Source organism: Ammospiza nelsoni, chromosome 4 (genome assembly GCF_027579445.1).
Source record: "Ammospiza nelsoni isolate bAmmNel1 chromosome 4, bAmmNel1.pri, whole genome shotgun sequence".
Taxonomy (NCBI): Eukaryota; Metazoa; Chordata; class Aves; order Passeriformes; family Passerellidae; genus Ammospiza; species Ammospiza nelsoni.
The window spans coordinates 26450358-26946566 of record NC_080636.1 but is presented as its reverse complement, the minus strand read 5'-3'; the positions used below and the strand labels follow the sequence as shown (position 1 = coordinate 26946566).

Genomic DNA, 496209 nt, shown 5'->3' with positions numbered 1-496209 from the left:
TTAGTGTCCATTCTAATGGACACTAGCAAGCTCACCTCCCTGGGCTTGCTCAGCCATAGCAGTGGACAAAGCGTCCAATTTTTGCCCATTCCTGTTTCTTGGTGGTAGACAGACCTGTCTACCTGAATGGAGACTGACTGGAGAAACTGTGGAAATTTTAAATTTAGGTCATCTTTATCCAGTGCAATACTTCTCCTTTCTGAACATTAACAAAGCTGTAAGTGCTGAATAATAAAAGTGATAAAATTCACCTGTCTAGAGTGGGTGTAAGGGATGGCATGCCCTGTTAGGCTGTTAGAGTTGATGAAGAGCTGCTCCAGGTCCTGTTCTGCTTCATGGCCAGGATCACAGGCTCACAAGTTCCAGCTGTGAACACCTGGTGGTCACTTGTAACTGGGGGAAAATTGTACCAGTCACCAAGCATATCACGTTTGTCAATGCAAACCTGTCTACATGGCACAGAGCTGTGCCTAGGAGGCAAAGCAGCTGAGTAGGAAGTTCCATCAGGGTACTGTTCAGCCTGGGATAATACACCTTGTTCAATAACAGGACAAACTGGGATATCTGTACATAGACCTGTGCTGCAACAGGAACATTCCCTAGTCTTCACCAGGGCAGAATTTAAACAAAAAGGAAAACACAGTGAAGATAAATCAATAATAAAACAATGTTACCTTTTCATAAGGATGTCAGATGATGTTCATCTATTCCAGGTAAAAATAGAAACTCTCCCATAATTACCTAGATTTTCTGGTTCACATATCTAGCTCAGTCTAAACTTGCATCATTCAATGCTAATCTTTCCAGAGACTCTAAAGCCTGCCTTATAAACACATCATAGCAGATTTACTGTTGAACCAACCATATTATGTGTGTCTCTTAGAAACACCCAATAAAAAATTATAAATACTTCAAAGAGGTTTTAAGTAGTGATGAAATAAATGGACCCAGGGCATTGGAAAGATCTAGATATGGTACAGGCAGGGAACAGCCAAGTTTCCTCACATACTTATGTGTCTAAGGCCTGACCTGCAGCAGCCATTTTTCTAAAGGGCTGGTTCCTTTCCTTTCACCATGGCAGATGCCTGCATGTGCCAGCAACTGTCCCCAAAACATCATTCCCAAAATGAATGATGGCCAGCCATCAAAAAGGATCAGGGATGTGGCAAGGCCTGGATAAATGAAGTATATACATATGTGCATATACATACCCACCTATGCACACATACTGGGCTAGCCTCAGGGCTTTTAATAGCTGAGAGAGAAAGAAACTTGGTGGAACAGGCACAGACAGTGGAAAGGACCAATTGCCAAAATCAAGTGCGTGATACAAAACCAAGGCAAACAGCAGCTAAGAGCAGCAAGAAATGGGACATCTGTGGCCTCCAAGAGGACAGACACATTCAGACACTTGATGGAATAAATTAAATGGTCAGTGGTATCAGATGGCAATACTAACTACAAGGTACAACAGCACTTAACCTGTGGTGCTAACTGGGTTTGCTGAAAAAACCCAGCACATACAAGTAGCAGATTGCTCAGGTGGAGCTGCTCTCCAAAGGATCAATAGGGGAGTGAAAACAAGGTTGGTCTTGTTTCAAAATCAGAGAAGCAGCAAACAAACAGGTTAAAATTTTTAGGTGTTACAGCCAAGCTAGAGAGAATGAAGACTTCTTTGCAAAAAAATCTCCTCTTCTTGGTATCTCATTTTTCTTGCTCATGTTAATGCAGTTGAACGTTCTTTGAATTTGAAATAATTTTCTTCATCCAGCTTTCCTCTCTCCCCAACCTTGTTCTTGGCCTGGCTGAATTAAGGATTTATATTAATTAAAAACATACTTATCTGAGTCAAAGCTCTTTTATACAATGCATTAAGAAGAAATACTACACCTTGTTATACTCATTTCAAGTTAAAGAGATTTTACATTTATGGCTACGCAGATTTTCCCTGTTGAGAAGATATCCCTGATTACAGGGATATCTTCAGTACACAATTGTCATCAAATTTCTTTCATTCCTCCTTCAGGAAAAGACCTTGATCTTTCTGACTCTCCTCTTATTTCAGTGAATAATTTGAAAATGCAAACAACACTTGATTGTTTTTCAAACTATTTACATTCTTCCTTTTCAAATCTTTTGTCCCTGTCCAATAGGATTTCTACATACTCACAATTCCTGGGATATTTCCTCTATATCTGCCTTTCCAGACTGAATTGGGTTTGGGGGGTTTTGTGAACTTCTACACATATTCCTAGCAATACTGGCTTCACTGTCTCTGCTTACTGATCTTATCATAAGCCATTTACTGTTTCCATTTTATCCTTCAATTAGAGCCTTCTTCAAACCCATTCTTTCACATTCCTTCCCTAGGTTGTATAAAAGAGAGGTCTTTAATCTCCCCGTTCCTCTAATTGAAGCTGTCCTTCCCAGCATGTTTTCCACTGCAATGCTCTGGTTTTCATTAAGCAATGACAGCAATACTCGAGTTGCTGTTGCTTTCTCTTTAATGTGGTTTTGCAAGAAAAATAACAACTTCTTGTCTTTTTACAGAACATGGAAAGAAAATTTTAATTTATTAGTCTCATAAAATAAAGCATTGCAGTAGTGATGCCACCTGAGAGCAAGGATAAGGAAAAAAAAATCTTCTAAGCCCCAAACAGGCAATGTATTACCAAGAATTGCTGCCTGATTAGGCACTGAAACATCAATAACTTCTACTGTAAATGGAATGACTGCAGGTCAACCCTGCTAGGTAAAAAACATGAAAAGTATTTGGGAATAAAATGAAGAAAGGTTTCTTGAGGCATATAATTGTTCTATCCAGGGGCACAGTGCACTTAGTCACAAAATCCTAGTCCAGGTCTGCATAGATGGAGGAGCTGAGGCAGGCAAGTCCCAGCAGTGTTAACTGAGGGGAGATGTTCATCATTCAGACTTTCTTCTCCACTGGAAAATCACCGACTAGCAGCCACAGACAGATCAGATTAAAATAAGACAAGTAGTGATTGTTTCCATAAGCAGGAGATCTAGGCTACAGCAATCAGTAGAGCTCTGCTATTACCCACCAGCCACAAAGCTCTCACTTTCTCAGACAGCTCTCACAAGCAGAGAGCAAGGAAATAGAGCAAGTTCCTAGCCTGCCTTGCCTCAAATGTGCAAGATTGTCAGTGCTTTTGTGCTGTGCCCTGTCTTCGGATCACACTTGCAGACATCACACAAACTCACTTAGGTTTGCTCTGAGACAAGTGATGAAAATGAAGACATCCTCCATATGTGCTGTAAATCACATACAGCTGTTGGAGTAGGAAAATACCTGCTTTTCTCATAGTTTGTTTTTAGTTAAAAAGAAAAAGCAATTATTGTTTCTGACTGAGAAGGGCAAAGAAGGCAAGGAGGAGAAATGAAAAGCAACTAAAAGCTTCTCAAGATATTTTCTCCTGTTTGTTCTTGCTTCCTTCCAGGATGAGATTTCAAAGCCAGAGCTTAAAGATCAGTTTGAGTTGGAAGCATAGTGTGTCTATGTTCAGTTTAGTCAAGCTCAGGATTACAGTCAAATGTGACAAACAAAACCAGCTGTTTCTGAATTCTATTACTCCAAGCAACTGCAAAAGCTACAGGGTATCTGTGAGGTGTTTCCCAGGCCAACACAGCTGAGAACAGAGTATTTCTGACTACTGACACATCATGGAAAGATGCAGGTTACAGGTCCTTCAGATTACAGGTCCTTCAGATAACAAGGGCTTTCAGGCATGTAAAGGATTAACCATCTACCCAGGTATTATTCCTATTACCAATTTCCTTGCAGGTCTATAAATACATAGATTTTTTAGTTTTAAAAAGTGATGAGTGAGTAACCTGTCAACCAAAAAAAGTCTGCCAGCTCCAATGGCCAGCGAGAGGCCATTTCTCCACAAAGGCCCTTCTTGTCAGGGTATGGGCTCAGACAAGGGGTGTTTATCTGGGATAAAACCTGGGAGTGGGAACCCAGACTGGCTCCCAAATGCCACACATCATGGATTCAGATTGTGTCTACTTTGGTATGTCAGTGGCTCTGACCAAAATAAGGACAGTGTTGTACTGTGTTCAGACATCTATAGTGGATGCTAAAATCCAGATGAGCCAGAAGTCTCACATCTCAGCATAATTCACTCCCAAAATTACTGGGGCTGTTGCTACTTCTGTCATGGGCAGTTCAGGAGCCAGCTGACCACAGCATCCTTCCTTGTGACCTTCTCCTCTTCAGTTCCTCCTAACTTGCAATCCAGTGTATAACAGCACATCTAATGAGACATCAGCCGAAGACTTTGGAATGAATAAAGCTGATTGAAATTCAGAATTTCTTTATTATTAAGGAGGTTCTGATATTGCAAGTTAATTCTTGCTGTCAATTAGAATTTGAAACAAAGTATGTTTGTCATATATTGAAAGTATTTTGAATATTTTCTTTTGGACTGTGTAAGTTTTTAATATTAATTATATTTATCCCATTTTTTTATCTGAATGATAACTTTCTACCTTTAAAATATTAAAACTTTTAAATATTTAGAAAATTAAAACTTTTAGAAAGAGTGTAATTTCTAAATGATAAATACAAAAGTTACATTTGGGAAATTGAGAAAAGGAAGTCCACCATTATTGGAATATCTGACTGACTTATTTTAAAGTGATATTTCATATAACAAGCATTAAAAAAACAAGCAAACAAACTAAAAAAAAACTAATCCACAAGAAAGTCTAATTATGAAGCAGCCTTTTCTGATTGCTAAATGTAGTGGCACAAATTTTTTGTTCCCCTTCAGAGAGAGTGCTGATGATGTGTTCCTGTGAGTAGGTCCCCTTAAAACATGATTTGGAACCAGGGACACTAATAGAAAAGGCTTTTACAGAAAGAGTGTTGGTCTGAGGAGGATTTCAAGGTTCTGAACTTCCTGCTCCAGTTCTTGATTCAGCTTTTTCTAAGGGTTTCTTGGTTTTTTTTCACATTTGGCAGGCAGCTCCTGCCTGGGTTTTTTTCATGGTTATGTCCATTGACTTTTCTGAAAGAGAAAAGAGACCAAGTAGAGCAAGACCAGCAGTTCCTTTCTTTAAAAGAAGTGGCCACCATAGGAAGTCTCAAATGTAGTATTGGTCACCAAATTTTTGTAAATAAAATTCTTCACTGTGCACTGTCAAGTAACAGGTTTAAGTCATGCTGGACGGTAAGTGCTGCACAAGGATTATTTTAGTTACAAAACCTGATCATTCTGGTTTGTGTCTGGAAGTTCCTGAAAGAAAAGACAGACCACTTTGCCTTTTGTTCCCAGTCACCACTACTCTATCACAATGTATCCAGATCACTATTTCAGACACTAAACAATTTTGTGGACTTCAAATGCTTTGTAATGCACTGTGATTGAAAAAAAAAGTGTTTGGTTTGGTTTTGTTTTCTTTTTCCTCTAAGTTATTGCTATGATTTAATCTATTCATTAGCATTTTTCTTGATTGTTATAATTTAAGGGATTATAAACTGTGGAATGATGAAATTTAAATAAACCATCTTATATTAGCCATTCTCTAGCCTTTAAGAACAGACCAGATTTCAAACATCTGAGTAATTAAGCCAATGGCAGTTTTACTAAGGAACTTCACTTTTGACTGCTTCATTCTTCAGCATTAAATTTTGCTCAAGCCTAAGCAGCCATTCCATGTTCACAAACAATTGTCACAATACCCTCTCTCTTGCTTAGTGAAACCTGTATAACCTGCTGCACTTTCTAACCACAGCAAAGAATCCCTGAGCCTGGGATGTGATTCTTCCGTCCTGTTCCCATAAGCAGTGCCCTGCACTGGAAACCTTTCCCTGAGACAAAGTCTGTTTGCTCTGCAGTTGCTGGCATTTGGGCTGTGCAGCCTTCACATGACCATCAGCTTTGCCTCCTGTCCTCTCATTTTCTGCTGGAGTAATTTTCCTGCCCAGCCTGGGCTCCACTGGAGAGATGGTAGCCAGGAAAAGAAAGCCTCTTACTAGGTTTCTGCAAATACAAAAATTAAATAAGAACATGGTGAATAATGAGAATTTTAGCTTGAGTCAATGAGCAAACAATGCAGTTCAGGAAGCAGGCAGAGAGCAATGGGGGCTGTTAACAGCCTGGCAGTGGTTGTTTCCTCTGCATTGACCAAGAAAATGTCCTTTTCCAGGAGGAAACTGAAACGGCATTGCAGCTGGGATGGGAGGTGTTCATTGAGAAGAGTCCAAAGGACACTCTGTGATTTTCCTTGAGTTTCTGTACCACCAGGGCAATCAAGTGATGGTTAATTGGAAGTGTAGATTAATGCATGCCACATACAACATGTTACAGGACACCTGGCATAATTTCAGTGCTAAGCCACAGTTCATGTGCTGGGACATTTTTATTTCCAGAAGCTTAAATTTAGACTTTCAAATTTAAGCTGTCACCAACAGTTTGTTGGTGCTTGGGACTGATGGCAGGATAAGGCCAAACAGAGTGTATCAAGCTTTTTTATTTGCAGGGATGCATTTTCTGATGCAAGTGGCCTCAAGCACTACTCTTAGCCTTATCATGACCTATCTTGTTTTTCAGTGTTGCATAGCATGCTTTTGGTTCCTTCAGACAGTCATTAGAGATGTTTTACAGCTTTCAGTGTCATCATGATCGTCCATTTTGTCCCAGTGCTTTGATGTTAGAGTCCTAAACTTTGTTCATGAGGGAAAAAAATGCAAACAAAAGACCCAACAAAAAAATCACAAGAGTATAGTTGTATCCAGCTTATATCTTTGGATCCTGCTCCTCATGACAGCTGCTTGACTGCATAAAAATATACTCCAGGCTTTGGTGAACAAACATACCACACCTAGCATAGCTGAAATAAGAACTCCTTCTTCCTTTCCACCTTGTTTTCCTTACAGAATACAGAAACCACCCTCCTTTGTACACCAGGAACTGCAGTCCACAGCTGAGCTCTCATGAAAATCTTCAGATACCTGGTCAGGGCTATGTGAAGAGTTTCAGAGTCAGGAGACCCAAATGGTAGGGTCACAAGGTGCACTTAAAAAGGTTGTATATCATATACACTGTATTATACACTCTACACTACTTTGTTACCTCTCTTCCAGCCAAAGATGTCAAATACTAAGCCCATTTTTAAACACTCATCTGTTCTCCATGTGAAAAGTGCATCTACCACATCACATCACAAATTCACAAATAACTTTGTATACATTTTTGTTCTTACTGCACCATGTGTTTGATTTTTGAACTAAAACACCCACCCCATCAAGTTATTTTTTGGGCTATATGTGTTGACATGTGCTGAAGTGAGAAGCATCCTCTGTTTATTCAGTCTTACCCAGATCCTTATACCTCATTTGTAGCAAAGCCATAAAACACAGGCTGAAGCATGAAAATGTTGTAACAGGGATGTCATGGTTTGCTATCACCTTCAAATCAACTTTTAGCTATTTCTCATCTTCCCTTTGCTACTCAGAGTAACAATTTCAGGGCTATGCTTGGTTCTTGACAATCTGCTCTATGTTTTGCTTTCTCCCAGTTTAGTGAATTTATCATATCTCCTGCGCTTACTGTTGCTTTTCCACACAAGAACCTTAACATCTTTTATACATTTTCACTGAAATTTTTTTCTGAAGTTGAACTCTTTCTCTGTCGTGGGATCAGGAAATTAACGCTTGATTTTCAAAAACAGCTAGATAAAAGAAATACTCATAATAAAAAGACATACTCAAATTAAAAAGAAAAATCTATCTAGCAAAATAAAACCTTACCATCACAAAATGAAGTGGAGGAGTAATCACAGTGCCTATATAATGGATAGCAATACACAAGAAACAGACACCATTTCTCTATTAAATTAGTCTGGTGTTATTTTCAGAGTTCTAGAACATATTTTCATTATTGAGATGGAGAAGGATGACTAACATCAAGTATAGGTTTTCTTCAGAATACATGTACTACCAGGAAATGGAAACACAGGGCACAAGATGATTTTCCTTCTAGTTCTATTATACACATATTGAAATGAAGAATAACCCAGGTAACACAACATCCCACACAGAGAATGGCTGGACTTTAGCTATTTATGTTTATTTGACTACTAATTGGTTGGGTGCTGGTGAACTGGGGAAGCTGGCAGAAACTGTTTGAATATCCCATTTGTTCTCCTTTCTCTGACAATGAACAAGTGAAAATAAATATAGAAGCATTCACCATAAAAGCACACTAAGAAAATTAGTTCAGCAAGGTTGGTTTATTTGTGATAGGATAATTTGATTATGGGCAATTAAATTTTAATGCCCGTTTAAGTCAAGTAAAGCAGTCTACCAGCTGTTATGAGAATGAGTGATAGCCAGTGCCAAAGTATCATTTATCACCACATTTTCCCTTGTAAGGAGCCAGAGACACTGGGTATGCAATCCTTAAACTAAATAGCTGTTTAAAAGGCAATCTCAGATTAGGTAAACTGCATGTATTTAGTTTTGCTCTCAGAGTGGGTCTGCTGGTTTTAACAGGACTGCTCACATACATCAAGCTGGTCTTGTTTGCAAGAATGAGCCCCATCCCCACTTCTCTGCATCAGACCAAAGACCAGACCTCTGTAGCAGAAGAATGTGACAAACCAGCCATTACAACTTCTTACCATCATAGCACAAATTTAGTTGTACTTCCCCAAGCATGATGGTCCAATGCCAAGCTTTCCTTGGTAGATCCCCTGGAAAGAAGAAGAAAAGACACAGCCTCCTCCTACAAAGAGCTTGGGAGACACAGTTGGGCCATTTCTGCTGCTGATGGGGCTTTGGCTGGGTAGAATAACCCCTTCTCCTACTGGGCAATAGGATTTTCCTACTCCACTGCTGCCCCACATATCTTGGCCCATCTTCCAATGCAGTCTGGGCTCAGTCCCATGGGGCTGAGGTTTTGCTGCAGCTCCCACTCTTCTAATGCCAAAGACAGCTGCCTGCCCACACCTCCAGTGTCTTCATTTCAAAGTGGATCTCACTGACCCAAAACCTGTAGTACAGGGCAGCCAGGCCTTTTTGGCCAGCATAACACAAAGATCCAGATGTGTCAGTGTTATTATGCTTGTCCATATTATCAATCTGTGCATCCCTGTCAATTTGGACACGTGCTGGACCTACTGGATTAACTGCCTGCGTGTGGCACAGCAGCAGCTTTGCTGTGTCCTACTTCTGGAGCAGCCATGCATGCATAGTCTGGTTACCAGACATATTAATCATATCTGGAGGTGGCCATTTTATTTGCTTTTTAAATAAGACAGTTGATCACAGATGGATTATCTTTATTCTTGTGCATAATAGCATGACCTTTCTGGACTGCTATCCAAATATTTAGTCCTTTTTTTGGCACACAGTAATTTCCTGTGCTTCAAACAAAGAGATTATTAAACACAAACACATTTGAAGTGAATGCTCAAGTAAGAGTAAACTCATCATTCTCTTCAGTGAACAAACACAGTGGAAACCTGACAAGAGCAAAAACTGTTGTAGTCTGCAATGCATTCATTACTGATTGAACATATGCTGCCATTGTTGCTACCATTTATCACTGCCTGGTGGCAAAGCAAGATCCATGACTAAGCAGTGTTGGTGATCTCACAGTGCCCTTCTCTTTCCACAGTCACAGCCTCCTTACAGCTGTCAAAATTTCAAGCTCTCACATCATATAGGTTTGAAAACCTGGAGTGTACTTGGGAAGTTAAAAAGCCTGAGATATTTGCAGGCCTTCTCAGCTCATACCAGGCCACTCTGTCCAGTGGATGCTCTTTCCATAGTCCCATTTGATAATACCATTATTAAATGTAGAATTGCAAATGCACAACAGTACTGAACAACCCATTCTGACATTGAAGTAAAGAACTATTTCGAGAATATTCTTTCAAAGGTGACTTAGGTCCTTAGATCTCTTTAGATTGAACAGATGCTAAAAGATTTTGTTGGTTCTGCAGCTGTGAACCCCTTGCAAATGCATCATTTAATAAGAAACTTTTCCATTCAGTCTAAGACAGATGGTATGCTGAAAGGAGCTGTGTCAGTCTAGCCTAATGACACAAATTAAATGGTAATTATTTTCTTCTGTGCTTTTCCAATGCTTCAATGTATTTGAAGTTGTCACTGTATTTGCTGATTCTCTTTACTGCATGATATGAAATCTCTCAGAGGTGCAGTGTAATTCAGGCTGCATACAGCAGTGGCAAAAAACTAAGACACATTGAGAAACTAGAAATGAAAGAAGTGTTCCATTTCTGCTGATGAAAGTTTAGCAGATGAAAAAACACAGACATTTCAGAGGAAATGGGATACTGCTTTTCAACGTGTTCTTTACCAAGCAAAGACGGAAAAATTGTTTGCTTTCACAAAGGTCATTGTTGTTCAGATCATGAAGCAGGGCACTAGCAGAAGAGCTTCAAAAGTAAAGAGAAGCTAAAGCCAAATTGCTCACAGAAACAAAAGCAAAGCAAAACCTGGAGTCTGGAAAACTTTAGGCAAAACCAGATACAAACAAAAAAAAAGGGAAAGAGTCTTGTGATGTACAGCAATGCAACTAAGACAGAAATACTTTTGTGAAAAATGGCTTATAGCTGGGGGAAGACAGGATGATACAATATTCACCACACAGTTCACTGTTAGAGTGGTAAAAGTCGGATCAGTTATCTTGAGATTTCTTCCACTTCATAGAACTTTGAATCCTGTCAGAAGATTTGATAAGACTTGTATGTTGACAAGAAAGCAACATTCCAGTTCCAGTATCAAGATGTCAAGAGAAGGAGATTTGTTTCCTAGAGGTGTACTGGGCAAGTCAAGAACACGTAAAAGATAACAGGTGAGGAGGAGACTGCATCTCCACAGCCGTGTTAGAGGGTGAGGAAAGGAGCAGATGATGCCTTTGCTGACTCCTTAGGCGTGTGGCAAACACAGAGCCAGGCTGGAGAGTGCAGATGGGGAAGGTGGGAGGTTTGCAGACATTGTGCGTAACTGTGGGTATGGGGGAAAGGTGAGAAAGCTGCGAAGATCAAGATGAAGAGGGCAGAGATGAAATAGAGATGAAATAGAGATGAAATAGAGATGAAATAGAGATGAAATATTCTTATTCTTCTGAATAAGAAAGGAATCTGGTTCTGTTGATTTCCTTGGGGTGACTGTACTGACAAAAGATATTTTTCTGTCCCCACATGACCTCTGTAACTTATCCCTAACCTGCCCTCAGAAGGTTGTCATACCTTTGAAAATGCCAATTTCAGAAGGTATTAAGTGTGGCCCAGTTTTAAAGTGTCTGTTTCCAATGGTAAATTTTGTATGATTGCAGGGGGTTTTCTCCCTTGAATAAATGCATTTGTGCTATATATCTTCCTGTTTATCATCCACAGCTTTGCATATGTGAGAAACCACAAACATTTTCCTTCAGGAGGGAAAATTAGTCAAGTTTGTATTAGCTGCAGTAAAAAACAAGGGAAAAAAAGAAAAAAAAGGAAAGAAACAAAAGAGCAGTTTACCAATAATTAGACAAAAAGCCAGATTTTATTTCAACTTAAAAATCAGGCAACCCTTCAAAGGCAGGCAACCCTTCAAACTGAATTATGCAGAAGGGCTCCTGCTCACACAGAAATCACTCTGCAGAGCACAGAGAACAGCTTATCATGAAGACTCATGGACCATGAGTGTCCAATGGTTGTCCCACAGACCCATGGTGTCTTCTAAAGCAGCCCCAGGAGCTGGTCATTCATCACACTGAATTCCAGGTTGCTTGCCTGACCTGGCAGCCATCACCCCTGTTATGTCCTCTTTTTCCTCTAGGGCTGCTCAGCCACACACACCCAGGGTCCAAGCTCCATGAGGATGGATGCTACAGCCCTTCAAAGGGAAACCCAAGAGAAGTCAGCAAGGTGCACCTCACCACAGGTAAGGGCAGTATGCTAAGCAGTGATACACTCTGCCTCCTCACAGATACGCTGGCACAGTCACAGAGCTCTCTCCAAGGTGTCTCCTACAGTCAGACCATATAGCTCAAGAAGTAGCTTATTTTTACTGGCCAAATATTACACCCTCTGTCATCAGGGTCATCACCTTCATACCTTGGGTCACCTTTCTCCTCCAACACTGCCTCTTAAAATCACATTGCAGCTGAAGTTACCTTTAGGTTACAAGTTACAGTGAAGTTAGAACCATGACAGTCATTCATATATGAGCAATCCTGCCCCCCTGTATTTATTTATTTAAAGTAAATAATAAAACTGTATTTCTTCAGACAAATGTTTCTTTAAAAAATGCAACATATCAACTTTTCTCACATTAAAAAAACTCCCATATCATTGTTTCTGTTTCTAGCATAATTTGTCATTCTTTTATTTGCTATCATCATATAACAGCACACGTTCTGGTATAGCATCATTTTGTGTACAAATGTTCTATGTCAACATCCCCTGAAAGAAACATTTTTTAATTTGGCATGAGAGTTACTTCAAAGTTATCACAATGTCACATCAACAGACTACTGAAGATCCAGCAAAAATTATAATATCATGCAATTTAACTCTGCTTTCTTTCATCCTGTTGTGACCACAAAGTGAAAATGGCCTAAATGAGAACAGAATAAAGAAAGATGAGCAATTTCTGAAGTAGAATAATTTATCAGGACAATAATTTAGAGCTAAATGTGAGAACAATATGTAGCAAGCACTGTGAAAGTTGAGTTTTTTCAGAGCCTTGCAAAACCTTAGGAGGGAGCAGCTTTCAAAAACAGACAGTGGAATGTGCATAAAGGAATCTTTCTTTCTTGAATAAATATTTCTCAATAAATATTTATACAAGGAAAAATCAGAAATCAGACAAAGCACAGTGCAGAGGGTTTTCATCATTGTTAGAGTGGTGCAGATCTTTCTAGGAAGGTAAAATGCCATTGGAATAATGTATCATTACTATGTATATGGAGTATGGACTTAATATTAACTGATTTCAGCTGGAGCCAAACTGGAGCAGTGCTGATACTGTGGTATTTTCCAGAAACAGAAGACAACGTTACCAATTTAAAGACAGCACCAACTGTCACAAAACCTGGCTGTAGCCCTCAGCTTTGCCATTGAAATCAGTCTTGGACACAAGAAAGTTTTTCATAACTCCTTTGTGCTGGAATTCATTCCACTAGCTGGCAGTGCACCACTGGCCCCCCTTCCAGGGTTCTTGGTAACTTGGTAGTACACCAAGGAGGTCTTGCAATAAAGTATTTTGCTTGATGCACTCAAATTCTAGTGAAAAATTGATATTTTTTTTATTTGCTTCATCCAGGTTTGTTCAAAATCTCTGTACTATAAATTATTTGTTCCCTTCTCCTTTCTTTCTTCTCTTCAAATTATTATAAAACTAATTTTGGTGACATTGCCTTCAGTGGAAATAAAATTAGAAACTTTCATGGAAAATACTGGCTGTATTGTGGATACATTGGAAACGACCATGAAAAATTATTCTTGGAGAACATAGGAAGCAGAAAGTGCTACTTATTGTAAAAATCATGCAATTTTTAAGCTGTGTGGTTAGTTCTGATAGCAAGAAAAGAGATTCTTTTAGAGATCTAATGGATGCTGTCAAACTCTATGTTTAAATATTTGATGTCATTTAACTGCCTAAGAGTGTCCCATTCCAGGTTGTCTGGATTTCAAGGCACATGAAATCTGATCAGACATGGGCTGCATATAACAGTAGGCTCCTAATAGAGCAGTCAATACGTGGCACAGATGTCAGCCTTCTCTTGAGGGATCTCTCTTCAGGAATAATTGGCTGGTGGTGTTACTGGTCAGAAAGAAGAGAAGCCTTAAGTGATGTCAGGTTTTCTGATGAGTGAACACACACACAGAGCTTGAATTAAATAGGGATTGTTCATGTTGTGACCACTACTTTAGACCCAACCTTTAAATAGCAAGTTGCTTGAACTGAGAAGTCTGGTGGTTTGGTTTACAACACAGAGAACAAACCCTAAAGTGATATAAACTGCTACTACTGTAGGAAGATGGTAATTTATAGTATCTGAAGGCCTGTAGAATAGTCAAGATAATTTCCCAACAATATTCTATCATTTTCAGGGACTGCAAAGGCTGGAAACTTTGACAATATCATTTCAAGTGTGTGAGTGGGTTTATAAGCCTTTTTTCCCTGTCTCCTGCTCTCAAGAGTGTTTAACGAGTTTGATATCATGATGCACCACTTGAAAAAATAAGTACAAAACTAATCACCCCTGCCTGCAGCACTAGGCAGCCACATCTCTCCTACCTCACCATTTTCTCCCTGAAATTTACACAGAGACATAGGAAGACTAAATTATTCTTTTTTAATAGGAGAACCCAGTATGATTATTAAAGCAATAAATTCTCCCCTTGCAAAAATCACCAGAATTTAAGACTCAGATGTGTTAATTAGTAAAAGAAAACTCATCTTGAATCATGCTGAAAATCTAATAGAAACCAAACTATCCCTCACTTCAGCTTCATTGATTTTTGCTTTGTTAACAAAGGAGTCAATCTTGATCGCACATATATGATTAATAGACAAAAATAGTTTGCCTGCTGGAGAATATTGGTAGGGATAGAGATGTCACAAAGAGGAATTTTCTTAAAGATAGACAATAAACAGCCAATAACCAATACAGTTCCACTTATTCCTTTCTCCTTTAAGGCTTTAGTGTGTTTTCCTGCAATGTATTGTCTGATTCCTCAGGTATAAAAGTTGCTGACAGTAATGTGTACTAATCTTAAAAAATACAGGCACATTAAGGCACTGAGCTTCAGTTATTGCTTTCTGAAAACTTCCTCTGCACTTCTGCACTAATCTGGTTGTAGAAAGAAATCTTCTCATAAATGAGAACAACATCATTGCTTTGACGAACTGCACCAACATTTCAAAAACAATCAGTGTTCTATATTACAAAAGGGTAACAATGCACTGCTCTGGAGGACTGATAATGGCATGAGTGAGAAGAGATGTAAAATTCTCTGCTGGGCTGGATCAATGTGTTCTTAGAGAATTCAGGCTCCCTTATGAAACATATTTTCTGTTTATCACAGTATGGCCTCTTCCGTACTGGCAAAATGAAAAACAAGGTAAGTGGCCAAATTAAAGTGGAGGCAGCCTTGGACTCCACAAGTCCATTGCCTTCCCTTCTGTATCACCATATTATCTGTACCATAGTACTTTTGCTTATTTATCTTGCAAGCACTTTTTAAGAGGAACAGGCCTGGCAGTGGTCCACACCTCTTGTACAAGCTTCTGGATGTACCTGATCACAGGCTCTTTTCTTGCATGTGGCAGGTTAAACCAGGTACCTACACAGCCCAAAGCACACACATAGCCCTAAGCACATCTGCACAGTGGTGGGTGTACCCACAAACTCACTCATGGTGCTTTTAGTGTATCAGGCTAGTGGCTTTTCTTGAATTGTTTGAGAGTCATTGCAATGGCTTCTTGTCAAATGCAAAGATTTCAAAGGTTTGATGCAGAGTCTGATCTGCCCTCTCACCCCATCACAATGGTAAGTAAAACGGAAAGCAACAGTGACAATATTTAATAGCATAAAACTTAAAATAGTTTTGAAAGTCAGTGAACAGGACAAAAATGCAATTTCATGTTTTGGCTTGTTACTTTCATCTACTTGCTGTTTACTTTCAGCATTAAATGCAAAGCACAACACTGTGATGCTATCCAGTAAAAAAATATTCAAGAACCATCAGGACACAATCCTGTGCAATGTGTTCTAGGATGACCCTCCTTGAGCAGGGAGGTGATCCAATGTAATTCTTTTCAACCTTGCTCATTCTGGGAATCTGTGAAAGAAGAGAAAAAATAAAGCTTGTAGACACCTGTGTATGAAGCTGTTAGAACCAAAACAGAACGACCATTTACCATGTAGTTTTAGGTATGATAAGAAAACAGTGGTGCGTCATTATAGGAAGTTCTGCTGATTGTAACTAGATAGCTAGTAATTCCAAAGGAATATATAATTCAGGGACTTTCAGGATATGTACAATGCTATGTGAAGATCTAAATGCCCTTTTCCCCTGTGTTGTAATTAGGACAGCTGCTTTGCACTTTACAGTTAATTGCAAATCACCATCAGCCATTGAAGGTGTGTCAGTTTTCTCTACAGCAAAGTGCATTATGCCAGGCAGAGGTTGTCTACATTAGAGACAGGAGTGGAAAACATTGTGTTGCTGGCTATGTGGGTCTGAGATAACCCGCTTTGCTGCCTGAGTAGTTACTTGTGTGTGGCACATTTTGATCCTTGGGTAGAAGTTGTATTAGAACTACAGCCAAGAAAAAGAAGTTAAAATCGCTGCAGAATGCTTATGAACATAACACTTTTCAGGTAAGCTTTTGTGAGGAAAAGACCACCCACACAGAGCAGCCCTTGAAGTATAACAGCTTTCCTTTTTTCTCCTGCTATAAAAGAAAGAAAAGGCTGTTTGTAAATCCTCAGACACTTCTCAGCTAAGCCAGTTATTAGCAGCACAGGTTCTCATTTGAGTCACTGCAACCCTCTGACACTTAAGAGACTGTTTTCTTGAAGATTTTTGTGCTTTGCTCATAGCTGCAACTCCTAGAGCTGCTACATGTTGATCTGACTTAAATCTATCCCAAACTGAAGCCATTTTCACTGATGCACAGGCTGCTGAAGGAAAACAAAAGATGTTTCTCAAGAGAGACAAAATCTAGTCTGTTTTGTTTTTTTCCTCAACAGCTCCCTCCAGCAATTTTGCTACAATTCTTCTTTGCCCTGTGTGCAGAAAGAGTGGTGGACTCTGTCTAAAGAAAACGTACTACCTGGAAAACCTGAGCCAAGATGTCAGTATTTCACAAAGAGCCTGTGGCCAAGGCCAGGGAGCTACAGAAAACTAGAAATCACTGTGATCACTGCTTCCTTTTTCCAAGTTAAAAAAAAAAAATAAAAAGAGAAAAGAAATTATGGCAAAAATCATCTGATTTGGCTGTTTGACCTCTACAAAGCTGGATGGAGAATTTCACCCAGTAACAGCAGCACATTCTCTGCAGCAAGTTGCAAGCCTCCTGTATGAGCTGAAGTCTCTGCTTACAAAACTGAAAGCTGAAGTACATCAGCTAAAATCCAACATCTCATGTAAAAGTAAGGTTAGGCTTCTCTCTGGAAGACCCTGAGTAAATGTGCTTTAAAGAAGATACAGCTTTGGAACAGCAGTATTTGAATTCCTACCTTCCCAAAGCATAAACTTCCTTACAGAAAGAAGCTGGTACTGCAGGAGTAATGGTTGTTTCTGCTTCCTCTCATGCTGTTTCAGAACACATCAGGCACACATTTTCCTGAACCACCACCCTTGTGCATTTGCACATAATTATACACAGTTGTACTCAGCCTTTTTGGAAAGTGCAGATTTCCATGCAGACCTGAGGAAAGACAGCCAAAATTGAAATATGGAAGGGAAGTCAAGGAGAAATAACCACAAATATTTCTCAGTTCAAGCACAGTTGTCTTCCTAGCATTATCTCAATTTTTCAAAGTAGTTGCATATGAACAAAAGCATCCGTATCCCAGCTGACCAGTATCTACAGTTACTGTGCCTTATTAAACATTTATGGAGGAGCAGCTTCCAAGAAGACTGAGCTGAACACAGGAGGAGCATTTTCATCCAAGGTTACCTCAGAGTCGAGATGTCATTCAGCTTGCTCTGTGACTTGGAAGCTAACTGTGGCTGCAGCATTTATAATTCACAGAAGAACAGCATAACTTAGTCTTGACTGACTTTTGAAAAGTATACAAGGATTTTACATGCATACTGCCACCTTACACAATGTGGTGAAAGCCAAAGCTTCAAAAAGCCTAAACCCACCTCATTCCTCAGTTGAGAGTCCAAGACTTGGTTGTTTAATACTCACCCTCATTCATTTTTCAGAGGTACCTTGCTCTCCTCTTCATCTAAAGCCCAGAGACTCGGCTCTGGGTAGGGTTTGAAGCCTGTGTGAGTGGAGGAGTGGTGGTTATAAACATTATCTTTAGCACAGTAAGCCTGGTCTTCCCAGCACCTCTCATGGCCGGAGTCAGATGGGCACCTCTGCAGGGCCACCCAGCACAGAAACCAAGCTTTGGGTGCTCCTGGCTGCCTTCTGGGGGAGGCTGTTCCCATCCCTTTGCTGAAGAGGGAGCTCAGGAAGATGCGCTTCCTTAGGCTGCCATTCCCCCTACCATGGGAGGCATTAGCACTGCCAGAGACCAATCCAGAAACAGAGAACAATTTGAAGCTTTAGGGAATTACCATGCTTTTCTAAATTGTTTGCACTTGCTGTTCCCAAGTTCAGTGGAGGCAGCAGATCATCTCAGAGAGACTTTGTTAGTTTTGGTCACCTGGAAGTCAGAGAAGGACAATTTTAGTGCAAAGTATGACTTTCACCAGTATGCTGCTCCTAATTCAGAAAACAAAGACTAAGGCAAAATATCACTATATTTAAATGAAAGAATAGCTTTGACCATATATCTCTGCTGGCTGAACCCAGCAAGCATAACAAGTCCTGGCTCACTTTTCTTGCTTCAAGAGGCAGTAGTGCCTTTCAGGAGGTTTCATCCTGTAGTAAATTAGTAGTAACTGAAATAGTTGCATGAAACCAGGACACTGATGTTCAAGCTGAAAATCTCTATTGCAAAAATTGCCCCCAGATCCTTGTGCCTTACTTCATACTCATAGCAGTATCCCATCATTTCTTTATGCTGTTTATTGCAGGTGGGCTCAAGGATGATGTGGTTTCTGTAATTTTTTAAAGAAAGGCCAAAGTAAGAGCTATCAGTGCAATCTGTTCCCCCTACCCCTCATTGCTATGCAAATACTCCCAGTTTTGAACTGCTGTGTGTTCCTGAGAAGCTGCCAACAAAGTTTAGCTGTCTCTTGATAAGCTCCTGAATTCTATAATAAAACAGCAAGAGCAAAATGTACTCTGGAAGATGGCCTAATGCAAAACCGTGGCACCGTATTTAAATCATTATGTTACTGCCTTTTGGAACTTTTTTCCACTTTAATGTGCATGTCAGCTGGGATAAAAATATTGAGCAACAAGCTTTGAACTATTTTGGTGCTCTGTTAAAGTGTTTGAACAATACTGCCACACCAATTTTCCTACATTTTATAATAATCGGTGATTTGGAACAAATTATAGCATAAACACAGCATGTCAGAACCATAAAAGTTCTTTCAAGATATTCTAAATGAAAACATATTTAAGACTATTGTTATTTTTTTTAGTACTATCACCATGGAAACCATATAAAACTCACTTAAAATACCCATTCTTTCTTAAATGCTTTGTGCTGCCTAAATGAATACATGAATTGAACATAATTGGTGTGGTATTTCAATGGTCAGTCACAGAACAACATGTTCTTTGGAACATGCTATAACTGAGTTAATTGCTGCATTTAGTGTATGTGACATGTAAGTTTATACCAGCTTTGTTTTGAAAAGAGAATGGAGCAAAACTTTTTAAGCACTAAAAGATGTTCTGGGTTACATATATCTCAATACACTGCAAAGTTTTAAAATTCCAGCAGGGAAAAACTTAGTCATATTCACCCCGACAGCAAACTCAGCTAAAATAAATGCAGTTACACTCAAAAACAATTGTTTCACTAGCTTCAGGGCTAAGACATACACTCATGGACATTGTTAGAGGTGTAGCCACATTCACAGATCTCAGCATATATGATGACCCCTTCCTGGGTTCCTGAGCACAGCATTTAAGTGCTTACTGGAACCTGTCATATAAACTCTTTCCCAATATACTGTGTGGGAGATGAGTGGCACGGGACAGACTCTCTGCATACATAATTCAGTCAGCTTGTTCTTAAACCTGCCAGATTGCAGGTACAAGTGCTGTAGTTTTTTTGTACACACACTTGTGCACACACAGAGGAGCCATTAATGATCCCTTAAGCATGGATTACTGGGGTATACTCAGCAGCCTTATTCCTGCTCAGGTTCAGTGACCCTTCTGGTCATTCTAACTGAGCTGGAGCTTGGTTTGAACAAGGGCTGCCAAGGCTGTGCATGGGCCTGATGCCAAGCTCCACCTTTTCTCATCCACAGCCCAAGAGCTGTGCCTCTGCCTTTCACAGGCTCCTCCCATCAGCTAACAGTGGCCATAGAAGGTGACCTAAGAACCTTCATTCTCTCTGCCAGCATCAGTCTTGGCTAGATCCATGCCCCAGGCTTCCAGAGCCCCCTCAGAGCTCCTGCCCTCGAGCAGGTCCTGCAGGTGCCAATTCTTGCTTCTGGCTGCCAGCCATGGCTTCATCTCTCAGCCCAGTGAGGAGGAGTGAGGCTGCAGCAAGGCAGAGAAATCCCAGGCATTAACAAGTGAGATATGACCTGAGGTCTGACTGTGTGACCACTGAAAGAGACCCAAAGCTGCCACCACGGGCAGACTGCAGCAGTCAGTGAAGAATCCCCATGTGAGCCTCATGACAAAGTTATGCCTCCATAAGCAGAAGTGGGAGCACATGTAAGTGAGAGGTTCATTTCCCCTATTTCTTTAACCATTACATGCCTGGTTTGCTTCTCATTAGGCCATGGGACAGCAGTGACTTTCACAGTGCACTTTGGGAGTCATACCAGTAGAAGCAAAGGCAGAATTTTTTTAAAACTGTCTTTGAAGTAAAAATTGCACCATCAGCCCATGGGGAAAGCATAGTGATAGAACACAGAGAGTTGAAAACAAAATTAAAAATTACATATAAATGCGTTTTGGCTGACTAAATTTATTAAAATGCTTGAAATTTAAATTTGAATGCATAACCATCTGCCTCGAGGATAAGTTTGATATAAGCTCTTATTCCAATTTACATACATCTTACTTTGCAAAATGCCACCTGAAACTCATGCTAAGTAGTGCACAGAGGAAGTAATGCATTTATCTTCCAAGCATTTGATTTTCATTTTGATAAAAGACCTAAAGAAAGTACTTCAGGCAATCTTAGTCAACATATCATATATTTCTAACTTAATTGCCTTGAATCAGTTTCTCTGTAGGAGCAGAAAAGGTCAAATTATGTAGTAAAATTACACTCTCTAGTGGTGAAATCTTGGCCTTCATGCCACTTTTTTTTTTTCTGCAGCTCCATCTCATCCTTTTTATGCTCCTTGCTCTTTCAGAAGATTAACAAATAATTCACCTCATACATGTTGTTACCAGGAGTTATTTTTATTGACAAGGGCACAGTTACCAGCTCTTCTTAATCTAAAAATTAAAGGGGAAAAATTGTGATCTCAGCAAAGAAAGATTCAGGAGATATTTCTCTACCATATACAATAGTTGGAATGGCTGAAGGAGACAAATAAACACCATCTTTGTGCATACACACAACATTTATGAACAAACATCTTCTGTATGTATGGCCAGGTGAACTTTAATGTAATGAAGTACAGTGGGCTGTGAGGTCACTGTGGGAATTTTGCAGTTCAGACATTTGAGATTGTCTGTTCATAATCAAATGACCACTCTCTTCTCTTGTGACATATTGCAAACCAGCATACAGAAAGATCTGTTCCCAGTTTTCACATGTAATCAAAAACCTGACCCCAGAATATGAGGCCAGAGTATCACAATCTCATCTTTTTTCAATATGCCCCAGTTCTGTAGTACATTTGGGTCAAGATCCAAATTTTGATGCCAGATTCTATTTCTGTTACAGGATAAATCAAAATCCAGGCTAAAGTATACAACTGTGGGGGAGAGGGAAGGAAAATATGAATTAATATATTAATTTTGTAACTGAGACTAAAGCCAAGCTTTTATTCTTAGAGACTGTGAAGTGCAGAGTAATAAATCCTTGCTGTGAAACCCATCATTTTATAGTCATGAAATCAATACATTGGCTCTCATTTTACTTCTGACCCTGCCACTTAACCCCTTCATGTGTCTTTCCTGGTGTTTTATTTTATTTCATGAGATAGCATCTTCTCATTTTAAATTTGATCCAACATTTTAGATGCCTTGAGGGGAAAACATTCATGTCTCTTCCTGAAATACCATGGGCATAATTGTTGTTTTTGATGGATTGCAGCAGGATCAAGAAATTTCCACATTTTGCTTTTGCTTCTTCTAAGGAAATAAATGAGGCCAAAGCATGTCCTTGCTGGTGTTGCATTTAAAAATAAGAGGAAGATTTGTCATGTCAAGTGCAGCTTGAATACAGAACACACCCTTTAAAACAACTTGTTCTAAGCCACCTACTACACAACCACTACAAAGTGTTCATTTCCAGCACTGTTTGTGCACAAGGGTGTACTCAGGATGGAATGACTGGATCACAAGGAGACCATATGCTTCTCTGACTATGTCAATAGTGCTTTTCTTACCAATTTTTGGAATCTGCTGTCAGCACTATCTTTCAGCATCCAAAAATATTGGAAAGGTTACAGGTGTTTCCATGTCCACTTACTTCATCTGTAGTGGGATGCAAAAAGAGCATACCATTGAGGGGTCAATCTCTCTTGTTCAAAATGCAGTCATTCTTTTTACCCCTGCTATTTGCATTATGAAAGACAGTAGGCTAAGATAAGATTAGGAAGAACATCTTTATTGTGAGGGTGGTGAGGCACTGGGACATGTTGCACAGAGAAGTTGTGGATGCCCCATCTCTGGAAATACTCAAGGGGTTTTGAGCAATCTGATTTAAGTGAAAGGTGTCCCTACCTGTGGCAGAGGGTTGGAGCTAGATGATCCTCAAGGATCCTTCCAATCTAACCATTCTGTGATTCCATGATAACCCAGGTCTTATGCAGATCTCTTCTCTGAGTGCTGTCATGCAAACCTTGAGGTCAGTGTCAGCCCTCAGGCACTCCCCAGCTGTGCCACCTCCCTCCACCATTGCTCCTCCAGATCCCCAGGGGCAGATGGCACAGGGCAATGGATGCAGGCTTTGCTCACAGTGTCTGAATTACCGCACTCAGGTCGCTGTTTCAGCCACTGAACGTTGCCCCAGTTCTAAGAGAAGCCTCCTGCAGTGGCTTTGAGCTGAGAGCAGCCAGTCAGGCAGCCTGTGCACTCTGACCTTGCAGACTGCAGGGTGCCAGCACATTGCTGTGATGGATGGATGGACGGATGGAAGGGCTGCCAGAGTGAGAGGGAAAACAGCAAGAACGGAGGTGGGATGTATCTCCCAAAAAATCAGAATAAGATGGTCTCAGGTCCCATGGTTAGAAGATTACTCAAGCACATGGTAAATAAACGAGAATAACAAAACACTTTGCATTCTTTCTGGAAAGCAAGTTTTGAACCTGTCTCTCTAAAGGGGAAAAGCTAATGAGCTCCCATGCTTCCTGTGCCTGCCTGGTTGGAATTATGACAATATTTATACCCGTGGTTAAGTGCGCAATAATTATTTCCAGATGTACATAAATGAGGCTTATTTCTTGCACATTAATCTTTCACACAGCCTACATGCATTGTAGAGCTCAGATGTTTACTCAGCATTCAGATAAAACATAAAGGGGTTAAAAAAAAAAACCTGTGTGGTTTGTTAAGCCTCCTTAAAAGGAAGCTGATGGCAGCTGCCTAACACTCTAACCTAATTTTATTACTGAAATTCAGGGGATTTATTTAACTGTCCTGCTTTTTTCCAAGGTCTATGTTTTTGTCTAGATAACTCAGTTCCCAGTGTCCCTACAGAATTAAGTGAAAATGAGCAAAAAATTTTGATGCACAGGGCTCTAATGGAGTTTTTTTATTGTACTGTGGACACTATTAAGGACTCTGGGAGAATCTCCACCTTTTTTTTTCTTAACTGAAGATTTTGGGTTGAATAGATGAGTCTCCTCTTCTCCTCAATAAATGGTGGTGTTAAAACACAGTAAATATAAAAAACTTGGTTCACTTTTGCAAAATATGAGAGTGGTGCAAAGGACATTCAGTGCACCAACCCTGACGACTGAGTTGCAAGAGGCAGTGGCAAGGCTGTACCTCACCCTGCCAACAAAAGCTGCCCCTGAGACACACAGTGCCCACATTTTGAGGGGACTTGGCACCATTCCTCACTTACCAGGTCAGTTGTCCCCCCTCATCCACTTGGAAAAAGGTGCTGCCTCTCATGCCTCCATGCATGCATTTTCCTGTCACGGGAGATTTTATCAAGAGCAGCCACACCACCGGGAATATTCTGATCACTGCTTTGCAAATGTATGCAAATGTGAGTCATTAAGCAAGAGCTGGCACAGAGAAAAAAAAAAAAACCTCAGAGATGGAGTAATCTCTAGCCATTTTTGTGTCTGTAGAATGTGTTTAGTCTTTTGGCATCTGAATATAGGGGGAAGGTGATTAATGGGGTTTTACGGTGCTCCCCTGCAGGTATAACCTTGCTTTGCACTGGTCTTCAACACCTGTCAATAAATGGTGGCTTTTAAACACTAGATGTGCTAGTTTGTTTGCTCAGTGATTTCCTGATCTGCTGTCATTTTAAACTTATACTTGGTGTTTATTTTTCAGATGAACCTGACCTTTACAAGCAGAGCTGGATTTTAATTTCCTCTTCACCTCTGAGGACATCTGATAGATTAAGATTTTGGTCCCAGCTGTAACCAAGGTGGCATGGCCAAGTATGATATTTACATTAAGGCCTGTGTTCAAACAGTAAAATATTTTCCTCAGAAGTCTTTAGATTTAGTGTGGCTCAGTCCATAATACACAGCAGACCAAGAACATATATCATCTGATTCAAGGTTCCTTACAAACCAGAGACTGATTCTGTGTGAATTTGGCTCATGTGACTAATCAGGCAGGCGTCCATGAGTTTATTCATATATAGATCATCCCTGTTCATTAACGTCAGCAAACTCTGACTAATGGTTAGCTGAGTTTATCTTTATGGATGCAGCTCCAACAAAGAAATTTCAATACTAAACCTATCACTCAACAAATTGCTTTATCATGTTTGAATAACACAGTGGGCATAAATAATGAAGAGGGAAAGGATGTTTGATTTTTTACACCTTTCATTAAGTTACATATCAAGCATTTTATTGAACAGTCTAATATTTATTAATCAAACAACAGTTTTGTTTACCAGAGAGTGTTTTGGCACATGCTTTTTTTTATAGGACAGGCAGTAGTTGTATACCACTATTTTTTGTTCCTTCCTACTCCCTATACTCTCAAGTTCAGCAGCCAAAAGTTCAGGCAGTTACTCAATGAGGTGTAAAAAAGAATACATAGATTATGCAACCTTTGATATATTCCTAGGTTGCCTTTCTATTTCTCTTATGGATACACTACATTTTCCTGAGCACTTCTCTGGGGTAAAAAAAGAAAAAACAAACAAGTGCTGCTTTTTTTTTTAATGAACAACATCTCCCAGGCCCACTGGGAGGTGACAGAGACACAGAAGCTGCTCAGATCCCTTCAGATGGCCCTGTGAAACTCTCCAGTGCCATTTTCCCAACTGCAGCATTATCACCTCTAGCAAGATGAACCCCTCAGAATTACCTAGTCACAGATAAGCTATTTTTCCCTTCTTTCTGCAGTTTTATTAGCCAAGATCAACATTTCAAAGCAATTAATTTCAACTTGTATCTTGTTTGATTCCTACATCACTTTTTTCTATTAGTATGGTACTTCTGTGAGTTTTCATCAACTACTAAATATGCAAAATGGAAATCCACAGTAAGACTTTCCTCTATCTGCAAAGTCTTCAGCATGTCTTCAAAAATCTCCTATACTCTTTTCCTGTATTATAATTGGCCTAGTTCCATAAATATGTTTGGTGTCCTTATAAACACTGGAAAACTGAGTTAAATGGGATGTCTCAGAGCTTTCTAGGCAGCAAAACTTGTAACCATTATTACTATCTCATACTGAATAATCAGAGAGGTAAAAAAGTCAAGCTGTCATGTGGCTAAAATGTCTCACAGACTCCACAAAAAAAGTAGATCAATCCATATTGCTTTTCTTTCCAGACCACCCACTTGCTCTTTGTACTGGATTTCAGTTATTTTTGTTATCAACACTAAAATATTATAGACTACCTAAAGAAAAGTCAACATTTATAAAAGGCCATATTTTTCTACTTATGAAGAGAAAGATTTCTTCCCATGTTTGCACAATCATATTTCTCTCCAGCATATAAAGTGACTTTAGGGACTCTGACTAAAGAAGTTTGGGGTTGGATAAAAATAAACCTTGATGGGTTTTGCTGCAGCCAGCTACTAAGTGGTTTGGGTTCTGTGGGGTTTTTTCCTCCTGTCAGCTTCTAGTCTTCATCATGAATCTGAAACATATGAGTAAATACTCCAAAACTTCCACTGTGTTCTTTGATGTTTGCAGCTCAGGAGAGTGTTCAGCTTTTCAACTCAGCATCTTGGAGTGGTCTCTTACCCAAGGTGAGGGTAAGAAACACCCTCCACTTACAAGGGGAAATGAAGGATTAACATTATGGGGGAAGGTCCCTATCTTCTTTGTATTCCTTTTAAACTCAATTTATACAGCATTTGGTTCAAGGCAGTACATTACTGATCACAGCATTCCTGCTATGCAGCTGGGGGTATATGGGGCAAGGCAAAGTCTTCTCAGGAATTATTCTTCACATTATTATCTCATCACCCAAGTTCAGGTATGATTTTTTTTTTCTCAGTAGGAGGCTGTAGTACAGCTGTAAGAAAATACTCAGAGAACAGAATTTGCACTTGTTCTCATTTGTGACTGACCTCCATTCCCTGAAATTTGTCTTCAAATAATTAAATCAAACACCATTGCCAAGAGGCCAATGCCAGTACTTTTTGCATGCTAATCTTTATTGAGGACCACAACAGGCTTATGGGCTTAACTTGTCCAAATTAATGGGGAAGACTTTCAGTTGACTGAAGCTCCCCTTAAGTCATTAGAGCAATGTCAATTTATCCTGGAGAAGGATTTGTCCTTAACTGTGTGATGGATGAGTCTCTTACTACAACTGCGTTCTCTTTCCACTCTTAATTAGAAGCAAGTCATTAAAGAGAAGTGATCTTAATCAGTTGATTAGGAGACATGAAAGCAAAAAGAACTGGAAAGTAAAATATTCTGCTACAAAGGGTACAGCATACAGCAACACTCCATGATTTAAGACTTTCCCCAGGATCATGGTCAGCTGCTTTCCCAAATGCCTCCCTTGTCCACTCCAGGTGAGCTGCACAGGGTTCAGTTGATATGATATGGGTATCTGCCTACTAAGAATCAAGGTGAAACCACAAGTTCCTTTTCCTTTGGCTAATTGATATTAAAGACAGAGCTCTAATCAAATTGCAATGATATTTAGTTATAAACCATTTGGGACGATATTTGAACCAGCAACCTCGTGGTACAAATAACATTCAACATCCCGTGTTCTCCCATAACTGGCCAGGAAGGCTGAAGGAAGCTGCTTCCCACAGACATGTAATCACATCCAGGAAGCACAGAGCCCAGAGCACACAGCTCTGTGTTTGGCCACATTTGTCATCTGACACATGGCTTCCGCTAGCCAAGCCTGGAGCTGGTCAGGCCAGAATGCCAAGGGGAGCTCTTTGCATTTGCTCACACTGCTAAATATGCTGTCTGCTGCATTTCTCTGGTTAATCCTTTTTGTTCCAGCTGGGGAAGCAGCATAGTTGTTCTGGTTTCTAAGTCCCATATGATTCCACTACCAGTTAGGCAAGTAAATGTCTCTGGGACGCCACTGCTGGCATTATGAAAAGCCCCATGGGTGAGGACGCAGTGGAATCTCTTTAGAGCTATCAGGGCACAAAACTTCAAAGCTGGCATACCTCAGACCTCATAGGAGCTTTAGGAAACCAAATTCCCTGTGCAGTCTGTAGGCATAGAGCTATCACTAAATTCTTTGTGCTGCCTTAGCCTTCACAGGCAGCAATTCAGTGGCTTATTGCTATGAAACTACTGAGTGACTGCAAGGAACGCAGCAACAAAATGTAGCAAAAGATTGGGCAAACAACCACTTAGCAAAGGTGTGGATAAAAGCTTTCTGCAGAGTCTGAAATATTTGTTAACTATTCTTTACAAAAATGACTTAACCTGCCAATTGATTTTAATAGCATTATGTAAACAAAGACAAAAAATCCCCCTCAGTCTTATAGTTCAGTTTCCAACTTCCACTGACTCTCTTTTCCCTATCACAGGCTCCTGTACCTTTACAGTAGTTCCTCAGTGTCTTGAAGGTTGGAGTGGTTTCCCCTGCAATGGGGTGGGCAGGTTGTTTTCCTGGCAGGTGACACAGTTCCCCAGGTTCCACTGCCTGCTGCAATCCGGGCTCTCGGGCCTCACTGACTGGGGAAGCTCGCTCAGGCAGCGGAGCTCTTCCTTGTCACCCCGCAGCAAGAACCACCATGGTGCTGCATGGGGGGTCACACCAAGCTCTCCCTGCCTCTGTGGAGGCACCAGGAGGCAGCTGTGTCCCTGATGTCCCCAGCAGCTCCCCTGACACCGCGCTCCCTGGCCTGGGCAGCTGCTGTGCCCCATGGCAAGGGCCCCTCTCTGCAGGGACCACGTCTGCAGCCGCCCATTACAACACATCCGTGTTTTTACGACCCTGAAATATGAGCAGAAAGGAGGGTTCTCTGAGAATTACAAATTGTGAAGAGTGACTCTGAGAAGAGAGAGATGTATCAATTTTTAGCAATAGCTCTTTTGGCTGAGCTTCTCCAGCTCTGAGATGAAGAGAAATGGGATCAAGCCTACCACAACGTTTTGCTGCACTTGATTAAATGCCACCCTACAGAAATAGGTATAAGAAAGAAACAAAAAGCATTCTAGAGAATTGCTTAATGTGAAATTGTTGATAAATAGGTTTGAGGTCTCACCAATCAAATTATCTTCCACGTGATTCTTTGATACCATTTCCCTTCACTTACATTGTTTCTATGCAAATTCTGTCTGAGATAAAAATAGACGGTAATTGAATTAGAAAAACCAAGACATATCATCATCTGTTTTATATCTTCTGGGCTAAAATCTTCAGATCTACTTAGAATAAAGCTTCTTCCAATTTCAAAGGTCATCTTCAAAAAGACACACAATATATTACAGGCAAAGTCCTAAGAATAGGAGTCCACTGCCTGGCTGGAATTTTAATTGTCAATTGAGTAATGGTCCAGACTGCAAGTCTCCTGGAGACAATGTTATATGAGTGGAATTTGGCTCACTGATCCATACTGAAACCTTCTGTACACTTTATTGAAGTATATGGGCATTTATACCCAGAGAACCGCAACATTGGCCCAGTTGCCTCCAAGCTGATACTTTCTTAGGTAACAGCAATAAAAGTAGAAATCAGGTAGAAGAAACAAATTACAATGAAGAATAATTCTATGTTCTCTGACTGTGGGATCACCATCACTTAAAATGGAAAAAAATGCCAACCAGTCCTAGCAGAAAATGATTGGCAGTGTCTGAGTAAAGTGGCCAGAGCAAACACATCAATCTTATGACAAGCTTAGCCTTTTTGATTAAAAATCCAAATTATTTGTAAATGAATGGCCTCTTTTCATATATCAGACTTCCAAAATGCAAATCATGTCATGCAACAATAATTTCAGAAACTCAGTTACCTCCAGTCATTCATCAAAGCACTACTATTACTCTTTAGTCAGGGTTAGAGATAAGTTTTAAAAGTAGTGCATTATCTTCACACACCCTTAACTGAGTGCCTCAGGCTATACTTCATATGCTTGATGAAATGGCACTCAGGCTGTCCCATGTAACAGAAAATCAAGGCATTAAATATTCCTTTTTTCAAGGCAATCTCAGGCATAGTTGACAAGTCATGTGTATTGATATGGTCTATATTGATTTCTGCAGGGCATTTGATTGAGGAGCAGGTGATATTTTGTTTTAAAAACATTGTAAGGAGAATAACAAAATACATATTAAAATAACTAAAAACTGCCTCATTGGTGAATTTTGTCATGTCTTAATGGAAATGTCTCTGTTACCAAGGTCATTCCAGCCCTGTCTGTAGAGACCAGTCCCTGAGCCAACACTGACACTTCATCAATCATTTAGGAATGTGAAGTATTTGATGGTGGCATTCACTGTAGATCAAAATAAAAATAATGGAATAGCAGACCGCAGAGGCTGAGTTATCTGAATTGCAAGGTAAGTCAGTCATCATCCAGCCTGCACCTGAGACTCAGGGACACAGGTGATGGCCACAGACTTGTGATAACAGCCACAACTCACACATTGTGGAGAGTGACTGTAAATGCTACCAGAAAAAAAACTGCAATATGCCTTCAATAAATACAAAGAGAAATAATGAAGAGAGGTAGCAAAGAGAACTTGGCCCTGTGCACAGCCTAAAATTGAATGAATTGCTAAAATTCATTTTTTTGCTGAGCTTATACATTGAGGAGCATGTGGGAATACAAGAGGGAGCACAGAAAATGCTTTTAACTTATCCAGCTTCTCAAAGAGACAGGACACACCATAAAAAAGATTTATGGTCATCTAGGGAGAAACAGAGTACAAGTTTATTCATGCTGGAAAAGACAAGGTTTTAGAGTTAAGGTTAGATATATGGGACTATTTATACTTGGAAACAGCCTGTAAGGGGAAGAGGGAACTTTTTACCAAATGCAGATTCACAAACACAGGTGGCAAGTAGTACCCCAGGGCATTCAGCCAGGCCTCCAGATGGCATGGAGGACTCTGATGTCCTGCAGCCACAGCAACCAGAGATCAGCCAGGATTCTGCCTGCCCCAGATTCCCAAGGACACCTCTTGTGGGACCTCACCTTAACAGGGTTCAATGAGAAATCAGACACTGCTCTGGAGGAGTAGGATAACCTGCTCTGAGGAGGAAAGCCCAGTGGACAGAGATGGATGCTGGATGGTCACTGCACTCACCCAGCCTCTCTCCTCTGTGGCCAGGGACTCCCTCTGTTACAGATCCCCTCCCTGCACCCAGCTTGGACATACCCAGAGTGTTCCTGTCATACCCAGTGCTATTCCCTAACAGTGGCTAAAATCTCATCTCAGAGTTCCGGGCCTCCCTCACCTCCTGGGGGGCTCAGGAAGGTGATTTTGTGGTGCACAGTGATTGAGCCACTTGATAAAGAGACCCAGATGTGGACCAGGATCCCACCATGGTACAGCATGGACTGAAAATGCCATAAACACAGCTCAGTGTGTCAGACTTTCTCCCTTCACTCCAAGGGCTGTGATAAAGCTGATAAAACATGAACTATGTCTCAGTTATCTGCTCAGAGTACAGTTGTGTTAGATTTGGAATCAAAAATGAATTTTCTTCAGCTTATACTAACAAGGATCAGAGATCTCATCTGCTTTCACCTTGGGGCATATGATTTCATCTATAATGTCTTAAAAGCTTCAGTCTAAAGTCTTTAGTCTAAAGTCTTCGGACAAAAATGAAAACAAATAGGTGGAATTTTTGAAGTTCCTTATATAAAGGGAGTATAAATAAATGGTTAAACTACTCTTTCTTCTTCACTTTAATCTCCGTGGAATCAGTAAATTCATGGAGCATTAGAGAATTGAGATTGAAAAAAAGCAGGAGAGGCAAAATGCAATTCAAAGTCTAAAACAACGAAGAGAATAATGTCAGCCATTTGTGCACTGAGGATTCAAAGCAAATGAATAAATATTTCTGAATTTTCAGCAGAGAGGACACTGGATGTGGAAAGGACAGATTAACAACTGTTAATCTGGAGCACTACTTACTAGGAATAGATATTTTCACACAGTCCAGTGCAAAAGGCAATCCACTCAGTGAAGTAGGGCTACCTGCAGATGGGAAGTCAAGACTTCATGAGCTCAAGTACCAAGTTTTGAAGTTCATATCTGGAAGGAGAACTTTCCTTCAAGCATTCAGAAATACATAAGCCTGGAGAAAACATCTTGCAGCATGACCATCTGGGATCTTAACACAATTATTTCCATCTCTCTGTGGTTTTTTTATGTCAACCACCGACCACCAACTGCTTAATTCAATCCCACTGATATCAGTAGAAATCTAATCACTCGATCACAAAGAGTAGGCATACTCTGAATTCCTCTTTTTTCCTTGTAGGCACTTTGTTTCTTGTGTTCTGACATTTTCCTTTGGCCCCATAGCACTCTTGGCACAAAAGGAAAGATCTGTTAATCTTATTGCAGTATTGCTAAAGAAGCCCAGTCATGAATTAGGATCTCATTGCACCAGGCCCTATATAAACACAGAATGAAATGCTGATACCTAAATTAGGCTTTTGGTTGGAAGCTATTTACAATCTTGACTGTAAAGAGATTAACTTCACCTAAATGGCATGGAACAGTGAGAGGTATATCTGTGCAATTGTCTCATTGTTACAACACCAAGCACATTTGATTTGAAAAGGACTGTGAATGCATACCACAATCTGGGCATTACACAGCCTTGTAATGCATATGGGCCACGGGACAAATCCCTCAGCACACCCAAGGCATGTGATTTTCTTATGGCCAAATCCTGTTTGCATAATTTCCTTCTTTTATTTTAGGATTAAACTTCTGCTCTTCAGAAAAAATAGATTTTTATGCCTCCCTTTTGAATTCTTTTGCGTATGAATTACCTGGTATGTTCCCCACAGCTCAGTGCTGCACTGGAATGCCATGTGAGAGCCAAAGAGCTTTGTTCAAATGCTTTGTGAATTGCCCTAGTATTTTATTTCCCCAAAACACAGTCTTGCATCCCAAAGAGCACACTGCTCCTCAGCTCTGTGGACTTTTTGGTAGAATGAAATAGAATGCAATGCCCATTCCCAGAGGTAGGGAAGAAAGAGAAAATTCAATATTTAATTCTTAATCTTTAGATTTTTCAAAACATTTATCAAGACATTCTCTTCAATGCAACATGCAATGGGAATTGCCTATGCTTTAATGCATGGAAATATGTTGTCCTAGTACCTTTCTCTTTCTAGTTTCTGGCTTCCTTGAGATGCTGACAGAACAATAGATGGCAAACCTTGCCCTCCATTTGGTGTCAGTGGAATTTAGGGCACACTGCAGTGATGAAACAATAGAGTTGGTGGGATATCCAAAAATGGCAGCCTCATCACTGAACTGTGAGCTGTCAACTGCAAAACAGGCACAGCAATGCATGTAACCCCAGCACTGAGCACTCAGTTCAAATCTGCTCATGTAAGAGGAGATGGGATATGGGAAGAGGGAAAGAGATCTCATTAGAGGAGGCACTGGTGCTGTAATAACAATAATGAATGCAAGGATTTCTAAGTGTCGTGAAACTCCATTTCAAAACCAGGCAGCTGAAACAACAGGAGTTTGCCAAAACCAGGCATGTATCAGCATTCTCCAAAAAGCACAGAGAAGGCATACATCTCCCAAGGAAAACTCATGGCTCTACTTCTAAACAGTTTCAGGTGTGCATGATAAGAGTCAGAAATACCAGAGAAGAGAGGCAGTAAAGACACACCAGCTACAAACAGATGTAGTGTGTTATCTGGTTCTGGTATAAATGCTGACAGAAGTCTTTAGGATTAAGAGCTAGCTGTGATTGATTTGTGAATGTCAATGTATTTTTGCAGTCAGGTTTTTTTAGATGATGCTGATTGTGAAACAGCTTCAGGCTGTTCTGTAGCACCAAAGAAATGTGAAGAAAAATTACACAACCCAGTACTGAATCAGTACCGTAGACACACAGAAACTCTGACAATTTCCTGTTCCCATAGAAGAAATAAAGAGGGAGGACAGAAAGAAAAAACTGTGCCCTGGTAAGATGGTGACTGGCTGTCAGATCACCCATGCAAGGTCTACTGAAACTGATTTCCACAGCTTTAATCTCATGTTGTGAGAAAAATGGGGCTGGACCTGCAGGTAAACATTTTGCTAGATCTTTACTGTCCTCAGGCAGTTAAGATAAAAACCAGATTTAGAAACATTTGTGTAGCAAAAGCAATAAATCATAAACAGATGTGTAGACAGAAGTGGGCACACAGGAAAGACCGAGGAGAATGCTGGAAAGGTACAAGAAGCCCATATTGTGTCTGCTGGGACAAAGAAAGGTAGCATAGCAAAGGACAGGCCCACAGTTCAGCCCCCAGACACAGCTGGCAGAGGAGTTTCTATCACTCTTTGAACCCTTTGACCAGGAACCTTCCTATGTAAAGAAATATTTCCCAATTTGATCTGTCCCATGCTCAGTTTGTAAATTCTGCATAGAGAAATGTCTGGATCCCACATTGTCTTCTCCCTGCCAAGAGGAACATCTTATGGGACTTGTATTATTGGTTAGGCACTTGGGTGAAAAAGAATTTTATAATACTGAGGTTCTGGGAGTGCTTTTCTGTATGCCTATCCCATGTGCCAGACTGTCATACTAATTGCCCCTCCTATGCCATTTACATGTGTGTTCTTAGGCTTCAAATCCCCTTTACCTGCTAAAATAAATAAATGCATTAAAAAATTTCCTCTGCAAAGTTTTCTTCAAGCATTTGCTCTTTGCTTTTTAACAGAATCAGGCTGAAATATAGCATAAAGGTATTAAGCCAGATAAAACAAAACACGTTGTACTTGATATAAGAATAGTTTGTGATAACACCTGCATCTCTAAAATATTTAGTAGGTTTCAGGTTTTTGCCAAATGAATTCTCCAGGCCAATTCTATTGAGGTTAATTTCCAATGTACCCAATAGCACTGTAACTAGGCATCATTAACAAAATAAATCTAGGAGAGGTGATTCATTCTTCTTAACTAAACAGTTATAAGAAGAATGTGTATACACACTCTAACAAATGTTTGGAAATGTCTCTTCTCAGGGTGGTAACAAATTACAGAAAAACACAGTATTTGGGCAGTTTTATTGTAGAAATCAACTTACCTTGCTAGGAGACAGATTATAGCTTTGGAAAAAACCCACTGATTGGGTTGGTGAGAATAGAAAATTGGAAGAGACTTTCAGGCTTGCTGAGAATGGGGGATTAGCAGTGAGTTACAACATCTGATTTATGGAGTTGTTTGTCAATACCTACAGATTCACTGAGAACTTCTGAAAACAGCCCTGCACAGAGCAGCAGGAGCAAAGAAGAAAAGGTTTAATAAGTAAATGTCAGTTTTGGGAAATGTCAAAATGAATGAAAGTTTAAAAACATTTCCCCAAATGATTTGATCAAGCCCACATAGTGTGTGAGTGAGCAAAGGATTAAAACTAGAACTCATGGCCACAACTCCCCAAAGCCATCATGTCCATGGACTCAGCCTGAGACTTCTGGGAGAAACTTAGCTTAGCACAAGAATTTGGCTATTGAAGTTCTCCTGCTTCCTGAAGCAGGAAGGAGGTGAGTCCAATCCTGAATTCACTTTGGAGTGAGGTGTTTTGCAGGAAATCAATCACTGTGAAATTCCAGATGGGGAGAAGGATTTTTCATGCTAAGGAGTGTAAGTCTACCTGGATGCCTGGATGATGTGTTCTGGAAATTTGCCATGCAGCAGATTCCTGCCCTAGGTGAGAAGACAAATTTCAGCAAGCAATCCATAATATGTGCCGTGAACAGTGAGAGAAAGAAACATTCAGTAAGCAGTTAATTGCATGGGATGAAGTTACAGTTTTATGCCTAAAGGCAAGGGTACACTGCACTTCTTCCAGCTCACTAACAAGCTCAGTGTAGGAGCTTTCACTATGCAGCAGTACTCCAGGGAGGAAACAGGGATAAAAACAATCAAGGAATATATCAACAGAGAAATATGTCACTTTGGAAAAATATATTCTGCAATAGTTTTAATGGATTTCTACAAAATACTAGAGTGGGTTAAATTCTGTGAAAGTTCATTTAAGGACAGATTCCTAATCTGTAGCAGGACAGGGACAAAGTATGAAATTTTCATCTTTAGGCTCTTACATGTGTTTTGTTCACCAGATATGTGATTTAACCCACAAACTTTTATTCCAAATTTATGAGGAGCATTCATTTTCTACTGTCAAAAAGAAGGGAATAAAAATTTCAGCATTACGTGTTTGAACCTTTAAGTGTAAGAAATTACCTATCTTAGTAATTACCTATGTTAGAAACTTTAAGTGTTAGAACCCTTCTCATTTAAAACTACATTTAATTTCAACTCTATATTTTAGATCTTAAAAGTCTTTGGAAAATCACAACCAAATTGAATAATATAAAGTGAAATGTGCTTCTAGGATGTGTGGTTTTGGTCTTTGGTCAACAAACATACATTGGGTTTTTTTCTTAGATGATGGAGGACTTCTAAAATCCACTTGAAAAGTTCTCAGTGACAGCATCATTGAACTAAAAACAAATCAGCACATAGGGCATTTCCTAGACCATTATGTAAAAATTTGTGAAGAAGAGCCTCTAGAGAGGGGTAGTGGGCTGCTCTGCACAGCAGAGCAGTGTTTGTCACACAGAGTTTCATTATTTTTGCCTCCTGAAGTTGTGTCCATCTGTGAGTTTTGTATGTGTTCATTACTGTGGAATACAAGCAGCCACAGCCTGTTTGTGAGAAGATGGTCATTGCTTTGACTTCAGCCTGGAGACTGCCCTGAATTTTAGGCTCCTTTTGAATTAAAAAAACATAGAATTCATTTAGGTAGAAACCAACCCTCTTTTATATTGCTTTCAGATTATAGCAGCATGGAATATAATTAATTCTATCAGACAATTTAATTTAACTTGGAATATGGAATTAATGTGGAAAATGGTCCAAATGGAAGATGTTTAAACAGAACAAAAAAAAAAAGTGTTAGGAATATATTATATAAGAACATAAGAATAGTTTATCTGCATGAATCTGGAGGTCTGTCTCATTTGCTGTATAACATCAAAATGTGGTCTGCCATGCTGAGTGCTCTCATCACTTTGCCAGCCAGTGACAGCAAGGAAGAAACACCAGGGTTTGGCCCCGTGCTCGGCAGAGGTGCACACTTCCTGACAGCAGATGTAAAAAGTGAAACAGGTACTACAGCACACTTATGATTGCTCAGTGGGAGCAATGTTGAGTAGATTAACGAGAATCTGAACTAGGGTGAACTTCTTGAAGTTTCAGTGAAACTAAACCAGACAGCTTTACTCTGATACATGCTTACATGGCAGTGCTCTGTCTCAGTTTGCAATATTGTAAAGACATTAAAACCACAACCACATCTAAATGCTATCCCCTTTTGAAGCATATTTTTATTAAAATAGAAGGTGCCTTCAGATTGTTCTTTACATTCTGTCTCCTATTACCCCTCATGCACAGTTCTCAATCCATCCAAACCACTTGCCATGTTTTTTTAGCTTCTCTGTCCCTACACTGGAGAAACAGAGATTTTTGAGGGCTGTGAGCTGAACTGCACTTTTCACTGTATAGGAGGAAATGTCCACCATTATTCTGTTGATGTAAGAAGTTTATCTAACATGCAAATTGTGCTGAATTTTGCAAATGTTTGTTCATCGTGGAAATAAATTATCTGTTCAGAGAAGGTTAATGATGTGAAGAGCTCAAGGCCACTCACTTCCCAGTTAATGAGACCATTGCTGAAGACAACATACAAGCTGGCAATGGTGCTGTGCAGGGCCAGGGGTTGGGCTTGGTGACCTCTGAGGGTCCCTTCCAACTCTGCCTTGTTCTGGGATTCTGCAAAGCTGGATATTCTTGCTGTTGTGCCAGGGGCAAGCAAGCAGAGGAACCAACCCACTACACTTGCTCATTCCAGATCACAGAGCTCATTTGTACCTGCCTGAAGTCATATGCACTGTGTTTACATCAACCAACATGGGTTTTACAGGCAGGCATGAAGACCAGCTATAGCAGCAGTTTCAGTTCCTACATTTGAGGGCAGCTACTCTCACCTCCAGGGAACCTGGCTGCCACGTTTCTTCCTGCTGTCACCTGAGAAGATACCTGCAGCTGGGTTTGCACTCTGTACCAAAACCACATGCTTTGAGTACATACTTGCAGAAAAGTGATGGGAGACTTGCATTACGACAGAGGTGGGTTTTTTTACCTAAACGCTATCTAAGAAAGGAAAAAAGATGTATTTCTATGAACCTGCAGTGGAAAAAATAGCATTTGTTAAAAATCAGATAGTAGCAATGACCCTTTCAATTTGTCCTTCATTAGAAAGCATTTTCCAGCATATACCTCTCTTTAGAGATTATACACCTCTCTTTAGAGATTTGCAGAGTACAGGGGAAGAGGAATGCAGCCCAGCAGCTCTCATCATTATATAAGAAATTTTTTATTCACAGTTAAAGTAAGTGCTACATTTTGCTGTGTGGTGAAAGCTAAGCATAGCTAATTTCAGATTTTTATAGCTTCTCAACACAAGCACGATAAAATGCCATATGGTGCTCTTGTAACTGGGCAAAGTCTCCAAAATCAGCACGATTCCCTCTCTAGCCCACTTGGTGATGCGCACACGTGCGAGGCCAGGTCCCTGCTGGCGCCGGCGCCGTGCAGCGCATCCCGCGCGGGACGGCCCCGGAGCCGAGCCCAGCCCGCCGCCCGCCGGCCGGGGAGGCAGCCCGGGAACCGCAGGCAGCCTGGATCCGAGAGCAAATGTCAGAGAATGGAATTTGACCCAGTTTATGGAACCATCTTCTCTGCCTCTTGCTGCCCTCTGCTGTCACAGGCCGAGGGTTGCGGAGCCGCAGCAGGGCCGGTCACTGAGGAGCGCCCGAATGTGCCGGGGAGAGCCCCGCAGGCACGGCAAACCAGCCACAGAGCTGGTGAGCCCCTTGTCACCCCGAATGTGCCGGGGAGAGCCCCGCAGGCACGGCAAACCAGCCACAGAGCTGGTGAGCAGCATGTCTGTGAAACAATTCTGAAGCCTCTCCTGTGTGGGAATCTCTTGGGGTCTCTAGCTGGTCACTGACCCCGAGAAACGTTAGAAAGTCTTTTCCCAGCCCGGCGGTCGAAGAATGAGACAGAGCTCTTAATTTCTCAGTCTCAAGGTTGTTTATTGTATCTTATCTATAAAATTCTTTCTCCTGTCCGGCCGAGATCTGCTCAGCAAGACAGTCAGAGGCACTCTGCCTGCCCCAGGGCGGTGTTATGTTTTTATACTAAAAACTACGTGTACTGTATTTACAATTACTTTCCAATACCTATCACCTATGTTAGACAGTGAGCTTCTACTCTAAATCAATCTAAAAGTGCCAACATCACAGCAGAAGATGGAGGCCAAGAAGAAGGAGAAAGGCTGGACACACCCAGATTCCTCCATATGGCCCCTGAACCCCCATGCTAAAAACCCAAAAAAATCTATTTTTCCACTCTGTGATAAATTCACTATCATTCTACATAAACTTTTGTGGCTCGTAATTCTTCATACAAGGTTGGTAATTGTTTTCTCCAAGGGCTAAATCAAAGGCACAGGGGTCTTGGGCTCTGTGCCAAGGTCTCCGAGCCCCCTGACAGGGTCTCATGTCCTCCAGGGCAGCCAGAGGAATTTCCTGGGTTCCCACAGGAATCTATTCATGCCTTGTTGGTGTGGGACAGCAGAGTGATGTTGGTCCTGTGCAGTGGCCTGGAAAGGGAGAAAACGCTGCAGCCAAGGGAGCTGTAGGGTCTTGGATTTTCATATAAACACCTACATCGCAGGTGCAATGGTTTCAAATGTTTTTAGCATGGCATATAAGTGAATCCAAGAAGCTCAGTTCACAATACTTTCATCTTTAGCGATAGTGATCAAATACAATCTGGCTATTATTTCAGTGTTCTGGGTCTCTTGGGTCAGCCACCTCTTTCTGAAAATGCGTTCTTTCTGCAGTAACAAACCTCTAGCCAGAGCAGAGTGGACGCTTCAGTGACATTTCTCAAACACCTCTCCAAATATGTGAATGTACTGAGAGAACGTGAATGAATCTGTTTGAACACCTGTGGACCCAGTGTGAGCTCTCTTGCTTCTCTGACCAGCCCACAATGTTGCTTAGAGTCACCAAGGGGCACCCAGGGGACCCTGAGATGCAGAAGAGACACCTCAGGGCAACCACAGCACACTGTCGGTCCATTCCCCCACGTTTGCTTCAGGTGCCACTTGGCCCTCGCACTCCCTTAACAAGGCCTTGCATGAAGATCTGGGTGACTCCACAGCAAGATCTGTGTTTCTTTAAATGCTCATTTTGGTACCTGCTCTGTTACATGGATTACAAAGCACTCTTGAGCCAGCACTTTTGAGCCAGTCTGTCCTGCAGAAGATACAGGTAATACTGAAAATCTTGGTGCAACTGCAGCTCAAAATGCAGCATTATTTTCGTGTGTAACTTGATTGTGTCAAGGTTTTTCTAGTTATAAAGGACATGTTAGTGGTGAACTGCAGCTAGAGCTACAGCATGCCCAGGTGGACAGTCTCCCTGGCAGATTTCCCACTGCTGTTCCTCTATTATAAATCCTGCCTCATTGGTATTTCTAATTGTGAAAATGGCATTGGCAAATAAGTATCTTACAGCAGCACCTGTAGACCACCACACACTAAAACACTCTCAAACACAGATGATCAGTCTCTAACTCTTATGCAATAATCTAGAAAACTGTCTTTTTTTTGTTCTCTAAACTTGGACTAGGCTCTGATATAATTCTGAAAAGTGGTTTAGGGTGAGGAAATATTTCTTTTACAACCCTGAAGAGTGTTGACAGCTTGTTCTTTGACAGTTTGTTCTCAGGCATTCCTCAGAAAAGGTGGGAGTTTTACAAGGAGGAACGAATACCTGCAAGAAGGCCACTCCTGTCCTGGAGTGGTTTTGCATGCCAATAAATTACTCTTTCAGGCCCAGACCTTGGTTTTAAAGGCACTACAGAAAACTGGGTGCAGCCCTCAAGGCACTGGAGCCTTCCTGTCAAAATTCCACTTATATTTTTTTCCTGCAGATGTCAATTACAGCCATGACAATGGGAGAGAGAGAGATTGGGTGGTGAGGAGTATGATTTATCCAGGTGAGCTCAAAGAAGAAAATTTAAAAATTGAGAGTGCTTGTACCATCATGACTTGCCTGATGAAGGAAGATGGGGGACACAAAGAGAGAAAGGTGGGTTAAAGCTGAAATTCAGGAAGACTGGTGAAGAAGCTTCATGGAAGAGAAAGAAGTATGTGCTCTGAGGGTATTCTTTCCTTCAGATCCTGGAAAGCTACCTCAGTTTCCCCAATATCTCTATTCCTGTGATGAAAGTAACCACTACTTACATATCTGGCAAGAGCATTGCTCCAGTCCATGTATCATTTTTCCCCTGTAATGTAAAAAGGGATTTCTGGAAATAAAACAAAACAAAACAAAACCAACTTTGAAATGTTCAAGAAGCACCTCAGAAACAGGAGAAAAACATCAAATTTTCACCCAGGACATTAGCTAGCACACAATGAAGGAGGCATTTGACATACACTCAGCCACCTCAGTCAAAGGCAATATTTAGCCATGGCTTATTGATTCATTTGCCAGCAGTGAATGAGGCAAGGTTGTCAGGGGAAAGGAAAAATTACACCTTATGTCATAATGTTTATAATACCTAAGAGAATTGAATTGCTGTTACATATTTAATCTGGCATTTCCTCACTTTTGGAGGTAGAATTGTGCAGCCTGAGATCCTTTCCTGTATCTCATTCAGTAAGCAATAAATATACAGGAGAAGATTTGAATTGAAGCTCTTGGCATTCCAGGTCTGAAAGGAAAGAAGGTGGATGAGATTTCCTGTAAAGCTTTGATATTCCCAAGTCAAATGAGCAAAACAAAACCTGTAAATGTAGATGTAGATACAGACAGACCCACCTTTGGAGCTTAGGCACTTCTTAAAGACTGAATAATGGTTTGCACAAAGAAGCCCTGGCCTTTAAACTATGCTACAATACAAATACATAATAAATATTTGATTTAAAAATACTACCCTGACATGTTACTTTCTATTAGAGTTTGCTTTATGTTCAGTCTGGGTTTCCTATTGCTTCTAGAGTGTGCTGTTGTGTTTGTTTACCCCAGGCAAAAGGGACTATATATGAAAATATGCCACAAAGAATATTGCAAGCAGAGCACTGGGCCCAGGCAGAGCCATTGACATTTGCACTGACATTTGTGAGTCACTGAGATCACTAGCCAGCCAGCTCTTCCCATCAATGAGGGTAAGCTGCTGTGCAGAATTTACTGTCAGCCAGGTCTTCTTGGCATGTGCACCTCTGTGAAACAAGAATGAGGTTAGCCAAGGTATCTGCTTACAGCATTACTAGAAAGGTAATAAAACAGAATAAAGATGACATAGGGAGTAATTTATTTTAACAAGTAAATTTTTTAACCTACATGGAAGGGCATTTCAGCTTGAATTTCTAATATCATATTATTCTGGACTGGTTTATGACCACTATATTCATTCTGTTGCTTCAAGGACTTTGGCTCAGAAAGAAATTTGGTTTTAATATTGCTATTTCTACATATTAACCTGCAATGCATAATTCATGCTAAAAGCCAAGAGCCTGTGCTTTGGGATTCAAGACTAATGTATTTCATATCATGTTGCTAAATTAAAAGTTAAGAAAAGATTTGGGGGTGGAAAAAAATGAGGAGGGATATGAGTTCCTCTTTTTTTCATGTTATGAAACAGATAAAATTCACACCATTTTAGAAGTAAAAGAAATCATCAAGACAAAATATGAAGCTGTCTTGGAACATGCTGGGACCTGTCTGGAAGAGTTACTAAATTACAAATACTAATGGCTTCAGTGATTCCATTGTTTGCTTGTTTTTATTGAAATGACAGAAAATGGAAAAGCTGATGCATAAATACATAACCATGTTATGTCACTGTACTGATGAAAAGCTAGAGGGAAAAATGGGGGATTTTTTTTCTCTATAAGGAACAGAGAAAGGTATTTTTATTTTTTTCCAAGCCTCCCCAACAGGAGTGGATCCATTTATTTTCATACTGTGGATATATGAATACACTTTTCTTAGCTCAGCACTCAGCTAAGAAAATTTGTGCTTGGGACTTATGCTCTTTTTTTCAAGCTTTGGTAAACTGGTAATAAAGCTTGAAATGCCTGTTGCAGAAGGTGATGATCACTGGGAGCACCACTGTTGCCTCTTGTAGTGCCTGAGCGTGGTCTTGGACAGCAAGGAGGGGGTCAGGCTCTTGGCCAGCACTCTGCAGCTTGAGTGGTGAATGCAAGCCAAGGCTGTAAAACACATTTTTTCATGGTGCTGTATCATGCTTCAGACGTGCCTCCCCAGGATGCTTCCAGCAGCCAGCACAAGCCTGGGAATCACAACTGGGTTGGTGCAGCTCCAAATGTGCCAAGCCCACGCCTGTGGGAACTCTGGGCTGGGTGCAAACACAAAGGACACGAGGCAGGCACAGTGCTGCCTGGCTACTTCACTTTAAATGCTATTGCACACTGAAAAAATGCTTCTTAAGGCAATATGTCCTTCAATGTAGGATGCAAAAGTTCTGTTTATGGGCAGATTTCCATTATCACCCTCTTTTTTATTTAAATCCCCCCCTCCACCTTTCCCGCGCCAAGTTCTCCTTTGGGGTATGATCCTTTGTATGTTTGGTCCCAGTTCAGGGACGAACTGTGCATGGTGTGTGGAAATTATTGGAAAACTCCCTCCAGCTATTTTTGAGGTACAGCATTGTAAACTAGAGCCCTCCACTCCTCCCATGCTCATATACACTTTTTTCAGTTTAATTCCCTTTCTCTCCCCTCACTTGCTGAGTGTCTGTGACAAAAAAAAAAGAAAAAAAAAACATCAGAACAACAGTTTCTCAGTTTCTCACCAACTCTCCCAAGGATTTCTCTAGCAAAGCCAAGCAAGCTAACAGGGATTGCAGTGGAACGAATCTTACATCAGTTGTCTTTAATAAAACTTGAAGATTTACACGCAAAAAAAAAAAAAAAGAAAGAAAGAAAAAAGTGAACATAACACAATTCTTTAAGTTTTTATCGTTAAACTTGTGTAAATGTTTTTCTGTTTAAGAAACAGCATTTTTCATTGTACTCAGCCAGCTTATTTTGATTTTGCTATGAGTGATACAGAGGAAACATTCCAGAACTGCTTTTTTCCTTAACTAGCATTTAACTGAGACAGAAAGCAAACCTTTGTTCCACATCTTTTCTTTGTTTCTCTGTTTACCAGTAAAGCTTATCTTTAATCTTCAGCAGCTTTGGAATGATGGAGAGAAGTTACTTTGATGGCATCTTAAAATAAGGCACACCTGTGAAAGCAGATCGCTGGCCCAAAATAAGCTTGTTGATCTCACATACATCAGTGTAAAACTGTAATTCCTCTAGGCTCACACCAGTGTTTCAGAGATCAGCACCTGGCCTAAAATACTTAAGCATTACATTTTTGGAGCTCGATGTTGATGCTGGCTACAGTTTGGTTTAATTTAATGAAAAAGATACTGTTTCCACAGCTGGAGAATCAACTCCAGACAAAGCATAACGCTGTGATTGCACCACATTATATAGTGGAAATCAGTTGCAATGCTGTTCTGGAGGTGAAAATCCACTTCATACAGTTTTGGCTCCAAGACACAGACTTCCAATTTATCTCAAAATTGCACAGAGCCTACAAAAATGCCAACATCCTTCAATGTCGCCCAGATGAGCAATTTAAGAGGACGGCTGATCCTAAGACCACAGCAGAGGAATCCAAGATGGAGAAAACCAGACAAGGCTCGAGGATGGCTGGAAAACACTTGCCCTGTAGGTGTTATTTGGAAACATGGTCCCCCAAGAATTGATTGCCTAATTCCACCATGGGAATCAGATAGGATGAAGCAGTTTTATCAACTGAAAAATCAATTGCTGTCTAATAAGAGAGAAGAGGGTCAATAGCCATCCATCTGCTTTTCCTTTCTGGAGCATTCACATTCATGAGTTAGCTTCTAAATCTTCCCCCCACTTTCAAATTTGTTTACAGCAGCAGAGAGCCAGTAAAACACCAGAGCAGGCATACTAGAAACAGGCTCGCCAAAAGCACTCTCATGCTAATAACACACATATTTTCAGTCAGATGTTTGTATTGTCAAGGCCTTACTTCTTGATTTTTTTTTTTTTTTTGTCTAAAAAACCAGTGAAAAAACCAGCTGAAGGTATATCAGGTCTCACTATATGGTAAAAGACCTGGATTCTGTAATGTGGGTTATCAAAGCTGAAACCTCACAGAGGGTTCTGCTTCTTCTCCTGTATCCATTTGTTTTCAGTATTTCGCTGCCTAAAATAAAAGTGGTAGAAAGCCTTACTTTGCACTAGATAAGGCAGAACATATTATGTTTCTGTGCAGGGTTTATATTTCATAAACAGATTTCTGAAGGGTAATTTTGTGGCATTTTCTAAATGGTCATGAACAGCTGGAAAATACAGCCAAAACCTTAAACCACCTCCATTGATCTTCAGCCACAGATACTGCTGCTATCTATCCATGAAATCCACATATGCCCATAAACTGCTCATGTCTAACTCAGAACCAGATAAGAGTTTTTTTCTGCACGCTGTTCAGATGCAGTCATTCTTACACGTGGCCCTACCCACGGCTGCTAATGTGCAATGGTTGAAAAGACATTAATTCTTGATGCCTAAGACACCAGTAATAGGGATTCAGCATATGAATGTTGCTATTAAAAACATCCACCATTTTCCCAGCATAATCTTCTATAGGATTGGATTCCAGAGCTGAAATCTCCTTCTGCTGTTGTATAACTTGTCATCTATTCCCAGAAAAAAATAATTTCCTTACATAAGTATTTTAAGACCAAGATAGAAATCTTGGTAGAATCTTGATAGCAACTTTTTCTTCAATCCCTCAGTATAAGGAAAACTTCACAGACTGAATCATTCTTGCATATTTCTTCCAAGAAACTTTCGATTTGACCATGTCCACTTTGAAAAGTGTAGACTCCAAAAATAGTCAAATTTTCTAAACCAAAAAAGTTGTAAAACCAATCATATCCTAAAACACCCTGAGTTTGACCTAAAAGCCCAACACTCAGCAGAACCCTGAGCTTGCAGAAGGACACTGGAGAACTCTCACTGTATTTGTACATGAGCAATTGGCTCTTGGTGGGATTAAAGTCCTTATTTGAAAGAGATGTCTTGAAATCTTCATCACATCTATGTTTTGTTTTGCTCTTTCCTATCAAAGATGAGATGCTTGTATAAGTAAATGAACACCAGGAGTGCTTTGGTCTCAAATAAGAAACTAAGCCTGTGGAAACTTTCAGACTGAAATTGAAAGAAAGAATCTTCTAAATCTTCTGGGATGAAAGTATTGGATGCTAGGCTAGTCCCAAGAAAAATCTAATTATTAACAGTCTGCTTTTTCTATTTTGAGGAGCTGAAGAAGTCTTTATTTTGGTTATTGCTGCATGATCTTTGAACACAGAGCCCAGAATTTCTTTCCAGGTCAGTAATTTGTCCTAGTGCTGCAACAGAATGAGTTTTATCTATCTTGTCTTTGAAGTCATCTTAGGCTTTTTTTTACTTTAGAAACATTTTAAAGCTCTAGAATGTTTCAAGAAAATACTGTAGGGAGCTTTATACAAGATTTCTCTTCATTCTGTACTTGTCCTCACTCATGACCAGTGCTAGGATGAGCTGACCATTTCCTATCTGTATTGTAAAAGTCAGCAAAGCAGTGCCATGGGCAGGTTACTCCCTGCTCAGCAAGAAACTTTGCAAACATTACCTATCCACAACAATCACATTACTTACAGACATCTCAAGGCTCTCAAGTCTCTTTTGCCCTCAGATTTCTTATTGCCACTTCATCACTGCCTACCTGAGAAATCAATAATTTCTGAGGGCCATACCTGGGTAATCTGAGGGCCATACCAGGGTAGGAAATTTCTCTTCACATCCTCAACCCGGATCCCAGGGGGGTCAACAGACTTCATTAAGTGGGTCAGATCTGCATATTGAGCCTTCTGTTTCCTTTGAGAGTCTCCTCTGACAATGACCTGTCTTTTTCTGTATGGAAGTGGTGTTGATGAAGTGCATGCACCTCTGTGCTGTACGAACCATCATCCTTGCCATTGCTCAGTCCCACTGCAGAGCCTCACACCTTCTGTGCCAGGGCACCTGGGGCCTGCTGCACTGGGCAGGAGCTCAGGAGAGGCTCCACCAGGAGGAGGGCAGAGCAGCCCTGGAAAAGGTGCCCAGGGAAGAAAAGGGGTCTCTATACCTGACAGTCTTTGAAGCTCGGCAGATAAACCGGTGGCTGACCTGCTGCCACTTCAGCAATACACCTGCTGTGAGTATGAGGCTGAACCAGAGTGCTCCAAAAGGAGTTCTACCCAGTAATTCTGGGATTCCATAATTCACTGATAAACTTCAGGCATCACCTAGGAGAAGTTGTGCTGATAAGAAACAGCATATTACACCAAGATATTATTTTCTCAGACAACTCACAGTTAGGCAAATAAAGACAAGTGACATTTGTTTGCAATGAATGACAATGAAGTGTGGTAATGCTTAAATGCAAAAAGTGTATTTCTTCAAAATTCTAAGTTAGAAGAGCTTTGAGAAAAAGCATCAAGTTTATAACTAGATGAAGCACAGAAAAAGATGAAAGAACCTTTGTTCTCTCTGGTACAGCCTTAAGTGCTGTGCTTTCAGTGTTTCTCAATGCTGCTGAGAATCAGTCTGATTTCTTGTCAACAGTTTCATAAACCCTTGGGGTAAAATCTCTCAAAATCAGAGTGCACGTTACCTACATAATGGTCAGTTGTAAGAAGCAGTTAAGTTCATTATGGGAGCACACAGTGGAAGTACCAAAGCTTTCCTTCCAACCACCAGAACATATCCTTGTCCAAAAAAAGAGCACCTGCAAGACACATGGATGGAGGTTTTTACTGGACATTGTTTTGTGATCAGTTGGGTGTCTATGAGAGAGAGACAAAAAGATCAAAGGAAGAGACAGATGGTGGCAAGGAAAAAGCCAACAACACAGACATAACAAGGGCCAGGAATATGCCTCTGAGAAAAGCTAAAACAAAAGGGGGAAAAGAGCTTTTAGAGAGTTTAATGGAAAATAGACTAGAGCTGTAAACACAGACCATGCCTGCAATTCTTGCTGTGGGAAGAAAAAGAGGGCTTTGTACTTTCTTTGAAATTAAATGGGATTGCATCAGAGAAACCTCATTTCAGAAAACATAAATTTCTCCTGGCTGGAACCTCCTATGGCACAGGGGTTTTATTTAGATTTTTACCCAGCTCACATAAGTTTACACAGTCACCTTGGAAAGCAATACTATTGCTCTATTTACCCCTAAAACAGCATAGCAGTCAGTCAGTCAGTTATGTTCCTAACATGCCCACTGCTGTTACACTGAAAGAGCTGCAGTTCAGGAGGGTTCAGACAAGCTCCTGAAGTGGCCATGTAACGGGACAGGAGTCAATAGTGCAGGGCAGAGTGCTGATGGGGATGCTTTTCAGTGACTTCTCTCCCGTCTTGTACTTGCCTTGTTTTTTGTCAAAATGGGTCCTGAGAAAACACTGGCACTGTCAGACCTGGCAAAGGACTGAGATCACTTGCCCTGATACTGTCCGATTTTTTGAAATGCAAGTGAGAAAGATGCTGTCTTCCCATTCAGGAAATTGACTAAACTGGGGAAGCTGTATATTTCCTCATTTATATTTCTTCTAATCTACTAAATGTTCATGGAATACAGTTAGTGAGATGAGAGTTTGGAGTAATTTGTAGATGGCAAGACATACAATCAGAGAATAACTGAACTGTTAACATTGGAAAAGACCTTTAAGACCATTAATTCCAACCATCAGCCCAGCAGCACCATTGTGTTTACCATTAAACCATGTCATCAAATGCTATAACTACCCATCATCTAAATACCTCCAGAGGCGATGACTCCACCACTTCCCTGGACAGCCTGTTCCATGCTTTACAACCCTTTCAGCGGAGAATTTTTTCCTAATATCCAATGAAAATCTGGCACAAGGTTTCCTCTCATCCTGTCACTTGTTAACCAGGAGAAGAGATCAAGTCCCACCTGGCTGGAACCTCCTTTGAGGCAGTTATAGAAAGTGGTAAGGTGTTCCCTGAGCCTTCTTTTCTCCAGGCTAAACAGCCCCTCACATCTTCATTGCCCTTCTCTGGATTCACTCCAGCACCTCAATGTCTTTCCTGCTGTGAGGGGCCCAGAACTGGGCACAGCACTCAAGGTGCAGCCTCACCAGTGCTGAGTACAGGGGGACAGTCACTGCCCTGCTCCTGCTGGCCACACTGTTGCTGACACAGGCCAGGGTGCCATTGGCCTGCTTGGCCACCTGGGCACATCTGGCTCATGTTCAGCTGCTGCTGACCAGCACCCCCAGGTCCTTTTCTGCTTGGGCAGCTTTGCAACCACTCCCCCAAGATTGTAGTGCAGCAGGGGATGTTATGACCCACGTGCAGGACTCAGCAAATCCTATATACAGACATGTCTTTGCTGTACCTGCACTGTGCAGAAAAGATGGCAGGCTAGTGAGATGAGCAGGTTGTTTTCTTCCTGCAGCTCAACATAACTCATGCTTGCCTTGTTTCCCTCACAATGTTCACAACCTGCTCTGAAGAGGGCATCCCTCATTGCCATAAGAGAGCTTCACAGTGAACTTCCTGCCCAGCATCACTTCAAAGTGACAGGGCTTGGCCGTATCCCTTCCTATTGAAAATTGGAGAGTCCCAGGAAGAGTAGGGCCAAACATTACCATGTTGGACAAGATTTTAAATTCCCAAAACCAGATTTTTTTGTGCGCTACTTTGTGTTTGGAGCATGACTTCCCTGACTTCAGCAGCAGCTGAGAAAGCTCAGCACGCCTACAAGTCCTGCACTAAGAATAAAAGCAATGTAAAGTTATTGACAGCTTCTGAAAAGATTGGCTCAAGTGACTCAGCTATCACCACATGGGAGCTGTTTGACAGAAAAAGGGAGAGTATCCAATTTTCCAGGCTAGAACATCACCCCCTTGCCATATGTTCTCTCGCTGAATTCTGTCTCATCCTCTATACTCTTCCCCATTTCTGGAACCAATAAAATGGGAACGGGTCTCATGGTGTCTTTAACCATGTTCAGTTCCTGGGACTCTCTGTCCTGATTATAGAATCAACCTTCTCATGAAAGACAACTTGCATAAACACAAGAAGCAATAAAGTTTTCATCCTTGATAATACTTTGATCAATTGGCATGTATTTTGCTTGTTTCTCAAAAACAGGAACAAATCCCTGAATTTAACAATATCCTGCCATTTGCAATGGCTACCAGGAGGTAGATGAAGTCTTTAAAGGCACTGCACAGACTTCTGCAGTCTGGATAATGGCAGGGCAGAAAATGGTGATAGGTGCCAGATACCACTACCACGGAGCTGGAACACACATATTGATGCCTGGCTCAGTTCTCCACCAGACTCTTCTTATTCTTTCAGCCCTGTTAAGTCCTTGTCTTTCCCTTTGGCCAGTTCCATTTCTTCTCTTATACATACAGTACCCTTTTCAGACCTACAGATCTTCATTCAGTCATACATAGTTTCTCCCCCCAGGCTCCTGTTCTGGACTTTATTTGAAACTCATTCCTTTTCCTTTAGAAAATCTTTAGTCAACAAAAGATCTTTTCCCATTGTTTCATTCTTAGCAACATCTGAAAATTTTACAGAAATTTTCCAGGAGAAATCAGACTAAAGCAGATGCTTACCATTGAAATGGTAAATGTTTCACAAAATTTTAAGTGAATGAAAACCAGGAAGTGTTTCAGGTGAGAAGAATAGGTCTATCTCCAAAATGAATAGAAGTTGGTTGTATAAAACCTGAAATTACATCTCCAACTGTGTAAACCCTGCATGTATGATAGTCATGCTAATATGACACATTAAAAAACAAACAGAAAATAATAAAACTACACAAGCAATATTAAAATATTATATTAAAGAATTAAATACTGTATTAAAATTTTATCCAAGGCTATTAACAATTTGATCTTAATATCTGGATATCAGTTGTCTGTAAATATGATTTGCTCCTTTACCTCCTGCCACGTGGCCTCAATGCCTGTGCTGGACTTACAAAACTAAAAGACACCTCTGCAGAGTATTTCCCTCCAGCTCAGACGGTTACCACCAGACACCTTCTGAAAAACACGCAATAGTTTCACTTCCCTGAACTGCAAAGACGGAGAGAAAGGAACAGCAGTCACTTATTTCAACCACCTCATCAAGGATGGCTAATTGTTCCCAGCATTTACAGGGGTGTCTCCCCTGCTCCCTTGTAAAAGGGGTCAAAGATTGGGAGCAGCCAGTTTCTACATGCTACAGTCCCTGTGGGTCAGTGCACTTCTGGGGACGGACATACTTGGGGATGTACAAGGGGGATGCAGATTATGTGATGAGTGCTGCTTAAAACACCAGCCCATCAGTCCCTACCTGCTGAGTACTGTGGTCAGCTTTATCTGGAAATGTTATGTAAAATGTTGCTGGTTTTGGCAAAGGGGAAGGCACCCTTGCTGCGTGCCCACAGGTAGACTTTCACCTGTCACTGTGACAGACTCCATGTCTGACTTTGCATGGCCACATTTCTTGCTGCAGACACCATTCCTTTCCCTTCGCTCCTAGCCTGCTGCTTTTATTTTGCTTTTATCTCTTTTTTTACTCCTCAGGCTGAGGAGAAGCTGGGTAAGAGATGTTTGTTTTGGGAAAAGAAGAAAGAAAACTACTCTGGAATTATTGAAAAATGCAATGCAGGTTTCAACAAAGAGTCACTTAAAGATAGCTTAAAAAATCCATAGAAGTCTTTTCTCTCTCTCTCTCTCTCTCTGTCTTTTTGGTGGGGGTTTTGGGGGGTTTTTTGGTTTTTTGTGGGGTTTTTTTTTCAGAAAACAAAGTTGATAGAAACAGCTGGAGACTATAACTTGGAAAATTGAGAAACTTAGATGAATAAAATTTCCTGTTTTCCTCTCCTGTCCCAACCTGCAGGGGACAACGTTGGGGGGCAACCTCTTTAACCCCTTTTCAAAACAAGAGTTGGACTCCCAAAGAGTTCAGTTTTGGACTATTTTTCTTTAAACAAAAATATCAATTATCCTTTTGTACAGTGTTTAAAGGTCTTTTGCTTAGCTACAACTTGTCACAAATAAATGTAGCAGATCTACTACTTAATTCTGATTAGCATGAAAATTGGATTTAATAAACCTTAATCTTTAACACTGATAAATACCACTGCTTTCAACTCCATGCCTCACTAAAGTTTTCCTAGCTTAGCATCTTGAAATTAGCTTTTGCTATCCTATTCACCAATGCTACAATTCATTGAATGTGAAAAAGCAGTCATGAAATTTGGCTTGCAAATGCTCTAGCTGCAGGTGATAGAACTTCATTCTGCACCATTTCCCCAACTCTTTTCAGTTACCCCTTGGGGTGCACAAGTTGGGACACTTTGAGGCTCATAAAGACAGCAAAGCACTGACGTGTCTCAGATCAAGCACTCAAATTTAGGTTTTATTCTTTTCAGTTTTATATGGGCTTAACACAGGTGCAGCAAAGCTAAGAGCTGCTGTGGGATAAAGTTGCCTTGGCTGTTCTCTCAGCACATTCCACTGCTATAAAAACAGTGAAGACATCGCTCAACCTCTTCTAAAACAGCCACACAGGAACCTATAAAAACGAGTAGAACCAGAAGATCTCATTTCTATTCCTAGCAATGCTATTGAAACCTCTGAGATTTTGGCCAAGTGACCTAATTCCTCCACACACCTACTTCCCTCAGCTGAGAAGGGAAAATACTAATTTGTGGTGTGACACTTTGAGATTTCTGTTCTTAAGTTTTAGTTAAGTTATGAGCATAGAGCAAGGGCCTACAGTCAGCAGAAAAACAATGACAACCACTTCTGTAAGTTGAAAGATTTCAAATAGCTAGCTCCTATGCAAGAATCTGTAACAATTTTATGAGGCAGACCCACTACAATATTACGGTTCATGTGGTTTAATCAGTGAATTTAGTAATTTTATTTTTAATGGGTTAATTTAATTAATTTCCACAGACAGCATGAATGTTCCAAATGAAGAGGGTTCAGGTCTTCTAACATACTCTGTGGTGAGATATATAACTATTTGGGTTCTTTTCTTATAATATCTTTATCAGCTCTACCTCTATTTCTGTAATCCTGTTGTTGAACACTCACTTCAACATTAGTGTGTCTATTATGCATCACCCCAGCACTATTTTCAATTGCAAGGCCAGGCATATGTTCAGAATAAGAAGACTCTATGAAGGATGGATTTTAAAACAGAATTAAAATATACTTACCATCATGTAGAGACCATGCCCAGGTGCAATACTTGGTTTTGTGGGTGTGTGCAATCTCACTTTGTTAGGTTCTCACTACCTCCCTCTGGAAACACCTGGAGCTCAAAAAGTATGCTGTTTATACTTTTTTGTGTACATGACCTTTGTTTAAACTGCATTGAAGGTTTTAAGCAAAGCCCTTAAATCCCACATGTATCTATACTCAAACTGCAAAACATGCTAAATAAATCTAGAAATTCCTTGAAAATACAGTGGCCGGGGCAGCAACCACAAAAACCTAGCACCTCTGAACATTGGGCATATCTGATACAGCAAAGGCATGTAGACCTGTGTCTGCAGTTCTGCAATGGAAAGAGGTAAAATCAATACAAGCTGAGGAAATATTCCTTGTATTTTGACAGTATCCACTAAATAAGTGTTGATTTTCTTTTCTGTTGTCATAGATGTCCTCTACTTTAACTCCAAAGATTCTAAATCCTCATGCAAACCTGTATCTGCAACTCTGTTTGTTATTGGGGCCCTTGGGTCTTAAAATGTTTACCTAAGGTCCAAAGTCAGGCAAATTTTATCCTTATTTTTCTCAGCCACGTATCCGACTCACTGCTCTTACCTCCTTTCTGTAGAATCAAATGAGTATGTGGTATCACTGATTCCATGTGATAAGGAACCAAAGCAAATTATTTTGGGGCCCGTGGCATTCATCAAAGCTGTGCTTGTGGCTGGAGACACCAGCAGAGCTGGACACATGCCATGTGGGCCAGGAGCCTTGTTGGCATCAATGGTCATTCCACTGCCCTGCAACAACGTGGATCTCACGGTCTTTGTCCAGATGGGGGCTTGGCTCTGAGTCACTCCTCTCTCTTAACAAAATAGTTTCAGGGCTGTAAAGAACCCCTGCCCTTCCTGCTCTGGCTGCCTCGTTGCACCCCTGTCCTTCCTCTGTGCATTTGCAAACAAGCAGCAGACGCAGATTACAATTGCCCTAAAGTATTTCTGTACCTTCAGGGGTACTGGTTTGTCACAGGCCTGAGACAAAGCAGATCAACCAGATCATGGAGCACAGCAGGGATTTAGGTCCATCTCCCTAACCCAAAACACTACACAGAGCAAAATGTGCATTTTAATGTTTTCTGGAAGTTCTAGAGCTATGGAGTTCTTCCCCAGACATCAGGTCTGCCAGTGTTCTTCCAGCCTTACTCATTGAGTTATTGCTGCTGCTCTCAAGACCTTCAGGATACTTGAAGCTCTGCACTGGAAGAGAGGCTGCTTGAGTTGTTCTCTCTGCATTTAATTTTTACAAGAAATTTAGGGTTGAGGCCAATAATATTATTGGAATCAGCTGAAGATTTCATGAAAAAAATTAAATCAGACTATTACTAGAGTACCATGCACTTGCCCAGTGGTGATTTTCCATTTTCCTTGAAACAAAAGAAGAAAACACCGCCCTCACATCAGATAGAAAGCTAAACAAGTCTAGCAGAGCAGCAAAATGTTGCTTCCAACAAATTGCATGGGGTATTTGATGTCCTTGTGCAGTGCCCTGACTGCCTAACCAGTGACACTGAGCACAGCACTGCCTGCAGCGCTCCCTGGACGAGGCCATGGTGCCATCCTCTGCCTTGTCAATAAGAAATCTTTCCTGAGAGAGCATCACTGTGGGAGACTGAGGGGCTCTGCTCTCATCACAGCCAGAACTAGAGAGGCAACAGCCCAGGGCTATGCTAAAAGGCTGCTGTGTGTCATATCTGCTGACTGGGCTGGGCTCACTTAAAACAGCCTGCATTTTGTTCTAATTTAAGTCCACTGGTCTGACTTTGAGGAAGAAAGTTAAAGGGTTTATCAAGTAGTGTCATTCTAGGAATACCATAAATGTCTAAAGAAATAAATTGGAAAGGAAGATCCTGACTTCTCAATTAAGAACTTGCTTTCCAGGGTGAATAAAATTTGCAGAATTCTCATTGTGCTGCCACATGCTTATTTCTCCAAAGTCTTCACTTGGGACATTTGTTTTAGGAAGGGTTCACTTTCATATGACACATAATAGGGACAATTTATGAGGAAGAGCTATAGAAAAGTCAAAGGTTTTCAACTATTTCCTCAAATAAAAAAATATACCAGATATGACCTTATTTTCCTCAGGAAGACTACAGATTTATAAGCCTAAAGAGAAAATGCAGATAACATGGGGAAATGATTGAAATTTACTTCAAAGATTCCCATCTGTGTCTCACAGCTGGATCAAAAATGCAATGGAAATTGAAAGATACTTATCAAATTCATTATGCTTCAAGTACCTGTATATTTTTTCTAGATAGGAATGCAAATTTGTATAATCAAAGTTCTTCCATTATTTCAGGACAGAATTTCTGCAGAACTTGAGACAGCTTGAGGACAGAAAAGTAAATAGCAAAAAAAACCTCAAAACAACTGATGCTGCTTCTCCTCAACTAAGACTCTTTAGTTAGTGATTAGGGAAACTACAAATAATTTGCCAAGGAGAATTGAGGAAGGGAAGGTACTTGGGTAAATTTAGGTGCCATTTGAGCACAAAAAATTAGACTGATATGAACACCAGTTCAAAATGAACAAGAAATGGTTAAAATACTTCACCAAATTATCCTTCAAAGAAAATCCAAAACATAAATTAACATTGAGAGAAAAAAATGCCTAATGATGACAGAGACTTTATGATGACAGGCATCCTGATGAATTGTATGAGGAGGAAGAACAGAGAGATATTTTTAAAATCTATCATCAATCTGTGCAGGGAGGATTTATTTCCCTCATAAAAACATGACAAAAATACAGATATGCCTGCAGATTTATGTTTCCTAATCTCCTAATCAAGAAAACACTGAGAGCACAATATTCAAGAATATCAAAGCACAGTTTCAGCTGCACACATAGGTGCTGAAAATACAGGGATCATCCCACAGAGCAGCTGTTACATCAGCAATGCTCACAAAAGTGAGTTCAGGACACACAGGAGTTGAGCCATGAAGCAAAACTCACTGCAGTGTAAGTGCTTTCAACATGTTAATCAAACTGATTACAGTTATCTTAAACCACATAAAAGGAAAGCTCAAAAATGAGGAAATTAAAGAAGGTCAGCACCAAGAAAAAATATGGTTTGAACTGTCTGTGAAGCACCAGCAACAGGCATTGTGTTGACATTCAGGAAGTAAGGGCAGAAGTAAAGTACAAGTGCACCACTAATCTCAGTCCTAACGAAATTATTTGCAGTCCTTATAATCGCAACAGTAAGCAAGTACACAATACACAGTTACACCTCAGATTTGGAACAATTTTTCTGTTTCCAAAATCTATATACATTTATGGGTTACTACACTGGTCAGTGTACAGAGCAGGGTGGCTGCTCACTACCAGGAAATGATGAGCCACAACCCTGGCACAGGATGTTCCTGGTGCTCCCACTGTCCCAGTGCTGCAGGCTCCCACAGACAGGGCTGGGGTGGCCTCCCCAGCACAGAGGAGCCCTGCATGTCCCAGGAATTCTCAGTGACATGGTCTTTGCAGAGTGACAAATCAACTGCATCTCTGAAGAACAGCAACGTGCCCTTCCAGAGATCTGGGCAGTATCTCAGGAGGATGGGTTTCTCCAGAGGAACATTCAAAGGGTGGTTTGATCATGTGAGAAAATAGGACATCCCTGAGGAAAGTGCTTGGCATCTGCTGACAGAAAGAATAAAGGCTCTGGAGAAAAGACTAAAAGCTTCCAGAGTTTCCAAAATAAAATTATAAAGCAGAGCCAGCTCAAGCCTCAGGATCAAATACCAGATAAGAAGGCTGTGGGGGCTTCAAAATGGGTTCAAACAGCACAATTCATGGAGACTGACTCATTTTAGGGGTTTCAAGTTCTGTGCAGACATGTCTGATCACTGCACAAAACCTCATTTTGTTCTGTTTTGATTGACACATTCACAAATTTTGTGATGCCAGTCTCAAGCAAGGGGTTGAATTGAGCAGGATTAGTACAGTCACTAAAACTTGGTGGTCTCTGTAATGTATTCTGGACATTTCAGCCCAACCAAGTAAGAGCTATTTCATCAGAACACTCTCCTTGTTGTTCTCAAACAGAGTAACTGCATACAGCTTTACTGGGGATGGATACATGCCACTGAATTTGTATTAAGTAGACACTTTTCCTAAAGGGATGTGTCTAGGTACCAGTCAACTCCACCCCCTAAAAACCAAATCTAAAAAACAAAAAACCCCAAAATAGACAAAACAAAACACACACTCCCCCCCCCAAAAAAAAAAAAACCAAAAAAACAAAACAAAAAAATCCACTGAAAAAACAAAAAAGAAAAAAAGACTAAAACAAATTTTAAAAAATTAAACCACTGAGCAAAGCACTAAATTAGAAACAATGGTACTTTTTTAACATGTGGATCTGATGTTTCTTGCCTCTCCTGCTAGGCATCATTTAGCTTGCCCATGCAGAAAAGTTCTGCTACATCATTAGTCACCTCCATCTGCCAGCAAATAAATCTGACTCAGCTGTTTGTTGAGCCAGCAGAAATACAGCAGGGCTAATGGTTTTATTGTTGAAAGAGCCCTGACTATACCTCCTCATTCAGGCTCCACTTGGTTTGAATGTAAAAGGATTTATCTGGAGAGGAAGTATCCATTTTGTGGCTGCAGATCAGAATTCAAAGACAAGACCTGACAGACGGACTTTTTGAGGCAGGCAAAGTTAGGGATAAAAGTACTAACCACCTAATTCAGACTCAGTCTCATTTGTGTAACTGTCTGACCCCTCATATACCTTTTCCCCTGGATTGTTATGAACAAGATGCTTGCATGAGTACACAGCAGTAGTTTGTAGTGGCACAGATTTTTATTGGTAGTTTTACTTAGGCAACTTGATGTATTGTAATAATGCTAAATTGACTTGATTGTATAAAGCTCAAGTTTTATTGCTTAAGTTGTATATATTTTCATCTATAGTTCTGGTAGGATAATGCATGAAAAAAATGAGGACAATTTGCCTGTGAAAATCATACAGGATTCAAGCTGAAATTATGACTTTTCATTTCATCATTGTCATTTTTCTAATCAGTAGCTGTTTCTTCATCAATTTTCTCCAAATTAAATTATCATTAAAGAGTTGTAGTAACCTTAGGCTTAAAGCCCAGGAAAATAAATGTAGTAAACTTACATTAACATAATAACACTTTAAGCCCGAAAAAAGAATCCAGATCCTTAGATTCAGGCCAGTAGTAGTATTGCATACAAGGATATATTACAAAGCAATGCAGAAAGATGGCTGTATGTCTAACAATGACCAAGCAGAAGAGTGATATTATGCTGTTCTCATTTACCTTGGTGCACGCCTGAAAAAAGTTCAGCTACTCTACAAGTTCGCTGATTATATCAGAATTTGGAAGCAGAAACATACTGCAACTCTGTTTCTTTGTAATTTAGGTAAAGAACTCCTCTTAAGTGAAAGTAAATAATTTTGTTCCTTTCTGTGAAAAGCAAAGTCCCCCAAATACATTTTAGGACATGAATTATGGTGCAAGGCAGTTTTCCCCCTATGTTTCTCTTAGTTTATATCCCAATGGTATAAACTGTTTACAAAGCAAGTAAAATTTGACTAGGTTTCTATCCATCACATAAAATAGCATCTGAAATGTCAGTATACATTATGACATCATTTTTGTAAGGCTTTTCTTTTCAGTAGATCCCTAAAATGACCATTAGATTTGAAGACTAAGTTGTGATGCTCTTCACAGGTTTTCTTTCACTTAACATAGTCAGCAAATTGTTTCTCCTCTTTCCCAAAGTTCCTTAGAAAGAAATATCTTACAGAACAAACCTCTGTCACCAGCTACATTATATTTGAATATAATACATATTTGAATTTGAAACCTATGCAGGACCAAGTTTAATAAATACAATGAATAAAGAAAATGATCCTTTGCAATGAGAAATCCAATTGGCCTGCAGGATGCAATCCTGCCACCCAGCCAAGTACATCCTGGGCCCATGACCTGTTTCTTTACTCTGCACAAGGAAAAAAATTACCTAAAAACATCCTCCAGAAAAGCTAGGCTTTTCCCATGATTTATTCCACTATTGTTCAAGGCCTTGTCCAGCTGGGAGGTAGCTGGCTGTAATATTTTGAGCTCAGTGGGTGTGAGACATGACACACTCTTTCAGACAAGGACCATCAATCATTCCAACTAAGCAGATATTTTTAGGTTATTAAAGACTGAATGTTAGACTTTCTGAATATTTAATATTCACCATACCTGGTAAATGGCTGTGCATTTGTTGCTACTATACCTGGCATTTAAACCTTCTTGATTTGAAGATATCAAGCCCATCATTTAAGAGGTGTAGACTTTATAACATTGACAGAGGAGAAAGTGGAAAAAAATGAGTTTCAAAAAAAACATCGGTCACTAATCAAAGTGAATTGTTCCAAGCCCAAGACCTGGAGCACAGAATTAAAACTAACATGCAACACAAATGTAATTCTAAACTAACAACAATTCTTTTAAGAAGTTTCAAATCTTAAAGAAAAAAAGTGATTTTATATTGGCATTGACCTTAAAATCTTTGATGTCCCTCATTTAAGTGGAAATCCTCATACTTGAATATTACTGGTATTTAACTTCGCTATATTTCCTTTTGTTTAATGACTGCAAAGATTCTGCTATGCTCTGTGGTATTTTACATGGACATTTCTGTTCCAAGAAGTTTATATTAAGAAGGCATCACACAAAATAACTGTACACAAACTTAAGTGCTGGAGAAGATCCCTTTATTGTCATTCCAGGCAATTTTTATTTTTTCAGCTTAGTTTCCTAAGAAATCCTGTTCTGTTAGCTTGTCTGTCTGTCTCTGTGAGATAACCCTTCCACCTTATCTTATACCAATAGACTTGACCTTGTTAGCCAGTACAAGAATGTTGGTGCTGGTAGCTGTTGGGAGGTGGAAGCCAGCCATAGGATGAAATCCCTCTCTGACTGAGAGAAAAATGAATGCTGTAAGGATGACCTCCAACATAACCTGGAGCATTCCAACACAAGAAGATTGTTACAACCAGTCTAACCTCTAACACCTTCAGTCAGGGTTTATATTTTATAACATGAGAACTTTATAACATTATAACTAGAGAATCATTTTTACAAAGCAGCAGACAAACCAACTCTTTCAATTTCTCGCCCTTATGGGTTTTTCAATGTCTCTGCTCAGTCAGACTGGAATTTTTTCATGTTGCAGTGTTCCTCAAGTCTTGATCCATAGGACTGTGCATATTCCTGCTACAGGTTTAGCATAATCCCACTGAAATCGTGATCAATGAGCACCTCCTGCCCCTCCTTCTATACTGACCTTGGTATCTGCAGAGTTGACACTGTGCAATTCCTTCAGCATAACAACATTTTTCCCCTTCTTAACTACATTATCCCGGAGGTGCTACCACCATCAGTGATGGGGTCAGCCTTGGCCTTGGGAAGTTTGTCTTGGAGCCCCCAGGCGTTGCCTCTCTTGGGCACAGGGGGAGTTTCTGGCAAGTTTTTAGAGAAGCCTGTAACCCCCTTCGCTATCAAGACCTTGCCATGCAAATCCAATCAAATCCAATGCAAATGGACAACATGAAAAGGAGACAGAAGTGAACTTTACAGAAGCAGAATTATAAAGGAGCAAGGGCTGGCCAGTAACACACCAAGCAAAGGGCATTGGCTGCCAGCACACAACATTCAAAGACAAAGGTCAAGCAGAGGCATGTGAAGTGGGGTTCAAATGGCTTTCTATCTGCAAAGCCTGATTCACCATTCCTGTGCTAAAATGGGAAGAATTAAGTTTTGGAAGGATAGCTGCTGGCAAGAGGGAGGAGACCAAATATCTATTTTTAAAGAGTGAAGGTGGGCTTGATAGGAAACACACCAATAGATACACACACTCACCCACATACACACACACACATACGCCCCAGACAAAGAATGAAACGCTGCAAAAATAGCTCCTCTGTGTAGGAGAAGAGAAAGAACTGGACATAACATGGGAAGCTGAACAAGCCAAATGGGATGGAGAGATGAATTTTGACAAAAATTAAACCAGCAGACAAAAGTCACAGTTTGTTTTTGTCCACTCAGTATTCATCACTAGTGCTCATGTGATGCCAAAGAGACCACTGGAAATACTAAGAACAGTATAGGGAGTAAAGAAAGCTGCACTTATACAACAGATTATTTCCTCCTTTTCGCCTAAAACACACCACCATGGTGAATTATTTCTCAGGACAGACCAAAATGCTTCAAAGTATCAGAAGCCAGAAATCATCCTCAGAGCCCCATTCTGCAGTTGTTCCAATGCACCACCACACGTATGGGCAAAATTAGCTGCATCAAAAGGTGATGTCCTCTGAAATAATACCATGTGTGAACTCAGCACTTCTGATATGTTTTGCAAAACAAAAGCTAGTAATTCAGTGGCTCTACAGCAAATAGCCTCTCCCCAGAGTGAGCAGTCAGCAAGGCCAGAAAGGTTGTTTAGTGGATAGGACTTAGGACTCGCTGCAGTGAATACAGGCTGACAGTGAAGCTGATAGTGAAAACCCAGTATTTTCTTCGAAATTCAGCTTCTCAATAACCATGCCTACTGTAACACCTAGGAATTTTGTCTGCATCCCTTTTCTATGAGAGAAAGGAATAGGTTTCGCTTCTTTTTGAGAGAGCAATAGAGCAGCACTTTGTGCAATTCATTTTCTCCAAACTTACTCATCCAATCTACAACTTCTTTTTTAAAAAAATCTCTTCCTCAGCCAAACAAACAAACAAAAAAAAGAGAATAAAATAAAGCTTATATGCAAAATTAGAGTCTTGCACCCTTACTGGTGTAATTTAGATTCACATAGGTCTGCCAGTCTCTAACATTACAGACCTAGAACTTATAACATTTTCCTAGTATCCATTGAAGTTGGGACATTCCAGTTTGTAACCAAGGGAAGCCTGCTTCTCTATGCCAAAGAGTAAATCTTCATTTTATGAGAACTATACATGAAGGAAATGTGCTACAAAAACAGACTAGAAAGCAGCAGATGTTTGTGGGAAGAAATTAAAGAGGTGTCAAAACTAGAATGCCAGGAATGATAGAAGATAAAGAAAGAAAATATATGGAAAATGAGATGTGAACATCATAGACCTGTTTTCTGAAAATGTATCACCTGTCCTGGCTGATTTTGGAAAGCAATTAATATGGTCTTCTGCTATTACCTTAATTGATTTGTACTGCATCAGCTTTCCTAATGCATCAGCTTTCCTTGTATTTCCCATTGGTCAGCCAACATACATGCTCTTTCACAACATATTGAAAAAACCAAGCAAAAAAACCTCCCTTCTGTTTTTTGGTTGTTGTTTTTTGTTGTGTTTTTTTATTTTTATTTAAAGTGTGTCCTGCCCTCTTCAGCAGTGTTGTCTTTCAAATGTGCACGTCAAATGAGCTTCAAAGTCAACACAGGCCAAGAGTAAAATGTGTGACTAGAATTGTTCCCAGAAAGGAGCTGCAGACCAGATGTGCATCATGCCCCCTTATCCAAAATCCACCCCACAGTGGAGACATTGACTGTTGCTTCACACCACTGCACTTCACAGCTTGTTGCCCCAAAACAGCAGTGCCACTCTAACTCTTGTAAAATAAAGCATCAGTTATGTTAACATTTTACAGGAAAAAGAAAACAAATTTGTTGCAGCCTTTGGAGAGGAGTCTAATGTCATGAGTGGTGTTTCACTGCTGACAAAGCTAGTGCCAACCGTTTGGGATGTATTAAAGGAAAAATAGAAATTTGAGACTTTTGTCTGCAGCTCAAGCTCTTTTTTAATAAGGTGTCACTTCCCTTCCCTTCTCACACAGATTTTTTTTTGTTAAAAATCTTTGCTTTTTGCTGAGTGGTAAAAAACCCACAGATTTGCTCCTGTACAGAGGGGAACGCTGCTGGATTTCAGTAGCAGAAGAGTAGGGAATGGCAAAAAAAGCAGTAGTGACTGCCATTATGCATATCACACATGTTGATAAGGCTGTGGGGCCCACCATGAAAATAAAGCAGGGCCTGAGGGAAGTTTTACAGTCAGTGGTTTGGCAATTGTAGTGGAGAAACAATGAATAAATCCATGGGAGGGGAGAAGTCTGTGGTGGTTCTCAATCTGTTTATAATAAGGGTCTTATTTATAGCATGCACTAGAGAGGTCCTGCTGCCTTGCATAATTACACTGGCAAAAATTTCCAGTGTAGATGCTGTTTTATCTCAGTACCAGTGCTCAGACAAGCATGGCATCCCACCAAAGACTGTGAGAAGGCATAAGAGCTGTAGTAGCTGCACCTGTATAAACTGCCTTGTCCACGTGCCACTGAAACAATTCCTTGTAAAGCGTCCTGGAGGCCTTGCTTTACTCAGGGCCAAGGGAAATGAAGGATGCAGGTACAGGAAGAGAAATGGGTGGAGTCCCATGTGCAGGTGGGACACACACTGAAGCACTTGTGTGAGCATTTTGGCACTGCTCCCATCTGGAACTACACAGCTGGTCATGAGTAGGTTGCTGCTTCACCCAAGACCAAGGGGCTGTAAAATCTGATTGGTTTATGGTGTCTGGTTACACTTGAGGTGATGGTATCCCCCCAGGCTACAGCCCAGAAGGCAAGGCTAGGAATGCAGAATGAGTCATAGAGAAAGGGATTGGACACATAGCTATGTCTAGGGGATCTGGATGATTCCACAGCCTAAAACAAAACAGGGTTTTTAAAGGTAAATATACCATAAATCCATGTAAATCTACAAACAAAAGCTTTGCAACTGCTCCTACCCCACATGCAGAACTGCACACTGCACAAAAATTTGATCTGATCCTGGATTGCTCTTCACCTGAACATTGCATCAGTTGATAAATCTGAGAAATTGAGCAGTCTAGGTTAGAGATCTGCTGGAGAACATCTGGTTGACACCAGCATTATTTCTAAAACCAAAAATGTTTTCACAGATTTTCACAGTCATACCAGAAAATTTGGGTGTGGGCAATGAACTTGTTTTTAACTGAGTAGTGCCAGGAAGAAGAAGTACCAAGGATAATTTGAAGATTGCAGTCACACTTTCAGCAGTGTTTATGTGGTGGTTAATCAGCCAGCATAGCAAGACTGCAGATTATTTATCACTATTGAGACTCCTTTCTCAGTCTTCCTTTGGCTTTACTCTGTGTCCATATCTAATACATTTCCTTTGGGTGTTATTCAGTGTCCATAATTTTCCCCTCAGCTACATACTAATACAAATTCAGAGAGGGATACAAGGAGGGTTCAGATCTTCATCCCTCTGAGCCCAGCTCTCAGCAGCTGGATGCTCACTGACCTGGATGCTCGCTGGGTGGATCTCCTCTGTGCTCTCACACCACTCATTCTGTGTCCCCAAGAAGGAGGCCAGAAGATGTGCCAAGCTCTGTTCTCAATTGCTGCTGATGCCAGGAAAGCAGACAAGCTCTAAATAGCAGCAAGGCAGAAAGAGCTCACACAGACAAGGAAACCAAAGCCTGTTTGCTTCCACTGCTTGGTGTGTTGGGTGAGATGCATACAATCCTCACCTCACTAGCAGCTGTGGGAGCTCATGAAAATTTTGGGAATGAAAGAGTGAAAAATTCACATTTCAGATGAATCATCCATCAGGGAAAAAAACCTAAAAACTAAAAACCCCCAAAACAAAAGAGACCTCTCAGCAGAGTAAAGCAAGTAACTTGAACCAGAACACACTTTCCATTGTCTCTCCAAAAGAAATTTCCTCTCTTTATCTAATATATGCCAGCTTTGGATATCTGAACAAATTCTAGTCAAGGGCAGAATATAGCCAAGTACTATATCTTGGCAGCAGTTCTTTTTGAACAATAGTGAGACATTTTATTGCATTAAAATATTGTTGTACATATCAGCACCTGCTGCACGTGCATATTTTAAGGTTTATGGTTTTATTGCTTTATTGTGGATTTCCTGCTCTTTCTTTATTGAAAGCAGATAGCTGTGATTTTTCACACCCGTTTTAAAAATAGGTGCAATTGTTGTCAAATTTTAGAACTTCAGATGCAAGAATTTCAGCTTCCTGTCTGAAAATCATCCTGAGGATTTTATCACCTTGCAACCCCGTTTGTAAGTTTAAAATACAAATATACAGCCCAGAGTGGCTGGCAGTTTTTCCTTACAGAGGTTTAAAGAGCCATTGAGCCATTCTTTGGAGATTTTAATTTTAGAAACTGTGGTGCATTTTACCTGTTATTTTTCTTTATATATCGCACTGCTTTCAACAAGAGACTGAAGGAACCCATGTTTGATACTGCTGAGGAGAAACATTACTCCAAAATTAATCAGAATCTGCCATTTTGTCAAAAAGATATGTTGTGATGTATTCCTATTTTAAGATAAACTGACATTGGATTAGCATAATCTAATATTTTAAAATAATAAACTGCCAAATATTTCCTCCACAGATTTGGCTCCTGTTTAATAAAAAGAGTTGAGCAGATACATATTCTAAAATAAGGTCAGAAAATCTGGGTTCTTTAAACGGATCATTGGGCTGTTGACATGTTGCCTGTGCCCAAATTATTATCCAGCTGGTAGATAAATACATGAAACTTTGGCATTAAAAGTAAAATGACCTCATGCAATTTAATGCCAAATTGCTAATATCAAAATTACAAGCAAATCTTTACTAATACTCCCAAATTATCTTCAGATAAAACAAACCCACATTCTGTTGATTTCAAATGAATGCTTTAAAAAAAATGAGGCTCTGTAGTAGAAGGCTAAGAAAAATACTACCCTGCCTTCTCACAGCTTCTTTTTAGATCAAAATCATCCATGTCATAATAAAAAAAAAAAAAATAATTGTAATGACACCTTTAAAGACACTTCTAATCACTTGTTTCTATCAATGGGCACAACTTCTTGAGCAAAGCCTCTAACTTCAAGCACAAGGTATTATCCCAACAGTTTGAACCAGCATTTATGAGCTCTCATGTTTGAGTGTGTTGATTTCCAGGTCATAGTTTTTTTCACAGATTGAAAATATTGCCCCTGTGTAATTCTGATCTGAGCTAGAGCTGCTCTCAGTCTTCCCACCAGCAGCATCCTGAAAGAAAAAAATGTAGATGGAGAACCCCATGGTTAAAAAAAATAGGCATGGCTTTGCTGTTGCTTGTCAGACTGAGCAGACCCTGGAGAGAGTGGGACAGAAATTCAAACACACTAACTTCCTAATGACTTCTGATTCCCTTCAGGGTAGCACAGGAAATGGGGAAAGAAGTGAGGAAGCCAAGCATGGCTGTCCTACATTTTCTGATGGCCCAAAGCAATGGCTGCAGCACTGACTGTGGCCCACCATGAAAGCACAGCCACATACCACCGTCACTCTCCAGCACCAGAGAGTGCAGGAGAAAAGGAAGGAGCAAATCATGCTGCCATGAAGCCTTCTCACAAGCACTCTGGCTGTAATTTGTTGATCTGAACTGTTTTGCCAACGTGGAAATTTAGGTTTCTACAAGTTACGTGCAACCTGAAGGCAGGAATAGTGCACACCTGACCTGTAGGGTGACCTCCTGTCCTTTGGGGTGCTCTCTAAGATAGGACTGCAATCCAGTAAATGCTTCTCTTTTTTTCTTTCCTGTTTTTATGACTCTAGTCAGGGACTCAGGTCTATACTGTGAGTACAAACATTAAAGACCACAAGAAACTGAACTGGAAAACCAAAAGTCCTACACTTAAAAAGGAACAATGCTGGCTGGCCCAAGCAGTCACTTAAAAATACAATTGGTGCAGGAAAGACACAGCATGTGCATAGACTCTTACAAATGGCTCTACTTAATGCAGGGAAAGAATGAAAAATAGGTTTTTAAAATAGCCAGGTCAGATATTCCCTTACAGAAAGGATCCCACAGCATGCTCCCAAGGTGTCCCATGCCAAGAGCCAGAGCAGGGCTGGTGCTGCCCCTCCAGCCTCTGCTGCCAGAGCTCAGCACTGTGTCTGGCAAAGCACAGAGTGTGCCATCGGGCTAATGGACCCTACAGCCAGGCAGGGTGCAAGAGGGAACCACAGTGCTCCTAAAGAAAAGAGTACATTTCTGTCTAGAGACCCAGAAATTGGGGCAGTCTACCCAAATCCAGTGCCTGTTCTCAAGAAGAAACTCTTTCTTTTCTTCTGATTTTACAACCTGCCCATTCTTCCACATGCGTTCAAAAAAAGAGAAAACTTGTGGGTGAATGGATGTGGTTTTGTTTCCTAAGCTGGCCTTTGTCTCTTTAATTCCCTTATTTCCTTTTCAGAAAGAACATTTTCCCTGTGTTAGTTAAGACTGGAAAGCATAGCAGAATCTTCATTTCAAACAATACTTTTGGCTACAATACATGTATTTTGTAATTACATTTGTTTTAAATACTGCCCAGCTAATCTGGTTATATCCCGGGGACATTTTCCCTGGTTATAACTCTGAAACAAATGATGATTTGTTTTCTGGTTGTTACTTAAGTGCATATAGATGTGATCTTCGAAGGAGCCTCATTTGTCTTTATTCAGGTCATTTGGTAATCAGGCACAAGAAACTAATCAAAGTGACTAAATGATGTCAGCTGACTACAACTTTATTTTCCAAAAACTTTTAAGCAGTGCTCTGCAGCTGTATGTAAGTAACCTTTCTGCTGGGAATTGATGTCTCCTAGGGTTCTGTGTTTTGGAGGAACATGTGTTCAGGGACCTCACCAGCTGCCTATGGAAACCAGTTTGCTCTTAAAGCAAAAACATATGTCAGGCCAAGGTAAGGGAAGCATTTGAAAAGAAGAAAAATGTCTTAAAAGTGATGCTGAAAAAACTGTCAGACAGCTAGCCATGCACCATGGGATGTGGTAGCAGATTAGAGTCCCCCCAGAGCTGCAGGAAGGCAGGGCACTCTGAAAAGGGATTCATTTCCATTGCTAACCTGTGAAGGCAAGAGGCAAGAAAATAGAGCTACAACCACAGACTTGTAAGCAGCGTGCCGGCTCAGTCTGCCCACAGGCCGCTTCCCTCGGTGCCACTGGTGTCAGCGCTTCCCGCCGGGCGTGCTCCTGCTCCCAGCCACCAGCCCCTGCTGCTGCCAGCCCCTGCTGCTCCACCGGGCCCCAGCAGCCCCGGGGAGCCCTGCCAAGCCAGCAGAGCATTGCCCTGGGCTGGCAGCGACGGGTTCTGGTAGCCAGGAGAAGGCTGGCAAACAGACATTAGGAGCTGTAAGACGTGCGGGGTGGCAAAGCAGAACAGAAAAGCCTGGAGGTGTCTTCCCAAAGACCAATGTCTTAGGGATTGCTGGAACAGCCCTGGGAAACACAACACTGAGCAAGGAGTTTGAGCTTTTAGCACCAACACAAAATAAACACAGCAGCATGCAGGTGTCCTGAGTAAATGTTGGGGTGGGAGGAGAATCCATGTTGCTATAAATTCACAAAAGCATTTGCAATGCATGTGCAGTGTCCTGTCCATTCTGCCTCTTGCAATGTGTGCCTGTGTAAACAATACACACACGGATCCCACACACTCTGCTTGCTAACCTTGCTCTTTGGCGATGCTCTTGGAACAGTGGATATGGTTGTTAGCAGAGGTTAATTATAAGCCAAGTAAGTAATGTATGAACATAATCCCACACTTCCAAAAGGGGCCAAAACAAGAAAGAAGTTGTTATGGCTGTCATACAAGTCACATATGTGTCAGTGATGGAAACAGCAATAAAAAAACGTAGCTGCTGTACCTTCAGGAATACTTATGGACTACCGGTAGTAGGAGAATAAAAATAATAAATAACAAAAGCAACAATACAGTATCATCTAGATATTGCTTTTCAAGCTGACATCAAACAGGGACATGAACTTCTGGAAGGAATATAAATTTGCTCTCCTGAAAAAAATGTATCTGCATAGTAGTACAAGTAGACATTGCCCACAGACATATCCCCTTGCACCTGACTTCAAGATCCAGTACCTCCTCAGCACCCTCCCTTCTCCAGCATTTCATCCTAATCACCATGCCCAGCTAGTTCCTTTCTCACCCTACATCCCAGCAAGTCAACCTCCCCACCTGATTTCAGTCTGTCTGTATCATTTTTCTTCTTCCAGCCTGCCTGGGTGCACAAGACAAAGGACTCACAAGAAAGACAGGTGTGCCCACCCCTCTTGACCATGTGCAGGCCAAGCAGTGAGAAATGGGCATCACACAACCCTTCTGGCAGCATCCCTGAAGCAGGCAATGCCAGGTCTGTCCAGCACAGGAAGCTGTAGACATTCCAACACACCACAAAGATCTTCATTGCTAAATTCTTCCGAGTATGAATAAATTGCAATTTGTCAACTGTTTATGACTTGGCAAAGCATGACTGGGTTTTCCCCAAAGGATTGAAAAACACATCCCTGACAGAAAGGCAGCTCTAGTGCCAAACCAAGAGCCTCTACTGCAAAGCTCTAAGGCACTTGAACTTCCTAAGGAAAAGGTTACTTAACCTTTTTTAGCTTTGGAAACCAGTGCATTGTTTACCCTTTGCCTTTGTTCTCATAAACAGCAGAACTGCTTTGACTGATGTTTTCAGAAACAAAAACCTGCCCAAGGCATGGAAAAATCTCCTACATGCTGTGGTACACAAAAGCCAGAGTTTGACTGTGAGAAATAATAAGCAGCTTGGGTAACAGGGCTGCCATCCCACCTAAAATCCCAGTGAAATACACAGTGTTACAGTGGCAGGGTAGCTGTAACCCTCTCTGCCTGCTGCTCCTGCACCCAAGCCCAGAGGTTTCCCTGCCCTGGGAGCTGGGACTCATGCACACAGGTTTGCCCTTCCAGCCCCCACCAGCACAGAGACTGGGACATGTGCACTCAGCAGGCATTGGCCTGGGAGGTGACTGTCACCCACTGCAGAGCAGCACATGCTGGTGACACCAGGCCTTGTCTGACAGCTTTCCTTTCCAGCAATCTAATATTTCAAGCCGGCAGCATGAGGCCAGGAAGGAGCTCGTGTGTCACTGAGGTCCTTGCACATCCCCTCAGGAGACAGCGCGCACCACGAGCGGCGCGTCCCGACACGACTCACAGAATAAATAGCTGCACCTCCTCCTTCCCCCAGACCTCTCCAGACTCTCAGGGCCATAACACAGCTCATCATGTATTCCCACAAAGCCTGCAATAATTCACTTGTCATAATACACCCAGGATACAGGCCAACAAAAGCAGATTTGTGTTTCATCTTACATTCTGATCTCTTAAGTTATGATAAAAGAAAACAAATTGAAATGCAAGGCACTTTTTTTGGACCTGGTTTCTGGTTTATTATTACAATGAGCTAAACAGGCCTAGCAGAAACATTTGATCTACATAGATCAATCTTTCATGTGAGCCAAAAGGCCATTTCCACCACTTAAAAGGATGAACAAAGATCAGGACAGTTCCTAGGGGTAGCAGGGGAAAGGTGCAGACCTCAAAGGGTTTGCAAAACCCTCTGCAGGAACAATTAAAAATTCCAAGAACAGTGTTGTTGGAATTTTGTTTCCTCCACAAAGGACACAGTTCAGTAACTTAATTTTCCTTTTCCAAGAAGCAATCAGATCTTAGGTTAAAGTCACATGAATTAGTATAAAAAAGAGATCACACTATGGAAAAGGTTCTCTTCCATACCAAACAGAAATGCACTTGTGAAAACATATGGCAGGAACAAGTTGGCATATTGGTTCATGCTTACTTATCCTAGCAAAGAAGGGAAGAAGCAAATTATTTATGGTAATTTGTTCCTCATTATAGTGTTTTGCTTTGCATCCCAGATAATTATAATCTACTTTACTTGTTATCAATTTGCTGAATTCCAACACATAACCCTCTTCCTTTGTACCATCCTTTCCATTGTTGGATTCAGGTACATTTTTTACACATACCTTCTGGTTTTCCTTTTTTTTTTTTTTCCTTCATTTTTCAAGTAGGTCTTCTTTACCTGCTTTTTTAAGCTGGTAGTAGCAGATGAGTGTTATTGAACACACCAGCAAGTGTTCTAGCCTGTTAGCAAGGGGTGTTTTCTGAACCTGCTGGAGGAGTTGCATGTACATTTCTGTTCACGCAGGTGGTTCCACTCCCAATCTCAATGCATGGAACAGCCACATGAACTAAGCCTGAATGCAACCAAGGGAGGCAGCTGCAAGAAGAAACATATGTCAAAGCTGACAAACAGCCATGCATGGCATCTATAAAAGTATGGCAGGAAGTCAGCAAACCTTATCCACCTCTGCTGGAAGGAAACTGCTCGTTGATTTTCCTGGCAGGCTGGGAGAGCTGACAAAGAGAGCTGCTTCCAGCCACAGTGTCTGAGAGCACCCACAAAGTCACACTCACACAGAGGTATCCAAGAAAATTAACAGGGCAGCCACTTCAGGGAACCTGATAGATATGGTCACTATAGTTCCTATGCCCCAGCCTACGTGTTTGTCTTCCCTCTTTCATCTTCAGCCACAGTGGGGTTTTTTTCTTTTTTCCTCATCAAAGGAGTGAATGATTTGCTGTCTAAATAGAGATTCAGGTTACAAGAGGGATGGTTACACCAAGTCCTCTTAGCATGTGCAGCATGCATGAGTGCATTTGATGTCTTCACTTCTCTTAGGTTTCCTTCATTCACAAAATTCCTGCAGCTATAGAATTGTAAGGTCTGAGGAAATAGTATTTAGAACGTTGTCAGGAGTTATTGACTCCATTACATGCCAACATAATGCAAAGACATTGCAGGGGTAAAATTTGCAACTTCCCCACCACTGGTCTCCTTGATAACATGCAGGAAATTTTTATGTGTTCCTTTCCCATTCCACAATTTAATAATAGCTGACATAATTAAATCCTATAGGTACACAGTTCAGTGAGTGTTCTGCCTAATGGAACTTATAGCAAGTACATATATTACAAGATCTAATTAAATTTTATATGTTGAACAAAGCTTGTGAATAAATTTTATGTATCTGCCAAAATAAATTTATGTGAGGTGCTCTTCTATACACAGAGACATAAAGGTGAAATTTAGAATTTTGACTTGAGTACAAAACAAGCTGAAGAAAGAAAGTAGCATTCACTTGGTTTTATTCAGGTATTGTTCTTTTTGCAATCATAGCAGAATTTTTTTTCTCTACGATCTCCAGGGACTGTCTAGAGTTTTAACACAGGAACAGCTACTGGCAGTGTTATTTTCCTGGACTGATTTTATATGCTTTTATAATTCTTCCATCCCTTTAATTAGCATCTTCAGAGGAAGCTGGGCATGGATCTCACCATTTTGCACTATTTTTCATAATTTCATTTACAAGACTAACAGTAGTAAGGAATCTGTATTCAATCACTGGCTATTGTGCATCTACAACATCAGAAGGTACAGAAGAGAGTAAGTTCAGTGCCAAACAAGATGTGTTCATGGTCTCTGGACCTTTCCTATGAGTACACCTAAGCCTTTATTTATTCCCAGAGAGGAAAATTTTAGGGGAGAATCCTCAAGAAGCCAGCTCCCATAAAAGAATTGAGGGGTAATCTTGCAACTACCAAACCGTAGACTCTTACTATACCTGATGGTGGAGATCGACAACCATTGCTGGCTTTAGATTTAGGCATGCTTGTTATTCCCAAAATCTCTTCCTGAAAATTGCTATAGATTGTTGTGCTTATCTTCCATCTATGCAAGTTTGGCTTCTTTGTCTTGGTTTGGAAAAAGATGCACAATATGTTGTGTGCCTCTTGTCTTGAAAGAGATCACCTTTTTACTGACATCTTTTAACAAAAAGTGCTTATCAATACATTCAAATTTTATTTGGGTGACTTAAGGATTCAAGTTACGTTTTTCTTCATCCATTCAATCCTTAGACAAAAATCACAACAAGAATTCAATTTGTAACTTGAGCTGGAGCATGTTCCTCCTAGATATTCAAAACTGACCTTCTTAATGAATAAAAGTATCACACAAACATTTCCACTAATTTTCCTCCTTTTTCATATATTAATATTTTCCTATATCAATACAAGGGAACAGTTAATTTCTACTTTAGCCAGGTCACTTTTGCACAATTAAGAGCTAACCAGGAGAAACAACAGGTTTTATGTACAAACAAAAAGTATGCACATGCATGTGTGCATCTATATGCAATTACATGTACATTCATACCCCAGAAATGTGACACTTAACTTCTACAAGATTATTTTCAAAATGAGACCTCATATAACCATCTGCCAACTGAATCTAGATCCTAATAATAGGTTCAGAACACTGTTCTTACAAATAAAAAGCTCCCAAGAAGAAACATCTGTTTTAGTGCAAAGGAACTCCAAATGCAAGTTTACTTCCTACCCAGAACACTGCTCTGGTTAGGATTTAATGGGTATCCTGGCACAAAAGAAGAAAATCTTTGTTTCCCACAGCATCATGGAATACTACAAATCTTCAAATGAAAATCAGAGCTGTTTGTAATAGAAGCAATTCCACTCTGTCATGGAAGCTACAGTGACAAGTTTTGAAGCTTTCTCATTTAAACCATGTAGAACATCTCCCTGTGTATTCATCATATAATACATCTGTGGTTCTTAAAAGAAGGTTTTCATATCGCAGGTTTTGGGCAAAACCCAAAATGTAGAAAGTCTGAATGTGCAAATAGTAAGTGAGATGTATTTCTGAGCACTCCAATTAGATGCTTAGATGCTAAAATCTGATTGTATGTCCCATCCCCAAATGCCTCTGTGTAAAATTGCATTTTTAAATATATTGTTGCAAAGCTACTGCAGGTTTCTCACTGAAAAATTCTACACAACAGTGGGAAAAAGCCTTCTAGCAAATGTTACAAGAGAGCCACAATGACAGTTTTATTAAAACTGTATTAAGAAAGTAATAATGTAGGCAAGACATAACAAAAAAAATTAATGAATCAAGCAGTCACTGTAAATCACCAGTGAGAGGATATTTTTTCCATACAGCAATATCAGGCAGAAAAGACTGCTCCTGTCTGGAGATCACAAGAGCCAGAAGACTGAAATTTCTGTATTAAAATATTATCACATACAATTGCAAATCAAGATATACATTCTGGACTGAATAACTCACTTCATGCAAAATTTGCTTACAACCTGAGACCTTTGTGTAACAGCCCCAGGCTTAGCAATGTACCCATCTACACCTCAACAAATTCCTTTCCTTCAACCAGCAGTGGCATGGACAACTCCAGTTCCTCTTGGGTGTGATGCCCAAGTTGACAACATCTTCCCCTGCTATGCAGCAGACAGGCAATTATCTGGCTGTAGCTTCTAGCAATGCAAAAGCTGCACACTGCAAATGCATGTGGAACAGGAAAATGTGTTTCTCTGCAACACACAGAATGTAGCAGAGCACATGAGGAAAAACAAACAAACAAACAAACAATCCACCTCAAAGTGAGGGGCAGAAGCTTAAATACAATTCTTCTGCCCTAAAGTGCAACTCCAAATGTCAGTGTGTGAGGCAATAGCTGAGTGTAAATACCACACAGTGCCTCACACAGTTTTCAGGGAGGAATAAATGTCAGACAGTCCTAAGGTTGGCTGAGCCTTGACCTCAGCTCTGGCACGATGAAAAGAAAGTCCAAGGAGAAGTCTCCTGGGAAATAACTCCAAGTAGGTTTCAATGCAGTTAATATTTTTTGTGTGGCTACCAGAACTTCAGACCCAGTGAGACTCCTTGGTCCCAGGTTATGCTTTTGAGGTAATATTTATTCTCCTATGCTAAACTAAAGCCAGTCACTTGCTGTTTTCATGCTCCTGGGAAAAAGAAGGGTCCCTGAAGGCATTTCTGAGATGCACATCCCTCCTACTGGTTGGCAGCTGCAGCAGGGAAGGTGCAAGACAGCATCCTCTGCCTTCATACTTCTCAGCACTGGCTACTCTATTTTTTCATTTAAATAGAAGATCAACACTGAGCAAATTGGATGTCTCAGACTCTCTTTTTGGCCTAATATCCTTCTAGTTTTCCTGGAAATGTTCCTTCAAAGGTTACAGTCTGACCCTTAAGTACTGAATGCTGTGTGTGTCTAAAAAACATCAAGAGCTTAGAAATATGGAACTGCCTCACAAATCTTCATGTTTGACAAGCCATATTGTTTTTTCACTTGGAACATGCTTTGTCTCCCAGAGAGAAATGCACACATTAGAATACAAAATCAGTACACTGAGTGTGAACTTCTCTGCTGTTTCCAAAGGGGATTTTAGCTTGTAAAGCATTTTAATATACATATGCATTTATGTGCAAAAAAATGACCTGTCTATTCACATTATAAACAACTCACAAATATAATTTTGACCACTCACTTATGTATTGAATTGCAGCCAGATCTACAAACCAAACTTTGCAGCTGCATCAGTAAAGCAGCAGAACAGTAGCCATAAAGGGGAAACTGTCCTCTTAAGGCTGCACTGTGCTGTGGAGTTAGGGACACAGTTAAAGGTGAATCTGCATGTACTTCATCATAATTCTGTAGGAGGCTTCAGACATTATTCTTCATAATAAATACTTTCAATTTTCATCAGTTTTATCCAAGGGAACTAAGAATTAAGTATATTCCTATGTAGAGAAACATTGCATTTGATGTTTACTCCACATGCACAAGCACCCCAACCACAACAGCTTTTATTTCTGCTGAATCAGGACCAACCCACTCACCCTCCACCACATTTCTACTAGAGTTGCCTAAATCTCAGAGACCAGCTTCTCAGAGACCAGCTTTATACAAAGAATAGAAAACCACAGCACTCTAGATGAGAAGGTTTTGCTGACAAGACTAAAAGCAGCTCTATTTTCCAGGGTGGTATAACTCTTGACAAAAAGTTTATTTCCAGTTTTCTCTGGGGGCAATGAGAGGAGAGTCTGACTCAAAAGCATATTTACTATTTCATGCAAACAAAAATAAACTCAAATGCCTAATTGTTTTCCTTGGGACCTGTCCAAAGTGTTATGCAAGTGCTTAAACAGTCAACAAAACCTCTCAGCCTGATCTTCTACTCCAGCTGAACCATGTAGTTTTTCTGACATCTAGTGGCAAGTAACAGAGTTTTTTCCTTCTTAACAGAAAGTTTAGAATTCATTTACTTCATCCCAGGAATTTTTGGCAGGACTAAGCCTTCAAAAGAGCAAATTATATAGGGGAGCCCTAGGCAGCTCCCATGTCCTCCCCTGAAGAACACATTTGCTACAATGGGTAGTGAAGACCCATGAGACAAAGCATCAAATCCAGAAGGTATTAGAGTTTGTTCTGCAGGCCTTATGAATGCTTTCTTTCCAGATACAAGCTCTAACATGGCTTGTGGGCTTCTCACCCCATCTTTAAGACATTCTGCAGCTAGTCTCCGCAAGCACGTCACTTAAAAAGCCGTGCTCTTGGTCTGGAGAACTTCTCCTCAGCTGTTGTTGGATGATTAGAGAAAGACATAAATCTTTCACAGAACTGGCTTCGTGTGAGTTGTAAGTTGTTCAAATAATGTGCAATTGTTGCAAAGAAGCTGAGGGGATTTTCCTTTCTCCTGGAAGCACATCTTAAGGCAGTAACAAATCATTTTAAAATAGTACAGTAATTATTCCTCAGGTTCCTGGAGCTCAGTAATTGCCCGGACATTTTTAAGAAGGAACTATTGAAATGTAGCCCTCTAGAAATTCTTGGATTAATTCACTGTATCAAGAGGAGTTTCATGGGGAATGCAACAACGACCACAAAGTTCTTCATCTTTAAGATTTAACTTTCTGTATTCCACACATTTCCCATGGTTTGAGCCCAGTGACTTCACTGGGACTTTGCATACATGAGTAGGTAAAGCTGCACTTCAGAAACAGACTTGTGTAAAGCAAAATAGCCAGTCCCAAGGATATGACATCCATACAATCCCCAGTTCATCAGGGACCACCTCAGAGAAGGTCCAGCAGTCCAGCTGCACAGACAGGACTGCCACCAGTGGCTGCAGCACAAGAAGTGCTCCCCTCATGCACACTTTCCCACTCCTCCTCTCCAAAGGGATGCAGTTTGCATAGTCTGAGGCTAAAATGGTAATGTGGATGTATTTTACTCTACCTTCTTCATGCATGAGTACTTTTCTTTCCTGAGTATCGCTCATCTGCTTGTAGCACGCCAGGAGGGTGAGCCACCTGTGATCCTCCTGTGCATTTCCTGCCTCTGGTCACACACAGCACTAGCAGCTCCTGGGTCTTCTGCCTCTGTATTGACCTGTTCTGTGAAATGCCTTAAATTCTATGGATTAAAAAAAATTAGACTGAAGCCATAGCTCTTCAACAGAAACAACAGAAATATTTCTTCCATCAGAAAAAATACCCACTGTGGATAAAGAAACATTGAAAGGCAAAAGTTGTCTGTGAGACTGAACATTACCAGAAAGATGGCCCTCATTATGCACATGACTGCCATGCAGTAAGATAAATGGTGACTTTGAATTCCCTGAGCAAAACTGCAGCCCAGGTTTACATGTACTTGTGTCTCATTGTGCCTCTGTCCTATACTCCTCAAGGACCTTGGCAGGACAAACCTCTGCCTTTCCAGCTGCCATTGCTCGCTCCCTGCCCTTTTCTACCAGCTTCACTTTGAGCTTCCTTTACAAAACAAAACAGAGAAGCAATCTGCTCCTCTATTACTCAGCAGTTATTAGTCAAAACCAAGTGTTTTTTGGCAGAATTAAAAATAGATTCTAGGTCTCTTAAGTAGTCCCCCTGTAGTCAACAGAATTGTTAATGCCAAATATTTACAAGATGTAGATGTAGAAACAAAGTCTTATCTTTCAAATAATCTCCCTAATTTCTCCCATTTCTAATGTTGGCTGCTAGTTTTGCACATAATCAACATTGTTTAATTTTTTCTTTGTCTCAACACACAAATACATGACAAACAAATATCAGGGTTCCTTTTCCCCTAAAAAGATATTCCATTTGCATCATAGTTTTACCATCTAGAAGAACCTTCCACCCATATGCAACTGTGGAATGTGTGATAGACCAACTACAGTATCAGAAATATTTTTCAGAGGAGCAATGCTGATGTGAGGGTTGCAACAGGACAGAGCACCAAGAATCGCCTTCTTTCTAAAGAGAGGATTTTAAATTACCATTTTGGCAGATACAAAGCACGGGAGACTTTTCATCAGCATCCCATCCTCCAACAAAACATGCAGATGGTGCATAGGGAATTAAAAGTTTAAGAATTCAGACATTGTTATGCACATTAAATACAGAACATGCAGTACTTCATAGTGGGAAGGAGAAATCTCCCTTCCAAAAGAGACCTGTCCCCATGACAAAGATGCATTGCCTGTGCTGCATGAGCGTCTGCAACACCACTTAAATACAGAGCATGTAATGAGTCCTGCAGTCAAACTGAAGGGAACATCCTGGTTTATTTTTCATACCAGGCCTGATTCTGCTTGTAACAGCACAAGGCAGAAGTGACTCAACTGAAGCCCTTGGTATTAAAGTGACATTTTCAAAATGAGAGCTGCAACACTTTTCCTCAAAATAAAAAAAATGTTGCCAAACCTGCATCTCCTGCAGTTCAACTTCCTTTCAATGAAAATCAGAGTTATCACTTGGGAGTGAACTTCTTCATGGACCCTTCTCCAGTCAGAGTGGCTGTTCCTGTTCTTAGCTGCAAGAAATTAATTTATGGCCCAAGCTGTGACTGAAGTACCTCACATACAAACAGGAAAACAGGAGCTACCTTCTCCCCATTTTCAAAACCCTAGTGGCTATTGCTGTGGTCTTCTGTGTCTGTACTAGTATTATATCCAACCAAGTCACTTGTAAATGGATTAACAAATGAGCAGCACAGCCTGGAAGAGGTAATAGGAGAGAAACTTTTGGCATTTTTATCCATACAAAGAGAATGTGGATGAAAAAGGACACTGTTTTGTACTAAACTATGTATTCGAGGCTACAGGGCAATATTCATTCAAGCGTTGGGTACCCTGAGCTCATTTGGCTGAAGGGGATCTGAATGTTTCAGGTTTTATGCGTGGCCCTTCCCCTAAAGTATCCACTCACTCTCTGCAAGAGAAAGGAAGTTTAAACCCACCTTACTGCTAAAACCACAGTGCCAAGAAATATGCCTTCCATTAACTTTGGGTCTGTGAAATGACACCTATTTCAAATGGACAGGAAATTTAAACACTTCTTCAAGAACTTTTTTCCTTAGTATCCTTCTGAGAACAATTTAACCTCAGATGCTGGAAAATCCATGCATTATTACAAACTGGGAATTTTCTTTGCATGAGTTGGTTTTGCACGCATTAACTTTCACAATTCCCAGTGTAGCAATAGGATTAAGAAAGCACCTGCACTGCAAAATCTCCAAACCTGACAAAATTTTGCTTCATTTTTGGGTATTGACAATTACTTGAAGTGCAAACTGTGCAATAATCAATTCCACTTAGTTCTGATCCTACTTTTAAGGAAACAGATATTATTTCAAAGTTCATATTTACAGTATCTCTGAATGGTGTAAGTGCCATCTGGAAGTTAGGAGTCAAAAGTCTTATGTGGACAGGTATAAGCTCAACAAATATGCCTTTTAAGAACTTCCTGAAAACACTGGCAAAAAAACCAACAACAAATCGACCTCAGTGCCAATGTAAGGTAATTTAAATAACATTATAAATTTATTTATAAACTTACAATTTTTAACAATATCTTCTAACATGACACCATTTGCAGTGGGTCTGGGGCAGTATACCAAATTTTTGTGTAAATAAGATTAACTCCTTTAACCTCACCTCTGTTGTTATCTACTCACACGGGCTGAATTTCCCCTGTGAGTTCCTGTTTATTTCTAGGAAATGTATGTACATGCCATGTCCATTCAAAATAAGAGGTTTGCTGGAGCATTGTACATCTACCTGAGCAGCTTGTTCCCCTTCCTCCATTAGAGTAGGGAAGCAGATTCACATTCAAGGACATATAAACTGCATCTGCTCCTTTTTGCTCATCCGCAGCAAGAACAAAACATGCTGCCACCAAAGTTTAAGAAACAGTTATGTTGAAAAGGTGCCTATGGCCCATTCCCAGGAAACTGGTGAATGTTACAAAGACCACATAGCCAGTGTGACTCACAAGAGGGGGCAAGACCCATTTTCCAGCAGAAAAGTGCTAATAAGATGCACACTGTTGCACAGCACTTTGAACCTTGAAGGCATCTTAGAGAATAGCACGAAGATTGTTTTCTATTCTCAGTCTTGCTTTCAGTCAGTCATATCCCCCGGTAAATAATCACTAGTTTTACCTTCCAAAAAAACAGAGATGAATGTTAGAATGGGCTCTGGATAACACATTACCTAATGTTGTTCAAGACTAGGAGAATTACCTGTTGGAAATTATCTGGAAGGGTCTTAATAAATACCACAAGTTTTCTGCTAAACAGACACTCTTAGCCAGTCTGGAGAGATTCTACCTCGGATCACGATTAATTGCTTGGATTTCATAAGGTGCACCAGATGTCAGGGTCAGCAAGTCCTTTTGCTGTTTCAGGAACACTGCCAAAAATATTGGCTGGCTCTGTTCCAGGGGACTGACTTCATGCAGCAGCAGGATAGCAGTCACTGGTTGTCCTATAAAAGGTTTAATTTCAATCCTGATTTCTAAATGGTGAGAACCTTAGCTAAACAGGAAACAAGAATTTTTATGCCTAGAGGAACACACACCTACCCAAATTATTTCAAGCATGGCAAAGGACATTTAAGACCCATCCAAGATATTTAGATAAGGGATGGCATGAATGCTGACCATGAAGAAAAGCAGACAGGAAAGCAAGGATGCTGTTGTATTTATTCATACTCAGACATGCATTAGTGCTGTTGACTCTCTTTTTCTGCCTGGAGAGTTCATTTTGGCAATTCCAATATAAAATATTGCAGCCCTTTAACTATAAGCTCTCCTGCTGCCAGAGGTCAACTCTCATCAAGCTGGTAAGTCTCCGGGAGAGTCAGAGAAAGCTGCCCACCCTTTCTATCTCAGCAAATGGTGGGGGTGGCTCAAAGCAGAGAAAGGCAGGAGGGCAGGTGATTTCTTATGACAACAGAAATCAGTATTTCCTTTGCCTTTCTCACACAAGAATAAGCTTTTTTTCCCCTTTTTTTAAACTTTTATCATTCAAAATTTAATGGCTTAGGTCCAAAAGTGTCCCTCAGCTTTTGTTAGTGAAGTTTCTGGAGACAGATGCTGTGGATCAGTCTTTCCCTATACCAAAATAAAGTTGTTGGTAATGATGAGAACCAGCTTGATGTCAGGTTTTTGAGGGCTAAAAGGGGTTAAAGAGGGTAAGAAAGACCTCAGGATAAGTTTAGAGAAAAATGTAATACCTACAAGCAGCAGCTAAGAGGTGTAGGGAACTAAAACAGTCAAACTATTGTAGCAATTGCATAGTGACAACTTCTTACAGCTTATGAAAGCCTAGAGGGAGAAAGTCTGGAAGGGAAGGCTGCAGATGGCTGCTGATATGCCTGCTAAGTCTTTTTCTGGCAGTGGTCTAAAGCCAAGGAAAAGGGTAACAAGAAACCATGTCCATTGTTACTGTGTGCACAGAAAGCTGAGCTGTAGCTAGACAGCTCTGGTCAGCTGAGACAAAGTGTTCCTCGTAGACCTCCTGATATTTTTCAGCCATCTATTCTCAGAGAGCTTGTCTTTAGTGCTTCAGGCTGGTTTGCCCCTGGAGAGTTTCAGCCATCTGTAACTAAGTTTGTCATTGGAGAATTTGCTGTAGGTAAAATAAAGGAGGAAAATGCTTGGAGAAAAGTAGGAATGCCCTCACTGGACAGCTTACTTTCACTGGAAAAGTCATCCATTTCCTCTAATGCTCATGAGTCATTTACTAGACTAGATTATTTTTAGTCTGGGTGGTTGTTAAAGATAGGATTATAAATAAATGTATGCCTGAGTGCTACTCCAACCACTTTTCCTTGACACTGTGAATTGATATTGCAGGCATCATTACATGGTTTGTACTCTGAGGGGTGGGAGGGCTCTGTTAATAAAAGTATGCTTTATACACAGCCTTTATGTTAGTCTTTTTAGACTTAGTTATGACTGACCTTAAGCTAGGAAAATCTCTGGAAAATATTCAAAAATATCCATTGCCTTTTCAGCTGAAACAGGAATCTTCTGTAAATTAGGTCTCTAAGGAAGGAAAAGACCAGGAGAATTGAGTATGTCATTCTACAGTTACCCAGGCATATCAAGCCTGTCTCAGTAAATAACAGTAGACATCAGCTGATAAGTGTAGTATGAAGGGGGCATTAAAATATTAAAGCTAGTAATCCACCCATTTAGAAAGGAAAGATAAGCAGCAGTTAACAGTGCAAAAGATTGTGCTACAATTTATGATTCAGGATTTTTACCCATTTCAAAATGGACTTACTGAAGGTTTTCAGTGTGTTATATTAGACTGGTGCTCAGAAAAATAAGGGCACACATGCTCTACTGAGAGCAAAAATAATAGCAATGATGCTTATCATCAGGTTAGTACAAATATTCATGAATTTATAGTTAACTTTAATTTCTAGTCTCTTGGCTTTCAACTAACTCGTTAATGTTTTATTTCATACTTTTTTTGCTAATGAATAGTGTCATAGTGGCAAATAAAGATGAAAGATTCTAGAGGTCATCTAAGACATTGATATAGTTTTTAAGAGAATTGACTGACATTTTGGATTGGGGAGAGCATGATCAATCAAATAGTAGACTGGTTTAATCAAATTGATTGACATACCTTATTGTTTAACATTTGCCAGGAAAGATCATTGCAAAGTTTACACTAATAAGCTATTTTACAGTCATGTTTTCATTCCTATAAATAAGATTATAAATGCAATTAATGGAAATATTTTAAGAGGTCTCTCAAATCAGTTGATTATGACTGAAGCATTCAATTCACAGCAATGCTTTCATGTACCACCTTTGATACTTCATGGACCACAAGCCCATGAATGACGCACCATAATTCTAGTCTAATCCATGCTCCTGCAAGACAAACCAAACAGCATGTACACCCTTTCCCAACTTGGTGCAAACATCCTGTTTGTAAATTGATGATTACAAGTAACACCAGTGTTTGTGCACAAATATTCTTGCTAAACCTTTCAGGAGGCTGAAATCTCTCTCTCTATAGGGCAAGATCAGCACTTACATCTAACACTAATCTGGGTACCTCCTGCTAGGTTTCCCAATAACTTCAAACAGCACCCAGAAGCACCATTCTTTCTCCCTGTGACAATCACCTTCAAGACAGCCTGCTCTCAAGACTGATACCAATAGCATTGCTAGAGCTGTATCTGAACATTTATTACTTTTATTGATCATATTGAATCCCCGGATAAAACAGCAACACAAGAAAACCACATTTAATGAAATCTAGGTTATACATCTCAGGCTTTAGAAATGCAGCATTAAGATTCTAAACTTGAGAAACACTTTACATGGGACACATTCTGATCACCATGGAGTCCTAGCCTTCAGAATCTCTTTTTATACAGCAGAAAAAGGGGTTTTTCCCAGACCTGCAGTGTTTAAAGGCAAACAGTTTTGTTCAAGCTTACTCTTAAAATATTCTTAGGTTGATAATTCTTTTAAAATAAACCAAGGTGTGATCAAAGGGGTCTGCAGTGGAAATTTTAATGGACTCTTAACTAAGATGTCTGTTACAAAATTATTGACAGCATAGTGAGGAACATAACACAGCAGAAGAGCTTCTTAGTGGCAACTAAGAGTGAAGTCACAGATTGAAAATCTGATGGAACACTTATCTGGTGGAAGTCTGAAAAGAGTACAGATTCTAAGCTTTTTTTTTTTTTTGCACAACTTCTTTCATTTGATGAGGTCCATTTTAATAACCAATTAATTTTGTTCAAATTATCCAGAACTAAGCCCGAGGTCTGGATTGTTCAGTCAATAAAAAGAAAGATTGCCACCACATATCCTACTAGTTAATCCAGAAATGTTACCACAATTTACAACATATATGGGTTCTGCAGATTGTCACAGGCTCCTGCAGCAGCTCACACAAAAGCTCCTTTGTGTGAGCTGCTTGTGCTTCTTATCTGGGCAAAAGAAACTTAACAAAATGAAAAAATCTCATGCCATGTGAAAGTTGTATCTTACTTAGCAAACTGCTGAGCAAACATTTCTCTTCAATTCAACCAGTAATTGTGACTAGTAGAATTCATATAAATGCTTTTAATCATGAAAAACCAGCTCAGACATTCAGATTTTCTAACAATAGGTAGACATTATTGTTGGAAGTATTTCTGGTTTCTAATATCAGATAATTCTTTAAACTTTAGAGAATTCTTGGTCAGAAGAAAATCAGTAAGTCTCAGTTAAGGTCTCAACAGAGAAGTTTGTGACCAAATATATCTGAATATCTGCTGCTGAGAGAAACCTTAGGGCTGTACAGTGGCCCACACCACAGTCTGAAATAAGTATGTGGGAGCCTGAAAAATCAGCTTTATGTCCATAATGGGGACAGAAGTGTACATGGATTCTCACATGGATGGTCTCATGGCAACACCTTGCCACCAGGAGCGCCTGATCCTTACTGGGTTCAGACCCAGCAAAGCTCAGCTTCGCTTAAATCCTTCTCTGATGCACACCAGCCAAGGATCAGCCAGCAGGCCACTTTGGAAACAAATACTTTCCTTCCCCTGGGCCAGTGCTGAAGCAACCCTAGCAAGCTGAGGGACGGACTGATACCTTTTACTGTGTTTGCTGAAGGAACTCAGCACCTGATAACAACCAACAAGACAGGGCAAGAGCCAGCAGCTGCCACTGACATATCCAGGGTGATGTGAGTGTTTTGAACGCATCACAAGAGCAAAGCATGCTGGCAGCTCTGACACAACTCAAATGCAGGTAAATTCAACTGTAAATAGAAAAAAAAAAAAAAAAAAAAAAAAACAGAAAATAAAAGCCCTGAAAAGCTCCTTTGCATACTCATAACAGCATGGAAAGAGGAGAAGCAGAAAAAACAGGGCCAGACTCTCAGTTGTACTGAGCAAGGAGATGGAAGACCATGAAGATGGAAAACTTCAAGCCAGCTAATTCTGTAATGTAAAACCACTTAAACTTAAAGGATTCATACATTATTACTGATACACTATTACCTGCAGATTTATGGTCTTCAGTTCTAAACATTTGTAGTCCTCCCTTGCCACAAAAGAACAGATGGGAAAAACAACTGTGACAAACTAGAAGAAGCATAAAAATGTTAGATATTTATTGTGGTAGGAGGAAAGCCCCTGCTCTTACTTACTTTCTATTCAGACAAACTTTTTGCCTGAAGTTAGAGGTTTGTTGGACAGACAGAAGATGAGATAAATTAGATTTACATTTGTTTTTTAGGTTTTTGGCCTTGGCCAGGATTGTTTGCTGACAACCAAATCCCCTTTGGTAGAATTAGGTGGTTATCATTAATGGTTTAGTCACAGTAGGGAGATGGGAGGAAGGAGAGTTACATAGCTTATCACTTGATGTAGCTGTCTGGCAGGATGACCTCATTTTTCACTGTCAAGAATAGCTTTAAGAATTTGTATCTAATGTTCTCTGCTAATGATGAAGCTGGTTAAGTTTCAAATTAGACAGGCTACAACTCAGTTCTTGTACATGACATTTGATCAGGACTTCAAGACTGAAAGCAGTTGGTTAATATCTACTATTTCCTCTTCATTTAAACACAGGATTAATTTCTTGTCTGTGCAGTGAAGCTGTTGAGGCTGTCTGTAAATTAAATTCATCAATCTAAAAGAAGCAGCAGCAACTGAACAACTACATCAAATTCAAATATAGCTGACAAAATTAAATGCTAGGTGAATTGCTGTTGAACATAACAGTAGTACTCACCAATTTAAGCTTATGGGGAAGGATTCAGGACATCTAAATAACAATTATGACAGGATACATTTTAGTTACTTTTGTCAGCATCCTAAATGACAGGCTGGTCTCTCTAAAAATCCCTGCAACATTGTGGAGGAGACTAAATCCATTACCTGTCTTACTTGAAGACATTTACCTGTTGCCTACTTGCCTATCAGTCCAAGGGAGACAGACCCCTGAGCAACACTTCACTGTGGCCTGGTGATCAGGGCAGCTGGAATAGGAGACATCCTTAATTCATTTTAGGGTTAGCTGAAAGGAGAAACCTGTGCTGGGACCAGTGGAACAATACTCTAGAGACAACAACAGCCTCACCACCACATGGCTCCCATCAGGACAGACATGTGCCACATTTTACAGTTCCCTACACTGTAAATTGAGAGCTAGATCTCTTCTTCAGAAGAGCCAGGGCATCCTCAGCAGGAGTTTCAAACCCAAGTGTTGCCAGGGGAGCAGAAGGCAGGAATCTCTGCAGATCCACACAGGAGACGTGATGTGTCTGTGTGATGGCACATGGCTGGAGCTTGGGAGCATGTGTGTATGCGCTTTGTTTTCTTTTTAAAGAAACTCTTCAAATGAAGGAAAAACAAGTTACAAAAACAAACTTGGGATACACAAAGAAAACCACATGAAGGAGACCTCATATGTGAGACACAGGTGATTGCTCTGCAAGCATTTTTTCCTTGCCTATGGCAAGGAAATGTAGTGAATGAGATTTTGTATATCCAGAGTATTGATATTAGTACAATCACGAAAAAAAATTTCTGAAACTTGAGACAGCATCCATTGTACACCTGATGACAGCCCATAAGACAGTGTGAATGGCAAGGAAGTGACAGAGCCCTGGCAGATGTACTAGACTACCAAGACTGCTTTTGTTTAAATTACAAGCAAGAAGAAAAGTATAGAGACTAAAAGTCAAGTCAGCACAGATAACACAGAAGTTCATACTTGAGGCTAATGATATTGAAGTGTGGTCAAAACAAGCCTCACAAGACATGTGAAAAAATAGTCACTCTCAAAAGCTGCTGAAGGTTTTCTACCCTATGTTATTTCCTAAGTTAATGAAGCCAGGTTAATTCAGAAGCTAAGTGAGTTGCCACCAGGACATCAGGTGCTTTTATATGTCTTATTTTCCAACACTTTGCTACATGACCATTTGGGCAGAGAGATTTCATGCAGTCTCCAAGTGCCTAAGTCAGACTGGTTATATGCCTAGAGTCAGAATCATCAACACTTTATGATGGTTTTGGTTTTGTCTTTTTAAAATACAGGTTACTGTGTGTACAATGCACTTATGGAGTCCACAATACTAAATTAAATATTATTAAATACTATTAATTAAATATTAATACTATATTCTATATTAAATACTAGTTACTTGTACAGTACTAGTTGGATTCATCCATGAAGGCATCAGTATTTGTTGGGACTGTAAACATTGCAACATAAACAAGCCATCTGAATTCTTGTCCCTTATCCTTTTTCAAAAAGCCTTGCAATGAGGTAGCTGAGTGAAAGTGGTATGTCAGATATGAAACCTAAAGTAAGCTGTATTAATAAAGCTGGTGGTTATCTTCCTTCTCAACTATATTTTAGCTCATGACAAACAACATGATTACTGTCATTGCACTAATTTAACAGAAGCTTCTGCCTTTCAGAAAACTGAGGCTTCTTCTCTAAATCAAGGTCCTATTTGATTTTTCTTGCATGTTTAAACCATTTAAGTAGTATGAATTTCTTTGGTCAGATAGAGCTTTTCACATCAAAGGGAAAAAACACAATCCTTTCTGCCAAGACTACACTCTAGTTGCTCCCACTCACTGTAGTTACTTGTCTCCAATTGAAGGGGATTTTATAGAGAGACATAGTGTGTAAGAATATTCTCATATCTCTTCAACTGTAGGAGCATTAATTTCCTCTTAGGGACTGCCTAGCTGGGCTTCCTACTTGTCACCTGAGACAACACTGCCATCATCCCAAGAAATATACCTCACCTGAAGGACTTCAATCCATCATGCACAGATCTGGCAAAATATCCAGATGCCATTGACTTGAAGGCATTACTGATGTTAACGTAAAACACTAGCTGACCATATGACCACAGCATAACTCGAGTTGGAAGGACCCACAGGAGGTCTCCAGCCCAGTCCCCTGCTCAGGCAGAGCCAGCTGTGAGTTTAGAGCAGACAGCTCAGGGTCTGGTCCTGTTAGGCTTTCTAAACTCCAGTGATAGATCCTCCTCACTCCAATACCTTACTGCTCCCATGGGACGTCTTGTATCCCTTCAGCTAACCTCCCCACAGGCACTGTGGTCTGCAGATGGCTCCCTCCTCCAGGCTGAGCAGGCTCTTGTCTGCCAGACTCCTCTCACAGGGCAAGTGCCCCACATGACCAGTTTGGTGGCTTTCCCCTGACCTTGTTCTAACTTACTAACACTTTTTCTGTATTGGCTGGGGAGCTGAAAGGACAAAAAAACCCAGACGTTGTACCCAGATTTGGTCAATAAAGTGCGGAACAGGTGGAATGATCACCTTCCTGGATTAGGCTATTCTCCTGTTAATGCAGCCCAGGATGCCCTTCTCTGCTGTGAGAGCACACAACTCCTCACACCCAGCTTGCTCCTCAGCCAGCCAATACTCAGCTTTTAAAATTTAAAAGTTTAGTCCTTCCCAGGGTTTTGGGGGTTGTTTTATTACATTAAATTTATTACACCTCAGCCTTTGCTTGACTTGAATATCTAAACATCTTAAAAAACAAAAACAATTCAACAACAAAATCCAAGCAAACAAAAAACCTCAAACAGCAAAACCTCCTATTAATTAAACCATTAGGTCACTCAGTGTTGTCATTGTATTGCAAGAGTTCTATTGTCATTACATTGCAAAGGTTCCACGTTACTAGAGTTTTGTACCTCCTTGATGTTTCTCATAGGCAGCTCCTCCAGGCACTGACTCTTCCTTCTTCTCACAGCAGCCAGCAGACTCTGGTTCCCCTGGACCAACCAATCCACTCTTTTATAACACTCTTCTGATTGGCTACAGCTGCAGCCTGGTAAAGTCAGGCCTGCTCCTAATCTTTAATAATTAACTCAGCTGCAACTCTTTAGGAGGTAAGGTTACTTTCTAGACTACCTTTATTTACTTCGATTGTATCCCCCTACAGCTCAGTAGTGCTGTTTGCATAAGAATAAGTTTTATATGTAGCCTTTTTTCTGAAAAAATAGCCATTTATGTAAAAATTCCAATGAATGTAGATGCAAACAGAGGATGGACTTCAGTGGAAATTCTCTTGCTTCAGGCAGATATCCAGCTACCCCTAGTATGAAGTGTTTTAGTGCAAAGTGCTTCCACACCTTCAGCCTAAGGGAAAACAAAGCTGATCCTTAGAGAATGGATATAATTGCCTTGAGAACTGATAAGCAAGAGCCCAGTATCTCCTGGGCTCTTTCATATCCCAAGAGGCCACACATCCAGAGTGGCACAGTACTTTTTATTTTGCCTTTTGTTCCACATTAAATGTACCATGTTGTATACAGCCACAAATACCTCTCAACATCTTGTCTTAGAGAGCTGCCAGCTGGTCTGCAGCATTTCAGCTGTGGGGACAGTTTGTACATAACCCTAAGCCAAGGGGGAGCCTTGGCTCCCACCCCTTACACACTGAGATAACTTGCTTTTTGTATAGCCACAAATATGTCACTCCAGAGAAAAATCTTACATACAATTCCTTCTCTACACTTTGTATTAAAAAGGGGTACTAAGGTCCCCTATTTGTCACCCTTCTAGTGGGAAGAAGCGTGTGACCTGGTTCAGGCATGACCCCTCAGTGCTGTTATGTATAACTCACAGCTGAATAGCTTCTCCCCATCCTATCCTTACTTAGGGGTGACAGGTATGTCATAGAAGACCCTAGATAATTGAAATAATTTTGTAAGATGAAAATCTCTTGCTCCTGCAGTGTCTCATAGGATGCTGAGGTCTGTCATGAAAGTACACCTGGACCAGTGGAGTTTCCAGCAGGATCTGGGCCTCTGCATCTTAATGGCAATGGGGACTGTGTTGAAAAACAGCCCATTTCAGGAACTCTTCCTCCTACAGAACAGAAGTGCATGATCCTTGATCAATGGTACCATTTCACAGACAAGAGTGTTAGTGATTCCTCATGCAGGGCAAGCACATGGTAAGACTTAACAAGCTACATCTGAAACCCAGATACGTTTGCATGTTGGCTAGATATCATCAATATAAGCAGGCTTTCAAATAACCTTAATCAATTATTAAATATCATTAAATAAGTAATTCACAAGGCACTGGATAGAAGGAGCAGGCAGAAAGCAGTATCCTAATGCTCAGCAGGTCCTTTGTCATTTTTGATCTCAAGATACTGATCCAGCAGCATGAGATTCTGGCTCACTATATTTAGATAGGGATGGATTGGTTACATAGGGCCACATCTAGGGTTGGAAGCTTCCAGAAATAATTTTCAAGTACAAAGGATATGTGCATTTAATCAGTTCTTCCACATCTGTTTCATAACATTGCATAATTTTTCTGTGTGGCTCCACAGTTTTATTTCTCCTGTTTGTAGCAATTGATCAACCAAGACACTGTCAGGTTAATAACTTCGTTTTCTTCTTACCATACCCCATTTTAATGCTTTGTTTTGACTCCTGTGACTAAGCAAATTAATATTATGATTCTGCTTTGCCCCAGGAAAGTAACCGAGACCTGTAATTCCAGCTTTTGATGAGATTTGTACAAGATGTTTGCAGAAGTCTCCTAGAGAACTGTATCAGACTTAACTTTTCTATTAAGTTTGCCATGTTTCAGTTTATCATTCCAAATGCTCAAAATGAAAGTGCCTCTCATTTGTTTACAAAGGCTGCATCCTTTGATGAGAACCAGCAGCTCTTCACAGATACCAGAGCCATGCTCTAGCCAGAAGCCACAGGGCAGGCGGGAATGGAATGGGACTGAGCAGAAACTTCCCTTTTCCAAAGGAGGGAAAGCCAGGCAGACAGCCTGAAGAGAACCAGTCCCCACGGAAGCAGAGCTCTCTTACAGATGCTTGCAGCTTAAGAAATATTACCTTGTCTTTTGTAAAGCCAAGAATAATCCCAGAATCTAACAAAGGAAGATGTAACAAAAGCCACGCTGTCAGAAGATTGACTATTTCATAGAATATAATCACTTCAGTATTATCAAGCAGTAACAAGTAGTTGGGAAGGCTGTTTCAGATTAAATTTGCATGTCATGCTTATTAACTTCATTAGTCACAAAATCTCCCTTGGATCTGCATGCAGTTTGACAGCCCATCTGAATGTCATTGGCTGAACAGTCAGAGCCAGCCTTTCAAGCCCCTGACAGATTATGACCACCCCTTCTTTCTGCCAGTGTCTGCTAACATTAAAGAGACAAAACACAAGATAAATTTTGGCTTGCCAGCAAAGCCCCATGAGACATTTCCTGTCATCTCAAAGTACGGCCCTCAGGAAGCAGAAGCAGCACAGTAGTTACAGAGAAGCATTAAAGCAGGTCCAGTACATAGTCCAGCTGGATATCTCCACTCCAATCTTTCACGCTAGGTATGCTTCAAACCCTCCTCTCCTCTCTCTTCCATCTTTATCGCATCCTCTCTCCCCCACAGCCCCAAAATTAACAACTCTAATAATACCTCTGCAGGTCTGCAATGTGAAGTGCAACATACTGCTTGGGATAGAGCATCAAAAGTGTTCTTGTACACTTTTAGGTTACTTATCTGAGGGTTGCTAAAGAACACCTATGAATAAAAGAACCCAATGGCATTTCAGTCAGATGGAAATTTAAAAAGAAACAAACAAGTCTGGTTCATATATTGCATAATTCAACTCCAGAATTTGTGGCCAAGCAATCAGCAAGATTCAAGAAGCTGAATATTTATACAAAAAGCCAGAATTTCCTTTAGCTACTTATTTAGTTAGAGACATTAAATATTTTTCTCTATTACATTCTTCATTTCAAGATTTAAGCTAAACATAAAACCAAAATGGAATAAATAATGCATATCAGCACTTCAAACAGCTTTCAGTAAGTCATTTGTATTGGCTTGATCCAGGGATGAAATATTGAATATTATGGACTTTTGGTACCATTAGTTCAAACTTCAGGAATTACCCTGATTTTCTGTACATCAAAACATATTAACAATGTGGAAGGTAGAGGTATTCATTATTACAATTTTACATATATGAAAATAATCTACCAAAGAGAAAGAACTTACAGCTTCATGCAGGACATAGCATGAAAGATTTTGTTATCAAACCTCTACTCTAACCATCTCCTAAAAGCAATTCAAAACCACAGTGCTGTGATGCACTTTCATACAGAAATTGGCTGACACAATGAAGGGTCTATTTTCAGTGTGGTTTATCTCAGTGTGTGTTGAAGTCAGATTGCTGCAGCTGTCCCTAAACAGGACTACATTTCAATGTGCTTTGCTACCCACAGAATAAACTATCCATCTTATTTCTTAAGCCCTCTCATTACTTTTTCTTCTTGTTACCTTCTAATATCAAATTAAAATACAGGTTCATTATTAACTGTTCCATGTTATGACAGCATTTCTGCCTGCCTTGTCCTTTCAAAGGGGACAACATTCAGAAAATGCCCTGTGAATGTGTTTCAAGCATCACTCCTCTTAAGGCTTTCCAAAGTTATCTGCAAGACATCATGTGCATCTTTCCTACCTTCACATTGGAAGAGCAGCAGCAAAACTTTGTGGCAGCCCGACAGAGCAGTGTTCAGGTTTTTTCAGCTCAACAAAACACAGTTTACTTGGTCAACCCTGCCCTAAAAAACTCATCCAAAGTATTTGATTCTTGTCTCTCTGATGGGATGAATCTGGATCTCAGTTCAGCAGATCACTCTGCACCAGCACTGGCTTATAACTGTGGCACAATGTAATGGGCACATCTGCTATTCAGGGTCCAATGGTGTCCAGGTGTGGTTGGAGGTGACTGTGGAACAGCTGCTAGCCAAAATAAATCTGTGAGGTTTATTTCTCCAAAGAGTTATGGAGACTCCATCCACTAGAGCTGCAGTTCAAAGTTCAAAACCTCAGGTTTGTGAGAAATTACAAACCCTGCTTAAAGAATAACGCTGAGTGCTACTAGATAAGCCATAACTTCTTGCCTAGCAGCATCTAGAAATATTCCTGCTGCCAGTTGTCTGCAACGCTAAGGCTGAAAACTTAAAGGAGCAGTACATCCTAAAGAACATGATGATCACAACATACTATTGTTATTGACAATAGTAAGGAAAAACACACAGCTCTTTAAAAGGAGTTAGGAGAGCAGTAGATGTACCAGTGCCTTGAAAACAGCTTTAAAAATGGATGACAGCTGGCAAACTCCAAGTTGGTTTGTGGTTCAGCAATCGTAAATCTTTTTTTTTCTTCACCTTTTACAACTTCTAAAGAGCCACAGCTGGCTTCTGAAGCCTTCAAATTGATCCAGTCCCTGAGAATTAAAGCCATTCAAAGGTAAGGTGTATGGACTCAAAGCTTTGATTTCATCTGGCTCAGATCAGGTGTCTTAGTACAGGTTTGATTTGTATGTGAGTTCCTATGGGAAATAAGGCCCTTTATAGTCTTATTTAACTGAAAACTGCCAGATGCTATGGAAATCCAAATGATCTGTGCCAAAAAATAGGAAAGGAGAATGGAAGAGTAATAATAATAATTATTATTATAACAGGAGTTTCAATAGTATCCTGGAAATTTCTTCTCTTTGGTGATTTAAAAAAATTAGATATGCACACTCAGTTTCATAATAATAATTAGTTACTTTTCACTGATTAAAATTTTTCTTCAAGGGCTAAAGTTTGGCAAGGGCCCAAGCCAGACAGCTACACATGACACATAAGCTTCCAGGACACCATTACAAGGATCAAAGAACCTGTGTCAGATTTTGTCAGCTGCCTCCATATTTCCATTTTTGACTTGTAACTGACACTGTATATAGTGCAGAAGTACCCCCAGGTCCCCTGAGCAAGTCACACCATCCAGTTCATGGTCTAAGGGCTCACAGATCCTAAGCAGACAATCAGGCAAACTATCAGGCCACCTTGCCTTGTGTGAGAACACTCAGAGGCAGAGAAGTCTCCCCGTCCCCTGTTGGAGCCATGGGCAGTGGGACTGAGTGCACCCCAGCAAGTTTGCTGATGACTCCAAGCTGTGTGGTGTGGTCACCATGCTGGGGGGAAAGGGGCCTTGCCGAGGAACCTTGACAGGCTTAAGAGGTGAGCTGGTGCAAACCTCGTGAACAACACCACATACAAAGTCCTACAACCAAGTCAGGGCAAACACAAATACAGATTGTGTGTGGAATGGATTGAGATCACTCCAGAGGAGAAAGATTTGTGGGTGTTCATGGACAAGAAGCTTGACATGACCCAGCAATGGGCACTTGAAGCCCACAAAGTCTGGGCTGCATCCAAAGCAGCATGGCCAGCCGGTCAGGAGAGGTCCTCCCTTCGCTATGGTGAGACCTCATCTTGAAGGGTGCACCCCCCTTTGGGGCCCTCAGCATAAGAAGGATATAAACCTGCTGGAGTGTGTCCAGGGGAGGTATCAGAGGACTGGAGCACTGCTCCTGTGAAGACAGGATGAGAGAGCTGGGGCTGTTCAGCCTGAAGAGGCTACAAGGAGACCCTATACACCTTCCAATGCCTAAAAGGGACCTATAAGGAAGCCAGAGAGGGACAGTTTACAAGTTATGCTGATAAAACAACAGGGGATGGCTTTAAACCAAAAGCAAATATGTCTAGGTGGGATTTAAGAAGAATTTCTTTACTGTGGAAGTGGTGAGGCACGGGCACAGGTTTCCCAGAGCAGCTGTGGATGCCCCATTCCAAGAAATGTAATGGAATGGGGCTCTGAGTAACCTGGTCTAGTGGAAGATGTCCCTGCCCTTGGAAGGGGGGCTGGAACTAGGTGATCTTTAAGATCCCTTCCAACTTTCCTGATTAACAATTGTGGTGACCATTCACTTTTTTTCCCTCCAAAGTGCTATTCCACTTGCAGCGCAAGAGAGGAAGCCAGAATCAATTTTTCCATATCACTGGTCTGAGCAGGACAGGATGACCACACCTGTTTGCCTTAGTCCTCACCTTTTAGCTACTCAGCTGCTCTCCACCTCAGGTTAATCACTCTTAAAAATTAGTTTAAGTACCATACTTACTCATAATAAGGCAACCCTCTTCTCACATATCCATGCTCAGCTGCATACCTATCCCACAGTTTCTCAATCCAGAACACTCTTTTCCTCCAGGAAGTGGAAGCCCCAGGCAAACACACATAACAACCTTATCCTGCAAAGTATCCTTTCCCTTGTACCCTTCCTAGCAGCTGCCTTCTGTAGCCCCCTTTTTACATTAATTAGATCATTCTGGTGCATGACTGTGGTGGAGTAAGGGAGTCCCCAAGAGGCTCAGCTGCTTGCTGAATCAAAATCCCCATCCTTGCAATGCTGCTAACTGCTAGAAAAATTCAAGTGAAGGTGGCTAGTTGATAACAGACATTTGGGTGTGGGATGTCTCCTTCATTCATCGATTCTCTCAAGCTGAAAACCAAATGCAAGGATTTTGTCCCAGAACTACCACAGCTGTCTCTCATAATTAAATTTCTTTTCCATAATTTCAGAAAACAAATGTTTTCAAAAATTATCAGTGCAAGGGTGACTATGCCTGTGTAGGAGCAGTAGTTCACTAGTTTGCCTCAGCAGTGACAGGTGAATGATGGACAACTGTGATGCTCATGCTGAAGGTAAAGGACTGCCATAGTGACTATGGCACACCAAGTAAAACCATCCATGTCTGGAACACCAAATAGGAAAAATCCCAGTTCTGTGGTGGCCATTACCTTTAAAAGACAAAACAAGTCTTTGTTTTGTACTTTATGAGCAGTCTTGTAGCTTAAGGGATGAGATTTCTTGTTTGTTGGGAAGTAAAAACATCTTTAAAGCTTTCCTCCATAACTGGAATGAAGACCCTGAATTTGTTAATTTCTTTCTTATTCTGTTAATAAAAGAAGTGTTTTTTCAGAAAGTATAAAAATGTTCTTGTGGACCTTTTTGAAATCACAGTGATCTAGGTTTCACCTTGAGTCCCTGGGACTTTTCTCAACCCCCTGGGAGATCCATCCCCCAGGCCACCTTTCCTGGTGTGGTGAGCTCAAAAACCCATTTTTGCTCTGGAAATTTCTGCCTCTCTTTGGAGAGCTGAGGTCACCTCTGCAGAGCCACGGTCTCCTATGAGTCACATTAATTGCTCAAAGAATCAACATCCTCCTACACGTCTATTTGAGCTCTAGCACTGTAGTTAGGAAAACCTGTTAAGGAGTTATGAGCTGTAAGTGTATGAATTCTTCTCTCTGCAGCACACGCGGTTATAAATAGAATAGGAAATATATAAGAGTTTCATGTCTTACCCAGGTCCTTTAGCTGGCAAAATTCCATGTCCACAGAACATGTTTCTTCTTTAGTCTTTGAATCTTTCAGTGTGTAGCTGACATTTTGGCTCTTGTGCTCTTTGTTCACATTGGCTGACAAGCTCCAAATTGGCCAGGGCAAACTTGATCATATTTTGCTTTAAAAGCTTCCTGTCCATGGCAGCCAGGATGCTGATCACTTCATCAGTCCCTCTTGGTGAGCCAGAGGTGTCACAACTGCACTTCTCATCTAGCCAACTGTTCCTTTACAAATAAATGGTTTTATTGTGCCTGGAAGTATTTTATCTGGTCTTTCTGGGGAACCTCCAAAACCTAAAGCTCCTTCAGTCCTGTGAAGGTTTACTCTTCAGTACTAGCCTTAACTACTTTTGCAAAGTTTCAAATAATTCACATGCTATTTCCATCCCTTAGATCTTCATTGGTTGCTGCAAGCACTCCCAATTTTTGTCCCACCTCATCTGAACAGGAATATCCCAGAAATATCCTAGTTCAATTTCCTTCTCAAATGTCTCCTCTTCCTCCACCAGTTTATTTAGCTGCCCCTTTCTCCTGGTTCCCTTGCTCATTGTCCCATCGGGCAGGTGTTCTGGGCTGCTGCTTTAGCTCAGTTGTTCAGAGCACAGTGCTAGTATCACCCAGGTTATGGGATTGATCCCCAAATGGGCCATTCACTTAGGAAATGGATTCGAGGATCCCTGTGGGTCCCCTTCCAACTCAGAATATTCTGTGATTTTGTGAAAACCATCTTCAGACACAGCAATCTCCTGGCAATCACAGCAAGCCTCCAGTGCTTCCCATCTCTTGGCCAAAAAGACGGGAGATGCTGCATCGCACAGGGGCCTGTCCATTCTTTTGCTACCATCCCCAGGACACCTGTGTTCATGCACCCTTTCAGGGAGACAAAGGCACCTCTTGGAATGAGATTTCCCATCAACAGGGCTGTGCCAGGCAGGACATGCACACATCTGAGCATTCTGCCTAATGTATTTGCAGGTGTAACCAAGTGAGGGAAGAACAAAGGAGCTCTGCAGCCAAAGGGTTAGGGGCCAGCTCTCAGCTATTCTGAATCCCAAACATCCCAGTTCATTCCCCAGTCTCTCAGAGGCTGCCTGCTTCCCACACAAACTACTCATTTGCCCTTGGAGATGTGAATATGCTGCCCATGCAGAGGCTGAACACAGCTGAGATGAACACCTGCAGTCCATAGGAAATAAGGACATAACACACCTAAACACACCTAGGGAACTCACCCAGAGAACAGATACATGTTTTAAACCAGAAAACACCTAGTGCTGGCTGCTGTAAACACCTTTATTTTGCTAAATGAAAGCAGCCACAGGGGCCCTGCATAGAGGCTGCTGGGCGAGGCATGAGTCCAGGCAGTCATTCCACATTTCCCAACACTATGGGGAGCACCTGGTCAGAGACTGGGAAGAAAATGAGTATTGAGTGTCAGCCCTTGCACCAGAGCTACTGGTAAAGCATTTGTCCTGTACGCTGGAGCCAGGGCTCAAGGCATGGAGTCCTTGGCTGGAGTCACACTACTTCACCAAAGCTAGATTAGATGCAAATCTAAACACTGAGGTGATGTCTATACAGCTGGGCACATATGCTCACAGCAAGCTCACTTATCTCTGCTGGCCAAAAGAAATAAGGTACAGCCTGTCCCAGGGGCAGATCCTTTTAGACAGACCTCTCCCACACTGGTGGGACCTCCTGGAACCCCTCTGATTCTGTCATCCTTCAAGGACATCCATATGAGGTGAGATAAGCCCTCCATATGAGGCAGATAAGCCCGAGAATGACAGCCTATGTGGTGATCTGGCCTTTAAAGGCAGTGGGGACCAAAAGGTGATGGCACAGTGAGCCAGCCCTGAGGTGTTCTGCAGAATTCACAGCATGACACAATTAGCATCAGTCCCCTGGAGCTCACCACAGGATTCATCAAGTCTCTGTCATCACAACATGTACATTTGTGGCCGTGACAGCCCACCTCACAAAGACAAAAGCAAAGAAAAAAAATCACTGCCAGGATCCCCTCTCAGCTTCCACATCCAGCAGCTTCTTCATTACCCAGATCCATCATTGCCAAGGGATATCCTTGGGAGATTACCCTCCAGAAAGGCAGACAACATTGCAGATGTTTCCTCATCCATCTGCTAAAGGTAAATCCATCTGTTGGAACAGCTTAGGAGCCAGTGAACTCAGGCAGCAAGATAACCAGCTTGCCCAGATGGCTGCTTGGCAAAGACATGGGAATTGTCAGCTCGGTAGCTGGCAATCCCACTGCACCCACAAGCTGCTGAGTGTGTTGACCCCATGCCAGGCTTCTCTGCAGACACACCTGAGGCTCCCATTCCCATTTTCCTTCCAGGCAGCAGCCATCCTAGCTTCCTTCTGCAGCAGGAGGGCTGGGAATTGCAGATATTCCATCTGCTCCTCTGCCCTGCTCCCCAGGCACGTGCAGGAGTAAATGGCCAGCTTGTTGCTCTCCTCCATCCATTCTGACCTGATAACATCCAGGTGGGCTTACAGGCAGACACAGGCAGCTTCTGTGTGCAGCCTGAGACCCATGCACAGACTACAAGTGCTGTGTGGTCAAGCAGAAGGGTTCATTCTGGGAAAGGATGTTAGCACAAGCTTGAAAACAAAGCTGGGCCTAGCACTGTGACCTGGATTTGCCTCTATCCTGCTTGGATAACTGAAGGGCAGGACTCCAGTGGTCCCTCTAAAAATGTTGCACCTCTTTCCTTCAGGTTTAGGAGATCCCAGTATTGACTCAGATAAACCACTCATTGTGCCAGGTCTCCCTCTGACAACGTCAGTCTCGAGGAGCACATCACCCACAAAACTCTTGCCATGCATCATGCTGCCACACCAGCAAGGGGACGTGACAGGGCTGACAAGCTGGCCACAGTGTCATCCCCACACACAGCAGTGGCAGCCTGGGACATGCTCAGGAAGGTGAGCTAAACACCAAACACCAGACATGGCCTCTAGGATTCCTGCCCTGGTGCTCTCACCAGCACTGGGACACTGGCAAAACTGCACCTCATGGGAAAACAGGCACAACTGAGGGCTGAACTGAAATAATACTTGATTTAAGCCCAAGTTTGAATAAAGTCTCCACATGCATTTTTTAAATTATAAAATATACCTTTTTCTGCAAGTTTTAATTTTTCCTTAAAAAAAAAGCCTTGAAATAGTTTTTGCGACATTCATTTTGACCAGAAGATGAGCTGGCATAAGTTACTCAGAAGGACCATGTTTTAGAAAAGGGAACATATAAAAATAAAAAGGCATAGATAAAAGCTTCATGATCTCATTTGGACCATCTTATGTGAGTTACTGCCCTGGAAAGCAGAAAGTCTTTGCTACTGAATGTAGGTGGAAAACATAATTTGCCAAAAAATCCTATTGAAAGATGAAATAAAATTCCTCAAGCTAAAAGAACTCAGATGTTAGAGAATTTGTATGTATTACTTATTTTGGCAAAAATTATATAGCTGACTAAAGCTTTTAAACAAATACTGAAGAAACCGTGTACGTCTTTATAATACTCCCTTTCATGAACAAAAGGGGATTTGCTCCCATTTGGATCCCAAATAAAGCATTTGCCATTGTTTAGTGTGAAGGTCCGCCCAAAATGAACGGGTGACGAATGATTTTTGGGTGCAAAAATAACCAACACAAGGCACAGGGGTTTTGCAGTAACAAATCAACAAGGTGCAATTTTATTGATTATAGCCACAGCTAAATATGCATTTGGTTAAGGGATCTGGGGAAGAGAAGGGTAAGACAAGGAAAAAAGGGAGGAAAGGAGGTCAGGGAATGGGGTATAGCTACCAAAACGTGATGTCTTCGGGGTCCCGCCGCCGAAACTCGCTGGTACACGTCTTGGGAAGATCTCAAAGGACAGTCGGACTGAACCCCAATATATATACTGTTCTTGGTTGGGGGAAGGTAGCTGAAATTAGGTTTCCATGGAGGGGAGAAGTCCATTGTTTTCATGGCCGAATGCTCACAGGTAGGTTAGGTTTTTTCCCCCTCCCTGAGTTGGGAGGGAGTACAGTCCCAGTCTCTGGAAGGAGGTTGCCAGGGGGGTGCCATGGGGGTGCCATGGGGGTGCCAATAGGGTGCCAGAGGGGTTCTTGGTTCCTTGATGTGGGGATTTGCATCTCTGTTGGTCCATCACAGTGGTTGAAGACAGGCAAGAGGGGTCTTCTCATGGAGCGGAGGGGAGCCACCCCAGAGCTCAGTCCAGCCAGGTCAGGAGTTTGGAAGAAAGTCCAGTTCAATTGTCCAGAAAAGGGCAGCATGCCCCCTTCGAGTACAGCATGGCGTGTTCTGCAAGCATCACTTGTGAACACACTAGATAAGCAGGAGACTTTCTTTCCCAATCGGTTCAGCAGTTTTAACCCTTCTGTAGTCTTTTCTCATGACAATTGTGAGGCAAAAAATGAAGGATTTTCGGATGGACTTCTACATTTAGCAAGCACTTTTTCAGCTGCTTTTGAACAACTAGGCATATCCAAGGCATTTATCCCAGAATCACACAACCACAAGGTAAACCGAGTTGGAAGGCACCCTCAAGGTTCATTAAGTTCAACTCCTAGTCCTGCACAAGACACCCTCAAGAGTCACACCACGTGTCTGAGAGCAAAATCTCCTCGAACTCTGTCAGGCTTGGTCCTGTGACCACTTCCCTGGGGACCCTGTCAAATTATGCTTGTCCAAGTTTGCCTCAAACACCTCCCCCCTCCAAAAGTCTCATCATGAGAACTGCAATTTGCTCTACAAGTCCTCCTGGAGCTAGCAGAGTTTAGCTTTGTTTTAAGCTCCCATAATCTATTCCCTGCCGTGAGACACTGGAGGTTGCCCCAGCACACACAGAGAAAGGCATAACCTCTTGGGAACAGGAGGTTAAATCCATTGCCAGAGAGTCAAATCAGGGAACAGCACAGGTCCTTGATGGACATCAGAGTCTAAGTGGGGCCTGTTCAGATGGCTGAGACCACTCATGAGATGGAGCCAATATCCTATCTTTTCCAAAGTGATTTAACCATAACCAAATATAAATATAAGGAGTATCTGCTCTTCCCAGTCTCAGACATTCTACAGACAATAAAACTTGCCAGACTTCAGTTGTTTTATTTCAGTCACATATGACTCTCGATTTATCTCACAGTCTGAATAATTTCTGATGACTATAACAGGCCTTATGATAAAGACAAAAAAAAAAAAAGGAAAAAGATAAAATTTTGAATTCCAGTTAGGAAAATACTATATTCTCATTTAATTTCAGGTTTTAAGATTGATGAAGGAATTTTTGCTTTTATACTGTGATGATCATTTAAAATAATTAATCCAACAAACAACGAGGAATCAAAATACCATTGAGGGGGAATCTCTCTTGCTTGTCAAGCCACTGTGACATCTCAGTGGTATCATTAACTTACCTCGTTCTTTATAATGCATGCAACATGAGCATGACAAATATCAGCCTCATCAAAATTTTAAACAGCAAAGAACCCCAGCATTGCCTACATCATACTGTACTGTCCATAATGAAACCTAAGCTACAGATTGCTGAACTTTTCTGGGTAAAGATTTTCCTATTTAATCTCTTCTTTCATTCACAGAGGTCATTTATGTCTTCGTGGTGTCTCCTCTGCAAGACTGGAAAATAATTAACTCCTATTCTGATCACTGCATTTTCTTCACACTCTGTGAATGGAGCTTCCTGAGGGCTGCCCATAAGCTGATGTGTCTGCTCACAGTGGAGGCTCTCCTGAAGTGAGCAGGGAATTTCTGGCCATGCTCATCTTCTGCACAGAATACTTCCATAATGATGCCCTGTCTCCCTTCAGCCAGAGTCTCACACTTCATTTTCAGATGTTCACCCTTCCAACCCAAGACCAAACCCTCTGTGGAGAGACCACACAGACAGAAACAGCAGAATTTCCTCCACTGACCATGCCAGGCACAGCTGGTAGACCCAAACTTGGCTTCTAACCTCCAGCTGGGGATGTGATTAAAGCCAGATGCCCTGCCAAGCACTCTGTCTACATTGAACTGCACTAACCTGCTTCCTGTCCACTTTCCTCTGCCCTCTTTCCAGACAGCAGCAACAGCCTCAGGAGGGATTTGCTGGTAAGGCACAGCTCACACAGATCTCTCAGCTACACAAGGCTGAAAACCCTATTGTTTCATCCAGATCTTCATGATGGAGAACAGAGTACAGCCTGGGAGCCAATAAGGTATTTCTGGGTTTCAGCTCTCCAGCAATTCACTTTCAGTCAGGGGTTGTGGTAGTGAAGAATACCATATTTTGCTTTCTCTTCTTGATATTTATTTAGGAGAGTTTTGTATTATCCAAAAAATCTGTGATCTGATTCTTGAGAGGCAGTGACCTCTCACGGCACTTGTCTTGCCTGTCACCATAGAAAATGTAGCCACTGAAGTCTGTGGTGAGTTTTACTTTCAAACATTTTTCAGTCTAAAAGTATAAATAATAACTGCTTCCAGCATCCTCTGGCATCCATGTGCCATCCATGAACTGCTTCTTGCACCAGGAACATGTGAAAATCTGATTTCAAAAGTTACTGCTCATGTATGGACTAGGTTGCTGGTAACAAACTAGTCAGTGGATTGCTTCCAGTCCACCTTTCAGCTAAAAATAAAAAAAATGTTCAGAACAAAATTTTCCTCCACTTGCTGTAGATTGCTAAGTAGATGTGCTGAAGTATTATGACTTTCTCTCCAAGACTCACCTGAGACCAAGTGAAGTATATGTTAAGCCTTGAGAATGACACCAAAGCATAAAATAGCTTATTATTCTTTAATTTGTTGTAGAACCTTTGAAGGCCACCTAACTACATCACTCCCTCTTATTCTGGGACACCTCTCCCCAAGTGAGATAGGCTCACAGCCCTTAGGTGTTAAGCAGAGACATAATCAATGTAGAATTAGAAGAAGAGGCAGGAAATTTCTAAGTGTGAAGTTTACTTATCTTTATAAAAAATGCCTTACACAAGCCAGATCTATGCCCAGAGCTGCATCTGAGTTCGTAGTAAGCCCTTAGGAAAGCATATGTGCAGCTAATGGGAAACAAATGTCTATTTTGGCAGGGCCTGCAGCTAATGTCAATTTTTTTCTCCCTTTGCTAAATAAATAAAAAAATAATCACAATGAAACAGGCTGACTGAAATACTTTGGGTCTCTCTTAACCGTTTGAGTGCTCCTCTGATACACAACATATGTGACAGACCATATCTCTGTGGTTCATGAAGAGGAAAAAATCCTGAAGAAATCATGTTCATTTTCATTAAAACCTATAATGTCCTCAGGAAGGAAGTTCAGAGTTGAAAACATAGATATGCTTCGTGGCTTGATAGCTCTCAGTAAGGACTGTTTTAATTAGAGTGTAATTTCTAGACTTTGTTTTGCTGGAGTCTGGCCAAAAACAGAACAAGAGCACCACATAATCTTTAAACTGTTTTCTAAAGGAAACAAAAACCTAGAGAGGGCAGAATTATTAGCTGTGGCTAATACCTCAAAGCAAATTAACATAAAGTATAGTTATTGTTCGTTTCTAGGGCAAGAGCAGTACTGTCAACACAAGCATAGAAACCACCAGAAAACAATTCATCATCAGGATTATGGTCACTAACTCATAGAAACCATACCAAACCACAACCCAGAACAAAAGTCAGAGTCTGACTTTAGCTCAGTAACAACGTGAATTGAGGGTCACCAAACAGCCTGTAGGATGCTGGCTCATACCATGGTTGAGAAATCCGTAGTATGGAAATACCAGGGCTGGTAGGAAATTCTGTAAATTTTAGCTTTCTTGGGCCTGAAGGATCTGATTTCCCAAAGCTTTGTCTCTTCTGGAACAACAGATCCCAAAGGCTGCGAGGGTTTTCAGAAGAATCACTCCTCTGCCATGCTCCTTTTCTTTAAGAAGCTGCTGGAAGCACAGTTACAGGGAGACCAGACTGGTCTTGGTTTCATCAAGCCATTGCAGTCTTCCACTCTTCCCCAGGCAGGCAGCTGAGGAGGCTCCATCCTGAACCCAGGTGCAGCACCTTGCCCTTGGGCTTCCTAATTCTCATGAGATTTCTACAAACCCACTTCTTGAGCCTGTCCAAGAGAACTCAGCCAGAGCCTCAGAGTGCCACTGGGAGAAAGGCACCAGAGTGTTTTCTGGGATAGGTGCTACAAAATGTGTCTTGTGACTGTATGAAAATAAACAGTCATCTGTTTTTTGACTACTTTCATGTTAAAGCCAATAAGCCTCTTTGGCCCTTTAAAAATAAGGGCATTTCTCTCAGATTTGAGGAGAAATTCAAACCACTGGCATGACCTAACTTCTGAGGAACAGACTTTTCAAGAAACAAAAGAGGCCAGGAGCTCTTAAACTGATCTGGAAGTTGCTAACATGAGTCTTGCTGGAGTGACTGATAGGCAGCCATTTCTCTACCTTCAATACAAGGAGTAGTCTTCCACAAAATAACAGCCCACAGCCAGCAATGGCCAAATGAATCTTCTTGTAATAATCTCGCTGCCTGCGCAGAAATTTTCTTTGCTCCGATCTTCCATCTTTTTTCTTCAGCCCAAATGCTTTTGTGCATCAGTTTCCGGGCTCCCCTGACTTAGGCTTTGTTTAGCCTTTACTGCAAGGTCTAAGACCCTGGTCTTCAGGCTCACTGGGCAACACTGAGCCAAAGCAACTCACTGCCCCTGAGACTCTGCTGATCTCCCTGCTTCTCTCTTCACTCATCCACAAATTTCACCTCAGATTGCCAGTCTGCTGGGCTTCTCTGCATGTGTGCCAGCCAAGACCTGCCAATAAAATTATTGTTGTAATATGCGTTAGATCCACAAAAAAACCTAATGTTAGGACTTCAGTCAAAATTCACCACCTGGGTAGTGAGTTGGACCCACCAGACAACTTTGATACAACAGGAATTTCACAACCTTTTTGTGGCCTATACAGGTTCAGGAAGCACAGTTCAGATTGCTTCAGTTCAAATAAGAAAAACAACTGTTTAGGAAGACCATTTGCTAAGCAGCCTATTTCTCACAATTATCCAGCCACATGGATTGTTGGGAAGATGAACAAAAAGGTGTCTCTATCTTGAAGATGACAACTCTGAATGACATAAAACAATGAAGAATATTCTAGGCCAGAAGCTCCCTGCATTTATTTGGATTCAGTGTGGTTCATTATAGCATGGGGTAGATCTTAAATTAATGCCTTCAACACAGCTTGAAGATACCTTTTGTTTAGGAAGATTAATTTCTGTCTCAGAAATTATCAGTCATAGAGCATCAGTCCAAAAAAGACTGATGCAGAGGGAAGAGGCTCTAGAAGCAGCCACCTCATCATTTGATAATTGCAAAGGATGAAGTCATCTTACAAGCCAATAAAGATTGTTCAGAGACTTTGGCCATCACTTAGCAAAAGAAAAAGGCATCAGAGACCATCTAGATCTGGCCACAGTGGAGTTACCAAAGTCACCATGAAGGAATATCATATTCCACACACACAGCGATGTTATCCTTGGGTGCAAGAGTGGAACCAGTAATTTTTCTGTGCTGGATTTTAAGCAAGCAATGACAAATGGGCTCAGAAGATGGGGAAAAGTCTACAGCACAGATTCTGAGTCAACACAAAAGACTGTGGTTGCAACAGCTTGTAGAACACAGATGATCCTGGAATAGCTGGCAGACCTCTCTAACCATCTTGGCTAAATCTAAATTCCAACATGTTGCATGCTAAAAAAACCCCAAACCAACAGAGAAGCAAAATCAGCAAGGATGGAATTTCCATCAACAAAAGCAAAATAAGACACGCAAAACCAGTCAAATTTCCAGCTTTACAGATGTGCAGAGTTCTGTAGGACTTTGCCATGGCAGAAAGTACATTTGGAGCTTCTACAGGATCCTGGAAAAGCTCCTCATACCTAGTGGAAACAGAAGAATATTTCTCTGGTCACCTGAATGCAATGAAAATTTTCTGGAATTTTAAGAATCCCTCATGACCCCTTTTGTTTTGGTTTTCTTGTATCTCAAAATTCCTCATACTGGACAGAGATGTTACTGCACACGGTTTGGGGACAGCATTATGACACAAGCAGACAAAAAATATCCCATGAAATAATGCTGGTCTGGTACATGATAACTTAAGACCTCACAGATAAACAATTACTTTATCCATTAATATAAATTGTCCTTGGCACAGCTCTCTGGTGTTTTCTAGCAATCACCACTACTTCAGAAACAAAGTTTCAAACACACAAATTGGGAAATAGAGACTCTGTAAGCAGCCAAAATCCTCATTAAGAGATGCTGTGCCTATCCCAGGGTCTTCTGTGAATTCTCCCTTGGACTGTGCATGTGCTTTGCATTAAATATGACCATAGTGATTTAGAAAATCTCACTATTTCTTTTTCCTCTAATAATTTTGCCTCAGAAACCTACTAATGTGCCCATAATCCAATGGGAAGTCACTGGAATTCAAATCAGAGTTTTAACTTCCCGTAATAGTGTTTCTCAGGGATTTAGCTCCAATCAACATCCCTGTACAGCTGGCTTGCCATGGATTTGCAAAGTGGTAACAACACCAGGACCTCTTCTGGCTCTGCAAGGACCAAGATCTGATCACCCAAATGATTTTATTTCCTGGAACCTGATAGAGTATGATAGGAAATAACAGTCATTGTAGGAGCTCATGCTCTCCAGTCACCATCTTCCTGGGCTTCTATGAGTCTTCCTGCATTACCTGGTGAGTGCTTCCAGATGTTCTGCAGACCTCAAGGCAGCATAACCCCAGCATGGAGCGGGTAAGGGAGCACAAGGCAAAATTGCACTCAGCCATGACTGACAGGAGTGCTGAGACACCCCCTGAGTAGCACTTCTGGCTACACCAGACCACATGTTCTGCTGACATTAGCCAAGTTTTTCCATCTCAACCCAGATTTCTTTCAAACACTGCCCTTGGGCTGGTACCTCTCCTTCCATGTCCAAGTGCAAACAGGTAGAGAGGGGACAGAACTTTTGCTCAGAGAAAAATAATACTGGGAAGGACTAGGTGGTTAAATTTTCTGACTAAGCAAGCAACTCTATTATTCTCAAAATAAGACATGGGAACTTTTTTATGGAGAAGAGCAGATGATTAAAAAACTGCATGCCTCTTCATTCTTTTAATCTGGAAAGTTTTATGGAAAAGGCAAAATCACTTTTTTCATGTTGTTAAAACCAAAAGGTCTTTGTTCTTTTATTTCCCTATCAAAGATAAGACAGAATATATCAAAAGATCTTTCCATCTTGTCTTCTGCCTCCCACCTCTTTCCCTGCCTATGCGTCTGTGGCCTTGTGGAATCCTGCTAATCCAGCCTTTTGCATGGAGGTGAAGAGATCATTCATAACTGTGCACTTAGAACAGCACTCAGAAAGTTTCCAGCAACCCATCTACTACAGTCCTCTGAAAAAGATGTATTAAATAATCTCTCCATGTTAGTATTATATTATTTATGCCTCATTCCAGCTATCCCCTTATTTCCTGTGGACAGCATGTTGATTTGTTCATGCTGTCAGCCAGCCTCCTCTGACTGTGTTTTCAGTAAAAAAAACTGAAAGGGAGATTTAGCCAGCTACTCCCCAGATGTGCAGTGGCTCCAGCTCTATGGCATCTGTGTAAACATCAGCAATAAACTTATAATTTAGAGATTAAATATGGAAAGTTTTCCTTTTACCTCACATTCAGGCCCCTTGCACTGAAATATTTTAAAGGCATCTCTGGCATTTTTTGTCATGAAAGCATTTTTCATGCTATACGTCAAGGAAGTATGTCTCCTGAAAACCATCCACAACTGGGAGACATAAAGTCATAGGACAACCAGTCATGGTGTCAAGGCTGTGATGTTCCCACCAGGGAACATGCAAAGGAAGAGCAGAGCTCTGAGCTGTGCAGGTGTTAGACAGGAATGCCAAATTTTGGTTGAGCTGTGGAGGTGTCACTGCTGTCACATAAATGAGGATGCTATAAGAGAGCTTGTCCTAGGGTATTTAAATATGATGAAGTTAAGCATGCTATTTAACTAATGATACTATTATTATTATTATTATTTCTATTTGTTTTTATTCCTTATTTATGTATAAGAAGAAAAACAAATAGAACAAAAATATCAGCAACTTGCTGCTTATCAACATAATGATTAATTCCCTGGAATCAGTCATCTGTTGAGAATCCTACAGGAATCAAAGCAATGTTCATATTTAGCAAAATACTACAGAAATGGCCTAGAGGAAGGGCACCAGTGGAGCATAGCTGCTGTGAGAAGTGCATCATCTGGAAAGCTCCTTTTCAAATGAGACAGGCTCTGTTCATTACCCTAATGACATTTTTTTGTTCTACTCAGCTTGTACAAAACACACCACTGTAGCTGGGTCCACAATTTGCTGGGGGATAGAAGAAGGGCTGGATGAGGACAGAGCAGCCTGGTTCACACTGACACCAGCATTTTCTTAATTGTAGCTTACTACAGTGGTGGATTTTGACCTGCAGGATTCTGAAAGGGAAGTGCCCTCTCTTATCTCCCACATCACTCACTTTTGACTAGGTTTACAACTGCTGGCAAAGGGGGCTTTGGCTGGGGGCTGCACTGTTTTTCCTGCTGGTTCAGTGCTTGACTTCTCAAACATGGAAATATTTTAAATATATTTTAATATAAGAACTGGAGCAGTTTCTCATTAAAACCCACTTAAATTGCCCTCTTCAATGATGAGTTTAATCCTTGAATTATTAATACCCACCAATGAAAGACAGGAGATTGATGTTATTTCCCTGAGTTAGTGATGTTGCTGGAAGAAAACACTACACTAACAGACAACAGACAGACAAAGGGCTGTAGAATTAGCTTATGTGGCTGGTTTTTCAGTTCAGCAACAGCCGATTTCAATCACTTCTAAACAAACTTCTGAAGTGTTTTGTTCAACTGGCTAATGCCTCTATAAATATCTTCTGTTTAACTATGGACAAATTAACTCCCAGCTTGAAAAGCTAACCAAGATTTGTTGAGGGTTTTCTTCATCTGTCTATGACAAATACTTATCAATAAGAGACAAACCATTGCTTTGGAGTTCAAGGGAGCTCATTTCAATCCTGCCATGTGTTCTGCGTAGCTACAGAATACAGAACCACCGTGTCCTATTTATCTTTGTAACTCTGGAAAACTCCTGCAGCCTTACAACTAAACTTCCTGCCTTGTTAGTGGCTACTTTCTGAGTCAAACATCAAAACTGAAAAGCGCCCCAAACATCAATGCAATGAGGGGAGTCTTTTGGACTTACTTCACTTTGGAGTGGAGTCTAAGATCCCAGGCAATGCAGGGTCTCCTTGGGCCAGAGCATGGTTTTAGCCAGCAGACTGTCCCGTAGAAGGTGCTGCTGACCATCTGCATCCTATCAAAACCCATTGGAAATTGCACAAGATAATGTCCTTCTGAGTTAACCTCAGCTTTGCGGAGCTGTCCAGAGAGCTGCTGGGCTAAAGCACAGGCTTCTGGGAGCTTTGGACAGTATTTGTCCCTTAGATGTTTTCTGTCTGTCTGTGTGCCCATCCCACGTGTGACCCCGCCACCAGGTGAGCTGTGGACAGGAATTTCCCTTCAAAGCACCCAACAGGCAGGCCAAAGAAGACAGGGAGCCAGGACTCATCTGGCTGGTGCAGGGCAGGGCTCAGTGGCAAACAGCAATGGTCAGGGATCTCTCACTTTTCACAGCCTCAAACCTGCTGCTTGTATCATCCTCAGAGGAAGACTCCCACTGGGAAAGGGAAGATAGTATAACACAGGCAATATCCTCCTGCAACCCCTTTGCGTTCACCTTGGTCCCCTCTTTCCTCTCCTGTGCCAGCAGGCATGAGAACATAAGTTGGGTTTTCTGACTCAAACACACATTTCTTGCCATGTAATGTTGTGGCCATTTAAAACTAAGAAGGGCATTTAAAACTATTTTCATAAAAGCTGATTTGGCTGTGAGAGTCATTATATATTTGAGTGAAAGCCATGTCTTCCTTTGGTAAACAAAAACCTCCTTAAATATCCTGATGGGAACTGCTCTCAGGAAGCTGGTGCATTGTACATATCAGCCAAGGCAGAGAGAGCCTGAACAAGCCCAGCTCTGAACAAATGACTTCTTTCAAATTTTCCACTAGGAACTGTGGGTGTGGCATAAAACACGGCTCCTGACAAAGGAATTCATAATTCAAAAAAAAACCCCAAAGACCACTGGGGCTTAGGTATGAGACAAAACGAAAGCATTTACATTTCTGTCTTTCATAACTTCAAAATACATAATGTTTTGAAAGCAACATATCAAAATTTAAAGGAATTGTTGAAATCTCAATTTATGCAACTCTTAAACCCAGCTTTGGAACATCTGCTTGTCAATGACTGCATCATTATGAGCAGATGCTGTCTTCAAAGACTCAGACAACACAAGGGGAGAAGATATTTCTTTTTTTCTCTCTCCTGTGTATGTGTATGTACACCCACATACAACAATCCAGAGAAATTGCACTTGAAGAAAAATATGGAGCTACACCACAGCACCCTGGCATAATGAACATATATATGTCTACAGCCATCCATTACACATGACAACTATGGCACAGATCTGTAATTTTATCACCATGCAATTCCCCTTCATTATACTGACAGCTTTAATAAGTTCTAAAGAATTTGGCTTCCATTATATCCTGCAGCTGAAAAAGCTTGGCAAGAAATAACTTAGCAGTAAACTTAAATTTTCCCCTACCTTAAAAAAATTCTAAAAAGAAAAGAAAGATGGAAAAGGAAACTTTTGGTATAATATCCAGGTGTAAAAATAATGGCATAGCGGTAGTGAAACCATTTTGCTGTTATCTGCTGGCAATCAGAGAGGTAGCAAAAATACAGTCTGTGTATCTATCACTGTTTTCTTCTTTCTAAAGACATGTAAGACAATCCTCCTAGCAAGATAATAAAGAAAAAATATTCCTGAACCTCCTTCTTTGCAAGCAGGAAATTGTTATATAGTTGAAAGCCCCTGTGCACATCTATTACTAGAATTTTGCTAATGTTATCATTATCACAGAATTATCTGGGGAATGCAGTGATTACCAAGCAGCAAGGAACACATCTGGAGTATGTCTACACAAAGGGTCCAAAAAACACATACCTTGATGCTCTGTGTTCAGAAGAAAACCTTCTCTGTTACTGTTCATTAACCAACCTTTTATGAAGGGCACAGTCAGGGGGTTCACATACGAGGTCCTCACCAGGCTGTGATTTGTGGATGACATGTAGCCAGCACCCCAGTGGTATTTACATCACCACAAGTAATCAGGGGCCATGGAAAAGACTGCCAGCACCACGTGCAAGAAAACTGGGTTTGGAGTTTGATATTGTGACTCAGAGTTGGTACAACGGGAATGTAGAAGACGATTTACACAAGCAGGAAAAAACCCACCCTGACAGGATCTCAAAATCACCTACAAATGAGACAAAAAAATGATTGCTCTTGCTGGCAAGGGGCAAACTGACTCACACTTCATTCATGTGGCTGCACTCTCTTCTGCAGGATCTGGGTTTCCCATGAGAAATAACTGAGTAAAGGAACAGCTAAATACAGCTCAGGAGGTTCTGGTTTTACCAATTTGTGTTGGAACACTGGATGCTGAGAAATTTAAACTTTCTGTTCTGAAAGGAACAGACCCGCAAGAGAATACTATATTGGACCTAAGGCCATAGAGAAGGCTTCTAAAATTGAATGATACAGCTAAGATTATGAGTGTGTACTTTGATTAGAAGTGTGTAGTATCACATGGTGGAAAACTTAGAGGTTAAAGTTTTAGAACATAATATTATATGTGAAACAAGATAGAAGTTTTAAGGCAGTAGCTAGTTCTTTTTCACCTTCTTCATGAGTTTGTGGGGTTTTGTAATTAAACAGAAAAGTCCACATGCAAGATACAAGAGATTACTGAGTTAAAAGTAAAAATAATTTAGGTGTCATTTCTTAATTAGATATTTTCTTAAAAGACCTTGTAGAGAAAAATAGTTAACCATTTTGTAACTTATTAATACTGTGGAACTCACGACTTGTAAGACTGTGATATAGATAAGAAATAACAAACACCTGTGTCTGAAAACAAAATACCATCCCTATTGCTTTCAATCCCAACCTTAACAGAAGCAGAAAAAGAAACCATAAACCAGCTAATTTGATCTTGTGAATTACTATGCCTCTGTCCTTCACGAATGAACTTGCTCTCTCCAAATTACATAGGTCTGCTGTTTTCAATGTAACCTGATTTAATATTATTACTGTGGTTTCCTCTATGCTGCCACAAGACAAGGCATTCAATTTTAGAAAAAAGCCACTTCCTCCACTGTACACAGAACTTGAATACTCACCATTAATACAAGTGCACAGGCAAATTTTTTTTATCCTTGCAAGGCAATCTAAATATTGACTAAATTATTTTCTGCATGAAAGTACCTGGAATGCTCCTTTTTGTTTCCCCGTTACAGAATGAAAGGGCACAAGTCAATGAGGTCCTCTCCAAAGCCAGGTGCATTCACATGTGAAATATTCTCCCCTGCACCCATTTTTATGGATAGCCTACCAAGTGTCACTTCTTCAGCATCCATGGACAATGGCTTTTCTCTTCAAATAGTTTTTTCATCTACAGGCTCTTTCCACTACGTTAATCCGCACAATACAAAATTTGGTGTTCAGATGTAAAATTGTCTTCTGCTGTCCAACCTGCCCTGGCCTCTAGAGCAACAGGAAGACACCATAAGTCAGGTTGCAAATCAGTCCCTGGTGACACCCTTCAAATATTGACCACATTTGTGCATAATCCAGGATTATAGTTTTAATAATCATTTCCTAGAAAAGCGTTCACATTTTATTCCAATCCAGTGCAACAGGCATTATTAAACCCCTTAAAAGCCTTTGTATTAATAGAGTAACACAATTGCTTCTGTCTGAGTCATCTTTTCTGTCCACAGTGAAAAGCAGTCTTGCTTTTTAGCATCCAGAGTGTTCTAATGGTTTCACCTTCTACATAAAGAGGTTAAAAACACTCTACCAAATTCTGATACCAAAAATACTTTAAAGGTGGTTTTATAAAATGTCAACACGTCCATATTTTTAGAAAATGAAAAGGTAAGTATCCAAAGGAATTTGATTTATACTGACTGCATGGCTGTTCTCAAGCCAAAACTGGATAGTACTCACAAAAAAATAATAAAAAGATACTACATAATTTTAAAGCAAGATAATGTTTTGTCTATAATCATCCACCCTTCCAAAAGCAAGCTATGCTGCAATGCATTGTGCTGAGAGATATTAAACTTGGAAAACCTATCAAATGGCTGCAACATATTTAAAAACATAAACAACAATCGTGTCTGCAGAGAGCAGTGAAAAATAATTACATCAAACCAAATACATGGGTCATGCAGTTAATACATTTGTCTCTGTGCTGGCTTTGTACAAAGTAAAGAGCACAAAAAAAAAAAAAAGCAAACAACAAAAACCCACCATAAAATCTCAGTTCTGAATCAAAATTGCAGATCTGAACACACTGAGTGTCCATGAAAAATCCAAACAGTCTAACCGATGCAGATGAAGTAAAATTTCACTGTTTACTCGGTGAAAGTCACTAGAAAAAACAACAAACCAAAATGAATTTGGTATCAGTTTTACATCCACCCAAATCACTCTATGGCTATCAAACATGACCATGTAGCACTTGGTGTAACTTGGTGCAATGTCTTGGTCTTGTTACAACTTTCTGTGGGCAATGCCTTCCTGCACTGTGTGGCAGGTGGACCTCAAATAACACTGAATCCCAAGAGCTCAACTCGATGTATTTCTGCACTATGGTAAAGGGCACAAGTAGGTTTATTTGACTTGAAATAAAAATCTGTTAGTCTGCTGGAGCTCAGGCTTGTTTTGAAAGAATAATTTCCTTCCATATCACTGGGTGACAACAAAGAGGGGATTGCAAAAACCCAAGTCAATAGCCCCTTTGGACAGGAGCTGTGCTTGAAGGAATCTCAGCCCATGGGCTGAAATGTCTCCTCTAGGCGTATTGCAAAAGGTAATTTGGGACTTTTAGGCAAAAGCAATTGTCATCACCCTAAAATCATTAAGGCAATACAGCAGGAGCTAAACTGTGGCTTCAGCATAGAATAGATGATCTATCTCAAAAATCAAAAGGTTTAAGGAAACCAGGTGGACCATATTATACACACTGTGGCCAGTGCAGGCTGTCTGCTACCAGATAAGATGTTCAGTCACGCAACAGTTCAACAGAGAAACTGGAAACACTGAAATCTAAATTAGGCAAGAAAGCTCACAATCTAAACCTGCCTGATGTCTCTCCAGCTTCAGACAAACTTAAGGTCTCTGTTAGAAGGGGAAGGTTAAACAGACTGACACCTCCTGAATGAGGGTTTTACCATTCCTCCATTTTGGCTCAGTCCTGGAGATTTCCTTCCCCTTCTTCCTTGTTTTGGGCAGAAATGGTTTCTGCTTGCAGCACCTCACCATCTGGTCCAGCCCAAAGGTACATCCCTGCTTTATCAGTTCAGCACCTCTTTTCACAATTTCACTTGAAAATACACATGCCAGATAAGGAGAAATTGCTTCCAGATGTCAGGAACTGAACATGAACTTATACAGAGAGAGGTGATATTATGTGATGAGAACACTGTGGGATGATTAGAAATAGAAAAAAGTCTTCTTTTAGAGGTCAGTGGTGAGCTGTCTGTCAAAACATTTTAAGTATTTATTGTCTCCGCAGAATTCCCCACTCTAACTAAGTCGTCCAGAATTCATCTAAACAAAGACTTGGGAACATTTCAGAAATATGGTCTATGTATTGAAGAAAAAAACCTAAAAAGATGATAAAGACAAATCTCCCTTAAATCCAGCTTGGTCCTAGGATTTGCCCTATCCAGCTCCAAGGGAGTGCCTTCCACACCCACAGCTTCCCTAACAGAACTGGGTGCACCCCACCATGAGATATCAACTCAGCATTCCCCACTGTGGGGACAAAAGTGAAGAGACACCCTTTGACTTGGAGCTACAAACTCCAAGTTAGACAAGTGGGGCATTTTCTAGATGCAAGGAATGTTTTCTCAGCTCCTCACCACTACAACTCTCTGTACAATGGGAACAAAACAAATACACCCCTTGTTCCAAAATCCAAGTGTGGTACATGCACATGATTGAATGCTTGCTGCCATAGTAATGGTTTATGACTTACTACATTTAGCCTGGTTCTTTGTAGCTGCATAATATATATTATTTTGCTTCACAAGAGACTAAGTCTGGTTTTGATTAGGCTTGTAGAGAGCTGTCAGAAAGTCAGACTCAAGCAAATAAGCCCCTGTAGGTTCTCTTGGAAAAGCCCATAAAATGTCTGCTGTTCATTTAAATTAGGCTCAGAAAGAAACACAAACCTGAGGGCTGCCAGTGTTTATACATTTGTTTAAGAATTTTTTTTTCTTGTGGGGCAGAGGAGGCTGGGAGAGGAGTTATTCTGGGAATAAGCCCAGTCAGAGAGCAGCCGTGGGCCCAGACCCTCATTCCTTCACACGAAGCAAAGGAAAAACAGACTTATGCAGGCACCCTGAGCTGTAGCATAAATCCCTCTCATGAATTTAAGCACAGCAGTGGAGGAGCAGCACAACTACTTTGCAGACATTTCTGAAACCACTAGGTTGTGGCAGTGGTTAAAGCGAGTTCTGAGAATACTTTCCTGTACATGGCTTGCTTAATCACAGTTTTTCTACACATCTCTGAGCCTTAGGTAAGCAAATCTGCCTGGGCCACAGCCCAGATGGCAAGGCAAGATTTCCCTCCACATCTAGCTCAGGCTGCCATGGGGCTGCTGCTCCCAGAATGTGGTGCCTGTCCTACACTTAAATGCCCATACACACAGTAAGATTGCTTAGAATGGGGATGTCAACGGCCCCTTTACCTTGTAGTGTACTTTTATTTTCTTAAGTGCTCACTGGTTTCTATTTCCATGCTTTAGCTGCCAGAGGTGAGGGCTGCAGCACCAGCTGAGATGATGACATTGCTCTGTCATCTTCAACTCTCACTCTGAGCTGTCTGAAACTCTCCTTACAGTTGGGATTACTCTGGAGGCATCGCTTGAGAGTCTGTCTCTGCTGTTTCTGAGCCAAGCAGGCTGGCTGCTCCCTGCCCTTCTCCCCTTCATGCATGCACATGTGGATCATCAGCTCTCCCACACCCCTGACTCATACATTCTCCATATGAAGATAATAGGCTCAAAACTTCATTTCTTTGCTCTGTCTCATCTGGGTCCCACAGCCTCCAGCATGTCCCTTCCCCATGTGCAGATCCATGGCTGTCCTCCAGAGCCTTTCTCCAGGCGCCTGCCTGCACATTTTCCTGCCCAGCACCATCCCTCAGGTTTTGGGGTCACATCTCCTACTGCTGGGCTGCCATAAATCCAGCATTGCCTCCCACAGCCTCTGGTTGCACGTTTTTTTTCTGGGGGATTCACCTGACCGCTGCACTCATGAGCACACACTGGTTTTGTCTGCAGCTCCTGCTTGGCACTTTCTCAACATATTTTTGACTTCCCAAGCCGGGACAGAGGACAGGAACAACCTCTGAGGTCTCTGAGGGTGCAGAGCCTCCCCCAGGACCTCCACCAGCTGCTAGTCCTGACCTCTGCCACTCTGCGGGTCAGAGAGCACAGATTTCCTCGGGATTTTGATGACTTCTAATTATATTACAGTTTGAGAAATAAGTAAATCTAAACAGAACTTGGAGGTCCTACACACCTGTCTTTGACCACTCCAGATCAGCACTGAAGTCCCCAGCAGGGAAATTAGTATCTTGGACCCCAGCAGGAGAGAATTCCTCTTTCTTTTTTCTGTCTGGCCATCCACTCAAATGCTTACAGAGGTGTTCTAGCTGCTGCATCTAAGCTACCAGAACAAGGTCCCTTGCTGCCCACTGCAGGGTGCTGGGGACAGTTTGGGGGTCTCTCAGTACTGAAACTTTCTACTAATTGTTCTTATTGTTGTTAGCAGGAAGGTGAGAAGGCACTGGTTGGCTCAGCAGGGCAAGAAAGAGGTGCTGCCCTCCATTCACTCCAAACCTCTCCTTCCCACCATATCAGGGTCAAGCTGCATTTGGCTGAACACACACATGCTAATTGTAGAAAGCAATTAATAGGCACAAAGCATTATCTGTATCTTATCTAGTGTCAGCATTTGATTAATTGTTCCCAAAGACTGAGGCTTCTCAGACTTTCATTTTAATTAGGAGGAACAGTTGCCAAAAGCAATTTCTCTGAGGCAACTTTCACCATTTGTTGAAGTATTCATTTATCTGATATTATTCCAAGGCTGGGTTAAAAAAAAAAGCCAAACCCAAAACAACAACAGCAACAAAAACCACCCTATAAGAACAGCCCATCTATTCAAATTCTGAGAAGCCTCCTAGACAGCAGCTAGGGGGGAAGAGCTGACCTTATGAAAAATCTCCTGTCCTTGGCCCAGCCGAATCTCCCAAGCAGCTTTGCTCGCTGTGCGCACTCCATGCTTTAGGGAGATAAGGAGGAAGCTACTTTTTAAGCCTATTCAAAAACAAAGGAAAAGTGTACAATTACCTTCAAGAACACTTAAAGGCCCACATATTTTAGGGGTGACTTAGGAAGGCTCTTATTGTAAGAGCCTTTTTGATCATATTCCCTCTAATCCTTCCTCCCTGTCTTGATTACACATAGGAATTTGTGCATGTAAACATTTATCCAGATGCCTGGGTTGTTTGTATTTATATGAGATGATGGAGCTGCTCTAACTGCACAATACTTGGGCACAGAGAGTGATTCATGCTGTGCAACAGGAGTGTGAATGGGTCCACAGCTGACTCATGGGACCAGGGGAGCATGTTGCACCAAGCACTGATATGGTAAGGCTGCATCTGCCTTGCAGACACATCACCTGTGAAACCCAGCCCTGCTGCACAAAAGGTAAGAAACTGATCCTGACCCAAAGATTTTAATCTGAAAGCTGCACAGTAGATGAACTGTGAAGGAAGAACCATGGGAACAATAACCACATCCTGTGGGTGCACAGAAATTTAGATACATGAACACGGTATTTCAGTGACAGAGGCACCTGTACATGTCGACTGCTTGCCTGTTACTGGTTGCATGATTCAGACAAGAAGCAATGGCACAAAATAGCCTGGGGAAAGTGCCATTCAACCAAGAGAACAGACTTCAAAACTCTGGATGACCCAGGACTCACAGATAAACAGCACAAATCCAGAATCATGGCAGAAAATATTTTTAGCAGGGTCATTTTTGCTCTGACAAGTGTTATACATATATTTTGGAGATGCCTATGAAGGCCCTCATCAAATCTAAGGGGTAGGCAAATACAACTAAGAAAAAAATCATGTCTCAAGAAATGAGAGCCATGTCATCAATAAATCAAAAGGCAAGTTTAGATGACTTATAAAATATTTCAATGTTACTTGCTGCAAACCATCAGGTATATAACTTCTATTCTTTTAATGAGGAATTTCTAGTATTTCATTCTGTTAATATTGACAGAGACGTGTCCATTGAATGGTCTCCAGTATTTCAACAAGTTTCTAGTGATACTCTTCACATTTATTTCTTCTCTTGTTAAAGTGGATATAAATAGAGTTAAGTAAGATATTTTCCTTTGCATCATCAAGCTCCAGGTAGCTACTTTGAAACTTTGTAAGGCTGGTTACTAAAATCTGTTCAGGCTGCTTAAAGTATAGAATCACCCTGCAGTAAGTTTTAGCAATAGAGGAACACACCACGATGCACTATGGCATTCACATTGTCATGGTATGTGTGCAAATGGATGCCCAAAGCTCAGCATTTCTAAAACAACTGTGCCATTCATATGAAAAGCATTTAGACATCAAGAGTCCACCAAAAATGTGTGGATGAATTAAGTTCTAGGGGGGAAAGAACTCATCAATTTGAAACAACTGAGGATAATAAAGCTTCTTAACTGATCACAGATAATGAGCCACTTGCCACAGACACACTACAATGGTACAATGAAAATGATAAGTGTACCATACAAAGCTGTTGTCAGGCCTTATCCTGAATACTGGGCACCATTTCTAGTCATCTGTACTCAAGAAAGAAGAACTGAACAGAAATAAACCCAGAGCCACCCAAAAAGGATAATCAAGGCAATGAAAAACCTCTCTTCAGAGGAGACAGAAAGATTTGGTGGTTTTAGTTCACAGGAGAAAAGATTATTGCTCTCAACAGTAGGGCAAATACCAAAGGCAGGGAATGAGGACTTCTGAAGATAATCACACTGGCAGAAGAACAAAGAGGTATAACCTCTTTGGCTATAGGAAATTAATACATTTGGGCTGGATACAGAAGAAAACCTCCAAGCATTAGAGAAATGACACTCTGGACCAACACTGCAATTAAAGATAGAGCATGATGATAAACAAACTTTCTTTTAAAAAGATAATTAATAAGTTGAAGAACTAATTACCCAAACCAGTCGCTGTGACAGCAGCCTTCCCTCCAGCTGTATCCTGAGGGTTCAGCAGGTGCAATTGACTCTGTCTTTGATTAGAAAATGAACAGAGGTGCAGCTAAAAGCAGGGAGTACCTTCCTGATTCAAAGATTTAGCAGACTTCATTTAAAAGTCTGCAATGTTCAAAAACATCTATTTCAGTCATAGACAAAGGAAATAGCAAAGCAACTTGCCAGTCAGCCATTGCAACAGAAAAATCACACACAAGATAACAATTTTGCAAGCCACCGTTTTCTTTAACTAGATAGAAAATTTAGAAGAACTAGAGTAATTTTCTTGAAATCATTTTAAAAGAACAAATGTTAAGAGAAGTTAATTTTCAATCTGAATTTCAGTTCGGGATTTGTTTTTATATATGTTCTTTGAGAAGATTGGTCAGAATATAAGCAGATAAAAACCATTCACTTTGGAAAGACTCATTAAATTAATTTTGAAAAATTGACCCCTCAACAGGAAAATACCTAAACTCAAACAGTTTCTCCAATAATGTATTGATAGTCATGTTCATCTTACAATATATAAGGATTTTCATATTCTTATTAGGCAGCAAACTTCAATTGTGCTATCAGTAAGCTAATCTGACATCATAATTCTCCATCTGACGTCTGTTCATATTGCTTCAATCTGTGACTATTATGCATCTACTGGCAAACCTCATTATGGCAATAGCTTTTAAAACTGCAGTTGAAATTAAAACCCGATTTTTCTGTTCTTAAGGCAATAGTGCCATCTAGTGGGAGATGTTCCGGTTTTTGTCTTATTCTGGGCAAAGGAGCTCAGAGCCTTTCTTAGACAAACAATTCCTCAAGAAAAAGAGATGTAATTTTTTTTTCCCCCTAAGTTGGCTCCCTCAGGTTAATACATAAACTTTCATCTAAAATGCCCACTATCCCTTTCTAGTCACTCTGATAAGGTTTCATAAGATTTTTGCTCTGCTCCAAGGTGTTCTACAAACCACAGCCCCTGTCTGGGTATGTGCCTAGGGACCCAAGTCCTGCATCCTGCCAGGAGGGTCCCATGGGCATAAGGCAGAGCACTCAGCCCAACTGCAAGTAGTGCTACTCTGCATTGTCCAGCAAGAATAGCCTGACCAACCAAGTCCCTGCTGGGAGTCCTCGGCTCTGCTGCATGTGTTACACACACACACACACACACACACACACACAGTGGCCAGTCATATCTTAACCCTGCCTCTTCTGGCAACTTTTTCAGACTCTTTAATCTGATTTTGTGCCTCCTCTCCTTTTAATGGCTTTTTCCCTCAGTTTCTGCAGAGTCAAAAATATCTCACAAGCCAGAGAGCACCTGATACCTTTTTATATTTAAAATGCCTCTGTCCTGCAGAGTGTAAACAATGAGGCTGAATCTGGTTTTCCCACAAGCAGTGGGTCTTCTTTCTTTCCTTTTTAATAATGGGGGTTATGCTTGCCCTTTTCCAGTCTATGTGAACTTCATGGGACTGCCATGACTTCTCAAATACGATGGATAGTGGCTTAGTCACCTCCTTGGCTAGTTCCTGTGGATGTTACTCACCACATGTCAGGGACTTGTGCACCTTTGGGTTCCTGAGATGCTCTCAAACTCATTCTCCTCCTACAGCAGACAGTTCTTTGTGGAATCTCATCCTGCTAAGATCTTTATCTCAGATGCTTTTACAGAGGGTTTTGACCTCAGACCATGGCAGATAGTGTAATGAGGGGGTGACCTAATCAGGTCACAGTGGGAATTATAGGTTCTTGTGAGTAGTAATAGAACCTTCCTATATTTGGTCATTTCCAGTTTTCCTTCTCTGTTGGGTCAGAACTTTTTTCTTATAAGGTCATGTTCTGAGTTCACCTTCCTGATTGGACCTGTGCCCCTATACCTGGCTGCATTTGCCCCATCCAAAAGATTTTTGGAATCTAGCCTCTGTACCCTGTGCCACCGTTATTTTCATTATAAAAGCTTTAATTTTCCAGGCTATTCCATCATTCCCGTTCCTCTTTATTAGCCAGCTCCTCCCAGCTAAGCCAAGTAGGGGTATCACAGTGGGCTGTAGTGGGCCTCATTGACTCAGTCTTTCTGGCCAAGTGGCCTGTAGCAGTTCCCCACTAATAATGACACCTGTTCCAGCCCTTCCTTTAATCCTTACCCAGTCAGCTCCTCATCCATGCCCAGGCCAAGCTCCATGCACTCCAGCTGGTCAACAGAGAGGGCAATACCATTCATCTCCCATGCCTTTCCTTCATAAAGTGCCCCTGCCCTTCCATTCCAGCCCTCCAGACACAGGAACCATCCCACCACTTCTCAGGATGCCAATATGGTCCATAGCCCTGCAGGCTTGTGTACATCTCTAGTTTCTCCTGTTTACTTCCCATCCTACCCGCTTTTTTTAGAATAGAGGATTTAAGCTGGGCCCCTGGTGAAACTCTCTGACTGCAGTGGCTGGAATTCCTTGGTGCTATTCCTTCAGGTGTTCACTGACCTGCACACCCTTCTCCAGGCTCTGGTCATCTCTTTCTGGCTCAGAGAGCCAACTAGTACGAATGGGATGGCATGTCATCCCACATCTTATCACTGTTAAATCTCTTCAGGTCTCTCCAATTTTTACTCTCAAAGTGCAATAAATGCCTACAGTAAGAAATAACTAGACAGGATTTTTTCACTGTATTCACAATCACTGATCTATCAATACAGTATGAAAGCTCACTAAGTGTGATCCTGAAGAGGCCTCACATATTTCAAGCCTACAAATACTCAGTGGCACACTTTCAAAATACTTCTAGTATCAAACTACAAATTTTTATTATAATAATTTCTAAGTTAGAATGTATTTAAACCAGGACTATTACTGGCCTTGCTAAAGAACATGTGAGCATTCATCCATAAATGTCAATAAAGCCCTGGGGATTCCTGGAGTATTGGCAGTTTATGACTGCTCTGTGCAATTTCTGCATTGCAGCTAGAAAATTCACTTTATCACAGGGATATATTAAAAGGCTGCTGTGTGAGACTGCCACATCCTATGATTATTGCTATTTTCTAAAATTGTAAACAAGAACCAATTAATTACATTGTGTTCAAGTAACAGCTAACCTCAACATTCTGCAACATTCACCATTTAGGTTATATTAAACATCCTATAAAGATGTTTAATATAAGATGTTTAATTAGTAAGATAAACTGCATCATTTGGAATCTGAGGGAAGCAAACATTCTAGATGCAATAATTCTATCTCCACCTGCAGGATTACATCACGGCTTCCTGACCGCTTTGCAAATTTTGCCAAATGATCCTGTACTGCATGCACTTTTTTTAAATCAAAAGTGTTTCGTTTCTAAAATTATAAATAAGCCTTCTATAATTCTAAAAAACACACTGAATACAAACTCCATTTGGAGTGACAACCGCCATTTATTGAGAGATTTGAGGTATTTCCGAAGAGAAATGACACCAGCAAAGTTGTTGAATCCAGTTGTGTTGCACTGCAGGAAGATGTCCAGTTAGCAGCGCCCTATGGAAGAAAAAGGTACATTTCAGTGCAACTGTATTTTCTAAATCTCTGAGTTGGGTTGGCTTCAAGATAGGCACACACTCATGCTGCCTGAAATCCCTCACTTCACTGTCACAACTTAGCCATCTCTTTGGAATTTGAAAGGCTGGAAGACAGCAGATATACAGTAGCAAACTGTCTCTTGTGTAAGGAAGGAAGCAAGTTTTACTTACTACAGCACTGGCCACAGTGAAGGCAACCAGCAGAGACAAATCATGACAATGGTCCAAGTAGAGTGAAAAAACAAGCTTTCCTCCAAGTAAAAAATCTCAGCCTTTTTCCACCCATAAAAAAAAGGGGGCTATCCAATTTAACACTTCGGCAAGTATTTTAGAATCAGAGACAGTCAACATGTAATTTTGTTCTTTTGTTCAATCGTTCAATGGCTTGATGTGAAAACCATGAGTCACTAGGAACCAATATGCCACTTACTTCTGACCCTCACTGTTGAAAGACTGCGGCTTCGAGGCACCTGCAAGACAAAGAGAAAAGGAAAATCAGGCGTGCTAAAGAACTGTAACCAAAAAAGTCACCCGGGCACCCATCAACATTTAGAAAATCTGCACATCTATCAGTGCAACTCTACTGCTACAAAGTCAAGTTCAACAACTTTCTAGTTTTCTTTCACATCCTGCACACACACACAAAAAAGGGAGCCCTACCCAAAGCCTCTCACATTTTCAATATTCATATTTTAAGGCGAGGGTGCCTATGTCCATTTAATAAGATGGGCTAACAACTAGAAAAATATACACATTTTTAACAGTAACAGTAATAATTAAAAAACATTTTGTAACCACACAATATGCAGAACTCTGCTGAAGTTTCACATATCTTATTTGTACCACCTTCTCTTCCTGCTCACCCTACATTTCTTTTTGGCCCCTTTGATGCATTTCATAAATTAGGAGTAAATTTAGGTCACTAAGTCCAGGAGGCAGGAACTATGTGTTGTATATGTACTCCAAAATTACTGAAACACTTCCAGATGATGCAATTATTTATTTGGAAGGGCACTAAAGCAGAGTAGGGGCAAAGCATTCCAAGATACACAATTGATGCTTCTGAGAATTTAACTATGATCTACTTCTCATACAGTATCTCATACAGTATCTCTACTGATCCTTATACCAGGCAATAACTATCTGTCAGTTCAGCTTCACCTCATTCGAGACCATCAAGCAAAGGCACTTATTCCCAGTGTTAAAATGTACATGTGGCACATCAGCATTTTTAACAGGTTGCCTACATTCCTAGTTAAAAATACTTGATGCTGTTAACACTACAAACATTTAGCTGAGGCTTACCCCACACAGCAGAGGACGGCCACAGCTGCAGCTTCTGCTTCTAATCCTGCATCTGCGAGGACACTACAAGAGAAAAGTAGGCTCTTGTAAGTAAACCTCTTCTGCGAGAGAAGGTTTAATAAAGACACACTTTGCAAGCCATACTGGAGACAAGGTTTGAGGACAGAGAGGAAACACAGTAAGCTTTCTGCTTAGAACAGGTTCTGACAACAACCATTATCTGCATAAATAACACATGAAGGAAAATGGAACTATTCATCCTATATACAGGATGAGGAACTAAAACCTAATTGATGTTTGATATACTACTCCACCCATATAGGGGACAGTTAAAAACTTATCTTTTTAAATTTTAAAAACAGTGTTGAAATCCACTGACTTTCCCTTAACATTTTTCTTTAACAAAATACATACCATAACCATTTTTTTAGTGACTACTTCTCCTTTCACAATAACAGTGCCATCTTCTACCAGAGGAGGCCAGACGTGATAGGCCACAAAGGGAGCTGCGAAATCGGAGTCAAAGCTACGATAGTACCTGTTGAAACAAACAGTACAAGAAATGTCTGCATTAAGTGCCAAAAGAGAAATAAGTTCCAAATCATCAATGCTGATAAAAAGTAGTTACTAGTATCTTTCCACATCACAAAAATATGTATTCTTAATGTGATCCTGTAAAAGAAATGGACTTGGAAGACAGACTTAGCAGAACATACTGTTTACTTATCCTGACAGACATTCTAATAAAGCCATCTAACACTTCAGAAGGCCACTAGACCTTAATTTTTGCATAAATCCCACACAAGCCAGGGCCCTGTGTCCACTGACAGATTAAACCTTCTGAGCAGCAATTTGGCAGACACAGTCATCCCCGCTTCCTGGAATATCTTGGGTTCCATTCTATTCTAAATTATTACTAGAAACCCTCTTAGTGATGTAAGGTGTTTTGCTTTTTAGAGCAATTTTTATGACCTATCAATTCCAATTATTTTCTAGACAACATGGAAGCACTCTACAGGTCTCTGCTAAAAAAGCAGCTTGACCCTATAGAAAAAAGAAAAATTATTAACAAAATTCTCATTTTTCAGAGGCAGTTTTGGTTTTGACCAGCTCTAAACCAGAAGAGATGGGAGCATATTAATAGTCGTATGTTGTACAGTAGCCACAGCCTGGAGGTTGCAGCAAACATGTTGATGACCCTGGTAATGACACCGACTGCAAGATCTCAGTAAGTATGACTTTTACAGAACAGGCCGGTAAGGAGGAACAAGATGCAAGCATTTTTTAAAAGGCAAATAGAGACTAAGCAGGGAAAGCTGATGATCATTTTCTTCTTAAATAATAAATTAAATATGCTCTTGAGAGTGAAGTTTATCCAGAAAATTGCTCTGCTGTTCACTAAAAAAAAATTGCTGACGCTTATGTACATGCTAGTATTTACCTTAAAGACATACCAAATTCACTACAGGCCAGGGGGTTTTGCCCTAAAGTAATGTTTAGCAATTGTGAACTGCTGTATTAATTAGGAAACAAGTAGACTACAAAACTTTTAATGGTAAGTCTGACTGAATATAGAAATGTCTTACATGTTCCTATTGAAGCATTCTCCATCAACACCATAGGCAATATCAAGAGGAGGAATGAGTGTCTGCATTGAATAAGCCAAACAGCACACCTCTCGAATCAAATTGCTGATCACAACGAAATCCAGTTCTCCTGGACATGGAAGCTTTGGGTTCCTGTTCATGCAGCAAACTACTTCCTGAAAATAAACATACATGAGTAATTTGCACTCACTAACAATTTTTTCACAGGCAACTGCAGAAATCCCCCCTAAATATGCCTCTCAGCTTTCTACATTTAAAAATCAGTATAAAAAACTCATAGTAATGTTGGCCTGGACTATTCCAGAAAACAACAACTTCAGAAAGAATGTGCTGCTATGAACAAACCAAGCAAGCCATTACTAAGCCATACATATACTAGTCCTAGCAATGTTGTTCTAGAAAATAAACTGCTACAAGACAAAGTCCATACAGTAACTCTTTTCTCCTTCAGGTTACAGTGCATTTCTAATTTACATATTCTGAATTTACTAGCTCCTGAAAGAGATCACCACTGCCCTTCACTTACATGGACACTGCAACAAACGTCATACAGATCCTTGTGGCAAGCTATATAATCCAGGACAGCAACTTCAAGTGACGTAGGTCCCCCTCTGAAACATATACCCAAAGTGTCTTTTACGTTTATTTTCACCCTCCAGAAGGCCATCTTTGCCGCACGGAAAGATTCCTGCAAAAGTAAAGAACATTAAGTTAAATACAGCAGACCCAGTTTAATATTTTATCTGTTATCAGAAAATTAATAATTTAACCCACTATCATCAAAACAAGGAGGAATATAATACATTGCTGTAAAGGAGAAAATTAACTCATGAGGAAGGAATTCTCTGATTGAGTGTAATTTATTTGCAGAAGGCAATGTTGATCACTGCAGATACCATGTAATTTTCAGACCAAATCACTTGACCAATTTCAGACTAAATTTCACTCTTTTAGTATCCGTACAATAAATCATTGACCCTGTTCCCATCTTGGGACAGGTCAGGTAGGACACTACATTGAGAGTTCAATGTAAAAATGTGAGGGGAAGAAAGAAAAATCAAAATAAAAAAGAAAGCTTTTCTTCTCTACACTTGACAGAAATGCTAATTTACCCACAATTTAAACCACTGCAGACATAGTATTTTACAACACACCTCCAGCCTGTAAAATAAGAAATAATATTTCTTTCTCACCACACATGCAATGTATACTATCCTCTGCACCGTCTCCAAGTTACAGACGTATCGCCTCAAAATGCACTCTGCCTCCAAGCGTTCTTTAGCGTAAATGAAGTTATAGCGAGCTATGAGGCAGGCACGGTGTGAAGCGCTGCCCCGCCTGATCCGGGGAGGTGTACAGGGCCTTGGGCAAAGGGCACGGCACTTGGGAGGACAGGGCCTCATGCAGGGTCTCACGCAGGGTCTCACGCAGGGCTTCACGCAGGGCCTCAAACGGCACGGCAGAGGAGAGATACAGGGCCTCACACAGGGCCTGGCACAGGGCCTCATACACGCCCTTGGACGACATGGTAGGCACGGTGGAGAGAGACACTTCAGACGGCATGGAGAGCCCGACCTTGGAGGGCAGGGTATGCATGGAGAGCAGGGCCTTGGACCACAGGGTCCACATGGACCACAGGGTCCGCACGGACCACAGGGTCCACATGGACCACAGGGTCCGCACGGACCACAGGGTCCGCACGGACCACAGGGTCCGCACGGACCACAGGGTCCACAGGGTCCACAGGGACCACAGGGTCCACAGGGACCACAGGGTCCACAGGGTCCGCATGGACCACAGGGTCCACAGGGTCCACATGGAGAGCAGGCCCTTGGACGGCAGGGTATGCATGGAGAGCAGGCCCTTGGACGGCAGGGTATGCATGGAGAGCAGGCCCTTGGACGGCAGGGTATGCATGGAGAGCAGGCCCTTGGACGGCAGGGTATGCATGGAGAGCAGGCCCTTGGACGGCAGGGTCCGCATGGACCACAGGGTCCGCACGGACCACAGGGTCCGCATGGAGAGCAGGCTCTTGGACGGCAGGGTCCGCATGGACCACAGGGTCCGCATGGACCACAGGGTCCGCATGGAGAGCAGGCCCTTGGACGGCAGGGTATGCATGGAGAGCAGGCCCTCGGAAGGCACGGAGAGCAGGCCCTTGGACGGCAGGGTACGCATGGAGAGCAGCCCCTCACAGGGCATGGAGAACAGGCCCTCGGAAGGCATGGAGAGCAGGCCCTCGGACGGCAGGGTCCGCATGGAGAGCAGGCCCTCACAGGGCATGGAGAGCAGGCCCTCACAGGGCATGGAGAGCAGGCGCTTGGACGGCATGGAGAGCAGGCCCTCACGGGGCATGGAGAGCAGGCCCTCACGGGGCATGGAGAGCAGGCGCTTGGACGGCATGGAGAGCAGGCCCTAGGAAGGCATGGTGGAGGAGAAATACAGCCCCTTGGAACGCACGGTGGAGGAGAGATACAGCCCCTCAGACGGCATGGTGGAGAGAGACATCTCCGACGGCATGGCGGAGGAGTGCAGCGGGAAAGCCTACGACACACAAGCAAAGAAGCTTCATGTCACTTTACCATCCTCAGATGCTTTCCCTATGGCAGACTTCTTCGTCAATTTAATTTTTACAAGGGTAAGGTGAGTTTTGAGCCAAGTAATTAAAGAAGCTACAGCTGGTTAGTCTAATATGAAGGCATTTTCATAGAATGTTTTATGGCCTACAGCATAAACAGTAAAAGAAAAGTAATATGTAAAGCATATAAGGCCAAGCACTTTGTTCCTAGGAAACACACCTTTAACCAGTAATATTTTGGAGATTTGTTCCTCTTTCAGTACCACCGAAGAGTACTGCTGAAGTCAAACAAGTAAAAATTGAATACTACAACTACAGAGCAGAACTCTATAAAAGTACTCATCAACAAAAGAACTATTTCATACAGTTGCTCTCCATGTATTTTGTAAAGGTGCATTATTTGCTGTTTTGTCTGAAATGTAACATAACTGCTTTAAAATAAAATATTTGGGCACTAGAACAAATAACCTAAAGAGTTTATGTTCCTTCATAACAAAGCAAAAAACCTTGGCTTTTGTTTATATTTCAATTTAAATGAGGAAGAAATTCATGCTACCTAACATGACCGATTTCTATGATTCAGTGACTTCTCTGAGTAAGGTCTCTACCTGCTCTGGATAACAGACTTTTTGCAATCCAGCATAGCAATCTCATCCCGCAAGTTCTCAATCTTCTGCTCGTACTCATCTAGTTCCTCTAGCCTCTTTAAGTGGCACCGGGAAGCCTTCAGACTTAATGACACAGAACAGTCAGTCACAAGATGTCCTTCTATCAACGTAAACTATCTATCAATTAATCCTCATCATCAAACAAAAGGAGCAAAAAAAATAGGAAAACTATTGACCAAGCTCCTTATGCTTGCTGAATAATTTCAGCATGCTTTCCTTATACTGAAATACAGGAAAAATCCAGAGTTTAAAAACAAATGAAACAAAGCAGACCCTTGATCTTACTTTAAATTGTGTAAGTGTATTGTGGCAGGAAAGTGGATATAGCACTGTGTGCTATAGGAACAATTACTGGTTAACATTTGGCGTCCTTATACTAGCTCAGATGATCAGGTCTAAAAGAAACTAATTTCTTTTTCACATTTAAGACAGTAACTAAACCATCTCAGTTTTCTTTCCATAGATTAAGAACCTATGCATTGTCTCCTACCAGGTTCTTGGGCTCTTTTTCTTTGCAGAAATATATTAGTCAGTCAAAAGACATCAGAAATGCTAGTCAAGTAATACCAAAAGCTAACAATTCCTCTCCTGCTGTCCCCAAAAGCAGGAGTGATTCTTAAAGATTGGCAGACAACCAGTGAAACAAGTTTATCTTCTGTCCTTTACTCTTAGTTAATAATAAAAACTATCCCAAAATCTCTGCTTTCCATCCAAATACCGGTATTACTGCTGCTTTTCTCTTACCAGAAGTGGAAGGCAAAAAGAAAATATGTTTTCTATTTATTTTGAAGGTATTCACCCTGTCCTTCCTTTTCCTTACTGGAGGACCCTGGTGAGATTTTTTTGAGACTCTGAATCAACAAAAGCTCTAACACTTATCAATTGATATGATTCTTGTTCCACCTTTTTAAGGAACAAGCTGACTGAGATGACCACAGGTAATAAGGCCACCAACATCTGCTAAGAGGAAAGACTGCCCAGTTCCATCCAAGTCAGCTCCTTCAGGAAGGACTTCTAGCAGAACAGTAGTAAAAGAGGGTTAACGAATTCTACTACAAAGGACAATTGGGAAAGAAAAGCAGATTTGGGAAGATGAGCTCTAGAAGTAGGCATGGGGGAAATCCAAAATTATATTCTTGGAATCACTTAGTAAGGGCATGAAATTATATCACTTAATGCACTGACCCAAGACTTCCAGAACGTTCATTGTTCTCATGGTAATAGGATGCGTGAGAATGTGTCTGCCGCGTCGAGCTGCCTCTTAAATGGCCGTGCAGCTGGTAATAACTGCACTAACTTGTATCCGAAGCAATTTATTAACTTTTATATTATAATGCTCCATAAAATATGTTTTACGCAACTAGACCAAAACTCTTCAGGCCTAGTCACTCATCTGGAAACGATGAGTGACTTCCTCCATCTTATGACAGTGGCTTTTATCTTCTTGGACATTTATGTATCAATTACATTGTATAATTAATTGCGACATGTTGTAGGTCCTTCAATAAATGTTACACTGTAGCTACTCAATTGATTTTTTTTATTTAGGGTTTGCTTAGTATGCAACATTTCATAGACTATAACTCCACAAGGGATTGTCATGGACTATACAGAACCTTTTTATGTAGAATACTGGCATGTCTTTCAACATCTCTGTCATAAGCAAAACTTACCAAGTGAATTTATGAATGTTGGTGTTGACTGTATCATTTGTACCCCACTTTGGATATATACACACGATACAGAGCTCAATGCATTTTGAAACTCTGGTTTTAGGCCAGAAATAAAACATTTTACAAATGTCCATCAATATTTAGACATCAAGGGAAAAAAAAAAACAAAAACAAAAAGCAAACAGAAAAAATTGCAGTTAATTTTTTTCCCTACTCTCGTTCCATCTGGTTGATCTGCACACGAGTTTCACTTAGTTTGTCCTCCAGTTCTTGCAGCTCACACCTTGGTTTGCAGGACAAATCTCTCAGCTGTAGCTCTCCTTCAGCTGACTCCTACCAGGAAATGAAGTCACACTGCTTGAATGTTCTACTTTATAAATTCCCTCAGTAAAGTACTAGAGCATAAAGGGCAGATGTATTTCTAAATATTTCAGCAATGACCATTCTTAAAGAAACTGAGAACAAAAGCTATTGCATTCTCTCTGAGACATAAGCAATACCTTTCAGGCACACCAAAGAAAGACTCAGTTATAGAAATAAAATATTCACTTATTTTATACTTCATGGTAGAAATTATGGAAGGTCAGCATACGCAGATTTACTGCCTGAATCATCAGAACAAAGCCTTTTGCAGATGTGTTGCATAGTTGTTTTTTTTCAGTTAGTCAACTCCTGATTGACTAAATGACCAACTCAAGTAAACTTTTTGGGAATTCGTGTATACAAAACAACAAAAAGTTATTAGAACACAGAAGTATCATTCCAGAAAGCACACTACTATACATGCAGCTGCCTTTAACAACCCATAAAGTGGCCAGCTAGTACTGGAATTAGACTAGTAACTGTGCAACGTGCTTTTCTTAAAATTTTGAATGTCACATGCAATTACAAACCTGCAACTGGTATTCCTGGTGTACCGTCATTTAATAACTTTGTTGTTTAATATTTTGGGAGGGTTTCGGCACACCACCACTCCTGATTCATAATAGACTCGAACTCTTAAAGGATATCACTTTTTATTTGTCCTATTTTAATTGTGAAATATTTTGACAGATCAGGTGTAAAAATGAGAAACCAAAGAACATGGAGACATCACTATCAAATCTCAGGATCTTGAAGATCTTCCCCTAGCCTGAATTAGCAAAGTCTCTTATTTTCATTCAAACCATAAAGCCACAACAGATCTGTCTTTTCTGTTAGTATCAAACTGTTAGTATTACAACCCCTTCAGTAAATACCAAATATATATGAACTCCAAATATGATGGCAGGAGCATAGTGGTATCATGACACACATGAACACTTTTTTTTTAACACTCCAGGAAATAATACAATGTTAAGATATCCTTAGGGTTTTTGCCTTAAAAAAAAAAAGGAGCTCACAGATTAATGCATGGAGTTTATGCACACTTTCATCTTACACATGCATTTTCACAGTGCTCTTTTTTTCTAAAAAAGAGATATGGCATAAATACTGCTATTATGTTTCTGAAATGTAAATGGCAATTCCGTACCTAGAAAAGGAAAGCAGTATAATAACACAGATTTCTTATACAAAGCAAATCCCTCCATAATAGCATAGTTGTCTCCATAGGTGTCTCCACAAGCAACTAAGGATATATTTCATTAAGTAAAATCTGAGGGAGGCTAATATTAACAGAAAGTCATTAAAGCGCTTCCACAGGTATAAATTCACCTAGTTCTATTCCCTTAAAATAAGTTTCTTACACACCTGAGTGAGGTTGTCACTTCCTGAAGCAGTACATATACTTGGCAGGAGACAGCCTTTTAATTTTGCTGCACAATCCTCTAAAAACACAAACGTTAAGAAATGCTAAGAACACGTACAGAAAAAGCCAGAGTTGGAAAAAATGGCACATGTGAAATGTGTAAGTAATTGGACAAGGCATCAATTTACCTCCTTGGGATGTTTCATTGAGAATTGAGAAGAGCTGCTTTTGAATTGCCTTGTTCGGTTCTAACACTTCACAGCATCGGCTCAGATTTCCTCAGCAGAATTCCCCTGTTAATAATGCGCATTATGACATCTGTGTGGGCTTTCTTACCTAAAGTTACTCCTGTTACAATCATGGCACATTCTCCCCCATAATTACATCTTCCCAACTTTTTCCTACTGGATCCATTAGAACACTTATTTTTGAATACTCATTTCTAATAGGCCAATGAGCAAAACAGGACTTCTATGACCCACTTCATTCACTACTTGAGAAAGCATAATCCTTTTCCATCATAAAGAGGATGCAACCACAAGTTGAGTTAAAATCTTCCAACAGTTATTAAAATAATAATCTAGCAGATTGTTGGATTTTAAAAAATAGCCTAAAATCTGGTTTTCCATATTAGCTGAAAAAATACATATAAGGCTCTTATCTTGCTTTGTCTATTCCTAACCAACTTTTGATGGAGAGGTCAGCTCCCACTGCCGCTCGGCCCTCCTAAGGCCTACCTCCAACAACCATTTGCAAGATTTTGAAATACATGACACTGTTCCTCCTCCGGCCTCCTCTGTGGTAGCTTTACCGGCTACTCCCAACCTCCTTAAAACCGCCCTTTGCCTTGAATCTTGCCGACAGTTACGCCGGTTATGTAACTGTAACTCCTATTCAACCATGAAGTAAAAGAAAAAAACTAATTTCCCCTGAAAACACTGCATTTCTTTTCTCACCAACCACAGCAGACACAGTAGGTAGTCACAAGTTCGTGACCAACTATCTGCATCCTGAAGGTACAGAAACCTGGGGATGCCGGACGGAAAATTCTATCAAGAATTTTTTTCCACTCAGCAAAGTCACTGCTGTGAAGTCTCACCTTTCCCTAATTTTACACTTTCTCTACTGCTTCCACTGTTTCACCCCCTCAGCTCACCTCCGGTCACTCCTGGATGGACTCCATCTCACCCCTTCGGCAGCTCTTCTTCAACTAACGGCGCTCCGCCCGTACCGCCTGCCGTTTCTGAAACCGTTTGCCGCCAACGGCCGCTAGCCGGCCGCGCCGCGCGCTGCCCGGTAACCGCCTCTCTCGCGCTCAAGCTTCTCCCCCCCCAAAAGAGCCGGGATGCTGGGTAACCCCGTCTCACTTCCAGCAGCCGTTTTCCTCACTCGCACTCCTCACTCAACTCTGGCTTTTTCTGTACGTGTTCTTAGCATTTCTTAATGTTTGTGTTTTCTTAGATGATTGTGCAGCAAAAATAAAAGGCTGTCTCCTGCCGAGTATATGCTGTACTGCTTCAGGAAGTGACAACCTCACTCAGGTGTGTAAGAAACTTATTTTAAGGGAATAGAACTAGGTGAATTTTTTCCAGACTGTTCCTAGGCCCCAACCGTAGTCCTTCCACCGGCCGTTTTTCAACGCTCTCCTCCCTTCTAAGCACAGCCGGTACCGATCAAATCTCACTTTTAACCTCCAACCCTTCTTTTCAGGAAACCTTGCCACGGACAAAAAAGCGAAACAACTGAAGCTGTGGGAGCTTAACAGGTCTTAAAACTGCGCTAACTGGACGCGCGTTCCGGGCAGTGTCCCAGACCGGCCCGTGGACCGCCGAGCGAGGGCGGCTGCCTCTGGCCCCGAGGAGTGGCAGGACTCACCTCATAGTCCTGCATTTCCCGGGTGTTTCCCCCGCCCACGAGGCTGTTAATTTCTTTGGCCATGGCTAGATGTCAGCTCGCTCTGCTGTCCCCTCGGCAGAGTATTCTTCGGGCGGCGCAGGTGTAATGGAGATGGTAATGCCAGCCCGGGCCCCTTCCCTGGGCTTGGCCGCGTCCGAGGGCTTCCACAGCCGCGGTGGTGTCTTAACGGCTGGCGCGGCGATGGCGGTGCCACGGGACTGGGGGGGGGCTGCGAGGCGCCTCGCGGGGCGCGTGGACGGTTCGCGGCCGCCAGGTGACGCTGCTGGATAACGACGGTGCGCGCGAGCCGCGGGGATCCGGCGCGCGGAGCGGCACGTGGGGGCGCTCGCGGGCCCCGCGCAGCGGCGGCGGCGGCGGGGAAAGATGGCGGCGGCCGCCCCCGAGCAGGTCCGTCCGCAGCGGGACGCGGGCACGGCGAGGCGCGGCGCCGTCTCCGCCGGGGCCACGGGGGAGCGGGGCCGCGGGGAGCAGGCGGTCCGGCCGGGGGTGCTGCTCGCGGAGGGGAAGCGCGGGCGGGGGCGCCATTTTCTCCGCGGTGGGCGAGGCTGGTGTGGTGCCGGAGTGCTCCGGCTGGGGAGGGGAGAAACGGCGCTCGGGCGGCCCTTCCCGCCTTGTGCCCGGACAGTGTTCGGACGGGACGGGCTCGGGGAGAGACGGCCCGAGCCTGCTGTCCGGGCGGGGCCCGGAGCGGCGCCGTCCTGCCCGCAGGCGTGGGTGTGTGACAGACAGAAACACTTTGTGCTCTGTGTGAGGCGCCTGGCGTTGGAGCGGTGCGCGGACGCCGCCGCCGCGCCTGTCGGGGCGCTTGGCGCTGCCGAGGGGCGGGAGGCAGCCGTGGGTGCCTGCGGGACTCCGCAGCTCCTGTGGGCTCGGCAGGGTCACAGGGAGCCCAGAACATATCCGAGGCTGCGAAGCCTCCACAGACTCGTCCAGGTCAAGCACCTTTGTCAACACAATCTCTTAATAGTTCTTCAACAGCAGAAGAAAATACGGTGTTGTTACTCGTTGCATCAGTGTGGATATGTGCAAGTGTAGTTACTTAAGGAGTAGTTTTAGGGTTCATTTCAAGTGAACAAACTTAATTCCATCCGAAAGATCAAACTCCTTCTTTGAAGATGTGAATCCCTAAATAACAAACTGTTCCATTCAAGGGAAGTGGAACAAAATTTTGAACAGCTACGAAAATACATTAAAGCTTTATTTTTACTATGAATACCTACAAGAGTTTCCTCTATTACTTTGTTACGTTGACAGGATATCCCTTACAATCTCATAACTTCAGATTATTACAAGAAAGCTACTCTGGCCAAGTGCCCCATGCCAGGTTTGAGGCCTCACAGTATCTTTATCAATGCTGCATGCAAGCAACCGGAGCTGAACACAAACCCTGTGCTGTCAAACTAATTTAAAAACTGTATCCACTACTCTTTTTGAATAGTCACTGGGAGTCTATCACATATGAGCACAACTAAAATCCTGTGTATTGGCAGATGACCTGCCCCTGAGAGGTAAACAATACCCTGAGAGGTAATGAATTTCTTAGTAGCTGGTTTTAGTTTATTAACTGTAACAATATAATTAATAATTCCTATCTGCCATGATAAAAATGAGATATAAAGCCATACATTGTCTGAAAGTATCTGGATTTTAAACTTAAGTCATTGTGCTAGCAGAGGTTGCTGTGGTTCTAAGCGCTTATTCTGACAGCTGGGTGCCAGACTTAAATCTAATACTGAACGTAATATCCAGTATATCCCACTAGTCAATTTACATTTTTTGCATACATATGTGTATGCCATTGTAGCTAATTTGCATGCCTTTTAAAGCTGACCCGTGCCTTGTGTTACAGCAAAGCTCTAACGGCCCGGTGAAGAAGTCTATGCGAGAGAAGGCTGTGGAACGCAGGAATGTTAATAAGGAGCACAACAGTAACTTCAAAGCAGGATACATCCCAATTGATGAAGACCGTCTCCATAAGACAGGGTTACGTGGCAGGAAAGGCAACTTGGCCATATGTGTGATTGTTGTTCTTTTTATTTTGGCTGTCATCAATCTGATCGTGAGTATAATAGCTATAGTGTGAGCAACATTAGGTCATACTTCATTTTGACAGTTCAGTAAAAAAAAGTTTCCAGTATGGCTGAGGACTTAAAACATACTGAAGGAGATTCTCATTTTTCTTCTCTCTTTTTAGTTCTTTTTTAGTCTGAGCAAGGTTAGATGGAAGAATGGTGTAAGTTCAGGCATGAGTATTTAATGGTCACCTCATGAGAAGTGTTATTAGTATATATGCATTCAGGATTATATGGCATATAAAACATGGTTATATTTTATGTTACAGAACTGTATGTGAACATTCAGAATTAACAAGCCACTGTACTTTAAAGCTTCATTGTTCTAATCATCACATTTTTATTGCGTGTTCAATGAGAAGTAACAAATTATTTTTCATAATTGCACATCCATCTGGGAGGATGCATTCTTGCAGTTCAACATGTTATATATATACCAAGCTGAACTGTTCAGGAAATTTGTTTAATTAATTATTACCCTTAAACAGAAAAAATATGTAAGTATGGATGTGATTTAATATTTCATATCTATTTCATATATATAATATATATATAAATCATTTCAGTTACTGTTTCGAGTAAGTCTAAAACTAATTTTAAATGCTTTTCATAATTAAATGTGTTATGATGTTTTCAGTAGGAGCAAACTAAAGTCAACTCACACTTAAAGCTCACTTTAACACTGACATTAATAATTGTTCAAATAAAACATCTAATTAATAAAATAATTGAACAATCAACATAATCCTTGAAAATGTGTTTCTCTTTCAGATTACCCTGGTTATCTGGGCAGTGATAAGAATTGGTCCCAATGGTTGTGACAGCATGGAATTCCATGAGAGTGGCTTGCTGCGGTTCAAGCAGGTGTCTGACATGGGCGTTATCCATCCCTTATATAAAAGCACTGTGGGAGGGAGACGGAACGAAGACTTGGTGATCACTGGCAATAATCAGCCTGTAAGTTATACCATGAATTGAAAGTGTGTGAGCCACACTAGAGAATTACACTCACACTGCTGATAAATGTTACATTTGAAACATCATTAAATTCATGCCTTTGTTTCTGAAGATTGTATTTCAGCAAGGAACAACCAAGCTTAGTGTGGAAAAAGACAAAACTTCTATCACCAGTGATATTGGCATGGAATTTGTTGACCCACGAACACAAAATACTTTGTTCAGCACCGACTATGAAACTCATGAGTTTCATCTGCCAAATGGAGTTAAAATCTTGAATGTACAAAAGGCCTCTACAGAGAGGGTATGTTTCTTATTTTTTGTAAGTAATGAGAATACAGCCCATTGTTTGTTTGTGTAAGAGTAGAGTTAGTGGTTTTATAGGGGGTTGAGTGTGCCTTTGGAAGCACTGAGCAACCCTGTTGCAGAAAAAACACAACTATAAATAGATAGGAGGAACAGATTCAGTGAAAACAGAGGGGTAAATTTACATAATCTGTTTTAGCAGGAAGCCCATATTTGGTACAAGTGCTAGCTGTGTATCCCATAAAATTGTCATATGAATTGTTGTCTTTATACAAAAAATTAATTTTACGTACCTTCCAAAATTCTGTTTTGAAATTCACCATGGAAAATAACAAATATGCAGAAGCTAGTGGGCAGAAGGGAAATTCAAGTTTTTTATTAAATTGCACAGCACTGCTTTCAGGGTAATTAAAGTTACTCAGACAAACACAAGTGGCACATAGTCACTAATCCATAATACAGTTTTTTTGGTTGTGTTCTTAGATTACCAGCAATGCAACCAGTGATCTAAACATAAAGGTTGATGGTCGTGCCATTGTCCGGGGGAATGAAGGTGTTTTCATCACAGGCAAGACAATTGAGTTTCGAATGGGTGGAAACATGGAACTTAAAGCAGTAAGTACTTCAAATCGAAGCAATTTTTTTTAACAGCTTAGTTTCAAATTTAGGCTGATAGTAAACTGATGTAGCTTTATATAGCTTCAAATTTTATATAATTTACTTATGCATACAAGTCAGTATATTTAGTAGGATTTAAATAGATGATTTATTACTTTGCTGTTAAGTAGTGGTTGAGTAGCTTCAGGTAACACTGATTTACTACTGTTAAGACACCAAAAACCTACTATGCAGTTGAAGCTAAGCTATTGACATCAATACCAAAGGGAGTAAATTTCCTCTGGAAGCTTAACCAGGGTTGACAACCTTTGCCAGACGAGCAGTGCATATAGTTTGGAGCATTGCCTTCTGTGCTGCTGCTGTAAGACTCACTAGCATTCCTTTAAGATTTTTGGAGATTAAGATGGCAGTATATGTGCAGTGATGGAAAAAAAGGATAAAAATAGAGGTATATGCACTTTCAAGTGTGAATGAATTTCATGTATGAATTCAATTGCCTGTTTCATGTCCATATTTTACATTTACTGCAATTGCTAATAAGAATGTAACATGAAAAGTCACCCTACTGCTGTCTTTCTCCATATCAATCCCCCACTGGAATAGCAAAGTACATTGCTGACTAGAAACCCATAGGCATCACTATAATTTTCATTAAAAAATTAAATATTTGTACACATACCTTTTTTATTATTGTTGATTCTACAGCCATGCTAGAGATGTTACTTATCCATTAAAGCAGTTTGTCCTCAAAAGCAATCTGCCTTATTTACATTAAAAGTTGTAATTCTCCAATTTATTTTTTTTCCTCTCCTAATAGGAAAACAGCATCATCCTGAACGGAAGTGTGATGGTCAGCCCGACACGGCTGCCGAGCTCTTCCTACGGGGATCAGTTCAGCAACGGCAACTGGCTGCGCTTCAAGCTGTGCATGTGCGCCGACGGGACGCTCTTCAAGGTCCAGGTCACCGGGCACAACATGGGCTGCCAGACCTCTGCCAACCCCTGTGGAGCCACGCACTGAAACAGCTGCTCCTGGCACGGGCCACTTGGTGTTTTGCATGCCTTCCAGGGTTTCTTTTTTTACAGCGGTTTATACTAACATTTCTTACACAGTATTTTTAAGGAAAGGCTGTTACGGTCAGCAATGTTAGGACATCGTGCTGTTAGCTGCAATAGTGGCACTGAATCTGAAAGCTTTCAGTGTACATGCATACTGAAGTACCTTCTTGAATTTGGATCAGTAGAATATATGTAAAGAACATGATCTTGGCATCAGCTCTACTGCCTACAGTTGTCTCTAGAGGAGGTTTTTGTCCTACGTCTCAAGTACTTCCACAGGAATGTCAACTTCTTGTTGGAAATAGATTTTCCTAGGATGGCTGAAGTGGCAGACTTTTCTCTTCTTTCTTTTTGATACATTGATTTACCCCAAACTTAGGTGGCTTACCAGATGTGTACTAAGAGGAGTAGTGGCAGATTCACTTTAAAATATTGCATTATTTTTGCCATGTATTCGTTCTCACGTTGTTAAAAAATTATGCTATCATAAATACTATTTGCAAAGTAATACTGAGTATGGAAATTTAACTTGAATTTTGAAGTAGTCTTGTGGTTATTGAAGTGTTGCTTGAACTTCCATTCTATCTGTGCAGTTAATGCATTCTGCAGTTGCTTAATTTATGTGAAGTACTTATAAAACGTGTTTATAGTAAAAGTACATTTTTTAAAATGTACTTACAACTTGCTTACTACCCAAAAATAGTGTTTTCCTGGGTGTTCTAATGTGAATAGTGTCTGAGTCCATTAATCAGTAGGTAATAATCTGAGTATAACTGTTGCAGCAGTGTCTGAGTTAGATCTCTCCTTCCTCATAAATGTCAGTACTGATGCATTACTGAGAAAATCAAAACTTTAAATTCTGAAGTTAAACTGCAGGTCTGTAATAATTAATGAGGTGGTAGGACATCAGGGTAAATAGATGTGTACCAGAATTTGTCAGCAGTGAAACTATGGTGAACTGGGGCCTATTAGAGCCTTCCAACTGCTTTGGCAACAGTGAGGTGTTTTGTGCTAAAAATAGACCAGCTATTTATAAGATTCCCTCTTTCCTCACCCCATGTATTTCTTCAGTTTAAAACAGCTTTGTTTTGCAGTAGTGTCAAGTAACCTTAATATTGGAGGTCTCAAAGTGATTTTGTAACAGCTTTTTGACAAGTTTTTTGATAAGCATGCACTTCTTTACCTAAAAATTATGTGAGTTTTACACATTAACTTCAGAATTGATTATTTGAAGATAACTAGAAGATAAACTATCTAGCCACGTTTTACAGTGCTCAAAGTACCTAGGATTCCATAAATCACAAATCAGCTCCTGCTGTAACAAGAAATTAATATCCAAGGTCCCAGTTTCTGAATTTAGTGGCAGGCAGTAAGCACTCATGCAGAATGTGTATAGGTGGAAGTGATTTTTGGAGGGGTGTTCTTCAGTCAGGCATTATGGCACATGGGGGAGGTCAGAGGAGTCATATTTCGCTCACTGCTCAAAGGCAAACCAGATTTTGGTGCTCAGTAGTTGTTGCATTTTTGGGGCTGCACAGCAATGGAGCTGTTCTGACAAACAGAATAAGCAGAATATAATGTAGCAAAAACCACGGAGTTCTCACATTAAAGATTGTGGGGAAGTACTAACATTTTGCATACTTCCTTCATGGACCTTATAGTTTTATCAGAGTTAATAGTTACTAAACACTTCAACACTCATTTTGCTGCTTTACACCCACCTCTGCTGCTAAGCAGTGCCTCAATTAGTATCTGTTAGAGTTAAAAGGAGGAAATGAACTAACGTTTTTAGAATTTTCACTCTCATGCTAATGGAAGTTTGTCACTTTATGTATACAAATGCAAACACATATTAAAAAATATAAAGAGGAGTATCCTCAAAGCTGAAGTACAGGTTGAAAATAACAGATACTACCTTGGTCAAGTAGGTTAAACACATATTAAAGCTCTTCACTGATTAATACTGACATGCCTATATGCTAGTATTGGATTCTTGTAATTATCAAGAGTTCTTTTTAAAATACTGTGTGCAATGTGCAGCTGAAAGATTTGTCACAAAGGTACTCTTAAATCATGATCTGCAGAATTGTTTTTGAAGTGTGGATTTTTTTGGTCAAAATGTAGCAAAACCAATCATAAATACCAAATGAAATAAATTATCAAATTTGCTAGCCACTATATATTGTTAATATATTTTATATTTATATTATACAGTTTGAGAAATGTTGGTACCACACATGCCTCTGTTGAGCATTTACTTGTTTATCTTCTAACTGCCTAAGGTACATTTTTCTATATGTATTTAAAACATTGAGTGGAACACTGTTTATTTCAGTCCCACAGATGCACTTAAGATTCTGCATGTATAAAGTGTATTCTACATGCCTCTGTAAAATGCCATACTGGGTATGCTGAAACAACTTGCCTGTGAAGAGCTCTCACCATCTCTAAGTGTGGTGGTTGTTCCAGTGGGTGAAAGGCAGTAGAATTTCAAATGCTTGTTTTGAAATAAAACAATAAATTCTAAGATGCAGCTGCAGTCCAGAAGTGTTATTTGTAAGAATATAGTTTTTCATTAAAAATACATTGTTGTGTTATTGATATGACAGCTGGAAGGATAAAAATTGTTCCACACCTGTTTGTCATAGATTGTACGTGGTGGACTTTGCTCAGTGTAATTGTGTGCAATACCTGAAGCAGAGTTCAAAAGTCTCCACTGTTGTTAGATCTCAAGCTCCCAAGAAGTTGTGTTTCTCGACCAAAAGGCTGGAAAAGGAAAAAAAAAGGTTCTAATTGTTTTTGGGATAGATGGGGGGAGGAGGGAGGTTACCGGTTTATGAATGCTCTTTTTGAAAATAAGACTCCAAAACTGAATGTTCAAGGCGGAATGTTGGTAATGCTGTGGTTATTCGGTGTTGATTTTTTTTTTAATGTCAAACTCTTTATGCTTTCTATCCTTGTTGTGCTGAATTTAACCATAATTCTACATTTTACATATAGATACTATGGATAACTATCACTTGCATGTCATAGCTGTGGTCCTTTACTTTAATCTTCCTGGATCAGTGGGAGCCAAGTCCCAGAGGATCCTTCCTGCTACACATCGCCGTTCAGAGTGCCGGTGGGATGGGCAGCTCTTGCTCAATTGCTCTTCTACCAGAATGTCTACTGTTCCAGAAGATACATCACAAACAGCAGTAACAGCTGATTTCAGTTACAATAATATTAAAACTTTTGTGTGCTCTGATGGAAGAAATGAAGAGTGGATGCTAAAACACCTGAACCTCAGTAACAACCTGATTTCTCAACTCACCTTAACTACTTGTACAAATTTACCCAATTTAGAAACTCTAAACCTCAGTGGTAATGCCATCCACACCCTCACACTGGAAATGCCTGCACCTGCACACGGGTCTAAAAACTACAGCATGGTTGATCGTCTCCTGCCTGCTTTGAAAGTATTGTCACTTGAAAGAAATAATCTTAATACGGTTCCAAGAGGTAAGCATTTCAAAAATCTTTAAAGACTTGATTCCCAAGGGGTAGGTTGGCTTTGGATATAATTCACACATCTTACTGAATCCAGACTGTGACTTTCTCATTTTATTATACTTCAGGTGAGGGGAAGTTCCACTGGCAAATACAGAGGCAGAAGTAAATCGGTTGTTTGTTTACTTTGTTAGGTTTTTTACTACAGTGTTAGCAACTGTACTGCATTAACAGCAGTCAAATACAACCAGTTTTATCCTTTAAGAGCCCAAGTAGTATTCTTACTTGTTGTATAGAAAGGGGGAGTATGGATCTTTGGAAAGCTACCAGCCTCCACATCCCAGTCATGGACTTTAACACCAAAAATATTACAGATCATTAATTTCAAATACCCTTCAGAAGGAAATCAACACTCTTAAATTCTTCCTGCAGTTTGGGTATTTCAGAGACAGGAAAACATTTTATTACTAACAATTTTGCTTAGTGTTGGTTAATACTCAGTCACAGCGAGTAACAGGAGAGGGGTGCAAGGCTTCGAGAGACTTTGAGAAGGGCTTTGCTGGTCACTGAACTATGCTGGGCAGCTCAGCCTCATCCAGGGATCAGTCACAGTGACCAAACAGTTTAAACGAACCAGAAGCTACCAGATGAGCAGCCCTGTCCTATACAATATGTAGAATTTATTGATGTTTGATAACACCATCAAATTAATGAGAGTTTGAAAATACAGGAGGACAAGTGATGACAAACAAAAATGCCACTTATCCCACAAAGTCACACAAAGATAATATATTTGCCCCTACACAGGATCATGAAAGTTCAGTTTTTCTCCTTTTCTGCTATTAAATAATTCTCTGGCACACAGGAAAGCCATTTCATTTAATGATTTTGTAGTGTGTGTATAGACAAGGTATCTGAATAGACAGTACAGAAAAGCTTACATTTTAAAATATATCTATTAATATTTGATTTGTTTTGATATAGATAAAAAATATTTTGTTGGATTTAGATAAATATGACTGCCCATTATAGGATGCCTCAGAAGGTCAGACAGATCAATCCTCTTCTATAAGAGACTCAGTTTTTTAAGTTCAAATTGCTATGCATGGTACCACCATATTTCAAGTTATACTTAAATCCTATATTCATTTAAATACATGTTCAGAACCTTATTCTTGTCCAAAGTACTTCACTAAAATTCTGAGGTTTAAGCTCTGGAAAGAAAACACAATATGCAGGTCTATACCAGAGGTTTCCCACAGAAAAACCCTCCCCCCAGGAGTAAGGCTGCTGCCCACTGTTGCCATACCAGTGTATATTTTTGGCACAAACTTAAATTCAGGGAAGTAGCCACAGTACAATTCCTCATGTAGGTACACTGATGAATTTATGAAGTGCCAGAACTTCTGCATGCCTTTCCTATCACCCACCTCTAGTTTTATACCAGGAGTGAATCATCCTCTCTGCTTTTCACAATAAACCCAAAGATCAGTTACTCAGCAAACAGAACTGCTGTCTGAGAAAAGAGGTTTCTGGAAAACAAGGTGACACCAAGGGCAAAATTGTTAAGAACCAGTAGCTTCTCAACAATAGTGTATGATCAAAAATCCCTTCAGAGTGGCACTGTGGTGTTGAATATCAGTGGGCATGCTGAGTGTTCAAGGGCCTGCCTTTCCACTGGACCCTGCAGGCTGGAGCTTCAGGGGCTGCCTTCACAGCACCTCAAAACAATTAGGTGTCTCCAGCAAACAAAAGTGTTCCTTATGCAAGGTGGATGTCACTGTAACTGGGATACACTGAAGAATTTACTGTCATTCTTCATAATTCACAGGCAGATAGGCACAGACAACAACATGGTTTTGTTTTCATTTGGTTTTACATTCTAGAAATACAGTTCAAGTAATTCCACATATGAAAAACTCCCATGAAAATGCACATGCAAGTGGATAGGAGATACTGTATCACCTTTTGCATCTCTATCTTTTACTTGCAATTAGCATATTTGGATCTTGTCAACTCAATATACTCTAAACTTTTCACACTCCTCTCCTACCTCCAGTTCTCCAGAGAAGCTTGCTCCAAGTACAGAGATCAAAGTCAGAATCATTGTGATAGCACAAAGAAACGCTAGTGGCTTTTATGAAAGTGTCAATTTTTAAGACATCCATTGACTGTGAATGTTTTAATGTGCCAGCTGTGGATGCTATGCAGCTTTTAGAATGCGACACCCTTGACTAGGAAAGGCATAACACAAAGGCTGCAGCCACTCATTGCAATAGTGAGGAATGGAAGGAATTTTGTGGCAAAGTATTTTATAAAGACACTTGATGCACTTTAGAAAACAAGAATATGAAATGTAAAATAGGGATTTTTTTCTTCTAGGGCTAGGCCTCCTGCAGTCTTTACAAACTGTCCATATGTCATCCAATGCCATAGAACAGATTGACCCAAAGGATTTTCAGAACTGCTCACAGCTGAAGGACATTGACCTGCGAAACAACAAGATAACTAAAATTCATCCAGATGCCTTCAGAGATCTCAACAAATTACAGGTTGTTAAGCAATACAGCTTAATATTTTAATATTTTAATATTTTATGGTAATCATTAAAGATATCATTTACCAACTATTCAGCATGATTATATGGTTCTGATTATAATACTAGTGTAGAATTTAAAAACTAGAGAAAATGGTGAAAATAATATTTTATATATTTCCTTTTTATATGTAGGAAAACACACATGCTGAAATGTAATAGATATAACCATAAAATCACAATTTCTCTATGCCACAAACCAATCCATAACAATACATGTCCTTTTCTACCCCCATACCTTCCATGGCAAGAGCTCTGCAGCTCCCTATTTACACAGAGGTAAGTCTACAATGGGAGAAATCTAAACACCACCATTTAAACTTTTCATCTATATTAAAAAGCTTAGAATATTACTGAAATCCTAAGCAGATTCACAGAAATCAGAATTGCTTGTACACTGAAACACTGTTGTAAGATGTTGCAATAAGAATTCCACTGTAAGCCTTATCAAATTAATTCTGTGTTGTTTCCAAATAGGTCGTGGATCTCCGTGAAAATGCTCTGACAATCCCTCTACCACAGATACTAGTCAGTTTGAACTTTTTTCAACTTGAAGTGTATTTCTCAAAGAATGCCTGGATATTTAACTACAGGCTAAATGCTTTTAAAGAGTTCTTTCATTTTGTCTTTGACTCCACAAGGCAGAAATGGAGCCTTTCCTACAATAAGTCTGCCAACAACCCTCAGAAACCTCTCCTGTATCTTTCAAGTTTCCATTTAAACTGCAGGGACAATGTTTTGCTCAAAAGGGCTACAATCCCAACAGGGAACACATCAGTGCTGACCTGTAACTGGGACAACATAAGGGGTACGTAAATCAGGCACTCCATTCAAATGCTGCTAAAATCCAAAAGAATGCAAAATGATCAAATAAATCTGGTTTTAAAAGTGTCTTTCTAAAGACACTGTTTAAAAATAACAGTTTAACATGCAAAAATATTTCATTAGAAAGTAGTATTCTGCTTAGAACATTTGAAAGTTAGGTTTCCTGAGTCTTCATCCCCTTCCTTACATTAAAGGAGGAAGTGATGCTAAATTCCATACAAATATGTTTCAGTGAGAAATGCATTGCAAATGCATTGGTTCATTTTGGACTGAAACAAAGGACCAAACAGCAGGGTGGCACTTCTGAGGCATGTAGAAAACCAAGCAGGATGCAATAGTTTTCAGTGTTCAGTTACAGCAAAATGAATTAAAGGTTTATTTGCAGGGAAAAAGATTTCTAGCTCTTCTAAAGAAGTACAGACACTGTAGCACACACTTCACTTACATTTAAAATTAATAGAGAACATTGAGAATATAAGCAACAAATTCTAAAGAGCCAAGTCTTACTATGCAGATGGAAAACTAAGACCAAACTCAGAGCAGAAGGTGTATTTGCCATGTGCCATAAGGCAAAATGGTTTAACTCTAATGGCCTAATAGCACTTGGAGGTGGTAAGGCTTTCCCCCTGGGAATAATTCATCCACAATGAAAATATGCAGGACCTATCAGAAATGCCACATGCTCTGTTTACAAGAAAAGTCACAGAAACCTGGATTAAATCAACACATTGCATTGCAGCAAAACTCAGCTGGGAGCAAAAGCTGATGCAAAGACAAAGCCAAAAATGCAACTTTGAAACAAATTGCTAAAAGACAACAACCAGCCATGGCCCACACAAACTCAAGTTTGGAACAATTGCTCAGTCTGTATAAATTCCCTTAATTTACAGATTTTTTTTGCTGCAGTCAGATGAGGAACTACAGGAAAATCACAGTGGTTGCAACACTGGCAATTAAGAGGTGATGTTTTATCCCCCAGCTGCACACAGTGACCATGGCCAGGCTGCAGAGCAGCTGGCTGTAGATGTGTCCTCCACAAGGAAGATCAGGAGGTGTTTGTAGAACAACTCTGAACTTGCTTAGATTATTTCAGTGACCTCCTTCCTCACATTACCATTTTTCTGGTAAAGTCTACGATTAAGACCCCACATGTACTCTGTTTTTAGATGGGAGGCAGTTGGGACAGGCCTGTAATACGCTTTAACAGACTTCATACCATGTAAAATTACTTAGGATGGATAAAAGGAAAATGAAGCTTATAATAAACTGTTAAAATTATGAAAGATAGTCCAGAGTATATTCTTAACAACATACCCATGTATACTATGCTTTTAACAAAGACTGAGTTTATATTTTCTTTCATTTCAGGCAATGGAGTCTCTTGGTGGACACCTAAGGGCAGAATTTCAAAAACTCACAGTCTTCCTCATATGACACTGGATAAAATGAATAATTTAGTGATATACAATGCTGATAAAACTGCTGAAGGATTATATTTGTGTCTTTTTAATACAACAAAAGAGAAATATCTGATTTACAATATAGAGGTGAAAGAAGGAGTGTCAGCATTTTTGGTTAGAAAAACCAGGGACACCCTTTTTAGAGAGAAAAATACAGAGCCAAACTTTGCACTGGCTGTCTCCCTCTCTGTGGTCATTACATTTGTTTGTGCTTTTTGTCTGGGTGCTTTTGCTAGACCCTACCTGGAGAGGCTGTGGAGACTCATGCGCAGGAACAAAAATTCAGGTTCAGAACACACGTATTCTAACCAAGCTTTTTCAGAAGAAACCTTGAGCAGAGACTCTTCTGCAAGCAAGCCAACAAATATGCAGCGCAATACATTCAATTGTGATAAGAATTCTTTAAGAAACACATGGACTTTCCCTACAGAAGCTTCTACTGTGTATGAAAATGTCACTGGCAGTGGTGTACATTCACCAAATCCCAAAGCAGAGTACAAGAAACAAAGCAATACTGAGATCAACATGAAGAAAATGCCAGTGTTTTCAAAAGCCCAAACTAGTACTGACAGTAATGAAAGCATAAATGTTTCTGATACTGGACTGTTTTTTGTAAGGACGGATTACCAGAACAGCAACGAAATAACACCAAACAGCAAAGTAAGAAACAACTCTGGTCTGCTGCACTCTGAGATCACAAAAGCTACACCAGATTCTCCAGAAAGAAAAGGTGCTCTTTCACATAAAAAACCCAGGCACACTAGAAAATTTATGCAGGGAAGGCAAAGCTGTGAAGAACAACTTTATCTAAATGGCAACAAAAATATACCTAGTGATGTTGGAGATTTTATTTCACCCAGTAGCTTCAGAAGAGATGCAGATATTGAGAAGCTAGACATCTATGAAACAATAGACAACTTTCCCACGACAGAGCATGACTGTAAAAGGATACATTCAGATGAAAAAGATGCTGCAGCTGATATATTTGGTGACAGTTCTTCAGCTGAAGGGACTCCATTCACAATGAGTGACTGCAGCTCTTTAGCAGACTTTGAAGTGGAACACCCTGGTGTCAGTGACAACCTGCCAGTGTGTCAGTCACCTCTAGATGAAGCCAACACAGACAGTGGAACTGAGAAGTTTGTAACACCACCAGAGTCTCCAAACAATACTGCTGAACTTCAGCAGACTGGGAAAAATGAAGATGAGAACAGTGCCTATTTTGAAACCACTATTAATTATGGATTAGACACCACCATGCAGGAAACAGCATCCACTTACACCAATAAAAGCAGTGGCCAGGTGACCGTGTCAGATCCAGATACAGTTAGTTCTTCAAGTCAAGAAATTCCAGTTACATTTGATTATTCTACTAATGCAGAATCAACAGAAGAAAACTCTATTTCTGATTCTCTCCACAATCAAAGTACAGATTTTGGTAACATGGTACTTAAATTAAAACCTTTTCCCAAATATGACACAGAAAAAACTTCTGAAGAGGATGAATTGCAGCTTTCTCTGTTTCCCAGAGAACCACAGCATTCCCTCACCTTCAGTCACACAGAACAAAAAGAAAATGCACCAGCAGGAAGCACAGATGAGCACACAGCCAGGAACTCCCCTGGAAAGAGTCATGGTGAAGCAGCTATTAATGCAGAGTCCACTATTTCTGATTCTTTCCACAATCAAAGTACAGATTTTGGTAACATGATACCTAAATTAAAAGCTTTTTCCAAATATGAGACGGAGAAAACTTCTGAAGAGGATGAACTGCAACTTTCTCTGCTTCCCAGAGAACAGCATTCTCCCACCTTCAGTCACACAGAACAAAAAGAAAATGCACCAGCAGAAAGTACAGATGAGCACATAACCAGGAATTCCCCTGAAAAGAATCATGGTGAAGCAGACATTAAGGCAGAGTCAACAGAAGAAAACTCTATTTCTGATTCTCTCCACAATCAAAGTACAGATTTTTGTAACAGGGTATTTAAGTCAAAACCTTTCCCCACGTATGACACAGAAAAATCTTCTGAAAAGGATGAATTGCAGCTTTCTCTGTTTCCCAGAGAACAGCATTCCCTCACCTTCAGTCACACAGAACAAAAAGAAAATGCACCAGCAGGAAGCACAGATGAGCACACAGCCAGGAACTCCCCTGAAAAGAATCATGGTGAAGCAGACATTACATTACAAAGAAACACGAGTACATCTGAGGACAAAGGCTTTATTTTTGCTCCCATTGATACTGGTTTGAATGAGGTTGTAAGAAAACCATCGCTGCTGCATTCCAGCCAAGAATCATCTCTTCAACTGCTGCCTGAACACACAGCTAAAAAATATTTCATGTTTGTTACACAGGAAGATGACTTGCTACCACATGAGAAGCAGGCTTGTGCACATGAAATGCAAGGAGGTTCTGATGAGAAAAGTTCTGATGGATTCACAGAATTGCAGGAAAGCAGCAATCACAGCCTGCCTGAAGAAAAGCAGTCTTGGAGTCCTACATCAGTTCTGCTGCATCTTCACAGTTCTGGGAAAACACAGTCAGAATTCACAAAAAATGATCCCTTCCAACTGGATCAGGGTGATGAGGATGCATATTCCTTCTCAATCCCACAAGGTTTCTTCAATGAAAGCTCACCATACAGCTCATGTTCCTTCCCACAAAAGCCTACAGGAAACACAACCTCTGAAAGCACTGATTCCAGAAAGATGAAGGATCACACTACTTTGACAGAACTGGAGAACCACTCTGCAATAACTGGAGAACACTTCCAAAGTTCCGGTGAAAATCTCAGCCAAAAAAGTCAGACAAATTCGAGACAGGACCAGTTTTTTGTTAAGAAGAAAAGAGCATTTGATGGATTTGCTAATATTTTGCAAAGCAGGAGAACAAACTTCAATAGCTGAAACACAAAATGGTAATACTAAGCTCCCACAGTGTTTATGTCACTACAGCAGGTGCAAACATTTTGTTTTGAAGTGAAATTACTTTTGTTTAGAAGGGTACCCATAAAAAACCTAATGACAGACTTTATAAAAAGCTACTCCAGAATATTAATAAACCTTTTGCTGAATTATGTTTACTTTTGCATTATTGGTAGTTGATACTTAGAGACAGTTGCTCAGGACACTTTCAGAGGGCTTCTGAGTATCTCAAGGACAGACTCAGTATCAGTGCATGGTGACCCTCACAGCAAAACAGAGCAGTCCCTGATGTGCAGATGGAGCCTCCTAAGTTTCAGTTAATGCCCACTGCCTCTGTCCTGTCACTAGGCACCGGCTGAAGAGTCTTTGTCTTCTTTACACCATCCCTTCAGATATTGGAACACTTTAGTAAGATTTCCCATAGCCTCTTCTCTTCTCCAGGCCAAACAGCTGTAAGCCTTTCCTCATGGGAGAGAAGTTCCCATCCCTTCATTTCCTTCCTCATTATCCTCACGGCCCTTTACTGGACCCTCTCCAGAATGTCACAGTGTCTCTGGCACGGGAAGCCCAGAACTGGACACAACAGGTGTGGCCTCATCAGGACTGTGTAGGAGGGAAGAGTCAACCCTCAGCCTACTGGCAGTACCTGGTCAGAATCAGGCAGGAACCACTCACCTTCTTCACTGCAAGGACTTGTTGCTAGCTCATCTCTGACTCGGTGTCCACCAGGACCTCCAGGCCCTTTTCTGCCAAGCTGCTTCCCAGCTGGGTGGTCCCCAGCAGATACTGGTGCAGGGGGCTGCTCCTCCCCAGCTGCAGGACTTTGCACCTCTCCAGGATGAAGCTCTTGTAGTTCCTGTCAGGCCATTTCTCAAGCGTGCTGAGATCCTTCTGGAAGGCAGTATGGTCCTCTGGCTTATCATCCTTTACTTCCAGCTCTGTGATATCAGCAAACTTGCTGTGCCCCATCACCCAGGTCAGTAATGAAGCTGTTGAACAGGACTGGACCCAGCTCTGACCCTGGGGGTAGAGCACTAGTTACTGGTCTCCAGTTAGACTTTGCTCTGCTAAGCACCACTCCCTGGGCCCTACAATTTTCAGTTTTCACCCATCTGTTCATCCATTCCATATATCAACAGCTTTTCTATGAGGACCTTGTGGTTCAAAAAGCTGGACCAAGATAAGTGGGTAAGAATTATCCTTCTGTAAAATTTTGTTTTGAGACATTTCTGCTCAAATTCACTTATTGTTGAAAACTTTCGTATTAATGTTTTACACCAACACACTCCATTTGAACCATAATCTTTTTGATACATGTACCTGTTCCCAACAGTTTTAAATACAGATTTGCTCCACTATTAGAAACCAGGGGGACAAGATCCTACACACAAATTCCCTGCTAATATTTAATGAAGGCTGCCAGCTGATGTATGTTCAGATATGAGAATTCCTGAACAATGAATCACAGAAAAATCTGAAGTCAGTTTCTGATACCAACACAAATACTGTTTATTTGTGAGATGCCATTTTAGAACAACACCAAGAAAAGACCTAAAAAAATCAACTGGATTAACTCATGTTAGATGGCATAAGAGTATTTTCATATATTGTGAGTCACAGGAGTTAGCACACCTTAATTATGTAATATCCAGGTAACTAAGACATAAAGCATTCACAGTTACAGGTTAACTGCTGCTCCTGCCACAGCAGTGTCAGTAGGTGCTATTTGGACACATGTACACATGCACACACACACAGTGGGGGAGTGGGTGAGGATTTAAAAAATAAAAGCAAACAAACAAAAAAAAAGCTGAATTTTGGTCTCAATTACAGAAAACAAACCATTCTGTTTGTGGATGGATTCTATATACTTTTACAATAATATGAAAAGACAAAATATAAGGCCTAGAAAGAGGTATGTTAGCAGCTATAAATAAAACCAGGGCACAAGCTAACCTTTAAAGCTGCCTATATAAATTCCAAGAGTATTAAACAATTTGACACTTGTGACTAAGGGTCAACAGAAATCTGGGAAAACCTTAACACAACTGAAGTCCATTTCTTGCCCTTCAAAATAGTCACTTGGGAACATTAATGAAGTAGCAGTAAGCCACAACTAATTTTGATTGTGTGAGAATATTTCTGATGAAATAAAACACACATTTGTGGTAAAATGTGAGAAGCCTCTACAGAAGTAGAAATGGCTACAGAAAGAGAACCCAAGTAGTTATTGTAGCTTAAAAACAACCTTAAAGAGGTTTTAACTGAAAACTCAAACACATAAATATTTTCAGTAATTTCAATGTTCTTCAGTTTGCTTTCCTTGGAAAAGATAAAAAAGTGAAGAAATAACAGCAATAGAGAATTATATTAATACTTTAAATACTTAGTCACTTTGCTTTAGAAGAAAATTTAATTCATGGACTGTTTTGGTTACTAGTATTAATAGAATCATTTAGGTTGAAAAGATTCTTAAGACTACTGAGTGGAAAGAGCTCCAAATGTCGGTCATCTATTAAAGAACATCAACTGCTATAGTCTCTGAACACTGTTTTCCTTTCACTAACTGTCTTTCCAATTTACATCTCCCAAACACCAAAAATGAACTGTAGATTGATCATCAAGTTTCTGCTAGAAGTTCAATCACAGTACACCAGTAACATCAGCACAAGACCCATAATACTTCTTCAGGAATGACCTCTCAAGTGTCTTGTCCCAGAAAACAGCATGTTTTCTACGTTACTTTTCTTAAGGGTTGGGATGGGAGCCCACAATCAAACAAAAAAAAAAAATCTACATCAGCTATTTGATGGCATAATAAACAAAAAAAAAAGCAAATGCCACACTTGTACTAAATACAAGATTAACTGAGTATGTTAATTAAGTTTCCACAACTATTAAAAGTTTCTCCAACATACAGGAGTAGGCAATGTTAGGATCTTCTGTTTATCAGCATATTTAGCAAACCCAACAGGATGGATAGCACAGGGAAGCTCATCAAACCACAGGTCCATTTTAGTCCATTTGTTCACTATAAATGTCAGTAAAGCTGTCTCTACTAGCTTTAATTGAATCTGTGGTTTATTTTATGAAGATGCATGTTTATAAAACTGCTTATGGCTACCGATTCATACTGTTTCAAATGGAAGAAAAAATTTGCAGCATCTGATTCATTTCCAAACATATCCTTCCTTTCCATCATTCTCAATTACTTTTACCCAAATTTAAAAAATCAAGTTTGTTTGCTTACACAGCTCAAGTACTTTGGGGTTTCTTTCCCCATTTCTTTGCTTTTAAGTAAATTTTTTATTCTGATAAACATTTGCAAAATTGCCAACATTTGGCTGAACCAATTTCTGTCAATCCTGTTATATGAAAGCTATACCCGTAACAGTAACATATTAAAAGTGTCTTTGGCTCTTGCTTCCATTATTGGAAGCTCAGTTATTTGTGACATACAAAACCTTTTATACAAACTTGTATTTGTTGCAGGATTCACACCAATTTGAGCTGAACAGTCTCCTAGAGTCAACAGCTAGCTTAATGTTTTAAGAACAATTACATCTATTTCCCTTAAAATCTTGGCAATCACAATTTGGCCTAACGTTAAAAGTTAGAAGTTCATTCTTTGAAGAACTAAACCAGCAGCTCCACTGGTATTTCATTACAATAATACTATTGTAATGTACACATTTACATCAGAAGTCTTAATAAAAGTTGTGTATTCTTAGGAGGCTTATTGTAAACATTAAATACCACACTCCACTCAGTGTCTTGTGCAAACTGGCATCAAACATGGAATTAAGGTTATGTGCATTAGTACATGAGAAAGCACTGACTGTGTATGTTTTACCACTACTAACTTTAAATTTAAAAAAAAATTAAAAATTTGGAAATCCAAATGTAGCTATTTCACAGGAAAGGTAGTATTTTCTTCTTAACATCATGAAATTCTACGTTTTGTATATGCATGTATATTTACATATATAGAAATATACACAAACAGACACACAGTTTTTGTCTTTGGCAGTTGAGCTTGAAAAACAAAAACCAAGAAAAACAACAAACAGATCTGAACACAAATTATCACCTGTACCGTGACAATTACAACCTCCTGGCCCAGGACAGCAAACTAACTTGCTTTTGCTAAACTAGACTTAATCCTGAAAGGAGTCAAGTCAATGGCAGTTGTTCCTCACTTGATGGCAAGGATAGAACCTTCAACACAGAAGAGAATTTCACTTTCAACTAAAAATGCTTTCCTCCTGTTCCCCTGGATGGCATTCTAGGGAAATAACGAAACTGCCAACACCTTGTAAAATATTTCTACAGAAAAGTAATGTTATTTGTTGTTCCAAAACACCCACTGGCCCTTTGCTGTTAAATGCTCCATGAATTAATAACATTTTAATAAACCCTTAGGGATAAAAGTTTAATAGCACCTGATACTTTAAGGACCTATTTAGAAATATCAGCAATGACATTAATGAAGAAGGGTAAGGCAAAGACAACATGACAAAATTACAGAACTTAAACGTTATTCCATTCACTCATTTTTTCCCAAAGTAATCACTAGAACCATCCCATACAGACAGAGATGAGTGAAACAGGCAGTGGTCCCTACTAAAAAGTACTGTTACTTAATGCTGGTGTCTTACATACCCATTGCCTGCAATGGACATTCTGCCAGGAAACTTTAATCCCCAACAGGAAAGAAAAAGCAATACTTTGACTATTCAACATCCTATTCTTTCCAATATCATACTTTAAGTACTTAGAAACATGAAGCTGGAGGCCCTTGGAAAGACTAGTGTTACAAACAACATAATCCCCAAAACCTTTGTCGTGTCTGTGCTACGGGTGAGCATACTTCATTCCCCAAACCACTGACTTCAGCTAGCACTTCCAATGTCATTGGGTGACTAGATCACAACATAGACCAAACACTCTTGGTACACCAAAAATTAAAAGGAGTATGCCAAAGGCAATTTACAAAAGTCTAACACCCATTTTTAAAAGGTACTTTAATTTGTTCTTTTGTACCTGTAACAACTACTGCAGTTTTAACATTAAAAAGTCAGTACTTTTTTCTTCAAATGGAAATCATCTGTGGCATGTACAGCTATTACAGTGTTTAAATATTTATATGTATATATATATATTTTTAAGACACCAATATTTCATTCTTATAAAGCATTAAGTCAGGTTTGGCAAATTCTGGTGAAGGAAATCACAGCATGTCTTCTCTTCTCAGAAATTGGCATCTCAAATAGTAACATTGAAACCGTAAATAGTTCTTCACATAACTATGTCCAGAAAGACTGAAATGCTACATTTGAGACCAAAAGAAAAACAAAATAACTAAAGTTTCAACAGACGTGTAAGTGATGATTAGAAATATGCCACAAAATTATTTTTACAATACATTTCTGCAGAAATAATTCCTAGGTGAAGCCTTTTTTTATACACATATACAAAATTTAGACAGCAATATACACATAATCACAGTGAAGACTCTGGCAAGTTCACCAATTTGTAGTGTAAATACAAAATGCAAAGCAGCCTTCAAAGAGAACAATGCTAAACAGCAAGCATAGCTAGCTTGTTAAATAGCAAACATCAAAAGTTCCTTGCCAAAGGGATGCAGTGCAAGAAAAGCAGCATGCACTTTGATACAAATAGCAGTTTATGGCTAATGGTTGACATAACTGTGGGAACAGTGACTCTTGAGTGGCTGTGCATAGTTAAGCTCCTATGTCATCTGTTTTCCTTTATACCACTCCACAAACTCATCCAACAACACTGGCCCTGTGGAGAGATCAAAGAACTGTATTTTACAAAATTTTGTAAAAGAACAATGATTGATTAAGCTCAGAGAAATAAATTATTTTAGAAAATCAACAAATGGTAGCACTTACAGGCTCCATCTTCATCATAGTTACTGAGGTCAAGGTTAATTGTTCTGCTGAATTCAAGAACGTTACACCATTGGTCCTTATTGATAACTTTGTATTTTGATTGCTGCTTGAGGCAAGAAACAGAAATTACCGAAATGTATTTTCAACTGTCTCAAACTCAAGATTTTCATACAGAAAATTTCAACTTTTTGGTGCCTTATTGTTTTAATTTGTATGTCATCAAAAATAAAAAGGATTAAACCAGCAAGTATTGAAACTAGTGTTGAATCATGCTTCTGATTAAGTCATCTTTTAGAGGGCAAACATACTGCAATAAAGTTCAAAAGCAAATAAATAACATTCTATAGTTTGTTCTGCATTACACAAATCTTAACAGCATAGGATTTTAGGAAAAAGGAAGAAAGGAAAGATAACCAGCTGTATGTGCTGCTTTGGTGGTTACAATGTCCTAAATCAGAACACAGCATTCTTAGCTGTTCATTCTACCTCGAGTTAAAAGTATCAAAGACAGATTAAAAGCCCCCACAATTCTGTTTCCAATTCCATACCTCTAGAAACTGATGAAACACTGGAAAAAGGGACCATGCTTTTCCTAAAAGAAGGCCCAACATACACTTGGCAGTATTGATATCTAGGCTGCGCTGGTCCTTTTCCTGCATGAAAACATCAAAAAGGAAAACAGCATGAATTCCAGATTTTTCACTTCCCTCACAGCTCACCCACGGACAAAATAAATTACCAAATAAATAATATACAACAGTATCTAATAGTGTTTTTTTAATAATATACAACATGCCAGTAAAATTTCCTTCCTTATAGGTAATGGTTTGTTATATGGAGATGTTGCTTTTTATAGATGCTCCCAATAAAAACAGCACCGTTACGGCAGATGAGGCATGAGGTTATTTCTGACTGCAGACCTCCCTAGCCAGCAATGGCCACCACATCCCCACACAGCCACACCTCTCAGAATAGCAGTGCTGTCCCACTTCCCACCCTATCATTACAACTATGTGAGCTGTCAATAGACACTCAGTGCTAACTGACACCTCCTTCCCTACCCGAGAGTGAGCCAAAGGAGGATCTTTGTTCTGTTTTTCTAATTGATTACATGGAATTCAGATTAAATTATCAAATGAGCAGACAGAACATAGTACATTAGCACATTGAGACTCCCCTCTGGACTGTCCAGTTTTAGTTCAATGTAACAACAACATATTTAAGCTTAAGGGCTGTTTGTTTTTTTTTTTTGTTTCTGCTAAGTAAGAGCAGCAACATATGTACCCAGCAGGTTTGTTAATCAGTGGTAAATATTTAGTAACATAACTTCTGCACATCTCAAAGTAACATGTATGTGTATGATTCCATTTTGTTAAGTAGTTTATTCACCTACATTTGTTATCACAAAATTAAACCACTTTTGCTGAGAGATGAGACACAACCCCCCACACTTTTATGCCTTGGTTTTAACACTGAGCTACAAATTCACAAGTTAATGAAATCACAAAAAATATATTTCCGTATTAGCTAACATAGACTTGTTCTGTGTATCTACTCGTGACAGCAGAGTGCAAAGGCTAAATTAAGAGGCATCACAGAATCATGGAATTGGTAAGAGACCACAGTGGCTCATCAGGTCCAGCTCCCCTGCTCAAGCAGGGTCACCCTAGAGCACACAGCACAGTGCACCCAAGTGGTTCTTGACTATCTCCTGAGAGGGAGACTCCACAGCCTCTCTGGGCAGTCTGTTTCAGTGTGTGGTCACCTGCACAGCAAAAAAGTTCTCCCCCATATTCAGATGGAACTTCCTGTGCATCAATTTCTGCTCACAGCCTCTTGTCCTATTGCTTGGCAGCACTGAAAAAAGCCTGGATCCATTCTTGGACACCCTCCCTGCAGATACTGATAGACACTGCTAAGTTCCTATCCTTTAACCAACCTCATTGCCCTCCACTGGACCTGCTCCAGGAGCTCCATGTCTCTGCTGCCCTGAGGAGCCCAGAGCTGGGCACTGCACTCCTGGTGTGGCCTCAGCAGGGCTGAGTAGAGGGCCAGGATCACCTCCCTCAGCCTGCTGGCAATGTCCTTCCTAATGCCCCCCAGGACACCACTGGCTTTCCTGGCCACCAGAACACACTGCTGACTCATGGACAGTTTGTTGTCCACCAGGACATATCCCACACAGGGGTATCTGGATGTAGGGACTGTCTAACAGATCATTGCAAGACAGCTAGCTGCCCACCAGAAGGGGAACTGTGCCCTACATTTCACCTGCAAAAATGCACCGGTATGTATTACAGAACATGCATCTTTGTTTTAAAAAAAAGCAAGCTCAAATCATAAGTGAATTGTTCTATCACACAGGAAGGAACTGGCAGAGCAAGATCCCAGTTCTCAGTCAACAAGTGAATGCCCTAGTTACAAGTTATGTTCATTTCATAGTAAATGCTCCTCAGTTCTAAAATTGTATAGACAGAATTTAATGCATATTTGTTTTGAAAGTAAAGTGGGGAAACCAGCAATTCTGAAAACCTGAGAAACTGTTTTGCATTCTGGGCACTAAATCCAAGAGGGATTTAGGGAAAAAAAAGTAAATTCCATGAAGAACAACGCTTTTCAATTAGCAATAAAGAAGAAAAAGAAACCTGCAAAGGCATTTTTGTACTAGTATGATATAAATCTTTCACTTATTTCCAACCTCAAAAAGTTCTAAAAACTAATCCTTTTTCCAAAGCCCATCTACACTTCTGTCACAAACACCTTTAAAGCAGAAACAATACTGCTGTCAGAATACATTTTATTTTACCTACTGTTCATACTCTGAATTCTACCCACACACTCAAGTATTAATGAAATCAGGCTCTATTGCCTTCACTTTGGCCACACTGGTTTTTCATGCCTTATATTGTTACATTTCTACATTCTCTCAGACAACTGATCAGAACAAATTGTTCAGATAAGCCCTTTCTACCCACCTCCAACTGCCTAATGGCACATTTGCCATGACAGATGATGCAATTGCATTCTTAGCTTATGTTCTAAACACATTCCTTGGATACAGTTAAAGGAATTTATTTAAAAACTTTATTTTATCTGACTATTTGTTTTACACTAATGATAGACACTCTTCCTGAGATTTTTTTCCCCTAATATTTCACATTAACGATCAATTTAAGCCATGCAATAGATGCATCTGTATGTTCTAAAACTTGGCAATAACAAGGGAAAACATGGATTGAGGAATGTTATTTGTGCTTAATATCAACATATGGTGTTATAAATTATTTCCCCAAATCTATGCTGACTTAAATCACACATGCCATATGAAACCTTGATGACACATCTTTATTCACAAACTAACTTCAAATGCCAAATCAACAGACTCTTTAAAAACCTTTCCTCTAATAACTTAGGAAGTTTAGACAAGTGGCTTTTTGCCATAGAGTACTCCCTTGAAAGAATTATCCTTAGGACAGAAATTATACAATCAGCTTTTTTCTATCAATCACTTCAGTGACCCTGAAAAAAGTTATGCCCAATTTAATCTGCCACCTATAACTATACCTGCCTTTGTTCTTTTCTATTCTTACTGGATGCCATTCTCCTATAGACTTTCCGCAAGTCTGTAGTATGAGAAGTTCAATAATCATATTAGCCAAATATTCCCCAGTTTATACGTCGTTGACTTCAAGTTCTATAATCTGCAGGGGCTTTTTGTCACAAATGAAGTCACAGCACCTGTGTCTCAATATTTAAATTTTTTGAGACCACTGTTTGTCATACCAGTTTGGTACCTCTTGAAAAGAACACACACACTATCCACCTTTTAAGTATCTGCACTTACTTCTGACAGGCCATCAGCTGGCACAGATTTGCTCTCTATCCCAAATATTTCATCAGTATCTTGAACTTCTTAGGCAATGCTTTTGCATTTCACATTCAGCAAAAACTAGCAGAATAAATTCCTCCTACAGCAAAGGAGGAATTAAGAGGTTGATGTAGCTTTTCTTTTCCTCACATACTAACTAATCCCATGCATTTTTTTCTATTCAACTGCAAGTTTCCTTGTTTAAAAGTGAACTACCACAAATCCGAATGCTGAGATGCAGAAAGCACTGAGGTACCAAAAATCTGAGTTGCTAATGAGATACTATCAGAACTGCTATCAGTTCAACTTCTCCTCATTTTTCTCATTTTCTCATGCTACTTTTTTCGGTGCAAGTTTTCTTAGTATTTTTAGTTTTCTTGCACTGAAATCTGAGGTTCAGTTTTACCTCTTTATGTTAAGTCTTCTGTACACTCCATCACATTAGCAAAAGGGATGTCCAAATTCTATTCCAAAATGTTATTTCAGAAAATAAAGTTCTCTTATTACTCCTTCCAAGTATGAACAGTCTTATGCATATTGGTTCCATTACAAAATTTCATCAAAGCATGTTTTATAGCAGGAAGACTAATATCAGGGTATTCTTTAATGAATACTGAAAACATCATTAAAGCCATTCCAACAATCTTCTGAATCAGTATTTATATCATATCCAACTTTTATCATGTCATCCATTTTTACCTATTGAAATATGTGAAGTGTCTTCCTGTTTTATATATGTTTATGCTCACAAAATTCAGAGTAAGAAAAACCACAGTAAATTATAAAGTCAGAGGAACTGAGTGATAAAGCTCCAATATATAACAGAACAGGCCCTAATTCATTTCCCTGAAGTCATAAAATAGCTTGAGGCAGAGACGTAATTAACACATGCCACTAAACCACTAAGCATTACACATTCCATGTACTTTTCTTTTCCAGTTTTGACATTTTGCATATACTGTTTCAGAACACAAATTGCTCCATTTGTTCAAAGCCATCTTGAGTGGTACCTTCAGAGAAACAAACTTAGAAGTACACATTCTTTCAATTATTATTTATGACAGTAAAGCTTGTAATTTCAAATGCACAGTACTTACCCGTGCAAAGTCAAAGGCATATCTATAAATAAGTTTAAAATTGGTAGGCTCATTTAATAAAGATCTCAAGTAATCCAGAGAATTTCTCAATTTTTCTGTAGTATCACACCTACAAAACAAGCACCAAGTGAGTTTAGAGTCTGCATTCTTACTGAGATGTCTGATGTTCTAGGAAAGAATCTCTAACAAGTATGCCCATTAACCTGTTCAAAACACATCACTCTGTACAGACACAAGTGTTTGAGTATGTCTGCATAAAATGCCTTATTAAACCTGTAGTGTAAAACAAATTTAGATGAAGTAGCCAAGTCTTACACTGGGACTGACTGGCTTTGTAAAAAATGCACTCTCCAACAGATAAAGCTAAGAGCTTGTCCATGCATGGCAAACAAGCATCAAATCAAAGCAGTGAAAAATACTTCTAAAGTCTTGCTGAAACTATAGAACTTCCTACACAGTTTTAGTAATTCTCTTCTGGAAGGTAAGTCAAAACAGTTCATGCTTTCTCCAGCTCTCTGTGAAACATGATTATTCAACTTTATTTATGTTAATTTTGCCATAAAATTAGGCTCTTAACTGGAGAAAGCAACTTTTCGAGCAATGCAGAGTTACAGAAAGGGTTGGTATTATTTAATGTTTTACATCACTCTAACAACATATCAATATCTAAAAGATACATGCAATCCAGCAACAAAGATTGTTGGTGTCCTTGGGGACAGAAAGAGTGTCAAACCTCATAACATTTCTCTTTTATCGAGACTGCAGATCTTTTAACCCAAATATATTTAAATGTGCTACATCAGGTTTCAAGTTGTCTCTAAGTGACCATATTATCATAAATCAGGCCAAAAATTTGTGACTTCTACTCCATGGCAGAGTTCTTTGCTTTAGGTGTTGAGTGAAAACACTAAAGTGTGTTTTTTCTGAAAAGCTGTGTTTACTATAGCAAATATAGTAACTATAGAGAATTAAGTAACTATAGAGAATTTCCAGGCACTTACTGTAGTGATGTCATTCCTTTTAACCATTCTTGTAATGTAAAGTAGCCCATGTTTTGTGCATCCAACTTCCATGCTAGCACAAGCATAACTACCTGTTTTAAAGAGAAAAAAATGGAGACTGAGAATTTAACAAAAAGAGCCATCTGTTTTATAAATAACCACTGTTTAGTAGGATACCACTGCTTTTACTTGTGTAAGTGGAAAGTTCAGAACTTTGCTACACTATTTCAGAAGTTTAAAAAACCCTGTAAGTGACAAACTTGTACACAATCCAAATGAAGAGAAGGGAATAGTACAAATACATGGAGTGAACATCTACCCAAGTTATCAGTCATCTCATAAGCAATACAGTGGGGAGAAGACGAGTTGGTGCGAAAGCTGCAGAAAAGATTTCCCAAAGTAACTACAGAATTTCAGTATCAGTTTGATAAGCTATACCTGACATTTGTTAAACCTTCATCTCAATGAGCATCATCTGCAATCCATGGAATCAACTATTTGAAAGCTAATAATGATCCCACAATTCAAGCAGATAAGAAAATCCAGATGAACTAACAGTAATACACATAAAAACACAGGCTGATACATAATACCTCAGTTCTGCCCAAAAGAAAAGAGTCTTTTTCACATCTCACACAGAAGACCAAAGCAAAAAAGAATTTAGATAAAGCAATACCAGAAAATTATTATAATTTAATTTATCAACTTAAGAAACCACCTTTGACAAATATGTGAAAGAAAAACTTGCAGGATAACTGACCCTACCAACCTGGAAAAAAAAATAATCAAGTTATTTAAATTTGCAACTCAGCCATTAACTAGCTATGGTTAGGGCAACCCTATACAGCTTATAATGCAAAATCAGAATATCTGCTCATACCTCCAAATGTCTACCTAAATCACAACATTTATTATTATCCTAAACTCTGAAATTAGCAAATTACATCTGATTTTCCAGTACATCTTTCAAAGCCACAAATCTCATTTACTTATATGAAGCTCCATGAATTCTGCAAAAGACAGGACTTACAAAATGCATTTAAAGAACAAAAATTAGGCACTAGGAAAAAGCCTGTAAAATGCTCTTTTTTTTTTTTAGATTTTATTTATTTATATATATATTTATATATATATATAACTATACACACCTTCCATACAGAGTAAGTACCTGTAAATGTATTTATATTCCTTATTTGTTTTTTTGAAACGGTGTAATGGTAGTGCCACTACTGCCCATAATATTTGAGATCTCTTTCTCTCCTAGAAAACCCAAAGGAAACACTATTTGTTTGTAAGCTGATATATTAAATCTTGAATGTTATCTCATTGTTTCAGAGAAGACAATCATCAGCAATTTTTTTTTTAAAGATCTCTCTTTTTATGAAGAGCCTGAAGGTTGGTGGTCTTAAAGAGAAAGAAGGGGGGGCAATGAAGACAAATTGAGGTTTTACAGGTTGACAGTCTGGGGTTTAACATAATGGCAAGTTGTTTCCAAATGTGTTTCAAAACTTCAATGGTTTATATTTCTTGATTTTTTTTAAACTCTCAAGATTTTTTTAATTCTTGGTGGAAACACAAAAACTGTAAGACTAGCTCATGTACACTACAGCAGATGAGGCAATTTTAAAATGGATTCTGAACTTACATTTTCTGGTTCAACTCCAATGTCTTCGCAAAATTTCTCCATACCTTCTGGCCCTACAATGTCATCTGTGCCTGCAAACAAAATATATTTTACTTATCTCTAAAAATTACAATGGCCTGCCCTTTACAGCACAAAAGAAGTGCAATCACATAGTGCAACCTAACTTTGATACAGTTTGTTTGTTTTGGCACTAAATAAATATTTCCACACTTACTATCAGACTTGGATACACTTAAATCTTTATCTCACTTTTGAAAACAGAGAAACCGTAAAACAACTTTTCATGCCTGCCAATCTTTCAACTCGTTTACTGAGATAATCTTGAAAGTGTAAATTAGAAAAATTTTTTCCATAATGCACTTAAGACTAACAGAACACCCAGATAATATTACCAAATTAAATGAGAGGACGATGGCTAGTGAAACTCATGCCCTGGCTGGAATCTCTACTTTTTCATAAGCTCAAATCACATACAAACATGATGTACAGCTATACAGGATACAAGGCATTATCACTCCCAGAACCTCATTCCACACTGTCTCATATATTATCTTTATATAATGTTATCCTGCTTATTCATCATATTGCTACACCATGGTCACACATCATCTGTCTGACAGTAAATGCAGCAGGAAGGAAATAATGAATTACAGTTATTTATTTGCCTACTTAAAAGGAAAAAAAAGATTCAAAACACAAATGCTATTAAAATGCACCACTAATAAAACATGGTCTTAAATCAAGATATTTACAACTTCTATAATACTCTGAAAAAATTATACAGACATTAAGAATCGTACTGTGCAATTCTACACTTTAAGTATTTGAACTACTTTGTTAGAATTATTTGACTCATATTTAAAAGGGCTCATTTGAAAAAAAATACATGCTGAAATGCCTACTTTCCTCCAATATAAAGAGCACATGTGCAAGAAAAACAGGATTTATAAAGGGAAGATCAATCTGTATTTTATTATTAGGTGATCTACTTTAGAAATAACAAGGTTTAATTATGTCTTTTCCCATCTTCTCATAACAGCCTCTCAGCTCTCAGAGTGTACACAACAGCCTTTAAAAAGACTCATTCTGCTATGCAAAAACACACCAAGGGAGGGGAAAAAACCCAAATGCAGTGTCAACTGTCTGCATACATAAAGCAGACTTATGAAGCAAGAACACAAGAGATTATTCCTTGAAAATTAAATTTTTAGAATGTTACTCAATACTGTAAACAGAATCGTACTCTCCACTTTTCTGTGTTTTATCTTGGTGTGTGCATCCAGTGGAAACCCCAAAGTTCTTTCACAAACAGCCTTCCTTTCATCCTTTTTTTCCATGAAAGTCTTGACAAAAATGAGTCATGCCTGTTGCTAGAGTAAAAAAATAAATCAAGCTGGTCAGAAAGGCAGACAATCTAACAGGTTAGATTTGGCTTGAATTCGTCTGAATCTCCTCTCAGACTGCCACAGACAAGTGAGATCTCAAAGTGTTTAATTTCATTTATATAATTTTATTAGGAGAGAAAAAAAGTTTTATTACATGAAATTAAGTCACTCTTCATTATGTTTAAAAAGCAGACAAAACAGAACAAGTTAGACATGTTATTCAAGACATCGCCAGAAAACTGTAAGATGACACAAAATATATATCTAATTTCTTTTTGGTCTTTACAGTCATGAGATCATTTTCCCCCATACATCAAATTCTTCCTTTCAGAAAACATTTGCAGGAAAACAAATACAACAACCAACTTCACTAATAAAGGATCATCTGTGACCACAGACCATAATTAACTTTCCTAGAAGTAATGTCTGAAGAAAGTTCTCATACATAAGGGCAAGAATAAATAATACAGGCTACCTTCCCTATACCTTGTGATGCAAAACTATCTGGTAAAACTAGTCCAGGGTATTAGAATTCATTCACTTCTTTGCTTAAACCTTAAGCACCAGAACAAAGCTAGCATTACTACCTCCCTCACCCTTTGGGTTTTTAATTAAAGACACACCACTTCTGAGGCTAATTCTGTACTATACAGCACTAACATGGCAGATGACAGAGAGGTAACAACATTTTCAACAGAAGTACAGCTTTAACTGTAGATTTGAATAGTAATGTATAATGTTCCAAAATATTCCAAATTACACACCTTCTGTATTCTTTTCAAAGGATATAGACAAAGGCAAAACTGAACCTTGAACTCTTCAACCTCACATCCCACAGGATAAAGGGAAGTTCCTCTAAGACTTTTACAAAACATATTTTATATTCCATCTTTTGAAAGCTCAGTTAATGCAATTTTCATATTCCAATATAAATGTAATTGTTACTGGTAGGAAATTTGCATTTCACACTTACCTGCATATTCATAGAACCATTCTAAGCATCTCTTACTTGAAAAGACTTCTTCTTCCTCTGCTTTTATTCTAGTGGAATCGTATTTTCTATACATACTTAGAAAAAAAGAAAGAGAAACAAGTAATTAATTAATCAACAGTTTTAAAAGCGATCCTTTAGTCAACAGCCACTCTTAACAGAAACATTATTCTTTTCAGTTTACTCAACATCTGTCCTCATATCCAGTCATTTGGAACACTGCTTAAGAATCAATGACACTAAATACTTGGTTAGCTCACTCTGTCATTTCCACTGATTTATAATCATTACCCATGTAATGACCTTCCCCTAAAATGAATATAGGTCAGTTCAAATTCAACCCCAAACTGTTCTGTAAAAGTTCACAGTAAGGCCTTGCCTTACACCACCAGTCACCACAGACAGCTGATGGGCTGCAATCCAGCTGTGGGTCCATGGCCAGAGTAACTCTGTCACAGTCAACACAGGTCCTACCTCTAGGTGCACTTTGAATTATTAACTAAAGAAAACTGCAAACACTCTTTCTGCTGCCTCGAAAAGATTCTACAAAGGGCATAAAGGCGAAAAGAGACAAGACCTACACTTATATTATTCTAAAGCCAGTAAGATGGTTACATGAAAGAATCACAGGAAAAAAAGGTTGAAAGTCCTCATAGACAATACCTCAAGGGATGTCATTCATCATGGAATACAGAACCATCTGAAAAGCTGGCCCCTTCCCCTAGAGACTACCAGCAGGGTAATGCTCTTCTCCTTCAACAAGAAGTGTAAGGAATTTTAACTACACTAAGGAAACAAATTTAGTACCTGAAACACGTAAAGCACAGAGAACATGACAGAATGTGAAGGGTCACTCCCTCAGTTAGACCTGAAACAGGCACAATATCATTTGTGCCTGCTAGAGGAAAGAGACTCAGCAGTCCAAGTAGTTATCCACTGCTGCATTCGCATTCTCTGATCCATTTCCACCACTCTTCAGCTCAAAGGCTGAAAAGAGCAACAAATAAATGGTTTAGTCTAGAGGAGCTAGCCAAGAACAGCTCTGTAAGTGTTCCAAGCATGCAGAGTTTCCTCTTACAATGTCAAATCCTGATGGGGGAAGACAATGAAGCGGCTAACCGGTTCAAGGAGAATTTTGAAACCATTTGAATAATGAAATTAATTTGGAGCTGACTTCATCACTGTTTCATCCTTCTAGAAAGACATGTAAAAGACACCTAGATTTAGGAGCTTAGCACTGATCTCACTATCCTCCACCTAGCTCAGCTATCAGCTGTGAGGAAGTGTAGCTAGAATTTAACAGCACACAGATCATTCTGACAGGAATTCAAAGAAATATTTCATGTTTACTGTCATAGTTCCCTAAAAGCAGCTAACCTTTAGAAAAGTAATACTAGTCAGAACAAAATGATAAATTGCTAATTGGAAGAAAAATGCAAATGAGGCTCTTAAGAAATTTCTTATGAAAAATTGACACTGTACTGAAACACACCGATCTACAACAAACTGGAACACTGCATAGAAATGTCAGCCATATGTGTTCCAAACACATTCATATACTCACAATTTTAGGTTTGGGGTTTTCTCATTTTGAAAACACTCTTTTCCTATTTGAATTATCTGTTTTGCATAAGCTTTACTGAAGCTGCAAAGGAAAAGGCTGACAGCATCGCTCAGTAAGAGCTAATCCAGAAGGTATAAGACTGAGTTGGAATAATTTTTTTTAAATAGGTCTGATAACATTTTTACATTTGCAAAATGAACTGTGATTATGAAAGACCTATCCAATAATTTTTAGAGTACTCTGAATTCAGAGCAATCAAGACAAAGAAAGGAGGCATTCTGCCACTTTGGCAAAAGTCTTAATTATTCAGTATCCCCTTTTTTGTCACAAACAAACGTGACAAACACCAAGTAGAATACAAGTTGGAAACTGTAGCAGGAGGTAGTCAACATTTTTATTCTATTCTCTTTATTCAAGAAGTCTGTAAAAGTACTGCTGGGATCGAAGACATGGCAAAGCTAACAAGGTTCACAAAGGAAGTTATTTATCACAAGACTCAATGCTTTTTCTTACAAAGGGATGATAACCAATTGTCTTGCCCTGCTTGTTCATGTAAATCATCAACACATTAAGCTGTCAGTATGCAAACAGTGCATTTAAGAAGGAACTCTCAAGAAACAGACTTATTGACAGAGCTGTAAGTCATTCAGGTATTTTAGAAAAAAAGGTATCCTGCATCTACAAATGGCAGAGCTAGATACTGCAGCCTGAAACAAGACATCAGAGCCAGCAGCATGGATAACAGGAATGGTGAGCAAGAACAGAAAAAAACAGCCCATTTTATACATTCTCTGCATCTGCACATAGTAGAAGAATTTCAGACAACTGATATGAGATTGAAAGTCACTTGTCTTAAGGACTAAGGTCACAGTTCAGGAACTGCAGGAAACAGCAATAATAAATTAAGTTAATGTGCCCAACATACGGCCAAGTAACTCCAATGAAAATGGTCTTGCCTCAAACTTATGATTGTTCAAAAAGCTCAATACCTGACCACTGGAGTTTGATTTTTGAGAAACCAGAACTGACTACAGATATTCCAGCTTGTGCCAGTTGACAAGTTCAGAAAATAAAGTCAGAAGGGATACAATCTTGAAATATTATCCCAATTTCTGCTATAAGCTAATTAGTCAGACATTCATTAACAGTGCAGATGACCCTGTATCACGTTTATAATGAAAACAGACTATGCACAGCCAGAATTAGTGATCTCATGTATAAAGACAAACCCTTTTCTTTCTCTGCTTACTCCAAACATTAAATGAGTGTCTCCCCCCAAGCCTAGCCAAGCCAGCTATTCCTACTAGCAAGAGACTCCTAATCTCTGAAGTGTCTAGGGAAGTAAGATGAGTGGGGAGATGCAAACAAGTAAGTAGACAAGTACCTGAGATTACTCAGCCTAGGACAACTTGGTTCAATCTAGTGGCACAGAGTAAAGCTCTTTTCAAGGACTACATCCCCTGAATTATGATGAATATGGATTTGATTACCTCAAGAACCATATTTACAGAGGAGAAAAACACAAACTTCCAGACACATCTGGCATCCATTTTATATCTTGCAGTATTCCTCATCTCTGTGGAATTTCTCAGTATATACTGCAAGATGATGTGCCTTGTCTTTGTTCTAATGACAGTATCTCTTGCTATGCAGAAAAACACACTGCCAGAGTGCACAGGGTAGATATCTGAATACTTTGGGAGTACCAAACATCTAATGAACAGATCTCACAAACAGCAAGTTGTCAATGGCTCACAGCTTCATCAAGATGACCAGCACCAGTACTTTGAAACAGATGCACAACCATTATGCCAACCACGTTCTGCTTAGTAATTTTCTTCCATATTAATGGTCTGTAAAAGGAAACTGCCAGTCACAGGAAATTGCCAGCAAAGTGTCAGTCACACACCAGATGTGAAACAACACACTGCTCACAAAAAAAAAAAAAAAAGAAAAAAAAAGGGGGGGGGACAGGAAGGGTGAGAGCAGGCAAGGCACAGGGGAAAAGTAAAAAACTCAAAAAGATGCCTTCCATACAGGAAGAGCAAATGAATACACCTGGCACTTTTAGTACTAGAATTTGCACACTGCCAAAGAATGCTGGCACCGAAACAGGATTGCTAAGGGCATTTTCTCCATCATCAGTTAGAAAGGTGCAAGCACAGTTTATCCCAGAGTGTTTGCTACATCCATCACTACCATACAATACCAAACTCAGAACCTTTTGCCTTTAGAATTACCCTTCCATTTCTGACTCATGACATGAATATCCATCAGGAACGGGAAAAAAAAGAAAAGTATTACTTACAGGCTAAGTATGTATTTACCTCTAAGATGAAACACACATGTAGGTACAATAACTCAGAAAAATCTTCACTTGAAAAATAACTTTTTTTTTTTAGTTTAGCATGATACTGTGTCAGTGTCAGTGACAGCAATATACAAGTTATTTGTAACAAAATATCCCTGTAAGGAGAATTTAGGGTTGTTTTTTTTTTTTTAATTATTATCTCTTTCTAACAGCCATTTCATCAGCTAGAGAGAGGAAAGAATGTGGGACAGGGCAGGGCAAAAGCAACATGAGATAACCTGTCTAAATTCTGTAAAAGTGATTTCAGTTACTTAACCACATCAAAATGTAATAATTTTCTCAGAGATGCTTGCACCTCAACCATGACCTAATGGCTGACTCATAACATCCATGTTCAAACATATATATGAAATATTCATGTGAGGGAACTGTAATATACCAGCAAAAAAGGTAAGACAATGTAGTTTATAACTGGAAGTGCTATAGGCAAGCATCAACAACCACCAAAAAAAAAAAAATTAAAACTGAGTGTCTAGCACTTCACACTTTGTGGGAACTTTGAATATATGGTCCACATATTTTCCACATTATTTTCTTCTCTTCCTAACTAACTTGGTGGGAAAACAAAAGCATGAAAATTCCATCCAACTATAATGGGGTGACTAGGCAAGTGACTGTAAAAGTTGATGGTTGCTGCCAGCAAAAAGAACAAGGTAAGGGCAATTCTCTTCAACCCACTGCAGTCCTCAAAGCTGGGTTATCTGCTGCTCTGAGCATGTTTCACCTGTACTGGAGTTGGTTAAAGCTCCAGCCACAGCCCCTACCAGTGCACCAACTCTGGGCTGTGTAGCTCCAGAATATTCCAACCAAGATCAGTGAAAACATGGAGCTTAGGTCACACAAAACATTCTCTTCATGGTGGAAGCTGGTAATAATCCATTGAAGAGGAAAAAGAAAATCAAAAGGGAAGGGGAAAAAAAGCTGTGTTTTATTATGGTAAGTCAAAAGTCTCTCATGAAGATCTACAGCCTGGTTATTTCAAAAGGTCAGTGCTTACTGAATGAAGACATCAAGAAATTCACCAACAGAAGCTTTGTTTCTAAGCAACCAGAACTTAGTCAAAATCTTTACTGAATTTTGTTTGAGTTTTGAACTAACTAATTGCTTCCAGATTACTTTTTTTTCAAAACATGCCCCACACTATTTCCATTAATACTAATTAATTTTCAATTTTGGCTGAGCATTTTCATCAATGCAGCACAATGAACATACTTTAATAAAGCCTTATCTATTCACCCACAATTATGATTCTAGCAATAGTTTCATAAAATCTGCAGTAGAAACAGAAGGGTGGGAGAAGATATGTTTTGCAATTTACAAGACATGACAAAAACAGTTTAAAGCAACCCTCAGGACTAACTTGACTGTTAAGTTTTATGAATGAATATACCTTATGTCTCCTTGTTTAAAGACTTACAATCATTCCTAAACTGTTCAATGTTTGGAACTTTATCAGAATTACTTAATGAGCAGTATGTGTAACAACACACATGCTGATAGTCACATGTCCAGTTTAAGTGAAGTGCACTGAAAAGCTATAGAAAAAGGAAAAATTATGCTTGTGTGTACCTGAAAACCCCTACTTCAAGCAAAAAGATCTACACATCTATGACAGCTGGGAACACAGGTGGTCTGCATGGCGCAGGACCTAAACAGATAGTAAACAACAGCAGAACAAAAACCAAACCAACTCTCAACACCAAAGGTTTTGAAAACTTTGGAAGTTAGTACATCTTATGTTAATGACACTCCGTTTTCAAAAACTGCATTTTTCCACACAGAATATGGAGTTTACGATTCAATACAGAAAACCTGTTTTTCATGTTAGTAGGCCCTTTTGTGGTTCCTACACACATAAGAGTAAATTCATTGAAAACATTTATCTAATTGTTTGAAAACCTAAATTTCAGGGAAGTAGGTAAATATTCCTGGTTTTCATCCTCCTAAAGTGACAGTACCCATTACTTCAAGGCTTTTGCCCTCAGTGTGATTCCAGAATAAGGAGTAGAATTACTTTTTAAATGAGACTGTCAAAACATAAGACATTATATTAAACAGCTCACTTTTCCCTATTTGGCTAGATATGGCATAACAGATAAGCAGCATAAAACAATTACCCAGTGAGGACTATCGTTTTACCTAGCAAGTATATTTACATGAATCTTGCTTTACCTTTCTGAAGATGCTTAACATAGTGATGGAAGAACAATGTACAGAAAATGTAATTTTAACTCTAATTTGAGAATACTCTATACTGTGACAGCTTTAAGTACAATAAAGTCAAGACTGAGATGAAAATAAAACAAAGTCTTCAAGTGATTATGTTCAAGTTAGCACATGCTCAACTGTTTACTTCCAACAGCTATTCTTTAAGGCAAGATAACTCTTACTGTTATCTATAGAGCATTGAGTTCTTTTTATTTTTCGTCATCTGGTATAAAAATTCCCTCCCACTGAAACGCTGCATTCATGCATGGTTCATGATGATGCTATAAACACTAATTAAGAGAATTCAAGTTCTTATTATGTAAGGGTGCAATACTAATGAACATGCTTGGAGTCTTCTATAATCAGTTTATGCACTAGATCAGCATTTCCAAATAATTTCACAACTAGATTGCTTCCTATAAATGTTTTTCCTCAATTGCCTGTGCATTCCACTAGTACTTCTGAGATGAGGTTGTATTCCTACCAGCTTGAAATTAAGGGTGTAAGATATGTTTAAGTTTATAACTGGAAGAGTCTTTAGAAACTATCTTCTCTTTCAGCATAGAGGCCTGCTGAAAGAAACTTTATGGAAGAAGGCATATCTAAAAATATTCCTATCCGATTTGAAGAGATTATAGGAATGAATAAAAATTAGTGAAGACTGAAAATATCACCCAACAAAGCACTCCATTACAGATTAAAAAACCCCACATTTTTATAATGGAAAAACCAGAAAAAATCATCAACCTTCAGTCTCAGTTGCAGTAACACCATTAATGATGACATCCCTTGAAAATCTTTGGACTACCACCCAGTATTTTTCCACTGAGAACAAACAGGAGACTTTGAATTACTGAATTTGTTAATGTTGACCCTATAAGTATGCCACTGTAGCTGAGAAACACACAAAAATGTATGTCATTCCATTAAGTATTTGAAGTGACAAATCACTTCTGTTAGGAAAGAGGGGCTCTTCTGGAGAGGACTGTGTAGCTCTTCAGTGACCGCCTTTCCTCACTTAATACAGAATCCACACAGACTAATGTCCTGTGAAGGCTTATCCTGAGTTACTAGAATGCAGCTTCTAAGAAGTCTGTCTCTAAAACAGTAGCTGAGAACTGGGCCTAGGAGACCCTTATTCTATAAACTGATATTCCACTATACTCTTTTTACTGTATATAGCATTCTCTGCACACAATGTGAGCAGAACTGGCTTTGTAAACTAGGCATGCTACAGCACACTGCTGTAGAGTTTCCTGATTTCAGACTGATTTCTGCTCAACTAACTGAGATGTCTGATCCAAAAACTAAACTTGACAGGTATGAACTCCACCTGACCAAAACAAGCATGGAAGTAGGAGACTGCATTTTTACTAACTCATTCAAGAAGATTACAGGGGTAAAAATTCTTCCTTGAAAGAAAATACAGCTTCAAGACCAGGCTGAATGTCCAGCAAATAATTTCATATTGCCTGTCATGCTGAAATAAAAAACTGTTTTCTTGAAGACAAAAATAAAATAAACACTCTGGAAAACAGAGAAAGCTCAAAAATCTTTATAGGAAGTCAGTCAGATAAAAACTGGAACCACATCAGAGGATATTACCCCATGGCTCATGACTAGCAGATCTGGTTTCTCCTCCAATTCTAAAAGCAGGCTGAGATCCTCCCTTTAATAAAGACTTACATGGCAGTAAAATGAAGACTAGATCCATTAGTTATAAACTGAGAGGCAGATACTAACAAATCCTTCAAATTACATTTGCAACAAGCTCTTTAAAATTATGAAATATCCAGTATTCAGAGAGCAAAAACTCAGGTTTTTATAATTTTCTTATGTAATTACACAAATTGGTATTTCTTACTTACATGCAAGCTTACTTTTTAGGGGGGTGCTTCTTTCTATCATCAGTGTCTTGGCTAAGGTAGGTAGAGCTCAGTTTTATGAATCTCTCTATATTCTAGAAAGGGTCTGTCTTTGTATTGCTTCCACATTGTATGCCTATCTGTGAATAACCTGTAATGCCCTCTATCAACTATTTACCTTTTATATTTCATTATTTCTGAAAAGGGACAAAAACATTAAGGACATGAACAGCTTTTTTGTTCTAGTTAGTGTTACAACGCAATGAAAGAGAGTTGAAATCTCTTTCTTCTGCATCAACAGATCATTTAATAAATTCCAGTGCAGTTACAGTTGTGCAACCCTATTAAACACAATGGAGTTATAGGGGCATGACCACAGGCCTAATTTGGCTACAAGTATTTTTCTTACTCATGCTAAAGTATAAAAAGGAGAGAACCTAGCCTGATTTCAGGCTGACAGTTTGGAGAAACATGCCTTTTTTAACCTCCCTGAAGGTACCTGCTATGGAAGCATGTGTTTTCTGGGATGTCAGTAACACATGAGTATAATAGAGCTCAAATTCTACTGATTGATGCAGTGCCAAGCAAACTTTCCAGTTGTATAAGACACTATTCAACATCAGAGCAGTCCTGCATCTATCATGCAGGAGTGTGCAGTTCTATACAGCCTCAAGTTCAGAATTTTGTCCACATAAATAGTGATTTTTGCACACCCTGAGCACATTCAATGCTTTCTGAATTACTCACTACACTACTGGAAATCCACTGCTTGTAGAGATTTCAGCTATCCAATACTTCATGCCAAAAGAGTACACTGTTCATGCACTCTCTTTAACCTGTTTGGCTTCTGCTGTCCAGTGAGAAGCCCCTCAGTAACTGTTGAGCCACTGGCTGTCACCTTACTTGGGCAATTTCCCTTCTATGTTCAGTGCTAAATCACAACATAACAGGAGAGACTAGCAGGATTTTAAGAGCTGAGTGGACTATAACTACATTCCCTTTTTTGACAGGCTAGAGATTGATAACAGCCAATCCAGACCTTATGCATGTATATGAGAAAATAGTACTGTATCTCTTAGAAGTTGGTTTTGAACAAACAAGTACATATCTTCATAGCTGGCAACTAGAGCAAGGAAAAGTTTCCTACATGCTTCTTGTATGTCTAGAGAAAGGTGAGATGCAAACTGAAGCTACATATACTTATCAATATCCCACAGTTCAATCACCAGCTATGGTTCCACACTGAGAAACCAAGTAAATTTCAATATTATTTCCATTAGTATTTAAACACATGATACATCAGCTCTTCAACTTTAGATATTCCATAAGTCTTAGCTCATGGTAAGATGACATACCCATCATGTCTACTTTTCTTAGCAGATAAATCATCTCCTGCTGCAGGTCTCCTCTTTTTCCTTGGAGGCATCACTTTACTAAAGCAGTCTGATGAACTGCAAGACCGAAGACTTCCTACAGAGGGAATTAAAAACACCAGCACAAAGAAATGAAACTGTTGCAGACCAGTTAAACTGTGTCCACTAATAGGCATATTACAAAGGAAAGGGAAGGAAGTTAGGGGATTTAAAAATTAAAAAAGAAACAGTCTCCTTTCAATAGCAAAATCCATCTCAGCTTTACACGGTTTCCTATGACCAGATTTCCATTAAGGTCAAAAGTACTACAGCAAAATGTACAGTAGCACTGGCATTACTTCAGTCTAACAGCAGTCAAGAACTGACACTATCCTAAAGAGGTATTTAGGTCCCCAAAAAGTCATCCTTATTTTTAGTCTTTTATTCAAATCAAAAGTTCTAAGAGCTGATCATTGCTTTTTGAAATACAGATATGACTGAACACCTACCTCTAGAAAACAGAACTTTATTTTCAAGCCTCAAGGTTTTTGTGATACAGAGAGCAAGAGGTAGGAAAGGTTTTGTTTGTTCATTGGTGAGAGGGTTTTTTTCAGGTTTTTTGTGAGGTTTTTTGTTTTGTTTTGCAGGGACAGGTAGAGACAGTCAGCAGCCACCAGGGAAAGAAACAAGTGGCTGGCTGAATTATTTACACTGAACAGTTCTCAAAAAATGAAGGTCCCCAAACAGGAAATAGCCAATTCTTGACACTGATGCCAATCAGGTGGCAGTCTTTCCATCCCCTTCTCTCAGCTACATACTCCTGTCTCTGGTAACTCTTCTGTGTGCCAATTCAGCTCGCCAAACCTGTAGATAATTAACCAAGGAAAAAAGAATAACAACTTTCTGTACATTAGTACAAGAAAGAGCACAGGACCATCCCTTTTGACCACACCAAGTCATTTATTGCTTTTGCTGCCTCATGAAAGAGTAGGCTAACACTCCAGGCACACTTTTGTCCTACTTTCATGTGCTGAAGACCACAGTGACACCTGAGAAAGGTGTGTGTAACAGCAGCTCCAAGAGCTATCACACCTCTAAGTGTTACACGGAGAATTTGAAAAGAAAAGGAAGAGAGAAGTGAGGTATAACAATCCAGACACAAAGAGATGCCAAAGAAATTTGCAAGAAAACATGAAGAACTCCAGCATTCCTAAGCTATCTTCTCTTTGCTACAACAGCATCCAAGTTTAGCTACGCTCAGTTAAGATGCCCACAAAATCTTTTATCTTACAACATCACAGCACAGAAGCAAGCAATAAAACTTTGACTGCTTTGTGACACCAAGGGAACAGACTGAAATCAGAGGCCCAATTCCCACCAAACACTGACAGCAATCTTTTGCTTACCTATTCTTCGAATCTTTGAAAGGCTCTCTCCTGTTATAGGAGAAACACATGTAAGGAACCTTAGAGCCTCACAGGCTTTGCTACATGTACATTATTTAAACATGCATGAAAATTCTAACCCATAAGAAAGTACATATTTCTCTAGTATTATGTTCATATTTCTCTAGTATTACATAATATGTTCAACCCAATTCTTACACCAAGATGAACTAATCTGGTTTCAACTAATAAAGCTTTTGCACTAAGTATGCCTTCTTTGGTCTTACCTTTATATTCACTTCTATCTATTAAGAAGAAAATTAATCTCTCTAGTTCAAGAAATACTCTCCAATTAAAAAAATTCTTCCTATATATATTCTTTTTTGAACCCTAAAACTCCCTCCTCATTATTGTCTAGGAGAGTACGGCCATACACTGTCTTTTTGAAAGAGAATTAACAGCATTGTAAATTCAAATTACAATTCAACTAATAATCAAAAAACTTGCAAGTATTATGCTCCATAAACTATTACCACAAAAAAAATCGTAATGGCTGTGTCAGAAGAATATATTTCTAGAAGCACTGTCCAGAACACATTACAAAAGGAAACTAGTGACAATAGTAATTATTTTCTCCTCAACAATATCAGGTATATTTGAAACAGGTAAGCCAGAGACCATAAAAAACTCAAAGTACATCCAAGGCATTTTACAAACTAAACAAACTAAGGAACCTGACCTGCTGAATGTCATTTGTTCCATCAAATTATGCCTCCACATTAATGATACTGAAAAACACTACTCTCATAAGTTATTGAATCTGCAATACTTTATCTTTCATATCAAATTTCTGAAGACTCTGCCAGTAAGTAGTTTTTGAAAGCCTACACAGACTAAAACCACCTAGGATGACAGCAGAACTAAACAGATGGCTAGAAAGAGCCAACAGACTTAAGACACACAATGAACTTAATAAATGAAAATGTGATAGTGAACACCTCTTTTTGGTAAATATGAATTTACTTAAGTATAACCTGTAGCTATCTCATTCCTTCGAGAGCAAATAGATTGCTTTTAAGTGCCTTTCTTTTAAAAAAGTAAAAATCCATTTGTGATGGACACAGGCATTGGATGCTGGTAAAATGCAAGAAAAAAATACACATCCCCCTCACTCCCCACAAATTTGTGCAGTTTACTGGTCAGTTGATTGTGAAAAGAAATATGCAAAGCCTCTGTGACAAAAGAAGCAGAGCAAAAGAGAAAAAACAAATAAATGTAAAATAAAGCAGTTATAGAACAGAGAAATCATTTTGTCAGACCTGCAACCCCATACAAACCAAAGAACTTAACTCAAGAATTCCTGCTTGGACTCTTTGCCTCCTTAAATGACAGGATGTTTTTAAGAAGATTGGTGAACTTGCTTTAAAGGCTTAAACTGATCACAATTCACTACACAACCCAATTTCTCCAATGACTCCTATGAAAACTTGTATCCTTTTTGGTTTGAATGTATCTAGTTGCAGCTCTCAAAGGCACAGAAAAAGGAAGAAAAGAGACAGCTCAGAAATTGGTAGGTTTAAATGCACACATACACTGCCCTCACACACTGACAGCTGACAGCACACAGACACCAGGTGGACATATTGTAAATGCTTTCCAAGACTTAACATCTTAATAACTGAGGTTTGGAGCAAGTCTTCACTAAACTTCAGATTTTGAATAATCTCTAAACTACTAAAAAACACAGTGTAAGGATTTTACTTTCAAAGTATTTCTTTTGTTACTAAAATTGGTGTATTAAATTTGAAGGGCAGTTATAATTTCTCTGTAACAGCAGCAGAATAATTCTTTAATTTTCATATAAAGCTAAAAGTTATTAAATTGGATTTTTTTACTTTGAACTCCTGCAATGTCTTAAATTACAATACAGCTCACTAAATAGCAATATTAACCTTTCCTACACAGAGCTTTCTAATTCTAAATGTAATTTTAGGTCTAGCAGTGCACAGTTAATTTCTCTTCCCAAAGGTCTGCAAACAAACATGCAGCTACCTCTGACTACATGTAAATTTGACAGAATTTTACTTACCAAGTACAGCTTTGCTGATGTGATTATCTTCAAAGTTTCTCACTCCTAGGCCTCAACTCAAGATTGGCAGAACCCTCCTAGTTCTCACTGGTTTTTTGACACTTGAAGCTAGCATTTGCAAGGTAGAGCCTCCAAATGGCTGCTGAATAGACCACCACCAGCCAAAAGCCTGTCAAGTTTAAATGCTGTTTGCCAAACATCCCATTGAATACTTCCAAATTTGCAGGAGACAAAGCTTCCAAATGGAAGTATCAATTCAAGAGCTAAAATTCATCCTAGGAAATTTAAAACAATATATAAAATAAAACCTACAAGAGAGGGACAGCCCTAGAATAGCAACAAAACCAGAATAAAAAAAAAAAGAAAAAAAGTCAACAAAGAAGAACTCTACAAGCTGTGTCCCTACGGAAATTATTTACAGGCATGGCACTTTCACCTTCTCTAGCTAAAGCCCGTGAGGAATCCTACTCTTCTGATGCTTCAGTAGAAGGATGCTTCAAAGGAAAAATAATTAGAAACTGTGAATGCTGAAGCAACTGGGAAGATACAGCTGATCACTTAATAATGCAACAAAACGACCACAAGCATAGCTACAATCATCAGTTTTCAGACACAAGATGAGAAAGCAAAGATACTCATCAAAACATTAAACAACTTCCAATGCTGTTGCAAAAGGAAAAATCATCTTCTCTGTCTTGAATGCTACACTACAGAATTGCTCTGGACTCAAGAGGGGTTTCTTCTGTAACCTAACAAAAGAAAAAACCAGCAGAGACAAAAGCAATTTCTCTCACTCCAAAGATTAATGAACCACAATGAAGCCTTCTTTTTGTTGAAGAGGGTACCTCCCTGTTTTAAACAAGCCAGGTGACAACAAGAAGCATATTTTAAAGACTTTTTAATCTGGATAAGGAAGTCACAATTTAATTATCAAATCATGACTTTAAGTTATTAACAAGCTGCTAGATTTGTAGTTATAACAGAAAAACAACTATTATTTCCAATCTAAGTTTTCCAAGTTAATGCATATACATACTAAAAGAAAAAGAAATTGTTTACAGAATCTGAATGCCTGCTGTTCTTACACCTACAGGTGAAAAGGCAAAGCCCATCAGACAGTTGAAGTCTATCTTATTTTTCAGACAGATATGCATACTGAATTATAGCACATGAGACTGCAATCATTGTAGGGGATCAGAATTTTGAAACAAGATTCATCTTAGCTCTCAAATCACTGAAGGAATTCTGAAACTGCCACTTCCCTGTAGTTCGCTGGTGTTTTAGGGCCTGGTTTCAGACAGGCAATCTGGCTAATACTTAGAAAAGATACAATTTGCTTCTAAGTAATTTAGACATCCAATACATTTTTTGTTAGCTTACAAAAACTGCTTTGAAGTAAATGTGATACGCATTTAAAATTTAACACTATTATTAATAAATATTAACCTAAAACTAAGATTTTTTAAAATAGCTTTTAGAAATCCCAATCCAATTTAGATAAGCATACATTAAGTCATCCCAAAAACAAAGTCCACAACCTAATGACAATAATCCAGATAATTATGTCAGAAAACGAACAGCAATCTTTAAGAATAAGGCCTGGGTCAGAAGATTTATGGTTAAAATAATCTCAGAACTATAAAAAACCTTGACATGGGTTTGGCAACACTAAAACCTTTTGCAACAGTTCTTAATCTGACTTTCAAATGAGTTCTAGACGCAGAATCTCAAATTTACAGCACCTATACAGTTCTATAAATTGTGCAACAAAATTAATAGGTCTTGACAACTTCTTACTGGAAAACAGAAGTTCCACAAGTTTAGGCACATTGAAATCAAACATTTTTCAAAAGTAACTTTATAGATTTATGCCAGTCTCTCCAAGTAAGATGTTTCAGAAGTGTCAAGTTCCATACAAAACAGAAACAGAAGACCTCACTGTACTACATTCATGAGGGCTAAAATAGCTCCTTGCATGTGTATTTGTCCTCATTTGAGTAAAAAATCAAATACACATTTAAACTGAACATGCCTGGAACTTATGTAAACATTTGGGCTTCATCTTTTCCTACAAGGAGACATAAAACAGGGCAGAAGCATAATAGTGGAAATAATATCTGAAGATGAGGAATCAACCTGGCATTATCAACCTTTACTTGTGGTTCTCATTTCATATTTGTTTCTGGTTTGAAAGGTTTTACAGCTATTGCAAAAAAACTGCACCCTTTACTGGGATTTTGTGTCCCAACTCATTCAACAGGCACATTTACACTTTTGAAACAGCTTAATTCAAACAACAGAGTGCAGGCAATAGGATACTGGCTTTGATGAACAGTTTTGTACTGACACTGATGGTAATGTGCTCAAGCACCTTCCAATACAGGTAATGAGAGCACCAAGGTTAATTTCTTATACTTTATGACACAAGTGCTAGGCAAGAGGTAAGACAAATTCCAAACACCTCAAGTACATCAACACTTACTCATTAGTGACAGAAGGGGACTACCTCAATGCTTCACAACAGGTCTTGGTGATCAAGAGTACACAAAGATTATAGAACACATTTCATACAGGAGATCAGTATGAAGCTTAGATATCAGTTTAGAGCACCTGGGACACATAGGAAAAAATACCAAGTCTCCATCACAAGATGGGAGAGGACATCAGTTCTAAATTATGGACATTAAAATCTCTGTCTTCAACTATTGGTCATAAGCTCTTTTTCAGAGGCTTTTCATTGACATAATGAGTTAATTTCAAGTATCAAATCACTAACAACACTGATGGAAAGTATTTCAGAGAAGCCTTTTGTGGTTAGGGTAAGAAGAGTTCAAGCTTGAAACAAAGTGACCTGCTGCTGTACAGAGGAGGGTGCATAATCCCTAAGTGAGCTCTGTCCAATCCCAAGCAATGCAGTCCTATGCATCTCTTCTCATTGCTCTAGGCTGAGTGTGCTAGATTTCTAAGTGTGTGGCAGAAATCTCCAGGAGGAGCTGACAGCTCTCCCCAGTTTGCTAAATGCTCAAGGTAACATCAGCAAATATAGCCATCACCTCAGGACAGTGAAAAAGCTTTGAGTCAGATGGTAGGACTGACATGGTCAGTTTTGAAGAACAGTTCTGCTGAGTGAGTGATCAGGGCTTGAAGGCAGTGCAAAAGGAGGTAAGAACCCTTGCAAAACATCAAGTCACAAAGCTCAAATGCTGACAAATCAGGAATGACAGGAAGCTGGTATCAGGCACCTGAGAAGAAGGCCTGAAAAAATGATGACACTTCATGGAACAAAACACAGATATGATCTCAAAAATAGATAGTACTCAGACACTGACTGAAAATCTGCACAAGAAACAGAAATAACCTGCATCAGAACCAGTCAAGAAAAATGCTGGTTGTTTGGGGCACAGCATTTAAACTCAGTCACAGGTATCACAACAGCCAGAAGAGGTTTTGCTTCTGCTTTGTTCTCACTAATGCTCTTTCAAGACTCAAAACACTGTAAGAACACAGATATTCTGTGGCCCATCAGGCTGAGTCCCAGGAGTGAGAGGAATTTTTTATTAATTCTTCTAAACTAAGAGACAGTAAAATTACAGATACTGCTGATACCTGTTCAAGTCCTTCATAATTCAATAAATTAAAAGCACAAACACCTATTTTGAAAAAACTAAGAAACCCAGACACTTGTTTCCTAAAACTCCTTTAGCATTCTAAAACATCATTTTCAGTTATATTAGAGAGACTTGCTTAATAAAGCGTGTTTGAACTGTTTCCATCTATTTTTACTCCATCCCTATTAAATACCTGTCTGGTGATCGTCTTGACCAACGTCCTCTGTCAGATTCTGCAAGAAAAAGGAAGGACACAGTTAAACAAGACAGTGATCTTCATTCCCCTGTACTATTTTTAACTTTTACTTGATAGTAATATTCATCCTAATTACTTAAGGATCATCTACCTAAGATTGTAGACTTTGTGTTTTCAGCCCATATTTACCTAAAAAGTTACACTTGCACATTTATCTACCAAGTTCAAGTAAATTGAATTTGATAAATATTTTTGAGGTTTTTTCCAATCAAAAACATATCAAATTATTTCAAGAGTGGAAATACTTACCCATCAGGTGGGAAATTGGCATTATTTTACTTAATAATTCCTCCAATAAATGCAGCATTAGAAAGACTGAATTTACCCCTTAGCACAGAAATGGCTTTGCTTAAGGATAAACATACATATGTGTTTTAAAGAAAACTGATTAAAAACCATCTGAAACATTGGAAATGAATTTATCCCCTTCTTCAGGCAGGGTCTTTTCCACTAAATTTACAGTGTACACACAGAAGCCATATCACCACTTCCAGCTATAGTTGCAACAAAACAAATGTAAATGCACAGCACATAAGCAGGAAGAGTCTTCACAAAAACCTTGTTTCACTTTTTGCATGGGTGTAAAAGGACAGCTTGCTCATTCAATATGTTTTCCAGAAGAACTGCAAGAAACTGGGTAACTATGATGATTACCATCACTTAATGTATCCAAGAAAGCTTCTTGTATGAGGCAACATCTAAATCCAATGTTCAAAGTTCAAACTCCACTCTGACCTCTGGAGTATAATCTTTCACCTTTTACTAATACTGCTTATCTCTTCACCAATTCAAACCCAATAGCCTTTCATACAACAAAGCAGTTATAATTTTTAGAAGTGTAATCACTTAATGATTTCAATCATGAAATATTCTGGACCAAAGCCTTAGCTATTCTGCTAAGAGAAAATGGCAAGTCATTACCAGCCTATTGAGGGTGTGGTAAATCTTGTGAATATTTGCCAGTGTTGATAGATGAGAATTCAGTTGAAAATCTAGAGGGGAGAAGAAAAAAGGGTTTTAAATTTCTGATTTCCAAATGCAGCAGTCATGATCTTCCCACATTCTGGCTATTTAATAAAATCATCACAGAACTTTAAACTAAAAGTAATCTCAACTTTTTCAGCACTGACATTTTCAACACTTGAGTAGAACAATTGAAATCTGCAAAAAGATATCACATGTATATTTCTTAAGACATGGATGATTCTCAGCAGAACAGAAGTATAGCTAACTATAGCTGAATTTAAAAAAAAAATTACAACTCTTTTTTCCCTGATATTGGGAATCATTTTAACTTCCATGCTACCCAGTCCTTCTGTTTCATCTATTCCAAAACCAAGTTAAGTACCATGTAACATTCTAAAATCATTAATAAAAATCCTAGTTCTTAAAAAAAATCTGATTTTATTAACACACATGTACTTGCCTTTATGCTAATTTCCTTGCAAAAATAAGTGACTAGAGTACACTTGCACAGTTGAAACATGGCTTTTAAATAACAAACCAAAGGTTACAATACAGCAGTTGTTAAGACAAGAGACAAAAAAAACTGATAATGAAATATTCTGACACTTCTTGGAAGAAGCCATAGCATAGATGGTAATTTTGCTTCCACGCTCCAAATAGAAAACACTTGAGTTTGCTTCAGTTGCTAAAGAGCGAGAAACTAATTTTTCTCTATTCTTTTGAATTCCCTATTTTTGCTAGGAATGTGGCAAGAACAAAACTGGAAAGTAACTAATTCACAAAAAAACAACTGAGATCCAGCTAGACAGCAGGCAAACCAAAAAGAATCTAAGAAACTGAACACAAACCAGCTGAGAGGGCTTAAAGACAGCCAACTACTACAGAGTATCTCCATTTAAACTAAAAATAAATTAGCTACCCCACTAGAACTCATGTGCCAAAACACTCTAGAGAAATGTACTGTATGATAAGCAAAGTACTCCAAGCAAACTTCTTCTGTATGTGAAAAGCTTCTGCATGTTCCTAGCGTCACTACCCAGCTAACGCACTAAAGCATTTCTAACAGGAGACATTTAATTTGGCTTTGCCCAGCAGCTGATGCAAGATGCAAGGTCAAAAAAATAATTCCCTTATTTCCATCCAGAGTATTTCAAAGGAATGCTCTCAAGATACACTTAAGATGACCCAGATAAACAAGGGTCATCATTAAACATCCGACTGCCAAGCCAGTGAAGCACACTGCTATGAGTTAACAAGTGGAACTGAAAAACTGCCTGCTCCAAGTATACTTGTTACACACATCCCTGTGGAATTCTCTTATCACAGGGAATTAAAAAAAAATAAAAAGATACTTTTAGAAATTATACATGTCATTTATTATGTTAGCCAGAGTATCATCTAATTAATTGCTACCTATTTCTTAACGTGTTGTCCCCAGTCCACCACAGCAATAAAATTGCTCTAAGTCAGAAGCAGCAGAGACGGAATTTCCAACTTCAGCTAACCTTATATATACAAAGTCAAAGACAATCTAGATCTTCTTACCAAGCTACAATAGGAAACTCTTGAACCTTGAACAGGGTGCTAGAGTTTTTCCTGCATTAAGAGCTCAATAAAGTTCCATTTTTGCTAGTCAAACAATACTAAGCAGAACCATTCTGCAAGAAAAAAATAATCCTGATAATCTTGGTCAATCCTCAATTCAATATAAAGCAATGAGAAAAAAAAAACAGAAGGAGAGGGGGGCAAACAGGGACAAGGACAACAGGGAACATTAAAGCCGTTCTGAGGAAGGCAGGATGAAAAGATAAGACTTTATTTGTTAACAGGCAGATCAGATTAAACTTTCTGGAATATGAATTTTACAGTTTCCCTTGCTGCTTAGCCTAAAATCGACAAAGAACATGAGTGGTTAGAGAAACCAGTTATATCTGGGGGTAAGAAGCTGAGAACACTAAGCAAATATTTATTTATTCTTATCCAATATTAACTTCAGATAGCACTCTTAAAATGGTTGAAAAAGTGCTCTAACATTAGGATTATATATATAGGTATCACCTTTGAAACAAAACATTCCTAGGCACTTTAAAACACACAGTTCATGCCAGTATGTTTTACATGTCCGCTGGAAATATCTGTACAATTTTAAGCTGCTGCTTCAGAAATAGGATCCATAACTATGATGGACTTAGCAGGGTTATACCAACATATTTTCCAGTTCTAATACAAGAGATATCACACCATCCACCATTTGAATATGGAGGACCGGAGTACAAAGTTTTTTTTCTCTCACGGGGAAAGCTTGCACAGTGTAGGGATATTAGCTAAAACAAGTTTCTTTTACAGTTATAAAAGCAAACACAAGGAGCACCCGTTAAGTTAGGGAAGTTAAATTACAGTTCAGGTTATTCTGTGAATTGGTCAGTGAGTCAGTGTTTGCTTTATCTATATTTCAAGAATGATACACAAAGTATCCTATGCCACTGTGAAAAAGGCTATTGTGAGAAAGATTGGGTTTTGGGTTTTTCTAAGAAACAAAATCCAAAAAATAATAGTTCCCATGCTCGAACAACACTATCTGAGAAATTAGCAAAAATAGCATCGATCAACAGTGGTCAAGATGGCAAGCAATTGGACAGCTGGTTGCAAATGTATTCTTCAGGGACACACTCTCTCCCCTCCACTTCCCAAACTTTCCCCATATGCTTATCCAGCCTCCAAAGTTGTGCCTGCTGATCCCCTTCTTGGTCAGCCCACTACACTTGGAATCTAACCCACAGAATAAACAAACAAACCCTGCCATCCCAGTGCTCTGAATCAGATCACCAAGGAGCTGCAACACAAGCTAAGTTAGAGGAAGAAACAGGAAAGGTCTTCTGAAGTGGGAGGACAACAGCAGCAATGTGTTTGACTAATCCACCTGTCCCTGCCAGTGCCACCTCGAGAGGAGCAACACATCACAGGAAGCTCCACAGCTGCTTGGATGAGCCTGACACAAATAATGCCACCATGTCTGAAGCTATTTTTCACCTAAAGACAAGAGTTTCAAAGCACATTAATTGGTCTGAATTATTTTTTTTTTCCTACAGAAACTGCATCCAGCTCTGGGGTCCTCAGCACAGGGAAGACATGGACATGTTGGAGGAAGGTCACAAAGGACAACTGGAGGAACAGCTAACCATGAAGAAAGGCTGAGAGCTAGGCTTGTTCAGTGGGGAGAACAGAAGACTCCAGGGAGATCTCACAGCACTTTTAGTGCACTTACAGTACTTTAAGGGGACTTTCAGGAAAGCTGGAGAGGGACTTTCCAGAAGAGCACATAGTGACAGGACAAGGAGGAATGTCTGCAAATTGACAGTGGGTTTAGATCAGATATTAGTAAGAAATTCTTTACTGTGAGGGTGGTGAGACATTAGCACAGGCTGTCCAAAGAAGCTGTGGAGGCCCCAAGCCTGAAGTGTGAGGCTGGATGGGGCTCTGAGAAACCTGGTCCTGGTAGAAGGTACTGGTGCCCATGGCAGGGGCACTGGAACGAGATTATCTTTCAGGTCCCTTCCAATTCCAGCCATTCTAAGATTCTGACAGAACACACAGTTCATTGACCTCCAATCAGAAGAAGGAAATCTGCTTGCTTTGTAAATAGTGAAAGATGATATGTGGAAAGTTTGCTACGACTTTAAGGGGTATATGTCAAACAAGCATATGTATTCTGTTGATTAAATTAGTTTTCATGCAAAAGGTAGCTGATCTTCAGTGAGGTCTGAAGCAATGAAAATTCCAGATGGCATTAAATACTTTGCAGTAATTCAGAATGCAATGGCTAAAAAAAAAATCTGAGTAAAATAATTGCAAATCCAGAACGCAGAAAAGAATGACAGAGACAACCTAGGTTAATGGAATTTAAACATTGTCGGCAGTGTGTGATTAACACAATGTTAAGGGTTAAAGGCTGGGTTAGTCAATTATATATTATTTAAAATTAAAAAGAAAATAGTTTAAAAATAATTTTCAGAATATTGTAGGTTAAGGTTTAAACTATGGACCTGAGAATTACAGAGAGGTAAAAGAAACAAGAGCTACCTTGCTTCCATAACAAACTAGAGAAAAAACATTCTACACCCTCTCATTAATGCATACATGAAATACAATACAGAAAAACAAAAAACTCAATGTATCTTAAGTATAAGCAAAGTATACAGGTAAACTAGACTCAAATACTCTACTTTCCTATCTGAAATGAAAAAACTTTAGAGATCAAATCCCAATTTTTTCTATTTTTTAATCAGAAGGAGCAATGTGTTGCCAAACTATTGAAATGAACATCTGAAAACCAAGGGGGGAAAAAAAAAGTACCTGCTGTGGAAATTTAAAGCTTGGACAAAACACAGCTACAAGGTGCAGTAAAATCTATTAAAAACCTAGTAAGAAATTAACAATAGTAGTAAACAAGATCAGCTGACTCCAAGTTTCTTTTAAAAGCTGCTATTTTTTTTTAAGCAAATAGAAAATCTATACAAAATCTCACTTTAACAATAGGTCTGAAATAGTTGTCCCAAATTGATATGCCATATATACAATATTAAAATTTAAATATAGAAATAGCAGTAGTGATAACATAGTAGTAATTCTTATTACTGCTAAAATACAGCTGTAAACTTCTCAGAAAAAAAATTAACAGAAAACACATCAGGCAAACTCATATCTAAAAATTAAAATAGCATGCTTAGGCTTTTATTCAATTGTTTTCCTTCCTTTCAAGTAACAGAGATAGAAAAAAAAAAACTTGTAGTAGTACTAGCAACAATAGTTCAAAGTTCTGTTGTCTGAGTTAGCTTTAAATAAACTTTACTTACTCAAAAAAGAATCATTTAATCTTCTACAAAATATACTATTTTATAGTCTGTAGTCTACTTATGGAATTATCCTAACAGCAATACAATTTATATTGATTAATGATGAATTGATTAATGATCTGAAACCTACATTTGGTGAAAGCCCTCAACGCTCATGTCCAGGAAGCAAAATTTTTGTATTCATTACTAAATACAGAAGGCAAAAGAAAAATGTACATCAGTCTTATTTACACAAAATCTTAACAACACACCTGAAGACTGAGAGTCCCAAAGTGCAGTACACAGCAGACAGGAGCTGACTCTGCATTCCTGTCAAAGACAGGATTAAAAATCTATTTCCAGCATCCCTGCAGGCAGTGACACCCTATACCAGGGCCACCGTGCAGAAGAATCCTTTCTCCCAGTCCATCGTGGGACAAGACAACAAGCCTTGGGTCAAGGAAGGCAGAGAACAGGCTTGAAAAGCAGGGTCTCCCTTGATTTGGTGTGGTCAAATAAAGGGCATGATTCAGAAAGTAAGGAAAACAGAAGTGAATTCCAGCTTGCAAAGCAAGGACAGGCAATTAGATGGGATGATCCAAGCTATCTCGAGGAGCATCAGGACCTAGCCATTAAAGCTGAAGACAGGATACTGCAGAATGTTTCTCCCGCCTGCCTGCACCCAGAACTGCACCGGGCTCAGAGCTACTGCTGACACCAGCAGTAGCCAAAACCCACAGTTGCAAATTTGTGTAAATTTTGCAAACACAACAGCCTAAAATGTTCTGAAGCAAAACACAGTCTGACTTAAGCTAGTAAATAAAAAACCCTACAGAAAACCCAAATCCAAGCAAAAAAATACAGTAGGAGTTACTAAACGTACTCTAAAATATTTTAAAAGTAAACATTCACATTCAACTCTTAACATTTGGTATCACCACTCAGAATGACTGCAACAAAATACTTTAAGATCACTGCATGCTGCATAGATAGAAAAAAGCATAATTCTTTTTTGCCCCCATAGGAACAAATCTTTATTCTACCTAGGTGTTTTTGCAGTATCCTAATCTGAAGGCTTGTTTACAAAAAGATCTACAGCAGTTTAACGCTACTTAAGAATTTTAGAGCAATTTAAACAGTGCAAAATTTGTGTAACTGCTACTTTAGTTTGAATACATTTCCATTGACCTTAAATTGAACAAATAAGAGCTAGGCTAATTCTCCTATACTAACATACAGGATAAAATCCTCTGCACAACTGGCTCATGGCAGGATTTGGCTTTGCTTGGAAGGAGGTGATTTTGGTTGGGTGTTTTGTGCTATATAGCAAAGACTAACACTAAGTGGGTTTCTGGTGCAAAACATCTACTTCCATTGATGGCAAGTGTTCATCCAGTCTAACACTTATACTACCATCAGATTAATTCAAACAAGTGTCAGTGAGCTAGTTTTGCATCATTGGCTGCCATGACCCAAGAGCTGTTTGCAAGCATTACTCTTAACTTCATGCCAGGTGTCACCTGGCACCCTACAAAGGGCACAAAGCTAATACAAACTTTGTATCTTGTGCTCTAGCTAATTCAGGAGAAATGCAACCCTGTCAAGCAGCTGCTATAGGGTATCCAGCACTGTGCGCATCTGGAATGTGGCTCAGGATGGAGCTGCAACAGCCTAGAAACAGCTATGCCAGCCAAAGGCATCACTGTCCCGCTGCTTGCTTCTTCCTCCCTGCCAAAAGTGACTGACCCCACAGCCCTGCCAGCAGCACAGGCCATGGCCACGTTCTCTAACCCACTTCAGGCAAGAAATCAACCTGTCAGTTGAGACAACTTAAGTAAGTGGCAAGAGCTAACCCAGGTACATTTGACTGAGTGGATTAGAAGGTGCTCCTACAAACCACTTTACCAGCAGAGCAGGGAAGCAGCAATCTGCAGCTAATGAGCAGACCCAGTCCCACAGTCTGGGCAGCGACACATCTGCATCAAGTGTGCCACACCAGCCAGTTCCCCAGGATGAGCTAAAGCCTTGCACCTCTAACCCTATGTAAATATATATAGCCATCTACATACACACAATTTTATATGTATATACACATGCCTCTCACTGAATGAACTGGTAGTTGTTCCCATCTCTTTATGAGCCAAAAGTAAAAATTCTGTTTAACATCAGACCATGACTGTAAATAAAACAATTTAATTGGAGAGTACAACAAAAATGCTGGCACATATAAACTAAGGGTTCTGCTTCAAGCCCCTGTTAAGTAGTCTTACTTCCTGTAGAAGAAATAACCACACTATTAAATGCTCTAATATTTAAGCTGGATACAAGAGGTGAACGCTTTCACAGGATGTACTGTACTTCCTAATGCTATGCTTTTTGGCAAGCACCAAGACAGACAAATTAAGCGAGTTACCTTCTTCTGCTTGAAGACACAAACAAAACTAGGAACTAATGCTTTGAAAAAGCCCAAAGTCTTTGCTTTCAGTAACTGCAAAGAAAGTGTGGGAGGAGGGGAATTAAAGAAAACACGGGATTAATAATTCACTAAGAGCACAAAAAGTACTCAGACAAAAATAAATTTAAATGAAGTGCTGCAATTACACAAATAAGAGCTCACCGCGATACAACCGAATGAAGAGAAGCAGTAAAACAAAACTTTACCTGCCTAATTCAACCTATTACATGGTCTTATATAGAGAAGGCTTTTCCAATTATAGCTACAGGAGCTACAAGAAACGTTTAAGCAAGCATCTTCAATAGAAAAAAGCAAAGCTGATTTCTTTATATAATGGTGTGTATCCAGAAAGTAAAACTCAGACCGAGCAAAAATATATTAATGGAGTTTACAGCATAAGAACTAAGAAGGATCAAAAAAGTGGCTCAAAATAAACCTTCAGTCAAGAGACTACCATAAGCCAGCTCCTGTATGTGCAAAACTATGCTATGAACACTTCTTGCTTCAAGAAGTGCTCATTTAGATCAATGAAAAAAACCCAACCACTATGAAGCTACAGATAATGAAATTAAATTAGGAAAAAATATCTATTTAAAATAACACATATGCAATTAAAAAAAAAATTGAGGCACAAGATTCGATAACTCCACAGCACACTGTTAATGAAAAGCCAGTAACAGCTGAAGGATGAGGAAGACTACTCTTACTGTTTTTTGAAGACAAGCTAAATTTTAAAAAAATTAAAAATCATTATGTCGCCAAATCATCCTACATGAGGGAGCCCCGGAATATTTGTAACTGCAACTCACACGTGTATATAATGAGGACCTGCATTTTTTTTGACAGGGCATATGACAAAAGACACAGAACAGAAGGCATTTTCTAGAATAATTATCCTTCTATTTCTGAGGCAATAATTTCTGTTTTAATGGCAGCCTTCACCACCAACACATAATGACCCCTAAATACAAAGGTAAAATAAACCAGAACCACTAAAAAATTATATAACCTTATGATTTAGAGCCTTTACCAGGCTGCCCCTGTACGAGATCTCATTCTGAGAGACACAGGAGGATTCAAGAAAATCCAGGCATTATGCAGCATTTCTTTCCCGCACTGCTTTCAGGACTTCGTCCAAAAGTCGGACCATCATTGCCTAACGCACGACCAAAACTCCAATTTTCATTATATTTCCCACAAGCAAGTTCTACAGTAATAAAGCATCTCAGAGCTGCAAATCCTCTCGCAGTGAGAACACGTTCCCGGGAGATTTCAGAGGGACACCGCTGAGCAGGACAGCGGTGTGCTCGGGACGACCGCCAGGTCTCTGCAGCGGACGGTGCCTGTCCCTGAACCCCGGCCACCCCACGGCCACGCCGCTGCGTGACCCCCTGCACCGCGCACCCCGCCTACAGCAGGCGGTCCCTGCTGCTCGGAACGCGCAGCCAGAAACTCGACTGCGAAGACAAAGCCCTCGCCCCGCTCCTCCAGAACGGGCGGCGCGATGCCCCCGGGCTGCCCAGGGCGGGCGGGGACGGCCCGGCCGGCCGGGGGTCCGCGGGGCGGGGGCAGCGCGCCGCGCCGCCGCAGGGCCCGCTGGGAGTTGTAGTCCGCCAGGCCGCCTCCCGCCGCCCCCGTTGCGTGGGGCCGCCGCCGTAGGGACTTCACCTCCCACCATGCGCCGCGGCTCGAGTCCCCCGCACAAGCAGCACGGTTCTCCCGCACCAGCCCGGCGGAACCCGCTGAATTCACCCCCGTCCGTCTTCCCTTACACACGCAGCTCCGCGGCCCGCGCTCCCCTCGGCAATCCCGGCTCTCTCACAGCCGGCCACGAGGGCCGGCCGCAGCCTCACCCGCTCACCAGCTGGGATGGGCAAACTGCGTCACACCCTCCGAGCGCCCCCGGCCCTCTCCGGTGCTGCTGCCCCCGCCCGCTCCCACCCCCGCCCCCCGGGGGAGCGCGCTGAGAGCCGCGGGGCTCCCTCTGACCCGCGGAGGCCCCGCCGCCAGGCACGCACACACCGCCCCGCTCCGCGGCGGTCCCGCACCCGCGGGCCTGAACCCTTTCCCGGCATCGGGAGTCCCGGTGGCGCGCTCGGCCAAGCCTCACGACTCAGGGGCAAGAGAAGCCGCCCCCAGCCGGGCGGTTCTTTCGGTCGGACAGCGGGGCGAGCGGCGGGCCCGGGCCCGGGCCCGGCCGTGGCGCTACTCACTGACAGCGGCGGCATCCGAGTGCATTTTCGTGCAGCGCTGCACACGCTGCCGGCCCGGCCCGGCTCCTGCCCTGCTCCCAGTCCAGAGCCTGGGCACGGACACCCCTGCCCCGCCCACCGCCCGCGCCCATTGGCCCGCGCTGCCGGAGGACGCGGCGAGTCTCGCTCTCTTACTGGGTGAGGCTGCTGCCACTCTCCCCCCTGCCTGGCCTGCACCTCCGCCCCGGCCTTCCATTGGGCAGAAGGCCGAGCTGGCCACGCCCCTCTCCGCTCTGACTGGGCTCCGGCGCTGCCAGTTTTTCCCGGCCTTTAAAGCGCGTGCAAAGAGCAGCACTTTGTGTCACCCGCGGCGCTGATTGGCTATGGGGACCAAGGGCCGCGCCCATGCATTGATGCGATTGGTTGAGCTAGAGAAGAGGGCGTGGCCTGTGAGGCTGCCCCGCCCTCCAGGGCCGCGGGCGGGGCGTGCCCGGGTCGGGGGGGGGCCGGACTGCGGCACTTCCCCTCTGCTCAGTGATCCCCGCGCGGCGCGGCCAAATCACCGGCCAGCCTGGAACGATTTCCTTTTTTCTTCCATCCCCCTCTTCCAAGGGAGAAAAATGGCAAGCTGCCAACGGCAGCCGAACGCACACACGTGTCAGGTCAATGTTACAGCAGCGGCAGGATGGGCTGCGGGCATACCTGGGGCCGCCAGGGGTGCTCCGTGCGGGACGGTGGCAGCGGCTCCTGCCCTCGGTATTGTTCTCCATCCTGGAAATGTACTGCATGGAGCCTCCCTCCCTCCTTCCCCTGCCCTCGCAGGACAGGTCGCCATCGCCGAGCCCGGGAGGAAGGCTCCCTGCCGGTCATTGCTGCTCGGCCTGCGAGCGCAGCATCCCGGGGCGCTCCGGGGTGAACCCGGCCCCGGCACCTCCCGCCGCTGAACACGGGTGCAGAGACTGCTAGAGCAGCGTATGTGCAGCATTAGAAAAAACTGAGTAGTGAAAAAACCCTCCCGCTAAAAGGTTAAGTTAAAATAAAGTCAAGGACTACGAACGTGAAGTAGTGCCAGATTCAAGGTAATTGTCCCTCTGGATTAATGCCTTAACATACAGTCCTGAATTAATTGATCACAGACCTGTTTGTGTTTCTTTGGGGTTTTTTGTAAGCTTTGCCTTACTCAGTGAGTCAGAATGTGCAAGTGGAGGTGATTTTATTTTGCTTGTTTTCCACTGCCTGTTTCTGTTTTACAGAGATTGATTCACAATAAAATGAATCCACTTTTCAAAAGTTGGGCACTAAAACCCATGTCAGAGCAATGAAAGCTCACATTATTTGAAATCCTCACTTACTCACTAGCTTGTTGAAATTATTTCTGTAGAACTTCCTGCCTGTGTCTCAGGATATTTTCCTATTTTCACCATCTTTTCTTGAGCTCAGTTAGTTGGTGTTAATAACACTAAGGTTGGAGTTCAGTCCCCATATGAACTATTTACTTGAGACCTGGACTCCGTGATCCTTGTGAGTCCCTTCCAATTCAGAATATTCTGTGATTCTGTGAAACCTCTGCAAAAAAAATATAAAGCAATGCAAACTAGGTTTCACTTCTTTGGTAGTTCTATAACATCCCACATGCCAGACATTCACATTAGTATGTGTCATCCCAAGTTCTTATACCCAATAGGGGCACCACTGAGTAGCAGTTCATCTGATCTAATTCTGGTTTAAGAGGAACAGTTCCTTTAGGGGTGTCTGTTTGTTCACTTGACCATAAAAAGCATGCAGGCTGCTAGTTCAGAATAAAAACATATTCAAAAAGAAATATTCTTCCATCCCTTACAAAGCTGTAAATTGATACAGATGTAAAGAAAGGTAGCACAGAAAAACCCTTTTTGGTTGTATGTGAAGACAGAAAGGTTTGTACTTTCCCCCCATTTATATTAGTCTAAAATGAAAGATACTCCTTGGCCTTAAAAATATTTACTTAGACTATAGCTAAATATTTCCTTAGACTATAGCTTCTGTAACTACTTTCATTCTAGATTGTAAAGCAAATAGGTTTGACAGGCAAAACTTCTGTATATTTTTGAATGCACAAGTATAATCCCTGACCCTTAAAAATGAGATCTGCAAAGAAATCCAGAGGGAAACATTTACTGTTTTCTTAGCTTCTGCCTGCTAAACAGGGGATTCATGCATGAGCCAGAAGAAGCCTGCCCCATGAGAACAAGGCCCATTAAAACATGCACCCCAATAAGTTATAAATAATCCCCTTTGTTACCACTAGCTGTAAACCACTATGGAGGTCTCCAAGCCAACAGATGCTACAAAATCAGGCCTGTATTTCCTTTATAAAGCCTGAGTTTATAAAATGTAGAAATGCTTCACTTTACATAGAGCAGATAAACAGGTCATGGCTAATCAATCATGGTGTTGGGTCGCTTGCCAAGGTTCTGATAGCAGAAGGATTTCAGGAGTGCTTCTGTGAGAAGCTGCTAGAAACTTCTCCTATGTCTGACAGAGCCAAGGGCAGACAGCTCCAAGACAGACAAATCAGTGATGGGGTAATGCCTCTGTGGTAACATATTTAAGAAGGGAAAAAAAAGTTAATGCGCAGATGTAATGGTGGCCGGAGAAGGGGGGAGTGAGAACATTTGAAAGAAACAGCTCTGCAGCCAGCAGGGTCAGCAAGGGAGGGGAAGGAGGTGCTCCAGGTGGCAGAGCTGACATTCCCCTGCAGGCTGTGGTGGAGCCCATGGAGCTCCACAGGGTTCAGCAATCCACCTACACAGCACCTGGAGACCCTACCCGGCAGCAGGAGATGCCCAAAAGAAAGGTGTGGGAAGCCCACACTGGAGCAGGGTCCTGACAGGACTTGTGAGCCTCTGGGAGATCCATACTGGAGCAGCCTGTTCCTGAAGGACTGCACCCCATGGCAGAGTGGAGCAGTTCATGAGGAACTGCTGTTCATGGCAAGAGCTCAGCTTGGAGTGGTTTGTGTAGGACTGTCCCTCTCCCGTGGGAGGGACACACACTGGAGCAGCTGAAGGACTCCTCTCCCTGAGCAGGAAGCAGCAGCAGAAACAGCACACGATGAACTGACCATAACCCCCATTCCCCATCTCCCTGAGCCACTGTGTAGGAGGAGTAGAAAACTGGGAATAAAGTTAAGCCCAGAAAGAAGGGAGGGGTGGGAGAAAGGTGCTCCTAAGATTTCTTTTACTTCTCATTGTCCTGCTCTGATTTTGATTTGCAATAAATTCAATTAATTTTAAGTCTGTTTTGCCCATGACACTAACTGGTGAGTGATCTCTCCCTGTTCTTATCTCAGCCTCCAAGTCTTTAATTGTATTTTCTCTCCCTGTCCAGTTGCACAGGGGAGTGACAGAGTGGCTTTGGTGGGCATCTGGAATCTAGCCAGGGTGGAACCACCACACGGACTGAGAGAGCTTAAGCAGTTCCAGCATTAGTGTCTTGATACTAACCCTCCTGGCATCCTTTATTTTGTGCCAGTGCAATCACCTGGACAGCTAAATAGCAAGGTAGGTCAAAGAGCAAGACTGTCCTCAATGCTCCCAAAAAGCAAAAAATCTCGTAACAAAACAAACCTTTCAACACTTGCTTAAGTTTTCTTTATTTGTTTGTTTTCCCAGCCAGCTGAATATCTAGATCTGGCTTACTACACATATGTGCAAGTGCTCCCATGAATGCACGGGAGAGGAGTAACAAACCATGGAAGTGAAGAGTGGCAGTAAATGCATTTGCCAGTTTGCACACTGTTAGATCAACCTTGGAACTGCAGACTTCTTTTTTTTTTTCCTGAAAAAGACTGCCATTGTTTGCTTTTTTTTATGTTTGCACTGCTTTTTTAACTGATAGCTAAAAGAGCAACCACGTTAAAAAAAAAACAAAACAATTGTAGACCGTCAAAAATACTGGATAACAAGAGAAAGAGGAGCCATTTACTTAGTTATATCTTCTTCACTATCAGAAACAGTGCAGATGTATCTGAGAAAGAAATTCCAAAAGGAAACTCTGTATCCAAAGGATATCAGACTCCAGATTGCTAAAGCCATTTTATCTCTTGAATACTTTAATTCATCTTGCTTTGCTTAGAAACAAGCTTGAAAGTTAATTTTAGGCACCAAAATCACATGCCATGATGTGTTTTACAAGTCAGAGGGGAAAGAGAATTGTATTGAAATGAAAAACATTACAAAGAGGAATTTGCTGAACATTAAGAAAGCAGATAAAGCAGTAACAAAGCACAGTGCAGGGTATTGTAAGAAAATAAACAAAGTGCCTAAAAGAAGCCCAGCAATCACAGTTCTAAATTATTTGCAGATATGAAGAGTTAACTGATACCCAAATCAACTCATATTTGTGTAATGCTTCTGAAAAGATTTTTCACCCTCAGAGTTGCAATGAAAAAACCTAACACCTGTGAGTTATTCCTGCTTGGTGTCAGCAAACTGTACCAATTAGGGACAAAAGAGGACCTCAAGTGGCAGAAAGTAGAGCTGCAGATTATATGAACTGCTTCAAAGCACTACTCATAAAACAGTTCAGCTCATTTAAATTTCCTTGTCCATGGACCCAGACTGTGTTCTCTGTTGAAGTGACAAGGTCTGTTCTCTAACACTTGCTCCACAAGTACATTGCTTTGACCCAAAGGTCCTTCTGTAACATCCTGCAAACCAATATCATTTTACATACATGAGAAAAATCACGTTGCAGGGCTTTTGATACTTAAATTCTTACATTCCAGTTATAGGGTTTTTTTCAGCTTCAGTTTTCAATTTTACATTCTTTTCATTCATTAGGAGGCAACTCTAAGCAGCCAAGCTTGAGAGCATCTAAGAATGTCTTCCTGAACCCTGGGGGTGCATCAAAACAGCCAGCACCCCTTTCTGGGGCCACAAATCTCCCTCACTAGCAGCAGAGGACCATGAACATTCTCAGAGCTCTGTTCCAGTGAGACAGGTGGGAACTGGTTACCTGTACACTTAAGCTGCAACAACTTGTTTTAATAACATCAAGTCTGGTTCAAAACCAAAGGGTGTGTCCAACTTTTGCTCAGCTTGTAGCTGCAATACTGTTTTTGAAAATGGGAAATAACAGTTTCGGGTTTTTCTTAGCCCAAGAGGTTTGAACTGCAGCTCCCAGGTTCTGGAGTGCTCTGTAGCAACACCAGAGTCACTGTGCCTGAGTCAAGGCAGGAAAATATATGTAAGGAGAGACTGGAGTTTCCACCCTGCTCCCAGTACTCTCAGAAGTTGCTCTGATATATGTTACCTGGAGTTCTTTTTGATTGCAAGGTACACACTGATAGGCCCCTGATGTACTGCTGCCTCTTCCTGCACATTCCTACCAACTTCAACAGACCTGCACAGAATTTCAGAGGATGGGATTTGGAGTACCACAGAATACATATTATTTAGAAGTCAGATATATGTAATCTAGACCTTTTAGCACAAGCAAAAGTTCAAACCTTTAGTAAATACTGCTTATTTAACATGTTATTTTCTTTACATGCAATCTTTGAATGCATAAAGATATTCACAAACTTCTTCTTTCATAACATACTTTCTTATGAAAGCTGAGATGAAGAAAGTATGATTAGAAAACTAAAAGATTAGTCACACACCCCTGCAGCAGGACCTGTTCTAGCACATTTCTGTCATAGTTTGAAACAATGATTGTGACTTAGATATATAATGCACATTTTCCTAAACCACTTAAATATCAAGGGATTAGATCAGTGTGTGGATGTAAGGACAAATAAAGTTTAGTTTTATCTTCCCAATTCTAACCACAGGTGTAGAAGAAGTATACAAACTATTTGTAGTCATGTTTTTTCTTAATCATTTTGATAAAATAATGCAAATGTCAATAAATATTAGCTATTAATTACATACATTAAACTACACAAGCTACTTAGAAGAAAAGAATACTCAAATTGAAGATTTTTTTCACTGTCAACATAAACCCTCCTAATAGGGTGAGCATGTCTAAATCTTGTAAAAAATCCATCAAAGTATGCTCAGAGACTTTGAAAATTACATACAGATATGATTCATAATCTGTTATGCAAGTCATGTTATGCTGTCTGGCTTCTTGAAAAATATCCTCATCCTATTTTTAATTGTTAAAAATTAGGAGTTTTCAAGCTTTTTGTACTTACATGTATTGTCTCTTGCATTTCACATTAATAATCTGCTCACATTACCAGGTATTTGCAGAAGAAAACTGCTAAAAGTGCAAGAAAGTAATTTGTATCTCTCCACAACATCACTTATCCTGTCTTGCTGGGAAGTCACACAAAGAGCAAGTTCAGAGGGCTTGTAAAGACACACAAAGCACCCATAGGTAAGAAATTAGTTCAACAATGTCTGGTTAATTGTCAGTTACATCTGAGATGATGAATATATAACCACTGAGACTTTTAAATGGCTTTCAGATATCCTCTGTCCACAAAGGCCAGTGACCAGTTTCTCTCTCAGAAACACAGCTCTAAAAACAAGGGAGCAAAATGATAGATGATCAGAACAGAGCAACAAGTGTGGTGCTGGCAGCAATTACCTGCCTCCATAGAACAAGAAACCCTGGGTGAAAACCCATCCTGTATTTGCTTACATGGAGAAACAATCAAATTGAGTATGCTCAAGCTCTTCTTAAAAGTATATGGTAAAGAATTAGAGAGAGAGAAAAAAATCCATCCTCTCTCCTGCAACATATCCTATTCCCCTTAGTTATGGTATGCTTAGATATGACTGGAAAGACACACAGTATTAAATCCCAACATCACAAATGTGGTTTCCAAACTGAATGTGTCACTTAAATTATCTAACATGCTTCTCACAAGCAGAAAACATCCTTTGGACAGCACTGAAGATGTCCTTCCTCATTGTTAAAGGGAAGCTCTGCACATATACTGAAGGATTAGGAGCTAAATATAAAATACATTGCCAAGAGACCCTGAGAAGACACAACATTTTACATTGTGTCACATGTGCATGGCATAACAGGGAATTCACTGCCTAGGTCAAAAAAGCAACACCTCTCTTCAAGTCCTACAGAAGTGTAGTGCTAGAAAAGAAACAAAGCTTTTTCCCCTTTATTACAGTTCATTTTAAATAAAAGTTACCACCAACTTTTCTCCCTTCTCAGAAACCTTGTTATGTTGAGCATGATTGTTTTTAATTCTTCATCAGTGTGTTCATGCAGGTGTCTCATAACCATCATTATTCAGAGGTACTCTGCTCTTCCCTTTGTAAAAGCATTGAAGTGTCTCATGTCCAGTTAATAAAATGAGCTCTACAAAAGTCACCTCTTTTTCTCCAGCACTATGGACATCAATTATCTGCAAATTGTTGTAAAACTCATTTAAGAATAAAATGTAGAATAGCAGCAGATGTAAATACTGTTTGAGTCAAAAAGGTGCACACTTCAAACACATACTTAGTGCATAATTCCCAATTAAAAAATACATTAGTTCCATTCCTATTTTGAAAAGCCCTAGGTCAATCTTTTTATTGCAGTAGCAGCAATAGCACTCTGAAACGTCATGATACATGATACCTTCACAAAAGCTGAAGAAGTTGTTGCCAAAGCAGGTTACCACCCTTGCTCTGTGGCATACAAAGCAGGTATCTGGCCAACCAGTTTATCAAAATGCGTGCATCTCCCCCCCCTCACAGTGATGGCAGCTCATTCAAGAAGGAAGTCTCCAGCTATTACATAGACATTCACAGTGTTGTGCAGCATGGGAGTTGCTCAGCCTTAAAGAGTGTAGTCTTTTTGGCTGTCAATTCAGTTTCAAGCAACAAACCTTTCTTGTTGGTCTGAATAATAATCCTATTTTCTTCCTTTAATTTGTCCGTTTAAAATATTTAGGTGTGCTCATATGAAAGTGATGAATAGGCACATAATTATGTCCATCTTTATAAGATCCAAACCTAAAAAAAATTTAACAGAGCAACACTATTACAACATTATTTAAATCATGCAATTAAATCATACAATCCCTGCTCTACTTCTGAATGTTCTAGGCAATTTGTTTCAGAAACAGGGCCCAACTCTATTAAATGTACATCAGGTTCTATGAACCCTCTCCTGCTAAAGGTCTTTGAGTATACTGGAGACAATTAATTACATTGATTCTGCTCATGCTATAGGCAGTCTATAATTTGAACTTCAGATGAAAAAGCTGAGTGTTGCATTTATCTACTTAAATTTTTAGTCCTAAGTTTTTATTCCTGATTTTAGTGGAGATACAATTTAAACATCCATTGTATCAAAACAGTCAACTCTGTTATAAATACTGTACATCTTGCTTTTGCAAATTATGATGAAAATTTTAATTTTTCAGGCCAAATTTTAATATGGAAGTTTTGACAACTGACTATTATGGTAGACAGACTTGCAAAGGTAAAATGGAGTATTTATTCAAAATATCAGTGCTAAATAATATTTAAGAGCAATGCCATTGTGTTTCTAAAGAAGTAGAGTTAATCAGAAAAAGTTAAATACATTCCAATAGGGTAAACATTTTCTGATTATAGGCAGACAAAAGAAATTAGGACAAGATTCTGTGCTGAAGTCAACTGAGAAAAATCTGAACATGAATGCTAATTGTAGGCAAGTTCCATCATGTGGAAAAGTCTGGGCAAACCCCTGCTTAGACAGGAAGCAGTGGTTGAATGGTACACAAAAAGTGACAACACTCCACTGTCAGATGTATATGAGAAAGTAATATACTCTGCATTATAGGAGTAGTAAATGTGGCATTACTGGGAATTATTCTCTTTGTGGCAACATCTATCACTAACTTCATGACTCTTTCACTACTAATACGTGACACTAGAATAAATATCTTCCTCATGTATCTCTTCATTATGCAATACCAGTGGGAAAATTATGGCAATTTAGAATTAAATGACTCTTTTACATTAAACCTAGTCCTTTTTTTTCTTTCTTGACACATGCAACGTACTGTCTCAGGCATTCTTTTTAATTTTTGCTCCAATTATATGGTATGTTTTAAAATGCTTATGCAAAAAGTATTTATATTGATATTCTTGAAATTCTAAGTAACAGTATATTAAGAGCCCAATTTCCAGAGTGCTGAGAAACATGGGAGACTTTTCATCATCTATCAAATGAGTCACCACACCACTTGGCAAATATCCCTATCAACAATCTCAGAAACTGCCTGGGTGAAATGAGCATTATTTGCAATTTATGCTGTGACACAACAGACTGATTTTCCCAGGGCATATGCCAAAACAACCAAAAAAATTGAATTACAAATCAGAAGTTCTTGACTTCTACCCTTCTGCTCAGTTGGGGACTGATCAGTGTCTCTCACTTTAGAAATAATTTTGTTCCTAGACTTCTCTTTTACCAGATGCCAGGTACATCATCCTCTTCATTTCCTATGAGACACACTAACCTGGGATTGAAATGGATGTCCTCAGGAACTTGGCTGGGATCAGTGACAATTCTGTCATTGTCAACATAGCTATCCACGTGATCTGGGATTCTAAATTTGGCCATCTGGACTTCTGAATCACTTAAACCAGCATGAGATATGCGAGCATAACCCAGCCTGTCAAACATGAGAAGAGTTAGTTTGAAGAAATAACCCAAGACAATTTCACCCCATTCTTAATGAATGTATCTTTTTTTTCCAAGAGTTATGCTTTGACTTATCAACACAATTTTCCATTTCTGTTAATCTCACCTTCAAAAAACTGAAAGTGCTCCATAAACAGGATCATAATACCATGTCACAAGCATAAAAACTGAAAAAATGTGTTTGACAGTAAAAATAATGTCTATGTCTAAAAACCTTTTTTTAAAATTACAGCTTTAGAATGTGAGTAAATTTTCACTGAAAAGATTTCAATATTCAAGAAAGAAACTCAAGCATCAATTGAATGAATAATGAGAAAAATTCAAATTGCAAATAGAGTTTTAATTGAGGTTTTTTAGTTGCCTTTTTTCTTTTTTACTCAATACTGTTAAGACAGCTATCAATTTTACTTCTTGTGAACACTGCAGAATTTGCAGTTTATTCAAAAGAAGATGAAGTCCATTTCGGTACAAAGACCACCAAGAGAATGATTTACAAGCAATTTGGGATTAAAAGATATGGAATGCATAAGTCTAGTGCCTCAATATGGGTTCACACAGTTCAAGTTTCCACTAAATCCAGCATAAAGATTGGCTGGATTAGATCAGCATTTTGCTTCAACAAACCCTAAAGCATAGTTCAAAATTTGTATCTTCTGTGTCACATACAAATTAGGTCTTAGCCTTCACATTTCAGAATGAAGATGCAAAGCTAGAGCTTTGGAAAAATGTAGTTTTATGCTACCAAATAAGAGTAGATCTGAATGTAATTCTGACACAGAATGATGAAACCTGTAATAGTGTGTTTGTGAATTATATTCAGAGTTCTTGTGAACAGGTGAATTATATTCAGCAGTTCTTGTGACCCTAAGATGAACGTTTCACATAATTTTATGATAGATCCAACTGCCCATAAGAATTGTTTAGAGATGTAAGACTCCTCCACAATCACTTACAAAAGATTATAAAACTGATAACCATACAGATATTTAAGCCACAAATAGGTGATTCCCTTTAACATACCTTATGACTCCACGATACATAATGTAGCTACACCATCTGTCCCGGTCTGTACTGTCAATATCCTAGAGGGGTAGTGAAAGAGAAAAAAAGTCAAACAAATAAGGTAAGCGTTCATCTGGGTAGGCTTTAAAGCAGTAACAGGACCAAAGTGTAAGCTCACTGCAGAAAAATATTTTGCCTAAAACATTGTACTAAGGTAGAAAGAAAAAAACTCACTGTTAGACATGGACAAATCAGACAACTTTCTTGGTATCTCTTAATGCAGAGATCATTTTTAATACAAAAGAATCATGGAATTAGAGGCTATCTGGAGGTCTCCTACTCCTAACCTTGGTCAAAATAACTTCAGGCAGGTTCCTCAGGGCCTTATGCAGCTAACTTCTGAATATCCCCAAGGATGAAGGTTTCACAACTTCACCAACTCCCTGTTCTAATCCTTGACAACCCTGTGACTTTTTATTTCTTCTAAGTGACATTCCTCTTGGGGCAGCTGCTGTCTATTGCCTCTTGTTCTTTCACTGTGTAACTCCACCTCCTCTGCAAGATATCATGAGGTAGCTAAAGATTATATTTGAAAATGGGCATGTGTTTTCTTCTCTGTCTATAGTTACCAATTTGAAATACTAAGCTGAGTGTTTCCAATATATATATATTCTCTAAAGATGCAGTATTTTTATATTACCTGCACATTTCCATTTTTTATTAATTCAGTATAGTCTCTGGATCCAGGTGCTGAAGTGATGTATCCTAGAAACACAACTTGTTTAGAGCTAGTCTTCAACAGGTTTGAAACAGCTATTGCTTGGAGTTTTCTGTCCAAGTCCTCTCTGAAAGAAATGGAAAAGACTATAGGACATACACATTTTAGCTCACAATCTTTGTGCTATGACATAGTAAACCACAAATCAATCTGGTACTATTTTTCTTTCTCAATATTAGAGAGTATGAAAGTTCACAAAAAGCTCATTGATTCAAAATTATCCCTACATTTGATAAAAGCCACATGGTCATGGTAGATGTAATTCACATTCTCTTTCTATCCATTCCAGGAATGACATTTTCTATTACTGTTCTGTTTTTAATACTGATACCACCACTAGGAAATGTGAATGTTAGTGTTTTGGTTATCTAAGGCTTTGTCTCTGCTTGCACGTAAAATTTAACTGTGCTAGCACAATGTGGTGCATAACAAAGAACTTACATGCTAAGAAAATTTTATTATGAATAGATCATGGTAAATAAAGTCTTTAAGTCTGGGTTCTATAATTTATGAAATGTAACTAGAGTTACATCATCCCATTAGCACTACTTAATTACATTTGGCATGTATTTCACATCTTTTTAACAAGATTTACACAAGAGTTCCAACAAGACAAAAAGTGATAGTGAAGTAAGTGGAGCCTGGTAAAATACTTCATTGGATCTCATTCCCTGTCCTTGGATTTGTCATAAAATAATGAAAAAGCAGTTCTCTTTCTATGATTCTTCATATTAATGACTTTAAATGGTTGTGTAAATCATGTTGTCTTCTAGATTTTGATAGTCTGGGCTAACAGTAAAATCGTTGACAGAGAGAGCTGATTTTGGAACCTGTAAACCCTGAAGAAGACAATTTAAGTGCAGCCATGCTTTCTAAATAGTGGTACTTCTGACTGAAGCAACTGTACTAGGGAGAAAGAGCACACAGGCAGGAGACAAAAAACCCCCAAACACTTAAGTAGAAGTGTGACCTAGGTATATATGAAGTTGCCTGCTCAGCTAGCTGCTCTTTCCAGAATGCACCTCTCCAGAAGATGGGATCTTTTAAAGGCACAGGCATAGTTATAGTCCCACATTTTAAAAATCCTATTTAAAAACAACCTTACCCTAGTTATCTAGTATTCTATAGTCTATGTCAATGTAACCAGCAGAATAAAAAATATTAAAAATGAGCAGTTATGTGCAGTATTTAGCTACAAACTCATTCCCCTCTAAAACACAGTCTAATTTGCACTCATTTCCCATGTGTCTCCTCAAATTTTCTCTCTCATCTTGATCTCATTTCTTTGCAAGGGTATAATACAATGTTATTTTCTTCTACTTTGACAAACAGTTTCTCAGACAGGCAAGTCTAATCATCTGTGTGAGGCACAGAATTAAATTCTGTTCTAGAGTTAAAATTGGGAGTGATTTCTGACAATTATATTTGTTTAATAAATGGGAAATCTATAGACCATTCGCAGGTTTCGTGCAGTTTCTACTCAGGGGAAGGAAATGGGATACAGAGAATTCCTTTGGCTTTCTGAGCAGCTTCTTTGTGTTATAATATTCTGCACCCTATCCATAAATTTGATGCTCCATTAATTGTAAGAATTTTTTTTTTTAAATTCCAGATTTTACTACATAGCCACAAACATACTAGATATCCCATCAAATATAACAGAAATAGCAGCTACATGGGGTATTCACAAAACTGTCTCTTATTAATATTCATTACACACAGGTAATCAAGACATTGTTTTCAAGAACTGAAATATATACCTTATTCTTTTCCATCACTTATTTGATTTATTGGTATAATATTGCTTTTCTGAATTCAGAGATCAGACTTCCTATTTCCATTTGCATACGCTCAGAAAGACACTGAAGGATATTTTTGCTGTTGTTTCAACCCTGTCCTTTCTTAGAGGTTTCAGATGTTACTTTAAAAAAAAAAAAAAAACAAACAGTTTTCTATTAATGGTACCTATCTCTAACTGTACCTCTCTGCACTCATTGTGGAATGTAATACATCTATTCCACATGCAAAAAGTCAGAAGGATGCTATCTTGCACTGAGATGCATCTGTAGCCCTATAAATTGTTGTGACTTTGCAGAACTGTTTCTTTAAATCCCTAGTAATTCAGATAGTAGGTTCAGCTGAGTTTTGCATGATACCTTAAAAAATGCTTCAAAATTTTAAACCAGTAGTTTAACCAATTTTAAATTGTCATAGTATTTCTTCAAATGTGCCCTGCTAGAACCAGTATTAGAGCAGCATATTTTAAAGAGTACAAAATGAATCCTGGAAGTTCACAAATTACATTACATGACTTTGTACACTCTATGTAAAACAAGTGAAATACACACTCTTCATTTCCAAAGTGAGCAACAACAAAATCAACCAGCTTCCCTGTGAAGTTGACAGTCAGGGAGATGGCAGGCGCAATCTCTCCCTCTGGAGATGGAAGGAGGTGAGGGGTCGATTTTACAATTGGATACCTGGACAGTGCCATAATCCTACATGAGGAGAGGCAAAAAGTTACATTTTGTGATTCACAAGCATCAAAGGTGTGTAAGCAGATAAATGCGAGCAGAAATCTAACAGTCACTGAAATAAAAACGGTAAGACCAGAATACAAACCATGTCTAGTGGATTTTCCTGAATCTAGACAGTTTCCTTCTAAAATACTGCTTAACTACATGCCTAAAAACATATTATCAAGTTAATTCCTACACTGAGAAATATATTTCCATAAATATTAATTCTTTCACTGAGCTTTTCATGATCTGTATTTCAGAAAAAAACAGAATTTTATACTACCAGAAATTAAAAGGTATTTTATTAAAAGCAGAAGTAGGTAGAAATATATCTTTAAAATGAGAGATTTCTCTTTTTTCAGCTTCTGTTTGGACATTTTGCACCAGGTTTTTCAATGTATTTCATTAATAAAATCTCAGAGAATGACTTCTCTCCCCCATTCTGTCTCAAATAGACAGGGTCTGGAAGAAGAAAGTTACAAAATGCCCCTCACATATGGCAAAAGTTAAATAGCCATAGCAACATCAGTAGGAAGTTCTATCTGCCATAGAGATGTGTATATCCCCCTGAAAATAAAAAGACACTTTATATGCCAGTATTTTTCTAGAGGACAAAGATGTTTAAAGATATGCAACTGGTAGGTGGTCAAGCATTAAGGTAAAATTAGACACAAAATATCTGTCAAACAGACTTGCACCTTTCTATTCCCATTTCCCATTATACAGCCCAAGCTAGATATGAATTCTCATACCTCCTATATGAAATCAAAATTTCTCATAGCTCCTGATGGGCTACATTTTCCAACTGCTGTCACATTTTTAAGTCTGCAACATAAAATTCTCATAGCCCAAAACAAAATAATATGAAAAGGGCATCAGATGCAGCACTTGGAATGCTAAAATTCCAAATCTGTACATTAAAGGGTAGGGTGCCATTTTCTGCATCACCAAAACCAAAGCAGCTTATGGGGGCAGGCACCAAAATCTGATCATGTTTAGCAATGAGAACACTCCATCCACATGGCATGGTACTGCTAATGAATCAAAGCCTGTTGCTAAAGGACAAGCTTCAACAAGTGATTATAGTGAGCACTATTCCAACTATTCTTTGCTTCTGTATTAGAGCAGTTTGCATTGGGCAATATATTTACATCTATTTACTGTCACTGTGCATGTGAAGGTGACTCACCCCCAGGTGTGATCTCTTGTGCTTGGACCAAAATCTGTGTAAAATCCCAGTCTTTCTCCTAGCCACATGGTTGGATCATGGTTTCCAATGAATGGTTTAGAGGCATCACTCTCTATAATAGTGATAAAATCTGCTCCTACGATGGAAGGGAAAAAAAGAAAATAATTTCACATTTATAACTGTTACCTATAAATGGGACTTATAAAAAAGTACATAATGTCATTATTTGGGTTACAGAGGGATGGACACAAGCCCTTCAGGGGTCAGTCAAGGCAAATCAATGCTGGCAACAAAGTCATGCCCAAACTTTTGGCTACTGCAGGCCACACAAACTCTGATGAAGATGCACTTAGTGTCTGCTGGCCATGGTTCATCTCTGGTGCATAACCAGAGACACCAGACTGCAGAATACAGCTGGCCTGAGCAGACCTCATGCCATTTCTAAAGCATTAGAGATACTGTGCACTCACAAATTAACAGCACAGTAGCAAGTCTGCTTTCAATTTCATGAACAAACATTACACAGCACACCTGCACTTCCCTCCATCTACCAAATCCTATTGTGCTTCAAAAGGTCCTGTACAAGACACAGCTGGATGCTGTTGCCAAAATAATAATTCAGCCCAGAGCAACCCTGCATCAGCCCCAAGGCATGGTAACATGTCGGGAGTTTAGTTCAGGCATGGCTTGAGGAAAAAGGCCATGAAGCCATGCAATTGAGAGAAAAGTAACAGGTAGCTGTGAAGCAGTTCCAAAGCAGTTCCCAGCCTGACTTCTATAAACAATTAGTCTCTCTCAGGCATCATTGTATAAACAATAAGGTTCTCAGGCAGTCTTCCCATAACAAGTGAAACACCCTCTCTGGGAAAAGATGGCACCCTGGGAACAGATATGGAAGTTTTGGGAACCGTTCATATCACAGTGGGAACACTGGTTTTATTTTGTGTAAACAATCAACGGTATTGTAAAACAAAAGGAGTGGTTAGAGTTTTCTCTGTTAGCCTATCATAAACCTGGATTTTGGAATATGCATGAAGTTAATTAACACTGTTATTTAAAGTGACTGATCGATCAATAAATCGGAGTTCGATGCATTATAGGATGGTCGTTCTCCCCCTCACTTCAACAGTAACAGAAGGGTTTGCAGCTCCAGTGAATTGCTGAGCACCTGCAGCCACCTCACTTTCTCAAAGCACTGTGGTCCCTCCCTGTTTGCATGCAGAGGTGTGGTTTTGCCAGGGGAACATGATGGGTTCCTCTACATTTTAACTGCAGGGTACAGAAGAACTTGCAGTTCCTTGAGGAGCTGGCATCTAGGAAACACCTGCCCATGCCCGAAGGAAGGTGGGAGTTGCAAGCTGCCCACAGGAGGGCTGAACTATTCAGACTCAGCTTGAGCAGCAGGTCAGTATAAGTGCAGCAGTAACGAGTGATCCAAGGGCTCCCTTCTTGCTGCAATTATGCCCCTCTTAGAGTGCTCCCCTACACAGGAAGGCAAATCAAGTCACCATTTCATCCACAGCCCTTCCATAAGGAATTACGACCATCCAGCAACATAGAAGATTTTTTGCTTTTGAAATATATGCAGGAGTGTGTAAAGCATTGTCAGCAGAGAAAATGGGAATGCAGAGTTCTTAAATGGATTCCCAGGTTTTTTCTTCTACATCATTAGCATACATGCTGATCACAGAAACAGTAACTGAAACCATTAATAAAGGCTGATGTTGGATCCCTTCAGGGCAGACAGAAATTCCAGTGACAAAAGCCATTATATGTTGCATCTTCACTACTCCAACAGAGAGGTGAGCCCAAGGAATGCACTCCACCACACCTTTAAAGACAACTCCTACCCTAAAGCAGATAGCCACTCTTTTCTCTATGGCTCTCAAAATCAGAAACTCTTCTTGTAGGAATTTCTAGACAAACTCTGAATGCATTTACTGACAATGTTAATGTAGTATTTTATATAACAATATGCATGTAGGATAAAACTCCAGAATACCACCTATTAGAAAATTTTTCCACCTATTTCCACCTATTAGAAATTATGATTTATTATTTATATTTTGGAATTTGCTGCCTTTTTGATTCACCAATTGTCTCTTTTAGAAGTGATATTTTATTACCCTAAAGAAATGCCAATGGACATAACAAAGTAAGCACTTTTTCTAATATTCATTAATTAAAACTAAAGGTACCAGAAATGCATGCGTTCATCAAAATTCATAAATAAATATGCAAAGATTAAATAACCACCCAGACATGAACTATAGAATCAGTTATGTAGAAGAATGCTCCAAATTTCAATTTATTAAATGTCCTGGCTCTTTTCTCATATCACCAGATACACAACATAGCCCAGCTCTCTGAACCTTTGGTTATGGGACAAGGGAGTGAACAAGGTTAAAATCAGTCTCTTCACTCTTCACTAACTCCTGTGTATCTCTGCCACAAAATCAAGACTTACACAGGAACACATTTCATTGCCTGGGTCTGTAAAGCCTGAGCTGCTCAGGAAAATACTGTGGTGGACCAGAGAGCAACAAATGCTGGAATGGCAGCACGGGCATTTCCTAATTCCCTGAACTGCTTTAGATGTTAAACTGTCTGTCCCCTGTCTACCCTATCTCATGGCACTGCAGGAAATGAGAAACACCTACAAGCACTCCTGGCCAATTCCTTTCAATGCTCTCTGCAACAGCACTCATCTTGAATCCTATTCTTCATTTCCTATAGCTAATTTTCCAACCAAAATCCTGCCCATGAGCAACAGTTTAGATGCTCTTCTTTAGAGTGAAATCCTGACAACCAAGCTACAATCACTACTTTTCTTGTATACATTGCACTGGTTCAGTGATGGAAACAGACTTGTCTGTTTCTTCTCTGTACTCATTGTTAAGGGCATTTGAATTTCACATCCTTTAGGAATTATATAATGGTTCACATTTAAAAAAAAAACACATAGGAGTTATAAAACGTTGTATTTTATGTAAAAGTATATTTACCTTTGTAAATACCATTGTATTTTATCTAAAAGGATATTATTTCATTTATGCAAAGAATTTCTCTATAGACAAGTAACTCTTCAGCAATATGAGAAGAAAAATCCAAATAAGAAATATAATACTTCCTCTAATCAGAAATCTCTTTAAAAATATTAAACAAATTATCACCTCTGCAAATGGGTTTTTGACTGAAGTGATTATATTGGAACAGTTCAGAAATTGAGGAGAAAACCACTAAACACAGGTTCTTGTGTTAATGTGAAAATGGCCTCAGTTACCAAGGTGTTTTCACTTGTCTCTTCAGATGAATCCTCCCAAATATAAATGAAGCACGGAAAAAACGAGTTACCTGTCTGATTAAGCAAATTAGCTGATCCTTCCAAATTAGACCATCCTTCATTGTCATATCCAAATCTAAAAGGCCAGATCATAGCAGAGAAATCTCTTTTTGGAACCTCAGAAAATAAATGGAAAAAAGTAAAATAAAGTTTGAATTTTTACATTTTATAGCTTTGCAGTAAACAACATCAGACACATGGTGCCATAAAAGACATACAAGAAGAGATGTTTTTCCCAATATATTTTCCTCATAAAGCTGTCAGAATCACAAAAGACTAAAACTGCTATTAACAAGGGAATAAAAGTCATCATACTTCAAATGAATTTGTACAAATGAAGAGGAGAGAGACAATGCATTTTTTCATCTTTCTAAGAGGAACTGACCACATTTTGCCACACAATAAGGATAAACCTGAATTAATTGAAAAAAGAAGGCCAACCGTATAAATCTGTGTGCATTTGTGAATGTAACACTGAACTCCATGACTGTTAACCATCTTGTTATTTACTACCTTTGCAATACCGATTTTCTTGCAAGATAGAAAATTGGAATCTTCAAATTTTCATCCAATTTCCATACCTAGTCTAAATCTAATCTACATCAACCAACTTTTCAGAGAGCTTCAGTTCAGAGTTATGATATAGTACAGAACCCTAGAATTCCTTCACCTGGAAGAAACCTCAGGAAGTTATCTGTTCAAACTCTCCCTTCAGGAGATCAGGAGGCTAACAGCATTGTCCAGTTTGAATACCATTCAAATAAACTAATTCATAAAAGTAATGTTCAAATTGAACATATGAGACATGAATCTCTCAAATTTTCAAGATATTTTTCCTTCATAGCATCACTATAAATCTCCAAAGACACGGACATTTCAATTTGACATGAATTCATAAATTAAATTTTTGCATCTTCATTTATGCATTAGTTTTTCTGACTACTTGGTTGCAAAGATCTCTTCAGCCACAGTTAACACACCTAAGCTATTACATACATATTTTACTGTATATTTGAAAGTTACCATTGTCACAAACACCCTACTCACCCCTTGGCCCAACTTCTTCTGGTAAGTTTTATAACGTAAACCCAATCCAAGTAAGCCAACACCAACAAGCAGCCACAATACTTGAAATAGAAAAAAAGAGAAAAATGGTTTTAATTTGAAAAAAAATAATGTTTATATTGCTGTTAAACAGGGCACTTACTCTAAGGTGTGCTATTCACAGAATGAGAAATGTGTCCACTTAAGTGACAGCACCAGATCAAGGCAGTATCTATGCATGCATGCAGAATGTGTATATATGTGCAAATACACTCTCCAAAACACAACATGCTGAGCAGATAAAATGTACCAAAATCCTTGGGATAGTTATGTAAAAATTACAGCTACTGAAGAATTCATTATAGAACATGAGTAAGAGCATCACGTAAACCCTTCAGTGTTTTCCTCCCTCTGTGCAAGTATGCATTTGCAGTACACAATTTTTATCTTGTATTAATACAATGTGTGGAATAAGATTTAGTTTACTTTGCAAGTCTTTAGATGTCAGAAAGATGTGGCTCTTGCCAGGCTTACAGAGTGCCCATTTGTTTGACATACTCTTGGAAAGACAGAGCAGCTTCATAGAAAGAATGTTCAGAGCTTTCTAATTGCTCCTGTGGCATTACAAATAACCACAGTGTGCACTTAAGAGCTCTCACCATTCAGCATTATTTAATTTGATGATTAAAGCCCTCTGCATTTATTTCATTTACACAGTGGCATATGTTATCTACAATGATTTCAGTAACTCTAGTTTATTCTTTCATATATTTAAAAATATATGAAATTATTTTAATGAAAGTTTCTTGGAATGGTTTTGTGTAAAATTTAAATACATTTTATAATGGAAGATGTCAGAAAGAAGGACATCATGCCTATATTAGCACATGTCAAGCAATTTCATACTCTGCAAGACACAAAGGTGCTTGGAGTGGAAGCTGAGAAACAGTACAAGTGTGGGCATGATGAGGAAGTACAAGAGGCACTGTTGCAACATTACAAGGTTAGCTGAGCAAGGGCTGTGCTTTGTTACAGGTAGCATTTTGAAATATTAATTTACTTCTGTGAAATGTTTCTTAGTGGTAATATTCAAACCACTTGAAATGGTGCTCGTGTTGTCTCTGACACACAAACTCTCACAGGCCACATTCTTTTGGCTCCTGAGCATGCAGGGTAAAGATCTCCATAAAGATTCCAGAAATAGCTCTGAAAAACTGTGAAGCACTATTGTCTTCTTTTTCCAAATGCAGCAAAATGTACACAAATGGCAGGCAATTTGATCTAAAGTCACAGAAGAAAAGGTGCAGGAATTGCAATCTTCAGCATCCTGGTCTCTGTAGGGTTACCATGCCCTCATGCCTGGCATTTTGTTCCTCTACCAAACTTCATGCTACTGACAGGCATTTTTCTTTAGAAACAGTAAGCTGACAATGAAAACAAATCAGGCACTTAAATGATTGTAGAGAAATAGTTTGAAAATATTTGTATTCTTCAAAAGCCAAAAAGTGATAAAACCTCAAACATTTGATTTTCATTTCTCTTCAAAAGCTAAGGAAAAAAGCAGACCCCATACATATAATCTGAAAATCTGGGATCCCTAGGCATAGTTGAGGGACAGGCCTGGTCTGAACATACAGCTAGCCCCAAGCACTGTGCTGTGCTGCTGGCCACAGCAGGCCCTTCAGGACAGCCTCCTCATGCAGGACAGTGCCACACGTAGAGCAGCTCAGGGCCAGCCAGTGCCACCACCCTGCCAGCCAGCTCACACAGCCCTGGCAGTGCTGTCACACCAAACCACCTCAAAATCGCCATACTGCATGGCTGGGAAACCATTCACAGCTTCTGTACACACCATGTAAAGCCCAAGGTCCAGAGAGGCCTCCTCCTCAACCACTGAAACAAAACCCCCCATGATGCTGAATCCACTTTCACATTTTGGATTTTTCCCAGTTTCTTGTCTCTGTTTAATATAATCCATGAGGAATAGCCTCTATCAGTAATGATCGCAGTGAGTCAGCTCCTTCAGTAGTATACGCCATCATTAACCTGGAACTGGGGAAATAACCAACTACCAGTCTGTCTCTAAAACTAGTACCAGAAAAAACGTTTCTAAAACATCTGAGCAAATACTCCACAGTGTTATATTTTTTCCTCAAACAGTATTCCTAGAATCATGGAGAAAAGGAGCTAAAATTATACTTACATAGTTTAATATAGTTTTTACTCCTTTTGAAGAATGGTTTTTGGTTGCTTTTCACTTCAAAGACAGAGCTAAGGTCTTTCTTGGGTCCTGTTAGAAATTCTATCCCAATACATAACATTATAAAACCTGTAAAAATACATGTGATTAGTTTAACATATTAAACATTGCTCATAAACACTTTTTGTAAACTCCCAGCTGTTGTGTTACAACATAACAACCTTATGGTTCCAACAACAAAGAAGATTCAAAGCAAAATGCACATAAATGCCATAGCTAATAAGACAATGCAGGAACTATGAGATTTATTGGCAACACTCTCAAGCAGAGTGATTTGCAGTGCAGTTACAGGGTATTATGTCATAAAGGCTAACACATGACTGATAAAATATGCTAAAATCCTTCCAGGCCGTATTGATGGCTACAACTCTCAGCTGAGCCCACTGTTTTCAAAGTTTACTGGAATCAACCTGACAAAAACAACTGAGGTACTCCTACATATTATAGAACCTTAAAATAACAGCTTGATGAAAAAAAGTACATTGATGATTGCACATACCTATTATCTTTGACAATGAACTGCTCTGTCACCAAGATAAAATTAACACACTTTTCATATGGGAACTACCAAAGCAATTGCCAATAACACTTTGTTATAAAACAGGGTAAGGAGACTGCTGCAGTCCATTTAACATGGCAGCACCTTGTATTCTGGAACTCCAGAGCCAACAGAAATAGTTCTGCTTTTTAGGAGCAGAAAACTAAACACACCTATAGATACATTTTAAAAACTAGTAAGCAACTTCAGTGCACTAACTGATGCAATGGGTGGGGATAGTATCTTTTCAATAAGTACCTCAGACTAATAGTACAAGGTCTTTTCCAATCCCTAATGAGATAAAGAATCCAATTACTTTCAAAAAAAACATGGGAGGATAATGAGCTGGATAAGAGCTCTGCTGGAGAAGATATATGCCCTTAATATCTTTGTGGCATAGTTAATTAATTATAGAAGCCATATTTTACTTCAGAGTAATAGCTAACCGTTACTCAGTAATTTTTTATTTCCCTTACTTGTTACATTAGCTGTAGTGAAAGTTTGGAAACCAGGACACTGGGTCTGCACAACGAAGGGGAACACATAAAACCTTTCTCAAAGGGTGATTGATTCACAGCCATAAAGTTGACAGAGATCAGGAATCTGACCCCTCAGCATTATATCACATCATAGTGAAGCAGCACAGAAGTTTTTAATTTAATGATCTTACTTTCATTGTCACTTTTCGTGGTGCAGTTCCCTACCCAAACTGCAGCAAGAGAAAGGCAGGATATTGGACAGGAGAAGAAAGCAAGAAATAGCACTTGCACCTGGAAGAAACCAGAAGAAAATGAGCAGTTTGCCAGAAAGCCAAGCTCTAAGAGTAAAAGCACAGCAACAAATACCTAGTCTCATGGTACAATCTTTGATAAGCTATGGGATGGCATAAAAAAGATAGAAAATGCATTCCCAGATGGAAGTTAAATTCATGCAGTGCCATCAGCTGTGTTCCATTTACAGTGTTCTTTTCCAAAGAGAAAATTAGGGCCATCTCTCTGTTACCATTCAGTGATCACACCAGGTAAATTAATCACAAGAGTGCATTTCAAAGGAAGTAACAGAGAGGAATTTTGAATAAAAGTATTTCTTTTGTGAAAGCATTACTCAAGAAAGCATTTGACACTCCTCTACCACATGCTTTCTTCATATAACTTCAAAAAAAAAATTTAATTACCTAGGATATCTGTTTCTAAAGACTCCTCAGAGTGCTTTCAGAACAAAGAAAGTCATGCAATAATGGAATTAAATTATCTTAAAATATAATGAACTTAAATCCCTCATGTGAATGCTGTAATATAAGAAACACACCTGAAGAGTAAGAAACTGGAGTGACACAAAATAGTTGCAATGACATTTATGAAATCTGAAACCTTTGGAGCAACAAGTTAAACCCAGCATTCATTAATCCTTTCCAAATAAAATATACTAATGCGTCACATTTTAAAAAACACAATGAGCCCAAGATCATGTTTGGCATTGTTAAATATAGTCAGTGAAATATGCCATTGAAACATGTTAGTACATATTGCAAAAATATTTCTGGAGACAAAACCAGAAAGGGTTAGTTTCCTTTCCACCTCTCCACCCTCATCAAGTCATCATTTTGCTAAAGCCCATATATTTGCTCAACTCAGTTTTTCCTGATTTGCAGCTACCTGACAGCTTCTTTTCTGCCTGTCCTGTTCTCGTGTTTCTGATGCTACAGGCTCATCTGAACTCCCCCAAACATGCTGGTGTGTCCACAAAACATAAGGTAGAGCCACAGGAGAAAGAAGCTCAGGTCTCCAGCGTAGACTAGCTAGATGAGCAGGATGCTGCACTTTGCTCTGCAGAGCAGGACTAAATAATGCACTGAACTACATTACAGTCCCAGTAGCTACACTGTTACCTGAGGCACTGCTACCTTAGGTAACCAGCATATTTGTGCATTCACACCCTGGATTGCAGCCATATTTTTAAGGTGACTGGATAACAGATCTCTTCCTCCACTGCCTACTTTACTTATCAGACATTTTTCCACTTTGCCATTTTCCCTTAACTGAATTCCATTTCCTGTCCACATTTAGACTATTTCTAACAGAAAAGAAACAAGTAGAATATTTTTTGCATGTCTCATTAATTTTTGCATGTCTCATTAATTTTTGCACTGAAATTCTTTCCACAGTAAGTAATTTAACAGTAACCAAGCATTTGAAAAGACTCTTTATACACTAGATACATTTCACGTGCCTGTCTGAGGCTAAAGCAAGCATATTTGTATTTGTTCATTATCACAAATGTACCTAGAAGAAGATGGGAGCTTTCTCTAATGTAAACTCCTCCAGGTACAAATTTATAAGCTGTACACCACACACAGAAGAACAATTCAAGAACGTAGGTAAACATGGCTGTGCTCATGGCTTTCCCAGGATGGGGACAGCTAACAAAGCGTCCCGCTAGCTGAGGCCACACACACATGGTAAAGACCCCAAGAATGTTGCCTGCAACAGCAGCACTCCAGGTGTGTAAGTAAAGCAGACCAGCTGAAGATGCCAAACCTGTGAAGGGATAGAAAAGAATACAGTGAGTCTCAGTCAGGTGTATTACCCACCACACTCATTTTCATATTTTGGCTAGCGAAAAAATAGTCTGGGAAATACAATTGTGCTTTCTAGGCTTAGAAATTGCATCGCTAGAAGGACAGGTATTCAGTAGCTAAAGAGTCTTTTATTTTTCCCAATATCTCATTCTTTTAAACATTGCCTATTCAGCTGAAAACAGTATAGCAAAAAGGGCAGAGAAATGTCATCAAGAGCCAAAACCAAACAGTTTTTTCTTACAAAGTTCTTCAGCACAACAGAGGAGTGATGCAGCTCTTAAGAGAGTAACAGGTCTGTCAGTTATAAATCTCTTTTACCATAATACAGAAATAATCAAATAGATTATTATGAAGAGAAAACATATAATTTCCTGATCTTTCCCTGTAGATAACCACAGGATGGGCAAGAAAACAACTATTAATCTTTTACTGACTGCAAGATCCTTGACTTACCATGCTATCTTTGATTTGGGGATTTGACTCTAAACAGAACACTAGCAACCACAGAACCTCTCTATGACGGGATGACTTCATTTTAAAACATTATTGTAGATATGAATATTTACTGTCACACCATGAAAGCAAATGTATAGAAACACTTTTAATATTTAACTTTAATACATCAAAGTTCTGAGCATTTTAGAATGCAGTGCTTGAATCAACTAAAGAACCTTTCTATGCCTATTTTAAATAAGAAATGTGTGTGTATCAAAAATCAAAAGTTCATCCTTACATTACAATCTGCACACACATTTCTTAACACTAAAACCTGCCTGTTCATACAATTTTACTGACTGCAGAACTTGGCAAGTAAAGATACAGGAGGCAAGCTTGTCTCCAGGTAGACTGCTTGTTAAATTACAAGTTATTTTGCCTCCTGTGGAGTTGAGAGGCTTGTGTCCTCTCAACCCCTAACCCTAGATGTGGCCTTATCATAGAATCACTAAGGTTGGAAAAGACCTTTAAGATCATCAAGACCAACTGTTACACAATGCAGGTGGTCAGAACTGAGATGCTTAACAGGGCTTCTGAGGAAATAACTCTGCTCTGCAATGGCCTGGGGATTTGGCCTGTAACCCTCAGTCAGCTGGTGACCTATGTGTACTACAGTCAGTGGCAAGAGAAAAGGAGGCTTTGATTAGCCACCCTTTTCTGAGATGTGGTGTCAGGTCAGAGGACTTGAGTAAAGGGAATAAGGTAACAGACAAAAATTCTGCTCAGGATTTGCACCTACCTATAAGAAACAAGGCAAAACTGATGATAGAAGACCAGCTCCAAAATGAAAGCATCAGTCCCTGAGCAAGGCCCAACAGAACTGTACCTCTGACACAACAATAAGGAAAAAGAAAACATGCACTCATATGATTTGAAAAACACCTGATATTTTAAAAAAACACTTCTAGATTTACAGACAAGGGTTCTTGGTAATATATTATAATTATTTTACTTTAAACAAAGCTAAATTTTGCTCACACCCAGGTACATTTTCTTCCCTTTATTGGATGTAAAAAACATCCAGTTGAAAATAATGGCAATTTACTGTGATGTATAAATGAGCCATGTTCAGCAGCAAAGCAGTCCACTGAAATCTTGGTACAAAAGGCAAAAACAACTCAGAGAAAACAAAAGGGAAGAATCTACCCCAAACAGAAGTATTTTTTTCATGTCAAATAAGGAATCCTAAAGAATCTAACACTCCTCTCAGTCTTGGGGATCTCTTTTGTATACCAATTCCAAAATATAAACTCTGTCAACTGCTATCACATGTGGTTTACTCAGAATAACAAATTTGTTTTCTTTCTAGATTTTGGAACCTGAATGAACCACACACAGCATTAAGACTACATTTTTACTAACAAAAACTTCTACTGAAGTATATATTTTAACAGTGCACACAGTTTATTTATACTTTGTGCATGTGTCTCTGATCATCTCCTCTCTGAAGCCAACTGCTAGACTAATTTGCTGCATAGTATAGATGCACTGCATTCATAAGTCCTTGAACCTCAGTCCTAATCTAAAAATTGTTTTGAAATATGGCAAACCAAGATTTTAGTGCTGAAATAAAAATAATTCTGTATCAGAAAATTTTCAGGTCTGGACAAAATGCTCAGCAGTATCTCAAAGGAAGAATGAATCCTCTGTGTGAAGTACCTTGTACCCACTATTTTTTGTCTTATACCATCATCAGGTTGAGTTTTAATTTGTCACCCACTACAGCACTGGATTTTCATTACAATTTTGTAATCATCATCATCATCATCATCATGCACTTACCCATATGGATTAGGATCTGGACCTGTATGTGGATGTCCACTTACTGCCCATCTGGAAATCAGGGAAACCTCCCCAAATATCCACAGAGTGAGGAACATGAGGCTGCCAAAAGCAATCCCTGATAAAAACCAATGAGGGTGGGAAGCAGTCTCTCTAATCACTTTACCAGTTTTGTTAGTTTCTTGTTTCCTCTTGTCTCCACCTAGAATAAGAATAGAAATACAGCTAAGCAAACTGTCAAATCCTATTAGCAAGAGTTACTAAGAAAAAGAAATAGCCAAAATCACAAATTTATTAGAATAAATTACATACACAAAAGCTAATTTATATGATTAGGATTGTGTTATCAGAAACTGATAATACCAAAAAAAAAAATTCTTTACTAACAACCCGAGATCTGTCAAGAAAATATATTCACCCTAAGTGTTCAAAAATGCCAACCTGCCCATCTGATTATTTTCCATAAGAAATTTTAAATGTTTAAATTGGCTTTGAAAATCAGCAGAAAAGTTATTATAATTTGTTCAGAGGCCTCTGTTCTCTGAAACCCGAAACTCTGATAAGAACAAAACCTGACACTTCCAAATAAGCCAGAAATAAACTCCCTTCCTTCTTTTTTCCATGTGCTTTAGAACCACTCTTATCTAAGGAGAAAGCAGCACCTTTAATTGCATAGACATATCATTTTGTCACCCACAAACAAGACAGATTTCCTTCCTAATCTGCTGCAGCAGATTCCCTTTCTAAATTCTGATGAAAGCTCAGGCTTAATTTAGATTGTGTAATGCTAGATTACAGACAATATGCATGATGCTAATTTATACCCACTTACACATAGATAAGGTTTTATCTTTCAATTAATTCTTTAAGGTTATACTGAGAAGGAAGGATATTCTGAGGATTTAACATGAGCTGCCTTAACTAACCAACCCAACCTTGCTGTCTTCATTGGCAATGCCACCTCCACAATTTAGCCTATGCCAGCCCCCACTACTGTGTACTCTGTGCAAACACTCCAAGAGCTTGGGCAAAGTGTAACTGGGACAACTTGTCCACTCCTCCAATTCTTTCTGTTTATTTTCACATATCAGCTGTTCCCCAATTGTGTCTCCCTTTCTCTGTTAAAAGATATGCACTGGCAGAGAAACTCAAAGTGCAAACTGAATTAACAAAATAACAAAAACACCAGAAATGTTTCATGCTGGAAAGACAATAACTCATTCTGATTTTATTGGTCTATCTTATGCCTTTGTTTGTGTTACTGTCACATTGTTGGCACTGCAATAGGGAAAAAGAGGCAGTTCTGGCACCAACTTACTACCATTTGTATGAATTGTGATACCAGTTCTGCCATATTATGGGCAGATGGAAGTACCCCACAACTTCTAAAACCTGCAATGCTCATGCAGCAGGTCTAAAACCAGATGAGGTTGGGGATAAAAATCAAAGAATCAAAATCCAGTGACACATAGCTAGGTATACTTTAGGCTCTTCTCATAACCACCATCTTTGCTGTAATATACTTACCTGAATGGATTTGCTCCACTGCTGCTATGAAACCAATTGTCAATATGACAGTATTGGCAACTTGTGAGCTCCAGACTGGATTAAGGGATGTGTACCAGATACGAAGAACAAGGAGCATTATCTTGCCTAGCATGAAGCCCCATATCCTGATGAACCTGTAAGAATCAGTTTTTGAAATAGTGAGACATTTGGGGGATTAAACAAAAAAAGAAAACAGCTTTTAATATAAAAAAACATCAGTTAAATTCCATCAGTATAAGAAAATACCTTTGTAAACTGTTTCCTGACCACCATGTTACTGTTTGAACCAGCAATGAAGAAGAAACACCAGCAGCCAAGATGAGCAGTCTAATTGAAGCATTTGGTGCATGGTATGATGCTAAGCTTCCTGCAAACAAATACACATAGAGGTTTCTTTAATGATCAATAGAGACTGGGTAGTAAGGATTTCCTGTGCATTAGGTCAACATTTTCTGTAATTTGAGCAGCTATACCACTCATCTGAAAACACATGACACTACACATTTTTAAACCAACAAAAGAAATGTAGATATGCATACAAATTGGGTATACATGATTTCATAGCAGTTATAATTTTCAAGGAAAAATTTTATATGAAGCAATTATCCAACAGTCCAAGTGATTGCCTTTTTTTAACTACTTATGGTGATTGATTCCATAGAGAGGATGTATGGATATCTAAGTATGTACAGATATTCTTCAACCATGCACTTAGATAATTCAAAAGCCATAAAGTTTTATGTACTGTGACTGTTCCTTTCTAAAAAGGATATGGCTTTTGCTGCAGTGCACTTGCAAAAGTAAGTACCCTGTGGCAAAAGCCACGTTCTTTATTAGACAGGAGCAGTCACCAAACATAGCACAGGGATTAGTAATCTACTGCCTCAGTAGGGGTGCACAAGGCTTTCTCTGAAGTCTGGTCTCAGAAGTGGTCAGTACCAGCCTGTGCCAGTCTATTACTGAGAGCTACTACTTTCCCAGCCACTGAAGGAGAGCATGTGCATACCTTTGCCATTTCCCAGGGCACAGTGACCCCACATCACCAGCAGTTTTAAATTCTGCTAACAGGTTTCCAATTCAAGTGACAATGGACCACATACATTCTTATACCTTCAGTCAGTGTGGTAAATACTGGCCCAGGACCAATGACAAACAGCAGAGGAAGCAGCAACACTGTTATGATACCAGCCATTGGCTAAGTGAGTATGAGTCAAACTTGAGGAGAAGTTAAGCAAGTAATGTCAGAAATGGCGCTGCAGATTCTGGCAACGCGTGCTAGGAATCCTCCAACTGTTCAGCTGCTCATTCTGCTCAGAGTAAAAGATGCAAAGCTTAGAGCCAAGGTGATAAACAAGATCAATGTGCAGTGAAGGTGTACTTGCATGAACTTCAACAGAGGTTTCATGTACAGTACACACAGATTTCTGTCACTAAATTGTTCTGGCAATCCCTAAACCTGCCTCTTCAAATATTTCATCATGTGTGCTACCCTGATTAAAGGTAGCATGGGTTTGCCAAGTTAGAGCAGACACACCTTTACTTGCTGGGCAAGTACAACCAAGACTTAAATATATCTATCCAAACACCCAAATTTAACTTATTTATGTGAAGACATAGATGCAAATAGAACTACCACAGGATACTTTGCTGTTTTTTGCTTGTTTTCAAACAGAACACAAAATCAAGTAGCACAAAAGGATACAGAAATTAGAAGTTGCAGGGAAAATAAAGCTTCCTGAAAAGGCAGAAAGAAACAGAATAGAAAAAAAAAATCATCTCCATAAACATTCTGGTCTTACTAAGCATGAAGAATTTTCTTATTTTTTGATTGTGAAACTGAAGACTGAGTAGAATGGGGTGGAGCATGCATGGGGTAGATTGTTCTGCCGGACAATTCAACAAGTCCCAGAGGAAGGCCATGGCCTTTTTGAGAAGAAAAAAAGATCAAAAAGAGAATGAACAAAATTGTCTCAGTATGAAGGAGGAAAAATGCAGGAAGAATTGAGAAACAGGAGAATCAGCAGCACATAAAAGACCATCATAGGCTGGTCACTGCTCTCTATTTAGCAGAACAAAACTTACACATTTCTAAGTAATTTCCATCTCTTTTGGTAAAGTGAACTAGTAAACATAGCAAGGTGATCTGAAGGATCAACCTTAAATAAACGTGGCAAATTTTGTGTTACTGTCACATCTGAATGAAGGTAAGGTGAATTTTAAATGCTTATACTCACTCCTACTTTCTAAACTAGAAGAACTTGCAGAAGGCAACACACAAGGCACTGCTGCAAGAAACTGAAGATTCTGCTCACTGAGAAGCTTATTACAAAACAAGGATGGATATAATGGGAAGAGCAGGAAAAGAAAAGAACATGGTAAGACTATTCTTCATGAAAATCAATGACACCAACAAATTCTGCTCATTTCTAGTATTTTTCTAAAGATAAAGAACAAAAATGATTTTTTAAAAAACTATGCAGGGAAAGTGAATAAGATTGTCTTACTCTGTCTTCTAACAGTAAAAGAGGAAAATTATAAGGAAAGTTATTATCTGTCTATCATCTTATATTGACAGATGAGGAGCTAGGATCTGCTGCTTGTGAAACACATCACTCTGCAGCAGCACTTTCACCTCTACACTGGATGGAGACCTTTGTCTCCTCTGAGTTCATTGGGCGTGGCAAACTCTCGCTTCTGAATGTGGCTGTAGCTGCCAAACCTTCCCCCAAAAAACTTTCAAAGAATCAACAAGAGCTAAGATTTGCACAAGTTAGCTGAAACTGAAGTAGGAATTCCAGATAATCTTGGTTTAAGGAGGAGCCTGTGGAATGGGAAACGAGGCATCTATTTCCTGAGTTTAAGATCAAATTTTTGTCCTGTGCAACTGACCATGTAAGAGTTATTTCGTATTTAGGATGAACCTATAACCCCTCTACAGACATGTAGATAGATAGATTTAATTTAAAAAATACATTCTTAGAAGAAAAAACTGCCTCAGAAACTAAAAAAGAATGTTTCACTCATAGAAATTAGCCCCAAGCTGCTCTATAATGCCTCATCCCTACCCATTGTCACAATTCAAAAAACACCTGCTCTGCTGATATTTGAGTGATACTGAAAACACCTTTCCTATTGGACATCACTCTTACTAAATTAAAAGCTCCTAGAAATAAAAGTGAAATTATATTTTTCTGCATTTATGCAATACAATGGCTGCAGAAAATATTTCTCTGATTATAGCTAAAAAGCATGAAAAAAAAAAAAAAGAAACCAACAAAATATGAGTATGGAGAGAGTGTTCTTGTCCCTTTTTGCCTGAATTTTAAGTGAATTTGAAATGTGTGTTCTTATGCACTGATGCCAAAACAGAACCTATAAGTGCATACTTACCAACCATAGTCAGTCTCAGAAAGGCTAGGACATACTCATTGTTAGCCAACCTCCAAAAAGGGCCAATTGTCAAGAATATCGGGGAAAAGAAGGCAACAGCAAAAACTTCTATGCCTGTGAGTGCCAGTGTCTGAAGAGGGAAGTAGTAGATCATTGGTGGCAGTGCATGGTAAAGAGACCAAGAAATGTAGCCTAAAACAAGAACAAGCCAAAAAAAGAAAACCCCATCATGTATTTTCAACAACAAGATTTCCTGGAGATTACTTAAGAGGTACCATTTTATACTTTCACATATATACAGACAATCAAATGTATTTGAAAGCAGTTCAAGCAACAACAGCCACCTTCTTTGAAGAAATGTTTGTTATTTCAAGATAAACAAACGCATTTTATGAGGAAATAAAATTATGAAAATAAACCAGCTCTTCCCCCACTCAACGGTTCGTACTTTGAACCTCAGTGAGGTGCTGAACCTCAGCAAGGATCCGTGTTCAGATGGCTGTCTATTTAAGCAGCCCACCCACAGTGTGAGGGCTCCTCAAAGGCAGACGGGTGACAAAGGAATTATTCTAGTAAATCGGTGTGCTGTTCTCCCCTGGAGACGCCTTCTCCGGGCACAGCAGCACTGCGCTGGGAGTTTCCAGCCTTTGCAGGAGATGCACCGAGCCGAGGACACTGCTCGGCGCCCTGCCTTGAGCAGGACAGCACAGCACCGCCTCTGCAACACCTGCACAAACACTTGGCCCGGAGCAGCAATAAATTCTGGCTGATCCGAGAGACAAAAAGCAATCCAGCATTAGAGGAATAAAGAACCCGAAGAAGAACGCTCAGATGAGAGCACTATTTACTCGTCCCAGAAGGGAGCTGTTCATGGGCGACACGCCCGCACGCAGGTGAGCCCCGCGATGCCTGCCCGGCCGGGCCCGGCTGAGCCCCACCGCCCTCAGCCGCGACCCCGCGCCCCCAGCCGCGGCACCTCCGCCACCTACCCAGGACACTCTCCGAGAGAACGGCCTTCCACAGCGGGAACATCGGCCCCGGCGCTGCCCGGCTCGGCGGGGGCTGCGAACCTCTCCCGGGAGCCGCGTCCCGTGTGCTGGGCAGGGCGCGGCGCCGCCGCCCGTCCCGCCTCACGGAGCCGCGTCCCCGGCGGGGGCGGGCAGCCCGCACGGCCGCACCGCGCTCTCCGCGATCTCCAGAGCCCGCCGCGCTGGACGGCCGGGACAGCTCGCCCCGCCGCTCGTGGGCCAGCAGCGCACATGAGTATTTTTCTTACTACCCTGAGCAGTCACGGCAGCAAGAAAAATAAAAGCAAAAGGTTGTCATAGCACAAGGTGTGGGGAAAAGAGGAGCTAACCCACTTGGCAGCCTGTACAAACAGATGGTTGACTACGCGTGGTTCAGGGATTTAGCACTGTGCTCACCTTTGTGAAATGCATGTTGTTCTATAGCAGAGTAAGGACTTCTGATAAGCAGTGCTGTCTACAAAAAAGCACCAAAAGATGCGTTTCGTTTGAGATTGCTGAGATTCCTGAGTAACCATGCTTGCTGAGATTCCTGAGTAACCATGTTTGATAATTTTAGAAGAAATAATGAGTTAAATCGAGCCAGCCATGATCACAGCTGCCAAGTTCTGGCAAAAAGATTACATTAAAAAAATCTCAACTTTAGAATTTTTGGGGAGGGAGTGAAAAGCAAAATTGTAAATATAAGCCAAGAACTAAGAAATCCTTTTGCTGTTGGAATATACCATCATCTTAAATTTTAATAATCTTCATACAGCATCCTATAGAACCACCATCTGTATCTTCTAATTTGTTTAAAAAGACTGTTCCATTCTAAATAAACCTTATGGTATGCATTTTCTTTCCCCAGTTTGTGAAACTCTAAATCCATAGGAGTAAACTACAAACACCTAACATCTATATGACCTATTATTAGCAATAAAGTCTGGTTTAGACATTTGAGAGGACACAGTACTAAACTAAATTTTGCCCTAGAAGTCTCAAAGTCAAGTGATTCATTTACCCTGCAGTATGATGAGGTTTGCTTATTACAAAAAATTCTGTTGAATTTTGGCTGCTATTTGAAAATATGTTTTAAAAGTCCACAGAAGAATTAAAGTATTTTGATGGAAAAGTTGACCTCTCTAGGGAAGGCTGAGACTCATAGATTTAATGAGCTTCTCTGTTTTCTCCAAGTTCCATGTCACTAAAGGCATCTTTCTTTTTCTTCATTAAAGAAAAGTCATACCAGAATAGTCACCAAGCTCACTTATGACTGGATATCAGGATTACGTGAGTGATGACACAATTTCATCTCACTGTGGTGTGATGCAAATGGAAGATGAGATCTTTGGCCAGAATAAAACCAGAACATGGATGCTGAGCAGAGCTTGAGGCTCACAGCATGCATTCAGCCAATACATGTTAAAAAAAATTTTGCAACCCTTTTTGTAATTGCAGTATCTTGCTTCATGGTTCAGAGGTGGAGTTCCAGTAAAACAAGACATGACCGGAATTGTGAACCCAATATGCTTGTGTGGCTTCCATTGAACTCATAATGCAATGAAAATAATGCAGATCCTGACAAATTTACCCATTGTATTCTGGGTACTGTCTTGGAGATTCTTAGTAACTATTAAGTTTGGCTTCACATGGCACAAAGTTACATTCTAGTGCTCTCCATAGGGCTGATATGTGTATGAGCTCCAGATTCAGTTGTAATGTGTTAAATACAAAAGTCAATGCTTGCAAGGTGCTTAGTTACACATATATGTGGAGCAATGCCTTTCACTACATTTTTTTGTATTCCTGGAGTGCCACAGGTGTACTTGACAAAAATATAAAGCAAAAGCATTTGATCGTTATAGGAATACAATAATGTCAAACCAGTAAAGTCAAGAAAACACTACAGTAGGATCTTCCACTCACAGAACAAGAAGCATTTTCATTCTAGAATAATATTTAAGACACCCTTACCCCAAGACAGACATAACAAAATTATCTGAATTTAAAAGCCCCATAATTACATTGGTTGACAAGGGTAAACTTTTCTAAAGCTAGTGATTGTAAAAAAACAATGCTTTATTTAGGTTCAAACTGTAATACAAGTATGTTTTGAGACCCAAATAAACACATGGCACTTAAAAGAACTTTCAAACCCCTGTGAGAAGTTGTCCTTATGTATTGCCTGAGATGCCTGAAATGAGCATGATGAAGAAGCAGAAGCAAGTGCCAGAGAAACGGGGTAAAAAAGCATGAAAGTATGAGCACAGATTAGGATTAAAACCACAGCTCTGGAAGAAAGCAGGAGTGGATGAGTTTACAGATAGGCATTTGTCACAACCTCATGGGAAATACAAACACATGCCGGTCCCTGCAAGCACTTTACTGGGTTCTTCACACTGAGAAGGGGAAACCCTGTATCTTAAACATTTCATAATTACCAACTCTTCACTTTTTAAAGATAGCCCAGGACAAGTATAAAATAGAAATACATCCAAGAATCAGCCAAAACAGAGAAAACTTACATGATTCCTTGCAAGTAGTGAGGGCAGTTTAATGTTTTACTCAGAAGTATGTTGACTGTTTCCTGCTGTGACTTTTCACGTCTTTTCATTCGCCCTTGACTCCTACTCCCATCAGCATGAGAACAATGCCCTGTCGTGTAATTCTTACTTCATTTTCCATGCTCTGTTATGGTTACAAAGCAAGGGGGTGGAGCTTTGTTTCTCAGGGAATTTCAAGCAATTAATAGGGTTTGATTTTGTAACAGACAAATAAACCACGTTTAACACAAGTGGTAATAGTTCCTCCTGCTGGCACACACTGCACACATAGGTGGAGTGTTTCTGTTGAACATGCACACCAGCAAGGATTTGCTTTGGTGACTGTGGTGAACATCAGGACCCTGGCAACCCTTCCGTGTTTTTTAACAGCTTCTTCAGTCAAGCAGCCAGAGCCTGTAAACCTTCCCTGAGTTTGTGAAATCTCATTCCTTGATCTGCTTCTACTCTGACAACAGATAATTCCTCAGCCAAACATTCAACTCCATATTGGTGGTTTTATTTTTGGTATCACTTGGGGTTTTTTGATTTTGATGTGTAAAGTTGGTTTTGTTCAGGAGCAGTAAGAGTCTCTTTTGCTTTGTGTTTACCCTTCCAAATCACTTACATTTACTGGTTTCTATTACCTTCTCTCCATTTTTATAACTCTGAAAAACTTTCAGGTAAATCTTGGAAAGAAAGAGTGTTTGAAGAACATATTGAATTGTGATAACAAACTTTACATTTAAAGTTACAATTAAAAAGAAGCTTAAACTGATTTTTAATAGGCACTTTTGCACAGAAATTTGCAAGAATTCCTTTGCAAGAATTCAAACAATCCTATCTCTAGGCAATCACTATCCCCAGGCACACATATAGCCCATAAGAAAATTATCATTCCAGAGCTCTTTCATTTTATGTTCAGTTTAAGCTAGACCAGTTAAGAAGTCTTTGGTTATTAAGTACTCACTCCAGATGGGATTCTCTAGTGTATTGCATTTTTCAGAACAGCATGGAGCCAATATCCATTAAATAGTTTTAGTGTATGTTTCCAAGAATACCTTTTAGATCCCAGTATTAGAAAGGTATTAGATACACTTTCAAGACTTGTTTTAGGACAACGCTCTTGCCCAGCCTCCGCGTGAAAAGCACATTTTGCAGCAGCAAAGTCTGATCCTCTGGTTTGGCAGGAAAGAGTGGGAGAATAGTCTGGTGAAAGGGGCTTCAAGTAGCTGAGACTGATGGAAGATGAAAGCTTTTTCTGGACTTAAGAAAATTAACTACGATTTATGTTTCTTATGAAACTGAGACACCAAGGTCATGCAAAAGGAGGAAGTTTAATGGTGATATCACAGGCTATTCATTTCATGATAAGCACTGAAGTGTCATATCACCATTTTAGATACTCTACTGAAAACTATTGTCTTTTTTATTAAAATAAAATGCAGAATAAAACTCATGTTTATATTTTTTTGTTTTAGAAAACTTATTCTTAAAGAGAGGCATTGCATTTCTCATTTCAGAGAAAGTAGAACCTTTTTTTTCAATATTCCTAGAACAACTCCTCCCACACCCAACTGACATTTTCAGGATAACTTTGTTTGCAAAATTATTTTTGCCTGATGAAAGTGCCTTTCTTATTTGTTAAATTCTTGTTAATATTAAAATTTTATTATTTACTTAATTATTTACAAGCATCGTAGTATTAAAATCAAAGTAGATAAGCAACACTTTTCATTCCAAAATGGTCAAGGTTGAATTTCCTTTTTAAAGAAGATTTCAAAAGCATTTTTTTTAAAGAAGATTTCATTTCCAAAAAAATATTTTCAATTCATAGGACAGACCCTGTATGTTGTATATTGGGGTCCTCACTACAAGAAAGAGAAGAAGTTACTGGAGAGGGTTCAGTGGAAGCCACAAGGATGATGAGAGGTCTGGAACATCTCTCTTGAAGAGAGACTGCAGGAGCTGGGCCTGTTTGGTCTGCAGATGAGAAAACTGGGAGGGATCTCATCAGTGCATATGAATATCTCAAAGGCAGGTGCCAGAGGATGCTGCCAGACCCTTTTTGGTGGTACCCAGCAACAGGACGAGGAGCAGTGGCCATAAACTAAAACCACATGAAGTTCCAATTCAGCTTGAGGAAGACCTTTCCACGGAGAGTGCCAGAGCACTGAACAGGGTGCCCAGGGATGTTCCAAACCCACCTGGACGAGTTCCTGTGTCACCTGTTCCAGGTGGCCCTGCCTTGGCTTGGGGGTTGGACCGGATGACCTCCACAGGGCCCTTCCAACCCTAATGAATCCGTGATTCTGTTACCTTCACTAACACATACCCTTGCTGAAAGAGCGGTCTGAATTTCAGTGGCGAAATCCGAGAAGGCGGAATTTTCTTGGCGTGCTTGCTGTTTTCCTACCGGAGCAGCGCACCGGGAGGCGAGATGTGCCCGTGTAGCCTTCGTAGGAGCGAGGAGCGGGGCACGAGGGGCACCCTGCGGCCCGGCCGCCCCGGTGTCCCTGCGCCCGGCGGCCGGCAGGTGCCGCTGGAGCCCGGCAGCCCGGCCGGGCCGGCCCCCGGCCAGCGCGGCTCAGCCCGGCAGGCGGGCCCTTACGGGCTTCTAGGGCCGGCCGGGCCGGGCCGGGTCAGCCCAGCCGAGCCCGGCCCAGCCCATCCCGGCCCAGCCCAGCCCGGCCCAGCCCAGCCCGTTTCCTCCTGAGGCCTAGGGAAGGTAAGCGGTGTGGGGGCCGTGAGTGTCAGACTCCTCCTCTCCGCGCCGAGCGGCCCCGCGGGGCCGGGTTTCTCCGGCGTCACGGCGGGGGAAGGCGGGGGTCGAGGCGCGGCTTTGGGCAGCAGGCCCGGCGCAGGCGGCCGCTGCGGAGCCTGTGCTGCTGCAGCCCGACGGCGCCGTCGCCCTCAGTTCAGGAAGCACACTGAGGTGCTTGAGCGTGTGCAGAGAAGGGCAGCGGAGCTGCTGGAGGGTCTGGGGTATAAGTCCTGCTAGGAGTGGCTGAGGGAGCTGGGGGCGTTTAGCACGGAGAAAAGGATGCTCGCGGAGACCTTATTGCCCTCTGCAGCCACCTGGAAGGAGGTTGATTAGTCTCTTCTCCCAGACGACTGGTGGCGGGACAAGAGGACTAGCCTCAAGCTGTGCCAGAGGAGGACGTTAGAAGAATTTATTCACAATAAGCGTGATTAGACATTGGAATGGACGTGACTGTGCCATGGTTCAGTTGACAAGGTGGTGTTTGGTCATAGGTTGGACTCGATTATCTTAGAGGCCTTCTCCAGCTTAATCACTTCTGTGAGTCTGGGAAAGAAATCCTCAGTGCTGGCCGGGTGTGCACTGCCCTGGATGTGGGCACTGAGCAGGGCTGGGCAGGCACGGGGCATTGTGCTCTCAGGTGCTGGTAGGGACCTTTGCATTGACTGCCTAGTGCAGCTACACTGTAGACTCACCTTTGTTTTAGACTCTGGCTCTTACTTCAGAGAACCGGTTCGGATAGGTGTGAAACATCATGTTGAGGCTTGTCATCTTCCTCACGATGGTCCTTGAAGTGCCTCTCTGAAATCTTTGATGAGTGGTGCCTGCCCTGGGCGTCACAGCCCATTGCCTGGACCAGTTAATAGAAGCGATTTTGGCTCCCCCCTTTCTTCCCCAAATTCTAGCAGCAGGAATTATGGGGTCATTATTTCTATTTAGAAGGAGGATTTTTATTGAAAACACAGTATATGAAGTTGACAACTCTCATATTTGAAAAACTTAGCTGTCTTCTTGCATACTGCTTCTTTGTCATCCCATTAGAGGTATTCAAACTGTGAGATATTTTCAGGAGCCTAAAATTAGCATTTTCTCCTGAAAATGAAGAAATTGACCAGAATATTTCTTGTAAAAGACAAATAAGTTTTTTGACTATTTGATCCTTGCAAACAACATTGATTTAATCTTGTATTATATAGGTATTTAATTTAAACAGAATAATATAACTGGGAAATTCTTCCCAGAATATACACTTAATTGTTGCACTAAGAATTATGTGTAAGGTTGAGAAAACAGCAATGAGTACTGCAGACAATTACAAGAAATTACATTTCTGCAGTAAGCTAATGAAAATATAGTTATTTTTTGGGATAACAGTTGTCTTTCCAAGACACAGGGGCTTGAAATATTAGAACACTTTTACATTCCTCAGATAGGAGACAGCTTGTCTGCTAGATATGAATATTAATGTCAGTTACATAATGTTTTGATGACATCAACTCTGCCTCTTTGTTTCATTCTTGCCAGTATAGCTCTCAGCTTTCATCCCATGTGGGAGATGTACCATGAGGCTGCTTAAAGGGCTAAATATTTTTGGGGTTCTTCATTATGTTGAAGCAGTAGCATCGCTGAATAATTTATAATTCAGGAGAAATGTGTACTTAGGCCAATATAGGAGGCCCATGGCAAACTGCAGATAGCTGTAATCTTTATTTATACTCACTCTTTTCCCTTCATTTTATTTTATTTATTTTCCTCCTGTGACTCAGCTGTTTTATTATCATGAAAAAGACAAGCTCTTTAAATCTGTTGCAGCATTTAGAAACTGTTTCCAGTGATTATTTTATGCAGCCGTCTGCACAAGTAGGCTTTCTGAGTAGATGAGAATAAAAAGGTAGATAAGAAAAGAACATTTGATTCATTTTTGATTGTCACAAACATCTTTATATGTCTTTCTTATATTTTATGTCATTTTTTTGCATTAAGTGACAAGAAACTGATGAAAATTGAATTGCTCTCAGATTGAGGAAGACGGTGTAGAGCTGTGAGCTTTCCTCATAGAATATGGGTTTTCAAACTTATGGTTTTTCAAAGACACAGTGATCATTGTCATTTTTGTGAGTGTCTGAGAATAAAGTGCAGGTTGGTGTGAATTCAATGCTTTATTCAAGTTTTTTTTTTTTACCAAGGGGATAGGAGGTTATGTTGCTCCTATTGCTTAAAAAACTTTGCTGTCTGAATATCTAGTGTTTATGAAGCAGATGTTGCTTGAACTTCATAGCTGTGCAACTGACCCCAAAGTAAGTGCAGGAAGTTGTTTATACAGTAATATTATTAATGAAAAAAAATAGATCAGTAAATTGTTACATATCTTTTCTATTTAACTCTGCCCTTTACAGCCACTTTAGCCTTGCTCAGTGCCACCATTCTCAGAAGGTACTTTCAGAAAAGAAGTGCCCTCTATGTTAATAAAGTGCTAGAGCATGCAGCAAAGTGCTAGGTAAAAATCACAATTCAGATTGTTTGAAGTGCTCTAGAAATAAATGAGTTTCCTTCTTGCTTTTCCCTAGCAGCATAGCTCTCAAGCATGGAAGGTTGCAACTCTAAAACTCTTTGGAATCTATTTATTCTTTTGTGGTTTGTTTTTTTTTTTAAAGGATGTTTGTAACTGAATTGGGTTTTTGGAGACACAGATGTGGTTTGTGATAGGCTTGCTTGGGGGGGTCCCATGGAATCCAGGCTTCAGATGATGGCAGTGAGGGTAGAAGTAGTGCAGTAATTCTGGACAGCACACTAAAGAAGCTGGTTTTTGGACCTGCAATACATTAAAAAATTAGAAAGGTTTTCTATTACTTGCTCATATTTATTTTCATTTCTTTATGATTGAGCATACTATAGTAAGTCATGATTCAGCATTTAACTTACCTGTTTAAGTTATGCACAACTCTGTGTTGCTGATAAGTGATAAACTATGCTGTAAATTGTGTATCAGGATGCTCTCTGCTGTAAAAATTGCACTCCTTTCAACCTGGTCCATTTTCTTTGTAGATGAACATTGGACTTACAAATATCAGTATGATATCTTGACTTTCTACCTTTGTACCTTGCAGAAAGAGAAGTAGCCAAGCATAAAACGCCTCTGCTGAACAAGAGCAGTAGCAGACTACAAGGAAAGAGACGATGTCTTCTGAAACAGCTCAACCGGGAGGTCAGACACCTCCAGTAAAGCAACCTGGATGGGTAAGCTGGGTTTCCTCCCTTTTATTTCGGTGCTATTGCTAATGAATAACAGACTTTGCCTCAGTTGCTCTTATTGAAGAGAGAAATAGGTGTCTGTTAGCTTAAGCATATAGATGAAGAGAGGAGAGGATGGTGTGTTATTTTTCCTGGTTCACTGTGCTCAGAGGCCTGGGAGCTGTGAATCTCAAGGCTCTGATTTGTGCCCTGAGTTATGAGCTGGCATAGCCGAGGTGTCTGAGCACAAGTCCAGTACAGCCTGTCCCCATCAAGCTCTGCATGCACATGTTCAGAAGGGGAGAAGGGAACAGTTCAGCACAAGAACATTCTCCTCTGATGGAGACATCAAGGAATTTAAATGTGATAGGACTTTTTGCTAACCAGTCATTACCAGAGGGCAGCAATACTGGGCTGATCTGCAAGGAAGAGGCACAAGTGGCAGCAGGGTGGCAGGGGATAGGGCCTCAGGTACAGGGAGCACAGTATCACAGTACCCAAAAAGAGGAGGAGAGCAGATGCAATGATCAGCCTACAGTCAGTTCAGTGACTGCCAGGCAAGTCTGATGCTAAGCTGAGTAATCAGGTTAGCAAGGCAGGGTAAGGATCTCCATGGTATAGCTACAGCACAGTTAAGGCAAGGGCCTGAGCTGAAGGGCAGAGGCCCTGGGTAAAGCTTCCTGCTGATTTCTCTGAGCTTTTCTGTTTTCTCTGCAATCTAACTCAGTGTTACACAACTGTGCCATGGTAGAGCTGACTCTGAGCTCAAGCAACTAAACAGCTGGCAGGGTGTGTATGGAGGCAGAAAGGTTGCAAAGCCTGTTGGTACACTTGGGGCTCTGACATGCATTTCCTTATCTTTCAGGCAGCCTGTTTGTATTTTACTGTATTTGCTATCACCTTGCTCTGAAACCAGTTTGAAGCAGTTCTCTGTGGTCTGGAGTGGAGCCAAGTCTGTGTTGTTTGCCCAGCTCCACCATTAACTTTTGTGGGAGCAGTGCTTGAAAAAGGGCTGAGATATTAATTACCTATAATGTGAAATGTGTGGCTATGGCCAATAAATGCATTTCCTTATGATGGCTATAAAATCATGCATAAAAGGAGTCAGGCATAAAAGGAGATTGAATCCTGTAATAGATGAATGTACTCTTTTTTCCAAGGCATTGCTTCTTCTATGATGCCTGTTTTTTTTTTTCAAGAATGTGTATGTTTGAAGATGATGTCTTTTTATAAAAAAAATGTTAAAATTTCAATTAATTTTAACTTAATGACAACTCCTTTCCCTTGGCTTTTCTTGTTGAGCACAATGTCATGGTATGGAATTGGAATATCCTTTGGATCTGCTGGGTTCAGCTGTCCCTTATCAAATTCTTCTACATCCCCAGCTGGTGGGGCAGCCTGAGAAACAAAAAGGCCTTGACTCTGTGTAAGGTCTACTCAGCAGTAATGAAATATCCCTGTAATGTAAAGACTGGTTTGGTCATAAATCCCCAGCCTAGCACCACACTGGTTACTATGGAGAAAATAAACTCTCGTCCAGTCGAAACCAGTGTACCCTTTTAACACTGAGTCTTTTCTTAAAGAAAGAAAAATAATCCTCATATGTTTCCATGCCAATACCCTGGATAGAATGCAAGGGAGGATGCTGTCACTTTTTCCTCACAAGCACAATGGGGGAAAAAAGAGCTACCTTCAAGAAGTCTGTTGGCAGCCTGATTTGTACTAGGGTGAAGCCAGTATGAGTTCAGTTAATGCCATGGACATATTTAAATTGCCCAGAGAGAAAGTTCTACTAGTGGGGAGTCTGGCAGAATTTGTGTTGACCCTCTACTTGAAAATCTGCTATTATTGAACTTCAGTTGATTTCTGTACAGAGCAGAACTTGATTTTTGAAAACTGCCATTCTGCCTTTATTTCCTGTAATTTCTTTCTGGGAGACATAATGGAGCTCATGAGAATGAAATGACTAACAGATAGAACACAATATGCTTCTGGGGTAAGCAGCAGCTGAGCTATTTTAGGAAAGTAAAGACCAACAAGATGGGTTGTTTATACTTAAAACCTAAGTAGTTCTTTCTGTTTCTGTATTGGGGCATCACAATTTCATCACACTGCTAGCAACAGAATAAGGAGTTTTGCTTTGCATTTATTTGTTTTTTAAATAATTTATCTTCTTTAATTGATTTGGTTTTTTTTCTTCCTGTGAGATTAAATTTGGTAAACTAATCCATGTTTATGCTTTCAGCCAATGTTCTTTTGTCCCATGTCCCAAATTCAAGACAGAGAGATTGCAAGGATCATTAAAGAATGCAGACAGGAAAGTTTCTGGTACAGAGGTGAGTGATCCAAAATCATTCTCACCACACTTACCACACAGAATGACTTTTTGTTGTATGTATGCAAAACTGTCTGCAAAATGCTTTTTTGTTGGAACACTGTTGTGGGTTAACTCTGTCATGTTAAGTTATACTTTGTACTCTCAAAGGTTTAATTGAATTATTTGCATAATTGTTGTAGGTAAAGGTGGTTGAGTTGAGGTCTTGTTTAATCTCAACTTCAGCAGTTGTAGAGTTGGTTCCATTCTTGAAGTCCATTATAACAACTACCTTAGGAATGTTTTACTTTGTTACATACTTATCCTTGCCTTTGAATGGAAGACAGGCATAGCTATGTGTCTTTGATTTGTGAAATTCTTTGTATGTTAGGACAGCTAAAAAGATCAGTGCTTGGTGTTGTAGTATCCTTTACTTCCACCCTCTCAGTTTGTATCTAAATTACATAATTCCTTGAAAAGATGAATTTTATTGGAGCTGTTGTCATTACAAGTGTTGCAGTAGTTAGAGGAGATATTCAGATTGTGGAAACTATTATTTAATATATATATATATATATATATATATATATTGCATTAGCTCCAGATGTTACAGCATGGCTGATGTCTGGCACTGTGTGAGGACATTGTGGCTTTGAAGAGAACAGAATTTGAATGAGCAGATGTAATAGGTGATTAAGAACAGTGGGCAAAGTTAATGTTTAGAAATAATGTGTTTAACATTAGAAACAGAAAACATTTAATGTATAAGAGAGTATTTACCAAATATGTAGCAAATTTTGGCTGATACTAGCTACTCTCATTTTCATTTTCACAGCTCTTCCTTTATCTCTTGGGAGCATGCTTGTCACCCAGGGGCTAATCTCAAAAGGTAAAGATAAAAAAAATATGTCATTAAAGTGCTGGTTTTCAAGATCAATATTCTTCTTGCTCATTACCATCATTGCTATGGTGATTTGATTATTATGTGTGCATTGCCACAGCCATTCTTTTGCAAGAATGAACTGAAAAGAGAATTTGCAAATCCAAAGACTGGTGGCTGGGTTTTGTCACCGTGATCACCTGGAGGTGAGTGGAGCCTTCAGTGGGGCAGCTCGTGGGGCAGAGCGTGGTACAGCCCGAGCAGGGCTCAGCATCGGGGGCTGGAGCTCTCCCTGGTGTGTTGGAAATGCTGGCAGTGTTTTGGCACTGACCATGTATCAATGTGACTGCAGCTTTGGTGCAAAGGGACAAGGAGTACTGCCAAAGGGAGGAGACAGAGAGCTTTCTGTAGAGATGGCTCATGATCTGCAGGCTAACACAAAAGAAAATTGTGTTCTCTTTATGTGGTGGGTGAACCTGGTTCTGCACAGGCATCTTCAGTTTCCCTGCTGGGGCCTTGACTGTGTATAAGGTTGAGGTTGGTGTTTTGGGGAGAGAGTGAGGGGCATCCACCCTGAAGTCTGCTAAGCTGTATCACAAGAGGCTGATGTGGGTTCCCTACTCCATCCTTGACCTATGAGCTTGTAGGGAGACAGGGAGGGAAGGAGTAAGAGTGTGTCAGAGAAGGATTGCACACTGGAAAAAGGGTGAGCAGTGATAGGAAGGGCACCAGGGCTGTCTCTGTAGTAACATGCCAGCCTCTGGCACCAGGTACTCTTCTCAGTCTCTGTTCATTGTACTTGGCTGTTTCTGATCAGCTGTGAAATAACAAATGCTCTTAGTAAATAATCATTGCTGTGTGTCAACAGTTGGAGGGGCGTGATTAGAAACAAACAACACTTTTGTTCCTCCCTCCCCCGAGAGACCCAATATAAAATTGCATAGATCACAGTGGGCAAAGGCCCTTGTGCTTAGCATAGGCTGAATAATCCTCTGTCTAAATACTTTCTTCTGATGGCTGCACACAGTACCCTGCCTCTAGAAGATGCTGGAGCTTCTAAGCCTCATTATTACTGTCTGAATGCATGTAACAGTGCAAGCAGTGTTTACTTCCCTTCCCTTTGCCATGGTAATCTTGCTGTGTGGAGCCCTCCTCCACAGCATGGCATTCCTCTGCCAGACACATAGTTCTCAGAGGAATACTGGTTTCACCTCCTGAGATAACTGAGGGAATGTGGATTTTGGTGGAAAAGCTAAAGATAATTTTTTGCTTTTTTTGTTTAGCACACTGTGTTCTCCTCTTAAAGGCCAAAATGTGTGATCTTTCCTCTGCACAGGGGAAGGCTAGATACCAGTGGTACAATTTTAATTGATAGCCATGGAAAGCTACCAAAGAGCAGATTCATCCTACTTATCACAGCACAAGGAGCTGGACCCTGTGTAAGAGATTTAATTTTGCTGTTTTATATGCAGGGTTGGTTTGTGCTGAAACATAAGCCACCATCACTTCCTCTGCAGTGCTGCAGGTGTCACCAGTGGCAGACATGTTGGTTTACACTGCTGCTTTCATGTTGGTTTACACTCTGAACTCCTGCCTGAGGTGAATCCTGCAAAGTCCAGATTCTCTTCCTCCTATGACTCTAGAACTGCCCAAAACACATGCACTAAGAACTAGTGGAATAGAAAGTGCCCTGATGTACTGAAATCTGAGTTAATGGACTTCATACCATCTTCACCTAAAGAAATGCAAAATCTGTAGGAAAATTAATGCTGGTTTTGAGTGCTGCTGAGTTCCTCAAGTGAATAAGATTTCTGACTATTTCCTTTTATTGTAGGCATTTTCTCAGCAAGTCCAAGATTTGGTCCATTCCCCAAGATGGCAAGTAAGTTGTACCCAATTCTAAAAGGAAAGAAAAGGTTCTTTACAGGCAATATGCCTGTAAAGATGCATCTCTCTGAATTTCTTTCTGAATTTCTTTCCAAAATCTTCTTTTTTTTGCAATTTATATGTTACCCCAGCAGATTAGGAAATCAGATTTCTGATGTGTTTAAAAATAAATGTATGAAATGAGATTCTTCTAATGTAAATATTTTCAGTAGCAGCTTATATTTATGTAACACAGTACCTCAAATTGGTACAAACTCTAGTCTCCATTTTGTTTTATAAATTATGTCAGCTCATTGTGCTTGGCAGATTGCACAATTTATGGTATCAAGAAGTCACAATACTATAATATATAAAATAGTACAGTCCTTTTCATGTGTTTGATTGATCTCAACTGTCTAATTCAGAACCGTGGATTGATAAAGAAAACAGAGAGAAGCACAGGAACTGTACTGTACAGTGAGGTGGCTCGTAAATGACAAGAAATTAAATAGATTCCCTCTCCAGCAGAAATTCAGCAGGAAATCAAGGACACTGAAGTAGTCTTTTATTGTGACTCTAGTGAATGAAAGCCACAGTGCAACCGTATGGCAAGCTGATGTTCCAGCTTCTTAGAAGGCCAGAGAAGTTGGTGTTAAAAGTGTGATCAATTAGAAGTAAACCATGTTGTGCAATCAAAGGCAAAAACTGTTAGTGCTGACATTGTGAATTAATTTAATTTTCTATAATCCTTTAAATATTATCTCCTTTTCCTGTACATAGGAATATTTTTTCTTTTTCTGTATCAATTATTTTGGACCAGTTCTTCTCTCTCATGATAGGTAACCAGTGTTCAGTAGTTATTGAATTCACCCCTGTAAACCCTGTATAATTTCACATGTGTTTGTGACATGTTCTGAGAAGATGTGGTACAGAATTTGTTATATGAATAAAGTGGAGCCAATAGCACACTCCTGATTTAAGCTGTTGTATTAACAATATTTTGTTATCTGTCTGTAGTTGCTGGTGTCATGGGTTATGCCATTGGAAAGATGTCATACATGGGAGAATGCAGAAAAAAATTTCAGAAAATGGGTATTGCACCAATTGGTCCAGAAAAAAAAAGGTCTGTGCTTATTTAAAATAATCTAAAACGCACTAAAATTATATGGAGCAAAACTATTAATTTAAATTCTATTATTAGATCCTGAATACTCATTTTGGACTATATATCACAGTATTAGAAGCTACTACACATTCTTCAGAAAATGCAAATTAAACTAATTGTAATACCTGTTAGTAGGATATCCATTATTTAAATGAAATTATTGTACTTTTAGTGTGATGTGAACAGTTGCTCAGTCTCTTTTCTAGTATCATACTGCTAAGATTGTCCATGTTATCACTTTGATCCTTTGAGTCTTCCTTTGGAACATACCTCAGGCCAAATATGCTGCAGATTTTCTTATAATGTTCTCATGTTTTAACAACAGTGTCAATCTCAGCTCGTATTCCAGCCTCCCTCTCCTCTCTGGCTTTGCCCAGCCTCATGCTGTCATGCCAAACCATGAAGAGCACAAACTGAGGGGGTGCTTCTTCCACCTTGCACCTCTAACCATAGAATAGATCTCAGTGGTTGACTTCTGTCACCTGGTGCCTCCATGAATGTTTTATTCATTGTTTTCTTAATTTCACCTAAAGTACTCCTTCACATCAAATCAGACTCTGCTTTCCTTCCCAGCTCCTCCTTCAGGTGCCTGTTGTACTCTCCATTCTCAATATGGCTTCTTGTAGAAACCTTTTGCTCACAGAACACATTTCCAAAAGTCCTATCTAAAAAAAACATTCTCCTTTGTCTTTCTACATCTTTCCCCCAGACCAGCATGAGCTTTTATGGCTATAAAAGTACCTGACTGATAATGGGAAGCTTTTTCATTGTTCATCTATTTCTCTACTTGTATTCTTCCCCCACATATCAAAGTATATACTTGGTATTACATGAAGTGTTATACACCTTACTCCTAGCTCAGTTTGCTCATAGGTACAATGGCAAGGACTGTCCTTTGCTGCTTAGAAAATCCTGTTCTATTTTAGCAATTGCTAGAAGGAGTACTTAGTACTAATTAATGGGCATTTATTGTCTGAGGCATTTAGATGTCATATTTTGCAGTTTATATCCCATATTACAAAAACTGGGGAATCTAGGCAAGAGATTACTTCTTCAAGAACTTTTACCATCATGCTCTATGGTTGTATTAGAAGAAATCCAGCAAAATTCTTCAATGTTTTATTTGCTTTCCATATTGTAGGAAGTGTCCTCATACTTGCAAAGAATGTAAAGCAAAATCGGGATCGAATGAGAGAGAAGGTTCAAGTCCTTCAGCAACTTAGTGCCAGGTAGGCAACCTTGTAATTGTTTTTTTAAATCTCATACTATTTTCCATGGTGAATGGTATTCTGCTTTTGAACAATATTGTGTAAATTACAGATTTTAACAATGGATCAAAATCCAAGCATTACTCGAGGAAATATTCTGTATTTGTAATTCCTGATTAATTTTGTTTCTTAATTTTTACCTTACATACCTTTCATACTAATTTTAAATCCCCCATCTCTGTGGAATTTTTTCTTTAGCTGTAGCTGAGTATTGATGATTGACCTAAGTGGAATTAATTTGGATTGTATTTGTATTAAAACAAATACAACTCCTTTCAATTTCCAGCTTGTTTTACTTAAGAATCAGTTATGGATTTTGTTGATATTTAAAAATGCATTGAAGTATTGAGAACTAAAAGCAGACACAGCTGGGTGTAGGTTTTTTGCATTCAGTTCTACAATTTGGCTAGAGCCTTAGTGGGGCAGTGTGATAGTGGTGCAAGAGCAGTCTGCTGTGGTGGGGCAGGGGACGTGGCTCATGAGGTGTTCTCGCCCCAGAAAGGGGGAAGTTCCCTCTGTGGAAAAGGAGGGTTTGCAGGGTAGAAGGTAGGCAAGTGTTTAAAAGGACTTGCACTCTATGAAAAACAGGCCAGCAGCTAGGTTTTTTAAGAATGCTTTCATACTGTCTGCTTGTGGTAAGCTGGCCTACATTTCTCACAGGCAGGAGAATGTGTGGAAGTGTTTGCAAATAGCTCAGCTGCCTGCAAGAGAGGGGAGCAGAGGGCCTGTTTGAAACCCTGCCATGGGAGTTTATTCAGCTAAGAACAGAAGTCTGACACAGAAATTGTTGCATTGAGTCTAGCATATATAATGTACCAGTTTGGACAAGGATATTGGTGATGGTGCCTTTCTTACTCCAAAGTGCATGCCCACAGACAGTCTAGAAGGAGGAATATCCTGTCAGAACCTGTTCACTTGCCCAGATGAGAGATTTTGATGGACTTTTACTATGCAGCAATACATTGTGGCAGTGAGGATTGAAAAGAGTTTTCAGAGTCCTTAAAGAAGGTATTAGAATAAAGTCCTGATTTTAATCAACTTTGCCACTGGTTCAGAATTTTATATCAAGTGCTGCAAGTGCTCAGCCACTAGCAGAAAATGCACTTTGGCTTAGGCTCACCTCATGGGGTTGTTCCAAAAGAAGCAGTGTTTCTCTTGTGCCAGTGACAGAGATCACTAACTGAGCTGGCCCTCCAGGCCACCTCTCTGCTCTAATTTGGTATGAGGACAGGGGTAAAAAATCCCCCAGAACTTTCTGAAGGGTTTTGTGCTAGTGCCAGCTTGAAGGAGGAAGTGAGCCAGACTTAGATAACTCTGAATAAATAACATTCTAAATCCATTAGCACCTATGAGCTTAATTAACTTCTTGCAGTGCTGTGCTGATTAACTGCTTTTGAAGATTTTGTGTTAAATAAATGTTTATGTAGGCTCACTTATTTCAAATAAGCACCTCAAAGCATATTTAATTGAGAATGGTCATTTACTAGCAATTACCTGTGTGGAGGAATCAAATATTTATTATGGGCTTTACCTCTGCTGTTTGCCAGAGCTGCAGCTTGCTGAACCTTCAATCCAAACACATTTTATTTTTCAGTCTTCCTCTGTGAACTGACAATATTTTTCTGGTATGCAAGTACCAATTAGCTTTTAAATAAATTCCAAATTGTCTCAAATACAAAGGAGCCTTGCAGCTTTTAGAGGGGAAGAACACAGGATGCCACAGGCCTCTTTCCTTGTTTTCTTCCTGTAATGGGTCCTGAAAGTTCTGCTGTGGAACCTGTTCCCTGCTCCAGCTCACACGTTCATCAAAGACCCTGATTGCTGCACATTTTACCAGCAGCTTAGATCTTCTTGTTTGGTTTTTGAAACAGCTTGAAAGCTTAGTAAAAAAATTAGTTTGAAAACAAATGTAAGGTAAGTGTATTTCTTTCAAGTTTTAATTGCTGTAATGAAAAAGCCATTGTATTTGGGGCAGTGTGGTATTTTGAATTTGCCACAAATCAATTCTGATGGACAGGTTTTAGAAACTAAGGAAAAGAAGAAGTACTGTAAGTATTATGTTGTTTTCTGTGTTGTTAAACCTCTTCTATGTTTCAATAAAAATTCTTAATTTATCATGCTGTGCTCTAAAAATGTGCAGAGCCTCTGCTGAGTACATCTTGCTACTACCCATGCAAAGCATGTGATGCAAGCTCTGGCAGTACCTGGGAAGCCCACTCAGATAAAATTGTAGTCATGTCCAGGAGTCCAAAGTCAATGTCTTTTATCCTCAGGGACTCTGGAATGTTTGAGAAACCACCAAGAAGTTCTGTGTTTAACACTGAAAGCAAGGTGGCACTCACATAAATAACAGATCATTTTATTCTGTTTACAGATGTGGTGAACACGATTAAAACCTTATGGACCATCTTCTTTCAAGGCGCTTTCCTGTAGATTAGAAATAATAATGTTGTGATTCTATCTCTTAGATTTGATATAAATTGACTTATTTGAAATAGTTGCATATTGTTTCATAGTTCTATTTGTACTAAATACCATTTTTTGGAATGCACTTTTTGAAATACACCCCTCTCTTTTCAGCACATATTGGGTAATTTTCCTCTCTTCAGTGTAATTTAGCTCTTAGTGCTGAAAAATTACATTTGTCTATTGTATTTAGATGCTGGCAATGCTTTGTGTAACAGACAAAGTGGTTTATGTTGGAATGTTTGTCTGTGTCAAACAGAAATGGTGTGAGGATGTGTAAATGGTTTGCACAGTGAAGCAGCTATCCAGTCTCTGAGCTGACCCCTTGGTTGTAAGAGTACCCAATTCAGGGGATTGTCAGACTGCACTTACTGTGCTGAACCAACTTTCCATAAGCCAGTTTTGCACAAAGGGCCACTTTGCCAGGGATACCAAAATCATGAACAAGAACAATATTTTGGAACAGTTTATGGTTGCATAAAATCTGAGGCCACCAGATGCTGAGAAAATCCCAAACCTAGATGGCACATGCTCCCTACAAACAGCAGGACACAGTCTTCCATGAAACATCTCAGCAAATCAAAAGCAGGCACTTCCCCTAAACACAGTGATGGCTTTCATATGGAAATCAATGCAGCTACTGAAAAGTTTGGCCTTTGCTGTCAGTCAATGAAGACTGTCTTCTGTGGGCTTTTTCTGTTTGCTTTAATATTATGCCTGTGGCTAGTGTTCCTCTTTTGAACTAGCTTCTGTGGGCATCTTTACCTTGACACAAAGAAATTCTGCAAGCAAAATATATAGTGTAGAAAAGTATAATGTAACTATTAATTGGTTAGTAAACACAAAAGACATTCTAGATTTGACAAAGTCATTAGACTGAATACTCAACTCCCTGATAAAGCACTTGCATAGCCCTTTCTAGCCAAGCAGCCACCAGGCAGAAGGGAAAGGGTTAGACTGGCCTGCCTGTTCTTTACTATAAGATTTTATATTTTTCTACTTAGTGTTTATCCTCTTGAATTCTTGAGCTACTAAGCACCCCTGTCTCAACAGGGGCTTCAATTTTACACTCGCTACTTTTCTACAGAATTTTTCACAGCACTTTCAGTGGGAGTCAGGGATACACAGCAGTGCTGGGTCACAGCTGCTGCTGTGACGGGCAGGTGAGCCCTGGAGAGCCTTGGAGGGCCTCCAGGGAGAGGGGCTTACACACCCACAGAGAAGGCAACCTCCTTTGTGAAAATCATGTCATTGTCATGGCTATGCTGTGATAGCCACAAAACTTGACTGGTGACATGTCTGAGCTACTTCCCCTTCATGTGTCATCTGCTGCCACGGTAACAGCCAGCAGCTCCCCAGGGTTGTTCGTGCCTGGCTCATCTGAGGGAAGCCATCACATCCAGGTGACACCAAGGAGAGCCATGCGTGTGACAAGGACCTGGCGTGTCAGACTCTCAGAGGTTGTTCTTGTGGTCAGTGTGACCTCTTGGGATTACAGCTTAGCCACTGAACTTTTCTTTAAATGTAATTCTGATTATTTTTTACCTTTGATTATTTTTCTGTAATAAATATACTGATGTATAAAATTTCTTGTTTCCTTTTTTTCTACCTTTGTTTCCATACTTTGCAAAAGGATGAATAGCTAATTGTGTTGATCTAAGTTAGTGATGCAGATATGAAAAAAGGCAATTTGTGAATAAGATGTATTAGCACAAAATTTATGCATATCAAAGGAAAATGAGCACAGCTAATGGGCAAACTGTTCTTTCAAAGGTCGTTAAAATCAGCTGGTTTTTAGTAATTATGTGCAGTTTAATGAGCTAATCTTTGTTGGCCATTGCTGTTTTGCATTCCATACAAGCAGGTTAAAGAATTTATTTTTAATTGAAGCAGGAGTTGAATACATTGAATTTAGGAGTGACCTATCAAAAAAATTGGGAAAGATTTGAGGTAATCAGTTTCTTCTTTAATAAGAGGGGAAGAGGTCTCCAGGAGGAAAAACATTTGACCTTGCAAAGGTAAACTAAACTTTTCTTAGCGTTTTCTTACACTGATGATAGGCTGTACTTCCCCCTTTGCCAGAAGATGTTAAAAAAGGCCCAAAAAATCCTATGAACTTACACAGCTTCCTGTGAGTCATTTGTATCTGGAAAGTTGAACTTGTTTTCTTCACTCAGAGACAAGGGAGTTGAACTGTGTGCTTAGGCATATCACAGCTTAGGTGCAGTCCATGTACTTGTTAAAATCAGGAAACCAAATACCTCCTTCAGCTGTCATACATACAGAGTGGAGAGCTGTAGATAAGCCTCTGTGCACTTTATGAATTTATGGCTAGAAAAAGGGTGCAAGAGGAAAGCTACAGTGACATTAACCACAAACAACTGCAATAGACTGCTTATCTTTGTGGATTTTTATATTAGCTGTTGGCATTCATTTTACAAATATGGTATTCACTCCAAATTTTTTTAAAATGTGTTTTAGAAGAGAAAGCAATTGCAGGTTGAAAACATCACATTCCTGTTTAAATCCTTAGTAGGTGGACTCCAGGCAAGCCAGCTGGTCTAGAATTCTAAAACTGGGAATGAAAGGGACATGAAAGCTCACTATCAGGTTTTCATAAATCCTACCAAAACCAAGATTTGAGCCTTATTTTATTGCATTTTCAGAGAAGGAGGAGAGAATAGGGCATGCTATGCAACAACAGGTGATAGGAGGGCAGAGCTCTGGAGTGAACTGGTAAGAAAGGAGGTTCTGGGGCAGGATTTACAAGAAGAGCATGCTGGACCAGGCCCTGTGGGAAATACAGAGTGGCAGTAATGCTAACTTGGGAGCAGCAGCCCCTTCCTCAGGTCCATTTCTACCAGTGGAAGAGCTGCTGGTAATTTGTCCAACTCACCCAACTTGTTTTTGGCATCACACACAAAAAATCCCTTTGAGAGAACAAAAAATGGGATCCAACTTCTGACATCAGCATTGCAGTAGTTCCACATCCTTGAAATACTAAGAACTTGTACATTGTATGAGTATGGAGGGTTATTTGTTTTGTTTGTTTGGGGTTTTTTCCCCTAGTAAGTCCCTCAAAAAAATGAGGTTCTTCAGGAAATAAATGAGACTTCTCAAGGCTGTTTAAAATGTAGAATGCCTGAGAGGGCATTTGGGGACATGTTAGGGGGCATCTGGTCAACATTTTAACAGATAATCTGCCAAAGGAAAACACAAGTGTTTCTTGACAAAATTACAGAGCTAGGAAAAAAGTCGTCACGTGAGAGGCTGACTAATAGGCTTCACAGTCATGCAGAAAAATACTAACTGCATCACACTGTTGGTTTTAAATTACTCTTTTTCAGAACAGGGACCTGGGAGTCATTTTGCATAGTTGCAAGACATAGGATCAGTGGTCTTTGACAGCCAAAAGGCAAGTAGAACATTAACAATTCTCAGGGAAAAAATAGATTTAGACTACACAGCAATTCTATGGCATGCCCTCATTTTGAGTATTATGGTGCTTCCAGTGCATCTCAGAAACTGCAACACAGAGACACAAACAGGAGAAAGAAAAATTAAAAAAGAATGATCAGAAATACAAAGTTGTTTCATCACAAGAGATTATGTAACTCACTTTCCAGGCTGAAAACATCTCAAGGTGAGGAATACTATGTCTGTCAAAGAGTGAAAGATGAATAGGGAGCAAGTAATTGCTGGTTTTGTAAAATCAAACCTTATCAACACTCAGTGAAATCAGATTTAAACCAAACAGAAAAGAAATTCTTCTTTACACCACACAATCCCATCAGGGGCATTCTTGCCACAGGATCTGGTAGGAGCAAAGAAAACAGCTTCAAGAGACATGACCTACACTGAGACTTGGCTCCAAAACACCTGCATTTGCATGATCCAAATGCAGCCCTTGTGTCAGGAAATTGAGCAGCTGTGATCAGTGAAGGACGGGAGTGGGCACCAGTGAAGATCTCCTTCTAGAAGGATCACTTGCCAGTGTGGGAGACCACCATGGTGATTCTTAAATTCTTGCAGCTATTGAAAAACCAAGTTAAGAGGCTTGCCAAATGAACTAAACCCCAGGTAGGTCATATCTAGAAGTGGAGAGTGAAAGATCTTCATGTGTAGAAAGGACAAGATTCATGATTCCTGAGAAATTGCACCTTTAAATTATTTTTATTACAGTATAGTGACTTCCTGTGCAGATGAAGGGTAAAAAAGAACTAAGGGTGGTAATGAATGCTTTTCCCACTGTCTTTGGCGTTCACATTGTTTGAGAGCAATGGCACTTCCAACTTCTTGCACAGAAAAGCCCCACTTACCCAAACTTTGAAATGTTTCTTCTCACCTGTGAGCATTTTGAGCTTTCTGCAGCCTGTGCTTGGGCACATCAGCAAGCTCAGGTATCTCAGAACAAGAGATCTTTAATTCTTCATCCCAGAGGCACATTTTAAACCCGTCCTTCGCTCAGCCAGGCTGGGCTGGACGTGTCCAAGGGTACTTCTTCCTTTTACTCTGTCACATCTGTAGTACTCAGAGGAAACCTCTCCCAGCAGCAAACGCTTGCCACTCACTCACTGCCATTCTCCTGCTTAGCTCCAGGAGCCAGCAGATCGGAGCGCTCTGAGCCGTGCCGGGCACGGAGCCTGCCCGTGTCTCACTCATGCAGCACAGCTGGCAGCTGGGGCCGCCGCAGCTCAGAGCGGCTCCAGCAGCCCGGCTTCCAACCCGGCCCGTTCCGTTCTGTTCCGTTCCGTGCCGTTCTGTTCCGTTCCGTGCCGCCCCGCTCCTCCCGGCACAGCGGGAGCTGCCGCCCGCCCGCGGCTCCCGGCCACAACGCGGCCTCAGAGCGGGCTGGGAGCTGCGCGTTCTCCGGCATGAGGAGGGGCAGCGAGGAAAAATGCATGCAGGCTTACGTCAAATCTTCAGGGGACCCTAAAAAGCACACTCTGCTCTTCTTCGCATGCACTGACTCCACAGCACTGTACTAGCAGAAATGTTTTCTACTTACCATAGCTAAAATTATTTTGACATTGTTAATAATCCATCATTGATGTTTAGGGATTGGTCACTGCAACCAAAGTCATCCTTACCCGAATCAGTTGCATTTTTAAAAAATGCTAGTTATCCTAAAATAGTTAAGATTAACAATTGTATTCAAAGTACAAAATTAAGCCAAACAAAATTATTTATTTTGGCACTAGATTTATATAGAAACTAGCTTCATATATAAAATAAAAATTGTATGTACTAGAAATGTGTGTCCTCTGTGGGTTAGTGGAAGTAGAAAAGAATGTGTATCATTCTGTATAAGGAATGAATTAAAAATTTCAGGGTTTAGAAGCTGTTCATGCAAGATCTCAGATCCTGAAAACGGAGTCCTATGTCATCAGTGAGCAACTGGAACAACAGCAACACAAAGGTTATACACTAGGAGTTTTTAATCCTGAGTAATTTACCTCAAGTTTTGGCAAACTCGGGGTAAATTATCTCCATTTCTTGTTCATTTTAAGATTTTTTTTTTCCTCCTTTCAAGGAAAAGTGAATATTCTATTTGATTGCATATCCATTCTATCAGATGATTGCATAGCCTCTTTATCCCATATCCTTTGTTTGCTTACTGCAGCATCACATTATGAGAGTAGCTCATACCAGGCTCTTGATTTTTAGTTTTGAAAGTATAAACTTGAGGCAGGTGCGTGTCCAGGCCTGCACTGGCTGTGCTGAACCACCACAAACCCAGGGCAAGGGTCTGAAGTAGAAATGGGATGCAAATTGTCCCAGTTGTTGCCTTGAGATTAACATCCAAGGATTTGTGGTTTTCTGCTAACAACTTAATAGGAAACTAAACTGCAAAAAGTAAAATGATATTTTTAGACCCCCTGTTTCATGTAAGAGATTACAGGGAATTTATTCTGGTTGTGAGTTAGGAAGACTGGGCAGCAAGCAAAGCTTTCTTCTGGCAGGTCTGGTGTGTTTGTGGGGCCAAGGAACTGAGCTGGACATGCCTCCTGCAGCTGGCAAGGTCCTCACCCAGGGCCACAAACAAGAGTCCCCATGAGGAGAACAAATAGGTCTTTCAGCTTCCAGCAAACAGTGGACAAGTGAGGATTTCTTCTTGAAGCTCAAGGAGGCAAAAAAATTATGGGTTCAGTCTGGAATGAGTTCCCCAGTTTTCCACAAATCTGCTCAGCTTTCATTAATCAAATCAAATCAAATCAAATCAAATCAAATCAAATCAAATCACTTTTCAGTTACACCTTTCCATGTAGCTGTGCTCCAAACTAAGTCAGTAGGGAAAAAGCCCTGCAAAGGTCAGACTAGTACCTACTTGGGGCTCTAAACATGCCTACTAATTTGGGGAAACACAGAAACATTCAGGACCAGGATTTTTGGTAGCTTTACCAGCTATAAAAGAGCTAAGGCACATTTCTGAAACCCTCTTCTCTCTGTTCATGTATGTTAGTAACAACAAACTTGGAGCTACCAGCTCCTTTAAACTGGCCTGCTTATTTTTAAGCTTGTAGAAACTGTGAAAACAATTATTTTAGAGGTTTTTTTTTTTTTAGGAATGTTCTTTGTGAAGCATTCAGACTCTTTTCCTTGTGTTTGATTTAAGGTATAAAAAGTTACTTTTTTAATGTTATTTTCAATTTGAGGAAGAAAAGAAAATTTACTTAACTGTACAATAAACATTGAGTTAATTCCCAATTATTGACAAAGATACAGGTATGATGGACCATAGAAAAACTTCAAGTATTTTTTAACACCATTGTTCCATACATCTAGTAACATTGCTCCCAGCAACAGTAACCCTGCTGTCAGCTCCAAGACACTTGGTTTCAGCTAAAAATTCCCAAAAGTCATGGCAGTGCAGTATGAGCAAGCTACTGATGGGTGACTGAGTAGCTGCTCTGAAACCATGAGTGTAAAGACCCACTATGAAACAAGGGGGTACTAATGGAAGATATGCAGGAAAGGGGAAGGAAATTGAATTCCCTTGGCTGTTTAGTGAATCAGGGGCTCAATGTACACATTGTCACAGCAAAATGTATGTGACCATGTATGTGACCTAACTTTGAAGAAATATCAGTTCCCAATACCCTACTAAATTAACAGCTATGACTGGGAACTGTCCTGTATTTAATGTGTAACTAAGGGTGTGAAATCAAAAGAATTTAAAATTGGTTGACAACAAACCAAACGTGTTCAAGTACAAAAGAAAGTATGTCCTCTGAGAGTAACTAGATGCAATAGAATAAAAGCTTTATATTCAATTTAAAAATGCTATCAATACAGAACAACATTAATTGACATGCCTTTTATTTTCTCCTTTAAGAAAGGAAGAAAAATTCTGATACAATTTATATAAAACACTGTGCTTGTCCACCCAAAAATATGAATGTGAGGCAAGACACTTTGCAGGAAGGCACCATCACAGGAATCTGCTCTATTATTATCTTCTCAATAGTCTGCCTCCTATTGCATAACTGACAACTAAGAAAGTGTGAATATTTTCATGATAAAGCTAATCAGCTTTGGTATAGCACACTGAAAACCACAGCAATACAACTCTGGCAGACTGTGTATTTTCAGAGTGCACTCCTAACAGCCATGAGAAGCACTCTACAAGGTAAATTTCTGATACAACTAAAAGATTATCCAATTAGTGCATTAATTTTTTTTAGAAGATGAGCTTTTCTGAGAGCAATCTTCCTGGTTTATTTTAAGTAGTATTTGGCTCTTTAAGCATCCTCCTCTTCCCACTTCTTCCTCCTCATTTGTGCCATTTGCTGCAAGTCCACTAAATCAATAAGGTCTTTGAGAATTTTCAGCTTGGTAGGCGTGTTGTTTTTCAGCTCCAACATAGATTTCAGGAAGGCTTTTATGCTATCAACTTCATCATGGTTTTTGCTCCCTTATAGCCCAAACCCCCAAATAAATGCAATGCTGGGAGATGAAACTGCACAGGTGAGAAGATGAAAATCATTAAGTGAAGGCAACATATTCAGAGACAGAGCAGGTGATGCAAACACCAGGAAAAACTCTTCAGTTTTGCCAATGTAGCTCTTCTCTTACAAACTGATAATAACAAAATATTCCATTGACTGGGATCTCTTCTCCATAAACATGGTGGTTTTGTCATGACTTGGAAAATTGAGAAATAAGGTCAAATATACAGAGCCTAACATTAACAGTCAATATATCATTCAAGGTTTTACCAAAGTTTGTCATGTTTAGCCTTCTGCACTTAAACGTAGTTATTTTCAATACGTGCAGTTTCATTCAATTATTTTCTTCAGAAATGACTGTCTGTAGAAACCTGTTGTGGGCAAGCAGAGTATCAGCTGAAAAATAGAGTTGGCACCATGAAACACTTTTGAAAAAGTTATGGTTATTTCAGTGTCTGGCTCAGCTCTTCAGCCCTTTTCCTCTCAACAGTTTAGCAGTATTCCTCACATTACAAACCAAGTATGAGGACAATTTCAAGTTCCCAGCATATCACTTGCAGACAAAACAAGGTGAGAGGTTGAGTTCTACAGGTAACTTTTAATGCAAGTCTTGAAAATTTGAGAAGATTCTGATTTGTTCCCTTCTCAATACATAGGATTGCATTTATTTACATGTATTTTACCTTATGCCATATGTTCATATTACCAGTTACCTTTCTCATTCTTAAACAACAGCACAAATGGTTTACAGTCATGACACATAACAGTAGCCTTGTTTTTCATTTATGCAAAATTAAAAAAAATTCAGCATAAATACAATTTTTAAATTTTCTGAGAAGTCAGGATTTTTTCCTCATTTATTAATAGTTGTGTCTGGCAGAGCACATCAAAGGTGCTGATACTCATGACTAATCTAGATGAAGTTCAAGTTAGCTGACAGGAGGTAATTTTCTTCAGTTCTTCATTTGACTCTTACTCATCCCAGGTATCTCCATATTTATTTACTTTAACTAAAGAAAAAAGAAAAAACAAAAGTAGTCATGTGACAGTTTAACTGCTGAAGTTTATAATATACAGTGCCAAAAAGTATAATGAAGTGCACTGTCATCTGAAGTGGTGTGTGGGGAGAGAGTCAGTCACAGCACCACAGACACGTAATTAAAGCTACTTTTGAATAAATGGGGAGAAGAGTTTGCTAATCACTTTACCTTAATGAATCAATATTCAATCAGGAGGCCTACTGTGCTAATTCCTACTCTACAGAATTTGTAATTGCTTTAAAACAAATGTAACACGAGAATGAAACAAAGACAATTGGAGGAAACAGGCAAGGAATGTTACAATAAATAATGAGGCCACATAATCTGGTTACATGCACGGTTGGATGTATTCGGGATAGTTAAAAACACATTCAAAGACAAACAAACAGAAATCAGTAATCCCGACTAGGAAACTACTCAGCCATTATTATTTGGCAGCTTCCTTTAGCACAGGATTGAGTCAGAGAGGAAAAACCCAGGGCAGTGGTCTAACGGCTTTGCTCAGAGTGCCACTGTAAGTGAACACCGACCAGAAAGTGAAAATGGGCTCTCGTGAGAGTGAGCTGCAAAGTCCTCTGTAATTGACTGCCATCACTGAAAAGGTTAAGAATGGCTCCATTTGATCCAGTAGGAATGCTGACAGTAGTCAGGCACCCCTTTATAAATCCACTTGCAAGTTAATAATTAAGCTGACTGTTACTAACTATGCAGCAGAACAAGTAGAATGGAGCAAAACACCTGGTCCTTGTCTCTGTGAGCTACCAGCAAACTGAGCATAATGCCCTGACAAATCTCTTTGGAGTGACTGATATTGTTGTGAGACACAATGAGAAGCTCTCCCAAAGCAGGATTTGATTTCCATTTCTATTACCCACGGCAGCTGAACAGGCTGCACTCATTCCCTGGAAAATGGGCCAGCCTCGATCACTATGCAGACACACGTATTTGTGCCGCTGCAGGGAAGGGAGAAGGCACTGGCACATGGAAGTCAGGGATTGCTTAAAGCTGGTTCAAACATGGGTTGGCTTCCCTTCTGCCCTTGCAAGGAAGGTTCTATTTGCTAGGGACTCAGAGATAAGAGAATGAACCAAGGGGCAGTGACTCAACAAGCACACAGCAAGTAACATGCCCAGTTTGACACAAGAAGCTAAATCAGATCTTAGTCCACAATATCAGTGCAATCCCCGAACTGCCGATTTAAATGTACTTGCACGTGCAAACCACTCCTGAATTTTTGTATGCCCTCCTTCCTCTTTTTCCCTAAAAATGTGAAGAGATACTTTAAAAAGTCTATTTACAAATCTCACACACTGCTCAGTTTTCTTCTCAAAGCTCAAGTACAGCCTTCAAACACAGAACCCAGAAATATAAAAGAAAGAATGCAATATTTGATCAACATTTTATAGAGGTCTTTACATACCTCAAGTAACGAAAAATAAAGTAAGAAATATACATTCTCACTTCACAGCCACATCTGCCATGGAATATGGCAAGGTTTTCAGAATGCTGCTTAACATTTCTTTCTATGGCTCACAAGTGACATTTCTAGGCTTTCTACTTGTGGAGAAGTATCTTGAGAAAGAAACATTGTGTAAATCCACAAAGTGTGAGCCAATGGAATTGAAAAGCAATCTGAAACCACAGCTTCAATAACTTTTTCATGTCTCATTTGGCACAGTCACATGATAAGAGAAAGCCTTTTATCCTTGAAAAAACAGTTAAAAATCATTATACAAAAATGGTTTATAATTTTTCTTTCAAGACTGCAGATCTGTCCAAAGATAAATGACCTGCAGAAAGTAATTCACAAGCATCAAAGCGACTGACACTCTTTAGCAACACTATTCCAGAGCTTGGTGTTACTGCTTCAGAAGGTTTTGTTTTAATACACTCTTCTATACTTACTACCACCCATTATGCCCAATAGGAGACAACAGCTGTTCCTAGAAGTCTTGTTGCAACATGGCTGACAAGACTGGGCAGTGCACACAAACCCAAACAATTTGAGGTGACTGACTAGTGCCTCAGTATATTAAATGGTAAAACTTTCCTCCAGCTACAATTGTTTTTACAGATGCCACATTAAATTTTAAAAGTTCTAGAGCGAGTAATTGAATATGAATTGCTTCTGTGTCTCCTTTTCAAAAAATTGATTGAGTCAAAAAGTTGTCTGAATGGCATCTTGCTCTTCAGGACATTGCATTCTTATTTTGCTCTGTAGAGTTTTCTTTTTCACTGTGAAAACAAATCTCAATATTGCTGCCAAACACCGTTTCCTTCCTCTGGGTTTTAATGTAGAAAATGAACCTCTACAAACAATGCCTCTATAGAAATTCCCTAATTCCACATGAAACTATTCATAAAAATAAATACCCTCCCCTTCAAACCATTGGCCATGTGCTCTATTTTGAGACAACAATGCTATCTAAAACACAAGCCCCTCTCCCATAGCTCTTTGGTATAGCTCTGAGCTCAGAGAATTCTTTGTTGAAAGAGGTTGCTCAATATACTCAATGAAGCAAAACTTATGAGCTTTTCAGTCTGGCACCAAGCAATATGGCTAGAGAAAATGAATTACAATTTTCTATGGGGTGACCAAAATTTTCAAAAAAATAATTAATCTGCAACAGGAAACTACAGACTGCATCTATCACATATGAGATACCTGCAGATACACTAAATATACATTGCTTAAAAAGTATGCAGAATTCAGCTTTGTGGTTGCAACCATTTTTAACATTATGGCAAATATCTGAATTTCACAAGTATTTCTGTAAATTGGTGTATTACCTTCCTTAGCTGGTTTTTCCTGTGAAAACTTGCTTGGAGTTTCTGCCTTTGGTGGTTGCATTACCTCGTATGTCTGTCTGTGTTTATTCCTCAACTCCTCATATGTGATGCCTTTTTTTTTACGACTTTCTTCTGGAACTGGAGCAGGTTCTGGACACAAAACAAACAGAAAAATACTAAATATGACATAACACACCAAAATGTAGCTTCTAGAATACCAGTTAATTATTGCTCAATCCCAAATTAATAGGAGCATGACAGCTGCAATTCTAAATACAACAGCGAATGTATATGGTCTTCAAGCAATCCATTCCTTTTATCCTTTTAATTTTGCCAAACTTCTTTGAAACACTGGCTGTTAATTATTTTTCTTCATTTTACCATAGGAAATTCTAACAACCATGTGGTAGTTGATGGATAAAATAGCTCTGGTCACTTTATCTAAAATTTACAATTATTGTACATTTAAGATATATATGATTTCAGAAGAGAAATCTAAGTGAAGCTCAAGGGTTTGCATGAAGGCTTTAAATTTTGCTTTCAAATAATTAGGACAATATGCATCATATGATGCCTGATAAACATGTGATCCTTTAATCTGTATTTATATTGCAGAATCTTTGTTATATAATAAAGGTTTTACCAACTATTGATATTTGTGATGAAATGCAATAACAATTTTCTTGACACATTTATATCTGATATTTTCATATAATTATAACCAACTTGCACAAAAGGGCTTTTTTAGTGAAATAAAACATTTTTCATAAGTAAGTTGAAGAAATCCAAACTAATTCAAAGTCCTAAACCCTGAATTTGACAGTATCTTCCTCCTTTGTGTACCAGAGATACCTGAATTCAGAATTCTGTGTTTTCCCTGCAATAGCTGAGGACGGTTCACACTGGAAGGAGGGAAACAGCTGTATTGTACTTGAAAACCATTTTAGTTCTCTGTGAGAAAACCAGACTGCTAGTGGATAGAACACAATATCTATTCAGTTCCCAGGAGACAAAAATATTTTTTCACATTGAGAAAAATTTTTAGAAGTTTAATGTCACGGAGTTACAGCACTATCAGTGACAGCCCCACAGAGGGTGGAACTGCAACAATCACCTTGGAAGGGCCAGCAGGCAGTGGGAAGGCTGTGGTGCATTCAGTACAGTGAAGGGATGCCATATTCCCCTTTCCTTCAGTCAAAGAGAACTTTCAGTCAGGCTGAGTTTCTTGCAAGTTTAGTTCCACAACAGATTTCACTTTGTAAGTTAATTCAGGATATTTATTTGCAATTAAAGCAATTTTCAGCTAGAAAACCCTGAATCTAGTTTACAGTTAGAACACAAAATAAAATTTATATTTACCTTCTGTGTGAAAACAATTATAATTCTTCCACAGCTCTTTCACTCAAAACCACTTTATTTTGCCATGTGTTTGCATAGGGTGAGAATACATAGTTTAATAAGAGCAGTATCTAAAAGAAAGTCTCTAAGTACTAAGGCTCACCTTGAACAGAGTAGTCAGTAATTCCTGTAGGTGAAGATTCATTCAAAGAAGCACTGAATGGAACAGGCTCATAATTTGAGAGGGCTCTATCTGTTGAGCTGTAATCATCTAAATAGCTGGAAGAAGGTGGGAATCCAGCACTTGGAGAAGATGACTCAGTAAATGACTGAGAAGGTACATCTGAAAATTCAGATTTACGACTGGAACGACTGGAAAAGAATAGAACTAAATATTAAATACAAAAATACTGAAGTTAAAAATGGAACTATAACAATACTTGCAATTCAAGAAAATGTTCTTTCATTTTAAATAGTTTAGTTTCCAACTGAATCATCATCTTAAAAAAATTTTGGGATGTTTTGGCTATTTTCTTTACACTGCAAAAATTTCTCTCTTTCTTTCCCCACAGGATCTTAGCTCATACCTCCAGAACAGGAGAGAAAAGAGACAAAACATATTGAACTTTACAATAACTGAAGTTACAATCCTTTTTCCCAAGGAATCTTCAGACAAAAACACCCCATATCAGACACAAATAGTACACGGTGTGCCCATGTAACTAGTGGTAGTATAAACTACAGTGAATTTTAAAAGCCTTTTAGGAAGAATTTGATATTTTAAACCCTTCATCATTAGAAGGTGCTGTAATTGATCAGGCCTGAAGAACAGAAGAAGAGCAAACAGCTATCTTAAGAAAATTAAATTATGAAAATTAATCAAGTTGCTGAATTCTGCAAAAATATTAATGAATTTTCTCTTGAGAGAGAAAGATAATATAATATAAAATATATTCTGGAAATTGGTACCAGATATTTTAAAGTGTTCACTATATTCTTAGAATGGCCTTGCAAGCCACTACACAGCATGTCCCTCTACCAGGAATGCCACCACTAGAATGCCACTAGAACATCTCTAGAGTATTTATTAATTTTTTACTTTTAATTTCTGCTCAGCTGTACTTTTAGTTTCCTATGATAAACATTTGCAATTAGTCTTTATTTAATTCACATAATAAACATACAGAACAAACCCACTTTGTTGCCTCAATTGTGCCTTTAAAATACATGCAAACCCAGCTTTAAAAAACTACCTGATCTTTTAGCTCCCTACAAGTTTTTAACTCATATTATATTTTGGTAAATCAAATTACCAAACTACATTAATTAGTAGACATACAATGCTCAGGAAAGTGTAATGATTTCTGTTGCAAGGGTTAAAAGGGTTAGCCTGTATGGATAATAATGCGATTGAAATGAATTTAAATTATTTATTCAACCAAGGAAAAGGAATTTATCACTTAGGAAATAAAACTTTACAGATACAAATGGGCCATTAACGGTAGAAGGAATGTATTGGTGTGGCAGATGATGGTACTTAACCAAGTTCTCCTGTAAACACAATTAATGAGCATGACAATTTCATATTAGAAACTGGAGGGGGGTGAAGGGACAAGTCCAACTCCAGTTCAGCTGATTCTATGCAGTCAGTGTATGAAGTGGTTATGCCTGAAATTGTGTGATGTCATAAAACCATAAACATTTCAGAATAAAGGTAAATCTTGCAGACAAAATAAAAACTGTCATAAATCTGAATTTATAGTATATTTAAGAATTTAAGCAAATCCTTTATAAACATTTAACAAATCTCAGCACATACACAGGAGGACTACTACTCACTATCCAAACACTATCCTCCCAGTTTTGAATCAAGGGTTTAAGTGACATATTCTGAAAGCAGCTTGCAATTAAAAACCAGTTGAAGTAGAAAACATTCTGGAAGAAAACAGGAAATAGTTTTAAGAACCTGATGAGTTTCTCATATGTACAGCATAATGGTGTTACAGATGTAAAGGATTTAAACAAACAGCAGTAAGTTTGACCACCATGCTTCTTCCTGCACTGATATTGTTTACTAAGCTCTTTCCTTTGATAAACACTGAAATCATTTCCACCCTTTTCCTACTTCAATCAAACTAAACTATGGGAAAAAAATTCCAGAATGTAACACTATTTTATTTCAGTTAATTTAGTTTACTTTTAAACTAAGGAGACAACTTGTGCTGTCACACTTCTCTAAGCAAATTCCATGGGAAACACTCTCAATTTTACAAGGAATACAGTTTGCTAAGTAAACTGTTTATTTTTCCACTATTCAAAGTCATCAGTTGTATGTAAAGAGCTCAAAATATGTATTTTATAGCTTGCCAACTGATACAAATACAGATTTCTGAAAGTGGTAGATTTGAGGTAATGGGGAATGAGGGAAGGTGCAGCTCTGAAGGTGGTGGAAAGCTGCAATAGTAGTATTGATCTGTCAGTGTTTAAAACACCCTATTCAGAATATGTTTTAAATTTAAAAGATACTTAAACTCTTACTTAGGTGAACTATGTCTCTGAGCTTGTCGCAGAACATCTCCTATTGGGGAATCCTTCAGTTTCTTAAATTTCTCGCTACAGATTGGCAAGTAGGATATCTTTCCAGCCAGGTATCCACACATTCCAGCAACTTTTTAAAAAGAAAAAAAGATGGGTTTATATGCTGCACTATAATATCCAACATTGTTTTAAAACAATAATTTCAAATAAATAATATAGTATCTTGAATAAAAGAAAGAAAACCAGTTTAGATCTAAACCAAAAACATGCAGTAATCATCTCTGCTTCTTCTGGAGACAAAGGGTACAAAACCAAATGCAACAGCTGAACAGAGACATAAAGCAATGATTTAGACATGGTGTGAGCAACAGGTGATTTCAGCTAGTACTTGGTGAATGAAATGTGGCAAAAAAATTAAATTACATTGTTTTTTCCCAAGATCCAGAAATCACAATTAACTATTATAGATGATAAACCAATCAGGAATAAATACAGGCAGTACATTCTGCTAATTTAATCCATCAGAACAGTCACATCCTGAAAAGGCTTTACCAGTAATGAAGAGAGGTCTAAACCAACTTAGTAGTAGGCTTATTTTTTGTAAAGGATTCTGTTACTTGACTGCCAGGGGGCAAACAACTGAATTAGCTGAACCCTTGTAATGACTAAGCAAATGGTTTCAATTTAGTGCATGAGCTACTTCCACCTGCTGCAAAGAACATAAGAATAAATTACCAAGATAGCTCTTTCTGGGCTTAAAACTTATGATTTCCATCAACTGCTCCTTCAAGTTTTATGAGTGGGTCAATGGTGCATGAAGGATTCCATGGGAATGAACAGTTTTCTTGTCAACTTTGTAGGAGAAAAAGACCAGTCCCTCCTTTCATGTGCAATGAGTATTTCCTAAATTTAAAGACTAACAGTCTCGATTATCTTTAAGTCAGGAAAGAGTTAATTATCAGGAACATTAATCCTCTGCAATTCTCAGCTGTAGATTACATTGCCTGGGAACCATTATAAAGGGGATTTTACCCCAGACTGCTGTGCTGATACTGAAATTTTGATTCCTGTTCTAATGTCTTATTTTCAAAAGAAGGCTGAAAGTCCTTTTCCAAGGGAACAGAGAAGAACAGCCACAACTATGAGTGATGTTTACAAATAAGGAATGTAAGGGTTGCACTGTTTAGCGGGTTACAAAAACCCGAACACCTCATATACAATAAATACGTGCAAAGTGAAAAATTGCAAGTCTAAGAGTAATTCAAACTAAACATTCAGCAAAATAAAAACAGAAAAGCTAATTACTCTTCTGCATTAATTACAAAGAGAAAGTATTTTTCATGAGGCCTTCTAGTAAAGAAAAGGGGAAGTATCTCTCTGGAAGATGTTTCACTCAAAGTAATTATTGGCCAAATGATTTGATTTATTTTATTACAGAACTAAGAGCCAGATGATCCACATTTTTCAAGTTAGCACAGTAAATCAGGTGTTGTTCTTTGCTTCTACATTCACTGTGACAAGATCTTTGAGAAGCTGATTAGATATGGCCAGGTCCCACTGCAGACTAAATGAAGGACACAGAGGCATTGGAATCTTCCCCTTCTTTGTCAAAGACAGAGAGCACCAAGAGCTCTCTGCTGTGTTGAAGGGAATGCTGCCAATGTAGTACATCAGCCATGGCTAACTAGATGTTTCAGAAAATTGCTGGGAGTACCTAGAAAACTACTGACAAAAGTACAGTAATTCCTACAGGCAGAACATCCTGGCCAGCCCAGCTGCACCTTATTTCCCCCCCTGATTTCAATAAATTACTTGTATTAAATAAGAAGAATGTGGCCCTTATGTGTAGCAGTGATTGGGGAAATAGCTGTTGTATTATTTATTAGAAATGTTTGTGTTATGCCATTGTTTGGTGTTCAAAGAAAGTAACCAGAATTTAGCATAAACAACTGGAGCCCTAGTCTCACTTTCATTTATCTGCTTAAACAACACTTCCTTGACCACAATCATAGGGTTTACCCTCTTCCCACTGAAGTAAACTGGCTGTATCTGCCAGATTGGCAAGATGGCAACTTCCTGTTTTACTGTCCTGTATTACATTGAAAAGACTAATTTATTAAGTCGATAATTTATTTTTGCTTATACTTTATCCAAAAATCATTCACATGAAATTGCTTTTTTCCTACAATTGTATATACATAATGTCCAGGAAAAAAAAAGTAATTAAACTAGCCTGAACGGGACACGTGAGATCCATGAACAAAGACCTTCAAATTCGGAAGGGAGGGGTGGCTGTGTTCTGGCAGTGTAATTTAAAGCAAGGTTGCACAGTGTCTATTTACAACGTTTTTATCTTAAATGATGATGTTACATTTATCAAGCAATTTTATACAAACCTTATAAAGAAAAGTTGTGCAAAATGTGCAGTACAAATTCAGACAGTGAATAAATCACTGACTCATAAAATGGCTTGGGTTGCAAAGGGACCTTAAAGATCCTCTAGTTCCCCTGTGGCATGAGCAGGGATGCCCCCCACTAAACCTGGTTGTTCAGGGCTCATCCAACCTGCCCTTGAACACTTCCAGGAATGAAGCATCCACAGCTACTCTGGGCAACCTGTCCAGTGCCTCACCACCCTCAGTAAAGGATTTCTTTCTAACATCTCATCTAAATCTCTCCTTTTAGTTTAAAAGCAGTGGTCACACTGGGCATTAGGAAAAGGCTCTTCACTGAGAGGGTTGTCAGGCACTGGAGCAGGCTCCCCAGGGAAGCAGACACAGCACCAAGCCTGGCAGGGTTTGAGGAGTGTCTGGAAAACACTCCCAGTCACATGGTGTAGTTTGAGGTTGCTCTGTCAGGAGCAGGGAGCTCGGACTCTGGTCCTTATGGGTCCCTGCCAACTTGAGCCACAGTGAATTAGCCAGCCAGCCCCAGGGGAATTACATCTGCACAGCAGAGTCCAGAACATACAGCACAAATACACGCTGAATTTATATGTAGCTTTTACTTACATGCAACTTTAATAAAAGAGCCGAATCTTGAGGTATCTCTTAGAACACCTGAAAATGAGGATGAAATCAGATATTAAGATATATGATATTACATAAGATATGTGTAATCAGATATCAAGAATAAACTTGAAAAAACTCAACCGTAGCTATGTTTGTAGAAGCAGGTTACTCCTTTACACTTCACATTAAAGAAAATTTAAAAAAAACCCCACTAATATCTGAATTCTCCATATAATTTAAAAAATCTAGGAATTACCTCTTTAATCATATTTAACTACAGGGTTATTAACACACTAAGAACATATTGTTTCATAAGCAGTGAGATACTGCACTTCTCACACAACATAAAACACATATGAACTTGATTTTGAGTTCAGCTCCTTCTTTATGGTGAGGAACTGCAAATCATGTAGCTGCAGAGTCTGAGCTGCATCTTTTATTTGCGAGTATGTTGGACATTATATTATCAAAATAACTTTCCTAACAGCAGAAAGATATTTCAACTGAGCAAACTGGAATGAAACTGAAGTATTTTTATACTTTACCTTTTCTAATTAAGAAACTAGTACCAAGCATGCTCACTGCAGCCAAAGGGAAAGCTGTGAAGAAGAAAAAAAGCTGCTTAAAATACAATTTTCAATATTTTCAATCACATTTCACAAATATGCAACAAAATGAGAGCTGCTATGCCTTCCAAAGCTCATTTGTGTAAGGATATATATATATAATTAACAAAGTGTATATAAATTATCAAACATTGTCAATTCCAGTTTTTAAGACCTACTACAAATTATGTTGTATGAGTTAATGAGTCATCCTGCCTGCATTATACTTCATGCTTCCTAAAATACAAAAGCCACTGTTGGATGGAATAAAGCTCTCCAGACAAGACTCCAGGTCTCACTACAACTGCTACAGCAGCAAGGTGCAGAACTTGAAGCTAGAGAGGCATACACAGTTCTGCACAGCAGGAGGAAGTTATATAGAGGCCAGTGCTTCTAAAAACTGTTGATAGTCTAAACTCTTGATGTTTTAACATATTTTGGAAAAAGTTTGACTCCTACAGAGCTATAAATCAGATTGATTAAAATTAGGTAATGTTTGATTCACCAGCAAATGAAGAAACAGGGCAGCTTTTCCTGTAGCTTACAGATCAAACTATACAACCTGGGCTTAGGGTCAGAAATGCAGAGAAAAGAACATTCTGGAAGACCATCACTGCCTACCACAACCAGCCTAACAGTCCATGTCAATTTTTATTATATTGAAAGACTTTATGTGGCAAGAAGCATTTGGAGGTCGCAAAACCCAGAATGAATGCTTCTTTCAAGCAATAATAATTATTTTATTGGGAAGATTACTGTGCAGCTATTCATGAGGAGGACCACCACTGCACAAGATATAGGGACAATGAAGTAACAAACATAACAGAAGGCTAAAGTTATTTAAAGATTTAGATATGCCATAGAGAAGTTTAATTTCATGCAATTCTGAAAATGCAGAGGTTACAAAAAGGCTCAATGACTTCTAGGAGAGAAAGTTTTGCAACAGCACTAGATGGCTGAAGTGTTTTGATGCACACAATTTGTTAATTAAGTTCATATTTGAAGACAAATTGTATTTCTGGAGAGCAAAGTACTAAAGAATAGTTTGCAAATGAACATCTAATTCCCTCAAAAATTCTGACAGATCTAAACCAGGTAAGGAGTCCAACCAGCATCTGTCTCAAGGTAAAAGCAACTGGATGTCACTTTAAGAAGAAATACTGCCTCTTTAGTTCAAAGCAGGATTACAGCAAAACTTCAAAATAGAGAATAAAACCTCCCAACCTATTAGATGTTAAAAATCTCATGCTTTTACAGATTCCAGACCTAGATTTTCAAAAATTTACTGTTCTAGATTTTCTGAGATATAAAATGACAGCACAGATTTGCAACTAAATTGTAAAAGAAAAACAAAAGCAAACAAAGCCAACAACAACAACAACACAAAAACAAACAAACCCTTCCCCCCCAACAAAACAAGGAGAGAGAGGGTGTGTAAAGAAAAATACGCTCAAAAATTATTACAGAAGATTTCAGTCCAATCCTTAGAAGTTTGAAATTATTTATAGACCTAACAGAAACATTCCAGATATCAAAACCAGGCTATACTAGTATCTGAGCATATAAGTGACCTGAAATGGTAACAAAAAAAAAAAAAAAAAAAAAAAAAAAAAAAAAAAAAAAAAAAAAAGCTAAATGAAAATTGGATTCATACCTAAAAATCAACATGAATTATTCAACTGTTGGGGAAAAAAAAACCTAACAAAACAAACTCAATAAATCAGAAACCATAAATGCTATGGGCAAAGAGTACTTTTTCTACTCCAGGAATAAAATAAATCTAGGGAAAATAATGGAAGGCTGATATATCAACAGCACATAAGGATGGTAATATAATGTATCCAAGTCAAAAGTATTTGATGGGGAAAAAGTTTTATCGGTATGATTTGATTTTGTTAACGTGATTTTAGTTAGAATTTTTAAGAGTGTAAGAATTTATAGGATAATGTGATTACAAACTAGTAACTCCAGTAAAGCACATATTAAACTGAATTGTGAAATGACTAGTGGCAGAAGCTGTCAAGAGAAACTATGACAAAACAGACAGTTTGTAAGAATGAGTAAAATTTGCTACAGCTTGAAATTTGAATAAACAAACTGAAAACACACAAATTTATAGTAACCTCAGTGAAAAACAAAAGCTGACACAATCCAAAGTGAGGATTTCAGGGCAGTCACACAAGCACCCTCTTGCAAAGGGGAGTTCAAGCAGTATGTATGTAATACAGTGAATACAACACTCTGGTATGTGCATGCACAACAGGGAAACAAAGACAGGAGACCTAGAAAACAGCGATGGACTTCAGGCTCTCCCAGCCAGGTAACAGCACAGTCCACAACCCCTGAAAAAAAATCTGTTACTGTTGTAGCTCCCTAAAGAAAAGTGACTCAAGAAACTAACTTAGGGCCTTCAAGCAATACCTACATGCTGTTTCTTCAGTGACTATATAAAGATGCACAGGGCAACGAGCAACATTGCCAAGCAGCACAACAGCTCAGGAACAAACAACTCTCTCTCTCCTCTTTGTGTTCCAAAAGAGAGATTATCAATAAACCACAACCATCATTGTACCACTAATGGACCTGCCTCCTTCACTTATAAAATTATACAGAAAATGTACATTTTAGCAAATATGTTGAAGATTTCCAAGTATTTATGTAAAAGTGAATGAGGAGAATGCCAAACCAATGGAGAAAGACAAAACAGAACTTTGAATCATTAATTCAAAATCACAATGCCTTAGGAGCTGTCCCTGAAAGTATTGGCTTCCACGAGAAATTAGAGCCCCAGTGTGCTAAAATTAGCAAATCAGCTGCTAAATTCTTCATCTGTCCTGGTTTTTGCCAAGCCACCTATCAGCATCAGTAACCTACTAGTGTGTGATAAAACAGCAGGTAACAATCACATCAGAAGGCCTTTTCAACCCTCGAGACCAGGTGTACAAAAATCAAGCATGCCTTGAACCTTAGGGTTACAGAAACCATGCACACACAGCAATTTTTTCCAAAAGCTGAACAGAGTGACTACTTGTATATTGTTCTCTTTACAAGTCTCTATAGAGATGAAAACTAATGGTTATAAGTTAAACTATTTTATTCTTGCATGCTAAACAATAAAAATTGAAAATAAAAATGCAGAAATAACACAAAAAAGAAAATCCAGTAATATAAACAAGACTCAGTAATTAAATCTATTTTCAGACTTTTAATAACCACATAAACTTAAAATATGAAGATATCTTGTTATAAGGCATGCAACTTGGAAATTATGTTGCACCTTGTACTAAACTGCTGCAAACTCTCAGTAAATACCACATGGATCAGCATTTGCTGGGACACAGTTCTAGTAGGTGTGAAGCTCCTTAATGCTCTGTTGTGCTATATTGTGCCTCTGTAATGCCTCAGACAACAGCAAAAGCTAAGGGTGGAAGGAAAGCAACCAATTTTACCAGCAAAGTGAGCTCACCTCTATACCGAAAACTCTCTTCAGCACATTCCTTGAGCAGTCTTCTTTCTTCCTCCGTTGGAACATAAGGCTTTGGTACTTCCCTCTTTCATTAGCCAAATAAATTAGAAAAGAATGAAAAATGCCCCCAGACTGTTTTGTCCAATCAAAAAACTTAATGTCTAGCTTTCACACCTTGTAGTTCCTATACTTACACCCAGTTAAGAAACCAGTGCTTTTTGTCCATCAATGTCACATGAAATATATAATTTTTAAAAATCCAGTGCTTCTAAAAATTACATGAGAGAGCAGGAAACACTTTATGCATAGTCAGATCCCAACTCAGCTCAGTCCTTTACTTTAGAAAAGCCTGCTTTGGTCCCTCCAACCAGCCTTCCAAACAGCTGACACACGACAGATCATTAAGTGCCTTTTTGAAGTATTTCTTAGGGTTTCAAAGACCACAGGGCGTGTTGTTGCTTCACAGGGATGTAATTCAGCGAGAGCTGACCAGCTGTTTCCCCAGCGTGAGCGAGGTTTGTGCGGGGGTGCTGACCCTGTCCCCCCGGAGAGCCGTGACACTGGGCACGCTGCTGGGCACAGCTGTGGGAAGGCCACCAGGGGAACAGAGAATCACAGAATCAGGTGGGTTGGAAATGACTTCTGAGGTCATCTAGGACTGAACACCACCACACTAAGTGCCATGTCCAGTCTTTCCTTAATCACCACTAGGGACGGTGACTCCAGAACCTCCCTGAGCAGTCCATTCCAATATCTAATGACCCTTCCTGTGAAGAAATTCCATCTAATGTCTAATCTAAATCTCCCCTGGTGCAGCTGTCTTGTCCTGTCGCCGGTTGCCTGGGAGAAGAGGTCGATCCTTACCTGGTTACAACCTCCTTCAGCCAGTTGTAGATAAGACAGTGATAAGGTTGCCCTGAGCCTCCTTTTCTCCAGGATAAACAACCCCAGCTCCCACAGCCACTGCTCGTAAGACTTGTACTCCAGACCGACCACGAGTTGCCGTTCTCTGGACACGCTCCAGCACTTCAGTGCCCTCCTGAGCTGAGTGGCCCAAATCTGAACGCAATACCTGAGGTGTGGCCTCACCAGTGCCGAGTACAGGGGCACGGTGACTTCCATGGTCCTGCAGGCCACGCTATTCCTGATTCAGGCCAGGATGCCACTGGTACCAGAGCACCTCGGTGGCTCACGGTCAGACACGAACACCTCCTCACCTCCCGCCAGGACCCCCGCCCGGCCCCCGAGAGGCCTCAAGGGCACCGGCCCCGCGTGGAGCTCAGGGCAGGGACGGCCGAGCGGCTGACAGGAATCCCCTTTCCCTGCCCCGAGCCCGCCGCCTCGCCCTCCGCCCCGCCGCCCCCAGCCGCGCCAGGTTTCCCCGAGGCAGCGCCGCCGATCCAGCGCAGTTACCTGGGCCGCGTCGCCGCCGGGGCCGGGGCCGGGGCCGGGTCCCTGCCCGGCCTCCATGGCCGCCGTGACCCGGAACTGCGCTCGGCGCACGCAGGCGCGGTGCGCATGCGCGGGGGCGGGCGGGCCGCGGCGGGGCGGGCTCGACTCGGCGGCGCTGCCCGCGCTGAGCACGGGCCGGGCCCTCACAGCGGGCAGCGAAAGGCTTCTGTCTGCCCCTGCCCAGCTCCAGCTGTACGTACGGTACCCACAGGCTTGCTAACGACGGATGGCCAGAATTTCCTAAAAGGAAAGGATCTCTGTTGCCTAAAAAAAGTGGGTTTTTTTCTGAATCAGGACCAAGCAAGGGTCTGCTAGGCAGCTCTTGAGCTCGAAAGTGGAATTAGTTTGGTGGTTAGGATTGTCTTGGAGTGGGAGACTAAGAAGTTGTGTGCTTGATTCTAGCCAGTGCCGTGGAAATGGCAGCTTTAGCAGGTGCTTGCAGTTTTTGAGAAATAAGGAGAAGTTGAGGGAAAAAAGTATGGTGTTGATAGTGCAATGTATGCCTTGGCATTTTCTTGTAAACAAGCAGTACTGTGGCTTGAGCTCACTATATGCTGATATGCCCGTGCTTGCATATGGAATGTACCACTCCCTTTAAGCCTTTCGAGGCTTAAAGAGCAAGCCGTTCTTTCTTTACCCCGGAATTTGGCTTAAATTGCTGCTCTCTGATGGCTGTATAAAAAAGGGTCCATGCCTGAAGATAGGAGAAGGAAGGTCCTTGAGATTGAAGGTCTGAATTTGGTACAGAATGTGAATCATGTGAAGGGCCTAGGGCAAATGGACTAATGAAAACTATAGAGGAGATTGGATTCTTGAAAAAAAATAGGTGGATAGAACCAGAAACTATGTATAGTGGGGTTCTTTTATTCACACCTCTCATCATACAATAAATATATTTCTAATTTACATGAGATTGGAAGTAACTGGTGTAATCAGGCAATCTTCTTTATTTCTGCTTGTCACTTGGGCCCTTGCTAATGGAACATTCTCCAATACATGACCATCCATGATGCACATTATTAGTCAGAAGGCAAAAGATTTTTGCCTCATCAGCTCAAGACAGTTTTGTTTATGGGACTATAGCTCATTTATTAAAACAACTTATTTCATGCTTTTTTCCACTTATCTTTCTATGCAAAGAATACAGTGGGGTTTAAAATCTTTAACTTTTGTGGGGAAGGACATGCTTATGAATTGCACTTCCTCTAAATAAGGAGCTTCAGTGGGGAAGAAATGGCAATCTGTCTCCTTCGTTGTAGAAAATAATGACTCTGAGCTGCTGTTTTGCTTCTCTATTGTAAAATTGAAAGTTATCCATTCAGTTTTCTCACTTCACTGTCTTCATGTTTCTTAGACTTCTAATGGGAAAAGAATTAAAATAATCCAGCAAACTGGTGAGTTTACCATCTATTCAAAAATCTTTCCTAGTACAGCCTGCTTGTGAGATACTTGAAAGTTTCACCAGGCTACATGCATCCATTTGTTGGCTTACAGCTGCAGTTGTGGGGCCATATGCAGCATATCTACATCCTTGGCACTTGATTCTCTGTACTCAAGACCAGTTTTTGGAGTTCATTCATTGAAGAAATGTTAACAAGGACACTCTTTCTGACCCTCTGGTGGTTTTTTTACAACTTCCTTTATAATCATGCTATCTTTCATGCAACTATGAGAACTTCAGTTTACAATTGATGATTGCATCACCAAGTCCTTCTGATAAGCATAAAATGTTGTTCTCTTGCAAGGCTTGAGGCTAGATATTTAACCCCTTTCTTGAATACTATTTTCTCTACTTTCTGCTTTAACAGGTGCCATTATGCAATATGCTGGTTTTGTTTATAAATCTATGCACTAGAGTAGTTCTTAAGAGAAAAACTCTCAGAGATCTCAAAATGTTTGTTTTAACAACATGTGTTGTTTTAAACACAAAGATAATAGATTATTTGTAATAGCATAAAGTTATAAATTTTTGGGCCACTTCAGGAGTCAAAATTATTTTTACAAGTATTACAACTCACGTATCTATGCCTCTAAACTTTTTATCTTTTATTACTTAGTATCATGTAAGAATGAAGAATATATTTGAGATTCAAAATACTGTAACAAAAAAACTTGATAGTTAACCTTTAGAAATTGGAACTTATTTCTTGTGAAGGAGATGCCTCGAAAGAAAAACGAAAACTTTCAAACTATGAGATTCTCTTGAAACGAACTGATTACTTAGGTTAACAAGTTGGAAGGTGTGAAGGTCACATGGTTTTTAATTGCAGTACTTTGCAAAGCAGTGGTGAATATTCAGAACCCTTGAAGGTGGAGCTCAGAGAATGATTGGGGTGAGCTCTGTGCAGTCTATCAAGTGGTTTAAAAGTTTGTTTCTGATGAATTTTTTTTCATCCCCTCATAATAGTCAGTGACAGGTTTTATACAACTCCACTGCAAAACACAGGTGGCCTAACAAATGAGTTTTACAATACTGTATAAGACATAACTAAAACTATTAGATATATGAAAGAGTTGGAGCAAACACTGATCTGGTAAGGAAAGTCTCGAAAGCAAGTACTGGAAGTGTAGGTGCTCAAGTGCAAAGAACAATGGTGATTTTTTTTTTTTTTGCTTGGTGCTCTGGACAATATAGTAAAATGCAACAGCTGAGAGGTTCTGGTGACTGCCAAGAGTTAATAGGATTGTATTGGAAAAATCTGTCCCTAATGAGAAAATAACAGTGCCTCATACCAAGAAAAAAGAGCATTGTTGTAACTGCTACAACTAGTGGCAAACAAAGAATCAGTTATTTGCCTGAAGCATTATGGCACATCAGCAAGAACCAAGAGTGGGTGTCTTTGAGGAGCTGATAGTCAAAGCCTCAATTAGTAAGGACTTTACCCACATAGATAATGATTGCCATTAATATTAACTGGTACTGTAATGTATTTTGAAAATTACTTTACATGTAAACTAATCCTTAGAGCTATTTTGTAAAGCTGGCAGGTAAAGGAGCATTTGGTCTGAAAGTTACATACTTGCTTCAATCGTCTGAAATGATGCACAACACCAGAAGCAATGAATCCTGTTTGTCATGTTAGGTCTTCTGTCACCCATTTTGGACTGTTTGGTACAATTGTTAAAATACAATAAAAAGTACTCCACAAAATTCTTAAAGCTACGGGGAAGAGTTAACCTCAGCTACCAGGACATCTTTGTTTTTTTCCTCTCCTGCTTTCTTTCCCTACTGGCTTCTGCAAGTTGATGTACATCATGTGTCTTAAGGGTATGCAGCACATGGATATAAATAGTTAAACATGGAGGGGCTTTTACTGCAAATAAACTATAATTGTACAAAGTGTGGTACAGAACTTTGAACTTCTAATAGAATTTTTTACAGCTGTTGTGCTGGTGCATTTGTTCTTTGTACTTTTCACTCAGTTCCGGTTTTCTTAGAAATGCTTATTATAATACAGTACTTGCATGACACGCTTATGTTTAACAGTGGGAAAATGTTAACTGCAGGATTCTTTCTAATACTGTTTTGCAAATCCTGTGTTATTTTATCACATTTTACATGTATTTATTTTTCCTTTTTTCCTCTCCACTCCGTTTTTCTTTAATGCCTGGAAGCTTTGATGCACTTTAACAGAAAATATAGTTACTTTTTAACCAGTTAAAATGTTGATGTTGGTACTGTTTCTGTTAACGTTGGCTCCCAGATCTTTGCATTGTTTAGAAATACATTGTTACTTCCAACCACCAGTCCTGTTGTATTAGTGAAATCCCGGCTAGACCCAGTAGCGGCTCTGTTTTCTGAGGATGCTGTGAATTATCGCATTACTCCGCCTCGCTGCCAGTGCATTGCGATAAACCTTGCAGCTCGGCTCCTCCGGGAAGTCCTTGAAATCAAGGCGAATATCAATGGCCAGAGCGGTGCCAGTGCTTTATGTGCCGTGCGGGGGTGGCGGCAGCGCGCCCTGCCCTGCCCTGCCCCGCAGGCTGCCCGGAGCCAGGCTGCTTCTGCGGGGGAAGCCCGGCGGCTCGCAGTGTACAACAACTGTAATTCCTGGCAAAAAAAAACCTGCGGTATCTCAGCATTTGTGCAGCTGGCCGCGACACAAATATTTGCCCTTATTCGCTGGGGGGAAGGGCGGGTTTTCCGACCGCTTCCTACGGGCGAAAGGAGCGTCCTGATGGCACGGGCACGGCGGGACCTCTGCGGGGCTTCATCGCCTCAGCCGCCAGGACACTTCCCTGATGTTTCCCAGGGTGCCCAGAGAGCCGTTTGATTCCCGGCTACCTTGGTTATACCGGCCTTCTTAACGGCAGCGATCGGTCCTGCTCTCTCCGGGGGCTCGGAGGCATCCCGGGGCCGCCCTCCCCGCCGGGCCGGCCAGGCTCCGTGCGGGGCTCCGCGGAGCCGCCGGGGCCCGGTGCGCTGCCTGGGCGGCCCGAGGGGAGCGGCGCCCGTAGCGCTCCGGGGGCGGGCCCGGCCGCCACCCCGGCCTATCACAGCCACGGGAAGGGGGGGCACCGCCAATCGGGGCCCGGCTCGCCCCTCACCGCCTCGCGATTGGCTGAAGTGTGGAGGGCGGTGCCTCGAGGGCGGGCCGGGCGCTCGGGAGCCAACGGGGAGGCAGCGCGGGGGCGGGGCCTTGTGAGTGCTGCGCGCCTGCCCCAGTGAGCGCCGGGGCCGGGCGGGGCCGCGCGTGCCAATGGGGCGGTGGGGGGGGCGGGAGCGCCGCGCCGGGACGTCGAGGTGCCGGAGGGGAGAGGCGGCGTCGGGATAAAGCCGGCGGGGGATGCCGGTGGCGTGCGTCGCTCGCTGGGTCCCACCGGGGTCGCTCTGAAGTGTGGGGGGGACCGCAGCCGCGCTGAGGTAGGCGGCGGCGCCCGGGGCTGCGGCAGCTTCCACCGGTGGGAGAGGTGAGGCGGCGGCGCAGCCGGGATCCGGTCGTGACTGATCGGAGGGAGGAGAGGGCGCCTTGCCCCGACGGGAACGGAGTCCGCGGGTTGTGCTTTGCGGCCCCTGGCGCTGGCCCGGTCCCCGTCCTCGCCGCTTTGTTTACGGTGGGGCGGGGAGGGGAGGAACGGGAGGCAGGGCAGCGTGTGGCCGGGCGGCCCTGCCCGCCGTCGCCGCGGGGGCATGAGTAGGGCGGAGGCGGAGCAGGGGTCGGCGGTGCTGCGTGCGCCCGGCCGCCTCCACCTGAGCGCCGGACCTCCTGCCCCGGGGAGACGGAGCCTGCCCCGATCTCTTCCGCGGCCCGCGCTCTGTCTCCTTCCGCCCCTTCCTCCCCGGCCGCGGCCCCACCCGTGCGTGCCCAGCTTCTCAGCCGGCGGCCCCCGGAGCCTCCGGGCTAGGAGCGGCGCTCACACGGCCCCGCGGGCCGAGCGTAAAGGGGCGGCCGCCGCCGGGCTGCTCCCGCCCCGCTCCCGCACCCGTCCGGCCGGCTCCGGCCGCCCCCCGGGACAGCGGGGCCGCGCAGCCGCCGGGCAGCCACCGGCGCAGGGGATGGCGGGGCTGGGAGCGGGCCGGGCCGGCCGGGAATGGCGGGACGGAACGGGGAGGGTGGCACGGAGCCGGGCTTTGTTCCCGGCCCCGCCCCGCCTGGGGGTGCCCGGGGGCTCCGGCGGAGAAACGCGCGTCCCGGCTCCTGGTGCGGAGGGCGGCGCGGGCGAGCAGCGACGCCCCCGGCCGCCCGTGCCGCCCTCGGCGCAGCTGGCCCGCTCCCCCGCCTTCGGGGGAAACTTGGGAGACTCGAGCGGCAAACTAGGAGACGTGTGTGCGCTCCGTGTGCAGCGCCTCGCTGATGGAGTCGCTCCGAGGTGCTTTTAGGACCAAGTTTGGCTTCCACTGTTTTTACAGCCTCAGATCCGCGTGCTTGTATAGCTGTAAGTATTGTAGGGGCTTAATTAGTTTTCCCCTCTTCACTTTTATGTGTGTGTTTCTAGTATTTTGGTAATGTGATAATTTTTGTTACTCAGTGGGCGGTTCAGTTTGTGTCTTGACCAGAAATCACTGCCTGACGATCAGGGTAGCTCTAGCTGAAACATCCTAAGGATCAGAAGGAAAACATAAAAAGAAAAAATCCCTGAAAACCCAACAAACCTCAAATATTTTGGTGGCCGCTTATACTGAGGGAATTGCAAAAGCAATTTGCTAATATGATCTTGAGGAATAGTAGGGCAATCTGGAGACAAGGCAGCAAGAGTGTAACCTGGACTTCCTTTAGAATTACAAATCTCAAGTGGACTCTAGGCAAGAAATATCCTAAACCAGAAAATGAGTTCTTTACACCTTTGTGTACTGTGTATCTCTGTGCTGCAGACTTCATGGAGTATATGGAGTACTATGAGAAAGGTGATTTGCTGCTTGAGGGTTGGGCAAAGAGTGAAATTAACTGTAGTTTCTTAAGAAGTATTTCCTCGCCGTGTCATTTCCTCAGTAGGCTGTTTCAGTCGCTTTGCTTCTGTGTTGCTGCTGTCGTGCTGAGGATATGTGCTAAATACTTCAGAATCTTTGTGGAAGATCGCACACCAAGTGCTGTAAAACCACCCTGATTCTTATCTTGTGACACTATCTCAGGAAGGAAACAAACCACTCTGTAAAAATTGTGCTGCAGGTTTAGTAAGTCACATATTTAAAGATGAGAACAACATTTTCAGTATCAAAAGCTTCCTTTATCTGTGGTTTGTAGAGGTCCTTAGTGGTTGGTGCTTGATGGTGTTTGTTTCCTGTAGGCAACCAACTTCCCTGGGCAAATTGCTGCTGTGAGTGACTCCTTATTTATATTCCAAAACTGATTTGGGTAGTCTGTGCTGACTTCTCTGGAAGTGGTTTCCTTGGAGCAGAGTGGTGGTATGTTGCTTTGGGATGTTGTAGAACATTGTTGCTGAGCTTCATTTCAAAAGAAAAGTTATTTAATTCTGCTGTGAGGTTAGTTAAGGTAAAGTTGGAAAATTCAACTAATTCTATTTCTGTTTGACTAGCCTAAGTGAACCAAAGCATGGTGATAGCTGGTTTTCATGTAATAGCATAATACGTTTAAGAAGGGAAGTTTTAGGTTGTAGAGGCTAAGGCAAAAAGTAGAACTGTTCATTTTTCTTGTTACTGTATTAACGCTTTGCAGAGTTGTCCTCCTAGCTCAAGAGTGGTCCTCATATGTTTATTTCACTGTGAATGCTTGTCTTTCTAATTGGGGGTGATAAAATGAATTGGTATGCTGAAAGTTTTTGCTAATACAGTTGAGATCATGCTGTCTGTATTTGCTTTTTCTGAGAACTTAAGGAGATTATAATTCCCTTCAGTGGCTATGCATCAAGGAAAACAACTTGGAAAACAGTGTGTTCTGCATCAGGCAGGAGTTGCCTATTTTATATCTAGCCTTGTATTTAAGGGGGTTTTGTTTTCATTGTCGTGCCAGGTGAAGACTACTTCGTTATTGCATAAAGGACCAAAGGACAAGTTCAGATTTTTTGTCTGAGCTCCTTAAGACATGTGAAGGCAAACTTTTCGCTTCAGTGGACTTGCACAATGCAGAACATGGGTGCATAATGTGCTCCTTCTAGCTTAGAGTGCCGTGAGTTTTTAGCAATTTTGCCTACAATTTGCCTTAGTTTGAAAGAAACTACAGTTATTATGCACGTAATGTAGAGGAAGGAGCTACATGCACGTGTAGGCTGTGTGAGTTACTGTGAGAAAAAGGAGGATAATATTTCAGGGTTTGTGACCCTGTACCTGTGGGTACTGGCCTGCCTTACCAGTAGAAAATGTGATGTAGCTTTTCCTCAGTGAGGGGGCTGCTGGCCTAGCACACGGCCTGGCTGTGGTTTGCTGCTTTCTGCAGCTTCTGTGTGCTCGCACCCAAACAACCTTCAGCCTTTACAACTCTTGTATCTAATAATCCTCCCAGGAATCACAGTGGGCTGGAGAAGTGTTGCAATGTTAGAAGGTTTCAGAATTCAGCATTATTCTTGTCTGGTCTTGCTCTAAATCCTGATGAACTCCAGTAATAGATGCTAGCCAGACTGACTCAGCTAGGGCTGCTTCTGCCTTTCTATATTCTACTAAAAGAGCAGTTCTTTCTGGTATTTAGCTTGCTTATCCTCAGTGCTCGACAGTTAATTGTCCCAGTGTCTGTGTACTCCCATATAGCTCTGTCTCCTAAGATTTCTGTTGTCCTCCCTTTCCTTCCTTCCCCTCCCCCAAATCTATTATAATCCTAATTCCCTCTGACATGAGCACCTCCCAGGAAGAATGACTGAATACAGTCTCAAACAGCAAGTGTCCAATGCCATCACTGGAAGATATCAAAAAGGAAAAAAACAATCCCCTTGAGCTACTTGAACAACAGTGTTTGCTCTGGACTTGGCTTCAGTTTTGAGGGATTTTTGTATTTATCCCTAATTTTTTCTAATGATTTATGTTTGCATGCAAAAATAGAAGAGGAACAAGTATTAAAAACAACCAAACCTCTTTGAGTTTGAGGTTCTCTGAAATGTCTATGTATTTGATCTGGTGCAAGGACCTGGTGTCCTGACGCCATTGCTCTAAGCTTTGGGGTTTTATTGGTTTGTTCTTTATGTGGGTATTCTTGTCCTTGTCACCAGAAGCAGCATGAATTGTTTTTTGTGGTTAGTGACAATAGTCAAAGCTGAGCTGCAGGGAATTTGCACAGACCTTGTTACAGAAGGACCTTTTTTCCATCATTCCAGCTGCTGCTTTGGCAGCTGGTCCATACAGGTGTGAGAGAACTTCTCTTTTCAAGAGCTGGGGCTGGCCTAGCCTGAAATAGCTACAGACAAGAGTGTCTAGCAGTAGGCTTGGGATATTGACATGCCACTTGAGTGGTGCAGGTGGTCCCTTTGGAATTAGCATGGTGACCTATTTTCTTCTTATTCCATGTATTCCAGAAAATGGAAGAAGACTCCTGGCTTGGACCTTTTTCTCCTCTCTCTTAGATTTTTTTTAAGTGAAGTTACATAAGATGGTCATGATAATAAAACAAGCTTTGTATGTTTTGTCAGCTAACTATTGAAAGGCTGCTTCAAAACCAAGTAACTGATACTTGGGGAATATTTGCAATTGTATGTTAAAGGAGTTTGTCAGTGGCAGTTGCCAACATTATTTTTCATCTTAGGTAGCAATTTTTTTCTTTTTAATGTTTGTTTCCCCTTATCTTGAGTGTTTCTAGAGAGCAATAGTATAATTTTGCTAAACCAGATAAACCAGACTCTCTCTTGTTCAGGTGAGATTTCATGTTCACCTTATCATACTAGAATGCTGTAATTGCCTTCTTCGTGTATTAATTAGTCTTTTTAACATGCATTGGCCAGACTTCTATAAAGTGTTCCAGGGAAAGTTCCAATGGGACTTTATAAAGGTTCTTGAATACTCTGGTGGGTGTATCTTGCTGGTAAACCTTAGGGATCCTGTTTGCTTTCCATAGTCCTCTCAAGGTTTCTCTCTGTCTTCATAAACTGCAGCTTATAACAAAAGCTGTTACTGCTCAAGTATGATACATTAATGGAGGAAGAGAATCTGTAGGTTAAATGCAGCTTTAGTGAGTATCACTTTTGCCAACAGTCCTTGGGGCTACTATAGTTTGGGCCCCAGTGGACATGGCGTTAGTCATGCTTGTGCAGAGAGAGTTCAAGGAGCTCAAAGATGCCCCAGCAGTGTGCCAGTAAGCAGGGAGAGGAGCACAAAATAAAATGGTGTGTGCTAAAAAGATCCTTGGGTTATGGCAAGACCTGCCTTGCCATATGCAATCCCATTTGCTTAGCTTTTCACAGACTTCCTGCTCTTGAACTTTCACTGCTGGCTTTTTGTAGTAGTCTCAAGGACAATAATTGTGTAGGTTTTACCAGCCCTATGCAGTTAAGTTTGATTGTTTAGAGTAACTGAATATAATGTTGGATATGTTTATAAAATATCTATAACATAAGGCTTGAGAATGATCTGATAAAATGAGACCTCAGGAATTTGCATTTGAAGTTGATATTGCAAAGAATGACTTTCTCCGTTGGTGTTGTCCAGTTTTGCAAAATAAAGAGGCATCTTCTTTTGTAAATGCCATGTCCTGAAGAGGACTTGGAACCAAGAGTAGACCTAGACAAAGGCTGTTTCTCTTTAAAGGCATTAGCATGGGAAATAGCTGAAGTGTTCCTAGTAATTTTTATCTGTCTTTCCTGAGAATAGTCCTTATCAACACCACTTCTGCTCTTGTGCTAAATCAGAAAGAACTGCTGAGGTTGTGCTCGTGGCAGCTGGACGTATTGACGTTGACAGAATTTTCATGATTTTTAATTGAACTAATCTAATCTGCCAGTAATGCTGATTATGTTAAAAAATTGCTATAAGCAAAAATAGTAAGCTTTCTACCTCTGTAGATATCATCCAAAACCAATGTTATCCAAAAAGCTGAAGAACTACTGCCCTGTGACTGCTGACTGGCCTGGTTCTTCTCTGGGACAGGGTGATGAGTAGTCACTGGTCCCACCCCACATCAGCCCATAAAGAGAAAGGAGTTGCAAATGAGTGCTCTTATTCTTTGCAAGAGTAACAGTATGTGTAGGTCTCCCTGACATCTTCACTAGGATACGGCAAACCTGGTGCTCTTTTTCTTGACACACAAATCATGGAGGTCTTGCCCCATTCCCTCTGTTTCTTCAGCTGTGAGCCTACCACTGCCACCCTGTTTGAAATTACTTTGGTGGTGGATGTTGCATATAAAATTGGGGATCAGAGCTGTCTTTTCAGATGGAGTTGATACATGTGTTTGTGTGTATATTTATATGTATTTACAGGCACTTACCTGCAGAATTGATAGGTGAATAGCTAGAGAGGGTGAGAGTGGTGGATAGTAAGTGTAGGAACAGCAAGTGTGGGTAAACAGAAGTACAAAAGAAATAGAACAAGCTTTTGGTGCAGGAAACAGAGAGATTTTACCTACACATTCCTTTAACACTTCAGTATAATTTTGCTGTAGTAGGGGAGAAATGAACTTTATTTCAAAGTGTTTATGAGCACTTCTTTTCCTGTAGGTCATGAGCAGGCTATGATATTATAGTCTGTAATTCAAAATCTGTAAACAAACCATCAGGCACAGATTGTACTTGTATTTTTGTGGTGCTGAGATAAATTGTGTGCAACTGATTTGATCTGGTTGGAAACCCAACCTTGTTTCTCCTGGGAGAATATCTAAAGAAGGTATTGCATTGTATGGCATTCTGTGTTATGCCATAGTGTGAGTTGTTGTTCTGTTGTCTTGCCTTTTTAAATTAAGAACATTTTCAAGTATGTCCTAGTCTCCATAATGTGCAAGTAGCTTTTATTGCATGTTCCCATCAAACCATATCTAGTATGTAAAACTCTTACATAAAACTTAGGTAGTTTAAGGGCATGAAATCTTTGTGACTGTAGCTCAGTGATACAAATATTCCAAGTTGAAGTACTGACATATGTTGGGGACACAAGACATTCTGAATTTTGCAGGTGGCTGTTTGAAAACTACTATGTGATTATTATGGGAAGACTAGAATGTAGAGAGAGAGAAATCACTAGGGCTTTCTTAACATTTTGTGCCTAGAAACAAAAAGGATAATTCAGCTACTTTCATGTTTGTTATTATTATGCTGGAGAATGCAGACTGGCCTCATTTAAGTCTTTTTTTTTTTAAGTGAAAAAGCAAGTTCATATCTCACCCTGTGTAAATATAGACTCTATGAACTCTACAGTTTAAGAAAAAAGAATAGGTTGAATGGTCTGCAGGTACAACAAAGTCCCCATTCTGATCATTGCAGTTCAAAAGCAGTTAGCACTACTGCTTTTTATGCAGTATTTGTATTCTAATTCCAGAGGCCAGAGGTAATTGCACTAGATTGGGATATATCAATTGGAATGTTTTTCAGCAATGGCTTGAGTAGCTAAGAAATCTGCTAACTGGTGTTATACTTGCTGTATTATACATTATTGATGTTCTACTTCATTGTTGTCTGGTCAGCATATTGGAAGAGCTGCTGGTGTTTTATATGTAGGACCTTAGTTTAAGCTCTGTTGAAGATGTTTTGAGGGCAGGAAGTGGGGAAGGCAGCTGCCTGCTTTGTTTGAAGGAGTGAAGTTGGTGAGGTGTTTTTTGGTGTGGGTGGAGCAGTGGGGAAGTGTTATTTATTTATTTAATTCATCCAGACCTTGGTACTGAATGTGCATAAAGTTCATGTTGGTTCCTCCTAATGTTATGTCATAACTAACAAAAATTGCCACATTTTCTTTGTATAGATTCAGTAACAGAAGTGGTCAGTGTTTTATAGGTTTTGGAACTTTAAAAAAAAGAGAATGTATTTTGAGCCTTAATAGTCTGTTAAGGGAAGAAATATTCTACATAAGATGTTAATTTTTTTTATCATTCCTTAATTTCAAGTGCTTGAACCCTGCTAGATGGTGATGTCCAAAAGCCGATTGAATAAAAAGGGATTGTTGTCTTTGGTTTGAGATACTTTCAAAAATAGGAAATTGCCAAAAGCAGTTTGAAGGTGTGATGTAAGGTCCTGTTCTTTGGATCTAATTTATTTAGTTTCAGGCTCATTTTTAGTTTAGCTGTGCTTGCAATTTATTTTGTAAAAAGGGAAAAAAGGAGTTTAGTTTCTAAAGCCATTTAGCATTTTTTTGCATTTCTCAGTTGTTGCTTTAGTGGTGGTGTAGGGGTCAGAGTTTAAAGCTTCTGGCCTACACTGCACACTCATTGAAGTTCTCACTTTTCCTGTGGCTGAAACTTTGTTAATAGAGCTGGTGGTGAGCACTGGTGTTCAGATGAGTGCAAACACTCCAGACACACTGTTGTGCTTTATTGTTGAGGGCAGCAGTGCGTCTGAAGAGAGCATGATGGCTTTTGCTCTTGATAAGGGTCTGCTGTTTTCCCTTCCAAGCACACGGGAAATAAGAAGGCACAGATGATGATAAATTCTAGGGGACATAAGGTTAGGCAAGCTGGGGTCTTACTCATTTCTTCTCTTGGAAATACTGTAAAAACTTAGTTTTAGCTGTTCTCCTGGTAGAAGCAACATTTCTTTAAGTTAGCCTGAACATCTGAATTGCTTACAACCTCTCATGCCAAGAGGAAAGAACTGTAATTTCTTGGTCCTCTGCAGATCACTTGCAGATTGAACACTTGCAGAGAAAGTATTTCTCTGCTGCTGCAGTTTCTTGAAAAGCAGCAGAGAAATACTTTCTCTCAGATTGCTGGTCCAAATTAATGGTGTAATAGAAGATAGTTAAGGTCACTTTTTGGGGGACCCAAAATATTTGGTTCTGTACTACAGCTGAGGAAACACTCCTCTAAACCAACAATCAGAAAACAGCAGGGGTAAAGGAGCAATCAGAGGGCATTAGCACCTTGGAAAGGTGTAACTGCATCACTGCTTTCTGAAGGCAGTGGGTTCCTTGCCTTGTAGCACTAGTAAAGACAATTTTTCTAGTGAATAATCTGAGAAACTGAAAAGGTCTTAGGCCTAGATGGAAATACCCATTCTGCTGTGGTAAAAACACAGTCTGAGTTTTGGCATACTCCTAATACTTTTCAATGAGACTCCAAAAGCGAAAAAGTTAGACTCTTTACCATATCAACAGGCAGGATTTGTGGCCCTGACCCAGTGGATAAGATTTGAGATTCACTTACTTAGTCCCTTTTCATGCTAACTAACGAAAAGAGAATTCGAATAACCCATTTTAAGTTTCAGTTATCATGGTCAAATTATTACACATTTAGTACCAAGCCCTCAAATTTATCTTGCAAATCCTTCTTCACTACAAACAGGAGCATTTTCAATTGAACTTTATCAATTTGTAAATGGAGAGCTATTTGTAATTCTTGGAAGAAGAAAGTGTTGAACCAGTAAAACGTGTAGTTCTCAGGTGCAGGTGGTTGGCTATATTCCAAAGATTTGTTATGACTGAGATAGGCAGTTTTTTCTTCTTGTCCCATGAATCCTTTTAGGTGATCTTGATATGTCTTATGAGTGTTATCTCATTTCCATATCAGTTATGTAAAAGCTGAACCTACATTAATTGTGTACCAGTGATCTATGCATCTTCCAGTTGCAATATTTGTATTCAATGAAGTTCTGCCTGCCCAAGCCCCTGAAGGCTTGGTTTTTGCATTAGTGACCCTGTGTCTCTCCTGTTTACAACTTTTGTGGTTCCTCACTCAACTGATTAATTGATCCTCAGTTAATTGTTCAGCAGCCACCCAGCCTTGCTGGTTGTGTGGATTGTGGAGTGGAAAAAAAGCTATTTTTTAGTAAGGAGATGGTTGGTGAAATTGGGAGAATATTGCATGACTACTGTGTTCTTGACAGCTTTTAGTAGCACTCGGTTCATCATGTACCATTTTTAGTTTGTGGTGTTGATTATTGTTATACACTGTTAATATACTTAAAACTTTTACAGGAAGCAAAAGAATGAAGTTGTTACTAAAAGTCTTCTGTTGATACAGTGTGCTGAGCATCAGTAAGGAAATGGAGCAGATTTGAATAAAAGGAGCCTGGGAAACTTCATTCTCCCTTTTTATTCTTATGACATCCAGTTTTATGAAGTAATTAGCTTAAAAGTGGCTTCTGTCATATTCAGGTGCTCTCCAGCTCTTCTTTTTGCTATTTCTGATGTCAGTCACCAGTATCACTTACTTGGGAGGATAGCAAGCCATAAGCTCAGTATAGTCTCAGTAGTGCATGCTGTTGCTGAGGAAGAGGTTGGGAGAACAAGGGAACTAGTCAGCCACTGGAAATCTTTCAGGCTTCTGGTATCATTTTCCCATGCTGTAGTGGAAAAAATGCGTAATTGGTCTGTAACAGGGAAGTCTTGTATAAAGTCAATATGTTGTATAATCTAGTTTATAGTTAACATGGTTAACTACAGTTAACATTTATAGTTAACAATGTTGTTTTCTTGTTTTCATACCTCCTGTGTGAGGGGTGGTGTTAGCTGACAAGAGGACCAGAGCTCACCAGGGGTGGTGTGTTATCTCAGGAGTGCTTGTGACAATAGGTTACTTAGCTCTAGAAAAAGCTGAGGTTATGGGTAAGCCACAGGTTTGGGTGACCATAGTGCCATTGTGTAAATGTTTTCCCCTAAACTTCAAACTTCTTGTTGTAATTTTTCAAATGATGTCATAAAAACTGGTATAGTTCCTTTCTGCCTTTGTTCTACCTGTGTAAAAGCCAACAGTGTATTGAAGCCTGGGTAGGGTTTGTAGTGTGGAAACACCACTTCTAGCAGATGGGTTAAAACTATTACTATCTCTTTTTGTCTTTTGAAGTATCATCTTAATAAATTTTTTGGGCCTATAATTGTGAAGAAGGCTCTAATTTAGTGTGTTGTGTGTATCTTCTTAAATGAAGTTGCTGATACTTGGATTTCCAGCAACATTGGTATTAATCCCCATCCCTGAAGTTTTTGGAAGTGATCTGCTGTACCCCTCTCCTCCACTTAGCAATGTGTGCTGAATTGGAGCATGTTAATTGCTGCTCAAAAGTTAGAGTTCCATCTTGCACAACAAGTAGCCAACATTATAGCTGCTACTCTGTGAATATAATACAACAGCTTGAAAATAATGCTCTGTGAACACTTTTCCTTTAAAAAAAAAAAAAAAGCTTTTGTAATTAGAAGTTACATGTGCTGTTACTTGATCAGATTTGAGGTTGGCAGAATTTTTATTTGTGTTTTCCAATTCAGGTTGTTGGAGGATTCTTAATTCTTTTAGATATGAAAACTTGGAGGTAGCATCAGTTTTCTTTGTACTATTTTTTGAACCTTATGATAGCAAACCTCCTGTATTTTCAGCTTTGTTTCTTTTTTTCATGTTCTGCTCCTTAACTTTTCATAAATCTTCTGTAGGGATGAACCCTAAACACTGAAACTACACCTGTGTGATACCTTTGACTTCAAATCTGATAAATATAGTTATATTTTAACTTGTCAGCTGCCATTAGGAAATGAAGCCAAATGAACCGGCAATATGCTGTAGCTACTGTAAGCTTCCCTGGCATCTGTTGGAGACTTTTGACCTTTTTGCTACCTTTACTGATACTTTTTTCTGTAGTCTGAGTTAATCTGATCAGATTGATTCTGTAGAATACCTCAGGTTGTATTCAAATCCAGCTGTAGTTGTTCTTGAAGTTCTGGGCAGCAGCTACTATATGAAATTCATTGTTGCCCAGTGTGCGCAAATAAACTTGAGTACATGGCATGTGTTTTTGTGGGCTTCCCAGCCTCTGGCCTCTTTCCAAACAGTCAGCTAGCTGAGCTGACAGTGCCTTCCTAAAGCTTGGACAGTCGAGTCAGTTTTCAGCTTGACTTTATTTCCTTCCTTAAGCAGCTGGGCTCTTGGGTGGTGGTGTGGTGGGAGGGGGAGATTGAATGTGGTGTGGTAAAGAAGGAAGATTTGTATGTATTTCTGTGTGTTTGCTTGAAGGCAGCAAGCAGGGAAGCCTCTAATGAGAATGGATTGTGTACCTGTGAATGTATGTTTTGCTTGAGGTGGTGAGCTAAAATGTCAGCATATGCCAGGGTGGTTTCTGTCTGGGTATTCTGTCAGTTTTGTGGAGGGTAATAATGCATGGGTTTGATTGTGTTCAAGTGCTATTCCCAGTGATTGTATTAGGGGAGGAGTTAAAGGACAGCTGACCCACTCTCTTTCAAACTGGGGCAAACGGAAGATTTGGCTTGAACTGAAAAAAATTGCTTACCTTTAATAAAAAAAAAGAGGAGCAAAAAGAGGAGAAAAAAAGGAAATTGTTCAGTTTATTGATGTAGGTAGGATGCAAGGTGATTGTTTTCTGCACAGCAGAACTTCTCTTAAGTGTCTGAAGAAGTAAAAGTGATGTGTATTTGATGCATTGCACTGTCAAATGCGCAAACTATGGAAAACAGTTGACATTTTTATTAAAGTGTTGCAAAATTTAACAGGTAAAATTCACAGTCAGAATTTTGTCTGTCTTTAAATGCTTCCCTTTGTACCTGGTCAAGTCTTTGAAACACGTGACTTCCTTTTCCAAGGGATTATGTAACGCATTCCCAATTTATATATAAACCTCAGGTTGCCTCCTATTTGCAAAAGTTTATCTAATTTTCTTGCTTGTCTCACAGTCCCACTTTTAAGCTCTCTTACATGTTAAAATCTTCAGGATGTGGCTTTTTACTTTTAGATTGCACTTATATGGGTCTCTCTTTTGTATTTTTGGAAACACTAATTAAGAAGTGGAACAAATTGTACATAAAAGAATTGATGATGATTGAATAGTTCACGCATACTTAAAGGAAACTACTACATTTGTGCTGCATCAGAGCACTGAAAATCATGTTGGATGTACAGGGGTTTTTAGAGTTTTTTTCTGGAAAATTTTCAAGCTGTGGAATTTTAAAATTCCTGGAATTTTTCAAGCTATGAATTTTAAAAAGAAGAAAAAAAATATAAACTAGATGTTCCGGAGTGGTGGACTGCTGCTGCATGATGAGACTTGAGTTGTTAAAAGCAGTTGAAAGTGCTTGATCTGCCTTCAGGGTAAATTTAAAAATACTAAAGTGCTTTCTTTTACTGTAGTTTGGCACTGGAGAAGAACAAAAAGAAACTGCTGCCTAGGCAAGTTGTGGCAAGTATGTCAGCTGCATACAAACTTCTATTGTGAAGGAATCTGCAGAAGTTCTCAAGGCTTTGTTAGGAAGACCCAGCTCTGAAGTGTTTTGTTTCTTTTTCTGACCACATCCTCCTGCTAACTGAGCAGATGAAAAAAAAAAAAACCCAAAAATCAGAAAAGAAATGAATAAAAGAACTAATATGAAAAAATTGATTCAGAATTACTTGCATTTTAGAATGGTTAGATATGGTTAATAAAAATATGATTGTAACTAAAGTGCAATTAAAACCTTTCATAAGGAATGGATGCATGTAGAATATGCTGAGCGTGGGAAACCAGATGTTATTTTGGTGTCAGTTTTAATTTTTCTCTTTCATGGGGAAAAAAATCATTAAAAATAATTAGCTTCTGAGCAGAAGTGCTGTTTTGAAGACAAATGTAACAAATAGATTTTCCTAGTTTTCGACTTTTAAATGATAAATTTAGAATTCTAAAGCATTGGGAAATTGTTGACATCTCTGTTAAATGTCTAAGGTTTGATTTTTTTTTTTTTTTTTTCTCATTTCTTTTTCAGAGTTCTGTATTTCATTTGTCTGTGCTGTGTTTGGAGATCTTTCTCCAGTTTTTGGCTACATACCAGCCGACTCAAAGCTGTTTACATCTTTGTCTACTCTTACATCTCGAAGCACAACGTTGGACTCGTGGGGAAAATGTCTTGATGGATCCAACCTAAGTGTGGTAGCTCTCGTCAGTGGTTAACAATGGCTTCTAAGTGGTAAGGTCTTTCTCATGGTAGTGTCATAAGTAGATTTTCATCTATCTCTTTCTGTTTTGCTTGTCTGTGTTTTACTGTGAACACACCTTGGGCTGCTACTTCAGCTATCAGTTGTCTGACTAGAAGTCTGTCTGTACTGTGTTCAGTCCAACAAGAACATTTGTTTTAATACGGTGTAGTGGCTGACCGTGGCCAAAAGTGAATGCCTGAGGAAGAGGTCAGGAACAAGGCAAATAGCCTCCCTGTCATCTGTGTGGGGACTTCCGAAGCCAGATGTGGTTTCTGTGCATTTAGTAATTCTCGAATTGTCTTGAATTGGTATTTCTTTGTGTAATTTCTGTATGTTCAACAGGTCTCTCAAGTTTTCTTTCTCGACGGTCGGTGCCCCGTGCGGGCGGGAGTTGGTGGGAGCGGGGCCCTCCCGCCTGTGGGTGTGCGGGCGGGCGGGCGCCTGCGCGCTGCTCCCCTGTGGCTGCGGCCGGTACTGCAGCCCGCTGGCAGGGGCCGTCATGGAGCCGTGGGGCGCCTTGGGCTGGAAGGGACCTCTGGTTCCTCAGTCAGAGTCCTCATTCCTCAGTCAGTGCCACGTACAGATGCTCGTTTCTTTGCTGCTCTGCATGGAAGGATTTTACCTTAGGAAATTAGGAAATTTACCTTAGGATTTTCCAGTAGGAAATAGATAGGCATTGATGCCAAGTACAGGGCAACTATTGTCCCTAAAGCACTTCTGAGCTGAAATGAGTATGGATAGATCCAACCAACATCTAAACTGTCCTTCAAAAATAATATAACACACTGCTTTTCTATAGTCAAGTGCTAAAACTGATAGACCGTGCTTTCTTTGGGCCTTTGAGCAGAAGGTACATTGGTGTGACAGGACGAAAATATTGAAGTGCTGTTGTGCATTTATGCCATTTACTATGTGGACTTTTGTATTCAAGAAAATTTTATTATTTATATATTCTATAGTATTTTGTAGAATGTAATAAAATATTTTGTTTTATTACTAACTGCCATTAATAATTAGAATATATATGTTATATAATATTTACTCATAGCTCTCACTTTCCTTTATTTTTTATTGTTCTATATATTCTGTGCAGAAGAAAAGCTTGGACAGAAGAAAAACTTACAGTATAAAATTATAGTAATGTTCTCAAACCCTCTGCCTCAATTGTTCTGCTTCATTTAAAAGATTGATTTGGAGTACCTGCTCTAATGTTCAAAGATGTACTTGCCATCCTTGAGCAATAGCAAGTTATGGTGTATAAGGTAAACTTCTGCAGCAAAAAATCTATTATACATTGAAAGAAAATACTTCAGTACAAAAATAATTATGGTATAAAATTCTAACAAAGGACAGTTAAGGAGGTCAGCACGTTACATCACTGGAAATGAAAAATGTAACAGAAGAAAACATGGTACATGATATACTGGAGATGTTTAAAAAGGAATCAGGTTTTTAACAAATCAGGTTTAAAACAAATATTCTTAGTACTGGGTCCACAGCTTTTCTATCTATTGTCTTCTGTAATAAAAGCCTATTGTGTTTTCTACAGGCAATAAATGTTTGGGGTGTTAGGTGTTCTTTTTGTTTTTCACTTTAGGGAAGTGGTCTTTCAGGGTCTATTTTCCTGTTGGAGAATGCACAGAAAGTTTTATGCAAGTGCATTCCTTTAAAAATATGGGTGATAGGGAGAAATAATACAGATGGAAATATGTGCCAGTTGCCATTCTTCTTCGGTGTTGCTGATTTACCTGCAATCAGTTTCCTGATCCACCTTGTTGCTCAGGGCTTTGTCCAGTCAGGTCTTGAAAAGCTCTCATGGCTTCTCTGCAGAATTGTCTGGAGCACCAATGATGCTGAGAAACCTATTTCTGTAAAAGCAATTCCTGAACATATTCAAAATAAGAAATGTGCCTGTTAATACTCAACAAGCATTTTTGCAGGTGTAGCAAATAAGTTTGGTTAATTTATTTTCCAGCATAATTAATAGAGGATCATCATGAGGAGAAAAAGTGTAGTGGTTTTTTAATGCATTTGATTTAAAAACAAATATTTCTTATTCTTCCTTGTATTTTTTCTTCTCCTTAAATAATCATTTAGGATTAAAGGAGTACTTATTAGTCACTTGATAGTCTGCTCAGCAGTTTTCTTTAGTTTGGTCAATATAAATTCTAAAATAGATATTGAAAAAATAAATAGGAAATTTAAGTTCTTTTTTTCATCACAAAGTTTCTATTAAGATATAGCTCAGTGGGCCTCAGTGACTTTTAATAAGGCTTTCTGTGGGCTTTCCCCCTTGCTTCCTGCTTCATTTGGACATTTGTTCTCACTCTGATGCCTGACTAGAGGTGTGTTTCTGCTGAAGAGCTGAAGACCATACCTAATTGAAGTGACAAATGACTTGCAGAATGCCTCACACTTGGTGCCTCGTGTTGTTCAAATAATGTGGAACATCTGAGGCACATCTACCAAACAAACCCCAGAAGATGGAAGTCTAATAGGGACACAGAAGAGCTGCTTAATCTGTGAAATGGGAAAGGGTCTGTCAGACTAGAGGGGAAAAAAAACCTTCAACCTTACTTAGGACGTACTTTCCCTAGGATTCTGTGGACTTTGTGCTTTGTTTTTGTTTGTTTGAGTTTCCTTTTTAGGCAGCGTTCAACATTCATAAATTTTTGTTTTCAACATTTTGTAAATTTTTTTTAAACTTATTTTCTGGCATAAAGAACAGCGATTTATCTTGATAACGAACAATAAACTTTAGTGTGATTGCATTTTTTTTCTTTTGACCACATTTTAAAAAATATAATCTGATTTTGTATTGAGCATAATATACAAGGCACTACCTTTAGGTGTCTTTTAACACCTAAAATGAAATACATTTGGCCTTCAAAGGGGCTAGACCTTTTGTCAGTTTCATTATGCATCAGCAGAAATATTGTGGAGAAGAACTCTGTATGCTAAGTAATTTTGCTCTTGCTTAAAATTGCACTATTACAGCCCTTTTAATATGTGTATATACACACATGTATACAGCCATTTGTATCCATATATATCTTCAACCCTCATTTTTAATGCTTTTTTTGGTCAGGCAGCTGTTACATATTGGTTGTGGAGATGCTGCTGTTCTCCATTTGCAGCCAGCAACTGTTTGCTTGAAAGCAATTCACTTGGAGAGGTGCTTAATTTAAAAGTAACAGTAACTTCTACCTTAAGGTGTGGGGTAACTGTACAAGTTACAGTAAAGACTCCATATTGCAGTTTGAATCTATGATATATAATGGAATGGAGACCAGAAATCTTTAAGGAACTGGAAAATGCTTATTCCTTGATTAGCAGCTAATGGAAACACTGTATGTATTTAAACAAAACAAGTATGTCCAAGATAAGAAAAATGATTTTTTTTTCAGAGGTTTGGGTACAGCACAAGTGATGTATCTACTTCTGATACCTCCTAGGTAGCTGCAGAGCTTTCCTGTGGAAACTCTGAGTTGCCCTCCCTTGTGCCCCTGCTCATCAGGGCTTTATACATCTTGCCTCACTTGGCCCAGGGCAATTTCCATGTACAGTGCACCACTGGTCATTAAGTTCTTGTTTCTACTGTGGTTAGTTCCTCCTCAGTAATGCTCTGGCTCAGAAATCCATAATGAAGTGCAGCAAGCCTCACTTCTGATGCAGAACTGTTCTTCGATTTGAGGCACTCTGTAAAGAATATAAGGATTCAGTCTAAGACATACAGCAGAATTAAAGGAGGAATAACAGGGTTGTGTGAGAAAAAGGCTCCTTCTCCTATTCAAGTGTACTTAACTCCTATTCTTAATTGTAACCACATTTAGTTGGCTCTTCTGTAAGAGCGATGGAAGGTAATCCTAGCATGGACAAAATGACAATTGTCACACCTCTTTAACATTTCCTTTAAGAGGAAGTGATTCCAGTTTGTGAAATTTTTTAGCAAAGAATCCTCCTGTGTTTCACTACTACAATTACTAGTTTTTTGTTATTAAAAGTCACAAGTGAAGGAAGCACTCAGGTGTTCTTTAGTCTTTCTGTTCTTATCAGATGACTGGAGCATCACTTCTTTAAATAAAGGAATTCTTCCCTTTCTTGGTGATCATGTTCAGCCAGGTCTGTAAGTTTTAGTTTCCTCTCTTTCCCTTCAAAGACAAGTGATTTTTTTCCTTCCTGCTTCTAACAGGAACAGGCTTAACCTCTCCTTCAGATAGGTAATACAGCAATTCTCCTCCATAATAAGGATACTTCCATAAATCTTTTACAATACATCTAATCTTGTGTGTGTTTCTTCTGGCATTAGAAATTACATTAATCCTTTAAATTAGATGATATATGTGAGTAAAAAGTGTGCCACCACTCTTAGTATGTCTGTTCCATAGATCCACCTTAAGGTGTGGCACTTGGGTAGAACTACTGATACATGGAAGTGCCTTTTGAGCTTTGCTGTGGCCCCCAGGTGACTGTCAGAATGCCTGAGCAGCAGAGCTGGTGTGTAGGAACAGTAACTTTGCCTTGATTGCTGTCTTTTAAGCCAAGTCTGTTAACTGTCCTTCTGAAGTTGCAAAGTCAGTGTGCTGTGTATTGCTTCTGTTTTTTTTATTTTATTTTTTGGTGATCTTGTTTACTGCTCTTCAATTTTATAAGCTTTACTGTGATAATTTGGTTATATTTAGCAAACAAACCTGCGTGGTTGTGCATAAGTTTTCTCTTGGATGGCTCAACAATTTTTTTGTTTAGTTCCTTCATCCTTGTGTGTTTCTTTACTTAGTAACTTTGATATACTGAGAATTAGTTATTCTAGCAGTGCATTTAGTGACTGTGTTTAGTTATTTACTAATAATCAAAAATTGTTTGGTTTCAAACTTAGGGTTTTTTTCTCCCCTTCTTCCGAGAAACATTTTTGAACTTTATTTTAGTACCTTAGTTGGACCCCTGTTTCATCCAAGTATGTTGTATTTTTCCAAACAGGAAATTAGATTTCATCTAACATTTAACACTGAAAGTTAGAATTTCCTCTCCTGTGCTCAAAGCCCTGAAATCAAAACCTCACCAAACCTAAACGATATCCATTCTCTTTCCTTTATAGAAATTGTAAAAGTGCAAATTCTCTGCCTCTTTTCTTGTTTTACCTTAAACATGAATGATGTTTTGTAAATGTTTATGTACTTAAAGCTACAATACTGTGGTGCCCATAGGCCCATGTGGAATTCTACTGGGAGCATTCTCTGCAGTATCTGGTGTTTTGGTTCTTGCTACTGATTTTTTTCCTCCTCCTTAAAACAGGAATCCAGATGTTTCCATCCACAGTCCAGCCCATTTGCTGAGACAACACCAAAAGGAAGCCTATTAAATACTTGTACTGATACATATGTTATATTCATACAATGTATATAGAGTTTCAGAGTTTTAGTGTTATAGTCTGTATAACAGAGCCTAAATTAGTGGAGACTTGAGCATGTCAGTCCACATGAATGGACAGGTGAATGCAGCCACCCAGGTAGGTTGGGTTTTCTTCCAAGTAGGTTGAATATGAGTTTCCACTTTCTATTTTGCCGTGTAGATTAAACTTTCTGTGGCCAGAAAATTAACCCAGTTAATTTTGCAAGAGAAGAGCTAAAATAGATGGGATGGGTGTAAACCAAGACAGAACCTGTATTTAATGTAGGCATTGAGAGCTTTTTCATTGCTATTGTAAACGGAGCTTATCCTATAACTCACTAAGCATGTTTATTGTATTTTTTCAAGTAATAGAAGCTGTTGAGAAAAGTCACAGTGAAGAAAAGGATAGTGGTAGTTCCCCCAGGTCAATGTGTGCCTTGTATGAAATTTTAAGCAATGAACTGCAGTTCGGTTAGGCTTGGTAAGGGAAGCAAGATAAGTGTTCTGTATGCAGTTTTGGGATTGGAATGGTGGTTATTTTGAACAGTGGAATATAGATTCCCATGCTGTTTGACTTTTATGCTTTCAACATGATTTTAAAAGTTGGCCATTCCAACATGAGGAAATTCTTCTACAGGTGTGTACTTTTATTAGTGCTAGAGAAACTCTTTACAGAGACTGTGACAATGCTGTGAAAATCAACTAAATAGCCCAAATATTTGTTTAAGAAATACATGTTGACTCACTGTTCTTGAGTAATTCTGGAAATACACATGTGCTTGGTCTCTGGTTATTAGTTACTGTCTCTTCTGGCTGCTCTATGTATTAACAATTGGCAACTCTTGTTTTTCTGTAGAGCACTCTAAAAAACTTTTAGTAAAAGTTTTCAGGTCTCAATTCCTCAGAAATCCAATTTTACAGCAATATTACCATTGTTGTTCTGGCAGTGAACCTTTGGTTTTAAAATGTTTCTTATTTTAATGTCCTTTATATAGAGATATCAAAATCAAGATTGTCATCATTCACTTTGATTATTTTATAAGAAAAAAGGTCTGGCCACTTCTATTGTTATGGGATTGTGTAACGATGTCTTCTCTTGCTGTTTCTACTTGCATGGAAATGGGTATGGTTCAGGTTATGCTGCATAGTTTGGAAGATCTTGTGCAATACATCAGTACTTGGAACAAGCAAGAGGTTAGCAACAGGAAGCCTGACTGAGGATTGTAGGAGCTGTGGGGTAGACAATACCTTGCTCTTCTCAGGAACTCCTAATGAGTTCAGGAAAGCATTGTATTCTTGCATGTGACCTCAAGATAAGAACAATTATTTAATACATAAATGGTAAGAATTTGGGGACTTTTCTGTTCAACAGACTAATACAGTACTCAGTCAGTGAACAGAACAGTTTTATGTTCAACTGCTGATGGATATATTTTGACAGATGTTTGTATTTTGTTTTCATTCTCATGCTAGACAATCAAAGCTAAACTCTGAAACCTCCCCCTCAAATCATTCCTGGAAATTTGCAACCTTCCAAAGAAAAAGCCCCACAACTTGCTCCAAAAGGATCTCCAGTCCCATTTAAAGCAAATAAATACAGCCTAAGTGACTGAAAGAAAAGTGAAACTTTACAAGAAACTGACTGTGGCTTGTTTCTTTCATTTCTCAGAAAACAGCTAGGTGTGTCTAAGAAAAGTGATAACTGAAACTATTTACATTTTTACATTAAATCAGTAAACTAAAACTATAGAAGGGTTAAATGGCTTAATTTATAAGTATTTTGTATGCAAAATAATAGCTAAAACAAGTTTGCACTGATATAGAGTGTATTGCAAAATTGTACATTGATTTGTCCCTGGCTGGGTTTTTTTCTGTGAAATAACATTAGTTGAACAGAACCAAAGAAACCATTAATTCCAAGTAGCTTAGGAATTAACTGTAAAGTTAAGTGTAACTTATATGAAGGATGGCCTCTTAAATATGATTTTAAAGTTTGAAGTAGACATGGCAAGTTGATTCCTTTAAATATATTAGATCCTTACAAGTGGTTAGTGCAAACTGCCAAAAGGTGAAACACAACAACATGACTGATACACTGGTTTCTCCCTCTGTGTGTGTGTTTTTCTAGGCCATGTTCTTTGTTCAAAGCTGTGACAGTTGTAGTTCTAAAGCAAAAAGGCTTGCCATTAAAAAAAAATGCAGCATATACAAAGGAAGAAACAGGGTTTGTCCTCCCTACCCCATGCAGGCTTTGTGTGAAATTATGAATGTCCTACTATTTGCCTAGCTGGTATAAAACATGGATGTCCAGTGCCCACCACCTCTTGTGATTTTAATGTAGGTCTGTTAATTTATACCTGTAGGCTGGATTTCTTTATACCTGTAGGCTGGATTTCTAGCTCTGCTGTCTTATTCTGCTTTCAGTTGTGTATCTTGCATCATAACTTTTTTTTTAAGAGTAGGTTTTTTCCATTGATATGACAAACTATTACAAATAGTCTTACAAATTTGTCTTTTCTTCTAAGCATCAAGAAGACACTTCCTGTACTTGTTTTTTTCTCCTAAATATTTATTTTTTTTAGCAGATTTGCTTTCACATGACAGTGGAAGCAAACAGTGATGTCAGGTTGAAATGAGGAAGTTGGTGAAAACAGTCATGTTTATTTGGTGTGCACTAATGCTATGTTTAATATGTTTTATATGGTTTGTTCAGTATGGGATGCATAGTTAATACCCTTAATCTCAAGGAATATTAATGTTTCCTGAAGAGGTGCAAACAGATAGAGATCACTTTGCATCACTTGGCCGGCTCACTCTTTCAAAAGGCAGAACTTGCACCCTTTCTTATGCTGCTGGGTCTTTACTGTTAAAACTCCTTTGGTGATGCCTCCAGTACCAGTGTCCCAGCAGGAAGGATAGTTTTGCTTTGTAGGTTCTTGTTTTGGTGGGTTGTTGTTGTTTTTTGCTGGGGAATGTTGGTGGTTTTTTCTTGGGTTTTTGGGTTTTTTTTTTTTTTTGGCTGTGTCATTGTGGGAAATACAAGCACAGAGAGCTCCCAAAGCCTCGAGCATACAAACTCAGAGATGGAGATTGATACAATGTTTGACCTAAGACCTTGGAGAAGGCTTGAAGGTTTAGAACAGAAAAGTGAAACAGACACAAAGTAAGAATAAAGATTTATAGTTTAAGCAGAAATATGTTTTAAGCAAGTAGGAATATGCCTCACGTAAGCAAATAAATATGCTAGCCAAGATAGTAGAAAATTTTAAAGGCTAGTAATGGAACTTGTTACAGAGTTGGTAAAAAGTAGAAGATACAGCAGTAAGTTTCTGTAGAGTTACATGATTGGATAAAAAGAGATGCATTGTGACAGAATCTTGTAAAACAATTAGTGATTGGTTTGTGAAGAGGCTAGTGAGCTTTGCGGAAGTAGTTGATTGGATAAGAAATATATAAAAGACATTGTAACTAGAATTAAACTGGCTTTTGATGTGATGGCATTGGATGTAACAACATTACCATCTCATCCTTCCATGAGACTGATTTTGCAAGAAACCCTTTGCTTAATCGCCTCATCAGCCGACCTCGTCTACTCTGTATCCCAAACATGTTGTTCTGTCTGGTTAATGTTGTCCTGTGGCTGAAAAGCTGGGAGAAAGCACAGGGTCTGTGTGCCAATAGATGTGCCCACCCTATAGCAGTGTTTACCTAAAGGGGACATCATAGAATCGTTTAGGCTGGAAAAGACCTTTAAATCACCAGAGTCTACAGTGTGAACTTCCACTATGTTGGCACAGGAATGCCTCTAGCTGTGTCCTTTGCCAGTGTGGTTGTACTGATGGCCATATTGCCAGCATGGCTGTTGAGGAATACATTCCTCGTACGTGGCTCAGTGTACAGCTCCAGGCTGAGCTCTGCGGAGCCCGGAGCCTGAGGCAAGAGAATGTGAGTTGGTGGCCCTGTGCAAAGTGAAGAGAGCATGGTGCCAGCCAGGGCCAGGAGCCTGAGGCAAGAGAATGTGAGTTGGTGACCCTGTGCACAGCGAAGGGGATGTGGTACCAGCCAGGGCACCAGACCCTCAGAGAGAGGAGGCTGAGGACTCAGCTAGGAGACCCCAGGCATCCCTGCGCCTGCACTGTGAGGGTACAAACGCCCAGGGGTTCCTTTGCTCGGGGTCCCTCCTCTGGGGCACCAGCTCCAGCTGTTATTTTGTGATTTAATTATTGCATTACCTTAAATTATTTTAAGGATCTGGACGTCTGAAACTCTGCTGTGGGAGCCCTGGGATAGAGCCTACAGGGAAACCTCGCCTGACTGTGAGTGTGGGGCGTGCAGCTGTGAAGGGGCCTTAATCCCAGCTCAGGGGGTGCCAGGGTGGCTGGCAGAGTGGCTCCCGGATGGGCGGACAGGGAGTTTCCTTAACACGGCTGTATTTTGGAACACGCGTTCCCACCGTGCTAAGCAAGCTCCCCTGAACTTGTTGCACTCTGCGGGGGCCCGTGAAATCGGGCGCAGTTCTGTTTCCTGTGCCAGGGCGGTCTGCGCGGCCCTGGCAAGTTGATCCCGGCCCGCTGTGAGGGCCGAGGGCCGGGCCGGCAGTCGGGCCAGGCGGAGCGGGGTCCGGCCTCGGGCCGCGCGGGGGCGCTGCGGCAAAGCCCGCCGGGAGAGGGGGCGCGGGGCTCCCGGAGAGATCCCGCCGGGACCGGGGCACCGCGCTTCCCCCGCCCTCCAGCACCCTCTGCCGCCTTACAACGTAAGTATAAAATAAACCCGTGCCCCCTGTCCCACAGCTGGTAGGGCTGGGCACAGTGGGGTAGTTCTACAAACATTTTGTGTTGCAAAGCTGTAGGTTTGCAATGCATGCTTGCTGGGAATGTCAAATGATGCTCGCGGACCTGTCAAATGATGTGTTGTTTGTGGTAGGCTATAGGCCCTCTAGGCAGCCTTCCAAAGTTGTACTTCCCAGTATCTTGTCTGATTTATAATTGGCTTTTACTATTATTATTGCTAATTCTAGGAATTCTCTGCACATGTGAATTCAAGTCGCTTCCAAGTAGTTTTTTCTCACATGGATCTTTCTTTTGTTGACTGTGTTTTGTTTTTTCAGTATTTCTCATTCTTGGGATGTTCCTCCATTAGCAGGTTCACCTGCTTCAGTGGAATTCCCATGTACAGAGCTTTCTATGCACCCCTGCCAAACAGCTTGGCTGTTTATGTTCTGAAAGGTCTAATCCAAGGAGACAGTGCACTGAGAAGTGCTCTGAGAAGACCCAGTGATCATTCACTCACTGGGTCTCCCAGTATTATACTTCGGCATGTTTCATGACCTGTTTGCAATCACTTCTGCTAATGTGGACTCCTGTTGGTGAGAGGTGCAGAGCTCAAATGTTATCTTGCCAGCTAGTGACACAAACATCAAGAACTGTGGAAGGGGAAGCCTGAATGACTTCAGCAGGCACTTCAGTGCAAAATCAGTCATCCATTGAGTGTAACCAAAGTGGAATATATGTGAAAACACATCAAAGAACTTGCTGTAATGCATATAACATTTTTAAAAGCAGGTCTTCTATTTTTAAAACTCGTTTTGTGTAGAGGTTCCAGAATAAGAACTAAAAATTCTTATTATTCTTATTCTGTTAAAATTTATCGAATAAGGCTTATCGTTGCCTGTTTTGGATTTGTTTAAACATGAATTTAGGTATAACAATTGTAAGACTTCTGATATGTTTTACACTGGCAGACAATCGGTAAAACTTGCTTAGGTTGTATAGAACCCACAATTGTACATTGTACTGTTTAAGAAGATGGTAAGAGCAAATGTGAGTAAGGAGTATATGTGAAATGATATAACAAGGCAAAAACATAAACCTTGTATCTTGCCTTTATTTTTTATAAAATACTGTTTTCATAGAATGTAGTGAAGCATGGAAATCCTGGAGTTAACCTCCAGCCATCCATGTACATATATAAATACATGTGTGTGTATCCCCAGCTATCTTCTGTAGAAAACTTCTTGATGTTCTTTTCTTAAGAGTCAAAAGTCAGCCTGAAGGAAAAATCAGTCAAAAGCTTTTTGGTACATCTGTTTTGTATAAGCTTCATTAGTTTATCAGGTTTAATCTTGAAATATGATTATGTGTCTGGAAGGTGATTTTTATTGCTTGTGTTTTATGTGTCCTATTACTTGCAAGGCTATTGTTTTCTTATTTTGCAAAAAATATAGCTTCAACACCTAATTGTTTTTTAAATTCATGATTAACTTACATATGCCACATGTTGTGTAAAATGTCACACCTTGTGCACTTAATGTTAAGTGGTGCACTGGGTACTTGAACTTGACATGTTGACTCCACCCTGAGTCCACACACATAATAAAATCTCCCTCCCGTGGTTAACAGCACTTTGGTTCCTAGTCTGAGCCTTTCAGAGGGTGTTTAAGATAGGTACAAAGGGAAGGATCTGGTTGCCCCATCTGCAAACTCCAGTTTGGCAGGTGGATAGTTGGAACCATTCTCAGTCTCATGGAAGTATCTGAATTGCTCCCAAATGTAAAGAACTGCAAAGTAGCTTTGTGGCAAGATTTCAAGGGCAAAAAAAGGAATTCTATAGAAAATAATGCTATTATGAATAAATGATGGCTTGACCTTGTAATGACTCATGATCTCTTGTAATCACAAGTTGTCTTTGTGATATCATTATTATTGTTCTGAAAATGCATAAACCCCTTTCTCTGTATTTTCTTTTTGTATTGTGGGTAAAACACTGTGAATGAAATAATTTTAGGGAGACTTTTTCTGCTTGATCTCCCTGCAGGAAGTGGTATTCTTGCAATATGTCTCTTATGATAAGGTCAGAATTTTGTATTCATTTATAAGGAAAAAATTGTGTAGATGTTTATATTCATTTACAAGGGGAATTTGGACTCACCTATTTATCTGGGGATTTTAATGCAGAATTGAATAGAAAAGACATTTTCAGTCTATATAGAACTTGAAAAAATATCTTAGGTGGCGGCTTTAATGAACTTTTTCAAGTTGTGGCATTCTGAATAACGTAGGTGGCAGTTGAGTAAGACTGACAACTTAATCCAGTTGAGCAGCCCCTTGTCAGCATGCAGCTGAAACTCTGAGACCTGAAACATGTTATGCTGCATACCTTTCATAGACTTCTGTTTTCTTTTTAAGAGCTAAACAGTAGTGAATTTCAGATTAAATACCTTCTTTTGAGGAAAGTATACAAGTGTGCTATGCTTCATGTGTAGTTTGGATAGTTGTGTTGCATGCATTCAGCAATGTTTTGGACACTGTGCTGCCTTCATAAAAACAACAGAATATGCAGGCTGCCACTGAGATGTTTGGAATGAGTATTTAGTGTATTTCCTCTGAGCAGTGTGTACAGTCTGCAGTAGTAAATGAGGTAGGAATATTACCTAATACAGTGTCTGTCTGTCTCCACTCTACGTGTAGTAAATAAAAGAATACCGTAAATCAAACAATTATACATATTCCCAATTGTAGAAAGCCTTAAGGAACGTTCTTCTATGATAATTTCTTTTTTTGTCCTTGAACTTTCTTCTCCAAATGCAAGTCATTTTTTTGGCTTCTTTAAGCTAAATATAAAACAACATTTAAACTTCCCAAAATAAAACCCAAAAATTCAGCTAAACCAGGCATGTATGGAGAAGTAGCCCTAGGGATAAAGTGGATGTTTGGACAAGAGACAGGTTATTTCTGTACTTGTAGTTTTCTGGAAGGTGGTGCGAATATTTTAAGTGGTAAAAATAGCACCAGAGTCCCTGCAAAAAGCACATAAATATAATAAAAGTTAGTATTTTTGTAGTTAGTTGCTAAAACTATGTGAGAATGTGAATGGTGATGTTATACACCAGCTTTAAAAACAAAGTGCCTGGACTTTCTGAATGATAAGTGTTATCTTTCAAATACAGAAGAACGCTCTTTGTGCACTTCATGAAAATGAAGAGCTATTAAACTCTGTCAGATATGAGTTTGCAAATTCTGTGCAAATTTTCGTTGGGCTTACAACTTTAGCAGTGCTAAGTAGTGTCTCCTTGGCGTGCAGAGTTTAGCCTGCGTTGGTTAATATATAGGCTTGGTGGTGTTTGGTTTTCTTATCAGTCCCCACAGTGAAATGTCTTTAGAATCTGCCCTGGAGCAGCTGGCTGGCAGCTGACGTGCTGCTGGCACCACCCAGGTTCAAACGTGACATCACCACAAGAAGTCCACCTCTGTGCTCAAGGAAGTTGATGTGGGAGCCACGCTCTGTGAAGTGGAGCATAACTGCTGAGACCACAGAGGGCACGTAAAAATGGAATTCCTGAAAAAAATTGTTCCCACTGCTGCTTCTGGAGATGTTCTGGATGTTGGGAGTCCAGCCCGTGAGAGCTCTCCGAGGCTGCTGAAGATGAGACGGGTCAGGCTGTTTTCATTAGGACAGACAATAGATGAAGATGAGGAGACACATATTTTACATCCTGATTGCTGTATGTATCCATTACATCAACCTGGTGGAAACTGATTGCTAAGCTCTTCCTTCAGATCATGATTATTTTGTTCAATTGACAAATTTGATTATAAAAGGCATTTTTATCAGAGTTCCTATGACTGTGGTGTCTTGAGCTTTAGAACTGTTTTATCACTGATGCATTATCCTTTGTTAGTGACCTATGTGGAAGCAATTTTTCAGGATTTCTAATTTCAGGACTTCTTGTCTTTGGATGTCTGTGTAGTTTTTTCCCCCTCCTCTTTCTGGGATAAGAATATGTTTAAGTTTCTAAACTGTAATGTACATAAAGTTAGGCACTAATTTGTCTAGACAGAAGTGTGCTACACAGAGATCTGTGACTGTAGTGCAGGATGTGAGTTCTGTGTCATCTTTTCTCTCCCTGTCTTTTGATCCCCTAAGTTTTCAAAGGCTTTCCTTTTGAGTGGTTTTTTGTCTCAAAACAGTATGTTTCACTTTTTTAGTGTTTGGAAGATTGCACATTTTTAGTAAACATATTATGTAAATAAGTAAGAATATGGATATTGTGTAGAGAATTTTTAACCTCAAGAACATGGGTAAGGTTGCTTATATGATTTCTTTTAAAAAAATTTTTTACTATGTGTTAGTGGCTAAATATTAGTGTATTGTGCTAATAAAAAGTAGAATTAGTTCATGTTCCTTTTTCAGATAGTACAGCTGGGTGGTAATGGAAAATTCAGTTTTACCTTTTTTTTTCTTTTTGCCTTCAGCTAAAGTAGTGCAGTCTTGAGCCTTTATGGTCTTGGATTCTGCTGGCTGTCAGATGTAGTTTTTGCCCTTCACTGTGTGGTTGGATATTTTCAAGAATTAGTATGGCTTTTAAATTTTTTTCCTTACCTGCAATTTTTTTCCTGTCTACCTGCAGTGGTGGGAGATGGAGACATTCATCTGTTTTACCGGGTGATGAACTTACAGCCTTAGGGAATTAGGCTTGTGGTGGTGGTGGGAGAAAAGGATTTCCTTGGAAAGATGTCTCTTAGCCTTTCTGATTGTTACATGAACCACTTTTTTTAGTGCATCAGGTTGAGTAAAATAGGCAGCTGAGGAAAGCAGGGACAGTTCTGATGTTTTAAACAAGTTGTTTCTGTGCACAGCAAATTACAAGAAGTTGATGTTCTAATGCTGTGGGTTATTGAAGGCTGCCTACAAAATAAAGTGTTGTGGCTGCCTATATACTTGAAAACTGATCAGAAGCCCATGGTGTGTGATGGTAAAGGTTTTTTAGCCTCATTTAACTTGGAATGCTGTACAACAGCCCTGGAGTTTATAGTTGGATATCACTGAATTTAATATCTCCGTAGGTATATCTCACCAATCCTGCTTTTGTGCTACATTCTAATTTCTTTATAGCTCTCAATTTAATTAGTATTTTTTCCACATGTTATAACATCAGAAGAAATAGAATTGTCTTTGTGTCAGGTTAAAAGAAAATGCTCTAGGCTGATTAAGTTGGTAGAGAAAACAGATACATTCATCTTTGTTCAGTGTTTTGTTGATAGTTTGAGCAAATGAGAATAATAAACATAGAATAAACTACTCTGACTGTTAAAGATGAATTTACCTCTCTTGATCCTTAAATATGGGCCAAATGGTGGCTGTTAGGAGTGATTTTGTGGAAACCAGCAGTGCCTGACTAATATTGTTTAATAGTGTGATGTCATCATTTACGAAATGAAGACTTAGAGTCTGTTCTCGGATCATGCTTTTACAATAGCAGATAGTAGCTGAATCCTCTTTAAATTATCTGCTTATTTCTATTTTTGTATCTTGGTAATGGAATGAGCTGCCCTGCTGGAATAGAGCAAAAGAACTACTGTGTTTACCAGTTGGGTATGCTGCAGAAGGCAGGTGCTGACCAAACAGGTAATAAAACAATAGAATTATTTGAAAAAATATTGTAAACATTTACTTGCTTGTTGTTGGCAGATGTGGTGTTAATGCACCATAGAATTTGAGGAACTCAGTAGTTTTTTAAAGCCAAGGTGGTTTGTCCTATTACTGTGTTTGAATTTGAGAGTAAGTGGTGTTTATTATTTTTTTCTTTTTACTTTATGTTCCTCATTGCTGCTGTTAAAGATTTTTTGTTTTGTTTTGGTGAGAATTTAGGTGAAATTCTGAGCCTGACAATTATTTTTAAGTATAACCATATTTTAGAAGTTCTCCAACAGACAGACCAAGCAAAAAAACCCCTATTCCTGGCATTGAAATTCTAAACTGTTATTTTTATAATGCAAGCTAGTTGGGTTTGCATCTAGCTGACCTAAACTTTTTGTGAGAAATTTGGGTGGTGAAATTTTTTGGTTTTGTTGGTTAATAAATATTTATCATATCAGCTGTCAAAATATTTACTCAGTATATACTTTGTTTTAAAGCTGAAAATAGGACCTTACAAATATATGCTCTGTGATGCATCTTTTAAAATATGTAGTTTCCACCAGAATGGTTTCAAGTGTATTTTAGAAGTCTTTTCAGAAATGTCTTTTTAGATGTGTAAGATTAGCACAATTGTAGAAGAAAACCACAACTGACTTGTTGAAGTGTTTGTATGTGACTGGATGCATCATAATGCTTAATAGAGGTTAGTAAAGAAACAGGCAGTTTTAAAAAATTTGCTGTAGTGTTTAAGACTACATGTTCTCAGTTGTAAAAATTTGTTTCAAAAAAATCTACAATCCAAATGAAACATGCGAAGTTGAGCATGGAAGTTTCAGATTGTGGCATTAAAGAAGGGGAGTGCCAGGGCTGCCCCGAGTGAGCTGGCGAACGGCAGCTGTGCCTGTGGTGTGTGAGATGTGCCCTCCTGTTGCAGCTCTGTGCTTTCACTGTGTTACAAGGCAGGCTAGCTGATACTGTGAACTGTCTTAATGGCCAGCTGTGTAAGTCAATTCTGCAAGAATTGTAGATGAGATGTTGATTTTTTTTCAGTGATGTGAGTATTCTCACTGCTCACAGCCCCCATGTTATTTCTGTGTGTGGAAACCTACTTCACTTCAAGTGCTTCTGCTAGGAGAGTAAAAATACATTCCTACAGGAATGTGGTCTTTGGTGGTAAAGCAACAGAGCTGTGGCTGCCTTGGGGGTCGGCAGCAGGGCCTGGATACACATACAGTACCTGTGAGCACTGTGTAACCTGTAATATCAGCAGCTCTGCAGGGCATGTTCAGCTCCCATTGCATCTCTAATCAGCCCTGTACACCTGGGACTTGGTGTTTATACATGAAATAAGAGTCAGTTTCTGTACCCAAGTACAGAGTTTTGGTTAGAAAAGACTGGGGGGGTTGGTGTGCAGCTCAGTGCCATGGCTGCCCCCCACAATCTCTGCTGGCTCGTGTTTAAAGACTGCTCTATAATGCTGTTTGGGATCCAGAATAGTATTTGCATAAAAGCCTCTAACCTCTCTCCTTGTTTTCTTATTGCTGCAGATAACATTGTTTTGTTTGAGTAATGCCCCAGGAAATTGTTCTGTGTATATTTTCCATAAGAAATAAAAAGTGAACCTCTCCTAAGGGCCTTTGGAATCTGTGCTTTGAAGCCCTTTGCAACAGAAGGGAGGGAAAGGAGATTTTGGTTGGATTTTTGAGTGCAGTTTTACAAGCGGATCAGGCTGATCTAACAGCCTGCCGTCAATGAAAAGGGCAATCTCACTCACAGCTGTGCAGCCTTCCCCATCTTCTCCTGAGTTCTGGTGTGGCTTTTCCCTGAGCTGATTAATTTCACAAAGCCAGTGGAAAATGTTCCAGTGTATTAGGGGCGCTTTTGAAATGAATCGGCAAGGGGAGTCAACTTGCTGAAAGGGCCTTTTGGGTCAGTAATGGCACAGCATTAGATGTCCTACCATCACCAAAAGTAGCAGTCACCTTTTGGATATCCCCTGGTTTAATTGATTTGTGGAAAATGAACTCTTAAATATTTTAGATAAATGGAAAAACAAGCATCTCTCCAGAGTTTTATTTTAAGTGCAGGCATGATAGATTTTATTATTACTGCTTATAAGCAGATAAAATGACCATTGGGTAAATGTTTCTTAAGTAAGGCATTAGCTTAAGATGGAGTCAATAAAGAACTGAAGTAAGGTCCAGCAAATCTTTTTGAAAGTAAGCCCAAGTGCAAAGAGGGTACACTTCTGACTTCTTTATTTTACCATTAATAAAGAAAATTAACTGTAGTTGTGTTTAGTTTTCAGCCACATCTCAAATATAATCTTTATTTTATTGAAGATCTGATCTTTTAAAATTGCATACTTGACTGTATACCTAATATACTTCTGCTGTAGTTTTTGTCAGGATTTCTTCTGAAGAGTATGTGTGCAGAAATTTACAATGAATATATTTTAGTAAAGTGGTGAAGTAATTCTAATTCAGTGCTTCATACAAGGTGTGTATCAGAACAAATCAAAGGTGGATCTAGAAGTATTTCTTCATACTTAACAGCTACTTGTGTGGGATATATTTATATAAATGTGTGCAGTATATGTATACAGTGAGGAGGTAATTCACTTGTTTTCATCTAACACATGGTGAAGAGCTTATAAATTTTTTATTGCTATCGGTCACTTACTAGATTATCTTTGTATCACATTTATGCATCTTCTGGACTTCAAGCACTTTAAAGGTTTTCTCAGACATAGTGTTAGTATGAGCTTTCATGTGACAGCTGAATCAATGTAATGGCTCAGTGCTGTGAACAGGAGATTGTACCCTTCCACCTGTGTAGTTGTCTTGCATATTCATTTTTGGTATTTCGGTTGCACATCTATCTTTGGTGAGACTATTCTACTGCTAAACCAGAGGAAACCTCCCTTCCCTTTCAATACCAGTGGACAGGCAGCAAACTAGAATGCTGTGAGAAATAACCAACAGCAAATCTAGGAAGTGAATGTCAGTAAACCTGCTGTTTGGACTTTGTTTTTCTGTTCTTTTGACTTTGTCCTGCAGATTGTATGGTGAAAAGTAAGAATAAAATCTCCAGTTTATTAAGGGAAAAAAACCCCGTGAAATTGGACAATACTTAGCTGCAAATATTCATTGAAATGTTATCTTCAGACTAATTCTTTGAAATAATGCAGATAAAATTTAGTGGGAAGATTGTAAATCAAGCAAACATCTCTTGACCTTGCCAATCTACAACTATTTTTAAGGTAATTGTGAGAGGGACAAAATAAAGCTTTTAAGTTGAAGGAGAGGGGGAGAGACACGATACATGTGGGGGATGTGAAAAAACTTAACATAGACAGATAAACAAGTTTTCAGAAGATTTTACAAAAGCTGCTGAAGTCAACAAGATGTGGAGAAACTTGTTGCAAAAATATCTGCTACTGTAAAACTGTTCTATCTATAATATACTGGTAATAGAAGAACAAAAATATTCTTGAAATTTTTTGTGTCTAAGGTGGCCACAGGCTTTAGAAGTGACATTTTGAGAGAGATAGAATAGTTTAGCATGTTGTTTCTGTTTCAAATTTTACTTGTATATATCTTGCACGTAGCAGATTAAGTTTTAAAATCTGTTCTATCAATAATGTCTGTTAGTGATCCCAAGGTAGAGTATATAAAAGGCTGGATAACATGTAAAATAAAAGTATCAGCTTATTTTTAAGGAGCTGTTTTCTTTGAAGTAAAAAACTGTTATCCTTTAAAACATTAAAATTGATCTATGGGCTAAAAAAAAATCCCATCTAATATCCCCCTAATGCTCAAGAATATATTTGAAAGGTCTGTATAGTATTTACTAGCAGGATTCATTCAGCAGCTTCATGTGAAGATGCCACACTTGTGATACCAGCAATTCAGATTAAAGTTACAGAAAGGTTAGAATTAGAACATTGTGAAACAGTTTTTCAGTTATCACTTGAAAAAGAGGTCTGTGTTTCAAATGGAAAAGTTTTGGTCTGTAGGTGATCAGACTAGTCTTAATCTCCTTTAGGCGTGTTTTTTCTGTTTCTAATGAAGATGTGAATTTTAAGTGGAAGAGCAGATATGATATTTTTCAATAATTGATATTTTTGATGACTGTTGGTAGTTTCTGTTGGCTGCATTTGTTAACTGTTTTATGTCTTTGTTTATAAACTTCTATGTTTCTAGTTGCTTTTGTTCTAAGCTCTTTGGTAACAGGATGGTTCTTACCCTGTGAGTTCTAATTTTGTGTGTTCCTTTATTGTGTGGATCCAAACTGGGGGAAAAAGACTACTACTTCAACTACATCCTCTTTATCAAGGGCTACTTTGGAAAGCCTTTCCATTTTCAGTAAATGTCATTTTTCATGTCTCTAACTTAACACTGAATAGCTTTAGTTGCTCTTCAAGTAAGAGTATGTTCTCTCAGGTAGTGAATGCTACTGCAGAGTAGCTGTGATTTGGGAAGCAGTGTTAGTGACGTTGGCTGTTTCACTCGACACGCATCCTCTTGTTCTCCAGCCAAGTTCTAAAAGGTCCCTTCAAGCAAGGAACCACCCTCCCAGACAGGAGGATTCTTGACTCATGCTTGTACATTTTTGATGCTTGTATTTATTTATAAAAGAAAGAATTTGTTACGAGAAATCCAAATGCACTACTGTTTTGAGAAGACAAGTAAAACTTTCAGAAAGCCATGTCACTTTACCAATGGAACCTTCTCAAGAGATGTTTCTGTCTGCAGCAGTTTTTCATTATGTGCTCTGGATGTTCAGGACTTGGTGTATCCTCACTTAATGAGCTGTGCAATATGCCTTTGTAGGGTGATACTACATAACTAATAATAGTTCTTTAGCTGATATCTGTAGTGCCAGGCATGTTGTGGGCCCTGATTTCTTGGGGTACTTTCAGTGCTCATTGACAAGACCAGTATGGCAATATAAGCTTCAGATACTCTTAACACCAGGATGCTGTTGCATTAGACTGAGTCAAAACTGTCTGGTGTCACTTGGCATCTTTAAAAATGCACTGATGTGAGCTTTGTCTCAGTTACTTTTTTGAGAGGGTGACTTGCTGAAGGATGGATGTTTTAAATTTCAAAGTATTTTCTAAGTTAAAACAGGAAAACCAGTAATACATATAAAAGAAACTCAAAACTTGTATAAAAATATTGTATTTATCTAGTATGTTCTTTTCAGTTTATTAGAGTTAGTTTAAAACTGTTTTTTCTTTGTTGATTGGGGTTTCCATAAATTCTATTTCCATGGAAGGTGCTGTGCAGAGCAGAGTAGGTTAATTTACCCAGTTATTGAGGACGTTAGATATTTCTAGGTACATTGTATGTTTGGATAATTGACATGTTCATATCAGTTACTGGGAAAAATGAGCAGCATGCAAATGCTCTATCAATAGATAATATGAGTGACAAATAGGGAGAGCCAGGTGAATGAACAGAAAAAGCTAAAGCACATTGTCCATGTTATGTGAACTTGTTTTTACCAGCTGATTTCAGCTGTTCATTTTTCAGTCATTAGCAGGGCTTGCAGTGGGGTGACACCATGGCTCTGGTTGGATGTGCTGTGCCCGATGCAGGTGTGTGGGTGCAGAGCTGCCTGCCGTGGTTCAGGTGGAGTGCTGGGCTGTGCAGCTGCTGGCAGAGACTGGCTTCTAGTCCACCAGCTATGGCACTTTAAGGAACTCTGCGTCGTGAAATATTTGCACAGCTTCCAGACAAACATGGCCTTGTAAAGTTTTAGTGTGTGTTAGGTGTTTAGTATCTAACTGTTGCATTTAGCTGCCCTTGGGTTTGTTACTAGTTCTGGTTCTCCCCCTTTCTGATTTTTGTGTTTATTTTGCTTTTCTTTAGTGTAACAGCATGCTTGCTCAAGATAAAGGTTCAGAAAAGACACTCATATGAATTTTTATTTCTGATTTGCAAAAAAATGTATGTTTTACCTTTTAATTACCTTTTTAAATCTTAAAAGCATCACTGTTTTTAACTTATGCTTCAGGTTCCTGCAAGAATATATGTTTCACAGAGATTGGAGAGCTGCAAAATTCAGCATTAAAAATACTTGTTTAAATCCTGGTAACTAAAGCACTAAAGAAAGGTGCTGTAAATATTTTCTGGCTTTGGAGTAAAGAAACATGCCAGTTAAGTTCAACTGTGAAGAATGCCATGCTAATGTAATGACTCCATTTATTTCTGATATTGGGTGGTGGAGCTCCGTATGCTCCTGCCCTGTGTAACAAACATCAGGAAAGGCAGATTTAGGAGTTGAAACCTCAAGAGAAAATTGGCTGTCCATGCCTTGCCCCTTCTTGCTTTCCTTTTCCTGACTCTCAAGTGCATCTGACCAAGTCCTTATACTCTGTGTGCAGAGCTGCCTACATGGGGATTGAAGCTGTGGTGGAGTAAGTTGGTAGCCTGTGATTGTGAGGAGGTTTTACAGAGACCCCTGCAGCAGTTCCCTCTTGTCACTGCGCCACTGCCCATCCTCTGCCTGCTGTTAAGTGCCCTGTGGCAGAGGTGGCTGACTGAGACGTGCATCTGCATATGCAGGGCTCTCTGGTGTTTAATGTATGAGCAGGAGTGGACTGCAGTGACAGTGCCTCGGGAGCAAACACTCAGCTTTGCTTATGGCAGAGGGAGGAGGGCAGGAGTTCACCTCCAGGCACAGGGCAAGCACACACACAAGGATCTGCAGCTGCTCTGTGAGTTTAGTGGTAATCTGCAGCCAAGAATATTTTCTGCCCAAGTACTATTGCCCTCATGAGGCTTAATAGATTGCAGCTTCTGGGCTGAGTTTATCCCTATAGGTAGTGTTTTTTCTTTAACTTTTTCTTCTTTAAAGTTTTCCCAGATGAATCATAAGCTCTCAGTGTTCTTTTCCCCCCCGATGCTCTCTATAGGGATGGAATAACTGATCCTTGCATAATGTAAATATGATGTTTCCCGTAAAAGCGGCAGAGACATCCAGCAGCTTGGGAGGAACAACAAAAATAGAAACATAACTGATTTGTAGCAGTTGTCTTGAGGCCTTGTAGGGTAACAGAGTTAAGCCTTTCCTTACTCTATCCATTTAAATGCCCAGCAACTAAGCAGGGATTTTCTGTGTAGCTCCGTAACTGTTTCCAGGTTCCATTTAAAAAGTTGGTGAAAACTGAGGGCTGGTTCGCAGTGCATGGGTGTGTTTGTGCTGAAGCACCGTGAGGAGGCTGGCACAGTACAGAACTGGACAGATCAGACCTTAAGCAGTTATTTCAGGTTGTCTGACACTGAACCATCCTAATTGGGCTTTATACCTCTAACTTTTATTGCAGTCATTGAAGACTGAAATTTAGCATCTAAGAAGGGAATAAATCTCAGAATTTTAATTGCAGGGCTGCTTGTGGTAATTGAGAAACTTGGATGTGTCAGACTTAAGAGATGTGATAGCAACTTTAGGCTTGGCTATCACTTTACCTGTCTCATTTTGTCTTGGCACGAGATGGGTTAAACATCATCTCAGAATGGCTTATTCTGGTTTTTGAAATGTTTCACCTTTTGATTTCTGATTTGCTTCCTTGTAGTCTTACAATGTTTGCTGATCTGGAAAGCTAGATTTTCAGGAAGGACTGGGTATCTGTTTACTATAAACTCTTACAAAATTCATAAGACTGTTGTTATCTACCTTAAAAAGGATTTGAATTTTCATTATTTGATTACTCTTGAAGGTTGTGGGGGATTCTTTCCCTTTAATTTTTTTTCCATTTACAGCAGACTTACTATTCAACCTAGATATTGTTAACTTAATGAAAAGTTAAATATTAACTGCATCCTCTTTGATCCTACTCAAAGACTGTGTTCTGTGAGGAGGGTGTGCATGTGTATCTTCAGTGTTCTTCTAGAACTAGCTGGAAACTTGATCATTTACTTTCAGTGGGGAATATTATTTGTAGTTCTGAATGTATTTTCTGCTGGTCTTTATCATCCTGAAGATAAATGTAGTAGGGTTGAAAACTGTAAAGGAACTTACAGAAGCAAGGATAGCTGCATGTTTTTTGTGACTGGAAAGAATGCCTTTAGCTTTGGTTTTTAATTGAGTGTTAATGCCAGAATGCTTTGTTGAAAATAATCTAAATTATTTTGCAGAGAGATAAGTAGAAAAATCATATTCTGTTATCTTGGCCATGCCACTAGAAAAAAGCAAGAGTGCACTGGGGGTTTGAGGGAGGGAGGCAGAGTGTTCTCTAGAGTCCTAGAGAAATGAAGCTATTGTAGAACTGGGGAACAATGCTTCAAATGAAGGGAGGGGGAAAGGAAATGAAGCTAAAAATCTGTAATGCTCCCTGTGAAACACAAATTAATTACTTATAAAGTGCTATTTCTTTGCCATTTAAAAGCAAAGTTTTTAAAGTTAAATATTGCTCTTTTAAGATAATAAATACAACAATGTCTTCAGTCATGAAACCCCTCTTACCTTTGCAGCCTGTAGAGGTGAAGCAAAACCAGCATTGTATGAATAATTTTTGTTGGTCTTGCATGTCAGTGTTTGCCACAGGCCAGATCTCTGGCAGGTACTGCAGCAGCAGCATTATGCATATGGCACTTGATGTACATTGTTCAGAGTGGTTGCCAGCAATGTGTCTGGGCATCTCCAAGAAAATGGCATGATGCTACTTGAATTAAAGCAAAGCTGTGCAAATAGCCTTTGCATACACATTTCTGGTAAATGTATTGATCCTAGTATGGATAATGATCCTTTCAGAAATATTTTTATTAAATGCCTAATGCTACAAATAAAGAAAAGTTCTGTTATTTGTACTATCTACAGTGCTAAAGTTTCTGATCTCTTAAATTACTTGGGTCCTCCAGCTATTAAAACACTCAAGGCAAATCTTGCCTGTCCTGTGACTGGGCTTACTGTACATGTATTGAAAATTCCATCTCAAAGGTATGTGTGGAAGTGCTGAATGGGCTTTGCTTGCACAGGTCAAGCGTGCTGTGGATGAATGGTACCACAAATGCCAGTGCAATGCTTCCTGGAGCAGCTGGGCTTACAGTGCGTGAATCTTGTAATGTATCAGTCTGTTTCCAGCCTGGAGTCTGTGGACTGGGGTCACTGAAGCAGCTTGAGCAATTTGCTTCTGGCCATCCTCTTTGCTGAGAGTTTTCCATATCAGAGCAGAAAGTATGGTGTGGACTGGGCACTTGGATGAATCATTTTAGTAGAGTGCAAACAGCTTGTGTCTGCAGATTGAGCACTTCTGCTTTACTGCACCTACAGTCCAATTCTTGTCATGTTCTTTTAAGAGCTCGCTGATACCAGTGTGCTTATTCATGCATACCTCACCTTGGCTCTTGAGAAAATCTCAAAAATAGACTTGAGTAGTCTGCTCCCTTTAGAAGTGAAATTGATCCAGAATCAAAAGGTATACTGGGATCAGTATATAAACTGTGTATTTATTGGAATTGTTTAATGTTCAGCCTATTTATAAAAGTATGCACAGATCTTCAATGTCATATTTTCTTTTTTGGATTTTTTTTTTTCTTAGTTGAACCACCTCCAGATGAAAGCAATTTGCTTATATTTAAATGCAAGTACTTTATTTTCCAGTTTATCTAAAATAGTAAAATATTAATCTTATGGAAGACTTTTTAAAAGTACTCACACTGATAGGTATTTTTAGTGGTCATACTTGTTGCTCTCAGTTTTAGACACAGTGTGCTTTCCAGAAGACTTTCATGTTCCTCTCTGAGAATCAGGAACTGGAAAAACAAATATTTGTTGTAAATGACATTTTTCTAACACTGTTCTAGAAATATATGATGTTGATATCTTTGTTGGGCTCTTCTCAAAGAATTAGCCTTGTCTGTGCTTGTCCAAGATTCAGAAGCTTGTAATCCATAGTTTTTCTTTCCTGCTTTTACTATTCTTGTTTTTATTAAAAATAAAAGGTTACATTTTAAACTTTGTAGTTTATACTGAAATCTTCTGTTTATTCTAATATTTGGTAGGTTGTTTCATTAACTCATTTCAAAGGAAAACCAAAACCCAAGAAGTCTGGTATGGCAGTCATTGTTATTTACACACCTTTGGTTACAAAGCAGTTAAATTGAGTTGTGAGGAAGAATTGTTGGAGGGCTTGTGCACAGTTGTACAATGAGAAAACTCTTATGATGCTGATGGTATATGATAGGTCTAAGATACTGACAGACCCATTACTCCACTTGTGAAATGGACTTGTACTAATAATTTGGTTCTGCCTTTCTTGGGGGGAAGGGAGGACTGTGAAAATACTTGGTGAAAGCCATTTTTAAGTCTAATAAATTAGTGATGTCCATCTAATGAAAGTTGCTGTGTCTGTTCATGTATGTATGAGAGCATACATATTCCTGTAGTATTAAAAGAACATATTTCTTTTCATAATATTTTGGTTCCTAATATATATTCCTAGTCTTCAATGCATCTACCAAAATCTTTGGAAAGAAACGCTTATACTCTTGGTGCATACAATTCTCATTTCTTAGGAATTGTTAATGGGCTAATATTTTTTCTGTTAATAATTTAAAATTACAATTGCAAGTATCCTTGAGGAAACCCAATCTGTTGTGATCATTAGTTGATATTATGAATAAATAACAGTGCTACAAAATCTCAGATGCTGTGGTGAAAGGCTGAGTAACTTGCCTGGCCAAACACCTCAATGTCATAAATAAATGCAAATTTTGAAAAAGATTTCCTGATAATAATTTAATTTTGAAATGCTACTTTACAGAAATACTGACAAGTTCTCTGTTTGTTGAAAGTCTCTTCACAGGAATCCAGAAGGTGGAACATGGAGACCAGTATTTTTGTGGGGTTGTTTTAGTGTATCTCTTGGAATTTCTGGGATGATTGTTTTTAGTAAGTCTTTGGCACTGATAACTTAAAGAATAAAAGCTGAGGGGGGGTGGAAAGGGCAACTACAAAGAAGCCAAAGTGTATTTTTAAAAGTCATTATTTTTGAGGTGCTGAGAGAGTTGGCTCATGATTTTGGAATGCACACTGTTAACAAGGATTCCTTTGAAGAAGTGTCTGTAGCCCAGTGTTAAAGGCAGTCAGAGACCAACCATAATTAATACAGTCTTTCAAATTAGTGGTGAAATTCATCAGCCGGCTCCAAAATCTGACCTTTATATTCTACCCATAACAAAATACAACCTCTGCTATGTCTTATTTAGTAAGAGGAAAAAGGAATGATTGGAGTGTAACTTTGAATGTATTCCTAAAAGGAGTGATGAAAAGGAATATCATGTAATACTACCTACTACATGGGCAGTACTACCTGAAACAGCTTATGAGAGAAAGTTGGATGTGAAGTCCCAGAGAGTTATCCTGCGGATATATGTTCTGCTGTAACCTGTTTGGGAAGAACAAAAGTACTATTTTGATATAGGTGGCAATTTACTATCTAATTACAGAAAAGTATTTTTGCATGGGGAAATTTGGATTATTTTTAAACTATGAAAACTGAATGAGATTACTGGTCTCTCTCTTAATAAAACTGTTCATCTCCTAAATGACAGCAGCTGTTGGTTGAACCAGCCTAGTGCAGTGAGAGGCTTGTGCCCTTCTTTCTCCAGTGTCCTTCTACTGCTGTGTTAGACCTGTCACTCAGAACCACTTAGTTTTACATCAACTGGTTTGTGTTACCTCTTGGTTAGTGATAATTCTTTTGTCTATGTGGGGTGAGGGATATAGATTTAAAAAGCCCCAAACAAACAAAACCAAAACCACAAATAAACCCCAAACCTTAAAAGTATTTGATGTTCACTGTTCTTTAATCTTTCCTACAACTTCAGATATCTAATAACACCTGAGGACACAGGTGTTATTTCCTCCTCATGGCTTGTTTACTCCTAGTATGGGCAGCAGTTTTAAAACTGTGGATTTTTAAAAATGTCACTTTAAAACAGATTTAGTTAATCAGTGTTGGATTGCATCCCTAGGAACCCAGAACTGTAACTTCTAAGAGACTTTCCATTGTAGCGTTTGAGATGATACTGGACAGAGTAAACCATCAGAAATGCCAAAATTGTGTCAAGTCCTTTAGAAGATGCTAAGAAAAAAAACCCCAAACCAAACAAACCCCAGGTCAAGTCCTTTAAAAGACATTAAGGAAAACAACCACCACCAACCAAACTCCAGAGAGTTTGAATCATAGAAGGATTTGGGCTGGAAGGGGCCTTAAAGCTAGTCTAGTTGCAGCCTCCTGCAATAGCAGCACTACACCAGGTTGCTCAGAGCTTCATCCAGCCTGGCCTTGAACTCTTCTGGGGCTGGGACATCCAGAACTGCCACTGGCTGTAGCTCTTTTGCAGGCAGCCACCGTGGGAATACTTAAGGCCTTCCTGCCCGCCACCGCGATTGTTTTTCACATTTGTGATTTCCCATCCTCCTTACCGCCACCCCTCCTTTGATTTTGATGTTCTTTTAGCGTAGACGGCTTGATTGGCTTTTGGCACTGCGCAGAGCAACGCTGGGCGGTTTGTTTAATTCATCACGATTTTAACAGATCGGTTGGAAGTTTATTTAAAACTCGGAAAAGCACAAGCAGCCTTTTATAGCCCCTTGTTGTAGTTGCGAGGAGTCGCTCCCTTCGGCTGCCAAGGGCTGGGGCGCTCGGTGGCTGTGCCCGTGTCGCTGGGAGCATCCCCCGGAGGCGGAACGGCCCCGGGGCGGGGCTCGGAGGGCTCGGTGCCGGCAGGAGCCGCCCCCCGGGCCCTGCGTCACGGCGGCACCGGCACCGGCGCGTCCCTCCCGCGGGTGCTGGCGGAGGCGGCGGCGCGGCCGGCGCCCGCTCCGCCCTGCCCGCACCATGCTCAGCCTGCAGGACTCCCTCTTCTTCGAGATCAGCATTAAGTCTCTGCTGAAATCCTGGAGCGGCAGTAGCAGTAAGTATGTCGCTGCACCCGGAATCACAGCAGTGTAGCAGATATCTTATCCCTTTTTAATTTTCTTTTTTGGCGATTTTTTTCCTCTATTTTTCTTTTCCCCCTTTTTTTGCATGTTGCCGTGTGAAATTGCCCTTTAAAAAACAGGATTTTAGTGGTCCTGTGTGCTGATGCAACTTGGCATGGCTAGTCTGAGAGCTATCTGCTTCATGGTTCTCATGAAAGATTTTGTATGTATATATTTGTTTATTATTTTATTTTCTCAGACTGCAGTTATTTCAGTCTGATAAAGTTCTTTGCACCCTTTGCTGTCCAAGAGAAGTGACAGTAGATGCTCATCTCTGCGGAGTTACCGGATGCTGATGATGTCTTAGTTCTGTCAAGCTCCAAATGCTCCTTTGGAGCTCAGTCACCCTTGGACAGTGTATTTTACAGGGGGGCATTGTTTTTTGTGCCTGAAACCTATTATTATGCCTACAAAAACTGTCCACTTTGATCTTCTAAATGTCCTGAAACAAGAGTTTCTCAGAGGATTCCTTGTCTGAAGTGAAGCAGTGAAGCAAGGATGCTGCTCTTGGTTCAGACAAGCCGTCTGTCCTCACGTCACCCCTTCACACACGCTTCAATGCAGGGTCTGGGCCCCGAGCTGCCTCGCACCGTGTCCAAGGCTCTGCTAACGTAAGCACAGCAACTTCATGACAGGATGCCAGGAGGTGACAAAGATGACGTAATTGCACGTCAGCTGAGCATTTCCTAGGTCTGAAGTTTCTTGTATATGTGAAAATGAAAAAAGTTAAGATCTGGAAGTAACCAGTATCTCAGCTTTATGTTTCATTAATTGCTGCTTGAGATGTACTGGGATGCAGTTTCTACTTACCATACACTTCATCAAAATAGCTCCATTAGGATTTTTACCCCAATACAGTAGGATATATTCACCTGTCTTGTTTGAAGGAATTAGTAGCAAGTTATTTATTATACACTGTATTAATCAGTGCTGGGAGATATGCAGATACTTTGTTTGTCCTAATAGCTCATTCAGACCTGATCTGCTTTTTGTATTAACTGCTATAATTTGTTTTAGACTGATAACTTCTAGACTATTATCTTACAAGTTAAAGCAATTCATGTTTCAGAACAGGTTTTCCTTATAGGTTTTGCTTTTTAGTTTGTTTAATTTGTGTCTTGCAGATTAACAGTATCTGTTCCAAATTATACCTTGTAATTGTACTTGGTAGTTATTAACATGCTTGCTGCAACAGAGATAAGCAGAAGGATTTTCCCAGTATTTTATAGTAGAAGTTGAAAATATCTTATGAAAATGATTAAACATCCTTAATGTTGATTCATGTATATTGTTTCCAAACTAAAGTAAATCGTAGGATACAATCAGTAACAATAAATTTAGTCTGCTACTAGATATATCATTGCATAGATAAGGAGATAAATTGCAGCTTCCAGACTAGATAATTGTCAGCTGTGACAAGACAGAGTAACAATATTAAGATAGAGAGTAATAATAATAAAAAGGTTGTCCAAGAAGCAGTTATATATGGTGCTATGTTTTCTCCTTTATGCCCTCTGTTATGTAAGCCCCACGGAGTAAGATCTTCCTGACTCCTTCATCAGGAAGTGGCACTTGGATCATCTACCAACAAACCAATTTTTTGTGTGTGCTGGTGAGATAGCTGGGGTTCATTTCACTTTTCCCAGCATTGTCACCCCATTTGTGGGAATGGCTGTGATTCCAGCATAGCTGCACGTCCGAGCTTGCGGGAGTCGCATTCTGATGGCGCTGTGCAGCCTGGCCGGGAGCAGAGCCCTCTGTGCAGCCTGTGCTGGCTCCAAGGACTGTGATTCACATGCATACCTCAGTGAGCTGAGCTGAAGTGGGCAAGCCATTTGCTTTGTTCCTAAAGCATTTTCTATTCAAGTGATGTACTGTGTGCAGAGCAAGGGATTACATAATATTTATGTTGAAGATGAGCTTGGAAATTCAGGAAATATCCATATGCTAAGAAATTACTTCAGAAAAGTTTTTGCTATGTTTTCATAAAATTTTTAGGTGCAAATGCTACTTTTTATAGTTTTTATCATAACTTTAAATTTTTACATGCTGAAGGATGTCAGAAAAGGAGTGGGTGTGCTAGCATGCATTTCCATGTGCATAAAAGTAAGCATCTGCAGGGAGTGTATAAGTGTGTAACAGAAAGGCAGTAAAGCTCCATGGGTCTGGTTAAGGGCTTGCTTAGCTGGCATAACGTTGCAGTGCTGGCTAAGGTTTTATTGTAGTTGATCTTTTTTCTTTCAGTAACAACAATGAAGTGACATTCATACAGCCTAGTTTCAGAATGCTATCTCTGTGCCAACAATTTCAGGCATTACTTCTTTTTAAATGGAGTCAGGAATGTTCTTTTAATCCAGCAGTGAAGTGAGGATGTTCTTGCTTAAGAACTGATTCCTAACTGAAGTTGTGAATGTAACTGGGAGCTTTATACTTGCTTGTCCTCAGGGCTGCTTGGCTCCTTAGTATTTAAGGAATCCTAGTTGTGATCATGTATCTCAGTGCTCTTGGATTCTGTTGTTTAGCCCATTGCAGTTTCAGTGTGTGGTCTGTCTAGTGGTTCTTCTGAGTTCCTAAATTGTAGGAAAAATACTAATTTTGATTGTTGTTTATGTTGCTTGGTGTAAGAAAGCTCTTATATTTTGTCCACAAAAACCTTCATTTAAGGTTAAGGAGGTCTGGATGCCATGAGAATTGCTTTTAGTAATGCAGTATGTGGGTTCAAAAACCAAATGTGGTGCTGCTTACAGTGAAAAGCATTTAAGTAATAAATACCTTACTGTAAGATATGACACAAGTTTTAATGAAAACTAGGCATGTATTTCTGGGGCTTACAGTCTGGACAGGAACAATGACTTTCCAGTAAGCACAAGTACAATCCATTATTGCTTTATTAAAAGCTTTTTTGTGTTTCCCATATATACCGTATTAGTAGTCGTGTCCTGTTTGGAAATAAAGAATTATTTCTGGATTATTTTTTTTTAATAGGATATATTGTCTTTCTTCAAGCTATCCCACAGCTTTCTGTTGCTGTGCTGCAGTTGTACTGTATCTATCTGGTAAACAGAAAGGACTAAACAGAAGGGTACACCTTTCATGTGGGTGCTTGTGTGTCCTTGAATTTGTCCCTATCCTCTTCTGGATGAATCAGTTTTGGAGGTGGTTTGTGAGATTTTCCATTCCACCTTGCTCAGCTTGGTTCAGAAGTCATGCATATATCTCAAGAACTTATGCTGCTTAGGAGAACAAGGCTGCACTTTGACGATGCCCCTGCCAAAGCTACATTGAGGTTGTTGCCCTTGGCTTCTTTTTGATAAAGGTTTGTGACAGGGATTTTCAAAGTTACTGAGATGTGTGAGCCTGGGAACAACGTCCTGCCAGGAAAGCAAGCTGTATCTGCCTGGACAGCAGTTGGTTTGGAAATTGTTATAAAATCAGAAAGAAATGGAGCAGCTTTGAAAGCTCCAAATCATTGGAGCTATGGCTGCCAGGTGCTGATGAGCACATGAAAACTGGGGAGCTGCCTGGCAGATACTTTTGAATCATTCTTTCTGTGGATGAAAAAAAGCACTTGGAGTTTGCTTTTTAAGATTCACTTATCATCTCATAGGATTAGTTTGAAGATTACTTCCTCCTTTACCAACCAAAAATGAACTCTTGGCTCTCAAGAGGTTCTGCTCTGCTAATACAGCATTTAACGAAGTAGATGTAGTGGATTCATTTTTATCCTGTGACTGTTTGTTTGAAGACAGCAGTGAAGCTGTAATTAAAATAAGAAAAGTCACCTTACAGTGCCATTATAGGAATGTATATGAAAGAGGACCATAGGAAGAATTCTGGGAAAACAAATGTTTTCTTCATGGTCTTATTCTTTAGGAGAACACGGGTGAGGTAGAGTATACATGGGTCTGTGTGTGGTTTTTTTAATAAAACCACAGATTTGCTGCTTCCATGGCTATTTGCTAGTGATGTATACTTTTTAAAAGTAATAAAAGCACCAGTTTTTAACATACTGGAAGTTATTATTGTATGATAAATTTTATCTCGTTTCCCCATTAACTGTTAAAGAGCAAAGAAAAATAAAACTTGAGGAAAAAAATTGATCTGAGATGTTCCATGATTGCTTCTCTTTCAGACTGTGCTTTGGGCTAAGAGTTATTAGTGGCATGGCTGTGCTTTAGAGAATGTTCATACAGCTTTTATATTCCGGTGGATAAACCAGTATTACTTCACAATGTAGAGAAGTCCTATTTTCATGAGATACTATTTTTGGTGCCTTCTAAAACAATAATAGTTATTAAATAAGTACAGTATTAAATAGGGTGTTAACTTCAGCATCCCAAACAATAATATGCTCAGTCTTTTTTTTTTGTTGGAAACTTTTTCTTTATTGTAACCTTGACTTCAAAGGATCACATCAGTTAGTAGTGTTGCCTTGTATGCTGAAACATGATAGGCACTTTCTAGAGAATGTAACAATTTTTCTTTATGATTATATCTTCCAAAACTGTTTTGACATGTTGCAAAGTGAAATTTTTAAATGAAATACGAATCCAAATGTATTGAGTTTTGAAAAAGCTACTAAATTCTGCTTTTTTGAAAAAAGCATCTACATCTAATTTGTGTTAGTAAATGTAGTTACAGGTCCCTGTACTACTCAAGAAGCAATTTATTTTCCTGTAGAAGGGACATATGATGACCTTTCCAAAGTCTTTTAAGTTGTCATGAGAAAAGTAAGTTTCTGTCAGTAGTTAATTACCCAATACAGTGTTGAATGTATCAATGTATTAATGTATTGTGGAGTGTGGCCTCCATATTTGGCTCTGTTTATGAACTTCTGTGGCCTTTGATGATGGTCTCTTGTGCAGTACATCTTGAGGTACATAATGAGTCATTGCATTTCCAGATATATTGTGTGTTGTGTGTTGTCATATTCATTAACAGAGGTGCTGGTAACGTTCTGTATAGTAAAATTTGCTATGCAAAGAGAACATTGGGTGGGACTTTTTTTCCTCCTCCTTTCTTTATTTCTGGGTATGTTTGGAACAACAAGGTCTATCAGTGGATGTAGGCTTGAGGAGGATAACAAGGCTGGAGTATAACATCCAAACTAGTCAAAGCCAAGTACCACCCTGAAGCTGAAGAGTACCCAGCACACATAAGTGAATGATGTCAAGGGAAGGAGGCTACTGTAACAGAATGTTCAGGATCAGCTGCCTGGCAGTGAGAGGCTGCCTGCCTCTCTTGGTGGGCATGTATGGATGTCTCAGCTCAGATGGATCCTGGAGTCTTGCTCTCCTGTCTTTTGCATAGAAGCCTTTTTATATTTGCTCATTTTTCTTCTGTGTGACTGAAGCTGGGGAGCGGGTTGGGTATTTGGGGGTTGGTCTAGCTTCCATTATTGCTAAGCATTCATACCTACTTGTATACTTTTTGCCTGCCTTACCTATTTGATGTCAGCAGTCTGTATTGTAACACCTTCCATGTAAGTTGGGCATTAGGGTGTGGATGCTCATTAGGGAAGTGCATGTATCCAGATTTTCACCAGTTGTAATTAGCTAAGCTTATGTGATGTTTTGTGCCCTACTTTGGACTTCTCTGCACATAAAGATGGAAAGTATGGAACTGTTATTTAAAACAAAAATTTTTTGAGGATTGTTTTGTGTGAAGTTCTTTGTATTAATTTTTTAATAAAATGCTTGTGTTGTAGGAAGTACATTACATGTTGAGATATGCATTATTTGTCTTCATCAGACATAGATATGCTAGAATGAGCTCCCCTTTGTGAAATTCTTTCTATGAAAGTGATAGACTTTCTACTAAACCCATAACTAGATTCTGTAATGATTCAAATTGCAGAAGAGAATGCTGTTGAAAGGAGAAAGTGCACCAAATGCAAATCACTCTGTCAGCTACTGTTGCTGGAATAAACTGCCTGCTCTGCATGGACTTCAGGAAAGCTCCAGATAAACCAATTGCAACAAGCCATATCAAATACCCCATTTCTGCTGACTGTTTTTTTTTTTTTTTTTACACTCTAGCTCTGGTGCTTTTGTATTTGAAGGGGAAAGGTTTACACATTAGGGGTTTAATAGCATTTAAGAGATAACTGACACAACAACATTGATTTATTTGGAAAGGTGGTTGCCAATTTTTTTTGCTGTATTATATCCTGTGTACATGTAGTTAGAAGTTTTCCACTCTATAGAAGTAAATGTTCTTCCTCATTCCTATACAAAGAGTAATGATGCTGGTTAAAGGGAGCTGTTAAATTCTGTTAGGTACAGTGCAAAATAAAGGGTCTGTTTAAAGAGGAAAAGGCCATTCTAAATCAGAAAGGACACTCGGAACCTAAAGGAAACTGGGCCATGCTACTGTAAATAAGAATTAAGTTTTTGAACTCTTAACATTCCCAGTTGCCTGTGTGAATGTCACAGGCAAAGGTTTATATTGGTAGGTCTGGTGGAAACTACATTTTGTGAGAGATTTCAGGGGAGTTTAAGGAAACTTGATGTGTGTAATAGGCTACCAAGCTGCAATAACAGAAGAAAATAAAATATTGAGGCATAGACTTGCTTGAACTGCTTTTAACATTAGAATACTAATTATTGGAAAATTAGGTTACAGAAAGAAATAAACTTTTTATCATTGAGTTTGCTTTAATAACTCTCATTAGACAAATCCAGGAGTCTCTAATAGACTGATATAGAAGTACTTAAAATACAGTGATGGTCAAAAAGCTAGATGTGGAAAGTGTTTCAATGCAGTTACAGAATTACATGGTTTATGAGTCTTTAATTAATTTTCATCAGAATTTAAACTTGATGCCCTAAGTAGGTATAGTTATCGAAACAAGAAAAGTATGATGACATATTTTACTCCAATTAGAACAAATTCTTCTAATGAATAAGTATATATATATATATTATATAATGCTTTCAAAGTAGTAATAGAACACAACAGGCATATGAAACATTTTCTTCATTCTTTGCCTTTTCTCATTCTTCTAAGAATCAAGAATTTGAAAATCCAAAGGGAGTACTTTTTATCAGATATATGTAGACTCAGACTTCTGAGAGTTTAAAAAACAACCATTTCAATCTTCAAAAATAACATTTTTAATTTAGAACATTAATATTTATAGGTTTCTTGCTCAAGAATTCATTTAAGTTCTAGAAGCAATTAATTTTATAAAGAGATCTTAGGAAAGTATGGGAGGTATAAATAACTCCTGTGCTTCTGCCTATCAGGCACAGCTGGCATGTGATTTGGGGATATTTTCAACTATATTTTTTAAAGTTTTCTTTGCAGACAACTGGTACAGACAAGAATAGTGGTCTAGAAAGATATATGAATGCCTTAAGCCCTTGCCAATCAATGCTAGCTAATTATTGAAAGAACTGTTACATTCACAGTGAGTGCTATCAAAGCAGTGTAAGTAGCTCTGGGGGTTGTTCATTTTCTTCCTTTTGCTCTTTTTATTCATCATCCCTGTTTGCTGCCTTTATTCATGCTGCTGAACTAGAACTGAAGATCTTGAGGTTAGGAAAGTGATGTTTATGAGGGTGCCAGGGTCAGTGGTCAGTAACAGCTCAGCAGCTCTTAGTGAAGCCCATGCTGGGCTTAGAGAATCGTGTGTCTGACATCCCAGTGGAAACCTGCCTCCTTTTTCTCTCCAACATCTTGCTTTGTGCTGGCTGTCAGCAGGACACAGCAGCTGGGCCAAATATCACCAGATTTTTACTGTTCTTTCAGCTACAAATGAGGTCTTGTCCTGAAAAGAGAGGCTGGCAACTGGCACTTTGTTTTTATGACAGCAAAGTGAAGAAAGAAAGAAGCAGAGCCAGGTGTACTGAGGTTTGACTGAGAAGTTCAAAGGTTTTTTTGGTAGCTGTTTGAACTCTGTGTCCAGACAGCCATGATGGACTAAGCCGGGGATATTAAGGTGGAATCCTACATTGTTCTGCATGTAGGGGTATTTTCATCTTTTAATCTCTCTTCAGAAAGTAACTGGGTAGGAAAAAAGGAAAGAGAGTACCCAAAACCTAGAAATAACCCAGCAGAAGTGCATGGATTGCAAAAATTTTGCAGTCTTATTGTCTTACTTTTTTTCTTCTTAAATAATGATTTAAAAAACCCTGAAAGAGTACTTCAAGTTAGAGTTTTTCTTCTGTGGGAAAAATTAAAAGTGTATCACTAATTCTGAAAGAACTATCTTAAGAAAACTATGGACAAACCCCAAGTTTCCCAAATATGGCAAAAGGTGGCCAAAAGGAAAGTGATTCCGCTGTTAGAAGTTTTCCTAGTATCACTACAGTGTAGTATTGTTTAAAGGCTAATTTGAATAATTTTTACTTATGTATTTATTTTTAATTTACAGTTCATGCCTATCTGTTATGCCCACATGCCCCCTTTAGACATTGCTGTAACTGGAAAACTGGAGTGCTCATTTTGGGTAAGACAAGGAAAAACAAGAACATAATGTGTTTAATCAGACAGGGGAGAGGATGGCAGGACAGCTGGGAGGTCCTTGGCGTTGGTTCTATATTATTTGAAGTAAACCTGTAGGATTTCACTATCTAAAATGTAGTAAAGGATGTGAATTTATGCTACCACTGAGCACAAAAACATTTTGAAGCATATTGAAGCTGAAGTTCAGCATCACTAAGAGTCAATCTTGGTGTGCCAAAATGGTGTCTTGCTGTAGATTCAAGTTTTTAAAAAAATTAGAATGCACTGCACTTCTCACTCTGAAAACCTGAAGTGAGGCAGTACTGTGTCCTCCGTTAACTTTAATTTAGATACTGTTTTTTTAACATATGTTCTTGCACATTTCTAGTTTTTCCTCAAGCTTTTGTATGTCTTTCTTGCGTGCTTACTTCTGCTGAGACCATCTACCTAATGGTGCTGAGAAAAACGATGCTAAGTCCTTGAGAATGTTTGCAGTTTTAAGACTGAGGTGACCAGGACTGACTGCCAGAAGGCAATTGTGAGTATCAGACAGTTTTAGCTATTTGGGACTGAGAGAGGTGACAGAGACCCATGAGGTGCAGCTGTGCCATCCTGACATGATTAAAACATCTTGGTGGTTTATGGTGGTGTTAATATGTGAGCACGCAGACTTAGATCCCACATCCCGAAAGAAAAGGATGAGCGATGAGCTCTGGATGTGAAACTGGCATTTCCAGGTCACTGGCCAAGAGTGTAGCTGGGCAGAGGCCAGAGCTTGTTATCGTTTCATGGTCTGCCTTTGGTCTCCTTCCAGGTGGCAGGGCTGGAGCGCTCCCTGCTTTGAGGCCCTAAGCCCCCAGCATGCCCAAACTGCACCTCTGCTTCTGTTCCCCCCAGAAGCTGGTCAGTTGTTCATCTCACCTGTGTTTTATTACTGGAGAGTGATTATTGAGGTCATGTTTTATTAGAATGGATACAGAATTTGCCTGTGTAACCTCAATATAGTGAGGAAGCTTGAGTTCCAAAACCTTGATCAGAGAGTCCAAGATTTCCAGGGTTAAGTGGGAATAACTGGGCAATGTATAATATCAGTTCTGTTAATAGTATACCTGAGCAAGAATGAAGAAAGAATTGCTCCATTTTAAAATGAAGGCTACCAATATATTTATATATTGCAGCTTAGGAGATGGCAGCATTGACTACCTCTCTGTAGTAATTCTGGTTGGAAATTTAAGTGACCTATAATTTTTTTTTTCTTTATTATGTAGCAGTAGTAAGCAGTCCTACAGACTATCAGACCATTATTTGTTTTGTGATATCCTCTGCTAGGAAATTTCACCCTCTCTGCCTAAAGAGAGATGAACATTGAAGAATTTTTAAAGCAGGAACATAATAGTTTCATATAATTTTTCCTGCATATTCCTAATTTTTATATTTGTCATGACCTGTGTAGTCATCTAAATATCGTGCAAGTACTGCTGTCATTATTGGCCAGCCATAGTTGCTGTCAGCACATGCAGTTAGATACTTAGTTCCTTTTCAAGCCCCAAAACATGGTAGTATTTGAATGACTTGCAGATCTGAATGTAGCTATGACACAGTTTTCTCATCTCCTTAACAGGTTGCACTCTCTGAAATATGGATTGATGTATAAACATGTTTTTTTCCCTGTCCATCAGCTTGTAGGCCAGTGTATCTCTTTCTTTTCTGATAGACTGGGGATATTTTCTGTGTCTTCCTACACAAGTACAAAACCCACTATTTAATTTTTACCACAACACAGTGTAGGAAATGCTGTTGCAACATTGTATAAACTGTGAGGCAGGTGTAAATGTGATATCTTGTAAGAGGGAAAGCAGATATTATTTAAAATGAACTGAGGGGAGCAAAGTGAATGAGTCCAAGAGGACCACCAAGCACTAGGACGAGGGGGTGCTCAACGTCCAGCAAAAAGGCACCTCAATGCTTGTGTGAAGCTATTACATCTGTAATCTGTGGCCATGGTGTGGGAGCCAGGAATGTCAGGTGTGTCATTCTCCATGTGTCCTGGGCTCCTTTTCAGTTGGCACCAGATTTTGGAGCAGTGTTTTTGAAGTTGTCACTGTTTAGTGTGCCCATCCTGTCACACTCTGTGAGTCATTACGTGATTCTTTGTCTCCAGCTGTGGGTGTGTTGTGAAACTGCAGGTGGGTGCAGGGGGATCTCTGTACCCACTCAGGCAGGTGTTGTTCATGCAGGCCGTGCTGAAAGCACCAGTCCCCTGGTGCCTCCACAGCCAGAACCTCCCATTCATATCAGCCTCAGCCTCTCAGGTACAGTTCTCTGCAATGCTTTTTAGAGCTTAAACGAGTGTATTGAAACCAGATAAAGTTTCTATTGCAGAGAGAGCAAACTACTTTTTGAAGTAAATTAGAATCAGATAAAAACATAAAAAGAAAGTTGAGGGAGTTAGGAGAAAAAAGTTGGTTTTTTTTCCTTGTGATGCCAGTACACGCAGCTCAAATCTTTTAAATGACCAATTTAGCCGTGTATTTTGGAGTTCCATGGACAAGCATATGACAACCTATTTTTACTTCAGATGTGACTAGTCTCCTCCCATGAAACTGACAAAGAAGCTGGTAACTCTGAAACCTTGGTGTGTTTGTGGTGGCTAAGAATAGCACGGCACTGAGCATTGTCTCCATATAGAAGTCCAGTGTGAGTGCTGGCTGTGTGCTTGCTGGGTGGGGTTTTTTTGCCAGGTTTGTGCTATGCCCTTATGCTTTGTCTGAGGACTTAAAGCCCTGAAGGCAGTCATCTGCTTCCCTAAGGAATTGCACAACTTGGGATTCTTCCTAATTTAGTTTACTTTTATTTGCAGTAAGCATAGATAAATTTAGTCAGAAAGACTGATTAGAAATACAAGTGTCTCATGCTTTTTCTTAAAAAAAAAGCTAACTAGGGTCTCATGTGAACTCAGCACTACCTTTTGCTGTTAAAGACTTAAAAAGCACTGAGAAACCTCAAAAAACAATACCTACACTAGCCCACACATGCAAAGCAAATTTGGATAAGTATCCTAGTGAACAATCCTGAGTTTTCTATATATTTATTAATTTTCATATTCATAAAACTTTTTCCCCAAGAAAATAGTTGTCCCAGACTATCAATAAATAAAGCAGCTGACACTGCCGTTTTTCTGTAGAGTTTGAGGAATGGACTTGACTCAGAAGAGCACATTTGATAAACAGGAAAAACTGACAATTAACTACACCTATTTAAAAACAGAACTTACAACAGCATTATAAGATGTGTTTATGCCTTCACAAGGAAATTTTTGTTGTAGTTGAAAATACTCAGTCTCTCCTATGTGCTGATAACTCTTTGGTAATATCTACTGGGAACTGAAACTCATTGGAGTTGAATTTTCAGAAGAGCTGATTCCCTGAGTGCAGGGCAGAAAATTTAATTCAGGGAAATTATCAGGGTTTTTTTACAGTTAAATTTAGATAGTCACCTGGATGTGAAAAGGAAAAGGGGGTTGTTTTTTTATTCCTCAGCAAAATTACTAAGAATATGCTTTTGAAAATGTTGGTTTCACTTTTTCTGTTTTTCTTCCTATGACATGTTTGTGTTAAATGTGGCAGATTGAGTTAGTCTAGTATATTTTCCTTTTCAGCTCATATGTTCATATGGAGGATTACCAAGCAAAACTGACAGAATCAGAGCGTGGAACAGTTGTTCTTTTCTGAAATTGATATTTAATGCATGAGACACTTTTTGTCCCTGATTTGTGTATGCTTGAGCATATTCCAATGCTGGATTGTATTTGTTTATTTATTCTCTCCTTTGCTTTTTTAATCCTTGTGTATATATACCTAACTCTTCAATTTTCAAAACATACCTTGGTATCAGAAATACTATTACAGTATTTCTGAGTACATCACTAGACTGTTATTTACAAAGAAGTGAAGGTGCTCTCTAAGAGGACCCAGGCTGGGCTAATGTATTGGTTTTGGGGTTTTTTGTTTGTTTGTTTTTAATGATACATTATTTGAAGTTCTTGGTTACCTTATAACTGACATTCCACAGTCCTTTTCTGAAATAATCTTTTAGAGCAAAACTGCCAGCATTCATTACTTTCTTGCATTTACTCAGGAAAGGTATCAATTTGACACTAATGAGGATAATTGAGGATAATGAGCATAATGAGGATAATGAGGAAAAGTTTTTTCCTCTTTGAACTGGGAGCTGGAATTGCCCTCTTCTCACAAAGAAAGAATAAGCAGGCAGTGAAGTGAGAGAAGGTTAAACAAACTACCTTGGCTGTGCTCTGCAAGAGACCTCTTTGCAAAAGCTGCTGGCTTTTGACACAATCTTATTTGGAAATAATATCAAGCATAAATTTGTTGAGTATTTTGACATTGTTTTTTCTTCAAATACAGTGGACCAATAGAGTTTTTTATATCCTTAAGTCTGCAAACTGAGGATGTGAAGTTTTGTTTTTCCAGAGAGCTGTGGATTAGGAAAGATGAGATAAAGTATTTAAGTTTCTGTTTGCTAGTTAACAAAGGCATACCTGTGGTCACTTTGTTACAGAATGCACTTTTTGTATGTGGTGTATACAGATCTTTTAGTACATTGAAAGGAAATAAAACATCACCACGTTTGCAGTGACAATTGTCAGTGTCTGTGCAGCCTGTATTTATGTGTGTTCTTTTGCTGCTATATCCTTGCCTTAGTTTTAGATTTAAATGTTACTTCTTAAAACTTTAGATTTAGTTCATGTAGTTAGCATACCATGGAAGTGAATTCTTTATTCAGAGCAGGTTCACTCTCATCATTGCTGTGGAAATGGGTGTTTTCTTAACTTACAGATCAGTGTGTAAGGAAATCTGGAATAAACACTTGTGAATAAAATTCTCTATCCTTCTCTTCCTACTCTTTCACTCCACAGGCCTGATTAGTGTATCTTTCACTGCTGCCTTTGCTTCTCTTCTGCTTTTTAGTTTAACATAATTTAGCCAAGCATTGATTTAATTTTATTGCCTTTGCTAGCTCAGCTTAACACAGGATTCAGAGCATTAGTGCCTGGTGCAGCCTTCAATTTGATGGCAAAAATGAGTTTCTCTCCTAGCAGTAAGAGAAAGCAGTAAGTTCTGTTCTCTGCCCCACTTCCCTCACCCCACGGGCTGTGCAGGGCCCAGTTTCTGTGCCAGTCAGAAAGGTCATGAGTGCTTGCAGATTTACCAGTGTGCCCTTCCCTGTTGCTTGAAAAGTTGACCATCAGTATCTGGCTCTCGAATGGGAGGGAGAGGGAATAATGAGGAACCAAACTGCCCTCAGCAAGCTTAAATTTGCTCTGTAGGAGTCTGCATCCCCCTTGGAAATTTCTTCTAAATAATAAAAAACTCCAGGAGACTGAACTGAAGGAGAAATAATACTGATGAGTTATGGCCTCTCAGCCATTGCATGAATGCACAAACCATCTAAAAGCATGGTAACTGACTGGTATGCTGGTGACCCTGAACTTATAAGCCCCCATGAAAAGCAGGGAATAGTACTGGCTCAGACTTAGTGGGGACTCGGTTTACATTTTCCAGATGGATCAGAAGAACTAACAGAACAAGCCAATATTAAGCAATTCTATCTTTGCTCTCCATATTCAGTGGGAAGTTGATATCTTTGTCCAAGTTGCAGAAATAAAGTTAAATAAAAAATAAGCATCAGATACTTCCCTTTAAAATTAATACTGTAAGCTTTTTTTTTTGGCAAGTTAATCATACTGGAATAAATTGCTTCTGTGTTTGCATCGTTAATGAAAGTATGACTTGCAATGCTGTAGAAGCCTAATGCTAATGAGGATAGGAAGTAAAGAAACAAGTTTAGGGATTTTTTTATACTTATGTGGTTATTCTTTTGAGGGAACACAGAATTTGTAAATGAGTGAGTGTTGATAGTTCTATATGTTCATTTGTTAAAGTTCAGTGTTTTGAAGGAAGCTGAGATAGCAGGGTGGATACATACGTTCTTCACTTGTGCTGTGCAAAGTAGTCTCACAGTTCAGGGCGTGTTTGGTCTTCACAAGGTCTACTGGGAAAGGAGACTGAAGGTACCAGATGTGTGCCTGGGGTGGTATTGTTTCTCTGAGAAGTTTGCAACTTGATTACAGAACTGTTTTCGAGCAGAAATTACTGTATTAAAGTCTAGCTTGCTTTATTATTTGTGCACCTTAAAATTGCATTGAAGGCAGTTGTATTAAATGTCAGGACACTAAGAGTATTTCTGAAAACTACTACTGGGAATTTAACTTACAGCCCTGAATCTTTGCATTCCTGCCATTATTCTGCTTCCAAATGTGATGGATTATGTTTAGATTATGGACAGATGAGACTTACCCTTTACATTCTTTGAAGCTGATCTTGCATGAGAGCAGCTTTCTGACAGTGAAACAAAGTATGTTAAATAAATTAGTAGTTTGGAAGTATGCTATTAATTAAGTCTCACTTCTTTCTAAATAAAGATTGCTGTGAAATTCAAAAATATTATTTTTAATTAAAGTACTTTGAAGAGGTTTTCTATTCTGGCTGTTGTTCTAGAAAAGGAATTACATAAACTATATTTTTAATGATCTGACACTTTAATGGCCAGGATATCCTGATGGCATGCCGTAATCAAGAATGACTGGGCAGGACTTGAGACAATTGAGTTCAAACTGATTTCCTCTTCCCCCTCTAGTTTTTGTGTTCTATCACATTGTTTTCCACTGTGTATGGTTTGCTCTTTTGGCATCTTGTGCTATCAAAATTATTTTTTAATTTTTCTTTTTTCCTGTCTGATAATAATCTACATGCATGGTCTACCATACAAGGCTCTGTAAAATGAGTTCTACTTCTTGCATATGTCTAGAAATTTCAGCCAGTATTTCCCATCTATTCCTAGCTGTTGTGTTGTTGAGGGTTTTTTAAAATGTATGTAAATTAATCTAACATTCATCTTAGTTATTTAAAAAAATAGTTTTTAATTTTAAATTTCTTGTTTGCTGTGGTAGTTGCTTCTGCTATAGATGGCACAGTCTGTCCTGCTGTCTGACACTATATTCTGAATTACACAGCACTAGAGATCAGATGATCCTCAGCATTATCTTTGGAGCTTCTAGCAGCCTTTGATGCTGTCAAATCCAACATTCTCAGGGGACAGAGGGAGCCCAGTAACAACTAACAGTCTGACTACTGCCCTGGGTATCCTCACACTATCCTGAATGGCAGATCTGATCTCTTCTTCAACCGTTAAATTTCTTAGTGAAAGTTTTTGTGCGTTCTACTCCAGTGAATAAAAAATACTCATCCATCTGATTTGGGTGATTGTGCATTGTGTATGTGGCTGTTGTTTGTCCTGTTCAGCCACAGTTCTGTGAGAAGCAGGTGCTCCTCGTACACTGTGAGGATAGAGGGTTAGAAAGAATGTTCAGTGGAGCTGCCACTTCTCACCTATGTATAAAGGGGTGGATGACTGCCACATGCCATAATTGCAAAGCCAGTAGGATTTACTTGGAGAAATTCAAAGTTCTGTTTCTCTCTTCTCATGTGTCTGAGTTTACAAAAAATAAGTATTTAAAAATAATTTCCCTGATTTTATCTCAAATCTATTTTGTCTTTTTGTCTGTTCTAGAGTTTCAGGAAAGAAATCATATACCTATTTTATTTTTGACTTTTAAAAGTAGGGAAGCGACTATAAGAGATGAAGCCCCATACATAAATTGGAGTATTTGAAGGTTAGAGTTTGTTCAGCTGTTGAAGCAGCTGGACAAGAAGAATGTCTTGTTCTCTTCATAATGCTTCTTCAAAGAACATCTGAATATTAGTACAAAAAAGGGGTAAAAGAACAACGTGGCAGAGAATATAGCAAAAAGTCTCCAGAGGATTATGGTGTTAGGGAGTTTAGAAAGGAAAAAGACCTTTCAAGGACTTATTTTATGTTTGACACATAGGGAATTTACTTCATATATCCCAGACAATGGTTATATGTGTGGAAAAGATGCTGGAGAAATTTTCTTCTAAACTCAAATATTTGTGGTTTGTTACAGTTGTGTTTTTTCTAATAATTAAAAATGTCACTTTCAAGTTTGATGGAATATTACTTCCCTTTTGCTTCTTCTCTTGTGGGAGACTGTTTGGTTGCATTTCTAGAAATTTATGCCAAATGAAAATCTAAAAATCACATTTTAAGAATGAAAGTGACAGAGGTATTAACAGCAGTGGAGAAGGCGGCTACTGAATCTCTGGAAGGACTGAATTACTTAGTTGTAAGGCAAAGCTCGAAATCTAAGGATCATCTGTAGCAGCAAGACTTCGAAGGGATTGCAATCTGGCCCAGATACCTAAAACCCAGATATTGCCAGACAAGGTTCTATGCCTTAGAATTTCTTCTGTGTCTTTGTGTTGGCAAGAAGCAATGCTTCTATTACCATTCTTGCCTGTGTTTGCAGAGTCTTTGAGAGCAGAAAACAAGTTTCATGTGAGTACCGGTAACTAGACAAATTTACAGCTGCTCTCCCAGTTGAGTCAACTTTCCTTAAAGAAAGAATGTTCATATTTGCTGGAGGTAAAAAAAAAATAATCTTTAGAATAAAACTTCAAAGATTTCTGTGAAGATTTTGTTCTGTGGGGATGTTTTTAGTCCAAATGAAAGCTCAGATGTCATAGCACCAGTTCCCACAATAAACTCAAAAATACCTTGTGTATTCTCTCTCAGGCTATCCTTCATGTTACAGTTGTATGGTTAATCAACTACTTGTTGAAATTAATTTATCTTCTGTTTATTGATGCAGCATTCATTTATGTTCTTTGTCCCAGAGTTGGGCTGAAGTTAAACATATCTGAGACTCCTTAAAAAAGTTTTTAATAGGGAAGTGTTTCTGCTGCAGAAGTAAAATGTGAGTTCCGATTTAGACGTGGAGGGGAAGTTATCAATACGCATAAAACTTCCTCTCACTGAAAAGTTGGACTTGGCTTTACAAACTTTTCATGAACCATACCACTGAACAAAGCCACTTGTAAGCCTGCTTCTATTTCACAGGTAGATAATCCATTCATCTTGTCATCGTGTGAGATATCATAAATGCATGACACAAGTACCAGCTACAATTGCTGGTTACTTGATTATTTCCATAAGTCATTTAAAACCAGTAAAGGATTGAGAGAGGTGAGGTAAGAATTTGCACTCTGGGCTTAGTCCATGTGACCTGTTAATGAGAGAATAGTTCTTCTTTGCCTGTTGTGCAGTTGGACACTTGTATGAAGCCAAAATTTTTGTTAAACATCTTCCAAAGAAAATTCACTGTATACTGCCAACACAGAAAAGGAAGAGAGAATCCATAGCTGGTGTTGCTGGATGAATTACTTGTATAGTCTGTATTGAAAGTAATAGGAAGTTTGTGCTTCAAGAACTATGTATCCAGACTAAGGTATGAGAAATAGGGGAAAAAGTGCTGGTTTGTTTTCTTGTTCATGTATATTCTAATGTATTCAAATTGATTTCAGTTTCTACTGCTGTGTTTGTATTTGTGGTGTTACCAATCAGTTCATAGGTATTATATACAGCAAAGGAATGTCTAGGTACCAGACTCTATGAAAACATGTGGTCAGTTGCCCATAATAGATGCTTAATTTCACGGTCAAAGACTGTGAATTTTGTTCACATTATTTAGGTTATCTTGTAAAGTGACATTGCTCTGGTGTCTGGAGGCTGTTTTGCCTCTCCCTTGGCATTGAGTGTTCCATGCCAATATCAAGATTAATATTTGTATTAGGTATGGAGTTTTTTAAGGGCCATGTAGGAATGTCTCAAAAAAGGGCATCTGGCAGAAACTCAATTTCTTGATCAGTCCAAACATATTATTGAGAATAATTTACATAACCAAGAAAATCAGAATAGCATTTGTATAAAAAGAGATGTGCTGAAAATTAGTATGTATTTTATGAGTTTGCATTTTTTTTCCTCTTTTATTGTACCTAGTAGCACAGTTTAAGATTAGTACCACCTTGCTTGTAAATAAGTGTTAGTGAAATAAATAAGACAATCTGGATAAATGCAGTATAATGCAGAAGTGTCCACTAATTCTGCAGGACTGCTGAATCCAGCACTTGTGTGACACTGCTGAGCCAAGGAGCCAGCCACGTGTGCACAGTACTGGGTGTGCATGGCATCAGCAGGCATTCAGTACAGCTGGAGCAGATGAGGCAGGGATAAATCCAGCTGTCAGACAGGCTTCATGCACTATCAGTAGTGCTGCATAGTTGGAGCAAAAAGCAGTGAAGTAGACCTGGTTGTCTGCTCTGCCACCACGTGCTTCAGCAACCCAGGTAAACCACAGCCTCCCTTCGCTACTGTGGAAGCAAATCCAAGGGATTTCAGTGAAGAATGGCTCTTTCTTTGTATTTGCTTATAGGTTGGAGGCTGAGATCTGGAATGTGCACCTGGTACTAGGGCAGTGTTTGTTGACTTCCATTGTATTCATAAAGCTGTTCACTGTTCATTCAAGTCATAAGAGTTTCTTTTCCACTGGTAGGAGCAAGCAGACTTAGGAAATAGTAAAAACCTGATGATCAACATGGCTTTCAGAATTGTAAAGTAATGATAAATTTAGTGAGGAAGTTGCTCTGAAAAACAGGGTTCATATCAGGGACATGAGAAACCTAGGTTTAACATTTGGGCTCTATTCATAATTTGTTGGCATGATTCTGGGTAGATTGCCATCTCTTTTGAGCATTGACATCCTTTTTAGGAAAAAAAGTATTCTTTTGGTAAAATAACTAAAGATTGTTTGTTATGAAACATTGTAACAATCACTACAGACAAGTTTCCATGTATATTAATATCATTTCTGGAGGCAGGATAAAATGTTCTAGATGTTATCAGAGTAGAAGGCAAGGAGTTTAATTAAAATTCCTTTAAGTAAGCACACGTAATATTTTTAGTCTTTGGAGATTTTTGTATTGTCAGTTGGACATGCAAACTCTATTCTGCAACAAGTGTCACAGGAAATATAAAGTACTTCTGAAAGCACATGTGCTTCAAAAATAACAGTAAAAAGCTTAATTGCTAAATGTGAGCTATGTAAAATTATGTACTACTTTTGCAATTAATTATAAAAATAGCAACCAAGAATATAATCTGCTTGATGAAAACTGCAGAGACTCCTCAAGATTGTGCTGAGCATGTTTATTTTATAGTTGAGTACCTTATTTTAAAATGCTATAAAAGTAATTCCAGATGTGTTTTCAGGTATGTGGAAAGAGGAGAGATACCTGATGGAAGTTTTGCTTCAGTCCAGCCATTTCCAACTTCCAGAGGCACAGCAGCAACTGAATCCAAATTTCAGTTAAAGCAATAACTATGAAAAACTTGGGTGTATAAAGTGCCAACACTTGGCTAAGTGTATAGTACACTTAGCCAAAAAAGTCTGACAGCTAAAACTCATCATTTTTTATTAGCCATGAAGTAAAATGGACTCATCAGCTGTCACTGGCAAGCATTCATTACCTTTCAGTACCTGCTTTGTATGTTTGAACCCTGAATAGTCTCATTGGTAAATAGGATGCTACTTTATATCCTCAAATACTTGATGCATTTGGGCTATGCAGAGAGAAACAGGATGATAAAATAGTAGCATTCTTTACTGTCAAATTGGGTATTAAATAACCTTTCCTAGTTCTAGACACTTGTGTTTAACATGAAACAACTTTGTTTTTCACTTAGCATACATCAGGGCGTGTTGCCTTTTGACCTAGGAGTGTGTTGTCTGTCTAATTACCCTTTGTATTGTTTTACTGTTCCTTGCAACTATCCAAACAATTCGGTGTGGCCCTAGCAACCAAACAATACTGTTTAACAAAGATTTCCTTACTGCATTGCTCCCAGATTTCCCACGTAGCAGTAGCTCACATCAGAGCAAACAAACAGGATATTGTTTCAAATGAATAATGTTGACTGTTTTCAAGTGGTTTGTGAAAGTAGTTTTTTAGTTTTGAGCTGTTGCAAGCTGTATGGTTTCTGGTTCCACATCTCATATGAAGTTCTGTAGAATGCTTCATGTTTTGAAGCTTCCAAACGATGTTTGAGACTTACATTTTCTCTGGCACCTAAGAGTAAAGAATGGCTTTGCTTTGATGGCAAAAAATAGCAGAAAAAAATTATTTAATTCTGTCCTGCAATGACTTTTTTTTCCCATTAAGCATATTTAAATTCATATAGATCCTTTTTACAATTTTATTAATTGCAAATTCATGAGTAAATGCATCCCACTGAATGTAATTATACCAGATAATAATGTTGTTTGACCTAGCTAAGAAATCTAAGAATAGATTTCGACTTTTCTTTAAGACACTCTTGTATATTTACTTATTAAATAGTCGAGCTCCCTCTCCATTTTCCCTTGTACATGTTTTTGTGTGTGTATTTAACTAAATTACTGGTTTTACAAAGCAGATGAAACCATGAACATTGTCATATGCAAGACAAGAATCTTGATGCTAATGTCAACCACTAGTGGTGTTGTGAATTAGAGTCCTCAGCAAGTTCATGGATTAAAATAAATCCTAATAATTTTCTCTTCCTTTTACATACTCTTACATTTTAGCAAAACTAAGATATTTGTAATACTCTCATGACGGTTTATAACTGCTTCAGTATGACAGTTTTCCCTGTTTTTCATGGAAAAAAAATCAGGGGGGTAAGTTCATTGCCACCTGGAGAGTTTGTGCATGTGAACACAGAGATGAGTAACATGAATGGCTGTAGGGATAGCTGTGACTCTGCTTTGCTGCTGAAAGAGCAAGAAAGCAAGGCAAGCCCTGTTCCTGCCCTGACTCGGTGCTGGCTGAAAGGGATTGATTGCATCCCTGGCAGTGCTGCAGTCACAGCAGCACCATGTGTGCACTCTCTGTGTGCTGTCCAAGGGGGGCTCTGTGAAACTATAGCCAGGGAGTGGGGTCCTTGCTCATTCTGGGGGCTGTAAAGCTATCCTCCCACCACATTTCCTTGGCTACATGACCATGACCTCTGCCTTGTACTGAAATGTCTGCAGCACTCACAAGACCCAGTTTGATTATAGTCCACTTCTTTTTTTTCTTGCCACCATAAGATTTTTGCCCAGTTTATCCATTTCCTATGCTTTTTTTTGAGCCTGAGGAGGGAATTTACCTGTGTTTAGATCAGTGTAGAGAGCCTTGGAGTTTCATCTTTAGTGAGGAAAGCTGTCTTATAGCTTTGAAAGTTCACACACTAAGGTGATCCCTTTTACTGAGGATTGAATTGCTAACAGAAAGTAAAGATAGCACTTAAAAGATGATCAGCTCCCAATGTTTCCTGATTGTTAAGTGACAGGGGCTGTTTGAATGTGATCCTTTAAAATCTGAAGACAGAAATGTATTATGTAATCACACTATTAAGAGTTGTCTGCCTAATTGTCTACATCTAAATACTGTGTGGGGTTAAGGAGCCCAGTGGTCTTAGTTTCCCCAGAGAGCAAAAAGAGCTGGTTCAGTACCAGCTCCTCACTCTTCAGGAGTGGGAACTGGACCAGAGCTCTGGCATGTTCACTTCAGTGCAGATCATGCAACAGCTGTAGCATATCCAGTAGGTAAGTCTGGAATGAGCTGAAGCTGCTGCTTTGCTAAATTTCTTCTGACAAAATACAAGTAATGATATTCAAAAGGACATTTAAACGCTCTCATTTCTTTGCAGCCTGTTAGTGTTAATATGTCTTTTAAAATGAGACAGTCCAACTTGTCTGTAATTAGAACAAAGCTTTATCTCTCTTAGAAACTCTGATATTTAGGATAAAAGCAACTGCATATATTAGAAATACCTGGTATCTGTTGTGGGTCCTTAGCTACTCTAATTTCTATTTTGTGTATCTGATGGAAATGAAAGTTGTTCAAAATTGCATGTTACAGCATTCTTCTGTTTTGCCTATCCCATGCTTGGTATTTCTGTTTGTTACCTGCTATGGCCATGAAGGATGTCTTTATTCCTTCTTTCCCCTCTTCTCAAACCTCTGTACTCTTGTTCTTGACACATTTTCATCTCTCTCATTTTCTGGGCTGGCTTTGGAAACATTGACGCTTCAGGATGGCAAGAGTATGGATGCTGGAGAACATAGGCATTGTAAAGACATGCATTTTTTTTTAAAGTTCCTGTAATGTTTATGTTTTTGTACTGAAGGATGAGCCGATCATCAGATGTGGGATGAGAAAGAGTTTTGGGTTGTAATCTTCCTTTTGCAGCCTGCACTTTGTTTTGTTTCTTAATGTTTTTATGTACTTATATGTAGTGAGCTTCTACCATAGGGATCTAGATCATGGCAGTGTCTGTGATGTCCCATTGTCCCTGGCTGTGTGGGACATGCTCTTCTCTGTCTTTTAGGGCCTCTGTTACTGAGATCAAAGTGCTGGATTGAAGTGTTAGAGGAGGTTTGGAAATTTTTTATGACAGATGCAATGTGTGCCTGCTGTTCTGGTGTTGCCCCTGGTTCCCAGGCACTCAGTTTTGTGACCTTGTGCAAGTCTTTGCAGCCTCAAAGAAAGGATTCTGCAGTTTATGTTTATTTCCTGTTTTATGCAACAGGAAAAAAGATGCATTATTCCAGCCAAGCAGCAAGTTTGTACAATAGCATAGGGATTAAAAACAAGTAATGTGTAGTACTCACAATTTTATGCAAGGTACTCTTCCTTCTGGATTAGAAGCTGAGGTAGTTGGGGGCATTCAGTTTTCACTCCTGTAGAATTTATCACTTCACTAATGCATTTGATAAATGATAAATTTCAATGGAAGTTGCAGGAGTCTGTTTATATTATGTAAAATGTAACTTTCTGAACTGATGGAAGATATAATAAATGGCCAAGACTTCTCTTGAAAAGATGTGATGTACCAATGTTTGGTCTCCATGTTTGGTCTCATGTTTTTTCATAAATGAGTTGAAAAAAACATTTGAGAAAAAGTTGTGGATAACATTTAGCTTACAAGGTTTGTACATGTAAAAACTGAGATAATGTAAAAAAGTTTTCAGGTTCAGCAAAATAAACCAAATGTGTCACTTCACACTTTATGTGCAAAAAGCCTTAAAAACACTTACCTAAACACATCACGAAATGTGGCAGAATGAAACAGATGGGAACTAGGCTCCCTGCATGACTGTCTTAGGAAAATAAAATCTTAATATAAGTAGATAGGAATTGTTAATATCAATTCCTAATAGCAATTGAAAAATAACATCTGCAGTCATGGAATACACTAGGGAAATATCAGACCTTCCTATGTATGTCTGGTTCATCATTAAGAGGTTTCAGCAGTTATTTTGATATTTAGTGTGCAAGACAAGAATTGTAATTATCTACCCTGATTGTTTTGTGTATTAAACTCTGTGTGTGAGCTCTGAAACATGATTTTCAGTCCTGCAGTTCACATTGCTAGCAGCTTTTACAATAAGTGGATGTTTTGGAATGCCTGAGGAGAAAAAAAAAAATTAAAGGTGGATAACTATATATATAGTTTGTATATGACAATGTCAGTATAAAAGCAAAATAATTCTTAAAAAATGAGACTGATACATGCAATTTTTTTTATTGATTAATAAGTTTTTCTTACAAGGAACAGTTTTTAACATGGGACTAGAAGATCAGTTAGCATGACATGTCTAAAAAGGGTTTGCTTTCCTGTTAGGAAAATCAACTTATTGACAAAAAGTGCCAAAGAAGAATTTCTCTTGAAGGTATTTGGACACCAAATAGAAACATGAAATTAATGGGTGATCCATAAAATGGAATCAAGCAATGCTTCTCATAATATAGGGGATAACCCTTTCTATTCAACCTTCTGAGTTTTAGTCATACTTGAACTGAGGCTACTATGTGTTAATCATGTAGAGCATTTTATTGACAACACAAGTGACCTGCATTGTAAACCCTTGTGCAAATTAAGCGTAGAAACTCCGACCTCACTAAAACAAATTCTTGTTCTATGTTACAATTGTTTCCTTCTGTTTTAGAGAATTTACTGTGTGAAAATATGTGTGTGATGAATGGGAAAACACTGTGGCACCATGTTTAGAAGCTCTGCTTTATAGCTCTGTGTTTTTCTTGTTTTTTACCTTTAGCCTCCGCACCACCCAGCAGAGTAAATAAACGTAGAGTTTCTCCAAGTGTTGTTTCCACCTGGGAAAAGAGAGGCATCATCATGTCTAACATTACTATTGACCCAGATGTGAAACCGGGCGAGTATGTCATCAAAAGCCTCTTTGCTGAATTTGCTGTTCAAGCTGAAAAGAAAATCGAACTTGTAATGGCTGAACCTTTGGTGAGTCCTTTTTTTTTTTCATAGTACCTCTCAAAACGGTCTTGTTTTTTTCTGGAATAGGATTTATCATATGTGTGGTTAGTGAAAAAAGCACTCACAGGTATTGTTGACTTTTCAGAGAGATTACTTCAGGAATCAATAAGCTTCTGCAAACAGGGTTGCTCCCTGATTTGTTTTATTGACTTGTGTCAAAACTGTTACCTAGTAGTTACTGGAAACAAGACGTCTTTACTGTATCCCTAAGGTCTGTGAAGTTGCAAAAGGAAATAGGAAGAACAAAAAATGTTCTTTCATTAATACTGTGGAGTGTGTTTCCTGTCAGTGTTTTAAATAATACTTGGGCAATATACTTTCAAAGGAAGATACATTTGGTTTGTTTTCTGAAGTAATGATAATAACACCTGGAATAATATCGTAGTCTGCATATATTGCAGATTGAGCAAAAAGGTAAAATTCCATTGTTGATCTAGACTTCATGGTCTTGAAATAAATGGTTTTCTTTTAATTTGGAAATTTCTGGAAAAAAACAAACAAAAGACCCCAAAACAACAAGAAACAAAACCAACTTTTATTTTTTTAAGCCTGGAAATTCACTGGGCAGGTGAGATGCTATGGCTAGCAGAAGGCCAGGTCACAGAAGGCTTCTGTTGGCAGCTGCTGCTTGCCAAAGTGCTCATGTGCAGAAAGTGCCTATGTGAGCATTTGAGCCCCAGTTTTGAAACTTCAGGAAAAAGTTTTCTTAGGAAGCAGTCCAAAAGAGCACAAAAGCAGGGCTGAAACTGTTTTGTGGATTATGGAATCATCTTCAGCTACAACCATTAGTGTATAAAAGGCTGAGGAAAATGAAACTTTTCTTTATACCTGTTCTTTATATATATGTTCAGTGTTCACCAAGCAGGTTTACAACTTAAATATAACTTGCTTATTTGTTTTTTACATCCAAAAAAGTAATGTGTTCAGAAGGAGTTTGTAAGAAAGCACAAACACTTTGTAGCAAAAGGAGCACACAAGCCTCCACCTGGCTGAAAATGAGAGGAGAGCTGTAGTGGCAGTGGTGCTGTGGGAGGAAAGGCTGGTAGCTCCACTGTCCATCCATGTGCCAAGCGCTGCTCCTCCAGCCCCACTTCCATCCATCAGCTGAACAGACAGGGAGGGTAGTGCTTGGCCAGAGGCACAGACTGCCTGGAGCTGAGATGAGCTGAAGAGTGTGTCCTGCAGACACAGCTAGTTTGGAGTCAAATATAACCAGAATAATGAGAGCAAGGCAAATATAGTAGCCCTGGAGTTCACTTTTGCTGCAAAATTGTCCTTAGACCAGATAAAACAAATCTTCTGTCATCAGTCCCAGGTTGTGTCTCCTTGCCATGCTGTTAATTTAACAAATGTTTTTAAATCTGTTAATCATACAAAATTGAAACATCTCACTAGATTAAAAATTAGAAACCCCATGAAACTAATTAAATAATTCACCTTTCACAGAAGAGTGATTCCCAGCTCTGTTGCCTGGTGAGGCTTTATGGTGATTGCATGAAGTCTACCTTGTCAAGATTTTTTACTGATAAGAACCTGCAGTTGGTATTTTGTGTGTATACAAGTGTGTATAAAATTCTTTAGAATAAAGTAAGAAATTATAAATACTACTTAAGTGGTCATCTATAAAGGTTTTAAACAGTTTTGTCTGGGTTCATTTGCTAAGCTGAATTCCTTTAAACAAAATGAATTTTAATGGAAACAAATGTAATTTACATGTATAGCCAGCTTTCCTTATTTTATATTGATGGGTGAGAAGGACTGTATAGAAAACAAGCAAATTAAGAGAGGTGCCAAAGGCTGTGGAAGTGAAACAACCTGAGCCTGGATAACATAAAGAGATAGGAGGGAATTCTTAAGTGTCCAACTGAAAGGAAATACTGAGGTATTGAAGCAGCTTTATTCCTGTATGTAGAATTTTTGTAAGTACTGAACATTCAGTTCTAGTGTATGAAATTTAAAAAGAAAGCTAAAAAGGCTGGAAGAGCACCAGAAAAGCACTGATTGTGATTGGATAAAAGGCTTTAATGGAAGAGTGGAAAGCCCTTTATTATTTTAGTGTGATTTGATTTTGTGGAATGACTTGGCTGCAAACAAATTATGAAGAATATATATAGAGTTACATAAATCTTTAATGAAGCTAGGCTGTTGGGTGAAGCTGTTGGAGAGAATTTAAAGCCAGACTAATAAAAATTAGGAGCTAGACATAATAGACAGCTATTTTTTAAAACTTGAACATGACAGTAGGGGAGCAAAAATGAATTAAAATATAAATTAAAAAAAAGGTCACTCGCTGCACATCATCTGTGGGTGAGAGGTAGTACCATTTTTGCTAAATGTACGGATTACATTTAAAGGTAACTGACTTGTGATTTCAAAAATTACCTGAATGGTTTCTCCGGCTGTGACTTTTACCTTATTTCTTCTTACTAATTTAATTAAGAGTTCTCTGCTTGCAAATTGTAATACCTCAGCTTTTTCAAAGTTGCAGACAGAGCTTATCAGCAAATGCTTAAAATAAGTTATTAAATGAAAGCAGCAAGTGTAATGACAGGAAGGAAGATCATCCTTTTAGTGAATAAATGAAATAAAACCACTTTTTTTTTTTTTAACCAGCTGTGCTAAATCTTTTGGAGCAGTATATAGTTTTAAAGGAAAAGAAGAGTAGTCTTGTAGCTTAAAAAATACTCTTCAGCTTAGAAGGATGACACTGAGGAATGACACCAGCATTCCCCAAATGTGACATAAACTATACCAGTTAAAAAGATTAGTGATAAACTCAATTATTTTGCATTTTGTCAAGCTGCATGTAAGTATGGATGGTTAGAATTTAAGCAGAGAGTTTAACATGGGGCCACCTACTAAATTGTAGGTGTCTCACACTGAAGTCACGACTAGCAAGAGTATTTATGCCTGTTACCACCACAAGGATTTTATTCTGCTGTAGAAATACTAAACATGGCTCAGACTAGCACTGTGCACTTTTGCAAGTCTTGCCTAGATGCTTTCAAAAGTTTGTCTGAAGTAAAATTTAGCAGAGTGCAGTGCTTGCCCCTGGGGCAGGGATGCACTGCCCAGCCCCGGGGCTGCAGGAGGTGAGGCAGCATCCCTTGTCTGGGTTCTTCTCTGCAGCTTGGAGCTCTGCCAGAAGCTCTCTGAGCCACCCTGCTGAGGCGTGCTGGCCACCAGAGGATGGTGCCAGGGAATGCTGGAGAGGGACCAATGGGTGGTGCCTTTTTCCATGGGTGCAGTTGTTTGCACAGCACATGCACATCCTGATCCCTGCTGCCTGCCATATGTTGACATTTCTCCTTTACACAGTGGATGCAAACTGCTCTCTGCTTAATGCAATAGTGTTTTGGTTTTTTTTCATTTCACTTGTAAAAGATAAATGGAGACCTATTATTTTCATCTCTCTCTGAACTTCAGGAAGCCAGGAAAATAAATCTTAAATTATTCAGTTAGAGTTTCCAGACATTTACTTTATGCTGTTGAATAGATTTTTTTTAAATCATGTGAGATGACTGGAGCCATGACAAAGCAGAGGTAGAAGAAGATATTAAAAGAAACTAATTTTAAAAGTCAAATAATTCAAAGGCCTTGATAAACCTGTGGTTGGGTTCAAGAGTATTATTTGGTTATGTCAGGTTTGTTTGGTGAGTGTTACATTAACTCTACAGTGTATTTACCTTTTAAGAGTTAAGATTCTTAGTGCTGAGGAAACATAATAGAGTTGGTTATGAACTTGTAAGGTCTTCATTCTTTCTGACCTTAAAATCTTAAACATTTGATATACAGAACTATCTAAATTAGTATGAGTCATGGGAGGCAAGCTAAACTTTCAGAACTAGCTTTCTCTCTATTGACATGGATTTCAAATTTGTGTAAAGACTTACAGAATGTTTCACTTCTCTTTGATTTGTCATTCTTTTCTTTAGCAATTTTTGGGTTTAGACACATGCAATGGGTGTAGTGAACCCAGGGTTTCTTCACCTGTATAATAGTTTTGTAGTATTATGGTGGAAACATGGTTTGTTGGGACGTTGTATCCTAAGGCCTTAAGGAACCTGACTTTTCCCATCTTCTTACAGGAAGACTCTTCCCATCTTCTTACACTTTTCCGTCTTATAAGGAAATAGTTTTTCTCATTTAACTTAGCAATGATACAATGTTTGTATAGAGTGGAACATTTCTTGTATTTCTGCTTTATAGATAAGCTTGCAATTACTGTGCAGTTTATCTGAAAGCATAATACAGATAAGAATTCATCTATAGCAGGCGTTTCTGTGTAAAAAAAAAAGGAGGGAGGCTTGCTAGCTAGAAGAAAATTTGGCTTTGCAAGTGCTCTCTGGAGCTTTTAGTGTATACTTCAAAATATTAATTCTCATAACAGTATTTTGAACAGATTTAACATGTAAAATTACAGGAATTTGAAAGAATCCACAAAGTAAAACCTTTCCCCCTTTGCTTTTAAATAGACAGTGAAAGAACATTAACTATTACATCAGTTGATCAAAAAATAGAGCTTTTTCAGAATAATCAATGCATTTACCTAGAAACCCCCTTCTTAAAATATTTTTTAATGTGGGCATACTGGAAGTGAACATAAATGGTAGTATTTTCCTAGATAATTAAGTGGATTTCTTTGGATTATGGAAAGTGAAAATGACTTGTGCATTGACATTTTTATAATAATTTCAAATTATACTTTCAGAGTAGGCAAGTGCTTTTTGCCTGGGCAGTGTTGAATCCAAGTTTTCAGAGGCTGTAATAGTTGCCAGATATTGCATTCTTTTTAACACCAAATACAGCTGCACTTAAAGGAGAAAATGCCAGAAACTGTGCTGTATTTTCAAGATTACACTTAGGACAAGAAAAAATAAGTTGCTTGTTCAGACCTTGGATTTGGGACATACAAAATGAATTTTTATCTGTTGAACATACAGGCAGTCTCTTGCAGCCTTGCAAGTGTTAATCACCAAGCAATGTTGACTTTCTCAGTTTTTGTCAACAGTCTGACAGCATGGGTGTTGTCTCATACTAAACTACTGAGCAGTTACTTTGTGCTGAGTTACAACCTGTTGAGAGCACAACTGGCTATCAGAATTGCTCACACCTCCCTTTACATGCCAGACCAGGCAAGTTAACTACTTGACTTAGCCTGCTCCATAAAACTTCCTTGTTTGCTTACTGCAGTCTAATGTGAGCTATTAACTCTTTAGGTACTTTTTTTCTTTCCTTGTGAAAGATAACATTTTGAACTCATTTATATTATCAAGTGAAGGATAGTTTAAATTTTTTTTAAATAAGAGGAAATGCTCAGCAGATCTTTATATATGTTACTGCTTTGCAGTGTGCTCTTAAAGCTGTTACTGTGGCACTTGGGTTGCTGTAAATCACTGATCCTCAAAGCCAGTTCACAGGACTCGGTGTTCTTTTCCTTTCTTCTCTTTCTTCTTCTTTTTCTTTTTATTTCTTTATTCTTTTCTTCCACTTTTTTTTTTTTTTTTAACTTTCCAGGGTACCTGAGCAAAGTATACTTGTATTTCTTGTAAGTGTATCATTTTGTACTCTACACAGTGACTAGTAAGAATTACTGTGTACTATTAGAGTTTATAAATGTTTTATTTCCACAATGCTTTAATCCTCACTAAATTATTTTGTCAGGAGTATAATTTAATTTTGCTTTTAACAGAGGAGTGTGTCATATGCTACTGGTAGCACTAAATATTGTAATAAGTGAAATTCTAGTAATATTGCTTTGTTTTTGTTCCTTATAGTTACTTGAAGTTAAAGCAAGTGATTATTCACATTCTCCTTTTACTGGAGTAGGTCTTCTAGCTGTGTTGTTCTGCAGTTCAGGGGAAGAGCAGATTAGAAATGCGTTGAACACTTGTCTCTGCCTTTGGGAAGACATTTTAAAAATCATTATTGTAACTTAGAATAATTGCCGTATATGAACATGAAAAAACTTGCTAATTGAGATAGGAATGGCTTTCCCTCCAAGTTACACTTGACACCCACCACCAGCTGGTCCTCATTTGGCCTCTACCATCTTCTGTTTTCAGTCTTTAATGTTACTATTATTTTGCTACTGAATTAATTTTTGGGAGTATATATCACATCTCCAGAAATACTTGTATCTAAAAAAACTTGCAAATATTTATATGAAAAGTTTTTTCTTTGTTCTGTAATATAACTGGAAAAAAGGAATCTATCTTTGATAATAGTCAATGACATTGTGAAATGTATGTTTCTTCTTATTTTTTGTACAGGAAAAGCTCTTGTCCAGATCTCTTCAGAGAGGTGAAGATCTTCAGTTTGATCAGGTAGGTGACATATAATTGAAGGCAACTTTTATTGGATTAAGGTGGGCTTTACTGTTGCAGAGTAGTGGTTCCACTGTTGTAATAACTTAAAACATTCACATCTGAATCTGTGTCAGAAGATTTAGACTCTGAATGTTAGACTTTATTTTCCATTGTAGAATATGATAGTAATAACCTATTAAAATAGATAATTATTTGAAGGTGGCAGTGAAAACTGGTGGAAGAAAGATGCTGCAGCACACTAGGGGACAAAAAGTCTTTGTTTATTTCTGTATCCCTTATTGTTTGAGTGTCTAGGGTTCTGTTTTTATAAACAAATAGTGTGAATTTTATTTCAGTAACATGGCTTTTACTGAATGCTTTTTGATTCTATGGCAGAAGGTATAGGGTAGATTCAAGTGTTACTAAAGTGTTACTTTGTCCTTTGCTGAAAATATAGATAGACTGCTAGGCAATTCCATTTCACTTACTCTCAGTGAACTGTGTCTGGAAAGACTCTCTGCTCAATTTATTCATATTTATTGTCTGTATTTCCAATTCTTCAATAGTGTAGGCATGTTTGTGTCCCATAACCACTTCCTTGCAGTGGAGAGGCAGTGTTCACAGGAAGCCCCATTAATTGCCTGTTCCTGTTCTTGACTGTCCCTGAATAGCATCTACTAAGATGAAGCTTAGTGTTCTGTCTAAGAGAGGTTCTAAAAACAGGCTGAGTGAAGAGAAATGAAAAATAAAGCATGTAACTTTTAAAAGTGGATAATATAAAAAGAAACTGGTTTTCCTGAAAATACAGTTTTTTAAAAAAAAGTTTTGATTGTTTGTATATATATATGTGTGTGAGTTCTTATTTTATTCTTTTGTAATTTGTAATCTACTTTGAAGTCGAGATCTGAACTATAATGCCACTGAATAACTGCTTTAGGCAGACCTGAGTGGCTGGGATCATGAACTTTGTTAGGAAATTTTGCACATTGTTTGGCAAAAGGAATTAAGATTGCATCTCTCTGTTCATTGCTTGCTGTATAAAACCCTTATTAAGAACAATTCTCCATCAGAAGATTACAGATTTAAAAAGTGATTGGTAAAGTGTGGGAATGAGAAGGAGCCAGAGGTCAGAGCCACAGCATCCAGCAGAGAAGCTAGAGCTGCTGCTGGGCCAACCTTGTTCACCCAAAGGTCTTTATGGAGCCAGGAATCTGGGTCTAAAAAGTGGCTTTACCTGTACTGATAATGGGGTCTGAGTTTGTAAGTGTTGTACTTTGTGAATAAAGAGGGCATGCTTGGAACACAAGAGGGCCCTGGGACTAAGGTGCTATCTAATTAAGACTTGTTCTCTCATCTCAGTAAGTGATGAGAAAAGGGATGGAGGAGGAAGGCATGGAGTGTTGCCTGTCCCTCTAATGAAAAAGTAAAATAGCATTGAAGGGGATTATAAATCATTTTTGTTAGAAACATAACCAGACCAAGAGGTCTGCTGTTAAAACAAGTTTGAATAATCAATAGTTTTTAATTTCCAAACAGCAGAAATCTTCTCTTTGTCATTTGATATCATAATTGGAACAATAATATAAATTCAGCTAAAAGAGGAGAAATTTTGGAAAAGGAAATTTGTATGTTGATACACTTGTGAACTGTTAAAAATTTTAGCACCAGAGCTTTCCCTTTACCATTCCTAGCACATCAGGAAGCTACCAGACAGGAGTTTTTTTATAGAGCATATATTGCGTTTCTTAAAATACTTTTGCTTGTACAGCTTGAAACTGAAATAGCTAGTGGTTTTCTTTTTTTTTGTTTATTGTAGGAAACATACTCGGCAATTTCCTACTCTTGTCCTAAGACACCAAAATTTTATGATCACACAGAAGCCTGTGTTGACCTTCTCAGTGACTGAAAGCAGATGTATGTGAGGTTCAGGGTTGTTCATGATTAGGCACAACTTCAGCAATGTTTTAAGGGCAGGGATTTTGGCCAAAGCTGGAATTTGTGCTTTAGCATCTTACTATAATTTTGCTTCTCTGTTTTTACCTCTCACTCTGCTGTTGGATATGATATGTGAAGCAATTAGAAATATGTTACAGCCTTTGAGACTTGAGCAGGATTTGCTGTTTCATTCTGAGGAACTGAAGTATATGTCACATCTATTGCAGCCCTGTCCTCCTGGGTATTACAGGAGCCCTTTGTCTGGATTGCTGCTTTCAACCTAGGCATAATGTAATGCTAAAATAAAAGAGTTTTCTTGTATGAGAAATAGATCTTCTATATAAGAAAGTATTTTTTAATTATAAAATTATTTTGAATATAGTACCCAGGCAGTATAGTAATTATTTTAAATGAAAAATAGCTGATGTTCTGCTTAGATGCTATGCAATATTAGCAAAGATGTCATCTTCCTGGTGATTGCAGTGCCTTTTCATTAGAATACAAAGAATGCAAAACTTGACAGGAAATAAATAATTATTATGTAAAACTTTTTATTTTTCTAGAGGAAAATACTTTATTATGCCAGTAGTTTCTGGGTTTAGCATTTTAGCAGTGACATTTTTGAATGTGTGTAATACATGCTTGTTTCTCTAGAAGCCAATGTAAATTGCCTAACTACTTTTATGAACATTTATGAATAGTATTAGTATTGATAAACTGTGTAAACTTGAATGAAAACCTAAAGAAAAGGTTTAGTAAAGTTTAAAATGCAGCTTGGTTCTTTTGCTTGTGCTAATAAACCCATCAGTTCACAGCACTATTTAATTCTTGTGACTTGAATAACTGACTAATTAACAATCTAAGTAATGTATTCAGAAGATTAAAAGAGGTCCTTTTGAGGTTTTCCTGTGGTTAACTTGTCCCTATCCTTTCGATAACAAACCTAAAAACCCAAGATGCTTCAAATGAGGAAAAAGAAATAACTTCATTAATGTTATATCAGAACACGTAATGGCATAATATTATTCTGGTATCTGGAATAGTGAATAATAGATAAGTTACAGCTTGAGCATGGCTTCTATTAAAACCTTATTTGAAAGATCCAAGAGACAGGTAATACATGACATCAGTGAGCAGCATGGTAACTCTCCCATTCCAACCTTTGTTTAGGGAATGGGCTTGCTCCCTGCTGCCTCCTGGAACCAAGTTTATAATGGCATTTTGCTGTCTTCAGTCATTTTTTCTCCTTTCCAAAAAGTTTTTAGTTAAAGGAAGCCTAGATAATTTAAGTTTAATAACATCTTAAAGTCTTCCTTCTGTAATGGTTCCTGTTGCCACATCTGTTGCACAAATGAGTTTACTACTCATACAGATTTTCTGAAAGAAAGCAGAAGATGGAGGAGTTACACTACAAGAAAATATAGCCTGAGACCCAGACCAGTCAAATGTATTAAAGGCAATGTAGAATATCTAAAAGGCTCTTGGTTTTGTTTATATAATAGCCAAAGAACAATATTTTTTTAAAGTTTTAAACTTCTTCAGTTTAGAAGGGCTGGCTCTTGTAATTCGTGATGTGAAGGTTTCTATACTTCAAATATACATATGGCAACATTCAGGGATGTCCTAATACCACTGCTGTTTTCTCATGATTTTATACATGTTATACGTCTATAAATTTGTCATTTTGTGATCCCTGTGAGTTTTGGAACACTTTACTTAAATTTATTATAGTAATAGACTCAGTATGTTATATTTACAGTAACTGTCCTAGGTGAAAATGAATATTAACTTGCCACTTTGTGAAGTTATGCGATATATGGTTTTAAACATTAAAAAACAATTTGAAAGAATTATTCAACTCCAGGATTTTCCGAGCTCTATGAGGCTAAAGTATTTTTCTTCCTCTTTCAGTTGATAAGCTCTATGAGCTCAGTAGCAGAGCACTGTCTCCCCTCCTTACTACGCACCTTGTTTGACTGGTACAGGCGCCAAAATGGAACAGAGGATGAATCTTATGAGTATAGACCTCGGTCAAGCACAAAATCAAAGGGGTAAGAATTTTCCTTGCAGAAGTCTGTTTGATTTTTGTGTGCTTTCTCATAAGAAAATGTGTGCTTTGTACTTCTGTGACAAGTATGTTGTATTTGGATTTGTCCTTACCTAAATTTGTGTAGAAAACACACAGACTTCTTTAAGGTAGTGTATTTAACTTGTGTAGATGATATACATGAAGTGACCTAATGGGTTTGGTGTGGATATACAGAAAGAAGCTGGATACTGGTAATTCTAAGCTAGTTTGTCCCCCTTTTTTTGTTTTGATTATTGGCAGGTCCACCTATCCATTTTATGTACATCTGCAACAGTGATTACATGAAAAACAATGCAGTAACTGTCCCTGCAATATTTGTGTTCAGTCTTGTGTCTGATAGCTGTGTTCTTGATTTCTTATTTTAGGGATGACCAACAACGTGAAAGAGATTATCTACTTGAAAGGAGGGACTTAGCTGTAGATTTCATTTTTTGTTTAGTTTTAATAGAGGTTCTAAAACAGGTAAGATCTTTTGCTTTGGCAAATTAATATTTTGCTTGTAATGTTGGTTTTGATAATGTCCTTTAAATTCTTATTTTAAAGACTAGAACATATCTATGGTGAGCATATGCAAGGCTGTAATTATACTCTCAGTTACATAAAGCCTTTGGCCTCTCCTACCTTTTCTTTACATGCATGCATTATCTCAGTTCATGTGTCTTGGAAAGCTGCTGATGTACTTCAAAAAGCAGAACTGTAAAAAATAACATTTAATTTATGCTCAGTACCCTTTGCCGGCTTAAATGTTCTTGAAATACAGGTTGAAATTGTTGGATAATGAGGTTAAAATGTACTTTAGAATTATCCTTATTTGGCTAAGAATGCCAGTACAGATTGTGTAAAAGTTATATATTGCAGAATTAGCTTGATATATGCCAGCAAAGGTGTCCTTGGACACTGGTGGGAGAGATTTCTCCAGAGCATCTCACAGCACTGTTTATTTGCTTCATACATGCATGTATGTATAGGTGCTACATACATGTAAGTGATATGTGCCTTTCAGATACCTGTTCATCCAGTGCCAGATCCTTTAGTACATGAAGTTCTAAACTTGGCTTTTAAGCACTTTAAACATAAGGAAGGGTAAGTTTCAACTGTGTATTTTAAAATATTTGTATTACCAGCCTGTGTTTCTTTGTTGTGATTGCTTTCTTTTCCCTCACATGTAACATGTTGGTGATAATACCAGTGTGAATGAACAAAAGTCAATGTCTTTAAATTGGAAACACATCTTGAAAGAAGATGGCTGTGTGCAATGTAACACTGAGTTTGTTTTGGTTTGAATCTACAGAATGATTTGCATCCTCAGATGCAGTAAGCAAAATCTGAGTTTAGATAAATACGGTAAAATTTCTATCCAGAATATGTTTCTTTTGAAATAAGAAATGAAACTACATTGCTTTAAATGTCACCCATGCATTTCATGTTTGAATTTAATTGTTTTTATGGTAATAATTTGCCTGCTAGGGGACAAATTTTTTTTTTTGTAATTGAAAACTTGCTTGAGGTTTAGAAGAGCAAAGTTGTATTTAATGAAGTTTTTTTCCCTTTATTGTTTTTTTTTTTTTTTTTTCTCTTTAGGTATTCAGGAACCAACACTGGGAATGTTCATATTATTGCAGACTTATATGCAGAAGTGACAGGGGTTCTTGCTCAATCAAAGTAAGTTCAGTCTCTGACTCTGTGTTTAAGAACAGACCAATGTAGACTTAAAGATTATTTGCTATAGCAGAATCTATTAATGTCCCCAGTATATAATCCTGTAAGTGTCAAATGTTGTCAGGTGTAGTGTGCTGTGTCTGTCTGATGTTCCAGCACAAAAAAATTGAACAAATTAAGAAATAATGTTTAGTATCATTGCTTTGCAGTCAGCTTGTAGGGGCAGGGAAAGGAGGCCCTGTGCCAGTCAACTCTTGTTTACTTAACTGGTATATTCTCATGTACTGATCACCGTAGGCACTCGTAAATGCCTGGGTTTGAAGTACCAGGGTTCATCTCCCTTGTATTTCTCATACTGCAGCTGCTGATATTGTTACAGACTAAAGAAATTGGTTCAAAATTATAGACCTCATACAAAAGTAAGTAAGAATGCAAATAATTGCTGTCTATATTCCTTGTTCAGGTTTCAAGCTGTTAGGAAGAAGTTTGTCACTGAATTAAAGGAGCTGCGGCAAAAGGAACAGAGTCCTCACGTAGTACAGAGTATCATCAGTTTGATCATGGGAATGAAGTTTTTTCGAGTAAAGATGTATCCTGTGGAGGATTTTGAAGCATCATTTCAGTTCATGCAGGTAAACAAGTGCTACAGAAAACGGAAATGAGTGTAATTTTAAATGTTTAAGTCATGAAGCTATGATGACACTTGGTGTGATCAGTCACTCCCTCTACTTGTGTGCCATCCTTCATCCTTTTCTGTTCAGTTCCTAATTTTTCAGAGGTGTGAATTGTTTCTCTAGTTTGTGAGTACCTTTCATGAGGAGGAGCCTTTCACAATTGTCATAGTAGTGTGGCAAACCTGTAATATGTGAATTTAAGACTGAATGAAAATGGATAGCAATGAAATAATTTTGTTTTTATAAAAGCAGTGTATTAAAGAAAAATAATTATTTTGTATATTATTTTTTAACAGATGAGATGTCAAGACTTACTTTTCTTTAAAAATACTTCACTGTGGATTATTTATTGTGTATGGAATATTTAGTTATATTTAATTTTCTTTACATCAAAGTCCTTTGAAAATGAAAATTAGTATTAAAAAATAAAATATAATTCCCAATAATTTTAATAGATTAAGCATTAAAATTTTTTAAGCTTCAAAATGATCTGAGGGAAAATGTGTGTATTTATATTCTTTTGTATTCTGAGTACTCTTTATATTCTGAGTAAAAAGTAAATAGCTATCTGGTATTACAAATGTTCTTTCAATTCATTGAGGTGTATTGCTGGGCAAACAGGTTTTAAACTTTCTTATGTTTTGTGAAGTTGATACTGCTAAGGAATGTAAAAGTAACTCAAACACATTACATGTTTAAAATTAAAACAGGCAACTAATGTTAGACTGCTAGTGGTTTTTATGACGTAGTTATGTTTGTATTCCTTTTTCTAAATATTTTTCTAATGTTTTCTTACTAAGGAGTGTGCTCAATACTTCCTGGAAGTAAAAGATAAGGATATAAAACATGCACTTGCTGGTTTGTTTGTGGAAATTCTCATACCTGTGGCTGCTGTAAGTATTTTAATCCCCCCTGCCACACTGTTCCCCCCACTTTCCACTGAGCTGTCATTAAAATTCTTCAATTAATCCTCAAAATATTACATTTTTATAGATTCAGAAGGACATCTACTGCCTAAGGAGGGCTTACAAGGAGGCTGAAGAGGGACTTTTTACAAGGGCATGTAGTGATAGAACAAGGATAGAAGTAGGATAGGTTTAGATTAGATATTAGGAAGAAATTCTTTACTGGGACCATGGTGAGGCACTGGAACAGGTTGCTCAGAGAAGTTGTGGATGCCCCATCCCTGGAAGTGTTCAATGCCCGGTTGGATGGGGCTCTGAGCAACCTGGTCTAGTGGAAGGTGTCCCTGCCCACAGCAGAGTGGGGAGTTAGAGCTAGGTTATCTTTAAGTTCCCCTCCAACACAAACCATTCTGTGACTGTTGCATAGATTACCTTCACAGTCTTAAAGGGAAATAGGTTGATTTGTGTGTTGGCTCATTTCCAAAGATTTTTCAGAACTTTAAAAAATCGTCTGTTTTCTAGACACCTTTATTACCAGAGCATTGTGTAATTTTATACGTGCTTTAAAAATTTGAAATTTCCTTGGTTTAGTATTTGTTTGCTCAAGGGTCTGGCTGACTTTTCTTTATTAGCTGAAATCTTTTGAGTTCTTTCTGTAGTAAGCTGTGTAACATTTTTACAGTTTGATAAGAAGAGTGTGAACTCTTATGCAGGAAGGAAGAATGTAGGTCTTGGCTAATTAAATAAAAATAATTTGTAGAGGTGAATGTCCACTAGATTTAATCCTTCAAGTGGAAGAGCAGTCTGTCATCTCCTCTGTGTGTTTTAAATCTAAAAGTAGAAATTTCACAAAGCAGCTATGAACAAGAAAAAAAACCTCATTATCATCCCAGTGTTGGATGTACTGTGCCTGTAATGCTGCTTGTGCAATCTTTTAGTCAAAACAGGCCCTGTTTCTTCCCAGGCTGCTTTGCTTGGTTTTGTGAAGCTTGTTCAGCAGGTCAAGAAGAAATGATGGTGCCTGAGTATAATTCAAGCTGACCATTGACAAGCTCAGTTAATTTCTTCATAGTAGATTGATACTTTCTGGAATTGTTGTGTAAAATGCTAGTTGTATTAGCAGATGCCAGGCCCATGTTTGGCATGCAGTCCCAAAAAGTGGCCAGTTGTGGCTGTGTGTTGCCACATAGATTATAGGGACATATCTTGCTGTAAATGGAAAATTGGGACATGTAGATCTTGTTTTGTAGAATAGGATCTACAAAGAGTAGCATGCTAGGTGGCCATCCCATCTGAGCAAGATCATAGGAAAAGAAAGATTAGGTAGGAAAAGAAAGGAAAGTAACTCTCTGAGTTCTTCATCCTCTTTTAAATGGTTTACCTTGCCCTGGGAAAGTGCTTCCTTCCTTTCCGTGGTCTCAGTCTTGGTTTTTTGAGGCAGGAGGTTGTTTTTGGTTTTGTGGGTTTTGTTTGTTTGTTTTTATGGATGTTTGTTTGGTTTTGTTGGTTTGGGGGGGGGGGTTGTGGGTTTATTTGAGGTTTTTGTTTGGCTGCTGTTTGTTGGTTTTTTTATTGGTTTTGTTGCTGCTGTAAGGTTTGGTATACTTGGGGACTTGGGTTTTTAAAATTATTTTTAAATTACAAAGGAAACAATCCTTTTTCATAAGGCATAATTAGAAAGAGGTGCTTCCAGTAGTAATTGCTTATGGGAATAAGTTTTGATCTTACCCAGGCATGCCTATACTCCTCTAGAGAAGAATAGAAGAATTTCTTTCCCATTGAAGAGTGAGCACATTTTGTCATTTTGAATTCCATAGTAGCTTGGCAGCTAGAGTGGGAGTGCCAAGTGAAACTATTTAGCATTTAGGTAAATGCAAATATTAGTTTGCAGAATCATAAACGTGGGGAAAACTGCCCTTGAAATAAGGAGGAAGAAGCAGCATTTGGGAGGTGGGACTGTCCTCTGGCAAGGGCAGAGGCAGGAACAGGGCTGTGCAGAGCACTTGTGGTGCTGTGATCCAGCCTGAATCAGCGCTTCAGACACTTGGGGAGGGAGGCTTGATCTGTCCTTCTGACTCACTGGGTCTCTAATAATTTCATACTAATGGAGCTTCTTAAATAGAATGAGGAGCTCACTCCCAGGCTGAGGTGCAGTTGAGCAGGTTAGTCATTCTCTGGGAAGATGTGAGATGCAAGTTTGAATATTTTTCATGCAGCTGAAGGAATTGAATGTAGATTTTTCTGTATCTTGGATACAGAAAATCACTCAAGTGAGGAATCTGTTGGGTTTCAGCATTGAGACTTCTTTGCTGTCATTCCCTTGCTTAGTCATTCAGGCATTTTAAGAAACCTGACCTGATTTGGACCCTGCAGGTATGATGAATCACAGCATATTTTATAGCAGGGAAGTTAGGGCTGCTCTGAAAGCCTAAGATTATATCCCAAAGCAACAGTGCTGTGGTGACAGCAACTGACTGATTTCTCACGTGGAGTTAGCAGAGTACTAATCAACCTACAGCCTAAGATAGCAAAGGATAAATAATTGGGTACATAGGAAGTGATTTAAATCATAATTACTTTCTAATTTCTTTCTTTGTCAATCTGTACACATTACAGAGATACATGCTTTTTTTTTGCTTCTACATCATGAAGCTTTTAGAGTGTTCTTAGCAAGATGGACATGATTTTTCTTTATGTAGTGTTAGTAGATATAATGTTTATGTAATATTAATAACTGTAAATAATAACGATACCAGAAATTATCTTATGTTGTAAGGAAATTATATGTACTGAGGATTTCTTCCAAAAAAGCCATTTTAGTCTCCAACACCCCACCCCTCAATGTGATAAATAAAGCAGAAACAGCTTAAAACAGGAGGTTGAGAATAGTGTTTAAATAGATCATCCTGAGGATCCAGAGGGAAGCCTAAAAGGCTTGCAGAGGTTTCAGTAAAGGAGGTGGCAGCTGCCTGGGTTGTGGAAGGAAAGCTGTTCTGTGTGCAAGAACAGAGTGGGTCAGAAGGCTGTAGGGCTCCATGTGTGTTTCAGTAATTCTGAAAGCTGAGCAAAGACAACTTGCATGATTGGTTGACTGGTAATCCTGTGGATTATTTCTTAATTTTCCAGTTTTCAGTATTAAAACAAAGAAGAAAACAGGAGCAGTTCAGAGGGGAGCTGTGAAAGTTAAGGATACTAATTTTTTTTCAATAAATGTAAATATGCATATGAAGATCTTCAGTGTAGTTTTTATTTGTTAGTTGGTATTAAATACATTTTCTTCTTTGAGTACGGAATAGAGACCATGTTCCTAAACCAATTTATTTTAGTGGACTGTTCTGTTGGGGTGGAGTTTTTCGTATATTTGCTTTAATTGTTAATTTTAACCATATGATTGTAGTGTATGGCATGATTTCTTATGCTTCTGTTTTTATTTCAGATAAATACACTGAAATACCTTACTAATGTGAAATTTAACTTTTGAGTGGTTTTGAATTCATAGACATCTTAATGTGTATTTAAATTGCCTTCTTTGTAAATTTTTAAGCCCGTTAATTTGTGCTTTTTTTTTATAGGCTGTTAAAAATGAAGTGAATGTGCCATGTTTGAAAAATTTTGTGGAGATGCTTTATCAGACTACCTTTGAATTGAGTTCAAGGAAGAAGCACTCGCTGGTATTTTAAAGAAATATTTCAACTTCTCCAATTTGCTCATCTTAGGCTCTTAAGCTAGTGCATTATATGAGGAAAAGCTTATCAAGCCATATTAATTTAAATCTTAACATCTCAGTATAATTAAATTCCCATAGTGTGTGTGCATTTGTTCTAATTTTGCTTTGTTTCTTTGTGCAGATATGTGCTCTTATCTCACATGTGAGATTGTCTTGAAGTCAGTGCTTGTTTTTGATTATTTTAGTGGATTTTAGCAGAGTTATTTAACTTAATGTCTTTTTAGTAAAAAACTTGCATTCAGGGAGTCTGAATATATTTAAATTAGGATTAATTAAAAGATGCAAATGTCAGACAAGACTTTTTCAGTAAAATAGCAGCCTCTTAATACTCCTGCTTTAGCCTGGTTCTCTCCTCTCATCATACGCCATGTTTAAATTCTATCATTTTTTAAATTATCTCTTATTTTTGCAGTATTTGGTTATTTTTGATGACTATGGCAGCCATGTTTCAGGTTGATTTACTTCACTTTGCTGAAAATGTAGAGCTACTTTTTGCATTTCAGTTGGCACATTAAGTAAATGCAAGTGAATTTAAAATGTTATATTCTCACTTTCATGTTATGGATGAGCTTTTCTTTCTAGTATTCTGCACATATAAAGCATATATCATTGTATTGGTTAAACTCTTTATGTAAGAGTAACATAAAGTGGTTGATATTAGTATTAAAGATATAATTTTTAAAATGAAGTTAGAAACGTTGTATCAGGAATATTGTTTACCTACTCATCCTTTAGTTGTGCTTCATAACAAGAAAAGCTGCAGTCAGATTTGGTACTAATCACCATTATGTGTTAAAAGGTTGTGGTACTTAAATCTTACCTTACTAAAGCAAAGCTAAATCATACTTTGCATATGCACAGATTTAAAATAAAATATATTGTGGTTCATTCCTCACTAAAAGTAGATCTTGAGTAGAAGTAGCATTTCTGACAACTTAAAGTCTGAGTTTTTATTGAGTTAATATTTTTCCTGAATATTCATGGAGGCAGTGCACCTGCCCAGCATGTAGAGCTACATGAATTGAGTCTTGTGGTTGCAGGGAAAGCCTGAACATTGTAGGAAGGATCAGACTTCTCACAGTCCTTGTTTGACATCAGGCCTTGCTGGGGGATGAGCTTCACCTTGGTCCTCCTGCCCCAGTGTGACCCCCTGAGCTCTTGCAGCACTCAGGAGTTACCAGGGCACTGTGCACGAGTGTCCCAGGGCAGGGAGAGGGGCCATGCAGTGCCAAAACTGTGACAGTGAGGGGCAGCAGCCAACTGTGTCTCATTCTCAATGTAAAACACTTGGGAGGTCTGCAAAGAGCAATTTGATCAATTCTTTTTCCCCCTACTCATAGGCTTTGTACCCATTGATCACCTGCCTGTTGTGTGTCAGTCAGAAACAGTTTTTTTTAAATAACTGGCACGTTTTCCTGCAGAACTGTTTGTCACATCTGAAGGTAAGAATCCTTTCTAATTAAGGAACTGTTGCAAATCACTAGCATTTATGACAATATGTTTTCAGCATTCTTGTGCCAAATAAACAATGAGTAATATTTGGCTGTTTAAAAGGACACTGAAATATTTTTCTAAAAAGAAATTAAATGTTTCAAGTCTCTGTATTAAACCTAGTAGTAAGTTTTTGTGATGCTATATTATGTTGCAAATAAGTGTGGTCCCCTTGGGGATTATAATTTTTATTGAGTAAAATCTGCAGAAGTGTCTGCTAACAAGGGCTATTAATGCCAGAGAAAATATAAACCATATTTCTTTCTGTGTAAATTATATGTGAGAAAATAAGTGACTTATCTGCTCTAAGTAGAATGTATAGGAAGTACAAACTTCCTGTCTTTTGTTCACTTATTGAGGGAATAGAAAATGAGCTGTGAGACCAGAAAAGATGTTATATCTACAGCCTGTGATACAAATTTTAAAAAACCAATTACAGTGTCCCTTTAACTTGTGCCTTCTGTTGGTATCATTGTAACCATCAATTGGTTGATGAAGACATCAAGATATTTGCAAATCAGTCACTTTATTGTAGTTATTGTATGTGTTCTTTCTTTGATTATGATTAACATAATTCTTGATTTTGCCTAATGTATTGATTTTGATAATGTTAATAAATTCTTTGATCCTCCTTCACAACGCTGATTCTGGTTAGTTATGAGTGACAGTTACAAAGCTTATTTGTAAAATACATAAACCAGCATGAAGTCAAAAGGAAAACAGTTTAGCTGCTTTGATTGTTTTGGGTCATTTTGTTCTTACAACATCTTTCACACCTTTCTGTTGCTTGTTGGGTTCTGTATATTTTTCATCTAACATTATTGCAGTTCTTTTGCAGTATTTGCCTTGATTTTTGTTTTGTGGTTTATTTTGCTTATGGAGGCTGCTTGTGCTTTTGTTTTTAAAGCTTTAAAAAAAACTCCTTACAATCTAGGAGTTGCCTTTTTCTGGCATAATGTCCATCGCTGGTAATGGATGTATTAAAACTATAAATGCCAGTGAGTTTAACTGGTATTTGCTGAGCATGCATTTTATATTTTACTTAGATTTGTTAACCACTAACAGCTTAACACATTTACTGTAAGGCTCTATTCAGCAGAAATTCCACTTATGAATTTCTGCAATTCAGAATTTGCAGTGTTATGATGCTATGCCATCAATGAGTCCTTTAGGGTATTTTATGCCTTGGTTTAATTTGGCACACCAAATACTATCAAGTTTTTTGGGTGCCTACCTTGTTCAGAAATTTCATTGAGCTTAATCTTGAAAAATACACCCCCACTGTCCTGATGTATCTTATGAATTAATGTGTTCCTTTGTTTCTGAAGCTAATTAAATGCATGCACTCTGTAATAAGTAATCTCATTAATTTACAAATCTAAATTTCACAGCAGTTTAGTCTTTCGGATTTCCCCTCATTTTATTTCCTGATTTTCTAATGACTAAAATTATTTTATTTGGAGTTATTTAAATATGTAAAATGAAATAAGAAATTCCAAATCCATTGCCTCTAGTATCCTTGTTATTAATAAAGTAATTTTGAAAGTTACTAGGAGATGCTTAGAGCACTAACAGGATTCATTTACCCCTACTGTATTTGTTGAAATGAACAAATTAGGAATTGAAATAATGATAACACTTGGAGTCTGTCACAGGGATATTCCATGAAGAGTACAGGCATGCTAGAAGTCACCAAGAGGTAATGTAGGTTATGGATTCGTGGTGCTCTCATTATTCCCTGGTGAGTGCCCAGTACAAACTCTCCTGAGCCATGAGCACCACGGTGGTGGTGAAATGAGCACGTTGGTGGCTGAAAGGAGCCATTGCCCATTTGCTCTGCTGTGAAAGCTCACACCTTTGCAGTGGCCCCACAGTACCTGATGCAGTTTGTTCATACCTGCCTTACCTTCTGGTGCTTTATTAAATTTGATAATGCTCCTGAGAGTGCTCTGAATCCTAAACCTGGCAATATTTATGGTCTTTGTAAACTCTTTGTGCTGGGTTTCAGTGCACGTTGCCTTTAGTTATCCTCAAAGCAGGCTTAGAGTGTGGGGAGAACATCCTAGCCTTGCTGAAAGGAGGAAACCTAGTGGTCTGGACCAGTGCAATGAGCACATCAGTGAGCTGTAGGAGTCAGACCAGGAGTGTACCAAAGGGTTGGTTTTTTTCTGGTATATATTTAGTTAGCTTTGTCCCACAAATCGCTTGGGCTGCTGTTTCAGCACTGAGCCCAGCAGACATTTTTTTACACATTGTAGTGTAGGCAAAATTCTGAGTTTGTTCAGCAGATAGTAAAGCTGGGTCAGTATTGTAAAACACTTTGCTTACTTTTTTTGACTAGTATTTACACAGACTAATTCTAGCAAGTTTGTCAGAAATTTGATAAATTTTTGGATGAATCTGAGTTGTGATATCTTTACTACTTGTTCTGGAGGGAGGAAGGAACATTTTAAAAAGCTGGAGAAATGAGAGAGAACAGTGTCTGTCACTCTGCACCACTGTTGGCTGGAGAAAGAGTATTTTTTGTCCTCACAGTTTACCTGTAGTGTCTGTTACCACAAAACCTTGAAAATTGAAGGAACGTTTTCTGCCACTACAGCAAACCCTTTTATTTCTACTGAATAGAGTCCTTGCTAGACACCTATCTGTTGGTTTTGAGCTTTTTTTCATCTAACATGCATGTGCCTTCCATTCTCATGTTTGTTATGTTTTGCTGTCTCACATTGCTTTATTTAGATGCCATCTAACAACAGTATCAGAAAACAAATAGAAACACTGCAGGTGAGTTAATATGTTGTTGTAACTCAGTGAAATGTTGCTTTGTCTCATGTAAATACTTTTGTTTTGGTTTTTTATGTTATTTGTTGTATTTTGTGCTTTCCTTTCTTTGTAAAATTGCTGTTAGTACTGTTAGAAGCAATAGGACTAAGAATAGCTAATGTTTCAAAGATGTTTTTCTCTTGCCAGGGAGTAAAGGAGAAAGATCAGAAAATTGTCTAATACCAGTTTTTCCTTGGGGGTGAAAGTGTGGCTTTGTGAGATTGATTATTAATATCACAGCTGGTGTCCCTGAACACCAGTGCATGTTTCCTCTGGAAGTAACTACCTATTCAGCTGTATGGGTTTTTCTGTTACTTCATTTCAAAAAGTGTCTTGCATGTGAGCAAACTGAAAACATTTTCACAGTAAAAAAACGTGAAACTGATTTACTGTAACAACTTGCAGTGCACTAACTTGAAAGACTTTTACACTGTTGGTTTTGCAGGTTTTAAAAAGTAGAAATTGTTTTAGTTCAGAACAGAAGAAAAGTTTAACATCAGTATTAAAAAGTACTTTCTTCAGTAAGTGACTACATTTGACTAACATGGAAAAAATGCTATTTTGTTTCTTGTCATCATTGAGATTTGTTTCATTGACTCATTTTAATGTGTTTTAATTTGCTCCCACGTTTTTGGTTTTGTAACAGATACTGTTCCTGACAACTTTTTTCATAGTCTGCTGATGCCATAATTTATGTTTAAAAGTTTTAGAATTTTAAACAAAACTATGTTTAAAAAACCCCAAACATATAGCATACTTTAAAATGTGACAGATATCATCTAAAAAAGATTAAAACTCTGCCAGATGTTGAATTACATAGCCATCTATTCCTTATTCTAGTTGCTCTAATGTCTAAGAGAAAATAAATACTGACATCTTAATACCAGGTGTACATGCAGTGTTGTAATTCAGACCCCAAAAGCAATTTTCTTCTAGAATATTTTTTAACTCTTCATTGTAGGAAGTGATAATGAAAATTTTCAATGCTTAAAATAATAAAAGTACTGCAGAATTTATTTCCTAACTCTTTTAAAAAGGTGAATGCCTCTATATATGTTCCTTTTTTTTCCTTTATAACAAGCAAACTTTGTCATAATTACTCAGAAGTAGCTCTATTGGATGATACACCTGCTAACAGATGGAACATTGTTTACACATTATTAAAACATCTACCATTTTTTTATTAGATTATTGAAAGCCAACAATAATTTTTTTGTTTACTTCTGGACCTGTAAATTAAGCCCCCCTGTAGAATATCAGAAATTAGAAAATTGAACTATTACTCATTTCCAGATGCATTTCAGATAGACTTTGATAACACTTGTACCAATGAATTCCCCATCTGCTTTGACAATCAATAATTGTTGGCCTGTAAACTAAATACAGTGAGTAATAATATTGTGGGAGTTTTGCTGTTTAAGCTGATTAGAATCAAAGCTATCCCAGTCTCACCCTCTGGTAGAGTTACATTTCCTTCTTGCTCACAGTAGCACTGCAGGTAAATTAGCTGTAGGGTGAGACATTTATCAGTGTGAATAGTAAGCAGGGACAGGTGTAACTTCTTGCTGGATAGATTTTATCCAGATCACTTCCCTAAATTTACCCACTGCCTAGCTGTAGTGCTGACTCAGAGGTGATGGCAGCACACATTGATGTATGAAGGGAAGACAGAACAGCATTATCACAGATGTAAACTGGGTTAAGTTATTCCCTCTAATATTCTGGTAGTCAATCTTGTGTGTTACTTGTCTGTCCTACTTTGAAATACCACTTCTGCCTCTGTGATTCTGTGATAGGCTTTTAGTACCAAAACCAGTAGCCTGGACCCACCTGTGTTAAAGCCACCAAAATTACTCTCCTTTGTGTATACAGTCTTTTATACAGACATGGACATGAGGTTATTTTGATCAGCTTATGGGTGTGAGTTGGACTTTCTTACTGCTAGAATTAATGTACAGGGAGCATTGAGGTTGTGGAGAGAGAACCATGAATGAGACCATCTCTTTTTGAACAGTATTTTTTTTTAGTTCCACTTACCCTTACCATGAATGAGACCATCTCTTTTTGAACAGTATGTTTTTTTAGTTCTACTTACACCCTTTGTGAATTTGCACTCCATTTGTCCTGGAAGGACAAAGGCATCTGCAATTCTGACTCACTGGCTTGTGGCAAAAAAAAAATGAAATTAATTATGTTCAAGTCATCATATAGATATGTCTTGAGACAGAGGGACTTCACTGGAGGTGGGGAAGGTGTGGTTTTGGGGTTCTGTTTTTGCTTTTTTGTTAGTTTTGTTTGGGTTTATTAGTTTGAATTGGGATAATGCCTAAAAAGTTGACAACTCAGAATCATTTATTATATTCAGAAATTTATACTTATGGCCAGGTCCAGGAATCTTGCTGGACACTTCTAGATTGTAAGTACTCCAAGAATCCCTATTTGGAAAGGAGGTTTCTGGAGCTGGTACAAAGAATGCTAGCTACTGTTTTACACAGTTTATGAGCTTGGAGGAGCAAAGCTAAACTCAGTAGCAGCTTGAAGACAAAAATCATTTTGTGTTCAGTACATTATTTAAACTGAATTGTGCTGCTAGATTTTATATTAATTCAAGAAGCAGTAGCATAATTGTTACAATAAAAGTTCATTGAAAGTGGGCAAACACTAATACAGCCTGCAGGAAGTGTCTGCATTGTCTGAAGCCACACCCAGAGATGCATCTTTGTGTGCCTTCCCTGTTTTGCATTCTTTTCTTCTGCACCTGCTATTGTCTGCTGTCACAGGCTGAGTGATGGAATGAGACCTTGTGCCTGATCCAAAGCAGCTACTCCAATGTTTTAGACAAACTAAAAATTGGTTTGCTATGAAGTAGGTATTTGTTACCAATGGCTTTCTGAGAAAAGTTCTTGAAAGCAATTTACTCTTGGTGTGTTCATCTCAAGAAGAATATCTGCTTTTTAGTTACTGCTCTGCCCTCAGAGTTAGAGATGTGTAAAATGAGCTGGAGTTACTAGTTAAAAATTTAAGGTTAGGAAATATGCAATACAGGCTTGGTTTGTTTTTGAAAAAATACCAAAAAATTGTAGTCAGTATTAAACCCATCTGCTTTCATTGTTAAAAATTTATTTTCAAAATAAATAAACGTTATAATAGAATTTTGTCAGTGTCTCACAGGCAACAATAACTGTATTTCTAAATTTATTTTACAGAATAAAGATCCCAAAATGTCCCGAGTTGCACTGGAATCTTTGTATAGGTTATTGTGGGTTTATGTTATTAGAATTAAATGTGAAAGCAACACTGTAACTCAAAGGTAAGTTCATTATACAAAGTATTTTAAACTACTGATGATGGAGATTTTATTCCAATTTAGTGATATCAGAAGAGAGCTTGAAGCCAGCTCAGGGATGGTTTAGTCAAATAAGCAGTAAATATTTTGTAAAAAACCAAAAGCCCTTGAGTACTTTGATGGAAGAAGGAATAGAGTCTCGAATTGTCTTTGCAGGGATAGAAGAAGGCAGAGAGATGAGCAGGAAATTTATTAAAGTCAAAAGGCACCAATGGTGACAGAACAAATTGGATATGAAGTGTCCATCACTAAGTATGGACTGGAAATAAAAAGGTTTTATTTATATTTGTGTATAATGAGAATTTGGAATAGTCATTCAGATTTTGCCCCTCCTCCTGACTATTAGTAACTGGTTTAAAACAGGATATTTTTCAGTTCATAGAGGAACCCATGATCCTATTGCCTGTGACAGCTGGTGCTGGGCTTCCTGTACCTGATCCTACCTGTATAGGCTTCTATATTATTTCATAGTAGGTCCACACACACGCACACACACACACTCACACTCTTCCAGATTTGAACTGTAACATCTGTGCTGTTATAAGTATCTATTTTTAAAAGATCTTTTTATTTCTTTTTGTTTCTAAACTCTTGTAGCCGTCTCATGAGCATTGTATCAGCACTTTTCCCAAAAGGGTCGCGCAGCGTGGTCCCACGAGACACACCTCTGAATATATTTGTGAAGATTATTCAGTTCATTGCTCAGGTAAGAATGCATCTAGCTAGAGCTATAATAGTAGGATGAACATTATTTGGAAGAAATTTAAGTTTAAGGTTCATTTTTGAAATGTTTCCACTGCAAGTGGTCTCATCTTGAGTAGAATTTCTCCAAATATGTGTAACAAACAAAAGAATTAATTCTCTTTCAATTGGTGGCAAAATTTTTTTTTTGAACTTCACAAACTCGTATGTACAAACATTATGATGATTAGTATTTACATTTGTATTGCACTGTTGCGTGCTGTATATATATATATATATATATATATATATATATATATATTTATATGTTTGCAATATAATTACTATATCCATTATGGTAGTTTTATAAGGGACAAAGAATTAGAACAGCAATACCTATTTATGTTTAGCCTGGAGACTGACCTCAATAGACAGAAATAGTATGCAATGAATGCAGTAGTATATAGTCAGCATTACATTATGATTTATATTATTTTAGGTGCATTTCTTGTCCTAATATCAAAATGCAAGATGCAATATCACAAGATGAGCTCTCATTAATCTTTAACTTTATATATTAGAGACATCTTTTCCTGTCTTAGAAATAGCTTGTCTGTGCTTCAGCATCCAAAACTATTTGCTTTTGGTCATACAAGGATGAGGCAGGATGCACAACTCATCACTGTTTATATTTTTATATTTATATTTATATGTAGTATTTTTTTCTACCTTAGGGCTTCTCTTTATCCCAATTTCTTTTTTCTATAACAGCTCATGTTATTTGTAGAAATGTATTTGATCTGATGATGAATTGTCTGGGAATTTTTTCAGGAGAAATGGTTCATCCGTATCAGGGGACGAGCTGTGTTGAATTGTACTAGATTTTAAAAAAAGGTCATAAGAATACGGAGGAAAAAAGAAATATTTTAAAAACTTTTAAAAATAAATTTTAAGACATAATACCCAGTAGCTGTGCAAAGCCAAGAAATTATGCATATTAATGGGAAAGAGATGATCATACAAATCTATTTTTCTTTGTAGGAACGTTTGGATTTTGCAATGAAAGAAATAATATTTGATCTTCTTAGTGTTGGAAAATCACCTAAAACCTTCACTATTAATCCAGAGGTAATAAAAGCTCATTACTTGCATGCCATGAGAACAAGGCATTGAGGGATTTTTGGGGAGGAAGTGGTTAACTTTGTTTGCACCGAGATAAAAGCAAATTAATGAGTATCTGAAGGAGTGTTCTGCTAATACTGAAGAAGTAATTGTTGTTGTGCACTGTTGCTGTTTAATTTTAGGTGAGCAAGCAGTTCTACAGTTAAGACTGATTTCAAGAACAATTTCAGAAAGTATGGGGGTTTTGGTACAGTGTAACTGTAAAGCATTTTTTCAGGAAAGTCATGCCTAGCTCTTCAAGACCCAGTCTAACAGATGGGATGTTTAGCAATGTCTGTCTTCAGTGTGTTGCTCTAGAGGTTCATATCAAGTCCTTGAGTGCTCAGTACTATAAAATATTCTGTATCTTAGCCTGGGCCCAGTCAGTTCACTTGAATCAGAAAGTGGAGCGGCACAGAAAACTTAAGCTCTATTCCTGTTACTTCATTACCTTAATATGCAACATTTAAATTAGGTCTGTCTTGCTGTCTGTTTAAAAGAGAGGAAAAATGCAATTTGTATTTTGTCTCTGTGTTACTTCAATATTGTAATTTTTTCTCTTTTCCCTTTTTTTCTCCCATTGTTGTGCTTGAAGAGGATGAATATTGGCCTCAGAGTCTTCCTTGTCATAGCAGATAGTTTGCAGCAAAAAGATGGTGAACCACCAATGCCAACAACAGGAGTTGTTCTTCCGTCGGGAAATACTCTACGTGTGAAGAAAATTTTTCTTAATAAAACACTGACAGATGAGGAAGCAAAAGTTATAGGTATGTTGTATTCTTTTGTAAGTTGGCATTTCAATATGTATGTGTATATTCCCAATTATTCTCATCAGTAAATTAGTGTAACTTTATTTATGTATTTATTTTAATTGTTAGCCAGAATTACTTTGATTTTTAGAGAGGGCTGCTAGACATTAATGACCCTCTGGTGTCTCAAACTAAACCCATGTCTTAAAGTGTTTTGCACTTATTGCAAAATAAGTACAAAGAAGCCTGAGTGCAGTGAGTGTAGTAAACAGCATGGCAAGTTTTTTTTTTTTTTTCTTGATGTCACTCTAAAATGTCCCAAATGTCTCACAGCTGAGTGGAGTAAGACACTCTAAATCCCTTTGCCTTGTTGATCTTCTATGAATGAGGTAGTCATCTCAAAGGACTGTTTCAACATGTCAAATTTAAACTAGAACTAAAAAGCTTGGAATTGAGAAAATGAAGAAACAGCTAATGGTTACTTCATTGTTTTTGTTTTTCCTGCAGGAAACTTCTACTTTTGTATAATGTCTTATATTTATAGATATGTATTTCATAAATACATGCATTTGTTTTGACAGTTAAAATATATATTTCATGTCGTCTGTGCAATAAGAAACTTGTCCTAACCTGAATAAGTGGCAGATTTTTTAATAAAAATATGAAAGAAGGTGATGGAACTCACTCTTTGATTTTTCAGGAATGTCCATATACTATCCTCAAGTCAGAAAAGCACTGGATAGCATTCTTAGGCATTTGGACAAAGAAGTTGGACGGCCCATGTGCATGACTAGTGTGCAGATGTCCAATAAAGAACCAGAAGACATGATTACGTATGTACTGAATTGCAGCATTTTCGCTGTCACAGTAGCATCACATTATTTTTATTCTCTTATGTTGCAGATGCCATCATTAAAGTGTTACAGTTGTGAGGTTTCTTCTGGACTATTAAGTGAATGTTAGTTTCGTTAATTATTGATAAAAATGTATGTTACCTCCATAGTCGTGGCATGAAATTGAAAATACATTTCTAGTGTACTGAAGTAAATTTTCTGGTCTCTTTATTGATTATAAACTGCTTTTGTAGGGGTGAGAGGAAACCTAAGATAGATTTGTTCAGAACTTGCATTGCTGCTATCCCAAGACTGATTCCAGATGGCATGAGTAGGACTGACCTCATTGAATTGCTTGCAAGGTAAGAGAAACAGGATTGTGCTCTTAGTGGATGTTCTGTTTCAAATGCTGCATGTGCACAATTGTCAGTGCCCTCGCTCTGCAGCGTGAGTCCCTGCATGCACACTCTGTCCTCGCTGCTCCTGCCAGCCTTCTGCAGTTGGTCAGCTTTTACTGGCTGTAGTAGCAGGAGGCCAATTTATCCTGCAGACCTTGCATGTATTTTTAGAGAGAGTATTTTGAGAACTAGGAATTTTTTGCTGTTGCTTTGTTTTTTTTAACCTGCTATACTTTTTTTCCTCCCTTTTTTTCTTGTGTTGCGAATACTATATATTTTCATAAAGTCAGTCCTGTTTGACATTACCAAAATTTGAGATAGGCACCTGGGGGAAACTTCATTATTTTTCTCTACTAATCCTGCTTTGTTTTTCCATCTTTCTGTGATCCAACACTACGCATATTCTTCCATCTCTTATCTCAGTTTAAATTGAATATACCCTGTCAGTACTGATATATAGTTGAGAAGATATTTTTAAATTATAAATGTAAGAATAGTCTGGCACAGAAATACAGCACAACATATCGCTTGGAAATTCTAAATTCATTTTCATATAAAGGGTTGAGTTACATATATAAAAAGTTAGTAATAACTTAGGAGAATAAGATTTTTCTAACACTCTTTCTTCAATGTTTAAAATAATATTAAAGACATAAAATTATTAAGTAATATTATAATACCGGAAGAAGTGTCTTCTACTATAGCAGGCTTAGATGGATTTTTAGGTATATGTTCAAAGGATTGTTTTGTGAATTTTTTCTCATATCTAAAGTAAGTGTCCTTTAGCTGCAAAACAAATGTGTTGTTTTCAATTTTAATTTGAAGAAAATAGCCTATACATCACAGGGTGCTGATCTGCTGAGCTTAGACACCTGCAAAGATGCGCCTTTGTTAAAAACTTGATAGTCTCTCTTGAACACAGTTTATTTATATTAAGTTTTGTGAAACTTTGCATTATTTTGCTTTAGTAGAAGTGCCTTCTCTTACTAGCCAGTTTCAGTTTTATCCAGTGCAGGAAATGAATCTCTGTGGAACTGTTCTGCATTGTACAGTAAAGAAGGAAGAGTAAACACCAAACTTTAAATGATAAAGACTGGTTAAGAGTATGCTTATTTAGGGTGATGATTCCAATGTTTTTTCTAAACAGGCTGACAATTCATATGGATGAAGAACTTCGTGCCTTGGCTTTCAATACACTCCAAGCATTGATGCTTGATTTTCCAGATTGGCGGGAAGATGTTCTTTCAGGATTTGTTTATTTTATTGTGCGTGAAGTGACTGACATCCACCCAACACTTCTTGATAATGCAGTAAAAATGTTAGTGCAGCTCATAAATCAGTGGAAACAAGCAGCCCAAATGCACAATAAAACCCAAGATGCTCAGGTATATCTATATAAGATCCTTTGGTGTTAAAACATACTTGGAATCTACATACAAACTTAGTAGTGGGCTTTACTGGTTTTGTTAAGTAATAAATATTCAGCTAAATTTCTTACAACACTTGAAGACTTCTAGATCTCTCATTTTAAGTTAACATTTTTTATCAAAATAAAAGTAGTCCCAAATTATTAAGTATTATGTGAACACTAATTCATGACCACATTTTGCTTACATTATAGGAAATATGTAGGAGTTATTAAACAGTAGAATTAAGCCCACCAGTTTTTACTTGCCAATAGAAAGGGTTCAAATAATTTAATATCATAATTGTTTACAAAAGAGTATTGCTTGAGGTTTTTGAAATTTTGCTCTCATTGCATCATCTTGTGAGAAAGTGAAATAAAGATGTTCTTGTGGTATTTGTTTGGACTAAATTCAGAGAGGTAATAAAAAATGAAGTGACTAATATTATGTCATTCTCATAATGCAAAATTTGACCAGTAGCCAAAAATCTGAATGTTTTATTTTTAAATCAGCCATTGCCAATAATGGAACTGCATCTTAGCTGTGTTTAGTTTTTCTTTATTTGCTTAACTTCTGTGTTGTTTTTCTTAGCGTGGTGTATCCAATGGGGCTGCCCATACCCTTCCCCTGGAGAGGACCCTTTACTCCAGTGTATTCCATGTGGTGGAAGGCTTTGCTTTGGTCATCCTTTGCAGCACAAGGCCTGCCACCAGGAGATTAGCTGTCAGTGTTCTCAGAGAAATAAGGGCCTTGTTCACACTTCTAGAAATTTCAAAGGTAACAGTTGATGACCCATTCTTAGGCTGCCTGGTGAAACTGCTTTTATTTTTTGGCATTCTTTGAGCCTAGTATGCTTTGTGCTTTTTGTAGAGTGATGATGAGTTGGCTATAGATGTAATGGACAGACTGAGTGCTACTATCCTGGAGAGTTTCATACATCTCACAGGGGCTGACCAGGTAGGACTTTTTATGTAAAGTTGCTTGTAAGATGAAGTAATTCTGTAAAGCTATCCCAAATAAATAGTGTGTATTTCAAATGATAGCGTCATTATGTTCATGCTGATTTTAATAGCAATTTATCACCGCAAAAAGGCAAAAATCTGAGGTATGTTGTGAGGTTGACTCCACCATTGTAAACTTTCTGACTGATAGTGTGTTGTTATCACCACCATATAAACACTGAGAGCTGTGTCTTTATCTGTTTTTTCTCATCTTGCTCACAGACTGCAATTTCTTAAAAGCAAAGGGCACTGCTTTTTTCTGCAGTAGTACAGTGTCATAACAGTCAATGTGCCTTTATCCATGATGAATGCTCTAATAGCTGTCAGTGAATAACAGCTGAATTCCACACTTAGGTATTTATCATAAACTCCTAAGTATTAAGCAAACTTCTGATTTTAGGAAACAAATTGGAATCCAGTAGTAAGGCTTTTAGAGTACAAAGCTTTTGGAAGAATTAAATCTTTATGCATGAAAGGGTCTTTTTCTAGGATTTGCTATTTCCTAATACCAGTTTGTTCACAAACAACATGTTTCTATAGCTGTTTACATTAAGATCTTCTGTAAAAAGCCCCATAAATTACTTTTTTCTCTGTTATGGGTGTGCTTTTGATACTGATACTTTATTAGATAAATAACAAAAGATATTGTTGCTTAAAATACATGGGTATTAAATATTTCCTCATTGTCTTTTCTATGCACACAGACTACTTTACTGTACTGTCCCAGTTCAATAGATTTACAAACTCTGGCTGACTGGAATTCCTCCCCAATCAGCCACCACCTTGATGTGGTCAGTCCCTCACATATTTGGATATTTGCACATGTGACTCAAGGCCAAGATCCATGGATTATAAGCCTCTCAAGTTTCATGAAGCAGGAAAATCTTCCAAAACACTGCCCAACAGCTGTAAGCTATGCTTGGACATTTGCTTATACAAGACTTCAGCTGCTGTCTCCACAAGTGGATATCAAGTAAGTTTATTTCTTAAGTAAATACATTATACTATATTGAGTATTATTTCAAGATTTATCATCATTGCAGTGTCATTATTGTTTCATTGAGGTAACATAAATTCTTTATATTGTCTGTGGATTTATTTCAGCTTTATATAATAAAAAATTAAAGCAGATTTATCTGCATAAAATATCATCTGCAGCAAACATTAATTAATACCTTTGGCCAAATTGTAGTTCAGCAGATTTGAATATAAAAGCATGCATTATTGATGTACAAGTCTGCTCTGAATAACTTACTCAGAGTTTACTATGTTAACAATTGGAGAAGTCGTGGCATATGTATAACTGAAAAATAAATTCAGTAGAAAACCAAAGTAAAATGTAGTAAGCTTAATTTACTCTACTGAGCTCTTATCTTTCTTTTTTAATAGCAGCCCTATCAACGCAAAGAAAGTAAATACTACTACAAGCAGTGACTCCTATATTGGGCTCTGGAGAAACTACCTGATTCTTTGCTGCAGTGCAGCATCTTCTTCAAACTCCTCCACTTCCACAGGCTCTGTGAGATGTTCCCCTCCTGAGACGCTGGCGTCTACCCCAGACAGTGGTTATAGCATTGATTCAAGAGTAAGTTCTTCTAATACTTTCTGTAAATAAGTCTACATCTTATTGAAAATAGAAACACCAGAGGGTGTATTGTGTTCTATCGTGGTTAGAAACTGGTATAATTTGTCTGAAAATATTTTTAGGATACCTTTGTTTTTCATTTGTTTAGAATACTGTTTTAGTTTGCTTTTCCCAGTCTGTGGTATGTTTTTAAAGCAAATCCAGTCACATAATGAAGACATTTACCAAATCTCAAAATCTTATCTAGCAGTAATAAGGAAATGTTTTGTTTGCTGTTAAAGGGGTGGTTTTGCTGTCATTAGACTTCTGTAGTTCTGAGAAAATAGACTCTCACTTCAATAACTGAAACAGGGACCTATTCAGGCATGATGTATCTTGTATATTTTCCCAATCACAGATACTTTTTTGTCTTCATATTATCTGCAGATTACAGGGTTTTTTCCCTCTTCTTTTGCTTCTTTTTGTTCATCTCATTTTTGGCTTCCCATAGAAGATACAGTAGACATAAAGATAATTCATGGACTATGCCGCAGATTTTTGACAGAAGTAGCCTATTTCACTTGTTTGTTACCAAGATACTTTCCCCAATTCTGAGAAACTATAGAGTGAAAGCTTTGTTCTCTTTGAGAACTACTCAGGAGTCTAAGGAGTTGGACACCAGAAATCTACTTCTTCCCCAAGGAGGGCAGATACATTAATGTGCAAAGCATCTGTATATCATATTGTGCAATTCATTGTCATCTGAATAGGAAAATTCAGTGATGCAAGAAGTAGTTAATACTACTTTACTATTTCAGGAAATCTTTTCCTTGTCAAAGATAAATTTCACTTTTATCATTTTGAGTCACTGGTCCAGTGTGAGTAGACTGTGAAATTACAGCAGATGTTTTCATGTCACCACCTTGTGGTAGCTACTTCATTGTGTTTTGTTCTGGTTTTCTTCTTAGATTATTGGCATTCCATCCCCTTCCTCCCTGTTTAAGCACATAGTTCCAATGATGCGCTCTGAGAGCATGGAAATTACAGAATCTCTTGTCCTGGGACTTGGCAGGACCAACCCAGGAGCTTTTAGGTAACTGTTGTGTTTCATCTATTTCTGTTCTAATTGGTTATAAAGCTGGGCAATTTGAGCTAATTTTTTATTTCCTTTTTTTTTCCTTTTTTTTTTCCCTTTTAAGAATTTTTAAAAAGCTATGACAACTGATTCTCATTGTCTTTTCTAGCATTTAGAGGCATGATAGAGATGGTTAGAGATGGTAAGAATTTTATGTGGAGGTCGTGCCTGCATAAAGAAAAAGAAGTTAGTAGAAAGAATAAATAGCTTATTGGTATTTAAAGCTGCTGTTATCTGAAAGAACAGATTATGTGAACTAATAACATTTGAAATGTTAATAACAACCAAGTTTGTAGTAGTTGATAAACTCTCCTTACTGGTATTGTCAATTGTTCTTTATGAGGATGAATGAAGAGAGAGAACATCTGAGGGCAAGAAAATCTCCTGGGAAGGCCATCAGATGTTCTCTGACAGCAGCCAAACTCTGCTGCTGAGAGAAATTATGAGTTATAAAGTTGAGATTATGAGTTATCATGAGAATTATAAAGTTGAAGCATGCACAGCAACCAACTCTGCTTCTGCAGAAGGAACAGGAATTGCTGATACCGTTGGTTTTGAATAAGATGATGCTTCTCTCCAGTCACTTGTGTCCCATATGATCTCAGATAAAAAATCAATATTGATATTAATGCCAGGTTCTTAGTTGTTGTGTTTTGGTTTATATCCCTTGATAATCTTATAATTTTATATGATATCTGACTTTATTTGCTGCCAGGAGTAAAGCAAGACTTTGTGCCATGATCCTGAAGAGCTGCTTAACAGCTATGAAGTCTAGAAAATGCTTTCAGAGATAATTTTACCAGAAATCCTTGATTTCTGAATTAGAAACAACTTGTCCAGCAAGTTAAAAAGAAAAAAACCTGATTCCTCATCAGTTTTATAATTTCAGAATGTGTTTTTTTTTTCTATGACCAGCTTTTTTCTCTGTCCAGTGCATGTACTCACACCAGATGCTAGCTGTAGCCTACCCCTCACCATTGCTGCTCTGCACTGATTTGGTGTTTAGCTTTTGTGGTTTTAGGCACTGTTCCTCCCCACTTGTTATGTTTTCTCAGGAACTTTTTCCATTATAGACTATATACATGCAATCCACATACATTTATTAGAATAATATTTTTGCTTTGTGTAACTGATCATATAAATTCTTTTAGGTATCTCTTGATCTTCATTGTAAGACTACCCTTTACTATATTTTAGCACAGAAAAGTTTCTTCCAAGTTATTTTCTGTGTTTGAAAGAAAATACATAACAACATGCCTAACTTTCTAACTTTCTTGTAAATGAGTACACCACAAACATTTGTGCAGCATTCTGATCACCTGGACCCATTCTCTGAAGGAGGAACTTTGCATGAGGTATCAGAGGAGTCAGTCATTTACCAAAAACTTGAAGTGGTTTATGCTTTTGATATATCTCAGTTGGGGCACCACAGGAAGTAGAATGTGTCCACTCCAACAAATCTGGAGACAGTAGTTACTATGATAACAAATATGAAAGTAAACCAAATATTTTTGCCGTAGTATGTTGTCTGCTTACTTCTGTACTACTGATCTCCTTTCCCCGCCTCCTTTTTGAAGTCATATGAGAATCTTAGTTTGGCAGCAGGAATCGAGTAGTGATAAAAACTGTGGAGCTTCAGAACAAATGGGGAATGTAAGCACACTGTCAAAACCTGTTTCAGTTTTCAGAGACTGGTCTAACTACTGTCAGTGTATTGTTACTGGACTTAAAGAAACAATATTAACAACTAAATGCATCATAACAGCTGAAGGGGCATTGTATGATAAGCTGCCAGCATCTTCTTTTCCCCATAATGATATCCATCTGCACCATATGGCTTTGTTAAACTCTTAATATGAAAATAAATGAAAATTATATGTGATAGAAATAAGCCATAATACTTGGAGAATGCAAATTAGGGATAATTGTTGGGACATTAATTTATAATCTCCTTTAAATTAGGAAAATATCTTTCTAGGAAACTTTGCTTTTAAAAGCTACAGATAAAGAAGGAAAACCTGAGGGTATTTTAACTTCTGTTGTAATACTAGTTCTTGAGAAACATCTTTCAGCTGAGATGTTAATTTAATGTTTGTTTTTATCCTTTTAATTATTTTAATTCAGGGAACTAATAGAAGAATTACATCCTATAATTAAGGAAGCACTTGAAAGAAGGCCAGAGGTAATGAAATAATTTCCATTATACTCAGTACAGTTTTAACTGTCTTTTCACAAAGAGAAAGTGTTAGTTATTTTCTTTAATTTTTGCATTTAAAAACAGTCAGTTTAACAGATAAAAAAGTGAAATATTGCTTTTTTAAATGATTGTGAAGTGTTTGCATTAGAAGATCTTCATGTTTGAGATTTCTGTTATTCCTCTATCCGAGATTTTATTTCAAATGATGAAAAAAATACAGTAACCTCTTCCTCATTCGGTTAATTTCTTTAACCTAATCATAGTTTTACACAATTGTTACTTTGTTATATCATCAGCGACATTCCCACAATTAGTGGTAGCTATGACATAGAATTGAGTTTAAATCTCCACTAACTTTGTTGGGGTGTGGTGGTGGTTTTTAGGGGAAAAGATTGTAAACTCAGCTGACTGCTCTAATGAAAATGATGAAAAGGAGCAGCGCTTCTGTTTCAAAATGTCCCTGTACTGTTGTGTGTTGTGTCAGGCTTGCATACAAATCACAGAATATTTTGGGTTGTAAAGGACCTTTAAAGGTCACCTAGTTCACCCACCTTGAAATGAGCAGGACCATCTTCAGCTACATCATGTTTCTCAGAGCACCATCAGCCCGACCTTGAATGTTTCTACTGATGGGGCATCTTTCATCTCTCTGGGCAACCTGTTCCAGAGTTTCACACGCTCATAATAAAAAGTGTCTCTTTTATATCTAGTCTAAATTTACTCACTTTTAGTTTAAAACCTTTGCCCCTTGTTGCATCACAACAGGCCCTGCTAAAATGTTTGTCCCCATCATTCTTACAAGCCCTTTTTAAGCACTGAAAGGTCACAATGAGGTCTCCTTGGACCCTTCTCCAGGCTGAAGAGCCCTAGCTCTCACAGGTTCTGTTCACAAGAGAGGTGCTCCAGCCCTTTGATCATTTTTGCAGCCCTCCTCTGGACTCATTCCAATATGCCCATGTGCTTGTGGACCCCACGAGGCAGTACTTCAGGAGGGGTCTCACGAGAGTGGAGCAGAGAGGCAAAGTCACCTCCCTCAAAATATGTGAGGAGACTGCCTGTTGCACTCAATTGTTTTGTATATTGCACTTAGTGACAAGAGGCTGGATAATACATGTAATAGCAAACCTGGTATATGTCGGAGCTGCAACAGGGAAAATGTTCACTGTCTGGTTTATTAAACTTGTTAGCAATTTTGGTAACTTATCTTAAAAGATTGGCACCTCTGATAACAGATGCCAGTTGTAGTACAGATATAATAGTGCTTTTATATTCTACTCTGGTTTTCTACTTAGTTTTTCCTCAGCTTCATGTAATTTTGTGTTTCCTCTGACGGACAGAACATGAAACGGCGCAGGCGTCGAGATATTTTACGAGTACAACTGGTGCGAATATTTGAACTGTTGGCAGATGCTGGTGTCATTAGTCACAGGTAGGGGCAGCATGCATGAGAAGTTCTTGGTGTTCCTGAATTGTCACTGACTGACTCAGTAAAACAAGCATGCAAAATTCATCCATGAGTTTCAGTATATCACTAAATAAATAGACATGGGGTTATAAAACTCAAATTTTGCTGTTTTCTAATCCCTCTCACTCCCATGTTCTTTGTCACTGTGTTCTATGTTTTATTTAAGATGTTACTGTTCCCCATACTTTGAACAGGCAGTACTTCATGATCCCTTTTGTTTGTGTGTGCTCAAACATCGCACCACTTGTGCAAATTGTAACTGTTCTGTGATAATTCAGGAACTTCTGCCTTACTTAGAGTGCTGGTGCTAGTCAGCACATCCTATGCAGAGAAGGCTGCTGCTCATTAATGTTGGACTTCTGAAGGCTGGAGAGTGTTAACTCACTTGGTTTTTTTTTCCTCAATTTACCCTGCTTGTGTAGGGACACTTCCAAAGAAGAAGTTTTGGTATATGTTTTACAAAAGTCCCTAGGAAATTTTTTCCTATGCATGTGGAATTGTGTAAGAGCAAGTAGTCTAGGAGATGGTTGGCTCCTTCCCCCCACAATTTGACAATGATACTTAGATGTGTATTTGTCAGCCCTAACAATATATGCGTGAAATTCTCAAGTGTATTTCTTCAAGTGTAATTCTCAAGTGTATTTCAGAATATTGACTCGGGAGCATGACTGAAATGTCTATCAGCATGCTGATATTATAGAATCCAACTATTCTTTCCCTTATCTTTTAAGGTTCTCACTAGAGGAGGGGGAAGGGACTTCGTGTTTGAAGATTTTAGTTAATATTTTTAACACTTGTCCCCAGTAAAAGAGCTAGTTCTGTGGAAGGATAAGTGACTTCAAATAATTAGGTTTGATTCTTAGTTTGCTTTCACTGGAATTTTTTACTGTATTGCTGAAGTAGAAGCTGGATGAAGAAATTACTTTGAATTAAGTATTTGCAGTGATGAGGATGTAGGGTTTTTTAAAGATAAAAAAACATAATGATGTTTTTCAAATGTTGTATGTAATTACTGTGCTCTTTGATTTTCTAAATTTACTTTATTTGTTCAGTGCAAGTGGTGGCCTTGATAATGAAACACATTCCCTCAACAACACTTTACTTGAGTATGTTGATCTAACAAGACAACTCCTAGAAGCAGAAAATGAAAAGGATTCTGATACATTGAAAGATATCCGATGCCATTTTAGTGCCTTAGTGGCAAATATCATCCAAAATGTTCCAGGTATGTCAAAATGTAACTTCTGATTACTGATTATTTAATATGCAGTATATTTTAAAAAAACAAACCAACCAAACAGAAACTAAACCAAAAGACACTTCTTATCTGAACTTTCAGAATACTTTTATTAAAATAATTAGTGACATCATTTTTGAGTATAGCTTTAGTAGTATTAGTTTTAAGAGATTTTGGTACTGTTTGGCAAAGTCCTGTTGATTGTCTATGTATTTGAGTTCTGTGTACTAATAAATAACTCATTCTTGTACACTACTGGCATTAAACAGGACAGTAGTCAATCTACATCCAGGCATTATGGTGTTAAAATAATAGTGGATCTTTACAGGGATTTTTCCTTTTATATTCATAGTTTGGGTCTGTTTGCATTACATGCTTTATCTTAAAGAATTACAGGAGGAGTGTGTATAACTGTGTGTATTTCTTACAGTTCACCAGAGAAGAAGTGTCTTTCCACAGCAGAGTCTACGCCACAGTCTATTTATGCTGTTCAGTCACTGGGCAGGCCCTTTTAGTATCATGTTTACTCCCCTGGACAGATACAGTGATAGAAACATGAGAATAAACAGACACCAATACTGTGCATTAAAGGTATTTTAACACTTGTGAATTTTGGAAATAGATTGTTATGTCAACATGATGCAAATTCAACATTTGGGCTTTTAGATGTGGTTTTCACATCCATGTTTTAGCACCTCTTTATTCCTTCTGCTTACATGTGTATTTATGTCAGTCCAGCTTTTCCTATAATGTGACTATTGCACTTGCTATTGAAATTTCTTATAATCACTACTGAATGTTCAATTCCTCACTTTAGTTCTCATTTGCTTAAGTTAAAGGCTTTCATCTAAATGTACATTAGCAATGGAACTGGTTAATGGTGTATTAACTCTTCAATATGTCAGCATTTTAGTATTCACCCTTCCTTGTATTTCAAAGTTGAGAAAAAATATGATTTAATGATATCTTGAATAAAATGTTAAACATTTTTTATTACCCTTGGTCTTTCTCTCTTAACAGGTTAGTATTTAGTTATCTGATATTTTAGTGGACTGAGTGAGAGCAATTCCTGTATCTGAGTTACTAAAATGTGTTTTTCATTGCTTTCCAAAGGCTATGTCTGCTGTACTGTGTTGTGGCCCTGTTGCAGACAACGTTGGGCTTTCATCTGATGGCTATTTATACAAATGGCTGGATAATATTTTGGATTCACAAGATAAAAAGGTAATACAAGCAATGTCAGCATCACTTGGCAACTATCAGTGCTTCAAACACGTTTTAGTGAGTTTGCAGACAGATTTGCCTAAGTGCTCTACTTAAGCTCAAAGCTGTTTTAGTAGCACAGGGTTTTGCACTGCCTTTCATATGTATTCACCCTGTTGAGGAAGGTGGTCCCTAATCAGACACCAAGAGAAGCAGAAGGGAAGAGGAAAGGACAAGGGGTGAAGCGCTGTATATTTTTTATAAACTGATCAACCATGTTAAGCTGTAGTAATAAGTCAGGTGCTCCACAGATTTAAAGGAGATGAGATTTTGAACATGAACTCTTGTGAGACTGCAGAGTTCCTTGGGGTCCTTTGGAGTTACTAAGACCAAGATTTTAATCTAAACAGCAAGGTAAGCTTTAAAGGCAGGACCTCTATTGCCCTATAACGGTAGGACTACATAAAAATACAGCTCCTGTGGGCTACTTTGAGTCCAGGAAAGATGCAAGTCTCCATGTGGATGTATCCCTTGTATCCCACTGGAATTCTTGCTTGCCTTTCAATGCTTCTTTGTATCTAGTGCTTTCAGGGCAGTGTTTCACTGTGAGACAGAAAAAAGCTCAAGCTAGCCTTGGGAACTGAAGGGGGAAAAAAAGTCAGTAGAGCTCTAGTTATTTACACAATAATTTATGACTGTGTGCAAGTTGAACAGTAAACAGTGTGATAGAATTCTCTGCTGCCAGTTTAGTCTATGGTGTCATTGATTTTGGATGAACAAGATTTTATGTTCCCAAAGGTTTCAGCTTTCTTAAATAGTTGTTTCCCTGTTTTGTAAGTTGGTCTTTTTTTCTACATTTTAACATATATATTTACTCTTCTCTAGGTTCACCAGCTGGGCTGTGAGGCAGTCATGCTGCTCTTGGAACTCAATCCTGACCAGAGTAACCTCATGTACTGGGCCGTTGACCGGTGTTACACAGGTTCCAAGCGGGTGGCAGCTGGCTGCTTTAAAGCCATAGCCAACGTGTTCCAAAACAGGTACTACAGCATTTTTCAAAGCTTTAAAACTTCCATTTTCAGTGTGCTTTTATGTAGAACTGTGGATTTTGCTTCCATAGAGAGAAAATATCATCATTGTGTGTGTGTGTTCCTAGAGAAACTTGTCAAAATGTTATGCTGTCCCCTATCGTGTTCCTTGTAAATTAAACTTAAATAAATTCAAATCTTAGAAAACCAAATCTAATTTTATTTTTTTTTCATACTTGCCATTTTTTCCTAGGGATTACCAGTGTGATACAGTGACCCTCCTGAATCTGATACTATTTAAAGCAGCTGATTCTACTAGGGCTATCTATGAAGTTGCTATGCAACTATTGCAGGTTTGTAAGCTAATTCTGATTATTATTTTTTCTTTTAAAATAATAATTGCCCTATATATTAAAAAAAGTCTGGTTTTGTTTGGTTTTCTTCAGTAAGGAAATTGAAAAACAATGTTGTTTTTTCCTTCTCTATTTTAGTACATAGTTAAACCAGATCCTTTCCTGGCATAAATAGACTTTCCTGAAAGTCTGTCTGTTTCCATGCACTCAATACCTGTATTTTCATAGTACCTGCTTTTTAATGAAACAACCTAAATCAGGACTCTCTTGATTTGGCCCTGAAACAGAGTGATACATAGCTCCCTTTGTCCAAAAGCACCTCAGAGAGAAGCAGATTGCTTCCCAAGCCTTCTCTGTCTGCTGGGGCAGCAGTCTGTTTTCTGATTTTTGCACTATTACCAAACATTTTTTCATCTGTCCATATGGAGAGATGACAGTGAAGATCTTGTTACCAATTTAATTTACTTTTGTATAGTCCTTTCTGTGGTCATTGAGGTCACATTAGTGTTTAAAAATCTGTGCTGATAGTAGCTCAGACCTTAAGTGTTGGAGATTTTTTTAAGGTTTTTTGGTCAGCTGAATTCAACAGTGAAGTCCTCGCTGAAGTCACACCCTTATTGATATATCATCCCCATCTGTCTTCTCACATGGACACTACTTGTTAAAATCAACCCAAATTGATTTTTAAAATATCAGAGTGCTTTAGCCTCCTGCTGCGCCTCTAGCACATCAGAGATTGTGTGGTTCCTGTCCATGTCTCATAGATGAGCAAAAATTGGTGTTGTTTGGAAATGCAAATGTTAAATAGTATTTCACGTTTCTTTATAGATAAATTTGTATTTAAGATGGTATTTTGTGAAAGCAGGTTTTGGAACTTTATTGCTGGTAACTCATCAATTAGAATATATCTTAGCTAGTCTTCTATTCATTTACCACAATGTATGGCAAATGCTGTAGGTGTATGGAGATCTGCATAGATAAGAAACATTAAATGAGAATAGATAAATAAACTTTAAAATGTACATGTAATGTACAAAATGTAATGTAGATACATTAACTTAAAAAGTGATTTTTGTATAAAAATTTCTACAGTAACTGTATACTTGGCTTCAAATTCTGAACATTACTGTTGTAGATTTTGGAACCAAAGATGTTCCGTTATGCTCACAAACTGGAAGTTCAGCGGATGGATGGGGTTTTGGGACAGCCTTCTCCTTTACCACATTTGTATTCTATGTCCTATTATCAACTGTCAGAAGAATTAGCAAGGACTTACCCCGAGCTGACACTTGCTATCTTCTCAGGTACGATTTTAAAACAAAACAAAAAACTTCATCAACTCAAAAGCATTGTAGGAAATGTGTCATTCTTATTTTTCAATAACTGATTTATATGTAATTCAATAAAATCAGGACACCAACATCATCATACTGAATAGAGACAAAAAAGCCTACTAAGTGACAGTTTTTGTTCACTTGTGTTTGAAATATATTCAAGGTGAAAGAACATGAATCAAAAATACTTTACTGACTTTCTAATAACCATGGAAAATCACATTATAGAAATAATTTGCAATTTAAAAAAAAACATTCTTTCCTTGTTCCCTTTAGTGTGTTATTTATTGTAGATTGCTTAAATACATTATTCTGCAGCATTTTTAAACAATTGCAGAATAATAACCTATTACATAAATTAAAAAAAAAAAACCTACTATGACTAATATAAGGAAGAAAAAAATGTGTTTTTTTGCCAAACTTGGTACATTTTTATGCCATAAGTTTTTCAGTTCCCTCCTTCAATTCAAGGAATATATGTACACACACACACACACGCACGCACACACACACATATATATGTGTGTATATGTATATATATATATATATATATATGCATACTAATGTGATTTCTTCATCATACTGTTTGTCAGCAGTGTCTTCAGTTAGCTCTGCTGAAGACCATGGACTTTTTCATTATGAAATGGCACTAGTCAGCTAAACAAAAAAAATGCATCTGTATCAGCATGACATTATATCAGTGTGGTGTGCTGGGTTCATGATTGTTGTTATCACCAAGCCAGTTCTCATTATTGATTTGGAATTCGTGTATGTACCTAATTTTTCAATGGCAGAAGTGAGTCAGAGAATCCAAACAGCTCACCCAGCTGGGAGACAGGTCATGCTGCATTATCTGCTGCCATGGATGAACAATATTGAGTTGGTGGACTTGAAACCTTTGCCAACCATTCGTCGGCAAGACGAAGATGAGGAGGATTCTCTGAAGGACAGGGAAATGATGGTGAACAGCAGACGGTGGCTACGAGGAGAAGGCTGGGGGTCACCACAGGCTACAGCTATGGTTCTGAACAATCTGATGTACATGACTGCAAAGGTAAAATTAATTACTTATGTGCTTATCTTCTTTCAGTGGATTGTTCTGTTTAGGATGCAAGAAAATACTGTTCAGAGGTACTATGTCACTGAGCTTTCAAGAGGTACTGTTCATATTTGTGGAGGTGCTTTGTATACCCAAACTATACCCTACAGTTTTGAGGTATTCCAAGAAATATGTAATATATAACATAAATGTCATAGTAATTGTTATGTATAGTGACAGTATATAACTAATGTTTTGCCATATGGATGTCTAGCTGGATAGAGAATACCTAACTGCCTGTGTACCTATGATCTCAAAGTGGAGTTTTGGAACCTGTCTTGCTACCTGATTGACTCTCCTTCTTCCTATCATAGCTACTTCCAACAGAGAAGTATTGCTCACATGCAGTGCTCCTGTCAATAAGACTCTTAGTGATGAGAGATTGTGTTTTGAACTATCAATTAAAAGCTCTTGTCAGTGGGTGGTCCATGGAGTGTTATTCAGTATTGTCAGGAACTGGGAGACTGGGTCTCTGTTAAGTTTCACAGAATTGTTAGAGCTTAAAGGGACCTCAGGAGATCATCAGGACCAACCCTCCTACCAAAGGAGGGTCACCCTGAGCATGTTACACAGGAACTTGTCTAGGTGGGTTTTTGGTCTCCAGAGAAGGAGGCTTCATGACCTCCCTTAGCAGCCTGTTGCAGTGCTCTCCACCCTCTATGGAAAGAAATTCTTCTTCATGTTGAGATGGAACTTGTGTGTTAGTGTATGTCCATTGCTCCTCATCCTGTCGCTGGGCACCACCAAAATGAGTCTGGCACCATCCTCTTGGCCTTTGAGATACTTATATGTATATCAATGAGACCCTCCCCTCTCAGTCTTCTCTAGACTAGAAAGGCCCAGCTTCCTCAGTCTAATGTATTATATATCAATGGGATATAAAATATGTACACATATCTTAAGATATATTTTTATATAGGTAAATCTATAGAAGAAAAGGTATTTCCAGAGAACGTTTTTTAAAATACACATGAAAGCATCATTCCAGAACATTAAAAAGGCAACAGTTTCCTACAAGATTTGTGTCTCTTTCTTCTAGAGCTGTTTCACTTGATCAGTACAGATAGTTTCTGAGTACAGTGTTTTCTGATGAAGTTTTCAGGACATACATTTATTTTGTTTTCTAGTATGGTGATGAAGTGGCTTGGTCAGAGATAGAAAACGTCTGGACTACTTTGGCAGACAGCTGGCCAAAGAATCTGAAAATAATTTTGCACTTCTTGATCAGTATTTGTGGAGTGAACAGTGAACCCAGCCTTTTGCCTTATGTGAGTATGTGACAGATCTCTCATTGGTGCTTATTGATATTTTAAAAATTAGTATGTTTGGCAGCAAGGATCACCAAATAAAAATGTGAGCTTGGATTTATAGTATCAAAATCTCCACCCTGTATTTTATGACCACTAATACTATGAACAAATCAAATTCAGTTCTTTTGTTTGCATTACTTTGGACATCTATGTCAAAATTACAGAATCAATTAAATTAATTAATTTGTCATTCATTGAATGATTGTAGGAGACAATATGAAGACCATGGATATTATTAAGTGATTAAATAATAAAAAATGTTAAAAAGTTACTAAGATTCTACATGTGTCTTATCATGTTATTTTCTTTTGTCATAAAAAGTAATCTTCAGAGTTTGATAGGTAAACTTGGATTAATTTTATTAAAAGTACACACTGAAAAATTTTTTTCTCATGCGATTATTTAGTATATTCCTGCAAAGCAGACAGATAATACAGGAAAATAAAGCACCAGTTACACCCTGCAGAGCATCATTCTTTCAGGACCAGTTTTATACAAGAAAACCCCACAAACCATCCCAAGCACCCTCAAAACCAATTTTATTTTATGTGAAAATGGATGTGAGAGCACTGCAGGATAGCATGAAGAAAAATATGATAATATGCAGGAAAAGAAATAGTATGGAACAGAACTGTGAAATATCAAAAAGAAATTGTATCAGAATACATTCATTCCAGTGTTGGTCTCAGGTGCTGCTAAAACCTTTGTAAGAAAATCTTTTGCTTAAATGATTTTCAGAAGCATACTTTCAAACTTTATTGTCAGAAGACTGGAACTCTGAAGATTTGCTTTCTTACTGTTGTGATATATTCCCCATGCTTCCTGCTGTTGCTAGGAAAGCAACTTAGGGTGCTTTTAGAACGGGAGTAAGTTTCATGTATCGTTGCTTGTAGTGCAGGTAGATACTGATTCTAACAAGTTGTGGTATTCAAATATTTTCATATAAATATATATATATATTTTTATTGCAGGTAAAGAAAGTCATTGTTTATTTGGGTAGAGACAAAACAATGCAACTACTAGAAGAGCTGGTGAGTGAACTTCAGCTCACGGATCCTGTCAGTTCAGGAGTCACCCATATGGATAATCCACCATATTACCGCATTACATCCAGTTACAAAATCCCCTCTGTCACTTCAGGTAAGCATTTACTGACTTCACTCATTTCAGCTGTTATTATTGATAATTATAAACATGCTGCTGTCAATCAGTTATGCCACTGGACTGGATTTTGTCAGTATTCTGTAGGAGTGTGAGGTTCTGTTTCTAAAAAACAGGTTAAAAGTTTGTTTTACAGTATCTGCAGATTTTGGTGTACCCAGAGTTGTTACTGAAGAACATCTGATAGGTTCACAAGGGATGGGTTTGTCTTAATGTGTGCATCAGACTTCATCTGTGTTCAGAGACCTTGCACTGTTTACCCTCACTATATGACTTTGATGTTTAGTCAGTAAAACCATAGGGAAAATGTATATAATTTTAAATCCATCTAAGTCATTGCATTTGAAGTTCTGTTACAGACACAAACTGCATCCACAGGACTTGTTTCAAGATTTAAGTGCACTTACTTAGGAAAATTTATCTGGAAATTATTAACAATAGACCAATCATCAAAAACCCCTCAAAGTGCTGAACATATCAAAGTGTCTACCTCATACTTCAATCCAAGAACATGCTGAGAAATGTGGGGAAGAGCAGTCTTGGTTTGGTGCAGTTTCCATCTGTCAAATTGAGCTGCAAAAGACAGAGATGTGGGGAGAGAATCTAAGTAAGGCCTTAACTTTTGTGCTGAAAATTTGTCCATACTATGAAGCAGCCTGGACTTATCACATGGTGTTATGTGGATCACAAGGTGGATGCATTGGCACTTGTTCTTGGAAGTGTTTAAAAAATGTGTAAAAAAATCTGGGGCTCTTGCAGTTAATGTAATTTAGAATTGCAAAGGATGGAAGGGTACAAAATTGCTTCCAGCTGGGGCTGTCAGTTCAATGTGATGCTTGCAAATTTCTCCTTAAAGAGAATTGTTAAAAGCTTCACCACAGGCTATTAGGTTTTAATCCTTAATGAGTTTGTGGTTTGAATTAACTGGCTAACAAAGTCCAACTACATTTTGCAGATTACCGTGAGGTGTATAATACAGGAAAAAAGGAAATAGGTCTCTAGATACTGCTTTAAAAACTTTCTACTTAATTTACATTGAAGAGTTAGAGATTCCTGGAATAGATATTTTTTTTTCTGGTTAGTGAAATTATGGTAGCAGCTCACAATCCTTTATTTCATGTGAAAGTATGACTCAGTTTGTATTTGTGCCAGTTGCTGTAGAATAAACCTGATTATATGATTTACTGGGCAAGGGCCAGTAAATAAGGGTGATCTTGTAGTGCTTAAGACTACTTTTCCTTTTTTTTGACCAACCTTTTTCCTTGTCCATAATTCACAGGTACCACTTCTAGTAGCAATACAATGGTGGCTCCCACAGATGGCAATCCTGACAGTAAACACATGAAAGACAGTATTGAAGAGAAGTAAGTATCTCCTCCAAGAGCTGTTACTAATTGAATTACAGGAATTCCTTCTAGGTACTTTTAAATACTCCCATCTCAGCAGCTCCAGGTATGTCTTCATTGCAGGGATTACATTCCATGTAGTGGCATGCATGTCAACAGAACTGGAATACTATTTGGTATTAACTAGCAGCCTCAATTGCAATTTGAACTCCAGTCCAGGTCAGGCATTGTAATGCTTACAGTTACATTGTTGGTGGTGCCTGAAATAACTACTGTTACACTGGACTGTGTATGTTCACATGAGGGCAATTGGACTGTGAGGTGGGGTTGGTGAGACACTGGAACATATTGCCCAGGAAAGTGGATGCCCCATCTCTGGAAATGTTCAAGGCCAAGCTGGATAGAGCTCTGAGCAACCTGGTCTGGTGGAAGGGGGGTTGGAACCAAATGATCTTTAAGGTCCCTTCCAATCCAAGTAATTATGTGATTTTATGACTTGCAGATTATTACCTCACTGGAAATGAACACTGCCTATGTGTTGCTAGTTTATTTTCCCTAACTAGGGTATTTGGATGCCTGGTATCTGTGTCAAGATACTTTACAGCTAACTTTAAAACAGATTTCTCCCTCCCTAATTTTTGAGCTATTTAAACATAATCTTTTGGAGAAACTTGGCAGACACTGTGAGGCTGGTGGAAAGCAAACAGTTGATGTAGACTTAGGCTGTGTAGTTGGAGCTCAGCAGTAACTGAGTGTGGGCATGCTGTCATTTTGTGTTAATATGGATAGCTAACCTTCAAGTGAAGAGGGAGTGGAGGCTCTGTAATTATTAGCATGAGCAAAGTGTGCACGTCTGCCATTACTGTCGAGTAGCAACGATGTCATAAATTTGTAAATGAGTTTCTGACAACTTGTTTGAGAGCTTTAATAATTACAGTTCTGATATAACTTCCCAGTTGGACACTTTCTTTCCTTCTCTAGGATAATTATGTCAATATAATTAGAATAGTAAATATATTGGGAGAGGCAACCCCAATACTTAAATTAAATTGGGGTGAGCTGTATGATAGTAAATCACAGAAACCTGGAATGCAAGGTGTCATTCACAATTCAGCCTAGCAAGGCACAGACAAGGACTTGACTGCAATGGAGGCTCAAGCTGAAGAAACTTGTAAAGTAATGAAGGCAGTTTTGAAAGTCTCTGTGAGTTTTGGCATATACTGTAGGGTTGTCTTAAACCTGCCCAGGGTGTATGCTTCTTGATAAGATGTACCCTGTACATCTTGGACTTGCCAGGAGGAGAGAAGTATAGAAACAGCTTGGAAATGGTGCTTTTAGCACTCTAATTTATCTGATTTTTTTATAGTTTAATCAGATTAGCAAGGTAGGAGCTTGGACACCGTGTGTGGACATGCATATGTCTCTGTCAGATCACATGGATTTCCTTATTTTGGTCTAGAGTGAGAAGAACTTATGTAAAATGGTAACAATTATTTAAATGGGCTTAAATGTTAGTGAAAATGATGGAACAGAAATACAATTTATAGTGGATAATCTCTTTGAATTTCCTTATCTGGTGTTACTTGAGAAGGTATGTCTTACATGGCTGAGGTGCTTTGGCATCATGTTGATTGTAAGATGAATTTTCTTTTGTAAAGGAGTTTTGCTGAAATACAGTTTTCCTGAAAGACCCTGATTAGTGTTTGTCACAGAATGTCAGTTACTAATTCTGCTTTATTTGCACCCACAGCTACGCACACCTAGACATCTACAGTGGGTTGAACAGCAACCTGAACCGCCAGCACCACAGACTGGAATCTCGCTACAGCAGCAGCTCTGGAGGATCATATGAAGAGGAAAAAAGTAATAATCTTTATTTTAAAATATTTCTATGAATAGCACACAGAATTTTCACAAGTCAATGTTTCTGCTGAAGGTTGTGGAACATAAAGAAATGAGCATTATCAATGTTTTTTGCATAAACTTATTAAATATCAAGGGTTTTTTTATCTTCCTCCATCTTATTACTTCTATTGAAGTCTAGCATACGTTTGACTGCAATAAAATATTCAAGGAAGAATGCTTTGTTCTTTCTGTTATCCTCTTGAATGAGTTGTGAACATCTTCCTGAATGAAATGGTTTTACTCTATTTCCTTCGACAGTTAGGCACAAGAAACAGAGATGAGCAGTATGAAGATGAGATTTAAAAAAAGGTGATGGAATAGAAGTTTTTTAAAAAAAGAAAAAAAATTGCAAGTAATTGTTCTTTTAAAGGATAGCATTCCTTGACTTATTAAAAAAAAAGTATACTAAACATTTTTAAATCCATAGCAAAGGAAAATATAGCAGGGAAAAAAGTTCTCTTTGTGTACATCTAATTTCCAAGATTGTTCTGAAAACATGTCTTGGGTTATTTTTTGTGATCTATGTTGTTGTTTTTTTTTCCACTGAGATGCAGAGGTATTGAAAGAGGTAAAAATTTCTTCTGAAACTCCATTATGCATTTGCAAAGATTTCCTTAACAGAGGCTTATTAACTGTGGCTACTTTTGCACCAATGCCTAAGATACAAATCGCCATGGCAATGCTATGGAAAGCAAAACAGGTGGTGTAATCAGGCAAAAATGAGGACAGTGGTCAGACAGTAAATGATGTGTTACATTAGGGGGTTCTGTGTGCTTGGTCAGAAGAGTTGTTTCACTGAAACTCTTGTTTCAGCTAACAGGTTGTTAGAAATTTGAATGACTTTGTACTTCACCCTGCATGGGATAATCAGATATATTTCAGTTGTGGAAGTGGTCCCACAGACTTAGGTTTCACTCAATTTTTTATTGACCATTGATTTTACTACCAGTTAAGTACTTGGGGTGTTTTACAGCACACAGTGCAACACTGCTTTTTCCTTAATTTTCTTGTATGACTGAACAACAGGAGGTGAACTTGTGCATTTTGAGCTTTAGATGTCAGTATGGAACCTGTCCTGTCCATGCTGTATTGAAGCAACAAGAGTTCATTAGGATCTTCTGATGCACTCTTCAGTGACTGATTCTTTGCACAATGTGAAGATTAGAGTGACTATGTAGTTCTTACTGCCACTGTTAAGGAGGTGAAACCTAATGTCCTCTACAGATATTGTTGTAAGGGCTGGACATACTAATGCAAAATCTCCTAAAATTCGGGTCAGTAACAGGTTAGTGGCTTCTGGTCAGCCAGAATGTTTATTACTCCATGGATAGGCATTATCCAGAATCACAGCTGCAGTCAGTTTTGGATTTGTTTGCTGTTTGTGATAGCAGCACTGAGTATCTTGATGATATTTCCCAAATTCCATCAGTAAGGAGTTTGTCACTTCCAGTGAAGAAGGTGATAATGAGCTGATACATGTGTGAACATCTGAAACTTCTGCAGCTATACTTCCAAACAGAGCTGGTAGAATCACTGAAACATAGAACTGTTGAGGCAATTTTCTTGTTTCTAGTCTTGACTGACAGTTCTGAAGTCCAAAACAACTTTTAAACCAGTAAAGCATTCTGGGTGTGTTAACACAGTATACTCTCATACCAAACAGGTGAAGTTTTTCTTGCACTTTTGAAGCTTACTAAATAAAAAAACTAAATGTCTTTCTGTGCTTTCTTGACAAATTTACAAATTTTCTGAGCAGTAACTTTTATCAATCAATAGGGTTGGGCTATGCTGTTTTAAAAGTGTCAACTTCCAAGTTACCCATGGATCAGGCCAGCATTATCTGGTAGATAGCAGTGGTGGGGTTTGCTGTGAGACCTATAAAGATGTGCTCTTGATGAATACTTCCATAGCCTATAATTAAACACTCTTCAAGATGAGTTCAGTTAAATCGTAGGGCCCAACCTTAATTAACTCCCTATCTGGCATGAGGTTTGAAATTCAAGGAAATGTCATCAGATCACTGCCTTTTATCATAAGTTTTATGAACCTATTCAAAAACATCTTACTCTGTTATGTGTGCAACTTCTGTAGAATCATCCTTATACTAAAAGAAATAATACTTCTTTCAAAACACTGTGTCCAACTACTACTGTTTACAGCTGGCTTCCCTTCCCCTCTCCTAGATCTCAACCTTTCAAGAATTTAAAAATATTTCTTCAGAAGGCTGTAACATACAGAAATATGCATTGTAAATATATTTCTGGTTTAATTTTCTGTTGTGTTAGGTGATTCAATGCCTCTCTATTCCAACTGGCGGTTGAAGGTGATGGAGCACAATCAAGGAGAGCCTCTCCCTTTCCCACCTTCTGGAGGTTGCTGGTCACCACTGGTGGATTACTTGCCTGAAACTTCTCCTCCGGGCATGTCACTTCACAGGTAGCTGTTTTGGCAATGCCAGTGGCAGTTTTTTGTTTTCATTTGTGTTGCACAAATACAGTCATTTGAAGACAGCAGATTAAAGGGCAGTTAACAATACATTTGTTTTCTGTGGGTTTTCTCACAGGTCTAGCAATTTAAGATTACTCAAACTTTTAATCTGGAGGATTAAAGTGTTTCTATTTTTATTATGAGCCTTCATCTTTTGCCTTATAACACAGCTTTGTGAATGTTTATAGACTGAAGAATACAAGTTAGAAGCATATTAAGCTCTTTGCAGCTCTTTGTAAAGTTCCTGTTACATTCTTCTAACATTCTATTTTTTTTGTTTTAGATGCAATATAGCAGTGATTCTTTTGACTGATTTGATAGTTGACCACAGTGTAAAGGTGGAGTGGGGAGGATACTTGCATCTTTTGCTTCATGCGATTTTTATAGGTAACTAACTTCTTACAGAAATACTTACAGTAACTTGAGGAATTTTTTACCATTGTACTGAAATCCCATTAATTTGATAATATTTACAGTATTTTTAAAAATTCAATTAAATGTCTTTCAGCTTAATTACTAAAATGTAGATTTTTTAGTGTTGTTTTAGGGCACTTTGTTTAGAAGCTTTTACCTCTTGTAGAAGACAGTAAAATTCAATATTTTGCTTTCTGTTTTTAAGTGTGGTAATTTTCATACGGAGCACAAATGAAGTTCTTACTTAAAATTCTTCTTACTTAAAATGACTTTGTACTTTAACCTTCCATGGGATTATCAGATATATTTTAATCTGATCAACATACAGTTTGTTAAACTATATGCTTTTTTTTTCTCTATTGAAACACTGAAAAAATATTGTTTAGAGAATTCTATATCTGTTACTTGGTAAAGTATAGCAGACCAATTTGAATACTGCTGTTTTTTAAATAATGTAATTCAATGTGCCCTTTGAGTATCATAAAGCCTCTCTGTTTTCCTTTTGTGTTAGGTTTTGACCACGGTCACTCTGAAGTCTATGAGCATTGTAAACGACTACTTTTGCATCTACTGATAGTGATGGGCTCTGGCAGTAATGTCCAGTCTGTTGCTTCTGTCCTACTCAGAAACAGAGAGTTCAACGAGTCCAGGGTGCTTACTGTCAAACAAACTACCCATTTAGATTACACTTTCACAGGTATGCTTTTCAGTTATTACATGTTGCTTGTTAAAATGACATGGGAAATTATAATACCTGTTTCTTACAGGCATTAATCAGATTTCTGTTGTTTTTCTTGCACATTTCTTGCAAATATTTTCCTGAGGCCTTGGCATTAAAATTTCTTTGGATTTTAATGAAGTCAAAATGAATGGAGTTCTCATTGGCACTTTGTGCTCAGTCGTCAGAGTTGGGAGCACAGTTGTATGAGGAATAGTAGTGGAAATCAAAGAGGGAGATCTGTGTTTTGGAACTTTAATACAGCTGTTTTCATGATGCCTTTGAAAATAAAAACCAAGAAGATACATCTCTTACTTGTTTATAGCAAGTTAAAATTTCCAAGTTTTGTCAGCTGTGATTGCATTCTTTATTGCCTATCAGAATATTTTTTGAGATAGGACTTTTTAATATTCCCTTTAACTTTACAATATTTAAATTATACAGTATACTTTATATTTCTATGTACCTCTTTATGAAGGGAATATTTTGATGGTGAGACTGTATTGTAGTTTCTATTAAAATAGTTCTTTGTGGGTTTTTTAAATTTAGTATTTCATATTATTTCAGTAGGTGGCAGCATATTGCCATACAGTTGTTTGTTCTCTTTTGATCACATCAGCAATGGTTTTATTACTTAGCAAAAGTAGTTGTCTGATTTGTGAATTTGGTTTTTTGTCGCAATGAGGAATTAAATTCCACTGTGTATAGTGGAAGGATTATTTTATAGGAATCTGTTCAGCAGAACTTTAATGGTGCATCTACACAGTGGCATGTACAAACCATTCCCTTCCTAATCTTTAAGGGCTTGGATAAACTGTCTAAACTGGACACAATAAAACAAAGATGTTTGATAGAAACTAGAATAAAGTCAGCATCAAACATTTCCAGCTGGGGACTAGGATAAGGTGTTTACAGGTATGAACGCCTAGCCCAAGGTTGGACAAGCTAATTTTTAATTTTATTTGAGCTGACTAAGCTCAAATACCCCAGTCAAAACTCTGTGGTTCTATAGTGAAAATCTGTGGTGGATTAGTGAGTCTTAAGCTTATTTAAGTACAAGTGCTCCAGTCAAAGGGCCTGCCAGTTTTCCTTGGTAGTTTACTTTCCCTCAGCCCTTCATGGATGGATGGAAGGGCAATGTGAGCAGTCACTGCAGTTGTATTTTATTGTCACATGATTCTTTATATGGAGGAGAAAAATCTTCTGGCCACAAGATTAAGCTAACTTCAGAGAAACTTTGTGCAGCCACAGGGGCTCTGCTCAGAGTCCATTCACTAGGTAATACTCAATGTTCACTGATTTCAAGTACTGTCAGATTCAGTGGGACTGGGTTTTACCAAAAAAACCAGATCATTAGTAAGAAATAGTCTGTATAATTTTGTTAATTAAGTTGAGATGCCTCAGAAGCTGATGAGCTCTGATACTATTGGTACAAAATCAAGGATAATAGAGGGGTTTTAAAAAGGGATCTAGCAGTTCCCAATTAAAGTTCATATAAGTCATGTGAAGAATTTGCATGTATGAGACTTGTTGATTTCATTGAAATTATTGCATCCATTAATTTATTCTCTTCTAAGTATTCTCATTACATTTACTAAGTTATTGATCTTTTTAGAGGGCTATTTTTTCCTTTTCTATATTTAATATTAACTGTCAGCTTAAAAGTGCATAATCATCTTGTTTCAATTTCAGCAGGTGTTCATGATTTTATACCTGATTATCAGCCCTCCCCAATGACAGACTCAGGGCTTAGTTCAAGTTCTACCTCTTCTAGCATCAGTTTAGGAAATACAAGTGCTGCCATTTCTCAACTGCAAACCACAATCCTCAATGAGGTTGACATTTCAGTAGAGCAGGATGAAAAAGTGAAAACTCTTATAGAATTTATTACCTCAAGGTAAGATTTCAATTTTTATTTTTGTTGAGACATATTTTGTGGAAAAATGGCAAACCTCTCACTATTTAGCATCATGTTTTCTAATTCTGTCTCTGTTTTATCACCAGTAAATGTTTTCATGTGATACACATATGAAAAGCTCTAACTTTCCAACACTTTCAGAGAATTTTGACCATCCTTTCAAGTCCTCTCTGTTTAAAAGTATTTTGCCATGTTTTATACTGAATTAGGGCAGGAACACATTGAGATTATTAGAGACCTGAAGATTTCTGTGCAGTTCAGGGATTAGCTAGTAGTAGAGAGCTGGCTATTCAAAAATGATGAATTTGTTGCACAGGACATTGGTAAAATCATCCACAGTTGTGCAGTTTGTATGATAGTTTATATTAAACTTTGAAGATAATGTTAATCTGAAATCCTACCTGTTCCTCCATGCTTTGATACTTTTTCTTTACCTCAGCCTAAATTTATAATTGTGTGGCATATCACTGGAAAGGAATTGGGAAGAAAGGAAGTTAGGAAGTGCATAATGGTGGTAGTTGTACTGGCTCTTTCTTAGAGTACTATTTATTATACTGTAACTATACCTTCCATCTATTGCATCTGTTATGTACTATAGCATCTCTTCCATCTTCTTACTCAGTTATTTCAGTTGGAACTGATACACTGCTTTTCACTTTGTCTTAACTTCTTGTATATTGTGTAATATTGGTCAGTTGTCAAAATTCCTTCCAATTCGTGCCTGTGCTTCTAGATGGTTTTTTTTAATGTGGTACGTAGTAGATTCTTTTGCAATTAACCTTAAGGTTTAAATTTCATTTAAATAATATTAAGGACAAAGGCTGTATTTTATATTCTGTTTACTCTATTTTTGTATTTTTTAGAAAAAGAGGCCCACTTTGGAATCATGAAGATGTTTCAGCCAAGAACCCTAATATAAAGAGTGCTGAACAGTTAACTGTGTTTTTAAAGCATGTTGTATCTATATTTAAACAGTCTAGCTCAGGTATGTTAGCAAACAGACCATACATGATCAAATATACAAGACTGTGAACTAAATAAATACTTTTTAAAACATGTAAATGCATAGGTTATCTATGAAATCACTGTAGGAAATTACTGCTTCTAAATAATAGTTTTCTTGTGTATTGCTCACTTCAGCTCATGTTTCTGTTATGACAGATTTAAATATAGTCTTTTAGGAATGGGATAAACCATCTTATTAATTTATTGTGAACAGTTAATATTCTAATCATAAATGTTTTATTATCTACGAGTCTCTCTAGCATTAAGTATTTGGAATACATGTTTATATTCCTGTAAAGATTTTTGAGACTAATACTTCTTGAGAAAAATGTAGAGGATGTGAGAATGTTTTAAATTTGGGAATGACTGTGGCAATTTACTCTTCAGTAAACTCAAATGGATTTGGTTTTTTATAAAGCATTGCTTGGCTATTTATTTCCCTTCATAGGAGGATATCAATTGGAACATCGTCTCAGTGAAGTTGCTTTGCAAACTGCTCTGTCGTGCTCCTCTCGCCATTATGCTGGGAGGTCCTTTCAGATTTTCAGGGCTCTGAAGCAGCCTCTCACTCCATCTACACTTTCTGATGTTCTCTCCAGACTAGTAGAAACTGTTGGAGATGCAGGAGAAGAAGCTCAGGTATTTGAAATTTTGCTCCCACTTTATTAGAAAACTAAGTCTGTCTAAATGATGTGTGTGCATTATTAGCAAAATTTAAAAGCATTGTTTTTTTCAGTTTTTTTTTTTTTATTTTTAAGTGTTTCAAATATGAAAGTTTTGATCATGACACTTCCTGAATTTCACCTAATTAGCTGAGGAAAAGTTGTTCACATTCTCTTCCACAGCAAGAGGCTCTTTCAGAGAGTTTGATACATGTCTTTACTGTAGACACCACCTCTTTCATTGTTAGAGAATACTGAGATCAGCCATATAAGAAATTACTTATTTTTGTTTTCTTTTTTTAAGAGCTTTATCTCATAAAGTGTTAACAATCATTCAGCTTCATGTCATTGTACATCTTAAGAGTGTATCTAATCTTTTAATACTGCAGAATAAGTCTGAATGACTTCATCCTTCAATCCATGCTTAAAAAAATGCAAACTAGAATTAATTCAGTAAATGCTTATAAATAAATTGAAGTTTTTTTCTTGTCTGGAAGCTATACTGCTAAATTGAGCTGTCTTGTGAGGATTGTGTTCTAATTGAAGCATGAAATAATTTAGTTTACTGCTACTGATTTTATATTTTTATATTACTACTTAGTAGATTTTCTGTGATCTTCCTTGTGCCTATTGCATAATTTGTAATGGCCTGTGGCTTTCCCCAGGGTTTCGTCATAGAGCTACTTTTGACTTTAGAATCTGCTATTGATACATTGGCTGAAACCATGAAGCATTATGATCTGCTTTCTGCCCTTTCTCAGTAAGTTCTTTTATTAGTCAATCTTTATTATGCATTTTTGTACATCTGAATTATTAAAAATTTGTATTATAAATGTAATTAAATAATTTCTTGTCATCTTTGCAGAATAATTGCATCCATATAGCAAAATTGCTTGCTCTGGTATGTTTTTATCATTCTGCCTCAAGCAAAACTTGTAAGAATCTAGATTTCCTGTAAGGAATATCTTATTGCCTTTCTGATTTACCCTCTTGGGTTCAATTTAATATTGTAGAAATGGAATTCAAGGAGTTTCTTATAGCTCAGTTCTGAAATATTGTCAGTTCTTCTTAACCTTCTTGAATGCTCTGCAGATGGTGGTCTGTCTTAGGCCTCAAGTTTGTTGTCCATGTATAAAAAAGTGTAACTGAACAGTCTGAGTCATTTGTGTGTCTCATTACAGTTTGAATGGTTACCTTGATGACTTTTTATCAAACTGAAAAAAAATGCCTAAATGTACAGACATCTCTGTATTTGTTTGATTCCCTTGCAAAGATTTTGAAAATGCTGAGATTTCTAGGAATACATTCAATTTCTCTGTATCAGAATAGGAAGGTGTTTGGTTTCCTCTGACAAATACATGGTAATAATTGTATTAATTCATTCATTTCCCTACTTTTATCACATCTTTAAATAAGTTGGGATGCTAGATCATCATTTACACAATCTTTTACATGCTATGGGCTAATTTTTCCAATTTTACTATAATTTTATGGTATTCTGGGATTGTAACAAAAAGATTGGGTAGAAAAGATAACAGGATACTGCAGTGATGTCTTAATGCTGTAAGGATATTTTAATAATAGATACAGAAATCCTGTATTTATGTGCATTACACTCTTAGGATGATGAAACAGAGTATGCTGCATGTGTATGTGATTTGTGTAACTTCTCTCTTTCTCTCTTTCTTTCTTTGTCTTTCTTTCTCTCTTTCTCTCTCTCTTTCTCTTTTTCTCTCTTTCCTCTCCCTCTCTCTCTTTCCTCCTTCCCTCCTTCCCTTTTTCATTGTTATTAAAATTCTTTGTTATTAAAATATTTTGCATGTAACAATATGTAATACTGATTTTATTTTAGAACCTCATACCATGATTCTGTAATGGGAAACAAGTATGCAGCTAATAGGAAAAGCACTGGACAGATAAATCTAAGCACAAGTCCCATGAATAGTGGCAGTTGTTTGGGATACTACAGCAACACAAGGAGTAATTCCTTGAGACTGAATTTAATCAGCGAGCGGAGAGGCGACCGGCGACGGAGCAACACACTGGATATAATGGATGGAAGGATAAATCATGGTGGAAGTTTGGCAAGGACTAGAAGCCTTTCCTCCCTGAGAGAGGGAGGGATGTATGATGTGCAGCCCACTACTGACCCTGTCAACTTGATGGCCACTATATTTTGGATTGCAGCTTCGTTGCTGGAGTCAGATTATGAGTATGAATACCTGCTGGCTCTCAAGCTACTCAACAAGCTTCTTATTCACATGCCTCTGGATAAATCAGAGAGTCGGGAAAAGATAGAAGAGGTGCAGAATAAACTGAAATGGAATAACTTTCCAGGCCTTCAGCAGCTTTTCCTGAAAGGCTTTACTTCAGCCTCTACACAAGAAATGACAGTTCATCTCCTCAGTAAACTCATCACAATTTCCCGGCATGCTTTGGTGGATCCTTCTCAGTTAGCAGGTACCTTTAGTAAATATGTGATAAAAATCTATCTTTTCATTGAATGAAGTAGAGTCAAAATCAGTAGTAATTGTGCTTTTGCCTTAAAGAAACACTCCTGTTAAATGCTTTCTGCAGCTGTCTGTATTACACTGCTAAATAGTGGGAATACATTACAGGCTATGGTTATCTCATAAGCAAGATTTCATGTAAACTTTATGTATTGACTGTTGTTTGCAAGTGAGTTTTAAGAGCTGTGTATTTTTTTTTCATTATCTTATGCTAACTAGCTCAAATAGCCCTGTTTACACATTTTTAGAAACAATGTGACATAGTGCCTAAAACTATCCAGTTTCATGGTGGTTTTGATTAATTGGTCCAGTGATGATTTTATTTTCATAATGCATTTTTATACCTAACACAGACATATCTATATACATCGTTTATACATACATGCTTAGGTAAATATATGTGTGTATATAATTTATATATCTCTGTGAAAGTATGTGTCATGCTGTCGGAATTTTAAATACTGGCTAGCTTCACATTAAATTAAGTCATTAAAAACCTTAAGGACTCCTATAACTCTGTTTATGTATCTGTTTAGGATTTCCCCTAAACATCTTGTGCCTACTTCCTCATCTGATACAACATTTTGATAACCCAACTCAGTTTTGTAAAGAAACAGCTGACAGGATAGCAAAGGTATGTAACATGATGCTTGGAGAAGTATCCAGGAGGATATATATACCAGCACTGTTTCTCTATTTTTTGGGGTCCCTTTTGTAATACTTCGATGTGATTCTAATAGTAATATACACATAACTATAACAGGCCATATTTTAAAGATGTGATCCAGTCAAATTTATATACCTGGACCTTGTATCAACCCCTGAGTTTGTTTCTATAGTTTATTGTGTAAAATTTAGATTTCAAGAACAAATTTTCTTACCAATGATATCAATTACTTTTTCTTACTTGTCTGATTTTTCTACTTGTAATTTTGAATGTCAACCTAATCATATTTTAAGCATGCTTCCTAATTTTCTTACAAGAAGAAAGTGCTTCTTACTGATAGAGAAGAAAAGGTTGTATGTTCTTTCTTTTACTTGTACACAGTAAAATGCACCTTGAAATATTTCTGAACTGTAGTGGCTATAAAAGAGGTACATGGTGCACAGCAGCTGTTAGCCAGGATGGTGTTGCACTGGCCTGGCAGAGTCTTTCTTTTAAGGAAGAATGTGGAAAGGGGAATAGGAGAGAGCTGTGTGGCACAGGAGCTGCAGGCGTACACCTCTGGCTGCTCAGGCTGTGACTTGTGAGCCACTAAACCACTGATGCTGTACACAGGCTGACTCAGAGTATGTGCCTGATGCAAGTGCAGAAATCACTGCTGCCCTTAAATACTTGTATTACCTGAGTGAGGGATATTGGTTGATCATGCCAAGTGCATAAATAAATAAACTTGGAACATGGATGCCACAGGACCAAAATTCAACAGAAACTGTAGGTCAGGCTTGTGTGATTGGTTTGATTTCACTTACTAGAAAATAACTGAAGTGAAATCTTAGTAATTAAATTTTAGAGTGAAATTTAGAGGGAGAAGTGCATAATGACTCAGGAATGCTTGGATTTAAAAAAATTACTTCTGATATAATTAAATATGGTTTTGCTTTTCAGGTTTGTGCAGAGGAGAAGTCACCAACTCTTGCAAATCTGGCTCATATGATGAGTTTATACAGTACACACAGTTATTCCAGAGACTGTTCTAACTGGATTAATGTAGTGTGTAGATACTTGCATGACTCTTTCTCAGATGCCACATTTAACCTCATAACTTATCTTGCAGAGGTAAGGTTTTACTGGAAGTATCTCATGTTGACAGTTCATTGCCAATTACTATTTTCTCATGATTCTGAATATCGGGGGAAATACAGCATATCTTCTCTAACAGGAAAATATTACTAAAATGTTCTAGGATGTAGAAAAGGTGCCATTTTGGAATGCAGTAATTTATAAGTACCTTGAAATTAGAATCCCTCTAATCACAGATCTCCTTTTATTGGAATGGTGTTTGGTATTAGATATTTAAATTCTATACTACATGAATATACACTGTCCTGGCTTTAGCAAAATAAGCTTAATTTAAAATTTTAAGAGACCTTCTTTAGTCAGGTACACACATCTTTATCACAACTTTAAAAATTAATTGCAAAGTTCATTTGTAAGTAGTGCATAATGTAGAAAAAGATAATTTAAATTATAAACATCAGTATATTATTCTGCTGGCCATTCATGCAGGAAAGCTGTTAAGTACTTTGTATGAAAAGCTTATAGAGCTTGTCCTTGAAGTGTATCACTTCAAACTGATGGAGGCATTTAAAAAAATTTGTTCATTCTTACAAATGACTTTATATTTTTTTTTTTTGTAAAACTGCATTTACTGACCTTCCTTAAGGTGTTGCTGTAATTGTTTTTCATACAGTTTTAAGACTTTGAATTACTATGAACTTTTATTTAGTGAAAAGTGTTTTACTATTAGGTACTTTCAATCTGTGCTAAAAATATGTCAAAATTCAGGGAAAAAATTAATTAGGACAAAAACAGTTGTGCTGTTGTATTACTGGTTTTTAGTGCTAAAGCAAAAAGTTTGAAAAACAAGAAGTGGTACATTTAAGTTTCTTGAAGGGAAAAATAAATGTGTGTAGAAGTTAGCTGTATTTTAATGTTTGCTTTCACTTTTTGCTACCCTAATTAAATTTTGTATTTTAAAAACCTTCTTTTAGCTGTTAGAGAAAGGCTTGTCCAGTATGCAACAGTCCTTGCTGCAGATCATTTACAGTCTTCTGAGTCATATTGACCTATCCACAGCTCCAGTGAAGCAGTTTAATTTGGAAATCATAAAAGTTATTGGTAAATATGTTCAGGTAGGTACTCTGAAGAACTGTAAAAGCCTGTCTGCTCTTTATCAAAATGGTATCAAAATTACACTTGAATTTTGGGGGTCATTTATTTCAGATATAAGTAAGATGCTTGTGGTCAGATTCCATAGGGGTTTTTTTCCTATGTACTTAATCCACCAAATTTTGTATTTGTCCAATGTGGTTTGGATCTGGTGGCACATGTTATCTGGGTGAATGTGCATCTATGTACAGATGTAAGCAACTTGTCATATGTAGTTAGAGATGATGATCCTTCAGCTATTTAAACACAAGGAAATGTTTACTGCTAAGCTGGACAAATGTTTTATTTATGTGTATATGTTTTAAAAAGAAAATTTCACGGTTAAATGAATATTTAAATCACTCTCAGTAATGTATCTGTGAGGAACTTTAAGGTGCACCTTAACAAAATTGAGTACATTTTTTATTAAAGAAAGTCCCCAAAAGATGAACCACAGTGTTTTGCCCAAGGTAATTTAAGCCTTTGTACTCGAAACACAAATTTACTGAAAATCTATTACACAGAAGAAAGTCTAGCATCTTACTGAAAGATTTTATAAAAATGCCTGGAGCATAAAACCATTTCAGTGCACAACATTCTCTTCTTTTTTCTCTGAATTCCATTATTGGTGAATGTATTTCAGTCAAATGGTTTCATCATAATTACCAGGAAAGTCGTGTTCCCTGGACGTTTTGTTATTGATGGATATGTACTTTAGATACTGTGCTCCTGTCAGAGTGCATTAGGCACAATGAAATGATTAGCATTAGCTGTAGTTTCTATGGCCTGGTGGCTTGTTGCTTCACCTCTAACCCCTCTCTGAGCAAGCTTGCTCTGAAGCAAGCCCACAGTACCATGGAATGTAATCTTAGATGTAAGCTATCAAAAGATGGTGCTAGCGAAAAAACATTCCAGGGGAGTCTTAATATATTTTTGATAAAATAAAATGTGTTACTGTAAATGACAAAAGGAAATATCATAAATTATCATGTCTTGTTTTAATTTTCTACTAAGCTTTGGGTCTTTTCAGTCCTCTGCAGTGACAATGGCTGTAAATAAATCTAAGTTGCTACAGGACAGTTCCAGTTTGAGACTCCTTTTTTTTATGCTTATGATACATAGAAATGGAGGAGATTAGTGAAGACTCTCATTATCTGCTAAGAAGCATAAAACATATACTACTTAGAGAACTGAAAGGGGTGTTTACTTATTTTAATGCAATAAAATAATATTTAGACAAATATGGCCTCCTAATTAAAAAAAAAAAAAGACATCATGCTAATTTCAAAAATTGGGATATTTAAGTTTCAGGCAGAATCCTTGCATTTCTGGGAGTGTAAATCTTAATCCTTGCACAAAGCTGCTTTTATTTTGTCTCTTCTGATTCTTCACAGTGTGTGTAATTGAAACCACTGAATTATTTACATTGTCTTAATAATTTTTTTAAGTCCCCTTAACTCTGCTTCTGCCTCTTATATTCTCACACTTTTTCCATAGCATTTTTTAAGCACTCCATTGGTTTGATACTAATAACTTTGTAAATGTTTTCACTTCTTAAATAAAATCTTTTGTATTTCCTCAGGTATTTCAAGAAATAGTTTTGCTTGTTTCAAATTGCATTTACTCTCTCCATAACTGTAAAATAATTGAAGATGGCCAGAAGTGGAATTGTTAATTTGAGTACTGTCAGTTACTGTAGTTAAGTGATAGTTCAATACTCTCAGTTTCTGTCTCCTGGGTCACAAAGGGCAGTTTCAGACAATGGTAAAAAACATGGTGTAACTACAGAGATGGAGGGACATGGACTGAGGTGTGGTTGTTGCTGGCCCAGTGAGCTGGAGCTAAGCCTGCTTGGCTGGACCTAACCATGCTCCATGGGATGGCCACTGCTTTCCTGGCTCTTCAGGGTCTGAGGTTTCCCACCTGTGCTAGCCCCTTCAGCCATGGGTAATACATCAGAGGCTTTGGGTTGGGGATTCTTAAAAAATGCTACTGTACATAAAAATTGCTGTCTTGGTTGAAGGGATTGTTGTGTGATTTGTGTATGTTCTCTTCAGAGTCCATATTGGAAGGAAGCCCTTAATATTTTAAAACTGGTGGTGTCTCGATCAGCAAGCCTTGTTGTGCCTAATGATATTCCAAAGTCTTATGGAGGTGACATAGGCTCTCCAGAAATCTCTTTCACGAAAATTTTTAATAATGTCTCCAAGGAGCTACCTGGGAAGACCTTAGATTTTCATTTTGATATATCAGAGGTAATTATTATATTTAGATGACAACGCACTTATGACTTGCTGTTACAAACTCATGTGTTATTTTTTGTTAGACTTCTGCATTTATATGTTTTTTAATAAGTACAGTTTTTAAGAATGGCAGAGATTGAAGTTTTATGTACTTGTAAATGAGAGTGATACTACAAGATAAATTTCAAATTCTTTTATGATGTTTGTTTGCCTTTTCCCCCTTTTGAATATTTGCAGATTGAATTACTGAAAGTCAGTAAGGTTATTCTCAAGGGTATCTCATCTGTGTCAGAGAGCAGACAATGCAGCTGGCTGCGCATTGCAGCTGAACACACCAGGCTTTCAACAAATGAAGGGATGTGCATTCAAGGGCTGGGAGGATTAAATCCCTGTACTGCAGTTTTGGCATGAATTTAGGGAAGGGGGAGGAAATTTAGAGGAGGGGATAGGATACAAAATGTAGGAAATTCAGTGTAAGAGGGATACAGTTGGAGAAAAACCTCCTGTGGCTAAAAATATCACCCCTACCACCAATGATACTCCTTCTACATCTGAAAAGGGGAGTAGGGCCAAGTGACTGCAGTGTAATGTAGAGACATGAAAATTGTAGAAACTTTAGAAGTGATCAGGAGTAAGAGCCCTCGGTTGAAGCTAACCCTAGATAATGATAGGAGATATAGATGTCATAGGAACATTACATAAATTGGCAAGTACATTCACTACTGAAGTTTCAGGGCATGTGGATAATTGAAAGATAAGATAAATTCCCACAGAGTTCATTGGGTTAGCATTTGCTGTCAAAAGAGTTGAATTTGATCAGTTTTTTCAGAAGTGTGTGTGTGTTTGTGAAGTTTCTGGTCTGTGAAAATTTGTTCATGTCAGGGAATGATTCTACAGAGAAGCTTTGCATCTTTTAAACCTAAAACACATTTGATTTTAAAGTGTGTTTAAAAATATAATTGGATTGTCGCATAAAATGTGCATAATTCAAAGCCACACAAGTGGACAGAATGGCCCTTGCTCCATAGGGTACACGTATTCAGCTTTGTATTTCCCAGTGAACCAAGGCTCTGTGGATTTGACATGGGTTTTACAGAATGCTTACAAACAGACCAACCCTCCTACAATTCATATAATGCTGAATTCTTAAGTCAAATATGTGGTCTTTATTAATATAGATTTGAATTTTAATAAATTGTTTGTTGTCTTTGCTAGACTCCAATTATTGGGAATAAATATGGTGATCAACACAGTGCAGCTGGTAGAAATGGGAAGCCAAAAGTCATTGCTGTGACCCGGAGCACTTCTTCAACTTCATCAGGCTCCAATTCAAATGCACTGGTTCCTGTCAGCTGGAAGAGACCACAGCCATCTCAGGTATATTGTGCCTCAAACACTTCATGCATATATTAGAGGCAGTGTGTTTGTGAATGTATTAAAAAAATGCATTGAAGTGTTATTTGAAGTCTGCATTGTGTCATAGCAAAACAGTAAATTAATACAGCATAAACTAAAAGCTGATACTGGTGAAAAGTAAAAAAAAATTAAGATTGTTTTTAGAAGATGTCAATATGCAATATGACTAGTTGAATATGAAAAATTTTCTGTTTTTACCTGGACCTCGAGGAGCTGCTGTGCTATGTGATTTTCTTTGGTATATTTTTCAGAGAAGGACTAGGGAGAAATTAATGAATGTGCTTTCTCTGTGCGGTCCAGATTCTGGTCTTCCCAAGAATCCTTCGGTAAGTGGTGGTGGTGGTTTGTTTTGGTTTTTGAACTCAACTAGCAGGATACTATTGCATTTTTAGTTGTTGGTGAAGTTATGAACAGTGGATTTGGACAAGCTAGTTTTGGTTCAGCAGTTCACAAATCCAATGGAAAGATTAAAAGGAAGAATCAAAAGTAATGGATTACTATTAGTCCTCAAGGACTCCAGTGGGCATGGTTGTCTTGGCTAGAAAAGAGAATTGAACTAGATCTCCCCTGTTCTGACTACCTCTCTACCTAGTCCATTACAGATGCTCTTGAGCAAAGGAGTAGCAGTAGCTGAGGACTGCAAGGGTGTTGATGCTGTATTGAAAATATCATAGAATCCATTGAAAATAACCAATGGGTCATATACCTTGAAACATGGTTATTTATAGGAACAATAGTCTTAACTGTTGATTAAAAATAGGTTGATGGTTTTACTTCTTTATAAAGAACCCCACTGGCGTACTATGCTTGATGGTGGTGATGACATTGACAACTTTTAAAACAAAGTGGATAGCCTACCTTGGTTATCATCTGGAACATAGTTTTTTTATTGTGGCATAACAGTTCTTACCTGAGAAAAATATTGGTGGGAGAAGGATCTTGAATCTAGTGGAAGAAGCTAAAATAAATAAAAATAGATGCCTGAAAGCTGGAACTGGACATATTAAAAAACAGTGTATGGAAATAAACAGAATATTGTCATTTGTGAAGGCCACAGTAGTAGCTCAGTATTGGATCCCTTTTAAAGGTGTACAGTCCTTCCACAGAAGTTTGTAGGTGTGGTCTGTGTCATGTGGCTGATTATTATGATGGATTCTTTTGTTCTTAAATTTGACTGATATTGTGGTTATGAAAATGAAGTTTGGGTGATATGTTTTTCTCTCTATTTATATATTTGTAACATTAAGGAGAGAACGGTACCACTAATTTCAAGATGTAGTTTAAAATCCAACTAGTCTTGAAGCAAAGTGTTACCAGTACAGGGGTAGACACGCTGCCTGCCACTAATTCCACTAAACGGCAGGAAGCAGGATAGCTGACTTTTGGAGTTACAGAAATCGGAAGTTCTTACTTCTGTTTTTACCTATATCTGCAGGTTGTGTTTTCTTCTAATGAAGACTTGGAAGTTGGAGATCAACAAACTAGTCTAATTTCAGCAACAGAAGAAGTGATTCAAGAGGAGGAAGTGGCTGTAGAAGACAATACCAGTGAACAACAATTTGGAGTTTTTAAAGACTTTGACTTTTTAGATGTTGAATTGGAAGATGCGGAGGTGAGACCTTGGGGTTTCTTCTGTGTATTTCCATTTGAGAGCATTTTAAAAATAAGGTTGTGTTGGTGCACTTCCAAGGAATTGGCAGCCCTACTAGCTAATCCAATTCAGAAAAATTTATGACATGGTGGAGTTTAGATAGAGAAACCTGGGCCAAAAACTTTGCAGGGTTAAGTTGTTGCAAATTGTTGGCTGGTTTTGGAGGAAAGAGTTGAGGTTTTTTTGGAGGGATTTAAGTGACTTTACCTGAAAGTGAAGTCATATGACAGTGTAAGCCAATGTCAGCATGAGCACCTGGGTACCACGCAGGAGAAAACTTAATTATGGAACAGTGTGTTAAGAAAATGGCATAATTATTGTTTCTGATATGTTTCTGGATTTTGAGAACTTGATGAAAGGCTTTCAAAGTAACAAACTGTATGATACACTATCTCATTATATATGATTGACTTGCTCTCTATAATTGCTTGCTTTGACTTTTACATTATATCTGGTATATTGAAGTTCTTGTATTTCCTCTACTTCTCCTGTCAAAAAGAGAGAGGGAAGGTAAAACAAAATTAAGCATTTAGAAATAGTGAAGATTCTGTTAACAACTCTTACTTGTTTCAGATCAATAAAATGCTTCAGACCAGAATTTGCTGAAGCTTAAAAGTATGACTATAAAAGGACTGGGAAGGAAAAAGTAGAATGTTCTGTAGTTTCTTGCAGTGGTTTTGTTACAGTCTATGCAAACTATTGAAATAGCAATGGATATCCTTGCTGGTCATGAGTCTACAAGTTACTAAGAATATCTACCTATTATCTAGACCTCTTTACAGGGTTTCCCCCTAATTCTTTAGTTTTATCTTGCTTTCCTCTTGCTTCCTGTGTATTGCTTAACTTGAGCCAGAATTTGCACCTTCTAGGAAAAGTACAGGCTCATTATGGTCTATTGCATAGATGTAACCACACACTATTCAGACACCATTTCCTGTATTGAATACAAGTTCAGAATTGAGTCTCAGTAGTATTTAAACTTTATTTTAACACTAGACAGGACTTGACAGATAGGATAGCAGAAGCTGAATACTTTACCAAATGAAGTTAACCTTTAACTTCACTTTCTGTGCTATTTTAATGGCAGGTCATAATTAAGAAAAGACAGTTTCTTCTTCATTACTTGCCTGAATGCAGCATGTAGTGCTGTAGTAAATAAAAAAAAAAAACCCAAAAAACACTAATATGATAGCACAGATTTAGGGTGTTATTATATAAATCATGCACTTGGTATAAGAGCTGTGGCTTATTTTTTCACCAAAAATATAGCATGTTCTTTATTGCTATTAATTAAATGCCAGCAGTATGAACTGGGGCTTTTACATTAACATCTGAGTAATATCCAGATTAAACCTAAATGCTTCAGCCCACAGTAGTAGTACATTGTTGTACTTGAAATTATTTTGCTTTGCAATAACTTTTCATCCTCTTTTGAGGAAAAGAAATCACCAAGAGAGAAAGGGATTGCAAAATGTTTAGTTTGCATGTTTAATGAGTCATGGTGATTTCTTAAGTCACCACACAAGATACTCTTAAGGCAGTTTTGGAGCCGTGTTTGGGGCTAGATGTGGTGTTACAGTAACTGTAGACGGGTGAAGTGAACTTCACCAGGTTTTCCATATCACTTAGCTGAATTGTTAAAGGTTGATGAAGTGCTTGAGAAAATCAAAGCTCATTATTATACTTGTGAATTAAAATAACAGTGTTTTTAAGATATGGATGCCACTTAGTATGATGGATATTTGAAACTCAAATATCTCAGCTTGAAAATGCACAAGCATGGATCCAGGGTATTGGTATTCAGGGTGCACTTCATAAAACTGACACTAAGTAGCTGGTAAAACAGTTAGGGACAACATCATCTTTTCTACACCCTGTATATAATTATTGTTAATAGTGTTTTGTCACTTGGATGTGGTCAGTATAGATTCATGTGTGTTAGTTAAAGAACTTCATCAATGTTTGTTGGAACAGTTGCTTTACATGTTATGCTAGAGAAAATGTATCATAAGCATGCTGATTTTAGTGTTTTGTCGTCAGTTTGTTGTTTTTTTTTTAATCTCATTAGAAAGAGACATTATTTTAAATACTAGCTTTTTGATTAAGCTTTTTTCCAGAGCTTGAATCAGTCTTTTACTGTTGGCAAATCCTATGTAATAAAACATTTTTCCCTGGCTCTAGAGTATCTTTAAGTGTTTGTCCTCGTTCTTTCTAATTATATGTGTTTTCCTTTTTGCTAACCAGGAGCTGCAGGTAAGTTGCAGCCTGGTGCCCTGGCTTGTTCATCTGTTGTTGTCTGTGATGTGTTTGTACTTACTAGTCAGATTATAAAATCAATACTGATGTAGTTTTAGATTACATATTGAGTTACTTTCCAAGAAGATATTCAAAATATTTCTACTTCCTTTACCATATATTTTATTTACAAGCATTTACCAAGGTACTTAAAATTTTAATAAAACTAAAGGGCTGATTGAAACTCTGTTCATGATGCATTCAGTACTCATATTTTCTCTGTCTCATTTGTGTATTAAGTTAAAATTATGTTGAAACTTGTACATACCAGATGTGTGCACGCTTTTCTATTCCAGGGTGAAAGCATGGACAACTTCAACTGGGGCGTTCGCAGGCGCTCTCTTGACAGCATTGACAAAGGAGACACACCGTCCCTTCAGGAGTGCCAGTACTCTGGTAGCACACCCAGCTTGAACTTGACCAACCAGGAGGATACTGATGAGTCTTCAGAAGAAGAAGCAGCACTGACTGCAAGTCAGATACTGTCTCGTTCACAGATGGTAGGTTATTTTTCTGTGGAAGAAATCCGAGAACTTAAGCTTTCCCTAGCACATGTCATAGATAAGTGTGGCTCACAATTCAGCCTAAGTGACATAGTAAAGGAACGAAGTTAATGTGGCTAAGCTTCTTTTTCACAACAGCATCAATGAAGGAAAAAAGTTACTTTATGACATTGATGGTACATAATGTATAATTTTAGAATGCTCTTAATTGTTTAGTGTCTTTACACTTACATTTTTTTAAATATAAGCGCAAAATTGCATCTATTTTTTATAAAGTGTGTGTCTTTGTGGATTTCTACACCAAAAAACCACTCCAAATGCTAAATAAGATTAAGAGCATTAAGTGGTCATATGGAGGTCTAAGCACAGAAATTGCTAAATTAATTATGGATTTTGAAACCTGTGTACATATAACTTAGGAAAATCAAGAATGGTGGCCACTCAAAAGTCTCTCTGCATTACATAAACGAAATTAAGAAAAAGTTGACTTGATGGGGAGCAGCTTGATGTGCATGTTGCTTTTCGGACTTTAGGCAAAGTTTGTATTAATGTTGCTCCCAACAAAATGCTCTGCTTTTCGAGCGTTTCAGTCTAGCAAAAAGAACTTCTAAAACAAGAAAGAAAATAATTTTCCTTAACGGAAAAACTTCTTTTCGAAGTGAAATGTTGCAGAAATGCATGTGATGCTTTGTAATAGTTCTAGTGTAAAGCTGTGAAATCCATCACATGTGAATATATTCAGATAGCTAATAATACTGAAACAACCTATTTCAGAACTAATGTATTCTTTACCTGAAATTTGTGTTTCCTTTGAAGAATTTTGTTTCTTTCTTTTCTGTCTTAGTTAATCAGTGATTCTGCCATGGATGAAACAGTGTCAGATCATGCTGGTTTATCACTTCAGTCTCAAGATTCCACTAGCAGTGTGGGAACAGAAGAGGTGCTTCAAATCAGAACTGAGACCCCAAGTTTGGAGGCTTCTTCTCTAGATAACTCTAGCAACCAGCTGCCTGAGGTGGGGAGAAATGTGGGCTGGTGCATGGCTGATTTGAGCTCCTTCTAGTTTTAGTAGCAACTTTGGCTTTCTTTTCAACTGAATTTTCGTCTGTTACACTGATTAGTTGATTTGCTTTTAATATTTCTAACCTGTTGGCATGTTCTTACAAAATGTTCCCTCAGCATGGAGATTTCCTGGATGGACTGAGGGAACTCACCACAGGTTAAAAATATTCTTGAAGGGCTGATCATGATCATTTCATGGTGCAGAATGAAACAGGCTAATATTCAAAATGCTTTTACTTGATATGGTTGAAATTCTTCTTGAGCGACATTTTCTTTCCAATACTTTTTTATTTTTCTTCCCCTGTCCCCCCCCTTTTTTGTTTTGCTTTCTTTGGGTTGTGATTGGTGCTATATGGGAATAAAACCTCAGGCCAGCTGTGTTAGCAGTTGGTTCCATTAAATAATCCTTTAGTAAGGACTACAGATGCTAGTGGTATACTTTTTTGGAAAGGCCCATGTGGACTGAGACAGATTTCAAGCTAATGGCCGCCTGCAAATCTGTGAGTACTTCAGTTTATTGTGTTTTCAAATGTTTGAATAATTTAAAATTTAAAAAGACGCCCATAATTTAAAACAAACTCTCATCTGCTACAATTTTTCTCTAAATGGCTTGGTTTAGGTGGACTTCTTATCTCTTCATTTAAAATTATTTATGCTACTAGCAATCTTATTTTTATTTGCATAGTGTTAGCCAATCCTATCTTTAACTATGCATGAAATTTTATTGAGTATTCCAGAAAATTAAGCCATTCCTATGTTTACTTGTCTAACCAGTGATTGCACTGTTGACACTTAAGAATGAGTCTTCAGCCAGCCTGGTTCAAACAATTTACTGACTAGTTCAAGTTTCTAAGGGCTCTAGTTTATCTGTTTGCTACTAGAAAAATTGCTCTTACTAAGAGGCAGACCACAGATGTAGCTAATATTTAATGAAGAAAACCGTAACAAAAGAGTCTAATAAAGGGAGCATGACTGATTTCCTGTAATAAAACCCTCACCTTTTACAGGTGTAACATTGTGATGCTCATAAAATGCTTTCCCCCACATCTTTTCCTATTTTCCCATTATGATTATCTATGTGCTTTTTAAAAAAAGTGTTTCATTACACTGCTGTTGATAAATTGTCTCAGCTGTTGCAGAGCACCTGTGCTTAGATTGTCAAACAAATTGTTATCACTTCTTGTGCTCCTCTACAACATCCATTTCTCATACAAAAGAATTTTGTTTGAGGAAGAACACCTCATCTGGGTGAACTTTTTGCACACAGAATAGATAATTTATGTTAAGATTTCAGAAGCAAGAAGCAATATATAAGCTGGAATTTTATAGAATTAAATTCACCATAAAAAACTTTTGTCTTCTCCCTTGGTGTGGGCCGTGGTACATCCTCAGCTGTAACTAATTTTTACATTTTCATAGTTATTTCTGAGACTGCCCTTAGAATTCATTGGTCTTCTGCAGCTCCCTTTATAAAATCACTATACTGCTATAATTCAGGTGAAAATATTCACACAAAAAAGCACCATTGTAATTTTAAAATACGGAAAACATTTAAACTGGGCTGTAAAATAATCCTGTGACTAGGCAGCATTCAGAACAAATTGCTGTATATAAAAAAATTACTGCAGGTGCATACAAATGCATTCACTAGATATGATGTGTTCCAGGTTTATTTTGTGCTTGTTAGAATATGAGATTTGGACAACTATACAGGTTTCTTCAAGCAAAATTCAAACACTCACAGTTATTGCTCTACAAGACTTAGATATCTGGTTGGATTTTGTTGCCCAAAAAGTGAGCTGGCCTTATGCCTCTTACCAGAATGAGCTCGAAAATATGCACATGATTGACTCATCTTGAAATATTTATGATGCCAGTAAAATGGATTTTATTCTGAATATTTATACTGTACAACTTGTAGCATAGAGCAGTTGTTTTTTCCTGTGCTCCTGTACTTTATTATAAAGCTCTCTCAGCACAAGCATTTCATTGTATGCCAACTGCCAGTTATCAAAATGTTTTTAATATAAATAAGTATATATCAAAGTTATCTAAGACAATATGGGAAAAATTGAAGCCATTATTCATAAACAGGAGTGTGCTGGTTAGATGAATTGAGTTCCTTGTTTCCCTATGTCTCATAGGGATGCTGTATTTAAATTAATTGTTCACTTAAATGCATTTGGCTGATTCCCAGAAAATGCAAAAAACATGTTTCACATTCCAGTTAAGAATTTACTGTCCATCTGAGAAGAATAATTTTGTTCACAAATATGTTTTACAGGCTAATGCATATGAAAGTTTCTGACTGAAATGATTCTCTGTTTTACTCACTTGCACTGTAGATTTGTGAGGGAGTAGTTTAGTAGAAGTAATTTTCCCAAGGTTCTGTGGCATTGGTAACCATATAACTATATAAATATTGGTAACATATAACTATATAAATCAGCTGTTTAAGATACTTAAGGAATATTCGTACTGGGAGTAATGTCCAATGACACACTGAAAATGAAATGAGGAGTCATGGCACTATGAAGATTTAAACTTGGCAATAAATTTATTATTAATAAGTGTATTTTCAAAAAGTGCATCTCTCATGCATATATTTACCAGTCATGATCAGTGCAGTTCTGTATCCTGTGTTAGCACCTGTAACAGAAATGGACCATTGGTTCAACCCAAAGTATTTTGTTGAGGTTTTGTAAAAGTGTCCTGCATTCCCATGTGCCTCAGCTGCTTGGTAGGACAAAATTACTCTTCTGTGAAAAAAAATTCCAGATTTTACTTTAACAAAAGAGGCATAAGTCACTAGCTGTGTCAAATGTCAGCAGTGTCACATTGAGGAGTACCATAGTCAAAGTGAGATTTGGTAAGGATCACTGTGAAAGAAAATTATGTTTAAAGCTGAATTTTCCTTTCTAATACGTATACAGTTATTTAATGTCTAAGAGGATCTGTCTCAACTGCTGAAAACCATGAAATGATGTGTATGCTTAGAGGCTGTCCAAAGGTTCCTTGACCAGTTTTGGATATGCCAGTAGAGAAAGACCAGCATACTAAGAATGAAAATATGTGGTAATTTGTGTCTTTAGGAAAGAGCAAGTGTTATTTTTATTCCACAGAGAAATCCAATATAAAGGTTTCAAATTAATTAATCATAAATTAACTGAATCTTAATTCATCTGTTCAATATAGTGATTTAATGAATATAATAATGCTAATGGAGGAGGGGAGAAAGGGTTGTTTCAATATTACCTACATTAATTTAATTATCCTCTCTCTGTAATTGCCTGTTAATGAAAGCCTGCATTTAGAGATTCAGGGTAAAACCATTAAAAGATGCCCATATTAGTAGAAATGGCAAAATAATAAAAACAGTGGAATGTCCCTTTTCTCCTGTTTATCTATTACACTGTTGCTTATTAGTTATGCTTTAGAAATTTATTAAAATGGAGAGTGGAAAGGAGAAAAAGTGTTCTGATACTTTCTGCTCTAGACTCCAGAGGCAAGCATGAGGCAGTCATTTTGATACTTACCTAGAAAAGTAAAACATGAAAGTCTTGGGTTTGTTTGATCTCACTAAGTTTGAGGCTGTTTGCATATTTTTCTATCAGTATTCTCTAACAGACTTAATTAAATGTATATGAGAAATTGTATTTGCTCTACATAAGTCACATTCTAGGATATTAATGTTTATCAGAAGTTATAAACATTACAAATAGGCTGCCTGTCTTTGCCCCACTAAAACTGTGTGTACAAGCCAAAGACCTGAATAGTTAAAGTAAATATTTGTAAATAATCTTTTATAACTGTTAGTTTACCATAATAAAAACTGCTAAGAATACACAGGCCCTGACAGTAACACTAATGAAAGGATGTGTGATTCACAGGAAGGCAGTTCAGCAGTGAGGGATGAACAGATTAGCACTGCTAGTGAAGACACTGGCTCATACCTACTGCATGAGCAGCAAGAATGTCTGGTCTGTCACGAGTCTCTGGAGCTGGAAGAGACCCCAGAACTGGTAGAGGCAGCAGCTCCTGAAAGCTATTCTGAATCTGTCTGTGAAGAGGATGTCACTCTTGCTTTGAAAGAGCTAGATGAGAGATGTGAAGAAGAAGAAGCTGACTTCTCTGGTTTGTCTAGGTAAGATTAATACTGGTTATAAGTAAATTACAACAAATTACAAACAAATTACATGTTATCAGTGCATTATCAAACAGGCTTTTCTATAGTGTGGAGATTTCCATTAATCCCAAAATACAAAAATATAAAATGATGGTTTGCATATCTGAAATAATGGTTGATCAGTATTGCCTGTTATAGCACGTAAACTCAGTATTTTTTTCAGCAATTGTTTCTGGTACAAGGAAAACAGTTGCGCAGGAAAATGAGAATTCTCGAATAAAAGAAATTAGCACTTTTCTTCACCATCAGTAGGACAGAAATGTGAAAAATTAGCTGCAGACAGTTTAACAGGGAAAGGCTCTTGAACTGCTCTGACTTACAGCAGTACCCAAAGACATTAAAAAAACCAGGAGAAAAAGCTGTTTTTTTTAAATCAAAGCTTCTGTAGCAGTGTCCTGGTTTAGGACAAATTAGGGGAAATCTCCAAAAGGGAGCCCCCCAAAACAAAACAAACCTCCAACCACCCCTCCCCCAATACCGGGTTCGGGAAGGAATTTCTCGGAGGAGCAAAGTGGAAAACAAAACCTATTTATTCACAAGTAACAAAAGAACACTCCCCAACACAAGAAAAGAAAAGAAAACAAAAACAGACTGTGTGTTGAGAGGGCGCCGCGCTTCTTTGCAAGCTTCGGGTGTCCTGGAGCTCTCAGGTCAGATCCGGAGCCGGTCCAGTATCTTCAGGGGAGGGTAAGAAAGAGGGAACAAGAGAAAAGAAAAAAAAACAGCGCAAAAAGCAGAAAGCAAGCAAGCAAAGCGGCTAGCCAAGCCAAGCAGCAAAAGCAAAAAGCCAAAGAGGCCTGGTCAAACCCTCCCTCCTCTCTTCCCCGCCCCGCCGCGGCAAGACGGCCGGGGGGGGGGGGGGGGGGGAGAGAAAAGGCACAGCTGCCAGACACAACACACGATATTGGGATAAAGGCTGTCAACCCACGACAAGCAGTCAGATCAGTTTGTCTTTGAATTTTCTCAAGGGTCATTTGATTATTAAGGTTCATAAATCTCCTGTATATTTCTAAGATATTTTAAAGTAAAATAACATCTTTTTTGATTTAATAAGGAGAGCAAAAATAACTACTGGGAGGAAAAGTTAAAGTTAGTCCTAGCTGGTTGAATCACAGTTAAAGTGAAACTCTTAAGTCCTCTGGAAGTAATGGTCTAAGAAGGAAGGAAAATGAATAAGAAACCCCAAACAAACAAATAAAACCCACAAACCAAAACAAACAAAATCCAAATTGATCATAGGTTTGTTCATATTTAAAATTGTTCAGAAGTTTAGATTGAATAATAGAGAAACTTGGTATATAGGAACACAGACTTGACATCTTCTTCCAGAGAGATCTCTTAAGGAGGCTTTTTCAGAAAAGAGGACAACAGGAGACACAAAAGAAGTTGGTTGAGAAGGTTTTACTGGGAGAGACAGAAACTTGTTTCTTGTGATCCCATACTTGACCTACTGCATGTGCCTTGTGAGAATTCAAGGCTGGTACCAGTTAACAGCAGTTCAGTTCCTCATTTGCAACTGAACAATCCCTTAAGGTTTTATTTTATTTACACTAAGCAAGCAAATGAAAAACCCCATAGCTCTAGTCTAAAGAGTGACAGAGGCGATAGCATTGGTACACTAGTTAGGAAATACCTGAAAATATTTTTTGAAGCTTCGCTTACAGATGATAATCATAAGGGATTTGTCTTAGCTTTTGAAAGCTTTGTGCTACTAAAAGGAAGGTATTTAAAATCAACACCCATACTTCTTGTTTAAGACATGTTTAAGTCTTGTTTAAGATGTACTTAGTGCTGTTGTGGATGAGGCAGTTGTCATAGAGAAAAACTGTAGGTAATTTAAAAGATAATTTTAATAAACTATCTGTATATTTGCAGACCTTCTACACATATTTGTGCTGCCTACATACAGTTATACAAGAAGAAATGTCAAAATGTATCATCCCTTTTAATACAGAATGTTTTAGCTTAATCATTATTTTAATGATTGGAAGTAGTAGCATTGATTAATTTATAGTTTGATATTTTTATTGGATGTTTGGTGCCTAATGGAAAGTGTGACAGCAGACTGTTCTGTGAACAAAGGCCTGTTAAACTGATTGCCCATAAAAATGAGTGTTTCGATCTATCTGCATTTGCTTCTGTTACTTAAGACAGTTATAAAGCACTATTACATTGCTAAATGAGCTCTTGTGCTTCCCTTAAGGAAGGCTAAAAGTTGTTGCAGATATTGGTGGACCATCTGTTCAGATCAATGGGATGTTACTTCAGTTATTGGGGGCAAGAAGAAGATGCCTGTTTCTAAGTGGTGTCCATATATATAGTGCTGTATATACCTGTATATAACCTCCAGATAGCTCTTTGTCTCTAGTTCTGTGTAGAACTGACATGTGGTAGTAAATTTTGGAGAGTATAAGCAATTTTTAATATATTGCAGTAGCAAAAGTTTTTGATTGTTTACTCTTTTCTTGTCTCGTAGTTACCTTAGTTGATCTGTTATTTATTTTACAAAATGCTATTCTGAATCCAAAATTCTTTTTTTTTTCTTGCCAAAATGAAGGTGTTTCCTTCCTAAAAAGTTTGCTGAGGAGGTAATTTCTGTTATTTATTGTTTGCAGCCAAGATGAAGAAGAGCAGGATGGTTTCCCAGAAGTGCAGACCTCCCCTCCTCCTTCCCCCTTTCTTTCTGCCATATTGGCAGCTTTCCAGCCCGTGGCCTACGATGACGAAGAGCAGGCCTGGCGCTGCCACGTCAATCAGATGCTGTCAGACACAGATGGATCCTGTGCTGTCTATACATTTCATGTCTTCTCAAGATTGTTTCAGGTCAGTGAATTCTCTGTGTATGATTGCTCATCTGAAATCCTTTCCCCCTAGTTCTAAAACTGTTCTTCCCCTTGAAACTGCAAAAGCCACAAGATTATGGTAGCAAGAAGCTTTAGAAAGCAAATTAAAAGCAGACCAGAAGAACACTGCTGAAGTAATGTTACACTGTCATACCCTATTTTTCCATAGGATATCTGCTGTATTCATTGCCTAGGAGTGAACCTGCTCAGAAAATAAACAAAAATTGAGAAAAACTCAAAAAATCAGTTCAGTGTTTCTTGCAAGCTCTTAGTCCAGGCTGTGTCCCTTCATTTATTTTCTGAACATTACCTGGGTTCTGTGATGATTACAGAATTAATGTCTTTCTCCCGTTTTTTTGGGTTTTTTTTGGTTGGGGGTTTTTTTGTTTTTTTGGGGTTTTTTTGTGGGTTTTTTTTTGTTTGTTTTGCTTGTTTTTTTTTTTTTTTTTGTGTGTGTGTTTTGGGGTTTTTTTTTGGTTTTTTTTGTGGGAGTCATTATTATGGGATCACAGCATGACAAACATTAATGAATTTATCTTGCATCTGTCTTGAGAGAAAAAGGTTTCTTTCTGCAGAGAAGTAATTGAAACACCAGGAGATCTACTGGAGCTGGATATTTCAAATGCCTCTTTTGAACTATATTTACCTCACAGATCTGCTATCCAACACAAAATACCCATGGCTTAATTTTTCTGGCTCCCTTCTCCCTCTATGTAGGGGATGAGATTTTACATTTTAAAAGTAATGCTTCTTTCCAAATTCCTATGGGATAGAATAAGTATAATTAATTCATTTTACATACAGGCAATGTGCCAAATGAGCTAAGGTAATATTCAGGACAAGATTTTATGGCTCCAGCCCTTTCTTGTATCTCTGATATTAATTTTGCTTGCTGTTTGGCATATCATAATAAATTCCTCAGTGAAAGATGCACTCTAGCACATTTTATCCCATGTATGGGCAGTAACTTAGATGTGAAGAATTCATGCTCTGCCTTTCCCATGGAGTAATTTGTTTTCACATCTATACCCATTTTCCATTTTATGGTAAACTAATTTCATGGCCACAGTGCCATGAAATTTCTGTTACAGGTTGTAGATTTTTGTCTCTTGCTTTGTCTAGACATCAGGGATTTGGTTTGCCTGTATTATACCAAAGCTTAGCTGCAGTTGGTTTTCACACATTCATTCATTTCCTGAAAGTGGTAAAATGAGAGCTCATATTCTCTCGTGCTCATTAACGAGGGAGCTGAGGAAGAAGGATGAAACTTAACAGCTGGAAAGTCAGCTGCTCTGCACAATAGCAAACCAATGTTCAAGCATGGGCAAAAAATGTTCCTGAGGAGTTGTTACTGGGTACAGAGGAGGGTTAACATGATTAAGTGAATCTTGGGAGGCCTTGTTTAACTGGACCTTTCCATTTTACCTTTTGGCTCCTTCTTCCTGTGTTTAACTTTGCAGCTGTCTGTATAATCTTTATATAGTTTTTTTCTACATGTAACTTCCAGGATTAATGAAATAGTACATAGCAGATTGCAGTGTTCCATTAGGCTAAGATGACACTCTGCATAATCAAACATGATAAACTCAGGACTGATTTTTGAAGAAGGTATAAATCCTGCAGGTGGCAGTTTTGGACACAGATTGTGCTACATAGGTTGCATACTGACTCATAAAACTCTGTAATTTTCTGCACTTGAAAATAAATTGAACTATCTGTACTGTGTAAAGGCAAATAGCCATCTACCTATACTAAGGCTAGAGGCCTAAGTAGGAAAGGAGTACTTGTTTCTACAGATACTGGCTGGTTTTATTGATTTATTGCATTTTCCAGAGTTGATTTTACGTAACTATTCAGAGAAAATTGCATATTAGTTTTTCATTTAATAAAAAAACATGATGTGATAGAAATTTGTCAGGATAGAAATTTGCTTTGAAATTCTTACCTAAAAAGCCAGAAGAGTAGTAAAACACAATGTAAGATAAATGTTTTTCTGATTTGACTTTTAGACCATTCAAAGAAAGTTTGTATCTATTACAAATGATTCAGTCAGCTTTCTTGGTGAAAGTCTACAGCGCATTGGAACAAAGTTTAAAAGTTCTCTGGAAGTGATGATGTTATGTTCAGAATGTCCAACAGTCTTTGTGGATGCAGAAACGGTAAGAATCTCAAACCTGCATGTTGGAATATCTGTCTGCTTAAACCTTTCATGTAACATACAAAATAATGTTTTAATATATGGAAAAAAGAAACTCTTTGAAATCAGAAGGGAATTAAAATCTTAAGTGGCCACTGTGTATCATAAACACTGGAAACCACCAGTGAGAAATGCATTTTCTTAAAAAATAGGTTCCAGCTGTAACAGTGAACAGTATGGAAACTTAGTGATAGTAGATATCACTTTAAATCCCTTACTACTCTTCACCTTCCCTGATTGTTCATATTTATTCTATGTTCTCTGCACAAGTAAGAAAAAGGAAGATTATTTATCTAGCAGCAACTTTGCGTTTTTCTGTTATATTGTTTTATGTATATATTCAGTGATGCATGGGAAGAACATTCTCACTACAAATCTACAATGAGAAGACTTTGAATTATTTGTTGTCATGCAAGTTGAAACCCTGATTATAATAGATACTAATCCAAGAAGTCAGCTCAGTGTTTAGCAGCAGGCAGAAAAACCCCTGTGCTAGAATTATCAAGAAAGGAGACAGCAAAACAGGAAATATCACTGAGTTAATGTACATATTCCCAGTATACCTACATCCTGAATTTTGGGGGCAGTTTTGGTCCCTTGCTCTCAGAGCAAAGGTAGTAGTGCTGGAAAAAATTAAAGAAAGATCACAACACAAGGATGATGAAATAAGTACATGTAAGATATGAGTATGTAGGCTAGGATTTTTAGCCCTTTAGAAGATAAATCTGTCAATCAATGTCTTATCATGGATACATGATAGAAAATATTTTCTTTTTGTCTTAATTGATGTTAAGGGTGATCAAATTAAGCTAGCAGTAACTTAAAAAACATACAGAACCAAGGTCTTTCATGTGATACATAAACTGTGAAATGCTGTCACTTTTTATGGTATCTGTTCATGTTTTCAAAAAGCCACTAAAGAAATTCATGGAAGAAGTAGCCCAGGACAGATCCTTTAAATATGCAGAACAACACATTGACAGAGGCTTTGAAAGCACTCTGGGGCAGGTGGATCACCACGTTTGCCCTTCTTTAAACAACTGCCATTAGACATTGTCAGCTGCAGGGCTGAGGTACATGGATCTTTGGCCTTAATGCCCTGTGTGAGACATTTCTACTGTCCTGCTTTTTTTCCCTTGCTACTAAGGGGCAACTCTTTCTTAAGCTCTCACTTAAGAATATGAGAATGAAAAAAGCATGATACAGATAGTGCATTTCAAGGGAACCACCTGTAATGTTTTTTGGTTTTTATTATTTTATTATATTAAGGCTTAAGAAGCCTTAAGAAAAGCTACATTAGTGCCGAACTAAAACACCATGTGTATTTTAAAATAAAAAACCAAGTCTATATAAACACAAATATAAAAAGGATATAAATTAATATAGCACACAAATACTTACATGTGTACATGGACATACACATGTTAGTGTTGTTACATTGACAAATACTGTATAAATAAATCTTTCCTCTCCAGATAATGAAAATTAAATGAACCTGTTTGTCAGATCAATTCTCACTGATGAAGTACAGAGCTGTTATTGTGTGCAAGGACTGACCAGTGTGAGGGAGGAAACGTCATGTTAGAGATGTTTATTACAGGAAGTGTCAGAAGAAGGACTAATAAAAAAACCTAAGTGAAAATAAAACTACAGGGAGAAATTGTGTGGAAGAAAGCTGAGGTAGCAGCTTTCCTGAGGGAAAAAAACTGATACCATATTAAAAGAGGCAGTTATTAATAGTAGATAGTAGTAATAATCAAATATCCAGTGGTTCCTGCTTTGACCAAGTCCTGTCAGAATGCAGAAGCTTTTCTGGTAGTATATTTTGTACATTGAGAAGAGCAAGTAACCCTCAGTGGACACTCCTTAGTTTGCTGCAGGAGCAATCCAGCAGCAGTACCTTTCCTTCCTTCTACAAGCTGTTTTATTTACACTAGTTGTATGTGTGTATCAAATATTCTTCATTATGAAAGACCTTAAAATTGCTTTGAAATCTCTCTTTCACATGTTAACTAGGTACTACTCTTCTTATTTTGGAATTAAAACTGTTGTTCACTGATTTAAATGGTAGAGCTGCATGTGTTAATTCACTTGCTTGTCACAAATGACATGGCCAGCTAATTCTGATTTGTTTTTCCAAATGTGAACGTGGGATTCTGTATAATCTAATTTAGATATTAGACTGTATGGATTATAGTCAGATGTTACCTGACTACAGAGTTTGATTGCTTTTATCTTCCAGCTATTGTCTTGTGGCCTGCTAGAAACATTGAAATTCAGTGTTCTAGAGCTCCAAGAACACTTGGATACCTATAATGTCAAAAGAGAGGCAGCAGAACAGGTGAGTCTCTTATATCTCAAGACAACAGTATTAGAACTTATCAAAAAATGTTGCAGGTCCTTATCTCTCATCAAAGGCATCTAAAGGTAAACTGTGGGAAAAGACTTCTGAAATAAAATCCTGTTTCCTTTTCTTATTACTATAATTGGAACCTGAGGGGTTTTTTAGTAAGTGTAATTCATTTTTGTTGCATGTATTTCTGAAATTGATTTTTAATTATAACACTGCACAAATCCACTAACAGTAGGAAAAGTACATTCCTAATTTAAAAATATTCAAGTATTTCTAACATGAATATCAATAAATAATAGGTTTTTTAAATTTATGTTCTACTTATTTTATTAGACTAGGGATTCACCTCCAGCTTAAGACATTTACAGATAACTATCTTTCTGGAATGCCAAGTGCATTAACACCCATAATATTCAAGGATCAAGTCAATACATTAAAAGGAATCAAGAAAGCAATGCATTTATTCTAATAGAGATACTGACTTGTTTAGCTGAATAACTCTTTATACTTCTTTTTGGTGACTGAATCTCCACGGACAAGTAATGAGGGTTTTACAGCTGTGTCACACAGAGACAAATTTAGGGCTCATCTTACAACTGGATCTCATTGAGGATGATGTTTCTGTGTTGCTTAGAATAATGCAGTTTAGTTTTCAAGGTATATGTTTGTGGTTATATCCTTTTTCCAAAGAAATGCAGTTTAGAAGAAATTTAGAAAATTTCTGTAGCAAGGGTCTGTATGTTTGGTTTTGTGAACCTATGTGTGAATTCCAGAAAGTAAGATACTAACTTCAGAAAACTGACACAGGTAAGATTTGTATTTCAAGGGCCAAAATAAAACATGGATCTACAATGAGTTTTGCAAATAGAGGGAAAGGGGGAGTATATGGGGTTTTTGTTGTAGAGATGATGATTCCTAGGAAGATTGAACACGCTGAATTTTACTGATCTCAGCAGCCTCTGAAAATGGCTGTACAGGCAAGTTTGAGTAATACAAAACAGAACCAGAATTCGAGCCATGATGCTTTGGCAGAGGTTTGGCAGATGTTTTGCAGCACAAGTGGCTCCGTGTCTCTTGATCATGCTGAATTTATTAGGAAATTATGGCCTTTGCCTTGCAAAGATTGCTGACAGCTCATCTGTTGAATAGACCAGACAGTCACTTTTTTGTGGAAAGGATCTCACAAGAAATGTGGTTTCGTTGAAACCAATGTTAAAGTATGCCACACAGCACTGTTAATGAAGATAAACTCTTGGCAGGATGCAGACCAGCAGTTCTGTTAAGGAGTTGCTGCATTTATTTGCCCTGCTCTGTGGTAATAACAATTTATTTGATCGAATATAATGAGCTACATTTTGCCTTGTAGGCTTAATCAGAAACAAGTGCTCATCTAATGACTAAGATAATTTTACTCAATGTAATATTTCATGTCTGGCAATCTTCAGTGCAGAATGCTATCAGCACTGCTGGGAGAGCATAATGTATTTCATGCCTCCTTTTAGAGAGCAGCCCTGAGGCACAGAGGGTGTAACTGATTTGCCCCATGGTCAGACAGAAAGATTTGTGACAGGGTAAAAGGGGACCGATGTGTGTGGGTGTGAATAGGATGATAACTATCCAAACATGAAGGAATTTTGCATCAACTCTCCATTTAGCCTAGTTTATCACAGCAATAACCAATGGTATTGTTTTGTTGATTTGTCAAAGTATAACAAATTAAAATTGCATCCCTTTCAGATGGCAACTAATTCACTAAAGGTATTGTTATCTAATTTTGCACTGCCACATTTCATATTGATATAAACCCATGATGGATATTAGGAACTTCTTTGTATTTTATTTTACTAGGTAAACAAATACAAATACATCAATTTGATGGCCTCTGTCATTATATCATAGTGAAGGAATTGTTTTTTCTGTCAAAAGGGAGGCCAGTAACATGTTTTTATGGTCAGCCTGTCTTATGCCACAGATCTGTGAGTGACTGGAGCAGGAAGAAGGTTCACAGGGTTAAAGGAATTGTTCTGAAACAACTGAGAGCATTTTGTCAGGGTTTTATTTTTATTTAATCATTTATAAATCAAAAGGAGTACTGAGAAGGAGGAAACTTTCAGCTTTGACCAGTCATCTCTGACTCTTGATAGTACATAATTTAGACAATTTAGGGCATTATTTAAGTGGTTGTTGAGCATGTGATTTGGAAGTAGTGACTACTTAAATACTTTACTTTTCTAAAACATTTTAGAAGTATTCCTTTAGCTGTTGGTCCTTTTTTCCTAAGGTGTATTTTATATTAAATGTAAACTAAGAATCTTCTCAGCTACATCTTAGATATATGTTTTATTGTCTTCTTACTTTGTCCTCTTGAAAAGAGTATAGAGAAAGATTGAACAAGACTTCCTCAAGTAAAATCTGAATTTCTATTGTTACACACAGCTGTGCTGTGTATCCTATTAAATTTGAAAGTATTAAGGCAAAATCCTTAATCAACTTTATGCAGACCCTTGGTTTTTTCATATAAACACACAGAAAAATGACCAGTAAGTAGTAGGGTTACTGTATAATAAAGTAAATAAAAATTAACAGATTTTTGCATGTTAATCTGGTATTGTCTAGAATCAACCACTGGGAGAATCTGTATGTGAATTTCTTTAATGAAAAACTGTTGTTTAAACTTTATCCTAAAAGATTATGTTTGTCACTCTCAGTGCTGGCATTCACATGAATCAAACTGAAAAAGTAAAAGGCTTGGGCTGCAGTTGCTAGAAACACTTCCCTATAGACCAAGACAAGACAGAAAGGTACCAATAGTATAGGCTGCTCAGCATTTCTGTTTAGGGTGTAATCTGGCAGACCAACCTGTGCCTATGACCAAGACTAACCCCAGACTTCCCTGCCTTATTGCTTTCATCAATACTTTGTAGGAGATGCATGGAGAAAACATAAATTGACACAAAGCAAACACATAAAGAAGGTTATTCTTCACATTATTCCTAAAGAAAAAAAAAAATCTTTCTACCATGCTGAATATATATTCTGTAAAAATTCTTAACAAATTAATTTTGTCACCTTTTTGGAGCTATTGTTCTATTTTCTTGCAAGACGACTGCTTAGACTTCATGTGTGTATTAGGGACAAAGATACTGAATCAGATAAATGTAATGGAAAATGCAGGTTTATACACACAGCATTCTAGGCACACCCTTTATTCAGACTGGTTCTAAGATTTAAAAAAAGATCTTAAAAGGGTGGTGTGTGAAAATAAATACTAGCTTCCCAATTGCTGCTGCTCTTTGTTGCAGTGCAACCCTATTCCATTGTTCCTGATGGAGGCTGGCTGATAAAAAGAAAAATGAGATTTGCTATGGATGTTGGTATCCATGTCACTAATTGAAACTGACACTGTGATGTTCAGAGAATTCCATTTCTCCTCTTGATGAGCACACTGGCCTAGTTAATTCACTAAGTAACCTTTATTAAATTGAGCAGATGGGAAATCACATTTTTCTTTTTCTTGCATCAGACAAAGGTTAGAAAAAGGTCACCAAGATTCCCTCTGAGATTCAAGATACTGAACACAAACAGTATGCTAAATTATTCTTCCTTGGATGTATAGAGGCTATTCTTCATTTCAGATGATACTGTACACCTTATCTCAACAAGATGCATTCCCATTTCAATAATAACCATGCTTGCAGTTGTTGGCACTGTACAGAAAAATTTATCAATGGGGTGATCAGGTTGTATTGTCCAAAGAGAAAATATTTTATTCAATAAATGCTTTATAGTAACACAGAAATTCATGGGAATGCCAGTACACATGGAGGTTTTTTTTGAGAAATTTGCATGGTTGGTTAAAGGTAGAAAAAGAGCCTGCCCACTGAAATTAATAAACTTTTTGTCTGATATAGGAAGTGAAGTTAAGTGCAGCCCTGAGTGGAACCTGCAGGTTTGCATTGTGTAATGCAAGAATACTTTATCTCCTTGGCTTGTATGAACTGGAGGTGATACTAAACTCCCACTGGAGAATTTGGGTTTTTTCATTCCATCTTGTAAACCTGCACTTACTTACACAGGAGAGCTCTATTTCCTTCTGTTTCTCAAGTAGTCCCAAGAAATGTAACAGGCTTATTCTCTTAAGGGAAATGAGAATTAATATGAATTAGTTCTAAATTTAAAAGGCTGATAAATCACATTAGTGTAAAAGTTGTGCAGAAAGTAAAGAGAGAAATATTTCTGCTTCCACCCTCTCATACATTTTCCTGTAACAGTATCAATTCAATCATGGGTTAGTATTTATGCTGAAGTGTACTATCTCCATCTTGGGTAATGAAGGCCACAGGAAATAAAAGTTACAAAGTGATCTATCAGAGTGGATATCATCACTGCAAACAACATTGGTAAACAATTAATTTCACAGCACAATTTCTTACATTATCCAAGAATGTACAAGACAAAGTGTCTCAAGCAGTTTTAGCACAGTCTTCAGTTTGCTGTGTCAGAAGATGATTAATCTTGTTTATATTTATTTTGCAGTGGCTAGAAGACTGCAAAAGGACATTTGGTACTGATGATGGTATTCATGGCACTAACACAGATGCCCAGGTAAGTGTATGTCATTTGTGAGTCTCAGGATATGAGACTAAAAATCATCTTTATTGCACAAAAATTCCAATATTTGTAGAGATATTAAAAATGTCTGAAAAGCTTTTCATTTCAGTTATCATCCTATCTTTTGGAAACTCAGAGTCTCATGAAGTGGCAATAAAAATGGGTCTTCTTAATAAAAGCTGGCAGTCCGTCTTGGGTTCTAGATTTAATAACAATGAGTAGATAAGCAGACTAGATACCATCTGTGTACCGGCAAGTCTGCTTTTCTGCTGCTGTTTCTAGAAGGAAAAAAGATTAAAATTCTGGTTATATGCTCAGATATATTTTCTATTCAAAAACTTAGAACTATGTAAGACCTTTCTGGAGCCAGTATTTGAGTGAGAAGTAACAGGGAGTAAAGTAGCAGTATAGCAAAAAGCTCATTAAACACTTCTGTCAAAATATCATCTAACAATAGATTAAGTAACCATTAATATTAGTTGAATATTTTGTGTGTATTTGCATGGCACTCATCCATGTTTAATATTACTAATTGCTATAGTAAGTGATAGCTTTTCCTGAAGTGGACTAGGATTGAGGTTTTTTTTTTTTTAATAGAATAGCTGTATAATATTGATACAGTTAAAAAAGCAAATCCAAAACCCAACACTGGTAGGTACAAGAGGTCTGCCATCTGAAGTCCTGTGGTAAGAACAGTGAAAGATGTAAGAAAAAACTGCAGGTAGCAGATGAACTTAACCTTTTCACAATCACAAAAATCTCAAATCCAAGCTGAAAAAGGAGGAATTTTATTTCTTTTATTCAGTTGAACCATTCATTGATGCACTTGGTCAGGTTTCTGCTGCTGAAGATGTAGTCTTCACCAACAGAAATGTTTACTGTATCTTTGGACTATTTCTTCTTTTGTAGAGTTTTCTTTCGTTGTTCTTCATATATATCCACATATGTGTTTGGGGCTTTTTAATGCAATCACAAAATGTACCTGCATTTTTACAGTAGTAAAATGTGATACTATATGTTAATTTTTATACTGCATTGAAGTTGCACATTAAAAAAAAACAAACAAGTGAATAAGCTTAGGTAATACAAAACTGGCAAATAATTTGCTACTATTTGCAAGGACTTTTTATCTTGCCTATGAACACATGCTTTAGTGTATTTTACACTAAGTATACATCTTTGCATACTGACTGGTATATTTTAGAAATAGATAACATTTACTATTACAATACAGTAAATGCTGTATATATGTTAATTAAAAAGCAGCATTTATGTATTTGAGTCCATACTTGTAATTTTCTTTACGTACACCAAGAAATTGTTCTAACATTTAGTTGTTAGAACAGAACCATTCTGACCATGAAGGTAAATGTTACTGTTCCTACTGGAGAAACCAAGAAATGGAAGACAAATAACATGCAGGCTTTCAGCTAGCTTGTACAGAGAAAATCCTTGATTCCTTGGCAAGGCAGTTTGGCCTATTCATCCCTGTTTTTGTAGGGTTTGAAGATGGCCTCTGAATCACACTGATTAGTATTTGTGGGGACGTCTTTTGATTTTGGTTTTTAATCCACCCTGCAAGGGTGCATGCTGGTAATTCTTCAAAAGTCCTTGTAAATGGAGTGTGGGGCTACTAAGTCTGAGCAGTCAGCCAGTTAATGCTAAAAATGTGTAAGTGTTGTCTCGCTCAGAAAAACAGATATTTTTCATTCACTAACACAAATAAGATTTTCTTACTAATTTTTGGCACTGTGGTCCATACAGCTAAGGAACAGCGAGATTAATTCTGTTCCAGCTTGTGCATTGCCAGCAGACTTGCAAGTAAATCTAATCATTCAGTTCTTGCTATTAGTACATCTAAGCCTGAAAGAATGCATCTGGACTCTGGCTTCACTGTTTCTACAGAACAGGCAGGTAGAAAAATTAGATTATTTCTCAAGTAAGCATGTATGTGAAAGACACTGAAGCAGTACAAAGCCATTTTTAAAGGAAAACCTCTCCTGAATTTTTAAAAGGTAGCTATCAAGGTGTGTTTTGGGGAAAAGGGATTCATTATGGGTTACAGTATTAATGAGACTTGGCTTTAAGAACACTGGAACTTAATGATTAAAATTATTAAATAGTCAATCCTGCCATTTCTCAAAATCTGATTCTCTGTGCCTCATTAAAGTGATTAATCAAAGTCATGTTAACTTCTGCAGTTCAAGATTTTATGTCTTCAATGTTCTGTTCTTCAATAAGAAATATGGTAATTGTGCTGAGTATATATTAGCACAGAGTGCAGAACAAAAACATGGAGTGTAACAAAACCATGCAGTGTTTATAACCTGGGAAGCACATAGTTTATAACTTACCATAACGCTGTGTACAACTGTGTGCTTAGTAAAGCTCAGTGGCTTCTGTCTCTTGGCAGCCATCCACTGACATTCCTTTTTTTGGCTCTCAGGCATGTGGCGTGTAGGGTTGATGATGATGATGATGATGATGACAACCCCATGATTCCAATGGGGTTGTCCTGTGCAGGGTCAGGAGCTGGACTTCAGTGATCCTTGTGGGGCTCTTCCAGCTCAGGATATTCTGTGACTCTGTGATTTGGTTTGCCATGACCAATGTACGTGCCTAAGTGCCATCAGTACACTCAGTGCTTTACAAAGCACAGGAGTGGGGAAGTTCACATCCCTAGTCTGACACATACATTTTCTGACCTCTTCTCTCCCTATCCCTCCTCCCCAAATTTTTTTTCAGAGATAGCTTGTAAAAACCAAGTGCAATTACAGTACAGAAATATCTGAGAGGGGTTTAGAATTGAGTTTAGCAAACCCAAGAATTTCTAAATTATTCAGAATCCAAATTAATCTTGCATCTCCAATTTTAAAATGCATTGGTTTTGCTTAAACTATTGTGATACAGAACAAGAAGCTTTGTACAGATGTTCAGATCTAAGTGTCCTTGATTTTGATTACCTTAAATTTGTGCACCTTTCAGACTACACAATGTATGAAGACCAGACAGGGTTGTAAGAGTGTTATTCATGATGTGGGGTAACAAAGCCAGTAGTTTTTATTTTTAGCTATAGCAGCAGCAACTAATTTTACGCCAAATTCAGCCTGGTAATTTTTTACATTCAGGATATGTTTGGAGCACGTTACTTGTATTTCTTCCTCTATTTTACCTGGGACATCTTTTACCCGAATTATAATTATTTCCTACACTAATTCTTGCTCTTTTTTCTTTCTTTGTATTTTTGTGACCTGCTCATCTTCTTGCTTAGCAAATGGAAATTCTAGCAGTAAGTGACAGTTCTTGATTTATCAAATACTTAACCATGCCAGTCACCAAACTGGTCTCCATCTGTCTTGTCCATTTGTGAAATAATGATGTCTTGTCCTAGACTATTACAGAAATGCTGTGTGCTTCAGTTTTGCATCATCTAACCCATTAGACTGTTGGTCCTTTGTAGATAATAGGATCCTATAGTTAGTAGAATGTTATAAAGATTATTCCATTAGCACTAGCTTTTATGTCTGTATGTGAAGCAGTATTAACACTGCATTTCTGACTAGTGTTTTAGAGGCATAAAAATGGAAGCAAGACAGTGCATAAATTAATACTGCTATTTCATTTCCTTAAGAATATATCATGTGTTATTTTCTAAAGCAGAATAAGAGCTACCTTTTATAAAGAAAACATTATTCTTGCCTCCAGGAATGGAATTATTCTCTTCCTACTCTGTCAGGCAGTGTAAGCTAAGGGCCAGGTTATATACTGTGCTTACAATATAAATATTAATGGTTATAAAAGATCCTATACTTATGGACCTCAACTGCTTCTTTTGGATATTAGATCTTGAATTTAAAACAGTAAAATATCAACAATAAAAGTAAGTGATCTATGAAACTCTTGGTTTCAAGACATGAAATCTTGAAATGTTCCAGACATTTCAAAATGCCTTTTGAATCACTTCACATCCCACTCCACCCCCTTTCTTGGAAATGTAACTTATTATAAGGTGAACTTCAAATCTCTGTGAGAGGCTACTTGTTAATCTAGAACTGAATGAAGCTTTCACCTGCTTTTCATTAGCTTACTGTATGTTAGCTTCTAAATATTTTTGGCATTTTCTTTAGTAGCCAAATTAACTACTTCTAATTTTGCACACTCTACTGAAGAAATTGTGATTTATTGTCTCTTGCACTGAATAGTAGGAGGTTTGCACTTCCTGAATGTAACAGTGTTGTTTACATTTGCAGGAGCTGGAGTTGTGTCGGAGGCTATACAAGTTGCATTTCCAGTTGCTGCTTCTGTTCCAAGCCTATTGCAAACTCATCAGTCAAGTAAAAACAATCAAAAAAGAAGCAGAGGTAATGAAAACCATGCCATTCAGCTAGTAATTGCTGACATTTTAAAAGCAGACAATTTAAAACACATTTTGATAACACTTTCATCAGTGGGACATCCTTTTAGAAACTGGAAGATGGTTCCAGCTGTTTTATAGCCAATTAATAAAATATTTAAGTAGAGCTTACAATAATTTTCTGAGATGTTCAATTATCTGTGTTGATTTTTGTACAGCTTGAAAGCTCTTTAAAAAAAGACAGGAACGTAGGGAGTCCAATGATGAGGATTTTAAGTATTTCAGTGGCACTCCTGGTGTATTCTAATCAAGCTACAATCAAGGCACATCAAGTCCACTCAGAAGAGTTGAGCCTTTCCATAGCCCTGGTGTTTCCTACAGCAAACACCACCACTTTCTACCAACTGATTCATTTAACTCTGTCACTTCAGCCACCATTCAATTACTCTGCAACCTTAGTCCCCATCCTAAGCACAGTTAGTAGAACATAAGCACCTCTTATGCCTGATTTTTAGTTGTAGTAACCAGAAGTAAGAAGTGTTTTTCAGCTGTGCACATGTGGTCCATATGTGATGTTGATTGAGTTGTGTGCATTATGCTATTAATAATGCCTTCTGTAAGTTCTCCCCTGGGAATGCAATAAACAGGGGTAGCAGAAAAAAGAAGTAGGCTTGGTCTTGCTTGATATACTAGGGAGGAACATGAAAATCCTGACTGAAAGTGTTTTGTTTATGAGTAGCTTCAGAAAAAACTGCATGTTCCTCACTTATATTTCCAGATTTTTGTAGAGGCTGCAAATAAGTTTGGGTTTGAAGAACACTGTGGAAGGTTGGCATCACATCAGTCCCACTTCTCGCCTAAGTTAGTCAGATGCAGAACCATGTTCTGAGAAATGGCCTTGTGTTCTACTCATGCATTGCAGCTAAAGCCAAAGACATTCTTATATACCCTGGCTGCACTACTGTTACTGTGCTGGGTTACCATCTTCCAGATTTTTTCCTTCGTATTTAAGATGTCCTTGTAATGGCACCATTGCTGTCATACCTTTCTGAGAGGTAATTAATACCTTTCTGAAATGTTTTATTCTTCTCAGTTTCTTATTAAGTAATATAAGAAGAAAAGAATTTTTTTAAATAAATTTTAAAATAACTAAGAGGGAAATTTCATCAGGGAAAGCCCAAATAATTGACTTGCAGGCTTGGGCCATTAACTGTATACTTAAGCATCCGCAGAAAATATTTGGGTGTTCTTTTTCTATTTCTCTTTATTGCACAGAGGATGAAAAATAAAAACCTGATCTTCTGAAAATTATTTTGGTTTGAAATACATTTAAACTAAAAGAGATAAATTATACTTGTTTTAGGTAATAAACATGTCTGAAGAACTTGCTCATTTGGAGAGCTGCCTGAAAGAGGCCGAGGCAGTGTCTGACAGTGGTATTGAAGAAATTGAAATTGCAGAGGCTGCCCAAGCTAGCACAGAAACAGCTATTCACTCCCTCATCGAAACCCTGAGAAACAAGGAGTTTGTGTCAGCTGTCGCACAGGTCAAGGCTTTCAGGTAAGTTTTTAAGGATTGCTTTCAAATCTTGAGTTTCTTAACAGACATTTTTAAATTAAAAACAGGGATAAGTACTATTCCTTTTTTATAATTTCAGTTCTTGTCAGATGTCCTTGTTGAAAAGGACAAGCGCTGTTGCTTCATTACAAGTTTTAGGGTTTTCTTTTCAGTAATTTAAGAAGTAAAAAGCAATTTTAGTAGTACTTATTTAGAATTTATATCTGAGAAATTATACTGTTATTTACCAGGACTCTGTGGAGGACACTTCCCTCTAGCATTTTTCTGTCTTTTGTTCAAATATCTGCTTAAAAATATTTAAACTTTTGATTTTTAAATCCAAATTGCATGTTATTTTCCCTTGCATTTGCCTGTCTTCTGTTCAAATATCTTTTAAAAGAACATTTAAACTTTTTTTTGGTAACATTTAAATCTAAACTGTATGTTTACAGATCGATTTGGCCCCATGACATCTTTGGCAGTTCTGAAGATGACCCAGTTCAAACATTGCTGCACATCTATTTCCGTCACCAGACACTTGGCCAGACTGGCAGCTTTGCAGTAGTGGGCTCCAACCAGGACATGTCTGAGGCCAGCTCAAAGCTGATGGAACTTAATCTAGAAATCCGAGAGTCTCTCCGCATGGTGCAATCCTGTCAGCTTCTAGGGAAGATCAAAACAGGAATAAATCTTGTGACCACTGGATTCTGAACAGCTGTCATTTAGAAAAGAACTGATCATGAAGATACTTCAGACTATTATTGAGCACCTTTCACAAAAAAACAAAAACAAACCTCCAGCAATCCTGACAAGCAACACACTTTTATCACAGCAAGAAACTGTTTCATCACAAGTAAAACCCTGGAAATCCTGTGAACATCCTTCTTGACTGCTCTTTCTACACAGCAGCCTGTGTGGCAGTAGTATTTTTTTATTAAATTTATGTATAAAAACTACATTAAAGGAAAAGGGCTTAAACACAATGCATAGATATGCATTATTTTCTGTTGTAACAGAACCATAAAGGATGTTGGCAAAAACAGCCTCTAGAGGTTGGATCAGTATCGCAGGTGGGATGAGGCTAAAATCAAGGCTGGTTTATTTTGGCTGAAGACCTGCAAGGCTTCCTGGCTTTCCAGCAGTAAAAGCATCAGCTTAACACCTAATGAGACACTTTGCAATGTCATGAAGAATGTGCAGTCAAACATGAATAGAATGATCTAGACTGCAAAAACCATTGACTTCTCAGTGTTTTATTTGCTTTTGTTGTCTGTTATAAGGAAATAATGTGTGTGAGTTAGAATGTATGGCTATGTGACAGTTGTTTTTTTGAAGGTATGGATGACTGTTAAATAAGGTCTCAGAGCATGCTTAAAAGAGCTGCAAGATTATTTTTGAAGAAATTTTATTTTATTAGATCTAATCCTCATAGTGTGTAAATGTTAGGACATTTAATAATATTTTAAACTGGGATTTCCCAGTGTTTCTAAAAGAAATAATATATCTGTTAACTTTATTGGAATGCTGCTCAGTTCTCTGACCAGTGCTTATGTTAAAATACTGATAACAACTAACCAAAAAGTAGCTGCCTGCAGAGACTTTAAAATGTATATTAAAGATATATGCTGCCCATCAGCAATTCTCATTAGAAGTTAACTTATTTTATTCTGTATATATTCTAGAAACTGTATAGTGCAAAACCAGTATTTTTCATGTAAATTTGTGCAATGCACTGTTAAAACAGTAGGTGTATAAAGCTATGAGGAGAAGGGGGTATTCCCTCTTGGTAATCACATGCAGTACTTGCAGTCTGAGTAGCCTGCAGGGTTTGAAGAGTTTGAAGGCATGTATATGCATCTTCATGACTCAACTGAAGCCTAAGGAATTGGGACTACAAGAAAAAAAAAGATAATAAAACCCAACTACCAAAACATGCAAACAGGCAATATACTCATAGTTCAGTGTCAAAGTCTGTAGCATAAAACAAACTGGATTCTGTTGAAACCAATAGCATTTTATAGGAAAAAAAAAAAAAAAACAGAAAAAAAAAGAATGTAGTCCCACAACTCCTGTGATTTGAAAGGAACACCCAGTATTTTTATATACATCTCTTTACCCACTGTGATTTTTTTTAATGGGCTCTAATTCCAGAGTTTAGAATGTAGAATTGAAATTCTTAGCTCTACCTTTTTGGGGGAATTAGGCTCCACTAGAAATGTAATTATGCTGAAATGCATTAATTGAAGGCACTGTGCACGCTGTTGGACTGCTGACAGTAGTTATGTTATCCTAACAAGTTCTGTAACTGGTCAAGGCACATTCATATTCACTGTATTTTTTTTCCCCTGTCCTTGATAAAATTTAATTATTTTGATGGTTTTGTGGTACTGTAGATGGTGTTCTTAATTATTTAACAAGTATTTACAGGGGAGAGGTAGTTTTATTTAGGGGTGCATTACACTTTTATTTACATCATCTTTTACCAGCTTTTTTTGTAAAAATAAAAGACATTGTATCTCTCATTTTGTGTATTTTTACAAGCTAGAGTTTAAACACTGACAACAGAGGCCTGCGTGCCCTGAAAACATTTTTCCCCTTTTATGTCCTGTCATTGCAGCAGCATTTTTCTAGGCATCGTCTGAAGCTGTTACTGGATTTCTCATGAAACTCAAACCTGAATTCATATATGTAATTCCTTATGTTACACATCTTCCTCCATTTAAAATGGCTAGTGGAACCTGCACTATTGAGCAGAATAATGTTAGATGACTGTCTTTTGATATTGCTTTAATTTCATTAAGCTTTTCAAACATGACTCATCTACTGCATGAGCTGTCACCCTGCATTACATGGTGCCAGGCCTGTGCTGAACCCAAAGCTGTGGTAAAGCTGTGTAGAAACAAGCAAAACATGAGACAGCTCCTGTAAGATGCAGCAAATACAGCACTGACTGAGCTAACACTTGCAAAAGAATTTCTGTGAAAAAGCTGTACAGAGCTTTGAATAACTGTCACCCTTCCACTTTGCATAATTTCATAGGTCAGGAGGAGCTTTCCTTCCTGCTGAGTCCAGGAACCAGTGCCTACCATCAGTGCTGTCATGGACATGGCATGGTAGTAAAGCTGAAAAACAGCTAGAGAGCACAGAATTGTACTTGGGCATCAAGCAGTGAAAGCATGGAACATATTTATGAAGAGGGATGACATGTAGAGCTACTCTGGAACTAAGGAATGCTACAGGATTAAGGAAAGCTTGTTTAATATGGCTGCCCACTGCACTGGACTCCTCCAAGCCACAGAGCCTTGCAGTAGCTGAGGGAAGCAGGGGTGGCCTCCTTGCTGCTACTCAGTTCACATCAGCTAAGCCTGTTCTACATCTTAGCATGCAGAACCAATGCTGCTTTGACTGTAGGTAGTGGGGATGACAGCCCTTAAGTGTTGCTAGATTTCACTTTGGGCTAGTACTGATAGTCATGCAATATTCACAGCAAGTAATCCTCAAAGCCATGTTTTGTAAGGATGCCTATATAAATAGGAAGCATTCAGCTGCTGCCATTGCCATGGCTTCACACTGACATGGCACAGAGTTTCAGTTCTCTCACTCATTACCAAGGTGGACAGACTCATCACAGTCAGTTTCTCAGTGCATGCACAGGGAACACACTACAGCCACAAGAATGGGGAAGGCAAAGAGGAAAACATGGAAGAACATCTTTGGAGGGGAATATGCTCAGAAATAAAGACATCCCAGATCACAGCTGCCACTGCAAACTGAGGCAGTGGGGCCAGGTGGCTGCAGAGGGCCCCAGGGGCATTCCTCAAGCTGGAGACTTGCCACTGCTCATCACAGTAACTACAGGTGAGCACAAAGCATGTGCATCTACAACAGAACACTGCCCAGCTGCAGGGCAGCTTTTCAAATTGAATTGGGCAAGGATGGAATTTGCTGTGAAAGTCTGAGTGAGCTGGTAAAGAAAAAAAAACCATGTATGTTTCCTTTTACTGTGATCCATGGAAAAACATGTCAGGTAGAAGCCTGAAATAGAACCATGCTCTGCTCTGGAAGGAGTAGGTCTACTTCTTCCCAGAATGCCTCACACTGCTATAATAATGAATGCAGCAAGAATAAATAAAATTACTTTGCAATAAATTGACACTGAGGCATTAAGTCTACTGCTGCAGGTTCAAGGGGCATATTGAAACAAGGCAGGAATTTACAGCAAGATGAGTGGAGCCTATAGAAATAACACTCACTGCCACTTACAGAAACTGGCACTGAAGCTGTTCTACAGCACGGGCTCAGACTGATTCTCTCTTTAGCATTTAACAGAATGGTCTCTCAAGTAAGCTGGGTATAGATGTAGAAAAGTTTGCTATAGCAAATATAAAAAAAAAAAAAATCACTCTTTTGAAAGAGAAGTTATCTTGAGAGTTCTGCAAAAGGCTTGGTGACTATGCCCAATTTAAAAATTAACAGTGCCGGTAGCATTCTCAGAAAAGTAGGTTTTCATCTGAGTTGTTCCAGCTTCATAGCTAAAAGGTAGACTGGGGCAGTGGTGTAGGTTTTGCTAGCTTGTGAACCTGCTCAGATGGTGATGCTGTACATTGGTCACAGAGCCAGCTTGTAACACTTGCCTGAAGCATGGTGTTCCTATAGACAGCACCACCACCCCACAGAGAGCATCATCTGCAAGTAACCAGTGCTGCTCCTGCCATTACTACCAAACATGACAAGTACAAACCCTAGCTGCAACCCCTACCCCAGAGGAGTGTGGCAGTGTCAATCCTTCTGATGGCAGGCATCTAAACTGTAATTAGATCAAACTCCCCAAGTATAATCCACTGAGTGCACTGCTCTTGCACTTCACCTGCAGGTTGAAAAGGAAGCCAAGCAGATGCAGTATTATTGCATCTTGCTCCTCTGAAGTGTCACTTCTCTCTGTAACCTTGTGTGAGATGAACAATACATTTACCAGGAGACCTCACCGTAACATCAGTGACTCCATTCCTCAGCACTTTGTGAGAACCATCCCTGAAAAGCTTTCTTTCACTTTTACCTACAGACAAAAACACCAACTTAGCTAAATGCAGGCCAGTACCAGTAGAAGTGATTCAGTACTTACACAGCATTTCTCAATCATTTTCTAGTGATGAAAAACAGGTGCAAGATACTTTACATATTGAATAGAGGTGTGCAAAACAAGTGAATACTACTGGTGTTTTGTTCATCATGAAGGATGATCTACCACCTACTGCAGATGTCAATTTGATGTTAACTTCAGGCATTTGATTAGTTCAAGAGCAGGAGCAGTAACAGAAACCCTTTCCACCTGAGAGTCTACAAAATCCTGAGTCAGTTGCTTCCAAGACCATCACTGATTTACAATACACCTCTAGGCTTGTTGCCCATGCAAGTTACAGAATTTACAAGATGCATCCTCTGAGCTGGGCACAAACCCACCTGATCATTTGAGTATGCTTTGCAATTCTTTTATTTTCATGCTTTCCTAGCTACATCTCACCAATTACCTTCAACAATACCATCAAAAACAACAACAAAAAAAATCTGCTCTACTTGCAGTTTTCTTGAAGAGCCCTAAACAAAAACAAAGAACCCCATCCCACTCAGATGATGTATTTGAAACTGAAAGTGCTATCGCAGGAGAGGCGTTTCCCTTTGCATCTCCCACAGAGGTCCTGGCGGTGGGGCCTCTTGGGATCCACGTGGCGCATCTTCACGGGGCAGGTGCACCGCGTCTGCTTGCAGCTCTGAGGGAGGGGAGAAGGCGGCGGTCGGCGCGGGCAGCCGAGCCCGGGAGAGGCCGGGCTCAGAGCAGGGCGGGGTCCCTTACCTGGCAGGTGATGTCCTCCACGCGGTAAGGGTTGTAGGACTTCTGGCAGGTCCGGCAGAACTGACGGAAGTAGACCTGTGAGGAAGGCCGGGGTTAGCAGGAGGGCGGCGGCGAGGAGCGCTCGCCGGGACAATCCGAGCCGGCCCTACCTTGTTGGTGCCCTGGACGCACCAGACGTAGGCGCTCTCCCAGCGGATGTTGCAGGCCTTGCAGTGGTAGTACCCGTACTTCTGCTCCAGGAACTGACGGGGACAATGTTATTCGACGGTGCGGCCCCTCCCGGGCCTGCCCGGCCCCGCTCCGCTCCCCCGCGGCCGACACTCACCTGGAAGCGCAGACGGGTCTTGCCTGCCGACGCCTGCTGCTGCTTCTGGGGTGAGGCCGGTGGTTCTGCCGGCTGGGCTGCCGGCTCTGCCGCCCCTGCCTGGGCTGAAGGCTCTGCTGCCCCTGCCTGGGCTGAAGGCTCTGCCAGCTGCTCCTGGCTTGCCTCCGTCGCCGGCTCCGGGGGGGCGGCCGAGCGCTGCCCCAGTGGCTCGGCCGAGCGCTGCTCCAGCGGCTCGGCGCCAACCTCGGGGGGCTTCTCCCAGCTCGCCCTCACGGCAGCCGCCTCCGCCGCGGCCTGCGCCGCCCGCTGCTCCCTCAGCGCGGCCGGCTCCTCCTCGACGGCCGACGCCTTGTCCTGCTGCTGCGGCTGCCGCTCCAGCTCCGGGTTCGGCTCCTCCAGGAAGGCGGTGAGTCTGCGGGACGCCACGGGCGAGTAGACGGCGATGGTGCGGGGGAAGCGCACGGCGCGGGTGTTGATGGTGGCGGGGCTGCCCAGCTCCTGCTCTCGCTGCGCCTCACAGGGCCGCGGCGCGGCGGGGCCGGGGCGGCCGCGCAGCAGCGTGCGGCGCCCGAGCGAGCACTGCACCGAGGCGTCCTGCCGCGGGTTCACCTGCACGCCCACCTCCTTGGTGTTGGCCTTGCGGAGCCGCGGCGTCAGGTTGGGGTTGACCTGGGACAGGATGGCCTTCAGCTGCGCCCGCTGGTAGTTGTCGAAGTACTCGGCGGCCGCCTCCCCGTAGCCCGAGTAGTAGCCGCTGCTGCCCCGCGGGCGCCAGCCGCCCGCCGCCCCTCCTTTGCCCCTGGGCGGTGGGTAGCGGTAGGAGTAGGGGTGGTAGGCGGTGTAGAGGTAGCTCGCCATCGCTTCCTCGGCCATCACACCGGACCCAGGGCAGCCCCCGGGCAGTGGCCTTAAATACCCCCGGGGCGGGGCCCGGCTCCCCTGGCCCCTCACCATCCCCACCTGGTGCGCGGCCCTGGGCCATCCCCCACCCCCCTCACAGCTCCCCAGCTGAACCAGGTAGCGCGGCTATTAATTGCCTCCGAGGGAGTAAACGGGAGAACACGGGTTTGGTTTGGCTTCGCCATGTATTTGTGGTGACAACAATGAGAACAATGCTTTTACAGCAGATGGGAGGCACAGAGATACACATGCCACGTGGTTTTTCCTGTCATCTGAACTGACATTGAGTTGGTGTTTACTCTGTAGAACCCTGTTTCTTCCTTCTACCCATTCCTGCTGCACTCAGCCAGGCAGCAGCTTTCTTGCATGAAGTTTTACAGTTACTATTTTGTGTCGCAGTGATGCTTTTTCCTTTTTTTTTATTTTTTTTCTTCACATTTACTTTTGAGGAAGTAGAACTGTCTTGGTAATAAACACATATCACCTTGTACAATGGGAGTAGCTGGAGAAACGATAGAGGCTGGGCAGCTCCACTTGCACAGCAGCGAGCACAGCCCCAGCCTGGTTGCAAGCACAACACACATTCACGTCTCTGGGAGTTACCTCTTTGTCCTGCCTAAAGCGCTGTCTGAGTCGGCTCCATCTGAATGGAGTTGTGCTCTTCTGTGGTCACTGTGCCATATGAAGTATCAGCTACCTCCTCTTCCTTCAGCTTCTTGTAGGAAATATCTGTGTCTTCCTCTTCGCCAAGTGCATCTTGCTTGTAGCTGTCTTTTCCGTACATCTTGTATGCCAGCACAAACAGTCCCGCTTCTGCTGACTGAAACAGCGCATAAAGCAAGGGAAACATGTACATGCTCCCTATGAGCTCCGGGGAGAAGGTGAGTTTTAGGATGGCGGTGCAGAGCTGGACGTTTTGGCACCCTGTTTCCAAAGATACTGTTCTCCTGCAGTGTGGGGGCATTTTAAAGACCGTGGCTAAGCCGTATCCCAGGGCGTACCCTGCCAAAGGCATCAGCACTGCAATGGCGTAGACAGACGCAGGAATCTGTGCCAACAGGTCTGGGCCCAGCATGGTCCCAGTCAGGATGAACAGGACCACCAGAGTCACCAAGAGGGACCACAGGGAAATCTAGCAATAGACAGAGACATTGATAAACAACATGAGGGCTATTATTTTGAAAGGATAAGCATAGCAATTAGAGGCTTGCTAAAGAATCTAAATGGCACAACGTGGTTGCACTGCCCTTCCCAGGTTTGCTCCTGGCCTGGGATTTTGGTAGTGTTTGATCATATCTCAGGAAAGGAATGGGCTGAGGTCATCCTCCATCACTTTGCTTTGGAATGAGTTGCTGAGAAACAAGAGTTGGGACTTGTGCCTCATTCTTCCTTTTTCCTAAATTTAAGCTAATTTAGTTGCACATTTTAAGGAAATGTGGCTGTGCCTGCAGGTTGGTTTTGCCTGACCTGGGTGCAGCAAGAGTGGGGAGAAAGTAGGATGTCAGGGAATGCCTCTGGTACAGGGTCCAGGATGCCTGCCGGGGGAGAGCACCACGCTGCCCTGCCTCCTGTGTGCTGAGACAGGGGGTCACCCGCCCTTTCTCTCGCTTTCTCTGTCCCACCCTTTTATTTCAAGACTAAAAGTCTTTGTATTTCACCTAAGTAGCTGAACGTGCTTGTGTGACACTAACACCGGTTTGGAGAGACCACAATGCTCGCTGCCATCGGCTCCCGGTGCCCGGTGCCGCCCCGCTCCTTCCCCGCGGCGTGGCCGCCCCGCTCCGCTCCGGGCGCCGTGCCTACCTTGACCAGGAGGTCGGCGGCGCGGGGGTGCCGGTAGCGGATGAGCACCCCCAGGCCGATGGGCAGCAGCGTGCTGCCCAGCGTCAGGCTCACCGCCCCCAGGGGCAGCAGCTGCACCACGGCCGTGTTGATCCAGTGGCGGCTGTAGATCCAGAGGCAGAGGGGCATCAGGAAGAGGGCCAGCAGGGTGGAGGAGGCCGTCATGATAATGCTGCTCCGGGGGAACCAAAGAAGTGCTCCATCACCGCGCGCCCGGCCGGGGAGCAACCCTGGGAAGCTCCAACCCCCGCGGGAAGCGGCTTCTGCAGCCGGCCGGGCACTTCTCACGGCAAGAGCCCGCTCGCTCCCCTCTCTCCCCTCTCCATCCTCCACCCCCTTCCCTGCTCCGGCCAGGGCGCGGGCACGCAAGCTTTTTAGGGAAGGAGGCAGGAGGCGTGTGTCGGGCTCTTGTAAGATCCTCCACGGCAGAGGCAGGAGAGCAGTGCTGGCGATTCCCAGCGCGCCGTGCCCACCCGCCCGTCCGTCCCGGCTCCACCGGCGGCAGATGCCCAGCGAGCCCTCCCCGCTTCCCGGGGCCGCCGCAGCCCCCGGCCGGCTGGGGGCGAGGGGCAGCGGGGCACCTACCTCAGATTCATATCCCCGTCGACGAGCACGGACATGAGGTTGGAGAGGTTGCCCCCGGGGCAGCAGCCGCACAGCAGTACAGCCACGGCCGCCACCTCGTCCAGGGCGAAGATGAGGGCGAGGAGGAAGGCCAGCAGCGGCATGGCCACGAACTGTCCCAGCAGCGCCAGCAGCAGCCCTACGGGCCGCCGGAGCTGCTGCCCCAGCTGCCCCAGCTCCACGGCGCAGCCCAGCCCCAGCATGGTCACGCAGAGCCCCAGCCCCACCAGCACGCTCAGGCCCTGGCTGAGGGAGCGGTCCCCGAAGGTCTCGCCGCCCCCCGCCAGGGACCCGCCGTCGGGGCCGGCGCCCCCCGCCGCCGCCGGGGGCTGCGCGGAGCTGGCCATGGGCTGCGCGGCCCCGGGAGCCCCGAGGAGAGCGCCGGCGGAGGGGCGGCCGTCAGTGCGGGACGCGGGGACGTGTCGCCCCGGCGGGCGGCGGTGCCCGCATCCCTCCCCGGCTCCCTCGCAGCTCCGGGCGCTGCCGATGCGCAGCGGCCGCGGTCCCCGGCTCCTGTCTGCTGCGGCGCCGCCCGCGCGTCCCCGGACCCACGCGGGGCCACCCCCGCCGTGGGCGGTGTCTCGCTGCAGCCTCGACGGCGGTCAGCGCCGGCCGCCAGCGCCGCCCGGGCCCGGCGGAGGGAAGCGCAGGCGGCGGCGGGTTCGCGGCCGCATCCCCCTCTCCGGTGCGACCCCCGGCAGCCTCTTCTGGAGCCAGCAGGGCCCGACCCTCCCAGCGGAGGACCTGAGGTATCACAGGATTTACTTTGGAGTCGGCATTACAGAAAGGTCAATTAGCGTCGCAGTGTCACGCGATGGGGGTGGGCAGCACTAGACCCCTCTGCCGAGGGATTGCCAAGCTCGTTCCCCCTTCAGCAAGTTGCTATTGATATGAAGGTTTTGGAATGTGTGAGGAAGGATGGAAAGCCTTTTTATGAAGTCGAGAAGGCACCACTTTCTGCTGGTGGGGACCCAGAAACTTGTCAGGAGAGGTGATACCTTTTAAAGTGTAGTCAGTACCCGTGAAGGAAGCAGGCTAGCTCAGAGGCACACAAATATTCAAAGCAGAGTAAGACTCATAGTCTGTCACCCAAAAATCACATCCAAGGGCAATTAAACTGCTTTCAGTCATAAAATTGTGCTTACAACATTTGCTTTTCATTTAATAATTGTGTGTCACTCTGTTCCTTCAGGAGTGAAGTGCTGTATAGAATGCCCAAATAGACTCACAAGGGCAGGAATTCCTGAGAGAGGAGGGCAGTGATACATCGTGACTCTCACTCTTGGCACTGCTATTGGCCTTGTCTTAGGAATGTAACTCTTTCCCTCCTTCACTCATGGGGTTTAGAGGGGTCACAGCCACCACTTCACATTACCACTCCTGGGTGAGGGTAGCTGATTCAGGACAGCATCCCCAGGGTCTCCCCCTTGGCTTCTGCACTCTGTGGCTCTATTTCTGCATGATACATTTTGGGTCACAGCTGAAGGAGAGACACTGGGTGTAAGGAGACAGCCTGTGGGAGCTGCCCTGACTGGCTGTTTGCCTTAAGCTCCATCAAACAGCAAGTTTGGGTAAAATTTTAGGTTGTCCTGGGACTCAAATAGAAATTATTGGTGACTTGAAAGAAAACTGGACGGTTTGCTTATTAAACCTTTGGTTGTTTCTTGGGGCACAGGTGTTATAAGAAGTGCAAGCAGTACCTGGTGACAAAATCCTGGAAAAGCAGCTTTGCCAAAATGATGCCAAGTTCAATACTGTTCTGCCTGTGTTTGTTTCCTTGTCGTTAGCCTAAGAAGAGCTCAGATGAGAGCTCAGGGAAGATGAGTCATCAGAGCTGAACAACCAAATAGGATCCAGATTGCTTTAGTTCATTCATATTTTTGGCCTCCAGAGGAGGGGAGCTCAGGATCTGGTTGGATTTTTGAGCCAACAGCATCCTCTGGATTTAATTTTCTGGTTTGCATACACAGAAGAATGCTTGCAGTATATTTATTGTGGTTCATAAAGTCTTACCCCTGTTATATCTTATTTAATCTGTCATGTAGCCAATTCTTTGCTTTGCAACATGCAGGTCATTTGCTTATCATACCCTCCTTGGTCTGTAAGAAATGCCTGGGTGTTCCCTGTGCTGTAGTTGACCAGGGATCACTGTGGGCAGACCAAGGATGGATCCACTGTGTCAGCACAAGGGGGCTCTTACTGAGCAGGTCAGCACAGCCAGCCCTCCTGCTTTATCTCTGACTGCCACTCCCCAGACTCCCCACTGCAGCAGGGCTGGCCACAGGAAGATATTTTTGTATCACAATGTGTGGCACCTATGGTGCAGGCAGTTACAGGAGGAGTCCAGTATCCCTGGAAGCCGATGCAAGCTCTTTCAGAGCCCACCCAGTCAGCATAAACTTCAGTTTCAAGGGACACTGAACTATAGTGGGAAAATGTCATGAATGCATTGCAACAAAACAAGACCTCTTGAGATTTTTCTTATAATTTAGCAGCTAAAATTTAAGTTAAACTCTTGGTTTAAACATGAGCAGTGAAGCTGCCTTCAGGGAAAGCTAAATCTGAACCCAGCCAATCAGTTTTGTAAATTGTGCATCCACAAAGTACCTCCACTCCAAGTGGGCACCTGACATATTTTCACATGGAGCATTTGGAATGAAAGAAATGTTGTACCTGCTGCTGAGCATGGTTCTTGTCTCTAACTTGCTGCAGGCTTTTCTGATATGTCATAATGAAGGCACAGTCTGGAGTCTGGAGTGATGCTGAGTAGTTTTGCAGGATCTGGCTGTGAGGCAGCCAGCTCACCCATAGTGAACACCTCAATGTATCTACACCCATGGATAATTCCTTTCTGCTTTCTTTCGGGGAGGGCAGGAGAAAGGATACTGCCTACCCTACTATTACTGGAAGCCACAAATTGAATATTTGAGTATAAAAAGACTTGGCAAGTAAACCTGATCATAAATAATTCTCAATTATTCCTTATTAGTCCTTCTGTTGAAAAATGGGTAAAAAGATAAGAGTTAGCAAGAACAAAGAAGAGGGAGGGAAAGGACCACTGAAATATGAACTTGTTGTAGTTTGTAACTTATATTAAAATATTGCCTTACAACAATCTTAGAAGAGGGTTGATTTCCACAGAAGAGCACTTATGCTATAAGCCAGTCTGGAGAGGGAGAAGTCTCTTAAAACCAAGGAATTTTGTTTGCTGCTTTGTAACAGGATTTTTGTGCCTTCCCTTTATTTAACTAGAATCAAAGGTGAAAAAGAGAGGATAAATTTGTAAGGAATTCTAATGGTACTGCAAGGAATGAGCAAAGCAACCTTGCTGTTTACCCACTGACTGCTTCAGCATAATGTTGCTTCTCCTGACAGAGATTAAAAGCATCTTGCATAGTCCAGGACTGCTGCAAAATTGCAGTCGTTATGTCTGTGCTTCCTCTTGGTGACCCCCAAGGGAAGTCACTGTGGGTGTTGTCCTCTGAGCTGAATTTGGGGCAGCAAGAGGGGGTTTGGTGAGTGCCTGTCGCTCTGCAGGCTCTAAAGCCTCAAGCAACAGGGGTTGGTTTGCAAATTCCAAGTGAGTTAAGGATAAATCAGGGTCTTGAAAGTCTAAATCCCGAACATGTGCACTTCAGGTGCGTGCATGCTGTAGTTATGAGCACTCCATAAAAGCAGCCAGTGGGGCTGGGTAAGAAAGCCAAGGGTGGTCACCCCCTCTTTTCCCTCTATTCCCATTTCAGCTCGATATCCATGTCAGCTCCTCCCGCCCTGGCTCCCGCGCGCTGTGCCTGGGCCTGTGGGAAGTGGCGTCACCCTCCCGTAAGTCATGCTCTGCCTCTCTGCAGTCCTTGCCAGCTGATTTGTGGAGCTGTGCTGGGTGTTTGCAGAGGAGAGGCCTCTGAAAGATAGTCCTGGAGGATGGAAAGCTTTCAGTCAGCACCTTAAGGCAGTGTGCTACTAAAGATGCTGGGACAAAAACTGCTGTGAAAATGATGTTCAGGTGAGACCCAGCAGGAGAAGTTCCTGATTTCTAGGGGATGTACAATCCCTTCATTTCTACCTTACTTGCTATGCACCTAGGCTATGGATAGAAATAAAATTAAAGACTCAATAGGGAAATAATGATTTACCATGGGAAAAAGAAAAGTCTTTGCTGTTGCCTTGAATTAAAATATTCCTTTGTATGTATTGTGTGACCCCCTATATGCAGTTAAAGGTAATTTTGTGGTAAACTCCATGAAATGCATAAGCTTGATCTTTACTTATAATGTAGATCCAGAGCACTGATTTTTGTGGCTTAGGAGAATTAGGAGTTGGAACCTAATTGTGTAGAGATATTGGTGCTTTTGCTTGTTCTTCCATGGTTGTCTTTGTGCTGGGAAGGATGTGTCACCTGTTCCTTTGCTGAACTAGGGCCTGTCTCCCACTCTGTCTCTCAAGAGTGGCAGCACACAGGGGACTTGGCACCTTTTGTCACTCCCACCCATAGCCCACCTTCACGGAGCCAGCAACTGTCAGATCTTAGCAGACAAGTGACTTTATCCTTTTTAAAAATTTTATGTTGTTTGGGATGTTGTTATGTTGTTGTTATGTTGTCTGGTCACTAAAGAGGTGAGAAAATACATTTTGGAAATAAGGTGAAGCACTGAGATCTGTGCAATCAAGTTTTTCCCAAGAAACCTCCCCAGGCAGACACAGGCAGAAACTGCTTTGGTGAGGATGTGCTGGTTGATCAACGTTGCTCCTGGCCCAAGCTGCTTGTGGGTCACACAGAGTGCAGTTGTACTATGGAGGTGGAGAAAACACAAGAGTTGTGGGTTTCCTGCTATTTCATTGCTCCTGCAGATGTCTGTAGTGCAGAAGCACTAGGATAGACCTGCCTTTCCTGCTTCCCAGGCTTTTCTGCTGCTGTTCAACATGGCACCTGGCCCCATTGCAGCACTGTTACATCTCATCCTGAGCTTGTTTATCTTCAAGTCTTCTCTGTCCTGTCCTTAGCAAGGTGCTGCTGCTCAATCCTGCTTGGTAAATCTCCACAATAATCAGCATCTTTTATTCCATGGCCAGCATCCTCAACCTGTTCCAGGGTCTGAATTTCAGGGTGCAGAAAATTAGATAAATGTCCCTTCCTCTCCTCTTCAGCAGCAGTCATTGCTGCATCCCTGTCTCCTCTCAGAGATGAGATCCCATCAAATCATCCTTGCCTTCTCCTGGCTGAGGGGGCAAAGGCATCCAGGCACCCTCCTCTGCTGTGCTGTGTCTGCCTCTCTTCTCCTCTGCTGTCTTTGTTATTTTTCTGTTCATGGGAGTGCCATCCCCCTTTTCCCATGGGCTCTTCTTCCTAATGATGTCTGTTTCAGTCCAGTCCTGCTCTGTATTTATGCCTGCCTTGGGAACAGTGCCATCTACCAAGCAACTTAGAGCTTCTGAGATTTTATTAAATTGAAGTGGTGTGGAAGGGAAACAAGCATAAGCCTTGTTACCTGGCTGGGCAGTCTCCTTTATGTCCCCCCTATACATTCATTCTCTGACCATATGGGAATAGATCCTTTCACTGAAGCTCTGGGTTAGCAATAAAGGGCAGAAATTATTTAACTCCTCCTGTTGCACTTGGTGTTCCCTCACGTTTATTTTTAAGATGTCTGAAACATTAATCAACAAGTAAGTGCACGATGCCTCAGGTCGCAGTGTTCCAGTACTTCATAGTTCGAGCTAAGTGTATAAGGCTGCGTGATCTGCCTTCTAAATGAAGAGGCCTTTTGCCAGCCATCCCATTAGAAAAGGTCTTCTGGTCCATGAAAAGAGATGAAATCAGGGAATCACTGAAGGATAATTTTGTAAATTGACTGCTGACAGTGCGTTGTTTAGGCAGTTGTATCCCTACAACTGTAAAACAATTGCTAGCAGCAAGTTTTTCTTTAAGCAAGTAAATGCCTTTGTGTGAGGTACCTTTACCCAGATTCAGATAAGAAAGGATTTTGCCTCATTTACTATTCCCTTTTGTTGTCATTTGATCTTTTTCTGGAGTTGGAGTATTATCAGAATTAAAATGAAAAGTTGTAATAAATGACCTGATGACTAATGCATGGCTTGGTCCAGAAGAGCCGAAATTATCATCCTGCCCCATCAGATAGGGACAAGGAGGTGAGATGAGGATGACTGAAAGTACTGGATTCAGATTTAAAATTCAGTGGTATTTTGCACTGCAGGCGCAGGCTCTTACAGGCGCGTGTTCATAGGACTTAAAAACCAGGCATGTCTTGGATGTCAGAGCTCTGATTGACCTCCCCAAGAGCGTCACAAACAGCCTGCTCAGCACCTTCCCTGATGGTGTGGGGGGCCACACTGTGGTGTGGGGGACCCTGATGGCTGTGGACATCAAGGCCAGAGAGCACAGTGACAATGGGATGTGCACAGCCTGGTAAGTGTTGGGGCTTCAGGATGGGTGTGCAGTTGCAGCTCCAGGTCCAGCTGGGTTTACTTGGCATCCATCGCCTGCTGAGGGTCCCAGCCCCCTTTTAATATTCTATGTTTGAACCTGGGGTTAAGGGCATAAATCAAGAGAGGTAATGTGGCAGTAGATCACACAGATGTGGTTTTGTGCCTATATAACCTATAATTTGGGTTTTGCAAAAAAACAGATCAGAGGAAATGACAACAAGATATTGTCCCACAGATTAATTTAGTTGTCAAAAATGTATAAATAAATACATTTAATACCATCTATAGCAGCAGTTGCTTCATAGAGTATTCATTTAATTGAAGAAAGACACCCAAAAGAAAAATTACATCACTCACCTGCCAAAGCTTTCTCCATATTAAAAGGAATGATAATGGTGAGCCCCGTGGGAATGGTAAGAATTAATAGCATCAATATTCTGTATCTCAGGTTGCACACAAAAAATATCTTTGCACTCTACACACTTTACCAGCCATTTGTATCATGCCATTGAAGGTGCCTGGATGTGGACTAAAGCTGTTTTGTGCTAGCATGACCATAGAATAAAAATCCTTCTTGTCCTGCTGCCAAATTTTTACCAGATATTAAAAATGAGTATCAGTAATGCTGATCAGCAAATAAGGAAGCCCTTCAAAATAGGTGCACCATTACCTAAATTAACTCTTGAGCTATCTAGAAAAAAATGTCCGGGAAATGGGGAGAAATAAATCTCAAATGTAATAGACATCTCTTAATACTTGCCTTAGCTAATGTTGTATATTAATCCTATGAAAATAGCCTTGATACAGTGTTATGTGCACTTTTAAAACTGTGATGAAGCAGAACATTTTTGAATAAACCACGGTATCGGTAGAGCCTGTAGGTCACTGCAGCTGAGGCAGAGGTAGTCTGGGCTTTGTGTATTTGTTGATTTTCCAGAGAGATGAAAGCATGAATGTCTTGATCAACAAGATCTTTTATTTCCTTTCTTCAGTGCCTAAGCAGAAATGCTGGGTATGAAGTCAGGGGAATATTTGTTCCTGCCTGTGCTGTCCATTCTGCCAGTAGCTGAGAGTAATCTCTTTTTATAAGCTCACAACTGCTCAGAAACACGGTGCTGTAAGAGATTGGGATTAGATACTGCTGGGGCCAATACAGCCGTGGTGCTGAAGGCCGGATGGTCTGGGCAGACAGCACGATCTCCCGGGAAAGGTCAGGCGAGCATCTCTGCGGCAGCGCGAGCTGCAGCTGCTGACTTGGCTTTGGGGTGGCACGGGCTCCTCGTGGCTCTGCTTACCTGGCTGTCTGTACCTTGTGCCCTTTAATGTGCCCTTTAATGTGCCCTTTAATGCCCTTTGTTCTGCGCGGTGACACCGCCGGTACCAACAGAACCTCGCGTCTCTCTGGGGCGTAACTGCGGCTGGAGCTGCCGGCAGCGCCTTCGGGATCGCAGGTGTCTGCCCAAGCTGGAGACGTCAGGTGCAGTTCACAGCTCAGAAATGAAGTCTGTGTCCTGAACTGCTTGCAAATTTTATTAAGCTGGCAGCATCTTGCATCCTGCCTGCCAGAGAATGAGCTTCGGACAGAGCTGTTTCGGATTGGTTAGTCAGTAGAAGGAATAAAAAGCGGTCAGCCCCTTGTTTCAGGGTGAAAGAATTAAAGACAAAAGATTGGAATAAACATACACAAAAGGGCCACCATAAGAGCTCCTTTCCTCTGCTCAGTCCATTATAAGAAAGCAAAATATTAGTGATATTATTAAATTAATTTTAGGATATTAAAATATATAAATTACTAAAATAATATAAATAAACATATAACATTTATTTTGTACACACCGTTTAAAGCATATGATTTCTAAATAAACTCTTTGAAATATATTTTACCCGTATGGGTAATCTAAATGCTGAGGAAGTTTCAGTAGGGGACCCTTGCTGCTGAAATCAAAGTTCACTGGGACCAAAGGAGTCTCTGCCCACAGACATCTGTAAGGTGTCAGTGCTCAGTGCTTGCACCCAGCTGTGAGTGATACCATGCAGCAACCCCAGGCCCACAAGAGAAAGTTCACCCAAACAAACCCGGCCCAAACCCCTCCAGGCAAGGGAGCCCTGTGCAGGGTAGAAGCTGGGGATGGGCAGGAGATGACAGAGTCACCACTTCCCATGGAAATCCAGAAACTCATCCTTGCAAAACAAGTTGCTTCAAGCTAACACCCAGAAGTCTAAACAAGTCCAGGTCCCAAATGCAAGGTGCTAATGCAAAGCTAGCTAGTGAAGGGACCTTCCCTGTCCCCAGAGAGTTTATTATCAAGTGCAGAGATGCATGGTCATGACATTATCATGGTTATGTATAGAGGGAGAAGTTATACTTGGGAGTGATTAATTTGCGTGACATCATGCTGGAAATAGCGCAGAGCTGCACACTGGTGACAAGTGCACTAAGCTCCACAGGTACCATACTCCTGAGGAGGCAGCATGTACAGTGTGATCCCTCAGGACAAAACAATTGTTTCTCTACCACTGCCAAACATCTATAGAATTAATTTTCAATTCTAGCTTCTTGAAGTGTTTGAGTGGTGATGCTGAGACTCTCCTTAGGACCTGCCATAAGCAGTGAGCAATCACCTCCAGTCCCTACAGACACATGAATCCTGCTCCCAGAGAGACTCTTCAGGGAGGATGGCTGCTGGGCTCCTCCAGCAGGCAGCAATTCACTGTAAGGGCTTCATTAAATCCTTTGATTCAGTGGCAAAGGAGAGGTGTCCAAGCATATTTTCCCTTCAAGTGGAGAGGCTGTCTCACAGCTCGTGGCTGCTCCCTGTCCCTGCAGCATGCTGGCACTCACCATTAGCATCCCAGGCCTTTTGACATTCAAGACATTTTTGGCAGTGATCTTAGCCTTCATTAGATAATGAAAGATATTATCTGAGAACTCAGAAGGAGATTTTAGAAAGACCTTAAGTAACCAAAAATTTAATTTTGAGGAATAACAAACAGTAAGAGCCGTTGGCCAACCAGCATAGGGAGCACTAATATATGAGTTCAAATTTCACTGTTGCTTGTGCAAAAAGGTATGTCACAGCTGAGCTCTTCCCAGGAGATTTCTCGGATCAGATGCCCAAATCTGGAAGCCCTGAGAAGCCAAGCTCTGCAGAAAAGGAGACTGACCCTTGCTCCCTGTTGCAGAGTAGTAACAGCATCAGTTTGCAGTCACTGCTGTGGCCCCAAAGCAGAAGCAGTCCTGGTGCAGCTCAGACTCCCAACCCCTCCAGGGATTTCACAGCCATGCCAGTGGGAATTAGTGGCTCAGCACTGCACTGAGGTTGCTCAGAGGGGCTGCTCTGGGGGTTGGCTCTACTTGAATGCTGTGCTAATTGCCACAGCAAGAAGAGGAGGGGTGTATGTCTTGTGTAATGCATAAAATCTCTGAGTAGCTCAAGACAAGCCTGTGTGCATCACACAGTCTTGAGATGTTGCTGTGTCACCACACATTTAGCTGGAAAAACCCAGACCAGTAGGAAAATATTTCTGAAATCCTAAACAATTTAAGGAAGTTTAAGTCCAGTGACACTGAGTAAAATGTCTAGTGGGGGTGTTTCAGACTCCTCAAGAGGTGTTTTTTATGGCCTGCTGTTTGTGGCTTCATCCTTAGACTAGGGCTTTCCTGGCATAAATGCAGCTGTTAATTACATTCAGGACCTTATGGACAATTCAGTGAAAGCTCAGCACAATGTGTTGAATTGAAGCTGAACTAGACCAAACTTGGCATGAAAAAGCACTGTGAAAGCAAGTTCACCCTCTAGTGTCTGAAGAGTCCTGGGTAGGAAGCAGAGAGCAAAAAGAAAACCCTGCAATACTTAATAGAGTAATAAAAGGTAAAAATTACAGGAAAATAGAAGGGCTAAAAAGAATGCATAAATGGGTTATAAATGCAACCTACCAATGGTAGGTGACATTTCAAATTTTGAAAGAAGGTTTCTGGTAGGCAGATTTCAAGTGACTTGTTTGGGTAATTAATGTTATTTAATTATCCTGATAATGAGAAGGATGCAGAAAGTGAGAGCACACAGATAGAATCTGCTAATGAAAACAGCTGAGAGACTTCAGTGTGGAGGGCAGCAAAGAGAAATGGCCTGGGCAAGGAGCAGGGGAGATGGGCTGAGTCAAAGCCCTGAATAGGATACATGGTTGGAGCTCCTTAACAAGAAGCACCTATTTTTGTACTTCAGTTCTGCCATTGAGGCACTTAGGCCGGGAAAGAAATATTAAACTGATGTTGTACCTTTGTGAAGGTGGGGAAATAGGGTACAAATCAGTAGAGCCTACTACACTGTAGCAAGTCTTGAACAGTAAGCTGTGAAGTGGCTTTGTAAATTGTAGGAACAGAGTTTGTGGTAACTGGGAGTGGGGCTGTGGCTGAGCCTCATCCCCAGTGGGTGCAGCTGTGAAAAGCAGATGAGCATCATTGACAGCAATGAGCCATGGAGTGCCCAGGGGCACTGACCCATCACCAAAGGGAACAGAGGGCACACAGTGCAATGTGTGAGCATGAGGGGTATAAAAGGCTGGGCTGAAGACTAAGAAGAGCACATGCTTGCAGCCCTCTGAAGTGGGATGATGTTACTCTGGATGGGCAGACACTTGAAGCCTTCTGCTGTGGTTTGGTGTTGCTGTGTGTGGGTTAAAGCCTTCTGACATTGTATGATGTGCTCTGTGTGTCGTGGCCATCTCAACTGCGATGTGTGCGATGGCACATGCTGCGACAGTTAATGTAATTTTCCATTTCTTCCCCTGACAGTGGGCCTCTGGGCAGGAGAGCTGGCACTGGTGGCTGGATCCAGGGACCTGCAGAGAATTGTATTTCAGTCCCCTGGGTAAATTTTCATGTGGATATAAGTTGTAAAGGTGAGAAGTCCACCATATATCAAATCCCTCTGTTCTGCTCTGGTAAAGGTAACCTGAATTTGCCAGACTTTATCAGGTCCTTGTGTTGCCAAAAGCTGCTTTATTGCTGAGGAGGGCTGAGCTGTGCTTGGGTGCTTTACCAGCTCCACGATTTTAAGCAAGTCCCTTTAATATTTCTCCAGTATGTTTGTGTATGTGGGCCCTACCATTCATGCTGAGCCTGTGTGAATGGCAGCGTCAATAGTCACTAAATCTTTGTTGATGTTCTTTTAAAGGGAAAATAAAATCCCTTGACTCTGACATTTACAATAGGAATTATCTGCTCTCTGACATTTGAGCTCATAAACTGAGGTCAACCAAATTTCTGTTCTAACTTACACTGCTGTATCAGACCAGATATGAACTGACTAGCTGTCCCTTCCTCTAAAGAGCAGCCACCCGCCCCTTGCTCCCAGCACGTGAGTCAGGAAGCCTGGGAGTCATTTCAGTGATGATGGACTGAGCCTCAAGGAAATAAATGAGCAGAGGGTATTCTACAAGCCCACTCTTGAACCATAACAAATCATTTCCTTGCGCCCACAGGAGGTGTGTGTGCCCTGACTCAGCAGTGCCGGCCGGCAGCAGCCGTGCCGGGTGTTATCAGTGGCTGCTGTGGCAGCGCAGCCGCTCCCGCGGGGGAGTTTCGGGCGGTGCCGTGACCCTGCTGCAGGTGCTGCGTGTGCCGGCAGGGCCAGCCTGTGGCTCGGGAGCTGCCGCTTCTGCCAGCAGGGCTGGGCCCGCCTGCAGGGAGATGCTCCGGACTCTTTCCTGAGGCTCTGTGATGGTGGTGGCTGTCTCTGATACTGCTGTCTCTGACATGGTTTTAAAGGGATGAGAATCAGGACGAGGTTTTCATGGCTCCTTTGAAGACGGGTCCCTTGAAGCAGCATTAACAGTGATTTTCTGTGTCTGCATTGGCCTGGTGGGGAACAGATGAACAGGAACAATACAAGCCTGCCCTGGGCTCAGTAGTTGGGTGAATAAATGTAGGGGTAAATGGATCACTGTGGAGCTCAGAAATACAAGGCTAAGACAGGAGCTGAGGCAGAACATGAAAAGGAGAGGCTTTGCCTGATCTCCCTCTTTTCTTTTTCTTCAAGAAGGGACTCAAAATGGTAGCAAGTGCTTCAATGAAGTTTTTATTTTTAAAGGAGGAGAGTAACAAAGATATAATTATGGTGGCACAATACTCTGTCCTGTCCATCATTAAGACAAACAGCTTTGAACAAGAACACTTACTCTGCTTTTAATTTGGCATGTATTGGGTTCAGTAAGCCAGCAGCACATTGGCCTTACCCTCTGCTCTGAACAGGAACCAAACTCGCTGTAACCCAGAGCTGGTCCAGCATGACTTTCTCCTGGCAGCATTTTGGCACTCGTGTGCAGCACAGGGACCAGCAGCAGCTGTACAATTTGCACAGCAGTGTTAACCCTGCTGAGTGAAAGGCAGGTAAGGATCAGTGGCATAACTAAGCTTTGTAATGGGTTGTGCAGTTGCTGATGATCTCTAAAGGGAAACAGCTTAGGAAGAGTGCTGCAAGAGAAATGGAGGAGACTGCTGGGGGTTACAGTGCAGTGATGCTGGTGTTAGAGCAGGGCCCCCTGTCCAACCCAGCAGCTGATGTGTCAGTGCCCAAGGCAGGAGACTGGGGAAAGCCCAGCATGCTGGCCCCCTATACCCTGACCACTCTTCCATCACACCCCAGCTATTTCCTGATCACATTTGTGGCTTTAAGCAGCCAAGGCCACACAGAGTCCCAGGTCAAGTCACTGATGACCTACTCCCACATTTAATAAGCACCTTTTTCTCTTGGGCAGGGCAGAGGTGGGAAACAATGCAGAACAGAAGTGTCTTTATTCACCTTCCTGTTACTATGTAGAGAGTTTCCATGAAAAAAATCCTAGCCTTGCTACTGGAGGAGAGTGGAGGTAGCTGGTATGAGGCTTCCAGAGATCATGTGCTGGGTGGAGGGCCTGTAGTTTGTCTGACATTTAGCCCAAGCTGTTTGCACTAGTAAGGATTTTAATCAGGCTGTCATAGCAAGGCTATGAAAGGTTGCAGTTTTCCAAGTCCCAAGAAAATCATGGCAAAGAGAATGGAAAAGAACAGAATGGAAAATAATATACAGTCTGTATTCTGTGCGTTGTGCATGATAGCCAGCAGCTGAGTGGCACTGGGAACCACAAAGTCACCTTCTCGGTAAGGCACATCCCACGCACCCCAAAAGCTGTATTGGCTTGAGTCTCCCATACTGTAGTGGCAAGGGAAGCAAGCTCTCAGGGATCGTTTAAAAACAGCAAGGAGGGGAGAACATGCTGGGGGAGAAGGCATCACAGGCCACTGTCTTTTAAACTGTACTGGTTTTAGTTATTAAAAGTATTATTTACTGTATTTACCGTTTAATTTATTAAAGCTGTTTTCAAAAGAAAATGGATTTACATTATTGTTGTCACTTTCAGGGCAGCAAAGCTGGTGAAGATTCTGGAGCACAAGTTCTAGTTGTTGCGTTCTAGTTTTAGCACAAGGAGCAGCTGAGGGAGCTGGGGTGTTTAGCCTGGAGAAAAGGAGGCTCAGGAGAGACCTTATCCCTGTCCACAACTGCCTGAGAGGAGGTTTCAGTCAGGTGGGGATCGGCCTCTTCTCTCACTCAGTTAGTGACAACAGGACATGACCCCAAGCTGCCCCAGGGGAGGTTGCATTTGGACATAGCATTTTCTACACAGAAAGGGTGATTAGACATTGGAATGCACTGCCCAGGGAGGTGGTGGAGTCACCATCCCTGAAGGTGTTGAAGGAAAGACTGGACATGGCACTTGGTTGGTTGGATTTGATGATTTCAGAGGATTCTCTGAGGATGATTTATGTGATTCTTTGCTTATGCTGCTGATGACAGAAGCTCAGATTACAATGTGAGTATCTTTAGTTTAGTCTGATGTATCTTTATGCAGTGTACTTTTGTCCCCTGAGAGTTCCACATTGCAGAGATCTCAGGCATTCCAGTTTTTCAAATCTAGTTTGTTTTTTTTTTTTAATTCAGTTTGTAACAGGTGGATGATGCACCAAGTTAAAAAATTACTTTGCTGGTAAGAAGTAATTTTTGCTACCTCTTCCTTTAAATCCTTTAAATAAATGCTGAAGAGCTACAAATCAGCTTAATCATTACAGTTGCATTTTGTGTCCTTCTAAGTGCTTAACCTGGTCCCAGCAGAATTTACCATTTAGTGCAAAGAGGGCAGTGACACACAGGACAACTCTGTGTGATATCAAAACTGAAAACAATTGTAAGAAATCTTGTGGACAGTGAGTCAGGTGGAATTTGCTCCTTTAACTCTTAGAGCCAAAAGCATCTTCTTCGCTGGGCAGCTGTGTGTAAAACAGGGGTGCTCCCGAGAGCAGCTGAATGCCAGCCTCCCCTTCCTGAGGCGTGCAGCGAGTACAGACAAGCTGCCTGTAGGTGTCACACTCGGACTTCACATGGCATAAATGCAAGTCAGGAGCAGGTGGGCCTTCTGGTTTGTTTCTTAAATCAAAGCAACCTCACATGTTGCCTGTTTTAGTTAAAAAATAAACCTTAAATCCAAAGTTTGTTCTCTTCCAATCAAAAGAGGGAGAACTGCAGACAATACTGCTGACATGGTCATGTCCCATACCTGTTTTAATGCAAATACTTCTGAGAAATAAAAAAGGTAAGTTTTAAATTATTGAATTGTGCACTCTGCAGCCATCTCAAGACCAGCAGCATATTCATTTTCAGCCTTCTGCCTCCTTATACGTTCATAACTTTTTTTTCCTTCACCACTGCAATTGGGCTGCCAGAGGGGAACACACATGAAATGTAAGAGGACCCAAAGGAGCTGTCACACCTTCCCTCAGAATGAGGCTGAGAAAAGTACTATTTCTACTCCTCAGTCTTGCAATATGGTGATGATACTAATTATAAACAACAGTTTAAAACAGAAGAGTTTTTTACAGAAACCTACTAAAAAAGAAGTGCAAAAAGCTAATAATTACCAGATTTTGACACTGCTCTACTTTCCTGAAGGAATGGGGCAAATGATACTTGACTGCAGACTAAAAAGTGGCAATACCTTTTACAAGCAGCAGATCTGAAGCCAGTTCTCCATAAATACGTCCGTTAACTATAGGGGGAAACATTTTAACCTACTGGCTTAATTACAAAATAGGGGACTATGCTGGGATAAAGGATTAGTTAGAAGTTTTACAGCTTAAATTCTGTTGAATTTAAGTGGCTACCAAATAGAATTAAACCTGCCCTTATTAATACCAAGACAAAGATGGCATTCACATTACTATTGAATCCATTGCTTTATAACAAAATGCAGATTACAGAAAAATACCAAGTTCAAAACTAACTTCTTGCTTGTATGTGAGCCAAAGATGGAGGAATTCATATAGAAGGCAGATAAAATGTGTACTTATCAGTTCCAAGAGGGCTTAGTAGGTACACTTGTACATGGGTCAATTTTCTGCTAAATGCCAGAATTTTCAAAATAAAGTTTTCTTTCATGTGGTGGTCTGAAGTCCTGGAAAATGGAAAGGAAGGCTTGTATACTTCAAACTGCCCATACAAATCTCTCTGGATGCAAATTTAGAATACACTTTTTCACGTAAATCTGAACTATGCAGGGTCCTTCTGCAACAGAGGCACGAATCCACCTCTGTCTGTCAGTGAAATCACAGATTTTACCCAAATACAGTGCTGTACTCAGTTCATGAATTACAGTAGGCAGAAACCAATACTGGTAACCTCTAAAAAAAGAGAATACAGTTCCTGAAAAACAACCCAACCAACCAGACAGAAAAACCCCATAAAATATCCTCTAAATTTCTAAAAGATTTAAAAAAACACTTTGTTGTACAAATAATGATCCAGGAAGTGTTTTGTGGTAAGAATATTTTATATATTTTTTTACACTTTTAACACTTACAAAAACATTCAAACACAAAAAAAAAATTAAATAGCTTTGGGAGCAGAATAAATCCTTCTGCCTACACACATACATCAATTCCAAGCTGTTGGCACAAAAAGTAATCCACATTCATAAAACCCTTACTACTATATCAAACATAAGTTAAGTAAATCATAGGCACTATTTTATCAAATCCATATTTCCACAATTCTGCAGTAAATCTCTAAACACAGAGCCCCATGATTTCCTGATATCAATGAACTGGTAATGCACAAAGGCCTTCTAGCAAACAGACAGTCTGTCTTCTCAGGAAGTCATTTGCTGTATTTCGGGGAGAATAGTAGAGAAAAAAATCCCTATAAAACTCAAGCTGAATTTACCCAAGCAATGAATTACTTAACTTAAGGAAACGTACACAAGTTTGATGCAGCCATGGCAAAACCCCCAATATTGTCACCTAAACTGACTTTCAAAATTTGTAGGTCAAGTGAAGTTTGATCCAATCCATCAAATTCTCCTTTCTTCAGTGAAGACTGCAGCACTGATTTGTACAATGCTGAAATATTAAAATTCAGGCTTTACTGAGAATATGCACATTTGATCTAGTCCTGTTTTCTGCTCAACAGTGCTGTGAGATACATCCATTCCCTGTACCTGCAGGTGACTCAAGGCTGCATTAGTGGTATGCACTGCTCTGTACTGGTGAAAGGTGCTTTCTGCTGCAATCTGACAATTACAGTATATTTGACACCCCGACTTTGAAGTCTTAGCACAGATCTTGGTCTGGTGTGTGAAATCACCCATCAACCCAGAGCTTGCTTGAGTAGTTTAAGTTGCAAGTTAGTCTCCACTCTTTCCTATTTGGTTTCTTCCAAGTCAAGTAGTATTGAATGGCTTTTCATCCAGGAATATGTTTATGTTGGCCTAAAATTCAAGTGCTAGAATTTCAGGATTAGTTATCCTCTTAGTGGTGGGAGCAAAATACACCAGCAGTCCCAAACTCAGTTACTAATGGGGTTAAAGGCTACCTTACCGTCCAAGCCGACTTGTAGTGTTTGTCAATCATTGCACAAAGGATTCACATTCTCTTACTTCATCAACTGTACATCCAAAATATTGAAAAACCTTCAAACAAAATCCCTTCCGCTTAACTAGTCCCACTCAATACAACTTTAGGTACAGATTTTTGTATGATGTCTTCCAAAACAGAAAACAATGGTTCAATGCTAAATATATCAGTTGTTCTGAGCAAAATGTATTAGAGTAAGTCAGAGCCACCAGAGGAGTTTAATAGCTTGTAAACAGACATAGCAGGTTTCATACTCTGTTACCAGTAATGTAAGATACACATATGTAAGGCAAAGTACATATTTAAACACACTTACATGGGCAATATCTTCTGTAAAAATATTTACAATTTAAAATAAACCAATTTAAGAAATGGATGAAAGTAAAAAAATAGGATACAGAAAACTCCCTCATACCATGGAACATCACCTAAATGAATATCATTTGGCATCAAGAGTCAACTCATTTCCTTAAAATTTGTATGTTACAAGTGCATAGTTGTGTTTCCTTCTCCTTAAATATCAGCATTTACAGTTGCTGCAGGCTGCATGTATAGTGGTATGGTATTAGAATAAATCAAAATTATCACTTGCTCTTTCTTTTGCAAGGAAACCTGCTATAAAAATTTTTTCCCCAAATAGCAAGCCATGTGTTAAAAATGTGGCTACAATAGTGAAGGCCATCTTTCCTGAGCCAGGAATTTAAAGTTAGAAAGATTGTACAACTGATACTAAGCCCTTTTGGCAATCGGACACAGGAGTAACTAAAGCCAATAAATCAACATAGGAAAGATGCAATCTATACTATTGCATTGTGTGTCTGCTACATTCAAACCTTTTAATGCAACAGAAGTCATGGCTACAACTCCCTGTCTGCCCAGTCCTCCAGAGTAGCTGCTGATTCTTCCTGCAGTACTGAAGGACAGATCCAGCCCCAGTTGGGATCTCATACAATTGATAAAAGCAACATTTCCCTAGCACTGTAGCAGTCTGCAATCAGAACATGAGCTCTGATTCATGTAGCCTTTTTCAATAGTACATATTCAGCAATCTTTCTGCTGAGTTAAAGCAGGCTGAAAATGAAGTTTTGGATGATATGTGTTGATAGTTATCCTTGCTGTTTTTCAAGATGGGCATTTCTTTGGCATTCATTCATTTTTGCCCTGACATTGGCCGCTCTCATAAATGCTCATATTGATAACATTTTTAGCAAGCAATAAAAAAGCCCCCAGAACTGATAGCAATTTAATGTAGAAGTGATTGTATGACCACCAAACATCTGATGTTAGATGTCATTAAAGTGCTGCTTTATAATAATCTCTGCCAGTTTGTGCTAATTAGAGACAGAGAGGTTTGGAATTTTTACAAATTCCAAGAGTCACATCTGAACAGTTTGTTTAATCAAGCTGTCTTTTCGCCTGGTGAGGAAGTATCCATGAGCACTGGAACTCTGCATTAAGCTGTGCAGATCAGTAGCAGCCATCTTTCCAACTCTCATCTTTCACGTTGCCATATGTCTTGGGAGTGGGTAATGATCTAAAATGAAATGAGATGTTTTTCAGTTTCATATACAACTGTTCAAGTCTCTATCTACAATACATAAGAATTTAAGCATTTTATAAATAACTGAAATATACACTTCATTTATTTACTTCTCTGCAATACAGTTTACTTAGGGCAATCTCTAGAGTATTTTCAGTTTTAGGTTTCATGTGTTGTATCTTGGCAACTACCATGCCAGGAAAAAGGCTAAATAAATAAACAGATAGAAAACTTATTGCTATTATACTCTGTGAAAATGCAAACTTAATCTGCTTCCACCTAAAATGGGCCATTTTTTCAGTGATGTATATAAACAGGCAAATCCTTGTTTAGAATATTGCATTTTGCTTACATCAAAATCTGACATTCCTGGAAACTTGATTATTGCACTGTGTACAGAGTCTGCATTATAGAACCATGGAATTGTTCAGGCTGGAAATGACCTGTAAGATCATCAAGTCCTACCATTAACTCAGCACTGCCAAGGCCACCACAAGACCATGTCTCAAAATGCCACATCTACACATGTTTTAGATATCTCCAGGGATGATAACTCCACCACTTCCCTGGCCAGCCTATTCCAATGTTTGAGAACCCTTTCGGTGAAGAGATCTCCCCTGATACCCAATCTAAACCTCCTCTGGTGCAAGCTGGGCCTATTTCCCTTAGCCCTGTACATGCAAACTTTAAAAAAAAAATTTATAAAGTCAGTTTTAAAAAAGTTTAGTAAGTGAAATGCTTTTCTATAAGCTGTGATTTGGACAACCACACTTCATTACTATTAGCAAACGCCAAGAAAAACAATTGCTTTTTATTCACAGAGTTTTGTACTGCTGATCAGTGCAGGCTTTAACCACAAAAGTCAGTGCTGTGACAGTCACTTGTCATTCCCCTGCCTAGCACTCACTGCAGAGCAGAACTTTTCCACTGTGCTATTTACCACCATTTTGTCTTTTTTACAGTACTACAGACTAACTGTTTTTCCCTCCTGTTTAAAGAGATTCTTAATATTTCTCATGGATGACTGCTTCCTTATGTCAGCTTCTACTTAACACCTTCAGTGAAAACCGACATTTACAGTTAATACTCAGTCTCTCTCGCAGTAGTTTTCAAAAAGACACATCAAGCAACTTCTATTCTTGGGTGTTCGCACAGTTATGTTTAAGCTAAAAATGCTGTTTCAGCCTGGAGGTTAACTGCAGTGCTTTTTATGTTAAGTTTAGCAAATGCTATAGATGTCTCGGTGCATCTTCCTTCTGTTTCCAGCTGCCCAAGGAGAGAAACTACTCTCACCATGGTACTGTTGCTTGAGTTATGGAAGCAAGCAGTTCTGACTTCAGAATGTGTCACTCTCTTGTCAGCTGTATTTTGGTAACTTTTTACCACATGCAGACAAATTCTTGCTGCCTTATCAGCCCAGACTATGATTTTATTTACTTAGTTCAGTATCTTCCATTACTGATTTCACTTTCACTCATTTACTTTCACTCTCTCATTAAAGAACCTTTATCTCTCGGTTTGGATTCAAAACTGTTTTGGAAATACTTCACATGGAGGTCTCAATTTCTGTTCTGAAAACCTTAAGATCAAAATAACAATTGCAAGAAGCAGCAGCACAAATACACAGTGAACAACATTAATTTTGAAACCTTCAACCTCAGACTGCCTGTGAGAGACTCACCTGCGAACAGGCTGTGCAAGTTTGCTACGAGGCACTGGGATGCCCCCTGTGGAAGGGGCACTGGGTCTGGGCAAGCCACTCCTCATCCCTGCTGGTCTGGTGAGAGTAGTACTGTTAATACTGCTGGCAGGGTTGGGCAAGCCTGAGCTCTGGGCTGCGAGGGGCCCTGGTGAAGAACTGCTGTGCGTCAGCTGAGCGGCTTCTGGAGAGGCAGCCGAGCCCGGCCCGTGGGCGCTGAACGCTTTCACCGGCTGCCGCAGGGCCAAGGGCGACGGTGCCGCGGGCGAGCGGAATTTACTCGAAGAGGGTACTGCAAAATACAGAAGTCACTTTCAGCTTGTGTTACAGTATTACTGAAATGAACAACTGGAAATTATGTGATTGTACAAACAATATGGAATGTATAATGGAATACAGCCAATCAAGCAGCAATGAGAAACAGGAATTCAGATGTCCTCTTTGTCATGTGTTTTTGATATCATAACTCTAATGCCCTCTTTGCTGACTACAAATATTTATTTGGATTTCTAAGTGATCCTAATCAGGCTATAACTGTTGTATCAGTTAAGTAAAAAAAACTTAGAGAAGGCGGCTTAGGAAGAAATTTAACTGCTTCAGAAACATGTGAACATAATTCCCATCTGTGAAAGAACATGTTGAAAAATACAGTATTCTAGTGTGACACAGGCTTTAAACAGATTCAAAGTCTATTTTAGTCTTCAATGATGAAATTTTGAGCACAGAGCATCTTGGTGTTTCTTTAATGCTGTTCTGTTTAACCACTGAGTTAGAATTCATCTAAAGATATAGTTACATCCCATATTTTCTGGCAGATGGAAAAAAAAAAGAGATGGGGTTATCTGTCCTGATTTCAGCTGGGATAGAGTTAATTTTTTTCCTAGTAACTGGTATAATGCTGTAGTTTGGATTAAGGATGACATCAGCCAACCCCCAACACCAAAGAGGTTAAGGTGCTGCTTAATGAAACTTAAACCAGACAACTCTTAACAATTTATAGCCTTCCTCTTCTTACAAACATTACCTAAATGATCAGTACAACTAATATCTGTTTTCTAGTACTTTGTACCTGAGTTGGTATGCAAGGTTTTCTTATCAGTCCTTTCTGGGATAGGTTAATCAGACAGAATATTCAACAGTCCTTTGATAATGCCAAACCTTAGGCATAATTCTTCACAAGTATGAGGAATATTTACAAATTATGCATAACTTATCACTGAATAGAATACTTAAATAAACTCATCATCTTAGTAATGGAATGAAATTTCACCAGCTTTTTGAAGTGATTAGGGTGAGTCAGTAAGAGTCAACACAGGATGATCAAATCAATCACGTGACAAAAGCATGTTTACATCTAGTAAATCTGCATTAACTATACTTTCCTCTACTAAATAATTGTTTTATAATGAGACCAAAGTTGCATCGTTTTTGACAGATGTTGTGCATAAAGAAGCTGGTCCTTAACACAGCTTTTATTATAATTTTCAAGGTAGATCCAGTAAGAACACGAGGAGTGAGAAAGGAGACAGGTAATGCAGCATCCCAAATGGGGTACAGAAGAACTGGTAATTTTGAGATTGTATTCTGAAGCTGTTTTTTATAGGGGATGTCTAGGAAGATTAATATGTACCTCATTAGAGATGTGAATTGGATTTGATTCCTTTCTGGATTACCCAAGGGGGCCTTTCCCCTAACAGCAATATCAAACACAGCATGAAGCCGCTCATGGGAAAAGCTGACAAGAAAAGGTGACAGAGAGGTCAAAACCACGTGACAGTTGCTAAGTGGCAGGGAGATTAAATAAAAACCCTTAAAAGCTGGCATCAAGACAGAGTATGGATTAAGGAAAGTATTACCAAGGGAATGACTGGACAAGAAGAGCATCCAATTGCTCCTAGGACTAAGATAGATTATATGTAAGTTTTTAAAACGTGACCTCGGCTGTTAACATCAATGCAATCAAATCTGCAGAATTTCCAAGTGACTCTACAGTGTAAATAGTGGGAGCTTTTACCACTGAACTCCTCATTACAACGCTTGGAACACAAACACAGCACCATGTTAGCAACTACCAACAAAGCAACGCCAGTGTATAAAAGCTGAATACAGCTTCGGGCCTCTTACAGGCACAACAGGGAAAAGGATTTTAGGTAAGGAATACAAGCAACAAAAAGTTGCAACAGAAGTAAGCTTCCAGCGTTCCCAGCAGAAGTAAGGATCCAGTAAATTAGTCTTCTCCATCCTCTTTAACCTTCTGCTGGCCATATTTTATCATGCTGCAAACTTGAGCTGTCAATTCACAAAACATTTCCTGTCAGCACAGCATTGCAGACATTGCTGAGAGCTATATTCATTCTTGTGCATAAAGGAATGAATTGTCTTCCAGAGCAGCCCACATGATGCAGTCTGGCAAACTGCCTAATAGTACAGTTCTACAGATAAAGAATTTGGTCTCAGAGCAGTTTTTGATATTCATTATAGTCAGTTTGGTCTATCTGTAAGACAGCATCACAAAGACTGCCTCACAGACTATCTGGTAACTGCGTAACCATGTAGAGTATTTAGCTGATCCATGTTCAACAAAAACATGTAAACATGTAAGTGTAGCGCTTAATAATTTTACACAACTCAGTCTCCTTATAAAGTAAACTAGAAACAGCTACAATTAAAACATCTGGCAGCCAAAAAAAAAAAAGAAAAAAAAAAAGAAATTAAAAGGCATGGTGCAGTTATGATATTTAGATGTCCTACCCTCTCTGGATTCTGTCCTGGATTGTGGGCAGGGAGCACGAGATCTCCATGTGGAAAAGTAGGGTGCTGTGAAGCTGCAAACTTATTTGGCTTGCACTCCAAGGCCAGCTGCTGCACACCAACTTGAAAACAGATTAAATTCTAATGCAGTTGTTAAACCACAACCATTATGATGAGATGAATCACCCCAATATGAAAGAACAGATGAGGTATAACTATTGGAATCAATAAACTGATCTGTCATCTCAGTACAGGAAAGATGTGGACCTGTTGGAGCAGGTACAGAGCATGGATGAGTATCTCTCCTCTATCTGGAGAGAGGTGGAGGTCTTCAGCCTGGAGAAGGTGCTGGGGAGATGTTACCACAAAGTGGTAAAAAAAAGCCAACACGTGTGTGAAAGGTGTCAAGCTATGCAACGAACAGTATTTTAAGAAGGTAAAATAATAAATTGTCGCTCAGCTGTTCATTTTGCTGCTTCATTACTATTAAATACTTCTATACTCATGAGGATCTCAGATCAGAAGAAAGAGAACCAACACATTAAGGACTATAAAATAGCAAATAACTGAAAAAGACAAAGCAAGTAACTGAAAGGGTCCTCATTTGCAGTAAGGAATGACAACAGCCATAAACTGGAATATATAACTGGCAGTGCAATATGCTCTGTTCCTCATTCTCTAAGGTTTAATAATTTTTTACAAACAATATAAACTCAAAGAAAAGCTGATTTTCTGTACATTCCTACAGGCTCAGACTAGGCCACTGACCTAATAAGTGTTCCAGACAGCCAGAGGGGGGCATGGCCAACTGGAAAGAAAGCAAAGAAAGCTCTGCAGAGGAATAGCAATGGTGCTCTTATGCAAGGCAGAACATTGTGAGAACTTTATCTGGTACGAAAGGTATGAAAACTGTTAAAAGGCTTCCTCTTAAGACATGTGAATCTGTTCCACAGGCCTCATACTCTGCTAAAACTTTCTGCATGGCATGAAGATGACTAAGGAGTTGGCATTGGCCCCAAGAGAAACACATACATTCTGTCAGTCCCTCATGTCTGCACCAGTGACTCTCACAACACTCAAAGGATTCTAGCATCTACATGCTTATGAATTCGTCTCAAGTGTAATATGATTTTTAAAATGAGATCTTCTTGATTGTAATAGACAACAGACCAACTATGCTTAAAACCAGAATCATTGTTTACCTTAACTGTGAAATTGAGGCAGTGTCACATACAAGGCTGCCAGAGCTGATTAAAAATCAGATAAAACTGTCTAATTGTATTAGAGACTTGATATTTCATTGTATTAAAAAAAAAGTCAAGTTCAACCACTAGCAAACTGGAATATTAGATACAAGAGTCTCTAATTCCTTGAGTCAACAAAACCTTAATTCATCTGTGTTGGGATTAACCTTCTGTTTTTGAGAGGAAAAGAGAAAGCACAAGTACATGCAAAATAAGCTGACAGTCCACACTCATCTTCTCAAAGATAAATTTGTTAGCTTTTGTTCCCAGCACAAAGGACTGTATGAGTATTTTTACAACTTCTGTTTTAAAAACTGTATTTTGCCATTTAAAGAATTCCTATACAAATGCAGCCCTAGTGAATATGTATTTAGGAGTCTACTTTTCTAATCCCTATTTCCAGATTAATGTTAGAAAGTTACTGTTCCTTGGATTTTTATCTCAAAATTTAATCTCCTATATAACACAGAGTTTATTTTCAATATTTAGACCAAGAAGTTAACTTTCATACAGCAAGGACCACTTGGTTAATCTCTACAGTAATTGCAAAAACAAGTTTAATAATCTAGAACATGTGAGATTTAATGCAGGCGAACCATTATCTGAGATTTGCTGGAGCTTGATCAGAGGTTGTAAGTTAATTACCTCCTTTTGTAGATGGAGTTTGAAGAAACTGTTTGGTTTTGAAGGCAGCACGAGGCAAATTTTTCTGCCTTTGCAGAGCTGTTGAAAGACAAGAAGTGTTATATTTGTCTAAGAAGAGAAGAAAACTAAATTTACTGGGAATTTCAGAATTGTATCCGCTTGTGAAGCATCAAGAAACAGTGAAAGTAAAACACTCTAAAAGCTGTTATGACTCTGGAAGTGATGGAGTTTTGTGAATGGTGCTTGCTCTTAATGGCAAAGAGTTGCAGAGGAGTGTGTCAGAAATTTTGCAGTGCAAAATGCGCAGATTTGGTAAGAGTAAAGCTTCTTGCAGGGCAAAAAGCCCAGAAATGCAAAACAAAAATTAAAACACCAAAGGGAGAACAAGCCACCTAGCAAACATGCTACAGCAATATGAGAGCAAGATTAGATACAGATGAAAATTAAACTGTTGTATTTGACCTAGGCAAGACTAAATTTTTAATTTTAGAAGTGTTTTCAAAAAAATATTCTAATACTATACAAAAGCATAAATCTTTGTCTAATATGATCATCATATAAACAAATTGTATTCTTCAGTTATGGAGACTTAAGCCTTCGTGAGAGATGTCTTTTTTCTCTCCTCTTCAAAAAGTATGCAAGAGGACTTAAGCTTAAAATGAAGACTTAACACTAAGATTTATCAACTGCCAGCATGTACCCAGCATGATGGAAATTGGTTTTTATTGCTCCTTTTCTCCCTCATCCTGCCTTTTGCCTAGTAACACTCAGGGCTGGTGCTGCCTTGAAATGACCTCACTACCTACCAGTTACCAAGAGAGAAGCCAATGTTCCGAGAGCTGCAGAATCTTGGCATGGAGAGAATTACTTATTGCCAGAAGGAATTCACTGACTCAGCCTATTTCCATCGCAGCACATTTAAGGGGGAGAAGGAGGAAAGCAGTCAATGAAATAAACCTTTGACTACACAGAGACTTCATAAAATGATAATGTATGAATAAACATCTCTGCTTATCTCAGTGTATGAAGTTTTATAGCAGCATAAAACTGATTGCACTAGCAAGGCTTATTTCTATAGCGAGAAGGAAGAAAGATGGGGGAACATCTGTGCAAAAAGATCCTGACCCTGAGTGAGGAATAATCCCATCACCAATTACTGAATATTGCTATAAAGAAGGTGGGGGGGAATAATTTGAATCCTAATATTAGTTAATCCTTTTGTTTGATAGCATATAATGATTACTATCACCTTTCCTATGCTTCAGTCAGTGCAAAATACACAGTATTTTATGAACTATAAAAAATTCATCATATGTTTTATTAACATCACGCTGAAATTATGACTAGGTGGGCTATTCAATTTAGTCTTAAGAACTAACTAAAACTGTCATCTTCAACAAACAGCAAAAAGGAATTAGATTGTTCATAAACAGTAAAATTCTGCCTGTGCCTACTACTAATAAACATTATTCCTTCTACCAACTAGAATTTAAATAGCCTTGGCAATACGTAATTCTTACTCAACTGGCACATGGTCTTCCTAGAAACCTTTTTTAATGCATACATGTGAATAGCCAATTAAGTACAGTATGGTCTCTAAATATGAGCACAATTCCTAGAAATTTACTGAGGCAGACCACTAGGCAGACTGCTTCAGTCCTCAAGTATTCCACTTTATTATTTTCCACAGAATCACTGTTTTTGTTATACCACACAAAATGAAGAAAAGCTTTTCTTCATATTTTGAATTTGTTTTGTCCTAATCCACTCAGATTTCAATATGCTACTGCACATGGCACTTTCTTCCCCCATCATTATTCACACTTCTTGCAAGTCAGAGAGATAGGATGATATGGAAAGGATTTTAAATATGCATATATCAAATTCCTTCCTTCTCAATGGAGACTCTGGGAAATAGGCACTCAATAGCAAAACATTTCTGTGCACTGAAACACTGAACAGAGCTTAGGCAGTACAATCTGAGCAATGCTGAGCAAACATGCAGTTTGAGATAAGTGCCCAGTGCATGTTTATCCACACCACTTGCTGCTCTTGAAGTGCTCTGTGTGCTGTGACATTTCCTGTCACAGCTGCTGCATGCAGAACTCATGTAGTTACATTTACTTCTGATCAACTAACCGGACTACTTGGTCTCTTCAAAACTTACTCTTCCTCCTTTTACTCTGAACATGCCAAGCAGTTGGATCTTGGCAAGCAGACCAGTCACTTTACTGATAGTTTGAATCTACAGCTCGAGAAAGTTTTGTTTTTAGCTCTTCTTAAAAGCATCCCTGTGCTCATAGTGCCACTAAGTACAAAAGCATCACACAGAATTCAAAGGCAGGTAGCTCCTACGTGGAAGTCACCTTACTATTTCTAGAGCTTTGTACAATCTATGTGGTATAGGACCCAAACACAGAGATTTCCCATCACTAACACTTCAGACAATACCTATTCCTAGGGGAACACACATATTACCATATCTTCTAGTGTTTTAAGGTGAACTATTTACAAGCTTTCATATTTAAAAAAAAGTACTTTCTGCAGAATGGCACAGAGACTCAGATGTAAATGAAGAATCAAATTGTTAAAATTGCTACTTAATTCAGTCTCTCTTCAAAACCAATTTGGATTGTTCATGACACTGCAGCTAAAAGTTAAAAGGCCTATGTTTTCATGTTTACAGTTGTACCTCTAAACACATCACGTGTCTTCCCTCTCTTCTGTAAACAAGCAAATACAATTTGGCTATAAACTGTAAGAGGAATTGTCATTTCAGAAACTTACTGGATTCCTAGCTCATTTTTTGAATGCCAGCAACCATAGCAAGTTCAGTATTGCAGCCACAGCAAATGTGCAAGTAAATTATGAACTGCAAATCTTTGACAAGGAGCAGAGTAGTGACCTCGGGTGGCAAGCCAGCGTCCTTGCAAAGGTAAGCTCATGCAAAACTAGCAGCTGTATGAGGAAGCTTCAAATCCCAAGACCCAGAAATCATTGCCAAGGGAAAACAAAAATTTGCTGCAATTTAACAGTGCTTTGTGCAAACTGACACAATATAAAACCAATAAAACAAAAAGTATACAATAAAAAGGACACAATTCTGGAAATCTTGATACAATGTACAGTTTTGCAGAAAATTTTTTAATCCAGACTAAGCAAAGATACTTACTCATCGACTTCACACACAAACCGTTTTACGATTGTCAATAGCAAGACTCTGACAAACATCTGTAAGAGCAGGGAAACTGTAAAAGCTAGAAATCTGGCCTTTATTAATGATATTTAACTTACATTTAAATGTAAGTTGGTCTAGAGTGGTTCACATTTGGGGAAATTGTCTATGAAAGAAAAGTAAATTCACCTAGTAATTCTTAATGCACCCACAAGTTGAAAAAAAGAAATATAAACACAATCAGACCTATTTGGTTCCTGCAATGAAGTAACTGACTAAATATTGAACACTGAGTCTTCTGTTGTCTGGTCTTTCCAGAAAGTTTAGCCATGAAGATACTTTTAATTCTGGAAATAGCCTTCTAGCTAAGTTGCTCTCTATGCTCTTCCCTTTCCAGTTCACTCAATTCTAAAGCACCAAATGAAATCTGTAGAGATTTTTACTAAAAATATTTTTTCATTAAATTTATTTCAGCTCATTTTGATAATTCTTCCTATCACTGAAATAGCACAGCTGTAGACCAGCTGCCCAACTCCTCTGAGTGCTTTCTACTTTGATAAGGCTGCCAAACAGGTAACAGTTGTGCATTTGAACTACACAAATGTCCTTTCAGCTTGAAATCCCACCTTCTGAGTGTCTGCCAAAGGTGGAAGAAGAGGGCCAAGGTGGAAGGATGCTGGAATAACTTATATGAACAACGGTAAAGTCACACTAACTTCTGTCTACTGCAGTATCACACACCTGGGACTGACTGTCCACACAATCCTTACATCTGCTCTGAGTCTGTACAAAGATGGAAACCTTGGAGTCTTTGGCTTGGTCTCTATTCCTTATTCTGTATTTAACTGTACTTGTTAGCTTTAACACATTGTTTTGAAAGTTTTAAGACAACCAACTAGGTATGCCACTGTGGCTTCACTGTTCTATAGGTAAAATACCCCTAGTTAAATTGACAAACATTATTTTTACATTTCCTGCCAAATATTTAGATTACAATGAGCCTTTATCACAGAATCTTTACAGTTCAAAGCTCTTCACATAAAAATATTCATAATGTGTTCTTTCCTTGAAAATGTCACACAAGGTTATTAAATTCAGAAACTTGTTTTAAAAGAAATGGTCAGGAAACATTTAAACAACAGGAACTGGCAATATTGACATATAAAGAAACATTGAATATTTAATTTTCATTTGCTTTAGCTTCTTTAAGGTCACCATTTTCAAGAGATTTGTGAGAATAGCAGTATTTTCGTATCAGCAGTTAACTTTTGGAGAAACTAGGAGAGCAATGGGAGTCCAGCAATGGGCTAATATGTTTTATGAGACACAGGTTCATCCAAACCATTTTTAGGAAGTAAATAAAGTTGCCAACTGGATATGTAATCCATATGCCCAGAAAAAAAATAAAAGAAAGAAAGAAACTGCAGACATGGATTAACTTAAAGGGCTAAACTGAAATTAACACTTTCAGGTCATGTTTCACTTGTTAAAAAAAGCAATAAACATAATCTAGGTGCTTTTTCAGAGCCTAGAAAGAAAAGTTTTGGACATGCTCAAATACTGTATTTATAATTCTTCATATTACTTCTACATATACTTCTGGGAAACTATGAATGACACCTTAATAAGAAACCAGACTTCGACTATTTTGTGAACCATAAAAACAGATTCACAAAAGTCTGATTACAAATCAAGATTAGCATCTCCAGTGTGGCATGCAATGTTGTGCTTTGCCCTGAGACTGGGCAAAGACAGCTGAACACCATCACTTAACTCTGAAATTCACACTGAAGTAGTACTAAAGGTACTTACTGGCTGAGGCTTGAGGTTGAATGCGAGGTATTCCTCCATTTGGCACTTGGAAGTTTGAGTCACTTCTGCTGTTTTTCACAGACTCTGCTTGGATGTTGGATGTCCTGGACAAGTTTGGAAGACTGCGCCTTAGCTTTTCTGTATGAAATAATACAAAGATACAACGTGTAGTCTGATACTGGACAAAGGTCAGGTTGTGAACCTGTAGCTGAGCCCCAAATGTAAGTAGCTGTATAAAACTACAATTTAAAAGTGTATTTTGCTACATTACTTCTTCTATCATATACAAAATATTTATGTACCTAAAGAGTACGAATGTCTATTTCTCACCTATGGTGAAAAAAGTCAAGCATATTGTGTTTTGAAATTGAAACATATCTGGATTGTGATTCTCTGGGTTTTATGGCAGTATTATCAAAGCTGAACAGACAAACCAAATTTGCAGTTTTGCATACTTTTCCAATTATTTACCTAGAAGGTTATTTGTAACAAAACACTTGCCTCAAGAGTAAAAACAACATAGATGTTTGAATTTTTGAGACTGCCTTGTCCCATATCAGTCCATTACACAACAAATCACAGAGTCCCACTTGGTAAGGACCTCTTCACACACAGCATTATTCAAGTGTCCAGTTATGCTTCATCTTTCACATATGACTTGACCTATCTACTCAGCTAATGCTGATACGTCGGGGGCCTTCTAATATTTGTACCACTGTTCACAGAATATGAAAAGATGTCATTAAGTACTTCTGAAGTCTAATGACATTCTGTGTATCTCCAACCCATGCAGAGCTGGGTTGATGACATACTTTGGACAGAGGACTGAAGATGCCTTGACAGGATGAGTGGCCAACCTGATTCTGCAGAGGGATGCAGGGAAGAAGTAGGTTACAATGCAGAAACACTAAAGGTGAAAACAAAACTAAGTCTTCATTGGCTGAATATTCCAATAAATGTACTTTCTTCACTTAGCAGTCTCCATTCCTTTGTACTGCACTTGTTGAACCCTGTCAACCAAATTTCCCTCCAATCATTTTAGACAAATAATATTAAAAAAAAAACAAAGAGCAAACCTGAACAACTTTTTTTGGCTGCTGCTGTATCAACTCTGAATATCCAAGCAACACTCAACTGCACAAAAACCACTGCAAGATAACTCCTTGGAAGTGTTTCAGAAACACATGATCACATACTCTATTTTGATTCCTCTGGTATGTGGGATACTAGCTTTTGGTACCATTCCTCTCATAGGATATTTTTACTGCAGCTCATCTAGCACACATTAAGACTTTCATTTTAAGAAATGAATGGGAAAGGAATTCTCAATTAAGTTACAATATAATTGATTAGCTTTTGTGTTGCACATTTTCCTAGATACCTAAAATTTCCCCAAATCACTATTACTAGTAAGGGGAATTCTTAATATTTAAATGTATATTCTTTCTAAATATAAAATCTTACTTGCTGGATAAAAAATACATTTGTTGAAATGGGAACTTGCTTGCAAAATTTCATCCCAGTAAAAGGAGTTTCTGCTAGATGGCTACTAGGAAAAAGTACATTCAAGAAGAAAAGTTGTATCAGGATTATATTATTTTGTTCTATGCCAATATAGTACAACTCTATGAATTTACTCCAAACTTTATTCATTACGCAGCAGTTTTCACAGCTTTGAGATATCTAAAATATCCAACAAATGCATAATATTTTTAAGACTATGTTCATGATTGAAAAGTTTCAGAGTCCTGTGCAACCAGAAGAAAGCATTCAGCTGCCTCAGAGGCTATAGGAATGCATAAATCACCATGTTACTCTTATCTGACCACAGTTACTTTCCTCTGCATTTTGTTCTGTCATCTGCAAGGCCTAACTCTACTAGTAAATGAGTGTCCCTCCTTTATTTTAGCGCATTTGCCTGCCAAATATAGACCTTGGTAGCTATGAAACTCAATTATACTCATTGACTGGATAACATCTAAAATAAATGTAAGCCTATTAACTTATCACACTGTAAGGGTGCCCCAGCAGAACTTAAGCTTTGCTTGCTCTGCGTTTTCTTCAGCATTTCAGAGATCAAACCACAATGTTACACAGGCACATAATTTTAGGACTGCACATTGACAAAACTCCTTTATACAGAAACTACACAGCTACTCGTGTAATGAACTTCAAACCGTTTTTTACCTTCACTTTTGACATTACTAGTTTGCAAGTCTGTAGGATGGCCTTGAAGGGAAAGACGAGGCTGCTGCAAGCGGCTGATCATGGGCTGCGGTGACACTCTGCTGTACTCTATGCTTCGAGCAGGTGATCGGGAGCGAGGCGAGTTTCTTGGGGATTGTTTTGGTGAAGGCCAGGGAGAACTGCGAGGTGATGGTGAGAACCTGACAGCAGGGTGCACTGTGTGATGTGTGCCATCCTCCTCATCTTCTAAGCTCTGTGCATCAAGCTCCTGGTCGCTGAACGTGCCTCGCCGCGTGGAATTGCAGGAGGAGCCAGAACTACGCCGAGACGCCGTGGCTGCGTACTCTTGCCGCAGGCCTGGCAACAACAAGACCATTGTTTACTTGCTTCCAGTCCACAAATGGTTCCAACTAGAGACTGTGCACACAGATACCTGCACAGTTCTCAAACTCAGATTTGGCTCACCTTAACTCCTTTTATTGGAGGCATTAAATAAATTCCGATCAGTACCAAAAAGTTATCGACCAGCTAATGATGACTTGAATTACGTGAGCTCATTCTTTTTCCTAGTAAAGCAATCACCAGTATAGGTGTAATGTGTACGTACATGTTCATCTCCTCTCTCAGGCTGCAACTAGCAACACAGGCTACATCATAATTTTGGTATCAAGTAACATCCTACAACAATTACAGCAGCCACAGTGAAATGTCTCTTGCAATGTGTTAGTGAATCTAACCAAAAAAGCAACACAATAAGCTACTCCTAGAGAAACTGAAGGTGTTAGATCAGTGGTCTCTGAATCGTGGTGCCCACACCTCTGGGGATATACAAAGCAATCCACTGGCATAAAGCAAGAAAATTCTGAACAACTGATATTCTTAAAAGAGCATTTATCTTGTCTTTATCTCATACTTTTTAAAATTATATTTTTGTGTATGTGTATGTATGTTATACGTTAGATTAATACACGTCTATAGTTTATTAAAAAGTACATATATTAGGCATTTGGTTTTGTTTTTTTTCACTGGTAAGGACACACAATAAAATAGTCTGGAGATCACCTAGTTAGACATCTGAAATTATTACCACTGCAAATTCAGAGGGACACAAAGTCTCAACTAAAGCTATAATTAAAGACAGACATCTATATAGGCACCTTTCTTAATAATTCTTTGCCATATTGACTTTATAATTCAATTATTTAAATTATGATTTAAGCATTGATATGACCAAGACTGGATTATATCAGGAAGGCACCAATCCCCTTAGAAGAATGGTGGCAGGCAGTAGTCCATTCAAACAATCATCCTTTTAGCAAATACTGTACCTTACAAAAGTCTTGTCCATTGCTCCTAAAGAAAACTTCTGCACAGCAACTTCCCTTGTTTAGCCTGGAGGCTGAAGTCCTTAACCAGCTTTCTAGGGCAAACTACATTTGTACATCCATAGTAGAAGTTATAATGCTTTTTCACACTTACTAAGCAACTACTACTGCAGTTATTAAAAAAAACCAAAATGCTCTATTTGATTTCAGGAAAAAAAACCAAACTTACTTTCTTCCTGCATCCGTGCTAAAATTTGCACATCTGTAACATCATTTAACTTGTAATTAGACCCAATAGAGTCTTCATCCATCTCCGACGCACTTAATTCACTGTCCAGAGAAGACTGTGGACTTAGTGGAGGATTTCTATCTCCTGAAATTTTAAGATGACCTATAGAAGGAAAATAAAATAACAGGAATTGTTGTTACTAAAAAAAAAAAAAAAAAAAAAAAAAAAAAAAAAAGGCAAGCTGCATTTCCTTTCCTAGTAAAAACCACCAGTGAAGAGACTGCTACTGAGACATTGACCTGACAAACCATTTGACACATTTGATTATTTTATTGCAAACCTCGGCTGAAAATCTAACTTGTAACTTTTGTAACTTACAAAAGCAGGTCACAGCCATTACCTTCTAAAAATGGGCAACTTTATAAAATCATTGTGATAGTCTCAAAACAGACTAGTGGCAAATAATTTGGTCTATCATAGCATGCTACAACTGCTGTGAAGTTTGCACAGCTCTACAAAAAAGCAACTGCATACCTGGTTCCATCTCTGCTTTCATTCTCACTTCTGTATATACCTTGTAAAATGTAAGTTTGGATCTTTCTTAACAATAACATTTTTGCTGATCTAATGAATATTGATTCAGTTTAGAATGCTTAAAATAGACTTTATCTGAAAATACTGCCTGTTCCACAAACACACCTTTGCTGAACTGTAACATGGAAACTATAACAAGGAGAAACTCTCCCTGTTCGCTGCCTTCTGCCTTCCCACTTCCTGTTACATCTCTGTCCCTCAGGCAGACATGTCATTGTAGCACACAATGCAGAGCAGAGCTACCAAGATAAAAACTGGGTAATGGCTCTCATGCAGTGCAGGCTTCTGTAAAAGCCCAGTGAACTAGTGATAGCTGGATTGTCAATGCAATGTTTTTTCATCTTTCCTGTAAGCTAACTTAAATTATATACAATAAGCCAACAGTCTGACTTCAGAGTAGAATATGTTCCAGGCACCAAATTTTTTCATGCAAAGAAAGTGTCTACAGAGCAGAATAAAAGTAGAAAACATTGCCAGAAGTTAATGCTCACACTGATGGCTACAAAGGCTTATGGAATGCTTAACTGGAAAGTATGCTTCTTCACATATCAGAGGCGTTGCTGGATACACTGCATACCAAATGTTTCAGTTAGTAAACAATAGGATAGTTGAAAAAACTTCACAACTAACCTTTGAACAGCTACCATGGAACTTACACCCCTGTCAATTACAGAGTCAGTTCCAGAAGCCACTTGGAACTCTACAGAATGATCTCAGGTGTTTTGGTCTAACTGCTAATCACATCCATCAGTAATTCTTGGGTCACAGACACCCAAAGAAAACATTTTACATGTTTCTCATGCCAGAGAGTACGCAAAAATCCCTTCCTGAAAAGCTTAAAATGTGTGATGCACACATCCTACAAAATGCTGGAAAGTTCTGGAGTCTTTCTTACTCTAGTTCGATGCAAATGTTGTCTATCTGAGCATATTTGTGAAGGAAGAGGAGGAAGAAAGGAAAAGACCGGACACACAGTGCCTTACCTGAGGTACCAGGAGGTATGAGCTGTTTCACTAAAGCAGATTTCACTGGTGTTGAGGAGGGAGAGTTGAAGCCACTGCTGTAGGGGCTGCCGGTATTTGGACTGTAGGAGCTCGCGTAACTGACCGCACTGAAAGGGCTGCTGTACAAACTCTGTCTCTTGAGAGCTGCAGGAAGGAGGGGAAAAGTGATTAATTATACTCAGTGAATCAATGAAAAACAAATGCAATACTATACTGTGTCTTCACTGTGATTTAATTACTATGCCATTCAAGTAGAAAACTTCAGTCACCAGAAAATTTTTCCACTGCTTTCTTCACCCCTAGGTATAACCATAAAGTGAAAGGAGTGGCAGAAGAGGGCAAGACAAGATAGTGACAAGTGTTTTCTTTTCAGAAGTCAGATCTAAGATCACTACAGCTGATGCCTTTGAGATGTCCAGTGTAGGTGCTGGGAAGCAGGAAGGCAGTAGTAGCTCAGTTACACTAACACACACCCCATACAGAACTACATACAAACCAGAGCACACCAGGAAGCCACGTTCTCAGAACTCTCAGACCTCTCTGAATCACACAATACTTCAACAGTAACTCCAAGACTGGCACCACACAACTAAGCAGTATCATCTACAAAATTTCCTTAAGCATATGCTAAAATCAAAAGCCACTAAGTAAGGCAAATGCTTCTGTATAGATTTGTGGGTACCAGAACATACCAGACTAAAGCAAATTGACTATTTCCTACTGTTAACCTTCTGTTCTAATCACTTGGGATTTTTTGACCATAGGCTTCAACCTCATATGCAATATAAGATGTAAATTTGGTACTTTCCTCTGCCATTTGTTGTAAATGTTTCAATGTTGAAGAATTTTCAGATTCATTTTAAACACTGGTGAACATTAACAGTGTTGAACAGTATGACACTGAAATTCCACTGGTTGTCAGCTATATTATTTGTTTAGTCACTTGACTATTTTGTTCAAAAGTTTACATTTTAAATGTAACAGAAAATGGAGTTTCACCTACAGAGGTAGTGGGATCCAAAAGATATTTAGACACTTTTGCTACAAATCAGTTCCTTCACTGCTGGAAGTATATTAATGCAGAAATGTATATAAGGACAAATTAAATTGCAAAATGTTAAGAAGAAAAAGCTAGAAAAGCCAACTTGATGTTATGTAAATCCAGATTAGATTTAGTTGCAGCTCACCCAGCTGCTGAAAGTAAGCAATTAAAAAATATTGTGTGACATTTCTCTTAGTGAAAAGGGGCTTCAATAAGTGCAGTAAGAATTAGGCTACTGATAGCAGTGGACAGAAAAAAAAAAGGAAAGGAACCCAAGTTTCCTAACTAAAATTTATTGTTAATTTGACATTAGAAGCCAAAATAGATTACAGTTGCATGAAATGCTGCTTTCAGCAGCCAAGCCCAGCAAAGCTTCAGCTTCTCCCCTTTGCTCTTGGTCACTACATCCTCAGTTGTCCAGTGCAAACACTGGTGGGGCTGCACTATTATCTGACCTACTAAAGCAGATTTAAGTTTAAAAATGTATTATTTAAACTGATTTTAACTGTATTGCATCACTTAATCAGTTTTGAAGAGTGCCCCCAAAAAAACATAACATCCAACCTAGCCAGTGGCAGAATACAGAGGCAAAAGCAGCAGAAATTAAAGCTGACTTTGCAGCAAATTCCTAAAATCACATCTCATGTAAAGATCCTTTCTAAACCAGTTAGTCTTACCAGTGTTTTAGTTAGAATGAAAACACAGTTATAGATGAAGGATGAAAGGTTTATATTTCAGCTTTCACTGCAAGTCTTAAACAATATGTGTTAATTTCAGCAAGTTGTGACTTCACTAAATTCTAGCAAGTATTCATGAGATATTTTCAGTTTATTTTGAGTGTCAGAAGGGAAAACCTCCATTTGATTACAAAGCTCAGTAAACAAAGCCAGTAATTACAACTCACTCTGATCTGGATGATTATGATGAGGCCTTTGATATCAACTTCTAGCATTCACAAAGGAACCCCAAAGCATCTATTCCAATTGAATCTTTGTTCTCACACCAAAAAAAAAAAAAAATCTACTTTTCATCTCTTGCTGAAAAAGTCATTAAAAATCCCTAAGATGTAAGTCTGCACAACAGTTCTTTCTTTTGTATTTATTACACAGGCAAGTATTTTAAAATATTAACCACACATTAGAAAACAATTCTACTACCGTATAGTCTTCAAAACAGGCTCTTTGTATACATCCATAATGATACAAAGTATTTGATCATACACAGTTGGGTTTTTTTTGGATGAAATTTAGCAGGATTGTGCTACATGTAAAAAGTTTGCTTCTGTATGTGGTGAGACTTGATACACACAGTAGTTTTGATGGTAGCTAATGTGAACCTTCATCAGCACAGTAGATTTTCTAAGAAAAAAAAAATCTGGATTCAAATCCATTTTCTGGACCAGAATTTCTAAAGGTTTTCCAACAGGGATTTTTGTGACATTGCTATTTTTACGAATAGAGATATGGTATTTATTAGGAGTGTCAGACAAAACTAGTAAGACAGATAATAATTTTAGAATTACAATGATCCTAATATTAAACACTAGCTTACAAAAGATTACACATTAACTTTCAAAACATCAGAAGGGAGGGCTGATAATCAGCAAGTTTATTATAACATAAATTTTCTGTTATAAAATACAGAAACAGTATGCAGCATCTAATTCCTTTTAGTTATGTTTCTGCTGAAATGGCAATGAATTTCACTCTAGTCTGAACACACTTCCAACACTGAGCATGACTTGCTCTGCTGACAAGGCACTGTGCATCAGTAACTGCTAGCAGCAGCATGGAGCTGAGAGCTCCATGCTATTCCTCCCTCCTTGATTGTCATGCAATGAAAAATACAATGGAAGAAGACAATAAGATATACAAAAGAGCATTTGAGACTGAAAAAGAGGAAAAAGATATTAAGATTAGAAAGACCTAACAATGTAAAAAGAGTAAATGCAAAAGAAGCATCAGAGAGTCAATGCAAAAGAAGCATCAGCAAGGATTCAGGGAAGAAAGTTACAGACATTGAACAGCCTTATCCATGGAGATTGGAACCAGAATCTATGAACTGAACCAGTAGCTAGTAACAGGTTAAGTGATGGGTCCATGAGGTACAAGTACTATGCAAAATGCAAGTTACATGACACTCCTGAAGTTTAGAATAGGAAATACACACAAAGTTACAAGAAACACCACTTGTCTTCCCCAGTGGAGCTCCCTGCAACCCTTATTCTTAAAGAAGGCTGGTTGCTCTGAAAGATAATTTTCTGTTTTGTTGAAAATTCATTTTTACATGCAATCTGTTCCAAGCAGCATGTGCTCCATTAGTATTTCCACCAATTAATACTACAAATTGTGTTATTCTTACAAGTATCACTGCCAGAAGCAGATTCACAGATCTAGGGGAAAACAAAAAAAAGAGAAAACACATCATTGGAATGTTAAAACTTTGAAATGAATCCATTTCACAGACAAGTTTCCTGCCATTGTGCTTCAGCTATGAATTTTTAAAGATACCCTGTGGGTAGCAGAATTAGTGGTATTTCCGGAAGACTTCTACTCAATTCTGAAAGAAGTTAAACCACAAACAGAATTATGTCAATCAACTACTATCCATTCATAAACACTCAGTAGTATTCAGATTCCCACACCTGTATCATCCTTCATAAATCCCTGTGATGTGAGTGCTTTTTGTTGTTCACAATCTCAGTCTTTGCCTGTATCTAAGTCATATATCATGTTAACTGTTGAGGTAAATTTTTAATAGACAATTGTCCAGGCAGCATAAAAAAGCTCAAGAAATAGGGAAATATTTAGGGTGACTTGTACTGATGGCACTTCCACCACTATGCCCATGATTTTCCTAAGAATAAAGAATGGATTCAAATTTTATTAAGAACAGTTTTAGTACAAACCAGAATAAAGACTGAATTGCTCCAAAAGACAATACAAGGACAGGAAAGAAGTCACAGCCAAATAAATTCAACACAAAGTTTATATATAACCATGGAAAGGAGGTGGCTGCTGGAACCACTCCTGGAACTGTGTGTTCATACACTCTTAGCTCATGTCCAACTATTCTGCTAATTCCTGAAGATAACAGTTTAACATGTAGCAGTAGCAGACTACAAAAAGAGGCAACAGGAGGAGAATAGCTATTGATAACAGAAAGTAAGTTTTCTCAGCATAATTTAAAAAAATAGGTTCCAACAAAGAAACAAAACAAAGCAAGAAACCAGATGGACAGAGAATTCTAATCAGACCTTCAGGATTTTGCTGCTGGTTTGACATTAAAAAAGTCTGGTAATAGAAGGATGGAGAATGCAGACTTGCATTCTCACAGGGTCAAACACTCTCCAGTTTTGAATATAAGCAACTAATTAGTATGAAGGAAGAATCAAACTCTGGATTTTTTTAAAATCTGACTGTAACTAGATCTCAAGTTACTGGGGATGTGAGGAGAAGAAATCATTATCATCTCCCAAAAGTATTCAACAACATAAGCCTCCATTTCTTTAGGTGAAGTAAAATAGATAATCTAGCAGAAAATCAAGTTTCATGCTAAAATACTGACAAACAGCTAACAATTATGATATTTTAATATAGGCCTCTATAAAAAAAAAAAAAAGATGAGAAAACTTTTTGAGTTAAAACCATTGGCTTTTCCTGAAAACATCAGACCAAACTATGCAAGTATTACAAAACTCTGAAATCATGACTCATGATCTAATGCCTTCTTTCATTTCATTCATATGAGTAAAATGAGTAGAATTAATGACTTTATAAACCACAATGAAAGCTTTAGACACAAGTAATTGATAAATGTTTTATCTCACAACCATTAGCTAATTTTGATGCTGTTTCAGAATAAATACATACAACTCAGGAGTTTCAGTGTGCAGAAACTCACCTGACATTGTTTGCTCCAGCTTGTGGATCAGTGACTTCTTAGCACATTCAACATCAGGACTTGGGTAATCCAGTACCTGTCTGCACCAAACTAATGGACTGACACTTTTTTGCAGTGGATTTTTTTTCTTCTTTGGAGATGTATATAACCTGGAAAAGAGAGAAAAAAAAATAAAACTATGAGGACAGACAAAATGAGTGTGAGATCAGACATGCAACAGAATACCACGGAGTATGCTATTTCTGTTTTTATACTCTACCTACACGATAGTACAATCCCAAAAGATAAAGCACAGCTTTGACCCTACAATTAACTATTTTGGAGTATGACAGCAATAACATATGCCTACCAAGGACTTCAGACACACCATGGACAATTTCACTGTCCATAATATACATAAATATACAAATGAGGATTAATCTTTTCAGATTCAACTGAAAGAAACAAAACACTATGCAATAGAGAACTCTTGTTTTCCTAAGCAAAGGAAGCAATAAGCATCTTAATAGCCAAGGAGCAGTGCTAAAGTACACAAAACACAACTACTGTTTCAGTAGCCTTGAACAATAAACAATTTATTTTTGTTTATTATTTCTATCCTAGCACCTGATCTTTTCACTCTCTTTGAACACAGAACAAAGAAACTATCTCTGTCCTAAGGAGGTACACAGTCAAGCATTAGCAACAAGGAAAAAGAGATAATGCACAGAGGAGAGTGGAGAGAAACAACGAGATCATATTGTTTTGCCAGATACACTGAAACCTTTGTCTGTCTGCATCTCCACTCATTTATTTTAACATCAACATTCCATGACTAAAGAAAGTAGTAGTCCAGTTTAAAACCTCTAGAAATTTAGCTGAAAACTTCTCCTCCCTCAACAGACAGATCAAAGGAAAAGTCATAACCAATCACACACTCACAACAGGGAACTTTAAGCCTTACTTGGAATTAGAACCAAACTTGGAAATGTGGTTCATCAAAAGACAAAAGTGAATTGCAAGACATAACTCTTAACTAGAGATTATGCATGTGTAGAATCAGCTAAACAAGTGTTTCTTCTAGGGTAATGACAGACTTCATATTCCAAGTGAATATGATTGCATGCCACACAGCGTAACTTAGGAACATCTGACAGTCTAATCAGACATGCTTCTGTACAAAATACACAGCAAAAGTTGTTCTCTTTATGCCAATGACATTAGCAACACAAGTTATTTCCTACAACTTTCTCTCTACAAGATTATCTCATCTCTCCTCTGTAATTCTAGAACTTGAACTGTTTGCGTTATAATAGCTTTTAGATATTTTCTGTAATTACTACCATTAAGATCACTTCTTACAAAAGCTTATGTTTCTAAAACCACCTCTCACCCAAATTCTGATCTTTATTAAGAGCGAGCTCCAAAACACTCTTCCCTCTAACGCAGAAATTAGCAAGCTATGCTTGCAGATCCAGGCAAGAAAATATTTCAGCTGCCAGGTTTTAAAATAAAAATGAAGCTGTTTGCTACAATCCAAATAGTCACTGCCACTTACTGTAGTTCAAGGGGTTTATGCTGTGGCCAATATCATGCTGTCTGTCGTAACTGCTTTTGTAGAAATGCCTGCAATTGGGCACTCAGCCCAAAAGAAAAGCTAAAAGCTCTTCATGTATTTATAGCCCTGGAGATCCTTGAAAAGCACAAGAGTCACTCAATTTTCACAGTTGTGTAAACAATTACACCATTTTCTGTAATTTTTAGGACATCTCCATACCATTAAAAGTAATGTTTAACATTGACTATCTCTCCAGCATTTAGAATTTACTGTCTTTTTAGTACTTACCTGTACTCCTTTCTGTCCTAAGGTATGTTTATACAATACACAGAAGTGTCAAAGGCAACAAGGCCAGCTTTGCCCAGTACAGGCCAGACTGACTCCTGGTGCTCTGGATAGCTGGCATGCCTTGCTTTGTTTGAGAAGTTCCATGCACGTTCAGTTTACAGTAGCAGCCAGTATAAAAGGCAAGAAATTAAAATGTATGTCCTCTTTGAGGACTGGTCTAATCAAATCTATACCTGATATTTTAAACTTCAACACATTCTTTTCAGGAATTCCCAATTGTTCCATTTGTTTCACAAGTAGTTTATTTACTGAAGCAATCCAGGCTCACACAGCTCCCTCCCTCTTTTCCACCTCCCTTTCTAACCAAATATATATTGCATATTCCCCCCACCTCTTCCAACTCCTTTATCAACCTTTGTTTCATAACTTGGACTTCACAGAAAGACAGAACTTGACAACATATTTCATGCAACTCCAACACATACACACACATACACTGATGCAGTGACAAAACAGCTCTTTCAGGGCAGTTTCTTGCACATCCTGCAATTATCAAGTCTCACTATAAACAGTGATCTTAATATTCCACCTGACAAAGAACAGCCAATCTCAAGTCTTGAGACTGACTTAACTCTACTTGCTTTGCCTAACTTGGATTTTTTAAAAACCAAAAGGACCAAGGGCAAGGCTAAGAATCAGAGTGATGCCTCTATTACTTCTTCCTCTTTGCCCAACATCAGAAAAAGAACAGATACATGAAGCTCAAACAAGTAACTTCACACAGCTAAGTGGTCTTCCTGGTGAAACTGTTTGATCCAAATTATATAGGTCCTCTTTAGCTGAAGAACCTTCCAGAAGAGATCCCATTTGTACCTGTCAATGCAATCTACAGCAACACAACAGCACTGACTGGCAGTACAGCAGCTTCAAGACAGAAGATTATCAGAATGACTTCATACATCTTTAACCACTGTAAATCAACTCTCTCAAAACAGGAAGTTAAAAATTATTGAGGAAGCTGACAACTTACAGTTGCCATCCATACTACAAATGTTAACACACCAGAAATATATACTCCAATCTCTCCTCAATGGAGTAAAGACTCCACAACTCAGTGACATAAGGTAAAGCAGAACAAAATGGTACATTAAGAGGAGCTCAGGAGCTTTGATCTACTTTGGAACAACACTAAGGAGACCAGACACTATGACTCTGCTACAGCCATTAATGTTTCCTTCCTTTGGCTCTTACTAGTCAACCACAGCAGAGCAGCACCAACCTAAGGCTGAAAGCAGCCAGAGGCTCTACTGATTAGTTCCAGGAAGATGCAGCACAGAAAAGGGCAGAGCTTTTGCAGGAAGACTGCCCTGACTACAAGCAAATACGATGTCAGCCAAATGGAGCAAGATGCAGCACGTTGCACTGGGACACAGATGAGTCAGAAAAGGCTTTGAAGAAAGAGGACACACCACTGCAGCAGGAGTGGAATATCTGTGTACAGATTACCTCACCTGAGGAACACCTTCCAGTGCATTAAAATACAAGAGGCTAGTTGCTACAGGCATGAAACAAGAAGCCTGGAAAAAAAAGGAAGTGCCTTTTTGTATCAAATCCTTCCACTGCTCAGTACAAGAGTGAGGGAAAACATGAAGTCACAAATCTGAATTAGAAAGAAGATGGCAAGTGGAAGGAATCTGAAGTTAGAGCTCATTTATTTTAGTTATGTTAGGTTTAAGCAAAAACTGGAAGTTACAATAAGGGAAATTAAATGGGAGCACACAAAACATGATGCATGCAAAAGCAAGATTAAAAACCTGAAGACATGATGAGGAGAAAAAACTGAAATCCAAGGATAAATCAATAAGAAATGCCCCTAAAATACAAGAAAGAAACTTCACAGTGAAAAGCTAATGAAAACATATAAATCAGGAGACAATAACACTGGACAGTCTTGGAACAGACAATTTAGAACACAACAGTGTCAGTCTAAGCTATTTTAAGACAGTTAAAAAGTTTTAGGAAATCCTATCTGAAGTGGCTTAAGCATGTTAAAATTTAAGACAGATTTTGAATGGACAGGCAAAGATCTGAAAAGCATCTCTGGCTGAAAGACAAATCAATAAAAAAATTAAGTGACATCCCTGCACTTACGTGGCCCACAGATCTCCTTTCCTTCTACCCACCCCACAAAATTCCTGTGCCACAGCTGTGGCTGACTAAGACACACACTGTTTAGCCTGCAATTCTTAGTTTTCAGCTCTACTTCACAGAATACTTCTAGTTCTGAGAGATTGTACAAACTTCAGCAAACTCCAGTCTATGAATATAAACTGCAGAATATGAATACTACAAAAAGCCTTTGACAGACTCATTAAACCTTCATATCACAGTGGTACATCTCACATAATGAAATTTTTAAGTAGAATTAAGAATATCCAAGAGGTTGCAAATCTGGAACACAACTATCTTTCTGTGCCCAATTAAAGCTAGTTAGCTGTGCCCTGGCTAGTTGCTGGAAATTACTGCCATTATTCATTTCCTCATCCAGAAGAACATGTTTGTGTCGGAAAAGGATTTTGTAAGATGGGAAATAGGCCATCAAAGCCACCCTCATGTACCTTCTCTAGAACTACCACACAAATTGTACAACTGTCCACTATCTGAGAAGCTTTTCATAAGAAATTTGTTAGTGCACATGTGCTCGAACATAGCATTGTTCATACTTACATTCAAGAGAGAAAAGTTGAGAAGTTCTGTGTCCAAATAAATGTACTCCAAAATAAAATTCCTTTTAATGACTACGCCTGAGAGCTCTATCAACAACTACAAGTTGTAGAAATGTGAATCATGCCTAAACAAGACATGATTATGTAGTAAATTTCAGGAATATCATTAGGACAGTAAAGGAAACCCATATCAAAGATTTCCTTATATCTAAATATCAAGCATGTTTAAAAGCTATAATTATCACAAAAAAGGTCAGAAATTGAAATAGTTCTTTCTCAGGATTCTTCCTCCAGTCTTCAAATATCTGTTTCACAAATATGCATATCTCAAAGACAATAATCAAACTGAGTATTATTTAATGTTACTAATTGCTTTTCATTGTAACACTGACGACTTCCATAATCCCTGCCTTTCCTCCATGCTTCTTTTCATATTATCTTCCTAGTTTGCGAAGATGTTATCTGAATTTGGTTAAACCCCAACAACTTTAAATCAAATTGACTTTTTATGTGCCACAAAATGAAAAGCAGCAATTTCTCTTTTACTTACACCATGGAACAGAAATTGATCACAATCTGTCCTGCTTCCAAGGGGCCTAAACCACATTAATTCAATAAAATTTAACAGTTAAACAGGAAATGCTGCAATGCAATTTCAGCAATGGGGTTTCATTCAGGTGGAGCTCTAGCCTAAAACAGTCAGAGTATACTTTACCAGCTCACTATGGCAAACCAGGATTCCAAAACAATGCTGGTGCTCAAGGGACATCCAGCAATATGAGACAGAAGAATCATTACAGACGACAATCGTGTATCGCACACAGGCCCTTGGCCAAGTAACACTAATGGATGGCTGGAACGGAAACTTGCACTGTTACCAACAGGTGCAAATTAGAAATAGCTGCTGAACGAGAGTGAGTATAACAGCAAATGTATGTGCCTTCCATTTTAACTAGTCAGGATACACAACCAGCCTGAGCTCTTAACAAACACTGAAACTATTACTTTTAGCTATTCAGTCAGTAAAAAAACACCAATAATTTAAATTTAAATTCACAATAACCACCTTTTGTTAAATGAGGTAAATCAACTGTCAGCTATTTTAACCCTACTAAGGAGACTTGATGCTGATATGAAAACATGGGTGCTAGCATTTATAGCACTGTCATTTAAAGAGGAACAACTGTTCTGAAGTTTGCTGAGCAATTACATGTACAAAACAGATACACAGCAAACTCTATACTCTTATGCACATGCTGCAAGTAAATTTTGAAGAAAAGTACAGCATGCTTTGCTCAAATTTAAAACAAAACTTCTCAGAGAGCTTAGTCTGGGAGACCGTGCAACAAGTTACCACAAAGGAAGTTACAGTGGGTTCCCAGCCCAGTAACTCATCTAGAGTAATTGCCCACGTGTGCACACTTATCCTGCAATAAACTCAAGACCCAATAAACTCTTTTTAAAGGCAGCATGGCAAGCCACCCGGCACCCTGTTATCCAGATAACACATCCACACCCAACCTTACCCAGCAAGTCAGGCAAGGAGGTGCACACCACTTCTCTGAAGATTTCTCCACTCTGGTCACCTCTTCTGCCCTATTGTCTTTGCAATTAATTAGTAAGAAAAGACCTGTTCAGACTGAACTTGAAAAAAATTAAATTTGATGCAATCTGGTTCAAGAACAGCTAAACAGGAACACCCATAGAGTAGATTATGAAAGTTGCTGATAACTGGAGGAAATAATCAGCAGGCCTAAAGCAAAGTCTCCATGGGTCTGTGCAGAGCTCAGTACAGTGTGCAAGTACAGATGTGCCAATCTGCAACATTCAGGACCTTATCAGGAAGAAAGTTTCAGCACATTAAACAACTTTCAGAAGCATATAGACAAGAAACTCAATCTAAATTCACTAAAATATTTTTAATAATTTACCACATAATTTGAAGATTGTCTGATGCAAAAATATTTAAAACATGAAGTGAATCTGGATTTAAGTAAGCACAGAGAAGAAAAACAATCAAGCAAAAATATAAACAATCCCAAAATTCACTAATACTGTATGGATGTTTTAATAGCTAATGCTGCTATTAAAACAGCAGTGCCAAAGTTCCTTTGCTTGTTTGACAGTTGCACCTTCTCCTTACTTTTTCACTTGACACTTCTGTTCTGTTCTTACCTAAATGCATTTTAAAAGCTAAAAATAAGTTGATCAACTCTACAATGTAGATTTAAAGAAACATGTCACATTCTAGTATCAATTTCAATCACAGTATTAAGTGTTCTGTCTTAAATTCACAGCCACTAATCTCATGTAGGCATTAAATATAAAACAATTTTAACAGTTAAGAAAAATATTTATTCTGCTATGACAAAACTGCAGACAATTTAATAATGGGGTATGAAAATGTCTATATTACACAAAACAGAAAAGAACAGTGATAACCAGCACCCTTTAACACCTATTACTGCCCACAGCAAGGTCCTTTTGAAATCAAAAGTAAAGACAAATCTTAACTTCTATCTGTAGACAAGCAAAACAGGCAAGATGAATCAATTTTTTATGAACAAACAAATGATTTAGTTTGTTTCCACAAGAGGCGTCCTCAGCTGCTAAGAGAGAGGTATTTGATTTTGACAGCGTATAATCCCATATTTTAAACAGGACTTTGGGTTAAGTAGTGGTGTAGTGATCCAATCCATTTGAACCTAAAAGAGTTCATATGAGACTTAAATTTCATTGAATACATTCACCCTTTCAGTTGATTAAATTATTTTATGAATGACCTTGCATAGCTAAGGCCTTAGGAGCAGGATATTTATAAAACAGTTTAAGGGAAATCCACTTACACCAACCCCTCCTAAAAGAAACAGGCTTGTTTCTTTTAGATTGCTCCATTAGCCCTCTGAAAATTTCAAACTTCATTAAGAGCAAAAACTCCATTAATCAAATGCATAAATACAAAAACATCTTACCTTCATAGGAAAATAAAAGGGGTTGGACTATTTAGTGTTTCAACAGTTGAATAAGAAGGTGTTTAGAAATTCCAAGAGCTTGATTTCCATTTTTATTAAGCACTTTGGAACAAAAAAATCATCATTCTAGCTAAACTATCTTTATCATTAATTGTATATTAAACAACAGCAGGAAAACACTTTTTTTAAACAACCACATATCCATATTTTGTGATATGTGTGACAATTTCTAAGTTTTTACAATTGCATCTTTTGTTTCATGCATTTGTGTCTCACTCAGTGTCCCATGCCTGAGAATGAAAATTAGTAGCTAAAACACTTCAGCATTATAGTTGCCAAAATATTAGTAAAGGAATCAAGATGTGCAAAAGACTGCCTGTAAGTTTTGCTGCCTTTTGAGCACCACAACTTGCACAGAAACATGAGGGTGCCACAATAACTGGCAGCCAAACACCTGACACCAGCAAGGGCAGCGCTCAGCGAACCATGCGGCTGCCCCGTGAGTGCCCAGAACTGCGTCAACAAAAACACAGCACTAATGCCACCACTGTCACCATACACTCTGTCAGGACATTCACTTTCACTTAAGAGACTCATTATGTTACCCATGATTTAGAATTAATGTATAAAACAGTAAAATCTATTGTCACTAGAATTCATGACGTTTACAAATAAATTTGGCCACGCCACTCCAAACCTGCAGTGCAAATTTACCAGATTCTATTTCCATCAAGGGCTGTAGGCCCTTGTAGGTTACCAGGCATACAGTGAGAAATAAGAGTAGCTGCCTTGCACAGACTCATCTTCTGGGAGATGATGCCTTGTGTTAATTTAGTGTTGGATGAGAATAAACTTATGCTCTCATACTTCTCCAGTGGATCGGGCTGAATGTCAGGCAAATGATTTCTCCAAGGAAGCGCACATGCCGTCTCCTCCCTGAGCAACTAAAACATTGCTCATGCATGGAGTCATTCCAGAATTTTTAAAGGCGTTCCTAACTCTGCAAGACATTTTTGTTTGTTTTGTAAATCTGTCTGCATGTTTGCTTCCAGAGACCTTCGTAGATGGACCCACAATCAGTTCTGTTGCAAGACAGTCTGCATATCTGTTTAAACAAAAGTTTACACTTTTTGTCCCTGTACAAGCTTCCCTTGCATTTCTCTGTGGACATGATGCTGACACGGTGCTCCTCCCCACTATTTCTCCTGCAGCTCTGAGGCTGCCCCTCAACAACTGTCACAGGAAACTTCAAAACGACAGCTGGAGCCAGTGTGATGTTTGGAGAGAGCCAAGTCTCCTTGATTCTCAGTGGAAGCTCAATCAAGTGTTAATAATGACAAGGCAAACAGCCACCTGCAGCGGTTTCTGCTGGAGCAGCAGGGTAAGCAGTCCATTTATACCGAGGAACCACCTAAGGGAAACCGTGATCCTACATCATTAGCAATAAATTAGAACGCCTAAGGGCAACACGTTTATGAGATGAAAAAGTGCTACATTTGCTGTCTTTACAGCTGAAAGAAATCGAGGCATTAAAGGTGCCCGATGCATGTCTGAAGTCTAACAGTACCTGTAGGCCAATTCTATACGCAGAAATTTCCCACAAGTTTCTCAATGCCTCTCCACCGCCTGCACTCCCGAAAACACTGCCGGCTCGTTCTGCCGCAGCGCCGGAGCCCTCTCGGGGTCCGAGTGCCCCCAAGTAACGCTCCCCTCGCGGCCAAGCAGCAAGCAGGGCAGAGCCGCGGCCTCCAGGGAGCTTCACCGCCGCTTGCAGAAAGCCAAACACCCTTCCCCGGCAGGCGCCTAGTCCAGCTCATTAAGCCCTTCACCCAGCCCAGAGGGCGAGGCTGCCTCCGCACACAAAGCCCCGAGACCCCCTCCGACATCAGCCACACGCCTGGAAACAGCCCCTTCCCCACCCAGGCACGGCGGAGCCCTGCTCACCAACCCGCCCCCGCCCGATCCCCACCCCGGCCGCCTCCTCACCACCCGGTCTCGTCCTCATCGCAGCCGGCCAGCCGCTCCAGCTCCTCCGGCCTGAGCACCGCCGCGTCGTCCAGGAGGCCATTGCCGCCGTTATCCCCATCGCCACCGCCGGGCTCCTCGAGGAGCGAGTGCCGGGCGGTGGCCCTGGTGCTGAGACAGCGGCCGTCGGGCGACGCGGAGACGGCGGGGGGCGGCGAGGAGGGCCCGGCGCTCGGCAGGCGCTTGGGGCTGGCGGGGGCGGTGGGCAGGGCGCCGTGGCGGCTGCGAAGCTGTTCATTCTGCTTCTCTAGCTTCTTCACCAGCTCCTGCAGCTTCCGCACCTCCGCGTCCGCGTTCACGCCCGAGCCCACATCCTCCATGGCGGCCGCCGGCAGAGCGGCGGCTGCGCGGGGAGAAGCGGCCGTGCCGCCCCGTCTACGCGGCCCGGCGGCCGGCGGCGGGGCAGGGCTGGGGCGGGGCGCAGGACGCACATCCGCCGCCGCCATGTCACCGCCTCCGCCTCTGCCGCCGGAACCGCCGGCCCTCGCGCCGCCTTCTCTCAGGGCGGCCCGGAACGGCGCGGCATGGCACGGAACGACACGGCACGGCCGAGCGTGGCGGCGGCTCGCGGCCCCGGCAGCGGGAGGCTGTGACTCAGCCCCACCTGGGGCCGTGCGAGGAGCTCGTGCGGTGGGCTCGCTCCTGAGGGAGCGGCCTGGCCTGGCCTGGCCT

The 496209-nt window shown here is 39.2% G+C and overlaps 11 protein-coding genes and 2 long non-coding RNA genes across 32 annotated transcripts; 4 read left to right on the top strand and 9 right to left on the bottom strand.

Annotated features, from left to right (window-relative positions):
- Positions 1-75882: 75882 nt before the first annotated feature.
- On the bottom strand, positions 75883-78913 carry LOC132072486 (uncharacterized). The gene is made up of 2 exons (XR_009418334.1): positions 78830-78913; positions 75883-77537 (listed from the first exon to the last, which is right to left on the bottom strand). It is a non-coding gene; the product is annotated as an uncharacterized LOC132072486 (long non-coding RNA).
- Positions 78914-79986: 1073 nt separating this feature from the next.
- On the bottom strand, positions 79987-89187 carry LOC132072485 (uncharacterized). The gene is made up of 4 exons (XR_009418333.1): positions 89121-89187; positions 82372-82456; positions 80649-80892; positions 79987-80567 (listed from the first exon to the last, which is right to left on the bottom strand). It is a non-coding gene; the product is annotated as an uncharacterized LOC132072485 (long non-coding RNA).
- A 34539-nt stretch (positions 89188-123726) lies between these two features.
- On the bottom strand, positions 123727-135385 carry SPATA18 (spermatogenesis associated 18). The gene is made up of 12 exons (XM_059471192.1): positions 135262-135385; positions 133636-133725; positions 133450-133526; positions 131933-132051; positions 129986-130108; positions 127993-128209; positions 127326-127487; positions 126779-126954; positions 125607-125730; positions 125193-125255; positions 124318-124357; positions 123727-123846 (listed from the first exon to the last, which is right to left on the bottom strand). The coding sequence occupies exons 1-12, from the start codon at positions 135383-135385 to the stop codon at positions 123836-123838; spliced, it is 1326 nt and encodes a 441-aa protein (XP_059327175.1). The 3' UTR covers positions 123727-123835.
- Positions 135386-135613: 228 nt separating this feature from the next.
- Positions 135614-142909, top strand: SGCB (sarcoglycan beta). The gene is made up of 6 exons (XM_059470594.1): positions 135614-135751; positions 137214-137423; positions 138208-138393; positions 138506-138697; positions 139183-139314; positions 140135-142909. Exons 1-6 carry the CDS (start codon positions 135728-135730, stop codon positions 140336-140338), a joined length of 948 nt encoding a protein of 315 aa, XP_059326577.1. The 5' UTR covers positions 135614-135727; the 3' UTR covers positions 140339-142909.
- Positions 142910-143381: 472 nt separating this feature from the next.
- LRRC66 (leucine rich repeat containing 66) lies at positions 143382-151826 on the top strand. Its single transcript, XM_059470106.1, has 5 exons — positions 143382-143877; positions 146248-146417; positions 146939-147269; positions 148655-150337; positions 150869-151826. Exons 1-5 carry the CDS (start codon positions 143382-143384, stop codon positions 151654-151656), a joined length of 3468 nt encoding a protein of 1155 aa, XP_059326089.1. The 3' UTR covers positions 151657-151826.
- A 4853-nt stretch (positions 151827-156679) lies between these two features.
- Positions 156680-194836, bottom strand: DCUN1D4 (defective in cullin neddylation 1 domain containing 4). 7 transcript variants are annotated; one of them, XM_059470107.1, is made up of 12 exons: positions 194744-194832; positions 185199-185269; positions 184215-184254; positions 178346-178375; positions 176943-177057; positions 167562-167656; positions 165204-165274; positions 163559-163650; positions 162558-162666; positions 158141-158245; positions 157593-157695; positions 156680-157482 (listed from the first exon to the last, which is right to left on the bottom strand). In XM_059470107.1, exons 1-12 carry the CDS (start codon positions 194766-194768, stop codon positions 157427-157429), a joined length of 912 nt encoding a protein of 303 aa, XP_059326090.1. In that variant the 5' UTR covers positions 194769-194832; the 3' UTR covers positions 156680-157426. The 7 variants fall into 7 exon arrangements, with proteins under 7 accessions (XP_059326090.1, XP_059326092.1, XP_059326091.1 ...); XM_059470109.1 differs by lacking the exon at positions 194744-194832 and adding an exon at positions 192489-192508; XM_059470108.1 differs by lacking the exon at positions 178346-178375 and having other exon boundaries at positions 194744-194836.
- Positions 194837-202226: 7390 nt separating this feature from the next.
- CWH43 (cell wall biogenesis 43 C-terminal homolog) lies at positions 202227-233073 on the bottom strand. 3 transcript variants are annotated; one of them, XM_059469970.1, is made up of 16 exons: positions 228252-228300; positions 226828-227019; positions 223684-223804; positions 223417-223571; positions 221890-222091; positions 220847-220935; positions 219317-219571; positions 216440-216565; positions 214240-214319; positions 213204-213309; positions 209850-209985; positions 208490-208639; positions 206064-206208; positions 205382-205443; positions 204177-204332; positions 202227-202680 (listed from the first exon to the last, which is right to left on the bottom strand). In XM_059469970.1, the coding sequence occupies exons 2-16, from the start codon at positions 226979-226981 to the stop codon at positions 202593-202595; spliced, it is 2025 nt and encodes a 674-aa protein (XP_059325953.1). In that variant the 5' UTR covers positions 226982-227019; positions 228252-228300; the 3' UTR covers positions 202227-202592. The 3 variants fall into 3 exon arrangements, with proteins under 3 accessions (XP_059325953.1, XP_059325952.1, XP_059325954.1); XM_059469969.1 differs by lacking the exon at positions 228252-228300 and adding an exon at positions 227817-227919; XM_059469971.1 differs by lacking the exons at positions 226828-227019; positions 228252-228300 and adding an exon at positions 232710-233073.
- OCIAD2 (OCIA domain containing 2) lies at positions 232940-247911 on the top strand. 2 transcript variants are annotated; one of them, XM_059469972.1, is made up of 8 exons: positions 232940-233102; positions 236243-236372; positions 238612-238702; positions 239516-239569; positions 241395-241442; positions 242444-242549; positions 243733-243820; positions 246234-247911. In XM_059469972.1, the coding sequence occupies exons 2-7, from the start codon at positions 236313-236315 to the stop codon at positions 243812-243814; spliced, it is 441 nt and encodes a 146-aa protein (XP_059325955.1). In that variant the 5' UTR covers positions 232940-233102; positions 236243-236312; the 3' UTR covers positions 243815-243820; positions 246234-247911. The 2 variants fall into 2 exon arrangements, with proteins under 2 accessions (XP_059325955.1, XP_059325956.1); XM_059469973.1 differs by lacking the exon at positions 232940-233102 and adding an exon at positions 233376-233675.
- A 6941-nt stretch (positions 247912-254852) lies between these two features.
- Positions 254853-270555, bottom strand: OCIAD1 (OCIA domain containing 1). 2 transcript variants are annotated; one of them, XM_059470593.1, is made up of 8 exons: positions 270476-270555; positions 269063-269147; positions 265537-265590; positions 264992-265039; positions 261981-262110; positions 259606-259814; positions 258105-258254; positions 254853-255284 (listed from the first exon to the last, which is right to left on the bottom strand). In XM_059470593.1, the coding sequence occupies exons 1-8, from the start codon at positions 270530-270532 to the stop codon at positions 255247-255249; spliced, it is 771 nt and encodes a 256-aa protein (XP_059326576.1). In that variant the 5' UTR covers positions 270533-270555; the 3' UTR covers positions 254853-255246. The 2 variants fall into 2 exon arrangements, with proteins under 2 accessions (XP_059326576.1, XP_059326575.1); XM_059470592.1 differs by lacking the exon at positions 270476-270555 and adding an exon at positions 269927-270268.
- Positions 270556-275245: 4690 nt separating this feature from the next.
- FRYL (FRY like transcription coactivator) lies at positions 275246-437964 on the top strand. 9 transcript variants are annotated; one of them, XM_059470914.1, is made up of 64 exons: positions 275246-275378; positions 288705-288905; positions 342302-342501; positions 348807-348860; positions 352689-352828; positions 353232-353328; positions 353870-353949; positions 354448-354528; positions 354989-355157; positions 356000-356092; positions 359677-359775; positions 361172-361273; positions 364059-364103; positions 367349-367452; positions 368086-368194; positions 369211-369297; positions 369926-370097; positions 370780-370912; positions 371167-371274; positions 372458-372695; positions 373308-373493; positions 373587-373673; positions 374422-374690; positions 375107-375302; positions 376250-376374; positions 378541-378598; positions 379951-380042; positions 381131-381303; positions 381746-381906; positions 382429-382539; positions 383404-383558; positions 383800-383899; positions 385035-385203; positions 386028-386287; positions 387460-387600; positions 388614-388782; positions 390083-390167; positions 391900-392012; positions 394340-394490; positions 394825-394928; positions 395467-395652; positions 397366-397570; positions 398455-398576; positions 399045-399235; positions 399924-400018; positions 401111-401718; positions 402305-402402; positions 403378-403548; positions 404484-404624; positions 406698-406895; positions 408099-408260; positions 408551-408625; positions 409735-409911; positions 412542-412745; positions 413593-413763; positions 417701-417954; positions 420612-420819; positions 422849-422998; positions 425279-425377; positions 429926-429994; positions 433272-433289; positions 434251-434361; positions 435718-435914; positions 436364-437964. In XM_059470914.1, the coding sequence occupies exons 3-64, from the start codon at positions 342382-342384 to the stop codon at positions 436620-436622; spliced, it is 9105 nt and encodes a 3034-aa protein (XP_059326897.1). In that variant the 5' UTR covers positions 275246-275378; positions 288705-288905; positions 342302-342381; the 3' UTR covers positions 436623-437964. The 9 variants fall into 9 exon arrangements, with proteins under 9 accessions (XP_059326897.1, XP_059326896.1, XP_059326890.1 ...); XM_059470913.1 differs by having other exon boundaries at positions 275252-275425; XM_059470907.1 differs by lacking the exons at positions 275246-275378; positions 288705-288905 and adding an exon at positions 302576-302803 and having other exon boundaries at positions 397369-397570.
- A 3411-nt stretch (positions 437965-441375) lies between these two features.
- ZAR1 (zygote arrest 1) lies at positions 441376-443041 on the bottom strand. Its single transcript, XM_059470916.1, has 4 exons — positions 442088-443041; positions 441912-442004; positions 441763-441837; positions 441376-441679 (listed from the first exon to the last, which is right to left on the bottom strand). The coding sequence occupies exons 1-4, from the start codon at positions 443039-443041 to the stop codon at positions 441536-441538; spliced, it is 1266 nt and encodes a 421-aa protein (XP_059326899.1). The 3' UTR covers positions 441376-441535.
- Positions 443042-443180: 139 nt separating this feature from the next.
- On the bottom strand, positions 443181-445806 carry SLC10A4 (solute carrier family 10 member 4). Its single transcript, XM_059470884.1, has 3 exons — positions 445415-445806; positions 444791-445001; positions 443181-444119 (listed from the first exon to the last, which is right to left on the bottom strand). Exons 1-3 carry the CDS (start codon positions 445798-445800, stop codon positions 443604-443606), a joined length of 1113 nt encoding a protein of 370 aa, XP_059326867.1. The 5' UTR covers positions 445801-445806; the 3' UTR covers positions 443181-443603.
- A 15933-nt stretch (positions 445807-461739) lies between these two features.
- On the bottom strand, positions 461740-495914 carry SLAIN2 (SLAIN motif family member 2). Of its 2 annotated transcripts, XM_059469862.1 has the most exons (9): positions 495499-495913; positions 485990-486138; positions 481024-481188; positions 479447-479608; positions 477893-478249; positions 475706-475843; positions 470719-470796; positions 466061-466370; positions 461740-464373 (listed from the first exon to the last, which is right to left on the bottom strand). In XM_059469862.1, exons 1-9 carry the CDS (start codon positions 495855-495857, stop codon positions 464307-464309), a joined length of 1785 nt encoding a protein of 594 aa, XP_059325845.1. In that variant the 5' UTR covers positions 495858-495913; the 3' UTR covers positions 461740-464306. The 2 variants fall into 2 exon arrangements, with proteins under 2 accessions (XP_059325845.1, XP_059325847.1); XM_059469864.1 differs by lacking the exon at positions 470719-470796 and having other exon boundaries at positions 495499-495914.
- Between the last annotated feature and the right edge of the window lie 295 nt (positions 495915-496209).

Excerpts from the sequence above, each read along its gene's own strand:
- SPATA18 (XM_059471192.1), bottom strand. The coding sequence starts at position 135,385 with ATGGCCAAAGAAATTAACAGCCTCGTGGGCGGGGGAAACACCCGGGAA. Across the intron at positions 126,955-127,325 it reads ACGTTTGTTGCAGTGTCCAT|GAAGTAGTTTGCTGCATGAA; the intron begins GTAAGTGAAGGG and ends GTTTATTTTCAG. Across the intron at positions 125,256-125,606 it reads TCACTAAAAAAATGGTTATG|TGTCCTCGCAGATGCAGGAT; the intron begins GTATGTATTTTG and ends TTTCTCTTGTAG.
- SGCB (XM_059470594.1), top strand. The coding sequence starts at position 135,728 with ATGGCGGCGGCCGCCCCCGAGCAG. Across the intron at positions 135,752-137,213 it reads CGGCGGCCGCCCCCGAGCAG|CAAAGCTCTAACGGCCCGGT; the intron begins GTCCGTCCGCAG and ends CTTGTGTTACAG. Across the intron at positions 138,394-138,505 it reads TCACTGGCAATAATCAGCCT|ATTGTATTTCAGCAAGGAAC; the intron begins GTAAGTTATACC and ends TTGTTTCTGAAG.
- LRRC66 (XM_059470106.1), top strand. The coding sequence starts at position 143,382 with ATGGATAACTATCACTTGCATGTCATAGCTGTGGTCCTTTACTTTAAT. Across the intron at positions 143,878-146,247 it reads TCTTAATACGGTTCCAAGAG|GGCTAGGCCTCCTGCAGTCT; the intron begins GTAAGCATTTCA and ends TTTTTCTTCTAG. Across the intron at positions 147,270-148,654 it reads TAACTGGGACAACATAAGGG|GCAATGGAGTCTCTTGGTGG; the intron begins GTACGTAAATCA and ends CTTTCATTTCAG.
- DCUN1D4 (XM_059470107.1), bottom strand. The coding sequence starts at position 194,768 with ATGCACTCGGATGCCGCCGCTGTCA. Across the intron at positions 178,376-184,214 it reads TCAAGACGATCACCAGACAG|GAGAGAGCCTTTCAAAGATT; the intron begins GTATTTAATAGG and ends CTCCTATAACAG. Across the intron at positions 167,657-176,942 it reads AAGAAAAGTAGACATGATGG|TATGTATAGAAAATACGATT; the intron begins GTATGTCATCTT and ends TTTTTTTCTAAG.
- CWH43 (XM_059469969.1), bottom strand. The coding sequence starts at position 227,859 with ATGTTCCCGCTGTGGAAGGCCGTTCTCTCGGAGAGTGTCCTGG. Across the intron at positions 222,092-223,416 it reads AGTGGAGCAAATCCATTCAG|GTGGAGACAAGAGGAAACAA; the intron begins GTAAGTATATTA and ends TTCTTATTCTAG. Across the intron at positions 209,986-213,203 it reads TAATTTGCTTAATCAGACAG|GAGCAGATTTTATCACTATT; the intron begins GTAACTCGTTTT and ends CTTCCATCGTAG.
- OCIAD2 (XM_059469972.1), top strand. The coding sequence starts at position 236,313 with ATGTCTTCTGAAACAGCTCAACCGGGAGGTCAGACACCTCCAGTAAAG. Across the intron at positions 236,373-238,611 it reads CAGTAAAGCAACCTGGATGG|CCAATGTTCTTTTGTCCCAT; the intron begins GTAAGCTGGGTT and ends TTATGCTTTCAG. Across the intron at positions 241,443-242,443 it reads TCCATTCCCCAAGATGGCAA|TTGCTGGTGTCATGGGTTAT; the intron begins GTAAGTTGTACC and ends ATCTGTCTGTAG.
- OCIAD1 (XM_059470592.1), bottom strand. The coding sequence starts at position 270,184 with ATGGAAGTCACCGTGCCCCTGTACTCGGCACTGGTGAGGCCACACCTC. Across the intron at positions 262,111-264,991 it reads CTCTTTTATTAAAGTTGCAT|TTGCTGGAATGTGTGGATAC; the intron begins GTAAGTAAAAGC and ends CTTTTTAAAAAG. Across the intron at positions 258,255-259,605 it reads TACTGACTACTCTGTTCAAG|AACCTGCTCCAGTTCCAGAA; the intron begins GTGAGCCTTAGT and ends TTTTGTGTCCAG.
- FRYL (XM_059470906.1), top strand. The coding sequence starts at position 302,629 with ATGGAATTCCTGAAAAAAATTGTTCCCACTGCTGCTTCTGGAGATGTT. Across the intron at positions 383,900-385,034 it reads TTGCTATGCAACTATTGCAG|ATTTTGGAACCAAAGATGTT; the intron begins GTTTGTAAGCTA and ends TTACTGTTGTAG. Across the intron at positions 408,626-409,734 it reads GTCTTCCCAAGAATCCTTCG|GTTGTGTTTTCTTCTAATGA; the intron begins GTAAGTGGTGGT and ends CTATATCTGCAG.
- ZAR1 (XM_059470916.1), bottom strand. The coding sequence starts at position 443,041 with ATGGTGAGGGGCCAGGGGAGCCGGGCCCCGCCCCGGGGGTATTTAAGG. Across the intron at positions 441,838-441,911 it reads GCGTCCAGGGCACCAACAAG|GTCTACTTCCGTCAGTTCTG; the intron begins GTAGGGCCGGCT and ends CCTTCCTCACAG. Across the intron at positions 441,680-441,762 it reads TGGAGGACATCACCTGCCAG|AGCTGCAAGCAGACGCGGTG; the intron begins GTAAGGGACCCC and ends CCCCTCCCTCAG.
- SLC10A4 (XM_059470884.1), bottom strand. The coding sequence starts at position 445,800 with ATGGCCAGCTCCGCGCAGCCCCCGGCGGCGGCGGGGGGCGCCGGCCCC. Across the intron at positions 445,002-445,414 it reads GACGGGGATATGAATCTGAG|CATTATCATGACGGCCTCCT; the intron begins GTAGGTGCCCCG and ends CCCCCGGAGCAG. Across the intron at positions 444,120-444,790 it reads CCGCCGACCTCCTGGTCAAG|ATTTCCCTGTGGTCCCTCTT; the intron begins GTAGGCACGGCG and ends GTCTATTGCTAG.
- SLAIN2 (XM_059469862.1), bottom strand. The coding sequence starts at position 495,857 with ATGGAGGATGTGGGCTCGGGCGTGAACGCGGACGCGGAGGTGCGGAAG. Across the intron at positions 475,844-477,892 it reads TAGTAATGTCAAAAGTGAAG|AAAAGCTAAGGCGCAGTCTT; the intron begins GTAAAAAACGGT and ends TATTTCATACAG. Across the intron at positions 464,374-466,060 it reads CTTGCACAGCCTGTTCGCAG|ATCATTACCCACTCCCAAGA; the intron begins GTGAGTCTCTCA and ends ATTTCATTTTAG.